At 39.7% G+C, this 504533-nt stretch overlaps 9 protein-coding genes, 2 non-coding genes and 1 pseudogene across 27 annotated transcripts; 7 read left to right on the plus strand and 5 right to left on the minus strand.

The window, feature by feature from the left end:
* The first annotated feature begins 19466 nt into the window (after positions 1 to 19466).
* Positions 19467 to 33666, plus strand: ACAT2 (acetyl-CoA acetyltransferase 2). Its single transcript, XM_044002719.1, has 9 exons — positions 19467 to 19879; positions 21014 to 21148; positions 22778 to 22959; positions 26834 to 26951; positions 28051 to 28194; positions 31084 to 31206; positions 32784 to 32938; positions 33094 to 33204; positions 33493 to 33666. Exons 1-9 carry the CDS (start codon positions 19825 to 19827, stop codon positions 33661 to 33663), a joined length of 1194 nt encoding a protein of 397 aa, XP_043858654.1. The 5' UTR covers positions 19467 to 19824; the 3' UTR covers positions 33664 to 33666.
* A 131-nt stretch (positions 33667 to 33797) lies between these two features.
* Positions 33798 to 47052, minus strand: TCP1 (t-complex 1). Its single transcript, XM_044002718.1, has 12 exons — positions 46818 to 47052; positions 44536 to 44621; positions 44184 to 44312; positions 42330 to 42427; positions 41651 to 41761; positions 39221 to 39402; positions 38289 to 38415; positions 37076 to 37251; positions 35851 to 35974; positions 34858 to 35050; positions 34617 to 34780; positions 33798 to 34176 (listed from the first exon to the last, which is right to left on the minus strand). Exons 1-12 carry the CDS (start codon positions 46879 to 46881, stop codon positions 33954 to 33956), a joined length of 1677 nt encoding a protein of 558 aa, XP_043858653.1. The 5' UTR covers positions 46882 to 47052; the 3' UTR covers positions 33798 to 33953.
* On the minus strand, positions 41876 to 42013 carry LOC122727128. Its single transcript, XR_006353080.1, has one exon. It is a non-coding gene; the product is annotated as a small nucleolar RNA SNORA29 (small nucleolar RNA).
* Positions 43302 to 43442, minus strand: LOC122727129. Its single transcript, XR_006353081.1, has one exon. It is a non-coding gene; the product is annotated as a small nucleolar RNA SNORA29 (small nucleolar RNA).
* Positions 47053 to 58424: 11372 nt separating the features above from the next.
* On the plus strand, positions 58425 to 61409 carry MRPL18 (mitochondrial ribosomal protein L18). 3 transcript variants are annotated; one of them, XM_044004276.1, is made up of 4 exons: positions 58444 to 58635; positions 58922 to 59102; positions 60239 to 60321; positions 60885 to 61409. In XM_044004276.1, the coding sequence occupies exons 1-4, from the start codon at positions 58584 to 58586 to the stop codon at positions 60950 to 60952; spliced, it is 384 nt and encodes a 127-aa protein (XP_043860211.1). In that variant the 5' UTR covers positions 58444 to 58583; the 3' UTR covers positions 60953 to 61409. The 3 variants fall into 3 exon arrangements, with proteins under 3 accessions (XP_043860210.1, XP_043860211.1, XP_043860209.1); XM_044004274.1 differs by having other exon boundaries at positions 58461 to 58635; positions 60239 to 60470; positions 60885 to 61390; XM_044004275.1 differs by lacking the exon at positions 58922 to 59102 and having other exon boundaries at positions 58425 to 58635; positions 60239 to 60470; positions 60885 to 61402.
* Positions 61410 to 65723: 4314 nt separating this feature from the next.
* Positions 65724 to 86181, plus strand: PNLDC1 (PARN like ribonuclease domain containing exonuclease 1). The gene is made up of 19 exons (XM_044004797.1): positions 65724 to 65799; positions 66921 to 66978; positions 67816 to 67889; positions 69578 to 69617; positions 70528 to 70651; positions 71540 to 71628; positions 72989 to 73089; positions 73683 to 73759; positions 74110 to 74253; positions 75750 to 75819; positions 76872 to 76957; positions 77815 to 77870; positions 78639 to 78703; positions 79202 to 79255; positions 81102 to 81144; positions 83242 to 83338; positions 84425 to 84600; positions 84760 to 84858; positions 85541 to 86181. The coding sequence occupies exons 1-19, from the start codon at positions 65724 to 65726 to the stop codon at positions 85611 to 85613; spliced, it is 1602 nt and encodes a 533-aa protein (XP_043860732.1). The 3' UTR covers positions 85614 to 86181.
* On the plus strand, positions 82015 to 82911 carry LOC122755874 (annotated as a pseudogene).
* A 3158-nt stretch (positions 86182 to 89339) lies between the features above and the next one.
* Positions 89340 to 119721, minus strand: LOC122755168 (mas-related G-protein coupled receptor member H-like). Its single transcript, XM_044003510.1, has 3 exons — positions 118766 to 119721; positions 117186 to 117259; positions 89340 to 89527 (listed from the first exon to the last, which is right to left on the minus strand). The coding sequence occupies exons 1-3, from the start codon at positions 119719 to 119721 to the stop codon at positions 89340 to 89342; spliced, it is 1218 nt and encodes a 405-aa protein (XP_043859445.1).
* An 8814-nt stretch (positions 119722 to 128535) lies between these two features.
* Positions 128536 to 129511, minus strand: LOC122755169 (mas-related G-protein coupled receptor member H-like). Its single transcript, XM_044003511.1, is given in 2 exon segments — positions 128536 to 129136; positions 129138 to 129511. Coding segments are annotated over 2 exon segments (975 nt in total).
* Positions 129512 to 168273: 38762 nt separating this feature from the next.
* On the plus strand, positions 168274 to 184951 carry LOC122754172 (proto-oncogene Mas). 14 transcript variants are annotated; one of them, XM_044002321.1, is made up of 4 exons: positions 168297 to 168402; positions 173823 to 174327; positions 176203 to 176452; positions 181716 to 184951. In XM_044002321.1, the coding sequence occupies exon 4, from the start codon at positions 181784 to 181786 to the stop codon at positions 182756 to 182758; it is 975 nt and encodes a 324-aa protein (XP_043858256.1). In that variant the 5' UTR covers positions 168297 to 168402; positions 173823 to 174327; positions 176203 to 176452; positions 181716 to 181783; the 3' UTR covers positions 182759 to 184951. The 14 variants fall into 14 exon arrangements, with proteins under 14 accessions (XP_043858262.1, XP_043858256.1, XP_043858260.1 ...); XM_044002322.1 differs by lacking the exon at positions 168297 to 168402 and adding an exon at positions 168767 to 168896; XM_044002314.1 differs by lacking the exon at positions 168297 to 168402 and adding an exon at positions 170042 to 170173.
* On the plus strand, positions 170057 to 423721 carry IGF2R (insulin like growth factor 2 receptor). Of its 2 annotated transcripts, none has more exons than XM_044002313.1 (48): positions 170057 to 170173; positions 307959 to 308095; positions 317141 to 317265; positions 319506 to 319604; positions 325211 to 325343; positions 327293 to 327413; positions 329475 to 329580; positions 332812 to 332974; positions 333205 to 333382; positions 336448 to 336551; positions 341686 to 341850; positions 344439 to 344579; positions 353036 to 353179; positions 353812 to 353949; positions 355043 to 355190; positions 355703 to 355880; positions 356521 to 356636; positions 357664 to 357832; positions 367026 to 367205; positions 370680 to 370778; positions 372703 to 372804; positions 377889 to 378084; positions 380781 to 380951; positions 382078 to 382221; positions 382344 to 382519; positions 383044 to 383131; positions 383540 to 383755; positions 385526 to 385656; positions 386014 to 386111; positions 386995 to 387131; positions 387574 to 387767; positions 389702 to 389828; positions 390527 to 390646; positions 392143 to 392399; positions 392715 to 392927; positions 394193 to 394342; positions 397385 to 397546; positions 399240 to 399447; positions 399831 to 399977; positions 400564 to 400798; positions 401575 to 401711; positions 403772 to 403886; positions 406305 to 406451; positions 407343 to 407530; positions 408810 to 408996; positions 413427 to 413576; positions 416546 to 416615; positions 417287 to 423721. In XM_044002313.1, the coding sequence occupies exons 2-48, from the start codon at positions 308023 to 308025 to the stop codon at positions 417701 to 417703; spliced, it is 7263 nt and encodes a 2420-aa protein (XP_043858248.1). In that variant the 5' UTR covers positions 170057 to 170173; positions 307959 to 308022; the 3' UTR covers positions 417704 to 423721. The 2 variants fall into 2 exon arrangements, with proteins under 2 accessions (XP_043858248.1, XP_043858247.1); XM_044002312.1 differs by lacking the exon at positions 170057 to 170173 and adding an exon at positions 273690 to 274061.
* Positions 423722 to 436941: 13220 nt separating this feature from the next.
* On the plus strand, positions 436942 to 492566 carry LOC122725573 (solute carrier family 22 member 1-like). The gene is made up of 11 exons (XM_043962760.1): positions 436942 to 437524; positions 451814 to 451917; positions 454443 to 454597; positions 456405 to 456573; positions 460659 to 460773; positions 461360 to 461469; positions 469639 to 469853; positions 473583 to 473691; positions 477142 to 477254; positions 487121 to 487217; positions 491657 to 492566. The coding sequence occupies exons 1-11, from the start codon at positions 437114 to 437116 to the stop codon at positions 491721 to 491723; spliced, it is 1665 nt and encodes a 554-aa protein (XP_043818695.1). The 5' UTR covers positions 436942 to 437113; the 3' UTR covers positions 491724 to 492566.
* The last annotated feature ends 11967 nt before the right edge of the window (positions 492567 to 504533 follow it).

Below are 504533 nucleotides of genomic sequence, written 5' to 3' on the forward strand. Positions count from 1 at the left end.
TTTGTTTTGTTTTCAGGGCAGTGAGGGTTAAGTGACTTGCCCAAGGTCACACAGCTAGTGTCAAGTGTCTGAGTTCGGATTTGAACTCAGGTCCTTCTGAATCCAGGGCCAGTGCTTTATCCACTACGCCACCTAGCTGCCCCTCAAAGTATTGATTATTGATCTTTTTCCTTTCAATTGTATAATTTTAATTTTAGTCACTTTTTTCACATAATGCCTTGTTTCTGTACTCAGGAAGTTAATTTAAAAAAAATTTTTTTTAAACCAAAAACTAAATAATCTTAATCAAGATCCCCTCCTTCAATAACTGTATATTTATTCTGTATATATCTTGGTTTTACTTTTTTTTTTTTCTTTGAACACGTTTTATCACCCAGTAAACTCTAAATTCCTTGAGGGTTGGAACTGTTGCAGTGTGTGTGTGTGTGTGTGTGTGTGTGGTTGCACTTTTGTATTTGTAAACCTCACACCTAGTACATAGTAACCTCATAATAAGAGTTTAATAAATACTTGACCACTCTGAATTTAGTGTATTTACTTTTCTCTCCTTTCACTTTCTATTTTTATTAAAGTAAGTAAAATGTTATACACTACTTTAAAGTAGGTAAAACATTATAAGGGCAGCTAAGTGACACAGTAGATAGAGTGCCAAGCCTACAGTCAGAAAGACTCATCTTCCTGAGTTTAAATCTGGCCTCAAATACTTACTAACTCTGTGACCCTGGGTAAGTCACTTAACCCTGTTTGCCTCAGTTTCCTTACCTGTCAAATGGACTGGAAAAGGAAATGGCTAACCACTCCAGTATCTTTGCTAAGAAACCCCAAATGGGGTTACAAAGAGTCGGACAGGACTGAAAAATTACTGAACAGCAAGAAATATTATAGTTTCCTGACATGGTGCCTTTTTCTAATTAACAACAACAAAAAGATAGTGGTTTCTTCGTTTACCATAATGCTATCTCATAGTTCTTAGTAAAAGTTGATGACTGTAATTTGGCAATGAAAATTCTTTGGCCCCAGAGTACTCTGGACTATCAGGAAGTATGGCATAAACTATTCTCCTATGCAATCTTTTGTTTTTAAATCATACTGTTTGTCACTGCAGAAGCTACAGAAATAACCGAGTGTTTTATAAACAACAGAAATATCCCTTCTCTGCCTCTACTGTCTCTTCCTCCATTGAGAAAGAAAAATCAAAACCTCTATTATAAACATCCATAATCAAGCAAAACAAATTTCCACAATGGTGGGATTAAAAATTTGAAAGACATAGTTTCAGGGTAGCTAGGTGGCCCAGTGGATAAAGCAGCAGCCCTGGATTCAGGAGGACCTGAGTTCAAATGTGCCTCAGATACTTGACAATAGCTGTGTGATCCTGGGCAAGTCACTTAACCCTCATTGTCCTGCAAAAAAAAAATCTGAAAAGACATAGTTTCTGGGTAATTTAATAATTTTATTAATAAGGCCAACAAGTTATTAAAAAAGAGATGGTCATTTAGCTGTTTCTCTTAGACCAAAGACAGTCATGGAGGTGGATTCACAGTTCATACACAATAGGTGGTTCTTCAAACAGCAATCCAATCTAGTTGGTTAAGGTAATTAAAAGTAGACTATCTTTTTTCTTTTTTTTTTTGCGGGCAATGGGGGTTAAGTGACTTGCCCAGGGTCACACAGCTAGTAAGTGTCAAGTGTCTGAGTCCAGATTTGAACCCAGGTACTCCTGACTCCAGGGCCGGTGCTCTATCCACTAGGCCACCTAGCCGCCCCTAGAAGCAAACTATCTTAAAATGAAAGGTTGAGTATCAAGAGATTACCCATAGTTTTAGGTTATCAATTCAAAGGATAGATACCCTTTTCAGTGGTGGGGGGAGGTCTAAGTGATACCTGGACAGAGATGATGTCTTCTCAGACTACCCCCAGCCTTCAGCTATCTAGACCAAAGAATCTGTCTCCACCCAAGCTTGAGTAGAACATAATGAACTTCTCCTACCTTAGATTAAATTCCTTGCAAGGTTGGGTGGGGTCTGACCTAGACTGGAGAGTTAATGCAATCTCATTCAGTAATGTCCTCTAGGGAAAAGGGACTTTTTAGCGGGGGCCACTCCCTGTACTGAAATGCTCCACTGAGCATACCCTTGACCAGACCCTGTCCACAACATCTACACACCTTTCTATCTCCTCCTGTTGAACTGAGCTAGGTAAACAACTTACTTTGGTTTGTTGTTGGTTTTTGTTTTGTTTCCCTTGGATTTCTCAATCAGGATTTGGTTTGGTACGTTTTCTAGATTTGTTTGGAGGAGTTTTGGGGGGTCAGGATGGAAGGAGCTTGCTATACTTCTTCCTATTACTCCAACATCTCGGCTTTCCTTTCGATATCTTCTAAGCCTCTGCGACCTGCCTCTGACCTCATCATTTCACTGAAACTGCCTTCTCTTAAATTGGCAGAGTAGCCAAATCTAAGATCCTTCTTGACCTAACTTGCATCATTTCACATTGCTGATCTCCCTCTCCTCCCAGATTTTCTCCTTTCTAGATTTTCATGATAACTCCTTTCTCTTGGCTCTCTTCCTCCCTAATGTAACTGCTCCTTAGTCTCCTTTGCTGGTTCATTATCCAGTTCATAACCCTTAACTTGTGGATGGGTTTGTCCTTCTGCCTGTTATTTGTCTTTATGATATTGTTATCATTGTATATATTATTTGGGATTCATATCCTAGTTATTCCTCTGAACACTTCAGATTAGACTAGAAGCTGAATTAAGAGATAATTAAATGAGACAATATCTATAAAGTGCTTAGCATAGTGCCTGGCACATAGTAGACATGTAACAAATTCTTATTTCCTTCTTTTCTCCTATCTCTATCTTGAAAACCTCATTAGCACCACTGCTAGGTTTATGTCCCAAAGACATTCAAAAAAGAAAAAAGGACCTATTTGTACAAAAATATTTATAGTAACTCTTTTTGTGGTGACTAAGAATTGGACATCAAAGGAATGCCCATCAATTGAGGAATGGCTAAACAAGCTGTGGTATATGATGGTGAAGGAATATGACAAGCAGGATGATTTCAGAAAGGCCTGGAAAGACTTGTATGAACTGATATATAGTGATGTGAGCAGAACCAGAAGAACATTGTGTAGAGAGAGACAGCAATATTGTTTGATGAAGAATTGTGAATGACTTCGCTATTCTCAGCAATACAATGATCCAAGACAATCCCAAAGGACTAATGATGAAGCATACTATCCACCTCCAAAGAAAGAACTGATATTGATTGAATACAGACTGAAGCATGCTATTTTTCACTTTCTTTCATTTTTTTCTTTTATCCAAGTGTTCTTGTACAAAATGACTAACATGGTAATGTTTTACATAATTGTACATGTATAACCCATATGTGATTGCTTATTGCCTCAAAGAGAGGGGAGGGAAGGAGGGATAAATTTTGGAACTCAGAACTATAAATAAAAATGTTTCTTGTTATTTTTTTTTTGGTGAGGCAATTGGGGTTAAGTGACTTGCCCAGGGTCACACAGCTAGTAAGTGTTAAGTGTCTGAGGCCAGATTTGAACTCCTATCCACTGAGCCACCTAGCTGCCCCTCTTGTTATTTTTTAAACCCTCATTATTAGCTCCATGGGTTCAATCATCATCTCTGTGGATGATTTCCATGTTTATATATCCAGCCCTAGTCCACTCTCTCCTGAATTCCAATCCCACAACACCAGCTGCCTCTTGCATCTCAAGCTGAATGTCCTGTAGTCATCTCAAACTCAACATATTGAAAACTGAAATGATCATCTTTTACCCGAAAACCCACCTTTATTCTGAACTTACCTATTACTGTTGAAGAACTCATCATCCCCCCAGTTACTCAGGCTCACAACTTTGGTGTCATGTTCCACTTTTCCCTTTCATTCACCTTCCATATCCAATCTGTTGCCAAATCTTGCTATTTCTACCTCGACAGCATCTCTCATATACATTCCTTCTCTCCACTAAGTCATACCCTTACCCATGTGCACTTTGTTCAAAACGTATTATTGTATTTTGTATGTTTATATCTTCTTTTTTTTTAGTGAGGCAATTGGGGTTAAGTGACTTGCCCAGGGTCACACAGCTAGTAAGTGTTAAGTGTCTGAGGCCAGATTTGAACTCAGGTACTCCTGACTCCAGGGCCAGTGCTTTATCCACTGCGCCACCTAGCTGCCCCCCCCTTATGTATCTTCTTAACCCTTCCCCTTCCTACTTTTCCATCTTTACTCCTCTCACAAATTCTAAGATTGAATCAATAACTTATGTGCCAAGCACTATTCTAACAACTGAGAATACAAAAAAAGGCAAAAGATAGTCCTTGCCTTTAAAGAGATTATAATCTAAGGGGGGGGGCGGGGCTGGAGACCACATGCAAACAAATATATACTAAGCAAGCTATATACAGGATAAATAGAGAGGGAAGACACTGGAATAAAGAGGGATTGGGAAAGACATCCTTCTTGTAGAAGGTGTGATTTTAGTTGGACCTTAAAGGAAGCTAGGGAGGTCAGTAATTGGAGCAGAGGAGGCAGAACATTCCAGACATGGGGAACAGCCAGATAAAATGGGTGGGTCAGAGAGATGGAGTGTCCTGTTCAAGGAACAGCCTGGAGGCTGGTGTCATTAAATGGAAGGGTATGTGTTGTAGGATAAGGTGTAAGGTGACTACAAAGGTGGGAAAGGGCTTGGTTATGATGGGCTCCGAATGCCAGAGCATTTTGTATTTGCTCCTGAAGGCAATAGAGAGGTGTTGATGATTGATCGATGATGATTGGTGATGATAGGAAGTTGTTGGGGGCTGGGAGGTTGACATGATTGAACCTACATTCAAATCCAGTTGGTGGCTGAATGAAGAATGGATTGGAGTGGAGAGAGACTTGAGGCAGGCAGACCCACCAGCAGGATATTGCAATAATGTAGGCATAAGGTGATGAGAGCCTACATTGGAGAGGCAGGGTCAGAGGAGGGGCTATATATGAAATGCTGCAAAGGTGAAATCAACAAGCCTTGGCAATAGCTTGAATATGGGGGAGAGAGTGACAAATCCAAGATGACTTCTTTCTTTTTTTTGCCGGGCAATGTGGGTTAAGTGACTTGCCCAGGGTCACACAGCTAGTAAGTGTCGAGTGTCTGAGGCCGGATTTGAATACAGGACCAGTGCTTTATCCACTGGGCCACCTAGCTGCCCCCAGGATGACTTCTAATTGAAGCCCCTCAAATAAAATGATTTCCTACTTCTTTCCCTCATGCCCATCATGCCTGGGATTCTCTGCCCCCTCCCCCTCCCCTTCCCCTCCTGGCTTCCTTTAAGGCTCAGATCAAATCCAACCTTCTTTAGGAGGCCCTTCCTGGTCCTTTCTGTTCCTACTGCTAGTTAATCCCATAATAAAACCAAATTATACAATGATCCAAGACAATCTCAAAGGACTAATGATGAAGCATACTTTCTACCTCCAAAGAACTGGTATTGATTGAACATAGACTAAAGGCTGCTATTTTTCACTCTCATTTTTTTTCTTTTATTTGTTTTCTTATATGGTAATGTTTTACATAACTGCACATGTATAACCTATATCTGATTGCTTAGAGATGGGGGATGGGAGGGAGGGGGAAAACAGAATTTGAAACTCAAAACTTTAAATAAAAATGTTTATTTAAAAAATAGTTTAACAATACAATATTTTGAAAGTGATTTAAATTCCTCACAACAAATTACAAAAGTGTTAGGGGCCTGGGTACCTCATTTGAATGGGCCAGGGTACCTCAGAGGTTTTCTGGGGTAAATCAAAGAACCTCCTTGAGAAACTAAACCAAAGGACAGACACACCTAAAGAGATGTGGCACTGGATTAGGAATGAGCTAGGGCCAGGACCACCACCCTTCATTCCAGTCTCCCCCACCCCCTCAGGGAGATAAGATTAGGTGTGGCTACTGTCTTTGTGTTGTGAGGGGGAGAGAGATGGCTTGAGAGATCCAGAGTCCTTCCTCAACCAACTTCCCCCAGCTACCACCAGTGGGGGATGGTCCTCCCCCAATAAGGGAACTTTCTACAGTCAAATGATCACCCCATCAGACCACCATCGGTCCTCTATAAAAGTATCTGCCTGTCTCCTGCTCAGGGAGATAAGTATCTCAGAGAGCCATGCCTCTGTGCCATGCCTCCTCCCCATGAGAAGTCCAAGGATTTCTCTCTTGGTTTCCTTTCCCTAGCACCTAAATAAACTATTATTTTACTCTAATTGGATTTGTGTGCAAGAGGGTGTAATTTCTTTAAAGAGGAATTCCTAAGACCTCCCCCCACTCCAAACCCCCACTTATTTCCCCTGTAACAAAAAGTTAAAACAAAAATCTAAAAATCTCAGAAATTTTGACATGAATGTGAGATGTCAATGTTATAAAGTAGATAATAGCGATTTCGAATGAAAATATAACATTCATTCCTACTTCATGCATGGTCATCACAAGTTCAATAACAGACCTGAAATAATTAGTTAAAAAGAGTGATATTGAGAATCATACTTTATATAGGATTTTCACTGCATTCCAAATGCACATGGTTCTCAGAAGCAGATTTGCTGTACGCAAATATGTAACAGCATCTAACACAACCTTCTATCTACTTTGTATTTATCTTATATTTACCTCATTATTTATAGCTTGTTTCCCTCATTAGATTGTAAGCTCCTTGAGGGCAAGGACTTATTTTGCCTTTCTTTATATCCTCTGTGCTTAGCACAACTGGGGTCCATGGTAGGAGGTTTTTTGTTTTGTTTTATTTTGTTTTGTTTTTTAGTGAGGCAATTGGGCTTAAGTAACTTGCCCAGGGTCACACAGCTAGTACTTACTCAGGTCCTCCTGAATCCAGGGCTGGTGCTCTATCCACTGAGCCACCTAGCTGCCCCCCATGGTCGGTGTTTAATAAAATGTTTGTTGACTGTTGACCAACTAACTGTTTACATATTCAAAGTGATTTCAAGAGGGAAGTAATGGTGTAGGAAGCAAAAAAGGATTAATAGAAAAACCTAAGACCCAAGTTCTAATTCAGATATTAGCTCTAAAAGGGAGTTAGACCCCAGTTAATGGATAACTTACAAGTAGGATGCTGGGTTTTCATACCCACATAAATCAGTACCCATAACGGCAACAGAGGGACCTAGGCCGAGGAGACCTGAAGACTATAACAATGATAAAATGACAAGGGTATAGAAATTCTAAAGAAAAATGATTATATTTTGAAACTAGTCATGGGAACCAGAAAGAGACATGCGCAGAAAAGGCCAAATTTGTCCCCCAGATTCACCTCATGCTTCGTAACCCCCAAAATACACCTCTACTGAAAAAGGTACTGACCTCTGGGGTTGGCTTAGGACCCAGGAACTCCAAATTAGGATAAACCCATCCCTATACCTCCCCAAGGTGGAGATTATTATAATGAGACTGATAATATAACTGTCTTTCCTCCTTATTCTGGTTCTCTCCCTGTGGTCACTCACAGTATTGCAATAAAACTTGGGAAACTGAGTCACTTAGTCTTGTAATTATTTTGGGACAATTTGACCCCAAATTTCATCCCACATTGGGAACACTAACAGCTAAGGGAACTCAGGGGAAAAAAACCAGCAGAAGAATCTGGTTCATATTTGTTATGGGCCAGAGTACTTCAAGTTTTCTGGGGTAAATCAACCTTCTCCTTGAGAAACTAAACCAAAGGACAGACACACCTAAAGAGATAAGTGGCACCAGATCAGTCGAGATTGAGCTAGCTCCAGGACCACCACCCTTCATTCCAGTCCAATCTTGGGATGCTGTGTCCTCTGGATGCCATCTATTTCTCATCCTCAGGGTCCTGGGGTTGTGGTCTGCAGCAGCTGTCCCCTGTTTAGGTCTTCAAAATTGCATTGCAGAGTCCCACACTGATAGTGACTATAAGAGAGTTTACTTAAACCTTAAAAAAATACATCCCTTACATCCCTTAACTTCACATTCTCCCTAAAATCACAATCAATAACTTTAATTGTAGGCAAGAAGGGGGTGGGGGGAGATCTAAGACTGAAAAATTACAGCAGTTTCAAAATGTTAGCTATTTGGATATAAGAATAATAAAATTCTGCATTTCTAACTTGAGATTATTGTCATTACCTGGTCCTAATCACATAGCAAACATGACTGGCTCCAAACTCAACTTATGTTGTAAATACAAGGAGCCCAGCTTTCTGGGTGACTGCTTTATTATCTGTCTGACCAACCACTATCTGGTTAGCTAACTATGCTTCTCCAAGGAAAGAGTAATCTCTAACTGACCCCAGCAAGCTGATCAACCATATTTCCTCATGGTCAGAGTGTCCCCCTCAGGGCCAGAGCATCCCTAACTGGACTCAGGCCTATCAGGCTGCTACTACAATATCTACCTTAGATTCCCCCAATTCCCTGAAAATATTCAGGGCACATTGGCATTGAGGACTGAAACTCCCTTTGCCAATGAAGGTCAGCAGCTTTGTAACTTTTAATTTATAGAATTATCTGGTGTACTCAAATGTGGAGACTTGCTCAGTGTTACATAACTGGTGTGTGTAGGGATAGTCTTTGAATTGTAGAAATATTTTTACTGATTGGGCCTAATTTTGGGGGGACTAAAGCTGACTGGGGTGACTAATTCTGGGACTCTTGACTATTTGGCTATCTGACTGCTGTTAACTTAGTATGGGCTGTTTATAAAGTTCCACCACACTGCTCCACTCCCAAATTGATAAGCAAAATATTAAGAAGCCTCTTAACCAAATAATCAAAGCAGAGTTTATTTATGAGATACTATTGAAAATTAAGAATACAGGGAAATAAAATGTACAACCTGACTGCATTGTGGCACTTCTCTTTCCACTGGGGCTCTTTGGAACTTCTTGAATATAATAAGGGCCTTAGCTTGCCTTAGGGCACTCTGTCCTTTATTCTAACTCTGAGCCCCTTTCACTTCGTAAATCCCCTCACTTCTAACTTTCCTCTCCTTACTGCCACTGCTGAACCCCTGTGTTTCTCTCTCACCGACTTTCTGTCTGTCTGCTCCGTCAGTCTGCCCTTCCGCCTCTCTTTTCTCTGCTCCTAGTCCTTCTCGTCTTCTCCTGTGTCCTTGTAGACCCGTCTCTAGTCTCCAATCTTTGCCATCTCCTCAGCTGCCTCTTGACCTCTTCTTGTCTGGCCGAACCTCTTCTCAGCCTCTCTCGTCAGCCCCCCGCCCTGGGGTCTAACTCCCAGGTCTATATATACCTTTTCTTCTCTCTACTCAAATCTCAGGGCTTCCTGCACCCCCACAGACCAAGCTAATCCTCCAGCCAGGGCTGAGGCTGGTGGGGGGGGGGCGGTGCGCTCCAGCCTCACGTGTCTCAGCACAGGCTATCCAAGATCTTTCAGATAGCTCCGCTCAGGTCGGAGGGAGCTGGGGGCTTTTTTTCCCCCAGCTGTCCGACCTGGTGTCTTGTACAGCCCATGGGGCTTTCCAGCTCAGCTGAAGCAGAGGGGGAGGGGCACCAGCACCTCCCACACAGAAGAGACCCTGAGGGCCTAAGGCTTTCTAATCTCAGCCTAAAGGTAGGGTCCCCAAATCAAAATAAATTTCCACAGAGTCAAGAAAGTAAAGTCTTTGGATATAGAGTTTGGGGTATTCCTTCCTGCCAAATGCCAGTTACAAAAAGACCACATGTAATGTATAAGAAATAAGCCCATTTATCCAAGTCAATAGCAAACAAATTAGAAGTTATACAGACAGGGCAGCTAGGTGGTACAGTGGATAAAGCACAGGCCCTGGATTCAGGAGTACCTGAGTTCAAATCCGGCCTCATACACTTGACACTTACTAGCTGTGTGACCCTGGGCAAGTCACTTAACCCCCATTGCCCCGCAAAAAAAAAAAAAAAGAAGTTATACAGATAAGAATGTAGTAGATAAAATAAAGAGGAGTGCAGTACCTGAGAGACAGAGGGACAGAGACAGAGAAACACACACACGCGCGCACACACACAGAGGGAGGGAGAGAGAGACACAGAGAGAGAGAGAGGCAGAAACAGTGAGAGACAGAGAGAGTCTGAGTCAAGAGAGTGAGTGTGAGTTCCAGATCTCAATTTCTTTTTCTTTTTTTTGGCGGGAAAATGAGGGTTAAGTGACTTGCCCGAGGTCACACAGCTAGTAAGTTTCAAGTGTCTGAGGCTGGATTTGAACTCAGGTCCTCCTGAATCCAGGGTCAGTGCTTTATCCACAGCGCCACCTAGCTGCCCCCCCTGGGTTAATTTCATGAAATCCCTAGCATGGCAAACTGGGAACAGGAACAAGATTGAGGTGCTGCTCCTCTGACATATCAGCTTCTTCCCAGTGTTTTTCTCTTCTTTAAGGGACCTCTTCCTGAAGAAAATTTGGGACTTCTAATCTCTCTTGGAGCTGGAAGCCAAAAGACCAGGATTTCTGTTCTTCCAAGTTTTCTTAAACTCCACTCTCATGCAGATGTGGATCATGGAGTAATCACCCTCCACCCATGAGGAGAGTATTAACAACTGAGTTTGAGCCCTTGGTTACTTACATTTGTTGAACTGAATTCTAAATCAATTTATCAACACCTGTGTCTTGCAAATACCATATTTCTTATTATTTGCAATCTTCTTCAAACTATGTTGCTAATCCAGTTGGCTTAGACTTGTCTTTATGCTTTTCCAGTTTGGGTAGAACTGGTGTAAGAACTGTGTACCTATAGGAAGATAGGGAAGTACATATGCAAATAGCCTGAGTGCAAATATAACTGGAACATTGCTGAATCTTACCCTTGATACTTATCTTTTTTTTGGGGGGGGGGCAGGGCAATGAGGGTTAAGTGACTTGCCGGGGTCACACAGCTAGTAAGTGTCAAGTGTCTGAGGTCAAATTTGAACTCAGGTCCTCCTGAATCCAAGGCTGGTGCTTTATCCACTTCGCCACCTAGCTGCCCCCCATACTTATCTTGAAGAAAACAGTGACACAAGTGGTTAAAATCACCACAGATATGATCAACCAGTGTATTTAGCCATCTTTAACTAAGTTGCTCTTTAGTCAATCAGTTGTGCCTGACTCTTGGTGACCCCATTTGGGGTTTTCTTAGCAAAGATGCTGAAGTTGTTTGCCATTTTCTTCTCCTACACGTTTTACAGATGAGAAAACTGAGGAAAACAGCATTAAGGACCTGCCCAGGGGCACACAGCTAGTAAGTGTCTGAGGCCAGATTTGAACTTGGGTCCTCCTGACTCTAGGTCTAGCACTATCCACTTCACCACCTAACTGATATAAATACCCTTAGCTTGTCTCAATACAAAAGGTAAAGAGAATTGGGTCCATAATTTGGATAATCAATCCTGCCTCTTCATTTCCTTAAAAAACGATCCCAAAATAATTTAGACAAGTTTTTTCTGGACTGAATTATCTAGATCATTTTCTTAATCATCCAATCGACTCCATATGTGTAGGATATAATCAAGGGTATGGTGGAACCAGCTTGGACCCACTACCAAAGACTGTTAAATTTTCAGTGGGAACATTTACACATCAGAAATAGGTAAACATGGGGCAGCTAGGTGGCGCAGTGGATGGAGCACCGGTCCTGGAGTCAGGAGTACCTGAGTTCAAATCCAGCCTCAGACACTTGACACTTACTAGCTTAGCTGTGTGACCCTGGGCAAGTCACTTAACCCCAAATGCCTCACTAAAAAAAAAAAAAAAAGAAATATGTAAACACCACAAATCAGGGTTTCATTTGTTTTGTTGTCTAGATTTAACAAAGTGATGGACAAAATGCTAATAAAGAAGATTCAACTCAAAAGTGTGTCCCATGTACATTTTTTTTTTCAGTCAGTTCTTGAATGCTTAGTGGTGCCCCATTGGTTATAATCCCCCCCCCCCCCCCCCCCCCCCCCCCCCCCCCCCCCCCCCGGCAAAGAGGGTTAAGTGATTTGCCTAGGGTCACACAGCTATTAAGTGTCTGAGGTCATATTTGAACTCAGATCCTCCAGAATCCAGGGCCGATTGTTTTATCAACTGCGTCACCTAGCTGCCCCACATTGGTTATAATCTTAACTAGAATAGCATAGAGTAGAAACTCTACTGCATGAAGTTAGAGGTCAGTCCTTACTTTCTCAATGTAGATGAGAAATTTCCTATATAAATGAAACTTCTACAAAAATACCAAAGGAAATCATTCAGTAGTACATGAAATAACTTGAAGAGAGAACAAAAATAAACCACTAAGAATCTTTGAAAAGCAGAGAATTTTAAAGGTAAATTTGATTTTTGTATTTCTCTTTCCTTTTCCTCTTGGTGTTCCCCCTCCTCAATCCCTATGTCTGAACCTCATGACATACCTGCCCCAGGCTTTTAAGGCATCAGACTGTAGTTGGACTCCTGTGTGTGCAATACAGGCTTCCCAGAGGTAGCCTTGCTGTGACCACACAATCTACTTCTAAGTTAATAATGAAGTAAAGGGTTCCCTTGAGTTGACTCTGCATGTTTACCAGTTATCATTGGTAGGGAGCAGGTCTCCTGTCCATAGGAGACACAGAGTGACCCAAGTCATAAGACGGGATTCCAAACTCCTGGCAGTGTCAGTGTCACTATAGTCTAACAACAATGATGGCTAACTTTACTACGCACCAAGAATTGGGCTAAGAGATGTATAACTATTATCTCATTTGATCCACACAACAATCCTGAGAGGTAGGTACTATTATTATCCTCATTTTACAAATCAGAAAACTGGAGCAAATGGAAGTTAAGCAACATGCCCACTGTCACACAGCTAGTGTCTGAGGCTGGATTGGAACTCATATCTTTCTCTCTCTAGGCCAAGCACTCTATCCACTGAGTCACCTAGCTGTCAATTGCTAAAAAGGACCCAGATTCTGGGGTTCTGCCCTTCTCTATCCCCACTGCCTTACCCTTAGTTAAGGACTTGGTCAGCTCCTGCCAGGATTATTTCCCCATGTTACTTTGCTCTACTCACGTTTAGTTCCATTCTACAAACACCTATTAAGTGCCTTCTATGTGCAAAGCATGCTTCTAGGTAGAAGGAACACTAAGTTGAAAAATGATACTCCCCAAGAAGCTTCCAATTTTCTCACTAGTAAAAAGGTAAAATGCAATGAAAGAAAAGGAAGGCGGGCTAGGAAGATTATGGGGAGAGAGAGATCACTTTCAGGGAGGGATGTGCAGACTTGACTCAAGGAGGACTTTATGAATGCAGTGGCCCCTGAGCCGGGGCTTGAAGGAAGAGAAGGATTTTGTCAGGAGAGATGGATTTTCCAGGCATAGAGGACAGTCTGTGAAAATGCAAGGAGACTGGAGGAGACAATGACACTTTTTTTTGGATAATGACATTTTAGACTGCTTGTAGTCCATTTTGTATCCCAAATCTTCCAGGCTTCCATCTTACCTCCCAGTTGTGCCTAGGGGTCAGGGTGAGGGTGAGGAGCCAACAAAGAGCTCTGAGCTTAAACAGATTGGAGGTTCAATCCTGGAGGACCTGACCTCAAATGTTTATCTCTGTCCCCCAACCCTCTGGAGTAACTACAGCATAAGCTAATCTCTAAAACAAAGATTAGTTTTGATTCATGTCTAGGATCTCCCCCCAAATTTTGGTAACAGAGCCCCTTCTAGATCAGGTGCTCAATGTTCAATATGTATGTCACATAGAGGACGGCTGTTCATTTCCTCTAGTGCAGAGTCTTTGTATCCCCAGCCATTAGCCCAGTACCCAGCACATAGTAAGTGCTTAATAAATGCTCATTGACTTGAATAATGCCATTTCTTACTTGTAGGTCAGTAGCAGAAATGTGCAGCGGCCTTCTTTATCAATCTTTGGGTCACTCACACATTTTGACTATTTGTGATGTTTCAAGTTCTACTACCATATCTCATGTCCAGGATAACATTTATATTACAAAGATGGTGGTTTGTAAAAAGCATTGGCTTGTGATGGTTATGAGAAGTGAATATGAGAAAAACTATCACACCATTATTAAAGTGTGTAATACTTCAATAGTATGTAATAGGTATGACTTTATTTATTTATTTATTTATTTTGTGGGGCAGCAGTGAGGGTTAAGTGACTTGCCCAGAGTCACACAAACATATCTAGTCAATCAAAACAAATTTTCACATAGGCCAAGCGTTTTCACATTCTATACTCTGAATCCTTTTTTTTTTTTTGGTGGGGTAATGAGGGTTAAGTGACTTGCCCAGGGTCACACAGCTAGTAAGTGTCAAGTGTCTGAGGCCAGCTTTGAACTCAAGTCCTCCTGAATCTAGCAGTGCTTTATCTGCTGTGCCACCTAGCTGCCCCTAATAAGCCTGACTTTAGATTAAGAAACTACTTAACAGAGATATTGAGGAAAACTGTCAAAAACAGTACCATGGCCAAGTAGAACAAGTTTCCCTGGACTATTAGGGAAGCCTCCAGTTTTCAGATTTTTTTTTTTAATTTACACAAAGAAGTCAAATTATTCTGCCCAGGGTCACATTTTTTTTTTTTAAGTGAGGCAATTGAGGTTAAGTGACTTGCCCAGGGTCACACAGCTAGTAAGTGTTAAGTGTCTGAGGCCGGATTTGAACTCAGGTACTCCTGACTCAAGGGCTGGTGCTCTAACCACTGCACCACCTAGCTGCCCCCAGGGTCACATATTCATTATGCCTAGGAAATATTCCAGAGAGGATACCTGAACCCAAGTGTTCCTGACTTTGAGATCACTTTGTGAATTCACAGTAAAAACATTATAAATATCTAATGCATTTCTGAACAAGCAGTTTGAAGTACTTTACATCATTCGTTTTTTTTTGGTGGGGCCATGAGGGTTAAGTGACTTGCCCAGGGTCACACAGCTAAGTAAGTATCAAGTGTCTGAGGCTGGATTTGAACTCAGGTCCTACTGAATCCAGGGCTGGTGCTTTATCCACTGTGCCACCTAGCTGCCACCTAGCTGCCCCCGGATTTTTTTTTAAGTTAGGCAATAGGGGTTAAGTGACTTGCCCAGGGTCACATAGCTATTAAGTGTTAAGTGTCTGAAGCCGGATTTGAACTCAGGTACTCCTGACTCCAGGGCTGGTGCTCTATCCACTTCGACATCTAGCTGCCCCTTTGACATCATTCTTTTAATAATTGAATCTATATTATGTACCCATTTTGACCTTATTTTAGTATAAGGTGTAAGATGTTGGTCTATGCCTAATTTCTGCGATACTGTCTTCCAGTTTTCCCAGCAGTTTTTGTTAAATACTGAATTCCTATCCCAGAAGCTGGAGTCTTTGGGTTTATCAAACAGTACATTACCAAAGTAATTTACTACTGTGTCTCCTGTGCCTAACCTATTCTATTAATCCTACACTCTATTTCTTAGCCAGTGCCAAATATTTTGATGGCTGCCACTTTATAGTAAAGCTTCAGATTTGGTACAGCTAGTCCACCTTTCTGTGCATTTTTTTTTCATTATTTCCCTTGATATTCTTGACCTTTTGTTTTTCCAGATGAATTTTGTTATTATTTTTTCTAGCTCTATAAAATAATTTTTAGGCAGTCTGATTGGTATGGCACTGAAAAAATAAATTAATTTAGGTAGAATTGTTATTTTTATTATATTAGCTTGGCCTATCCATGAGCAATTGATATTTTTCCAATTATTTTGATCTGATTTCATTTGTGCGATTTAGACATGAGGTGATACCATAGGTAAATTAGGAGAGGAAGGAATAGTTTACCTTTCAGATCTTTGGAAAGGAGAACAGTTTATGACCAAACAAGAGATAGAGAATATTATGAAATGCAAAATGGATGATTATGATTACATTAAATTAAAAAGGTTTTGTACAAACAGAAGCAATGCATCCAAAATTAGAAGGGAGCCAGAAAACTGGGAAACAATTTTTATAGCCAGTATTTCTGATAAAGGCCTCATTTCTAAAATATATAGGGAGCTAAATCAAATTTATAAGAATCCATGTCATTCCCCAATTGAGAAATAGTCAAAGGATAGGAATAGGCAGTTTTCTAATGAAGAAATCAAAGCTAAGGGCAGCTAGGTGGCGCAGTGGATAAAGCACCAGCCCTGGATTCAGGAGGACCTGAGTTCAAATCCAGCCTCTGACACTTGACAATTACTAGCTGTGTGACCCTGGGCAAGTCACTTAACCCCCACTGCCCGCCAAAAATTAAAATTAAAAAAGAAATCAAAGCTATCTATTGCCATATGAAAAAATGCTCTAAATCATTATTGATTAGAGAAATGCAAATTAAAACAACTGAGGTACCACTTGACACCTATCAGATTGGCTAATATGACAAAAAAAGGGAAAATAATAAATGTTGGAGAAACTGTGGAGAAATTGGAACACTAATGCATTGTTGGTGGAGCTGGGAACAGATCCAACCATTCTGGAGAGCAATTGGGAATTATGCCCAAAGGGCTATAAAACTGTGCATACCCTTTGACCCAGCAATACCACTATTGGGTCTTTTTCCCAAAGAGATAATAAAAAAGGGAAAAGGACCCATATGTACAAACATATTCATAGCTGCTCTTTTTGTGGTGGCAAGGAATTGGAAATTAAGGGGCTGCCCATCAATTGGGGAATGGCTGAACAAGTTGTGGTATATGAATGTAATGGAATTCTACTGTGCTGTAAGAAACGATGAGCAGGAGGAGTTCAGAGAAACCTGGAAGGACTTACATGAACTGATGATGAGTGAGATGAGCAGAACCATGAGAACATTGTACACAGTATCATCAACATTATGTGTTGATCAACTGTGATAGACTTGATTCTTCTCAGTAATACAAAGGTACAAGATAGTTCCAAAGAACTCATGATGGAAAAGCCTCTTCAAATCCAGAAAAAAAGAACTGTGGAATATAGATGCAGATCAAACCATGGTATTTCTTTTGGTTTTGGTGCTGTTTTTCTTCTTTGAGGTTCTTTCTTTTTGCTCTGATTCTTCTCTTATAACAGACTAATGCAGAAATATGTTTAATGTTATTGTACATATATAACCTATATCAGATTACTTGCTGTCTTGGGGGGGAGGGGAAAAATGTGAAACTAGTAATCTTATAAAAACAAATGTTGAAAACTATCTCTACATGTAACTGGAAAATAGTAAAATACTTTCATAATTTAAAAAATTGAATCTATAACGATTTGTAACCCCAAAGAATACTGGTGTATAATTATCAAATATCCACATTACAGATTGGTAAAGTGAAGTAACTTGTTTTAAAATCATGTAATTATCTGGGGCAGCTAGGTGGCGAAGTGGATAGAGCACCAGCCCTGGACTCAGGAGTACCTGAGTTCAAATCCGGCCTCAGACACTTAACACTTACTAGCTGTGTGACCCTGGGCAAGTCACTTAACCCCAATTGCCTCACTAAAAAAAAAAAAAAAATCATGTAATTATCAAATTTCCAAATCCATGAGAGTTCCCCAGATTTAAACTGAACCTGGTCTATTAACCTTAATTTTGTACTTCATAGAAAAAACACTGGATTTAAAATTTCTAATTTTGGAGATCAACACCCAATTAAAGTTTTCACATATTTCAAAAATGCAGGTAAAAAAATCAAGCTGTAGTCATCCTTTAACTATGTCTCCATGTAAATTACCTTTCTGACAGCTCTGCTTTGAGAGGCAGAGAGAATTGCATAACAGTACAAGATAAGGGACTTAGCTTGGACAGCAAGAGGGAAGAAGAAAAAAAAACACAGCTTGCTTTTTTGCTCAGGGACATACACACAGAGAACATTTTAACACAAATAGCACTCCACAAGAACAGACCCAAAAACAGTAAACAGTAGTGGTAAAGATTCTTAAAATAATTTAGCATGCACAAATTAAATCCTCCACTATATTCCCAAAGCTCCATTAATCTGAACCAGACTAATCGGTCTTTTTAAAGGGGGAGCTTCTTGTCATTGGAGGAGGAAGCCATTGGGAAATTGCATCCTACTCAGGACCCTTAATCTTTGGGCCAGCAGAATCAAGAGAAAACTCAAAAAAGCGACCCCACTGTGGCCATCAGTCTTGTGGGTCAGATTTAATTAAATTCTAATTTTCCAAGTACTTGCAATCATGTAGTCCATGATTTGAAAACAGAGCCTAGCAACCATCCTTTTGGGACCCAGCAGAGTGGTCACATATGGTTCATAAAAACAAACTTCAGCCACCCCCTTTTTTTCTTTTCTTTTTTTTTTTGGCGAGGCAACAGGGGTTAAGTGACTTGCCCAAGGTCACACAGCTAGTAAGTGTCAAGTGTCTAAGGTGGGATTTGAACTCAGGTACTCCTGAATCCAGGATCGGCGCTTTATCCACTGCGCCACCTAGCTGCCCCCCACCCCCTTTTTTTTAGGGGGGCCTGTCAGAACGGACCCAATTTACCAAGTCATCCACGGACATAGCCGACCAAAGACATGGGACAGACTCCCGATCAAAGAGCTCTAGGAAGTCAAGTGAAAAGAGACATGAGTTCTGGATTTGAGAGACCCATTCGAGTTTGAGTTCAGATTGAAACACAAGGGATTCCTGTTGGTGGCTGGCCAGGAAAGGAGTAATCAAATCTTGGTAGGACCTCCAAATATGTTAACCTCAAAATTAATAAAACAATCATTTTAACAAAATTCAGGTCTTTAATCAGGGCACAGGACTTGCAACTCGTGATACTGCAAATGCTAGGGGTACCCAAAAAGTGGGGCCAGGAACAGAGTTTATATAGGGTAGAAAGGAAAGAGTCAGACTTCCCTCGGGAAGGTTAATTACCTCGTAGGTTTCACTAATTAACAAATAGAGTGACCAGATTATATTTTGGGGAGGGGAGATGGGGTGAAGCATAGCGTAGTTTCATAAAGTTAACTTGTTTCACATAACAAGCAAACATACACAAAGAAAAATAGGGACTCTCTAGAGGGGAGAGTTTGGGAGATCTACAAAATAATCAAGGGCTTGAATTGACAAAGTCTGGTCTGCTCCAGGCAAGTCATTGGCCTGGGAACAGAAGTCAGTCAGTTTTAGTTAACCTTGTTTGTCAGCGAACACTTGGCCGTGGTACAAATCTGGCCATCTAGGAAAGACTAGAAATCTTCATGCCCTCTTTCAAAACTCATTCTCCTATGTTTTGCGGGACTTCACACGTATAATTGATATCATGTTGCTTGCCTTCTCAGTGGGTGGGGGAAAAGCGGGAGGAAGAGAATTTGGAACTCAAAAAAAAAAAGTCAAACTCATTTTCCTCGGTGTCCCGTTCTCCTATTGCTGTTTCAGTGCAGATGGCGTTTTCTACTTAAAGAATAAAGAAGGGATCGTAGGGTCTGGAGGTCCAAGGCAGCGCGGCAGCACCGGGTGACAGGGGAGGGGGAGGACGGATACACGTAGCCCGGGCTCGCCCGAGTTGGTTCGGGAAAGGATCTGGGTTCGCACACTGAGTGCGTTCGCAGAGCGGGGTAGCCCTGGAAGGGCCGCCCCATCCTCTGTCTCCCCCCAAGGTCCGGTTGGCCACCACCTAGCAGGAAGTGCGCACTGGCCCTGGAGGCGGGCCAAAGAGGAAGGGGCGGGGAAGGCGGGAGGAGGAGGAGGAGGAGGGGTCTCTCGGACCCCTCCTCCCAAGGTGCGGTGCCAGCGCCCCACTCTGCACGGAGAGACGAGACCAGAGCACACTCCAGGGAAGCCCTGCAGCGGCAGCAGCTCCAGCTCCCGCCACCGCCGCTGCCTCCATCCCCGCCGCCGCACTCCGAGACCAGCTGAAAGATGAGCGCAGGCTCGGACCCCGTGGTCATCGTCTCCGCAGCCAGAACTGCGATAGGTGAGCGGCTGCCCCAACGCGGGGCGGGCCCCGGCATCCCGAGGCTTGGGCAGCGGCCGGCAGTGGACCTTGAAGCCTAGATGGGGGAGGGGGGTCGTGGAGCAGGTGATTCTTTCGAGACTCCCTGCTCTGCGTGACTGGGGCCACGCGTGGTCCGGGACCAGGAAGCGAGAAGGAAGGAGACCCCCGGGAGGGGCCGGAGCCGGTGAGAGCCGGCGCGTGGAGACTCCGGTGCCTTCTCCCGGAGAAAGGGTGGCTCCCGCCCCCAGCCTACTCCGGCTCCTCTGGCAGTGATTGGCTGGCCGAGGTAGGACCACCTCGCACGCTGAACCCACCATTGGCTGATGAAGAGATACACCCTCGGGGCCGGCCTCTGATTGGCCAGCTCCCGGTAGAGCCATCGGCTTGTCACATGTTTTCAGAGGGGTGAGGTGCTCCTGCTTTTTGGCTTGGGAAGGGATTGTCCAAATCTTAGTGGAGATCGTTAATTGAGAAATGAATGGAGGGTTCCTTGGTTCATCGTTGTGTAGTGGGAAGCAAAGTTGTGCTGGTCAATGTTTATTAACCGGGTTTTCTGATTGGGGAAAAGTGTATTAACAATCAGCAAAACCATCACCCAAGCCCTGATTTGTAGCAGGTGCTGTTTCTGAGTGTAAATGCTTAAAATGAAAATGTCAGGTCCTCCAGTTAGGATTGGCTCCAGCAAACTCTAATTAGCAGGGACCCTAAAGGCCATCTTATGGATGAGGAAACGAGCACAGATTAAGCAACTTGCTCAGGGTCACACATTTATTAAGGATCCGAGACAGGATTTGAACTTGGGTCCCCCAGGCTCCCAATTCCAGTATTTTGTTCTTAATTTTAGAGTCTCGAGAGTTAAGGACTATAATGTACCCGTTCATTAGCATAATTTCTGATAAGTTTTTGAATCACGAATCAGTAGACCAAAAGACCTGAATCACAAATACCAGGCTGCTTTATTAGTCATAATTTAATACCTAACACTTAATAATTAGATATTTGGATAACAGTAGGCTGAAGTCGGAGGAGATGGGAAAAACCAAAACCCGCTGTTTCCTTTGTGAGGAGCTCAAAGAGGTTTCAGAATTAATGTTTTACTTTTTTTTTCCCCAGGGTCTTTTAATGGTGCTTTATCTATTGTCCCTGTCCATGAGCTGGGCTCCACTGTCATTAAAGAAGTCCTAAAAAGGGCGAGTGTTACTCCAGAAGATGTGTCCGAGGTCATTTTTGGGCACGTTTTGTCAGCAGGTAAGCTTAACGACGAATTTCAGAAGTTTAGATTTGTTAGAGATTTTGGCCTTTCGGGACCTACCTGCTCATGTTCATTCTACTACAATGACTGAATGTTGCAGGTTCCATTTCAAGACTTTCAGGAAGCTTTCTTTGAATTATAGCAGATTCACTAATTATGCCTTTCCCATTAATGTTTAGAACCTCCCCCATAAACTTCTTTACAGATGCATGAGTTTTTACCATGGATTCATTCTTTTGAGTTAAAAACAGGTTTTTTCTAGGATCCTCTTTAAAGTAGAGCTACCCTTTGAGAGGCTCACACATTTGTCCCTAACATTTTACTGTGAATAAAATTAGCAAATTGCTTTTCTCTAATGTTAGCAGGGAATATGAGGTAGATAAGAGTCTCCTCTTACCTTGGGGTCTGCCTCTTATGTACCAGGTGATGTGCTAAGTGTTTTAAAAACATCTCCCTTGATCTTCACAACTTTGGAAGGCATATGCTATTATTATCCCATTTTACAGTTGAAGAAACTGAAACAGGCATGGGTTAATTGACTTTCCCAGGATCACACAGCTAGTAAGTATCTGAGCCTAGATTTCAACTTGGGTCTTCTTGATTCCAGGCTTGTCGCTCTGTTATTTGTCACGGAGGTGCCCAATTATTGTTGTTTGTTCTTCGTGGAACTATGACATTTGGGAGGTGATGTCATGACATGCAATGAATTGGATTTAAGTGAGGGAAGGCTATGCAAAATCACCGACCTCACCCTCTCCTCCAGAGCTATCTGGGTCCAGTGGACTGGATATACATCAGGACTACTGGAAATGGCCCTGGATGTTTGAGGCAGTCATGGTTGTGACTTGCCCAGGGTGACACAGCTAATAAGTGTCAGGTGTCTGAGGCTGGATTTGAACTCAGGTCCTCCTCACTCCAGGGCTAGTGCTCTATCCACTTCACCACCTAGCTGCCCTTAGATAAGCATAAAGAAAAAGGAAGTAGAGCCCTACGTTTGATCATAGTTAACCCTACCATCTTATTTTCTCACATTTCTCTTTGTTCTTTAGTTCCATAATTGACTGAATCAAACAGGCATAAGGATAGAGACTAGACCTGTGATTTCATTTATTAAAAAGAGAATACCGGGGTGGCTAGGTGGTGCAGTGGATAGAGCACCAGCCCTGGAGTCAGGAGTACCTGAGTTCAAATCAGACCTCAGACACTTAACACTTACTAGCTGTGTGACCCTGGGCAAGTCACTTAACCCCAATTGCCTCACTAAAAAAAAAAAAAAAGAATACCCAGGTGAGAATGGTAGGTGCCTTCTCTGCAACTTAGAAACTTTTAGGGGCTGCCTAGAGCACTGACTTGCTCAGTCTCACAGCCAGTGTATGTCTCAGACAGGACTTGAACCCAGGTCTTCTGGTCCTTCATCAGTCATGCTTCTCAGGAGAACTAATCAACCAACATTAGAGAGCCTCCCACCCCTTCCTGCTTCTGCTCACGTTGCATCTTATGCTGTAATGCCCTTGATCTCTCCTCTGATAACTTTGGGCTGAGACTGACTTTCTTCAGTAATCCCTGTGAGTGTTTGCCATGATATCTAGTTCTAACTCTTAGCTCTGGCAATCCCTTTCTTTTAGGGTGTGGTCAGAATCCTGTTCGACAGGCCAGCGTGGGGGCCGGAATCCCTTATGCCATTCCAGCTTGGAGCTGTCAGATGATTTGTGGATCGGGCCTCAAAGCCGTGTGCCTCGGGGCCCAGTCTGTAGGGAGCGGAGAGTCAAGCATTGTGGTAGCTGGGGGCATGGAGAGCATGAGCAAGGTATGGTACTGCTGCTAGAGAAATGGAATCTCACTGACCCTTCTCCAAACAAGGAAAAATACTACTTAATCAGCAGCAAGATAAGCTGTCCGAATTCAGGGGGGAAACCGAACTGCCCTAATTTGTTGACCCTTGAACACAACCCATTTGTTTAATTAGTTTTTGAGTAACAAACTTGAACTGAAGATCAAGAAGATATATACACATTTGTATCTTCCTTTCTTTTTGGAAAGAAGACTGACTCACTTGAATACTGCAGGGAGAAAAGCTGTAATAGTGTTTCCTTTATCTTAGGACTCAATGCTCTCAAATGGTGTGAAATGTATTGGTGTATCCCAGCTCTGCCATTTTGCCACTTGTTGGCCTCAGTTTCCTCATCTGTAAAGTGAGGGCATTGGACTAGCTCTGGGTTTAAATCTGTGGTCATTATTATTATTTTTTTGTTGGTGGTGATTTTTTTGTGAGGCAATTGGGGTTAAGTGACTTGCCTAGGGTCACACAGCTAGTAAGTGTCAAGTGTCTGAGGCTGGATTTGAACTCAGGGACTCCTGAATCCAGGGCCAATGCTTTATCCACTGCGCCACCTAGCTGCCCCTGTGGTCATTATTGCTTTTGTGTGCATGACAAAACCAACTCCACAATTTCTTGAAACATGTCTATTTTGACCTGGTCAAACAAGTTATTGATAATGAAAAATGGGTTATGGTTAGAAGAAAGCACAGGGACCCTTAATTTTAGAAGTGTGATTGAAGTAAATAAATTGCTATAACCTGGAGACCAGAGGGACAGGAGGAGCCTGAGGGAGCAAACATATGATTCAGTTGCCAAGCAGATTGAAATGGTACCCAAAGGCAAAGCTAGTTTAAAATATAAACTTGTTTGTAAAATTTTACAGGAAGGATGGGGTGATAAAGATTATGAGCAAGTACCAAGTACAACAGAAGGAAGCAATGAACTGTAAAACTAGTTTATCCTTTTTTTATTTTTATTTTTTTTTTTTAGTGAGGCACTTGGGGTTAAGTGACTTGCCCAAGGTCACACAGCTAGTAAGTGTCAAGTGTCTGAGGCCGGATTTGAACTCAGGAACTCCTGAATTCAGGGCCTGTGCTTTATCCACTGCGCCACCTAGCCGCCCCTTATCCTTTTTTTAAATTACTTTTTTTTATTTATTATTTTTTGTAACACTAGTTTAAAGAAATCATGGAAAGAAACCTCACTAAAAGTCATCTAGAGGGCATTTAACACATTTAAGGTTAAATGTCTATTTGGAGTTGAAAATGGAAAGGAGAAACAAAAGAGAATTAGAAGATAGTTGCACATAATCTTATCACAACTTTCATTCACCATCCAGGATAATAAATAGAGTCTTAATATTACAGTCTCAAATGTGCTCTTTTTGGTTTTTGTGGGGGTTTTTTTTGTTGTTGGTTTTTTTTTAGTGAGGCAATTGGGGTTAAGTGACTTGCCCAGGGTCACACTGCCAGTAAGTGTTAAGTGTCTGAAGCTGGATTTGAACTCAGGTACTCCTGACTCCAGGGCCAGTGTTCTATCCACTGCGCCACATAGCTATCCCTCCAAATGTGCTTTTTAGATGAGATAGAAATGGGACAAAGGGCAAAGAGAGGGCCAGGCATGGTGGCCCATGACAGTAATACCTGCCACTGGGGAAGCTGAGGCTGGAGGATATTTTGAGCTCAGGTCTGATCTGAAGTGGGTTTAAGCCAAGTAAATCTTGGAACTAAGTTTGGCATTAAAAGAGTGAACCCCAGGCAGCTAGGTGGCATAGAAGATAAAGCACCGGCCCTGAATTCAGGAGTACCTGAGTTCAAATCTGGCCTCAGACACTTGACACTTAACTAGCTGTGTGACCCTGGGCAAGTCACTTAACCCCTCATTGCCTTGCAAAAAAAACAAAAACAAAAACAAAAAAAGAGTGAACCCCTAGGAATAGGGGTCCATTCATAAGGTATCTGAAAGAAGGAAAAGGCACCAAAGGCATGGCTCCCCCCAAAAAAGTTGACTGAGAAAATAGCAACTTAAGTGCTTTCTTTTCCTTCTGTTCAAAAAATTGATGGGACTTATCAGCATCTATATTAGAGACATTCTTGATGATATTGGTGAATAGGCAGAATTTTGCAAATGGTATTTGATAGTAGACCACATTTTTATTATCATACAATTGATTTATTTAGAATGGATTTTTAACCTGGGGTCCAATTTTTTAAATATATTTTGACATCTGGATTTAAGTACAGTTGGTTTATAATCCTGTGTATTTTATTTTATGCCTTTAAAAACTTTATTCTGAGGAGGAATCCATAGGCTTCTCCAGACATATAAAAGTTTAGGAACTGTTGGTTTAGAAAATACAGGGGCTTATAGTGCTTATTCTTTTTTTAATTATTTTTTACTTACTTCATTAAATATTTCCCAATTACATATAAGCATATTTCTAACAATAATTTTTTTGGGGGGCAGGGGCAGGACAGCGAGGGTTAAGTGACTTGCCCAGGGTCACACAGCCAGTAAAAGTGTCAAGTGTCTGACTTGAACTCAGGTCCTCCTGAATCTAGGGCCCGTGCTGTATCCACTGCGCCACCTAGCTGCCCCTCTAACAATAATTTTTTTTAAATTTTGAGTTCCAAATTCTCTCCCTCTATCTCTCCCTGATCCTTGAGAAAGTAAGCAATCTGATAATAATTATACATGTGAAGTCATGCTGCAAAAGAAAACACAAATTGCTTATTGTTTGCTGATTATAGAATAGTATTTGATTCGGTAGATTAAAATGCCACTTCAGGAGTTTTCCCAATAAGGTGTTTCTCACACATATATCAAAATAATTTGGGGTGGGGGGAGCAGGTAGGTGGCGCAGTGGATAAAGCACTGGCCCTACATTCAGAAGCACCTGAGTTCAAATCCAGCCTCAGACACTTGATACTTACTAGCGGTGTGACCCTGGGCAAGTCACTTAACCCTCATTGTCCCACCAAAACAAAACAGAAATAATAATAATAATAATTTTAAGAATCCTTAAAATAGATAAAAATAATCTGGTTCAGTGACCCTCCCATCCTAAGAACCAGGTGAAACATAAAACAGGGTGATGAACGTTTAGTCTTTCCTGCCGTGAGTGCCAAATTAAAGGAATATTATTTTCCACGGTTTGCATAATCTTCAAAAAAAGCCTTTTTGCAGATGTCTCTATGCTGGTAGCGTCAAGCCCTGAAGCTTTGGCAGAGTCTCCTAGGAGAAGTCTGTGACCATGCAAAAGAGTCTGGCCTAAGCACACATACAGCAATTAGATTATGATGTCTAATTTTTATTTACTTCAGTAAATATTTAATGAAGGAGTCTGTGGCTAGATTTCAGGGGGTCCTTAAAGTTGGATGGAGGGGAAAAACAAATAAACCGACACATCTTTGTTTTCACTAACTTGAACTGAATTTTAAGCATTTCCTTCAATTATGGATGTAGGCCAAAACCACAGTAGCATTAGCAATACCTATGACTTGGTCATCAATAGAAATCCCAGATATTTTAGTGTCTCATTACAGTTGTAGATGTCTCAAAATCTCATTTATGCTCATCACTACTTTGAAATTACTGTAGTTATTAGATTCATTGCTGAAACCATCACATTATGCTCTCTCTGCACTTCTCCCAAACTGGGCTAGCTGTAGAATGACACTTATCTTTTTACTAAGATCAGCTCATCCTCACAAGTTCTTTCTTGTACTGCCTCTTCTGCTTGTTTTCACCTCGCAGATTCCAAAAGGCAAACCTGTCCAGCATTTGTTTGTCTAGCACTCTGAGGAAGGGACTCAGTTGGACTTGCCCACCTCTAAATCTATGGTATGTTTCTCGTTCCCAGGCTCCTCATTTTGTTCACTTGAGAACAGGACTGAAAATGGGAGAGACCCCTTTGAAGGATAGTGTGATCTGTGACGGTCTTACAGATGCATTCCACAACTATCACATGGGTATTACAGGTAAGGTAGTAAAAACAATTTTGGTTAAAAAAAAATTAGAGAAGTCTATGTTTGTTGTGAATTGAGTATAAATATGCCCCTATCATTATAGGGTATTGGAAATGGGAGCAACTTTAAAGATGATGTCCAGCCCCCTCATTTTACAAGTGAAGAAACTGAGGCCTAGGGAGGTTACAGGGTTTACTGTAGGTCAGTCAGCTAATATCTCTATAGGAAAATCCATAGCCTGTCTTTTTCTTTCTGTTTATTACCCAGATGAAGTTAAGTAAACCTTTGGGGGCATCCCTTCCAACCTCCCAAAGTTATATCAGGCTGGTACAGGGTACTTTCAAGTCCCTGAATATCTAACCCCTTTTTTATAGGAGAAGTTGTGGGTTATAGCAAGTTGTGTCTGCTCAGTGTCACTGACACTTTTGTTCAAGGCTGGAGATGACGTTAATTCACCCTGAATTAAGCAAGTCAAGTTAGTGATGGTCACAGAGGCAGGGCAGGGGAACAGGTGGAGAATGACAGGATTTCACAGAGAGGGGACACCTCCTTTCTTGATGAGCTGGAGTTATAACTTGGCCTTTGCTGGTACGCACAGAACTCAGTAGGTTAAATAAATGATGCTACTTGGCTTTATCACACACCATCTGGGCCCCAATCCAAGTGGACTGTCCAACCACATTATATGTGTGCCTCCAACATGTTCCAGAGATTACTTTTTTCATTTTTGTAGGAGATGATATAAATTGTATAGGAAGAAAATAGTTTCTTAAAGATCATATCACAACTTCCAGCTACAATATCCACTTAAGAACAAATCTAGGGCAGGGATTAAGACAAATGGTTTGGGGGCAGCTAGGTGGTGCAGTGGATAGAGCACTGGCCCTGGAGTCAGGAAGACCTGAGTTCAAATCTGGCCTCAGACACTGAACACTTACTAGCTGTGTGACCCTGGGCAAGTCACTTAACCCCGATTGCCTCACTAAAAAAAAAAAGACATGGTTTGGATCAGCCTGTATAAATGCTGATGTTTGAATGCTTGTTTTTAGCGGAAGACATTTCTGGTTTTTATGTATATACCAATATATGTTGTTGCCTTGTCCTCCAACAGCTGAAAATGTGGCACAGAAATGGAAAGTGAGTAGAGAAGACCAAGATGGATATGCTCTCTCGTCACAGAACAGGACAGAGAATGCTCAGAAAGCTGGCTATTTTGACAAAGAGATTGTACCTGTTTCTGTGCCTTCTAGAAAAGGTAGGTGAGACTTGTAGTACATAAAACATTTGATGGCGTATTTAAATATGAGGAAAATTGTGTAACAAGGACATAGTGGGATTTCTAAAAATACATTTTTATTAATAGCTTTTTGTTTTTACGTTACCTAAATGTCCCCATGTATCATTCCTCCTCCCCCCCAAGAGAGTTAAGCTATATAATAACAAAAAAAAATTTTAACAAAAATTGGAAGGGGAGGGGGGGAACAAGCATAAAAAATAACATTATCTGAACGCATCTGCAAAGTTCCGCCTTTGTGAACCTCCCACCTCTGCAGAAGAGTGGGAGGAGGTATCTTCCCATATCTCTTCTTTATTTCTTTTAAATCAAGACTTTTTCATTATTTTCCAGTTATATGTAAAAATAGTTTTCAACATTTGTTTTTATAAGATTTTTAGTTCCAAATACCTCCTCCCTCCCTCCCTCCCCAAGACAGAAAGCAGTCTGATATAGGTTATATGTATATACAATCACATTAAACATATTTCTGCATTAGTCATGCTGTGTAAGAAGAATCAACACAAGGGGAAAACCTCAGGGAAAAAAAAAGGTAGAAACAGTATGGTTCAATCTGCATTCAGAATCCACAGTTCTAGGGGGCAGCTAGGTGGCGCAGTGGATAAGCACCAGCCCTGGAGTCAGGAGTACCTGAGTTCAAATCCGGCCTCAGACACTTAACACTTACTAGATGTGTGACCTTGGGCAAGTCACTTAACCCCAATTGCCTCACTAACAAAAAAACAGAACCGACAGTTCTTTTTTCTGGATGTGGATGGAAAACGTTCTCCATCATGAGTTCTTTGGAATTGTCTTGGATCATCGCACTCCAGAGAAGAGCAAAGTCTGTCCCAGTTGATCATCACACAGTGTTGCTGTTACTGTGTACAATGTTCTCCTGGTTCTGCTCACTTCACTCAGCATCAGTCCACTTAAGTCTTTTTAGCTTTTTCTGAAATCTGCCTGTTCATCATTTACTGCACAATAAATAGTATTCCATTACATTAATATACCACAACTCTCATAGCTCTTCTTTAGGGCCATGCTTATATAGGAATGTTTTAGGAGACCCAAGGGGAAGTAAGTGACCTATAGCTGTATCAGGGAACTTTGGGGAGCTGACTTGTAGAGAATCTTAGCCTCTCAGAATTTAAAAGGACCTCAGAAGTGATCAGCTAAATTAAACAAGCATTTGTTAAGCACCTACTATGTGCAAAAGATAGCCCCAGCCCTTTAGATTACCTACCACTGAAAGACTCAGTATGCACAGTATGCTAGTTCAGCCTTTGTTTTACCGATGAGGAAACAGAAGCTTGGAGATTAAATGTCTAATCCCAGAGTTACAGCTCTTAAGTGGAAGACTTGGATCTACAAACTAAGTCTGCCTGTCTGCCTCAGCATCCGGCTTTTTACTGGGCTCAGTAGTTTCATCATCTGAAGCAGCTGCTGTTTTTTCCTGCCATTTTCAGGCAGAAAAACACACCTCTGCATAGTAACCACTGGAACGTAATTTAGTATATTCATCTAAAGCTTACCTCAGTGATTATTGAGCACGTTTAGTTGTGGTGATGGTTTTTGGTGAGAAAAAGGCAAAGGTTTTGTGTAAGAATTTCAGAATGGATTCTACAGAATCATACTCTCTAATCATCTCTCACAAATTCTCTATTTGCCAGTTGAGTCAAAGACTGCAAATCTATTGGGGATCATTTGTTTCTGTCTTTGTCATAGCACCTTAGAGTTGTAAGGGATTTTAAACACCCTGTCTGTTTCCCAGTTTATCAATCCGGTGAGAAAATAGGCCCAGAGAAGTGTGGTCTGCTTCCTGTTACACAGATCTCCTGACCCCAAGAGTGCATTCTAAGGTTTTATTGGTTTATTCAGCTCCTCACTTTCAATAACTTTGCGATCAGTTCATAGGCAGTTTGAAGCCTATACAATAGGAACAGTTTGGCTGGAGTCTTTAACTTGTACCAATGAGAGGCCCTCCATCCTGTTTTGCGTGGGTTGGGGGGGTGGGGGTGGAGGCTGACCATCAGGCTCCATATGAGGGTTGAATTGACCCAGGTTGGGAAAATGGAGCTGCTTCAAGCTTCCATGCTGGTCAGTACTGGGATCTAGCACTTCCAGCTTGGTCATAGGGAGAGCAGTCCCCCTCCTCTCCACTTGGAGTCATGCCACACTGCCCTCTGCCCCACCCCAACCTCCCCAGCAAAAAGAAAGTAGGGGGGAGATGGGGAGCGGAATAAACCTAAATGAGACATTCTTCTAACAGCCTAATGGTCAGCTTTCTAAAAGGGACATCCCTTAAAATAGAATTCACTGGAAGGGTTAAGTGCTCCTTGCCAATACTCTCAATTTATACCAGGTTTTTTTTTTTTTAAGTCTAGTTTAATGGCAGGTAAAACCCAAACTTGTGCTCCTTTAAGTACATGTTGATGTAACTAAAAAGGCTGGGTTCTCCAGTCATTTCAGTCTAAAACGATAAACCTTTTGTTTTCTCCCTTTCTTTGTGAATTAAGTTGGTGTTGGTGCTTCAGGTTTACATAACACCTTCCAGGGGCAGCTAGGTGGCACAGTGGATAGAGCACCAGCCCTGGATTCAGGAGGACCTGAGTTCAAATCTGGCATCAGATACTTGACATTTACTAGCTGTGTGATCTTAGGCAAGTCACTTAACCCCAATTGCCTCACCAAAAAAAAAATTACATAACACCTTCCTTCCACTGAAGCCTGTGTACCAAGTCATGAAGTATACTGTTCCACCCACATGCTCCCTGAAGGTCACTAGCAATGTGATCTGGAGTTTCTGCTAATGCTTAGAGCCATGGTTATAATGCAACAACTCTCAGGGAGTCACTTTGTTCTTTTCAGGGCCTGTAGAAATTAAAACAGATGAGTTTCCTCGCCATGGAAGCACTTTAGAAGCAATGTCCAAACTGAAGCCTTGCTTTCTGACAGATGGATCAGGAACAGTGACTGCCGCTAATGCTTCAGGTGAGTTTGAGAAGGTGGTAAGGAAAGACCCCAAGCTCACTGCTTTTTGTGGCCATAACCTGTCACCTATTCATCTCTTCCCATGCAGTGCTTTGGTTTTGGAGACATGAGGAACTTGGGTTTGTGTCCTGGTGCCAACACCTATTGATTAGGTGACCCTGCACCAGTCACTTTTGAGGCTGTTTAAAAATGGGGGATAATCATTCCTACTTCGTGGTAATGAAGAAAAAAACATTTGGTCAACTACAAAGCTTGTAACTTCATTATCAGTGCCTTTTAAAAATGACAGTCTTTGGGGCAGCTAGGTGGTGCAGTGGATAGACCACTGGCCCTGAATTCAGGAGTACCTGAGTTCAAATCTGGCCTCAGACACTTGACATTTACTAGCTGTGTGACCCTGGGCAAGTCACTTAACCCCAATTGCCTCACCAAAAAAACCCCCAAAAAACAACTTGACAGTCCTTGATGAATATAATCTTCATCCAGTCCTAAAACAGAACGCTTCCTTCTAACAACCATAAGCAAGAAATGTGTGATAGCATAACAGTGTCTAACATCCTTAGACCCTTGCCTTTCTGCCAGTAGAAGGGACTTTATTTAGTGTCCTATTTGTGTTTTTCTCCGTTTCTGCTTGTTTCTTTCCTTAAGTTCTCTGCATTCCTCGTGTTAATGTTTCTTACAGTAGTATATTCCACCACCTTCGTTTGCTCAATTGTTCTCCAGTTGTTACTAGCATGCCATTAATATCTTGTTAGCTTCTTTCAATTTTTATTTCTTTTTTTTGCGGGGCAGTGGGGGTTAAGTGACTTGCCCAGGGTCACACAGCTAGTATCAAGTGTCTGAGGCCAGATTTGAACTCAGGGTACTCCTGAATTCAGGGCCAGTGGTCTATCCACTGCACCACCTAGCTGCCCCCCTTTCAATTTTTAAAAACAAATTTCATTGCTTTAATCTTATCGTTGAAGTACTAACATGTTCAGTTGGGTCTCTGGAGTTTAACCATGAAGTAAGCCATGCACATCTGTGAGAGAAATTTTTCTAGGCAGCCGTAGTTCAGTACATAGAGCACTGGGTTTTAAGTCAGAATGGCCTGACTTCAGATCAGGCCTCAGACACTTACTGGCTATGCCTGTTTCCTCAGCTGTAAAACATAATAGCACCTACTTCACAGGGTTGCTATGAGGATAAAATGAGCTATTTGTAAAAAAGTGTTAAAGTGTCTAGTACATCATAGGTGCTATGTAAATGCTTATTCTGTAACTTTGTTTTCCTCAGTTGGAAATTCCTAGAAAGTTTGGGATTGGTAGTAGTTAAGGGGAAGTCTGTTACCTGGATACTTGAGGGAATAAAATGCTTGTATAAAGTAGTAAGCATCTCTGCTTATCCAACTCATTTCATTCTAGCCTTTTTTTTGGGGGGGGGGGGGGAAGGCAATGAGGATTAAGTGACTTGCCCAGGGTCACACAGCTTAGTGTCAAGTGTTTGAGGCTGGATTTGAACTCTGGTCCTGCATCCAGGGCTTGAGTTGAGAGAAAATACTGTCCTATCTTGAAAACGCCTATCTCATTGTCATGTAGGAATGAATGATGGAGCTGCAGCTGTGGTTCTCATGAAGAAGTCAGAAGCAGAAAGACGAGGTCTTACACCCTTAGCACAAATTGTATCCTGGTCACAAGTTGGCGTAGAACCTTCCATTATGGGAGTAGGACCAATTCCAGCAATAAAGCAGGCTGTAAGTACTGAATTTCAAATAGTAGTTGGGATTTTATAGCTGGAATGGACCTTACAAAACAATTGGGGGGGGGGGCCATGAGTGGAAAAGAAGGCAGGGAGACTTTGTCTTAAGACTGTACTACCTATACTCAGCAAAAAAACCCTTTCACTTAGGTTGCCAAAGCAAACTGGACACTAGAAGATGTTGATGCATTTGAAATCAATGAGGCCTTTGCATGCCTTGCTGTTGCAGTATCAAAAGAACTTGGATTGAATCCAGAAAAAGTGAGTTTATTATCTAATACTTTTACAGGGTCAAATGACAATAGTTGTAAAAGCCCTTAGCATTGTACCTGGCACTTAAGTAGGTTCTATATAAATGCTTATTTCCTTGCCCCCTTTATAGGTGACAAATAGCTGATCCTTCCAATCAGAGGGGAAAAGTCTGTCCCAATGGTGACTGATCCCATTATATTATATAGTAATAAGCTAGATATTAGAATCCTCAAAGGAAAGGTATCTTTTACAGCAAATATGGAGATTTTAAATATATCCTTACTTTTTTTTTTAAAGGTCAATATTCAAGGTGGAGCCATAGCTTTGGGGCATCCCATTGGGGCATCTGGGTGTCGAATTCTTGTTACACTGTTACATACACTGGAGCGGATTGGTAGAACCCGTGGAGTTGCTGCTCTCTGCATTGGAGGAGGGATGGGAATAGCCATGTGTGTTCAAAGAGGATAAAAAGAAATTTTAATAACCCTGGTCTGACCAAGTGGTTGAACAAATTGCAAAATCTTAACCACATTTCAATTTTCCAAGTCTTAAAATGAGCTAATTTAACTACCAGTGAAAACATGTTTCAGGGACCAAAAACAGCAGAGGAAAGATGTTTTATTTTCTCTTTCATCTCCCTTATGAAAACTCCATGACAGGTTGTTGTTTGTATTTTTTACGTCTATACACTAAGTGCAAGACAAAATGGTACAGGATGAAACTAATGATTAACACTGTTATAAATAAAGGAAATCAGATCAGTCTTCAATAGCTCCGGAGTGAACTGCATCTTCATAACTTGCACCTCCTCTTTTATCATCTTTACTTTCTGGATGTAACTTAATGAGGTCATCAATTCGAAGAATGGTAATTGCAGCTTCTGTGGCAAATTTCAAACTCTTAACTTTAACCATGGTAGGTTCAAACACACCACTCTGCCTGTTGTCTCGAGGTTTGCCATTGACTAGGTCAAGACCAATCCTGCATTTAGAAAAAAAATTATTTAAAAAAGTTTTTTTAATTTAGTGAGGCAATGGGATTAAGTGACTTGCCCAGGGTCACACAGCTAGTAAATGTAAAAAAGTGTCAGAGGCCGGATTTGAACTCAGGTACTCCTGACTCCAGGGCCAGTACTCTATCCACTGTGCCACCTAGCTGCCCCCCCCCAAATTATTTAAACAAAGGCTTTTTCATCTCTATCAAAACCACCTTCCTCCTCCTCCTACTTCCTCCAAATCACAAACTGAAATGTTGTTTTAAACATACTGTTTGCATATAAACATACTTCTGGGAAGCTATTCAACCTCTCTATTCCTCCATCAATAATGAAAACTCCATTCTCCTAAAAATGTTAACTCTAGCCTTTTCCTTTGTATATGCATGCAAGAGGATACTAAAAACTTTTTCTAAGTTATACTTGCCATTTTAGGTTCTTGCGTTCTGGGTTAACCTGAGCCTCGTTGTGAAAAGCTCTTAGCTTAGCAACCAGATCTGTAGAATCTTGGGCAGCATTCACTGCCAATGTGTTGGGAATAATGAGTAGAGATCTGGCAAATTCTGCAATAGCAAGTTGTTCCCGTGATCCCTGAAGGCAGAAAAAAAAAGTAAATTTTCCTGCATAATGGAAGGAGGTACCCCACCCCCACTCTCCTTTTCTCTTACCATGCTAGTGGCATAGTTCTCCAGATAAATGGAAAGGGCTGCTTCTACAGCACCACCACCTGGCACTACAGACTTTGACTCCAGGACTCTCTTAACCACACAAAGAGCATCATGTAAAGAGCGCTCCATCTCATCACACATGAAGTCATTTGCTCCACGTAAGATAATGGAAGCAGATGTTCGAGCTCTAGTGCTGTAACAAACAGGCTTGGTTAATCAATTCTTTATAGCAAACTATTATAGAATGTCCAAGTCTCAAATATTAATACTTGGCAGGGCAGCTGTTAAGTTTGATACTTTCTTCAAACTTACCAAGATAAAGTCTTTATATATATACATACATTATATATGTATGTATACACACACACACCCACCATTTTGTCTCAATATTAAATCATTAGTCATCCAGACGGTAAAAAAACCCCACATAACCACCAGTCTAACCCATACCAGAACACTAATCCTATCTACAACATGTCTCTTAAAAAGGGACCAGCCTCTTTCACTATGGGGCAGTACAAAGAGATCATGCAGATACAGGCCTTCTTCTGTCTCCCACCCACTGCTGCTCTGGTGCCCAGCAGAACAAATCTAAACCCTCGTGGACAAGACAACCCTTGAAGTACCAACCCCCACCCCCACCCCACCCCCATCTGGTAACTCATGCCCTAAACTGGTCCTCATATGGTACAAACAATTTTAGAGGTCCTCTCTATTTGATCCTGGTTACCCTCTTTTGGATGCTCTCCAACTTATTGATGTCTTTCCTAAAATGTATATGCATATTAACAGAAACAATGTGATAAACCCTCTAGGAGATGAAATGATGGTTTCATCTGAATTTACAGGACTAATCTTAGTGTCTTCCATGCATATAACTGCTCATTCTACTGAAAAAATGGCAGCAAATAAATGGGAAATTATGTGACTCCAACTTAATGAGTATAAAAAGAAAAATTTATATAAACCTTGATATTCTAAAGTATGGCTTACTTTTTGATTAGAATTAGCTCATCATCACAAATCCTCTCTTGTACTACCTCTTCTGCTTGTCCCAACATTGAAGCTTCAAAACTTTCTTCACCTTCCAGATTAGCCAAGGTTGATAAAATGGTTGCTTTTAAGTGAAAAAAAAAATTAGAAAATTTTACATGCATTTTCCTCTTGTACAAAAATAAGAGGGTTTAAAGATGAACAATTTTGTTACCACAGGAACTGCTTACTTTCCTACACAATAACAAAAATAAAGATGTTGCCTTGCCAGGACCTAAAGGAATAAGATCCCCCAGAAATACCCTGACATATTAAGAAAAAAGACCCAAGGGGGCAGCTAGGTGGTGCAGTGGTTAAAGCACCGGCCCTGGATTCAGAAGGACCTGAATTCAAAGCCAGCCTCAGACACTTGACACTTACTAGCTGTGTGATCCTGGGCAAGTCACTTAATCCCCATTGCCCCGCCAAAACATATCAAACAAGAAAAAAGACCCAACCACACATCACAATGATCAAGATGCTGTTATGTGAGGGGCGGCTAGGTGGCGCAAGGGGGTAGCTAGGTGGCACAGTGGATAAAGCACCGGCCCTGGATTCAGGAGGACCTGAGTTCAAATCCGGCCTCAGACACTTAACACTTACTAGCTGTGTGACCCTGGGCAAGTCACTTAACCCCAAATGCCTCACTAAAAAAAAAAAAAAGATGCTGTTATGTGCAGCCCTCTAAAGGGATTTTTTTTTTGGCTTGGGGCAATGAGGGTTGAGTGACTTGCCCAGGATCACACTGCTAGTAAGTGTCAAATGTCTGAGGCCAAATTTGAACTCAGGTCCTGTGCTTTATCCACTGAGCCACCTAGCTGCCCCACTAAAGTGATTTCTTAAGAAATTAAGAGTTTTTTGCCTAGGGTCACACAGCTAATAAGTGTTAAGTGCCTGAGGCCAGATTTGAACTCTGGCCCTCCTGACTCCAGGGCTGGTGCTCTATCCACTGTGGCACCTAGCTGCCCCTTATACTTTCTAAAGTGAATCAAAAGGAATACTTAGCTAAACTGAAAAACTGTTTCCTAAGGCCAGTATTACATTTTTATTTGCCAAACTTACATACCTAATGTTAAAGCTCCTCATTAAAGGTCTTAGAAAGAAAGTCATACCTATGGGAAAAAAGCTTATCAACTTTAATGTAATTCCTACAGAAAAGAACTAGCTCCTAAACATCCAGACTTACCTCCAGATGCTTTAGCAATTCGTTTAAGGTCCCTTTTTAAAACTCTTCGGACTGCTATAGTTGACGACTCAACGAAATACTTTAGACACATATCATCAATTCCACCAGTAGTTAGAATAACATTGGCACCGGTGGCCAGTATTTTTTGAATTCTCTCCTTTGTAATATCTGATTCTCTAAAGAGACATAATGACCACATTAACCAAATTACTTTTATAAACTTAAGATTAGTTATCAACTGCCTTTTCAAAAAGTTTAAAAAAAGTCCTTTTCATGCTTCAAAAATTTTACCAAGGTATTGTGCTCAAAATTGCCAACATCACTGATATTTCTAATACATTAATTTGTGCAAGTTTATGGATTAAATTGTGAAACTTTATACTCTTAAAATGTCAGTATTTTCCACATTTTAATCTAAGTCAAAATGTCATTGACTTATGATTTTGTACTAACAATTATGAAATATTCTGTATATGTACTTAAGATACTTGACACAAAGTAGGCATATATAAAAGTATGTATATACGCATATTCATGTACACTGTAAAAATATAGCTCAAGAATAGGCAATGCCATTCTTTTCTTTCTTTTTTTTTTAGTGAGGCAATTGGGGTTAAGTGACTTGCCCAGGGTCACACAGCTAGTAAGTGTTAAGTGTCTGAGGCTGGATTTGAACTCAGGTACTCCTGACTCCAGGGCCGGTAGTCTATCCACTGTGCTACCTAGCTGCCCCAAGAAATAGCAATGCCATTCTAACAAACTTGATATTAATTCAAGTGCTTCATTAATTATAATACAATTCTCCACAATAGCTTTAATAATCATGTTAGCAAAGTCAAGTGTGAAGAAACAGAAAAACACACTTAAGGCAATCATTTTATGCTTTATAAGCACTTGTAGTAGCAGGAAATAAGTAAGCAGGGCATCAATGCCTTTAGGACTAATCTTGAGCAAGTCTGGCAGTTAAGATTATCCCAGTCTCACTTGCTATACATTCCTTCTTGGTTTTGTGTAGCTTCCACAGATAGAACTGGATGTTTCCTATCTGTGATTGTCATCTGCCACCAATATACTTGTAGCACAACAAAATACAATGCAAAGTTACATAATAAATATTGTAGTAACAATCTATACAAACTGTAAAACCATTTTAACCTGAAATAATCAAAGTCTGGTATCTAGTGTATTGGGGAAAAAACATAAAATAACCTACCTCTTTCTAATTTGATCCAGTTTTTCTGGGTCTGTAATGACCACTTGAACACCAAGCTTCATTTTTGTTTTCTGTAGGCTAAAGTCCAGGCAAGCAATTTTTGCATTAACTATTCTTTTGGGCATGCCTATAAACAAAATGAAAAGCAAGAATTTTTTTTTCAAATAAGACTTATATTTACTCTAAACTACCATTATTACCCTTCAACTCTAATTTTAAAAGTACAGATTTCCTAAAAAAGAGAAAGAGAATTCTTAATTGTGGGAAAGTATAAAAGGAATAAATTAGGCTTCTACCCCAAATCCAGAGTTTCTCTAAGAGACTGTATTAAAGCTCTTTATCATTAAATAAAGAAGTCACTTTCTGAATTGAATTCTCCCAACCACCAGTTCTGAAAAGTCAATGCAGCAATCATGACAGACATATTAGCTAAAATTATAACATAAAAGAGAAAACAGCTGATATGAGGTGACCAGGCACTGGAATATACACAAAGTGTCCATCATGTTTCTATTTGTCCTACATTTTAAAAACACGTTTTACTTATCTAGACAGTGATCTGCAAATAACACAGGGATGAATTAAATACATGCTATGATTTGATTACTACTCAAGGCTTTAAATGACAGCTTTCCTTTCTTATCTTGTGGGCAAGAGGACTTTCTTGAGCAAGGTAGTGACATGGTCAGTCTCAGGCTTTCAGATTATCACTATGGCAGCAGTATGGAAGAAAAGCAGAGCGAATGCCAAAAATTAAAGGTGATAACAGCCTGAACCTGGGTGATAGCCATGGGAATGGACAGGGATGGATAACTGACAGTTAAGAAGCAGAAACCACTCAAATGACAAATGTGGGTGGCTGGTGGTACCCAAAAAGGAGAAATAGAAAAGAGTAAGGAGTTAAGAGATCAAACTCCTTGAAGTTTACTTACCCTGGGATGCCACCACACAATTCAGTGCATAACCATTTACAAGCATACTCTCCTTCTGACTTCGACCATGTGCCTTCAAAACATTAATAGAATTTACTGGAAACCGAGCCTGGCCTTTCACATCTGTATATTTAACTGCAAGTACTGCATCTACCACCATATTGGCAAAGAAGTCACCATCACTAAGCCAACAGTGTCAAGGATAAAAAGAATTGCAACAGAGCAACTATATATTTTTAAATTACGGTTACTTTAATATAGAATATAATGTAAAAGTAAAAATGTTACACAAAATCACATATAATTTAGTTATAATCTTTTAAAAAGGTCTTTGCTGTTCAGCCTTCCAACAATTTCAAACAAGCACTATAAACCAATTAAGTGTTTTCCAATGATAGAGTTTTGTAATTCACAAATCACTGACAACCTTAAAGTAGGTAAACCACCACTCCTATTCTACAGATTAGACTCAAAATTAAATGAATTGCCCAGTTACATGACCAGTAACCAGAAGAATGAAAATGGAACCCCTACTTTCTGGTTCTAAGTTCAGTGCTCCTACCATCACATTGTACTTGTCTTACTTAAGAAATGGCTTCTTGCACATTGCATATAATAAACAGCAATATTGTATGATCAACTGAATGACTTGACTATTCTCAGCAATATGATGATCCAAGACAATTCCAAAGGACTATTGATGAAAAATGCTATCCACTTCCAGAGATGAGAATTGATGGAGTCTAACTGCAGATCAAACTACATATATTTTTTTTTAAACTTCCTTAATCCTCCCACTTTCCCTTTTCTGACCTGTTTTCTTCCACATGACTAATATGGAAATACATTTTGCATGACTATACATGTATATCAAATTGCCTGCCTTTTCAATGAAGGGGAGGGAGAAAATTTGGAGCCCAAAATTTTAAGAAATGAGTATGAAAAATTGTTTTTACATGTAACTGGGGGAAAATTAAATAATTAGAAAGACAAAAAAAGGGGAAATGAGGGAGCAGCTAGGTGGCACAGTGGATAAAGCACTGGCCCTGGATTCAGGCTTACCTGAGTTCAAATCCAGCCTCAGACACTTGACACTTACTAGCTGTGTGACCCTGGGCAAGTCACCTAACACCCATTGTCCCAAATTAAAAAAAAAAAAGGGGGGGGGAGAAATGGCTTATCACCTATAATTTGCTACTGTTATAAAAAATTAGAAAAAGAATCAAAGTTTTTGCTTTCCCAATTTTAAAAGATATTTCAAAGAAATGCTTACATCACTACAGAGCTCCATAGTTATAGACTGTGCTTCTTGTCTTCACCACACCTACATTCTTTTTCTGAACCCCTTTGGGATAACTTTTCCACATCATGAGACAAGCCCTATTGATACTTTACTTGATATCTTCCATTTGTGGCAACCTTATGACTGACGATCTAACTGTGGCAAAAAAAAAATGCTTACAATAAATCTTTAAAGCACTGCTGTACTCATTTCAAAGGTAATTATAAGCATTTCTAGTTCCCCCTTAGATGCATCCTTTAAGCAAATGAACCCCTTTTCGGTGCCTTTAGTCTGACAAGCATTCTTCATCGTTACAACTGTTAACTCCCACAAATTTAGTGGTAGGCAAAATCCTATTTGGCTACTAATGAGATTTCTCCTTTTAGACAACATATTAATTTTTTTTTTAGTGAGGCAATTGGGGTTAAATGACTTGTCCAGGGTCACACAGCCAGCAAGTGTCAAGTGTCTGAGGCCAGCTCTGAACTCAGGTACCCCTGACTCCAGGGCCGGTGCTCCATCCACTGCGCCACCCAGCTGCCCCTAGACAACATATTAATTAAAAAAACAAAAAACAAACCCTGCACATTGAAGAACAGGCTCTTTAGTCTTAAAAAATTGTGTTTCATATGTACACCCAGACCTGTTGGGAGTCTTTACTGTGTATAATTAGGTTCATGTCATTATAATTCCTGTAACTAATCTCTATGCCTCTAAAATACCTTATATTTCTCTGCCGGACCTTTTTAAGTACCTCAACAAGAAGAAATGCCTACATTTCTTAATCTAAGAAAACTATCGACAAATTTAACTTTCCTTCAAATATCCACGTCCAAAAATGCGTATCACTATTCAAGGAACACTTGCCACAAGAATTCCTTTCATCTCATATGACAAATACCACACGGACAGGAGAAATATTCAATCACCCTCAACCAGCTTGAGAAACCTCAGGTGTTAGGAAAGCTTCTCATTTTCAAGACAGATTTTTTTTCTCTTAGAAATTACCTGCTGAACTTAAGATATTTCCAAATATAACTTTTTTATGCTAGGACCATATAATTGAAGCATTAAAACTAACATACTACAAGGGCTCAATTAATTTAAATAAATAGCTCTAAGTTGCAATCAACACTACAAAAGGATACATTCCAATGATCTTTGAAGACATGGATGTTTTCGCAGCATTGATGAGACAATCTTTTCCAAGTTCATCTGTGTTAATGATGAGGTTTTCATTGATATAGCGCACTGCTTCCCTATTTAAAACATTTTAAAAATATAGAAATTGGTAACTTATTAAGTCTGACAAGGATATTATAGTAGTTGTGGTTAGCTAAATCACTTTTATATCAAATGCAACATGCAATAGAGCTTTATTGTTCTGCCATTTCATATAGGAAAAAAAGACATGGCCACTCTTTCTCCATCAGACCATGGCAGCTGTATTTTATCCCATAAGCATAACCACTGAAATCTATGAAGTGAAAAAGTGGTAGTCAAATGGGAAGATATTGATCTGGTCTCCTGAATTGCTCAACTGTGACAACTGCCAACACAACTTTTTCATCTTATCCAAAGTAAAGTAAAGCAGACAAACAAATAATTCAAAGTTTTCAATGAAAACGTTAGGATTTCTTCCCCTTCCCCTCATCTGCATAGCACTTTCCTCATAGCTTTTTGGAATAGTTGAAGATACTAGAAAGTATAAGGTGGTATTAAGTATTATCCTATCTATTTTATAGACTAGGAAACAGACTCAGAGAGATTAAGTGACTTAAGAGGAGACATTTCAATTAACACGAATTTTCTTATGAATAATCATACTTGCAAGCAAGTCGATAGCCACCAATAATTGATGTGGGGTGAATTTTCTGCTTGACTAATTCATCTGCATTTTTCAGAAGTTCTGCCGCAATAATAACCTGTTGAAAGAAGAAATGTTCATAGCTAGTGCACCTTTTAACACCAACATTCATTATATATACAAGGCAGAATAGATGATCGCTAAGGTCCCTAAGAAGAAAGAGCATAGTGTTCCACAAATGTGGGAAGCCTTTGTTCTACGATATTTATCTCTCTTACATCTTTGATTCAAGTGCCAGTTATAGGAAGGTGTGGTAAAATATGAAAGTTTTTAACAGTCGGTTAGGATAAGTGAAAGACGCCAGTTTTTCAAGGACCACCCTTTTGGGGAGGAGATGAACAGTCTGCCTGCTGCGCATGTCAGACTGCCTGCCGGGTACAGTCTGCCTGCTGCGCATGTCAGACTGCCTGCCAGGTACAGTGCGCCTGCTGCGCATGTCAGACTGCCTGCCGGGTTTTTTTGACTTCCGGGGTGGAGAGAACGGGAGTAGCCTTTTTTTGCCGGCTTGGCGGGACTCCGGGCGGCGCGGCACAGACGGTCTGACTCACTCCAAAGGTGGCCTAAATCGGTTTGGTGAGTTTTTATAAGGAATATAGACAGCCTAGATTTAAGACGATTTGTACTGTATTTCTGTTTTCCTATCCTTCTAATCAACAACACCTTATATACAATAAAGGCTCTATCTAGAAAACCAGAAGCTTCTTCCATTTACTAGTCTGGGAGATGAATTAAGGGAAGGGTTAAGTAGGGGAGATTTATGATCTAATATCCAATTTTAAATCTCACAAAGGAAAACAATTATCGGGCTTTTCTTCATTTTATGTTTTCAGATTTCTCAGTCAAGAGGTTGCCTGCTGCTATCAAGCTTGACAAAGATATTGCAGTAGTTGTGGTTAACAACCATTTTTACAGTAAACATAACATACAATAGAGCTAGATTGTTCTGCCATTTCATATAGGAAAAAAAAGACATGGCCACTCTTTCTCCATCAGACCATGGCAGTTACTGTATTTTATCCCATAAGCATAACCACTGAATCTATGAAGTGAAAAAGTGGTAGTCAAATGGGAAGATATTGATCTGGTCTCCTGAGTTGCTCAAATGTGACAACTGCCAACATAACATAGCTGTCGCCTTCAGCTCAGACTCTGATTTCTTTTCATACTTTAGGAAAGACCAATTTTGTGAAAGAATGCTCATCAGGGCTTTCACTCATATGGTACCTGCCCAGTAAGTACCTCAGGAAGCACCATGGCTCCAGGAAGAATCTAGATGACCCTCACTTTAGGTTGGCCTGAGACTGAAAACTAATGCCAAACCAACATCCCCCTTTTCCCTTGAATGATCAGAAACTCAGGTGGTCCCTTAAATTGGGACCAAGTCCTATTTGATAAGCTCCAAACTATCCTAACAAAAATGGTAAAAACAAAAGGACTAAGGTAAGTAGGTAAATTACAATCTCTTATATAAAGGTGTTTTGTCCAAAGTATCATGAAGTCTTAAGACTCCACAAAGGAAAAAAAGAAAGCAAAGCTTTGAATACTGGAATTTGAAAATTATAAATCAGAATCCAAAACAGCCTTCCTGTGTGCTAATCCAACAAACACATCAGATACCAATACTTCCTGACCAGCAATCCAGTAACCAAACCACACTGGTTTTTCTATTTCATTAATGTACTATGTAATTAATACTTCTCTTTCCTCCCAGCTTTTATTTCAGACTTAACACATCAAGATGATATATTTATTTAAATGTGTATGCATTATAATTTCCTGATCAAGTCCAACATATTTTTAGTGTATCTACCTACCACAGATGTGGTCCCATCTCCAACTTCTTTGTCTTGCAAATCAGCCAATTCACAGAGCACTTTAGCTGCAGGATGTTCTACCTCTAGCAATTTCAGAATGGTTGCCCCATCATTAGTAATAGTCACATCCTGTATTGGAAATAGAGCAATAAACATTTTAAAATAGCATTTTATATTCCCACGAGAGAACATTTAAAAATTTTTTTAGGGATTTCTTATATACACATCATGTAGTTCCACAGTACTAACAAAAGCAAAGTATTTACATGACAAACTCTTAAACAAAACCCCACAAAATACCTTATGCATCATACCCTTAGGTTGTTTTTTAAAAAGCCACATGAATACTTACACCAATATCATCCACCAACATCTTATCCAAGCCAACTGGGCCAAGAGAACTTTTTACAATATTGGCAATAGAAGCTGCAGCCATAACTGTAAAAACATAAAAAACAAGATAATTAAATGAAGTACTTTTATTATTTCAAATGCTATTCATTGACAGTATAATACTAGCTTCTCACAAGGAATAGAATGCCTATGAAAAAGAAAAAATTTCAATAATCTCAGATATAAGCTCCAATGTATAGCAGGAATTAGAATAGTTTTTCCCCCCAGTGGAACAATGGGGGTTAAGTGACTTGCCCAGGGTCACATAGCTAGTGGACAAATTTGAACTCAGGTCCTCCTGAATCCAGGGCCAGTGCTTTATCCACTGTGCCACGTAGCTGCCCCCCACCCCCAGTTATTTTCTCCTAAAATTAATAGGATGCTGAACCTGGGGTCAAGAAAACCAGAGTTCAAATTCAGCCTCAGACACTTCGTATCTGTAACCCTGGGCAAATCAGCCTCAGTTTCCTCAACTGTAAAATGGGGGTAAATAGTACCTACCTCCTAGAATTGCTGTGAGATATTTGTAAAGCACTCAGCTTACAGCCTGTAGAGTATCAGGAGGGCAGTTACTGTTGCACTAATTATAATTTTATCTTACATATGTATTGTACTTTTAAACATGCCAATCTGTATAAACCACACTGCCTAATAATACAAACATTTCAAGCATTTCTAAAAAGTAGACCCATAAAGCTTACCAAGCAGACCTTAAATCTATTCTCTGAAGAAAAAAAGTGAAAATCTTCAGTTAATCAAAATATTCTTACTATTTGAAGCTTTGATTAATACTGCCTGACCACTTATATTCTACATTACATATAGGAAAAAAAGGTCACAATTAGCTTTCAACTCCAGACTTTGGCAATTCCTTCCTCTGTACCAGTCGGATCCCCAATTTTGAAAAAGCTTTTTAAAACGTTTCACTGATGTCTTTTCGTTTTATACTGGTCACTTCTGTAAATACATTTCTTTCAGCATTCCATATTGAACTCTAGCTAGTAACAACAAAAGCAAAAAATATAGTATCAGTGTCTGACAACTACCCTGGTAGTCTTACTTCTTCTAAGAGGTGGGAGGTATTTTTTAATCACTTGTTCTCTGACACCATTTATAACCAATCAAAATTTATCTTAAGCCCTAATCCAACATCCTCAGAATACTTCATCAAGCGACTCTGGCTAAAATAAAGTCTGTGGTAAAGAACTTTAAAAAGTCCAAAGTGCAAGAGAAATACGTTAATACTTTATCCACACTAAAAGTCATCCAATTAACTAAAACCAAGTGCTTTCCCCATAACTCTTGACGATCGTAAAAGCTGTCACCCAGTCTAATTTTGGCCATACCGTTTTAAATAAAAGCCTACAAAGTTAAGGGGGGGGGGGCAGACTGAGGAAACAAAGCAGCTGGGTCCACAATCAATGTCACATACTCTACTGGCTATATGAATCCCCTCTTTTATTCTATAGTTTCCTCAAATGTAACGAGGGCTTTGAATAATGGGAGTTTCTAAGACTTTAAAGCCACGCTTTAACCCCGGGGTCCCCTCTTCTGGGGAGTAGGATATAAGAAGCTGGAAATGGGGAAAAGGATAAGGGTTAGGGTCTCCCAGGTGATATCACTTTCTCCATTCCTCTTGGAAATCAGAAAAGCTGCAATCCCATTTTAACTCTGGCCGTGTGGGTCAGCAATGGACTGGGGATAAAGGAGACCCAGGTCCGTAGTCCTAGAACTAACTGCCTGTTTGATCTTGGTCTGGTCCCTCAAAGTTAAAGTCACGCTTTAACCCCAACATCGGAGAGTAAGACACAAAAAAGGGGCAAGCTGGGGTGGAGGGGATGGCGTCGGACACGTGCCACCGCCCACTCCCCCCAAGAATAGTTAGAGGTTCGCTTTGCAGCTCAAGTACTGCCCTACCAAAAGAGGCCCGGCCTAACTCGGTAAAAACGTGCGCGCTCCCCAGGCCCAAAGGCCCCGCCAAGAAAACGTGGCCGCCGGCGACTGCCGGACCACCCGCCCTGCCAGGCCCAGCCCGGCCCTGGAAGATTTCCCCTGAAAATGGAACTCGCCCCACCCTTCCCCCGACCCCATGCCGACAGACCGCGTCCCGGCCGACGGGGATGGGTAATGGGGGGGTGGGGCCCCTCCGGCGCAGCAACCTAGGCCTCAGGCGGCGCCGGCGTCGGGGAGCACGGCCCCTCAGAGCAGGCCTCCCGCGCCGCCCGCCCAGCTCGCCCTCACCGTTTTGGGAGCGGATAGACTCCCCGGTGGTCCGTTCCCCGAACACGGACAAGGGCCCCTCCATCTTCCCTGCCAGCCACACACGCCCGCGAAGAGCAGAAGCTACAGCAGCGTGGAGACAGGGAGCGGGGAACGAATGGGGAACGGCGCCGCGGGAGCTGCTGGGTAACCCTTTTTCCCCCGCCCCCTCCTTTCTCCGGCCGCGGGAGAGGGGAGGGGGAGAAAAGGAAGTGTGCGAAATAACCCAGCCCAGAGAAATTGACTCCGGGAGGGGGGAAGGGGCGGGGGGGGGAAAACCAGAGAATGACGCAATGAGGTTTTGGTCCAATCAGAGAAAGGATAGAAGGCAAAGTGCTAGGGGCTGGGAGGAGTTGGTTTTTGGTGCTAGCGGAAGAAGGAAGAACAGTTGGATTGGAGTCGCGGCGCGCATGCGGGCTGGGAAATTCTAGTGGTTTCTAGAAAGCGGTTGCTGGGTGGGGCAGGGAAGCTTAAGGTCGCAATTACAATTGACCCAAGTTGGGTTTGGTATTTCATTTTCTACATTTTCAATTTAGGCTTACAGGAGCACATTCCTGTACTATGTAAAAACTTCTCGTAGGCAAGAGGTGTGACCACCTTTGTATGTGCCCTGGATGCCCAGCAAGCGCTTGGCCCTTTGTTAGAGTTTAGGAGTCTCAGGGCCCTGGAGAGCTTTGCCTTCGGTTCCTAAATCAGTAATATTCCGGTGCGTAATGCAGGGGAAAGACCATTGGATTTGGAGGAGTTGAGTTCAAATCCTGACAGGATCCAAGCCCTGGGGGAGTTATGCAGAAGGTGGTACTGAGTGGACCCCTTCCTGTCCCTCCAGCTTGGCGATGCTTTACTTCCCTTCCTCCACGATGCACCACAAGACCTGCTGCAGAGACAGGCTTTCTTGCTGTTCCTCCACATCATCGACCCATTTCCCTGACTCATCTTTAGCTCCTGGCTTCCATTAAGACTCAGATCCTGCTAAGGAAGACTTTACAAATCCTCCCCTTTCTTCCTCACAGCTGCTAGTGCTCTCCCTATGAGGGGGGTTGAGATAAATCTTACTATATATCTTTTTGTTTTTTTGGTGAGGCAATTGGGGTTAAGTGACTTGCCCAGGGTCACACAGCTAGTTAGTGTTAACTGAGGTTAAATTTGAACTCGGGTCCTCCTGACTCCAGGGCCGGTGTTCTTTCTATCCACTGGCCACTTAGCTGCCCCTTGTAATATATATCTTGCACTATACAACAGTTGGCTGAGTTATATCTTGTAACTGTACAACAGTTACTTGTGTGTAATGTACCCTGATATAATGTAAGCTCCTTGAAGGACTATTTTTTTCTTTATTTCCTCTGCCCTTGGGGCAATGTTTGGTACAAAGTAAGCACTCAAAGGCTTACTGGTTGCAGGGGGGAGGAGGTTTCCTTATATTTTCCAGCAGACCAAGAGCTTTGAGTCTTCCATTTATTTCTTCTACTTGAATTAAAGGAGGTCATTTTTTTTTTTTTGGTGAGGCAATTGGGGTTAAGTGACTTGCCCAGGGTCACACAGCTAGTAATTGTTAAGTGTCTGAGGTCAGATTTGAACTCAGGTCCTCCTGAATCCAGGGTCAGTGGGTCATATTACTTTAAAACTTGCTGTGTATGAAGGGTTAGAGGGATGGGGCCAGGGATAGTTCTAAAGTTTACCAAGGTATCCTTGTTCTAAAAGAACTAGTGTCGAATGCCACCTTTTCCAGAAAGCCTTTCCTAATTACACCCTGAATGATCACTCTCATTCGCCTTTCAGATAATTTTAGGATTATAACGTAGTTCTCTAGCTAGAAGGGACCCCAGAAGTCACCTCATCCTCTGGAATCATGCTAAAAAGTGACTAAATTGGCCACGGCCCTTGATCCGGAATCCTACTGCTAGCCATATGTCAAACGAAGGAAACAAACATTTATTAAATGCCTAAATGTGTTGTAGGCACTGTGCTAAGAATTGACGATACAAAGAAAGTCAAAAAACAGTATCTTCCCTCAAGGAGCTCACAATCCCATGGGAGAGACAACATGCAAACAACTATGTACAACAAGCTATATACAGGATAAATTAGAGATAATCAACAGAGAAGGCACTAGAATTAAGGGGGAGCAGTCAAGGCCCCCTGCTAAAGATGGGATTTTAGTAGAGACTTCAAGGAAGCTAGGGAAATCAGGAGGCAGAAATGATGAGGGAAGAGAATTTCAGGCATGGAAGAGGCCAAATGCCCAGAGTTAGGAGATGCAATTTCTTGTTTAGGAAACATTTAGGAAGCCAATGTCAGAAATCAAAGGGTAAGGCATATGGTGTGGTAAATGATGTAAGAAGACTGAAAAGGTAGAAGGAGCCTTGAATGCCAAGCAGAGGGTTTTATATTTGATCCTGAAGGTGATTGGAAGCCACTGGACTTTTATTGAGTAGGGAAGTGACACGGTCAGACCAGTACATTAGGAATCACACTGGCAGCTGAGGGGAGGACAGACTGAAGTAGAGATACTTGTGACAAGCCAACCAACTAGCCGACTATTGTAGTCCTTCAGGTGTGGAGAGATAAAGACCTGGACTAGGGTGGCAGCAATATCGAAGGAGAGCAGGGGTTGTATATATGATAAATGTTGTGAAGGTAAAATGGATAGGCCTTGGAAACATTGTAAATGGAGGGTAAGTAAGAGTAAGGAGCCTTGAGAATTTGAGATGAGGAGTCATTAAGAATGACACCTAGGGGGCAGCTAGGTGGCACAGTGGATAAAGCACCGGCCCTGGAGTCAGGAAGAGCTGAGTTCAAATTCGGCCTCAGACACTTAACACTTACTAGCTGTGTGACCCTGGGCAAGTCACTTAACCCCAATTGCCTCACTAAAAAAAAAAAGAAAAGAAAAAAAGAAAGACATCTAGGTTGTGAGCCTGGGTCACTGGGATAATGGCAGTGCCCTCAACACTGTTTGAGAAATTAGGAAAAGGGGAGGAAGACAGAGAAGAAAATTATAAATTCAGTTCTGTACATGCTGTGTTTAAGATGTCTATTCGACATCCAGTTAGAGACATCCTCTAAGCAATTGGTTAGGAGAGATGCTATGGTGGTATTGCTAGATCTGAAAATCATCAAAACAGAGACAATAATTGAATCCATAGGATCTGATAAGTGAAATAGTATAGAAAAGGAGAAGTCCTAGGGCAGAGCCTTGGGGAACACCTATAGTTAGTGGGTTAGGCTTAAATAAGTATTCAGCAAAGGTGACTTAGAAAGAACAGTCAAGTCAGTTAAGAGGAGAAACAAAGAGGTCAGTGATTTTTTTTTTAAAGGCCCCAAAATGTTTCTATCAGTGCTTTTAGTAACAGCAAAGAACCCGAATAAAGTAAATGCTCATTGACTGGAAAAAGCTAAACAAATTACAATACATTAATATATTGGATATTACTATGTTGAAAGAAAATAGGAATATGATAACTAAACATAGAAACGTATATGAATTAATGAAAAGTGAAGTGAGCTGAACCAAGAAAAGAATATACACTATGACAACATTGTAAATAGAAAGAACAGGGGCAGCTAGGGGATAGAACACTGACCTTGAGTTCAAATCTGGCCTCAGACACTTGATAGCTGTGTAACCCTGGGCAAGTCACTTAACCCCAGTTGCCTTCAATATCTAGGGCCATCTTTAGGCATGGTGATTTATGTCTTGCCACTGGACCCAGATGGCTCAGGAGGAGAGGGTGAGGTTGGTGACCTTGCACAGACCTCCCTCACTTAAATCCAATTCAGTGCAAGTCACGATATCACCCTGATGTCATGGTCCTCTTAAAAAACGAAGGACAAACAACAACAAATACAACAACAAAAAAAATGAAACCAAATATTGTGCTATTTAATGACCAAACTTGACCCCAAAGAAAAGATATGAGAAAATACCTCCCCACTGTCTTTACAGAGTTAGGGGTCTATAGGTATAAAACATTACTTACATGTTAGATTTTTTCATTATGTTGGTTAATTTTGCTGAATTTTTTTCTCTTTTTCTTTGTTATAAAGGATGGTACTCTGGAAGGGAGGAAGGAAGAATATAATGAGAAATGTAGGTTATACAAAACCAAAAGATATCTAAAGTTGAATTTTAAAACTCATAGCTAGGTGGCAGCTAGGTGGCACAGTGGATAAAGCACTGGCCCTGGATTCAGGAGGACCTGAGTTCAAATATGGCCACAGACACTTGACACTTACTAGCTGTGTGACCTGGGTAAGTCACTTAACCCTCATTGCCCTGCTTCCCCCACCAAAAAAAAAAAAAGAAAACTCATATATAGTCCAGCACTGCTTAGTGGACATTTTGAATTGGCTGTTCTTGTCATCTTCTCAAAACTCAACATGTTTAAAACAGAAATCATCGTTTTTTCCCCCACACCCACTCTTCTTCTAAATTTCTCTATTTCTGTGGAAGGCTTCACCATCCTCCCAGTCACCTTTTTTCACAACTTTCCCTCATCTTGAAGTCCAGTGCCAAATCTTATTGATTCTATTTCCAGCATCTGTCCTCTTCTTTTTACTCAAATGGCTACCATTCTAGATAAGGCCCTTATCACCTTGCTCTCTCTCTCTCTTTTTTTTTTTTTTTGAAGAACCCTTGTATTTTTAAAATGTGTGTGTGTGCACATGCATGTGTGATGTAGGTGAGTGCAACCATAAAATACATACTTCCGTATCAGTTCTTTCTCTGGAGGTGGATAGCATCTTCCTTTGTAGATCCTTTGTAGCTGATTTGAAAGATCTTATTACTTAGAATAGCTTAGTCATTCACAGTTACTGTTCAAACAATATTGTTGTTACAAAGTTCTGTTGGTTGATTCTGCTCATTATGAATTCTTTCTTTCTTTCTTTCTTTTTTTTTCAGGGCAATGGGGGTTAAGTGACTTGCCCAAGGTCACCCAGCTAGTAAGTGTCAAGTGTCTGAAGCCGGATTTGAACTCAGGTCCTCCTGAATACAGGGTCTGTGCTCTATACACTGCACCCCCTAGCTGCCCCTTAACTCCTTAAAGGGGGCACTGCTTCCAGAACACACTGTCCTAAGCTTCAGGGGGTTCAAGGTGGTATGATTTAAGGAGGGACAGGTTCTTCACTTGACAGGCCTGTGCTCTGTTCTGTAAATAACCCCAAGCATACTTGCTATTCAACCAGGCAACAAAATTTTGTTTGCTCTGGTTGATAGCTCCAGTGAGCCTGCACCTCTCCCCCACCTGGGTCTCCTCGACTAAGATTGCTTCCTGGTTCTCAGCTGGAGTAGAATACCCAAATTCCACCTCAGCTCCAGGAGAGACCCCTATAATCTCCCCCCTGCCAACCTGCTCGACCCTTTCACCAGACTGTGAGCTTAGTTCCAGAAGATGCTGGTGTTGCAGCCAATTCAGAGGCTCCGGGGTAACTTTTCTGGGGCAGCCTGCCTAGGGCTGCGTCTGTGTTGGCTCGACTGCAGGGTTGGGCTCCATTCCTACCCTGGCACAGCAGAAATCTTTGGCTGGAAAATTATCTCAGCACATCCTTTTGTGGGTTCTGCCACTCTAGGGATTGTCTTATGGCATTATTTGGAGTTTTTTGGATTGATTGTGTCAGGAGCTCCAAGAGGTTACTGCCTTTCCTCCGCCATCTTGGCTCCGCTCTATAGTCATCATTTTATAAGGCATAGCAGTATTCCATTGCATGGGGCAGTGGGAAATGCACTATATTTGGAGTTAGAGGAGCCATGTTCAGATTCTGTCTCTTCCACTTAATACTTTGTGTGACCTTGGGCGAGTCATTTAACTTCTGCTTCCTTATTTGTTTAATAAAAAGTTTAGACTAGATGACCTTAAAGCCCCTTCCAGATCAAAATCTGAGTCTATGGTGCTATGATATGCTGTAATTTCTTCAATGCCCATTTTGTTTCCAGGTTTTTGTTTTGTTTTGCTTCCACAGAGGTTCTGCTATGAATATTTTGTTATATATAGGATTTTTGTTTCTATCATTGACTTCCTTATAATATATGCCCAATAGTGGTATCTCTAGGTTAAAGGATTTGAATAATTGATGCCATTTTCTGTTGTAGTTCCAAAGTATTTTCCAGAAAGTTTGAACTAATTTACAGCTCCAACTATAGTGTAAGTATAGGGGCCAGCTAGGTGGCGAAGTGGATAGAGTACCGGCCCTGGATTCAGGAGGACCTGAGTTCAAATCTGTCCTCAGACACTTCACACTTACTAGCTGTGTGACCTTGGGCAAGTCACTTAACCCTCATTGCCCCGAAAAAAAACCCCACAACACAAACAAATGGTGTGAGTATACCAGTCTTTCCACAGCCCAGCATTATTTCCATTTTTAGCATTGACAATTTGATGACTGTATATCTTTTTTTGTTTTGTTTTGTTTGTTTTTTAGTGAGGCAATTGGGGTTAAGTGACTTGCTCAGGGTCACACAGCTAGTAAGTGTTAAGTGTCTGAGGCCGGATCCGAACTCAGGTACTCCTGACTCCAGGGCCAGTGCTCTATCCACTGCACCACCTAGCTGCCCCCAACTGTATATCTTTTAAAAATCTAGTTGGTTGATGAGTTCAATTCTATTAAAAATAGTGATTACACTCTGCTTATAATACTGTGACTTGTAAAATTTTTGGCAGACAATTTCTGGGTAATTAAACATTTTATTAATTATTTCTACTGGATAATAAAAAGGGTCAGTAGCATCTTCCAGTGGTAAAGAACAATATGGTAACTTCTAGATACTTATGCTCTTGGAAGAATGAGCATTCCCAACAAGTAGGAATCAACTTTAATTAGTTAAGTAATTACCCCCCCCCCAACAATCAGGGTTAAATGACTTGCCCAGGGTCACACAACTAATAAATGTCAAGTGTCTGAGACTGGATTCGAACTCAGGTCCTCCTAATTCTAGGGCCATTACTGTATCCACTGGGCCCCCTAGCTGCCCCTTGGTTAACAATTGATGACAGAATGAATTTTATAATGAGAGGTGGGCCTATTCTAATGAGAGGCTGGGAGATGCGACTGATCCCTCTTTCTTCTAGACCACCTCCAACCTCTGGCCATCTAGACAAAGGAACTACCCCAACCCAAGCTTGAATAGAACAGGATGGGCTTCTTCACTTAGGTGGAATCTGAATAAAATTGAGGAGAAAGTTAATCCAATCTCTTTATGCAATGTCCTTCAGATGCTGGCTTGACCTGGTAGAGAATGAAGAGATAGGAAGGAAAAAAAACCCCCAGATCTCCCCAATAATTGATTATTATAACTTCTCTCAATACTGTTTATTTGTACCTTTGTTGTTCTTCAGCCATGTATTCTCCATCATGCTTCCCTGCTCTCACTCCTGGATTTCTTCACATGAATAATTCTATTTAATATATAATGTGAATCCACTAGCCCGCCCTTCTTTACCTAAACTGTTCTGCCATATTTCCACATTGGGGTTTCATCCCAAGCCTCTGCTACCTATAAGATCAAATCTGTCTACTTGTGTTAAGGTTTGTACTTCACTTTGCTTGGAAGGGACCTCAGAAGACTTGGAATCTAGTTGTTGAACTAGAATCCCCTCTACAACATGCTAGATAAGGGATATATTGCTTGAAGACTTCTAGTGAGTGAGAACCCATGAACACCCAAGTCAGCCCATTCTACTTTTGTACAGCTTTTCTTTTTTTTCTTTTCTTTTCTTTTTTTTTTTTGTAGGGCAATTGGGGTTAAGTGACATGCCCAGGGTCACACTAGCTAGTAAGTGTCAAGTGTCTGAGGTCTGATTTGAACTCAGGTCCTCCTGAATCCAGGGCCGGTGCTCTATCCACTGCACCACCTAGCTGCCCCTGTACAGCTCTAATTGTTAGGTAGTTTATTCCTAATGTCAAGCCTAAATCTGCCCCTCTACAGCTTCTACTCATTACTTCTACTTCTGCCTTCTGTGTTATTATGGAACAAATGAACAGATCCAATTTGGTCTCAGTGGAGGCACCCCAGGATTCTGAAACCAACACCTCCAAGAATGTGTCCCACACTTCTTTCCCCTCACCCCCTCACCTACTTGCGTCTGGCTAGGAAAGCTGTCATCCAGGCATCTAACCCATGTGAAGATGAGACCCGGCTACAGGCTCTTTGGAGGTACTGTCATGGGGTGCAGAGCACCCCAGAAATTCTCTGGGGCACATCAAGGAACCTTCTCCTTGAGAAACTAAACCAGAGGACAGATAACACCTAGAAGAGATAAACTGAACCAAATCGGACTGAGCTAGCTTGGGATTCCTACCCTTCATTCTGGTCTCCCTTACCCTGGGGAAGATAAATTTGGGTGTGGCCGGGCCCTCCCTTCCACTCCTCTGCAGCTATAGATACCGAGGACCCAGTAAAAAAGTGCTTAGCAATGTTAAAGGTTCAACAGCACAAATGGATTTGGTTTTATTGACCTCTTGCCAAAGCGATCTTTCTAAAGTACAGATCTGACTATGTCATCTCCCTACTCAGTAAAGTTCAGTGGCTCCCTATCACCTCCAGCATAGAATATAAAACTCTCTGCTTTGCATTCAAGGCCCTTTAACCCTTCTGCTTTTCCATTATAACCCCACTCTATCCTTTTCACTTATTTTGACAAAATATTAGGAGAGGCCCTGTTTTCAAGAGTAAGGCCCAGCAATCGAGTGTGCCCTGAGCCTAGCAGGACAGCAATCCTTTGCAATCACCTTCTAGCAAAATCACATCATTCACCAGGTGTTCTCTGAGCTGGACAAGCACAGGACAAACTCAGAAAGTCCTGCAATGAATCAAACTTGTCACATGCTTGCTGTTACCCCTCATTGTCAGGCCTACAGCTCACTTGGCAGCCACTAGTGTAAGTATTGAGATCTCCCCACATTGCTTTGGGTCCACCCACTAGGGGTCGGATCCTGGCACATTTGTCTATAGCTCATCCTTGCTTGCAAACCTGGATACTGTTATACATGAATCGGGCTTTTAAAGGGATGTGTTAAAAATAGATATTTGAAAACTGTTAAATAATGTTTACTATAATAGTGAATTTTCCTTTGAAAATTTTGGCTATTCTGAAAATGTATATGGTGGTTTAAAGATATAGCTTCAATATATTAATTATAAGTCAACTATCAGGTATTTATTGTATATCTGAAGCCCCAGAATTTGGATAGTTTTAGTAAATGAAATGTTGATTGTTAGGGAACCATCAGGAAAGATTCAAGCACTAAGTTGTGGTTAGTGAAGTTTTGCTATTTAAGGTAAAAATTCCTGGGAATGAAATTTTCTATTATTTTGAGCTTTGATTATAGGGATAGTTCTCTGTCTTGTCATGGAGCCAATGGTAGAATATGGTTTGTGCTGCCGTCTGGGAACTGCTTTTAAAGGTATATATCTGGGGGCGGCTAGGTGGCGCAGTGGATAAAGCACCGGCCCTGGATTCAGGAGTACCTGAGTTCAAATCCGGCCTCAGACATTTGACACTTACCAGCTGTGTGACCCTGGGCAAGTCACTTAACCCCCATTGCCCCGCAAAAAAAAAAAAAAAAAAAAAGGTATATATCTGTGCCTGGGATAAGTTTTGGGGATGACTTTGGCCTGGTCCAAAGTAGGATCCTCAAGACTCTGTTTCCCCATTGTGCTATTTCCTTTCTGAAAAGGAAAATTCCTACCTGGTTAATCCTGAGCCTTGCTTTTAACACCCTGTGAATACATGATTGGCTGTCAGATATGACTCATGCCTGGAATCAAACATAGCTAAAGGAGTTTTTTCCCCCATAGGCATTTGTGACATTTTTATAACTATGTCCCTCTTTTTCCTTTTATACAAATTTCTCTAATCAAGAAGTTTTGTAAATACAGCATCAAATCTATTAAACAATAGCTTGATCCTGGAACATCTCTGAGTTAAAATTATAGGATGCAAGTATATCACAGGCTAGAGACAGGTGAGTAAGGAATTAAAGAGAAGTTTCATTTTCAAAGTGAGGAAAATGACCTGTAAGCAAGGACAAATGTGCTGGCCCCCATCTCTAGTGGGGAGGCCCAAGGCAGTGTGGGGAGATCTCAATACTTATGCTGGCCCAGTGAGCCATAGTCCAGATAATGAGGGGTTAACAGCAAGCATGTGACGAGTTTGATTCATTGCAAGACTTTCTGAGTTTATCCTATGCTTGTCCAGCTCAAAGAACACTGGTTGAATGATGTGATTTTGCCAGAGGGTGAGATCATCCAGAAACTGATTGCAAAGGATTGTTGTCTTGCAGAGCTCAGGGCACAGCTCGATTGCTGGGTCTTAGCGCTGGAAAACAGGGGATCTCCTAATATTTTGTCATTTCACCCTTTTGGCCAAAGGGAGGGGGTCTGAAAGAGCCTCTACCCTTCTGGCCAATAACCACAAGAGGCCAGTTGGGCCAGGATTAGATGTTGCCCAAGGGGACAGTTACTAGAGGAGACCAATTGGGGAAGTGTGTCCCAGGTATCATTGTTTGCTTGCAGGCAGAAAAAGTGTGGGTGGAAGAATGGTGATTGGGCAAATAACAACAGGGAAGAGGAAAAAAATAGTATAGTATATTCAGCACTCCTGGGGAATCTTGGTTCAGCTGTCCTACCTGGGTGTCAATTTCTCCTGTATGTAGCTGGTTTGTACATAGTTGTTTCCTGCATTAGACTGTGACCTCTTTGAGAGGAGACGTTGTTTTTTGACTTTCTTTGTATCCCCAGCTCTTAGCACACAGCAGCACATTTATTATTATTATTATTATTAATTTTTTTTGGTGAGGCAATTGGGGTCAAGTGACTTGCCCAGGGTCATCCAGCTAGTAATTGTCATGTATCTGTGGTTGGACTTGAACTCTGGTCCTCCTGAATCCAGGGTGGGTGCTTTATCCACTTCGACACCTAGCTGCCCCGATGATTATTATTATTATTATTATTATTATTAGCCAGCGCTTATTCAGTGTTTATTGACTCTTGACTGATTGACCAATGTAATCGAAATCGTTTCATCTTTTGTAATTGCCTCTATCTCGTTTAGTTAAGAACACATTTCCTATCTATAGCAGTGAGACATATATGATGTTTTCCTAAATTTTTATGGTCTAATTTTTAATATTCTCATGTATCCATTTTGAATTTATAATGGCATCAGAAGCAGATGTAAGCCTAAATTCTGCCAGTTTTCTCAGCAGTTTTTGTCAGATATAGGTCTTTTTTTTTTTAGTATATGTGCTCCCGAAGCGAGCACTCTTCTCTATCTTTTAACCAGTATCAGACAATTTGGATGGCTGCTGCTTTGTAACATAGTTGGAAGTCTGAAAATGCTGTTCCCCTTTCATTCCTTGGTTTTTTTTTCATTATTTCCCTCGATAGTCTTGATTTTTGTTTCTGCTTTTATTATTTTATTTCTTTCTGTAAAATATCTCTTTCATAGTTTGGTGTAGCACTGACCATTCGCCCACGCTGCCTGGGACACAGAGGCGGGGCCCACTTACTCAGGGTCACAGATGCCTAAGAGTCAAGGAGAAACAGACAGTGCCTTTTGATTGGCTCGGGGCAAGGCGCCATCTTTGTTCTGGTCGGTGTTTTGCGTTCATTTGGAGTAACGAGCATGCGCCCTACTCTCAAGGCGCTTTGCCCTGAACCAACATGGCTGCGCCCAGGCAGTCCCTGCCGCTCCCTTGAGTTATACGAAGCAGCTCGCCCAGACGGCTTTCCCGGAGGTCACCGGCGCGATGGCGCTGCGGGCGCGGGGCCGGGACCTCTTGGCTCTATGCAGGAAGCCCGGTAAGAACCGGGGCCCCGGCCCTCAGGATAACCCCGAGGTAACTCTGGGGAACGGTCAGCGTGGCTCACGCAGCGCCGGGAAATCTGAGGTCCCCGGCGGGGCTGGAGGCTTGAGCTCCTGCTTTTGCAGCTCCTGGTCCGGCTCGAAGGCTGGGAGAGGGAGGAGGAGGCAGGGTTGCGTCCATTTCTGTTCTTGGCCCGCGCTGCCGGCCCGGGTTCTGCGGGTGTGTGTGGGTCTTTTAACTCTCCCTGCTTCCTTCCCTGCATTTGGTGCCGGCTCCTGCAGGGTTTCGGTGGGTGCCCCTCACCACCAGCCCTAACCTGGCCCCCGAGGGGGACACGAAGGAAAATGAGGCGATCGCGCCAGAATTCACCAATCGGAACCCCCGCAATCTGGAGCGCCTGGCCCTGGCCAGGAAGGAGCGGGGCTGGGCCACCGTGTGGCCCTCCCGGGCCTACTGGCACAGGTGAGGCGGGGGGTCCTTGGTCATGACCTGCAGTAATTGGAGTTAAATGAGGGAGGGTTGTGCAAGGGCACCAACCCCACCCCCTCCTCCAGAGCCATCTGGGTCCAGTGGCAAAATATAGATCAGGATGACTGGAGATGCCCCCGGATGTTTTTAAGGCAATTGGGGTTAAGTGACTTGCCTAAACTCACAGCTAGTAAGTGTCTGAGGGGAGGTTTGAACCTGGGTCCTCCTTACTCCACTGCCAGTGCTGTCCACTGCGCCACCTAGCGGCCACCGCTTGGCGTGGGGGAACCGGAGTGAAGCCTGAACCAAGGTAGCAGTGGGTGGAACTTAGAGCCGACTTGAAAGGAGCAGGAAGGACAGAGAGAGGGATTCTGGATTGAAATCTCAACCTCATTCTTCTGCCGTTTCTTTAAGCATATGTCCTATTCAGAACTTGAGGTCCTGGGATAATATGTAAATACACTAATCCTGAAGTAGGATTTCTTCTCACAACATTTTAAATATATTTTAATATATTTATAAATATAACCTTGACTTGCTTAAGAGCTTATTTCTGGTTCAAAGCTTCTTAAACTGAATGTGGGGGTCCCAAAAATTTGGTAACAGTAAAAGGTCACTTATATCTACCTATAAATGCGGGGTCTCCTAAGAATTTCTCTCCAGACAAGGGGTCATGAGTGGGAAACGGTTAACCTCTGTTTTAGTGAACCCCAAATGACAAGTCAGTCTCTCTGAGCATCTTTTTTCTTTTTCTTTCTTTCTTTTTTTTCTTTTTGGCGGGCAATGAGGGTTAAGTGACCTGCCCAGGGTCACAAAGCTAGTAAGTCTCAAGTGTCTGTGGCAGGATTTGAACTCAGGTACTCCTGACTCCCAGGGCCGGTGCTCTATCTACTGCGTCACCTAGCTGCCCAGAGGATGTTCTTTTTAAAAAAAATTCTTCCAGCTCTAAATTGAACCTGTGATTCCCTTAGTGGAAATCTAAGTCAAACATATTGCAATAAATGACAATACAAACAACAGTCCTTTAAGTCAAATATTCTAAGGAATCTGAAATGAAATTATAGTTGATGTAATGTTTTGGTAAACAGTCTATTTTATTACCTCATCTTTCCTTACCCTCCTTCCTCTAGGTTGAGAGTTCAGCGGACCCAGCACCACATAGAAGCATTTGTTGAGCATCATAATGGCAATGTTGTGGTTTCTGCATCCACCCGTGAATGGGCTATTAAGAAGCACCTCTACAGAACAAGAAGTGTCAATGCCTGTGAGAATATTGGAAGGGTTCTGGCCCAGCGGTGCCTGGAGGCAGGAATCAACTTCATGGTCTTTCACCCCACGCCTTGGGAATCATCTTCAGAATCGGCACGTTCAGTTTTGATGTTATTTAGATGGAAGTGAATTGCTTTTGGATAAGGTTGAGGAGCTGTATATTGAATTCTTTTCCCTGCAACAGTCTTAGTATTGGGGACTTTTTTTTGATAAGTACTTTGTCTTTTACATATCAAGGTACTAGAGGTCTTTTGGCACACTAGTGTTTGTTTGACTTATTATCAAGACCAATTTATACAAAGTAGGTGCTAATTAAATATTCCTTGAAAAATAATACTTTCTCCTTTGTAGTGGAAAAAATTACCCCAAATGCTTGTATTATTTTAACTACTTTCTCTTTTGGGACAATAATAGGTAGATATATTTTCTTTATGTAACCATTTTCTTTTTGAACCTCAATGTAGTGCTAACTTAATCTGTTTTTCTCTTTCCCTGTCTGAAAACCAGATACAGCAACTACAGAATGCTATGAAAGAAGGTGGGGTGGTGCTACAGGAACCTCGAAGAATCTATGAATAAAAGAGAAATTTAATTTCTTTTGGACTTTTAATTTAAAAAGTCAGCTGATACCCTTTTATCAAGAGATGGATAATCATCTTGGTATTTTACAGCATAATAAATGTGAAACTTTTGTAATGGCTTTTTCTTTTGTGACTATTTCATTTGAATTAAATCCAGCTCCCCTCTGAATCTAATTTTAGTTGTCTTTTGTTTTGTTTTGTTTTTAGTGAGGCAGTTGGGGTTAAGTGACTTGCCCAGGGTCACACAGCTAGTAAGTGTCAAGTGTCTTGAGGCCGGATTTGAACTCAGGTACTCCTGACTCCAGGGCCGGTGCTCTATCCACTGGGACGCCTAGCTGCCCATTTTAGTTATTTTTTAGACACATTCTTTTTTAAGCATGGGATATGTCTGATTTTAAATTGTGAGTTAAATGCTGTAATTCAGAGATTTAAAAATATTAGAAGATTGTTAAATGTTTTAAAGATGTTTTTGTCAACAGTTCCTTTATCTTTAATATGGGAATAATACCCTGTCAGAATAAAAAATATTTTATCAAAAAAACCAAAAGCAAAAAACAAAAATTTTTTTATCAAATGTGAATTTATGTGAAAGCATTTTCTAGTTTTCACAGTGGTATATACTAATGTTAAGTATTGTGCACCTAATTTACTAAATTCTGGGGTTGATACTAAGACACTGATAGGTATGGTATTTTAAGTGTATGGGTGAGATGAGACAAAGAAATGAAAAATATTTAGGAACATAGACAAAGAAAATAAGTACAAACAGTATGGACAGGAGTGTTGAGGGAATCCTGTGTTCAAAGGATTGAATACAATGGTCAGGTAGACAATTAGGGAAGAGATCTCAATTGAAAGAGGGTAGGGATATGATCAGAGAAGAGGCATTTTCTGAAGGAGGAAGGACACACAGGAAGGTGAGGACATCTACTGGGTCACAAAGTAAGTTTGCCTAGCTGGCAAATCTAAAGTGGATTTGATATGATATGAGAGTTGATTAGATCCAAAAATGTGGGAGAAAATAGTTGAAGGCCTTGTACCTTAGAATCATTACCACAAAAAAAAAAAAAAAGAATCATTACCACACTGGGTTTTCTTCATTTCGATATATTAGGGACTATAACTAAGTAGTCTCCTTGCCTCATTCCTTCCCTAAAGTGGAAAAGAAAGAATAAAACAGAAAGGAGACAAGCATTAAATGCTTACCATGTACCAGGCATCATGCTAAAGTGCTCTACAAATAGCAGATCCTCTCCACAACCCTGAGAGGGAGGTGCTATTATTACCCCCATTTTACAGTTGAGGAAACAGGTAGACAAGTTGTCTATCTTTTTTTTTTTTTTGGTTTGGTTTTGTTTTTGTGGGACAATGGGGGTTAAGTGACCTGCCCAGGGTCACTTAGCTAGTAAGTGTCAAGTGTCTGAGGTCAGATTTGAACTCAGGTCCTCCTGAATCCAGGGCCAGTGCTTTATCCACTATGCCACCCAGCTGTCCCAACAGGTTGTCTTGATTGGGGTCACAAAGGTAGTGTCAGGTCAAATTCAAACTTCAGTCCAGGCCTACAGCTCAATTTCCTGGAACACTTGGCTCCCTATGCTGCAAAGTGAGGATTCATTAATGTCTTATTGCTACGTTCTTTGGAGAATAAAAAAAAGCTCACATTTATATAGACCTTTAAGATTCAAAGAGTACTTATATATGCATTATACATTTTAGATATGCATTTTTTTTTTGGTGAGGCAATTGGGGTTAAGTGACTTGCCTAGGGTCACACAGCTAGTAGGTGTTAAGTGTCTGAGGCCAGATTTGAAATCAGGTCCTCCTGATTCCAGGGCTGGTGCTCTATCCACTGCACCACCTAGCTGCCCCTAGATATGCATTTATATTTTCCTACCTAGATACATTTGATACATAAGCTCCCTGTTACTGGCTGGTTTCATGTTAACTGATAGTTAAGCCCAGGGGGAGTGGTCTTATTTTCCAAGTAGATTCTAGTCAGTCACTTAACAAGCATTTATTTATTAGGCACCTCCTATGTGCTGGACACTGTGCTAAGCACCGGGGTATACAAAAAACCAAAAACCAAGCCCTCACAGTCTAAAGGGGAAGGCACCGTGCAAACAATGATGTACAAAAAAGATGGACTTACTGAGGATGGATGATCATCTCAGAGGGAAGGCACCATCATTAAGGGAATTAGGAAAAGCTTCCAGTAGAAGGCAAGATCTTAGCAGAGACTTGGGGGAGGTCAGGAGACATGAGGAAGTTAGGCATTCCCTGGTTGGGGACAGTGAAAAGGACAGGAACTGGGAGACAGAGAGTCTTGTCATAGCAACGGCCAAGAGGCCAAAGCCACTGAATTGTAGTACATGAAGAATAGGCAAATGTGAAAGTATGGGAAGGTAGAAAGGTAATGAAAGGCTTTAAAAACCTAACATCCTAATGGATTTTTTTTTTCCTTTTCAGAGGCTAGAAGGATTTAGAGCTGAAAGAGACCTTAGAGACCACTGAATCCAGACACTTATTTTACAGAACAGTTAAGTGAGGCACAGAGAGGTTTAATGCCTTGTCCAGGATCACAGAGCTAGTAAGGTCAGAAGTACTTGACTTGTTTTGTTTTGTTTTGTTTTGTTTTACATATAAGGTATTTTCTTTTTTCCGTTACATGTAAAGATAGTTCTCAACTTTTGTTTATATGAGCTTTACAATTTCAGATTTTTCTCCCTCCCTCCCCAGTACTTGACTTCTAAGAGCCTCGTGTTCTATGCACTATACCAGGCTGCCTCTTCTCTTGTCTAAGACTCTCATTTTATAGAAGAGGAAACAGGCCTAAAGAGGTTATGTACCTGACAGGGTTGCCACAAAGATAAGTAGAAAACCCAGCTTTAACCCCAGGTCTTGACTTGTCCAATATCCAGGGCTACTCTGTAATTATTTCTGGGGCTTCGTTAGAATGGCATTGAGGGGGGTGGCTAGGTGACACAGTGGATAAAGCCCTGGCCTTGGATTCAGGAGTACCTGAGTTCAAATGCAGCCTCAGACACTTGACACTTACAGCTATGTGACCCTGGGCAAGTCACTTAACCCCCATTGCCCTTCAAAAAATAAAAAAGAAGAAAAAAGAAAAAAATGGCATCAGCTAGGTGGCTCAGTGGATAAAGCACCCGCCCTGGATTCAGGAGGACCCGAGTTCAAATTCAGAAGCAGACACTTGACACTTACTAGCTGTGTGACCTTGGGCAAGTCACTTAACCCTCATTGTCCTGCAAAAAATAAAAGTAAATTTTTAAAAAATGGCACTGAGGCATATACTAGGAATCTTGATTTGATAGGTAGGATGCAATTAGGAACCACTGTAACTTGGCAAGGGCAGCAAAGGGATGTGTGCAAAATGAGGCATTAAAGCTTCTAAAGCTGCTGTGCTGGGATAGATTTAATGGGAAGCAGGGCCATAGTTTACTGTTAAAGAAAGTTCATGGACAAGCCTCAAACACCATGAGAGCTAGAAGCTCTCATTAAAGTACCGGCCCTGGATTAGGGTTACAAAGAGTAGGTAGGTGGAAGGACACACTGGAGACAACCAGATTTACTTGGTGACTCCCAATTTTTCAGCAGGCTGGGGATGGGAAAAAATTGCTGTAATGTTGAAGCTGGTGGAGAATTCAAAGGGGATGGTGGTTTACAACAGGGCTGCTTCAACTTTTTCCACTCCCAATCCCTTTTCACCCAAGAAATTTTTACACAACCCCAGGCATACGGTATATAAAATAGGTATACATAACCTTTTACTGCTGTCAAATTTTTCTCGATCCCATATGGGGTGGACACTCACAGTTTAAGAAGTTAGGGTTTACAGAACCGGACATCCGAATTGACCCTCTGTCCTTTCAGACCTGCATGGGACTGAAGATCACACCAAAGGACACCCAAAGACAAATCCTCTTCCTCCTCCTTCCTCTCCTTTGTATGTCCTCCCCTCTCCTCCCCCTCCCCTTCCTGATCCTCTCCTTTCCCCCTCCTGCACTCTTTTCCTCTTCCCTCTTTCCCTCCTCTTCCCATTCTCCCTCTTCCATCTTTCTGTCCTCCTCCTTGCCCCCTCCCTTCCTGTTGCCTCTCCCTCCTCCCCTGTCCTGCTCTTTCCTTTTCCTCTTCTCCTCCTTCTCGCTCCTGCCCTCTCTCCATTTCCCCCTTATCCCCCCTCACTCCTCTTGCTTCTTCCCCTCCCCACTCTTGCCCTCCTTCAAACTCTTCCTCCCACTCCTCCATCTCCCTCCTACTTCTTTCCCCTTCCCCCTCCCTGCCCCCATCTCCCTCCTGTTGCTTCCTTCCCCTCCCCCTTCTCTCCCTCAATCTTCCCCTTCTCCCCCCCTCCCCCGTGTCCCTCCTCTTCTTTCCCCTTCCCCCTCTTGCCCTCCCTTAATTTACCCTTCCCCTCCTCCATCTGCCTCCTCTTGCTTCATCCCCTCTTCTCTCCTTCAATCTCCCCCTCATGTCCCCTCCCCCTCCTCCATCTGCCTCCTCTTACTTCTTTCCCCTCCGCCCTCGTGCCCTCCTCTCAATCTCTCCCTTATCCCCCCCCCCCATTTCCCTCCTCTCGCTTCCTCCCCACCCCTTCCATCACCCCACGTGCCCCTCGTGCAGCCGCGCGGGAAGTGGACCCTGACGTGCGTGACGGGGGCGCTTCCCCTTTAAGAGGCCGAGGGTCTGCAGGCTCGCCCCGCAGGAAGTGGCCCCGCGGCGGGCCTCATAGCGCACGTGCTCGGCCATGGAGGTGGGCGCCGACGGCTTCGAGCAGAAGCTGCCCATGCTGGAGGAGCTCATCTTGGGCTCCGACTTTCTGGGTAAAGGAGCCCCCCCGCGCGGGCTCCGTCCGCGCGCCCCCCAGTGCGGCGGCTCCTTCGCGGCCCAGACGGCGATGTCCGAGGGGGGACAAGGACGGGCGCCCGGGGCGCGTCGAGGTGGGCCCGCCCCGGCTGGCTCCCGCTGCCCGTCCCCCAACGCCGAGCCGGAGGGGCGGCAGAGCCGGCTTGGACTTGGGGCTCGGCCTTCCTCCGGGGCCCTGCTCCGTAACTCGGGCGCGGCGCGGTGGGGGGCGCCCATAGTGCCGGAGCAAGCACCTGCCCGTCTGCTCCGTCCAATCTCCCCCTTTACTGGCGAGGAAACGGAGGGGCCCGCGCGGGGAAGCGATCGGTCCAGGATCGCGCCCTAGCGAGGGGCGGGCGGGCTCAGAACCCCCTTCTGCCCCGTGGTCTTTCCCCCAGACTTCGTGCCTTCCCTGGGCGTAAGTAAGGCCGGCTCTGCGTGAGTCCTGAGCCTCAGGAAGAGGAGAGTGGAGGCGTTAGGTCCCTATAGCTGCTCTAGTCTCTGGCCATTTCCTAGTCTTCTGTTTGTCCTTTGCTGGCTTTTTGGGGACCTAAGCCCTGAAGATCCAGAAGGCAGCCTGGCATGCTCTGCTGCTGCTGCATGCCCACGGGCCCCTTGGCCCTGTTTGCCCCAGAGCTGTATCCGGGTGGACAGGCTTCCTAGGCTGCCCCTTCAGTTGTGTCAGAATCTGGGCGAGAGACTTCACTCCCTGTGGCAAATCTATGGAAGGATTCAGACAAGAGTTAGAGGGCATAAGCTGGCTTTGTAGAGAAAACCTACAAATTTGTGAAATCACAGATCTGTTTGTGTATGTTTTCTTGAACCAGGACAATTTGCGAAATATATTGTGTATTGTTCTGCATTAGTCTTTTAAAAAAACTAATTTCATTTTTATTTTTAATTCCAAATTCTCTCCTTCCCTCCACCGTCCATTGCAAAGGCAAGAGAAACAATATCCATTATACAAATTGAAGCCATTGTTTTGCATTAGTTTTACTGCATTCTGCATACTGAGTGCTCATTAAATACTGACTGGTGAATAATGTGATCCTGATGTTCACAAATGGATTTCCTTTCCTTTTATGAATTTCACCTGTAGGTTTGGACATAGAATTTACAGGCTTGAGGTCTATATTTCCAAGAGGCCAGCAAACAAGGTAAACATCTACTATCAGTGTATAGGATTCTGGTGGGACTTACTTGAGTCATATAGGGTGTCTCAATAGATAGAACTCTGGGCCTGTAGTCAAGAAGACCTCAGTTCAAATTTGGTTTCAGACCCTTAACTCTGTGACCCTGGGCAAGTTATTTAACTTTTGTTTTCCTCAGTTTCCTTAACTGTAAAATAGCAGTATTAATAGTATCTACCTCAAAGGGTTGTTGTGAGGATCAAATGAAATAAATTTGTAAAGTGTTTAGCAGTGCCTGGCCCATAATAGGTCCTACATAAATGTTTATCTTCTTTTTCTTGGAGAAGAGACTTAAAAGTTGAATCCGTATTTGAAGAGAATTTCTTTCTATGAAGATTAGTACTAATAAAAATAACTCACATGTAGTGCTTTAAGGTTTAGAAGGTTTTCTTGAAGTAAGAATCCTAAGGTTTTCTTGTAAAGTTCCTAAGGTTTTCTTTATAGTCATAGGAGGTATATAGTGAAAATAATTTTACATAAAAAAATCACTGTCATGGATCTAATGAATATTGGAGCCACACTCAATCTTTGGTCTTCTGACTCTTAAGTACTGTGCTCTTTCTACTATCTGATCTCTCTCTTAATAATGAAAATGCAGGCATCTTGTTTGGAGACATTTTGTCTGTTCTCTCTTCTTTCTTTTTTTTTCCCCCAGGGCAGTGGGGGTTAAGTGACTTGCCCAGCGTCACTCAGCTAGTGTCAAGTGTCTGAAGCCAGATTTGAACTCAGGTCCTCCTGAATCCAGGGCCGGTGCTTTATGCAGTGCACCACTTAGCTGCTCCCTTGTCTGTTCTCTCTTAACAGTCTCTTTGACTCACCAGCAGAGTGGTATCTAAAGACCAAGCGGAGCATTCAGCAGTTTACAGTGTGTCAGATTGGTGAGTTCATTGGTGGCATCCTTAGCATCTCTTTAAATTACTTGTTGTTCCAAGTTACTGGTTTGTGGGAGGTAGTGAGGTTTAGTGGAGAAAGTACTAGGTTTGAAACCTTGTTTTGTGACTTAATTCCTGTGTCACCCTGAGCAAATTACTTCATCTGTAAGATGGGCTGGTCCAGTTTTAAATCTATGATCCTGTTATCTTTAGGTGCACTTGGGGGTGTTGGCAAGTTGCTTTATCCTATAGGTTTGTTATTTGCTTGAACTGGTTGTGGATTTTTGTGCCATGTTATTCACAGTTCTCTAGGTTAGGTCTTCCCTCCCAGAACTGTCATTTCTTGGTTATTTATGTATTTAGAGTTTTGAGTTCCAAATTCTATCCCTCTCTCATTCCTTCCCTCTCTACCTTCCCCCCTCCCCAAGGTTGCAAGCAATCAGTATAGGTTATACATGTTCATGTGCAATTATGTGAGTCATTTATTAAGAACAATCTTTATGTAGGTAGATGCATTAATTTCACTTTGATGACATAAACTTGTTTAAAAGAGGACCTATTGACCGCCAGGTTGTTTATTGCTTTGGGATTAATCGTTTCAGCTTGCTTGCCATCCTTTGATAAATCTGGAAGAGTATTCAAAATGATGTTTAGTTCAGATTAATTTTGAAGGAGATAAAGGATTCCCACATTTTCAGATTTTCAGATTGGGATCACCAAGCTAAAGTTCAATAATGTACATGTGTATCATACTTTCTTTCCTGTGATTTGGACATATTTTTCTTTTAGACTTACTTAAGTCAACAAGCATTTATTAAATGCCTGCTTTGTGCCGGGCACTCTGCCAAATTCTGGGAATACAAAGAAAGGCCAAAAATAGTTGCTGTTTTCAAGGAGTTTGCAATCTAGTAGGGCAAATACAACAAGCAAACAGTTTCATAACATACAAAGTATATATTAGCTAGATGGGTGGTAATCTTAGAGAGAAAGTACCCTCTCTAAGGGGGAATTAGACCCTTGGTGAGATTTTAGCTGAGACTTTAGGGAAGCCAGTAGTAGGATGAAGAGGGAGAGAATTCCAGGCAACAAAGACAGCCAGTGAACACGTGCATTGGGAACATGAAGTGTCTTCATGTCTAGCAAGAGGCAAAATTTTCTGTGTAGACTTCTGTGCAATTGAGCTCTTCTATTGACCCAGTCTTAATTTTTATTTGTTTTTTTTCTTCTTGTTAAGTTTATTTTTTAAAATTAGACGTTCAACCTGAATAGAAGTGTGAATGAAGTCTAGCAATATGGAACAGCATCTTCTTGGTCAGACAATCAGGATATGTTCTGTCCTAAAACTAATTGTTGGTCTGCCTGCTTCTTTTCTTTTCTTTTTTGTTCCCAAACATTCCCATAGAGATATTCAAGTCTGACCTATTCCTGATTCTTTTTGTATCTTGTGTTCATTTATCTGTGAAGCTGTTGTCTTGATTATGCGTTTTTCTGCCTGACTTATTTTTGTCTTCAGGGACTTAACTAATAAGCCTTTACTTTAGGAACCGAATATTTTCTTTTCTAGGAAGTGTTGCTAACACAGAGTGTTATAAAAAATGTGACTTAATTTTTTTGTTTGAGGGGATGAGAATGGAAATACAGTTTATTATAACCCCAGCCTTCCCCCCACCCCCAACCCTCTGTCATTCTTTTAGGATTGTCAATGTTTTCAAGTGTGGGAAGAAAGTCAAACAAGTAAGTAAAGGACTTTTTTTCAATAAAATTCAACAAATACGTATGGATAAGGTATACTTTATGTCCAGCAGCTATAGAATATGACCTGTTCTTTCAGATGTGATTGGTATTTTGTTTTGTTTTGATGAACTAAACTATTCTGTTATTTAAAAAGAGGGCTCTGGGGGCAGCTAGGTGGCACAGTGGATAAAGCACCAGCCCTGGATTCAGGAGGACCTGAGTTCAAATCCTACCTCAGACACTTGACGCTATCTGTGTGACCCTGGGCAAGTCACTTAAGCCTCATTGCCCTGCAGGGGAAAAAAAAAGGGGGCTCTTTTTCCAAGATAGTACTAGGAAATGTCAGCAATGTTTAAAAACAAAAAAGCAAAGCAAATAAAGTAGGAAGAGGCAGTATGATAGAGTGCATTGAGAGTTGGCTGCAGAGTCAGGAATACTGGGTTTCCAGCCCCACCTCTGACAAATATTGGTTTTGTGACCCTAGTCAATTTCATTTAAGTGACAATTTCACTTAACCTCTCAAAGTCTCTGGAGACCCTGGTAAGTTGCAGAAGAGGTGCAAGAGCTGCATTGGTTGAGAGGGTTTCCTCACTGAGAGCTCCATGTCCCAATGAAATGACAGGTGGGATCACCTAAAAAATTAAGAAGAAAAAAAAAGGGAAAAAATAATTTAAATTAAAAAGAAAAAAGAACTATCACTAAAACATAACCACTCCTTCCTCTCCTGAATCTTTAAGTTTCTACCTTTATGTATGTGGCATTCTGCTGGACCACTGACCCCCCAATCTCTTTATTTTATTTTGGGTAGGAGTCATATTTTAGTGCAGGACGCTGAAAGATACTGCAGTCTACAAGTGTCCAGTATTTAAAACATTTTTTCCTTGTTTTTCTTTACGTTCTTTTAAAATAGGTATATAGCCCATTCATATAACTTCTTTCTCTTCCCTACCACACTTGGGATTATGGATTCAGAGTTCTCCTTCCAGGCCTCTAGTATTCTATTTTTGAATCAGTACGGTTTCGATTATAATAAGGTATGTTGGTTGGTTTTTTTTTTTTTCCTTTTGCTTAACTTTGGCTAGTGCAGAAGTTGGGGAGAGTAAAGTTTCAAAAGGAAGCGCCTTATTTATAAGGAAGGTTACAGGACTAAGGCCTTTCCCTGTCTCTTATTCAAAGCCATCAGACCAAAGTCTTTTAGTTTTGTGGCTACAGTTTTTGTTGTTTGTTTATTTTTTCCGTTACATGTAAAGATAGTTCTCAGTTTTTGTTTATACAAGCTTTCCAATTTCAGGTTTTTCTCCCTCCCTCCCCTTCCTCCCCCCTCCCCTAGACAGCAGGTAATCTGATATAGGTTATATATATATACACATAATAACATTAATCCTATTTCTGCATTAGTCATGTTATAAGAGAAAAATCAGAGCAATGATGAAAAACCTCAAAATAGAAAAAACAACAGCACCAAAAACAAAAGAAATAGTATGGTTCATTCAGCATCTACTCCACAGTTCTTCTTCTTCTTTTTTTCCTGGATTTGGAGATCCTCTTCTATCATGAGTTCCCTGGAACTCTTCTGTACCATTGCATTGGTGAGAAGAATATAGTCCATCACAGTAGATCAACTCTCAATGTTGATGATACTGTGTACAATGTTCTTCTGTTTCTGCTCTTCTCACTCATCATCAGCCCACGCAAGACCCTCCAGGTTTCTCTGAACTCCTCCTGCTCATCATTTCTTACAGCACAATAGTATTCCATTGTATTCATATACCACAACTTGTCCAGCCATTCCCCAATTGATGGGCATCCCCTCAACTTCCAATTCCTTGCCACCACATAAAGAGCAACTATAAATATTTTTGTACATGTGGGTCCCTTTCCCCCTTGTTGTTTGTTTATTTGTTTTTTTCTATTTTCTTTAGTTCCTCAAAAATGGGATCCCATATATGAATGAAGATCAGGAGAAGAAAATTAAGCAAGACCTTTTAACAGGGAATTGGAAAGTTCGTAGGTAAAGTCTTTTCTCAGTTTATATAGCATTCTCTAAAAGTGTGTATGAGCTAAGTTTTTGTAGTTGGGTATTTGGTACTAATGTGCCACAGGGATGTATTCACTAGCATTTGTGAAAGCAGTATGTGCTACATAAATTAGCTATTTGTGAAAGTAGTTAATGTGTGATACCAGTCTCACAAAATCCGAAAATCAGAAGGAAGCTTGAAATCCATTCACAATGTCTTCAGGAGTGTTAAAGTTTTCCCCAAAATTCTATTTGTTTTTTTTTTTTAAAAGCATTCCTTCTTAGGGAAAAATGCCTGAAATGTCAAATTTTCCCTCTTTTTTTTTTTTAAATCACAAGCAGTTGGTTGCCCTTATTTCCCAAATAGCAGTTCCACTTTTAATGCAAGTGAAGAAATAAATAAAAAGATATATAATCACTTTGTGTGCAAAAAGCACTTGGGTTACATGTAGAAAAGCAAGATAGTCTCTGCTCTCAAGTTAGTATTCTAATAGTGGGAGACCACATATAGGAGGGTTCAACTGCAGAGTAGATAGAAAGGTCCTGTGTTCCATAGGGTATAGTGGCAAAACAGATGGTGTAATCCATCTTTTTTAGTGTCGTTTCCATTGGTAATATTATATTTCTATCTGATGTTGATCCATTTGACAATACTGAGGACTTTGGTGTCAAGAACTTTCTTTTCTGGGTTTTCAGTTGCTGTAATTGTGGAGGAGGCAGGGTTTGTAGCATCTACAGAGACAGGTTTCAAAGGATTATTCTTCCAGATATTGGCTGCAAGCCTGAGTTGGAAGCAAGGCTGGTGCTTGATGGGGTGAGGGTATAGAATGTTGGTATTCCTAAGGCCTTTGAGCACTGGGTCCTAGGCTCTCCTTAGTGGGGTTGGAGGGGAGCTAGGGATGTTTTTGACATAGATGAGCCTGTATTTATCAGAGTCTCTGTTGTTTGATATTTTTTTCCCAATCATATAGTTCTTGTCCTTTGGATGTGGTACTAATAAGATGTTAGTATCAAATAGTAATGAATAAAGCCCATTTTTTTTCTAATGTCCTTGTGAGGCAGGAGGGAATCAGGAATCTTATACTTTTTTTTAAAGAATCTTATACTTTTTAAAAGGAGAAATGTGGATCTTTTTAAAAAAAATTATTATTATTACTTCTATAGCAAGAGTGGTACTCTCTTTTTGGTGGCCCATTTTCTCCATTAAATCATAATTCTAGAACCTGAGACACAGGAAACAGTCACTTACTTTTGGAATCATCTCATTTTATTTGGTTGTCTGGTTTAGTTGGAATTGTCTTATTGTATTTGGTTTTATTCTCATCTCTTTTTTTCCTTGGCATTTCATTTGCAGTACATTGGACAAAGACCAAATGAAGGTGGTGATTGACGAGGTAACTAGGTGGTTGGAGATGGCACAGGAAGGAGATTGGATGACTCTTCCTGATATAACTGGTAGGCAAGAGAACTCCTTTTTGTAGATTGGAGAATATGGAAGGGATATTTGGTGAGGTCCATGACACCCACCCACAAAGCTACTAGCCAGAATTTTAAAAGGCATTTTTCTTTTTACTCAAGATCCTACCTGTTGGTGAGGGCTGGGTCTTAGAAGGCCTTCTCTTTGGGCACCTTAGGTTCATGCTGTATATCAGTGTGACCTCTGTCTTGAGAACAGGATTCGTTCTGGATTGGGCATTTATAAATGCATAGGCATTCAGGGACCTCTTCCTAAGGGTCATCTTAAATACTTTTCATATTGACCTGTTCTGTTTTTCCTTCTGCATTTCTTCTTTGCCTAAAACCTCTCTCATGTAATGTGAACAGAAGATGATGCTGGCTCTGGGTTGTATTGAACATATGTCTTTGATCGTAACATGTCATGTGGGTGTATGGAGATCGTTTTTCATTTCATTTGCTCCTACTGTGGTCTGAATATCTTGAGGTTGTAGATTTAGGAGGGAGAGTGGGATGTTTTCTTCAAATCTGATTATGTGACCTGTGCAGTTCAGACCTTGTTTTCCTTCTTGCTTCCCCTTCTTTTGCCTCAGGGTTCCAGGCTTTTGAGGTACAGTTGGTACTGAGGCAGGCTCTCCCCACAGTTTGGACTCTGATGAAAGACAAAGGGGTGAGTTAGGAATTCTGTGCTTTTAGATTAGAGGATGTTTTTTGCCTTGCTTAAGAGGAGCCTGTGGTAGCCTCTTACTTTATCAGTCTTTGTTACCCAGCCAAACCTAGTTTGACTTCCTCGTCTGTGAAAGGCCCCTCTCCGTGGGCCAGATGCCCGGATTCTTCATTGGACGTCTGGAAAAAAAGATTGTTTTGGGGAGGCTGGATGAGCCACCAGATTATTACAGCCGGCCCTGGAGATTTCTTCACTTCCCCTTCCCTCAGTTCCTTCTTCCTTCAGCTGGAGAGTTCCTTTCTCTTGTCCCAAGTCTAAGACCAGGGTAACTTGTCCTTGTTCTCTCCTGGCAGGTGCTAGTAAAGAAAGTGAGCAGGCAATACCGATGGTGTCTAGAGAACTCCTCTCGTGACCACGATGATTGTAGGAGGGAGAAGATTCTCCTCTCTGCCCGGGGTTTCACTGTCTTTTTCCAGATGCTGGTAAAAGCCAAGAAGGTAGAGACACCCACGTTCCTATTGCTTACTTTTTGATGGTGTTTAGGTTTATGGCCACATCCAGTGAGTGATGCCTCTGGCCAGGAGAGCTAGTTCCCTATTCCTATCGTTACTTTACTTCTGGTGGCTGGGGCGGGGAGGGAGTGCAGAGGTGAACAGAGTGGACTTAGGAAGACCCAAGTTTGAATCCTCCTGGGCAAGTCACTGAAGCAGCACTCTCAGGCTCAGTTTCCTCATCTACAAAGTGGTGATAGTAATGGCCCCTCCCTCCCTCACAGGGTGGTTGTGAGGATTGAGTGAAATTATATCACAAAACACTTTACAAACCTTAAAAACACTGTGTACACATCAGCCATTATTATCACCATTATCATTATCATTGACCATTGGCTTCATCACTGTGAGGCCTCCACTCGATGATGCAGGTTCCAGTCCTCCCATGCCTTGGTAACCAGGCTTCATGAGTTGCTGTGGTTAAAAAAAAAAAAAAAATCATTTCCTTGTGGCCACTTTCTCGGTGATAAGGTTGTCTCTTGGCTAAGCTAGGCTGATCCTTTGTGCTGACCTGTTGTCTCTTTCTGGGCTTCTGTTCATTATTTCTTTTACCAGTGTGATTATGGATGACCTTAGAAAAGGGCTTAGCCCTTAAGGGAAGCACTACAGGGTTGCCTTGTTCCTTGAGTTACAAAGTTCTGTGCCTGTTTTCCAACAGAGTGCTGGTATGCTGAGTTTTAAGTTGAATAGTGTTTAATAGTAGAGGATACATCTCCCCTCCATCTGGTGATCAAATTGATGGTTAAGAAATACCTGAAGCTTACCTTCCCTTGGGGTCTTTGTCCTCCTTTCTTTCCTTCTTCCCTATTTTATTTATTTATTTATTTATATTTTTTTTTGCAGGGCAATGAGGGTTAAGTGATTTGCCCAGGGTCACACAGCTAATATCAAGTGTTTGAAGCTGGATTTGAACTTAGGTCCTCCTGAATCCAGGGTCATTGCTTTATCTACTGTGCCATCTAGCTGTTCCCTCTTTCCTTCAATTAAAAAAAATTAATTTCCCTTTGGGGACATGCCCTATTTACTTTTTTTTTTTTAAAAATTTTTTTTTTTGCAGGCAATGGGGGTTAAGTGACTTGCCCAGGGTCACACAGCTAGTAAGTGTCAAGTGTCTGAGGCTGGGTTTGAACTCAGGAACTCCTGAATTCAGGGCCAGTGCTTTATCCACTGCACCACCTAGCTGCCCCCCTATTTACTTTTCATCTTTGATTTCCTGGGAACTTACATAAAAGGTGCTAAATAAACGCTTGTTGAGATCACCTGATCCTCCCTGGTATTTGGACTGTGAAGGGCCTCTTAAAAGGAAGAGAGAGAATAATGTGCGAGGAGCATTGAAGAGGTTGCCCACAGCTACAGATAGACTGATTTCTTTGTCAGAAGATGCTGCTGTCGTGTGGCAACTGATTCTTTTCTTTTGTGCCTCTTGGCCCTATCCTTTTTAGCCTTTGGTGGGACATAACATGATGATGGATCTTCTGCACCTTCATGAAAAGTTCTACAGACCTCTCCCAGGTAGGGAAGAATTCCTCCTTGCCCCTTTTCCATCCCAGCAAAACCTGACCTGGGGCTTTGGAGAAGGGAGTCTTTAGGGGATTATAGGGACTAGAGGTGAGGGGGGATATACCCCCTTGCCTGGCTACTTGCTCTCCCCCCACCAGACAAGGGCTGTTTATTATAATTCATCTTCTGTTATCTTCTTGGAACAGAAGATGCCCACAATTCTGCCTTTTATCTCCACCATTAGCAAGGTGGCTTTAGCTCTTTAGTAAATTTCTTTTGGGAAGAAGCCCAAGCACCTCACTCGGCACAGCATTTCAGCCAAACTCATTGTATGTCATTTTCGGTTTCAAGCTTAGCTGATGCTTTTTTTCCTCGTGGGGCAATGAGGGTTAAGTGACTTGCCCAGGGTCACACAGCCAGTAAGTGTCAAGTGTCTGAGGCTGGATTTGAACTCAGGTCCTCCTGAATCCAGGGCCTGTGCTTTATCCACTTGTAGCACCTAGCTGCCCCCCTCCCATGCAGTTCTTAAACTCAGCCCTTTCACCCCTCTCTTGTCTTTTTGAGCTGAGACTCTGCATTCTTTCTTCAGTTGACACCATCTTAGTTTATGATTGGTGATCAAAGGCTCATCATCAGTCTAAAATCAAATAAATTTCATTTGTTTTATAATCAGAAAATGGGTCAGATGTCCATATCTTCTTCAGTATATACTGCAGTTGTTCCATTTCAAAATGATCCATTGTTTGTCTGAGTTCCCAATCAGAGTAACTATTTCCCTTAGAACTTGGAGCAAAGCAGGCTGCTTTGCTTCATATGAAAGGGTAGAACCAAGAGGGGAGATGCTACGTTAACTCATATGTAGAGGGTCTCCAGAGTCTTAATATAGTTTTAAGCTTTAATAGCTTTGGAGATACCCTATTTGTATATGTCGTCTCCCCTGGCTAACCTGTATTTTTTGAGGGCAGAGATTTCACTCTTTTCTTATATTCCTAGACCCCAGACAGTCCCTGGCACACACTAAAATACATACTTAATAAATGATAATTGATTGAGTCTCTCCTCAGAATCCTATGAGCAGTTTAAGCTGAACATCCATGGCTTATTTCCTGTCCTCATAGATACCAAGAATGTGACAAAAGAGATTTGGAAGGTAAATGAACAAACTGCATTTTGGAAAGATTCAGAATGCTTTGTGTCAGTGTATCTTTTTCTTCTTCTGCCTTCAGTTTCATAATAAAGTTTAGAGTTCAGGCTTTTACTACCTGTCATTATTTTGCCCTGTGCAAGGTTATGAATGGTGATAGAATTGATTTTTGTCATTCATGGAAACTTCTGTGCTTTTCCCCTAGGGATTTGTGAATGGTCTGTTTTGTTTATTGAGATCATTGGAGCGGGGACTTTGTCTAGTCTTTATTAGTGTTCCATATATTAGTGGAACTCAAGAACTGTCTGCACAACCCTAAAGGGAAATGCATTTCAGGGTGGGTATTGGAGTTGAATCACATTTAGAAAAAGTAATTTAGAACTTAGAAACCTCATCCATCATGCTGGAATTAGAAAATGAAGAAGGGCCCAAACAAAATTTACATGATTTGGGGAATGCCAAAAATAGCAAAGTGTAATTGCTGGGTCCTGAAGCAGGCCACAGTTGTTTGGGGTGAGTGAACAATCCATGCTGCCCTAGGAGGCAGCGTGACTCTATTTTAGTGAGTAGGGTGCTGTACCTAGAGTCAGGAAGACCTGTGTTCAAATCCCCCCTTAGGTACTTAGTAGTTGTGTAGCAACCATTCAGAGCCTCAGGTTCCTCATCCTTAAAATAGAAATGTTTGTCTGCTCTGGATGGGAGGAACAGAGATGCTTATGTTGTTGGATAGCATTGGAGGGGATAAAAGGGCTATTATATGAGCCCTTTGGGGTTTATTTAAGGTGAAAAGTTTGTAAAATCCTAGCCAACCTCTTCTCTCATGCCCCAATTTTCTCTCTCTCTCTTTTTTCTCTCCTCCACAGGAACTAAGTTTCCCGAGAGCTTCAAATCTTTTAGAGGTTTATGAAGTCCTCAACAGGCAAGCAAGAAGTCTTTGATGCTGCTCCTTGAGGGCAGGAGCTGTGGCATCTCAGGCCCAGCTCTGTGGTGATGGGAGGGGTCTGTGAGCAGTAGGGTTTTTATTTTCATTTTTGACCTTTAGGCTAGTTTATGATTTGAATAATATGGTCCATAATACAGAGAAGGGGAAGATATCCTGTAAATGTGCTTTTGTGGAGATCTAGCTTTTTTTAGGAGGAGGAGTTGCCTTATCTTTGCACAAAGCTTTGAGTTGGTATGGGTTTTGCAGACTGACATAAAAGCCTTCCCTTCAAAGAAGGGAGGCATCCACTGTATTCACTTCCCTGCTGGGAAGCTCAGCAAATTGGGGGCTGGAGAATGGGAGAGGCATGACAGCTGCAGCTGCTTTTAGAGACTTAACAGGTAAAGCTTCTTGATGTGCTTTTGATGTCTCTCTCAACTAACTGGGGATTAATGATCTAGATATCCTTCATACTTCTGTTCATGGCCAGGGGCAGAAGGTGGGGGATGCATTATCAGGGTTCAGGGACAATAGGACAATTCTGCAGCTCCCTCAGCAGTCATTGCCACTGGTCATTGCCAGTGTGCCATGTAATTTGTTCCATCCCTTTGTTCCAAAGGTCTTTAAGAGTCACAGTATTTTGGACTCAGATTCTCTTAATTTAGTCAAAGGGAAAAGACGATATGTGAGTGCATGCCTAGTTGTGAAAGAGTTAACATTTACAGGTAAGGATAAAACCCTGACCTTTGACTCTTTCTGTGATAGTGACCTGAATCCTACCAAGAATTCTTGTCCAGTGATCATCCATGCAAGCGAGTGTACCAAATATGGTACGTTCCAATTAAAGTAAGCTGCTTCCAGGCCTGCTGATTGGGGACCTACATTTCCCTGGAATGTACCTTATCCCAAACAAGTGTTGGGTGGGTGGGTGCATTCTCATTCAGTATTTCTCACCTGAGTTGTCTTAGATTTAGTTTAATTCAAGAAGCAGTTATGAAGCATCTACAGTGTTCTAGGGATTAGGAAAATTGTAATCGAGTTGTCTTCTATCAGTTAGTTATTTAGCCTGCTGGGAAGCTCTTTCCTCTGCCATTCTCTTTCCCCTATATTTACTTTTTCTTCCCTTGGCACAATTAGGAGAAAAGGTGAAGCAGTAGATGCGATTTTAGGGAAGGGCAGGTATGAGCTAGGTATTTGTAGTCCTGAGTGCCAAAGGAGATAGAAAGTGGGCTGGTTTGGGATCAGGAATAGCTAGTTCCTGGTCCGAGTTTTGTTTCTAATCATGGCTCAATTCTTTGTTTTCTTATCTTGGGGGGGAAATATTTCAGTTGAGACCAAATACCCTCATGAAGCAGCTTATGACGCCTTCCTTTGTGGATCAGGTAAAAAAAAGGAACTTTAAAAAAAATTATATTCAGATAATTATAAGATACCTACTGTATGCATGGTACTTGTTAGGGAGCTTAAGGTAAAAGAAGACACAGGGGCAGCTACGTGGTGCAGTGGATAGAGTACCGGCCCTGGATTCAGGAGGACCTGAATTCAAATCTGACCCCAGCCACTTAACACTTACAAGCTGTGTGACCCTGGGCAAGTCACTTAACTCCAGTTGCCTCACCCCCCCCCAAAAAAAAAGAAGACAGCCCCTCCCCTCAATGCACTTATTTTGTGTACCTGTGTCTGTGTGTGTGTGTGTGAGCGAGAGATGTACAAGTAATATAATACTCATGATAGTTGATAAGTGCGTAGGACAGAACCAAAGAGAATGTTGGAGAGACTCTAGAAGGGAGAGATCACTTAAAGCTGGATAGATTTAGGGAAGGACTGAGCACTTGAACTAGACCCTGAAGGAAAGGAAGGTTTTCTACTGTTGGCAGCATGGGGAATAGTCTCTTTTAGACACGGGGGCTTGGCAGAATATAGAGTGTGTGAAGAAGAGTAAGTCTGGAAAGCTGGTTTGGAGCCAGATTATGAAGGCCTTGAATCCCAGTGAGACATTTATACTGGGTAAGCTAAGGGAAGGTTTAGAACAAGTAAGTGACATGTTTAGATGTAGTATCAGGACATTATTCTGGTGGGAGGAGTGGGGTAAAGGATGAGAGGAAGGAAAGAGACTGAAGGCAGGAGGCCAGTGAAGAGTCTGGTAAAATAGTCCAAGGAAGGCTGGAGGTGGTGGTGTAGCCTTGTCATCCCTGCTACTAGAGGAGGCTGAGGTTGGTAGATTGCTTAAGTTTTGTGAATTCTGAGCTGCAATAAGGCTAAATCCTGGGCAAGATAGGGAGATAGCCTCGGAGAAAAAAAAAAGCAAAACAACTGTCTAGAGCTGAAACCACAGGAGCCCTGATGAGGATAGAAATAGAGGGATAGAAAAGAGTGAATAAAAACAAGATATATTGTGGAATTAGAAAAGACCTGACAGTTGATTGGGGAAGGGAGTTGAGGATAGATAGAAGTCAACAAGAATTTGAGAGGTTTTGAACTTGAATAATTGAGAGGATGGTGGTAACATGAGGAAAAAAATTTATACTTAACACTTATGGGACTTTCCACCTTTCAGAGTATTAAGGAACATAATGTGATAGCACTCTGAAATCGATGAAGGATAAAAAGGAAACTTGGAGTCAGTTAATCAATAAACATTTATTAGATGCCTGCTCTGTGAGAAGCACTGTGCTAGATATTGGGATTATGAAGTCCAAAGGGAAATGATCTCTGCCCTCATGATATTTGAATCTTCTGTTGGTGGAGAAAATGTATAAATACATTTTACGTAAAACAAATACAAGGCGATTTGGTGAGGGAGGGAATAGGTCTGGGGAGGGAGGATCAGGACAAGCTTCATGTAGAAAGTTGTGCTTGTGCTGAGATTCTAAGAAGGGAGTATCTTGCAGGCATGGGGCACGGCCAGTTACAAAGGCATGGAGCTGGGACATGATTGTCCTGCATGAAGAATTGCAAGGAGGCCAGTTTGGCTGGGACTTGGAGCTTGGGGAAGGGAGTGATGTGTAAAGAGGCTGGGGAGTGGGTTGGGTCCAGAGTGTGAAAGAGAGGAGTTTGTGTTTGTTCTGGAGGCTAGAGGGAGCCACTGGAGTTTACTGGGTAGGGGAGTGACATCATTAGACCTGCATTTCAGGAAAACCACTTTGGCAGTTGGGTAGAGGATGGATTAGAGAGAGAAGAAACTTGAGCTGGGGAGTCACTTACATTTCAAATTTTCTATCCTTCCAGTTCTCTTGAAGGTGGCACACCTACTATTGTATAGATCAACTGGGTGAGTATTTCTTTCCATCTTGTACTTTTAATAGTTGATAGACAAACACTTTCTGAACATTTACTATGTACCCAGCATGGTCTTGGCTGTGGGGGAATAATGAGGAAGAGTCATCACAAGTGTGAGAAACCCCTGTCTTTTCAGGTTCTGACTAATGTCTTTCTTTTCCTCAGGGGACCTCTTTGTTTGGACAAAACCTCAGAGCTTCCCTCCTTTCTTCACAATATCACCATCAAGGATATCTTTCCCTTTCTTCTTTCTTCCTGCTTACAGACTCTTCTGCTGGCTCTGACTTGCTCAGTCCAATTCAGTCCAATGCAGACAGTGGGTGGGAAGAATAGTGTTTCTGGAGCCCCCATCTCGGCTCCTAATCTGCCCCAACTCCTATTTTTATTCTTGATTCCAAAGTTGTAACTCCACGCTCCTCTCATCTTGCCCTTATCTTCCCTGCTGCCCTTCTGAACCTCAGTGACCCTTGTCCTAAGAGGCCAGGTCCCAGGCCAAGAGAGCTGTTGTTGGTAGTATGGAGGAATCCCTGTTTCAGGATTTCAGGGTACACATCCTGAATATATTTTCCTACGGAATTGACAAAACCTGTTTTGTTGCTCTGGGTACGTCTTCTACTAAGACAAATCCTTCTTTCAGTCAGTGAGCTGTTGTGGCCAAGGTATTTATCACCTCAGGTAAACCTGGTGATGAGACACTCAGAACTTAGCTCAGCTGGTACTCAGGCAATAGATTGGGCCTGTACTTGGTAGGTCACTGGAGCTAGAATAACCTCAAGGAACCCATGGTCACCCCCATGCTGCAGTGAAACCTCAAAGGGGGGGTGATAATGAAAAATTTTTTATTTGATAAAATATAGCCCGTGATAAATGATACTAAAAACTTAGATATATTTAGCACTTTATAACTGGGAAGTGCTTATTAAGATGTGCAGGCGGTCTCCTCCTATGTGCTTTGTGGCACTGAAGAACCAAAGAGCAGCCCAGCCCCACGTGAAGCCAACTCGGGAAGCCCCCTGGTACCGCCGCCGCAGCAGCCGCCATCATGGTGAATGTGCCCAAGACCTGGCGCACCTACTGCAAGAAGTGTGGCAAGCACCAGCCGCACAAGGCGACACAGTACAAGAAGGGCAAGGACTCTCTGTATGCGCAGGGCAAGCAGCACTACGACTGCAAGCAGAGCGGCTACAGCGGCCAGACCAAGCCCATCTTCCGCAAGAAGGCCAAGACCATGAAGAATATCGTGCTGAGGCTCTAGTGCGTGGAGCCCAATGGCAGGTCCAAGGGGATGCTGGCCATCAAGCTCTGCAAGCACTTCGAGCTGGGAGGAGACAAGAAGAGGAAGGGGCAGGTGATCCAGTTCTGAGCTGCCTCTGGCGCGCACCCTGGCTCCCGGGAGAGAAGCGATTAAAATATTGAAGCTCCAGCAAAAAAAAAAAAAAAAAAAGATGTGCAAGCACTGTGCAGATTGTTGGGGCTACAAAGAAAAAGCAAAAATCATCCCTGCCCTCAAGGAGTAGCTTGCAACATTGTCAATGAAATAAATACTGCAAGATCCCTGCAGAAGAGGAGGAAGGTTGCTACAGAGGGGAAGGAATTTCCTGCTGGTAGGACCAGGAAAGGCCTCAGGTAGAAGGTGGCATTTGTGCTATCTTGAAGGAAGTGCGTGATTTTTAAAGTTTTTTCATCTCTCCATAACCCTGGGAAATAAACTGCATGAATAATAGTAGTGGCCTTATTTTATAGAAGAGAAAAAAAAGAAGCTGAGCAAGGTTAGATGTGAGGCAAAAGTTCCTAGAAATGGCTAGATCAGCCTTCTTTCCAAGGACCCTGCCTGTCCCCACATAGGTGACAGTATGTTGGAATGAAGGGTCCTGGGGCCTGGATTTAAATCCTGACTTAACTACTTACTATTTATGTGACTTGAGACAATTAGTCTCTCTGGGCCTCTGCAAAATGGGGAGATCTCTAAATGAGTGCCCAGCTCTTACATCTTTGACTGTATATTCTAATATTTATCAGATGCAGAAAATACTGTGATTAAATATGTGTATTTGAACTGATGGGGGTCTTCCTTTCTTTCACCTGACAGTGGCATAAGGCTGGAGCCCACATTCCCTCAATATCTTGATGTGCTGGCTCCCTATGTGAACCAGGTGAACCTTATCCGAGCATGTATCTCTAAAATTGTGAGTAGTTGTGTGTCTAACCCTTTACTTGGGGGGCCCCAAGTGGGAAGTCAGTTGGTGGTGCTTGGGGCTGGAGAAGGGGTGGGAGGCCGGGCATAGGGATCCCAGCAGCTTCTTCCTGTCTTTAGCATAAGGGTAGTCCTGCATGTAGGCCACTGCATGTTCATTCTGTGTAAGCTAGGTGGGATGGATGTTACCTCAGGGCCAGAGAGCAGGAATAGCCCTTTGGTAAGTTACTTGTGCAGACACCCTTAAATCCTTAGTTTCCATCTTGATTGCCCTAAACCTTTTTTTTTTTTTTTTTTAGTGAGGCAATTGGGGTTAAGTGACTTGCCCAGGGTCACACAGCTAGTAAGTGTTGTGTCTGAGGCCAGATTTGAACTCAGGTCCTCCTGACTCCAGGGCTGGTGCTCTATCCACTGCACCACCTAGCTGCCCCTTGCCCTAAACCTTTGAGTTCTAAGCATCTTGTGTTTACTGTATATGTATTTTATATTTACGTACTATCTTTGCATGTTTCCCCCTAGTAGATTGTAAGCTTCTTGAGGGCAGTGACTGTCTAGATTTTTAGGCACTTAATGAATGCTTGTCAGTTTCATCAAACTGCCTCTCCATACCTACTGAGGGTAGGTAGAAAGGAGAGTGACAGCTTGTGTTGTAGCCTGAGAAATCAGTAAAAACTGAGCATACATATTTGTTGCCAGGCCTAGTCTTTTTAATGTTTTCTCAAGGTCATATGATATGCCAGGATTTTTTTTTAAGGCCCAATCCATCCTGGCCCTACCATTTTCTAGCTGAGTGACCCTGGGCAAGTCACTTAACTTGTCTTGCCCCGAGTTTCCTCATTTGTAACATGAAGTAGTTGAATCAGATGACCTCGGTGTTTCTTTTCAGCTCCAAGTCTGTGATCCTGTGACCTTTTTGTTGTGAGACCTGAGAACTGGTGGTCTAAGGATCTCAGAAATAAAAATTAGTGACTAAATGTAGTTTAGTCTCTGGGTTTCTAGAGATAATAGCAGTATCAGATTTGAAATTGAAAGCATTTATTTCTGTGGATAGTCCGTATATGTTTTCCATGTTTTCCAGAATTTCTCTGGCCCAGATTCCCCCAGCAGCCGGCCACCTACTCTTATCCTCAAAGTCAAGAGGTGGCCTGGAGTAGACGAAGAACAGATCTATTATGAATTCAAGGACCTCTGTAAATTCGATGTCCGGCGATTCACCCGGAACCAATTTCTGCTTATGACCAACAAGTTCAAGGAGTAGGTGGCTCATGGGTTCACTTCCCCCTTTCTCAAAATAGCATCTTTTACCTGCTTCACCTGCTTCTTGCCTAATGGGTACAGTATTATCTCCTTACTTTCGTAGTGCATTGCCAATCACTAAATAACTGAGAAAATGCCTTTTTCCCTCCACCCAAGTGTCAGGATTGTGTTGCAAGAATACAGGTATCACCCTGACCTGCAAGTGACCTTGTACCGATACTGGAGGCATTCACCAAATATCAACTGCATACTACAGTAAGTGGCCAGGATCATAAAGTATCATTTTGGTGGCATTTTCCACTTGCAGATGGAAAGTGTCAGTTTGTTGAATCATGGCACATTCACTAGTAGATTTATAATGCTACAGAACAGCTAATTAAATGTTTTTTAGCTACATAAATGCTAAATGAGGATTGTGTCATCTGAACAGAACTTTTATATTGTATGTTCCTATAAAAATTGTCCCTTTGGAAGTCAAAGAAACCAACTTTTTTGGGGGGGGCAGGGCAATGGGGGTTAAGTGACTTGCCCAGGGTCACACACCTAGTAAGTGTCAAGTGTCTGAGGCCAGATTTGAACTCAGGTACTCCTGAATCCAGGGCTGGTGCTTTATCTACTGTGCCACCTAGCCGCTCCCCCCCAACTTTTAATTTCTATGAGTCTCTATATAAATTTACTGGGAAAATTAATTTCTAGATTACAAGGACATCATCTTAGGCTATGTACATATGGGTTTAGTGTGGTAGCACTGGACCTTCATTGGTTAAGAATTCCCTACAAGGTGAACAAGACTAAGGAAGTGATGAGAAAAATACTCACCCTGTGTTATCATTCTGATGAGTTGCTTTTTTGGAAAACCAACAAACTCGTGGGTAGACCAAAAAACCAAGTGGTCCTTGGTTTGATGGCTATTTATAGTCCTTTGTTTTTCTTGCAGAATCTGTGGCGTTGTTACTACTTGGGCCTTTCTGGCTTTTATTCTTGGAAGATCTCCATCGAACATACATTGAAGTTTCCAGGAACTGTTGCCCCATCTCAACTTTGTCCTTGGAACGCCGTCCTGCGTGATTTGGCTCTTAAGAATATTTTGAGATGGGCTCCTGAAATCTTAATGGGTTTCCTGTCCTACCCCAAATCTCTTGAGCATGTACCCTTCCAGAGGGCTGGTGCCATGAAATTGTGGATTCAGTAGCATTGGCTCATGGGAGAAAATGTCTTGTGCTATTGGGACAAAAGCTTAAATCATTTTGATGACTGCATTTGTCAGTGAATTCATTAATCAGATTCCAGGGTGGCTGGTAAAAATATCTTGTGAGAGGAGATACATGTTGCATAGATAAAAGGCTATGCTAACTTTTTTTTTTTAATACTTTTCAACATCATGAGATGAGTAAATGACTGATAGGTTTAGGGTAATTTTGGTTCTGTTTAAGAATACCTTTAAGTAGATTTAATAAAGAAAAAGTTTAATTGGGAAGGAGAACTTGTCAATGTTCTTTTTGGGAGGGAAAAGTAACTTTAGTCCAGACTTTGCCTTGGAGTGTGGCCTGAATGCTTTTTGATCAGTGTTTGTAATTGTAAAACATACTATTTTTGACTTTGAATAAAATATCCAGAAGGCATGATCTGTACCACTGGTATCTTATATCTCAAAGACTAAGGTACAGTCAAAGGAATGTATTTAGGCTTCCTCTGAGTTAGTTAATCCATACTTAGCTTCAGAAAAATCTTCTTTATAAGATTCTCATGTTAGATGGGCTATTTACCTCTTTTTCTTTATATGCTGATGTTATTTCTCCCACCCTTGGGAAAAATAGAAGAAATAGTTCAAGTTATTGCCCAGAATTGCCAGGACAAAAGAAAGATCAAGCTTGAAGGGTGATGGGAAAGGTCTTGCAACTCTAGATGGGACCTTCGTGTCCCATTTAACTTCAGCAGCCAGGATTTATAGCCATTAGTGACTGGGAGACTTGAAATAGTTGACTTTTCAGCAGTTGGCCTAAGCACAAATCAAAGTGAGGATCCCCCTTACTACCCTCTTTCCTGCCCCCCCCTTTTCATCTAATTCCATTTCAATAAACTATAAAGTTTTCTTTTTGGCCCATATATTTGGTGTGTGATCTGATTTTTTTTTTTAAGTGAGGCAATTGGGGTTGAGTGACTTGCCCAGGGTCACACAGCTAGTAAGTGTTAAGTGTCTGAGGCCGGATTTGAACTCAGGTACTCCTGACTCCAGGGCCGGTGCTCTGTCCACTGCATCACCTAGCTGCCCCTATTTTTTACATTTTTTAAAAAATAAAAGTATTATTTTCCAGTTACATGTAGAGAGTTTAACATTTGTTTATATAAGATTTCCAATTTCAAATTTTTCTCCCTCCCTCCCCTCCCCTATCCAGCAGGTAATCTGATAGAGGTTTTATATATATATAATAACATTAAACATATTTCTGCATTAGTCATGTTATAAGAGAAGAATCAGAGCAAAAAGGAAAAACCTCAAAAAAGAAAAACAACAGTACCAAAAACAAAAGAAATAGTATGGTCCAATCAGCATCCATATTCCACAGTTCCTTTTTTTCCCCCTGGATTTGGAGAGCCTTTTCCATCATGAGTCCCTTGGAACTCTCTTGTACCATTGCATTGGTAAGAATCTAGTCTATCACAGTTGGTGATCTGATTTTTTAAAAAAATACGTTCCTGGGGCAGCTAGATGGCACAGTGGATAGAGCACCCGCCCTGGAGTCAGGAGTACCTGAGTTCAAATCTGACCTCAGACACTTGACACTTACTAGCTGTGTGACCCTGGGCAAGTCACTTAACCCCAATTACTTCACTAAAAAAAACCCAAAAACGTTCCTCTTTTCAAAAACCTGAAGTAGGAAGATTGTCTCTTAACAAATATATTAGGGATTGACTGACAATTCACTTTGCAAAATGCATTTACTCCAGGATCCCTTTAATTGAGAACTCTTGTGATACATTTAAGTACTAGTTTAAAGAGAGGGAAAGAAGTAGGCGAGAAAGCACAGGATGACAGTGTCAAGAATCACCATGGTTACCACATCTCTGAAATGGGGTAGACTCTCACCATACAATGGGTTTGGTTTGTAGAAACTGAATTTTCACTTCACTTGTTAGTAAGAAACCCCTCCAGTGAGTTCAGTCTTTGGTGAAGGAAGAGGGATAGGTCAGAAGAAGGGGAGTAGTTGACAATAGCATTCAGATGTGTTTGATCAAAGGAAACCATAGAATTTTCATTGTTCGTGCTGTTCTCTAGTTCCCTTAACTTAAGTGAAAAAAAAAATTGGAATGTCAGAATACCCTGATAGGTGCTCTTGTTCAACACATTTCGGGAATGTGCTCAAGTCCCATCTTTTAAAAGAAAGAAGCCTTTCCTATCAAAGAGCCATTACACTTGTCTACCCATATAAAAAATTGCACACGAAGTAAAATTGACTTTTGAACACTGGGGACTTGGAAACTACAACTAGCTAACTAGCAGGCCTGTTTTTGTACAGCAAAGAAATGATTGTTGCAGTTTTTAATATAGTAGAACTTTATTATAAAAAAATCATTCTCAGCTTAAAGGGGTAGTACAAAATCAGGCTGTGGACTGTGGGTCATATTTTCCTGACCTTTTGTCTAGATGGTGAGCAAAAATCCCTGTGGTTCTTTGTAAGCTCCTTGAAGGCAGGGGCTGTCTTTTGCCTCGTTTTGTGTCCCCAGCTCTTATCACCAGTGCCTGGCACACAGTAGGCACTTAATAAATGTTGATTGATTATTGATTATATAAATGTATATAGTAAATGGCAGGGAATCAATAAATACTCCTTAAATGGGTGAGTGCCATGTTTCCTTTTATATCTGTCCCTACCTGTATGTTTTCTAGCAAGGTCATCTTTTCATGATATAGTAGAAAGAGCTATAGATTTGGAATCAGAGTTCAAATCCCATCTTGGTTATTTATTACCTGTATAGTCATACAGGGCAAGCCACTAAATCATCTCTCTGGGTCTTAGTGTTTTCATATCAAACCAAAGTGGAGGAGGTTGGACTAAATGACTTCAGATGTACCAGTTCCAGATCTACAATTTTATGATCTTTTATTGTACTTTTTGGCTGATTTGATTTTGTGTTAGAGAATCTCAGTGGGTCTTTTAGGGAGTTAAAATGGTGCAAAATAAACAAGACAGTAATCCTTGGTTCATACCACATGCCAACAGCTTTTTTTTTTTTTTTTTTAAACCAACAGCTTTTGAAGACCTGCTATTCTCTTGGAGTTTTTCTTCCTAGATTCTTCTCATCTCTGTCCCTTAACCATCATCTGGTAGACTATAAGGATGGAGGGGCCGGGACTGGGGCACTTAAAATGTTTGTAATTTTAGCTGAATTTCTCACATCTTTTACTTCTTTTTTTTCACTGCTAAAAGTACACATCTGAAGGAGCAGCTAGATGGCACAGTGGTTAAAGCACTGGCCCTGGATTCAGGAGTATCTGAGTTCAAATCCGGCCTCAGACATTTGACACTTAATAGCTGTGTGACCCTGGGCAAGTCACTTAACCCCCATTGCCTGCAAAAACCCAAACAAACAAAAAAACCCAAAAGTACACATCTGGGGGAGGGGGGTTAATTCCTAAATGGACAAAGTTACATGAATTATTCACTTTTCTCTCTTTAAAATCTTGACCCTATATATAAAACAGTTCCATTTGAGCTGTACTTTGCCCCTTTTATCTAACTGTCACCCTCTTCCAACCCCAAAGCTGGATTATTCCAACTATCATCCTGTCTGCCTTTACTCCCATGCTGCTGGATGGTACTGGAGGAGGTCACTCTTGCACTGACTGGTTCCATTATATCTCCAGTGGGGGTGTCTCCACCTGTGGGTGATGGCAAGATCAGGGATATGACCAGCACTGTAGCTGACATCAAATGGAGGAATAGGTCATGGAAACTGAGTAGACTGAGGAACTGGGGTTTGAGGGTGTATCGATATATATGTTGAAATCCTCTAGTGTGAGGGCAGGAGATGGAAAAGAAAGAAAGACTGAGCCAGGCACTAAACTCCTTGAGGAAGGAAGGATAATGTCGTGGGGGTAGGTAGGTAACAACTACCAGAATTTTAACGGATGACAAATTTGGATTGAATGAACCTTAAAGAAGAAGTTATATACCCTACTTCAGGGATGGGGTAGAGGAGGGAAGGAAGGAGGGATAAAATTTGGAACTCAAAACAATAAATAAAAATGTTTATTATTTTTTTAAAACGAGAAAGAGCATTTTAGAAAATGTCTTTGGAGTTTTTAATAGAAAAAATGATGAATAAAAGTGGCATAGATTACATCTTAAAATAACTACTATGCTTTTCCTCCTTATCCATCAATTGTTCTTTTTATATTTTTGGAGTTCAGTTTATTTTAAATTTGTATTTATTTTCTCTTTCACCTCTCTCTGTTGAAAAAAGAAAAGCAAAATCCTTATAACAAATGTGCATAGTTAATCAAACACATTTCCACATTGACCATGTCTAAAAATATGTCTCAGGGGCAGCTAGGTGGCGCAGTGGATAGAGCATCAGTACTGGATTCAGGAGGACCTGAGTTCAAATCTGACCTCAAACACTCAAACACTAGCTGTGTGACCCTGGGCAAGTCACTTAACCCTCATTGCTCTGCCCCCCCCCCCAAATGTCTCATTCTGCATCTTAAGTCTGGCACCTCTCTGTCAGGAGACAGGTAACACGCTTCATCATTGGTCCCCCTTATTATATTTGGTCATTACACTAATTAGAGTTCTAAAGTCTTTCAAAGCTTGTCTTTATAGTGTTGTTATAGTATACATTGTTCTGCTGGTTCTGCTCACTTCACTCTGCATCAGTTTATATAAGTCTTCCCAGGTTTCTCTGAAACTGCCCCTTTTGTTATTTCATAGGAAATAATAGTATTTCCTTATATTTGTTCAGTCAGTCTCCAATAGATGGGTACCTCTTGAGTTTCCAGTTCTTTGATGACACAAAGAGCTGCAATATTTTTGTGCAATTGGGTCCTTTTCCTCTTTCTTTTATCTTTTTGTTTGGGGTCAGTCCTTTTCATAAAGATATAATTTATAATTCATGCAATTTACCTTCTCTAGAGAAAACTTAATTTTGCATGCAAATTTCACAACACACCAATAATAAGAAAAAAGCACCTTTTTGCATTTTGTACAGCAGACATTTTTGGTGACTCTTTATTATTATTATTATTATTATTATTATTTTGGTGCGTCTTTTTAACTAGCAAAAGGAGAAGCTGCCCTTTTTTTTTTTTTTTTTTGCAGGGCAATGAGGGTTAAGGGACTTGCCCAGTCTCACACAGCTAGTAGCTAGTAAATGTCAAGTGTCTGAGGCCGGATTTGAACTCAGGTCCTCCTGAATCCTTGGCTGGTGCTTTATCCATTGTACCACCTGGCTGCCTCCCAAGCTGCCCTTTCTAACCTTAAGAATCCATATCATGGAAATAAAGCTACCAATTTTCCATTCCACTTTCTTTTCACTGTGATATCTTTTTGTATAATGGAAAATCACAATGGGAAACATTTTATTTCTGTTCTGGGTTTTGGATAGATTATTAGCTACTGGAGGGCAAGGCCTATCTTTTACTATTCTTTGTATCCCCAGTGCTTAGCACAAGATGCTTAATAAATGTTAATGACCAATTGACTGAACAGATAGACCTACTTATCATGCCGAATTCATTTAGTTGAATTTAATGACTCAGTTTCCTCTATATTCTTTTGGGGAAACTGTACTCTCATAGATTATAGCATTGGGGAACATATCCTAAAATATTGTTGTGTGGTCACATCCCACTCTTTGTGATCCTGTTTCGGGTTTTCTTGGCAAAGATACTGGAGTGGTTCGCCTTTTCCGTCTCCAGCTCATTTTAGAGATGAGAAAATTGAATCAAACAGATTAAGTAGCATGCCCGGGGTCACACAACTAGTAACTGAGACTGGATTTGAACTCAAGAAGATCAGTCTTCCTGACTCCAGGCAGAGCACTCTGTCCATTGAGCCATCTAGCTGCCCCATATCCCAAAATATCCCGGGCTTAGTCCTCGAAGCTTGTAAATGATACTGGGGGAATGACCCTTTTTTACTTGTTTCCTTATTTTCTTTCCCTTTCTGCCCACCCACTTTTGACTTAATTTTATTTGTATTTCCTAAAAAAAGGGTTCGTTGGTTTTTTTTAAAATTTATTTTTGTCTTTTGCTTTCTTTTTACCGGTAACTAGGAGAAAGAAGGATGAGGACCAGTGAGATCAAGTCTGAAGTCTGCAGAGTACATGTAGGAACATGTTAGCACTTGTCTAAACATGTAAATAAGAAGCCATAGAGAATAAGAGTTATGAAGTGCTATTATTGGTAATAAAGAATAAGAGTTATACTTGTGACTCATGTGATACTTTTTGCATACTATTTGTCTCTGCAAAGATTTATATATCTAAGGTTACACTCAGGTTGCCATGTAAAAGATATAATTAAAGAGAGGTGAAACAGAGTGCTGGGCTTGAAGTCAGGAAGACTCATTTTCCTGAGTTCAAACCTGGCCTCGGACCTTTACTAGCTGTGTGACCCTGGAGAAGTCACTTAACCTTGTTTGCCTCAGTTTCCTCATCTGTAAAATGAGCTGGAGGAGTTAATGGCACACCATGTCAGTATCTTTGACAAGAAAACCCCAAAATTGGGTCATGAAGAATTGGACACCACTAAAATGACTGAACAACAATAACAACAACATGACCCCAAAATGAAGTTGTTTGGTTATGACATGTCAAAAATATTTATTAAATGCTTACCACAGTGCCTGGCACATAGTCTGTTCTAACTGTGGAAGACAATATATAAAATTGTATTGAAAAGGGGGTGTGTAGCCTGGAGAGGAAAGAAGACAGCCTGGCATGCTCTGCTGCTGCTGCATGCCCACGGGCCCCCTGGCCCTGTTTGCCCTAGAGCTGTATCTGGGTGGACAGGCTTCCTAGGCTGCCCCTTCAGTTGTGTCAGAATCTGGGCGAGAGACTTCACTCCCTGTGGCAAATCTATGGAAGGTGTCAACTGTACCAAACTGGCCTCTAACTGGTGGATGGCTGGAGCCAGACAGTGGGCTTGAGACAGGAGAGTCAGGAATAAAACAGAAGTTTAATTTCAAAGTGAGGGAAATGGCTTTTAAGCAAGGAGGTCAGTCAGACACAGGTGCTGGGGCCTTACCTATAGTGGGGGGCACCTGCTTTAGTGTGGCCAAACCTTGGTTTATGTACTTGTGGTTAGACAGAGTTAATGTATTGTAGCAACAATAGCTACAGTTGTTTAGTGACAAAGTCTGTCATGGCAGGGCTTCATGTCTGGGCCTGTTGGTGCTTGCCCAAGTTCAGGGACCATCAGTTCTGTGATTTAGTCGCAGCAGTGTTCATTCAGAGGGTGAGTGCAAAGGATTGTTGTTATGCCAAGGTCAGGGCACAGTTTGCTTGCTGGGCCTTAGCTCTGGAAAACAGGTTTCTTTACAAAGGATGTAGACAAGATTTAGAGGGGATGGGCAGACTTTGTTAGAGGAAAGATACAAATTGATGAGATCACAGATTCATTTTCTAATGTTCCCTTGAACCAGGACAATTTGGGAAATATGTTGTATATTGTTTATCATTAATCTTTTTTTCCCAATTAAATGTGAAGATAGGTTTTTTTTGTGGGGCAGTGGGGGTTAAGTGATTTGCCCAGGGTCACACAGCTAGTAAGTGTCAAGTGTCTGAGGCCAGATTTGATCTCTGGTACTCCTGAATCCAGAGCCGGTGCTTTATCCACCACTACACCTAGCTGCCCCATCATTAATCTTTTTTTTTTCCAGGGCAATGAGGGTTAAGTGACTTGCCCAGGGTCACACAGCTAGTAAGTGTCAAGTGTCTGAGGCTGGATTTGAACTCAGGTCCTCCTGAATCCAAGGCCAGTGCTCCATCCACTGCGCCACCTAGCTGCCCCCATCATTAATCTTTTTAAAAAATAATTTTATTTTTATTTTTTGTTCCAAATTCTCTTCCACCCTCCATTATAAAGGCAAGAAATACAATACCTATTATACATATGAAGCCATTTGTTTTGCGTTAGTCTTACAGCATCTTGCATGCTAAGTGCTCATTAAATAGTGACTGGTGAGTAAGGTGATCCTGATGTTCATAAATGGATTTCTTTTCCTTTTATGAATTTCACCTGTAAGTCTGGACATAGAATTTACTGGTTTGAGATTCCTCTTTCCAAGAGGCCATCAGACGAGGTAAAGTGGGGAAAACCTCTACTGTCAGTTCATAGAATTCTGGTGGGACTTACTTGAGTAATGACTTGCACAGGGTCAAACAGCTAGTAAGTGTTAAGTGTCTGAAGTCGGATTTGAACTCAGGTCCTCCTGAATCCAGGGCTGGTGCTCTATCTGCTATGCCGCCTAGCTGCCCCACTTGAGTCATTTTTGCCTCAGACAAACTAAGACCTGGGAAAGACCTTAGCTAAAAAAGGTTGTCTCCCATTGCATCCTGGGCCATAACCAGTCATCCTGACCCACTGACCCATGTCTTGCCACTGGACTCTGTTGATTCTAGAGGAGAGAGTAAAGCTGATGACTTTGCACAACTTCACCTCACTTAAATCCAATTCATTAGCAAGTCAAGACATCACCCTCCTGATGTCATTGGAACTCTTTGACAGCAAAGGGTAAACAACAACTACAGATGAGGAGTATGATACTCAGAAAGGTTATGACTTTGCCAAGGTCACACAGGTAGTTAATGGGAGAGACGTTAACTTAAAACTGTAGTCTACTAACTTCCATACTAATAATTACTGGCCTGTATCCATCTGTTGGTCCATCTGCCCATCCTCTGAGACCTGGCCCTGGCCCTGGAAATGAGCAGCAGCCTAGCATAGTGAATAGAGATTGAGGACCCAGATTCGAGTCCTCCCTCTGACACATACTGTCCCTAGGTAAATCAGGCAATTCTCTGAGATTAAAAGTTGTGGAGAAGATACTGATTTGCATTTGTGTGTGGGCAACTTAAATTCAGTGTGCCATGAATACTAAACTACAAGCAAAAAAAAAAAAAGTTTGAGAATCACTGAGGTAAGCCAGTCTAGGTGGGAGCATCCGTCATCAATTGCATTAGTCTGTATCCACCTTGCTTTACACTGTTCTAGTTATACTTTGGTCGTCTTTCAGTGTGGAGGGCAAGCTCCAAGGGCCTTAGTTTATTCAGGAAAACCACAGTTAACTGTTTTTCTGCTCCCAATTTAGTCCTCACCACTCTTCAGCTAGAGAAACCCTCTTCTCCCCTCAAATAGGCATTTGCAAACTCTTTCAATTCATAATCATCCTTAAAAGGTGTTTAGAAAGTGTTAACTTATTATGACTAGCAATTATCTTTAAACCCGAGAACTTCAAAGCTCATCAAAGCAGTTATCTCAGGGATTCTCTCATCCAGATTAAGTTCTCTCTTTAAACCAGGCCTACTGGCTCATCCCGGCTACCAAAAGCAACTGAAAAACTGCCTCTGCTTCTCCTTCTCAAACTAGAGATGGCAGTAGAGAGCAATCGGCTTCTCTCAGAAGCTTTACCTCTCTCCAACGGTAGATGGCACTGAAGGGCAACAGATGTCAGGAAGCTCGGCCAATTAAGTGGAATCTCTTCCCCACCAACCAGAAATCACTTAGCTGAAGCCTATCTGCTGACAGATTCATAACTGCCACAGCTCTGACAGCTGGGGTTTAGCCCCCCTGCTGTGCATCTTCACGGATTCCTATTTCAGCATCCTATGTGAATTTCTGCTTTCTTTAATAGCTTAAAGGATAGGGTCCTGCCTTTCAAGGAGAGGAGTTAACCCAGGTTTCCCTTATCAAATCAATAATCCTTTAAAAATCTTACACCAGCATCCAACTGTTTATGTGATTTCTCATTATTAGCTTTACCCTCTTTAGTCATAAAACATCCAAATGAGGTGAGGGACCATAATGCTCTGAAAGGGCTAAAGCCTTTATTCACTCATTCTTCAGTGTCTTTGAAACCATTTCTTTACACTCCCCTTTCTCCAGTTTTTAATAAATATAAGCTCTTTGTTTCTTTAAAACATCAAACTTTTCCCATGCAAGAAAATAATTCTACATCATTCACATTTGAAAATTTTTATATTACCCCAGTTTATTTTCTCTCTCAAACTGTTCAGCTCCCACCTGAAAGATATGTTTCTTTCATGTGCAAGTGCTGTATTAGCTTTTATTAAAAAAAAATAATTTTCCTGATCTTTTTAGTAATAAAAATGTTCATTCCTGACAGTGGCAATAGCTTTTACCTTTCTTGTTAGTTGATATACATCTTTTCCTTTACTCGAAAATGCTTATTCTACCCTTTTCATCACTAAACTGCTTTATATGAAAAGGGTCTTATAGGAACAGCATACCTTACAACTTCCCACCAGTGAACATTTTCACTCCTTTGCAAATTAAAATTCAAAAATGGGGAGGGGAGTGTGTACCATCAGCTAAAAAAAAAGTCAAATAGTTTACATAAAATTTTACATTATATTGGCGTTATTCTTTCTCATTCCAGGCAATCAAACATATATGGGCAAAAAATAATCTTGAGAGAGAATGTATGTGTGTGTATGCACACATACAATTATATGAATAGAGACAACTAAATGTATAAATGACAAGATTATGTATATACACATCAGCAATAACACACATATATTAACATTTTCAACTAATAAAATATCTGTATCAACAAGTAGAATAAAATAAAGCTTCAAATGGCAATTGTATACAAACATATCCCATATGATGATATGGTGTTGAGCTAAATGTAAACCCCTACAGATTTATCTAGTGCATCATATGTAAATATAACAACTGGCTTATTGTTTCTTAGACTCGACCTTATTTTCAAAATTCTTAGCTGGTTTTATGAACTTTTTTTTTTTTGGATGAGTGGGGGGGGGGGGGGACGACACAGGCTCCTTCTACCTGGCATCCTTTCCCTTTTCTGAAATCTTCTGTAATCTTCCTTGTCCTGTGCAGCCTCACTAAATGGCATCTCTCTACTTTATAGAACATAAGCTCTTTGAGGGCAAAGATTTTGGCCCTTACCCCCACCACATCCCGAATTCTAATTTTAGCTGCATTGGTTTTGCTTGTGCACAAATTTATTTGATATAATCAAAATTGTTCATTTTACCTGTTGTGAGCCTATCTCTTGTTTGGCCTTGAACTCTTCCTCTATCCATAGATCTTTCTTGCTTGCAATTTTTTCCTTGCCCTTCTAATTTGCTTATATCACCCTTTATGGATAAATCGTGTATGAATTTGGAGCTTGTCTTGGTATATGGTTCCAGATGTTGTTCTGTACCTGGTTTCTGCCAGACTGCTGTCCAGTTTTCCTGGCAGTTTTTGTCAAATACTGAGTTCTTGACCCAATAGCTGGGATTTGGAGTTTTATCAAACACTGGACTATTCTGCTCATTTGTTTTTTGTAAATTGGGTACTTAATCTGTTTTACTCAGTCTGTCTATTTCTGACCCCAGCACTAAAATGTTTTGAGGATTTCTGCTTCTTAGTATAGTTTGAGATCTGGTACTCCTGGGCTTCCTTCCTTCCCACTTTTTTCTACTAATTCCATTGATATTCTTGACCTTTTGTTTCTCTAGAATAGTCAAAACTATGGAGGTCAGGAGAGAGGTTAGAGACGGATTAAACAAATCTGAGAATGAACTGCATGGAGAGGATAATTAAATCCCTGGGAGCTTCTGAAATCACCAAGTGAAATAGAATTGAAGGAAGAGAGAAGAAGGCCTAGGTCATAGCTCTGAGGAACTCCCAAGGTTAATGGGCACAGCCTGGATGAGACACTGTAAATTTTGTAGCCCTGTAGAGGGCTCCTCAGTGCCAGCCTGTGAAAGCTACACGCAGGCTTAAAGCATGATTTGAGTTACTCTGTAGTCAGAGCCACCCACACTTTTTGTGGCCCCTATCCCATGCTCCTGTACCAAACAAAACACCTAGAAACTCAAAGCAAAGACATTTAATTGAATATTATGGTAATGAGAAAAAACCCATCAACCTCCCCCCTACCCTATATGTACAGGGGCGCACTCTCCCACAGATTCTCTCGTTACCAATGAGAAAGGACACTCTGCTATTTCTTGGGTTGTCTCCTATCTGGAGCACTTCTCAGCCTCTGAAGTTGCTACTTGCTGCTTCCATAAAGAGCTGCCGACATCATCTGCTGTTTTGCCAATGTCATCTAGACTTTCCTCTTCTCGGTTGCCTTCTTTTGGGTCTTTGCTGAACTACATTTCTTGGTTCTCCACTGTACAATTGCTGTTGTCATTTGGTTCTCCATTGAGTGGTAGCTAATATGCATTCTCTTTCTCATAGGGTGTGAGGACAAGTCTTTGGCAGGAAAGTCCATAGCAGCATAGGACTTTGGCAATTTTTTTGCAAGTCAAACTCTCATATGTAGCCCCCCTCCCCCAATAATGAGAGTCCTTCAGGATAAATCTTTCAGATTTCTTTGATGCTTCTTGGGGGTGTGTGTGGGGCAATGGGGGTTAAGTGACTTGCCCAGGGTCACACGGCTAGTAAGTGTCAAGTGTCTGAGGCAGGATTTGAGCTCAGGGCCTCCTGAGTCCAGGGCCAGTGCTTTATCCACTGCGCCACCTAGCTGCTCCCCCTTTGCTTCTTTTTAAGAGGCAATTTCCCCACTCTAGTCTGACTTTTGTGTTAAGGTGAGTAAATTTCTTTCAGTTTTTATCATGGTCCTTGTAACTAGCCATGGGTCTAGGCATATTACCCTGGACTTTCACTTAGTAAGAGTAGAGGTGGGGCAGTCGGATAGAGCATCAGCCCTGGAGTCAGGAGTACCTGAGTTCAAATCTGGCCTCAGCCACTTAACACTAGCTGTGTGACCCTGGGCAAGTCACTTAACCCCAATTGCCTCACTAAAAAAAAAAAAAAAGAGTAGAGGTAACAGGATGGAGTTGCAGGATTGTCCTCCTCTCTTTACACTTAGGTAAGATTCTAGGGGCAGCTAGGTGGCGCAGTGGATAGAGCACCAGCCCTGGAGTCAGGAGTACCTGAGTTCAAATCTGGCCTCAGACACTTAACACTTACTAGCTGTGTGACCCTGGGCAAGTCACTTAACCCTAATTGCCTCACTTAAAAAAAAAGATTCTAGAGTTGAAATGAACAATGGTTATGTCGTCTAAACCCTCTGTTTTACAGATGAGGAAATGGAGGCTCTGACAGTCGAAGTCACTTACTTGCCCAGATGTCACACTGGTAATTAAGTGGCAGAACTGAGATTCAAGCATGTCTCCTGAATGCAAAACCAGTGCTTTCCCCACTATTCCACATTGCCTGCTTCTTTGCCTGTCTTTGCAAGACAGTCCCAAAGGACTAATGATGAAGCATATTGTCCACCTCCAAAGAAAGAACTGGTATTGATTGAACACAAACTAAAGCATGCTATTTTCACTTTCTTTCATTTCTTTCTTCTATTCAAGTTTGTTATACAAAATGATTAATAAGTTAATATTTTACATAATTATACGTGTATACCCTATATCTGCTCACCACCTCAGAGAAGGGGCAGGGGGAGGGAGGGAAGGAGGGATAGAATTTGGAACTCAAAACTATAAACAAAAATGTTTATTATTTTTTAAAAATAAAAGGGATCTGTGCTAATGGTAACAAAAATCTGTCAGTATTCCACAACTATGGTAGGACTATGGTTTTCCTTACTCTAAGAGAGTAACTGCCATGGAAACAGCCTGTACACTTATACATCTGGGCAGAATGGAACTTAGTAAGGAACATGATGGTGCCTTCCATCTTAAAGATTTTATTGAGATTCAGCTCAAATTCCACTTTCTTAAGACTTTTTCCAGTCCTCCTGGCTGTTAATGCCTCCCCTTCTGAGATTACTTTTTATCTACTCTATTTTCTTTGCACCTAATTATTTAAGTGTCTCTCCCATTAGAATGTGAGCTTTCTGAGGGCAGGGACTGTTTTTTTTAACCTCTTTCTGTCTCTCTCTCTCTCTCTCTCTCTCTCTCTCTCTCTCTCTCTCTCTCTCCTTCCTTCCCTCCCTCCTTCCTTCCTTCCTGGCAGTGAGGGTTAAGTGACTTGCCCAGGGTCACACAGCTAGTAAGTGTCAAGGGTCTGAGGCTGGATTTTAACTCAGGTCCTCCTGAATCCAGGGCAGGTGCTTTATCTACTTCATCACCTAGCCCCCCCTTGTTTTTTACCTTTTTAACCCAAGCACTTAACATAGTTCTTGGCACAAAGTACATGCTGATTAAATGTTTAATAAACTGTGCTCACTGGGCTTAGCTCCCTGCTGGGTGTGGTATCTCTACTGGGAGAGTTTTCTACTAGTTTTAGCCTAGTCTCATGGTGCCTGCAGGGCACATATTCTCAGCTGGGAGTTGCTCCACTGGTCTTATGGTAACTGCAGGCATGGTGGTGGTTGTTCCCTGTCATTAGCATTTTAGGCTCCCCTCTTCAGGGTTACCAGCTGGTCAACTATAATCTGCTAGGGTATAGTGGTTGGAAGCTCTTTCTTAGAAGAACAGGTCGACAGAGCTTTTAATCATTGCCACCACACTCAACGACCACAAGTTTGACCGAGTGCTCCCGGGTTAAAATGAAGATTTTTCTATCCAGGGGTCTGTTGGTAAATATTTAACAACTAGGGGGCAGCTAGGTGGCGCAGTGGATAAAGCACCAGCCCTGGATTCAGGAGTACCTGAGTTCAAATCTGGCCACAGACACTTGACACTTACCAGCTGTGTGACCCTGGGCAAGTCACTTAGCCCCCATTGCCCCACAAAACAAAAAACAAACAAAAAAAAAATATTTAACAACTATCTTGTCTCTTTCTCCCCCAAAGTATACATGATATACTTTTAAGATGAATCTTCATTATCTACATTTTCTCTATCTCTTAAGTCCAAACCCTGATTTGTAGCATTTGCTGATTTCCCAGGTGTAAATGTTCACACTGAAAATCCAGATATTGTCCATAGGATTTGAACTGGTGCCAGCACTCCCCTTTTTCTATCCCTACCATAGGGCATTAAAGCCCCGTGTTACAGGATAGTTGTCTAAATTAGTTAGCTATTCTCCACATAGTTAGGCTATTACTTTAACATGGTAAAATTTTTAAGAAAAGGTTCCAAACAAGCCCATACTTTCATCTTTGGTACTTAGATTACCAGAGATGAATGTTATCGAGGCATTGACAAGAATATAACCAAGATATTTGTCTAGGAAGCTTTATCTTGACCAGTAAACAAGCTCTCAGTCTCCCTAAATGTAAAAATGATGGGGTTGGAGTAGGTGATTTCTAAGATTCTTCCATGAGGCTTATGTAGGTGGAAGGAAAACTTTTTTTCCTTAATAGTATTTTATTTTCTCCATTTAAAGATATGGAAAGATAGTTTTCAACATTCATTTTGGTAAGATTTTGAGTTTCAGATTTTTCTCCCTCCTTTCCCTCTCCCCTTCCCAAAACAGCAAGCCATCTGATATAGGTTATAGATGTACAATCATGTTAAACATATTTCCACATTTCGTGATGTTGTGAAAGAAGAATCAGAACAAAAGGAAAAACCACAAGAAAGAAAAAAAAACCAATAAAAAGTTAAAATAGTATATTTTGATCTGTATGCAGATTCCATAGTTCTTTCTCTGGACGTGGGCAGCGTTTTCCACCATGAGTCTTTTGGATTGGTCTCGGATCATTGTATTGCTGAGAGGAACTAAGTTTATCAGGGTTGATCATCACATGATGTTGCTGTTACTGTGTGCAATGTCCTCCTGGTTCTCCTTTTACTCGGCATCAGTTCATGTTGTCTTTCCAGGGAAAACTATTATTTCTTCAAAAAGAATAAAATGCCACCTAAAGTGCCACATGATGCCACTTGTAATCAGGGGTGTACTAGAGCCAGCTCTGATCATTTATACTGTGGAAATCAGCCAATGCTACAAATCAGGGTTTGGTCTGTTGTTTTGTTGATTGTATAGACTTAAGAAAGTCTTAGAGAAAAGATTTAAAATGCAGATTAAATTTAAAGTGTGTTAAACAAACTCCCCACTCCCCACCCCAGAGCATTGGGTGTTAAATATTTACCCACACACCCCACCTATAATCCACTATCTCCATAATCCACTATCTCTGGAGGTCAATTTCACAATCTGTCTAGAGGTAATCTCGTTTAGATCATTGTCTATCCTCCTGCTGTGAAAGGATTAGGATAAAGATCCAACTAAGAGAAGGAAAAAGGTTTTGGTTATTTCATTCAGTGGAGGCACTTCATTCTGACTTTACCTTTGACCAGTAGGAAAAAAGAATCCTTAAAAGCAGGAGTTCTTAACTTTGTGTGTGTATTATGGACCCTTTGGCAGTCTGGCGAAGCATAGGATTATGTTATATTGAAAAACAATAATCAAAATATAACACAGACAAAAAAGTTACAAACTCCAGGTTAAGAATTCTTGCTTAAATTTGGAATTATGCCCAAAGGGCTATAAAGCTGTACATACCCTTTGACCCAGCAATACCACTATTAGGTCTTTTTCCCAAAGAGATCATAAAAAAGGGAAAAGGACCCACATGTACAAAAATATTTATAGCTGCTCTTTTTGTGGTGGCAAGGAATTGGAAATTGAGGGGTTGCCCATCAGTTGGGGAAAGGCTAAACAAGTTGTGGTATATGAATGTAATGGAATACTATTGTGCTGTAAGAAACAATGTGCAGGTGGATTTCAGAGAAACCTGGAAGGACTTACATGAACTGATACTGAGTGAGATGAACAGAACCAGGAGAACATTGTACACAGTATCAGCAACATTATGTGTTGATCAACTGTAATAGACTTGATTCTACTCAGCAATGCAATAGTCCAAGATAGTTCCAAAGGCCTCATGATGGAAAATGCTCTCCGAAATCCAGAAAAAAAAAGAACTGTGGCATCTAGATGCAGATTGAACAAAACCAAGCATATGGTGTTACCTATGGTGACAAGGAAGCTGAAGACACAAACACAGAAGAAGATAATGACTTGAAAATATCCATAAGCAAAGCCTCCAAGAAAAATACAGATTAGAAACAAACCCAACAAGAATTCTTTTTTTTTTTTTTGGCAAGTCAATGGGAATTAAGTGACTTGCCCAGGGTCACACATCTAGTACATGTCAAGTGTTTCAGGTCAGATTTGAACTCAGGTCCCCCTGAATCCAGGGCTGGTGCTTTATCCACTGTGCCACCTAGCTGCCCCTCTTTGCAATGTATCTTTCAAGGACTTCCGGGTTCTCTTTCCCCTGATCTAACCAACTACCAAGTAGACAAATGAATTAATGTTACTATTGATGCAGGATAATAAATTCAAATATGAATATAACATCAATAAAAATGAATTGTTTTCATCTGGGAAATTATACAGCATCAACAAGACTCTCAAAGGTATGGCAAAAAAAAAAAAAAAAGGAAAAGAATGACCGTGCTTAGGATGACGATGTAAAGCTTGGCTGGTTGGTGGTGCTTCAGGTTACAGAAGACCTTGATGAAGAGGGTTTGATATGACCATGAGGGGAAGAAGAGAATTCCACTGCTGACTGTCCCCAGCAGGGAGATGAAAAGAGAAGCACAGAAGCTAGAAGTGGTCAAGGCGAGATTTGGATTCAGGGTTTCCCAGCCCTCTCTCTGCTCTGGTCTGCTCCCTCTCACATAGGATTTCTAACATTTCTTCCAGTTCTAAATGGTATGTCTATGATTCAATAAACATCATCTTATATAGTATCTGCCATTTCTGGCAACAAGTGTGAAGAAAAACTTGACAATTTTTCAGTAACGGAGCCGTCCCCAAGTGCCCTGACTACTCTGGAGCCCACGGCTGGCACTAGGAGCCGGGTGAATGAGTCTTTTTTTCTTTTTTTAATTAATAAAGTATTTTATTTTTTTCCCGTTACATGTAAAGATAGTTCTCAACTTTTGTTTATACAAGCTTTCCAATTTCAGATTTTTCTCCCTCCCTCCCTTCCCTCCCCCTTCCCCTAGACAGCAGGTAATCTGATATAGGTTATATGAGTCTTTTTAGAATCCACAATCATCAGAAGATATCTTAGACTGTGCTTCTTTTTTCATCTCCCTGCTGGGGACAGTCAGCAGTGGAATTCTCTTCTTCCCCTACAAGAAAAATCCTTCATTGTCTATATTCTACAGCTTTCAGACGCTGACTTGACCATCCTTGTTTGTTTGTCCACCTTTATTATAAGAGACAGTTTACTTTCATTCTGATGTGGATTTATTTAGATCAGAGCTGTCTCTGCTTATCTTCTTCGTACTGATTCTGTTTGGCTACAATACTGGCTTCTACCTCCTGACAGCCATCAGTGTGGAGAGGTGTCTTTCAGTCCTTGACCCCATTTGGTACAAATGCCAATGCCCAAAGCACCAATCTGCTGTGGTTTGCACCTTGCTGTGGGCACTCTCCATTTTTGTGTCCTGGTTAGAAGGCTTTTTCTGTTTTCAGGGTACATACCCCAGATTCCCCATTAGACCATGTGCTGTCGTGAAAATATTTTTACTTATCTTGAACTTCGTGTTTGCCCCTCTTATGTTCTGGGGTGTGTACCCTGAAAACAGAAAAAGCCTTCTAACCAGGCCACAAAAATGGAGAGGACTGGGAAACCCTGAATCCAAATCTTGCCTTGACCACTTCTAGCTATTTGATCTTGCAGAAATCACTCTTTCAGCTTCAATTTGTCTTTTGTAAAATGGGGATAATGGTACTTGTAGCATATTCTTCCATAGTAGTTGTGAGGAACAAATGGGATAATGTCTACAGGGTGTCCCCAAAGTGGCCATTAAAGCTTAAAACTGGGGGCAGCTAGGTGGCGCAGTGGATAAAGCACTGGCCTTGGATTCAGGAGAACCTGGGTTCAAATCCAGTCTCAGACACTTGACACTTACTAGCTGTGTGACCCTGGGCAAGTCACTTAACCCTCATTGCCCTGCAAAAACAAAACCAAACAAAAAACATAAAAGAAAGCTTAAAACTGCACAAAGACTTTTGGGACATTCTGTCGTTTGAAACCCATAAAACTCTATGTGTAATTGCTATTATTACTTGGTCTAACCCCTCCACCGTGTTATAGATGAAGAAACCCAGGCCCAGAGAGGCTAAGTGATTTGCCTGTATCATTTTGGACAGTTTTTTCTCTAAGCTAGAAATGCTTGAATTCAGAATAACATTCAATTAATTAAAAAATGTTTCTGGAAAACTTATCCTAAAATACAGGATACAGCATTGATTTTTTTTTCTGAGAGAGTTAAGTGGAAACAACATTGGCTCTGGAATCAGAAGATTTGGGCTCAAATATTACCTCGGAAACTAATTACTTATTGTGACCTTGGGCAAATAAATCACTTGGGTTTTCTGAGCCTCAGTTTCCTTATTTGTAAAATGGTGGGGGAGATGACCTCTGAGGTATTTAATAGCTCTAAATCTGTGATCCTATCGTCCTAAAAGGAAATTGGACTAGGAGTCAGGGGACTCCCGAATCAGTCATCATGCAACTTGAGAAAGTCACTTCTCTGGTCTTCAATTTCCTTAGTGACAAAATGAGATATTTAAACTAAAGGCTCTGTCAGTTTTCTTCCAACTGGGACATTTTGTGATTATGTGCAACAAATGCCAAGTTCTGTAGTTTCCATGTGACAAAAAATGTTCTCCAATATCTACTGCAGACCTATGGGAACGGCAGGCCCCTCAAGAACCCTGGGATACTTGGGGGCGTTCCATGGTGGGACATTCAGACCCCAGCTGTGTGTGTGCCTCTTTCCAGGAATTGTCTTTTTTACATGTCCAGCTATGATTTCTGGGGTTGCACTAGTCCAAAATATCTGTATATAGACCTGGGGAAAAGTGACCTTTAGTTCAGGCATGTGGAAATCTTTATTCCAGAATGGAAACTTGAAGCAGGGGAAGGAGGAATTGTCAATTTGGAGCTAATCTCACCCTTGGCAGGCAAAAGTTGTTTTTGGCACTGTCCCGTCATTGTCTTTCTCCTTCCTGGTTTTTTCCTCCCCAAGGAAGTCAGGTGGTCCAGTAAATAGAGCATTAGACTAGTAGTAAGGAAGATCCAAGTTCAAATTCTGCTTCATATACTCACCTTTTCTCAAGCTCAGTTTCCTCATCTGTAAAATAGGGTAATAATAACACCTACTTATTTTACAGGGTTGTTGTGAGGCCCTTAAAGCAGTCCACAGATGCTAGGATGGGACCAGTCACTGTCTCTCTCTAAATCCCTCCCTTTTCAAGTTTTCTCCTGTGACTCAGCAGATGAGTTCTTGTTAGAAGAAAGCCCTGGATGTGGTCAGCCACGCAACAGTGTCCTTTACTGTTTCTCCGAAGGGCATTTTAAAAAACACAGAGCACACGCATCATCTTTGATTCAGCGGTCTCTCCTTCAGGCCCTCATTCCCTTTCTCCTGGTCTATTCACATAGCCTACTAAACCACCTCCTGGCTTACCAGTGTCTCCTCTCTAACCCTCCTTCATACAGTTACCACAGTAACATTGAATTATAAAATAAGGCAGATCAGGAAGGTCATCAGAGATCCTCTGGTCAAACATCTGATTTTACAGATGAGGAAAACAGGCTTAAGGGGATGTGATATGGCCAAGGTCCAGTATGTAGTTACTTTTACAGCCAGGTTGGAATCCAGGTTGTTTGACTCCAAGTCTAGTCCTTTTTAAAATTATACTATGCTGCTGCTTTCGTGGCCCCACCACTGCTCAAAATTTTTCTGTGGCTCCCTATTGCTTATACGACAAAGTATTAACTCTACTTATGCTGGTACTTAAGGACTCTCACAGTCTGGCTCCAAACTACTTTACCTTTCTTGAATTACTGTCTTTCCCACATTGTGTTCCAGAGAAACTAAGACTACTTGATGCTCTGTCTTCTCTTAAACTTTGCTAGTCCCAGCACTGATGTAGGCTATTCCCCCATGATTGGATCATATTCTTTCTGCATCTTTGTCTTTTGAAAACCTTCTCTGCCCCTAAGGCCCAGGTCAGGGGCAACTGCATTTTCAGTGAATCTTCCTTGATACCGCCACCCAAAAGTGACTTCTCTTTCCTAAAGCTGGTGTTGTTGTTTTTTTTTGGGGGGGTGGGGTAGCACTTTGTGCTTTTCTCTTTGTGTGTTTCCCTTATTAGATTGTGAATTCCTTGATGTTTTTTTTTGTTGTTGTTCAGTCATTTCAGTCATGCCCCACCCTTTGTGACCCCAATTTGGGGTTTTCTTGGCAAAGATACTGGAGTGGTTTTGCCATTTCTTTCTCCAGATCATTTCACAGATGAGGAAATTGAGGCAAACAGGGTTGAGTGACTTATTCAGCGTTACACAGCTAGTAAGTGTCTGAGACAGATTCGAACTCAGGTCTTCCTGCCTCCAAGACTGGCACTCTGTTCACTGCATCACTTAGCTGCCCATCTTTGAGGGTAGAGATTGATTCTTAATTTTTTGTGTCTGGCATTGGTAAGAGGGCTTTGGCAAGATACTAGAAATAAAGTTCATTCACTTCTCTATTTTGACAGTCATCCAGCACATGGGTCAGTGTATCCGCATACCTGCTTATGTAGTCTAACTCAGCTACTATGATTAAACACAACAGCAGGGGGCAGCTAGGTGGCGCAGTGGATAGAGCACCGGCCCTGGATTCAGGAGGATCTGAGTTTAAATTTGGCCTCAGACACTTAATACTTACTAGCTGTGTGACCCTGGGCAAGTCACTCAACCCTCATTTCCCTGTAAAAACAAAACAAAACAGCAGCCAAAGAAACATTTCCCTCTTTTCATCTCTGCTCTTTTTTTTTTTTTTTGCTGGGCAATGGGGGTTAAGTGACTTGCCCAGGGTCACACAGCTAGTAAGTCAAGTGTCTGAGGTCGGATTTGAACTCAGGTACTCCTGAATCCAAGGCCGGGTGCTTTATCCACTGCGCCACCTAGCCGCCCCGTTCTCTACTCTTTCTTAAGGAACAGCACCCATCTCCAAAGGGTCTTTCTAGCCACGTACCCCTCCTCAACTTCTCACCTTGCTTTTGTGTCTGGGAATGGAATCTGCCACACTAGAGGCAAGGGTGGTGTTGAGAGGGAAAAAGATGGGATAGAGGAAGTGGAAGTGGCATAGATAAGCTTTTAAAGAAGCTGGGTGATTAAAAAGGAATTAGAAGGGGGCAGCTAGGTGGCGCAGTGGATAAAACACTCACCCTGGATTCAGGAAGACCTGAGTTCAAATTCAGCCTCAGACACTTGACACTTACTAACTGTGTGACCCTGGGCAAGTCACTTAACCCCGTTGCTCCCCCACCCCCCAAAAAAAGGAATTAGAGGGGAGCTGGTTGGTTACTGTAATATGCCATTCCTCAATCTTTTTGATTATGTGATTATTAGAGCTTTTGGGGACCCCAACAGGAGAAATTGTAGAAAGAAAACCCTAAAATTTGGGTGGCAGAAGTGTGTCCAGTACTCTTCTCCCCACCTCTATCTCTTTGCTCCTTACTCCCAGCAACCTCCCAACTCCATACCCACCATCTACCCAACCTGCTTCTCTTTTCAGAGAATTCACTTCAGTTCCTAAACCTGGGATTTTCTTGGAAACCCCATCCCTGATTCTCAAGTCCCCTTCATTTCCTTCCTATTTTGAAGCCCCTACTCCATATAGGGAGTAGGACTAAGTGACTCCATTTCCATACTCAAACCAAGTGGAGAATGAATATCAAATTCTGTTCTTGGGCAGGGGACCACGGAAAAGAGATGTATTCCTAGCATCCAAAGTTGTCATTCTGAATGCATTTGTACAGGGGATTATGGTTGTAAATGGTGTTAATTTCCATGCACAACTATTTTATGGATTAAATAGGCTTCTGTAGGTTGGCCTGGGAAACTAGCTAGTTCTTGTAACATTTTTCCTATGGGACAATGTTGTTTGAGTTCCAAACAACTTACTTCACTGGATCATAGCATGCTAGAGCTGGAAAGTATCCCAGAGGCCATCTAGTTCAATGTCCTCACTTGACAGATGAGTGAACTTAGGCCCAGAGAATGTAAACAATTTGCCCCAAGTCACACAAGGAGTGATTAGCAGAGACCAGATTCATGCTCAGGTCCCCTGATACCTAATCCAGTGTTCTTTTTACTGTAACACATGGCCTCTCTACCAAAGAGCTTTTGGAAAACAGTGGTGTTCTTAAGTTTGACCATGACTTGCAATACCCATGTAATGGGGGTCTGGCACATGCTGGTATGCCATGTTGAGAGGTGAGAATCATGGCGACATGTAAGGGAGGTGCCTTTGAGAGATGGTGGAGCATGTGTAGACATTCTGTAACACATTCCAATGGGCAAACCCTGAATTGGAGAGGCAGCCCTTTAATTGGCAACAGAGGCATTAAGGAGGCCTGACAGCTGAAGTTATTTCTTCTTTTGCCTCAGTCACTCTTGGGATATCTTAGTGACTGACAGTGCAGTGAAGGGAAAGGGCCTTCTTCCCTTTAGGGACATGTGAGCCTTGGTTCCTGGCCTTTTCCTTTGTTGTTTTCTGTTCTAGTTGAAGACAGTGATGTCTCTCTTAAATAAACACTAGAATGATAGATAATGGTCAGTGATTGCTACAAGGGCACCTAATTGGAACTTGAAAGAGTGAAATGGCAAATTAGATATTTGAAAAAAACAACTGATTTCTAAGAAAAAGAGGTCTTTGACAGAGAGAGAACCTTATAAAACATTAAAAAAGAAAAAACAAAATCCTTGCAACAAATTCAAAGTCAAGCAAAATACATTCCCTCATTGGCTGTGTCCAGAGAACATATCTCATTTTGCTTCCTGAGGCTATCACATCTCTGACAGGAGGCAAATAACATAGTTCATCATTAGTCTTCTGGAATCATGGATAGTCATTATATTGATTGGAGATCTAATGGCTTTAAAAGTTGTTTATTTATACAATGTTGTTATTATGTAACTTATTTTTCTGGTTCTGCTCACTTTACTCTGCTTTAATTCATACACATCTTTCCATGTCTCTCTGAAATCACCTTTTCCCTCAACACAACCCATTGCATTCATATACTACAATTTGTTGAGTCATTCCCAAATGGATGGACATCCCCTTAGTGTCCAGTTTTTGCCACCAAAAAAAATGCTGTTATAAATATTTCTGTGCATGTATGTGTATTCACATACACAAATATATACACATATACATGCATGAATGCATACATATACAATGCATACATATACACACATAATCTTTTCTTTTTTTCTTTGATCTCTTTAGAGTATAGGTCTATTAGGGGTATAGCTGGGTCAAAGGGTTTGCATTATTTAGTAACTTTTTTTTGGTATCATTCCAAATTGCTTTATGGAATGATACCAACATTATATGCCTGTTGAATGAGGTGCTTTCCATAAACACCAGAGGTTTACCACTAAGAAGTTCAATGTGCTTGTTTTCTCATACTCCCTCCTCTATTGGGGAATGACTCTTGGTCTTATGTGTTTGTATTAATTCTCTCTTTTCTTGTGTGTAAGAAATTTATTAGAGTTTTTTTGTGCAAAGTTGTGTTTTTCCCCCTTCTAATGAAGTTTCCCTTCTTATCCTAGGCATTGATTTTGCTTAGATAAAATATTTTCATATCACATAATTGAAATTATCTGTTTTCTCTTATGTAATCTTCTCTAGAAATTTACCTCTATACCACCTTATATCTATCATATCGGCTGCTTATGACAGAAAAGAAAAATGATAAATGTTGGGGGGGGTATGGAAAAATAAGGATACTAATGTGCTTTTGGTGGAGTTGTAAACTGATTCAACCATTTTGGAGAGTAATTTGGAATTATGCCCAAAGGTTTATAAAACTGTGCCATGCCCTTTGACTTAGCAATTCCACTGGTAGATCTGTACCCCAAAGAGATCAAAGGAAAAGGACCTATACATACAAAAACATTTGTAGCAGCTCTCTTTGTGGTGGCAAAGAATTGGAAATTGAGGGGATACCCATCAATTGGGGAATGTCAGAACAAGTTGTGGTATATAGTTGTAATGAAATATTCTTGTGCTATAAGAAATGATAAGCAGACTGATGTCAGAAAAACCTGGAAAGACTTACATGAACTGAGGCAATGTGAAATGAGCAGAACCAGGAGAACATTGTATACAGTAACAGCAATACTGTAAAATGATCAACTGTGATAGACTTGGCTATTTTCAGCAATATAATGATCCAAGACTATTCCAAAGGATTCATAATGAAAAATACAATCTGGATAGTACTCTAGACCAGGGCTTCTTAAACTTTTTCCACTCATGATCCCTTTTCACCTCAGAAATTTTTATGGGTATTTAGATATATACAATAGGTATATATAATGTTTTGCTATTGCCAAATATTTTGTGACCCCCCACATTTGCTTACATGATCCCATATGGATTAGTGACCCACAGTTTAAGAAGCTGAGCTCTAGAATAAGAATTAATAGTGTGAGAAACAGGTGGTGATGTTTAAAATCTAATGTGGGTTCTAATCTGCCTCCCCCCTAGTTTTGGGGGGGAAACTGGCTAAGATTTACTGATAAATTCAGCAAGAGTTTAGGCTTTTTAAGGATTTATTAAAGAGTAAAGACAACGCATGGGATCCCGTAATGCCAGAAAAGTCTATCTACTTTCTATCTACTTTCCTCTTTCTGCCTTTTCTCTGTCTCTCATCAAGCTGAAGGCCTGAACAAAAAGAGGGACCCTCCTTTTCTCTATCTGCCACCAAGCACTGGTTCCTGAACGAAAAGAGGGAGATCAGCAAGCCAGCCCCAGCTTCCTACTTCTTGTCTCCCTCCCCAAAAGGGGAGGACCTTCAAGCTGATTGGTTGAGAGTGGTCTCCTGTTAATGGAGTAGTCCACAGCCTCTGAGAACAACACCCCACTTCAGGGCCAGCCAGGTGTGGTCTCAATTTAGTCATTCTTAAGTAGGTTCTCTTTCAGTTTCTCAGTCTCACCCAATTCAGTCAATTCCAAATCAAACTTCAGGTGGGAGCCCTGGGTGTCTGCCAAATCCCATTATTTTAGCACAAGGTGCAGACTACCTTCTCAAAATAAGTTTTTTCAGAGGAAGCTTTGGTATGATAAAAGCTTTTTATTACATTCTCATGAGATTGGGGCACCCACAGCAAAGCCAATTAGTGAGATCCAAATGCTGAAAGCAAGCACACCCTGTATTTATCCTGAGCCCGACTCAGTAAGTCCCTCCCCTGAGCCACTATATGTTGCTAGGCTCAGGTTCATAATCTTCTTGGAAGAGTTCTAGCTAAATCCTCCTTGATATGTTACCCCTCCCATACACATACACCTTCATGCAACTCATGATTGAAAATAGGGTGCAGATTTTAGAGAGAGGAGGAGAAGTTAATATTCATGGGTCTATTAAGCAAGTGCAGTAGTGACTAGGGTTGAACTTTTACCTACTTTTACTATAGCACTGGCGAGAGCTCAAACTGGTTCCTATATCTAGCCCTGAAGAACTTAACTTTTCTCTTTCTTGAGTTGATACAATTCACTAGATAATATTGCCTTGTTGTTACTTTCTCTTGAGAAGATTCCACTTTTGTATCAAATGATCACTGTTTTCCACAAAACTGTTTCCCACAAATAGCATCTGAATACAATTTGGGTTTGGGGTTTGTTTTCTTTTGCAACATGGCTAATATGAAAATGCCATGCATGACTGCACACATATAACCTATATTGTATTTCTTGCCTCCTCAAGGAGGGGTTGATGAGGTAGAGAGGGAGAGAAGTTTGAACTCAATTTTTAAATTTCTTTTTTTTCTTTCTTTCTTTTTTTTTTTTTTTAGTGAGGCAATTGGGGTTAAGTGACTTGCCCAGGGTCACACAGCTAGTAAGTGTTAAGTGTCTGAGGCCGGATTTAAACTCAGGTACTCCTGACTCCAGGGCCGGTGCTCTATCCACTGTGCCACCTAGCTGCCCCTGAACTCAATTAAAAAAAAAATGAATGTTAAAAACTTTGGTTTACATGTAATAGAGAAAAAAATAATGATTAAATGTAAAAAAAGAAGAAATTTTCCTCTTTCCAGAGCTGTGAAAAATGCTTCTATCTCTTTTCCTCCATTAAAAAAACGATATGGGGGCAGCTAGGTGGCACAGTGGATCAAGCACCGGCCCTGGATTCAGGAGTACCTGAGTTCAAATCCGGCCTCAGACACTTGACACTTACTAGTGTGATCCTGGGCAAGTCACTTAACCCCCATTGCCCTGCAAAAAAAAAAAAAGATATGACCTTTTATGTTTAAATCATCTATATGGAACTTGTAGTAAGTGCTATAAGATGTTGCCTTAAACCAATTTTTGACAAACTGCTTTTTGGTTTTCCAAGGGAGGGAAGGAAAGGGAATAAACAATTATACAGCACTTATTACATACCAGGTATTATGCTAAGTGCTTTGCAAATATTATTTCATTTGATCCTCATAACAGTCCTGTGAGGTAGCTTCTGTTCATTTCACTTTACCTCAATTCATGTAATCCTTTCTAGGTTTTTCTGAGATAAGCCTGCTTATCATTTCCTATAGCACAAGAGTATTTCATTACAATTGTGAAGTTTAAAATCTAAATTGAGGTTGCCTTAAATTAGAAGTTTTAGCACCAGTCCTTGGGCATTAAAAATTTATTAAAGCATACAGATATTCACAAGGAGTTCAGAAAGTTAAGAAAAAGCCTATCTAGCCTAGAGTTCCAGCCTGGTTGGGTTCTTCCTCAAGTCCTCCTCCACGAGCCTGCTTTAATCAGGAACTCCCTAGCAAGATGATTGTAGAAGCTTTTTATAGGTCTGGAACAGAGGCAGGCCTTACACACTGCTTCAAGCTGATTGGTTGGCATCATCCAAATATATTGGTTTTGAAGGTGTTCTCAAGGTGTGATTACAATCCAGTTAACTTGAAGTTGGCTAATCAGCAGTTAATCACTCTCACTTGATTCAATAAGTCTAGATTAATCTCCAGGTGGGTCTTTGAGTATCTGCTAAATCTCATTATTTCATCACACAATCATATACCACAGCTTGTTCTGCCATTCCTCATTTTACAGATCAGGAAACTGAGGCAAACAGAAGTTAAATGACTTGCCTTGGGTCACACAGCTAGAAAGTATCTGAAGTTGGATTTAAACTCAGGACTTCCCAACTCCAGGCCTACTGCTCTATCCACTATATGTAGTCTTTTCTCAGTTTATTAATTTTTCTTGGCTTGATTGAACACAAGGCTATTGAGATCAGTTTGAGAAGGTAAAATATTGGACATTTAAGTAATGGTTTAGATCTTTGACAAAATGGATTGTTTGCCAGCAAAATGAGAAAAAAAATTTAGATAGCTTAGGCATGAAATTCTTTTGTTGATATTATGAGGTAAACAAAGATATTTTGGTCTCTTGTTTTGCAAAGAGATTCTTTCAGTGTGTTATGATATTCTTTTTGCAGTTTAGTAACACCACACTTTTCAGAGTTGGATGAAAAAACTTGAAGAGCTGAGTGACTAGGTTGAACCATGATGCTTCATTAATTTTTCCCTGTATTGGAAGGTTCTGAGACCTTTTCCCTATTTTCCTGTAGTTATATTTTCTAAGAAATGTCAGTGTTCACTATGCTTAGTGGAAGAAAAACACTTTACTCTGGATTTCAGGTAAATTAATCAGATACATTTATTAATTTTTACAAGTAAATGTAGGGATAAAGATTACAGGAAATAATTTTTTTCCTACTAATGATAGACCTCTGTGACTTGAGAAGTTTCCAATTCACGTTTTAAAATAATATTGAAACAAAAGATGAAGAAATTTTATAGTTGGCATATAATTGGGAAAAAACAAAGGTCTAGGGAAAAAAGAAATTTTGTAGTTGGGAAAGAACAAAAGTACATACACACTTTTCACAGGCTGATTGTGGACACAAATTTTGTGGGAGGTTCTAACTGCTCAAAGAATTAATGTTGTTATTCAGTCATTTTCTTGGAAGATACCGAAGTAGTTTGCCATTTCCTCCTCCAGCTCATTTGACAGATGAGGAAATGGAGGGAAAAAGGGTTAAGTGACTTGCCTAGGGTCACACAGCTACTAAGTGTCTGAGGACAGATTTGAATTCAGGTCTTCCCGACTTCAGGCCTGACACTCTCCACTGTGCTACTTAGCTGCCTTCAGAGGATTAAGGATACTCCCAAATCTTAACCTCCTCAGTGATTCTCATGGAGACCAAGGCTACCCTAACCATGCCAATCTTTAGTTTTAATAGGGTTGTTGGCCTTCCACTCCTCTTAGGTTAGGATGAAAACCTTGAGCTTATTTTTACTTCATCTGGCCCACTAAAAATATTTTAAAAAGAATGTTTTGGAAACCTTTGCAGCACAGTACAACCAATTCAGTAATTTACTTTCATAAGACATTTATCAAAAGTCTCTACCCTTGCCAGCCGCCATGGTGTATATCTATATCTATATCTATATATATGGGATTAAAAGACAAAACTGAAGCAATGCCTATCCTCAAAGAGCTTACATTCTACAGGAGGAAAACATCATGAACACTGATGATGAAATATATGCAGTAAAATAATGGAATTTGGCAGACCCCTAGGGGTCTCAATTGACTTATTAATGTTTGAATTGGGTGTGAATGAGGAACTACTAAGTACCCATTTGAAGGTGATTAGATTTTAGCCACACATGGTCTGCCCTGTTAGCCACCTAGTTTAAATTTAGGCAACCCTGAGGAGAGTGTGCTCTCAGAGGCTATGGACTGCAACATCAACAGGAGACCGCTCTCAGCCAATCAACTTGAAGGACCTCCCATTTCTGGGAGGAGGACAGGAAGTAGGAAGCTGAGGCTGGCGGAAGGGACCTTTCTCTTTTGGTTTGAGACATCAGCTTGGTGGCAGAACTTCACGTGGGCCGCTAGGAAAGCTAGGATTTTCCATGCTATAAGGAATCTGTTCTCAATCTTTCTCTCTCTTTGCTGTCTTATAATATATCTTTTAACAAACCCTTAAAAGCCTAAACTCTTGCTGAATTTATCAGTGATTTTAGCCAGTTTCCCCTCAAAACTGGGGGGACAGATTAGAACCCAAATTTAGATTTTAAACAACATATATACAATATATACAAAGTCACTTCAAAGTCATTTTTATGGACAGAATGAACATATTAACAACTAAGGTTGGTTGGTTGTTGTCCTTTGTTCTTGAAGAGGACCAAAATGACATCACTATGTTAGAGTCAAATCACAGTGTGTCCAACTGTGGCTGATCAGACCAATATGAGTTTAGAAAGCTCTACCACAGGTTAGGCACAAATAATCCGTGTGAACATTTGGGTTGGATTCTTTAAATTTGCACATCTCGCATTTCCTTTGAGCTACTTCAATTCTTTGCTCATAGAGCACAGCACCCTCTCTGATGAGGGCATACCATGCTGGGCGGTCCTGTGCCAGTGTCTTCATGTCATGAAATCAATTAAAAATCCTTTTTTAATTGTGGGGCAATGAGGGTTAAGTGACTTGCTCAGGGTCACACAGGTAGTAAGTGTCAAGTGTCTGAGGCCGAATTTGAACTCAGGTTCTCCTGACTCCAGGGCTGGTGCTTTATCCACTGTGCCACCTAGCTGTCCCTTCAATTACAAATTATTAAGAGAGACCTTGAGAGTAGCCTTGTTTCAATTTTTTCTGACCACCACATGAGTGCTTGCCTTGTGTGAGTTCTCCATAAAATAGTCATTTAGGCAAGTGTACATTTGGCATTCCAATAATGTGGCCAACCCATTGGAATTGTCTTCTCTGCAATAGAGTTTGAATGCTTAGCTGGAGAGAAGACCTCAGTGTCTGGTATCTTATACTGCCAGGTGATCTTCAGAATCTTTCTAATATAATTCAAATGGAAGTTATTCAGTTCCTGGCATGACGCTGGCATACTGTTTGGGTTTCACAGGCATACAACAATGAGGTCAGCACAAAGGCTCTGTAGATATTCAGTTTGGTAATCAGTCTAATACCTCTTCTCTCCCACACTTTCCTTTGGAGCCTTCCACATGCTGAGCTAGTTCTGACAATGTGTGCATCAACCTCATTATTAATGTCTACATCCCTGGAAAGTGTACTGCCAAGGTAAGTGAATTTATCTACAGTATTCAAAACTTCTCCACTTGCTGTAACTGATGGTTCTATGTATGAATGGTGTGGTGCTGCCGGATGGAGCACATTTGTTTTCTTGATATTAACTGTTATGCCAAAATTATCACAAGCAGCAGAGAATCCATCCATACTTTGTTGCATCTTAGCTTCAGAAGCTACATTGAGTGCACAATCATCTGCAAACAAAAAATCATGCATAAGCACTCCCTCCACTTTAGTTTTGCCTTGTAGCCTTTTCAAGTTGAAGAATTTACTACCATCAGTGTGGTATTTGGCTTTGATGCCATGTTCATCCTCATCGAAGGCATTTGACAACATGACTGAAGACATCCTGTTAAAAAGCATGGGAGCAAGCACACAGCCTTGTTTCACTCCATTGATGACTGGGAAAGTGTGAGAACATTATCCATAATCCAGAACCTGGGCAAGCATGCTGTTATGAAATTGATGTACAATACTGATGAACTTCTCTGGGCAACCAAATTTTGACATAATTTTCCATAAGCCCTCACAACTGACAGTATCAAAGATATATGAATGTTATGTACACACCTCTCTGTTCTGCTCCTGGCATTTCTCCTGGAGTTGTTGGAACACCAAACAGCATATCAACTGTTCCTCAATCTTTTCTGAAGCCACACTGGCTCTCAGGTGAAGGATCAGCCTATTAAGGAGGACTCTGGCAAGAATCTTGCCAGCAATGATTAAGAGAGAGACCTCCCTGTGACTGTCACAGGACAGTCTATTTCCTTTACCTTTAAAGAGATGGATGATGGAGGCATCCTTGAACTCCTGGGATATAATATCCTCTTGCCACATAAGCCAAAAGATTTCAGTCAGCTTTTACGTGAGCAATTTACCCCCAACCTTGTAAATCTCAGCTGGAATAGAATCAGCACCAGGTGCTTGCGATAGGAGAGGAGCCTAATGGCATTCAAAATCTCTTCTTCAGATGGAAATTTGTCTAGAGAGGGGTTGACTTCAACCTGAGGTAAATGGTCATTGGCTTAAGCATTGATTGATGATGGTCTGTTGAGAACACTGTGGAAGTGTTCAGCCCATTTCTCCAGGATCACATCCTTGTCACTAATCACTGTGACTCGTCAGCACCAAGTAGTTGAGGTGCATATGTTTTTGGCCCATAAATAGCCTTGTGGGCATCATAAATGCACTTTGGATTGTTACTATCAGCATAAAGCTGCATTTCATCTGCCTTCTTCCTGAGCCAAGAGTCCTGCATCTCTCTAAGCTTCACTTCGCACGTACTTTTCTTTTGATGGAGTTAGATGCTGTGTTCTCAGACAGATGAAGACACAGCCTCAGAACAGGTTTCATGTAAAAGGCAGCAATGAAGCCAGGCTTTGTACGGAGCTTGGGACTCCAAGAGGGGATGGGGGGTTGGAAGAGCATTCCAGCTTTTCCATGGGGACAGCCTATGCAGAGGCATGAAGGTAGGAGATGGGATGCTTTATATAGGGAAGAGCAAATAGACTCAAGTGCCTGGAAAACAGAGGGCTATGAAGGAGGGGCAGATCTTTTGAAAATAACTAAAACTATTTCCTAGTATCTAGTATGGAGAATAGGATTAGAAGGAAGTGTTAGGGACCATAGTAACAGTAAAGACAGCTTCATCATTGTATGCTTACAACACCTCCCCTAGAAAATGCAAAGGAAATTTTAAAGGTTGTCTATTCACTAGACAACTATTGCTATTCAAATAGCAATCTTTTCTTACTCTGGCTGAGAATATACTTTCTAGGTAATATTAGTTTAATATGGAATAGGATTTGTTCCCTGTGAGGAGCACTGAATTTGGAGTGCATCTATATGATCTTACATTCTCACTCTTGGTTGTGGCTTATCCTCAAAGACCTTTTGCAATGTGTCTTTTAGAGACTTCCTAGTCCTCTGTCCCCTGAGCCGACCAACCACCAAGTAGACAATTGGGTTGACAGTACTATTGATAAAGGATAATAAACTCAAATATGGATATAACAATGCCAGAGACTCATAATTTTCATTTTCAAAGTTATATATCATTACAAAAACTCTTGAAGGCATAGCAAAGACAAGGAACAGAATGACCGTGGTTATGATGATGATGTAAAGCTTGGCTGGTCGGCGGTGCTTCAGGTTACAGAAGACCTTGATGAAGAGGGTGAAGTTTGATATGACCATGAGAGGTGCAAACACAAGGAAGTTCAAGACGAGCAAAAATATTTCCACAACCATGCATGGTCTAAAAGGGAATCTGGGCTCTGCTGCCCAAATACACACAAAACATTCTAACCCACTCACCAAAACAGAGAGTACCCACAACAAGGTACAGACAATTGCAGATTGATGCTTCAGGCGTTGGCATTTGTACCAAATGGGGTAAAGGACTGAAAGACACCTCTCTACACTGATGGCTGTCAGGAGGTAGAAGCCAGTGTTGTAGCCAAACAGGATTAATACATAAAAAATGGTCAGAAATAACCGCAGTCCAAATGGTTGAATATTAAAGTTGTAGCAAATTAGTGTTCCTATATTGACAGTAGATGTACAAAGAAGGAAAGTCAAGTCAGCAATTGAGAGGTTTAGGATATAAACAGTGAAAGGGTTCTTCTTGAAGTGGAAGAGAAGAAACCAGATGACAAGTCCATTGCCAGCTGTTCCCAACAAGGTGATGAGCAGAGAAAGGTAAGTTGAGATAATTCTAGCTGATGGTGAATTTGAAAAAGAATCATTCATATGGCTCAGGGCATCCGTTGTGGACTGCATAAAAGGCTTGCTGGTTGAGGACATCACCATTATCTAGAAATCATCAATCTTCCTCATTACACCTGTCAGCAGAGATAGAAAATAATGTATATATAGAAGGTATTTAATGCTATTTAATTATTAAATCATCTTAATTGGATTTAGTGCTAGAAGGGACCTTAAAGATCAACCTGTCAAACATTAGTCATTTTAAAGTGCCTACTATTGGGGCAGCTAGGTGGCACGGTGGATAGAGCACCAGGCCTGGAGTCAGGAGGATCTGAGTTCAAATCCGGCCTCAGACACTTGACACTTACTAGCTGTGTGACCCTGGGCAAGTCACTTAACCCCAATTGCCTCACAAAAAACCAAAAACAAACAAACAAACAACAAAAAAGTGCCTACTATATGCCAGACCTCAGCTAGGAACTTCATCATTTATGAGAGAGTGTTGTATAGTGGATGGGGTTAGTTGTAGATGTAGGGCTTTTTGAAAATAAGTAAAACCATTTCCCAGCATCTGTTACAGAGGACAGGATTAGAAGATGGTTAGTGGAATGGACTAGGAGTAGTAAGGACAGCCCCATCAGGACATATGTTTATAATACTTTTTTGTAAGCCTGTCTTTTCCCTAAGAGGTCTAAAGGAAATTTAAAATTGTCTGCATAGATGGGCAGCAATCTTTTCTTTCCCTGGCTGAGAATCTATTTTCTAGGTTGCTTGTGTTTAATACAGAACACAATTTACCTGTTTGTTTATGAGTACCCCTGAGGAGGGTACTCATTTTGGGGTGCCCAGGTTTTTCTCTCCCATGTGGACATGGGTTTTCCTAAAAGGCCTTTTGTAATGTGTCTTTCAAGGACTTCTTGGCTCTCTTCTCTTTGAACCAACCAACCACCAAATAGACAATCAGATTAATGGTACTATTAATACAAGGTAATAAATAATATTGATAAAAACTCATAGTTTTCATTCTGGAAGTCAAATAACAGTAAAATTCTCAAAGCCTTGACATAAATAAGAACAGGTATGTAGACTACATCTCCCTAAGAGATTGTAAGTTCTTTGAGGGCAGGGTCTTTGCCTAATTTTGTCCTTACTTTTTTCTTAGAGTATTTTAAGAAACTTGCATTTAATTTAAAAAGTTAATTTATATTTTCATTCTACAGTAGAGAAGAGAGATACTAGACAGAAGCTTAGGCTGGTAGAGATGGAAAGGCAAGGAAATTGAATGATACCTGGAATTTTTTAGAAAAAAAGATGGCCATGTTAGAGAAGTGAAGGAAGTGAGAAAGGAAGAGGGTGAGGAGAGAAGGTAAACAGAGGATTGAGGAGGGGAAGCTGCAGTAAGCACCCCCAGCTATGATACATATTCCCTTTTACCTTCCTGTTTATTCCTGACTCTTCCAGCATCTTTATGTCTACCCCTAATTGCAGTCCTCAACTCCATCTCTCACATATCCCGGACTTCTTAAAATCAACCCTCAGGTCTCCTTGGAGGCTTCATCTCTGCCTTTTTCAACCTTTTCCATTTTCCCTCCTGCCATATCACCTGAACTGGACAATAGGTTTGGAGATGAGTGAGGCAAAAGGATGGGCAATAGATAAAATGATTCTTCTGCTGGGATAGCAAAGAGGTGATGGGGGGAAGAGGAAGATATGTTCCTGGGATCCAAAGCTGGAGTCCTGAATTCATTGTTCTGTTGGAACCTTGTTGTTAGATCTCAGGTTCAAATATTTTATGTATTAAACAGGCCTCTGTGAGCTGGCCTGGGAAACTAATGACTATGTATATTATTTTTCTTTTGGGACAATGCTTATCTAGTTTCACACAACTATCATCATAGGATCAGAGTGTTAGAGACCTCAGAGGTCATCCAGTTCAACCCCTTCATTTAACAAATGAAGAAACAGAGGCCTGGAGAAATTATTATTATAGTATGAACAGAAAAGGCAATTGGTCGATTAATTTGGAACACTTACTCAAACTAAGTTGTAAAAGAATGGTGCAGCTAAGTGGCACAGTGGATAAAGCACCGGCCCTGGATTCAGGAGTGCCTGAGTTCAAATCTGGCCTCAGATAGTTAACACTTACTAGCTGTGTGACCCTGGGCAAGTCACTTAACCCCAATTGCCTCATTAAAAAAAAAAAGAAAAAAAAAGAATGGTTTCTGCCTTTCAGTAAGACCTTTAGTAAAGGAAAATATACTTCTACTAGCATATATCAATTTCACAAGTCTTATTTTATACCATGTGGAATTGAGCAGTTTCTACTTTATGAAGTCTCCTTTTGCTCAGTATATGCATTACATCAATTTCATTTGGGGCAAGACATGAGAAGCTTTCTTTAAAAAAATTTGTTTCCCACAAAGACTTCCTGTTTTTAAACTATCCAAGCTGAGCTCTTTGGGCAAGTTACTTTGTCTCCATCTCAATTTGTTAGGGAATTAAATTAAATGTTATGCAAGTGCTTTTTGATCCAAATTCCTGTGATCCTATTAAGTATTTTCAAGTGATAATATCTAAATGAAAGGCATAGGAAGGAGGGATAGAATTTGGAACTTAAAAGAATGTTAAAAATTCTTTTTATGTATAATTGGGGAAAAATAATAAAATGACCAATGTGGAAAAGTTTTACATGATTGCACATGTATTACCTATATCAGAATGCTTACTGTCTCAAAGAGGGGTGAGGGAGGGATAGAATTTGGAACTCAAAACTTAAAAATAAACAGTGAATGAGAAAGGCATAAAGATCTCTTTTTAAAGGGGGGGGAGCTTTGACAAATGGAAGTGAACACAGAAGCATATTAATGATTCTTCATTATTTTTTTTCCTATGGATCCTATCAAGACCTATCTATAGTTTTAAAGACTATTAGTTAACTCAGTAGGAAATCTAATTAAAATACATTTTTCTTGTGATTATATACATTTTCACATTACATTCATCATGTTTATATTTGTCATATTTACTTGAGATACAACCCCCCCCAAATGGATATTTTTTTAAATGAAAAGGCTTTATGACAAATAAAATATTCTCAAGAAGATTGCTCATGACATGCCTCAAATGAGAGACTGAGAGAGTATGTTGAGTGAGAGGAGATTCAACAGAGCAACAACAGAGACTTCAAAGCATCTTAGGAAGCTGAAAAATAAGAAGTGAAATGAATATATCACTGTCAATTACCTGCAGCTCCAACCATGGAGTCCCAAAGGATCTGGGACAACTTTGACTTGGGGCAAGTCCATTTGCCTCCCTGCGTCTCCATTTCCAAATTTGTAAAATTAGGGGGTTGAAGTAAACAATATCTAAGATCCCTTCCATGTCCACTTTCCATGATTTCGTAAATATTGTCAGATAATATCTTAGGGTAAGGCATATAGAAGAATTTGAAAGAAAATTGACAATAGAAGAGAATATAAAAGCACAATTAATTGCAAAAACTAGTGCCTTGAAGGAAGAAAAGGATTTCATAGTCAGATAAGTAGTACAAAAGCACAGAGAACTCTTAATTGTTGTTTTTTTAATCTTTTCCCTTCTGAGTACCTCAATATACCTTCATCTATAGCTATGACCACCCAGTGTCAATGGTCAATCAGTCAACAAATATTCATTAAGTACTTATGATATGCTAAGCATTGTTAATCTATGGGGATGTAATAGTAGTGCATGTTCTTCATCCCTTACAAGTTTTGCGGTTGGAATCTACATGTTGATATTTATCTGCTGTGATTTACTTGTAATACAAATCCTAAATGGATATTTTTTAAATACTAAGGTTTTATGGGAAATATTATTTCCTTGAGAATTGTGAACTGTCTTTTGTCTTTCTTTGTATCCTCAGAATTTAGCACAGTGTCTGGCTAAATAATAGGCATGTAATAAATGCTTATTGACTGACTGAGAAGGTTGCTTATGTACATCAGTGTAAATGGACGGATAGCGTGTGCTCCATAAGAGGAGCCTACTAGGGCGGCACTATCAGGCAGTGAGGAATAAGAAATTAAATTAATACGCTGGCCCATCAAGGACCTATGAAATCATAAGTGGAACCTTAAAGCAGACCCTAATCCTTTTCTAACTTAGTAGTGAAGCTTTAGAGAGTTGACTAAGTCTCAGAGCCTTGGAAGAAATGAAATTATAGGTGGGAAAAGGGAGATAATTGACACAATACCAACATCCTAGGAAGAGGAAGCCCAAGGTGCCAATGGCTGCATCACTGACAGGAAACTAAAGCGGCTCCTTTATGGTAAGAGTAAGGTTAGAGTATTGTTCCCATGGGAGAGAAATGATAGCCTTAGTGTGAGAACCAAGAGAGCAGGCTCTTGTCCTAACTCTGTCTCTCCTTGACATTGGTTGCTTCAAACACTTCTCACATATATGCCTTCCCCCCTGCCCCCTTTCCCTTAGCCTTGGTTCACTCCTCTGAGTAAATTTAGAGGGAGATCTCAGGTCCTGTTTTACTCTGAAATAGGGATGAATTGAAGGTAAACTTACAGTCAAGAATCCTGTTCAGTCTTGAATTATGCTCCAACCACTTGCTTTTCTCTCTGCAGACAGCTTCTGGGGGTTTGTGGGGTAAGGAATGCCAGCATAACCGAATAATTGCCAATTTAGACAGGTGGTTTTTACTCAGAGCTGGACAAAGTGCTCATTCACGATTCAGACGGTATCACCCAAAAGTGCACCTGATGCAGCTAAAAGAATCTTTTTGTTCTATGTGGAAGCAAGAACTTAAAATGGAATGATTTAAGGAAAGGTTTTGGAAGCTGTTCTGGACTAATATCAGATCTGGCAACAGTCCTGCTGTCTGTGTCCAGTGAGATTTGAAATCTCTTTTGTAGATGAAATTCTAGTGGTCTGTGTTTCTCTTGACATCAGAGGGCCTTGGATTGGACACAGCTGCCCATGGGGTAGAAACTGGCATCCTTTTGCTTCCCCCTTCCTCCCCAACAGTCCCCCACCCCTTACCCCATGGGGCACATCAACTGCTTTGAAAAAAAAGTCAGTACAAATAGGCAGGACATGGAATGAGTGCCTGGAAAAATTATTCCGAAATACTAAATCTAAGTGAAATAAAAAAACAGTTCTTTAGCAGGATAACCTAAGACATTTATGGTGGGTTATTACCCTTCATTCTTGAAGAGGACCAAAATGAAAACAGAAGGATGTTTGTAGATAGATAGAGCAGCTAGGTGGTACAGTGGATACACCACCTGGCCTGGAGTCAGGAAGGCCTGAGTTCAAATACATCCTCAGACACTTACTGGCTGTGTGACCTGGAGCAAGTCACTTAACCCTGTTTGCTTCAGTTTCCTCATCCGTAGAATGAACTAGAGAAGGAAATGGCAAACTACTTCAGTGTCTTTGCCAAGAAAACCTGAAATGGGGTCATGAAGAGTTGGATACGACTGAACAGCCACAACAAAAAATTGAGAAATAGATTGATAGACAATTTAATTTTAATTTACTATATGCCAGATAACTGCTAAGTGCTGGGAATACAGATACAGACACGTAATAACGGAGGAAGACAGCACAGAAAGGAGAGCTGGATATAGGAGGTTTGTGGTGCAGAGATGTCCAGGAAGTAACTTGGCAGTCTGATTCTGGGCAATAAAAAGCAAAAGCTTCAGTCCTCAAACTAGTGCTTGTAACATTTTATGTCTCTGAACACTGTTTCTTCACACTTAGGTTTTATAATATTTTGTGCTTCTTTTTGCAATGCAACTAATTTCTCTCAGTTCTTTTTCCATTTTTTCTTCTACCTCTCTTATTTGGTTTTTAAAAGCCTTTTTAAGTTCTTCAAAGAAGGGTTTTTGGTCTTTAGACAAGATCATCTCCTCACTTGAGTCTTCACTTGTAGGCGTTCTGATAAACTCATCTGAGTTTGAGTTTTGGTCTTTCCTTTCACCATAGAAGTCGTCAGTGGTAAGGGTCTTTTTTTTTTGTTTCTTGCTCATGTTGTAGGCTATTTTTAAACTTATAAAGTTGAAGTCTGCTCCTGGGGCACAGGGTTCACTGTTGCAAGCTTCTTACTGCTCTCAGCTGCCCCACTCTCAGCTGTGTCCAGTTGCAGCAGTGTCGAGCTGCCCACTGAGCCGACCTACACTGAGATGGGCAGCCTAGTGAGCTGAGCTTTGCTGAGCTGAGCTACCAGTTGAGATGAGTAGTGCTGAGCCACCCTCCCCTTTCCCCCAGGTGAGACAGACCTTTCCTGAAGTCTTCTAAATTGTCTCAAGTATCAGGATTGTATTTCTCTTTTTGTAGGTTCTGTAGTTCCAGAATCTGTTTAGAGGCTTGATTTAATGTTGTTTTTGAGGGAAATATGGGAAAGCTCAGGCAACTTCCTAGCTTCTCTCCACCATCTTTGTTTTATAATATTTTAATAAGTTCTTTTTCTGTCTCCTTTGGACATCAAACTCCATGTGAAAGAAGCATCACCTTACATTCTTTACAAAGTGATTTAATCCTTTTTATTTATGCAGAAGTTCATTATCTGCTCTTTTTTGATGTATGTGTACCAGTATATAGACACACATGTATGCATACATGTCTGTGCATACATGCATGTGGATATACATGTGCATACACATATATGTGTGTGTGATAAATATAGAACATTTAGAACAATTGTTGGCCCCAGAGGGCTGGGACACTATTCTCTTTCTGCTATAAGGCAGTCCTCTCACTTGGACCCAGGTATGTAATCCAGACTAGGTTCACTTCTAGGGCAGCCTGACCACCAAGAAGAGAGATCAGACTCCTTTTCTAATGACCTTCAACTTTTTAAAAAACATTTTTAAAATTCTGAACTTAAGCACGAAAGAAAAAGAACATATACATATGTACAGCAGAACAGAAAAAGAGGTTCCTTTACAAACTGTTTCTCTTTCACTCTGCCTGCTTAAAAAACAAGTATATGATAAATTCTGTGTTGATTTCAAAACTGTCCTGCTTGTCTGTGTTTCCTTCTGAATTTGCTTCTGTACTCTTCTGTGCATTAAAAAAATGTTATAAGGGCTTTCTTTCTTTTGGCCTCACTTTGCCATTTTCTCCTCTCTCTTATATGACACCCTTCCCCAAGTTACCAAGAAAAAGAAAAGAAACAAATGAAAAACCTTTGTGACAAATGTACATAGTCAAGCAAAACAAATTGATATAGTGTCCATGTCTAAACACATTTGTCTTTGTACTTTTGTGTCCACTAGCCCTCTTTTAGGAGGTGGGTAATGTGCTTCATCATAGGTCTTCTGTGTCAGTCCTTTGATCAGAGTTCTTAAGTCTTTCAAAGTTGTTTTTCTTTCCAATGTTGTCCTTTCATAATTTGTTCTTAGTTCTGCTCACTCCATTATGCATAGTAGTAGTAGCAGCAGCTAGTATTTATACTGTGCTTTTAAGTTTGTAAAGCACTTTACAAACATGATCTTATTTTATTCTCCCAACATTTATTAAGTGCCTACTATATGCCACACCTAGAAAAGGAAATGGCAAATCACTCCAGCATCTTTGCCAGGAAAACCCCAAATGGGCTCACAAAGAGTCAGATGTGACTGAAACAAATGAACAACAATAAATGTGCTAGGTATTGTGGAAACAGATACAGTGAGTGAAACGATCCCGACTTTCAAAGAGCTTACATTCTTACGGAGAAGACAACCATGACCTGTGTCAAGTGTTTTCAGAATAGAGAATCAGCACAGTGTGGTGGATAGCAGTGACACCAAAAAATATGTGCGTTCAAGCCCAGCCTCTGTTACATCTTGGCTCTGGGACTAGAACAAGTCACTTTACCTCTTAAGGCTCGGGTAGCTTTCTAAGATTCCAAACTTCAGAAAAATGCCAACTTGCATTGGTAGAGGGAATTTTTAAACTAAGAATTCCTCACACCAAAGACATCACAGGGGCAGTAACTTTCCCTTTCTCCTATACAGGAAAGACACAGAGAATAGACACACAAATTCAAAGTAGTTAAATGCAAGGTATAGTGGGAGGGAGGACACTAGCAGTTGTGGGGTAGGGAGAAAATGGTGATGGTTCTGGGGTTTAAAGGAAGAGGGGGATTCCATGAGGTGAAAAGGAAGACATTTCATAAATGGGGGCTGACTGATGTAAAGTCATAGAGATGTATGGTAAAGGGTTGTGTGTGAGGAACAAAGTAAAGGCAGGTTTAGCTGGATCACAGAACATAGGAAGAAATGCTGTTATGCAGTTGTGCCTGACTCTTAGTGACCCCATTTGAGGTTCTCTTGGCAAAGATACTAGAGTGGTTTTGCCATTTTCTTCTCCTGCTCATTTTACAGTTAAGGAACTGAGGCAAACAGGTTAAGTGATTTGCCTGGGCCCACACTGCTACTAAGTGTCTTAGGCCAGATTTGGAACTCAGGTTTTCCTGACTCCAGCTCTAGCAGTCCATCCATTGAGCCACATGCAGGAAGAGGGTAATGCATAATAAGTTAGGAAAGATAAATTGGAGACAGGTTGTTAAGAGTTTTAAAAATTGGGGCAGCTAGGTGGCACAGTGGATAAAGCACTGGCCCTGGATTCAGGAGTACCTGAGTTCAAATCCTGCCTCAGACACTTGACACTTACTAGCTGTGTGACCCTGGGCAAGTCACTTAACCCTCATTGCCCCACTAAAAAAAAGAGTTTTAAAAACTAAACAGTGGAGTTTGTATTTTTATGATCCTAGAGGTAATAGAACTATCAGAATTTAATAAGTAGGGGAGTGATGTGATCATCTCTGTGCCTAAGGAAAATCACCTTTGTGAGTATTTTGTACAAAACACCATGAGTTAGGTAGGCACTAATCTATTTTATACTTGCTAATAATCTATTTTTAGAACATGACTTGCTTCTTTAACAGTGCTCCCATTGGATGGCACTGAAATTAGAGTGCCTTCTTTTCTCTCTCTCATGGGAGCATGCCCTATCCTCAAAGACCCTTTGCAATGTGACTTTCAGGGTCTTTTTGGATCTTTGTCCCCTCAACTGACCAACCACCAAATAGACAATTGGGTTGATGGTACTATTAATACAAGATAATAAATTCAAATATATAAATGATATAGATAGAAATTCATAGTTTTCAGCCTGGAAGTCAAATAACATCAGCAAGATTCTCAAAGGCATAGCAAAGAGGAGGAACAGAATGACCGTGGTTATGATGATGATGTAAAGCTTGGCTGGTCGGTGGTGCTTCGGGTTACAGAAGACCTTGATGAAGAGGGTCAGGCTCGAGAAGACCATGAGAGGGGCAAACACAAAGAAGTTCAAGATAAGTAAAAATACTTTCACAACAGCACATGGTCTAATGGGGAATCTGGGTTGTGTACCCTGAAAACAGAAAAAGCCTTCTAACCAGGTCACAAAAATGGAGAGTGCCCACAGCAAGGTGCAAACCACAGCAGATTGGTGCTTTGGGCGTTGGCATTTGTACCAAATGGGGTAAAGGACTGATGGCTGTCAGGAGGTAGAAGCCAGTGTTGTAGCCAAACAGAATCAGCACGCAGAAGATGAAGTCAAATAACTGTAGTCTGGTTGAATCATTCTTGGAATAAACCATGTGAATTATAGTATTGGTAGAAGTACAAAGTAAGAAAGTTAAGTCAGCCATTGAGAGGTGGAGGATGTAGACTATAAAAGAGTTCTTCTTGAAGTGGAAAATGAGGTACCAGATGACAAGTCCATTGCCAGTTGTTCCCAGTATGGAGATAAGCAGAGAAACGTAGGTTGGGACATCTGTTGATGGTGATTTCAAGAAGGACTCATTCATGTGGATCTGGGCATCTGATGTGAGCTCTGGAGAACTCACAGTAATTGGATGCTGTGCCATTATCTAGAAATCGATTCTTTTCCTTAAACCTATCAGCAGAGATGGAAAATAGTATATATAGATACTTTCAATTTTGGAAAAAAAAAGATTCATAGGATTTAGAGGTGTAAGGAACCTTAGAGATTATTTATAAAAGATGCAGTGTAGTGATTTATGTTAGAACTCCAGAAAGACCTGGGTTCAAATTATTTTTTTAAGTATTTTTTCCAGTTACATGGAAAGACAATTTTAACATTCGTTAAAAATTTCTTTGAGTTCCAAATTTTCTACCTCTTTCTTTTCCCTCCCTCTCCTCAAAACAGTAAGCAACTTGATATGTTATATATGTGCAATCATGTAGAACATTTCCATATTAGTCATGCTGTGAAAAAATAAACAGACCAAAAGAAAAAAACATGAAAAAAATAAAGCAAAAATAGTATGCTTTGATCTGCATTCAGATTCCATCAGCTCTTTCTCTGGATGTGGAGAACATTTTCCATTCTGAGTCCTGTGGAATCGTCTTGGATCATCACATTGCTGAGAAAAGCTAAGTCTTTCACAGTTGGTCATTACACAACATTGCTATTACTGTGTATAATGTTCTTCTGAGTTTGCTCACTTCACTTAGCATCAGTCCATATAAGTTTCTCCAGGTTTTTCTGAAACTGAATTCAAATCCTACCTTTCTGCTTTCTGTTGTATGACCCTGAACAAGTCGTTAACCTGTTAGCCTCACTTTTCTCATCTGTAAAATGGAACAATAATAAGGGTAATATATATGTAGTGCTATCACATTGGACATATTCTCTCTTTTTTCCTCAGGCCTAGAGAAGTTAACTTACTTTTCTCAAGATACATGATTGTCAGCTATTGATAGAACTGGGTCTAAGCCTAAACCTTTGTGAACTAAGGTCAGGTTTCTTTCTACTACAGCACATGTCACTTGATCTTGGTCTGTTTCAGCAAGGTGGTTGTACTCCAGTAGCAAGCCACTCTCCTGTCACCACTTCTTTGTATCCCTAACACCACTAGGATTTCTCTCCTCTTTGTAAAAGAGAGGCTTGCCTTAGAAAATTGAGCAGAAGAGCCTTCTCAACACCACGTCCTTAATATCCAACCAATAGCTTCTTTCCCATTTCAGAGTATATTGTCACTGGATACAGAATCCTGGTGATCTTTTCTCTTTAGAAAAACTTGTTCTCCTTCCTAATTTTAATTCTGTGACACCATATCTAGCTGTAATGACATACATCATTGTGATATGACAGTAAAGTCCCATCGAGTTATGATGGCATGCATTACCGTTACTAAAGCTTCTTTGAAGGGAGCTAGACTAGGAGAGAAACTTGTCCTGGAGCTGGGTTACTGTTATTTACCTTTCTGGGTTTATTTCTTTAGCAAGAAAATGAGGGGGTTAGACTAGAGGGCCCCTCAGTTCCCCTTCAATGCTGACATCCCATGATTGTACTGCTCAAAGTTGGGCACTTTTCACATGACAAAAAAATCTTTTTTTAAAATTTTATTGCAGGGCAATGAGGGTTAAGTGATTTGCTTGGGGTCACACAGTTAGTAACTGTCACGTGTCTGAGGTCAAATTTGAAGTCAGGTCCTCCTGAATCCAGGGCTGGTGCTTGATCCCCTGTGCCACCTAGCTGCCCCCCAAAAACCTTTTTTTTTTCTTTTTTCCCCAACATCGAGTGCAGTCTTAGGAGGAAGGCAGAGCCTGAGGATCCTGGGACGCCTGGGAGCATTCCCTCACTTGCACATGGACACTTAGACTTCAACTAGACATGCCTTTCTCCAGTAACTTCCATTTTTCTGTGCCAATAACTATTTCTGTGTCTCTCTTAGGACAAAATTCTTGTATGTAGCTCTAGGGAAAGGGGGCTTTAGGTCAGGCTTGTGGAAAGCTTTATTCCAAAGTAGAAGCTTGAAGTGGGGGAGGAGAGGAAAAGGAAGGAGTTAGAAAAAAAATAGGATTTCCTAGGCTGGTGTTTTTAGGATGTCCTTCCTACGTGGGACACTCCTATATGTGAGGAGATAAGTTGAGAGGATTTGTGACCATTACAAAAAACAGTGAAGTTTGGGACTAACCTAGAGCGGTCCTTTGGGGGTTGGCGTACATTTCCTCTTCTTCCTTCCTTGGCTTTTCTCAGATCTGTCAGTGCTTCTCCCTTCATCTTCTTCCTCCCTCCAGGTACCTATCCCTTTCCTGATTCTCAGCAGCTGGAGTCAGAGGGAAAGGCCTGATACAGCAAATCATCTGAAAGTATGATTGGTACGACTCCAGGGGTATTTTTGTTTTAAAAAGGGGCAAACTCTCTTTGAGTTCTCCCTCATTCTTCCTCATCCTCCATTCATCCAATCAGTTGCCAAAGCCTGTTGATTCTCTCACAACTGTTCTTTTACTTCCACCTACCTTCCAAGTTCAGGCCATCATCACCTTTTTCCTGTCCTGTTAGAATAACTCTATTATTGGTCTCTTTAAGCTCTCCTTCTCACAGTTGTTATTTTCTTCTTCTTAATATGCTTCCATAGTATATAGGATTTAGAGCTGACAGAGACCTCAGAGATCATCTGTCCAATGCCTTATTTCACCAGTGAGGAGCTGAGTGAGTTGCTTAGCCACATATAGTAACTGGGAGAATCAGGATTCAAACATAGGTTTTCTGATTCTAAATCCAGTGTATTTCCTACTGATTACTGCTCAAAAACTGTTAGTGGCTCCCTTTTGTTTATAGGATTATTTACTGATTAGTAGATTAGGAGGTATCTTGGTAGTGCAGTGGATAGAGACCTGAGTCTTGGAGTCAGGGACCTCGGACACTTACTAGCTGTGTGACCTTGGATAAGTCATTTAACTCTCTGCCTCCATTTCCTCAACTGCAAAATGGGGATAATAGTAGCACCTACCTCACAGGGTTGTTTTTAGGACCAGATGAAGTAATATTTGTAAAAAGCACTTAGCACAGGGCCTGGCACATAGTAGGAGCTACACAAATGCTTTTCCCTACTGAATTGCTAAATTACAGATTATAGAATTGGAAGAGCCCTCATGTGGCCCTCTAGTCCAAACCACACATTAAACTAGGAATCCCCATTATGTCATACCTAACAAATGGTTGAACACTGCTAAGGAGGGGGAACTCACCACCTCTTGAGACTGTCTGTTCCACTTTTGGACAGCTCTCCTTGTTGAGTTGGGTATTTTCTGTAATTCATGAGTAATTTCTACTCATTTTTCTTGTTTGTATTATCCGGGGCCAAACAGAATAATCCCAATCTCCCTTCATCTGACAACCCTTCAGATACTTGAGAAGAATTATCATGTTCCTCTGAGGTTTTTCCTTCTTAAGAGAAACAGACTCCCTTTCTTCACCTGATCCTTATATGACATGGACTCAATGTCTTTCATTGTTCTGTCACATGCTCCAGCTTATCTATGACCTTTTGAAACTGTGTAAGGCAGGGGTAGCAATTGTGATGTCAGATAAAGCAAAAGCAAAAAAGAGATGCAATTAAAAGAGATAATCAGGGAAACATGCTAAAAAGCATTGTAGACAACGAAATATTAAAAAAATTTGTGGCAAGTTTCTCTAATAAAGATCTTATTTTCCAAAAGCAGTTCCCTATAAGGGAACTGAGCCATATTTATACAAATAAGAGCCATTACCCAATTGATAAATGGTTAAAGTATATGAACAGGGGCGGCTAGATAGCACAGTGGATAAAGCACCGGCCCTGGATTCAGGAGTACCTGAGTTCAAATCTGGCCTTGGACACTTGACACTTACTAGCTGTGTGACTCTGGGCAAGTCACTTAACCCCCCATTGCCCTGCAAAAAAAAAAAATTATGAACAGGCAGTTTTCAGAAGAAAAAATCAAAGCTATTGACAGTCATGTGAAAAAATGCTTTAAATCACTATTGATTAAAGAAATGGAAATTGAAACAACTCTGAGGTACCACCTCACACCTATAAGAAATGAAAAATACTGGGGCAAAGGAAAAATTGGTACACTAAAGAACTCTTGGTAGAATTGTGAGCTGGTCCAATCATTCTGGAAAACAATTCAGAATTATGCCCAAAGGGTTATAAAACTGTGCATACCTTTTACCCAGAAATACCAGTACTAGGTTTATATCCCAAAGAGATCAAAGAAAAAGGAAAAGGACTTATATATTAAAAAATGTTTATAGCAGCCCTTTTTGTGGTGACAAAGAATTGGGAATCAAAGGGATGCTCATCAATTGGGGAATGGCTGAACAAATTGTAACATATAATTGTGATGGAGTACTCTTATGATATAAGAAATGATAAAGGGTGTAGTTTTAGAAAATTATGGCAAGACATTTGAACTGATACAAAGTGAAGTGAAATGAACTAGATCATATGCACAGTAGCAGCTGTGTTGTAATGGTGATCAGCTGTGAAAAACCTGGCTACTCTGATAAATAAAATGATCTAAGAAAATTCCAAAGGTTATGAAAAAATGCTCCAGAGAGAGAACTGATCAACTACGAGTACAAATTGAAGTATAATTTTATCACTTTTGTTTTTTTTAAAGATATGACTAATTTAACATCAACTGGACCGAACCAGCCTCTAACCTGTGGATGGCCAGAACCAAGGCAGGCTAGAGACAGGAGAGTCAGGAATCAAACCAAAGTTTCTTTTTTTTTTTTAAATTTTTATTTTAGTGAGGCAATTGGGGTTAAGTGACTTGCCCAGGGTCACACAGCTAGTAAGTGTTAAGTGTCTGAGGCCGGATTTGAACTCAGGTACTCCTGATTCCAGGGCCGGTGCTCTATCCACTGCGCCACCTAGCTGCCCCCAAAGTTTAATTTCAAAGTGAGGGAAATGGTTTGCTAGCAAGGAGGCAAATTAGACACATGTGCTGGGGCCCCAACCCTACCAGGAGGGCCTGAGGCAGTGTGGGAAGATCTCAAAACTTATACCAATGGCTACGTAGTGAGGGGTAGCCCTGATAATGAGGGGCAACAGCAACAATGAGACAAATTTCATTCATAGCAGGGCTTCATGACTGGAACATTAGTCCAAGCTTATCTGGTGCTTGTCCAAGCTCAGAGAACACCTGGTGCTGGTCAAAGAAATACTATAATTATGTGATTTTGCCAGAGGGTGAGATCATCCAGAAGATGAGCACAAAGGTTTGTTGTTATGCCAAGCTCAGGACATAGCTTGCTTGTTGAGCTTTAGCTCTGGAAAATAGGTTGTCTCCTAATATCTTCACAATAGAAATAAATTTTGCATGATTTCATTGATATCCTATTGCTTGCCTTCTCAGTGAAGGAGGAAGGGAGGGAATTTGGGATTCAAAATGTAAAAAAATGAGGATGTTAAAATAAACAAACAATAAATTTATAAAACTGTGGCCAACACTACTGGAAACAAAACTTAGTACAGATGGGGTCTGAGCAAGGCTCCTTACTTAGGTTCACCCTATATACCATCTGGCTCCAGATGACTTTATCTTAGGGCAATTCTTTGGCGAAACTATGTTCTAGAAAAACTGGATTACTCACTATTTTGGGTTTTCTCCTATGCTTTCTCCCCTCTAAACAATGATGTAGGCTGTTTCCTATGCCTGAGTCAAAGTCCTGTTACACCTTTGGCTGTTAAAATCCTTCTCGGGGGCAGCTAGGTGGTACAGTGGATAAAGCACTGGCCCTGGATTCAGGAGGACCTGAGTTTAAATCTGGCCTCAGACACTAGACACATGTGTGACCCTGGGCAAGTCACTTAACCCTCATTGCCCTGCAAAAAAAAAAAAATCCTTCTCAGCTTTCAGAACCTAGCTTGGATGCTACCGCTTCCCTGAAGTCTTCTCTGATACTCCCCAGTAAAAAATGATTTCTTCCTCTCTGATTTTTTTTTTAAAATACTAGTTTGGCATCCCCAAATAGACTGTACTTTCCTTTAGGGCAGAGACTGTCATTTTACATCTTTTAATTTCTAATCACATTTTGTGGTGGCTAAGAATTGGAAATCAAAGGAATGCTCATCAATTGGGTAATGGCTAAACAAGCTGTGGTATAGGATGGTGTATATGATGGTGATGGAATATTATTGTGCTGTAAGAAATTATTTCAGAAAAACCTGGACTTACATGAACTGATGCATAGTGAAATGAACAGAACCCAGAGAATGTGATACACAATAATACAATATTGTTTGAAGAACTGTGAATGATTTAGTTGTTCTCAACAATACAGTGATCCAAGACAATCCCAAAAGGCTAATGATGAAAACATACTGCCTCCAGAGAAAACTGATATTGATTGAACACAGACTGAAGCATACTGTTTTTCACTTTTCTTTCATTTTTTCTTTTACTAGAGTCTTCTTATACAAAATGACAAATATGGAACTGTTTTACATAATTGTACATGCATAACTTATATCTGATTGTTTATCAACAGAGGGAGGGTAAGGTAGGGAAGCAAAAAGGTTGGATAGAATTTGAAACTCAAAATTTTAAATAAAAATATTAATTAAAAAAACTATAATTTCTAGTCACTAGACAGTTTGGTAGGAGGGCTTAAGTATACAAGCAGAAACTCAGTTTGCTTTCTGTCTTTCCCAGCTTGGAACATTATCTAATAATTGGGTCTTTCACTCAAACATAGCATATCTGTAATAATGATAATAACTCATATTTATAGAGCACCATACAATTTGCACATATTATCTCATTTGATCCTCACAAATTGCCTGACATAGGGTGCTAATGTGATTCCAATTTACAAATGAGAAACTAAGGATCAGAGTAATTTTGTCTTGCTCAACAACCACATACCTAGTAAACATTTAAAGCAATATTTGAACCTGGCTTTCCTGAATCCAAGAGTAGCTTCCTATTCACTTTGCTACAATGACTCTGTCTCCATATCTGAAAAGTGGGAATAATAATATTCTCATGTACTTCAGAGTTGTGTTACTTAAATGAAATGATGTATGGAATATTACATAAATGATGGTATCATTTTCAGAGTAGGCAATCAGTTGATGTGGAATGCTTGTCAAAACAATTTTTAAAAATATTTATTTATTTTAAACATTAAAAAGATATTTTTAGTTCCCAATGCTTTTCCTCACATTGAGAAGGCAAGTAATAAAATATTCATTGTACATGTAAAATCATGTAAAATAATTCTGTATTAGCCATCAAAACCACTTTTTTTTTTAGTGAGGCAGTTGGGGTTAAGTGACTTGCCCAGGGTCACACAGTTAATAAGTGTTAAGTGTCTGAGGCTGGATTTGAACTCAGGTACTCCTGACTCCAGGGCCGATGCTCTATCCACTGAGCCATCTAGCTGCCCCCAAAAGCCACTATTATTAAGGAATAGTTAATGCCTTTATTCAAGACCATTAGTAAATGAAAATATATACATATATATGTATACATGTACATTTGAACTGTATATGACACCAGGAAACCCAACATATACTGAGCTCTGTTATTATAAAACTTTAGGAAAATCATTTCTCAGTTTTTAAGTGTGTAAAATGTTAGGAGTTTGGAGTAGACCATCTTCAAGACTTCTTCCTGCTCCAATTCCCATGATCCTTATAAATATTTTAAGGTCATAATTCCTCAGGGCAAGGCAGAAAAAGGATTTGGAAAATAAAACACTTTGATGGTAGAGGTAAACAAAGCACTGTCAATGGATTTTTAATCATTCTTTTATGCTATAGACCTTTTAGACCTTCCATCAGTAGCTATAAATACCCATTGTCATTGGTTAGTCAATCAGTTCATTTAGTACATACTATGTGCCAAGCACTGTCAATCCAACAAGAATTTAATAGTAACAGATTTTTTTTTATGATTTAAAAAACATTGATATTAGAATCAATGCATTGATATTTACCCATTAGTTCCTTGAGATACAACCTCTCCCCTCCCCCAAAGTACAATTCTAAAATACTAAGTCTTCACGGAAAATAACATTTTCTCCAGAAGGTTGCTCATATCCCCCAAAATAAACAGACCTATAGTGTGAGCTGAGTAAGAGAAGTATGCAAAAAACCAAAAGTCTTGATAGAAAACTGAAAGATGAGAAATTAAATTAATACACAAACATATCAAGTACTGACAGTTTCGTTGATGAAACTCCAAAGCAGATCCCAATTCTTTTATCTAGACTGCTAAATTAACCTTAGAGTTATCTGAGTCTGAGAGTTGAAAAACTGAAATTACAAGAGAAAAAAGGGAAACACTGGATACTGTGAGAATGCTTTCTAAGTACAAACAAGCCCAAGACTGTATGGCAGTTTTACTGAACCCAGCACACAAGAGTCTAAGGTGAACACTGAGGATAGGACCGGCACCCCCAAAAAGGAGGAGTAAGAGGCCTACTCTGGGAGCCAAGTGACCCAGGCTCTCTTCTCACTTCTGCTCTGGACTCTGAATTGACTGTATTTGGTCAAATCACTCACTTCTCTGAACCACTTTCCTCTTTTGTAAACTGAGGGCTTGACCTCTGATTCCCAATGGCTCTGAAATTGTGATGGATAGAGCATGAACTTACCATAAAGAGCCCCGGTGAAGCTTCCGTGGTCCCAGGACCATCAGCCAGACGAGTCACCTTTTTCACTCCATAGACAACGTCTTGGGAAGGCAGCCAATGGGACTTTGCAATGACCATTTCAGGAGGTTGGTTTGGAGTCTAAGTCTGAACAATGTGATCATCTCTTGCTGATAAATGGAGACCACCACTGATCCACCAGCTCCCCCAGATTGCACCTGATGGAATTAGAGAGGAAAGCAAGAGGTTGAACTGGAGGGATCAAGGAGGGTCCTTGAAGACTTTCAGGGTTAATATCAGTCTGACAACATTCTGTTCTCAGAAGCTTATCTTAGCCTGCATCTGTGCCCAGTGAGATTTGAAATCTCTTTTGCAGATGAAATTTTAGCAGTCTGCACCGTTGTGGACATTACAGGGCCTTGGCTTGAACATAGAACAGCTCAAGGGATGGAAGCCAGTTCTTTATCAGTAGAGCCCAAGAGAACAAGCATTTATCAAGTGCCTACTAGTCTAAGGGATCATAGATGGAAGAGAACTTAGAGATCATAGAGTCCAACTACTTAATTTTTCAGATTAAGAGCTTGAAATTCAGAGAGGTTGGGGCCTTCCCCCTAGTTACACAGTTGGTTAGTGGCAGAACTAGTAATCTTTTTATTTTTTATTTTTAGGCAGTTGGGGTTGTGACTGAGGCCAGATTTGAATTCAGATCCTTCTGACCCCAAGGCTGGTACTCTATCTACTGCATCACTTTAGCTGTCCCTGAGAGACAGTAATTTTAAACCCTCCTGATGCCTATAATAATTATTATTCACATTTATATAGTATTTCAAAGCTGGCAAAGTAGAGTTACTGCATGTTTTATCCCTATTTGACAGATGAAGAAACTGAGGTTCAAAAAAGTTAAGTGACTTGGACAAGGTCACAGAGATAGTAAGGGTCAGGTGGGTAGGTGGTGCTGGGCTTGAACTCTGGAAGACCTAAGTTCAAATCCAACTTAGATGGGGCAGCTAGGTGGCACAGTGGTTAGAGCACCGGCCTTGGAGTCAGGAGGAGACCCGAGTTCAGATCTGGTCTCAGACACTTGACACTAGCTGTGTGACCCTGGGCAAGTTGCTTGACCTCAATTGCCTCACCAAAAAAAAAAAAAAAATCCAACTTAGACACCAGCTGTATGATCTTGGGCAAGTTAAATCTCTATTTGTCTTAGTTTTCTTGGCTGTAAAATGGAGATAATTTTAGCATCTACCTCCCTGATTTGTGAGAATCAGACCAGATGATATTTGTAAAGTGCTCCACACAATACCTGGCACCTATTAGACACTATAAAAATGCTAGTGGTAAAGACGATGGTGGTGATGATCGTGGTGGTGGATTTGAACCTAGGTTTTCCCAACTCCAAGTCCAATGAATGAACTTTCCATTCCAGAAATTTTAACTTCCATAACTTACCTCAGTCTGTCTTTACAGCGGGGCTGCTATGGGCAGTTCAAGTATGGTGTGGGACTTTTTCTCCTTTCCTGTTTCTGGCCCTGTTTCATGATAAAAAAACTTATCTTGTGACCCAGACCCAGGTTTATCTGATCCAGTGCCATGTTTTGTTATGTGTTTGAAAGCTAAAAAGAGGTCGGCAACCTGAGGAGCTATTTACTAGCTATGTGACCTTGGCCAAGACACTTAATCTCTTGGTCTTTTTTCTTTTTTGTAGAATTTGGGGTTTGAATTCAAAGGTTCCATGGAATATATGTAGTTATGTGCACATTTAATAATCTATTATTATATTATTGTTGTTGTATTGTTGTTCAGTAATTCAGTCATGTTCAGTTCTTCATGACCCCATGGACCATAGCTTGCCCAACTCCCCTATCCTCCACTATGTCTCAAAGTCTGTCCAAGATCATGTTTGTTGCTTCCTTGACATTATCTGTCTATCTGTCTGTCTGTCTGTCTATCTATCTATCTATCTATCTATCTATCTATCTATCGTCTATCTATCTATCTATCATCTATCTATCTATCTATCTGTCTGTCTATCTATCTATCTATCTATCTGTCTGTCTGTCTATCTATCTATCTATCTATCTATCTGTCTGTCTGTCTGTCTGTCTATCTATCTATCTATCTATCGTCTATCTATCTATCTATCTATCGTCTATCTATCTATCTATCTATCTATCTATCTATCTATCTATCTATCTATCTATCATCTATCTATCTATCTATCTATCTATCTATCTATCTATCTATCTATCTATCTATCTATCTATCTATCGTCTATCTATCTATCTAATCTTCTGCTGTCCCCTTCTCCTTTTGTCTTCAATCTTTCCCAACATCAGGGTCTTTCCCAATGAGTCCTATCATCTCATAATGTGGCCAGTATATTTAAGCCTCAATTTCAGAATTTGTCCTTCCAAAGAATAGTTTGAATTAATTTCTTTAAGTATTGACTAATTTGATCTCCTTGCTGTCTGAGGGACTGTCAAAATTCTTTTCCATCATCAAAATTTGAAAGCATCAATTCTGCAGTGTTCAGTTTTCCTTATAGTCCAACTCTCATAGCCATACATTGCTACTGGAAAAACTGTGGCTTTGATTATGTGGACCTTTGTTGGCAAGGTGATGTCTCTGTCTTTTAGTATGCTGTTGAGATTCCCCATAGCTTTCCTTTCAAGGAGCAAGTATCTTCTATTTTTGTAGTTGCAGTTGCCATCTCCAGTGATCCCGGGCTCCTTTGAGCCCCAAAATAGAAAATCTGACATACTTCCATTTCTTCTCCCTCTATTTGTCAGTAAGTGATGGGACTGGTTTTCAAGATCTTAGTCTTTTTGATGTTGTTTCAAGTCAGCTTTTACACTCTCCTCTTTCACTTTCATCAAGAGGCTTCTTAATTCTCCACTTTCTGCCATCAGAGTAATATTGTGTGCATATCTGAGATGGTTAATATTTCTCCCGGCAAACTTAATTCTGGGTTTTGCTTCATTTAACCTGGCATTTTACATGTTGTACTCTGAATATAAGTTAAATAAATATGGTTACAATATGCAGACTTATACTCCTTTTCCATCTTAAATCAATCAGTGGTTCCATATTTATTTCTAACTGTTGCTTCTTGTACAGGTTCCTCAGGAGACAAGTAAGATGATCAAGTATTCCTATATTTTTGAGGATTTGCCCCATTTTATTGTGATGCACAGTCAAAGGCTTTAGTGTAGTTAATGAAGCCAAAATAGATGTTTTTCTCAAATTCCTTTGCTTCCTCCATAATCCAGCCAATGTTGGCAATTTGGCCTCTAGTTTCTTTGGAAACCCACCTGTTCTGATAATTCTTGGTTCAAGTATTGCTGAAGCTTAGCTTGCAGAATCTCAAGCATAACCTTGCTCTCATGTGAAATGAGTGCAAGTATTTGATAATTTGAACATTTTTTGGAACTGTCCCTTTTTTTCTGGGCAATGGGGGTTAAATGACTTGCCCAGGGTCACACAACTAGTAAATGTCAAGTGTCTGAGGCAAGATTTGAACTCAGGTCCTCCTGAATCCAGGACCATTGCTTTATCCACTGAGCCACCTAGCTGCCCCGGAACTGCCCTTCTTTACAATTAGGATGTAAACTGGTCTTTTCCAATTCAGTAACCACTGTTGTGTTTTCTAAATTTTCTGGCATATTTTCTGGCATATGTAGTACTTTAACAGTGTCATCTTTTAGGATTTTAAATATCTCAGTTAGAATTCTGTCACCTCTACTAGCCTTATAATTTATTAGCAATTCTTCTTAAGGCCCACTTAACTTCATTCTCTAGGAAGAATGGCTCTAGGTCAGCAACCACACCATCTTGGTTTTGGGTAATGTTAAGATCTTTCTTGAATAGTTCTTCTGTATATTCTTGTCACCTCTTCTAATTTTCTTTTACTTCTGTTAAGTCCCTACCATTTTTGTCTTTTATCATGCCCATTTTTTCATGAAATGTTCCCTTAATAGCTCTAATTTTCTTGAAGAGATTGCTTATCTTTCCCATTCTATTGTTTTCTTCTATTTCTTTGAATTGCTCATTTAAGAAAACCTTATCTCTCTTTGCTATTCTCTGGAATTTTGAATTCATTTGGGTACATCTTTCCCTTTCTCCTTTGCCTTTTGCTCAGCTACTTGTAAAGCCTCATCAGACAGTCATTTTGCTCTTCTTTTTCTTTGGAATGTTTTTTATTGCTGCCTTCTGTATAAACCTTTGTCCATCATTCTTCAGGCACTCCATCTACCAGATCTAATCCCTTAAATCTATTCATGACTCCACTTCATATTCATGAGGGATGTTATTTATACCTATACAGTTTGATAGTTTTCCTACTTTCTTCAGTTTAAGTTTGAATTTTGCAATAAGAAACTCATGATCAGAGTCAGCTCTGGATCTTGTTTTAACTGATGAGCTTCTCCACCTTTGCTAGAAAAGTATATAATCAGTCTGATTTCAATATTGATCATCCGATGATGCCCATCAATAACCCTTTTGGGTTGTTGAAAACAAGTGTTTGCTATGACCAATGAGTTATCTTGACAAAATTCTATTAGTCTCTATGCTACTTCATTTTATACTCTAAGGGCAATCTTGTCTGTCATTCCAATTATCTTTTGCTTTTCTACTTTAACATTCCAATCTCCTATGATAGATGACATCTTTTTTTTTTTTTTTGGTGTTATTTCTAGATGTTGTAGGTCTTCTTAGAATTGAGTAACTTTGACATCTTTGGTATTGACATTTGGAACATAGACCTGTATTATTGTGATGTTAATCAGTTTGCCTTGGATTTTGAACAGATATCATTCTGTCATTTTTGAGATTACACTCCAGTACTGTGTTTCTCACTTTTTTATTGACTATGAGGCCTACTTCACTATTTCTTTTCCTCCTCCTCCTCCTTCCTTCTTCCTCCCTCCTTCTTCCTCCAATTGGGGTTGTGACTTTCCCAGGGTCACCTAAGGGATTCTTGTCCACTGTAGTATATTCACACATTCTCATCCATTTAAGTTCACTGACACTCAAGATGTCAATGTTTGAACTTTCCATCTCCTGTTTGACCACATCCAGCTTGCCTTGGTTCATAGATTCAAGGTTCCTATGCATTGGACTTTCCTTTCATGACCAGATAAATCTACAACTAAGCTTCCTTTCAGCTTTGGCCCAGTTGCTTTATTCTTTTTTAAAAAAATAAATCAAATTGTCACAATTTTTATTGATGTAATCTGAGCCTTTAAATGGCAAAGGTAAGACTAATTAATGCCTGAATCTTTAGGCTTCTAGCAAAAGAGCCTTACACAGTACTAAGGTGGAGTTAGGTTACTAAGGCCATCTTCCTTTTTGTAGGTTGAATCTCCTCCTCAGGTGGATGTTGAGCTTGTGATTGGGTCTACTGTGACACTCTCCCCTCAGTCCTGATGTGTGAGATCAGGTTGTGAGAACCCTCCAGTTGTGAGCAAGCACTTAGACAATGAATACTGTAGCAAGGAGTGTGTAGTGAAGCACTGCAGGTGAGTTTAATACCTATTTGGGCCCTTTTCACTTCTTAGGGAAGTTGCTTTATTCTTTCTGGATATATATAAAACTCCAGAAAGAATAAAGGAGACTAATCAGGGAAATGTCTGTTTGCCATATGTAGTAAAATAATGGAATTTGGCAGATGCCTAGGGGTCCCACCTGAATGACCTAGTACTGTTTGGGAAACTGGCTAGGGATGATTGGATATGGGCCACACCTGGCCTGTTCTGAGTGATGTATGCTGCTGATGTCAGGAGGGGAACCACTCTCTGACCCAGCTTGAAGGACCTCCCTTTTTGGGGATGGAGAGTAAAAGTAGAAAAAGGAATGCTCGCTGAGGGGAGCTTGTCTTTCCTGTGGGTGAGCTTCTGGGGAATGGACTAGAAAGGGGATTTCCTGTTGGCTTTCTCCTGTGGGCCTTGCCGGCTTTCCTGTGGGCTTTTCCTGTCAGTGCTGGCTGCACAGCTGTTTCCTATTGAAACTACAGACCCCAGGTGGTGAGTTAATAAAACGAGTCTGGCTGTTTGAATTAGCTGAGCTGGAAGCAAGTTTGGGGATTGTATAGGTCTTTTCTAGAGTTAGGGAGCTTATCCATTTTTCTTTTTCTCTATTCCCTTGTCCTTGACTTTATTAATTTCACCTTTGCTGTGTATTTTATTCCCATTAATAAAACCTGATTTGTTTGTGGAAAAGAGGCTGTCAATCTCCTTTCTTATTGACCTGGGAGAAATAACTAAAAAAGACAGTTTGGAAGGGAGGAAACTTTGGACCTGGAGGTCCCTCATTATTTTCTGAACCCCAATGTTTTGGTGAGCCACCCAATTAACTCTCTCCATATTAAATTTAGCCCCTATACATAGGAAAGGTCCAGTGGAGAACAGATCCTCCATGTATACGTGCATACACACACACACACACACATATGTTTGGGGATGGCATTGTGCTGACTGCATCTAGCCCTAGAACATTGCAGAGCCTACTATATCACACATGAGCACACATACATGCACACATATAGCATTCTTCTCTGTGTGAGCAAAGAAAGAAATGGTCTAGGACCCAAGTGAGAATAATTATCTTTATGAAGTTTTTTTAAGGCAGGTGAAGGTGGTACAAGGAGGGTGGATATCAAAAATCTGTTATGCCCAGAAATGGTGAACATCTCTAGTGTGCCAGCAGTGAATAGGGCCAACTCCAGCCTGTCCAAAGTATTGGCAGTCAGTGGGAGCTCAAAACCTTCCGTGCTGTCCTATTTGAAGCACAAATAGGAACATGGCAGTAGGGTGCTATGTTTTGTTTTTGTATGTTGTATGTATTCACATGTTTCTGTCTAGATGTGTCTTGAAGGAGGCATTGGTAGCTGTATCTTTAGTCTCCTCCATCCAACCTTCTTCAAGGGAGATTGATTCTTGCCAGAGGGGAAACAAGAAATTGGTGGCAGGAGCTGGATACTCTGTTCCCTTCAGAGAAAGGGTCCTAGGCTGGGACTCTTACATGTACCTTCTTCCCTAAAATTTATTAGTCTAGGTGAGATAATTTTTAGGTTCACACTACGCTCCTGCTCATTATCCTTTATTTTTTTTGTCACTTCACTTCTTTATTTTTTTTAAAGTAATAAACATTTTTATTTATAGTTTTGGTTCCAAATTTTATCCCACCTTCCCTCCCTCCCCTCCCTGAGGCAGTAAGCAATCAGATATAGGTTATACATGTATGATTATGCCAAACATTATCACATTAGTAATTTTGTATAAGAAAACTTGAATAAAAGAAAAAATGAAAGAAAGTAAAAATAGTATGCTTCAGTCTGTGTTGAATTAATATCAGCTCTTTCTTTGGAGGTGGATAGTATGTTTCATCAATAGCCCTTTGGGATTGTCTTGGGTCATTGTATTGTTGAGAATAGTTGTCATTCATAGTTCTTCATCAAACAATATTGCTGTCTCTGTGCACAATGTTCTCTTGGTTCTGTTCTCTTTACTGTACATCAGTTCATACAAGTCTTTGCAGGCCTTTCTGAAATCATCCTGCTTGTCATTTCTTAGAGCACAATAATATACCATCATCATCATATACCACAGCTTGTTTAGTCATTTCCCAATAGATGGGCATTCCTTTGCTTTCCAGTTCTTAGCCACCACAAAAAGAGCTGCTATGAATATTTTTGTACAAATAGATCTTTTTCTCTTTTGGGGGGTGTCTATAGCCCTTTGGGCATAACTCCAAATTGTTCTCCAGAATGGTTGGATCTTTTCACAACTCCACTAACAGTGCTCACTATCCTTTAACAAGGAGGAGTGACTCTCTCTCTCTCTCTCTCTCTCTCTCTCTCTCTCTCTCTATATATATATATATATGTGTGTGTGTGTGTGTTTACACACACACAATCATGACTTGACTCCTTTCCCACCAAATGCCAGTTCCACAATCAACATACTTGGCAAATAGCAGATGAATAAATCCAGGCTGATAGCAAAGAGAAATCAGAAAAGCTATAAAGATAAGACCATGTCAGGCAACACGCAGAATGAATGAGTTCTGCCACTGGGAGCAATCTATCTCAGAAAGAGATGGGGAGACAAGCAGAGGGAGAGACATGGAGACATTCAGAGACAAAGACACACAGAGACAGAGGGAGAGAGACACACATGAAGACACACAGAGGGAGACACCCAGAGACATACACATAGAAACAGAGATACATACAGAGATAGAGCCACACACAGAGACAGAGACATAGAGAAGACACCTACAGAGATAGAGAGTGACAGAGACATACATATAAAGACAGAGAGAGATGGAGACATAGACTGAGACATAGAGGTAATCTACCCTACCCAGGCTGCCTGCCAGATGTAGTTGGTGTCTATGTTTTTGTTACATTGACTGTAACTTTTTAAATTCCCATGCTAGCTTGATTATTATTATTATTATTAATTTTTTGCAGGGCAATGAGGGTTAAGTGACTTGCCCAAGGTCACACAGCTAGTGTCAAGTGTCTGAGGCCGAATTTGAACTCAGGACCTCCTGAATCCAGGGCTAGTGCTTTATCCACTGAGGCACCTAGCTGCCCCCTACCCTGATTTTTTTTTTTTAGTGAGGCAATTGGGGTTAAGTGACTTGCCCAGGGTCACACAGCTAGTAAGTGTTAAGTGTCTGAGGCCGGATTTGAACTCAAGTACTCCTGATTCCAGGGCCAGTGCTCTATCCACTGCGCCACCTAGCTGCCCCTCCCTTGATTATTTTTTAATAAAAATTTGAAAGCCAGCAATCCTGGCAAATGACTGCAGTGGACAACTTCTTCTGCTCATAAGAGGAAAGAGATGCTTTTATTCACCTTGACAAGATCTAAAAAAAGATAGTTGAGGTATTGTTCCTTTTCCTAACTGAATGTGGACACTATTTCTTATTGGTGTGGTGGGGAAGCTGGTCCCTGTGTCCCCAAGGAGAAAAAGGGCATATAAATTTAAAAATCATCCTGTCCGCCAGTAAAAGCAATAATAAAGGCCATATGTTATGGATTTTCATTATTATATCCAGGACCATTCTTATGACCCATGAACCCCACTCCAAGTGGGAGATCTTAATGACATATTCATGTGTTCTAATTCTACATTACATATGTAGAGCAGCTGCCTTCCCTTTACATGTGACCCACAGATATAGGAAATCATAATGCAAGGTGAAAATTGGGACCCATTTTAGTATTCAAAGTTCTGTGGCTTTTATTTCTCCCCCATTTTAGCCTGAAGCATTAGAACAGTAGATGCTGAGGGTATACTTGGTGTGGCTTTGATATTTCTGAGACCTACCCACTAGCACTGGAGCTGCAAGCTGCTGAATCACTGAAGCTGCTGTTAGCTATGTCTGGTGTTAGAGGACTTCCAGCACCATCACCTGGCCCCATCAGATCTCTCTAGGAAAGTTACATGCATTATTATTCCCAAGACACATTAATTACTAATTCACATGAACAGCCATCTAACGTGTGGACATTTTATAGGCGAATCCATTTATACTTGGACCCATATTCTAACATTATCTATCTGTCTGCCTATCATCCATCTATCCATCCATCCATCCATCCATCCATCCATCTATCATATATGTAGGAGTGTATATCTATGCAGCTAGGCGACACAGTGGATAGAGTGCTAGGACTGAAGTCAAGAAGACTTGAGTTCAAATCCAGCCTCAGACACTTCCTAGCTGTATGACCCTGGGCAAGTCACTTAACTCTTTTTACCTTAGTTTTCTCATCTGTAAAATGAGCTAGAGAAGGAAAGTGCAGACTACTCCTGTATCTCTGCCAAGAAAACTTCCCCCAAAAAGGGGTCACAAAGAGTTAGACACAAATTCATTGAAACGAATAAACAATAACATGTGTGAATATGTGTTTATGTAAATGTACACATGTATGTGTGTATGTACACACACATATATTTACATATACACACAACTGCTTTGCAAACCCTAAATTTGCTATACCGATAGGCTATTCTCCCTTATTCCAAATCCCTTCTTTTACATGAGGATGCTGAGACCCAAGGATGTCAAGCGACTTACCTGAGGTCACACAAGTGACAGAGTTAGATCTTACTCATATACCTTTATGACATTAAGGCTAGATGTCTCTTTACTACATCATGACACATCAACTGATTTTTTTTGTGTGTGTGTGAGGCAATCGGGGTTTAGTGACTTGACCAGGGTCACACAGCTAGTAAGTGTTAAGTGTCTGAGGCTAGATTTGAACTCAGGTACTCCTGACTCCAGGGCTGGTGCTTTATCCACTGTGCCACCTAGCTGCCCTGTCAACTGATTTTAAAAGACAGTTTCTATAAAATAGCCACGGGCAGAAAAACATGTAAGACCCCTAATTGTTATTTCTCTCTCCCCTTCCACCTCTACAAATAAGTTATTTCTAGGATTCCTTTCCTTTCTCTAAAAAGGAGATGTACTTCAGTGAGAATTGTATATTGAGGAGAAAAGCCTTCTTAACAATTGGTTCACTCCAGGCCTTAATTCCTAGCCAGTCCTATTATCACTATTTCAGAGTATACCATCTTTTTTTTTTTGGTGAGGCAGTTGGGGTTAAGTGACTTGCCCACGGTCACACAGCTACTAAGTGTTAAGTGTCTGAGGCCGGATTTGAACTCAGGTACTCCTGACTCCAGGGCCGGTGCTCTATCCACTGCACCACCTAGCTGCCCCCCCTTTTTTTTTTCAGAGTATACCATCTTTACCTTCAAAATTGGCCTGTGTTTCTTTCCTCCTAGAGTTATTTCCTTGTCCAGTGAAAATTCTCCCTCTGCCCCTAACTGTATGACAGACATGATTTGTCAGCAAAAGTGTCTTTGAACTTGTCCATCAGACAAAAAAGGCAGGTTGGTAAGAGCACCGGTTTGGGAGTTTGGGGACCCCTCGATGATCCACTACAAAATGGAGGGCTTGAACAGATGCCCTTTTTGGTCTTCTCCAACTCTGACATTCCATGACTATATTTGGCAGTTTTCATGTAACAAAAAGTGTTCTCCAGCATCTAACATAGGATAGGAGAAAGGCAGGGCCCTCACCACCCTGGGACATGGCCCTCTTTGGAGATGAGAACTCAGTCCTCAGCTAGGCAGCCCTTCTATTTTTATGTGCTCAGTCACTTTTTCTGAAGTCCCATCGGTATAAAATTCCTGTATGTAGCCCTGGGGAAAACTGAACATTAGGTCATACATGTGGAAAACTTTATTTCAAAATGGAAACTTGCTGAGGGAGGCAGGGAAGAGGAAGGATTTAGATAAAAATAGCATCTCCTAGACCATTTTCAAGACTTCCCTGCTACATGGGACACTCCCACCAAAGGACCTGAGAGGAGAAGGCTTCAGAGGATTGTTTCAAAGTAAGATGGAGATTTGGGTTTCTCCTGCAGACTGAGCCTCAGCAGAACAGTGAACAGGCAAAGTTTGTCTTTGGGAACCACCTCTTATTTATTGCCTTTTTCTTTTTGAGCTTTTCCTATGCTCACAGGCCACTGGATTGCTTTCGAAGTAGGTACTATTATTAATCCCAATTTACAAGTGAGAAAACTGCAGATCAGAATGGTTAAGTGACTTGCTAAGGGACAAACAACTAGTAAATATCTGAAGCCAAATTTAAACCCAACCAAGTCTTGGTTCCAGTACTCTCTGGGTGTGCTGGTAATTAAAAAAACAAAAACAACAACAAAAAAAACTGTCCTGGGCAGGGAGAGGGAAATGTATGCAAGACAGATTTTAAAGTTTAAATTTAAATAAGCATTTTCTCTTTCACTGTCTCAGGTCTAGACAACCACAACAATAAATCAAGCCCCGATTCAGAGTGTTTACCTATTTCCCAGCCATAAGTGCTCACACTGAAAATTTAACAATCAGCTTGCATCAGTACCATTGGTTCTAGCATACCCCTGACATATTACACTATGCTTTTATGATTCTTAGTTAATGTCATCTTTAAAACAGGGGTGGTAATACCTTCAGCTACCTCATAAGGTTGTTGGTCCAACGAGATACCTTATAGATTATTGCATAAAAGAAAGTTATTATATGAAGAGTAGACTATTAGTCAATTGATCCAGAACACCTCTAAAGACTAATGTTAATTCTTTGATGTAAGGGATGACTCTTTGATAAGGGGAATAAAGGATAAAGGGAAAAACTGAGGCAGTGTGGAAAAAGAAATAAGGAAAAAGTTATTTTAAAGGTTGTTTTAATGTTGTTAAGGAGGGGCTTCTGCCTTCATTTAAGATCTTTAGCAAATGAACAAATGTTAGAAACAATCGAGAGTTTCATCAAAGAAAATGACAATGACACAACATGTCCTTATTTGAGGGGTACAGGAAAAGTTGTTCTGAGGGGGAAATTTATATCTATAAACACTTTGATAACAAAGAGAAAAAACACATCAGTGAATTGGACATGCAACCTAAGATAGTTACAAAACCAAAAATTTGATTTAGTACTTACTATGTTCCAGGCATGTACTAAGTGATCAAAGAAAGTTCCCTGCTCTCAGAGAGCTCACATTCTAATAGATGAGACAACATGCAAACAACCATGCACATACGTGATTGTTGTTGTTGTTTGTCCTTCATTCTCAAAGAGACATTGGGGTGATGTCATGACTTGCAGTGAATTGAATTGAAATGAGCCAGAGCTGTGCAACTTCACTCTCTCCTCCAGAGCCATCTGAGTCCAGTGGCAAGATATACATCAGGACAGCTAGAGATGGCCCCGGATGTTTTAAGGCAATTGTGGTTAAGTGACTTGCCCAGGGTCACACAGATATCAAATGTCTGAAGTCAGATTTGAACTCAGGTCCTCCCAACTTCAGGACCAGTGCTCTATCCCCTGTGCCACCTTGTTGCCCCACACACATGATATATACAGTGTAAAAGCATGGTAATCTCAAAGGGAAGGCACCAGAGCAAAACCTTATAAAAGGTAAGATTTGAGATGAATCTTGAAGGAAATCAGGGAAGCCAGCAGGTGGAAGTGGAGAGGGGGAGTGTCCTCATTGAGAAAAATGGTGAATATCCTGGGAGTCAGTAGATAATAACTAGTGGAATCTTGACTGATAAATTTGGTTGGAATGAGTCTCAAAGAAGGAGAAGTTAATGAGATGTAGTAGAGGGAAAGTCTGGAAGTGATAATGAAGACCCACAGCAAATCAGAGGTTTACAAAGGAATGTGCAATCAATACTGGAAAAGGTGGCCAGGGTGCCATGTCATCAGGAAGGAGCTAGGTCTCAATGAGAGCCAGAAGATGCAAGAAGTGGGAAAGGAAAATGTTTCAGATGAAAATGTTAACTATGCAGCAGGTATTCCAGAGAGTACAGAGAGGAGTGGGTAGGTATGAAGTGAGCCCTTTGGGTGGTATGGTTGGGAGGATGGGAATAAGGGAGTAGGCAGTGGGGGACAGGACACAGGGTTTGTCTTATAGCATCTAGGACTTAGGAACCACTAGATTGGGGAGAGTATTGTCAGGTAAGAATCTTCTTCTTCTTCTTCTTCTTTTTTAAGTGAGGCAATTGGGGTTAAGTGACTTGCCCAGGGTCACACAGCTAGTAAGTGTCAAGTGTCTGAGGCCGGATTTGAACTCAGGTCCTCCTGACTCCAGGGCCAGTGCTTTATCCACTGCGCCACCTAACTACCCCAGGTAAGAATCTTCTGATCCTTGAGGATGAGTTCAGATTGATTATCAGTGGTTAGAGAAAAGGTCAGTGAGAGAGGAAAGTGATTTAGATTGCTCAAGGCCCTCCTCCAGCTTTGTGGCAGGTGGTGGCATAGTGTCCTTTGAGGGTAGCTTTGAAATGTTGAATTGTGTGTGTGTAAATCTATATGTATTATGCTATATAGATAGTTATGTACATATATCTATCTATATAGCAAGCTATATGTAATAAAAATAGTGGTTTCACAAATAGCCCTTACTTTCTGTTCTCCTTTGCATAATACATATAGATTCAGGCCTTTCTTTCTTTCTTTCTTTCTTTTTTTTTTTAAGTGAGGCAATGGGGGTTAAGTGACTTGCCCAGGGTCACACAGCTAGTAAGTGTTAAGTGTCTGGATTCAGGCCTTTCTTAAGTAGGATTGGCCATAATTTTGTTCCTAATCTTGTTGGCTACAATAATAGCTAAAAAATAGCAAGAGCAGAGGAAGAAGAGAAGTTAGGAGTTGTGGATAACTCCCTGCCCAGCCATTTGTCAATCTGGTAACAGTGGAGAGGACTGATAGGATCAATATCTACTGTGTCCCTCCCACCCCCACCTCAGATTAGACCAGTTATTTCTCTAACTGGCAAGGAAGCTGGTACCATAATGTAATTGGGTGGGACAGGGAAGGAAGGGGTTTCAGGCTCAAGAAACATTGTTGGTCATGCAGCTTCCTGGTGACATCAGGTCTTGTTTTTATGCTTTGCTGTTGGAGTTGGGGCCCTTCAGACTTGGTGGTTGTCCTAAGGTCCCCCAAAGTACTCACTGGTCAGATGTATTTCACTATAGAAGGGAGAAGTGTCTAGCCAAGCTGAGTGTTCCTTCATTTTTGTCATTTCTGTGTAAAGACTAAGTCAACCTTCTATTGTTGATCGATGAATGTCTCATTACATTCTGATAATGAGCTAAACTACCAAGGAACCAGCCTGAGTCATGCCCTGACATCACTAACATCAAGAATTCTGTTGTTTTTCTGGAGCATGTGTGTATTTAAGACATAAGAAAGAACCTCTCAAGACTTATTGAAATGGATGACAATTACCCACTTCTAAAGATTCACATAAACACAAATGACACTTCTAGAAGGAACCTAAAATATTACAAATAATTATGAAATCTTGGGTAAGAAACTCGAAGATTATAAGGGCATAATTTTCATTTCCCTATTTTTTGCTCACTGAAAATATGGTATGTAGAAGAGAACTTTTAATTTGGGAAATAAACAGCTAACCAACAAGGTAGAGTCTGCAAAAGGGATTTAGATTTTTGAAACAGTTTTCAGTTTAAGGTTGATGGGTTCCTGGCCATAGATGGAGTACACCCAAAATAAGTTGGCAAAAATAATTGCCAGGTGTCATGCAAATCTAATCAAAAGCGCTTTAAACTAAAAAGGAATAAGAGGTAAGAAGCATGATGGAAAATATTTGACTAAAGGTTGAACAAGTTAGAAATAGAAGTGATTTTTTCATTTGAGTATACTACTAACCATTTAGACAAAAAATAGTTGAGGAGTTTGGGAAACAGGTCACAAATCTGTCTCAAGAGACATGACATAATAGTGATGAGTTCAGTTGTCCAGATATGTTCTAAATCTCTCTCTATGCCAAAAATAGAGCAGCCAATAATTTCTTAACTTGACTTATTGATAATTTCATCCTCCAAAAAAATGGAGAAATCAAAAAGAGGAAATTGTATTCTGGAGATGATTGCAACTAACAGGGAAGAACTGGTTGCTGGGGTAGAAATGATGGAAACTTTGAAGGGGAAGTGACCATTCAAGTCCTAGAGTTTATGAAATATGAGCATCATCTGGCATGTTCCCTAGACTTTAGGAAAGCAGAATTCAAAGGGTTCAGAGAAAAGATAGATAGACTTCCATGGTATATAGTATATACAGAGTAAAATGTTTCAGGGGAAGTCAGCCTGAGAGGGATGGGAGATTCTGAAGAATAAAATTCTAAAGACACAATTCCTTTTTTTTAGGTTATATATATGCAATCATGTTAAGCATATTTTCACATTAGTCATGTTGTGAAAGAAGAAACAGAACAAAAGGCAAAAAACCCAAAGTGAAAATAGTATGCTTTGGTCTACATTCAGACTCCATCAGTTCTTTCTCTGGATGTGGGTAGAATTTCCCATCATGAGTTTTTTGAAATTGTCTTGGATCATTGTATTGCTGAGAAGAGCTAATCACCACACAATGTTGCTGTTACTGTGTACAATGTTGTCCTGGTTCTGCTCACTTCACTCAGCATGTAAGTCTTTCCAGGTTTTTCTGAAATCCACCTGCTCATCATTTCTATAAGAAATTCATTGCACATTCATTGCCTTTATACACTACATCTTGTTCAGCTATTCCCCAAATGATGGGCATTCCCTCAATTTCCAATTCTTTGCCATCACAAAAAGAGCTTCCATAAATATTTTTGTACATGTAGGTCCTTTTCCCTTTTTTATTATCTCGTTGGGATATACAGACCTAGTAGTGGTATGACTGGGTCAAAGGGTATGCACAATTTTATAGCCCTTTAGGCATATTGCCATAAAGATACAATTCTATTGAGGAATAAAAATCATACTTGTCTAGAGACTGATACGGATGTATAATAATTGACCAATCAACCCTTTTCTCTTTTTTTGGTGGAGCAGTGAGGATTAAAGTGACTTGCCCAGGGTCACACAGCTAATAAGTGTCAAGTGTCTGAGGCAGAATTTGAACTCAGGTACTCCTGACTCCAGGGCCGGTGCTTTATCCACTATGCCACCTAGTTGTCCCCCCAACTTATATTTTTAAAATAAATGTAGGGGCAGCTAGGTGGTGCAGTGGATAGAGCACCGGCCCTGGAGTCAGGAGTACCTGAGTTCAAATCCGGCCTCAGACACTTAACACTTACTAGCTGTGTGACCCTGGGCAAGTCACTTAACCCCAATTGCCTATCTAAAAAATAAAATAAAATAAATGTAGAAAAGAACAGAAGAAAGGATAGGCAACAGACGATGAATATTAAAGAGTAGCACAGTCTTGTAAAAATGGTGTCAGGAATGCTAAAGTTTACAATTAGCTGAGGCTGATGAGAGAAGCTAAGAGCCACAAAAAGGGTTCATGTTTAAACCATATTGAGAGAAAAAAGAAGGGATTGGACCATTGCTTGGGATGATTGAGATTATGAAAACTGACAACAGTGGAAACAGAGCTACTCAATTGTTATTTTATTTCTGTTTTTTTCCTCTCATGAAGGAGAATAACCAGAAATAACAATAAAATGACTAAAAGTGAGTTGATAGGGGGCAGCTAGGTGGCTCAGTGGATAAAGCACCGGCCCTGGATTCAGAAGTACCTGAGTTCAAATCCAGCCTCAGACACTTGACACTTACTAGCTGTGTGACCCTGGGCAAGTCACTTAACCCCCATTGCCCCGCAAAAAAAGTGAGTTGATACCCAAGATAAATAAGAACCTTGATGAATTCAAGTCCCTGGGTTAAATGAACTATGTCTTTTCATTGTGAAAGATCTGACAAATATTATTTCTGAGCTCACCAGTGATATTTGAAATATGGTAACAATGGGAGAAGGTAAAATATTGTTCTAATTTTAAATAACAGAAGAAAACCAGTCTTCAAACTATAGACTAATGAGCTCAACTTCCATTTCTGATCATTCAACAGAGATAGCTAGAGAATATCTTTAACAGGAAAAGTGATTACAAAGAACCAGCTGCAGACATGATAATGTTTTTTGGTTTTTGGGTTGTTTTTTGCGAGGCAATGAGGGTTAAGTGACTTGCCCAGGGTCACGCAGCTAGTTAAGTGTCAGGTGTCTGAGGCTGGATTTGAACTCAGGTCCTCCTGAATCTAGGGCCAGTGCTTTATCCACTGTGCCACCTAGCTGCCCCCCCATGATAATGTTTTAATGAATTCAACCTAAAATTATAAGGCAAAATAGCACTGAGATGCAAAACTTATGCCACAGTAAAGCGAATTTGACAGCTAATATTATTTGAATCACAAAATGTCAAGCTGCTTTATACATGTCCTGTTCTATCAAAGGTTAAAATAAGAAGTGGGATCGCCATTCCCACACAAATTTGGAGTAAATGTATTTTCCAAACTCAAACTACAGTTCCTGAAGCTTTTTTCAGACCTTGATGCAAATGCTAAAGGAATTGTCATATTTTAAAATCTATTTAACTGTGCAATTGAGAAGCCTCCACCTAACTTCAGTTGTAAGTGATTAATTTGTAATGTAATGACATGCCAAATGGGCAGCTAGTTGGTACAGTGGATAGAGTGCTGGGCCTGGAGTCACAAAGTCTCCTCTTCCTGAGTTCAAACTTGGCTTCATACACTTACAAACAACTGTGTGACCTTAGTCAAGTCACTTAACTCTCTTTGCCTCAGTTCCTCATCTGTAAAATGAGCTGGAGAAGGAAATGGCAAACCTCTCCAGTGTCTTTGTCAAGAAAACCCCTAAGGTAGGTCATGAAGAGTTGAACATGACAGACATGACTCAACAATGACATGCATGCCAAAAGGCAAATGTCAAGATAAGAATCCAATAGAATTCTCTAAATGCCTTCCAAGCAATGAATATACTCAACTAAACTGATATGATCATGAACTGATATCCATATTTGGCAATACTCATTTGTGTGAAAAGACATTTTCAAAGATGAAAGATGTAAAATCTTATTACAGAGCAGCATAAACAGATGAACATTTGCAATCAGTTTTAATGATAGGGAACACTTGGAACATAATTAAACAAAATGTTATCCACAAAAAATTCTATTCTTCTCATTAGTAGACCTGAGTTACCAAAAAAGTTGTAATCAATTATTAATTATTATTATATTTTGAATTTCATCAACAAAAGATTTGTGAAAATTTGTCTTCTCTCTTGTTATATAGGAAGCTACATAATATCTTTGATTTTGTCTCTTGCTTCGTAGAGTCTAAAATATTTGTTATCTGGCCCTTTACATAAAAAATTTGTCAACCCTTGGACTTAGAACATTGGGCCAAGTCTAATAAGATGAAATCCAATATGAATAAAAGTCTTGCACTTAAGTACAAAAAAATAACTTCACAAATACAAGATGGGGGAGACATGGATAAAAAGTGGTTGTTCTGAAAAGGTACTTGGAGTCAGTAGGCTCCAAGCTTAACATGAGTTTGAAGTATGATGTTTTAACCAAAAAAAGCAAATGAAATCTTGGACTACATTAAAAGGGGCATAATCTTCAGATCTAAACAAGTGAGAATCCCTCTGTACCTCATCTTAAGCACTGTATTCAGTTATGATAGCACAGTGGATAGAATGGTGGACCTGGAATCATGAAGATTTGAGTTCAAATCCAGCCTCAGAGGCTTCACTGTAACCCTAGGCAAATCATTTAACCTCTCTACCTTAGTTTTCTCACTTGTAAAATAGGGATGATGATAGTACCTACCTATCAGGGTTGTTGTGAGCATAAAATGAAATGGTGTTCGTAAAACACTTTGCAACACTTAAAACACTAAAGAAATGTCCAGAGTAAAGCAACCAGGGATGGTGATGGGCCGTGGACCCATGTAATATGAGATCTGGTTGAAGGAATTGCTTCTCTCCCAGAGAAGGGAAAACTGGTGGGGTGGGGGAAACACAAGAGCTGCTTCTGGAAGGCTAGCAGGGTAAGGGGCTGGGGGAGGGGGGGGACAAGACTTGTTTTGTCCCAACAGGCAGAACCAGAAACAGTGCCTGGAAACAGCAAAAAAGGGTACATTTAGGTTTGATGTCAGGAAAATAACTACAATGAGAGCAGTCCAGAAGGGGAATGGCTCTCCTGGAGAGGTGGTGCATTCTCCCTCCTTGGATGTCTTCAAGCAGAGGCTGGATGACCACTTGTCCAGGGCGTTCTGGTGGGCATGCTTTTCATGTATAGGTCAGACTAGATGATTTCTGGGTTCTTTTCCTATTTCTCAAATTCTGGGATTCTATGAAAAGCTTATGCAACTGAGAAGGGCTCTTAAAGTCTTTAAGGCTGATATCAATTTGTCAACATTCTATTCTCAAGAGCTTATTTTTAGCCAGGTCTGCGTCAAGTGAGGTTTGAAACCTCTTTTAGAGCTGAAATGTTCGTGGCCTGCAATGTTCTGTTCATCCAGACAGCTGCTGGAGCTCTCTCTCTCTTTTTTCTCTGCCAAAAGAAGAGCAGCTAATAATTTCTTGATTTGCTTTAATGATAATTTCCTCTGCTAATGGGTGGAGAAGCCAAGAAGGGGAAGTTCTATTCTGGATCTGATTCTCACCAGCAGGAAGTAACTGGTTGCCAGAGTAGAAGTGATGGGAACCTTATGGGGAAATGACCACTCAGTCTTAAAATTTTTTAAAAATATTTTATTTCTTTTAGTCGGCAGAAATCTGCCTTCTCACTCTCCCCACCCCTTTAATCCACTCCAACTGAGAACAAAAAAGAGACAAAACCTATCACAAACACATATAGTCAATCAAAACAAATTTTCACATAGGCCAAGCATTTTCACATTCTGCACTCTGAATCCTTTTTTTTTTTTTTTTTTGTGGGGCAGTGAGGGTTAAGTGACTTGCCTAGGGTCACACAGCTAGCTTCTGTTAAGTATCTGAGGTCATATTTGAACTCAGGTCCTCCTGAATCCAGGGCTGGTGCTTTATCCACTATGCCACCTAGCTGCCCTCTGAGTCCTTTTCTAATAGGAGGTGGGGGACCATGTTTCATTATTAATCTTCTGGAATCTTACTTGGTCATTACTCTGAGAAGCATTCCTAATTCTTTTACAATTTATTTATCTTTTTCATTCTATTTATCATTATATGAATTGTTCTCCTAGTTCTGATGTTCACTGTACTATTTATCAGTTTATACAGTTCTTCCTAGGTCTTTATGAAACCATCCCCTTCATTATTTCTTACAGCACAACAGCAGTCCATCGTATTTATATAACATAACTTGTCCATCCATTCCCCAGTTTATGGGTACCCCTCAGATTCCCATTGATTTGCCAACTTAAAAAGAACTATAAATAGTTTTGTAAGTGCTTAGAGTTTGCTTTTCTTAGGACTAATTTTTTTCTTAATCTACCTTCCTTCTAATTCCTTCTCCCTCTTTCTCTCTTTTCCCTCCTACTTCCCCATTGAATGAATATTTTTCTGTATTCAAGTGTGTGTGTGTGTGTATTTGTATTCTTCCTTATTTTGGCCAGTTCAAATGACACTGAGGTACAAGTGTCAGTTGTTTCCCCCAACTCGTTTTCTTTGTCTACTGGTATACTCTGGTTATGTGATATAATTTTCCCTAATCTTCCATTCCCTCCCTACCCCTCTACTACATATTCCTCTTCTATTCTTTCTCTATTATTTTAAGATCATTGAAACATAACAGAACTACTCTTAGGCCTCATCTATTTAAACTCCCCTATGACCCATGACAAGATTCAAAGGGGAGGCAGCTACATGGTTCAGCAGATACAGCACTAGGCCTAGAGTCAGGAAGACCTGAATTCAAAATCTGGCCTCAGACACTTACTAGCTGTATGACCCTGGACAAGTCACTTACCCATGCTTGCCTCAGTTTCCTCATCTGTAAAATGAGCTGGAGAAGAAAATGGCAAATCATTCCAGTATCTTTGCCAGGAAAACCCCAAATGAGGTCACAAAGAGTCAGACACAAGTGAAATGACTGAAAACAACAGGATTTGGAGAGCACACATGTATCATCTCTCCATATTTGAATGTAAGCAGTTTATACTTGTCCTTTATCATAGTTCATTCATGTTTCTCTTTTTATGTTATCTTCACTCCCTTGTTTGAACTTCAAAGTTTCTATGCAGCTCTAATTTCAAGAATGCTCAGACATCTTTTATTTCATTAACTCTCCATTCTTTCCTCTTCAGTATTATGCTCAGTTTTCTGGGTAAATTATTCCTGACTATAAGCCAAATATCCTTTGCCTTCTGGAATATTGTATTCCAAGTTTTCCACTCCTTTTTACTGGTGACTACAAAATCATGTATGATCCTGACTGTGGCTCCTTGGTATTTGAAGTATTTCTTTCTGACTCCTAGCAGTACTTTTTCGTTGACCTGGAGATTCTGGACGTTGACTATGATGTTCCTGGGAGTTTTCATTTTGGAGTTTCTTTTAGGAGGTGACTGGTACATGTTTTCTATTTCCATATCACCCTCTGCTTTTAAGAGATCTGGGCAGTTTTCTTTTAAGACTTCTTGAAATAGGATGTTTAGACTTTTTTTTTTCTTTTTTTTGGTCATGACATTCAGATATTCCAGTGATTCTTAAATTTTTTTTTCTCTTCAATCTGTTTTGCAGGTCAGATTTTTTTTGCTATGTGTTAAATTACCCCTTTTATTTTTTTCAACCTTTTGATTTTGTTTTAATATTTTTTATTGCTTTGTGGAATCATTGGCTTCCATTTGATCCATTCTAATTTTCAGGGAGTTAATTGCTTGGGTATGGTTTTTTTACCTCTTGGGCCAAACTCCTAATTCACTTTCTAATTTTTTCTTCCGTAGCTCTCGTTTCTTTTAAAATTTTTTCCTCAAGACCTCTTATTTTATTACAAAAAGACTTTTAAACTCTTAAAAAAAAACCAACCTCTTGCTAGGAATTCTGATTCATTTCTTGCCCAAGTTGTGTTTTTCTCTGAGGATTTCCTTATTGGTGTTTTTTCTTTTTTTTTCTTTTTAACATCATTCTGGCTTTTTTGTTTTTTTTTTTTTAGTTCATTTCTTGAGCTTCCCTGCTGCGAAAATAGCTCTTTATGGTGTGGTTCTTTTTTGTTTGTTTGTAATCTTCCAGATTACTTCCTGACTTTGTACTTAATTATAGGACTTGGCTTTGCCCCCACTTCTGGAAGGAAAATCTGGGCTGGTCTTGCTGCTTTCTTGGGGGCATTGAGTATGTGTTATTGCAGGATCTCAAGGACAGGCTAAGGACTTACAAGCTCTCAATGCTCTGAGAGTGGTCTGATCCAGGGAAAAGTATGATTGCTGCTCCCATGCTTTCAGCTCTGCAAGCCAGATAGTGGCAACAGAACTTCCAGTTTGTACCTCTCCCTGTCACAGTAAGCCAGCATGAGTCTGGTTGAGCCCCCGTGCCCCTCTTAGCTTGGTGCATAGCTCCTCTGTGTGTCCTGGAATGTTCCATGTGCATTGTACTCCTGACCCTGTCCCCAGTGTCTGAAGACCTCTCTGTTTCTCTATGTCAAACCAGGCTGGACAAATGACTCATTATGTCATTTTCTGGTTTTCCCCATTAATGTTCAGTTTGTTGAATTTCTTACATCTATTTGGAGGAGTTTTATGGAGTGGGGCTTGGCTGTTCTGCTTTCTACCACTCCACCATCTTGGCTCTGTCTCTTCCCTCTCCCTAAGCACTATGTCTTAAATTTTGTGATTTAGAAAAAGAGGAAAACTGGGAATAGTCCCTAGATTTTGAAAGAGCATATTTCAGAGGTTCAAAGAAAGGACTAGAAGAATCCCATAGACCAAGATTCTACATGTGAAATTAGTCCAGGAAAGATGAGAAAAATACAAGAATGAAAATACAAGGACACAAAGGGAAATACTATGAGGAAAAAAAGAAAATATTTGTCTCTAAAGATTGATATGGATTTACAGAGAAATTACCAATCTGCTTAGATTTTTTTTTTGTAGGGTACTTGGGGTTAAGTGACTTGCCCAGGGTCACACAGCTAGTAAGTGTCAAGTGTCTGAGGCTGGATTTGAACTCAGGTCCTCCTGAATCCAGGGCTGGTGCTTTATCTACTGTGTCACCTAGCTGCCCCCAATCTGCTTAGATTTTTGAAAAAAGATATGTAGAGAATATGGAAGCAAGGGCAGATAGCAGACAATGACTTTAAGAACATTTAACTCAGAATAAACTGAGGCTGGTGAGGAAAACTAAGTACAATAAAAAGGATTTGTTTGTTTTTGGCTACTTTGTCACTGCTATTTGGGGTGGATGGGATAGTGATAACTAAAAACAGAGAGGAGGCAATTATGCTTAATTCTTCTGTTTTCTTTGGATTGTAAAAGATAGGGAAAAAATGGTGAGTAGGGATTGGTACTCCAAATAAGTAAATTGCCCTTCAAGTCATTTGGCTTAGATGTACTAGGTCCTCAGGCACTAAAAAATAATTGGTGGGTGTTGCCATTGAGCTATGTGTCACTTATTTATGAGAGCTCATGGCCAGTGGGAGAGGTGCTGCAAGATGGGAGGTCAGATGTTCCTGTTTTCCCCTGCCCATCAGCTCATCAGTGTTTATTTTATGGTGTGTATGAAGCATAATAGAATATACAGAAAAACATTGTCCCTTCCCTTAAAGAGGTGATATTCTACCATGAAAAACACACCTCTTTTTATTTGTGGGATTTGGAGTTTGGTTTTCTACCAGAGGGCTGAGGGAAGATTTGCATTGTGAGCTTTGGGAATAAACTTAGCTATCCCCTACCCACACCCCTGACTCAGCTGGTGAGAGACTATGGTTAGGGGGAGAATTTAAGGCAGACAATATCAGACCTTTCAGGATAGGGTTTAAAGTGAGATAAGAAACGATCTCTCTATATTATCGGGCAGCTAGGTGGTATAGTAGTTGGAGTGCCAGGCCTGTAGTCAGGAAGACTCATCTGGCAAATATACTTACTAGCTAGGTGACCCTGGGCAAGTCACTTAGCCCTGTTTGCCTCAGTTTCTTTATCTTAAAAATGAGCTGGAGAAGGAAATGGCAAGCTACTTCAGTATCTTTGCCAAGACAACCCCAAATGGGGTCATGAAGAGTCAGACCCGGCTGAATAACACCATCTTTCTAAGTTAAGAAATGATTTCCTATAGGAAATAGGATGAGAGGCAAATTTGTGAGATGCAAGAAAAGTAAGCAGGGAATCTCAGATACTAAATGAAGCCAGAAACATAATGTGATCTTTTCTTAGACAACACTCCTGCTCTCTTCCTACTCCTCTCCCCACTCGAACACACACACACACACACACACACACACACACACACGAATGATTAGTGACAAGGTATAGGAAAAATGGCTAAAAAGTAAACCTGGCGAATTGGAATATGAGATTAAAGTCAAAAGTAGACTATAAGAATAGCAACAAATTGTTTTTAAAAAACCAAAAGGGATTTTATAAGCACAACAATGAATTATCCACTGTCACCAGGGGCTATCACAGATTGTAGCTTTCACAAAATAGAAAATACCATACCAAAAAATTGAGATGGAACATTTGACTTTATTCAGACCACCCACAACCTTTTGTCTTCAAAGAGAAACTGAAAATCAGGGGTAGCAAAGAGGGGAACAATGTTTGAAACAATACAGAACTTTTGACAAGAATTTTGTTTGTGATTTTGTTGTTGGTGGTGGTGTTTTAAAGCCATTAGCTAGCAAGAGGAAGGCAAATCTTTAAAATTAATTTCAGCATTTTTTTGGACAAATTCACATTTTCCTTTAGAGAACTTTAAAGATTGACTCATGTAAAAAAGGTACAGAGAAAGTAAATGAAAAGTCCATTCATAAAATTTTTGTTTCATTTACATCAACTTAATACACGCATTCTTCCCCCCCCCCCAGCAATGGGGGTTAAGTGACTTGCCCAAGGTCACACAGCCAGTAAGTATCAAGTGTCTTTGGCCGGATTTGAACTCAGGCACTCCTGAATCCAGGGCCAGTGCTTTATCCACTGTGCCACCTAGCTGCCCCTAATACATGCATTATTTGTTTTTAATTAATAAAGTATTTTTTTCATGTTACATGTAAAGATAGTTCTCAACTTTTGTTTATACAAGCTTTCCAATTTCAGATTTTTCTCCCTCCCTCCCCTCCCTCCCCACTCCCCTAGACAGCAGGTAATCTGATATAGGTTATATATATTACACATAATAACATTAAACATATTTCTGCATTAGTCATGTTATAAGAGAAAAATCAGAGCAATGACGAAAAACTTCAAAATAGAAAATTCTTTTTTTTTTTTTCCCCTGGATTTGGAGATCCTCTTCTATCATGAGTTCCCTGGAACTCTTCTGTACCATTGCATTGGTGAGAAGAATGTAGTCCATCACAGTAGATCAACACTCAATGTTGATGATACTGTGTACAATGTTCTTCTAGTTCTGCTCATCTCACTCATCATCAGCCCACGCAAGACCCTCCAGGTTTCTCTGAACTCCTCCTGCTCATAGTTTCTTACAGCACAATAGTAATACATGCATGCTTAACAATTAAGAGTGGGTTGTTCATGAGAATTTTATAAGATATTAAACAAATATAACCATCATTTTGAATTATTTCTTCACTAATTATTTTTATAGTAGATATATATTAAGCAAGATTTTTTAAAATCACAAAAACAAAAAATCCTAAAAAAATTTAAAACCTGGAGTCTTTGTTTTATTGCTATACTTGATATGTAGTGACTTTATAAATGTTGAGCAATTCTTTTTTTTTTTTTGGTGAGGCAATTGGGGTTAAGTGACTTGCCCAGGGTCACACAGCTAGTAAGTGTTAAGTGTCTGAGGCCGGATTTGAACTCAGGTCCTCCTGAATCCAGGGCCAGTGCTCTATCCACTGCACCACCTAGCTTCCCCTTAGAGCAATTCAGTTTTACTGTATCTTTACTTGTACATTTGTTCTTAGGTTGCCCAAGTCACTTAAATATAAATAAAATGAATGGAGGAAAATTAATGAAAGTGAGTAATGGGTATTTACAAACAACAGGTTAGGCACTTCTCCAAAGTAAACTGACTGGATCAAAACTTTGTCTTAAGAAGCACTTTTGTAATTGTAATCATAAAAGTGTACAGGTTGAAATTGTATATTTTGCAGATTCACATAGTGTGACATATAATAGCTAGAGGACACCTGTTTCTTCTACCCCTATGAGTGTTCTAACCCTGAAGTATCCATGATAACAACACCTGTGGCTGGTACCAATGATCTCTTCCCCCTGTTCTCCCACCCCCTCCCCCAACCCCTCACATGACAGGCATTCAATAGATAGGCAACTTTCTTTGTCTAGACATGACCTTGTGAAATCATGATGTACCTAAAGTACATTTGAAATGTATATAAGAACTCCACTTCTATTGGCTGCTTCAGATTTCCCAAATATTCACTGACTCTATTCCCCTAATATCAAATGTAAAAACCACATGATTTTTCATATATAGAAATAGAAACATATATATGTGTGTATATGTATATGAATATATATATATATACACATAACATTTAGAAATATAGAAATCCAAATAGGAATAACATAAACTTGTCCTAAATCATAAACAAAAAATTATCTGGGGAATAGCAAGGGTGGCAAATGGGTAGCTGTGTAAATTCTAAAATAAGGCCAACAAAACTTGGAAGGCTGGTTAATTTTGCCTTCCTCTATTTCAGGAATATATTTCATATATAGAAATCCAAACAGAAGTAACATAAACCTGTCCTAAATCGTAAACAAAAATGATTTGGGGGACAACAAGGGTGGCACATGGGTAGCTGTGTAAATTCTAGAATAAGGCCAACAAAACTTGGAAGGCTGGTTAATTCCCCCTTCTTCTATTTCAGGAATATATGTTTCTAAATATTTCATATGTAGAAATATAGAAGTCCAAATAGAAGTAATATAAACCTGTTCTAAATCATAAACAAAAATGATTTGGGGGACAACAAGGATGGCAAATGGGTAGCTGTGAAAAATCTAGAATAAGGCCAACAAAATTTGGAAGGCTGGTTAAATTGTCCCCTCCTTCCTCTGTTTCATTTCCATCTTCCTTGGATGTTTGATGTCTACCGTGTCAAGTAGTTCCTCAGGAATTGCATTAGGGTGCTGTCTGTGTAGGATTCTTCCTTCACTTAATGTATCAAGTCCAGAAATGGCTTTGTCAAGGGAACAAGCTTTATGTGGAGAGTTCAAGATCTTAGAAGAGAATAGAAGGCCAGACTCAGTCTTGTAATATGCAATGGTTGTTGCTGTGCAATGATAGGATGCAGTGCAGTTGCTGATTTACAATAGACTTATGAGTAATCTAGTACTAATGTCAGCTGTCAACCGGATCAGAACCCATCTCTAACCTACATATGGTCAGAGCCGCACAGAATAGGCCAGAGAAAGATGTCAGGAATTAGAGAAAAAGTTTATTTTCTAGGTGAAGAAAAAGACTTGCAAGCAAGGAAGAGCTATAGACACATGTGCTGGGGTCCCACCCCTAGTGGGGGTACCTGAGACACTGTGGGGGAGATCTCAGTACTTGTACTAGTGGCTGCCCAGTGAGCTGTAGCCCTGATAATGAGGGAGCAGCAAGCATGTGACAAGTTTGATTCATTGCAGGACTTCCCTACGTTGTCCAGTGTTTGTCTTTGATTAGAGAACACCTGGTGAATTGTGTGACTGGCCCAGAGGGTGAGATCATCCAGAGTGTGATCGCAAAGGATTGTTGTCCTGCCAAGTTCAGGGCTCAGCTTGCTTGCTGGGCCTTAGCTCTGGAAAACAGGGGGCCAGTTTTGAAAATAATATGTGTTGTTTATTATATGCTTTTTTTTTTTGGTGCAGGGCAATGAGGGTTAAGTGACCTGCCCAGGGTCACACAGCTAGTAAGTGTCAAGGGTCTGAGGTCAGATTTGAAGTCACATCCTCCTGAATCCAGGGCTAGTGCTTTATCCACTGCGACACCTAGCTGCTCCTGTTGATGATATACTTTAAAAAAAAACAACTAACAAAAGCAAGCAACATCAAATGGAGATTCATGGTTTCATAAAAATTCCTCTTTTTGTATTCTAGTGTGTATGTGGAAATGTTCCTTTTATGTGTAAATTCAAAATAAAAAATAATTTAAAAATTTCAAATTAGAGGCATGAGAGCGTAGATGAGGAGCACTGCATATAACATAAGATTTTAAAAACATGTTAGTTTTCTCAATTTTTTCAATTTTTATTCTTTATGAGAAAGTTAAGATAAAAAGAAAACATCAATAAAATTTCATTTAAAAATAAAGATTAGTGAGAAAGATACTTAATTGTATCTAGGTATATCAAAAATCTATCTAAATGCTTTCCCAGCTTTTTCTCCATTTAATTGTATTTATATAATTATTGAGGTTAAAATCTAGCTGTTGTGCAATATCAAAATTGCCATGAAGCCTGAGGAGGCTATCCAAATACTCTTTAGCAAGTTCTTAACTTGTTAAATTTAAAGCCTAGTTAGAGCCCCAGGTCAAATGGCCTTCCTGCTCCCCACTTGTGAATGGCCTTGCCAATGATATCCCATAAGAATACTTCCATAATCCTCTTTATTTTAGGCAGTGCTCGGCATATTTGCTTTTTCTTTTGCTAGGCAACATTGGAAAGATCAACATTATCTGTAAATGTATAGTACATGTGTGTATATGTGTGTGTTTTTGTGTGTGTGTGTGAGAGAGAGATGCAGACAGAGAGAGAGAGAGAGAGAGAGAGAGAGAGAGAGAGAGAGAGAACATCTATCCTGTCCCATATCTAAATAGATAATAACTATCTAGGAAATTTTCAGAGCAAATGGAACAAATGGGAACATGGGCAAGAGAGACAAAACAGGCCCTCAATTGAGCAGTATAAAGCAGGTCCTAGCCCTACATTTGATAAATTCTTATTCCTCAGTTTTAGCTTAATTGCTACATGAGAGTCAGTAGGGATAATGAGTTGGTCTTGGAAGCAAAAGACTTGGATTCAAGTCTCTCCACTGCCATATACTGGCTATAAAACTTTGGGTAAGTTAATCAACATATCAGTGCTGCCAGGCAATTTTCTAAGACTCTAAATTGCCAAGAAGTTGCCAGTCTCCACTGGCATACGAAACACTTCAATGGGAGCTTTGTATACCAATAAAATCATGGATGTAGTCCATTCTTGCTAAATAGGTGCCAATCTCTGTTATTTATACCTTCTAAAAGACTTCAAAGTTTGGGAGCACCTGCTAAATTCATTTTCCTGAGTCAAAGCCCCAATGGCCTCATCCTAGTTGCAGTTTTGGTCCCATCACACTGGAAAGTGGGGGAAACACAGATTGCTCTTTTTTACAAACTCTCTTTGGCTCTCTTGGCCTTTCTCTTTGCTCTCCCATTCCCACCACTTGTTTCCACCTCTCACTGAGAAAGATGATTACTCACAAAGACAATTCAAGCACAGAAATAGCCAACCTATTTGTAGCTTAAATGCTGGCAGTTTTATTTTTACAGTCTTGCTGTATTTTCCCTAAGTATAAATCATTATCTACCACAAATGAAACTCAAGTCCCATCTGTAACAGTTCCTGCCTAACTAGTGGTGCCAATTAGTCACAAAAACAATTGTCACCTTCTACTACCCACTCAAGAAGGGAGAAAAAAAGATTCTTTTCACCCAGAGTTTCCATTGCTCACTATTGGTCACTCTCTCCTCTTAACCAGGTTGCTACTCCAGCTTTCAGCTGGTCCTTTACTCTTTCACCCTCTGGCTAGGATCGTATTAACCAATCTCTGCTGCCAGTATGGACAGATTCTTCTGTTCTCTTAAGAGTTGGTAGAGCAAACTGGTAAGTCGCTCAGTTCTGTTGACTTAAATAATGATGTCATAGGTTCTCTTCCACTTGTAAGCTCTGCCTAGGGTTTCACAGCCCCAAGAGAAACAGAATGAATCTTTTATAAAATCTGGATGGTCCCTCATTCCCTGAAAAAAAAAATGCAAACTAAGAAAGCAGGGAAGTTCCTTCTGTCTATCTCATTACCCTTCTCTTTGTTCTTCACTGCCTTCAGTGTTTCTTCTCATTTATAACTGCCCCCCATCTCATCCCCAATTTGCCTATTATTTTTATCTTATCTTCATTGTCCTGTGTGTGTGTGTGTGTGTGTGTGTGTGTGTATGTGCGAGCGTGATATGTGTCTGTCTCATCCCTATCTGCATTCTGGATTCTCCCCTTTTGCCTTGTAGCTTGCCTTGTTATCTATGTTCAGTTTCCAGTCTTTCTCTGAGAAATTCCAAATGCTCCAGTGGACAGGACTCTCACTTACCTGGAGGAATAAGAATCAGGTAATGGAAGTGTGTTCCATGGGTCTGTGGGACTGACTTATCTAATTACAACTCTGTTACATAGGCATATTAGGAGCCATTTGGAGTTCCCCAATTTGGGATTGGGGTTGAGGGATTTTAGGGGCTGACTTTCCTTTTTTAATTTCCTTCTTTCTATAGAAAGAGCAGAAGAGCAGGTCCATGACAACTTTGATTTCCATTCTTTTGTGTGTATTTGGCCTTGATTATTATAGAAAACAAACTGAAGAAATGTGATTTCATAGCTGTTTGTTTACCACGGAATGTGGAGTTCTCTTCTGTCCTTTTTTATATCTGATACATTCGCTAGATCATGTGTTATTTCTTATGCTGTTGACTTTTGTCCACAGGCATTAGACTGCTTTAAAGATATAATCAGAAAAAGGAAAAGCCTACTATGACCTTTTTCCCCCCATTTATTATGGTTCTGGCCCTTCTTATAATTTGCTCAGTGACAAAAGTTCTCTGATATTCTGTCCATCACCCTCGGGGGATTTGGGTTGGGTCTAATCGCCATTAATTATATTGGCAAAGGGAAGGTAATGGGAAAGAGAGAAAAACTTACATGTAAGTTTTTCTGAAGAGATCTGAGTTCTGACTTTAGAGTTTGCTCGCAGGAAGAAGTTGGAGAATCAGGTAGATAGGAGAATGCTCAGAGCACCTGGAGAGAGCCTTCACTGTTTTCTCCAACCTCCTGGCTAACTCAGTAGTTTTTCTTGTATTTCTCCAATGGGGCACTTTGGTCTTATAGACTGAATTGTGCAAATGGTAGCCAGAAAAGGGAGAGAAAGCTATTTTTCTCCTGTCAGATTTTGCCCTTCCTGTTAAGATGATTTTAGGTCATTCTTCTCTTTGTCCTTCATACCATATGTGACTGATCCCCAGCTGGCCCTCACTGGGGTTCGAAGCAGGTCCATTTTCATATGTCACTCTTTCCTTCATGCCTACTGCAGTTCAGTGTGAAGATTTTCCCTCAGATGTGTCACTGAATGATGCCATTGGAAGCATAGCTTCTGTTGATAAGTGTGGGACCATCTGCTTGGCACATCACAAATATTTTCAGTCGTGGGAGAGCAGCCCTTTATTTCAGTAGAGAAAGGAGGCTCCAGCCACATTTCAAGGAGAGCCTGAGGTTGGAGATCCTCTGATTGAAGAGTGGGGGAGGAGGGGAAATCTGTACCCTCTGGATGGATGCCCCAGAATGCTGAAAAGGATCCTTCCCATGGGCATCCCTGGACCCTCCCATGAGGATAATATTAGTAAGTCTCTACTCCTATTTTAATTATTCAGGGTTTTTTTTCAAGCAGAGAAAGAAGAAAATATTACTCAGAGAACTGCTTCTGTCCTGGTCACTGTCTGTCATGTATTAGGTGTCTACTTGTTGGGTGTGTTGTCAATAAGCTCTCTCAGTTCTATGCTGTTATTTCAGAGTGCTTTGTCCTTCAGTGTTAGTTGTTTTCAGTCAGATGTTTTACATCTTCCCCAACCTTCCTTGAAAATTGCTGTTAGGCAACTTCTCCTTGACTCAGGTCAAGAGGTAAAGGTCTTAAGATCAAATCTTGGTTGGTGGAGTCTCAAGTTGTAAAAGTGGCTTTCTAAATAATTCCCTTCTGACCAGATGTTTGGACTGATAACAGGGTTGGGAGTTGGGAGAAGACTGTTGCTCCCTTTGCCTCCCCATCCCCCAGTGATATTACTAGGAAAATTTTTGACACGTTGACTTGAACAAAAATGCAGCAGCACATGTCAGGGAGATGGAAGAGTGCTGAGTTTGGACCGGATGGGTTTATGCACCTACGTGACCTTGGGCAACTTATTTTACCTTTAAAATGAGAGGATCAAACTAAATGGCCTCTGAGGTTTCTTCCAGCTCTTAATCCATGAGCCTATAACTGCTAGGCTCCCTTCCAGCCCTAAATGGATGATCAAAGAGAAGCAGAATTTATTTGGCTTCTCCCTTTCCTCTTGGATACAAGGCATCAGCACTAGCTTTGTGGTTTACAAAATCAGAAGAGCAATTTATTGGTGGCAAAGTTTCTGATGAAAGAAATTGCTCTCTAAGTATTAATCTTGAATGTGGACATCTTGGTGATACTGACTAGGCAAGGTATCTGGTGCTGATTTAAGTCATTGAATGTATATAGCATTGGAGTTATGAATAATTTGTATAGCAAGAAGGCTATAATGTGTCATTACAAATTTCATCTTCCAGTGACCTTTTGGGGGAAAGTGTTCTGCCTTCTCCATGTATGACAGGGGTTTGTATGTGTTGGGGGGCAGTCAGTGAAGAGAAGTAGGGTTAGTATATTATTTAATGTAAGTAAAACGTTCCTATCCTACCTAATCACATCATTTATGGAAATCCCATTTCTTGGTATCATTGAAGAAACATTGAGCTGAAAGTTAGAAGAACAGAATTTAATCATAGCTTTGTCACTTGCTCTGACTTTGATTATCTGAGACTCTATTTCCTCATCTAGAAAATGAATGGGTTGGGCTGGATGATCTTGTCTTTGATAATTAATAAGTGATAAACCCAACAGAGAGATTTGTCCTTTTGTGCTAGAAGATGTTAGCATTATAGGGTTAGCTCTAAGAACAGGATATAGGTTTCTGGACTGCCCCCTTGAACTCTGTTTTCATTGGTTTGTTGGAAAAGGATTCTGAGGCAGGGTGGGAATTTGAGGGGTCAATAACATGGTAGTATTGGAGGGGAGTTGTTAGCCTCTTCAGTATCCAGAAAAAACAAACAAACTGTAGAGACACTTTCACTTAAATTATTTTCACTAGTCTCCTGGCTTTCCCCTAATAGTTTCTCTTGACTGAAAAGTAAATATAGCCTACAGATCTACCCGGGCACAACCTGATCAAACTTCAGTGTTTAAATATTCATATATTCATGCCTAACTTTCCTGCATATTAAATAATTTTCATAGCCTGGCTATATCTATCTATTTACCTACCTACCTATCTATCTATCTAATATATACATATACATATACATACACATACACACATATGTGTATATATATATGTATAAATGGCTCATATATTGCTTAAGTGTTCTATAGTCTTTCTTCTTTAAAAGAATGCTGTTTTATTATTTTTATGACATTTTGTTGATTTTTAATAGCATAATCATTTCCTGATTCAGCTCCCCATTAAACTCTCCCTTGCAATAAAATGTTATTCCAGAGGCAGCTAGGTGGTGCAGTGGATAGAGCACCGCCCTGGAGTCAGGAATACCTGAGTTCAAATCCAGCCTCAGACACTTAACACTTACTAGCTGTGTGACCCTGGGCAAGTCACTTAACCCCAATTGCCTCACTAAAAAAAAAAAATGTTATTCCAAACCACCTGAAAAATACGATGATGTCTAACAGTTCATGCAGCATTCTGTTCCACCTCTCTCCCCAGACAAGAGAAGTGTGTTTCATCAGAATTGGACACTGCAATTAACCTGTGTTCTGCTGCCTTTTTGTGTTGTTTATATTTATATTATTGTAATCATTGTGCATATGATACTGATGACTCTGCTTACTTCTGTTCTGTATCAGTTCAAACAAGTCCTTCTATGTTTCTCTGCATTCCTCAGATTCATTTGTTTCTTAGAAAACAATACTATTACATTACAATCCTATATCTCAGTTTGGTTAGCTATTCCCTTATCATGGAATGCCTTTGTATTTTCTTAAAACTACCCTGAGAAATATGTCTTAAGTACTGTCTCCATGTTATTAGGGATGAAATGGGAAGGAAAGCCTAAGTTACTCAAATGAGGACATGTACTCCCTAGCCTGGGTAGAATTAGACCCTAAGTAGAATCAGACTTAATGCACAAAAAAACAATTGACTGTATATTATTTGAGGACCAAAAAGGTTCCCCTAGTCTAAAATCATCCCTTCCACCCAGGTGCCACATTGCTTCGAATTCCACCATTAGTATGAATAGTTTTTGTGTTAAGAAGTCCCCCCTCTTAAAAGCTTGGTGGTCTTGGTTCAAAATGCAGATATCCGAGGAGGAGCTCTTGGAGTTACTAACACCTTAGTGTGAATGAATTTATCCTCCTTGTTCAGAGGCACCAATGACTGCATGAAAGAGGGAGGGGAGTTGGCAGGAAGGAGCTAAGAAAGTTTTAGCATATCAATCGCCTGCTCTCCCCCCCAGCTCTCCACACTTCTAAGAGATTGTTTAAGCTCAGACTTGTTGGGAGGAGAAATGAAATGAGAGCCATTCTTGTTTTCTTGGGGCAGATGCTCCCTTTGAGTGTACTTGCCTAAAAGGATTGTTCTTGGTAAGCTGGCAAAGATACTGGGGTGGTTTGCCCTTTCCTTCTCCAGATCATTTTACAGATGAGGAAACTGAGGGAAATAGGCTTAAGTAACTAAGTGTCTGAGGCCAAATTTTAATTTAGGAAGATGTGTCTTCCTGACTCCAGGCCTAGCACTCTATCCACTGTACCATCTAGCTGCCCTGCAATGACTTATCCTGTGTACCAAATTCTTTTTTGGTCCGTATCACTTTTTCTGTACCTTGATTGGGAGCTTTTTGTAGCTGAGTTATACTGTTTCAGGCAGAAAAATGTATACTCCAGTTCCCTACATCTCTGCCAATCTCAAATACTTCAATCACAACCTAAATTCCCTAACCTCTTTAAATTAGATTTTCCATTCACCTCCAGTTCCTATAGAATGGGAATGGAATTTATAGTATACTTATTCAAACAAAATTCTACAGCAACAAAAACTGGAGTGCTTGTAAGAAAGGAGGGTTGTTATCGTGGGATTTAATCTGTAGTCTAGTCATTGGCCAAATCCCTGATTCACACATTAGAGAATTATTTTAATTAATAATTGTTCCTAAATTTATGCAAGTAGATTTTGTTTTTGTTTTTGTTTTTTTCATAGGTTCCTCCAGGGGCATTTTGATTGGGCCTACTGTCTGAATGTGGTTGACTGGTTCTTGAAGCAGACAGCATTGCCAAGGTTCATCATCAAATCACTCCTACTGAGTTATAATCTGATGTTTTTACAACAGGCAGTTCATCCTTTTAGTTTCCTGTCCCCTTTTCCAGTAGTGTCACTGGCCAGCGAAGCTGTCAATGCTGTCATGCTATGATGCTAGCCTGGGGTGGCCTTAATTAGTTCTTGTCCAAAGCTTGATGCACCGAGCTGTACTTATTAAGGCATGATGTAAATTGACAAAGAAGTCAGACACTGACTGGAGACTCAGGAATACTGAAGGATGCTTCATTTGTTCCTTGCTTTATCCCGATTCTTCTTCCTTTCCTTGATTTGGTTCAAGAAAGTTTGGAAAGAAGGATGAGGATGAGAATGAGGATGTAGCCTCTCCAGAAATGCTGTTAGCATCATGGGATATTAACCATTTCTTCAGTTCAGATCTGAGGCAATGGTATGTTGATAAATTTTTAACAATCCTCTCTCTGGGGGGAATATTCATATAAGATACACTTTTAAATTTAATGTGAATCAATAATATTTTCCGCATCACTTTATTAAATCTAGGCAATTAAAAACCCATTAAATCAAACCCTGATTTGTAGTGTTTGCCTATTTCTGAGATGTAAATGCTCACATTGAAAACTTAACAATCAGCTCTCACCTCTTCAAGCCAGATTAAGCACATCCCCAGTGGGGAAAGACAACACAAGAATTATCTGGGGGGCATTGCATCTGGAACCCGGGAGATTATAATCAGGTTGTGATCTGCTGTGATCATATCACATTGTCAGTACAGTGTTGGGTTTGAGGAAGGTCAGTGGGAAACTTGAAGGGTGTCTAGAGGAGTACAGCCAGAGTTTTTTAAAAGTCCTCAAACTCAAGCCAACAGAGTGTCGGTTGGAAAAAGGGTATGTTTATCCTTGAAGGTAAAAGACTTGATTATAGGGTGGAGGAGGGCATGGTGGGATAGCCTCTCATTTGAAGGGAAGAAGAATTAGATTTGTGCTATCTGGCCCCCGGGGAAAAGATCTAGAAGGAATGGGTAGATGTTATAGAGAGAGTACAGCCCAATATGAGTATTGTCTTACAAGAGAATGGGTGATCTTATTATTAATTACTTGGAGCTTGGTCAGACAGAAGATGCCAAAGCACTACATCTTGGGCCATTGACAGTCATTTTTACTTTTGTCCTGCCACTGGACTTTGACTCTGGAAGAGAGAATGAAGCTAATGATTTTGTGCGACTTTACTAAGTCATGTACAAGTCAAGACATCACTCCATGATTCCACTGGTCCTGTTTGAAAATGAAGGATGGAGGCAGCTAGGTGGCACAGTGGATAGAGCACTGGTCCTGGATTCAGGAGGACCTGAGTTCAAATCCAGCCTCAGACACAACACTTACTAGCTGTGTGACCCTGGGCAAGTCACTTAACTCTCATTGATTGCCCTGCCAAAAAAGAAAATGAAGGATACAACAATAGCATAGGCTCATTGTTAGAGATGAATGGACTGTGTGCAGGGTATTTAATTCAATTTGTACCTGAACAAGGGTTCACTCTACCACAAACCTTCTGAATGACCGTCAGCCTTTGCTCAAAGACCTTCCAGTAAAGAGGAAACCTTTTTTTTTTTTTTTAGCCAGGCAGGCCATTCTACTCTTGGAAAGCTTTAATTTTAGAAAGTTTTCCCTTACATTAAGCCTCTGTGTAAGCTTCCTCACTCTTGCTCCTAGTTCCACCTTCCAGGGACAAACAGAACAAATCTAATACCTCTTTTACATGCTAGCCCTCCAAATATATAAAAACATTGCATCACTTCTCAGTAACTCATTAGTTGTACAAGTGACTGGGCAGTTAAGTGGTACAGTGGGTAGAGTGTTGAATCTGAAGTCAAAAAGGCCTGAATCCAGCTCTTTTCTCAGACTCTTGATCTGTGAGCCTGGGCTTAACCTAGCTCATCCTCAGTTTTCTCATCTGTAAAATGGGGATAATTATAGCACCCACCTTCAAGGGTTGTAGTGAGGCTCAAATAAGATAACATGTGAAGTTCTTTGCAAATGTTAAAGTGATGATACACATACATAGACACCTGTATATATGATAGCTATAATAACAACAATGATTATTGATACCGTGTGATTTATGTAAGTCATGGCCTCCCTTGGTTTCCATTTCCATTTCTATAAAATGTAGCAATTAGACTAGATGACCTCTGATTTTCCTTTCAGCTCTAAATCTATAGTCTTTCAACTGAGATTCATATGGCATGATCTTGAAGCTCTTTCCTGTCCTGTCCTATATGGTTTTTTGGTGTCTTTCCTAAAAGACAGTGCCCAGAAGTGAAAACAGCGCTCTGGATGTGGTCTGACCAGGAGAAGAAGACAATGGAAGCAACCCCTCCCTCGTTCTGGACCTTTTGCCTCTTCGGGAGCAGCTTGAGATTGCATTAGCTCTTTTGGCTAACCCACGCCATTGTTGATGTATGTTGAGTTTATGCTCCCTAAACTCCTCCCCTGCCCATCCACAGCCATTTTTTTTCCCTGAGGAATTCTGTCTCACCATGCCTCCCCTATCTTGTAAGTGTGACATTGAGGTTTTTTTCTTTTTCTTTTTCCCCCTTTAGCCCATGGGATTCTGTAGGGATACCGTAGAGGATTCAGGGTACTTCAGGCAGAGTTTAGACTTTAGAGATCCTTTTTGGCTCTCAGACTGATTCTGTGACTTCCAGCTTGGGCCCAAATAATCTGCCAATGAGGGTAATGCCTTCCAATACCCAGAGTACCTTTGGCCTAGCTAGTAATAGAAAGTAGGTTACTTAAGAGGAAATCGGGAGTCCTGCTATCTCAGATTATATGAGTTAAAGGCTGGGGGCCAGCTAGGTGCTACAGTGGATAAAGCACTGGATTCAGGAAGACCTGAATTCAAATCCGGGCTCAGACACTTGACACTTAACTAGCTGTGTGACCTTGGGTAAGTCACTTAATCCCAATTGCCTCACCAAAAAAAAAAAAAAAAAAGAATGAGTTAAAGGCTGGAGTTTATTCGACTGTGGAATTGGGAAAGAAAAGTTAATGTGCTTAACTATGAGGTGAGATAGGTTGAGGCAAGGAAAGCAGAATGAGGAGAAAGGCTTGGTGTATTGGGATATACTGTTTTTTTAAGACTAGGTCTTGCTATTTCACTAGACCCTGAATTTCAGCTGCCACTCATATCCTGATTCCCACCCACCCCACATTATTTCCTGGAGGCTCACCACAGAGGACTTAATGTGGACACTCCATCACTCAGTCTCAGCCTCTCCTAGTAACACCTGAGAGCTCTGTCTGTGACCTACCCGGTGACCCTGTGTTAGAAAACTTCTCTTTTCAATTTTGCGAAGTAACTTCCTTAGGTCCCACCACAGAAGTTTGGGATAGTACTGAAAGTCAATAACATTTGCCTCTCTAGTAGGTAATTTATCTTTCCTTCACTTGCCCACCCCAACCTTAAAAGAAAACTCTCTAAAGAATCTCACATCAGCCACATATCTTTGTGTAGATTTAAGTACATAGGTTCCCTGTCCTAGAATGTATTTGCATTTCAAGTATTATCTCCAACTGTAAAAATAAAAACGTTCTCTTTTTCTCCCTATTAAAGCAGTTTCAGACATCAGAACAGATGAGAGAGATATGGGGGGGGGTTACTAGAAAAATCTTCCTTTGGTCCCTGAAATTAGCACAGTCTACCTTACCTATCCTTGGCCAGGCTCCATATTTGGGTGTTTAGGCCTGTGTGTAGGTGCTATATAAATTTGAGGGCCTGAAAATTCTGGAACTCAGAGGCTAAAAGAGTTTCTGAAATCAGTCTTAGACGCTTGACACTTACTAGCTGTGTGACCCTGGGCAAGTCACTTAACCCCTTTGCCCCTCCCCCCCAAAATGTTAATTATTGCATACTTTTTTTGGGGGGTGTGTGAGGTAATTGAGGTTAAGTGACTTGCCCAGGGTCACACAGCTAGTTACTGTTAAGTGTCTGAGGCTGGATTTGAACTCAGGTCCTCCTGACTTCAGGGCCAGTGCGCCACCTAGCTGCCACTATTGCATACATTTAAAGACCTTAAAAACAAAAACAAAACAAAATTGTGTTTGGATACACAAAATATTTAAAGAACTTATACTTAGGGTTTATATGAAAAAAATTAAAGATAAAGGATTTACAGAAATAGTATTTATCATTAAATGTTATACAATATTAACTAAATACAAGTTTCTTACTGAATAGTAAGGATAATCCAATAGTGCGGCATTGGGGATAGAGTGCTAGATTTGGAGTCAGTGATATATAGCTAGGTTTGAATATTGCCAGTAATACCAGCTGAGTTTGTTGTTGTTGTTCAGTTGTTTCAGTCCTGTCCAACTCTTCAAGACTCCATTTGGGGTTTTCTTGGCAAAGATACTGGAGAGGTTTGCCATTGCCTTCTCCAGCTCATTTTACAGAGGAGGAAGCTAAGGCAAAAGGGGTTAAGTGACTTGTCCAGGATCATACAGCTAATAAGTATCTGAGGCTGGATTTGAACTCAGGTCTTCCTGACTCTAGGCCTGGAGTCACTGTACCACCTAGCTGACTTGCCATGTGTTAATCACATTTCTCTAAATCTTAATTTTCTTACCTGTAAAATAAGAATAACATAGTAGTATGTATTTAGTATCTATTTATCATATATATTGTTCCTCTTCTAGAATGAAGGACAAACAACAACAACAATCATATATAGAATTATTATAATAGTTTGAAAGGTTATGGAACTCAAATAATATATGTAAAGAGGCAAACTAAAGCATTATCAAAATGTCAGTTATGGTTATAATAAGGATTATACTAACAACATTATGTTAAAAGAGGAAGAAGTAATTGCTTTAAGAAATTGGGCCTTAGGGGCAGCTAGGTGGCACAGTGGATAGAGCACTGGCCCTGGAGTCAGGAGGACCTGAGTTCAAATCCCACCTCAGACACAATGCTTACTAGCTGTGTTACTCTGGGCAAGTCACTTAACCCCAATTGCCTCACCAAAAAAAAAAGAAAAAGAAAAGAAAAGAAATTAGGCCTTAAGCATAGTTCAAGAGCTAATTTTATGAACAAAGGGGTCACACCTTTCCTAGTACTACCAGAGTAATAGTTTGTAAAAAATAGTTATTAAATATGATAAAATGTATGTGACGACTAATTAAATGCTAGACCATCTGGTCTATCATAAAGATAAAACAAAATACACAAGAAATGAATTACTTTGAGAATTGTGCCATGAGCTTGATCTGACTTTTTTTTTTTTTTTTTTTTTTTTTAGTGAGGCAATTGGGGTTAAGCGACTTGCCCAGGGCCACACAGCTGGTAAGTGTTAAGTGTCTGAGGTCGGATTTGAACTCAGGTACTCCTGACTCCAGGGCCGGTGCTTTATCCACTGCACCACCTAGCCGCCCCCTTGATCTGACAATTTTAAAGGGGTCTCGGTTTCCCTTGCCACCTCTAAAATTCAGAGCATCAGTACTCTAAGTTGTGCCATCTGCAGTTGTGCTTCTACCAGATTAACACTCAATCATACCATGTATCAAGAGAACTCAATGATTTCAATATTTTTTCTAACATGGGGTTGGAAACATTTTTCAATCCCATTCATATCCCTGGCCATTGCTCTGTGCCTCTTGAGAACATCCTAAAAATCTCAGTGAAACTTAAAGATGTATGGAATTGGGACAACATGCTTTTCATAATTGCCACAATGCTCCTGGTCTCTTTATCAATCAGCCTGGGACAAGAGAAGAGGAGTTAGGCAGAGCCTGCAGAGCTGGCAATCTCTGCGCTAGATCATAGAACCACGGATCTAGAGCCTAGAGAAAAGAACCTCTGAGACCACATAGCTCAACCCCTCCATTTTATAGACAAGGAAGTATTGCAACTATTGTGTCAGAGACAAATCTGAACTCAGACCCTCTGACTCCAGAGTTAATTCCGTTGTTTTATATTCCTGTCTTTATTATGTACTTCCTGTCAGCCACATAATCACTAATATCCATAGGTTTATATATTAAAACTACTGGTTCAACACAGTCTTACAGATAACCATTTCCTAAGATAAAGTACTGGTCATGACTCTCAAATGGCTGTGTTGCCAACCTTATACTACAGCATCACTTCCAAGCTAATTCTTTGTTAAATTTCTATCAGCAGTGTTTTTGTTTTGTTTTCTTGGATGTTTTCATCTATATGTCATGTATTTCTGAAAATATATTCTGCTTATACTTACCATATGTTGCCTAGGGAGTGGGTTTGAGTACAATAACCAGCTTGACTAGGTGCTTAAATTCATAAGGGATATTTCGGATCTTGTAAATTAAATGCTTTTAGCTGATTTTCTTTTCTGTATTTTTTTCTTGTAGCTTGATTCTCTTTAGTATGCTTACTTCCTTAAGTATTAATAAAATACCTTACATTTGGAAAAGAAAAACTATTTTACTGTGTACTCCCTCTAAATTGAGTATTACTTTTGGCTTATGTCAACTGAGTTCATCTCAGTTATAAAGGCAGGAGAAATGAGATATAGGAAGGTGAACCGACTTTTTTTTTTTAAATGTTGTATTAATATTTTTTTGTCTTTATATCAACTTCATTTCCAAATAGATCCCCTCTTCCATTATCCACAGCACCATCTCCTCTAACAAAGACTAAAAAGAGAAAAAATAATTGAAACATTTTCTGCAAAACTAACCTGCCTATCAATTGAGTCTAAGAATATATGTAATGTTTCACAGCCATAGTTCCCCTGCTCCATCCCTTCTCCAGTGAAGAGATGGAGGTGCATTTTCTTATCATTTCCTCCAGTCCAAGTTTTGCTATTATACCTAGCATTTAGCTCCTTCCTTCTTTCCTTTTTTCCTTCTTTCCTTCCTTCCTTTCTTCCTCCTTCCCTCCCTACCTCTCTCCCTTCCTTCCTTCTTTCTTTCTTTTCTTTTTCTTTCTTTCCATTTATATTGTTGTAGTCATTGCACACATTCTTTTGCTACTTCTATATAAATTCATATGAATCTTTCTGTGCTTTGTAGTCAGAAATTTTTTTCAAGCTTAACAGGAAGTTTTAACTAGGAACTGAAAATTTTCAACCTGGTGCGCTTTTTTTTTTTTTTTTTTTGAGCCTGGAACTCCCAGGCTGGAAGGACACTAGCCACTTATCCCCCTGCTGAGTAATATGGGTACTCAGGCCAATTTTGTTTCTGTCCTGGACTTCTTTGCCCTTTCTTAGGCAGCTTGGTTCTCCCCCACCCCCACCCCATCCCCCAAGAACTTGCCGTATTGTTGCCACACAGTGTGGACACCTGATCATTCTAGCCTATTGCAGATTGGAATTCCCAAGCTCAAGTGATCTACCAGTCTCAGCCTCCGCAGTAGCAGGGATTATAGGCGTGGGCCACCATGCTGGAAAGCCTGGTGCTTTAATTATGTCCCTTCTATCTCTGATTCATGTATATTTATATAGAATTAGAGAGATGATGGGGATCATGAAAGGTCACCAAATCAGCCTTCCCTATCACTGCCATTCTCAGAAAGAAATTGTATTGCCGGGGCAGCTAGGTGGCGCAGTGGATAGAGCACCGGCCCTGGAGTCAGGAGGACCTGAGTTCAAAGCCAGCCTCAGACACTTAACACTTATAGCTGTGTGACCTTGGGCAAGTCACTTAACCCCAATTGCCTCAGCAAAAAACAAACAAAACAAAAAAAAAAGAAAGAAATTGTATTGCCTCTCCTTAAAAAGGTTTATAGTATAGATGCTATGTAACTATTCATCTTGAATTTCTCTTTCCTGCTCAGACTCACTGATTGCATGGCATATTTTTGGACCTGTTCACAGAAAAGAAGCCCTGCTCTAAGACCTCTTCATGGATGAAGCAAACCTCACATCACTTGTCCCTGAAATACCAGGGAATGCTTCCAACAGGAACACTTCCACGGGAGATGTGGATCGGAAAATCCCAATTGTACACTGGGTCATTATGAGCATCTCCCCACTGGGCTTTGTTGAGAATGGAATTCTCCTGTGGTTTCTCTGTTTTCGGATGAGGAGAAACCCTTTCACAGTCTATATCACCCACCTGTCCATTGCTGACATCTCTCTGCTCTTTTGTATCTTTATTTTGTCAGTTGACTATGCTCTAGATTATGAGCTCTCTTCTGGGTATTATTACACCACTGTCACATTATCGGTGACCTTTCTGTTTGGCTACAACACTGGCCTCTACCTCCTGACAGCCATTAGTGTAGAGCGTTGTCTCTCAGTCCTGTACCCCATCTGGTACCGATGTCACCGCCCTAAACATCAGTCTGCTTGTGTCTGTGGCCTGCTCTGGGCTCTTTCGTGCTTGGTGACCACCATGGAGCACGTCATGTGCATAGACATTGGAAGAAAGGGACACTCCCAGAGTGACTGCAGGGCAGTGATTATTTTCATCTCTATCCTGAGCTTCCTTGTGTTCACGCCTCTCATGGTGGTATCTAGCGTGATCCTGGTGGTGAAGATACGAAGGAATAGCTGGACTTCTCATTCATCCAAGCTCTACCTTGTCATCATGGTCACCATCATTGTATTCCTCATTTTTGCCATGCCCATGAGACTTCTTTACCTGTTGTATTATGAATACTGGCCGACATTTGGGAACATGCACCACATTTCCCTTCTCTTTTCTACCATCAACAGCAGTGCAAACCCTTTCATTTACTTCTTTGTGGGCAGCAGTAAGAAGAAACCATTCAAGGAATCTTTAAAGGTAGTCCTGAACAGGGCTTTCAAAGATGAGATGCAACTCAGACGCCAGGAAGACAACCCCAACGCTGTCGCTGTTGAGACTGTGGTCTGAAGCTCAGGGATTTCATGGGCATTTATGCTGTTCGAAACTACTGACGGGGAGTCCGACATTTCCTAGACAATCCCTGGAATGTACTTTTAGCCCATTCTAAGTATGGTATAGCAGGCATGCTTACCATACACAGGTATATGCCTGGATTGTACCCTTGACACATGGCTTCTGGAACTGCCTACACCTATGTCATGCCTCTACTAACTTTGTACCCATCACAACACCTTTTTCTCTTCCCTCTAAGGTTTTGTGACAACATTACCCCAAGGAACTATGAAAAAGACTTTCAGGTGAAAGATTTACAAATATTTCCAGAAAAATAACACAAGATTTGTTGGAACTTGGATTCTTTTAAAATAGTTTCATCATGTACAGATTCTTTATTGTTTTAAAGGTTTTATCTAAAATACATTTTTTTCCTCATAGCACTTAAATGCAATGGAGAAAAATATCTCTATTGAAATCATGTGCAGCTTCTGCAGCCTTGAACTGGTAACTCCTAATATGTTAGGCAATAATCTTAGGGCAGCATGATGTAATAGATTAATGGATGGCCTTCAGGTTGAGAAAGCCTGGGTTTAAGTCCTATCCCTGATATATTCTAGTTGTATGAACATGGACAAATCAACTTAACCTCTCAGTGTCCCAGGCAATCGTCTAAGACTATAAGTTACAAATGAGTTGTTGATCTGTGCCGATGGAAGGACTTTCCACACTGGGAGTTTTCCACAATGATAAGATTGGGGGGATATTTGGGGTGTGTACCCCCCAAATTACTTTAGGAGGAGGAAGAAGACAGAATCTTACGGCTTTCTTTGGAAGAAATCTTGATGTAAAGAATTGTCTATATTTTTGAGTCCTTTGTATTGTATATAAACACTGATGAGCAGAACTGGATCCATCCATCTGTGGTGGTGAATCAACTTCTGGTGTCTTGCCCCTGTGAAATGGCTTTTTATTTGTTGAAATAGACTTTTCTCTCAAAGCCAGTTTCCCTTGAGCTCTACCTCTCCATTTAGGACATTTCCTTGCTGTCTCTTCTGGAAGAAGTCATGTGGTAGGGGAGGGTACATGCAAAAGTCATGGGAAAATGATGTTGGTTGGTCAGAAAATAGGATACTTTTCTCAAGATGAGTCTCTGCACAACTTCTCCAGCATTGTTGCCCACTCCCCACTCTTCTGCACCATTCATCTGCAAGGATATAGGACCACTTCAGGACTGTCTGCACTATCTTGAACTGCACGTCCTTGTTATTAGTTGTAATGTGTGAAATGTGCTAATTTTGAGACTCCATACTATGTTAACTTGCCTTCTGTCCCCTTTCCAAGAGCCTCCAAGAGATAGAGGATGTGAAGTGGCTCTTTGGTAGAGTAAAATATCTAAATTCCCAAATGAGACCTTTTAATATTTATTTTAATTGCATGTGCCTAAAAGAATTGGAGAAGCAATGATTAAGGGGCCTTTTATTATGGTCTATCTTCTCCAAGAAAACATCCCTTTCATTTCTCCAAGAAAACAAGGTTGGTTCTTTCCAGCAGGGCAGCCTCACTGGGGTAAGCCAGAATCTCTCCTGCAGTGCCTAGCCTCATCCCAACTGCCAACAAAGTTCAGATCCAAGGCTCTTAACAGTGAGTGACAACATCTGATTCACAGAAAAGGCAGCTTGATTCCTAGAGCCCAGATGGGGCGTGCGGTGGTGACATTTAGAATGGACTTGTTTTTGAGGGAAAACATGGCATCTTCACAGAAAAAGTGCAGAATAAATAATGGAGAACTGGGGAACTGTTTTCTCACTCCCACCAAATCATAGAAGACAGCATTAGCTTCAAAGCAGAATGGTTCAAAGCTATCTTTTCTAAAAGGGGTTTTGGGGCTTCTTGAAATATTTTTAACCAAGGGAAATTTGGAAATGTTAGGCCTACACTTAATTCTGTTCTTCAAATAAGGCAAAGTTGAATGTAATTGTGAACAGAAATATCTTTATAACTATTTTGACAGTACTGCTATAAAGAACTGGAATCCAAATTTCAGAATAATCCTTCAGTATTGAGAAATCAATTTATTTTCCTTCTTTCTCATATCTCCTTTTATCCCATCCTAGAGTGTGCTGGTAAATACTTTAGCTATAGCACAGGGTGTGTGTGTGTGATATGTACACAGGACACTCGTTTCAGTTTAATATGTTTTATTAAGATTTTCTCCATTACTTTCTTTTCTTTTCTTTCTTTCCTTCTTTCTTTCTTTCTTTCTTTCTTTCTTTCTTTCTTTCTTTCTTTCTTTCTTTCTTTCTTTCTTTCTTTCTTTCTTTCTTTCTTTCTTTCTTTCTTTCTTTCTTCCTTCCTTCCTTCCTTTCTTTCTTTTTTTTGGTGAGGCAATTGGGGTTAAGTGACAGGGTCACACAGCTAGTAAGTGTAATAAGAGGTCTCTCTCTCTCTCTTTTTTTTTTTTTGGTGGGGCATTGAGGGCAAAGTGACTTGACCAGGGTCATACAGCTAGTAAGTGTCAAATGTCTGAGGCCAGATTTGAATTCAGGTCCTCCTGAATACAGGGCCCATGCTTTATCCACTGCGCTACCTAGCTGCTCCCCATTACTTTCTTAAGTCTAGAAAAATCAACAAAATAATAAATTAAGCCCTGATTTATTTCTTGATTTCTGGGGTATAAATACACTGAAAATTTAACCATAAGTTCTCAAGCCTTTCCAGCTGTCTCCAACATATCCCAACTCCCATCCCACTTCACCCACTGCCTTCCAAGTTAAAAAAAAAAAGTGAAATGCAAGCTGAAAACGACAATAGGTAATATGCCAGGAAACTAAGACAAAGTAGGTGAAGAACCAGTAAGGAATTATAACAAAAGTTCCCAGGTGGAAGAAGGCCTACTATGTCTGCAATCATTAGGGTACACAGACTGAAGTCATTGTCAGCACTTGTCTCCCTTGCTAGAAGGTGAGCTCTTTGTGAGTAGGGGATGTTGTTTTCTTTGTATATCTATCCCAAGCACCTAGCCCAGTACCTGGCCCAGAACTGGTATTTAATAAATGCTTGTTGAGTGGTTGACGGTTTTTGCAAAGTTATGGTTCTTTCTGAAATTTGCTGAGGCCTGGGGTGGACCCTAGAATTTGGAGAGGGTCTTCTCTCAAGAAAGGAAGGTAGCTCCAAGGTCGTGTAAAGTGTGTCATGGTGAAAATAGGCGATGTCTGAGGTATTTGGAAGAGGGAAAGAACACTTCTAGCTAAAGCCACTCAGGGTAGTTCACTGGAAGAAGTGCTATTGGAGCAAAGGTTTGAAGGATAAAATTTTCCTTCAATGGGTAGAGATGGAAGCAAGGGTATTCCGAGCACAGAAAATGGCACGATCAGACACACAAAGATGAATGAAGGCTCAAGGCCTATTTGGGGAACTGCACGTGGCTCAATTAGTCAGGAGCATGGGGAGGGAGTATGGGTGAGTCATGGGAGGTAATGTTGGAGAAATGCATTGGGATCAGGTTAAGGAGGAACTTGGCTGTCAGCATTTGGATTTGATTCTGTAGGCAATGGGGAGTCATTGAAGGTTTTTGAGCAGGAAGATACCGTGATCAGAGTAGTATTTAAAACAGAATAATCTGGTGGTAACATGCAGGGTAGGTTGAAGAGGGGGGTGGCTGGAAGCAAATATTCCACCCACTCACACTCTGATATCCTGGCTCTGGGTCCATTTATGTTCTTATCTTGGGTGTTCTCTGTTCCTAGAAGAAGCTACTGGAGTTCAGAATGTTTCCTCCCCTTCCCTTCCCCCTTCCCTCCCCTCTCCCTTTACCTTTTCCTTCCCTGTTCCCTCCCCTCCCTTTGCTTCCCTTTCCTTCTCACCCCATCCTTTCCCCAGAGCTTACCAGATGTCTATGCTTAAATATCATGACAATACCTCAGTCTCAACATCTATAAAATCGAACTCATTTTCCTCCCTAATTTTCCTCTCCCCCTATTTTCTCTATTTCTGTTAATGGAGCAAGGAATCCTGGACTCCTAACCTCGAATTCATTTTTGGTTCTTTTATTTTCCTTACGCTATACATTCAGTTAGTTGCGAGTCCTATCATTTCTACCTCAAGTAGAAGTCCTCCCCCCACTCCCACTACCACTATAACCCTCCTAGTCCAGGCCCTTCTCTTCTCTCACTGCTAAAATTCTAATAGGCTCCCAAGTAGTTTTCCCTCCACAAGTCATCATTCTGCTGTCTGAGTCATCTTGCTAGTACACCACCATGATCATGTCATTCCACAACCTCAGAGGCTCCAGAAAGACAAGGTTCTCCACCCTATCCATCCTGCCTTCCTTGTGTATTCCACCCAAACTGAACTACTCTTTCTACCCTCCACTGTCATTCTTCCTTCTGTCTCTGTGCTTGGAATGACCACAGGTTTCTGTCTCAGAGCAGTACTGTTGAAGTCCCTCTCTTCCTTCCAAGCCCAAATGACATACCGTGTCCTCCATTAAGTCTTGCTTGACTCCTCACCCAACTTGAGTGAGTGTGATCCCTCTTTTCTACAAACCCTCACTACAACCATCAGATTCAAGCCTTTATCACCTCTTGCTTGGACTAGGATAATAAATAACCTTTTGGGGGCAGCTAGGTGGCACAGTGGATAAAGCACTGACCCTGGATTCAGGAGGAACTGAGTTTAAATCTGGCCTCAGATACTTGACACTTACTAGCTGTGTGACCCTGGGCAAGTCACTTAAACCTCATTGCCCCGCCCCCCCAAATATCTATCTATCTATCTAGATAGATAGATAGACAGATATATATATATATATATATATAAACCTTCTTCCTAATCTCTCTACCTCTAATTGTTGCCATTTCCAATCTATCCTTCATATCATATCCAAAGTAATCTTCTGAATTCAAAGGTCTGGCTATGTCATTCAGCACTTGAAAAGCTTCAGTGGCTTGCTATCTGTTTAATAAAGCATTAATTTAGCCTGGCATTCAAGGCCCTCCATAATCCTGGCTCCCCACTCACCTCTACAACCTATTTTCATAATACCCCTAGCCTCTTTGTACATTCTGTGTCCTGAACTCAACTACTTGCATGCTTTTCCTATGCATGGAATGAAATCTTGACCTGCTTCCATCTCTGCCCTTTGAAGTCTTTATTCCCCCTTTATGGTGACAACTAACATACCTTGAATGATGCTAGATAGTGTGAGATTGGGAGGAGGGAAATGAGACAGATATCAGAGAGTAAATTTGACAGTACATAGAAGGGAAACGGGAGCCTGGGGTGCTGATGGGGTGGCCTCTGAAGTTTCATAAAGAACATGAACTGACACAATAATCTGGTCACTTTCACAGGGCCATGCCTAGTAAATTAAGGGGAAGAAACTATATAATATCTCTTAGCTTTAGTAATGTTGTAGTTTTTATCTCCATTCATTCATTCAACTATCTATCTATCTATCTATCTATCTATCTATCTATCTATCTATCTATCTATCTATCATCTATCTATGTTTTGGGGAGGCAAACAGGTTAAGTGACTTGTCCAGGGTCACACAGCTATTAAGTATATGAGGTCAAATTTGAACTCAGATTCTCTGACTCCAGGACCGATGCTCTATCCATGGTAATGGAACCTAACTGCCCATCTACAGTATAGTTTTTAAAAGAGAATCAGGTGGGGCAGCTAGGTGGCACAGTGGATAAAGCATCAGCCCTGGATTCAGGAGGACCTGAGTTCAAATCCGGCCTCAGACACTTGACACTTGCTACCTGTGTGACCCTGGGCAAGTCACTTGACCCCAGTTGCCTTACAAAAAAAAAAAAAAAAGAGAGAGAGAATCAGGTACTAGAAGCACAAACTGGAATGAAGGTTTCTTCAGACCCATTGTCTCCAGACCTAAACCCTCTAAGTTAAGGGAGAGAGATCAAGACTGGAAAGCGTTTAGAAGAGTATCATAAAGACAAGTAAAAATTAGTGATTTTTAAAAAGGAAAAACCATTTACTCAGACTGGAATGACTTAACATAGAAAAAGGAAGAGTTAATAAGATGTTTCAGGCATTCTAGGGGACTGCTGGGCTGAAAAATGTTTTACAATAAGATCTGGGCTGGGGGCAGGTAAGGGGAGAGGCATTGAAGGACACACTTTTTAAAAAGTTTCATCTGAGTCATAAACATTTTCTCCACTTTTTTTTTCTTTTTGGTGGGCAGGGCAATGAGGGTTAAGTGACTTGCCCAGGGTCACACAGCTAGTAAGTGTCAAGTGTCTGAGGTCAGATTTGAACTCAGGTCCTCCTGAATCCAGGGCCAGTGCTTTATCCACTGTGCCACCTAGCTGCCCCCTCCACCACTTTCTTAAGTCTAAACAATCAACAAAACAATAAATCAAGCCCAATTTGTAGTTTGCTGATTTCTGAGGTGTAAATGCTCACACTCAAAATTTATTGATCCAGTTGTACATCCTGTACAGGCACTAGGGATCTTGGAGATGGAGTGAGTAGCTCACAACAGGATAAAGAATTGCTGAAAGGGGGCAGCTAGGTGGCACAGTGGATAAAGCACCAGACATGGATTCAAGAGGACCTGAGTTCAAATTCCACTTCAGACACTTGGCACTTACTAGCTGTGTGACCCTGGGCAAGTCACTTAACCCTCAATGCCCTGCAACCCCCCCCAAAACAACAACAACAAAGAATTGCTGAAAGGAAGGATGAGAAAGTGTGCTAGAAGCATACTTTATAAATTCTACAAGTCCTCCTTCCCCTTCCCTTCTCCAGGCTCAACCTGTGAAGTATTACTCTTCAGAAGGCAGTGACCCACTCTTCTACATTTCCACTGAGAACCTCCTGAGAAGAGATAATGAATGTGCTCGTGTCATCACATGAGTGATTTCAGTTAGATATAAAAGAGATCGTCATGCTAATAACCACCCTTAAAAATCGGCTTAGATGATTAGAATTGTCTTTCCTGAGCTCTTACAAACCAGATGGTTCTTTTCTGTCTGATCTACTTTGGATTCTTTCCCCTTAATATCCTAAAATTTCAGAAATATAAGGTACTTTAAAGAGCATCTAGTCTACCTCCCACCACTATCATTTTATAGGAGAGAAAACCAAGACTCAGAGCAGGGAAGTGACTTTATAACAATATCCTAGGATTTCATCATAGATGTGGCACTAAAGTGATTGCAGGAACTGATGATAATAGAGTATAAACTCCTTGCGGTCAAGGACTGCTTCATTTTTGTCTGTATCCTCAGAGTCTAACACAATGTCTGGCACATAGTAGACACCAAAATTCTTGTTGATTAATTGGTTGATAACAATGCAAATAGAAATAACCAGTTTCATGACCAAAAAAAGGATTAAAATGAAACCAATGTCCTTGAGATTGCAAGCTCTTTCTCATGGTGAACTCACTGAAAGCAGAGCCAGAATCTTTCTCTCATTATGTAAATCTTTTCAGTGCCCTAGTGTGCTGAATTAAGAAATGCTTAAAGATGAAATGCTAATGGGTGTGAGAAAAATTTATTTTTAAAGGTCTCCTTCAAAACTGATAATTTAAACATTGCTAGTGATATGTTCAGGATTGTAAAATTTCCTATAATATCTGTATTGACAATTTCACTTTCTTGTTTTATATGATCTTTTCTTTTCTTTTTTAGTGAGGCAGTTGGGGTTAAGTGACTTGCCCAGGGTCACACAACTAGTAAGTGTTAAGTGTCTGAGGTGGGATTTGAACTCAGGTACTCCTGAATCCAGGGCCGGTGCTCTATCCACTGCGCCACCTAGCTGCCCCTGATGTTTTCTTTTCTAATTGTTTCCAAATACATTTTAGGAATTTGAGTAGAAGTAAATTTAAAGAAACATGGATGTACAATAAGTTTTATGCTATAGTCATAAGATACTGGAGCTAGAAGGGACCTTAGAGGTGATCTAGTCTAAACCCCGCATTTTATGGGTGAAGTTGAATCTCACAGAAGCTAATAATGGCTGTCCTCCAAAGCTCTATCTTTGACCTTTTTCTCTTCTTGTCCTGTTCTGTTTAGATTGGTAATCTCATTAGCTGCCATGGATTTAATTATCATCTTTTTTCCCTCTCACTATTAGCAAGAGTTTAATTAGTTGAAGTTCTTTTTCAAATTTTTGTTGGTTTTAAAAACCATTTTTCATTGAGCAACTCTTGTAGGTTACAAAAAAAAAGAAAGAGATGAATTTACAGAGTAATTCTATATATAGTATAACCTATAATTGTATAAACTTTCCAAAGAATACCATTAATTAGAAGGAGAAAAATACATGTAATAAATGACCAATTCAACATCTTCTTGCTATAAAAACTAGGCAGTTTATTTCTATCTCTGCTTTTTCCTTCCTTCCTTCCTTCCTTCCTTCCTTCCTTCCTTCCTTCCTTCCTTCCTTCCTTCCTTCCTGCCTTCCTGCCTTCCTGCCTTCCTGCCTTCCTGCCTTCCTGCCTTCCTGCCTTCCTGCCTTCCTGCCTTCCTGCCTTCCTGCCTTCCTGCCTGCCTGCCTGCCTGCCTGCCTGCCTGCCTGCCTGCCTGCCTGCCTGCCTGCCTGCCTGCCTGCCTGCCTGCCTGCCTGCCTGCCTGCCTGCCTGCCTGCCTGCCTTCCTGCCTTCCTGCCTGCCTTCCTGCCTTCCTGCCTGCCTTCCTTTCTGCTTTCTTTCCTTCCTTCCTTCCTTCCTTCCTTCCTTCCTTCCTTCCTTCCTTCCTTCCTTCCTTCCTTCCTTCCTTCCTTCCTTCCTTCCTTCCTTCCTTCCTTCCTTCCTTCCTTCCTTCCTTCCTTCCTTCCTTCCTTCCTTCTTTCCTTCCTTCCTTCCTTCCTTCCTTCCTTCCTTCCTTCCTTCCTTCCTTCCTTCCTTCCTTCCTTCCTTCCTTCCTTCCTTCCTTCCTTCCTTCCTTCCTTCCTTCCTTCCTTCCTTCCTTCCTTCTTTCCTACTTCCTCCTTTAATTATCGTCTTTATGCAAATAATCCTCAGGTCTATTTATCCCGTCCTAACCTCAATCTTACCCTCCAGTTTCACATCTCCAACTGCCTATTGGGCAAACAAAATATTCTTGTGTGAGGGAAAGTGAAGAGTTGTGGATACCTCCATGGTTGCAAACCTGGGTGGGGTGATGCCATTGAATGAAATAGGGAAGTCTAGAAGGGGTATAAGAAAGATGAATTTTGCAAAACAAAACAAACAAAACAAAACAAAAGAAAGATGAATTTCATTTTATACATGATGAGTTTGAGATGCTGATGGGAAATTCAGGTATTCAACAGACAGTTGATGTTATGGGTTTTGAGCTCTAGAGAGAGAGAAGGGCTAGCTCTATATTAATCTGAGAGTCATCTGCATAGAAATGCAAGTTGACTTCATGGTAGCTGATGAGGTCACCCAGCAAGAGAATCTAGAGTGAGAAAAGAAGAATGCCCACGATAGGACTTTGGGGTATACACAAATATAAGGGGATAGGGTACAGATGAGATTCCCACAGCATTATGAGGACTATGAAAATGTTATTGGATTTAGCAATAAGGAGATCATTGGAGAACTTGGAGAAAACAGTTTGAGTTGAGTAATGCGTAGGGAAACCAGCTTGCAATACATTGAGAAGTCAGTGGGAGGTGAGAAAGAGACTGAGAAGTTAGTGGGAGATAAGAGTATAAACAGCTTTTTTCTAGGAGTTTGGCTGTGGAATGGAGGATATTGTTACTCGTCCTTTGTTTTCAAAAAGGATCAGTGACATCATGGGTGATGTCTTGACTTATACGTGAATTAGATTTGTACAAAGTTGTCAGCCTCACTCTCTTCTCCAAAGTCATCAAAGTCCCTGGTCAGACAAAAAGTCATGATGACTGGTGATGGGGACTGGGATGCAGTGGATGACTTTGGTATATTTGATGTCTGACCAAACTCTAAGCATTCCATACATAGCACTTGCTTCAGCCGCCTTCACGACCACTGGAACAAATTGTTCTCATCAACCCATTTTGCCGGGGGAAATCTTCACATGCTTGGGATAGACATCTCCTAACTCACTGACAGATTTATGGTCTGTTAGTTCTCAACCTGGTTTAGTCTACCTGCTTAGATGGATTTACCAGAGTATGACTTCTGCGCATGCTAAAGCTTCTTGGAGCCACAGTGAGAGCTGGGTTGCAGGTGGACCCTAAAGGTGACTGAACAGTCCTGGAAAGGGTTCAGCAAGCCCTTACACCAGAAGTGCTAGTGCTCTCTGAATACCCCATAGACCCCAGGGCTGTTCTCTGGGCACCCAACCTGCTAATGCACAGGTAAGTTGGGAGGATAAGTCCAGAATCTCACTGCAGAGATAATGTATGTAAAGTGCTTTTCAAACTGTAATAAATTATATAAATGTGATCTGTTATTACTAAATTGTAATGACGTCTATACTGTCAAAACCACCAAAGTTCATGTTGTGGTAACAAAAATTGATCTAATCTAAAAATAACTCATTTAGTGCCTTTAGAACTTTATCCAAAACCTTAAATGGCAAAAAGAACAATATACTGCCCAGAGACAGGTTAGAGGAGAATCAAGAATATGGATAATCAATCAATCAGCCAACATTTATTAAGCACTAGGTTATGTATGTTGCAGGCATAAGATTAAGTGCTGGGGCAGCTAGGTGGCGCAGTGGATAGAGCACTGGCCCTGGAGTCAGGAGTACCTGAGTTCAAATCCGGCCTCAAACACTTAACACTAGCTGTGTGACCCTGGGCAAGTCACTTAACTCCAATTGCCTCACTAAAAAAACAAAAACAAACAAACAAAAAAGATTAAGTGCTGGCTATACAGTGAAATAAGTGAAACAGTTTTTCTCCTAAAGAAGCTAATGAGGGGCAGCTAGGTGGCACAGTGGTTAAAGCACTGGCTCTGGATTCAGGAGTACCTGAGTTCAGATCCGATCTCGGACACTTGACACTTGCTAGCTGTGTGACCCTGGGCAAGTCACTTAACCCCCATTGCCCCGCAAAAAAAAAAAAAAAAAGAAGCTAATGTCCTCATGGGGGAAATAATAAGTACATATATATATATATATACACATATATATATGTATATATATACACACATATATACACATATATATGTATATACATACATACATATATATATATATAGGCAGAATATATACAAAATGATTACCATGGAGTTTGGGAGGGAGAAAAGGCACTATGAATGAGCCAGAGTGTGTTGTGTTTTATTTCATTTAGTTTAATAAAAGAAAGGAAAGTTAATGATCATTCTATGAGAATTAAACCTGCAGCTCTTGCATAGGATACACTGAATCCAAGCAGGAGGGCATAATGGAGGTCATTCAGATGTTGGCCAGATAGTTTTACAGAAGAGGAACCCAAGACTCATAGAGGAGATAACTTGTCTATGATCACGAAGGGACTGGGTGTTCTTTGTTATCATCTATCTCTACATCGTATCATCCAAAGCTGAGATTCCTTGGGTGACAGGCCAAAGTAAGCAGGAAGAAAGGGCTACACATCCGTAAGTCCTCTGGCTACTTTCCCATTTTCTTGGGTGATAAATAAGTCCAGAGGAAATGGTGTGTATCAGAGTTTTCCTGGTACTGTATTCAGGGTGTCAACAAGACATGAAGATCTATAGAAGACAACAAACTGAGGGGATGGCAGGGTCATGAAAAGATTTTTTAAGGTTTGGGGCCCTTGGTCATACCAGTTACTTCTCTTTCTTCTACGTGGCCTGTCACTTTATTGCCAGTGGAAGTTAAATTGGCCAGACAAAAGAATAACAATAATAATGATAGCTAACATTCTTCTAATGCTTACTATGTGCCAGGCACTGTGCTAAGCACTTTACAATTATTATCTCATTTGATCCTCACAATAACCCTGGGAGGTTGATGCTAAATCACATTAGTTGTTATTAGCACCTCATTCCCTTCTGGGTGATTGCAAATTGGTCATTGAAGCATATATTAAACATATCCCTAGTTTGGTATTGGGTAGAAATCTGGAATTAGGAAGAATCAGAACTTTCCAGACTAATATTTTCCCCCCAATATTTTGCCTGGACATTTCATTTGCCTTGTTTTTAAAAATCCTCAGGGGGGAAAAAAGGGCAGCTATGTGGCTCAGTGGATAGAGCACTGGCCCCGGAGTCAGGAGTACCTGAATTCAAATCCAGCCTCAGACACTTAACACTTACTAGCTGTGTGACCCTGGGCAAGTCACTTAACCCCAATTGCCTCACTAAAAAAAATCCTCAGGGATTCTTATTTTCCATGATTTCTTAAAAACAAATAGCTTGGGGGTAGCTAGGTGGCACAGAGGATGAAGCACTGGCCCTGGAGTCCTCAGGAGTACCTGAGTTCAAATCCAGCCTCAGACACTTGACACTTACTAGCTGTGTGACCCTGGGCAAGTCACTTAACCCCCATTGCCCTGCAAAGAAAAAAAAAAAGAAAAAGAAAAACAAATAGCTTATTGATCTAAGCTACCCATCCATTCTTTTTTCTTTTTTAGTGAGGCATTTGGGGTTCCGTGACTTGCCCAGGGTCACACAGCTAGTAAGTGTTAAGTGTCTGAGGCTGGATTTGAACTCAGGTACTCCTGATTCCAGGGCCAGTGCTCTATCCACTGTGCCACCTAGCTGCCCCTACCCATCAATTCTTTAAGCACCTTAGGGTATACATCATCATGTTCTGCTGATTTCAATACCTAGATTTCTTTCCCAATTAAGGTTTAGATTTCTAGCTTCCTATTACAATTGTAACTGCTGACATTGGATATTTTCTGTAAAGATAAGAAGCGTGGTGTTCTTAAAAAACTTTTGCTTTTTCAAAAAAGAAAAAGAAAGGAAAAAGAAGAAAATTAGGGAGGGATCAGTTGAAGGGGCAAGCTCTCATGGATATGAACACAAGGATTCACCTTGGCAAAGAAAAAGTCCATGCATGTCCTCATCTGAGACTGGAGCTAGGGAAGAGAGAATTGGGGATGGTGTTGAGGGAATTTGAGATGTAGAGTTGGGGAGTAGAGGAAGTTTGTGACAGATGGCCTCATTTTTTTTAGTAAAGTGTTAGGCAATTTCCTTTCCTGAGAGAGAGAGAGGCGGGGGGCAGGGGTGCTGTAGGTGGTTTGAGGAGAGAGAAGGTTTGTAACAGATGAAAGTATAAGAATCATCAATTTTCAGTTTCATCTTGTTAGATGCAGTTCTCCATTCTAGTATGTCAAATCTCTATCATCCAGAATTAACAGTCATTTTCACCTTTGTCAGTACCCATGCTTGTATATTTCCACTCTGAGAATATTAATGCTGTAATAGACAAAGAATCACACAGAGACAGAGACAAAGACAGATACAGAAACAGAGAGACAGAGACATATATATGTATATATACATATATGTATATGAAGGGAGTCTACATCTTGATAATTAGTAATAGTAAAATTTGTTGATTTAAGTACCCAACTATTGCCCACAACAAAGTGTGGGGGGCAGGGGGGGGCCCCCCGGGAACCTGCCTCTCCATACTGCCCTATAGATCATTGCACATACCTGTCATAGGTCTTCTATGCAGGCAGCACAGGGCCATGCCACTGACGGTAGTGACCAGTTGAAGACTGACCCATCATCACTCCAAGAAGGGATCTGGAATACCTGATACTTCCCTCTTAAACATACCTTCCTCTGATGAGATCACTGTAGGAAAGGGTAGTAAAGGGGTGTGGATGGGCTCAGCCTTAGGACAATGTCCTTCTGGCCACCATGCACCTCTGACTAGGAGCCTGGAGCACACAATAGAACTCAGGACCAGGACTGCCACTTCAGCACTAACTGAAATGAATTGTGGCATTGATGATTTCCACTTGATACTATATTGTTGTTTTCAGTCACTTCCCAGTCATATCTGACTCTTCTTGACCCATTTGGGGTTTTCTTGACAAAGATACTAGAATAGTTTTGCTGTTTCCTTTTCCAGCTCATTTTACAGATGAGGAAACTGAGTCAATCAGGGCTCAGGAACTTGCCCTAAGAGTACTATGATACCATATACCCTTCAAGAAACATCTCTAGCATTGTAAGTCTTTTATATACTTCAGTTCCATCACCTTTGTAATTTGAACCTGAACACTGATGGTAAGGCTAATACTTTATTATTCCTTTATTTTAAGGTCCCCAGGAGTCTAAACTCTTTTCTAAATGTCCATCTCCTTTGAAAAACTTGTTTTTAAATTTTTGATAGCTTCTGTTTTTGTATCACTTTTCTCCCAATTTTTTGTCACCTTTTATATTACTGGTTTCCTGATATATCTCACCCTCACCCTACACCTCCTACCAGAGACATTCCTTACAATAAAGAATAAAAAATAAAGAGAACAAAACCCCCCACAGTTCAGGGAAAGTATCTAATGAATCAACTGAGACTGACATAGTCTGTTCTCTTTGCAAAGAAAAGAGAAAGCTATATCCTCATATCTCTTTTCTAGGGGCATAATCTGTGTTCTTGTAATTCCATAGCATTCAGTTTCAATTTTGTTGTGGTTCTCAGGTGGCTTTGATCAAATGAGATAAGGTCTGTAAAAGCATCTTATAAACTTTAATGTACTATATGAATGGTAGCTATTAGTAGTAGTAGTAGTAGTAATTAGATTGTTATAGTCATTGTATGTACTGTTTTCTTGCCTCTTCTTTTCCTTAGTTCATGTCTTCCCATGCTCCTCTGTATTTTTCATATTCATAATTTCTTACAGATCAATAATATCCCATTATATTAATGTACAATAATTTATTAAACCACTCCCCAAACAATGAACATCTTATAAATACCATATTCCTGGCCAGATATTCACTTTCCAATCTTTTTTCAAAACCAGCTTTTGATGAAAACCCTCATGCTCCCAAGGTCTTAATTTTTTGTACCAGACTTCATAATTTTTAGTCGTGCTTTCTAGGTTCCTTCCATCAGTATCATTTGCATCTGCATGAATCACCAGAAGTGGGTAGTAGTAATCAGGCTTGACGAGTCTTGTAAGGTTCTCTGCCATATTCTGGATACATGCCCTGGGAAGATAGAAGACTGGCTTTTCCATTGTTATCAAGTCAGCAATCTGTGTGCCAACAACATAGATAAGCAGTCTCTGTATATACCACTGACAGGCATAAGACCTAGGCAAGCAGGAAGGAAAAAAGGGAAGGAAGAGAGGAGGAAGGAAAAACAGTTGGGAAAATAAAAAAGAGGATGGAGGAAAGAAAGAGGGAGTAAGAGGGGTAAAGAGAAAAGTGGGTGTGGTATTCAACAGATGCCACAACTATCATTCCCTAGTCACCAGTTTAAGTTGCCTGCCCTAGTCCACTGATGACTGGGAAAAATAACTCTTTGATTTTGTATCTGGATCACAGACTACTCTCTGACCAGTCACTAAAGTGATTTTACTAAAGTACTATTTTACTTTACTATCATTTCAACCCCCTACTCAATAAATTCCAGTAGCTCCCTGTCATCTCCAGGATCAGATAAAAAAATCTTTTGGTGTTCAGTGCTCTTCAAAATCCAGCTCCCTCGCACCTTTCTAAGTCTTCTTACACATTGTACTCTCTGTCTTGTAGGCTTCGGTCCCGTGACACTGGCCTCCTGGCTATTCCACAAGCAAGATATCACATCTTTGGGCCCCTAGCATTCTCTCTGACTGTCTCCCATGCTCAGAATGCTCTCTCTCCTCATTTCTTCCCCATTAGATTGTGAGCTCCTTGAGGGCAGGGACTATATTTTGCCTCTTTTTGTGTCCCCAGAATTTAGCACAATGCCTGGCACATAACATAGTAGGTGCTCAGTAAAAGTTTATTGATTGATAGATTGTGATAGCCCCTCCCCCACCTTGCATTATTGCTCTGATCAATACTCATACTAAATTGGATCCTTATACGAGTGGTGTAGTGGAAACAGAAGCTGAGTTTGGATCTTGGTACCCCTGTTTATAATCTGTGTGACCTTGGAAAGGCCATATAGCTTTTTTAGGCCTCACTTCCTCATCTATAAAATGAGAGGGTTGCACCAGTGCACCAGATGTGTTAGTCTTAGGCTTCTTTAAGAAAGACATACTTTGTCCTGGTCAGACCAAACATTTGGAGTGATAGAGTAATTAGTTTTAGTCACCATATTTGGAAGTGACTAGAAGGAAGTACCTCAGTAGCTCAGTGCTGGGTGTGTAGTCTGGAAGAATCATCTTTCCAAATTCAAATCTAGTCTCAGATACTTGTTAGCTCTTTGACCCTGGGCAAGTCACTTTACCCTGTTTGCCTCAGTTTCCTCATCTGTAAAATAAGCTGGAGAAGGAAATGGCCAACTCTAGTATCTTTGCCAAGAAAACTCCAAAATGGGGTGATGAAGAGTCAGACATGACTGAAATGACCAAACAACAAATCTATCCTCAAGTAAGTGAATATCAGGTTTAAGTTTCTTTTCAACAGTTGTTTTATCTGAAGGATGCCTGGTCCATTGAAAAGAACACTGAGCTTAAGTCATAGGATGTGAGTTTGAATTCTAGACTCTTCTGGGTGACCTTGGGGAAATCACAACCTAGCTGGGCCTCAGTTTCATCTGTCAAATGAGGGGGTTGTTTTCAAAGGTCTCTTTTAGTTCTAACTCTATGATCTTATGCACTTATAAAAATAGCAGGGTGGTGTTTGTTGAAGGAGCTTGCATCATTTGGTCTGAGTCACCCTTACTAGGCAAGTCAGTTGGAAATCACTTAAGCTTTTGCTCACACTCGTGCTCTCTCTCTCTCTCTCTCTCTCTCTCTCTCTCTCTCTCTCTCTCTCTCTCTCTTTTCAGGGCAATGAGGGTTAAGTGACTTGCCCAGAGTTACACAGCTAGTGTCAATTGTCTGAGGTCAGATTTGAACTCAGGTCCTCCTGAATCCAGGGCCAGTGCTTTATCCACTGTACCACCTAGCTGTCCTAAAATGAGGTATCTTTTTTTTTTTTTTTGTGGGGCAATGAGGATTAAGTGACTTGCCCAGGTTCACACAGCTAGTAAGAATCACTAAGGTCTCTAAGGTCTCTTCTACCAACTGCCTTTCATATCCCCTGGAATTCTGGACCTTCTATCATCCTGGCTGTCATAGCTTAAAAGTAAATCCAAGCTTATATAATGTAACATAATATTTATAAAATACTGTTTATATAATCTATAATATATTTTATAATGTACCATAATATTTATATTATATATATGCATATATATATAATACTGTTTATATAACTTGGCTTCAATCCAGTCTTGGTACTTTTTGTATGCTGCTGTGTTTGGGAGGGAGCTGTGACTCCTGATTGGCAGAGATATTATTGGAGCTGAGCTCAACACTACATACCTGCATAAGAGATTTATTGAGTGGGTTCCAGAGACGTTCTTGGGAAATGGGGAAAGAAAAGGAGCAGATACTTAAGAGAAACTGGCTCCTAACAATGAACTTGCTTACCAGCTTGCCTACCCTGAGATTAGAATGGATCTACTTGGGTAAGATTGGCTCACTCCTAGCTGAAGAACTTACTCTTGTATATTTTCTGCTCTATTCTAATCTGTACAACTCCAACTTCTATATGTTGTTTTGCTTGGATAAATAGGTTTACTCTCTATTTGTGATGGTCTTTTGTATAACCAAAGTTCAATGGGAAAGAATTAAGCTGGAGAGAATAAGATAAGAACAACTTTCTCTCTTAAGAGCAAGTACAAAAGTGACTTTCCTTCAAAACTCAGATTCAGGGGACAGCTAGGTGGCGCAGTGGATAAAGCATTGGCCCTGGACTCAGGAGGACCTGAGTTCAAATCCAGCCTCAGACACTTGACACTTACTAACTGTGTGACCCTGGGCAAGTCACTTAACCCTCATTACCTTGCCCCACCCCCCAAAAAAAACCCCAAACCCAACAACAACAAATTAAAAAAAAATCATCCGTGCAAAACTCAGATTCATATGCCTAGACTGGAGATATTTGATAGGGGTGCTGATACTCCTTCCCCCCGTATCCTGGCCACATAGCCATTGTCCTTGGCTTTCCCAGACATCGTATCATATCATATCTCTCCCCACCACCAAGCTTGGATTTAGACTTAGATCACCCATGTGGACATACTTATCCTGTTATATTTATTAATAATTATATTAAATAAGAAAAAATCTAGACCTCATTGTTTCAATGGCCCCCCCAAAATCAAACAGGTCATATGATGAGATTAACCTGTTTTCAAAATAGAATAAAAGATTCTGATGGGAACATTAAATTTAGTAAAGATATGTGACCAATGTAGCCATACCCCTAAGTTTCTTGGTTCCTCCTAGGAGTGCTCTCTGAATTCTTATTTTGCTACAAGTGGGGATTTCTGAATGACACCTAGGTTATTGTATGCTTCCCGCCTCTTTATTCATTGGTCACTGTCTTTACTAAATTTCTCACATAACATCAACAAGTCATATAAGTCTGTAAAACCAAATGTCAGATGCCACTGTGTTCTCTGCCTCTACATCCTGCTGACCCTACCTGCTGAGAGGCATCTGTCTGATCTTTCACTCAATCTTGTTCTAACACGGCCATGACAGGAAACCACCACCATTCCTGTTTTGCTTCTGTGCTCTCCTGGTGAGAATATAAGAATAATTTGTGGTGGGCAAGTTGAACTTTTATTTGAAATCTGAAAATAACATAAATTACATCAGGCAAATCATGAGCTTGGTTAGAAGGGATTATAAAGGTCATCTAGTCAGTCTCCTTTCTAATATACTAATGTTTGTCATTTATACATAGTGTTTTAACGTTTGCAGAGTGTTTTACATACTTTAGCTCTTTCTTTTGAAAACATTGACTTTTTCAAATTTGGAATTTAAACACCCAAAAGGGCATTTTCCATATGAATAGAAGAATAAAAAAGGATTATGTTTGAGATCGTGAATCTCAATTCCATACTGCTTACTTTCTCTAAAAAAAGTATATAATAAATTCCACGATACTTTCAAAACTGTTCACCTTGTCTGTGCTTCCTTATGAACTTACTTCTCTTCTTCTCTGTGAATTTTTCAAGATATTTAAATGCTCCTCCTTTTCTTCCCCCAATTAGAAACTAAAAAAAGAAGAAAAAACCAAAACCTTGTACTATACATTATCACATTTTGTCCTTACAACAATCCTATGTGGTAGGCACTATGGGGGCGCTTACTCTCTCTCTGTCTCTGTCTCTCTGTCTCTCTCTTTTAATAAAGAAAGATACTGAGACTCAGAGTTACATAGTCAAATAGGTAATAAGGATTAGAGAAAGGGTTAAAATCTTCCTCCTCAGAGTGTTCCCTTGGCTATTGCTCCTTGCACTATCTGCCATCCATCTTGCCTTTTCTATGAGTAGAAACAATGTTGGATTTATCATCAGTAAACCTGGATTTGATTCTTGGCTCTGTTATTTACAAATGACCTTGGGCAAGTCACTTCATTTCTTTGTGCCCCCTTTTCCTTACCTCCAAAACGAGGGACTTAGACTAAATATTTCTGAGGTCCCTTCTAATTATGAATTTATGATTCTACATACAGGCTCATATGTTGGAGAATGCACTACTTCTCACAGAAACCCACCCTGTCAGGAAGACCTGAGGTCAAATCTTGCGTCAGACACTAGCTATGTGATGCTGAACAAGTCACTCAACCTTTCAGTCAATGCCTCAGTTTTCTCATTTGTAAAATGAGGAGATTGGACACTATGGCCTTTACACCTTCTCTCTCCTTGTAGGGTATCACAGTTGCTAACTCTGGAGCTTTGTCTCACCGATTCCATTCCTCATCACTCTCTTTAGTCTCAGGGCATACATGGTTGATCCAGGAGACAGCTGTTGCTCGTTTTCAGAAGGAACCATGGAGTCACAAACTCCAAGTCCATATGTGGTTGACCACAAATTCCTCTCCCCACTCCTTTGACAGCCAAAAGAGATGCCTTCTACTCAAGGCCAATTCTGTAGTCCAAGGACAAAGAGACCCAACTTACCTTGTTACATAAAGAGGAGGATGGACCATTCAATCGTCAGGGTACCTTAAATCCTCTTAGAAAAGTTTGTCCAGCTCCTAAAGTAAGAGAGGTTGCACAGCTAGAGCTAACTTGTTATAATCTCTGTTATGTCTAACTACTGAGGAGTATATTAATTCCCTCCAGGTTCTTTCTAAAGCACTGTTTGGAATATTCAAATAGCTAACATTTCTATGTTGTTGTAGTTCAGTTGTTTCAGTTATTCCAACCTTCATGACCCCCATTTGGGGTTTTCTTGGCAAAGATACTGAAGTAGTTTGCCATTTCCTTCTCCAGCTCATTTGACAGATGAGGAGACTGAAACAAACAAGGGTAAGTGACTTGCCCAGGGTCACACAGCTAGTAAGTGTCTGAGTGGATAGAACTCAGATCTTTCTGACTCCAGGCCCAGTGCTCTATCCACTGTGCCACACAGCTGCCTCCCAAGGTTTCCTGTAGACAGTGCCAAATGAACTGAGATTTAAAGGAATCAAAGAAGGAGGAGTACATGCTAAGTACGGGGGAAAACTTATTCAAAGATGGTGATAATGCTGTGTTATATAGAACACTCAATGTCACACTAACAGACATCATTTAATATTGTGAAGTTGCATTGTCTACTAGTTCAGATGAATACAACCCTTGGTTAAAATAGCCTAGTGTAAATATTAATTCATTTGATTTTATTTAGACTGTTTCAATAGACCCTATTTGAAATGTTGTCCCAAGACTCTATTTGTTGTTGTCATCACTGTCTTTGTGATCATTAAAAACCAGAAACAAAACCACAAATGTTTTCATCTTATATTTAATCATTTTATGCTGATCTCTAAGAATTATGCTTCTTCTGAATCTAAATTAAGATCATCATTCAGATACTTTGATTCAAGTACCCACACAGTATGTCTGGAAGATGGCATACTGAATTTGGGGAACAGCTATTTGGTTGGACCGTTACAGGGTATGAGAGGTAATAATTCAAAAACAATGCAAAACACCAGAAAGGCCTGACCCAACCATTAACTCATTTGGGTGACGAGTTGACAAATCAAAACCTTCCTGGGCTTCATTTTTCCTCTTCTGTAAAATGAGCAGGTTGGGTTAAACAAGCAGGTTCTCCAAACTCCCTTCCAGTACCAAATCTTATATGAAAATGTCCACGGATACTTAGCATGATGTTAGCACTCCCAAATCTCCCCTCCCAATTCTGCAGTCCAAGGCTAAGGACACCTTACTTACTTGGTTCCCTAGATTAAAGAAGAAGATGGGCTTATTCAGTGATCCCAGGGAATCTTTAGTCCTCTTAGAAAATTCTATCCTGCTTTGAAAGGAAGAAAGGTTGCATAGCTATAGCTGAACCTGGTTTAGTCTTTGCTAGGTCTACCTTCTAATCCAGGTAGGTTCTCGAACTTTTTGGTCTCAGGAATCCTTTATACTCTTACAAATTATAGAAAACTCTATGGGGCAGCTAGGTGGTGCAGTGGATAGAGCACCGGCCCTGGAGTCAGGAGTACCTGAGTTCAAATCCGGCCTCAGACACTTAATACTTACTAGTTGTGTGACCCTGGGCAAGTCACTTAACCCCAATTGCCTCACTAAAAAACAAACAAACAAAAAAAACCCCCACAACTCTATGGAGCTTTTGTTTTGGGAAGTTTTATCTAGCAATACTTACCATATCAGAAATGAAAATGTCTTAATGTTATTATGAAAATAGTTTTGAATTCAAAAAGGTCTCAGGGACTCCCAGGTATTCCCAGACCCAATTTGAAACCTGCTGTATTCAATCTTTTACTCTGTGAAACTAGAAAATAATTGGGGGCCAACACCTTCCCTACAATGAGTATAATAAATATACTACCTCTCCACATTTTCCCAACTGCCTAGACCTTAGGTCCTAGTTTTTCAACTTGTAATTATTATTAATTTGTTTACCTCTTCTACATTCGACCTAAAATAGGGAGACAGGGCTCCACGGAGGACCGGATCAGTGCTTTGGATAACAAAGGTTCTTGTAGGTCATGGTACATGAGAAGCAGCAAAACCTTCACCCTGTAATAGGTAAAGTGCACAAATTTCAAAATGCAAATGGAGCTGTGTTCTCAATGATGTAGGTGTTCCCTCGGGTTATACAGAACACAACTCAGCCATGGCTGTCTATCTGTTCAACTCTTGCCTGAGTCTTTCGGTAAGTCCACTTAGAAGATCCTCCAGACACATTGGAGGCCTTCCTTATTTTCTCCTGATGTAGCCATGCCTTCCTCTGTCTTATATTAGTGAGGTTCATATTTTTTTAATTAAAGTACAAGACTATACATTTGTCCCTTTTGAATGTCACCTTATTAGATGCCAAGATCCTTTGGAATCTCAGTCTGTCATCCACTGTGTAATCCCTCCCTCCCAGCTCTGTGACATCTTCAAATTTGATAAGAATCCCATCTATAGTTTTGTTCAAGTCGATAGTCATTGATAAAGCACCTACTATGTGTTAGGCACTGTGCTAAGCGGGATACAAACAAAGGCAAAAAGAACCCCATCTCTATTCTCAAGGAACTCTTAGTCTAATGGGAGAGACCATATGAAAATAACTGCATAAACTGCATAAAGTGATAGGGAGCCACTAGAGTCTGTAGATTTGATAACTGAGTGGAAGATGAAGTGGAGTGGGGCAAGACCAACCATAACTCTATTGCAATAGTCTAAGTTTGAGGTGATGCCCCAAGCTGGTGGTAGTATCAGAGGAGAGGAGAGGAGAGAAGAGAAGAGGATATATATTGACAAAAAAGTTAATGGTAATCCAAATCCCATTTTCAGATGCCACCTTCTTAGCCAGCTGTTTATTTCCTAATTTTTTTTTTTGGTGAGGCAATTGGGGTTAAGTGACTTGCCCAGGGTCACACAGCTGGTAAGTGTCAAGGGTCTGAGGTCAGATTTGAACTCAGGTCCTCCTGAATCCAGGGCCGGTGCTCTATCCACTGCACCACCTAGCTGCCCCCCCCCCGAAATTATTTTTTAAATTTGTGTAACCCTGGGCAAGTCACTTAACCTCTGTTGACCTCAGTTTTCTCATCTGTAAAATGGGGATAATAATAGCACCTGCCTTGCAGTGTTGTGAGGGTCAAATGAGATAGTATTTTTAAAGTGCTTAGTATAATACCTGGCACATAGTAGGTGCTATAAATGCTTGTTCTTTTTCATTTCCTTCCTTCACCTGCTAGCCTTTGTGGCTCTACTTTATCATTCTTAGGAAAATAAGTAGATTCTTCCTCCTAAGAGCATCCAATTTTTTCCTCTTCAGGAAGAGCTTTAAATCTCTTTTCAAGCTCTAATAGGTCCCATTTTCCTTTTCTGTCTCTACTGTTACCCTTTTTTAATTCTTTCTCATTGTGAAAAGAGCCAGGACTCTCATCATCCCTCTTATAACCCTTCCCTCTAACAATGAAGCCTTGCTCCTGTGTCCATTAGGAACCCTCCATCCTCCCTGACAACCTAGAGTGTGAAGAACCATTCTTGTATTCCCCTTTCCTTCTCAAGGAGGATGATCAGTCTCCATTTGCAACACAGTTTCACTCAATGGCAGATACACAAACATGACACACTCATTGCAAATCATTGCACAAGTTCCTCTTTTATCCATAATGGTTGAAATTTTCAGCTTTGTTCAAGCTACTTGTAGGCATTTAAACTGCAGCCATAAGTAACTGGTTAAAATTTATTACAATTAATTATTCATTTTAAAAAGTTGAAACTTTTTACAACCTATTTGCCCTTCCACCAATCCACTCTTTTTGTTTGTTTGTTTTTTGTTCTTTTAGTGAGGCAATTGGGGTTAAGTGACTTGCCCAGGGTCACACAGCTAGTAAGTGTTAAGTGTCTGAGGCCAGATTTGAGCTCAGGTACTCTTGACTCCAGGGCTGGTGCTCTATCCATTGCAGCACCTAGCTGCCCCCCACCAATCTACTCTTAACAATTTGCTTAGCCTTCTAATTAACCTGTATTCCCTTGCCAGCTATCTTCACCTTCTGCTTCTTGATTCTACCTCTTAAGGTAGTACCCAATGAAGTAGAGATATAAAAGAGTATGAAGATTGTGAAGAAACCATTAAATTTGGAAATTATTAAATTGTTAGTAGCTTTGTAGAATACAGTTTCAATAGAGTAATGAGGTCAGGAGCCAGAATGAGAAAGGGAAATGGAGGCTTAGAGTATAGAGAGCTTTTTCAAGGAGTTGGGCTGAGAGAGGAAAGATAAAGGATAATAGCCAGGAAGAATAGCTTGTTACCAATTTTTTAAAAAGGAAAACTTATTTAAAAGTAGATCCCCCAAATGACTAATCAGTCAGTTTTCCTTTTTTTAAATGTTTTCATCTTTGCCAGTCTATGTTTGTGAGGTAGAACTTTAGAATTGTTTTAATTTTTATTTTTCTAATTATTAGTGATTTGGAGGATTTTTGCATATGTTTGTTGATAACTTGTATTTCTTCCTTTCAAGGCTGCTTCGTTTCCTTTGATCATTTACCTATTGGAGAATGACTCCTGTTCTTATAAATCTGAACATTCAACCAGTCAACCTTGCTTGTTTGTTTAAAAAACACCACCACCTACTATGTACAAGGCACTGAGAATACAGAGTAAAAAAATTAAACAGTCCCTGCCCTTAAGGAGTTTACATTTCAAGGGGGAAGGGGGAAACAACACATCTCTTTATAAAATAAATATAAAGCCAATGCAGGAGGGAGGAACTTTGGGCACTGATCAGAAAAGCTGAACCCTGAAAAAAATCACTGGGAAGATGATAAGACTTTCCCTGGAACTTAATAGCTTTCTAAGTGCTTCACAGTGAAGGTTTTAGTGATTAAGGAAATTAATTCTCACTGTTCTGGCTAATGAGATTGTTCTCCTGTCTCCCTCCTCCAACCCACCTGCTATGATTTGGTATGTTGTGGTTAAACTTTACTAAAGAAATGGAACAGAGCCTGTTCCAATGTTCTCATTTCAGTTTTTAACGAAGATTCAACTTTTAGCTTCCCAGCTGCCTGTAGGATGCAGGAAACAGGAGAAAGGAGAGGTAGGAACAATGTAGTTGTTCTGTTACTTTCAGGAAGTCTTAGGTTACAATCTTTCTTTGAGCACAAATTGATAAGGGGGAAATAAAGTATCTTGATTAAAGTTAATGACATAAGTATTCCAGTCCAGAACTTGGTGGATACAGAGTTAAGGCATATGGGGTTGGAAACATTAAGGACAATTTAGAAGCATCATGAGACAAAAAGGAAAACAATTTGCAAATGCTAAAAAAAATTAGCCTAAAGGACAGGACAGCCTGTTAAATCGATGAATTGACGAGAGTGAGTTTGCTTGGAAAGTATAGAATAAAAGGTTAGGCAAAGGAATTGTATGATAATATTTAATAGATGCTTATAGTAAAGTATACATTGGATAGAACATGCAAAAAGCACAGTCCCTTTCCAGAAAGGGCTTATGTACTTAAATATAAATGAAATTTCTATAGTCACCAGAGTGATAGAACACATGTGACGATAGCATACTTCCCCTATTGGCTATAGACATTTCCCTAGTCATAGCTAAGGTGCAAGCTCTGTTACTCTCAGAGACCAGTTCCTGCCCATGCAAGGAATGAAATAAGGAACCTGTGTTCCAGACTGCATTTGGCTTAGTGTCAAGATAATTCCTTCTGTTGATATTGCTGCTGCTATTTAGGGTCTTTGCCAGGGTACTAAATCTTTGCTGCCATTTCTTTGCCTAGGTCACTGATCTCTGCTGCCCAGACCAACTACCCATCCCTTGACCTATGCCAAACTCTGGACTTTGGGTCCAATGGTATTTATTCCCTAACCCTCAGCTAGCTTTAGCTCTAGCCCTGACTATTGCTGGCTTTCCTGGTTCTTCCATAATGATCCATGTCTTGCCACTCCCCGTGCCTTGATATGAACCTAGAATTGACTTACAGAAAGGTGGAGAGGAGAGAGAGACACCAGAAAACCCAGAGAGACAGGCAGAGGGAGGTAAAGACAAAGACAATGGCAGAGAGACAGAGAGAATAGGACAGAAATTCTCCTGGTTTTCAAAAGGGGAATAAAAATAGAGTTTGTCAACTACAGATTAGTGAATTTGACCTAGATATTTGAAAAATTTTAGAACATAGTTCAAAAGCATGATCAGTGAATATCTGAAAAAGGAAGGTGGTGTCACAGCATGACTCCACATAGAACAAGTAATGACAGACTAACCTTATCTTTAACAAGGTTATTAGGGGGCAGCTAGGTGGCACAGTGGATAAAGCACCGGCCCTGGATTCAGGAGTATTTGAGTTCAAATCCGGCCTCAGACACTTGACACTTACTAGCTGTGTGGCCCTGGGCAAGTCACTTAACCCCCATTGCCCTGCAAAAACAAAAAAACAAAAAACCAAAACAAAACAAAACAAAAACAAGGTTATTAATCTGATATATTAGGTGAATGTTGTAGATATGCTTGATGTAGATTTTAGCAAAACATTTGACAAAGTTTTCCATTATGTTCTTGTGGACAAAATCAAGAGATAGGGCCTAGAAAATAGTACAATTAGGAAGGCTTAGTAACTGGGTGAATTAACTACCATCTATTCTGCATATATCTTGTATATACCTAAGTATTAACATGATATCTCCCCATTATACTGTGAGCTCCCTGAGGACAATAACCATGTTTTTGCCCTTTTCTGCATCATTAGCACTTAGCACCGTGCCTGACAATTGTTTCTGTCATGTCTGACTCTTTGTAACCCCATTTGGGGTTTCCTTTGCAAAGATACTAGAGTGGTTTGCCATTTCCTTTTCTAGCTCATTTTATAGATGAAGAAACTGAGGCAAACAGGGTTAAGTGACTTGCCCAGGATAATTCTTCCTGTCTCCAGGCCCCTCATTCTATCCACTGTGCCACCTAGTCACCCTTCTGATGCATGTAATTAGTCAGTGCTTATTGACTGATTAGCTGGATTCAAGGGCAGTTAGGTAGCACAGCGGATAGAATTCCTGGCCTGGAGTCAAGAAGATTTATGTTCCTGAAATCAAATCCTGCCCCAGAAACTAGCTGGACAAGTTACTTAACTTTTTTTGCCTCATTTTCCTCCTCTGTAAAATGAGCTGGAGGGGCAGCTAGGTGGTGCGGTGGATAGAGCAATGGCCCTGGAATCAGGAGTACTTGAGGTGGAATCCAGCCTCAGACACTTAACACTTACTAGCTGTATGACCCTGGGCAAGTCACTTAACCCCAATTGCCTCACTAAAAAAAAAGTTAAAAAAAATGAGCTGGAGAAAGAAATGACAAACCACTCCAATAGCTTTGCCAATAAAATCCCAAATGGGGTCACAAAGAGTTGGACATGACTGACAAAAAATGAGCTACATTAAAAAACTAGTAACTAATGGTTGACCATCAGCTTGGAAGGAGTCTTAGGAAGGAGTATCCTAGGAATCTATACTTGTGCTTCCTAGTTTTATCAATGACTTGGATAAAGGCATAGCTGGCATGTTAGTCAAATATGCAGATGACACAAAGCTGAAATTTCAATGATAGGCAAGATTCAAAAAGCCATTGATGGGCCAGAAGGTTAGATTGAATCAAACAACTTTAATAATCATCAATTCATAGTTACCTCTTGGGTTCACCAAATCAACTCTATCCACAAAAGAAGGCCATGGCAAAGCAGCTGGCCCTTTGGAGTGAAAAAACAAGATAATAGGAATTTTACTGGACTTCAAATTTGCTCAATATGAATCAATGGTGTGAAATTATAGCCAAAAATAGTTAATGTGATCCTGGGCTAAAATGTAAAAGACACAATATCCAGGACTGCCATGGCTTGAATGCTATATGGTCAGGTAAGGGCACATTTTAGAAAGAGTATTGATAAGCTGGAGAGCCTACAGAAAAGGTTGAACAGGTGGGTGAAGAGCCATGAGATCATTCCTGTTGAGGACCAATTAAAGGACTGCAGGATGGTTAACATGGAGAAGAGAAGACTTAATGGCAATCTGATGCTGCCTATGAGTATTTGAAGAGTTGCCAAATGAAAGCAGGATTTGTCTTGTTCTGCTTGGACCCAGGGGCTGAAGCAGAAGCAGAAGCAGAGAAGACATCATAAAGAGGCAGTTTGGGGCTTGATATTATAAGGGGCTAAAATTCTAGCTAGTCTGTCTAAAATATCTAATGAGTAGTCACCAATTAATTATAAATTTTAGCAAGAGTTTAGACTTTTAAGCATTTATTAAGGAGAATAAGAATTTGATGAAGAAAAAGAGAAAGGCCTAGAGTCATCTATCTATTAAAGGGAGAGCACATTTCTAGCTCCCTTTTCTCCACCTGAGTCCTGAGGAAAGAGAGCGAGAGCACCAGCCTTGCCCCCTCTTCCTCCCACCAGCAAACGTCACTTCCTAATGCCAAAGAGCCAGATGTCTTGCCCTCAGATGCCGTCTCCTCATGGCGGAACTTTGCTACAGTAAGTCTCCAGCAGGTGGCGTCATTCCAGTCATTACAATATAAATATAACAGTGATTTCGCTGAGCCACCCCTGCTCCTGAAGGCCAAGCGTGTTACATTTTATGCTTCCCCTTGGGTTCTCTAGTACCCCGGATGAGGAGGAGGAGAGGGTGACCATTTAAACCTGTGAGTTGTAGATTAGGGCTATGATATTTTGGGTATTTTTAGTTTCAGATTTCTTTCAGAAGGTAACTGGTGAATTTTTTTCTACTTTTAATTTGCCTTCTGATTCTAATAGGTCTGGGCAGTTTTTATGAGCTCTTGAATATGGCATCTGGATACTTTTTTGGTCATGATTTTCAGGTCATTTGATGACCATTCCTTCTCTCTCTCTTTTGCCCATAGGTGACCCTCAGGGCTCTGTCCTGGGCCCTCTTCTCTTTTTCCCCTATACTATTTCACTTGGTGATCTCATCAATATCTATGGATTTAAGTACCATTTCTATGCTGACAATTCTTAAATCTACCTTTCCTGCCCCAATCTCTGTTGGCCTGGAATCAGGAAGACCTGAGTTCAAATCTAACCTCAAACCTTAACTTGCTATGTAACGATAGGTGAGTTACTTAACCCTGTTTACCTCTGTTTCCTCATCTGTAAAATGAGCTGGAGAAGGCAATGGCAAACCACTCCAGGATCTTTGCCAAGAAAACTCCAAATGGAGTCATGAAAAATCAGACATAACTAAAACAACTGAGCAACTTTGCCTCACTTAAATACAATTTGAGTGTTGACTGAGTTTTGGTAGTTATAGAGTCTAGGGCTCACTCATGACTACAGAGGTTGCACAAACCACTCTTGCATAGCAAAGAGAATAAGAGTAACAATGGCTAGCATTTATATAGCACCTACTATATGTCAAACACTGTGCTAAGCACTTTACAAATATTGTTTCATTTGATCCTCATTGGAGCTCTGGGAGGTAAATGCTATTATTTCCCCTCATTTCACAGTTAAGGAAACAGCAGGTATTAAATTACTTTTCCAGGGTCGTACCACTAGTAAGTGTCTGAGGCTAGATTTGAACTTGGGTCTTCCTGACTCCAGGCTCAGAGCTCTATTCATTGTGCCACCTAGATGCTAGACTTGGAGACAGGAAGATTTGGGTTTGAATGTCACCTTAAAATATTTAGTAGCTGTGTGACCCTGGACAAGTCACTGAAGCTCCTAGAACCTCAGTTTCCTCATCTGTAAAACGGAGTGAGCAATAATAGCACCTACCTCACAAGATCCTTGAGAGGATGAAATGAGATAATGTATGGACAGCATTTTGTGAACCTGCAAATCCTATATAAATGTCAACTGTTATTATTGTCATCATCATCGTTGTCCTCATCATTATCACCATCCTGCCTCTCTAACCCCCAAACCCATTTACAGTTTGCATCAGGAAATGCTGCTGCTTTTTCAGGCAGTGGTAGACAAACAACAGAGTAATGTCAGTCAAGAGAAAATGAAAGGAAATTGGAAAAAATAATAAAATCTTTCAAATGAAGGGAAAGGAACAGGATACTGGAAAATATGAAAAAGTTGAAGGTGTTTATAAACATATCTGATGAAATAAAAAACCATGACACCTCTTAGAAAGAGAACGTGTTTAACATACAAAGCTGAAAACTCATATAAGAGTTATAAGATAATTCACTTGGGGAGCACAGTGGATGGAGCACAGACACTGAAGTTAGGAGGATTGAAGTTCAAATTCAGCTTTAGACACTTATTAGCTGTGTGACCCTGGACAAGTCACTTACCACCCCCCCCCAATAATAATTCACCTGAAGCAAAGATTATGTCTGCTCTATGCCAAAGCAAACAATAAAGAAAATGTTTATCATTGTATTCATATTTAAATACTTTGAGAATTTAATGGCTATGTCATCTGCCATAGGGGTACCTTGCAACTTCTCCAGGCCTTCTTACCATGTCCACCTTACACATTTTTATAGGAGATCCACTCAATGTGCTCAGAGTTCTCCTCTAGATGTCTTAATATCATGTGGACACGAGTGGAACATATCAGTTATCCTTGGATCAAATAAGATAGTAGTGGTAAAGTACTTAGCACTGTGCCTGGCCCATGGTAAACACTATATAACTGTTAGCCATTTGTTATTATTATTATATTTGTTCGAGCCCTTACTTTTCCTATGTGACCCACCACACTCCTTTGTTGGTCCTTTGTATCTCTGAAGAGCTCCCTTATCACCCAAACTACAAGAAGTGGCTGGATTTTCCACTTTTCTTTCAGTTGGTTGTTTTGGTGAGACAGGCTAAAACTCCAGAAATGCCAGTAGGTATGTTTAGAGAGTATCATTGCCATGCAGGGACACTGAATGTGACAAAGTATGGTATGATTGCTGAGGTTAAAAATAAGTCTTCATGCCTACCTTTAAGAATTTACTAAGCATGTGCTTTGAGCATGGAGGGGGAGGGGGAGGAGGACAGAGGCATGTAATAAAAGAAGTCTAGCACAGGATTTGCTAGCCTGCAGGAAATAATAATTCAGTTGTGAAGAAGGACAATGCAGGGCAGTATATAATTAAGCACCAGAGTAAGTGATCTACAAAACAACTGTTATATATGGCTAATGTAGAAATATACTTCACATGACTTCATGTGTATAATGGGGATCGTGTTTCCTGTCTTCTCAATGGGTGGGGGAGAGACTGGAGGGAGGGAAAGAATTTGGAACTAAAAAGGAAGCAGAACAAAAAAAACAAAATGACTATTATACAGGAGACCTCAGAGACTTGGGTGTAGCAGTAAAAATGTAAAGTGCCTCCTCCAGGTTTAAGTATTTGAGGCTTATTGAAGCTCCAAGGTAATTTGTATGGCCTTGAGACATGCAAACAGGAAAGAGTACTGGATTTGGACTCGGGAAAAATTGGGTTCAAATCCTCCCTCTGTCACATACTACCTGTGTGATCATGGATGGGCAAGTTCTTTCACCTCTGTGGAATTTAATTCCCTTATCTGTAAAATGAGGGAGTGGACTAGTTCATTTTTAAGGTCTTTTTTGTCTCCAAATCTAAGATCCTATGGTGTGTTTATTTATTTATTTATCTATCTATGAATTAATTAGTTAATTAATTAATTAATTGTGGGGCAATTAGGGTTAAGTGACTTGCCCAAGGTCACACAGCTAGTGTCAAGTGTCTGAGACTGGATTTGAACTGAGGTCTTCCTGAATCCAGGGCTGGTGCTTTACCCACTGTGCCACCTAGCTGCCACTCTATGGTGTATTTATACACTCACACACACATAAAATTTCCCCCAAAATACATTAAAAATAAAATTTTTAACATTTAGGTTGTTTTTTTAAGTTTTGAGTTCCAAATTCTATCCCTCCTTCCCTTTCCCCCTCTCTGAGACAGTAAGCAATCAGATATAGGTTATACATGTGCAGTCATGTAAAGCATTTCCATATTAGTAATTTGGTACAAGAAGACCCTATGATGCATTTGAGAAGAAAACAACCCCTGCTCAATAATTTTCTGGAACTTGGCAGCTATTGTCAAAGGCTCATTTATTTTCATTCTCTCGAGAATGGGCACTGAGATCAGTGTGCAGCAGGCAGATGCAGAGGATGAGGGCTGGAAGGCCCCATTTTAATCTCTACTCTCTAATGTGAAATTGACCCTCCCCTTGTTCATCATTGGCTGATTACTTAAGGCTTACAATTTAGGCAGAAAAGCTAGCTAACCAGAATGAAGTATTCTTAACCCTAAATTTCCATTATTATTCTTTGAGTTCTCAGCTAATGGGGAAGTGATACAGGGACATTCCTTCAATCTTCCCTTATTTGGACACAGCCCAGAAGAGGACCTCATTGAGACCAGCTCAGGGCTACTTGAACCATGTGATCTGTCTGCCTGAGGGAAGGGAGTGGGGCTGAGACCTGAGTCCTCAAACAGGTTCCGAGGAGTGTAACTTGAGTAGTCTTGATGTGGTGGATCCTACGAGACCATTACTCCTTTCCTCACATATTTATTAGAGGTAAATAGACTCAGATCACTGATTAGCAATACATTTTAAGCAGCCAAGCATTTTATTTTTGGTACTCTATAGTCTGATATTAATTCCAGCCAAGAGAAAACTCCAAATGCTCAGTCTCTCAAAGAATAGAAGCAATTCTCCGCCCCAGATTAGTATGGACTTCAGATAACTTTATTAAGACTTTGATTATTTCCCCCCATCAAAATCTCAGAGTTGGAAGTGGCTACAGAGGCTATCTGGTCTAACCAGAACCCAAAAAAGGAATCTACAACATACCAGACAAGTGCTCATCCAATCTCTTTGAAGACCATACCTAAGAGGGATCTCACTACCTAAGATCTCCATTAGCCTTGGAGCAACTTCAGAGAAGGGACTGTTTTTTGCCTTTCTTTGTATTTCCAACACCTAGCACAGTGTTTTATATATATATTAGGTGCTTAATAAATGCTAAATTAACTGATTAACCTTGATGCCCCAGAGGCAACTAGGTGGTAGAATGGTTAGAGCACTGACCTAGAGTTCAACTTTGATGATGATGGTGATGGTGGTGCTGCTGGTGCTGCTGGTGATGATGATGTGAGCCCTTGCTTTTCCTATGTGACCAACCCAACCACCATTGTCCTTTGTATCTCTGAAGAGGTTCTTTGTCACCCAAACCACAAGAGGTGGCTTGATCTCCCACTTTTTCATTAGTTGTTTTGGTGAGACAGGCTAAAACTCCAGAAATGTCAGTGGGAATATTCAGGGTGTATCTATGCCACATGGGGACACTGAATATGACAAAGTATAATGTGACTACTGAGGCTAAAAATAAGTATTCATTCCAGGTTCAAATCATATCTCAGACATTTATTTTCAATATTTGGAATTTTATTTTTCCAAATTACATGAAAAATACAAATTTTGACATCAAATTTTTAAAAACTTTGTGTTCCAAATTCTCTTCCTCCCTCCTTCCCCCTTTTCCCTGCCAAGAACTCAAGCAATTCATTATAAGCTATACATGAGCAGTCATGCAAAACATTTCCACATCAGACATATACTAACAGTGTGACCCTGGGCAAGTCACTTAATATCCATCTCAGTTTCCTCATCTATAAAATGGGGATGATAATAGCACCTACCTCTTGGGGTTGTTTTGAGGACAAAATGAGTTAATATTTGTAAAATGCTAACTTCTTTGTCAGTTCCCATTCTACCTTTGGAAAACTTGAATTATCAGGAAGTCTTTCTTTATAGTAAACCTAAAGTCATGTCTACATCCTCCAGGTCCTGCCCCCAGGCCAAAACAGTATTCTGAATCCCTTTGTCATATGAAAACACTTCAAATAATTGAAGTCAGCAATTTAGTCTTAGGGTCCTGACACTAAAAGCTTTCCCACTTTATTGGCTCTCAGGGAAAGATGGATTTTGATAAAGCAATTAAAGTGTACTTCAGCCTTTTCTTAAAAAGCCCATAAATAGCATTATATAGGTTCAACCTATCATCTTTTATACGTAAGGAACATTAACTTTTTTCCATAATTTCTTTTTGTGAGGCAAAGAGAATTTCTAAATATATCTATTAGCTACAAAATAAACAAGAGGAGTAAAGGATCAGAGATCATTCTCTCCCCTGTTTGATAACATGATTCAAAGAATTAAGATATTTCTAAAAATGATACAGCTTTGCCCTCTTCTAATCTAATTTATGTTGTGCTTTGGCAACAAATAACAGTTATATAAGAGTACCACTCTATTTCTACTACATAAGAGGTGGAAAAATATAACCCAGTATTTAAATTTAGAAATATGGAGCACTTTGTTAGGATGAAATTTTTTTCTCCTTCCTGATAAAATTTTAATGACTTTGTAAAACGTACAGTCCATGTGTGCTGCCAGTATCTATAAAGAAGCTCCCCTCTAACATACTGGGTGGTCCTCCTGTGAGGGACTGATTGTAGATGTAGATAAAAATCACAATGGTTGGGTAGGTTTGGCTGGATGGGTTGTGGTCTTTGTCACTGGAAGGAATAGCTATATTATTGAGATCATAGATCCTGTGGCAAATCAGGAAATTGGAATGTTACTTGTTATAAAGGAAAAATAGGCAACATAATACAGTACCTTCAGTGTCATGTTTATTTAATAATAATAGCTAAAATTTACATGGTGTGGGGGCAGCTAGGTGGCGCAGTGAATAAAGCACCAGCCCTGGATTCAGAAGTACCTGAGTTCAAATCTGGCCTCAGATACTTGACACTTACGAGCTGTGTGACCCTGGGCAAGTCACTTAACCCCCATTGCCCTGCAAAAAACTCCAAAAAAAAAATTTACATGGTGCCTATTATGAGCCAGGTACTACTATGCTAAGTCCTTTGCAATTGTTATCTCATTTGGTCCTCACAACAACCTTGGGAGATAGGTGCGATCATTATTCCCCATTTTATAGATGAGGAAACTGGGGCAAACAAAGGTTAAGTAATTTACCCACAGCCACACAGTGAGTGTCTGAGGCTAGATTTGAGTTTAGGCTTTCCTCACTTTAGGCCCACATTCTATCCACTGTGTTATACCCAAGTTTTGGCTGAAAGGAGATAAAGAGAACCCCCTATATATGGAGTGTTAAAAATCATAATTTAATAGGTAGGACATGATTTTCTGCTTTATCTACTTGGACAAACCAAGGACAGGATCTTGGATGATGGATCCTGGGAAATTCCCTACCCTGCCATGTTCCAAGTCCCATTTTAAACTGGGTCAGAGAAACATAGACTATAAAGACAAGCTTTCCACCCACCCTAACACATAATGTAATGTCTCTGGGCTTTTTATAGGGCTGGGGATGAGATCTGTTAGAATGAGGGACAGGATTGATCAGGGTCAACAGGTCAACTGCTCAGTCTAGAGCAGAAATTCTAGACCACTTTTGTGTCATGGACCCCTTTGGCCTCTGTAGACTCCTCAGTATAATATTTGCTGCCTCTATTCATAATTGAAGGAAATACTAAATTTTACTTCTAAGTTAGTAAAAAATATAATGTATTTTCCTATCCAAGTTCATAGACCCCATTGAAATCTTTCTTTTTCTTTTTTTTTTCCCCGCTTTGGTGAGGCAATTGGGGTTAAGTGACTTGCTCAGGGTCACACAGCTAGTAAGTGTTAAGTGTCTGAGGCCGGATTTGAACTCGGGTACTCCTAACTCCAGGGCCGGTGCTTTATCCACTGCACCACCTAGCTGCCCTTGACCCCATTGAAATCTAGGGATTCACACACCTTAGTATGGGAATTCTTGCTCTAGAATTTGGAGTGGGTTAGTAAGGAACTAAGGACATGTAAACAACAATGAGATGGGTAGGCCAAACTAATATAATAAAAATGATAATTCCTCTTAAATTTACTTATTCAGTGCCATACCAAACTACCAAAATAATTTTATAGAGATAGAAAAAATAATAACAAAATTCATCTGGAAGAACAAAAAAGTCAAGAATATCAAGGAAATCAATCATGGAAGGTGGCCTAGCAGTACCAGGTCTCAAACTATATTACAAAGTAGTCATCATCAAAATGATCTGGTATTGGCTAAGAAATTGAGTGATAGATCAATGGAATAGATTAGGTAAATAATACACAGTAGTAAATGACCATAGTAATTTAGTGTTTGGTAAATACAAAGATCCAAGCTTTTATGGGAAGAACTCACTATTTGACAAAAATTACTGGGAAAACTGGAAAGCACTTCAGCAGAAACTAGGTATAAATAATTATCTCACATAATACATCAAGATAAGGTCAAAATGGGCACAAGATTCATGCATAAAGAGTGATATAAGCAAATTAGGGAGCATGGAATGTCTTACCTGTCAGATCTTTGAAGATGGGAAGAATTTATGACAAAATGAAATAGAGGGGCAGCTAGGTGGCACAGTGGATAGAGCACCGACCCTGGAGTCAGGAGTACCTGAGTTCAAATCCGGCCTCAGACACCTAACACTTACTAGCTGTGTGACCCTGGGCAAGACACTTAACCCCAATTGCCTCTAAAAAAAATGAAATAGAGATCATTATGGGAAGTAAAATGGGTAATATTTATTACATTAATTGAAAAAGGGTTTACACAAACAAAACCAATGCAGTCAAGATTTGGAGACAATTTTTACAGCAAGTTGCTCTGACACAGGCCTCATTTCTCAAATATATAGAGGACTGAGTCAAATTTATAAGACATAGGACATGACTTCAAGGACATGAATAGTTTTCAGAAGAAGAAATCAAAGCTATCTATAGTCATGATAAAATGTGTTAAATCACTACGTATCGAATGCAAATTAAAACTCTGAGGTACCACCTCATACCTATCAGATTGACTATTTGTCATATTCTGTCATATTTTGACAGAAAAGGAAAATGACAAATATTGGAAGGGGATGTGGAAAAATAGGGACACTAACACTGTTGGTGAAGTTGTGAACTGATCCAACCATTTTGGAGAGCAATTTGAAACTATGCCCAAAAGGCTATAAAACTGTGCATACCCTTTGACTCAACAATGTTACTACTAGGTCTATATCCCAAAGAGATTTTTTTAAAAAGGGGAAAGGCCCTATATGTACAAAAATCTTTTCATGATAGCAAAGAGTTGGAAATTGAGGGGATTCCCATTAACTGGAAAATGGCTGAACAAATTGGGGTATATGATTATGGTGGAATACTATTGTGCTATAAGAAATGATGAGCAAGATGGCTTCAGAAAAACCTGGAAAGATTTATATTAACTGATAGAAAATGAAGTAAGCAGAACCAGGAGAACATTGGACACAGAAATATTGTATGATAATTAACTCTGAATGACTTAGCTATTCTCAGCAATACAATGATCCAAGACAGTTTTGAAGGGCTTATGATGAAAAATGTTATCCAGATAATAGAGAAAGAACTGATGGAGTCTGAATGCAGGTCAAAGCATACTTTTGTTTATTTATTTTTTTGGCGGGGCAATGAGGGTTAAGTGACTTGCCCAGGGTCACACAGCTAGCAAGTGTCAAGTGTCTGAGGCCGGATTTGAATTTAGGTCCTCCTGAATCCAGGACCGGTGCTTTATCCACTATACTACCTAGCTGCCCCTTCAAAGCATACTTTAAAAAAAAAACAACTTCTTTTATTCTTCTTTTTTTTGTCTTTTCTTCTGAAATATGGCTAATATGGAAATATGTTTTGTATGACTGCATATGTATAATCAAATTGCTTACATTCTCAAGGAGGGGGAGGGAAGGAGAGAATTTGGAACTCAACATTTTAAAAATGAATGTTAAAAATTGCTTTTATATATAATTAGAAAAAAATAAAATAAAAAATTACTTTGAATAAAAGAAAAAAAAGAACAACAATGAAGAGCAGGAAGGGCAAGGAATAGGAGACTCTAGTTTATGAATTCAAGGAATGTCCTCACCTGAAACCCCTTAATTTGGCGGAACTTGCTATTAAAGGAAGGTTTTGATCCCTTCCTCTGCCTCCTACCCCATCTTTTGCTTTTGATTTAAAATAGGGACTATTATGGAAAATTATATCTATTTTAGCCTGAGAAAAGTTTTCTTAGGGGCTTGGGAGAATCAGGACTACATTACATTCGTGTAGATTGACTGATATTGCTGTTTCCAAGTACCAGATGGTAACTCCTTAACCACTGAACTAGCATTTGTTCATATGCTGAAATAAAGGAGAATATTTCATTTGAGAAGGGTTTAGAGAGAAGTTTAAATAATGACAATATATGTACATAACATTTTTGGAAGGACATTGACAAACTAGAGCATTACTAGGAGGAAGGTCACTAGGATGGTGAGAAAATTCAAAACCACACTCATGAATATTGGGTGAAAGAATGGGAGAAGTTTGGTTCTGGGGAAGAGAAAACTTAGTTGAGACAACAGCTATCTACAAATGCTTAAAGTTCTACCATAAGGAAATAGGATTAGACTTGGTCTTTTGGGCCTTAGAAGGCATAACTAAAACCAACTGGCAGAATTTAGAGATGTGATTTTGGCTCAATATAAGGAGGAATCTCTTAAATAATAGATTGTCCAACAATGGACTTCTTAGGTAGTGAATTCCCTGCCACTATAAGTATTCAAGTGTAGGCCACATGGCAAGTTGTCAGGAGTGATGTAGAGGGATTCACAATAGGGATTGGACTAGGTAACATCTAAATTATCTCCCAAAGCTAAGATTCTGTGGTTTCTTTTAATATCTCTTCTAAAATGGACTGTTTGACTCTCTTCTGCACCCTACTCTTTCCAATCCTATCCTGTGTTGTTCAGTCATTTTTCCATTGTGACTTCTTTTGGGGTTTTCTTGGTGAAGATACAGGAGTGATTTGCTGTTTCCTTCTCCAGCTCATTTTATAGAAGAGGAACTGACCTGCCTAGGGTCACAGAGCTAGTAAGTGTCTGAGGCTAGATTTGAGCATTCCATCCACTGTTCCACCTAGCTAGCCTCTATCCATCCTATCGTTCTAACCCTGTAATTTAAATGCCTTGAGTGGCTTCAGCTTTGTCTCAGATCTTGCTTTTTCTAATCACGGCTCTAGACAAGCTATTATCGAGAACTTTATGTCAGCTATTTGCTGTCTCAGCAGTATCAGTCTTGTTATTAGTATTGTTCTGGTCACTGTCTCCACAAATCAGCTCTTACTGTGTCCTCAATTTCTCCCATGACTAAATTTCTCCTTTGGACTGAGTAACTGCTTTCCCAGTTCTGTTCCCTTCAGCTTCCTCATAGTTGAATTGCCTTACCAACCCTTGATGACTGGGCTCTTGGCTAGTATTTTGACTACCCTAGTCTCCACCATAGCTTGCTTCCCTGAACCTGAATCCCAGTTTCCTTATCTTAATGAACCCAGTGGCCACTGTTGGCATTCTGTGCTGCTCCCCTTCCACTGGCTTAGAACTTTGCTAGTTGTCTTCCCCATCCTAGATGCTGTGAATTTAGGAAGTGAGTGGCTAGAGCACTGGCTTGGAATTAGTTAAACTTTTATCTTTGACACTTATTAACTGTGCAACCTTAGGCAAATCATCTCACTCTGCTTCCCTCAGTTTCCTCTATTGTAAAGTGGGGACAATAACCCACCTCCCAGGGTTATTGTGAAGATCTAATGACATTGTGTCTGTAAAGCACTTAGATTTCATAGTGACATTGGTTAAGAACTTTAGTCCAAGTACCTTATTTAATAGATAGGAAAACTAATGCCCAGAGAGACTGATTAAGTGACTAACCAAGGTCACACAGGTAGAAAGTAGTAGAACCAGGATTTAAATCTAGGTCATATGATCCTAAATCCAGTGCTTTTTCACCTGTTGCATGCTGGCATCAACCCTTAAGTCTCCAACCCACACAGCAGGTTTGCCTGGACTCCCAGTCACAGCATTCCCCAGTATAGACTCTTTTGTCTTAGTTTGAGCTCTGGCTTTTGGCAATTGTCTTTGAAGAAACATTTATTAAAGAATCTTTCTAGGTTATTTCTAGTGTTATGATATAGTGTTACTTTCCTTCAGATAGCTGATAAATTTAGGTAGAAATAGGGTAGCTTATTTGATATAGGCACGACAGTAGGATGTTGCTTATTTCTCTGCTCACTCCAATTTCCTGCCTATGTTCCAAAGGGTGGTGGGAGGAGGGGGGAAGGGGGGAATGCAGTGTAATGTAATGAATAGAGAGATGGGCTTGGAGCCAAATCTATCTAGGTCCGGGTCTAGTATCTAACATTGTGTAACCCTGGACAAGTCACTTAACTCTTCAATGCTCCAGGTAATTCTTTAAGACTGAGTTGCAGAGAAACTTAGGTTTTTTGTTTGTTTTTTGGTGAGGCAATTGGGGTTAAGTGACTTGCCCAGGGTCACACAGCTAGTAAGTGTCAAGTGTCTGAGGCTAGATTTGAACTCAGGTCCTCCTGAATCCAGGGCTAGTGCTCTATCCACTGTGCCACCTAGCTGCCCCAAGTTGCAGAAAAAGTGATGACCTGCATGGGCTAAAGGGAGTTTCCTCATTTGGCAATTTCCTGTCTCAGTGAAATCACAGGTCTTTTCCAAAGAAAGTAGCCTAACTGAGTCCTGCTTTGAGAAAGAACAATGGATTATCTCTGTTGCCCATAACTACTGCTCTGAATCGAGTTGGTTGTTTTTGTTTTGGGGAGTTATTTTGGTAGCACACATAGGTTCACTCTCCTAACCCACACTCAGACTAGCACCCCACAGTTTCCTTGAGAATGTAGGAAGTAATGTTAAAGGCAGGGGTGGGGGGTGGGGGTGTTATCTTTTCTAGAATTGTTGACCACTGTCTTGTGTATTCTTCCTGATATCACCACTAGTTTTTATCTTCCTAGTATCATCTAATTGGTGATCACTGTTCCAATATCAACCAATCATCTCTTCAATATCATTGATAACCAATTAACATCAATTAATTTTTACAAAGGTTTATTTAGGGAGAAGATGTAGCAAGAACAAGTACAAAAGCCTCCCAAAACCAAAAACACTTATGTGCTCTCCTCCAAAGATCGATGACTACCACGATGACTGAAATTTCCCCCACCAGCTTCACTTCAGGATTTAGCACACCAGATGGATGAGTCATTCCCAAGCTTGTAGTTCAGGGTGTGTCATCTGCCAAGTCAATCCGTTGTTAGTCTAGGTCAGACAGATTCACTTGCTGCAACTATAGACGATTCTACTAGGGACTCTTTTGCTGCTATTCTTACCTCTGGTTAATCTTTTTTTTTTTTTGGTTAATCTTTTAACCTTTTGAAGTTCACAAGGTCATACCTGAACAGTTTTTTTTTGTTTTGTTTTGTTTTGTCTTTGTCTCTGTTGCTCATTGACCTAAGGTCAAGAAAGAATACACACAGGAGAGACAGAAGAAACAGAGGCACTTTGCCCCCATAACCATATGGCGGCCTGAGTCGGGAGAGGAGACAGATGGTGATTGTGCTACCTCTTTCTCTACTCGGAAGCTTGTAGAAATTCTTGCCTTGTGTGTCCCCAGGGAAGAATTAGAGCTTTTCTTATTTTGTGTCTCTTGTATGCAAGCTTTGTTCCAGTTCAGTAGCTAATTAAAGGAATCTCAACACTAAATAGAAAGCCAACAGGAAACAGTCCAAACACCTGCATGTGGTCTTTTTTTTTTTTAATTAGGGATAGGACCCCTCTTTCACAGATTTCCAAAAGCAAGCTCACCTAGCTTCCTTCCACATGGGTTGTTCTACCAGGTAGAACATATTAAGTATGCTCAAAAGACAGGGCTCTCATTGAACAGTCCTCCCCTACTCCCCATTACATTTTTTTTTTTTTAGTGAGGCAATTGGGGTTAAGTGACTTGCCCAGGGTCACACAGCTAGTAAGTGTCAAGTGTCTGAGGCCGGATTTGAACTCAGGTACTCCTGAATCCAGGGCCGCTGCTTTAACCACTGCGCCATCTAGCTGCCCCTCCCCATTACATTTTTAAAAAATACTGACCTATGATTACATTAGGGCATCTAGGTGGCACAGAAGATGGAGTGCCAGGCCTGGAGTCAGGAAGACTCCTCTCCCAGAGTTCAAATCTGGCCTCAGATGCTTAGAAGCTGTGTGATCCTGGGCAAGTCACTAAACCCTCTTTGCCTCAGTTTCCTCATCTGTAAAATGAGCTGGAGAAGAAAATGGCAAACCACTCCAGTATCTTTGCCAAGAAAACCCCAAATGGGGTCATGAAGAGTTGGACACGTTTGAAATGACTGAATAATGATTACATTGGTATACACACACACACACACACACACACACACACACACACACACACATATATATATATAGGTATGAGGTAGAATTTGAGCCTGGGTGACTGGAAGGATGGTGTTGCCATTCAAAGTAACAGGGAAGTTTGGAAGGGTGGAGGATTTAGGAGGAAAGATAATGGGCTAAGTTTTAGGCGTGTTGAGTTTAAGATTTTTGTTGGACACTCAGTTTGATGTGTTTAATAGGCAGAGATATGAGTCTGGAGTTTGGTCAGCAGAGAGGTTAGAACGGGATAAATAGGTCTGAGAATCATCAGCATAGAGAATATAATTAAATCCATGGGAGCTGATGAAATCACCAAGTGAAACTGTTGTTTGCCCCTTTTTTAGTAGAAGACTGATGATGTCATGAGGTGATGTCTTGACTGGCAAGTAAATTGGACTTAAGTGAGGCAGAGTTGTACAAAGTCATCAACCTCACTCTCTCTTCCAGAGTCACTGAAGTCCAGTGGCAAGACAAAAGGCAAGATGTCGACAGTCTGGGATGCCGGGGATGACTTTGGTGTCTTCAGGGGCTGTGCCACAGTCCCTGCTTTAGCCTCCTTCATGGCTATTGGTCCTCTTTAAGGAATGATGATTGGAAACATAGTAATCCATAGTGGATGGTCAGGAAAACCCAGGCTGAAGTCCTACCAACACTGGCCGAATCAAGTGACTGTGAGCAGGTCACTTAACCTCCAAGTGCCCCAAAGCAACTCTGAGACAAAAAGTCACAAAGCAGGTCTGGAGCAGACTCAATAAACATTTTACAGTGCCTGGCACTATGTTGTGCTAGGGATACTAAGAAGGCATAAGGCAATTAATTCCTGGCCTTAAGGAGCTCACAATATAATGGGGGAAAGGGCAGCTAGGTGGCGCAGTGGATAGAGCACTGGCCCTGGATTCAGGAGGACCTGAGTTCAAATCCAATCTCAGACACTTAACACTTACTAGCTGTGTGACCCTGGGCAAGTCACTTAACCCCAATTGCCTCGCAAAAAAAAATGGGTACAATATAATGGGGGAGACAACACATAAAAAGAAGCTGAGAAACTGAGGTGGGGGTTACATGTTCTGGAGGCAGGGGAGGTTACCTATACTGTGGGGTGAAACATGATGAATTCATGCAGCTGGGGTAGGAAATGATCTGAGGAGTGTGAGTTTATGAGTTGATTTCTTCTTGCAGAAGAATGAGTTTCTGGAGATGATAAAGTCCAGAAAGGCAGCTGGATAGGACATGATGAGAGAATTCATTGATTACCTTCCTTAAATGGTGAAGGGCAGGGAGGAGTTCCCAGATGTCCACTTACCAACCCCTCCAACCAGAGGGAGGGAGGGACCCAAGGGGGAGGGGTTGTTGAGGAGGTGTGAGTTTCTAAGTTGATTAATCTTATAGAATGATGAGTTTCTGAAGATGAAGCCTAGGAAAGTAGCTGGGTGAGAGAATGACAAGGAGAATTCCCTGAAATGAGGCCATTCTCTGAGATTAAAAGTCACCAAAAAAAAAAAAGATTAAAAGTCACAAAGTAAGGGGCAGTTAGGTGGTGCAGAGGATAAAGCACTGGCCCAAGGAAAAAAAAAATTATTGGATAACCTGAAAGCCATGAGAGAGAGAGAGAGAGAGACAGAGACAGAGAGAGAAAGAATAGTTGCTGTCTGTGAGGTGGCTAAAATTCTAGCTATACTGACTAAAAATCTAATGAGTGGTCACCAATGAATTAGAAGCTTTAGCAAGAGTTTAGACTTTTAAGCATTTATTAAAGAGCATAAGAATTTGATGAGGAGAGAGAAAGAGGCCAAGGTTCTTACATCTATCTAAAGGAGCCAGCATTTCTGCCACATGGCTTGCCCTCAGACGCCTTCTCCTCAGGTCAGAGCTTTCCTACAGTAACTCTCCAGCAGGGGGCGTCAATCCAATTTTCACAAGAGAGCCCGAAAAGTCACAAAGTAGGTGGTGACTTGCACTGGTTGAGGGAATTTCACAGAAAGGAGTTCCCTATTTTAAGAAAATTACAAGTCCAGTCTAAAAAAAATTTGCTACTGCTATTTCTCAGATACTATTGGGTAACCTCAAACAAATAAAAACCCCTTTCTATTTGCAAAGCTGGACAATGGGGGGGGGGGGAGGGAGAGGAATGAATTTATTCCTTGCTATTCAAATTTGAATTCAGGGCCAGGAGAGGTTACCATGGACTTAAAAGACCTTCTGAGAAAACCAAGGAAGAAGAACTACCACCAAAAACAATTGTCCTGTTCCTAGCAATAAAGCGTAAGTGTGACTGGGAGAAAAGGCAGCCTGGATCTAGCAGACTGCCTACCACTTGGCCTAGCTCCACAGATCCTGATTTCACAGATGCCAGCTATGTTGGAGGAAAAGTACAGTTCTTCCAACTCTGCCTCCTCCACCCTAATCCTACTAGAACATTAAAAAAAAATCTATGCCATAGTTAATTTGGTTTAGAGTGGGATAATTTTACAGGGACTTTGCCTCTCCCCTCAAAGGTCACCAGCACATTTAATCAATTTGGAGGATCTATCACAGTGGGAGAACTAGGGCCATAGAACTCAAACTGGAAAGCGCCTTAACAATCCTCTAGTTCAAACCTCTCGTTTCCAGATGAGAGCTGAGACCCAGAGAGTCTAAGTGATTGTCTGAGGACCACAGACTTGGTGTATAGCCTAACTGGGGCTTGAGCCCATTTCTTCTGTCTTCATATGTGGTGCTCTATCCACTGCAGAAGGCTGACCCATTGGATCCTGGATCATCAACCCCTCCAAATAAGGGGGTCCTTCAGAGCTTCCCCTTCAGTGACCAGGGACAAAGTGAGACTCTCTCCTGTCCACACAACCACATATTCACAAATAACAAAAAACCATTGTTAGCACAAGAAAAATCATGAACAGTATCTACACAGGCTATCTTTTGTCATCTCTTTATGTTGTTTTCTTCTGGTTCCTCAAAAGACTTCTCTGCCAGTCTGCCTTATTCCCGATAGCTAGGGGGCGCAGTGGATAAAGCACTGGCCCTGGAGTCAGGAGAGTCTGAGTTCAAATCTCAACTCAGACACTGTGACCCTGGGCAAGTCACTTACCCACTTTTGCCTTAAACATCTGGGGCTGTCTCCAGTCGTCCTGTTGTGTATCTTGCCACTGGACCCAGATGGCTCTGGAGGAGAGAGTGAGTTTGGTGACTCTGCACAGCCCTCCCTCACTTAAATCAAGTTCAGTACAAGTCATGACATCATCCCAATGTCTTGGTCCTCTGGGAATGAAAGACAAACAATAATAATGACAATAACAATAATTCCCAATATCTACTAATCTAAACTTGATATCTTTCTCAGCATCTAAATCAAAGTTCTGCATGCTGAAGGAGTTTATAGGAATGAAAGGCTTCTTTGTCTACCATGGAGTTTTGACTATTCCAAAGGATACATTAGTGCTAAATGAGTCTATGTGTCCACATATGTTGTCTAAATACATGGATGTGACTTACAGGTAGCATGAATAGATATGCTCCTCCACCCCTTGTGGAAAGGAGGCTAGCAAGGACTGTATCTCTCCCACTAGTAAGTACACTAGCTGGTGCAGAGGCAGAGAAAGTAGGCCCCAGAAAAATAGCTAAGGCTGGGTACTATTTCCTCCCTTAGCCTCTGGGAGTAGTATTGAACTCCCCTCAAATATTGGTAGTCGAGGGGTTGATAGATTCCTTCTCACCAAACAGTGGTTACACAAAAGATCATCACACATAGTGAATGTCAAACAAGCACATTTATTCCAAAGAAAGTGAGAAATAGAAATCAGAGACTAGAATATTCCAAGAAATATTTTTCAAGGAGAGTGTTGTTAGGATTTTGGAAATTGAGGAATGTTACAAGTCAGGGGTTTGTTTACTGTTTGTTTGTTGATTGCTAGAAGTGTTGATAATGATGCAGATTAAATTGACAAGTGTATTGAGTATACTTACTGCCTCCCCCTTCCAAGAACTGGTTGTTAAATATTTACCAGCCCATCTCTGGTGGGGGTGGGGTAGACTTTACTTTGAGATTGATCTTCCTTTGGATTAGACCAATTGTATATAACAAGAGTCAGAAAGTATGCCCAGCTGGGGTAGCTAGGTGGCACAGTGGATAAGGCACCAGACCTGGATTCAGAAGGACCTGAGTTCAAATCCGACCTTAGACACTTGACACTTACTAGCTGTGTGACCCTGGGCAAGTCACTTAACCCTCATTGTCCTGCAAAAAACTATATATTTATATACGCCCAGGGCTTCAGCCACTGGGGCTCCTGAGGTGACATAAGCGGCATGTTTCTTGAAACAAGCATCTCCTATCCTTCTGTCCACATTTTCCAAAGTGACCTTCTCCCATGCTGCCTGTGATCCCTCCCAGGAAGGAGCACTACTGAGCACAGCTCTTCTGAGTCAGCTTCCTCCCAGTGCCAGTAGTTCCTCCACTAAGGGCACATTTACCATCATGTCCCCAAACCTCTCTATCCCTTTCCCCTCTGTTCTCAGCAATTTTACCCTCCTCACCCTGCTTCCCTCGAGTGCTGTACTTTTCCTTTGTCTCTTTGAAGGCCCGAGTGCCAGCGTGCGCGCGCGCGCGCACACACACACACACACACACAGAACCAGATAACTAAAGTACTGCTGAATTAGCTTCATGTCTGTGCCTGTCTCCTAAAAACGAAACACAGTATTTTTCATTAATGGAAGAATTGAACACCATGCTAAAGATCACACCTCAAATACCATTATCTCAATCGTTAAGTATTTATTAAGCACCTAGCATTTGCAGGCCCCATGTTTTAGCTTGGGTTCTAAAGACAGATATTATTCCTGCCCTTGGGTTGCTTTCATTCTAGCAGGAGAGGCAACATGTTCGTATATAAATATACATGTGGGTGTCATTGTGGAGGTACAGTTGGTCACCCTCTGCTCCTTACCCGTTTTAGCCTCCAAGAGATTTTTTTTTTTTTGGTGAGGCAATTGGGGTTAAGTGACTTGCTCAGGGTCACATAGCTAGTAAGTGTCAAATGTCTGAGGTCGCATTTGAACTCAGGTCCTCCTGACTCCAGGGCCAGTGCTCTATCCACTGCACCACCTAGCTGTGCCCCCTCCAAGAGATTTGATCAGCTACAAGGGCTACAACAATTAGCCTGTGGGGTTTTTTAGCCTAGGGGCACTATAAAGGCCCCTTGGGTCCCAGGGATCCTTTCCTCTACAGCTTCATGGAGTTTGCATTGGCCAAAAAGTTGGTTGTAAAAACCACAATAGCTCAGATTACAAAGTTAGCAAAGTTTCTAACGTCCAGGCAGAAGTTTAGCTTTCTGCCATAATTTAAATGTATATTTATCTCTGTCTACTACCAGACAGGAATTAAGAGGTTGGGGAAAGAGTAGACTTTTTCTTGGAATATCCCTCCCTCCTTGAAGTTGTGCATACAACTGGTAGCTTCAGCCTGAGTCTTCTGCTCCAAGATACCTGTGAGATGGGGCCAATGGCTCTTTTGATTTTCTCCTTTGGTCATTTGCCCCTAAGTCACTGATTCTTTCTGGCTAAGGTCATTAAGTCCTGGCAGTAGGCCTAGGGAAGCTGACCATCTTTGTAGCTGCTGCTGCTGCTTAGCTCTTGAGCACCTGACTCCTTTCCTTCAGTCTGTCTGCAGGCCAAATAAGATAATACTCATGAAACACAGTAAAGTTCCTTGCACATAGTAGTAGACTTAATACATGATTATTCTTTTCTGTCACATGGGAAATTGGTTGTGGTGGGGGTCCTTAGGTATTCCTCTTTAAAGAATTATACCCTCTCGAACACAAATCCAATTAGAATAAAATAATTTTTTATTTAGGCACCAGAGAAAGGAACCAACAGTGATAGACTCTTGAGGGGAGAAAATGGTTTAGAGACATGATTCTTTGAAACGCATTTCTCCTTGAACAGAAGAAAAGCAAAAGATTTTATAGACCATAGATATGGACCTGACAATGGAAAGTTCCCTTTGAGGGTGGGGGGAAAGCTTAAGTGAGGTGGTGGTCCTGGCTTCTGGAGTTATCTCTGTCCCCTGACTCTGATCAGGCAGCAGCCTTGCCTAATGAGCTTATCTCCCTTACTTGTTAGGACAGTTACCCATAACCCATGTCCTTTAGTTTAGCTGGCCAGTAATAGTCCTAAATTCCTTGATATGTCCCAACCCCATAACATCTTCCCTCTGTATGTGTGCCTTTAAGAATCCCAGGGTGTGACTCAATTCTGCCTTTGAGTTCAAAAATCTCATAGATCCCAAATTTTTCTAAAGGCTAAGACGGGAGTGTTTGATCTTTTTTTTTTTTTTTTTGTGAGGTAATTGGGGTTAAGTGACTTGCCCAGGGTCACACAGCTAGTAAGTGTTAAGTGTCTGAGGCCGGATTTGAACTCAGGTACTCCTGACTCCAGGGCCAGTGCTCTATCCACTGCGCCACCTAGCTGCCCCAGTGTTTGATCTTTTGAACTACATACCCAGTATGCCCATCAGTCCTCAAATTCCTAAAACATATGCATAATGATTACAGTGTAACTGGAGTGGGGTGGGAGGTAAGAAAGATACAAACAGCAGGAAGATCACCTTCCTGTAGAAGGTGATACTTGAGTTATCTGAAAGAAAACCAAGGTTTCCAATGGGTGGAGCTGAGGACCACTTGTGGGGATGCCCTGGATGGGTAGATGAGAGCTAGTCTTGTGTGTCCTCCAAACTTTCATTGGATTTCTCCCCATTGCTCTTTCTTCTCCAGCAGACCGATACTACACCCCTTAAAGTTAGATCAGTCTTGAGATATACTTTATTCTATCAGAAAGGCCATTTTTGATGTGTAGTGCCAATCGAGTGGCACTCCCTGATTTGGCTGGAGTTTGCACTGCAGCCATAAATGAAGAAAATAATAACACAAAGAAAGGAACATTACAAGCACCACTACCCACCCACCGGCTACCAGTTCCCACTGGGGTACCCAGTATGAAGGAGGCACTCGTCAAACATTTGTTGGTTTGCTGATTGGATTTTTAAAATCCCATTCAACAGGTAAGAAAGCCAAAAGGGGGAGAGAGAGAAATGAAAAACAATTCTTTTTTCTTTCTTATTAATGGGTTCACACATGTTATTGTGATGTTCTTGACCGTGGGAGTAATTTAAAGGATTAAGTATGTAAAAACCAGTTGGAAGTTTTTGAAAAGGGCAGCCAAATGGGAGTTTCTTTCCTAGTGCCAAGCTGGGCACTGTTGATTATTTCTCCTTTTTTGTTTTATATGTGCAAATCCTCATTCATAATTGCTCTGGGTAATTTTTTTAATACTTTAAAAATATATTCAGGTAGGTCTGAGCATAAAAATGAAATTCCCAAGGAACACAAGGCGATATTACTATAGAAGAAAGGATTCTGCACTGGTATTCTAGTTTCTCTTGACCTTTGACAAAACAAAACATTTAAAATTTTCTGGCCCTCAGTTTCCTCATCTTTAAAATAAGAGGGTTGGGGGACAGCTAGGTGGCACAATGGATAAAGCACTGGCCCTGGATTCAGGAGGACCTGAGTTCAAATTTGGCCTCAGACACTTGACACTTACTAGCTGTGCGACCCTGGGCAAGTCACTCAACCCTCATCGCCCCACTAAAAAAATAAATAAATAAGAAGGTTGGACAATATGATTTCTAATCTTTCTTCTAAAGCTAACCTATGATTTATATTATTTGTGTGTACAGGGCAACAGTTATATCATTGGCCTGTGAAAGATCCTAAACTTTTTATTTATTTATTTTAAAAAATGGTTTTGGTTTTTTTTGGGGTGAGGCAACTGGGGTTAAGTGACTTGCCCAGGGTCACACAGCTAGTAAGTGTCAAGTGTCTGAGGGTGGATTTGAATTCAGGTCCTCCTGAATCCAGGGCCGGTGCTCTATCCACTGTGCCACCTAGCTGCTCCAGGGCCCTAAACTTTTACTGAGGTCATCTTTTTGTTTTTGTTCTTTCTAGTAACTAAAACCCACTCATTGCCCTGCAAAATAAAAAAATAAAAATTTAGGGGGCAGCTAGGTGGTATAGTGGATAAAGTACCGGCCCTGGATTCAGGAGGACCTGAGTTCAAATCTAGCCTCAGACACTTGATACTTACTAGCTGTATGACCTTGAGCAAGTCACTTAAACCCAGTTGCCTCACAAAAAAAAGGGGGGGCAGCTAGGTGGCACAGTGGATAGAGCACCAGCCCTGGATTCAGGAGGACCTGAGTTCAAATTTGGCCTCAGACACTTAACAATTACTAGCTGTGTGACCCTGGGCAAGTCACTTAACCCCAATTCCCTCACCAAGGACCATCATTCCCAAAAAATAATCCCCTTTTACTCTCAGGAATGACAAACATCCAAGTTTTTCCCCAAAAGGAACTTTTCATTTTCAGGTGGTCACCCCATCTACTCTCCATAAAAGCTTTTGCCATTCTTCTGTTCTGGGAGGAAAATGTTTCTAAGCCATCTCCTCTCTGGGGTGGTCTTTGACTTACTCCTTGGTCACTTTCTCTAAACCAAATAAAAGACTATTTTAATTCCAGTTGGATCGTGTGTGAGAGTGTAATTCTTTATAGCAGGATACCTAAGGATCCCCACCGTATCCCCATTACAGTACTCCTTTACTCCTATGAGTGACTCTTTGTGTGTGAGGATAGTGACTGTTTGATCTTTAAAAAAAAGAGAGTTTCAAAAGAATAGAAGCACTCTGGCCCAGAGATATGTTTTGAGCATGTGGGGGGTCCAGAGTAGTCTCTGTATACAGGCTCAGCTGCTGAAGAGCTTTTCTCCTGGGGAAGGTGATGATGCTATCTGTCAGATAGTTGAAAAATATTTATTAAGCACTTACTTATGCCAGCCTCTGAGGTAAGTGCTAGAAATACAAAGAACTGCCCCCCCAAAGAAAAACCCAACCCCCAAACCAAAACTATTCCTTGTGATGATTTCAAAAAAACCTGCAAAGACTTACATGAATTGATGCAAAGTGATGTGAGCAGAACCAAGAGAACATTGTACACAGTAACAGCAGTACTATATGATGAACAACTGTGAATGACTTAGCTCTTCTCTGAAATACAATGATCCAAGTCAATTCCACAGGACTCATGATGAAAAATACTATCCACCTCTAGAGAAAGAACTAATGGTTTCTGAATACAGACCAAAGTCTGTCTGTCTGTCTGTCTGTCTCTTCTCTTTCTTTTTCCTTCCTTCCTACTTTTCTTCCTTCCTTTTTTCCTTCACTCCTTTCTTCCTTGCCCCTTTCCTTTCTGTTTCTTTTCCTTCCTTTCTTTTTTGTTTGAGTTTTCTTTCACAAAATGATTAAGATGGAAATATGTTTACATGATTGCCATGTATAACCTATATCAGATTGCTTGCTGGCTTCAGGAGGAAGGAGGAAAGAGAGGGAGGGAGAAAAATTTGGAATTCAAAATCTTACAAAAATGAATGTTGGAAACTATCTTTACATGTAATTGGAAAAAATAAAATAAAATACTATTAAAATTGTTTTTACATGTAATTGGGAGAAAATAAGTTTTAAAAAAAACAGTCCCTTTGTCAAGGAAATCAATCTAATGAGGAATGTCTATGCTGCAGAATATTAGAACTGTAGAAATCAGTAAAGAAGTGAACTTGTTTCACTAGAGTTCAGCGATTGGTGGCAATTGATAATTGCCTCTAGGGAAAGAGCAACCTGGCACAAAGGAGCCTTAGAGAGGTAAATTCTTGCCTTCCCCTTGCTAGAGGGGGGCTGGAACCTTACATAGGGCAGTACTATAAATTACAGAGACTATGCAGCTCTAAGGAAATGGTGGTCAAATAACAAAGGGACTTGACTCTCTCTGGGCTCAGAAAGATGATTCCTTTTTGTAAAACTTTCGTTTTGAGCTTCATAAGTAGGAGTGCTTTTTTAAGAGAGCTGGTGGCTTTCCTTGGAGGAATTCCAGACAAGAGTGCTAGATTTATAGTGAGGAAAAATTGAGTTCAAATATTGCCTCCAACACTACCTATGTGACTCTGTGCAAGTCACTTCACCTCTTTAGACCTCATTTTCCTCATCTGTAAAATGGACTTGTTCAGTCATGTCTGACTCCTTAAGACCCCTGTTTGGGGTTTTCTTGGCATAGGTACTGGAGTGGTTTGCCATTTCCTTCTCCAGCTCTTTTTTTTTTTTTGGTGGGGCAATGGGGGTTAAGTGACTTACCCAGGGTCACACAGCTAGTAAGTGTCAAGTGTCTGAGGCTGGATTTGAACTTGGGTACTCCTAAATCCAAGGCCAGTACTTTATCCACTGCACCACCTAGCTGCCCCCAGCTCATTTTTACAGAAGAGGAAACTGAGGCAAATAGGATTAACTTGCCCAGGGTCACACAGGTATTAAATGTCAGGGACCAGATTTGAACTCAGGAAGGTGAGTTTTTGTGGCTCCAGGCCTAACATTCTATCCACTGTGCCACTCAACTGCCCCAAAATGAACTAGATGGTTTCTAAAGTTCCTTCTATTTTGTCTGTTTGTTTGTTTTGTTTTTGCAAGACAATGGGGGTTAAGTGACTTGCCCAGGGTCACACAGCTAGTAAGTGTCAAGTGTCTGAGGCTGGATTTGAACTCAGGTCCTCCTGAATGCAAGGTGAGTGCTCTATCCATTGCGCCACCTAGCTGCCCATTCCTTCTAGTCTTAAGTCTATAATCATATGGTCCTATCATTCCCATGTTCCACCTAAGGGGAGGGCAATGAATCAAGAAGTGAGAGCTTCTCAGTATGTATCAGGGCCCTTTTCTGTCCTGAGGGTGCCTTGGATAGCAGGGTTATATGGTAAATCTCACTCAATAGCACCCAATCCTGTTCTGTTTGCATAGCCCCAGAATTGGCTGGCCACTGTAGCTGGTTGTTATTGCATTTGTTACAGTGGAAAGAGTGCTGGATTTAAAACCACACTTAGTACTTGTATGACCTTGGGCAAGTCATTTAACTTCTCTGAACTTCAGTTTCCTCATTTATAAATGGGGGAGGGGGGATTAGATGACCTCAAATAAACTTTACTGCTCTTTTACTTTAGTTCTATGCTTCTCTTTAGTACCTGTGTTCTGGGTTGGCTTTCCTCCATTATAGAGCTGGTTCCTCCTAGTCAGAGTGAACCAGTTCATTGGAGTTCCATTGTTCATGGAGACTCTATTTTTCTCCTTCTCCCTTTGAACCAGGTGAATGAATTTTAACAGAGTCCTTGTTCCCAAGAAGACTTGATCACTCAATTGATCAACTTTTCAAATGTGGCTGGAAGTTGAGAGAAGGCAGTGCTCAGGAGTCCCTCATCTTTCATTTGGAAAATGTTTTCCATCTTCCTCAACCACTGATTATCTAACTCTTCTTTGAGGGCTTCCTCGATATTTTTATTTTTCTCATGGGTGATTAAATCAGGAAAGATGACAAGAACAAGGTTGAAAGGGCGTGAAGAACAGATGGATGGGTGTCTCGGCTGAGAAGAGGCGGGGTGGGGGAAACACCAAAACAAACCTACTTTTGTTTCATGGATGAGTCTGAAGGCTATTTTTCAGCTTGTAAAAAGAATTGTTTCTTTACTAAATTTAAAAAACAACAACCATCAAACATAGTCTAAGTCTGAATAACTGAGATGTTCAAAGCTCAAAGGCATTTTTTAGTTGGGAAGGAAATAGACAAATACAAATGGCAGCCCTTTAAAACAGGAAGGCCACACCCTTCCCCTCCCAATTTTAGTCTCTTTTGCATTATCATTTCTGTTGATATTTCTCAAGTGCCTATTGTAAGCTTGCTGAAATAAAAATCTTATCCATATCATGGTCCTTGGTTTGTACAGGAGATAAAGCATATTATCTCCCCCTTCCTATAGGCACCTCCCCACCCACCCGCCACACCATTTTTTAGAATATAACCAATTCTTAATTCCATTACTAAGGAGAGATAGAGAAATTCTATCCATACGCTGTCAGTACAAAATCCCACTTTAGTCTTAACATTCAATCACTACTTCACCACACATTTAACCATTCATTCATTTAATTATTCAACAAATATTTAAGGGGTTTCTATTTAGGGAGAGGCAGCCTAGTATCACACCTCGGACATAGACTGGCTGGGTGGCCAGAGCTTTCTCCCTGTGAGCTGATTATGCCAGTGACCTCATAGGTCTAGTCCGATAACATTACTTAATCGGTTTTGGAAGCAATGTGGGGTAGTAGAAAGAGAACTAGACGTGGGACAGGAGGCTTAGGTTTGAGTCCTGGTTTCAACACTTACTAGCTGTGAGAGCTTGGGTAAGTCCCTTTCCCTTTTTGAACTTCAGTTTCCTCAACTAAAAATTATTATGCAAAGAATCCAGCAAAGAACAGCATAAGGTCTGCCCTTATGGAGACTAATAAAGGAGTTAATAGTACAAAAATCTCTTTAATCTAAGGTATAACATGACAGAAAAATTGTTTACATAACGACAGAAAATAGTTAACACCAAAATAATGTTACTTGCCATTCCCATAAATGATCCCTATAATGTCAGAATTTCAGTGATGTCCTTACATTCTTGCCCTTAAGATAATTATTCTTAATTAGGTTGAGCTGAACCATCCTGAGTGCCCCCCCCTTCCCCTGCCCCAGGGATTTTACCTTATAAAGGAACCTAGCTTGAGCTGGATCTCAGCTCCTAATGTCCTTGTCCTGTTATGGGGAGTTGGATCCTGAAGGGTAAATTAACCAAAACAAGTGGGTATTCTTGCCCAGGTTGCCAAGGGCGACAGAGATCTCATGACCAGACCTTGCTATCTAATGTGATTCCCCCCCCCCCCCAATTCTAAAAGTATAAGAACCTTTTCCGGTGATTCTGCTGATGGGACAGCCCCCAGGGTAGCACTTTGCTATCCTGTTATCTCAGTTAAAGATGTTTTATTCCTCCGCTTAAGGCAGATTTGTTTTAGGACTTGATAAATGCTATCAGGTTTGCAGCAAGTGACTAAATGAACTGGTTGGCAACACCTATTGATGCCTTAAAGAAGTCCTCTCTCTAAGTAGCTTGAGTGCTTGGATCACTTCTTGAATTAAAGCATTCCAGGTATAGGGGGTGACTGTGATTTGGCCATTGCAATTTTCAGCTCTTGGTATGCAATCCATGCTTACTCCGAAGGCTAGGAATCTTTTTTGCTATAACAGATAGGAAGTTCTTTTAGGGCATTTAGGCCTGGCTATCCTAAAGCCTTTGGGAACAAAGCAGAAAGAAATAGACCTTGTTTTCACTTCAAAATAGAAAGGGAGAATCAAGCTTAATATCTCAAAAACAGAATAAGTCAGAAGATGCGAACAAAACTCTCTTTGAACTTCACTAAGAAGAGGTTGTGAAAAACTAACAGACATTATTTTTTGCATGGAAAAGGCAGGTAATAATATAGATAGCATTTATATAGTGCTTTAAGATTTGCAAAGCACAACACTTTACATATGTTAATTTGTTTGATTCTTACAACAATCCTGTGAGATGGGTGCTACTAGTATCACCATATTATAGATGAGGAAACTGAGACACAGAAAAGTTAAATGACTTGCCCAGGGACACACAACTAATGTCTTGGCCAGGTTTAAGGTTCCTGTCTTCCTCACACTAGGACCTACCTAGGCTTTGGATTGTACCACCTAGCTGCCTCTATGATGTCAGAATGAGTTGAGTAGGAGGATCTAGATACAGCAGGTCTAGGTAGTATGATCAAGAATCTGAGATAAAGAAGGGAGGAGCAAAGAAATAGCTATGTGACATCATAAAAAAATTATAGGAGAATGAGAGGAGACAGCTTGTACAAGTGTGGCTAGTGGGAGAATTCTTTTTTTTTTTTTTTGCAGGGCAATGAGGGTTAAGTGACTTGCCCAGGGTCACACAGCTAGTAAGTGTCAAGTGTCTGAGACTGGATTTGAACTCAAGTATTCCTGAATCCAAGGCCAGTGCTTTATCCACTGTGCCTCCCTAGTGGGAGAATTCTTAACCCGAGAAAGAGATAATCATAGACGATAAGATAGATGATTTTAATTATATAAAATTTAAAAGTGTTGACATAAACAAGATCGATTCAGGTAGAATAGGAAGAGAAGCTGTTGATGGGGAGGGGCAGGGTGGGGATCTTTGTAACACACCTGATAGGAATAAAATATCCAAGATATATAGGAAAGAAATAAAAATAGAGAAGTGGTCAACTATACACATATACGTCTGTATGTATGTGGCAATTTTAAAAAAGAGATTCAAACCACCAATTGAATGTAAATTAAAAGATCTGAAATTTTGCCTCATATTTATCAGATTGGTAAAGGTGATAAAAGGTGAAAATGGTAAATGTTGGAGGGGTTGTATGGAAAAGCAGTCACACGAATTTGCTATTGTCTAACCATTCTGAAATTATGTGAGAAAAGTTACTAAACTACATAACCTTTTACCTAGTACTAGTGCTGCTAGGCACATACTCTAAGGGATATAGAATATAAAATATTGTGTGGATATAAACATATAATAAAAATATAGAATATGATGTAAAAAAGTAGAGGGGAAGGTAATAGTTGTTCAAAAATATTTATAGCTGTGATTTTTGAGATAGCAAAAGACTGGAAGCATTATGGGCACCCATTAGTTGGGGAATGGCTGAACAAATTATGGTATATAAATGTAAGGACTTTTATTGCATCAAAAGAAACAAATATGAAAAATTCAAAGAAACATGGGAAGACTTGTCTGAACTGATGTAGACTGAAGTAAGCAGAATTAGGAAAACAATTTACATGGCAAAGGCACGAATGGAAAGAAAAATGACAATAAAAGTCTTGAGAGCTCTGAGTTGAGTAGGAGGATCTAGATAGAGCAGGTCTAGGTAGTATCATCAAGAATCTCACATTCAACTATTGTGCTGTAAGAAATGATGAGCAGGAGGAGTTCAGAGAAACCTGGAGGGTCTTACGTGAGCTGATGATGAGTGAGATGAGCAGAACCAGAAGAACATTGTACACAGTATCATCAACATTGAGTGTTGACCTACTGTGATGGACTATATTCTTCTCACCAATGCAATGGTACAGAAGAGTTCCAGGGAACTCATGATAGAAGAGGATCTCCAAATCCAAGAAAAAAAAGAAAGAACTGTGGAGTATAGATGCTGATTGAACCATATTATTTCTTTTGTTTTGGGTGCTGTTTTTTTTTCTCTATTTTGAGGTTTTGCATCACTGCTCTGATTCTCTTGTAACACGATTAATGCAGAAATAGGATTAATGTTATTATGTGTATATATGTGTGTGTATATATATATATATATGTATATGTATAGAGATATATAGATATAACCTATATCAGATTACCTGCTGTCTAGGGGAGGGGGGAGGGAGGGGAGGGAGGGAGAAAAATCTGAAATTGTAAAGCACGTGTAGACAAAGGTTGAGAACTATCTTTGCATGTAACGGAAAAAATAAAAAACCTCATACATTAAAAAAAAAAAAAAGAATCTCACATTCAGTGACTTCAAGGATTGATTGTGAAACATGCCTTCCTCCTCTCAGACTACAGTTGCAGATTGAGAGATACATTGTCAAATGTGGCCAATGCATTGTTTTGCTTAATTGTATTTCCTTGTTACAAGCTAGGGTTTTATTTGGGAAGGGAGAGAAGTTGAAGCAACATTTTTTTTAAAAAAGCATTAATAAGGGAGCAGCTAGGTGGCGCAGTGGATAAAGCACTGGCCCTGGATTCAGGAGTACCTGAGTTCAAATCCGACCTCAGACCCTGGGCAAGTCACTTAACCCCAATTGCCCTGCAAAAAAAAAAAAGAAAAAAAGAAACGATGAGCAGGAGGAGTTCAGAGAAACCTGGAAGGACTTGCATGAACTGATGATAAATGAGATGAGCAGAACCAGAAGAACATTGTACACAGTATCATCAACATTATGTGTTGATCAACTGTGATAGACTAGATTCTGCTCACCAGTCCAATGGTACAAGAAAGTTCCAAAGGACTCATGATGGAAAAGGCTCTCCAAATCCAGAAAAAAAAAAAAAAGGAACTGTGGAATATGGATGCTGACTGAACCATACTATTTCTTTTGTTTTTGGGGCTGTTGGTTTTCTGTTTTCAGGTTTTTCCTTTTTGCTCTGATTCTTCTCTTATAACATGACTAATGCAGAAATATGTTTAATGTTATTATGTATATATAACCTATATCAGATTACTTGCTGTCTAGTGGAGGGGGGAGGGAGGGGAGGGAGGGAGAAAAATTTGAAATTTGAAATCTTATATAAATAAATGTTGAAAACTATTTCTACATGTAACTGGAAAATAATCAAATACTTTTATTTTTAAAAAAAAGAGAGAGAGAAACAAGGTAAACTCATCATGATAACATCACAACAAATTGTTACCCAGCCTTAGGTTTCTCATTTTGCAAAATGAAGGAACTGGACTAGATCATTAACTCTTACCCTGGAGTCCAAGGAACCCCAAGGGGTCTGTGGATAGATTGGGTTGGGGCTTTAGTCTGTGAACCTGCATGGGAAAAAATTACATCTTTATTTTCACTAACCTCTAAGTGAAATTCCTTCAATTATGAAATTTTATAATAATTATTCTGAGAATGGGTCCATAGGTTTCACCAGACACCCAAAGGAGGCTGTGACATAAAAAAGGGTTAACATTAGAGCAAATTATATCAAATGTCCTTTCCAGCTCTAAGATTCAATTATCCAGAAGGAACAGATGAAGGACTAAGTGACAAGAGTCACTGAAATGAGATACTCTGGCATCAACAAACGTGTAGTGGAGGGAGCCAAAAGAAGAAAATCTTGAGGGACATTGAATGAGAAATGAGAAACATTGAAAGAAACACACAAGAGGTCTGTTGAACATATTTCGAATCTTTTTTTTTTCATGCTGTGTAGATTTGATCAGGTTCATGCTTCATTGAAATAAAGTCACCTTCCTAAATCTACAGCTGTAGTAATCACTTGAGCTCCTCTTCCCTGGGTGTCCAACAGAGGCAGAATGAACACTTTTCTGGGTAGTGGGAGATTTAAAGAGGCTAGATAACAATTGAGAAATTTTCCATTTCTTGGATTCGATCATCAGTCTATGTTTCCATGATGACAGGGAACTCCTCGTTTGGGGGCTGGTTACCGAGAAGTCAAGAAACCACATTTGTTACAGCATGACTCCACTCGGTGGAACAGAGGAGGAAAATGAGTGACTTTTGGCAGGATTTCCAAGCAGATGCACATTTGCTACTTGAAGCAGAACAACCGCAAGTAAGGTAGAAAGAAGGAACACTTTAAGAGGCACACAGCTTTAAATGATGTGGTAGAACTGTGGTATTCTCAGAAACCACAGGTGGCAGATAGACCAGAGAGGCAACCAGCCATCAGAGCTAGGCTGCCCTTTCTAAGAAAGGGCAGCAGATTCTGAGAAACAAAGAAGCTGATTTGCCCAGAACCACTGCCACCCAAAGCAGAGGCTGGCTTCCAGGAGGTTACCATCCATTACCACGTATTAGGATAAGCAGTCTCGGCCAGCAGCATCACTTTCAAAAACAAATAGCTAAGAGGTGGGAGGGAGATTGTTGGGGATTTTATGGAGGACACATATGTTTCCTGTAGGAGTTAGACTAGAAGAGGAAAGGCAATATAGTGCACAGGGGCAAGAACACTGGATTTGGAATCAGAGAAACGTGGGTTCAAATTACCAATCACAGGGGCAGCTAGGTGGCTCAGTGGATAAAGCACTGGCCCAGGATTCAGGAGGACCTGAGTTCAGATCCTACCTCAGACACATGACAGTTACTAGCTGTGTGACTCTGGGCAAGTCGCTTAACCCTCATTGGCCCACCAAAGAAAAACAAACAAAAAACCCCAAATAAAACAAACAAACAAATCAGATTATCAATCACGATCTGTGTGACTTTTGGCAAGTTACTTAACCACCCTGGTTCTCAGTTTCCTCAATTGTAAAATAAAGGAGTTAAGACCAGATGAGCTCTCTGCTCTCCTTAAAAACTATGATTTCCTAGGTCCTTTCCAACTTTAAGCTCCTATGATTCTCTGATTCTAATGACCTGAGATGCAGGGGGTTAGGGGAGAAGCCCTTAGGTTTAAGATCAGTAGGTGGACTTGAGGGAAAAGGGAACAGCAGGTTAAGGATTAAAGGTGAAAAGTAGAAAGCAGCATTTATAACTAACAAAATGAGGTGATTGGGTTAGATCTGTAGTTCTTTTTGTTTTAGAGCTGTAGTTGTTTTTTGGGTTAAGTGACTTGCCCAGGGTCACACAGCTAGTAAGTGTTAAGTGTCTGAGGCCAGATTTGAACTCAGGTACTCCTGACTCCAGGGCCGGTGTTCTATCCACTGTGCCACCTAGCTGCCCCTAGAGCTGTAGTTCTTAACATGGAGTCTGAGAACTTCTTTAAAAAAAATTGATGATACTATTTCAGGAAAATAGATTTCCTTTGTAATCCTATTTATTTTATATTATGCATATGAAAAATTGATTCTGTAAAAGGGTCCCAAGACTTCACCAGTTTGTTGAAGGGGTTCATGACACAAAAAATAGATTAATTTTTAAATTTTATTTTATTTTTTGGCAGGGCAATGAGGGTTATGTGATTTGCCCAGGGTCACACAGCTAGTGTCAAGTGTCTGAGGCTGGATTTGAACTCATGTCCTCCTGAATCCAGCGTGGGTGCTTTATCCACTGTGCCACCTAATGCCCCACAAAAATAGATTAAGAACCAGTTATACCTAAGGATTTTGCCACCTAAGATACTTCAGCTTGGGGTGTGGTTTTCCTATAGAGATAGAGACCCCAGGGTACTGATTCTCCTTAGCTGAGACCCCAGGACACAATAAGGCTGCTTCTGGGGAGATCAGTATGCTCAAGGGAGTCAGAAGAGAGTGGGGTTGGCACAGAGGAGCTCAGTCAGCTAGGATGTAACTCCATCCAATAGCTTTCTATTTAACTGATTTTTCTTGTTAACTAGGTGTTATGTTAAATGGTTCCTATGTTACCAAGAGTTCAAGTGCTGTCAGATCTCTAAATTTCAACACCCTGAAATAAAGTCAAGTTGCCCTGCCCTAGCTATGCCTTCGACAATATTTTCTGTATTTGAAATTCTATAATTACCTATTAAAGTCGTATAATAAAATTACAAATCACAAGTAAAATCTAAAATTATACAATATTGGAACTGGAAAGGACTTTAGAGTTTATCTATTCTAAACACCTCTTGTTTTACAGAAGGAGGAAAGAATGCAGAAAAGAAGAAGTCAGAAAAAGGGAAGCTAGTGGTTAAGTAGAGGTAGAGGAAGATCATATCTGTTGCTGTTAATCTCTAAAGAAGACCACTAGTGAGATAGGTAAATAGGCAAGACCCTAGAAGACAGCTCTTGGCTGGGGCTGGGTAGGGTGGGGCATGGCAAGGAACCAAGGAGGAAGGAAAATCTTTTATCATTCTGTGGTTGGGTCCTGTGGTATTTGAACTTGAAATCAGATGACCGAGGTCACAGTCCCAGCTCTACTACTCATAACCATGTGACTTTGAGACATCACTTAACCTGCATTGTGTCAGCATTCTGAAATCTTTTTCATTTGTTTAGATTTTTCTCTCATTAACTAGAAACTTTCTGCAGGCTTCTTTGTATAGGTCTCTTTCTTCACCTCATGCTTACTCTATAGTATAGGCCAGGTGCAAAATTCATGCTTATTACCTGACTAATTCCTGTTGTTCTATGGCAAAGTAATTAGTGCATAGCAAAGAGGAAAGTATGAATTGGAAAGGAGAAGGTAGCAGAGACAGCCTAGATATGACACAAAGGTTATACTGGAGGGATATTATTGGTCTCCTATACTATTGGGGATGGGGTGGGTGGGGAGGTGAGTATGGATAGTTTAAGGATATTTATTAAGTAGTAACATTGGAGATTTTTTAAAAAATGTGTTGTACAGTGTTATAATCCTGCCACCTTGTGGTTTATGAAAAAATTTTTTAATGTTCTTGCCCATTGTATATGTACTTGGATTAATAATTCACTTGGAGTTGGAGGACCTTAGCACAGTGCCTGGTAACACAGGACTCACTTGATTGCTCATTGATTTAACTTGATTTGATATGACCTGTGTTCAAATTCCCAGCTCTAACACTTACCAGTTGTGTGTCTACAGGTAACTAACTCACTTGTCCTCTCTTGAGTCTCCTTTCCTCATCTGTAAAATGAGGATTTAGACTATTTGCCTTAGAGGATTCTTGTGAGAAAAGTACTTTGTAAATCTTAAAACTCCATGTAAATCTTTTATTAATGCTATTATTGAAGACTAGGAGTACCCCACATTTTCCTAATGAAGAGCTACTTTTGACTGACATTGTAGTCTTATGATTTAGCAAGAGAGGTCCTATTTACAATGACTAATGTAATAGCAACTTAGCATTAAAGAGATCTGTCAGCCTATGAAAGTTTGGCATGCACTTGGTGAGATTCAGTCTCTCAAGACATCCAGGAGTTGGGGACAGTGAAAGAGGAATAGAATAAAGAAAAAGAAAGATGAGGAAATTTAAATTGGAGTGGGGAGATGAGGAGTGAAATAAAGATCGGAATTCATTCTAGAATGAAATTTAATTAATCTGTTCCCTCTTGGAAGTATAGTACATACCTATTCTGGGTAAATGATAGAATTTCTTGGAATCAAATAATCCGCCTCATTTCTACTTACAAGCATTTAAATTATTTTTATCTGTTATTGTTCAAGCCTAGAATTGGGATGAAGCCCTTTCTGTGGGACTAGCTATGAGACTAAGGACAAATCTCTTAATCTCTGTTTTCTCACCTATTAAATTGGAATAAGGTTTGCTTTTTGTTTTGTTTTGTTTTTGACAGAGTCTCCCTATCTTGCTCATATTGGAAGAGCATTGGCTACTTATAGGCCCACCCAATCTCACTACTCATGGGCTTTGGGAATTTTGACCTCTTCTGTTTCTGACCTGGACCAAGTTGCCTATGCAGTCTGGTGGCCCATCGTTCCCAGGATCTTACCGTATTGGTGCTATATTTAGTGAGGACACCTGATTGGCTTAGCTCCTTGTTTGTCCTTTGTTTTGAAGAGAACCAGTGATATCAGGGGGTGATGTCTTGATTCATGGGTGAATTGGATTTAAGTGAGGCAGAGTTGCACCAAGTTGGCAGCCTCACTCTATGTTCCAGTCATTGAAGTACAGTACAAAAGTCATGATGACTGGTGATCGCCTGGGATATAGTGGATGGTCTTGTCTTCAATGCCTGATTCAGGCCCCTTCATGCATATTGGAACAAATTGTTCTCCTCTGCCCATTCTGCTTTTTAAAAGGAATTTATTTTTATTCAAGTAGTCTTCATATTCTTTTTTTTTTTGTGGGGCAATGGGGGCTAAGTGACTTGCCCAGGGTCACACAGCTAGTAAGTGTTAAGTGTCTGAGGCTGGATTTGAACTCAGGTACTCCTGAATCCAGGGCCAGCGCTTTAACCACTGAGCCATCTAGCTGCCCCCTTAGTCTTCATATTCTTAAGGAAGACATCTCCCTAACTCAGTTACCTGTAAGTTACCCTCAGCTTGGTTTAGCCCATCTGCTGAGGTGGTTTTACCAGGGTGTGACTGATGTTCATGCTACAGCTTCTTGGAGCCACGGGGGAATATTGGGTAGCAGGTGGACACCAAAGGTGGATGAGGAACCCTGAAAAGGGCTTGGCAAGCCCTCACACCAAAGGTGCTAGACCTCTCTGAGTACCTCATACACATAGCTACCTGTAGTTCAGAATTCCTGAGCTCAAGGGATCCACCAGCTTTGGCCATCCTACTATGAGGAATTCCAGGTGTTTGCTGCTGCACCTAGTCTCACACAGTTATTATGAGAATCAAATAAGATGATAGGCTTGGCAAACCTTTAAGTACAATATTAATGTCAGAGATTATCACTGTTGTTATTGTTAGTATGTGCACGTCTTACCAGAATTCAAAACTTGATCTGCTCTCCTAGAGCATACTAGAGGCCCGTCCTATTCATCACCCAGTAAGTAGGCTAAATTAGCTTCCCTTCCCAACTCACAAATAAAAAGAATTAGGAAATGAGAACAGTTGGGATAAGATTTTTGAATGAGAAATGATTGAAAATGCTTTTTGACAAAAATGAACTTACATAACAAAGGTCCCTGAATGGATGAAAGGGACTGATTAATTGGAAAACGGATCACAGAAGAGTACTGATGAGAAAAGGAATCAAAGGTTGAATAGTAAAATGAGTAAGGGAGAAGAAATGTGGGAGGAGATAGACAGGATGGTGGCAATAGGACTGAACCCCTGCATAGTTACAACTGCAGCTATTAGACATATTTGGAGTATACCAAAAGATCTGCTAGCCAAGAATGACTTTCTCTAGGCTACCCAAAGTGCCTGGACATCCCATTTTCTATTGTAATACCTGAAAGAATCTCACATTGGCTGAGACGAGTCCAGACAGGGTTATTTAATTAATCACCTAGAGGCCTGATTTCTGTGGTCAACAAGCAAAAGGCAATGGAGAGAAAGCTAGAGTTGAGAGCAAGGTAGACTACCTTGGCTGCTGCCTTCTTTTTCTCTCTGCATAAGCATAAATATTATTCAAGGAGACCCTGTTTCATAAAGGGTCTGGAGATTTGCTTATTTATTCAGTAAGAAAAGGCAAAATCCTTGTTAAATTTTTTTGCTTGGGGGGCCCATAGTGAAAAAGATTATAGGTCATTAGGTTGATTATTCCCTTTTTCTGGGTTAGGATAGCAATTATAATACAACACAACACAACACAACACAATACAATACAATACAATACAATACAATACAATACAATACAATACAATACAATACAATACAATACAATATAATATAATATAGTAATGTAATGTAAGGCAGGGCAGGGCAATGCAACATAATATAATATTCTTTCTTATAGACACTGGCTTCCACCCAAACCTGTGGCATTTTGTGTTGTTATGAATGAAGAGGGAGACATGACTCCTGATTCGTGGAGACAATGCTGATTATAACACTATATTACTTCCATGAGGCAGGTGCTGAGCTGGTTCAAAAATGTTCTTTGGCGGCAATTCTTAGAAGAAAAACTGGGACAGAGGCTACTCCAGGGAGGAGAGAAGGACTTTGGAATGTCAGATATGTATGAGAGAAGGACCCTATCATATCTCTGGGCTTGCTTGAAATTTTAGAGACTGCTAGAATGTTTCTTCTTTGGGTGAGGTTATTCCTTTCCCTTTTACTTAAGCCTAGTTCTCATTTCTTTCTTCCTGAAGAGCTTGTTCATTCTTGGGTATTGTTTGGTATGTAGTGTAGTCTGTGTAGCATCTCCAATTTCTGTTTACTTTTTGCTTGGGTAAATGTGTTTACTCACTATTTACTCTTTGTGATGGTCTTTTGTGTAACCGGCATTTGGTGGGAAGGAGCTAGGCCAGTGAGTGTAAACTAAGGGTTCCTTATGGTATTATTAATAATTATTATTCATGTTGATTAATTGTATAATTAGATCTATTATCCTATAATTATATACTTAAATTATGTTATTCATATTTATATTTTCTATATTATGTTTTATTAGTTACACATAATAGTTGAAATAATAATATTGTCAATAACAAGTTATGTTATATTAATGACAAATTTTATCCCTTGAGCAATAGTGCCTTTTTTGTCCTAAACTAGACAGATATGTGGGATGTGTCAGATAGTCTAGCTGATACCACTCTTGAAAACTAGAGAAAAGAGTGCTTAGTCTCTAGGGACATCTGGGAGCTCATCTGCTCTTGCCCAGCTATTGTGCTGGTGGTGCAGACACTGCCCTTGGCTAACCTCCCAAAGAGGTGACCAGGTCTCAGATCATATCTATTCAAATCACCCTCAAGACATATCTATACATTTAGACACATTATTTACTTAATAATCTTGAGAGAGGAAGGAATGTGACTTAGTGATTACTAGGGCAGTTAGGTGATACTGTCCAGAGGATAATGTGCTGAGCCAGGAGTCAGGAAAACTCATCTTCTTGAGTTCAAATCTGGCTTCAGACACATAATAGCTGTGTGACCCTGGGCAGGTCACTTAACCCTGTTTGCCTCAGTTTCCTCATCTGTAAAATGATCTGGAGAAGGAAATGGCAAACCACTCCAGTATCCTCCCTAAGAAATTCTAAATAGTGTTACAAAGAATTGGATGCAACTGGAAATGACTGAGCAAAAAATGGAATATAGTAGAATTAACTAAAACCCTCCAGCAATTGGGAAAATTCCTGATTGGCTAAAAATGAGCTTATATTATAAAACAAATAATCTCAATCCAATGTATCCATGTGAGTGAAACTCAAAGTAGTGAATAATGTTTTGAAATGAAGGTTGCCATTTTGATTTTGAAACCCTAAGGCAGTTAGCTATTGTGGCAAGTGAGGGTCTGTGGAGAATCATAGACCAAGTGATGTCAATTGAAATTTAGCTAAAGAATAGATGAACTGCCAAGTTTGGGTGCCATTCTATGTTAGAAATGGGCTCAAATATGCAACAGGGGGAATCTCATTACCTAGAGATCAGTGATATTTATATTTAGAGATCAGGAGTTTAGCTAAGTGGGTTTAGAATTAGCTAAGTGGCATAGTGGATAGAGCCAGACTTGTAGTCAGGAAGACCTGAGTTCAAAACCTACCTTAGATACTTACTAGCGTGTATGACCCTGGGCAAGTTACTTAACCTCTGTCTCAGTTTCCTTATTTGTAAAAATGAGAATAATAGTAGCACCTACTTTTCACAGTTGTTACATAGATCACGTGCTGTAATATTTGTAAAATGTTTTCAAGTGCTATATAAATGCTAGCTATTATTATTATTATTATTATTATTATTAAATCATAGAATATCAGGGTTAGAAGTGACCTCAGAGGCTCTTGAGTTCAATTTATATTTGACTAACCCAATAATACATCCTTAATAAGTGTTATCAGCATCAAGGTGAAGACCTTTCTTAAAATGTGGTACCCAGAACTGGGCACAATACTCTTGATATGATCTGACCAGAGAGTACAGCAAGATTATTACCCCCTTATACTTATAAATTGCATTTCTCTAAATGCAGTCCATTATTACATTAGATCTTCTGGCTTTCTATTACACTGTTGTCTCATATTAAGCTTGCAATCTATTAAATCCCCCCCCCATCCCCAGATATTTTCAGACAAACTGCTGTCTAGCCATATTTCTTCCAAATTGTACTTAAGTTCAATAAATTGACAATTCTGCTTCCTAGAGACACTTTAGGGTATTTCCAACTATTGCATGGGATATTGTGAAATTCTCCAGCTGATATTAATTTCAGTTTAATTAAATAGAATACAGCATTAATGTTTGAGGGTGGGGAGAGAAGAGGAAGGAGTCATGAAAAAACAAGGATAGGGTGTTGTCATTTTCAAAATAATTATAGACTATGTCTCATTGTTCTTTGATTGTTTCATATGTGTTGATCTTGTATTTCCAATTAAATTCTCTGAGGGCAGAGAACATGCCCCATACTTTCTTTATTTCTCCAAAGTGCTTAATACAGGTTTGGAAACTGAGTAGACAATAAATATTTATAGATTGGCCAAATTCCTTTATCTATACCAAGAAAAATCTCATTAAATACTTCCTAGATTGACACCCTTAACTCTGTAATAGATACATCAAAAAAACTATTCCAATAATTCCAATTTAGACCAGTTCTTAAAGTAAAAGAATTCTTCCAAATGCTTATTCTAAATTCCTCATGGTGGAACCCCCCCCCAATAATTCTCTGCAGAAAAACCAATGAATCCAATATTTTGTCCCCCATTTATTTACTCATTCAACATTCATTCTAAATATACATAGAAATGTGCTAGATATTGTTGAACCTAGAATGGTAGATTACTCAGGGATATGACCACACCGAGGCTTTTGGGGGCCTTGTTCTATTGCAGGGTACATGGGACCCTTCTAGATAACCTATTTCTGTTTCCTCCTCACCCTCTTGAGTTACATTTTTTTTTTTTAGTGAGGCAATTGGGGTCAAGTGACTTGCCTAAGGTCACACAGCTAGTAAGTGTTAAGTGTCTGAGGCTGGATTTGAACTCAGGTACTCCTGACTCCAGGGCCGGTGCTCTATCCACTGCGCCACCTAGCTGCCCCTTGAGTTACATTTTTAGATGTCACATAACTCTTTCGGTGGTTGCATAACTATAAAATTTCTGCATATTTTATGCTATCTATATGCTTTTGCCAAATTAACAAATTAACCCCAAATCAGGAAATGTTACACTACGCTATTAGAGTGGAAGGGATCGGGAAAAATCACCAATGGATTCAGAATTCCAATTTTTAAAGGTTTATTAATTAAGCAAGACTCTATTAATTAAGAAGTTTAATCACTCCTAACACATGCATACACAGACACATATACAGTCATGTATACAGTGTGTAATGGTGGAAAGAGTACTGGACTTGGATTTGAGTCCTGGTTTAGCTACTTACTTTCTATGTGATATTGGCAAGTCTTCTTCTCTGGACTCAAGTTTTGTCAACTGGAGAATGAAGGGTATTGGACTAGAAAATCTCTTAAATCCCTCCTAGGTGTTAGTCTAAAATATATGAACACACATGTAATACTACTTATGTGGGATCATAGGATCACAGATCTAAAGCCAGAGGCCATCTAATCCAACCCGTTCATTTTGGTTCATGGTCTCATTGGCTTGGATGCTCCATCCACTAGAACAGATAGATAGCCCATTCATATCTTTTCTTCTCATGTGATTCTTGTTTTTTCTCAAATTCTCCTTAATAGATCTACTAAATATTCTGGAACCTTTCTCTGGTTCTTTCATCTTTTACGAAGGTGATTCCCACATCAGAATGTAATGTCAGGATCTTTCATCTCCCAAACTATCACCAACTCTGCCCCTCATGCAGGAAGGAAGTATCCAGTCTCCACCAGTGAGGTGAATCTTAAGAAAATAGACTTAAATCCAGGGTTACATACATATATCCAGCCCTAGTCTCTCTCCTGGTCATGCATCTCCAATTATCACTTGATTATATCAAACTGGATATCTTAAACTCAATATGTATAAAACTAAACCCATCATCTTTTCCCCCAAACCACTCCACTTCCAAAACTTTTCTATTGTTATCCCAGAGTATTTTTCCTAGTTACCCATGCCTGCAATTTTGACATTTTCATCTTCAATTCTTCATTCTTACTCACTCCAGATATCCAATCCATTGTGAAGTCTTCTTGTTTCTATCTTCACAGCGTCTCTCATATACTTCCACTTCTCTTCAATCACATATCTGTTATCCCTAACTCTTGCTGCATGGTCAGATCGCCTCCTCTTCTGGTTATACATGGTTTTTATGAGGTCTGTTGTAATATTTCTTCTGTATAAGTCATCTTGGGTAATGTATTTTAGCCTGCTTATACCCACCTTATGTCTTTTTTTTTTTTTTGGCATGGGGCAATGAGGGTTAAGTGACTTGCTCAGGGTCACACAGCTAGTAAATGTCAAGTGTCTAAGGCTGGATTTGAACTCAGATCCTCCTGAAACCAGGGCTGGTGCTTTATCCACTATACCACCACCATATGTCTCTTAACACCATCATTGCCATTTTAATCATCGGCAATTATACTTTTTTTTTTTTAGTGAGGCAATTGGGGTTAAGTGACTTGCCCAGGGTCACACAGCTAGTAAGTGTTAAGTGTCTGAGGCTGGATTTGAACTCAGGTACTCCTGACTCCAGGGCCGGTGCTCTATCCACTGCGCCACCTAGCTGCCCCTATACTTTTTCTGAGATGATGGTATCCCATGATTTGTTGCCATGTGACATCTCCAGAATATTATAGGTGTTAAAAAATAAGCTCTAGCAGACCCACGCAACCTAGGATCATTGAAATCATTAGAAAATCTCCCCAAAGCAATCCAGCCTAATCTCTTCCTTTTGTATAATTCTGGGCCATCTGATTGTTCTGTCTATGGTATATATACTGATACAATAATCCAATGGTCAGGCAGTACAGCTGTATATCATAATCTGGGCAATAACGCATGTTCTTTAGCCATTTTAATTTTTCTATGTGGATGGTTAAGCTAATCTCTTTTGAGTGATTATATAGTTTATTAAGAAGACCCTCTGTGTGACCCTGGGCAAGTTACTTAACCCTCATTGCCCCACCAAAAAAAAAAAAAAGAAGAAGAAGACCCTGCAGTGTTCTAGGACATAATGCAGTCAGTACAATATACTTCTGCAATAGGACTAGTGTTCCCCATTTCCCCCACTGTAGAGATTGTCATTGTTTAGTCATTTCAGTTGTGTCTGACTCTTTGTGACTCCATTTGGGTTTTTCTTGGCAAAGATACTGGAGTGGTTTGTCATTTCCTTCTCCAGCTCATTTTACAGACAAGGAACTAAGGCAAACAGGGTTAAGTGATGTGCCCAGGGCCTGAGGCCAGATTTGAACTCAGGAAGATGAATTTCCCTGACTATGGGCCTGACATGCTATCCGCTGTGCCACCTTTAGTTTTCCCTACAAGACAAGAAAGCTGTCCCTGGTTCCCTGGTTCTTGATTAGCCTCTACCTTTCTTTCTTTTTTTTTTTTTGTGGGTCAATGAAGGTTAAGTGACCAGCTCAGGGTCACACAGCTAGTAAGTGTCAAGTGTCTGAGGCTGAATTTGAACTCAGGTCCTTCTGAATCCAACTACCCAGCTGTCCCACCCCTACCTTCCTTGACTTCCTTGATGCAACTTCCAGTTCACCTAATAACATAAAAGATAACACCAAAATTGAATCAAGGCACCTCTAACTTGCTAGGTGTCTGAAGACCATATGACACGTTCTACTCTGCCTGCTGAGCAAATGCATTTCCATATGAAGATAAGCCTGACCAGGTCCCAAGAACATAAGTGCCACTATATCCTTGTTGTATATCCTTGCTGTGTTGGGGGAAAATCAACTTCCTTTTGTTAACTACCCAGATTTATGAGTGCCTTGTTTTGTCCTAAAGTTGAACCTGAAGTGAAAGGGTGTTGACGTTCAGCCTACCTCCAACTCCTTCATAAATAGGAAAATCTGTAGAGTCAGTATTTCAAAACTGTCTACAGTTGATACCTCCATTTCCTCTCTTTACACTCTCTTCTGAACCCTCTGAAATCAGACTTATGAGCTCATTATTCAATTGTCATTGCCCTCTATAAAGTTGCCAGAAATCTCTTAATTACGAAATCTAATGGCCTTTTTCCAATCTTAATCATTTTTTACTTCTCTGCAACATTTGACACAGTTGATCAGCCTCTCCTTCTGGATCATATCCCCTCTCTAGGTTTTAATGAAATTAATCTCTCCTGGTTCTCAACCTATCCCTCTAATCATTTCTTCCCAGTCTCCTTTGCTGCTTCTCCATTCATGTCATGGCCACTAATGGTGGATGCCTCCTAAAGCTCTGTCCTGGGCCTCTTTCTCTCTTCACTTTATACCAGTGGTTTTTAATTTCTTTGTGTGGCATGGACACCTATGGACCCATTCTCAGAATTTTTTTTTTTGCAACAGAATTTTTAAACAATTAAAGGAGTGCTAAATTTCAGTTAGAAGCTTACAAAAAGAAAGATGTAATTCCCCGCCCCCCCCCCCAATTAACTTCACAGATTCCTTGAGGGGGTCAGGTCAATGAACTTTAAGGAAAGAAACCCTGCTCTATACTATCTCACTTTGATCATACAATGCTGAGTTGAAGTGAAATTAAAATAATTAACAGTCCTGCAAACTGCTCTATGTTCTAATGAGCTTTAAACATTAGCCTCAAGAAGACTGTAACAATGGTTATAAATTAAGTTACTGAATCCTGCTAATTCTGGTTCAATTTAGACATGTGAGGTTTTTTTCTGTTAGCTTCTCTTTTGAGTGTGAGAATAAATTACCTGTTCCACATCTGATTTATATTATTCCTTTGTACTCTGCCATTTTGGGGAAATCCTTGACCTGTGAACCATAACTGAAGCTATAAATGAAAACCATGCCTGGGGTCACCAAAGTGGGGGTTTCTTAATAAGCCACAGAGTGTTAGGAAAGGGAGCTTTATTCCTTTAAGTGGAGGTATGTTTTCTCAGACTGACCTTGTCCAAACCACATGCCTGAGTGTAGAACAGAGAAAGGCTTAGTTCTCTAGCTGTCGTGGTCCCTACAGCGTTTCCTCAGTGCTGCACCATGGGGGTTCATCTGGGGTATATCTGGATCCCCTAGACCTTTGCAGGTATCCACTAGAGAGGTTTTCCATTTAGGATTCTTGATTTTGGATACTCTAGTTTTTCAAGGATTCACTGGAGAAAAATGACAATTTTTTTTTCTTTTTTAAAAAAACAACAACACATAATTGTCCTTCTGAGGCAGCCGAGTGGCACAAGGGAAAGGTGCCAGGCCTGAATTCAAGAAGACTCATCTTCCTGAGTTCAAATCCAGCCTCAGATACTTGGTAGCTATGTAACCCTGGGCAAGTCACTTAACCCTATTTGCCTCAGTTTTCTCATCTGTAAAATGAGCTGGAGAAGGAAATGGTAAACCTCTCCAATATCTTTGCCAAGAAAACTCCAAATGAAGTCACAAAGAGTCTGACTCAATTGAAAAGACTGAACAACAACAAAAATTGTCTTCCAATGTGTTTCCTTTTTTAAGACAGAGAAGTTTCTTTGAGACAACTTTTCTTTATTTGAATGTTTATATATTGATGTCTACTGTATTACTATATCCATTAGTAATATGGAAGCTAACATGAGCCGTCTGAATTGCATGCCTGGAATACTGGTATCTAATAATTTACTCAAAGAATGTTCTGGGGGCTCATTAATATTATTTTTGTGCAGAACTAGACTTTACCTTATTTGTGATATGAGTTCAGATTGTTTTACTGATATCTTTATGAACATCAGATTTATAGGATAAAGTTTGCCTGCTGGCTGAGAAACCCTAAGTAATCAACCTCAACTGCTTAATCCCTTTTGGGGAGTCCTATATCTCTTTGGGCCCTTTCTGAGTTTGTTTTCTTTTCGAGTTTACTGCTTGTCCTAATGATGCATGTTAGGAACTCCATTTGAATTGGTCTCAGCATTGGCAGGAATGCCCTAGGGATATTTCAGATGCCCTATGGTGCAGGGACCCAGAGGAAATAATTGTCTGTATCTCCACTGGGATTGTCTTATGTTTTGAGGGATCCCTGGAGACATTTTGGTGTGCCCTGTGTGAGACACCAGAAGATGTTTTGTCTGGCTCTCTAGTTAGATTCTTCCCCCTTCCCCCATATGCTAAAGAGAATTACTGAAGAATGTTCATGCATCAAAATTGGGTTTCTCACCTAAGAGTGAAGCATATTGTTCTCTAATCCCCATGGGAGGGCCCCATGCATTCTCAGCACTCTATCGGGTCCTGGCTTTCCCCCTGAGTAGGGAAGCTCAATTTTCATTTCCTTTTTCTTTTTTTTTTTTTCATTGTCTTTGGGTTAGGAAAGGCTTTTGTGAGCCCCAAGAGAGGCAGATGACATCTGTTTGTTAAGTTGTAACACCATGTGTTTGGGAATATGGAAGAATGTAAATTTCTAATTATTTGTGAACACTTCCACATGGACTTTTCTGAAACTCTTTAGTACAAAGCTCTGGGGGAAGATACTCAAACAGACAATTCTTGAGCCTCCTTGAGTCAACTGAAATCTATCCAGAACTTGGAACTGTGGGCTTTGTCCAAAGTACTCCAGGTGATATATTTGGAATACCAAATATTTATCTGGGGAGAAGGCATAAGAAATGGAGTTTCCCTCCACACTTTAGCTGAATAGTCACAGAAGACCTAGAAAGTAATTAAAAAGTATGAAGAAAGTGTTAAAGATATTTCCCACAACCCCACAACAATGCAGGAAACAATTCCTTCTTTAAGTTTGAGAGGATTATTAAGGGCTTGATCATTGGATAAAGGTGACTGACAACACAAAGAAAACCTCTTCTGATTGGCCAAGAGAATCAGTCATACCTAGTTTAGGTACAGATAGACAGATATAGTAAGATGGATAATTAAATAGGCAATATAATTATCCATCCATCCATCCATCCATCTATATATCTATCTAAACCAAAGCAAGCCATTCATCTGTAGAGGAGTACCTACCCCTCAGTAATGAGTCATCCATGGAGCTAGACCCAAAGATCAACTGGAACCAGTAAAGGCATCTCTGAACAAGATTTATATATGGGGAAATGGCCCTCCTTCCACTCACAAAAAGAATAACTTACATTCATATAGTGACATATACTCATTCACTTATTCATCCATTTTTATACATAGTTATTTACCTTTTGACCATAAACTCATATAGGCTGGAGGCAAACACTGGTTACAGCATGAGGAAGCAGAGGAACTGCAGAGGTAAAGCAGCTTTAGTTACATTCCTGGTGAAATCCTCCAAGAACTCCATTTTCCGGGATTGTTTTATATAAAAATTTCCTCTAAGTTTTGCTTAAGACTCTGTCATGCTAACATTTTTTCCCCAGTGGGATTCTGCTAAGTCTGGGGCAATCAGCCCCCTCTATTTGAAGAGTTTTTGTCTCTTCCTTTGTTGTTATGTGCTTTTCCTTATTATCTATAATGTTTATTTCAAGCCTTTATCTGAGAAACTTGGTAACATTGTTTTTCAAAGATAACTTTCCCATAAACTAACGTGAACAAAATCATTGTACAGTTTCCACAGTACTCTAACTTCATTAGTGGTAAATCATACTCTAATTTGCCCATGTGATTACTTGCTAGTTTCATTAATATTTTCAATTTTATGATAGCTATAACAATTCATTGTTGATTCAGTGGAACAGTAATAATTTCATTTTACTGTTATAATTAATTCATTACTTATTAATCCATGGTCAGCCACTTTCTATACCTATTTAAATATCTCAGGATCATATTTCCTCTATTAGTGGTACTGTAGCGATCGATACCTGAAGAGATACCTGCCATTGTCCCAGTTGACATCATTTTACAATATCATTCTTACCAAAGTATTGTGGTATAAAACTCCTATGATATTTTGCAGCTAATCATCCATTTATAACATTATTCTACCCACTAAGGTATTTTAAAAGAACTAATTGCCATCAAATGGGAATGGGCTTATATATTCCAGAATGATATTTAACTAAGATGTCCCTTTTTTTCTGTCTTACTTGTACAATCCCCGTCTTGCATCTGTAAAGTTCATTTTCCCTCCCTAAGTGAATTACTTTTACTTCAGTGTATGCTGTTTCTCATCTTTTCAGGGTCATTTTGAATTCTATTCCAATTCCCTAACATGTTGGTTTTCTCTTTCAGCTTTTGATTAATGTCATTAATTAGTTGAAAAAAAAATGTTAAATGTATTTTGTAAATGTAGTGTCCCCTTTGGGATATTGTCCTAACTGGCACTTGCAGGTTGGGTCCTCTGGAGGCTATGGTCCATCCTCCTAAAACTATAGCCCATGAGCACCCATGGATGGTTTTTTCTTCAATAGTCAGCCAGTTGACATAATTAGCTCAAAGCAAAGGCATTTACTAAAATGGCACAGCATGAACAGTAACAACAGTAACAAAGCATTGCCCCATAAACCTGAGAGGACTCTGCCATAAATACTCACAGCAGCAGTGGGAAGAGTGGGCACAGATTTAGAGTACACTGGTGAGAGAGGAGCACATTTAGCCCAAAGGAATCTGATGCCTCCAATGCTGCTGGGCCCTTGTCTTCTCTTCTCTTCTCCCTCTAGGTGCAGTGATGTTCAGCTTTGGTCCCTGGGCCTGCTCCTTTGTGCAGCTCAATTCCTGAGTGCTAGGCTAACTCTTGACTCATAGAGCTCCTCTGTACTGACTCTGCACCTGGATTGTGGGAGCCTATTCTTGGCTAGTTTTCTCAAAGCAAGATACCATTGATTGAGGTGGGGGGAAGGCCATGGGGAATTTCATCTTTAGTGGTTCCCTCATTTTTTCCATTGTCTGGGCCCACTCTTCAGAACTGTGTCCTCCATTTTAATGGGTCCTGGGGCGTGACAGATCCTTCCACCAGCCAGTGGCTAGCAGTCCTAGAATTTTTTCAAGAAGTTGATTAAAGATTAACACACTTCCTAAAGTAGTAACATAGTATAAAAACTTCTTTACATTTCCTTTCAAACCTTAACACCACATTGATTCTGTCACTGTCCTCTTACAAGCTGTCATTTCATCAAGTAGAATGGGGAAAACTCAACACCTCTCTGCCCCTCCTAAACACAATCTAGGTGAATTTCAGTCTTTGGCTGAAGAATCAATGAAATCTCTAGGACAGACTCAGAATTATTTTCTCTTGGGATGTAACTAATTTTTAAAAACCTAACCCAGGGGGCAACTAGGTGGCACAGTGGATAGAGCACCAGCCCTGGATTCAGGAGGACCTAAGTTCAAATCTGGCCTCAGACACTTAACACTTACTAGCTGTGTGACCCTGGGCAAGTCACTTAACTCCAATTGCCTCACCAAAAAAAACCCCAAAACTCCAAAACAACACAACACCTAACCCAGAACTTTTGATATTTCTGGTGGTTTTGCCTTTAGCAATAACCTATGCCCATTTCTGTATTGAGAAAATCATGGGATGGCCTACTTCCCTCATTTGTAAGTGCAAAGAGGATCTCTTTGATGATTGCTAGAATCTAAATAGGATACACCACTGGTGCCTATGAATTTGCTCCTAAATTTCCTGGCTTTTCCCTTGCACACTTGTCCATGAAGCATGGGAGTCCACATGTTCTGCATTGAGTCAGCAGACAATTATGATCAAACTCCACCCAGTCTTTTCTAACATCTATAACCACAATTGCTGGAGAAAACCCTTGGGAAAGAGGAAGTCACTGTAACTGCTACCCCATAATTATATCATAAATATTTCACAAGAGAAGCAAAGCACAACTTCATCTATGGCAAAGAGAGTGAGTACCCAGATAAGGAAAACAATTAAAATAGCTGGTTTTCAGTGGTTTTGCTGCGAAATGGAAGCTTGTGATTGTGAAAACTTTGTGAGCATCAAGCTCTTAGTTGGGCATATGCAGCTAAACAGGCTGGCCCAGGAACTGGATTCAGAAGACCCTCATTTGATTCTTGGTTTGACTGAGTGTGACCTTAGGAACAGCACTACCACCCTGGAACTCAGTTTCTTCATTGCTAAAAGGAGGGGGTTGAACTAAATGATTCATAAGTTCTTTTCCAGATGTAAATCCCATGACCCTACGAAGGGGCATAGTTGATAATAACAGCTCACATTTATATAGCATTTGAAGGCTTATGAAATGCTTTTCTTATAAGTCCCATGAGATTAGCAGACCACTGTCATACAAAGGCACCGTGCTGCCTGATTCTTTGTGCAAGACAAATTGAAAACCACATGCTGCTCCTACTGTGTGGGTTTTTTCCTGATCTCTTTCCATGCCAACCTCCTCTTGGCATTGGTCCTGTTTCTTTCAAACACGGTTCATGACTTTATGCCCAGCTCTCTGGATTGGCCCCTTTTGTGAACTCCTGATTTTGACCTTAACCTGGTTTTCTGTTTACTCACTGGGATCCTGGCTTGGACAATGCTCTTTCTCTAACCAGGTATGTCTCTTACTCTAAGCTAATTAAGAAATGCTACTAACCTCTAGTTTGTAGGCATTTATTATCTTAGTTTCCCCTGCAGAGGCAGCAAGGCAAAGACTCAATATATTTATTAAGATGCTTAAAGGAGAGGCTGAACTTTCAGGAACTGTTGGGGACAGATGTTGTAACTGTTCGTAGAAGAAATTAAATTTTAAAAAGGAAGGTAACAGGCTTAATTTATACCACTGTAGGCAACACATCTGAATCACACATTTTAATGTCAGAGCACATTCTTACCCTTTCCTTCATTACACACAATAGCTAAGAAAATAAAAATGTTAAAGGAAGGAGAAGTATTGATGCGAAGGAATGTGAAATACTGGTTCCTTTCATTTGTAAGTATTTCCTAGCTCCTTGCTAGAATGATCCTGGTAAAAGATTCTTGTACCCAAGAAGTAAAGTGAATGTGTCTAGAATCATACAATGTTCAGATATTACAAAGTCATAGGATGATAGATTTAGAACTGGATGGAACCTTAGAGGTCATCCAGTCCAACCTCTTCTTTTTAGAGATGGGGAAATGGAGGCAAAGAGAAATGAATTGATTTGTCCAAGGGCACTTGAATTCCAAATAAGGTTCTCTTACTCCAAATCCATTTTTTACTATGCCATCTGCTCAGAGATTCTCTAACTTTTCCATCAGCCCCTCATTCTTGGGAAAACCTTATCATCTTTCAAGATCCAGTTAGCCTTGGTACTCATTTGTTGTTCAGTCATTTTCAGTCATGTCTGACTCTTCATGATCTCATTTGGGGTTTTCTTTTCTTTCTTTCTTTTTAAAAATATTTTTCTTTTTTATTTCTTTCCTTTTTTTATTTTTTATAGGGCAATGAGGGTTAAGTGACTTGCCCAGGGTCACACAGCTAGTAAATGCCAAGTATCTGAGCCTGGATTTGAACTCAGGTCCTCCTGAATGCAGGGCCAGTGCTTTATCCACTGCACCGTCTAGCTGCTCATTTGGGGTTTTCTTAGCAGAGATACTAGAGTCATTTGCCATTTCTTTCTCCAGTTCATTTTACAGATAAGGAAACTGAGGCCAATAGGGTTAAGTGAGTTGTCCAGGGTTATACAGCTACTAAGTGTCTGAGGCTAAATTTGAACTCAGGAAGAGGAGTCTTCCTGAGTATATCCATTGTGTCACCTAGCTGGTACTCATATCATAGCTCATCATTACTTTCTGTCCCTGTAATTGAAGGGCCATGAACTCCAAAATCTCCATTTAAGGAGGAGACAGAACAGAAATCTCTTCATTGTCCAGCTGGCTGTACTACTTTGGGACTTCTCTGACTTCTCCATCATGGCTCTCCTGGGATGCTTTCCCCCTTTCCTTCCTTTTCAGCTTCCTTTTGTGTACTGTCTTCCTTCTTTAGATTGTAAGCTCCTTGAGGACAGGGACTATCTTCCTGTTTTCATATTTTACCCCTAGAGTATAATGCCTGGCACATTGTAGGTGCTTAATAAATGTTTATTGACTATTGACTATTGACAATTGACCTTCCCAAGGTCCACAAATTGTGGATACTGGACTAGAAAATAGGTCTTTAGACAATTTTTATTCAAGTCAGTGTCCTTTTTTGGTAACGTTGAACTACCTCACATTAGTTTACAATCTCCAATAAGACTAAGGGGATTTGACTGGCAGTTTTTCCATAATATGGAAGATGTCACCTGCCTTGGGGTTGAGAGACTTGAAGGGAAAGATTGACCTTTCCGCCCAAGCAGGAAAAGAGGACTAGAAATCTGAGATGAAACTAAGCAGGTGCTGAGGGTTAAGGTAGGAGAGATGACTGAAAATCTAGCCTGATTCTATCCTATTATATAGTGAGAGCAGAAGCAAGAGCAATGAAAAGATGCTCAGCTCTGGGGTGGTGAGAACCTTTCCATTGGGTGGGACTATTCTGGGTGGCCTTTCTTCTTCCTAGCAATGTCATTATCCAGGTGTGCTAGCTGGTCTTACCCGATTCTGTTGCTTTCAACATAGAACTTACTTGCCATAAAACACTGTTGGATTGCAGACACATTAACCTCATGTGTCCATTTTATTTAAAGCTCATAAACAGGGAAAAGAAAAGGGAGAAAAAAAAGGTTTTGTCAGTGGTAGCTGATCCTGGGGCTTGGATCTAGTAGGACAAGAGTGATACAGGACCACAAGAGGTTGGCATATGAATTTGGGATTCATGTACTCCTAGAAATAAATGAGCTGACAAGAGTGGCAGGCTGTGAGAGAGCAATTAGAGGAGAAAATTCTCCCCTCTCCCCAGCACATTGGCACTTAGCCTGCCTTTGCTTGATAGTGCCACCTGCTGCCTATAGAAAATAAAGTGGTCCACCTTTTAAAAGAGCCAAAAACATATACTAAGGGATCAAGTTATTCAGTGCTTTCAACAAGGTAGTTGTAAAATTGAGGGTAATACATAATGTAGGAACTGGGCACTCTCTTGTCATATGTGGCAGCTTCAGATCAGCCACCCCAAATTCAAAGTATACTCATTGGTCTGAATCTACTTAAAACTCATGAACTATTCATGAACTCCCATTGTATATTTACTACTTTTTTTTTCTGGTTAACCAGAAGACACATCAAGTCCATAGAAAAGACATTTAATGAAGTAGCATAACAATAAAAGTAACTCTTAAGAGGCAAAGTGGAACGTAAATATCATAGATGTAGGGCACACATGTGGGGAACAGATGAGGCCAGGACAATTGGGAAGAGGCAATAACTTATTCCTCCCAGGCTGTAGGGCCATCCCTGCTATCTGGTCAGGTCATTGTCCTGGGTCTGTTTCCCACAAGGTGTGGCATTACTGCCAAAGTACCCCTGACATTCAGAAAATAATTCAACTGGTTTCTCAAGTTTGGGTGTTCTTCCCACTCCCACAGTTTTCTACAGGGAAAGTGCTTCTCATTAACCAGCTGGAATGCTCCAAGACTTTCTAGTGGACACTGGAGGCAGAAGACACAATCCTTCAGCTCAATTACAGATATGCCTTAGGCATCATCTTGATTCCTTCAGTTGTTAATACTCTTCCCTGCCCTCCCCAAATGAATATTTTGTAAACATTTCAAATTTACATTTTAACTCAATGTTATTTTTCCCTAGTCGAAGTAAGCTCTTTAAGGGCAGGGCTGGCTTTGCTTTTGTTGGTATATACATCCCCAGAATCTAGGATAGTGCCTGACAGGTACATAATAAATGCTTCTTAAAATGCACTGAATTGAATTTAATCTACCTAAACCCATTAATGATTCATCATAAATCCATAAGAATCTAGTGTCACCTTTTGGGTCATCTTCCCATGGGCCACCCTGCCTTCTCTTATGCCCTGGTCTTGTGTGTACTTCTGCAACTTGACTGCCACAGAAATAAAATACATAAGATAGGAGACTGCTTTTGAGTTCACCACCCTGAAGGAGCATGACATCTCATTAGCACCCACACCAACAATAAAAACCTAGGGTACCTTCAGACTTCTTGTAAGTTGAATCAATACCAGTTCTAGGGCAGCTAGATGGCACAGTGGTTAAAGCACTAGCCCTGGATTCAGGAGTACCTGAGTTCAAATCCAGCCTCAGACACTTGACACTTACTAGCTGTGTGACCCTGGGCAAGTCACTTAACCCCCATTGCTCCGCCAAAACAAACAAACAAAAAAGACTTACTATAATACCAGTTCTATGTGAACTTCAAGCTGGAATACCTCTCACATACAAAAGGAAGTCAGCTTCTTATGAACGTCTGTATTTGTGTTCATATCCATACATTCCTCTGATGGTGCTAAATGGATAGCCACCATTGTCTATGTAAGGGTTTATGTAAAACCCTACATATTGCCAGTGAGTACTTTCGGAAGCCATAAATGCAACATGATGACTGCTTGTACTTCCGTTCTTACAAGGTATGTTGCCTGGGCCAAGAACCCTGTGAATAAGCTGGCAGGCTTGTTGCTACCTCTAAATGACTCATTTCCCTCTACCCTGGGATCTGAACTATGCCAAAGACCTGCCCTCTTCCACGAGGCATGACGCACACACCTAATATTGTTGGTTTTAGTACATAATAATATACAACTTTCTATTTACATTTTTTCAGGTGTTAGGGACAGAAATGATGGACATTTATGGAAAACCCTCTTTCTCCTGAAAATCCTCATCCCACAATTGCATCCTTAACCCACTCAACTATTTCCCATTATGTAGAATCTCATGACACCCACAATGACTATTAGAATATTGTTTCCACATCATTTTGACAGGTTAATAATCACTACTACTTCTCCCACACACTGGTTTTTCTTTGGTGTGGGTTGGAGGAACTCAAACTAAGATACATAATAAAGACAATTTTGTTTTTGTAATTGGAGAAAGAAATAAGATGTTAAGTATCCCAGTGGGATATAGGTATGGAACATATAGTGTGACAGTATTTGCCCCCCAGTGACTGGGCGGTGGGGATTGAAGAGAGACCTCCGATGCTAGTTTTCTTAGACCAATGAGGTATCTTAGAGTGTTCAGAGAGGACTAGCACCTCTGGTGTGAGGGTTTGCTGAGCCCTTGTCAGGGCTGCTCATTCACCTTTGGTGTCCACCTTCACCCAACTCTCACCTGTGCCTATAAGAAGCTGTAGCATTCACTGCAGCCACACCCCAGTAAACCTGTCTCAGCAGATGGATTAAACCAGTCTGAGGGTAACTGACAGGCCTCAAACCCATCCTTGAGTTAGGGGGGTGTCTACCCTAAGCATATGAAGACTTCCCTGGCAGAATGGGCAGATGAGAACAATTTGTTCCAATGGTCATGAAGGAGGCTGAAGAAGGCACTGGTGGAGCATGCAGAACTTGGGCAGACATAAAAGATACCAAGGGCATCTGCTGCACCTTGGATCATCTTGACTTCTGTCTTGGCACTGGACTTTGATAACTCTGGAAGAGAGAGTGAGGCTGATGACTTTGTGCAACTCTGCCTCACTTCAATTTAATTCACTAGCCAGTCAAGATTTCTGATGACCAACAACAACAGTCCTCCTGGGCTCCTGTATCAAGGAGTTGAAGATTCAGTAAGGATCCTCGTGGTGCCCAGAATAAGACTGAGAATGAGATCTAACTCATGAGAACTTTCTCATTATTAGGGCAGAAGACTGAGAGCGAGAGAGCAAGAGAGCGAGAGCAAGAGAGCGAGAGTGAACCTCCAAAGTGGGTCCAATAACAAACAGATGGTAAATTTACCGAAAATTGGATTTGGGGTCAGAGGATCTGGTTCAAATCCTGGCAATGATGTTTACCACCTCTATGATCTTGAGAATGTCATGATCTCAGTTTCCTCATTTATAAAATTTTAAGGGTCAAATACATGATCAACTTAAAATCTTTGCATTTCATAGAGCTCCATGAATTTTAAGAGCTTAATAATGGTGTTGATGACAGACAATCTTAATTCCTATTCTCAAGCTACAGAGTGCCATTGGGCTTTCCAAGCATGTCAGGTCAAAAAAGGAAAAACTCTACAGTTGGGGGTGGGTGGAGGGCTGGATGCTTCTAAAGCTTCTTTATATTTCCCAACCATTCCCTACTTCAGGCCTCCATTTTCTTACCTGCTAAGTGGGCCTATATTTTCTCAAATTTATTTTATAAGGAGAGGCTTGGTAGAAATGAATGAAAAAGCACTAAGTGCTTATCATATGCCAGGTACTGTACTAAATGGTGAGAATAATAATACAAAAACAACAACAACAATAACAGCAACAAACAAAACAAAACAAAGACAGTCTCTGCTCTCAAGGAGCTTTTATTCTAATAGGAGAGGCCAATATATATGGGGGAATGGAAAAGGAGAGGTGTGTTGGACTGGGAAATTACAGGATTGGTGAATTAAACTGTAGGGAAACTGATGAACATGTTTTCTCCAGGAATGGTAATGTTAATTTGATTTCTGTTCCCTGAGCTAGGGGTGGAAAGGAGTCAAGGAGGTATATACAAGAAGAATATTCGACATGAAGATGGTTGGGGAATAGCTGGCAGAAGCTGTGGGTCTGGGTGAAGCTGATTATGGAGAATTCTCATCAATTAAGAAAAAGTAGTGCCATAGGTCAGGAGCTGGTCCAGTCTTGTTGGAGGCTATAAGACATGGATTGTATGAAGATTGCTAGAGAGCATCAATCAGCGAATGTAGTTGATTAGGATTGGTGTAGTTGTGGAGTATGCTTATCAGGATAGAAACCTCTTGGGAATTCTCCCTCTGCTTCGGGGGTGCTTTCCTCTCCAACTGGGAGGTCACATTTGGTTTCAAAACTGGAAGCCGTAAGGAGAGAAGATTCTGAAAATACTCTATCATAACAACCCTATGTGTACTTCTGAGCAAAGTCCAGAGGGTGGTCTACTCCTCTTAGGTGAATTCTACAGGTGTGTCTTTGATTGCCATTAATATTTCTCAAATGGAGCTAATCTTTAAAATTATTTTCTCCATATTTTATTTTTGAAAATACTTTGTTGGCATTTACAAAAATCATCTTCTTTTTCAAATATATCTCACCTTCCCAGAGAGCCATCCCTTATAACAAAGAATACTAAAGAGAAGGAAAAAGGAGTTCAGCAAAACTCATAACAAGTCTTCATTATTTTCAAAGTGTATTACAAATAATAGAATCCCACCTCTATATCATGAGGGTCAGGAGAGCCAACTTGTTTATTTCAGCAGAGATTAAGCATAAGTGTGGATTATCTCTTGATTTTTGTTCTCATTGGCAGGCTCTTCTTTTGATTACTTCAAAGGCATGAGCAGAGGAAGTGGAAATCTATGAGGTATTTATTATTTGAAGGCTCCTGCTGCAAAACCACATCTGCCTGCAAATAAACGGAATCACAAAATCATCAGAGCCCAGAATTTCAGAGTTGGAAGGGACCTCAGTGGCTGTGTAATCCACTTCACACCAGGAAAGGAATATTTTCTATAACTCACCTGACAAGCGGCCAGCCTCTCTCTGCTCAAAGACCTCTAACAAAGGGCAACTCACCACATCTAGAGGCGGCCCGTTCATTTTTGGACATCTCTAATTGTTAGGGAGTTTTTCCTAACATCAACCCAAAACTTGCCTCTTTGTAGTTTTCACCCATTGCTGCTCTGGGACCAAGCAAAACAATCTGAACGTTTTTTCTTTTTTGGTGGGGCAATGAGGGTTAAGTGACTTGCTCAGGGTCATGCAGCCAGTAAGTGTCAAGTGTCTAAGGCTGGATTCGAACTCAGGTCCTCCTGAATCCAGGGCTGGTGCTTTATCCACTGTGCCACCTAGCTGCCCCTGAACATTTCTTTTACATGATAGCTCATCAAATACTTGAAGACCACTATATGTCTCCCCCAGGACTTCTTTTCCATAAACTAAACTTTTCCAGTTCTTTTAATTTATCTTCATATGACAAACTCAAGGCCTCTCACCTATCCTTGTTGCCCCTCCTCTGGATGCTCTCAAGCTGTCCTCATTAAGCACAGTGCCCAGAATTATACTATTCTAGATATGGTTTGACCAAAGCAAGGTCCTAAGAGACTATCACTTCCTTATTCCTGGAAGCTTTGCCTCTCTTAATGCATACCAAGATTTCATTAGCATTAGCTTTTTTGGCTGCCTCATCACACTGCTGACTCATGTTGAGTTTGTAGTCCTCCAAATCTTTTTCAAACAAAGAGCTGCCTAGCAATTCTTTTCTGTGCTCCTCAACCTTGGGGGATCCAATCATGGGGCTATTGGGAATGTCCGCAATTGTCAACTAACATACTCTATCCATCTGGAATTGCTAGGCAAGGAATCTAACATGTGATTCAAGAAGTTGTATAAAAGCCACTCATTTCAATGAAGGTGAGCTGAGGTTGGGTACTAGGGGTTTTTCCATACTCTTTCCCACCCAGGCCACAACCTTCTCCCTTCTTCAGCAGCAACTTCCCCAATAGTTGTTTTACTGTTTCCCTAGGTCTCTGGCTTGATAGGCCACTGTGTCCTGACTTTTGAGATATCTTCTCAAGGTCTCCTCTCGACTGTGTTTGTCTTACAAAATTAATTTTGGGGCACTTTTCAGGATTCCTCTTGGGATCTTTTGTGGTGATTGCCTGGGGCACCAAAAACTGCTAAACACTCCCTCATAGGACAGTGTTTTTCACTTACTACTAGGGAGAATTGCTTGTAGTAGCTTCTCAGGGTGCTATATTTTGGCAAGCTATCATTCCAAATTTGAACTGCACCAACTCACTCAGCTGGACTTGTGCAAAACAAGGATGTCTCCGTCCTTGAGCTATGAGCTCATTAACTCTACCAGATAGCATGAGCTTTCTGAATCTTTCAAACCTCTATAAATTCCCTTATGCTTCTAGGGGCCTATATAGGGGTAAGGCTATAAAGAAGGTGTTTAGGAATTCTGTTAAATAACCCTAAACAACTCTACAGTCACACATGGGCCACTGCAAAACATTGACCAAACTAATTTCTTCAATGAGCCTAAGCAATTATAAGGTATTCTCCACTGGATGAAGGCAACTGACATGACATAGGGACTGTTTACCAATTGGCTGGCTGAAGGATTGGCTCTACCTTTTATGGTTTTTAAAAACCAAGAGTCAGGTCCAAAGAGTTTTCCCTTCATCTTTTCCCTTGTGTCTCTTGGAAAATTTAGCAACCTGGGGGGTGGGGCAGGGAAAAGGAAAGGGAATTTCCCTTTTCCTTCTCCCATTACATTGTCAATTCAATCTTACAGTAAAAACACATGGCTGCAGGAGACATGCTTACACAAAGCTTGAGAAGAGAGTTCAAGGACATTGCTTCCTGAACTAGTTTTCCACAAAGAGAAGGAAGGATTCTGAATTCTTTGGACAGAGGCAAAAAGGGGAGATTTTCAGGGAAGTGCCAGATCTGAGAATTGCCTCATGGGTAACTCCAAGTTCAAGAGTTCTTTAACCAGAGTTCTGAGTTCTTAACATTTTTGGTTTTTTTATCAGTCAGGTAAAGCCCATGGATCTGTTATCAGAGTAATGTTTTTAAATACATAAAATAAAATATATAGGTTTACAAAGGAAACCAATTATCTAACAATGATAATAATAGCTAGCATTTATATATATCTTCTAACATGTGCCAACCACTGGGCTAAGTGTTTTACAAAAATTATCTCAAATTTAATTGGATCCTCATAACAACTCTGGGGCTATTATTATCTCCATTTAACAGTTGAAGAAACTGAAGCAAACATAGCTACTAAAGTGTCTGAGGCCACATTTGAACCTGGGTCTTCTTGATTCCAGGCCAAATGTTCTATCTATTGTATTGAAGTAATCAAAATATTTTTTTTTTTGGTGAGGCAATTGGGGTTAAGTGACTTGCCCACAAAATATTTTTAAAAAACAAGTTCCCAGGGGGCGGCTAGGTGGTGCAGTGGATAAAGCACTGGCCCTGGATTCAGGAGTACCTGAGTTCAAATCTGGCCTCAGACACTTGACACTTACTAGCTGTGTGACCATGGGCAAGTCACTTAACCCCCATTGCCCTAAAAAAAAAAAATCCAAGTTCCCAGATCCTAAGTTAAGAACCCCTGTTCTAGGGAGAAAATTCTTAATGTGTCCTGCTCCTTGAAGAAGGGAGAAGACAGTTGATAATGATTCCTTTGCAACGTCTTACTTGAAACAGAAAACTGCAAAGGATTTCAGCTAAGCCAAAAGCTTGATGTGGTTATGACCACAGCCAAGAAATGAAGCAACATCCATAGGACTGGCATATAGCAGGATCTAGCAGTGACTAGTAGAATAGCACCCAATGGAAACTGTGAGATCAAGGTCGCCCAGAAAAGTATAAAGACATTTGTTGTCCTTCAGCCCTGCAGTGTCGGAGGTGTGAATTGGCCCTCCTAGAATATACCTTGAAATATATACCTTAGTCTCATGTGTTCCCTGTATGTGTACCTCTCTACTTGTCACCTCTTATGAGTAACAACTTTTTTTATTGATGCTAAATGTATTTATTTGAGAGTGAGCCCCAGGTTTATGGGGACATGTTTTTACTGATACTTTTTATAATATGCTATTTTCATAAATACCTTTGCTTTGAACTCATTGTTCCCTCTGGCTAACTAGTGGAAAAGTAGAACCATCAGTGCAACTTGTGAGCAATAGTTCCAATAGTTTGACTCCACAGAATACCTTGAAATTTCAGTAGTTTGTTGTTCAGGTTACTCAATCTGAGAGTATGAGTAGGGGAATAACCCAGAGAGGTGACTACAAGGATATCGGTATAATAATTCATAAGTCACATGGCTCACTGCCCTTACCTATTGAATCTAAATATCTCTTTCCTACTCAGCATAGACCCTGTGGTAGGGGAAATATCTGCTTGTACTTTAGGTTAATTTTTCCTTAAGTGGCATTGAAAATATCTTCAAGACTTAATTGGCTCATGGGACTATGGCTTGGGCCATTGACATAGTTTCCTGGTTGCTTAAGTACAAAAACCAGCCTACAAGTTACTCTGAGAGAGCATTCTAGCATAGCCAACATGGAAACAGGGAAGCTGTGTTCAACTGAATCAATACTATATCCTTGCTGAGTATCTTTTCCATGCCACAGGCTAAATAAAGGTCCTTGTTGTTAGCTTCTCAATGATCTACAAGTGTCTCCTCTCATCCCACTTCTGAAGCTGAAGCACCGCATTGCCCTTGAGTCAGATTCAGACAACTTGCTTTCCTTCCCTCACCCCCAAACATCTTAACTGAACTTTAGATTAAGTAGTATTTAATAGAATTGAAAGCCCATGGGCCTCTCATTTGCTTGGTAATTCCAAGAACTGGCTCCCAGGAATATTTCCTGATTCAGGTTTCTCATAAGGTCAAATGCCTGAGCCTTCTCTGCGTGTCTGCTGCTGCCTCCTCCCGCCCCACCCCAGTTAGGGAGAGAAAAATGCCTGAAGCACTGAGAGCCGCAAGGACATGAATCTGCTCTTTTGAATAGTTCTACCAAGCAATAAAACATGATCCAACAGGTGCCCTTTGCCACATCCCTAAACCTTTTCTAATTCACACTTCCATTTTCCTTTGATACCTATATATCAAATATGTAGAAACGGGCCATGCCCCACTCCTTGCCTCACTGCAAAGTGGGAGGCAGAAGCAACAATTGTTGCTCCTTTTCTGCTTTTCTTTAATTCTTAGTATCTCTCCCATCTTCTAAGATCTTTCCAAGTTCACAGACAATGGTTCAGCAATAACATTTGCCAATTCTCTCTGTATCAAGGGTGCAGTTTTATTTGGATCAGGTGACAAACTCATCAAGGGTGTCTAAGTGCTCTCATACTTCCTCCTTACTTATCTTGGTTATTTTAATTCTTTCTGGTCCAAAGATTATTCTGCTTGGCACAGAAACGAAAACAAAATAACAGTGGAGCAGCTCTGCCTTTTCTCTTTCACGTTATTGCTGTCCTAACCCAATGCTCTATCCCTTCTTTGTTCCTCCTTTCCCCCCCAATATGGCTTCAAGTAGTAGAAGCTCATTAAATTCAATTGCCTGTTGAACACAATATTCCAGGATGTCGTTTGAACAGGGCAGACCACCGTCACCTGTCTTGTTCTGGACACTCTGTTTCTGTCATTGACGCCTAAGTTCACATCAATATATTTGGCTAACATGCCATCCTGTTGACTCATAGAGTGGGCAGTCCAGTAAAATCCCCGGATCTTTTTCACATGAAACAACAACAACAAAACAAAACACAACAACAAAACCAAACCAAACTCCAGGCTGTCTTCCCTATGTTTGATTTATGAGGCTGTTTTTTGTTGTTGTTTTTTACTCAGCTGTACGGTTTCAGATTTATTTTTGTTACACTGCGTCTTTTAAAGGTTTGTAAACTCATCTTTAAAACTGGAACCTATCACTCGGTAGATAGGGAGAGGCCCGGAGAGATTAAGGGACTTGCGCAGGGTCCACGGGGATAGTAACTATCTCGCTCAGTATCAGGCAGGTAACACATCACGTGTGTGCACAGATTATCTCTCGGATCCCTAATTCTGTTATCCCTTTGTTATTCGAGATAGGCTCTCATCATCAGTTGGATGACCGCAGCAGGGCGCTTTGGAGAAGCTCCCATTTCTAGGGCGTCTGTCCATAACTCCACGCAGCCTGCAGTGGCTACAGGTGGATGGGATGCAGTCAGTCGACGGGCATTGTAGAGCTCGCGGCGTGGCGGGCATCAGGGACAAGGAAATCACGGCAGGGAGCGTTTGTGGGGCGCTCTCTCATCAGAGCCTCACTACAGCCCCGGGAGGTAGGGGCTAGAAAGGCCGGCCCTCAACCCAAACTTCACGGGGGCGGAAGGTAACAAAGGCAGGGCTCGTTTTTACTTATGAGCCCATCCATCCGACGTCCGTGAGGCATCCTGGGAAGCCCGCGGTCCAGGGGTTATTACTCCCCAGGAGCGCGGCGGACACGCCGTTCCGCTCTCCATTCGTGGAGGGATCCGGGAGGCCACGACGTGGACGTGCGTGGTGACCAGGTGCCCTAGTCCCGCGCTTCCCCGCCTCGGACAGGCCACCTGGGCCGCCCCCGCCGCGCGGGACCTCTCCCCTTCTCCCGAACGATCTGCCCCCACGTGACCAGGGAGGCCCTGCACGAAAGAGGGGAGCGCGAGGATCACCTGAACAAGGCGGTCATGTGAGGCTGGTGGGAAGGAGGGAGGGGGGACAGGGGAGGGGGGAGGAGGCGAAGGGGAGGGGGCGGTGCCCGGGCGGCTGCGGGTCATGTGACGCACAGTTACTGGGTCTCCGCCGCAGCCGCTGGAGCCGCGCTCTCCTCCTCCTCCTCTTTTTCCTCCTTCCCACCCTTTCCGGCCCTGGTGGCGCGAGCATGACCCGGGAGCAGCCCGGAGCCGCTGCGCGCCGCTAGCCCCTCGCCCGCGCGTCCAGTCCCCTGTCCGGCAGGAGTCCATAGCACGATGGGTGGCGCCGCCGCCGCCAGCACCACCGTCGCCGCCGCCGCCGCCGCCCCGGCGCCCAGCGCCCACCTGCGGCCCTGGACTCGGCGTCCGCCTCGGCCGCTGCCGCCGCCGCCGCCGCTGTTGCTACTGCTGCTGCTCTTCGTCTCAGCCCGCGGGATCTCCAAGGCCCAGAGCTTCGAGTTTCCGGAGCTATGCAGGTAGGGAGGTGCGGGGGGTGGGGGTGGGGGCCTGCTTCTCGGGCGGTGGCGTCTCTCCTAGCCCTCCTCCTCCTCCTCTTCCTCCCCCCACCTTTCCGCCCGCCCCCGCCCTGGCTCCCCCGGGGTGGTGGGGGCGCGGGTTAGTGGGCCCCCTCCCCCCCCCCCCACCCCCGCCGGCCCTGCCCGGCCTCACTCTTTTTTACCCCTTTCACTTGTAGCCTTTAGGGAGGGGGCTGGGGGGGGGGGACCCTGCGGGTATTTTTCACCTGGCCTTGAGGGGAGACGGAGTGCTGGAACTCGCCGCCCCGGGGCCCTGACCACTTGTGGCTGTCATTAAGTGTGGGGCCGCTTTGTGTGCAGGCGCGGGGGCACTTTCGCCCGGCTGCCGCGGCCCATCTGGATGACAGGCGGCTGCTGTGCAGTTCCTGCTCTGCATCACTGTGCATCTGGGAAAGTTGTTTCTTTGTGTGTGCGTGTGTGTGTGGGAGGGATGGGAAGAAGGAAGGGGGGAGGCGAGGAGAAGGGAGTGTGTGCGTATGTATGTGCGTGTGTCTGTGTAAGGAGAAGGGAGGTAGGAACTTATTTTCGAGGTTCATAAATAAAAGGCTCTCAGTGAGTCTCCTAAAGCCGACCAAGTTCCCCCACCACAAATTCGTAATAGCTGCTTTTTGTTTCACTTGCTCATTGCACCATGGATTTTTTTTTTCTTCTCATGTAACTGGTGGGTTTCCTGATCTAGGTGTGAAATGGGTGAGGGAAGGCAGGAAGGGAGGAATTAATCTCTCTGAACTCTGCCTTTCAGAAATTGCCCTCCACCTAACTGGTAGCTAATTTTTTGTATTTTGGTCCATAAGTCGCTTGCATAGATGAGTATTATTCCAGGTAGGGGATATTTGCCCCAGGATCCACAAACGTATTATTGCTGCATCTGTTGTATTATGTTAAATGACTTGTATATTGGTAGAATCTTCTTTTAGGGTGGACTTTTAAATCATATTTCCCCTTTGGGGCTATGTAAAATAAACAGTGAAACCCATAGATATTTTTAACCTCATTTATTAAAACGAAGTAGTTTGAAGAGTTCTGAACCCACAAATGAGACTGGGAATACCTAAGATCCATTTTATTTGTTCCCTAAACGCTTATTGAGCACCTTTTGTGTGCATCTAGGTACACTTATTTGATTGTTACTTGAAGAAGAGATGGAAGGCTGGCTATAAATATAAAGACCATGCTAGGAACTGAGCAGAATACAAAGATGTATAAGACTCAGTCTTTGCAATCTAGTAGAACTTTTACTCTCAACTTACGTTAGATGTTACTCATTTTCATATATTAGTAATCAAGCTTTATTAGCTGGCTCCAACCTACCTTTTCTATCCTTTCTCCCCCCAGTATTACCCATTACACACTGTGTTCCAGCCAAATTGTACCACAACTCATTTCCAGATATTGTTCTGCTTTCTCTTACCGCAGTGCCTTTTTTTGGACCATCTCTCTTGCCTGGAATGGCTTCCTTCATTTCATTCAGTTGATATCATCTTTTCTTTCCTTCTGGGACCTTAAAGCTTTTCAGCTGAAATCCTCATCTAGAAATGGTTCCACCCTCCAATCTTCATAGACATTCTGTACTGAATCATTTGTGTTTCCAACCCTGAACATAGTAGGAATTTTATGAATGCTTGTTAGAGCTTGGGTTGTATACTTTTCTGTGTTGCTATCTCCTTCCTCCCTAGAGGATTATAAACTGCTTGCCTGTAAAGACTATGCTACAGTCTCCTGGGACCCCAGGCAAAATTGTGCCTTTTCTAGGCACAGTTGAAATGCCACCTCTTACAGAAGGTCTTTCCTTATTACTCCAGTTGTTAGTCCCTACCCCATGTTTTTATTTTGTATATAAGTTTGCTCGTCTATAAAATGTGGGGGATGATAAAAGCATCTACCTTTCAGAATTGTTGTGAGGATCATATTGAGATATTTATAAGTGCCTGGCACCTATTAAATGCTTCATAAATGTTAGCTATATTTTTATTATTGATCTGGTATATACTTATTTGTGACTATGTATTCCTCATGTAGAATGTAAGTTCCTTGAGGGAAGGGTCTCTGTCTCTCTGTGTCTCTTTTTGGTTTGGATAATGGACTCAACTTTCTTAAGGGGCAGCTATCGTGTAGTGGATAGGGAACTGACCGAGAAGAATGGGGTTCAGGTCTGTCCTGTCTTGGACACACAGTGGCTATGTGATCCCTGGGCAAGTAATTTAATTTATCAGTGTTCTAGTCAACTTTCTAATATTAAAAATTTCAGAGAAGTTGCTGACCAGCAATCCCTATTCCTATCCTTTATCAGAGTGCCTTGCTCATAGTAAATGCTTAAAAAAATTTTGGTGGTTGAATTTTTTGCTGAGCACCCATAACTTTAGTACTTCAGTCCCACTTTTTATAAGAAACCTTTCCTGATCCCTTTTAACTCGGTTGATTTCTGATTTATCTTGTTTGAACATGGTCAGTTATATATTTCCCCCATTACACTGTGAGCTCCTTGAGAAAGGGACTGTTTTTTGTTTTTTGTATCCCTAGCACTTGGTGAGGTGCTTAGCACATAGTAGGAGCTTAAGATGTTTTCGTTCAAGATGTTTTTGTTCATCCACTGATTTCTGTTTTTGAAAGAGTAGCAAAAATGTTGTGAAGTTAATTTCTATCAGGGACCACCGTTTTATTGCGCTTATATTGGCATATAGAGGAGTAGCTTGTTGCTGGCCCTAAAGTGCATCATGTACTGTAGTGTAATTACAGAAGATATCCCTGAGATACTAAACAGGCTGACATTTGAAGCAAGATCATGGTTTCATTAGGATCATATTGGTAAGAACCTTAGGCTTAGAAAAAAATGTTGCCCAGCTTTGTTATCAGCTGGGGAACCTTGGGCAATTACTTCACCTCTCTGGGCCTTTTCTCTTTAGTCCAATGAGAGGGTCAGGCTCAGTGATCTCTGAAGTCCCTTCCCCTGTAAAGAAACCAACCCCCACAAAAGTACTTGACTTGTTCACTCAGATGAACGTTCAAAGTTTGAATTTGAGAATATGCTAATGAATTTGAATCCTCAGGCTTCATTATACCCATTGTCTTGTAAATTTATAGGTGGATTTTAAGGGTAAAGCAGTGTAACATTTGTCTCTGGTGAATAAAACACTTGGTTTTACATTGTGATAGTCACATGAATGTATTAGCTCATACTCTGCGAGTGTTGCTGTTAAGTAGGAAGTAATTTTTTTTTATCTTTAAAGATTTCTGGTTACAATCACACTTGTGCATAAATTACAGATCAAACTGTCTTGTAGATAATTTTATTAAAGTGTTCACATAATGAAAGTTTAAAAATATTAAGGCAAAATTGGGTAAGATCGGCTATTGTACCTTAGCGTATATTAGAGGGAGAGGTGTTTGTGCTTTTCTGCAAGTCCACCTAAGGTGAAAAGGAAAACAGCAATCTTCCTAGCTTTCTGACATTTTCCCACCCCTCAGCTGTAAAGAGTTGAATACATATTTAGTCAACATTATTTGTTATAGCTCCTAGGGTTATGGGAACATAACTCTGAAAGACAAGGGTTATCCATTTTATGAAAAAGGCAATTTTCAAAACAGAATTGTAATTAAGGATTAACTTGCTTTGGTGGTGACTGGTTGGCACTGACTTCCTATATTTTCTTCACCTGTTAAATGAGGGAGTAAACTAAGATGATGCTTCAGGTTTGTCCTCACTCTAAATTGATGTCTTCTCTATAATTACTATAGTGATTGTCTCTCTTTTCCCTTAACTTTGGATACATTTTTTCCCCTCCAAAATTAATTTTATTATTTTTCAGTTAACAAGCATTTATTTTCTCTTCTTCCCCTCTATTGAACACTAAAAAAGAAGAAAATTAAACCTTTATAAAAAATATGCATAGTCAAAGCAAATTCTGACATTAGCCATGTCCAAAAGTATGTCTTATTCTGAGTCTTTCACCTCCCAGACAAGTGATGGGGAACATAGTTCATCTTCTGTCCTCTGGAAATGAGGGTTGTCATTGTATGGATCAGAGTGTTGAAGTTTGTCAAAGTTGCTTTAAAATGTTGTCTGAATTCATAGAACATTTTGTCTGACTCCCTGTCCCCCTCCTCCAGTACTCAAATATTTCATACCTGTATAATATTTTGATTCTGTTAAGAAATGTTTGACCTTCAGGTTGTAGAACAACTAAGAATTTTTAAACTGCAGTATATTTTTGAAGAATGTGATCAGATCAGTTTTGTCTTTTTTTTAATCCAGGTGGCAATGCCGAATGTTTACTGTACTGCTAAAGCAGGATGTGGTAAGATAACTATTTGGTATGGTGGCACAGCGTTTATATAGTTGACATTAAAATATTTATACCTGCACTGGCCTTCACCTCCCCCCTTCCCCCCAATTAGCTACTGACTATGGGCGGGAAGGTATCTTAAACTCTGCAAATGCTAGAATTGTTTCTTCAACTTGTCATTTATAATCTGTTCCCAGTTTATTAATAGATTCTAAAAGCCAGGTAATTTGCTTGGCACTTAGTATATATGGTCTCTCAGAGTTACACTTAATCATTAGTTTCCCATGCTAGCCTAACAGTCCTCCTCCATTGCCTTACTGAGGTACAGTAAAGTTAGGTTGCTAGCTTTGTAACTTGGAGCTTGTAAAGGGTAGAGCTGGCATTAGACCTGGCAGTTCATTTCCAGGTTATTAATCTTTCTCCTGTAGCACACTGCAATCAGAGAAGATGGGACTTGAATGAGATATTGAAGGATGGATAATACTATATTTTCTGAGATTAGAAATTTTTTTTTCAGTCACTAAAAGGCAGGGAACCAGAGTGCAGGTGTGCTGGGTCTGAAGATCCACAGCCAGCTGTGTGTGGGCTCAGAGGACACTGCTGGTGTGGGAGGGGAGAGGATAGCCAGAGTTTATAGTATTTCAGTACTGGATGTTGCTTCCTAAAGGGTCCCTTTAGGTTGACCTGCTGAATTCTTACTCACCAAAGGTTAGGAATCCGTGGCCTGGTTAGGCAGGTCTTTATCCCCTCTCCAGGGGAAACGGGTCAGACATGTCCTGTATGGCTCCAGGAACTATACAGCCAAGTCTCTCCCTTCCCCTAATTTTTATTTGTTTTTTTTTTGGGGGGGGGGTTGGGGCAGGCAATGGGGGTTAAGTGACTTGCCCAGGGTCACACAGCTAGTAAGTCTCAAGTGTCTGAGGCCGGATTTGAACTCAGGTACTCCTGAATCCAGGCCCGGTGCTTTAACCACTGACTGCACCATCTAGCTGCCCCCTCCCCTAATTTTTAGTCATTATATTGTTATACAATACTGTGTGCCTTCCATGTAAAGGAAATGCCTAGACCTTGGGAGAAGAGGAAATACCCTAGTAATACTGGGCAGGAGAGGAGAAGAGGGAAGAGTTAGAACTTCTCAGCCCCCCAGCATGCCCTTTGGTTAAGAGAACATATAATACATGAGTGCCCAGAGAAGTGGAGCTTTAGGTTTGTGGAGCTGGCCGGTGCTTATTTATGTCTCTTGTCATCCCACAAAGACATTCTGCTCCACAAGGTTGGCCCTTGTTCTTTCCAAGTTCCTCGAGTTTTTGGTTTTAAACTTTTCTTTTTCCAAGTCTTTAAGACAGACCTATGTCTTCTTACAGTTTAGTAGCACCTATGTAATCCTTTAGGGGTGACTTCTCCACACTTGGCTAATCCCCCTGTATCTGGCTAGCCCCACCTTCTTTATGCTCTCTTCCCATTTATTCACCACCTAAACTCATCATGTAACTGAGCTTTGCTAATAGAACTATACTTTCCTGTTTCTGTGGAGGAAAACAGGTCTTGTCTACAGCTGGGAACTGGGTAAATCTTCAGCATTTAGTACAGTGCCTAGCACATAGTAGGTGCTTAATACTGACTGACATTTCCTCACTCTTGAACTGTAGGAGCAGATTCCTTCAGTAGTGAGAGATTGCTTCCTTCCCTCCATATAGTAGTAGAGAGGTGAACCCCCTAGAGGAGGTGAGACTTCAGTAGCGGCTCCCTGAGGGGCTCTGGCTGGGGAGGAGGAGGTGTTGGAATGTGGGCCGGGAATTCTACGGCATTGGTAAGGGAAGATGTGTGAGAGTTTCTTGGTGTCTGGAAGTGACGGTAGTTGGAGGAGGGATGAGAGGAATTTTTGTTTCTCATGATGGGAGGCTGGGGACAGAAGCTCTCAGCAAAGCCAGCTTGGGTGAGGGTTAGGGAAACTATCCCTGGTTGCAGTGCTGGTGGGAAGGAAGGAAGATGCTACTGAAGAGGCATTTGCACAACCATGTCCCTGGCCAGTTTATCAATAACAGATGTTGGTGAATGATTGAATTTCAGAGTTGGAAGGGGCCTCTTAGGTTACTTCCATAATGTAGTTGACAAGTGTCCAACCTTTGGTTGAAGACTGTCAATGAGGGGGTGCCTGCTAAGGCCCTTTGGAAGTATCCCATTACATTTGTGGATAATTCTAATTGCTTAGAAATTTTTTTCTGACATGAAACATAAATTTGCCTTTTTGAAACTTCACACATTGTTTTTGGCTCTGCCCTTTGGGACAAAGTAGAACAAGTCTCATTCTCCCAAATGACAGCCCTTCAGATGCTTGAAGATAGCTATTATATTCTTTCCTGAGCTGTCTCTTCTCCAGGCTTAACATCCTCACTTTTGGGGACTGATTTTCATGTTACATGGACTTGACTCTTTTTGGGGATGGTGGGAGCGCATTATGAGTAATGGGAAATCAAAACAAAGGTTTCCCAGAGTGTGCCCGACTCTGTATGGTATTATCATTTTGAATGCGTTTAATCTTTTAAAAGTAAATAAAGTAAACATTCCGCAGTTCTTATTGCTAACTATTGTGCCCTTGAAGAGAATGATAATGACTAAGCAACATGTATCTTTAATGCCTGCTATGTGATCAGCATGATGCTAAACACTTGCTTTGTGAATGTGGTGGTGGGGGAGTAGTAGAAGGGTTAGAGATTAAAAAAGGAAAAGTATAATGTCTCTAATTGTCAGGAGCACTTTGTAGTCAGGAAGACAAGCTTAACAATTAGGACAATCCAAACTAGTAAGTAATTGAATACCACACAGTTTAATAGGTGGTCAGAGAGGGAGGAGAATTCAGTGTGGGCTGAATAGAGCCATGAAATGCTAGAGTTAGAATGTACCTTTAGAAACTGCTAGCCCCAGAGGGTGACTCCACAGGGCTCACTGACTATCTGGTTAATGATAGGGTTGGGATTTGAAGGAGGGTCTCCTCATTTTCATTGCAAGGTGGGGAGAGCATTTGGAGCAAAGGCTCACTCAGTTTATAAGCATTTCTTTAGCAGCTACTATATGCCAGATACTGTGCTTAGGTCCTGGGGATACAAATGAAAAATGAAAGTCTCTGCCCTCAAGGAGGTTCTGTGGAGGAGACAATATGCACATATAGATCAATAGCTGGTAATGTTTAGCTGGGGAGGGCAGGACTAGAGCCGAGCTTGGGAAGAAACTAGGATACGGGTGTGAGGAAGGAGGAGCACACTCTGGGGTGGGGGGTGGGGGAGGGCATGGGACTGGACGGATGACACACAGCCAGTACAGAAAGCCTGAAGAGAATGGAGTAGGGGTGGGGAGCAGGCTAGCTTGGCTCGGGGAGGAGATTTTTGATGGGCAGCAGTCAAGAAAAAGAGGGAAGGGACAGGCAAGGAAATTAGGTGAACCACTTTACAAACATTCTCTCTTTTTTTCCAAACGTTATCTCATTTTCTTGACTGCTGCCCATCAAAAATGGATGTGGTTGGATGTGGTTTTGTAGATTCAATTAATTGCCAGTTAAACAAGCATTTATTAAGTGCCTACTTTGGGGATACAAAGACAAAAAATGAAAAAAAAATCCTCTCAAGAAACTTTCCTCCTTGGACAAGGAGGAGTATAACAGATAAGTGGACTTAAGATATTTTGAGGAGGGAGGGATCACCTTAACCTAAGGTGATCAGGAAAGCCATCGGCAGAGGCATCTGAGCTGAATTTGGAAAGATTAGGATTTTTAAATGAGGAAGGAGTGCACTTCAGGTACAGGCACAGAAGAGAGTTAGTTTGGGAAAGAGCAAATAGGTCAACTTATCTGTAATGTAGATTTGTAAAGGGGAATAACATGCAATAAGCCTGGAAAAGCTGTTCTGAGATTGTCAAGGGTGGTGAGGGATGGGTTGGATAAGGAGATACAGGAAGCAAGGAGACTAGTAGTCAGTCCAGTTAGTCAGCCAACAAGTATTTATTAAATGCTTACCGTATGTCAGGCGTTGTGCTAAATGCCAGGGACACAAAGAATGACAAATGAATTGTCTCAGCACCCAAGGAGCTTCCAGTCTAATGGGGAGAAAACATGAAAACAACTATGCACATACAAGAGATATACAAAGTAGATGGAAGAGGAGCTCAGAGGGAGGCCATTTAGAGGAAGATTAACCAAGAAAGACTTTCTGCAGAAAGTTGGATTTAAGCCAAGTCTTGAAGAAGCCAGGAGGCCTGCAAAGATGAAGAGGGAAGAACACTGCAGACATGGAGACAGCCATTGAAAGGCACTGTAAAAGTGCTGGTTTTGCATGGTAGAGCGTGTGTAGGATGAGTATGTGTAAGAAGACTGAACAAGCAGGCTAGTGCAGTAGTCCTGTAAGAGGTGATGAAGACGTGAACTAGGTGGTCATGAGAGTAGAGAGCATGGCATGGAAGTGGAAGATGTGGTGGGGGTAGAATGAACAAGATTTGACAGCTGATTAGCTGCAGAGGTGAGGGAGAGTGGAAAAGATTTCCTGTAGAAGGTGGAATTTGAGCTGAGTTTTGAAGGAAACCAAGTAAGGTAGGGGGTGTAGGGAAAGCATTTCAGGTATTGGAGCTAGCCATTGTGAAGGCATAGAATCAGTAGATGGAGTGTAGTGTGTGAAGAACAGCAAGTAATCCAGTGTAGCTGAGTTGTAGTATGTGGGGAGGGCAGTACAGAGTATGAGAAGGGTGGGAATGTAGGAAGGGGCCAGGTTGTAAAGGGTTTCAGATGACAAGTAAGGTTTTATGTTTGATGCTAGAGGTAACTGGGAGCCAGTTTGAATAGAGGAGGAGGTCACATGGTAAGACCTGTGCTTTCTAAAAATTGTTAGTATTTAAGAGAGAAGGAGAATGTGTAGGTTTGCAGGTTTACAGCTAGGAAGAACTTTGGAGGTTGTCCAAACCAACCCTTCATTTAATGGATGAGAAAATTGAGGCCCAGGGAGGGGGTAGACCAAGGTCACAGGTAGTAAAGTAGTGGGATTTGAACCCATGCCCTCTGACTTCAGATATGATTTTCCCCCCTCCAATTTCACACTATGTCAAAAGCTGAATAGAGATCAGGGAAAATGAAGATCAAGAGGCTATTGGATTTACTCATTTTTTTTGCGGGGCAATGGGGGTTAAGTGACTTGCCCAGGGTCATACAGCTAGTAAGTGTCAAGTGTCTGAAGTTGGATTTGAACTCAGGTCCTCCTGAATCCAGGGCCGGTGCTTTATCCACTGCACCACCTAGCTGTCCCCTATCAACCAGATTTACTCATTTTTTTAAAACAAGTTTTTACTGGTGATTAAAAAAATGTTATTTCCAAATTTCCCAAGCTCACCCTCAAAATCATCTGACAGCTGACAAAGTAACCTCATCTAATGTGTGTAATGTTCCCCTTCTCCACTGCTAGTTAAGAACGTGCTTTAATCTAGAATCAGTATTGGTTCTTAGAGTTACTCAGCTTCTTTTTAGTTTTCCCCATTTACATTATTGATGACTTTGTTTATGTCCTATTAGTTCTGATTTCTTCAGTCTTTCCTAGTTTATACAAGTCTTCTCATATGTCTCCAAATTCTTCATATTCATACCTGCAGTCCACTTCCGGGGCAGAGCCAAGACTGCAGAAGAGAGGCAGTGAGCTCTCAAACTCATGAAATGATCTCTCCAAAAAACATCCAAATAATGCCATAGGACAATTCCTGGAGCAGCATATTCATACCTGCATAGTAATTTGCCCTTACAGTCATATATCATAGTTTTATCATTCCTGAATCTGTCAACCCCCCACTTTGATTAAAGTTCTTTGATACTGCAAAAAGTATTGCTGAGTATTTTGGTATATATGGGGGCTTTCTGCCTTTGACTTTTTGGGGGTACAAAAGACCATTGGTTTTAGCAATTAAAAGATCCTTTGGTAACTCTGGACACAGCTGTTTCAGTTTAGTCCATTGTTGGGGTTAGAAGTCACAGTGGAGGGAGCTAAGTGTGTGATGTGTGAGGAAAAAGAGGAGTTTGGCAGTGAATGAGGAGAGGTTTCAGAAGAAGAGCTTGTTGGGGTGGCCGAACTTAGTACTGACCCTGTTTGTAGGGATTGTGCTAACAGATAAAGAGAAATTGAAGATGAGCGAGTTGAGGTGATCAAGGGAGCTCGAATGACCCCCGAGGAGATGAGAGGGGGAGTGATCAGCTATCTAAGTAGAGGGTTGACCTTTATAAAGAAAAGGGCCATCTCTGTTAGACTAGTTCAGAGGATGAATGGGATGGACTTTTTGAAGCATGTAATAGAGCTCACGGTGGATTGCTGGTCCCATTTTTTTTCCAGTAAAGTAGTAGGCAAAATCCTTTGCTGTTAGGGAAGAGGGGCAACGGGAAAGTTTGGAACAGCTTCTGGCAAAGAGTCAAACAAGAATAAATTATTGCTGTGAATTAAAGAGGGCCCAGTTGAAATTAGCTTAAACTTGTATGGCCCCAATTGGCATTTGACTTCTTCCATTGTTTTTGGGGGAGGGTCAAAGAAAGGATATGAGGTCGAAGTAATACAGGTGTTGTTTGCCATGACATAAGCCACGGTAGTAGGGTAAGGGGATGAGGGATTCAAGGATTGAAGATTTTGTAATTTAATTAATTTATTAAGACTGAAGGAGCCTGACGCTAGAGCAGGAGCCATGGCAACCACTAGGGGGAAGGGGGAGGGTGGAGTCTCTAAAGGTAGTAATAAGGACAAAGAATACTTGGGAACTATTTTAGGTTCTTGAGTTGGGGAAGTAATATGTTTAAAACTCTTAGCTAATTCTTTCAGATATGGGATGATTCTGGAATGGAAGAAGAGAAAGGGTACAGAGGGAAATTTAGGCAACATAAAAACAAAAGATAAAAATTGAAATAAAATAAAAACTATTTTCATTCTGTACCTTCTGAATATAAAGCTCTTTTGATGAAAGTAAGAATGACCACTTAAATGTTCCTGCTCATTTTTGTGAGATCCCTTTGGAGTTGCCAAGGAAATAGTTATAGTCAAAAAAAGGCTAAAGCAATCAGAAAGCTTTATTTGGGCAATTCTCAAAATACCTCTTTGGTTTCAGGTTTTGTTGTAGGGTCATTTTTAATAAACCTACTAACTCATTTATAAATTTACGTAGTCATTTTTGCCAGGGCAAGCAGTTGAAACAATGAGAATTGTCAGGTTATTGTGAAGGACATAATTTCACACAGACATTAATATTTTCAGAGTTGCCAAACAACTGCTTTTTTCATTCTTTGAAAAAAGCAAGGTTTGGAAAAAACCCTTGATTTAAAAACAAAACAAAACTTTATTGTTACTAAAATGGTCAGATGTCCAGTTCTCCAAAATGTGTAATTATCGGAGAACACATTTTACTTTTTAATCAACTTGATTTTAACATTTTAGTTTGCCCATATATAATTGTTTTCTTTTTGGACAAATGGGGATTTGTCTGGTTTATCTTGAAGTGCATGGCATCCCATCTTTATCTACTACATCAAGTCCAAACTGCTCTGTCTGATTTTCAAGGCCATATATTATAATCTGGCCCCACTTTACCAGTCCCAAAGTTATTTCCCCGCTACCACCCTCACCTTCCAGTATACTTTGTTTTAGGCCAACCTCTTTGTTGTTTCACATTATATCAATGCACTCGTTTATATATTGTATTCCAAATCTAAAATGCCTTTCCTCTACTCCTCTACATATCTACCCATCCTTTTAAGGTTCTTTGACTTCTAGTAATACAGCCTGTTAGCATTTAATTATACTTGTATGAACTCTTTAATTGCTGTCAGTTAAGAGGTGGTGCAATTTGATGGAAGGATCCCTGGATTTTGGAAGTTGGAGATTCCTTGCTCAACTGTTAACTTTTGTGACCTCAGGCAAGTCATTTCCTCCTCTGGGGGACTAAGATAACTCATTTGTAAAATCCAAGGTCCAACTGGCCTTGGAGTCCGGAGTACCTGAGTTCAAATCCAGCCTCAGACACTTAACACTTACTAGCTGTGTGACCCTGGGCAAGTCACTTAACCCCAATTGCCTCACTTAAAAAAAAAATCCAAGGTCATTTCCATTTCATGATGCTGCCTATGATCTTATCTCCCCTACTAGACTGTAAGCTTCTTGCAACCTCTGAAGAGTGTTGAGTGCCAAAGTACCTCCACAGTGAGCTAGGTGAGTAAAGCACCTGGGCCTGGAATTCAAATTTGGTCTCAGGTGCTTACTAGCTCTGATTCTGGGCAAATCACTTAACCTCTGTCTGCCTCAGTTTCCTCAACTATAAAATGGGGATAATCATGAACTTCTCAGGGTTTAAGGATTAGATGAGATGATATTTATAAAGCATTTAGCATAGTGCTTGACTTACTAAACACTTCTCCCCCCCCCTCCCTCCCCCCTCCCCCAAACACTTGTTTGATCAGTGAGTCAAAAAATATTTATTAAGCTCAAACTATATGCCAAGAAGCTAGATGGTGCAGTGGATAAAGTGCTCAGTGTGGAGTTGGGAATATCTGAGTTAAAATCCTGCCTCAGACACTTATTAACTGTGTGACCCTGGGCAAGTCATTTAACCCTATTGGCTTCAGTTCTTCATCTGTAAAATGGGGACACACTGGAGAAAGAAATGGCAAATCTCTCCAGTAACTTTGCCAAGAAAACCCCTGGACAAGAGTTGGACATGACTAACTGAACAACAGCAACAACAACAATAATAACAATGTGCTAGGTGCTGTTTTAAATGATGGGAATACAAATATAGGCAAAAAGAAATAGTTTCTGCCTCGAAGAGTTTTCATTTGAATGGGGAAGATAACACATAAAAGGAAACTGTAAGTGTGTGGGGGGGATGATGAAGAAGTCCATAGGTGCTAACTGGTGGGAGATGAAAGGATGGCTGGCCTACCTAAGCTCTAAGCATCTTCCTTAAGTGGATTAAATGGGTTTGGGTTGAACTCTCCAGTCAAAGGGAGAGGCCTGGGTTAGAGGGTATCTTTGAGGTGTGAATTTCTAGACTGAAGTGATCTTCCTGGATGAAGAAATTTTTTGGGTACGGTGGAGAATTGATTAATAATCTGAAACCTGATTAATCTGAAACCTGATTAATTCAGGTGGGCTTTGGAGAAGGATGTTTTTTGATTTATACAAATTATATTCTGTGATGCTGAGTAAATTTAAATACCATTAAGGGGCCTTTTTATCATCCTGGTGCTAGGTTTCATTGTGCATATAAGTGTTCCTGTATTGTAACCAAGGTATTGCCTCAGCATCTCTCTTCACCGGCTGCCATCTGGTTTCTTACACTTATGTAATAGACTCTTTGGAATTCAGAAAGGGCTTGTCTCCCTCAGGTCATTCTCTTGACTGGCTGTGCACCAAGCATTTCATTTAGGTACATGGTGAATTGGAGAATTTTTTCTCATTCTTTTAAAACACATAAAGAATATGACAGAAAATTATTTCCTGCAGTGTTCACTAATGGAAAGCAATGATCAGATGCTTGGTTTGGAAAATCCTCCTAATCTCTAGAATTTAGCTGCTGGAGAAAAGATAATTCTGATGAGTTTATAAAACATGAGAATATCTAATTACATATTACTCTGGAATTATGTCTCCAGTGCTGCATTTGAGTGAATGTGTGATTGTTAATATATGAGGTTCCTCAGCTTTTCCTCTGGTATTTTACTAAGTGTTTATTTTAGAATTTAAAAGTGTTTATGCTGTCCCAGTATAGGTGTCTTAAGTTGTGTCCATTTTGGATGAGTTCTTGGGGTTTAGACTGACCTTGAGCTTAATTTTAGAGTGTGGAATAATTGAGCAGAATCCTAAGGATGTAACAGTTTATCAAGGACATTATATATTTGACATAAGGGCAGGAAATGAGGTAGAATTAAAAATTTTTAGTTATGGGGATGGGGTAGTAATTGAGAAGAGGCCTCATGGAGTCTGTCTACTATAGGAGGTGAGGAGTCCTGCTTTGGAAATTTGCTGACTGTTTTACTCTGAGCTAGTTGCTTTACCTCTCTGTCTCAGTTTTTTTTCATTTGCAAAACAGGAATAATTACCTAACCCAGCATCAGTGAAGAAATCACTTTGAAATCTTTAAAGAACTATATAAATATGAGCCATTATTTTCATTGTTATTCTCATTCCACCTTTATTAACAACTAGCTGTATAACATTGGGCAAATTATTTAACCTTTCTGTTCCTTCGTTTTCTCATTTGATAATTTCTGAGATACTTTTAAATTTTGAAATTCTTTGTTATATTTTTGACTGTTGACTAGGGCACTCTATACTTTCCATTAAGGACCTCTCTGGTCTGCCTGGAAAGGCTGGGGAGAAGAATTAACTGCCTTGTAAGCACTGAAAAACCATAGGAAAATGGAGGAAGTAAGTAGTAGGAAAAGATCTGCCTCAGCTTCCCATGTTAAATAACCCTACGGGACTAGATGCCATCTTTTCCAGATCTTGATGTGGATAGGACAGTTCAGAAGTTGATTGTATTGATCCAAGACAGTTTAGTTGAAGTAATCTTTAGGGTTTGGAAGGGAGGGCAGGATGTGAAATGACTCCCTTAAATTGTTTTTGGGAAAGTACTAGAAGAAAATCTTGCTATGTTTTGAGGATGAGAGACTAATGCAGCTGGGAGTTGAGGTTGGTATAGCTGTCTTCTCATAATTTCTGGACCATTTGCAGAGGAACAATGAATGCATGCATGTTGAATTTGAGCCACATGTTGTACGTGAGCCATAGCCTTTAATGTATATATGTTTCTGTAGAGAAGGCTAAAATTGGTAATCATGGGTCCTTTTGTTCCATTCTTATATCCTCTATTAATGAATTCCAAGAACAGCTGATCAACAATTCCCAGCAAATTATTCCCTAGTCAGACCCTTTTCCCCTTTATTCCCTTCCCTAACATTGGGAGGTGAAGAACTACTTGTTTATTTGTATTTCTTCTTTTTTTTTTTTTTTTTTTTTTTTTTGCAGGGCAATGGGGGTTAAGTGACTTGCTCAGGGTCACACAGTAAGTGTCAAGTGTCTGAGGCTGGATTTGAACTCGGGTCCTCCTGAATCCAGGGCCGGTGCTCTATCCACTGCGCCACCTAGCCGCCCCTGTATTTATTCTTTATGTGCTTTTAAATATACATGTTTTTCCCCTTCATAATAGAATGTAATCTCTTCGGTAGTAAGGATAAAAGAAAAAACACTTTATCCCTAGTACCTAACATAGTGCTTGGCACATGGTGCTTAACAAATGCCTATTAATGATGAGTACAGAGAACCATGGAAAGGCTTACATGAACTATTACAAAGTGAAGTAAAAGCCAAGGAGACAGACTTCACAATGACTACATGAGACTAAATGGAAAGAGCAGCCACCAGATCTACCAAAGACAGCTGCTGAAAAACTATCAAGAACAAGGTTGGCCCCAAAGAAGAGTTTCAAAAAAACCACCTCTTTGCAGATACTGGGGATCAATGGATGAGACACATTGAAGATCATTTTAGATTCTTTGGATGCATGGAGTGGATTGTGGTTTTTTCCTTTGAAAAAAATAGTTATAAGAGATAGCTCACTGTGAGGAGGGAAGAATGCTAGGTGGTACAAAAACAAGATATCAACACAGACCTTTGGAAAAAAATGTGTATGTGAATATGTGTGTGTATGTATGTATATATATAATTAAACTTAGCAGGTTCAGAACCAAAGTCATTACCTCCTTTCCCTAACCACCTCTGCCCCCATCCAAACTTTACTATGTCTGTTGAAGGCATCACCATCCTTTCAGTCTCCCAGGTTTGTAACTACAGTTTTGTTTTCAGTCTCTCATTTTCCTTTAGTAAACATTTACAGGTAATTGCAAAATCTTGCTGTTATTACCTCTACAACATCTTTTACATCTTTTCCTCTTTTCTACCATAGTTAAGATGTTCATCATTTCTTGCCTGGACTCCTTTGGTGAGATTCCTAATTCTCTCTGCCATTTTTTTTCAGCATTTAAAATTTTTTGGGGGGTCCAAATCTCTCCCTTTCTCCAGTCCCTTTTCCACCCATTGAAAAGGCAAGAAATGACATCCATTGATACATATGAAGTCATGCAGAACATTTCCATATTAGCCAGATCGCCAAAAAAAGAAAAAGAAGGTGAAAAAAATATACTTCAATGGAGGTGAATAGCATTTTTCATTATGAATCCTTTGAAATTATCTTGTATCATTGTGTTGGTCAGAGTAGCTAAGTCTTTCATTGTTGATCATTGTTATAATATTATTTAATATGTACAATGTTCTACAGATTCTGCTCACTTCACTTTGCATCAGTTTGTATGAGTCTTTCCAGCTTTTTCTGCAACCATCCTTCTCATAACACAAAGGTATTGCATCACAGTCATACTACAACTTGTTTAGCTATTCTCCAGTTGATAGACATTCTCTCAATTTCCAATTCTTGGCCACCATAAAAAGAGCTGCTATAAATATTGTGTGTATAGGTCCTTTTCCTTTTTTCTTCAGTAAGCATTTATTGTTTATTATCAAATATTGGAAACAGTGGAGGGATACAAAGAAGTATAAGATATAATCCCTTTCCTTAAGAAACTTACAGTTTAGTCGGTGGGACATTACATATATTCCTGCTATGATTTCTTGAACATAACAGATATCATAAAAGTTTGTTGAATCATAAAAATATAATGAACAATATAAAGCAAAGTAAAAACAAAGTGGCAAAACCAGTAAGTGCTGGTGAATTTTAATTCAAGGCTGATAGGGCTCCAATTCAAATCCTAGGGGAAATGGATTTCTTGTACATAGAAAAAAAATCTGTAGCATTTAAAGAAGTTGATTTTATGTTATCAGATTGATCATCATGTGTCAGAATATAAAAAGGATTTAGTTGGGTGAGGATCTTAGTAGATCTGTGTAATGAATTCTATTTCAAATTTCAAATTGGTTTTTGAGAATCCCTACAGCTGAGCTTGTTCTAAAAAGAATACCTAGAACAGGCTTAAAGATTTGTGAGAAACACCTCCCCCCTCACTTTTTTTTAAATTTTCAGCCAAGTCTCCCTTTGGTATCTAAATTACAAAGGTCCCCTTTGGTTGCACTGTTATTGGTTTCCCCTTCTCTCAAACCAAGTCTTCATTAACACGTCTAAATTTCCTTCATAAAAATTTAGGAAGTGTAAGAGGAAGTATGTAACTTCTGTCCTTTTTAAAATGTGCAAATTTATTTCAAATGAATAGGGTAGAAGTGGACCCTAAACTGGGATAAATTATTCAGAATTAACTTGGATTTTGAAAAGAGTGATTTTGGAAAAGTGGTCTTTATTTTAGCTTCAGTTTTAATTTTGTGAGGGTTTTTTTTTTCTTTCCCATTAGAACTTAAATATTTTCTTTAAAAAAAAGTGAGGGGGGAGGCGTTTCTCACAAATCTATTCTGGCTAAAGTTAGTCATCTTGCTTAGTTTTTCCACCTGTCCTTTAAATATTTCACTCACCACAAGACAGATGCAGAATTTAAGCCTGTTCTTGGTATTCTTTTTAGAACAAGCTCAGCTGTGGTAAGGCTGGTCTATTAGGGTGTTATATGACAGCTTCTGATCTTTCTATTATGCATTTAATAATAGCAATAATAATACTAGCTGGCATTTATATAGCACATTAAGGTTTGTAAAGCATTTTATATATGATCATTACAGCAACCCTGTGAAGGATGTGCTGCTATCACCCCCATTTTATAGAAGAAGAAATTGAGGCTTGTGCAGTCACACAGCTAATGTTTGAGGCAAATTTTGAACTTCAGTCTTTCAGGCTCCCAAGTCTAGTGTGTCTTGTCCACTGTGCCACTTGGTTGCCACCAAGTCACTTAAATAAATTTTAGGGTTGAATTATAGATTCAGAATTAGAAGTGTCTTTAAATTACCAAGTCTTATATCTTCATTTTGCAGATAAATATACCGAGGCCCAGAAGGATAAAGTAACTGGTCACAAAAGTAGTATGTGTGGGGGGGCAGCTAGGTGGTGTAATGTATAAAGCACTGGCCCTGGATTCAGAAGGACCTGAGTTCAAATTTGGCCTCAGACACTTGCTAGCTTTGTGACCCTGGGCAAGTCACTTAACCCTTTGGGGGGGTGGGGAGGAGAAGCAGTATATGGCAGAATGGGATATGGACTTGGATCTTTTTTTTTTTTTTAGTGAGGCAATTGGGGTTAAGTGACTTGCTCAGGGTCACACAGCTAGTATGTGTTAAGTGTCTGAGGCCGGATTTGAACCCAGGTACTCCTGACTCCAGGGCCAGTGCTCTATCCACTGCTCCACCTAGCTGCCCTTGGACTTGGATCTTCTAACTCCAAAACCTGTGCGCTTTGCTGCCTTCTTAGAAGAGATCTATTAGCCATCCAGTACCTTCTTTTCTTTTCTTTTCCTTTTTCTTTTTCTTTTTCTTTTCCTTTTCCTTTTCTTTTTCTTTTTCTTTTCCTTTTCCTTTTCCTTTTCCTTTTCCTTTTCTTTCTTTTTTTGTTTTAAGTGAGGCAATTGGGGTTAAGTGACTTGCCCAGGGTCACACAGCTAGTAAGTGTTAAGTGTCTGAGGCCAGATTTGAACTCAGGTACTCCTGACTCCAGGGCCGGTGCTTTATCCACTGCGCCACCTAGCTGCCCCCAGTACCTGTTTTTCTATTAAGGTTTATTTTAAGTTAGTATTTGTCTGGCTAAAGACTTCTTAGGTGGGTATGTGTAAGTGCGTCTATATGTTTTAAATCAGTCATCAAATGAAACTGTGCGATTTATTTACCATCAGAGCATGTTCTGTTGTATTTTCCAGTGGTTAGCCATCCATGTTGTGTTGTCTGATCCCCTTTGTGCAAAACCTGCTTGCCTGGAGCAGAGTTTTTCTTTTGTATGAAGCTAATTGGCCTTTATGGAGATAGAGCACCTGACCTGGGCCTCATTAACATCACTTTGACAGAGCCAGCTGGTCCAGAGAGATAACCAAACCTGGTATTAGACATGAAACACAAAAAAGCCAATAGGAAGGCTGTGTCACAGAAAAGGCCCTCATCTTTCTCTTATATGATTTGTTGTCAGTTGGTCACTATTTTCTTTTGCCTCAGTGCTTTTATTGGCACCCTGGGGTAGCTTTGACCACTGGATCAAATTAGTTTTTTGTATGTTCATTTCTTATGTTGTTGGAACCTTTCTACCTACTTAAAGGAAAAACTGGAGTCATTTAGATGACTAAAGTGAAGAAAGACAATCAGGACCCCTATATTACTATGATATAACAGCTAGCATTTTTATAGCATTTCAAGGGTTACAGAATACTTTATATTTTTTAACTTAAGATTTTCACAATAATCCTGTGAGGTAAGTACTAGTATTATGTCTCCATTTTACCAAACTTTTTCATGGTCACACAGCTACTAAATGTCAAGGCAGGATTTGAGGTCAGGTTTTCCCTACTCCAAGTTCAGTGCTCTACCCACTGTGCTAACCGGCTAGAACACTAGTCCCGTATTTCTGTGTGCAAATTGGACAGTTTTACCTGGATGCGGTTGTACCCTTAGGCACACTGAACTCATCTTTTCAAACCTTTTCCCCTTCCTTGGCTTTCTTTCTGCTTGTCCAGCTGAAAACCTGAGGATTATATTCGACTCTTCCTTTTCCCTCACTTTCCATATCCAGTCAGTTGCCAAAGTCTTTTGGTCATTCTGTCATTCTCTTTTCCATTTCCATTGAAAGCAACTTAGTTCAGCCCTTTAACTCCTCTTACCTAGATGTTGATATATCCTCCATGCTTATTATCTTCTTGCCTTAGTTGAATTCTCTTTCCAGTTTATCTTTCACCCAACACTGGAGTAAGTTTTGCAATGTAACACTATGATCACTTTACTCTTCTTTCTAAAAACTTTCTGAGGGTGGCGCAGTGGATAGAGCACCGGCCCTGGATTCAGGAGGACCTGAGTTCAAATCAGGCCTCAGACACTTAACAATTACTAGCTGTGTGACCCTGGGCAAGTCACTTAACTCCAATTGCCTCACCAAAAAACAAAAACTCTCTGAGTTTGCCTACTATATATGAATGCACTGACTTTCTAAATCCAGCCAAAATTGGGTTCTTCATTTTCCTGTTCTCATCCTTTCCTATTGTCTTTGAACCTTTTTTTTACGTTGTCTCTTTTCTGCTTCTAATACCTGAAAGAGACGTTTTCTATTCTTACCTCCTCCCCATTCCTACTTTTTGAAGGTATTTTCCTCCCTTGACATCAACCCAGATGCCAGACTTCTCCATGAAGTCTTTCCTGATTTCACTCTACTTGAAATTAATTTCTCTCTTTACAGATTTATTGTAAAATTTTACCTAGCTCTCTCCCTTATTTGTCATATCCTCCTTTATTTTATAGTTATTTGTGTCTTTATTCTCCATTAGATTTTCTTTTCTTTTTTTTGGTGAGGCAATTGGGGTTAAGTGACTTTCGCAGGGTCACACAGCTAGTAAGTGTCAAGTGTCTGAGGCCAGATTTGAACTCAGGTACTCCTGACTCCAGGGCCGGTGCTCTATCTACTGCCGCCACCTAGCTGCCCCTCCATTAGATTTTAAACTCCTTGATACTGTGATTTATGTCGTATTTGCCTTTGTGTCCCAATTGCCAAACAAAACCCCCTGCCCAAAGAAGTTGCTTAATAAATGTTTTGAAATGATGAAAAACTCATTTCATGATTACCTTTGGAAATATAGTACCATTAAAAATTATATAACAAACTGTATTTTTGGTCAACATTTAAAAACAAGAAAAATATTTTTACCTATTTTCTTTGTTCTTGTACTATCTTTGAGGGTATGTTCTGATTTAGGATTTCAGATTCTGGTTTACAGCTTATAACACTTAGGTGTAGATCCTGATTCCTGACACTGCATAAAACTATCCATGGAAATTGAAGATTAATGCCTTATATTTCCTTTCCTTTCTCTCTAGGTCATATATCTCTATACTCAGCTTTGTGGGTTTGTTAAAATAGGAAGTGAATTATTTCCTGTATGAGTGTTAGCTGCTGTGTTGCTTTGTTTTCCTAACCCCCAGATCAGGGTAGAAATCCATCATTCCCAATAAGGTGGGTTTTTTTCCTCGATTCCCTGGATGTTTGCTTCTCTCTTGGCATTTTGCTGACAACATTGGATATATTATGAATGAGATACGCTGCTATAAATGTCCATTCCTGTTCTCTTCCCCATTTCCCTTCTTTCCCTGGATTTGGAAGATTTGTTCTCTTGCTCCCGCCCCTTCTCTCTTTCCCTCCCTTTATCCCCCTAGACTTGTTACCTGGAAGCCTAACTTTTGAGACTGGCAGCACTAAGCAAATGGATTTGATGAGTAAGTTATTTCACTAGGCTGTTTAACGAGGAGAGTCAAAACCTTAGGGGATATTCAAGTGGAAAAATTTTTTAAAAGTCTAAACATTTCGGTTTGTTAATAAATAAGATGACAAAAGGTGATGTAGGCACATGGTTTATGTGGAGAGTCTTCAATTATGTGAATTGGGTTATTAATAGACATCCTGGATTGTATGTTGTTTTCTCACATACTCTGTTCATACTTTGACATTCTGTATCCACTCATTTTTGTTTCCCTTTATCTTGTCTCATTTTTCTTGCCCTGCATATTGTTGGAGTAAGAGAACACAATTTGGGAGGCATGATATGATACATTTGGGTCTTTTTCAGAGATCTTTGGGTAAACCCAAATTTATCAGAGTTTTTAGCACTATGAGCAGTGATGTCCAGACTGTTGCCAAGTCGTGTTGATTCTACCTTTTCCATGTCTAGTAATATGTATGCTTTTCTTTCCTTTGACATGGCCACTACTCTTCAGGCTATCATTACCTCATGCCTGAACAGTCTCAGTGGCCTGTTGCTCTAAGTCTCTCCCTGTTTCATTCCGTCTTCCATTCAGCTTTCAAAATAATCTTCGTGAAGTGTGGATCTGACCATGTCACCACCCCCCATTCAATAAATTTCAGTGGCTCCCTATCACCTCCAGGATCTTATATAAAATCTTGTGTTGAGTATTCAGTAACTTTTGTAAAGTGCCTGGCACAAAGTAGGCATTTATTAAATACTTATTCCACTTCCCTTGAATGAGTCTGCTTATAGAACCAGCTGTTTTTATATTAAATGTGGCATCCAAGTTGCTGCAGTATTGGGAAAACAGCAACTTCTTCCTTCTTCTGAGTTAGTTGACAGTGTAGGACTTGTGGATTTCCATTTGCTTGGTAATCTGCCAACATTTTCAGGATGTTATGAAATTTAAACTAAATAAAATTAAAATGAAACCCTTGTACTCTGCATGCAGATGTTGATCGGTGGTCACACCTACTGGCAATTTCAGCGGGAATACGGAAGTTGGAATTGGAGGGGGAAAAGTGTTACTTTTTAACTTCAGAGCTAGCAAGATACAGGGAAAACTTGTTGGCTTATGTTGCATGCGACTTGATGCCTAGGATAACTTTGATAATACAAGACAAACTTTTGGATATTAGCGAGGCTTTTAATTATATGCAGCTTTTTTCTTTCTTTTTGCACTTTTGCTATCTGTACTTGGTGTATTAGTCAAAAGAAAAGCTCTAGAGTTAGTGAAGACAGTTGTAACTTGGCCCATTAACTTGGACTTGTCATTTGGGAGCTAACTACTTATCTTTCTGCAAAGTGTGAATTTGAGATGACTAAAGTAAATATAGATGTGTTCTCTCTTGGGCTCAGAGCCTAAATTTGGATGCAAATAATGGTGAGAATGCAGTCAATGAGAGGAAGTGGGTGAACTGATACTTATTTTAGTGAGGGCAGTTATGGGTTAGTAACAAAGGTCTCTCCTAAGAGGTTTGGCTATTTGAGTTGTAAGGAGGAGAAAGCAGAACTGCCTCAGGAGCCAAGTAGGACAATCTGATGTCAGGGTAAGGAAGAACTTAAGCAAAAAATAGCATGTGATCTCTTGGTCAATATGATCTGATGTAAGGTTACCCTTTAAAAAAATCCACACCTCTTCTCTGAGATGCCATCACAGAGGCTTAGCCACTTTGAACCAAGCCAGTTGTGACAATTAAAATAGGAGAGACATGGTATTTGGGTAATTTAATCATTTCATTAATAAGGCTGGTGGTTATTAATAAAATGAGGTCTATGGCCATCTCTCTCAGACAATAGACCACTAATGGTGGTGGGGTCTCAGTTTATATACCCTTTTAACTGAAGGAGGTCCTTCCCATAGCAATCAAATCCAGTTTGGTTAACAATCAAATCTAATTGGTTGACATGATTGGAAGTTGGTTAGATTAAAATGAAACCCAACGATGACATCAGAGAAAGAAATGCAAGATCCCCCACTCAAGCTGGAAAAGGATCAATCTCCACCCAAAATTCCTTTGTGAGCTTGAGTCTGATTTGACCTAGATGAATCTTACTTTCTGGGAGAGTTTAGACCTTGAGTGGGGGAGGGAGTAAGGACTAAGAAAGAAGGGAAGAACTCTGGGTCCCCTAAGATTATTAACAATTATTTCTCACATAATGCTATTGACAATTTATGATGAACTCAGACTTTAAAAGGAGGAGATTATGCACCATGATAAAGAACTGTGAAGGATTGGCCTAATGTTTGCACTTTATAGGAATTTAGTTGTAGTGACCATTTGCTACAGACTATTAACAGGGCAGAAAATCTTTCGGCTGTATAGAAAGTTATCCTGGTATAGTGGAAAGAGTGCTGGATTCATTCAGAGGGCCTGGGTTTAAATGATCTTTGACCATTTATTTTTTTTATTTTTATTTTTATTTTTTTGGTGAGGCAATTGGGGTTAAGTGACTTGCCCAGGGGCACACAGCTAGTAAGTGTTAAGTGTCTGAAGCCGGATTTGAACTCAGGTCCTCCTGAATCCAGGGCCTGTGCTCTATCCACTGCGCCACCTAGCTGCCCCTCTTGACCATTTATTAAATGCCTACCATATGCTAGGACCTGGGCTCTATGATTCTAGCTCCAAGACTGATTTTACGACATTTTTTTTTCTTTTAATGACATCTCACCTCATTTGAATTGCCATTTGGAATCCGTCCAACTCTTTGAAATAGTCAGGTGTTGGAAGGCAATGCTTTGTCATCCCAAGTGACCCAGCCTTTTCTTTTCCAATTCGTTGTTAACATTTATTGAAAACTACTGTGTTCTGGGTGCCATGGGAGAAAAAAGAAATGACATAGCCCCACCTTCAAGGTATATACAGTCTTGCGTATATACGTGAGGAAGATAATTATGAGTACATGAGATAAAATGTCTAGCGAGAGGTATTTAGAAAAGGGAGAATTCAAGTGACCTGGAGGGGTTTATATGGCCTATTATTGTGGCCTATTTGGAAGTTTTTGGCTTGTGTTTTTGTGTGCTTAACTGTGTTCAGTACACCTAATAGTGATGCTAGGCAGCAGAAAATTTTGCTTACCTTTGTGAATTCCAAATCCAGGCTCATCTGCCAGCTCCTTGATTAGGTTGTTTTGTGCTCAGGTGAGCAGTTCTCAGCAGGATTGAAGTACTACTTCTGGGTAGATTAAGGAAAAATTTCACAATCCTAGGTCACTGGATAGGGGTTGGGGGAGGGGTGGGAGATTTTAAAATGACAAGCTGCTTACTGTGGCCTAGCAATGTTTCCTGTGTGAATGGGTATACATCTGGGAAATTGCTGCTCTATTTTTCCCCTCTAATTAAGGAAAAAAAAAAATTTTTTTTTAAATGAATGGTTTAGAGGCTAAATAGCAGGCTTTTTATTTAGTAAAATTAAAAACTTTAACTTAATAAACATTAACAAACAAAATAGATTGTTAATAGCATCAGGGTTTTGCTTCTTGCTGTTTTTTTTTTTTTTTTTTTTTTGGTGAGGCAATTGGGGTTAAGTGACTTGCCTAGGGTCACACAGCTAGTAAGTGTTAATTGTCTCAGGTCGGATTTGCACCCAGGTCCTCCTGACTCCAGGGCTGGTGCTCTATCCACTGCGCCACCTAGCTGCCTCTCTTGATGTGTTTTTAGTTTCTCATATCATGTTTCAGTTTATATGTTGGTCAGATTTTTTTCCTGTCTTGCATAGCTCATGTTGTGACTCAGATAACTTATGCTTAAGTCCAGAATTTAGCTTTTGTTGTTGTTATTCTTCCCATCTCCGCAGCTTGACACCATTGGCTGATAAGCAGCTGGATTGTATTTGAGCAAAGATTTGCACATGGCAAAGGGGTATAGTAGGATTTAGAACTGGAAGTCTCAGCAGCTTCCCTCCTCCCATTTTACTGATGGAAGAGATTGAGGCTCGAGAGGTGAAGTGAGTTGTTGAAATTATTTGTCTTTTAATGAACTAACAATGTTAGGAACAGTAAAAATAAAGGTAAGAAATGATCTAATGAAGAAAGGGAAGTGGGAGAACAACTGAAGTAGCCGTTTCCCAAAGGCATATCCATTCAACCAGGAAACACTGGTAGGTTGCAGTAAGCAGCCTGTCACTTGGAAAACTTCCCTTTAAATTCCCCAACTTTTCCTCAAATTAACGCTGACCCATTAAGTGACTTAACCAGGGTTGTCCAGCTAGTGTCTGAGGCAAAATTTAAACTCAGGATAATTTATTTAATTATTGCATTCTTGTTTTTGCTAAGTAAAAGAAGATTTGAGGTGTCCCTGAGTTTGCAATTTGAACCAAGAGGCCACTGGAAACTAACTGAGTCTCATTGTCTTATTGCTTCTCAACCCTGGTATCAATTGAATCCTAATTCCCTGTCTTTTCCTCTGATACTGTCCCCTATTCTGAGACATTAGCATATATGCCTACATTTTAGTCCACATTCATCTGCACTTGTCCGTGTGCTTCTTTGAATAGGCTTCAGTGTCCTCAGCCATAAAGTGTAAATGGCATAGTAGATAGAGTTCTGGACATGGAATCAGGAAGGCCCAATTCAAATTCTATCTCATACCAGCTTTGTGACCTTGGGTAAATCACTTAACCTGTCAGCCTTAGTTTCCTAATCTGTAAAAATCTGTATTTTAACTATCTCAGAGTTGTGAGGACCAAAAAGGATAACGTGCAAAGCATTTTGCTAACCTTAAAAAAACATATTTCCCCCCAATTACATGTAAAGACAATTTTTAACATTTCATTTAAAAAAATTTGGCGTTCTAAATTATCTCTCTTCCCCTTCCATCCCCCTCCCTGAGATGCTAAGCATTTTGATATAGGTTATGTATGTGCAATCATGCAAAAAATATTACCATATTATTGATGTTGTGAAAGAAGATACAGATCCAAAAGGAAAAAAAGACATGAAAAAAGAAAGTGAAAAGTTGTAGGCATGTATCTGCAGTGAGAATCCATCGGTTCTTTCTCTGGAGGTAGATAACATTTTTCATCATGAATCTTTTGAATTGTCTTGGATCATTGTATAAAACAGCTAAGTTATTCATAGTTGATCATCATACAATATTGTGGTTACTGTGTAGTGTTGTCCTGGTTTTGCTCATTTTACTTTGCATCAGCTAATATTAGTCTGTAAACAGTAGCAATGAGCTTCTATTTTAACAGTTTAAATATAGTGTAGCACTTTTGATGTCCCAGAGATCTTTAAAATGGAATTCTGCCTAGTGTGTCGAAAAGGTTGCCTTTTCCCTTGTTCTATTGTCATGTATTTAAAAATACATATATATAAATACACAATTGAAAAGAAAAGTGGATGGTGCCATGTTGTGGCATTTGTGGATTGATCAAAGACAACTGAGGCTATGTATAGCACAGCAAGATTGTAAGTTGGCAAAAAGAGGGAGTATACATGCATAATTGAAAATATATCCATATTTTCTTCCTCTGGTATCATCTACTTTCTTAAAAATTTTTTTTGTTCTGAACTTAAATGCCAAAAAAAATGTCCATATCTATAGCACAACATAAAAAGGATTGTATATGAAACTCTGAATTTCATATTGCTTGCTTTTTAAAAAATATGTATTAAATTCCATTGGGCAGCTAGATGACCCTGGGTTCACATTTGACCTCAGACACTTACTAGCTGTGTGACCCTGGGCAAGTCACTTAACTCCAACTGACTTAAACATCAGGGGTCATCTCCAGTTGTCCTGTTATATATATCTTGCCACTGGACTCAGATGGTTCTGGAGGAGAAACTGAGGTTGGTGACTTTACACAGTCTTTCTTCACTTAAATGCAATTCACTGCAAGACATGACATCACTTTGATAGTTTTCTTCAAGAACAAAGAATAACAATAAATTCCACCCATTAATTTCTCTTATTTGGTCTTAATATTATTTTATTTTATTTTAAAATTCCAATTGGTTTTAATGTCTTTCAATTGTCTATTATTGAATGTAACTTTTATTGCATTATGATCTGAAAAGGTTGTGGTTGCTATTTCTGCTTTTCTGCATCTAGTTGTAAGGTTTTTATGTACTAAGACATGGTCAGTTTTTGTGTAGGTCCCATGTAATGCTGAGAAGGTATATTCCTTTCTATTCCCATTCAATTTTCGCCAGAGATCTATAATATCTAACTTTTCAAGAATTTTATTCATTTCCTTAACTTGTTTAATTTTTGGTTAGATTTATCCAGTTCTGAGAGAGGAACGTTAAGGTCCTCCACAAGTATAATTTTTAAAAAATCTATTTCCTTCTGTAACTCATTCAACTACTATCTACTATGCCATTTACACTTTATGGATGAGGACACTGAAGCCTATACTATTTGGTGTATTTCTGTTAAGTATTGATATGGCTTCATTGTTTGTGGAACTGTTCAGCAAAATATAGTTTCCTTCTTTATCTCTTTTAACTAGATCTATTTTTGCTTTTGCTTTGTCTGAAATCATGATTGCTACACCTGCTTTCTTTGCTTCAGCTGAAGCATAATAGATTCTGTTACAGCCCCTTACGTGTACCCTGTGTATATCTCTGCTTCAAATGTGTTTCTTGTAATCAATATATTGTAGGATTTTTTGTTTTTAATCCATTCTGCTATCTTCCATTTAATGGGTGAGTTCATCCCATTCACATTTATAGTTATGATTACTGTTTATTTCCCTTCATGCTATTTTTCACCTGTTTATTTTCCCCACTCTCTTACCCTGACCATTTTTTTTTTACTTTTGATCACCACCTTCCCCAATATCTACTCTCGCATCAGTCCCCTCCTCCCCTGTTCTATTTCCAACTGAGTGTTATTTCTTCTTTGAGCAACCCCTTGCCTCCCTTCCTCTCCATTATAATAGTTCTTTCATGGCTCTTTTATTTTTTTGGGACAATTTACTCCATTCAGTTTCCTCCCTTCTTTCATGCAGTTTCTTACCCCATTATTTTATTTTTTGGGGTGTTGCTCCATCAATGTCAATTTATAACCACACCCACTGTCTACATATACTAATTCTAATTCTTTTTTTTTTTTTTGGTGAGGCAATTGGGGTTAGGTGACTTGCCCAGGGTCACACAGCTAGTAAGTGTCAAGGGTCTGAGGCCAGATTTGAACTCATGTCCTCCTGAATCCAGGGCCTGCTGCCCCTAATTATTCTTATAATAAAGTTGACTTACAAATATTATCGTCTCATCAATGTCACCTTATAGCCAACCACATCCTCTGTACAAATACTCCTGATTGCTCTTATAATAAAGTTGCTAAGACTTACACATATTATCTTCTCATATAGAAATGATTTTGTTTTATTTTTTTCAATCACACATTACTTGCAAACAGTTTTGCTTATTGGTGCTTCCTTCTGTTCTCTTTTGTCCATTTAAAAATAAGTTTTATTCTCTCTTTTTTGAGGGGCAGTGAGGGTTAAGTGACTTGCCCAGGGTCACACGTCTAGTGTCAAGTGTCTGAGGCTGGATTTGGATTCGGTTCTTCCTGAATGCAGGGCTGGTGCTTTATCCACTGTGCCACCTAGCTGCCCCATTCTCTCTTTTTGATATCACTATTGCTACCTGTCTCCCCAGTTACTTCCCAATACCCATTAAAAGCCCCTCATGTACTTTAAATTGTGTAAAACAATTTAGTGATTCCACCTCTAAAATTTCATTGTTGGGTAGGAAATAGATTTTTTTTTTCTTAGTCTGTAAGAGAATGAATGTAAGCTTTGATGCTGCTCTTAACAACTCAGCCTTAATTTTCACAGTGCACACAACCTTTTGTATATTAGTTCCCGTGCTTGGGGAGGGGTTACTGAATCTCAGGTTTGTAACACTTGGTTAAGCTCAAAGCTACTTGGGTGAATGTTTTGTTACTATGTCTAGAGTGTATATTTCTTCCTTAAAACTTTGCTTATAATGTATTTTTCTGTTAGGCACCTAAGTCTTCTTGGCCCCTGGAGGAAGGCTTGGAGTCCTGCCTAGCTTCACTATTAGAATTTAAGCTCACTGCCAAATTTGTGGGTGCAGACCAGGGAAGTAGGCTTCTAGCTGGTGAGGGGGCTGTTGCCTAGTAGCATTTCACTAAGCTTGATGCTGAATGAAAGGTGGGATGGCATGGGAAGTCTTCTATTTTTAGGCTTTAAGTAAAAGAAAAGAATGGTATGGGGGTAGTGGATAGTGACTCAGTATCTGAGTCAGGATGCCTAGTTCAAATATAGTGCCATGCCAGACACCAGGTGTGACCCTGGGCAATTAAGTCACTTAATCTCTCAATGCCCCAGGCAACTCTATAAGATGCTTCAGTTCTTCTTTGGTAGTTGGGAGTTGCCTAGGCTGATGAGATCACAGGTCCTGATAAAAAGTACTATTAGATGACCGAGTTTTACTGTACTTGGGTGTCTGGAAGAGGAAGATCATAAATTACAGGACTTGAAGAAATCTCTCAAGTTGTCATTCAGTAAACATTTATTACGTGCCAAGCTGGGGGCTACAAAGAAAAAGTCAATTTCTGCCCTCAAAGAGCTCTGGATCTAATGGGGGAGACAACATGCAAATAACTACAAACACAGCTATATATAGGATAAATTGGAATAGGTATTGCACTCCGCCTTTATTCATCTCCTCCTGCCTTTGGGTAGGGTTGCCTTACTTTTTTCTTTCATTGAACTTGACACTGTATCTTCTCTTTGCCATCTTGGTAGAATAGAATCTTTTTTTTTTTCCTGAAGATGCTTTTAAGTTGTTCAGGACGATGAAGCACATTTTACAAAGAAGTGATGCAATGCAAGTCAGCACTGAAGAAAAGTGAAGATGATTATCTAGATGATGCTGGTAAAATTGTTAGGATCAAGGAATTTAGAAGTGGGAGGGACTTCTCACAATACAACTCAGATTGTGACTTGCCCAGGGTCATACAGATCATACTTACAAGCTGTCTCAAATGTAATGGGTCCCTTGGGGAGTTGGTAGCTCACCTCTCAAATAAAGGCTAATTGACCACTTGCCAGGGATGCTGCTGCAGAGAGGATTCTGGTGTAGGAAATGGGTCTGAAATTCTGTAATCTGGATTCAGAAGACTTGGTTCTGAGTCCTAGATCTGATATTTATGATCTGCCTTTGGTTACTTCCCTTCATGCGTTCTGTGATTCAGTCAAGTCAATCTAGCCTTGAAAGATTCAAAATTGGCTAATTTTATACTGTTTCCTACTAATTAAATATCCTTTGAAACCAATATGTTGGCAAGAATTATTCTTTCATTGAGCAAATAAAAATACTTTCAATTGCTGAGGTGAGAAGTAGTTAAGGCTATGTGAATGGAGAAGAGGAGATGGGATTTGAAATAGGAAAAAGAGTATGAGTTTGAGATGCTATGGTACACAGTTTGAGATGTCCCATAGTTAATTGGAGATGTGTCAGGAGGTTAGGGCTGGAGAAGTAGAACTGAGAATCATCAGCATAGAGCTGATAACTGGATTCATGGGAATTTATGAGAGATCAATCAGGAAATAATAATAATATAGAGGAGTAGAGGGGGCCAAGGGGGGTCACCCAAATGTGTGATGGCAGGTGTAACAAAAGAGACTGAGGAGTGCAGTTTGACAAAGAGGAGAACCTAGAGGGAGCTGTGTCATGAAAACCTAGAGAGGAGTATCCAGGAAGAGAGGGTGGTTCATGGTATAAAATATTGAAGACGGATCAAGAATAAGGAGGAAGATGGAGAAAAAGGCCAGTAGATTTGGTAATTAAGATATAATTGGTATCTTCGGAGACAGCAGTTTCAGTTGAGTGATGAGTTTGGAAGCCACATTGGGCTTGTTTTTTTAATCTGTTACTTTTGTAGTCAAACTACATTTTTAAGTTCTTAAAATTTTTTTTTGGGGGGGGTATCTTTTGTTTTGTAGATCACTGGCATTTCTCTCAGTCTCCCTTCTCCCTCTTCCTGAAAGCCATATAACAAATTTTTTTTAAAGAAAAGAAAGTAGTGGATCAGTGGGTAAAGCACTGGCCCTGGATTCAGGAAGACCTGAGTTCAAATCTGGCCTCAGACACTTGATACTTATTAGCTGTGTGACCCTGGGCAAGTCACTTAACCCTAATTGCCCCCCCCCAAGAAAAAGTAAACAAAACCCCCCTGAAAATACACACACACACACACACACACACACACACACACACACACACACACGCCCTCGCATGCGCTGAATCAGACCTATGAACTTTGCACTTCTGCAGAGGAATATGGCAGGAGTGCCTTTACCTTCACTTTTAACTCTAAAAAGTAGATTTTCTCTAACTTATTTCCCTTGAACATTGTGCTTTCCCCATTTTTCCTGCTTTTGCCATTCTCTTTCAGTATTCCTTTCCTCTGGTAAGTTCACAGATGCCTACTTTGACTGGACTGCTTGGTCCAAGGCATGTTTTTCAGCCTTTTGTCAGCATTGTTCAAATGAATATGTTATATCAGCAAGCATTAAGTACCTGCCAGTGCTAGACACCAGCACTGGAGATACAAAGAAAGGCAGCACCACAGCCCCTGCTCTCAAATTGCTCACCGTCTGATGGGGGAGACAACATTCAGACTTGAGCTATGTACTGAGAAGCTATACGCAGGGTCAATAGGAGGCAATCAGCAGATAGGAGGCACTATCGTTGTGGGGAAGAAGAAAGGCCTTAGGGAGAAGGTAGGATTTTAGTTGAGACTTTAAGGAAGCCAGGAGGTAGAGATGAGGAGGAAGGAGCATTCCAGTCACAGAGGACGGCTGGGGAAAACACAGTTGGAAGATGTTCTATCTTATTTGAGGAACAATGAGGAAGTCACTGTAGTTGGATTGCAGAGTATGTAGAGAGTAAAGTGTGAGGAGACTAGGGAAGTGGGAATTGGGTAGGTTATGAAGGGCTTTAAAAGACAAACAAGATTTTATATTTGATCCTGAAGGTAATAGAGGGGATCACTGGAAGTTTTTTTGCATAGGAGGAATACTTGTCCTATTTGTGCTTTATGATCATTTTGGTAGCTCAGTGGAGGATGGATTGAATCGAGAGGCAGGTAGACCAAATAGAAGGCTCTTGTAATGGATAAAGAATGAAGTAATGAGGGCCTGAACCAAGGTGGTGGCAGTGTTGGGATGTAATTGCTTAATACTTTGTGAAGGGAAGCAAAGATTTAGATTGTAGTGTTATAGAGTAGTAATAAAAACAGATGGGTACCATAACTTAAACCAGACATGTAATTTATCATGTCTGTATCTTTTGTCAGTCTTGTGGCATCTCTTGTACTTTTGTCTAAACTCACATTTAAAATATTACTCTTTATTGTTATTTAGCATTTCAACATAAGATCATTACCGTTATTTACCCCAATTTTAAGGCATCATTATTTTATTATTTAACTGTTCTTTGTTTTCCTACTTAGATGATATTTTCTTTGTACTTAGACTTTGTACTTATACTATTTGATTCTCCCCCTTCTCCCCCCAGCATCTATTACTGGGCCCTATACGCAGTAGATACCCAATGAGACCCAATTTGATGTTTAGTAAAAACACTGAACCAAGAGTCAGGAAAACTAGATTCCTGGTTTTGCCCTTAACCTTTCTTTGTGACTTGGGGAAAATCATTTAACCTCTATGGGTCTCACTTTCTGAAATGCAAAATGAAGGGAGTTTGGTCTAGATTTCCTTGAATATTCCTTCCAGATCTATTAATTTTTGATTCTAGGATAGCTGTATATTTGATCCTAGAAATGAAAATAATGAGATGAGCTAGAAATGTATAGAATATGACTTTGGAGAGCTATCATAGTAGTTACTTTTAATATAGACTGTACTTTTCTCTTAAATATAGCTGGTATAAAATTTGAATGTAGTTTATATTTGGTAGAAATTTCCCATGTATATGTGCTATTATCCTCCTAAAATTTATAATTTTAGGGGGTGTGGTCTTCAGTTGGTGTATACTTGCAGTTAGAACAGTGTGGTAACTTTGGAAGAATTAAATGCGTTTATCAATTATAGTGCCTTTGTTAAACAGAATTGACTTAGAAAATTGTCTCACTTTTATTAGAATGTAATGATTATTTTCTCTTCTTCCTAGTTATACATGGGAAGCTGTTGATGTTGAAAGACGTATACTTTATAAAATAAACCTCTGTGGAAATATGACTATTCCCAAATGTGAGTCTAGTGCCATCTGTGCATATGATTTGAAGAATTTATCTTATCATTCAGTAGGTAAGTAAATCTATTTTTTGGAGGGTTTTTCAAAAAATGCTTGGTGCTAAGTTTTAACCTTTTAAAAACAGGTTCTAAAGTCTCTTCATTATAAACATTTGCAGTGGTTGTATTCTAAATGTAAAGTTGCTTATTCTCTTATTGACTTCTGTATTTTGTAGCTATTTAAAAATTGAGGTTTTTAGGATTTTTTGTTTGTCACATCTGTCATTGGGTTAGAAAAGCTGAGATGGTCCTCTTAAAAAGTCTATAACTTTGTAAAATTTTTGAACATTTCACTAATATTCTTTAAGATTACATATAGGCACCCACTAGCTACACACTAGGATGCCTCCTTCTCATGAGAAGAAAATAAAGCCTTTGTCACCTCAAAAAAAAAAAATTACATATAGATGGGGCAGCTAGGTGGCGCAGTGGATAGAGCACCGGCCCTGGATTCAGGAGGACCTGAGTTCAAATCCGGCCTCAGACATTTGACACTTATTAGCTGTGTGACCCTGGGCAAGTCACTTAACCCCAATTGCCTCACCAAAAAAAAAAAGGCAAAGAAAAGTTACATATAGAATACTTTATCACACCTGCATTTTTAAAATTAAATTTTATTTTATTTTCTTGAAGATTTACCTTTTCTCCCTTCCTTCCTTCTTTACTCCCTCCCTCAACAGGAAGCAAAACCCTTACTTACAAACTTGGATAGTCAGGTGAAACCAATTGTCGCCTTGGCCATGTTTAAAAAAAAAATTCTTGAGTGTGTCACCTGATTTAAGCAGTTGGCTGCCACGTTTCATCATGAGTCCTCTGTAATTATGATTGGTTATTTTGTTAAAGTTCCTAAATCTTTCAAAGTTGTTTGTCTTTACAATATTGTTATTATGTAAATTATTCTTATGGTTCTCTTCACTTCACTTTGAATTGTGTCTTCCCAGGTCTCTCAAATCATCCCCTTCATAATTTTTTATAGCACAAAGTATTCACTACATTCATATATACTGTAACTTGTTCAGTCATTCTGCAATTGATGGGCACTTCCTTGGTTTCCAATTCTTTGCCACTACAAAAACAGTTGTGTTTTACACATGCACACATGCACACATGCACACACGCACAGGTGGGTCCTTTTCCTTTCTTTTATCTCTTTGGGAGTATTGACCTAATGGTATTTCTGGGTCAAAGGACATGCACAATTTAATAGTTTTTTGGGCATACTGGACCAGTTCTACCAACTGTGCTTTAATATACATTTTCCCCCATTGTTCTTCTATTATATGTCATTTTTCTTTTTTGTTGCCATTCTAATAGGTGTGAGGTAGAACATCATCATTATTAAAATTTGAATTTCTCTAACAATCTCATTAAATTTAGCCCACCATCCTTGCTTCTTACTGTCTTCCATCTCATCTTTCTTAGACACCCTCAAAAAAAAGCCATCTATATTCATTGCCTCTACTTGCTTTTCTTTTTCTCCTTTCTTAACCTAGCAATTCAGCATTCAACATTTTGCTCAACTGAAACTTCTCTCTGCAAAGTTGCCAAGGATCTATTTTTTAAAATACAGTTTTCTTGCTGTTTTTTAAATCACCTACATTTCAAACCATCTCTTATTCTGTTGCAAAGAATCATTCTTTATAAGTAGTAAAAAGAAGAATGGAAAAAGTCTCCCCGAATTGACATATTAAAAAAAATGGCTGACACTTAATTTTGCAGTTGTTTTGATTTTGTTTTTCATTTTTCCATTTAAAATGTTATAGGTTTTGAATATTTTGTTCTCCTGGTTATAGTTATTTTACCTTTTATGAATTCATATAAACCAATGATCTTTTAAAAAAAGTTGTTATTGATACCTTTTAAAAAATATCACCAGAGGGGCAGTTAGGTGGCGCAGTAGATAGAGCACTGGCCCTGGATCCAGGAGGACCTGAGTTCAAATCCAGCCTCAGACATTTGACACTTATTGGCTGTGTGACCCTGGGCAAGTCACTTAACGCCAATTGCCTCCCCCCCCAAATCGCCAGAATTTACCCCCAAAACTCTACTCCTTTTCTACCATCTGTTTTTTTGTTTGTTTTGGGGGCAGAGAAATGAGGCTTAAGCGACTTGCCCAAGGTCACTTAGCTAGTAAGTATCAAGTGTCTGGGGCTGGATTTGAACTCGGGTCCTACTGAATCCAAGGCTGGTGCTTTATCCTCTGCACCTCCTAGCTGTCCCCTCTACTCCTTTTCTTCCTTACCCTTAAGTTATAAGGTTGCTCCCCCCTCCCACTTCCTCATCAGTTCTTGCAAATCTTCCTAGGATTTTCTGAAATTCATTTAGTAGGACCTCTTCTTTTCCTGTCTTTTCAAACAGTTTATATAATATTAGAATGATTTTTTTCTCAGAATGTTTGCTATAATTTGCTTGTGAATCCATCTGGTTCCAGGGTTTTTTCCTTTTGAATGTTTACTTATAATTTATTCAACTTCTTTCCCTTTTTTTTTTTTTGAGTTATTTAAATTTTCTACTTTGTGTTTTGTTAATTTGAGTATTTTGTTTTTCTAAGTATTCATCCTCTTCATTTAAGTAGTTGGTTTTATTGGCATAATTTCCTTTATATGTTGTGATTCTCCTTTTCATTTTTGATCTTGATAGTTTGCCTTTTCTCTTTTAAAAAATGAAATTAGCTAATGGTTTATCTACTCATTGTTTTAAAAATAAACTCAGCTACTGGTTTTAGTTCACTGGTTGTTTTGCTTTTTTTCTTGTTAATCCATCTCTCTCCCCCTTTTTAAAAAAAATTCCTTTTTTTAGTGCTTAATTGGGTTTTAAAAATGTGCTGGGTTGGGGGGCGACTAGGTGGCGCAGTGGATAAAGCACCGGCCCTGCATTCAGGAGTACCTGAGTTCAAATCCGGCCTCAGACACTTACTAGCTGTGTGACCCTCAGCAAGTCACTTAACCCCCATTGCCCCGCAAAAAAAAAAAAGTGCTGGTTTTCTAGTTGTTGCTTTTAAGTTGGAAGTTCAGTTCATTGATTTCTTCTTTTATTTGATGAAAGCGATAAGTTTTCTGGTAAGGACTGGTTAGGCTATATCCTCCAAATTTTGATGTGTTGTTACATTATTTTCATTATGTTTAATGAAATTATCTGTTCCTATGATTTATTTTCTTTGACCTATTAATTCTTTTATATTATGTTATTTAGTCTTTAGTTGATTTTTACAAATCATTTCTTTAATGGGCCCTTATTAAATATAATTTTTATTGCTTTATAGTCAGTAAAAGATGTATTTAATACTTCTCCTTTTCTGTATTTGTTGACGAGATTCTTTTTTGGGGGGGGGCGGGCAATGGGGGTTAAGTGATTTGCCCAGGGTCACACAGCTAGTAAGTGTCAAGTGGATTTGAACTCAGGTCCTCCTGAATCTAGGGCCGGTGCTTTATCCACTGCGCCACCTAGCTGCCCCTCCCCCCCTTGATGAAATTTTAATGCTCTTAAATATAGTTAGTTTTTGTAAAAGTGTCATGCAGAACTGAGAATATGCATATTTCTTTCTATTTTCATTTAGTGATCACCAGAGAGTTCTTGTTTCCATAATTACTGGCTTATTTTTTTGTTGTTAGATTTGTCTAGTTCCAAAAGATGATATTTCAAGGTCACCTACTATTACAGCTTTGTTTTATTTCTCTCTGTAACTTAAAAAGTTTAGTTTTTCTTTTAGGTATTTACATGCTGTGCAATTTGGTGTACATGTATTGCTTCATTGTCTTCTATATCTTTCAGCAAAATGTAGTTTCCTTTTACTCTTGTTTTGTTGGACGATTACTACCTCTTTTTTATTTCATCTGAAGCATAGTGATTTTTTGTTCCTGCTTATTGTAATTCTATGTGAATCTGCATATTTCAGATATTTCTTGTAAATAACCTATTGTTGGATTCTGCTTTATAATTCATTCTGATATCCTATGTTTTGTGGGTGAATTTGTCTCATGTTCAGAGTTATGATTTGCCCCTATCCTATCCTATTTTATTTTTTTCCTTTCTGTCCTGCCTCCACTTAATGAAGAAGAGTGTGGCAAGCAAATACTGTGCTCAACACCTGTACTCTAGGTGTGATGCCAACTCTTCTTCCCTTGCTACTCTTTTCTTTCCACTGCCCAAGGACTGTTTGTATCCCGAGTGTTTAGCACAGTTCTTGTCACATTGCTTAGCACAGTGCTTAATAAGTGCTCCTTAATTGCTCCATGGAAGTGTAGACCACATATATAGCATAAATGCAAGATAGGTTTAGTGGGAGCCACTGGGAGTTGGGGGAAGATCAGAAAAACCTTCATGTAGATGATGCTTGAGCTGAATCTTGAAGGAAGTTAAGTGGAGGCAAAAAGAGAGTATGTATTCCCTGCATGGAAACAGCCATTGCACACAGAGATGGGAAGTATGGAATGTTAAGTGTAAGTAACAGCAAGAAATCTCATTTGTTTGCAAGGTAGTTTACACATAGGAGAGAAATGTATAGTGAGACTATTTTCACTTGCACTATATTCAATTTTGTTTGATTATTTTTCTATTTGCATTGTTGCTGTGTGTATTTTTTATCGTGCTTCTTTTTCACTTCTCTTTGTGTCAGTTCATACAAGTTTTTCTGTGCTTTTCTGAATTCTGCATGTACCACAAATGAGAGGCATTCTGGCATAGGGGATAGAGAAATGTCCAAGTCAGTCTTCTTGGGTCCAGTTCCTTTCCCTGATACAGAGTAATAATGTTGTGTTAGTTTCTTAATCTCACAGTGCCACCAGGAATTTCTAAGAATGTTAGTTGCAGAGTAGGTGAGCCTACCCAGCATTGATGTTTCCCGAAACAATAGGTCTTGTCTGAAAGCCAAATTCGTTACATATTGGCAACCTGCTGTTTGCCCTCCAGTTCTTTGCTATCACAAAAGGTGATAACAATAAAAAAAATATGTATCTCACCTTTCTTTCTGTCTTAACTGCCAGCTTTTCTAGTGTGTTTAAAGTAAGATTTGAGTTATAAAAAGTAGATTTTAAAATTTGTCTCTCAGAAATATATAAAGTTCTTTGCTCTTTGCATAAAACAGGGAATTCCAAATAATGTTCTCCTGAGTGAAGTAGTTATTGAATCTGTCATAGTGAACCACTTCTGTAGAGAGAACTTCCTCAGTTGCTGAGAAGGTGTAGGCGAAAATTAAATTCTCAGGTACTTTTCAGAAGAACATGTAGGGGAGGATTAGGAGAGTAAAAATGATCTGTCATCCAGTCTGGGTAAAAGCAGATATACAATACTCTTGGACTTTCCACTTTTCTATACCACCCAAGTATTCATTTTTATTCAGCTGATGGTGCTGAGCTGATTTCAGAAATATATGCATGTGGGAGGATGTGCAGATCTTGGAAAGACTGGATCTTCCATATTATTGCCTATGACTCAAGAATTTGCTAGGAAGGAAATGTGTTGGTTTTCTTAAGAGACTGTATTTCTTGGTTGTCTTTGGGGTTAGATGTCTGGTTTTAGATCTCCAGCTGTGGTTTCTAGCTTTAGAAACAGGGCTTTATTTAGTGTGAGTCTGTGATCCAAGGATTAGTAATGTGAACCTGTAGCTTCTAAATTGCCTGAAAATGGTGACATATATCACCTCTAAAATCCCTTTAGCTCTAATTCCTACAGTCCTTATTTTATGCTATAGCGGTTAGCTACAAATGTCTATTAAGTGTTTGCTAACTTTCATTGTAGATGAGGCTCCCATTACCTTGCTTGGAATAGTGCAACAGCCTCCTAACTCATGTTCTTTATTCTCTCTAGTCCATCCTATATATTGCTGTCTGCCAAGACTAATTTTCTATTTTTGTTGTATCATTCTTCTCAAGAACCTTTATCTCCCCATTTTCTTCTGTTTTGGGGAGAGTCAGTTTGTATTTTAATTGATATAGGGAACACCCAATGAGGAAACTTCTACTGCAGGATGTTGACTAGGTCCAATGGAACAGAACATATTTCTCTAGAAATAAGCTGAGGAAAGAAATAGGCAAATAGAAAATAACCATTCATCAAATATTATATAACGCAAAGAAAGATGATGAGAGCTGTACCTTGTACAGGAGGCCTTTGTTTCTTATCTCTTTCAGATTTAGCAGATAGAGGTTTGAAATAGTTTATCAATGCTGATACTACTAGAATATGGAACACTTGGTCATTTACTTTTATGACTATAATACCATGTATCTATTTTTATTCTTTATATACTTATATATGTACATGTTGGATTTCCTGATTATTTCATTTTTTCCCCTTGTATCCTTAGAACCTAGTGTATAATTATAGTACATAGTTAGCAAACACATAGTTGGTTGATTTATCATAATACCTCACATCATGGATCTATTCCTGTCAATGAAGCAGAGCAATAAAAAGAAAAAAAAAAGAAAAGTAGAACAAGACTTTCATAAAGCACACTGGAAGGGGCTAGCTGAGGGTTGAATGATGGTGGAATGAATCTGGAGAGGATTATTACTTAGCTGCATAGAGATGAAAGCATTGCAAATACAGAGTAGGGAGGGGTTTATGCCTAAGGCACTGCTTGTTATTTCACACATCCTAATGAATGCCTTTGTCAATACTATACTTTCATTCCAAAAATGCTAACTTTGCACAAAATCTTTCTTTGAAATTATCTTTAGAACTTTGTGTTCTTTTGAATATTGTCTGGGGAAGGCAGAGTCAAGATGGTGGAGGAAGAGGAAATAGTACAACCTCCTCACTGCTCCACAATGATCTAGAAAATGCATCATATCAGATTCTATCTGGGAAAGCAAAGAAAAAGTCACAGTCATTTTTCCTGCCCAGGGCAGCTAAGGGAGAAAGATGGCGAAGTCTATGGACTCTGGACTCAGGATCTGGTCAGAAGCATGCATTCCATTACCGAGGGATTGATAGAAAGCTGAGAGCCACCACAGCAGGAAGTGCCATGTTAGAAAGAGATTGGAGACCCCTGAACTAGGAGAATACATTTCATCTGTCAGCTCTGTCACCCATTTCCCTAATTTGGGTTTTATATATATATATAGGATATAAATTATACATATGTATAATTAAAGGTGTTGTCTAGAGGCTAAGTAACTAACTAGACTGTGGTCATGCTGGGAGGGTCTGAACCTTGGATCTTCTTGATTTCAGGTTGCTTCTCCTGAATTATATTAGTATGAACAAAAAAGTCTACTGGATGCTATGAAAAAAGAAAAGCAAAAGCTTAATGAATATTAAAGCAATTTAATTTTTTTTTTTGGATACCATAGGCTTTTGCTTTTTGCTTTTTAGTGCCTTTATTTGTTTATCCCCAGAGAAGATCAAAGAAAATTTGTTCCTAAAGCACTTAATGAGGCTTCCTTACCTTATTTTTAACTGGGGTGCGTGGTAGCATAAGTTGGATCCTGAGATGATGCTGAGAGTGGGCTATTCCTATGGATAGGTGAAATCCAATGGATCCCTATAATTCAGTTACTACTGACTGATACTTTATTGAGCACCTAATGTGGTTTTTATTGCCCCTATAACACTTCACTTATCTTTTTAAAAAAATAATAAGCATTTTTATTTAAAGTTTTGCGTTCCAAATTCTATCCCTCCTTCCCTCCCTCCTCCCCGCCTTCCCTCCTCCCTGAGGCAGCAAGCAATCAGATTTAGGCTATACATGTGCAATTATGTAGAACATTTCCACATTAGTTATTATGTATAAGAAAACTTGGATAAAAGAAAAAAAATAAAAGAAAGTGAAAAACGGCATGCTTCAGTCTGTTCCATCAATATTAGTTCTTTCTTTGGAGGGAGATAGTATGCTTCATCATTATATTTCTGAGAATAGTTATTCACAGTTCTTCATCAAACACTCTTGCTGTCATTGTGCACAATGTTCTTCTGGTTCTGCTCACTTTACATCAGTTCATACAAGTCTTTCCAGGCCTTTCTGAAATCATCCTGCTTGTTGTTTCTTATAGCACAATAATATTCCATCACCATCATATACCACAGCTTATTTAGCCATTCCTCAATTGACAGGTATTCTCTTGATTTCCAATTCATGGCCACTACAAAAAGAGCTGCTAGAAATATTTTTGTACAAATCGGTCTTTTTCTCTTTTTGGGGGGATGTCTGGGATATAAACCTAGCAGTGGTATTGCTAGATCAAAGGGTATGCACAGTTCTGTAGCCCTGTGGGCACCAACAGTGGATTAGCGTCCTAGTTTTCCCATATCCCCTCCAATATACAATATTTTCCTTTTTATATTTGCCACTCTGATAGGTGAACACTGCACTTTCCTTAAGTAACTTTATCTTATTAAGAGAAATAAGACTTGGCAGTATTTTAACTGCTTAAAGAGTTTGATTTTAGCAGCATACCTTTTTCAGCAGTTTAACTCATAATCCCTTTGGTTTGGTAGACAGCCTACAAGAGTGTTATATTCATAAAATTCATCACTTGGAGGACTACCATGATGATAGACTCTTTTTTTTTTTTTTTTAAGTGAGGCAATTGGGGTTAAGTGACTTGCCCAGGGTCACACAGCTAGTAAGTGTTAAGTGTCTGAGGCCGGATTTGAACTCGGGTACTCCTGACTCCAGGGCCGGTTCTCTATCCACTGCGCCACCTAGCTGCCCCGATGATAGACTCTTTGAATTTTGGTTCTCAGGCAGCAAACATAGAATTCATGGTCAACCAGAGCTTGTGTTTTGTTTGGCATACCCTTTAAGAAATCCCAAGAGGATTCAGCTTGGTAAAGACACATGTAAAAACATTTAATAAAAGGCACAGAATGCAAGTGCTTTGAGGAGGTATGACGATCAGTAAGTAGACTATAATAGTAACATTTTAACATTTAAGCCAGGTACTCCAAGAATTAATTTTAGATGACATGTAGAATGCTTTCTTGCATAATTTGATTGTATGTCTCTAAGCGGCTAAATATTCTGTTGAAAAACCTACAACCTTTTTCGTATTCCCCTGGAATTCGCTTTGATATGTATCTGTTTTATAATTGTCTTTTTCTTTTCTCCCTTCATAGGAGACTTATCTTTGAAAAATGGAACCAAATCCTTGATGGAATTCAGCACAGGGGATCAGTGTTTGCAGCAAGACAGGAGGACAACAGTACATAGTAGTATTGCCTTCTTATGTGGGAAAACACTGGTTAGTCAACATGGATTCATTCTTCATGTTGTGTGTGATCTGGTGAAAAGTACCTTGTTAGTTGTGTATTCTGGTCATAGTAAAAAAAAAACCAAAAACACCCAAACTAAAAACCAAGCATACAAACCCTAAACAACCTCAAGCCTATATTTATCATGTTTTCAGTGAGACTTGAAAAATATGTTCTATAGAGAGTGACAGTTTAGAACAGGTAAGTTAGTTACAGGGCAATTTTTGTATTCTTTTTTTTTTTTGGCAGTGCAGTGAGGGTTAAGTGACTTGTCCGGGGTCACACAGTTAGTGTAAGGGGCCTAAAATTCTAGCTATGATGTCTAAAATCTAATGAATGGTCAACTTAAATTAGAAGCTTTAGCAAGAATTTAGACTTTTAAGTATTTATTAAAGTGCATCAGAAGTTGGTGAGGAGAGAGAGAAACAGAGGTAAAAGGCAAACTTCCTCTATCTATCTAATAGACCCCAGCATCCAACCCGCCAAGCTGAGGTCAGGAACCCAAAAGACCCCTCCTCAGGGGCTTCTCCTAGAATCCCCTTTGTGAAATCGGAAACAGGGCTGTCCACACACACAGTTCCAAGCTAATTGGTGGGTAGCTCTGATTGACAGGTCCCACGGGTGGTTCTATAGATGTAACTTCTGGATGCCAAGTAATGTCTGAACCCTAAAGTCACATGGTTTCCAAGTCACATGCTTTCTCCTCATGGCAGAGCTTCCCTTCAATATATATCCCAGCAAGGGATGTCATTCCAATTCTCACACTAGTAAGTGTCAAGCGTCTGAGGTCAGATTTGAACTCAGGTCTTCCTGAATCCAGGGCTGGTGCTTTATCCACTGCTCCACCTAGCTGTCCCCTGATTTTTGTATTCTTAACTGATTCCTGTGTGTGTGGGGGTGTTTGTATGTCTTTTATAGTTCACCCATTTTGTTAAACCTGAGAAATAGCAAGAGAAGCTATTTAGAGAAACATCACCTACTAGTAAGGGGTAAAGCTGATAACCCTTGAGAAAACTACTAAATGCTAAAGTGGATTTGAATGTGTACAGCAATGAAATTAAAAAACAAAAGAAAAGAAAACAACATACAATAATTTGATTAGTCAGTTGCTATCACTGGTAATTAATGTGAGGATCCTTTTAGGAAACAGCTTTTAGCATTTGGGGGCAACCAATTTAAATCTTTCCAAAGCAGAGCAGGTAGCTCAGTGTTCAGAAATACAGGGTGAGTGATACTTTTATGCCTCAAACACTAGTTGAAAACTCTTTATGGAGTACTGATGCCATAATTTTTCAGCTGAGGAAGTTTGAAAATAGAACTCTTGGTATTAATTTTTTTATCAGTCTGGATTACTCAGTTGACTTCAAATTGTTTGCAATGCTACGAAACAAGGAGTGCATGCTTCAAAATGAAAAGCAGCCAGCATTTAAATTTTAGCTAATTACCCTCATTTCATTAATTCCATCTTCAGTGCACAAGAAGCTAAAAGTCAATAAATAGGAGGTACATCTGATCTCATATCTCCTTCCTCTGAGACACCTTACTAGGCCGTTTGGAGTTGACCATCGTGAGACCTGTTACCTTCTAACACATCAAAAGATCACTTACATTCACATTTATTCTGAAATTGAATATTAACATAAGTAATTCTTTAGGGAAGGAACCTAAATTTGAATTGAACTCAAAGGGATGATATTTTGGAAAGATTAGAGTCTTCTAACTTGGCTTACATGTTTTGGCATATACCTTAGTTTTGACATAAATGACATTTTATTAAGAGGAAAAATCTGGAATTTGAGAATAGAAAAGACTGATGGTTTAATTATCACATAGTTGTTTCATATTAACAATGATAACAATGGTACTGTTGAGAAATCCACATTCCCTGAAGGTCATGTCTTAAGGTGACTTAAAACAATGACAGTAACCCTTTGATACGGGAATGGGCATGTTCATTTGCTTAACTGAAACCTTTTAAGTCATCTTTATTTTATTTTACTTCATTTATTTATTTATTTTTGTGGGGGCAGTGAGGGTCAAGTGACTTTCCCAGGGTCACACAGCTATAGTAAGTTTCAAGTGTCTGAAGCTGGTTTTGAAATCAGGTCCACCTCAATCCAGGGCTAGTGCTTCATCTGCATCCTGATTTTATTTTAAAGAAATTTGAAAAAATCTTAATCTCTAAAGACATTCTATAATTGTTTTAATTTTCATAATTTTCTTAAAATAGGGAACGCCTGAGTTTGTAACCTCAACAGAATGTGTGCATTACTTTGAATGGAGGACCACGGTGGCCTGCAAGAAAGAAACATTTAAAGCTAACAAAGAGGTAACAAATGAATTTTTGTGTGTTTACTAGATAAACTGTGGGTTATTAAAGGGTTGAAATACTGATTTTGAGAGACAAAGAACATTTTAATAATCAAACCCCAGCTTAGATGTCTGTTTAAAATTGTTTGGGGCAGTATTTAAGTTTAGAATAAGAGATCCTAAAATTAAGGGCTTAGATTAGAAATTTTGAACCTATTGACATATATGAAGCAGACCATAACTCTTCCTGAGTATCATTTAATAAATTAACATCTCAAGTTCTGTTGGCTAAATGTTGCCCTAGTTATGATTAAATTATTTATTTTAAACAAGCTAGCCAACAGGATAAAGGTCCTGCATTATTACATAATATGTCTATGCATTGAACTTGCCTTCTCTTTGTATTTCTCATCATGGTTGCCTTCTCTACATGTCTTTACCGTTTCATTTTTTTTAAGCACAACAGCTATTTCTTATTGAACTGTGCATAATAGCCCTAATATTCTCATCTGTTGCTTCCAAATTCTTCACTAGGTCACTGGATATATTGGCTCCTCTTCTATTTCTTACCTGTCTCCCATTTTATCTTTCAGGCAAACTCACTTGAATCCCCTATGCCCTATCATCCTGCTCATATATTTCTAGAGAGTATATGCATTTTTTGCTAGTGCCCTGTTGTCTTGCTGTCCTTTTTATCATCTACTAGCCTCTGAAATCTACTTTTTCTGAAAACAAAAGAGAAATGATGACTGTTGTCTGGGAACCTTAGTTCATATTCTGTTTTTGACACTAACTGTGTTACTTTGGGCTAGTGACTTCACTTGCTTCAGTTTCCTTCAAATAGATTAGTGGATAGAAAGTGGACCTTGGAAGACCTAGCTTTAAGCTAGGAAACACACCCTCAACAGATCACTGACACTTTCAGTGACCCACACAACTGTCTAAGACTAAAAATTATAGATTTTCCTCATGAGGGATCTACCTATGTAGTTCCATAAAGGACCTCCCCCCCCCCCCCAAGGCTGTAGTAAGACATGTACTTTGTATACCTTAAAGGACTAGAAAAATGTGAGGGTTTTTTTGGGGGGGGTGGGGTGGGGCAGTGAGGGTTATGTGACTTGTCCAGGGTCACACAGCTAGTATGTGTCAAGTATTTGGAGCTATATTTGAACTTAGGTCCTCCTGAACCCAGGGCCGGTGCTTTATCCACTGTGCCACCTAGCTGACCATAGCTATTATTAATCCCTTATTTCTGATTCCTTTGATTCTGCTTTGTTTTTTTACTTCTACACAAAATACATTTATCCTTTTTTTTTAAGAGACAATGTTCATTTCTTTGTTTTTGTTTTGATGCCATAGGTTGTAATGAAAACTATAGATAATGTCAAGTATTTTAATGCTACATATTTCAGACTTGTAAAGCAGTAAAAGAGGGGAAAGAAGACATGACGATACAATAGAGAGGCAGAGAAAAGAGATAAATAGCTTCCTTCTGGAATGGAGTAGAGAAATTCAGCCAAAGAGAAAAAATAATTAGTGGTTGGGAATGACAAAACCAGTGGATTTTTGGGCAGACAATATTCTGAGGTAGAATCAATGTTTGCTTGGAGTTTCCCTACTTTATCTGAGGGGAATACACAAATGATAATTTCCTCCCCCCTTCCCTCCCCGAAGCCTGTATCACAGCCATCTTTACTACTTACAGTTTTTAAACTTAAAATAGGAAATGAATGCTTGAGTAAAGAATCTTAGAGCTGGATGGGTCCTTAGTCATCTAATCAATACCCTTGATTGATAAAAGAAAAACCTGGCGTTCCAGAGAGTTCATGTCTGGTTTAAGAGATTACTCAGATTGAGGAAGATCTAGCACTACAAGCTAGGTCTCTAGGCTCCCAGTCTAGTCTTCTTTTCACTATACTTGGAGCTCAAGTATTCTCTTAAAAAGGGAATAAATTTTCTTTTAAAGCCACTAATTGAGGCACTCTTTAAGTTTACGAATGAAGTCTTTGTGTCCTTTAGCAAGCTAATCACATGGTCTTTAGTTTCCTTTTTTGGACTTCTGACCTTTTTCGGCCCCACAGCCCTCCTTTTTGGTTTTGTTTTTCCATTTTATCTGAATAGCCACTACTGGTTTTTATTACCTAAGTATCCCCCTTATCTTGCCTTTCTTTTTGACTATTGTAGGGCCTCCTTCTTCTAAGGGGAAAAAGTCTTTTTCAAAGATAAGTAAACATTAATTTTATTTTCTTTCCCTATTTGTCTAGATCAGGGCTTCTTAAACTTTTTCTGCTTGTGACCCCTTTCCACCCCAGAAATTTTTGTGTGACTCCAGGTATATAGGCATATAAAATAGGCGTATATAATATTTTACTGTTGCCAAATTTTTTGCAACCCCCACATTCTGTTGCACAACTCGATATAAGGTCTCTACCCACAGTTTAAGAAGCTAGGGTCTAGATGATGTCCTTTTCGTTTTTATTTCCCCAAGATATATATCTCAATTTCTTTTTAGTAAGAATAGCTTCACCATAGTTTAAATCCTCTAAGTAGCCTTAAGAGTTTCCTTTTTTTAAAAAAGGAATATTAGTTTTTAAATTGACTTTAAAATATTAATCTGTTTTTAGTTACTACACTAATACCATCTGAGTCACTCTTGCCAGGTACAGGAAGAAATGAAAATGTAATTGCTGATCTATTGTCAGTGAGCCTTAAAAGATCTTGTAGAAAAGAAGAAAGTACGTAGAAGAGGAGGTATAAGAGAAGGGCAAAAGCCTGATGAAGGGAAGGGAAAAGGGAAAAAGGGGGTCCTGAACATTTTAACCAAGTGAGTTTTAAGTCACTTCCTGGTAAAGTTGATAAGAAATTTTTGTGAACTTTTGGAAAAGGAAGGTCACGCAGAGCCATCATGGCTTCATCAAGAACAGGTCATGCCAGACTGACCCCTCTTCCCTTCCATCCCCCTTTTTTGACAGGAATATTTGATCAAAGTAATGCCATAGATGCTATAGATATGATTTATCTGGATTTAGCAAAACATTTAGCTGAGTCTTATGATGTCATTGTGGTCAAGGTGGGGAGATGTGTGCCAAGTAATAATATGGTTAGGCATATGGAAACTGGTTGAATGACTTTAAAGAGGTGTCTTTAATGATGTGATGTCAGTTCAGAGTAGATCTCTAATGGAGAGTTCCATTGATCAGTCCATGGCCCTATGTTGTTGAATTTTTTATGAATGATTTCTTTGAGGTATAGATGGCATATGTCACAGAGCTGGAAAGGCTAGCTAACACAGTAGATAATAAATTCAGGATCCAAAAATATTTAAGCAGCCTAGAATGGTGAGCCAGATTTAACATGGACATTTCATGGGTATAAATATAAGATAGACACTGGGATTAAAAAAAAATCAAATGCACAAATATAGGATGGGAAAGGCGTGGTGGGAGAACAGATTTGTCTGAAAAAATTCTAGGGGTTTTGGTAGACTACAAGCTGAATCAGTCAAATAAGGAGATAAGCAAAAGAGAAAAAAAAAAGATCATATATACGCCAGAATGTTTCTAGCAGTATTTCTTGTAGTATCAAAAACTTTGAAATAAAGTTAGGTACCCACTGACTTGGAAATGGCTACATTGGGGTAACATACCATAACATGTTCATTTATTCCCCAGTTGATCCATATATACTTCCTTTCCAATTTTTTTCTTCCTTAGAAAGGGTTTCAATATTTCAGTATACATGAAGCTTTTCTGTCTTAGACTTCTTTGGGATATATGTTCTATAGCAGGGCTTCTTTTTTACATGTGGTGTTTGGTTCTATATGTGGCTATAATTCTCAAGCATTAATGTGTCCAAGCTCCATTAGTGGATCTCTTATACACACACTCACACTCACAAACATATACACACATACACACGCAGTTGGTTCCTTAGTTGGCAAAGTAAAAGGCAAATTTGTGAGGTTTTTGCTTTAATGATGTGGTTCAAATGATTGCACACATCTGACCTCATGAGAAGTACAGTACTATGAAATTGTGTGACTGTATCTATGGCAAATCTAAATGAAATTTTTGAAAAAACGAGAAGAAAAGAAATTTCCTACAAGTCTAAGTTATGAAACTCAAGTATAAGTTTAAATAGTACTTGGATTTTAAAAATAGACCTACCTATGAACATAACTTTGGTTGAAAGGACAGAAAAAATGATTTTTAAAAAAAGGTGGTAATGGGAGATTGGCAGCCAGGTGGCACAGTGAATAGAGTGCCAGGCCTGGAGTCAGGGAGACCCATATTCTTGTTCAAATCTGGCCTGCGACCTTTAATAGCTGTGTGACTCTGGGCAAGTCACTTAACCCAGTTTACCTCAGTTGCCTTATCTGTAAAATGAGCTAGAAAAGGAAATGGCAAATTACTCCAGTATCTTTGCCAAGAAAACTCTAAATAGGGTCACAAAGAGTTGAATGTAACTGAAAATGACTGAATAACAACAATGGAAGATTAGACATTATGAACACAGTGAGTTGAAAGTGATTAGGATTATATACCAGCAGTTTTACTTTTACTGTCTTTAGAATTTGCATGACATGGCAGAGAATATGAATCTAATATTTATTCCTTGGAAGGGTAGGATTAAAAGGATGCTAATGCATTTCAAAAATACAGTGTCTACAAATGAAAACTTGGCATTTCGTTTCAAACCACGGTGTAATTATGGATAGATGATGGTATCTAGGTGACCCTGAGACTTTAGAAATACACAAAAACCTTCTCTAGATTTTGGAAACTTGCATTGTTTAATGAGTTTAATGACATTTTTATCAAAGTTCATCTGCTGGGAGACTCGTGAGTGGGGTTGTAAAGTTATTCCTAAGAAAAGAGAAATTAATATGGATGAGAAAAACCTATTTTCATGTCTTCAGAGTCTGGGGAAAAGCTTCTAAATATCATGGCCAAGTAGAAAGCATACAAAAACAGCTAGTTATTCACCAATTTCAAGTAAGACTTAGGTGGAAAATGTTACCCCACCCTTTGTTCTTTCTCTGTATAAGGTTAACAGAAGTGATCTTTTATATACTATGTAATATGGCATTATAGGGCCAAGCAATTTGGCACAGGGTGAAAGGGCTGGCCTTCGAGTCAGGAGTGTGTTGGTTCAGTGCCTGCCTCTGTGGGACCCTGAGCGAGCTCCTTCCCTTTTCAGTGCCCCATGGCAACTCTTTTAAGATGGTGAGATGCTATGCACGTGCTAATCTGTATTGGAAGAGGGAGTTTACTCATCCTGAATTTCCTATACCAGTGAAATGAACATACAGACACACATGCGTGCGCACCCCCCCCCCTTCTTAACAAAATTATCCCCCCTGTATTATCAGTGACCGAAAGTTCAAATGGAGTTGGTATGTACTTTTTTCTTAGACCGTTTCATTTAATTTCAGATTTGCTTGAATTCATGTACATAGTTATTATAATTACAATGTAAAGTAATATTTATGTTGATAATTGATGGGGAATCAAAGTAACCTGGATGCTGTGATATGTCAAATTCTTAATGCCAGTTTCAGAAGTGAAATATACTTGGTGCATACATGACATATGCTTATTTGCTGACCTTTTTTCTTTTTTTTAGGTGCCATGCTATGTGTTTGATCATGAGTTAAGAAAGCATGATTTGAACCCATTGATCAATACTTCTGGTAGCTACTTGGTGGATGACTCTGATCGTGATACTTCCTTGTTCATCAACATTTGTAGAGACATAGGTCTGAATCTACGTTTGTGTGTGGGGAAATCATTTTGTTGGGGATTTTCTCAAGACTCGGGTCTTGAGTTTCTGAAGCTGTTTTCTCTGCTCTGGTTTGAAATTGACTTTTATAATTAAATCCTGGCAAAACACTCTAGCATTTATCTCCTGAAAATAGGTATTTTACTCTTTCTCCATACACATAATCTAGTGATTTTCTGCCTTTTATTTCAGGCAGTACATATTCTTGATCAAATTGATCAAGCTGAAGTCTTTGTGCTTTGTTAACTTTGTGTCCAACAGTACTCCCAAGGGTAGATCTTAAATGCAAGACTAGCATTGAACCATGTTGTTGGATATTGAGCAAGAGGGAAGGGGGAATATAGAATGGAGACATAGCCCTGTTTTCTGGTAACCCCTTGAATCACTGATCCAAAGAAGGATCAAATTAGAGCTCCTAGATGTGCCCTAAGTGGGAGAAGATATGAGTAGGCATAGTCGTGCCTCCCTTGTGTTTTAGGGGAAAACCCTGGAAGAGTTTTCCATCTGCTGACCCCTGTCATGCTTCATTTTCTAGTTGCTGTGTGTGTTCTGAGACATTGTAGGAACCCTGGGATTTTTGCCAAATAATAGTTGTGAAAAGTCTTGGGCCAATTCAGTAGCTCTTAGAACAATAAAGACATAAGTTCCTAATATAGTCTTGTACGTGGTTCTATTATTATTATTTTTAAATTTAATTTTTAAAATTATTATTATTATTATTATTATTTGGTGAGGCAATTGGGGTTAAGCGACTTGCCCAGGGTCACATGGCCAATAAGTGTCAAGTGTCTGAGGCTGGATTTTAACTCAGGTCCTCCTGAATCCAGGGCTGGTGCTCTATCCACCATGCCACCTAGCTGCCCCTCTATTTTAATTCTTAAAGATGAGTGTTATGCTCTTCCACCAAGGGCAACATGGTCAGTCATTCAGGCCAAGGCTTTCTGTGGCACAGGTAGTAAGGAGAACAGTGCAAACTTCTTTCTATACCAAATAAGTCTTCAATCAGAGATGTTAGGACGGTTATATTCTGCTGGTGATCTAGTAAAAGGACCCTCTGTTGAGCTAACTGAATCCTTTTGTGTTGCGTTCTTTATTAAATTATAAACTGCAAAACAATTTTTAAAGAAAAATTGATACTTCTACCTGTAATTTTTTCATTTTTATACTTGGTATTTCAGGTTTTGGACCTAGGACCTAGAAAGAACTTTTGAAAATTAGTGTACTAATTTATTTAAACCAATCCCCCATAATTTTCCTTTTTTGGTATCAATTTATGTCAAGAGATTTAAAAAAAAATTTTGTTCCTGATGGCATCCTGTTCAACTTCATCCCTTTGGAGAAAAACAATTGTTCATAGATTGGGGATTTTTCTCAAGTGCATTGGAAGCTAAAAGTTGTTCATAATCAGCCAGTATCTTGTAAGCTATTGTGGGTAGAGTTCCTGTAGTCAGGAGGGTCTGGCTCAAAATCTGCCTCTTGACACTTATCATGGGAAAGCCAGCTAAACTCTCTAATGTTTAAGACTGTAAATCAGAGATGTTAAACACATAGCTGCAGCCACAGGTCACGTTGGGGACAGCAACACTCTGAGAGATGGAGAGTGTGGCTCTGATCATACTAAAATCTAATTGGGAAATATGGCTCTGTTTCTATTTGAATTTGACGTCCCTGCTGTAAATTATAACTGAATTATAGTCTCTCAGGGGAGAGAATTCTCACACCAAAGTCTCAGGTCCTTGATTTCTTGAAATGGGCAGAGTCGTTTACCTAAAGCTGAGTTATAGGAACAACAGGAAATTGGATGTAACAATTACAGTATGCATGAAAAAACTCCTTGATTCCCAAACTTGACTTTGTTCAGTGACCTGCTAGTTCTGTAATATAATCTGTCACTATTGATTTTTATTTTTTTTTCTTTTAAACTAGGTGGCTCAAGTCAAGACACACACTTTTGTCCCCCTGGTAGTGCGGCATGTCTGGTGAAGGGGAATCAAGGTTACGATGTTGGAAGGCCAAAAGAAGGACTAAAATTAGTGGGCAAAGACAGGTCAGTCTGCTACGACAGCAGTCTTCCCCATTGTTATTACCTGAGGAAGATCTAGGTTAATAATGCTGTCTCCATTTGAGAATGAAAATTATTGACATCGTGTTCATCTGGTGCTTAGGTCTCAGCTCCTAGAACAACTGCTATTGCGTTTAGGCTCTTCAGTGGCTGCTCTGGTGGTATTCATCTCCTGAGCTTCCTGTTGGGTTGTTTTCCCTCATTGCTGCCTGCTGCAGGAGTGATAATTTGTTGAGGTCTTAGACATTCGTGGAAGTGCTAGAGTTGTGTGGGGTTTTTGAAGCTGGGCCTTGAGTAAGTGCATGCCCCCCTCTAGGGAGAGGGCTTTTAAAAAAAGCAAACTACCAAAAAGTCATCTCCTTTTTTCCTCATTGCTTTCCTTTACTCTGTAGGAGGGAAGCACTTTTTTTTTCATAATTCAAAGCTAAGTAAGTTTAGTTTTTTGGCTCCTGCTTTCTTGTTTGTTGAATTTGTATCTCACCACCACCAATCATTTATTAAGCTCTTACTTTGTGCCAGAAACTGGGATACAGATGTTTTTAAAGAATGAAACAATATTTGCTCTCAGCAGAGGTTGGCCTGTGTTCTGTCTGGGGAAACAGTGGGTACTCACAGAAGCACGTGCAGAATAAGTATAAAAACTAAACATACAAACAAACACAAGGAAGTTGAACAGGGAGGGGCGGGGGAGAGTGCTAGCAGTCTGGGAGACTCAGTAAAAGCTTCATGTAGAAGGCAGTGTTTGAAGGGAAGGAGGGATTCTTTGAAGTGGAGGTAAGGAAAGAGTGTATTTCAGAAATGTGAGACAACCAGCACAAACACTTGGAGTAGACGATGGACTGTTATATGAGAGAAACAGAGACTGGATTGCCTAGGGCAGGAGGGACATTGATGTACAATGAGTCTAGAAATAGAAAGATAGGAGGGGCTCTAGATAGAAACTAAACAGAGGAGTTCCTATTTTATCTCAGTCAAGAGAGGAATCATTAGAGTTAATTGAGAATTAGTGTCAAAGAAGGAAAATGTTTGTAGTATTTATACTGTACTGCTTATACTGTACCTTACGAGAATGGGGTGGTGGTGTGTGAATTCTGCTGGTGATCTGATTTTTTGAAAATCTCTGAAATTCAACCCAAGTCTATGGATTGACTTTCCAGTGTATTACAAGTAGTGGACTTTCTGGAATTGGTGGTATATCAGGTATATGTTTAAAAAACAATTAAAACAGATTTGTTATTTGCTGCCATCTGTTTCTCAGATTGTTACTGAAAGGATTTCTAGAGTATTGAATAACAAAAGTTGAGGTGGAAACACAAGCTTGGGAACACATTACAAAACCGTAGGTTTCTGCCTTTTCAGATTATAAACTGTATTCAAAATCTTAAGTAGGAGGGTTCCTCGGAATATTTTCCATATTTCAAGACATTTAACTTGGATTTTTAAAATAAATCTGACCATTTAATGACTTTGTGAAATCATGTAGGGTCTTTCCCTGAATAATCCCATTGGAAAACCTAGAGCTTCTAAACCAATGATGATGAATCCAATGGTGCTGCCTTTTAGTTTTTTTTTTTAGAAAAAAAAAGAAGCAGGCAGCTTACTTTGGTCTTGTAGCCATTTTCTATTGACTTTGAAGGGGAAGTGGCAGTACAAATTACTGGCTCAAAAATGGGTTTATCTTGTTTAGATTTTTTGCTTGATTATGGGATGGGGTAGTATGCACTATAAAGGTTGAAAGTCATATAGCTGTTTCTTTTATTCTTAAGATTTCTATTATCTATGCCAGGAGGGTTACTTTTTATTTTTTAAAGAGATAATTAAATGCTCTACCCACACAGTACTTATTCAAAAGTTTCCACTGGGTTTTATTTTTTGGAAATAAAGAAAATAAATTATTTTTTTAATGTAAGTTGATCATAATTTTTTTCAATAAACTCTAACAAGGGTAAATGTGAATAAATGTTCTAGACTCTAGAGGTAAGCAGTGCTTTTTAAAATATAAATTTGACTTTTAATCTAATATCTTCTGTTTATTTTGTGTCTTAGGCTTGTCCTTAGTTATGTGAAAGAAGGTGAAGATCAGCCCACTTTCTGTAATGGTCATATTCCAGCAGTGACTATTACATTTATTTGTCCATCGGAGAGAAGAGAAGTAAGTTGTTCTGTTAAATGGCTTCTTTAATGTTCTTTAGGGGAAAGCTAGGTGGCACAGTGGATAAAGCCCTGGCCTGGATTCAGGAGGACATGAGTTCAAAATCTGGCCTCAGACACTTGACACTTACTAGCTATGTGACCCTGGGCAAGTCACTTAACTGTTATTGCCCTCCCCCCAACCCCCCAAAAGTTCTTTAGAACAGCTGCTAAATTATAATGCAGCTTAGATAGCTGGGGGGTGACTAGGTTTCTATATTATTGTACCTAAAGGGAAGAGCAGTAAAAGATTAAATTTCTACATAAGTAAGTAGGTAAAATGAGAACTGTAGTGTTAAGTTTAAACAGCAAGCCATTGCAAAGGTGCAAGCAGCTTATTGGCTGGTTTTTATTTTTATTAACTTGAGAGAGGGAATTTTAGTATGAATTGGGAAATCTTATTTGCTAGGTGCTGACTTGTACTGAATCTAATAAGGTCTTCAGCAAGGTACTGTTTATATAAGATAACAAGAATACAGTTTAATAAAGGTTGGTTTGCTGTTCACACACCCAGATTTATATATCACTTATTTTTGCCTTTTATGAAAAGTCTGAATACATTCCTTATCATTAAATGCAGCCCGCATTCTAAATACTTCATTATATCCTTATTTTCATTTTGTAGGTACAGACATAATACTGGGCTGTAAGCCCTAATCAAGTGACCTTGATTGATTGGGGGGAGGGAGTAATTTGTTTCTTTTTTAAAAGCTAAATTATAATACGGTATGAGCTGCAGCATTGGCTTGTTGTTTTGGGGAAATAGCCCATATGTAAGTTGGGAAGGGGTTCCCCTTCAAAAGATTAGCCATCAGTTGTGTTCTTGTTGGTAGTTTGTTTTTGTTCTTGTTTTTGTTACCATAAGAGCCCATCAAGGCAAATGAATAAGGTATAGAAGATTTGTCTGAGTACTCACATCCATGAAATTAACAATCTTTACAATATTAAAATACTTCCATGGCATTGTCTTTGTAAGTAACAGTAAAGTCTTCTGTGTTTAGCAAGAAGCAGTTGGTTTTTATGCTAATTCAATTTAGCAAACATTTACTATGCATCTTACATATGCAGCCTGAGTATATAATAAAGAGTGAGTAGAGGAGGCCTCACCATTTATTGGCTAGATATTTAACATATACATGTATGAATTTTATATTGGCTTCCATTGGCAATTACAGATACTAAATGTATAAAAAAGGTGTAACAAAAACAGGCATTTAAGTTGAAATCAATAAAGATGGTATTTTACATGTCTATAACATTTTCCAATTGTTAACTCATCTTCAAAATTAGTGCATATTGACTTTAATTTAGTAATGCTTGTATTGTCCTTGTTCTCTTGATCTCCTTACCATATATGCTAAGAATTTTCGTGGTTATTGTTGACTTTGACCACATAGTTCTAGTTGGTGTATTTATTGTTATTTTGATTGAACTTTCATTTGCTAGACATCTCTTCATGTAAATCTCCATATTTCTTTGAATTCTTAATATTCATTGTTACTTCTGGTGAAATAATATATTATTATAGGTATATGCTATTATTTATTCAGCCATTACTTGACACCTAGTTTATTTCCAATTTTTAAATATTATTTATTTATTTTTTAAATTAAAAAAAAAAGTTTTTTTTTAGTGAGGCAGTTGGGGTTAAGTGACTTGCCCAGAGTCACACAGCTAGTAAGTGTTAAGTGTCTGAGGCCAGATTTGAACTCAGGTACTCCTGACTCCAGGGCCGGTGCTCTATCCACTGCGCCATCTAGCTGCCTCAATTTTTTAATATTATTTTAAAAAAGAGTAACTAGGAATATTTTCATTCCAGGAAGAATTTTATTTTAAACCTCGAGTAACCTTTGGATATAATCCAACTAGTGGGATTTCTTGTGTTAAAAGTGTATACACATTTTTTAACTTTTATATTTCCATATTACTTTCCATTGTGCTTGGACTAGTTCACAACTCTTCCTGCAGTATATTTCCATGTCTGTTGTTTCAGTTTTGAATTTTGTCATTTCATTATCTTTGCCAATTTTGTGGGGTTCAGGTAGAATCTCAGGGTTATTTAATTTTAATTTCTTTTATTAGCATTCTTGAACTTTGTAGTCTGATTATTGATACTTTATAGCATCTCTTGAGACAACAGCCCATTCCATATTATTGAAGAGGTTTAATTTTAGGCTTATGATGGTTGATTCATGTTGAATATTTATATTTAGTCTAGTTCAGTGGTACTTTTAGGTGCTTTTGATACATGTTATGAAAGTTAATAGTAATTTTAAGGACTTATTTAGGTTTTGAGGTGACTAACCTTATTTGAATATTTCTTGGGGTATGTTTCCTCTGAAAGCCCACATAGGAAGTGTATAATGGGAACAAGAAACTAAGGCCTTTTGTTTTTAGAGTTACTTAAGTACCTCCTTTTTAATCTTCAGATTTGGGGTAGTGGATTTGTAGATTTAAAGAGCTAGAAGATCCCTTTGAGATAATGTAGCTCCTTCATTTTACAGATGAGAGAGTTGAGGCTCAGAGAGGATAGGTGATGTCTGGGGCAAGGGACACAGCTAATTTCTTAGGGCAAATGACTGCAGCTTTCTGGGCTTTATAGAGGTGAGGCGTCTTGCGAGTCTCTTGAGCGCAGCCTTAGCCAGTTTCAGTTAGCTTTAATTATTAATATCATTTTGGTCAGCAAAAATGCTTCCTCCACATTTCCTAGTATTTGTTCAAATGTGTTTCTATTTTTCTGTGATTATTGAATTTTCTAATACTAGCTAATGTTCTGAGGGCCATTCATATGTGCACATTTATATGTGACCCATGTCTGGTTTAAATTCTTATCTCCCCAAATGAGTATCAGAAGTAATCCACTTTAAATTTTTAGTAGGTCATCTCTAATGCAAAGCTTGTTTATGTAGTACAAGGTACTTTCTCATAATTTGCTCATTTCCTGGAAAGTTGTATAGAAATTGAATTGTTACTGAGTCAACATTTTAAATGCAGTTGGGGAGATGAGTATTTGGGTAGTCCTCCTGTAAAGTGAGCTATCTATCTTCAAATTAATCTTGTATGTTTGGCCTTTTGTCTGTTGAGCTCTCTGAGAACCAAGCAGATCTCCCATTTTGGCCTCTGGTGTGCTCATCAAACATGGATGGAGTTTTGTGCTTTGAAATAACTGTTCTTTTCTATTTGGTTTTACTAGGGCACAGTTCCTAAACTTACTGCCAAATCCAATTGCCGATATGAAATTGAATGGGTCACAGAGTATGCTTGCCACAGAGATTATTTAGAAAGTAAGAACTGTATTTTGAATAATGAGCAACATGATATCTCCATTGACCTTAACCCTCTCTCCCAGAAAAAAGGTATGTGTATCATGCTCTCTCCCTTACGCTCTCTTCTTGTTTATTAATAAGAAAAATTTCCTGGAAAGTTGTATAATCATCAGGCATATCATCTCAAGCTTAGTTTGGGACTAAAATGAGAAATTTTGAATGAAATGAAGTAAGGAGAAAAACGTTTCTTTCTGATCCTTAGTGATGTAAGAGAACTCTTATTTGGAACTAAATGTGTTTTGTTTTGGTTTCATTTTTAGCTTATGAATCACCATACTATGCTACAGATGGAAAAGAATATTTTTATTATATGAACGTATGTAGAGGGACTGAAGCCCAGGTTTGCAAAAGTAAGAGAGGAGCTGCTGTTTGCCAGGTGAAGAAGGAGGATCCAGGACAAGTCAAAGTAGCAGGAAAATACCAGAACCAGACCCTCCGGTATGTTACCATGGCTTCTGTGCAATGCTGAATCTTCTTATTTGCTTTAAAAAAAAAAAATCTAAGAACCTTATTCTTTCTCCCGGTCTCCCTCCTCCCCAAGCCTATAAAGTAGACAGAAAAGTGACCTTAAGCCTGCTTTCTTGCTACAACTTGGTTTGTGGTTTTTCTAGGACCATCTTGATATCAAATCACCCAGACAATTAAATCCTCTTCAGTTGGGATTCTATCTTTGTAGTATGGTTGAGTGATTATGTGCTAAAATTGTAAATGTCATTTCTATAGAAGTCACACAAATATTAATTACATTATTATGTAGCTTATATTACATTAGTAATATAATATATCAGTACATTCAAATCTGTGGGTTTTTTGTGAGCTGTCTTGGATTTTTTGTGACAGCTTTAATGTCTGATGACACTGAATTACAAGATGTGAAGAAAGCTTGCAAATAAATACAGGGAAAGTATAACTTCTCAAAGGTAGCTTCAGTGCAGCTTTTCACATTTAAACGAGTCCTTTTTTACTTTAAAAAATATTGTGGACCTGTGTGATTATGTGAGAATAAGTTCCAACTTTTACCACTCTAGCTAATTTTCCAACATTAATTTGACCATGTAACACTTTTAGGTTTGAAATATATTTATAGAGTTCATAAGTGCTGGTCTAGTGACCTAGCATATTTGGGAGCGTCAAATGTCATTATTAAAGCATATTAGGGAAACATGGGAACAAAATAAAGGAAATTAAGCCAGTTTTCATAATTGCCACATGCAGTTTCCATGCATCAGTTGTCACAACCCTGAGCTGCCATGACTTAGGGAAGTGTAGCCCTAGTGACTCATTTCAGATTTTAGGAAAGCAAAGACTTTAATGCTGCTCATGCTTGGCCATACTGAGACTGAATCAGTTCTCATGTGTATAGTATGGAAGCAACCTGCTTGTCTGTGAGATCCTCCCCTTCCCTGGGCAGTGAGGGTTAGGTGACTTGCCCAAGGTCACACAGCTAGTAAGTGTCAAGTGTCTTGAGATGGGATTTGAACTCAGCTCCTCCTGAATCCAGGGCTGGTGCTTTATCACTGCGCCACCTAGCTGCCTTCAGATTCTTTTCTTAAATTTGACCACACATTCTTTGACTTATGCCAAGACCTTTGTCTTGTCTGAAGTCATTATCACAGTTTCTTGTATTGGCCCTTTGGCAGGGTGCTAGGAGGTGTTCACCTCTATGCCTCACTCTGAGCAACTTGTGTTCTATAATGAAAGGAAGAAATGAAAAGCCATTCTCTTTGTTTATTCTCTTACCCTCCAACCTTATTTATACTCTACTGCTGGAGAAGTCTTGAGTCTTCCTTTCTGATCTATTGGAAGACAAGACAGGTCAGCAAGCACTTACTGAATACAAGGCACTGTGCCAAGCACTGGGCATTCCAAGAAAGGCAAAGATCTCAACAGGTTAGAGAATAATGATCTGGATCAATTCAGGTGAAGTTTAACAGGGATAAACTTAAAGTCTTATAAGTAAGTTTTTAAAAAAAGTCATTGTTACAAGTATGTCAGGAGAGACACGATTGGGTACTACTTCCTCAGAAAAAGGTCTGGGTGTTTTACCGGACTGCATGCTCAGTGTGAGTCATCACTTTGCTGTGGGGCCAACAAAACCAATACAATATTAAAAGAAAAGCATATTGTCCAGGATTAGGAAAGCATTGTAGTTTGTCTTCAGGAGACTGTGTTTGATGGATAGTCTCAGTTCTAGGCAACACATTTTAAAGGAAGGATGTTGATAAGCTGGAGGGTGTCCTGAGGAAGACAGCCAACCTGGTGAAGTCCTTGATTATGAGATATAAAGATTAGTTGGAGGAACAAGCTGTGTTTAACTGGAGGAGAGAAAACTCATTGTGAGGGAGAGGGAATGGGAACAATATAATAGCTATCTTTCAATGTTTCTAAGGCTGTTAAGTAAAGGAAATATTATTAGGTTAGTTCTCTTGGCAGTAGAGGGAAGAACTAAAAGTTTGGGTGGAAGTTTCAAGGAGGCAAATTTAGACTTGATGTAGGAGAAAAATTTCTCTCTTTTTAAATCATAAAAGTATTTTATTTTCTAGTTACAGATCATTTTCAACACTTGTTTTTATAAGATTTATAGTTCCAAGTTTTTCTCCCTCCTTCCCCTTCCCCTCCCCAAAGACAGAAAGCAATTCGATATAGGTTATATATGTACAATGACATTAAACACATTTCTGCATAAGTCATGTTGTGAAAGGGCAAAACCTCAAAAAAGAAAAAGAAAAAAAAAATCCCAGTATAGTTCAATCTGCATCCAGATTCCAGAGTTCTTTTTTCTGGATGTGGAGACCATTTTCCATCATGAGTCCTTTGGAATTATTTATCATTGTATTACTGAGAAGAGTTAAGTCTATCACAGTTGATCATCACAGTGTTGTTGATACTGTATACGGTGTAAGAGAAACATTTCTTAATATGTATAGTTCTCAAAATGGAATGGCTTATCTCAGGAGGTAGTTGACTGCTTGTTACTTAAAGGCCTTCAAACAAGGGTTGAATGACTACTTTTAGGGTATATTATGGACTAGATCTTTGATTATTGATTTTACTAGATAACTTGTGAGTTCTCACCAATTTTGAGAGTCTGTGATTCCTTTCTTTTCTTGTCCCCTAGAAACAATCACTGGCACCACAATCTTTTCTACAATACTAGAGTTTCATAGGACGTTGCTTTGGAAACTTCTGTTGTTGACTCTATTTTCACATCTGTTATGTTTTCATCTTAGGCATTTTCTCACATACTAAACCCAGAAGTTTTATTTAAAAATGTTCTAGCTCTTGAGGCAAAATATCTTTGATTTATTTTTGTTTGTTTTCTATCTAATTCTTAACCCAGGCTAAAATAATTGAAAAGACTTGATTTACTTAATACCCATTTCCTTTGAAAAATTTCAGTCACTCAATAGCTTGCTGTCTTACTGGAAGACTGAGAAGTTCTTTGTGTGTCAAAAATCAGTGGGGGTAGGATTGTCAAATGTATTTATGTTACTGAACTCTAGATACTCTGATGGAGACCTTACCTTAATCTATCCTGGTGGAGATGCATGTGGATCAGGCTTTCAGCGAATGACAGTCATCAACTTTGAATGCAACAAAACAGCAGGTAAGATTATATTCATAAATATTTATATTTATTATATGTTTAATATGTTGTTTATATATTGTATTTACTATATTAGTGTATTTACTATATTAATGCAATATATTAAATCTATTTAATAGACTTCCTGAATTTAAATTTATGATCTTGTGTTAAAAGGAAAGAGCTTAATGGAATGGTAACCTTTCTTTGGGAACGAGGCAGTCCCTTTTCACTATGGCAAGATAACCTTCCACTACCTAGGGGTAGGAGTGTTTCTCTAGGCATTCTTCTGTGGCCCTGAACTTCCATGGCTGCTGTGCCAGCAGCTTATTAGAAATTGTTGTTTCACTTTCATTTTGTTCTGCATTCGTGTGATAGATAGGAAAGTGAATCCTACTGTCTTTACCTTGAAATCCTCATCATCATTCAAAGCTCATTTCAAATACTTCTTCTACTAAGCCTGTCCTGGTGTTAATGAGGTGATAGTGATTTTTTTCACTTCATCAGAACTCAGCTCTTATCTATATAGTTTTTTTCTCCCCTTCATTTAATAGTTAGCATAGTGCCTGTAAGGGGCTAAAATTCTAGTCACTTCCTGACATCAAAGAAAAGCCACATGTCTTGCCTTCAGGCGTCTTCTCCTCATGGCGGAGCTTTCCTGCAGTAAGTCTCCAGCAGGTGGCATCATTCCAATCATTACATGCCTTTTACATGGAAGACATTTAACACTGACACTTAATGTTGAATAAGTAAATGTTTTATTCCATTATATGATTTTTCAAAAATTAAAAATTACCTTTATAGGTTAATTCAAGCACTTAGGTCATACAACGGTTTGAATATTGGACTTGGAGTCAGGAAAATGTGATACTTATTAGCTATGGCACCCTGGATTAGGCAGATCTCTTTTTACCTTGGTTTCCTCATCTGTAAAATGTGATGATAATAAGCACCTTCCTCCCAAGGTGGCCGTGAAGACAAATGAGATATTTGTAAAGCATTTGCAAAGCATCATATGCGCAGTATGAATTTCTGTAGTCATTGGCATGATCATCATCCTCCCAAATGTAGAAATAAATGTATAAACACTCCATGCATAGAAAGTAACTTGAAGGAAACTTGAATGTCAAAGGACTCTAGGAAGATATTAGATGGCCAAATATTTTTTCTGAACTTACTCTAACGTGTATGTCATCAGAGTATATAATGCACACCTTATTTATGCAGTTTTCCCCTCTGGGCAAAATGTTTCCTTCAAGATCTAAGAAGCTAATTACATCATTGAGGAATAGTATATAACAAAAACCAGGCTCATTGGTCTATGTGTCTTAAGTGATCTAATAGGATTTTAAATTTAATAATGAGACATTTGTTTAATGTTTTTTCCATAGGCTTTTTAGCTCAACTACTATCTGGGTTTTTAACAAAACAATACATCTATTTATGGTAATTTTAATAATCTTGCTCTAGCATTTGAAGGTTTTCAAAGTGCTTTCTTCACAACTATCCTGTGAGGTTGGTGGTGTGAGGATTATTATACCCATTTTTTAGAGCTGAGGAAACCAAAGCTCAGAAAAGTCACTTGTCTCTTGTTGGATGTCTGTACTAAGTATCTGCAGCAGTATTTGGACCCCAGACAGTACTCTGAGGTCCAGCATTCTTTCCTCTGTGGCACATTGCCTTATGTGCCTTGTATGTTATGTCCACAGGAAATGAGCCTCTTGGTAAATTGACATTTCTAGGGCAGCTGGGTGGCGCAGTGGATAAAGCACCAGCCCTGGATTCAGGAAGACCTGAGTTCAAGTCTGGCCTCAGACACTTGACACTTACCAACTGTGTGACCCTCATTGCCCTGCCTCCCCAAAATGGACATTTCTGCATTGTCTTATTAGAGGAGGTACAGCGCAAGTTCAGGCCGAGCCTTTGTTGATTTTCATGCAGCTCCTCTTGTGCCTCCTATAATTAGGGAAGGCTTTTTGAAATTGGATGGGATGTGGCATTTTAAAAAGCCACAAATATCCTTTCTGTAATACAGCAGCTTACCTTTCCTATGGAGTTCATGTATGACATTTCCTGTAGAAATCTGTTCTGTGTTTAGATTTCAAGTAAAGAATAAGATATTTTGCATATCAGTCTTGAGGTAAGAGGCCTGTGTGAGTAACATGGCTGAGGAAGTGAGACCTATATTTCTGGCCATATGCAGTTAAGAAGAATTTGTTGTCTAGTGAGGTCAGGCTTAAATTTACAGTAAAGCTCTTGATGAAAGTATCCTTGGCTGAGAGGTCTAATTTAATGTTACTTTTTTCAGTCAGTACCACCACTACCATGTACTACCATGTAATTATCTGTAGGCTTTTATAGTTTACATGAACCCATTGTCAAGTGTAATACAACAAAAAATAAATGCCTATAATGTTAAATATAAATGTATAAATATTAATTGGCTATAATTAGCTAAGCTCTGTGTTTCCTAAGTAATGTATCTCTTTTTAGGATGTCCAATCTCTTGTTATATTTGCTATCTTTTCCATGTGATACTCTTTTTACCTCCTTTACACCTTTTCATACTATATATCTACTTACCTGTCTGGTCTGTTCTTTATACTGTTTTACAACAATATCCCCCTCTTTCTTTCATGTCTTTAAAGGGTTGCCTTTGGGAACCCACATATGACCAGTATTTAAATGCTTCATACTTTACTGTTTGTTTTTATTGCTAAAATACCCTTTTCCCTCCCTTTGTTTGAGATCTTTCCCCTAATTTCAATGTAAACTTCCTAGGCCAGAGTTATCTTTCTTTTTCTGTGCTGCCTTCCAAAACCCTCACTACCTTCCCAACCTTAAAGGGAGTAATTATGGGAGATGACTTGAGGAAAGAGTGAAGGACGTGAAAAATAAACATAGAGGAAGTCGAATATGGTTCACTTAAGGGGAAAAGGAAAAATCTTACATGATTTATTTATTAGAATTCATATAGCAGAGGGCAGCTAGGTGGCGCAGTGGATAAAGCACCGGCCCTGGATTCAGGAGGACCTGAGTTCAAATCCGGCCTCAGACACGACACTTACTAGCTGTGTGACCCTGGTCAAGTCACTTAACCCTCATTGCCTCCCTTCTCCCCCCAAAACAAAACAAAACAAAACAAAACAAAAAACACCAAAAAACCAAACGAATTCATAGCAAGAGTAAATCACACCAGAGAAAAATAACAAATTATCATAAGTTAATATGAAATTAGTTGAAAGTATCTTGGTAGAGAAGAAATTAGTTTAGAAACAAAATAAAAATAGCAAGAAATAAATCCTATCTATGGAGAAGTATCAACAGTAGGGTCCCTTAGTGATCAGTACTCAAGTTCTCATTTAACATTTTTGTAAATCATTTGAAAGAGAATCTTATGTGGTAAAAAATGTTAATTTGGCAATGACACTAAGCTTTTCCAAATTAGTAAAATGCCAGTCCAGTGTTTGCAAATTTGAGGAAGATTTCACAAGGCCTTCTATGTTAATAAAGATGTATCAGATAAACATTATAGGCAAAGATAATATTTATAGAGAAAAAAAGTGTGTATGTATACATTCATTCATTCATTGTTATATTTGAGTTCCAAGCTGTTTCCCTCCCAACCCCGACTAGTGAATGCTCCTCCCCCTCTGTCTCTCACACACTGTCACTTTCTTACTCTCTCACTCACACCCCTAGGTAATACATAGTTGCATATATTAGTTCTTTCTCCAGAGGTAGATAGCATCTTCATGGGTTCTTTTTGGTTTATTTAATATTCATATATTTCAGAATAGCTTAGTCACACTTACTCTTTGAATAATTTTGCTGTTACTGTATATAATGTTCTCTTGGTTCTGCTCATTTCAACTCTTCATGATTTCATGCAAGTCTTTCCGTGTTTTCCTAAAATTAACCTGCTAATCATTTCTTTATTTCTTTTTTCTTTTTTTTGTGGGGCGATGAGAGTTAAGTGACTTGCCCAGGGTCACATAGCTAGTAAGTGTCAAGTGTTTGAGGCCAGATTTTGAACTCATGTCCTCCTGAATCCAGGGCCAGTGCTTTATCTACTGCACCACCTAGCTGTCCCCCTGCTTATCATTTCTTATGGCTCAGTAGTATTCCATCACAAACATATACCACAACTTAGTCAGCTGTTCCCCAATTGATGGGCCAATCTCTCATTTTCTAGTTCCTTGCCACCACAAAGAGAGCTGCTGTAAGGAGGGGTGTGTGTGTGTGTGTGTGTGTGTGTGTGTGTGTGCGCGCGCGCGCGCACGTGCGCGCGCGCATGCATGCACATGACAGACATGTATCTATTTTCCTTTTCCCCTGCTTACCTTGGGAAATAGATGTAATAGTGGTATTGCTGGGTCAGAAAAAAATACTTTAGACTAACTTAAGGACGCTAAGCTCCAAATTTCCCATTAATCTTTCAAAAAGGTAAGTAGGAGTGTGTTTTGAGAAGACATTGGCACAATACCCAAGTTGCCAACAAAATACCTTGCATCATTAGAAGAGAGATTAGATGAAAGTGTTATGAGGCAAAACTGTATTCACACTTAGAATATTATGTATTATTCTAGTTTTTGAGGAAATAAATGAAGCTATAAATCTGGATAAGAGAAACTGAAATAATGAAGGAGGTTGAAGGAATATTTAAGATAAACCTCTTTACAAAAGAGCCCATATAATGGAAGTCTTTAAAGTCATTAATGTTGTGGGTAGGGTAGCTTTGAAGGGTGTATGTGAGACTTTCAGGAAACACTCTGCACTGGGCAATGAGGGAATTTGGGGAGTGTGTATGACGAAAGTCTACCATCAGCAATGCTAGTGTTGGCTGTGGGATTGGCTTGTGTGATGTCTGCATGTTACCTTTAGTCTTTTAGGTTTCTTCACTGATATTTCCTAAAACATGTAACTTGTGGATTTCTATATGTGTGTTATATGCATATTTCTATTCCATTTATCACTTGGTAGAAATATAACCTAGATATGTATTTGTGACTGGACAGGAAATACCTTAATGCTTCCATTCATTATTTGAGATGCTAAGATTTTGACCATAATAACCACTGTGTGTATTTTGCACATGTTTTGTACACATTTGTACATACATGTAAACATGTGTTGTACATGTTTCCTTCCACAGTTAATGATGGAAAAGGAACTCCTGTATTTACGGGTGAGGTTGACTGCACCTACTTTTTCACATGGGGTACAAAATATGCCTGTGTCAAAGAGAAAGAAGACCTTCTTTGTAGAGTCACCGATGGGAACAAGCGATATGATTTGTCCTCCTTGGTTCGTCACTCAGGTATAGTTTTTGTGGGCATTTGTAAACCCCCCCACCCCCCCAATTCTTTCAGGTGGGTGGATGGAGATATTTGACTATTACTTCTCTTCCCAGAATTGCCTGATAATTGAATTTTAGGGATGGAAAGGGACCTTACAGATGAGAAAATCCAGGTTCCACACTTCGTAGGGAGGAAGTACATCCAGAGAGGCTAAGTCACCTGCCCAAGGTCACTTAGTCCTTTGGTTAATTGAGAAGAAATAGAGGTTTAAATCACTTTCCCATAGCTTCTTGTCTAATGATCTTAGCTTTGTATAGATCTTGTCACTACTCAGATTTTCACCCATATTTCATTTTTACTATTAATTTTATCTTCACAAAACTGTAAAATAGAGTAAATATTATTGCAATTTAAAAAATGAATAAACAGAACCAAAGTGAGGCCCCATAGCTAATCACAAGCTTTAGACCAGATTCCTAGAGGGTTTTTTTTTTTAGGAAGTTTGGATTTTTGAAAAGGAAATGTTGCTTTTTGAAATGAAACCTTGTTTCTTATTCATGTACATGTACATATATAGCCATATGTGTTGTGTGATATCTGCATATATGTATTTGTATGTACACATGAAAGCAGTATACAAATCAGGAATCTTCTGCGTGCATGCTTATAATCCTATACTTCCACTGAGGTATGCTGTATTGTCACATGAGATTCCTCTAATACAACTTACTTTCAAACGTATGTAGTAAAGTGTTTAAACTTACTGTACTTTTGTTGCCTTGAAGTGCCTCCCTTCTTGTGAACGTTTCTTTTGTTATTTAACTTGTCCAGAAACCTTCTGGCCACATGTCTATTGTGTGTACTACTGATAGTTGTGGCTATTTCTATATGTGATTGTCAGATCACTGTGGAAATGATAGACCTTTTCCTACTACCATTTAATTAGATAGATGAGCTTTGGCAGTAGTTCATTTAAACTGTGACTCTTAGTATCCTTATCTGTAAAATGGGGATAATTGACCTCACAAAGTTGTGAAAAAAGCACTTTCTAAACCTTGAAAGTTCTGAATAAAATGGGCACCATTTTTGTTTCTGTCACATTTGGATTTGTGGCCAAAAAAGATTGGCTTCTTGCAAAATTATTGTAGTCTTTCATTCTGTCTTGGAGATTTGTTTTGTATCTATCTATCTATCTATCTATCTATCTATCTATCTATCTATCTATCTATCTATCTATCTATCTATCTATCTATCTATCTCTGCCTATCTGTATCTATCTATTTATTTTTGCGGGGCAATGAGGGTTAGGTGACTTGCCCAGGGTCACACAGCTAGTGTCAAGTGTCTTAGGCTGGATTTAACTTGGGTCCTCCTGAATCCAAGGCCAGTACTTTATCCACTGCACCACCTAGCTGCCCCCTCGGAGGTTTTGTTTTGATGAAGGGCATACTCTTTGCCACTCATTTATTGTTGACATCCAAAATCTTACAGTTTTTTATGGGCAGATGTTATTTTAAAATTTCCCTTTTTATTATAAACTTAATAATTTCCCAGCATGAGTGTTTCAGTACACAAAGGGGGCAACAAGGATTGTAGATGAAACCATGAACCCCCTGTTACATTGCTTTTTAAAAAATAGTGTTTGCTAGTTTTAGCACAGTAGTAACAGATTGCTGTTTGTGCCTCTTTCTGAACTTCTTTGAATCTTCTGTGTCTTTTTAAAATGTTTAGTGATTTTTAAACAAAATCCTAAAGCTCTCTTACTACCTTCTCACTCTTGCCCCTTTGCCCTATTTACACACACCAGATAGCCTTCTCTAGTAGCAGCTAGTTGTGCAATGCACTAGCCATGTCTGAAAATAGACTACTTTTTACACCCCAAACCAGTAAGTAACCTTTCTACCGAGGAATGAGTCCATGTTTCTTTCCCCTCAACTATATTGTAAGCCCCTTGAGGGTAGGACTGTGTCTCCTACTTTTTTTTTTTTATCCAGAGAAACTTCTTGGCACTTAATACCTTTCTTGGTGATGTAAAAGGCTGAAAACTGCTTCTGAAAAGTCAGGTCTAAAACTTGATGTCATATTGATGTATCCTTTTTTTTAGACATGTTCAAAAGGCTGAATTGTTTATTTCCATGTAGCATCTTCCTTGGCTTTTCAGTTTCTTACATAGTAGATAATTTATTATGGGACTCTGAAGAACTATGTTGGATTCCCCCGTCCCCTTTTTAAAAAGTCTATTCCAGTGACATGATGTATTTCAATTACATTATAAGAGAATCTGAGGGGCGGCTAGGTGGCGCAGTGGATAAAGCACCGGCCCTGGATTCAGGAGTACCTGAGTTCAAATTCGGCCTCAGACACTTGACACTTACTAGCTCTGTGACCCTGGGCAAGTCACTTAACCCCCACTGCCCCACAAAAACAAACAAACAAAACAAAACAAAACAAAAAATAACAGAATCTGAAAATCTCATCTGTTTTTCATTTGGATTAAGTTTCTAGCATGGGTTACTGAAATTTAACTCTAATTTTTTTAGATTGTCAATGGTGGTGGTGACTTAGTAAGACTATTATTTTTGGCTGAAAGTAAATTTTTCTGTTTTAGAATTGGAGAAAAATTGGGAAGCTGTGGACAGCAGCCACATAGAATTAGGAAAAAAGCACATCTTCATCAATATCTGTCACAAAGTACTTCAGGAAGGGAAGGCTAAAGGCTGTCCAGAAGATGCAGCTATATGTTCTGTTGGTGAGTATGGCATCCAGAGAAAACACTGTGGTAGTTTTCTTCTAGGGCTTATGAAACTTTATCACTTTGAGTGGGTGTGGTTTTTTCAAAGACATAAATATTTTATTCATAAGCTATATGGTTGTGATGTTCCATGAACTTTGAGTTTCAGCTTCTGAGACTGAGAATGCAGTTGAAGGTCAGAAATAAAGACTGGGTATAGATAGAAGTGTCGGGCAAGGCTATTAACATAAAGAACCACAAAGAAAACACTCTGTCCCTGAGCACTCTTGTGTAATGTGATCTTAAGACAGCATTGTTGACAATTCTATAAATTAACTCACTCACTCAGTTGTAGTTTTAAAAAATGCCAAGTATAAGACCATTTATCCAGATGACCACATAACCTGGATCTGTCTGGGAAAGGCCGTGTCAAATCGTGTGTTTCATTGTCCCCCAAAACCAGGCAGTGACCTACAAGTTCCAGTGTTTGAGCAATTAGTAACAATTGAATCCAGACTGAATTTTTATTACAGTATTCCTAAAACCCAAAGACGTAAGAGACTTTCTCTTTTAAAATAATAGACTGAGAAAGCTCTGCAGCTCCTCAGAGAGATCTGGCCAAATTGTCTGGTATTTTGTATGTTTATAGCCATATACAGATATAGGATGAATGTTTGTGGTGTTCTTGGCAAAGTGGTGGGAACAACTAGCTATTTCCCCCCGTATAAAACCTCTGACCATCATGTATTAATATATAAAAGCTTCGGCAAGTCACTTAACCCCAACTGCCTCACCAAAAAATATCTGTGTGTGTGTGTGTGTGTGTGTGTGTGTGTGTGCGCGCGCGCGCACGTTCGAATGCATGTATTCATATATATATATATATATATTATATATATATATATATATATTTTTATATATATATAAAAGCCTCACTTATTATGGCTGCAACACAAAATAGAGTGACTGCAATGAGGGGCAACCTTGTAGTAGAGAAGACCTAAGAAAGTCTTGCCTCTCACACATTTGCCTCCATTTAAGCATTTCCAAGTGTTTTCTGTGTGTCAGCACAGTAATAGGTAATGGGATACCAAGCCAAAAGAAACAACTTCTGCCCTAGAAGAGCTTACCTTCTACACATGTTGTCAGTATGACTCTGACGAACAAGTCCCTTAACCTGCCCAGGTACTCTCAAGACTGAATTACTCATCTACATTGATGCACTGGTAGAGGGTATGTACAATATTCTAGATAAAGCAGAATTGCTGATTGGTTCTTGAATGTCAAACGTTTGTGTCAGTGGCGGTAGTTTCCACACTGAGTTACAGGTATAGACTACAGAAAAAGGTAGTTTTGAGTATTGCTCATGGAAGGAAACCTGACATCATTTCATGGTCAATGAAATGTCATGGTCTTCATCAATAATATTGTAGATTTCCTTTCAAAGATGATTTTTAAGCTGAGTATAGTGGTACATGCCTCTAATCCTGACACGAGGAGCTTGGTAGTGCTGTGGAGTTCTGAGCTAAAGTTAATTAGTTGTCTGCATTCAGCCCAGCACCAATATGGGAGGGTGGGGGGCAACCACTAGGCTGCTTAAGGAGGAGGTAAGAAATGGATGAGATAAAAGCTTCCATGCTGGTCAGCATTAGGATCAGGCTTATGAGTGGCCACTGTACTTCGATCCTGGGCAAGATTGGGAGACACAGTCTTCGCCACAAAAAGATGGTTCTTTGAAAATGAGACTTGTCAGTGATGGAATGGTGTTTGCATATTGCACTAGGAAGAGAAAATTAGTTTCATATCTTTAGATTATATAGCTCTACGATAATATATACATTTTTTGGACCCAAACTCTGATCAACAATAGCAAAAAATAAAGCAGTTATGGACAAATTTTTATTAAGTAGGACTTCATAATGGTGCCCTATCTAATCCTAAAGAGTGAAGAGTTTTTTCATTTTAATAAAACTTTAAAAAAAAAGAATTACTGGAGTGAATGCCAAAGTTCTTGAACTGTTATATCTTTCCAGGTGAGACAAGTGAATATTGATTGTTCTTTGTTTAGTGCTGTAGCATTTTTATTAATAAGATTGTTGGTGTGTTAATTGTATTGTTGATATGTCAGCTGAGAATACTAATCCAGTTTCAAAGAACCTTCTGGAAAATGTTGGCTAAGTGAAAGAGAATTTTAGCACGAATTGCTCATGTGGTACATGTTTGTGACACCTTCATTTATGTAGATCAGTGGTGTCAAACTCAAATAGAAGTGGGGGTCCTAAACTGTACATAAGGATCCCTGAAAGTTGCATATTGACTTAGAAAACCACATATTGACATTATGTATGTTCTATTGTATTTTTATTTTGTTAAATATTTCCTAATTACATCTTAATCTAATTTGGGCTGCATTTTGGAGTGTTGCAGGCCACAGGTGTGTCTTCATACCTCTGATGTAGATGATGTATGTACTTCCAAATAATGTGGAAACAGTTATAAAAGTCATTCTCTCCCCCCTCCGCCCCCCGCCAAGATTTTTACATTGTAAAGGGGATACAGCCATGATTTTTTTTATCAATGTACAGAATAGATATTTTATTCCACGTGAGTAAACTATATTACAGAAATGATGCCTGTTTTTCAAATAATCAGTTTCTTTTAAACATTTTATTGCTCCCTTATTTTTACATTTTTGTTTCTGTGTGTGTCTCTTTAACCTGCAAACAATCCGTCTTAGTACAGAGTTTAAACAAAAATGAATTGAAGACCGTTCAACTGGTCAAAGCTCAGCAGATTATCAGCTGATTTTGATGGGATTTTCATTGTCATTAATTGTCATTAACTTTTTATTGGTGGCTTTTGTTTTCATCTATGTTTCCTAAAATATTCCTAACACTCCCCCCTCCCCAACCCCAGCCCCACTTTTCTCCTTACTGAGAATCATCCATGGTTATACAACAAAAAAGAAAAAAAGGGGAAACTGTTCAGTAATATCAATCGGCATGTCTGACTGCAGCATCATATACCATGTTCCACTACCATAGTCCCACCATGTCTAAAAAAGGAGGGGGGGAGGTACCTTCTTGTATGTCTTTGGAGCCAGGAGTGTTCTTCATCATTCCATAGTTTGATTTCCTTATTCTTTGCACTTAAGTTACTGCAGTCATTGTGTGTTTCATCGTGTTTCTGCTTACTTCACTTTATATTAGTTTATGTGCTTTTGTTGATTTTTATGGCATTATATTAATATTGTGTTTAGCTGTTCTCCACTGAATGGAAATATACAAAGTGTGCCAAAAGTCTTAGCACAGTTTTAAGCTTTTAACAGCTCAGTTTTAACTTCTTTGATACAAGTGCTTCACCTACATTAAGCTTTTTTTTTTTTTTTCTGGTGAAAATACCCCTGATAGTATGAAATTTTGGGATCCTTCCTCAGAATTTTACTTTTGGTTCTTCAACAATGTTGTCATCAATATTATATTTTTAAAACAGAGGACCAGTCCTGTATTGTCACCAAGAGCTGCATATGAATCTGTCTTTATATTTGAATTTTAAAAAAAGTTAGACCTTTTGTTTCTCAGAGAATTGTGGAAGAACAGTTTGTGGAGGGGATTGGAGAGGGACCCTGGAAGAGAGAGTTAGCAGTAGTAATGCCAAAAGAAAAGGGGTAAGTAAAACATTTTAAAAAACGAACAGAAAAGAAGCTCTGAAGGAGATGGTCAAGACGGCTTTGAAATGAATAAGAGTTACATATTTTTAAAAAGCAAGTTGTAAACATTTAGGGAATCATGATTTCATTTATATAAAATACTTCTTTTTGTTCTTTGCATATGGAAATGTTTGTATTGAATTTTGAATAAAAATAAAAATTACTTTAAAAATATTTCTGCGTTTCTTTTTGACTTGTAAGCAGTCCCTGAATTCTAATCTGAGTATATGAGTCTGATTCTTCCACTTGACAGCCTTTCAAGATATTTGAAGACAGTTGTCATGTTTGCTCCTAAGCCTTCTCTTCTCCTTGGTTTATAAATATCCTACCCTCATGTGACAGGGTTTGCAGTCAACTCACTATCCAGGTCACCCTCCTCTGAATATTCATTCTACTTTGTCATTGTCCTTTCTGAAATGTGGCACTAACCTAGGGCAGGGTACAGCAAGGATCTCCTTGTTGTGGACACTGCCTACATTCCTTTGCCTTTTGGGACTAGGTTATGTTAATCTAGTCTGACCTTCCAGTTTATTCAGACTTAATTAAAATAAAAATTTTTTTTTCTACATTATATTGTCATACTTCCCCTATTTTATAGTTTGATAGTTGATTTTTTTTTAATCCAAGTGGGGAACAGTGAAATAGGTAGTGTCCCATACCTACAGCCCCCCCCCCCCCGCCCCAAATTATAGAAGTCTTAGAAGACTAATATATAGAAGAATATATAGAAGACTAATCTTAACTTCTAGGCCATTTAATAGGGATTAGTATAAAGGCCCCTCTAGGATCCAGAATGTGGGAGAGGTCTTGATGGTTTCTGCCTTAGTCATTATAGATCTAGAGTTTTGTCCACTTCTGGGTGCTATGTGTTTGTTTTTTTGTGGGGAGAGAGATTCAGAAGCAAGGAGAAACATTTTCCATTATTGGTGGAATATAGTAATTTGCTTTAAAAATATCCTGCCTCTGTAAAGTTCTTCTTTAAGGTGAGCTTCACTAGTATTAGCCAGTAGTAATCTACCAGTCCCATCTCTACTTCTTTTTACTTTTTAACTTGTAAAAGTAATCTACTAATGTCTCCACTTCATCACTTCCTCTCGCATGTTTTGGAATGTGATTTCTGCTCCTACCATTCTGAGGCACCCTAGAAGGTTACCAGTGGTTGCCTTATCCTTTTCCTCTCCTCTTTGTAAGGGCCTCTTAAAAATTTTGACATGGCCTATAATTCCTTTTTTTTGGTGAGGCAATTGGGGTTAAGTGACTTGCCCAGGGTCACACAGCTAGTAAGTGTTAAGTGTCTGAGGCCAGATTTGAACAAAGGTACTCCTGAATCCAGGACTGGTGCTCTATCCACTACGACACCTAGCTGCCCCAATTCCGTCTTCATACAGTCTTTTTACTTGATTGTAGGGCTCTGCTGTTTCTCCTGACAGCTTCCCTTTCCTAGTTCATTTTTCCCTCTGACTTTTCGAAGATGGTATTCCTTGGTGGCAATCTCAGTCACTCTGATGAGTTCAACTTTATTTTATTTTTTGCAATTGATTGCAAAAATCTAGTCCCTCACTTCCAAGTTGCTGACCACTGTCTCCAAACTAATATTAATAACACATTTAAATGAGAGAAACTGCTTGGATAGTGAACAGATAATCCATCTTGGTGCCAGGAATATTTGTACTGAAGTTTTGCCCTTGTACTGTGTACTTGCTTTGTGACACTGGACAAGTCATTTAATCTTAGTGCCCTAAGCAACATTCAAAAATTTTAAGTTGCAGAGAAGTTGTTTCTTCATTAATAGAATCCACTATTATCAGGTACAGTGCAGATTCCTATCACATAAAAATGTGATACCTAATCAGTCTGCCTTCCACACCAGCATTTTCCTCTGATAACTCAAAGTCAACTTGGCCAAAACGTTTCTTATAAAAATCAAAGGTGGAACATGTGGGTTTGGATCCTGTCCCTTGACATCACTTGGATGACTCTCAGCAAGTCAATTTCAGCCACGTTATGGAAAGTGATTTCAGCAGCTCCCTGGCTTTACCCTTACAAGCAAGGGTCTGGGCTGAAATTCTAGCCCACGCTAGAAGTAGCTGGCTGGGCTAATATTTGAATCCATGTTCGTTTAATAAAAAGATGTAGTGCAATCAATGCCTTTTGAATGGGCTGCGTCTCTACTGCTACATGTATATGGGATGGAGGGATGAGAAGAAAAAATATTTTATATAGTTGTAAGATTTGGAAAGATAGATATGTACAAATCTATAGTAGTAAGAGCTCCTTCGAAAGAATTCTTTCCAGATCATCTTACCGTAGATATTTAGATATATCTACTGTCTTTTCATCTCACCCCTCTACCACGCTGAGGCGAATGAGGAGCCTAACACCCCCAGGCTACACGAGGCCAAAAAGACCCCCCCCCCCCCCACAAAAAAAGGAGTATTTCTTAGAACTTTATATCCTCCAGTTCAGGGATTATTAAATTTTCTATTCGCGACCCCTTTTTGCCTGAGAAATTTTTAGGCAACCTTGGGTATATAGGCATATAAAATTGGTATACATAACCTATTACTGTTGCCAAATATTCTGCAACCCCCACATTCAGTTACACAACCCTAAATTGGGTGGCGACCCACAGTTTAAGAAACTAGGCTCTAATTAAATAGTCGTGAAGAAAGGGACAGATAAGAAAAACAAGTACAGCGCAGTGTCCTTCCGGCATGCTTAAAAGCACCGTTTTTTGGTCACGTCCTTGGCCACAGCGCCTCCTTATGGCCGAAGTCGCCCTTCTTGCAGGGCCTTTGCCAAGATTTTGAATTAGCCCCGCCCCTTGGAATTTCGGAGAGCTGTGGCTCTGGCCTATTACATGGTGATGTTGAGTTCCGTCAGAAAGTCGTCGCATGCGGATATGATGGCAGATCACGTGGTATCCCACGGTATATGCCGCCGCCGCGGTCCAGTGGTTCGCTCACCAGCCGCCTACGGGATACAGATGCTGGTGCGGATCCTCATGAACCCTCAGAACAAACCCCAAGCTAAGCGCAACCCTAGACAAAAGTTCGTCTGACGCCCGCCGCCCGCCGCCCGTTTCTTTGTCGTGTTCCGACCTTGCTGCGACCACGCTGTCATCGGCGTGGCTCAGCGTTTTGGCGGCGCCTTTTGATGACATCAGCGGACTACGGGATATTACGCCTCTGATGCACGCTTTAGACAGAAATTGTGATTAAAGGCTCATCATGAAAGCCCTGCCATTTTGGAATAACTGTGACCTTTCTGAAGGTCCGTCTCATTAAATCTCAAAAAATATGTGACATGGAGTGTATGTGTGCTACATTTATAGGGACGCACACGCGCACACATATACATGCGTACTCACGCGCACACAGACGTGCGCAAGCGCACACAGACGCATACACACACACACATATATATGCACACGCACACACATACATACATGCATGCACAAAGCCGCTGGGAGGTGCTCTTCCACCGAGCTTGAAGGAAGCCCGCTGTAAACTAATGCAACACGGTGACTGCTCCGCCAACTATCTTGCTTTCTTCCAAGACACACGCATCCTTCTTAAGGAGGACTCCTGGCGTATATGCAGAGCTTTAAGACTATGAATTGAACGAAACGAAAAGAAAAACAACCATGCCGCATCGCGTGGGCATCTGGCCTATTCATATATTCCTAGATTAAGATTTAAAAGGGACCTTGGAGACCGGCTGGTGTAGACCCCCCCCCCCCCTTCATTTTACAGATGAAATTGCCTTTTCTAGATTGAGGCTTGGAAGCGATCTTAGAGACCGGCTGATGTAGACGACCCTCTCATTTTACAAGTGTTCCCCCCCTTTTTTTTTTTTTTTTTTTTTGCGGGACAATGGGGTTAAGTGACTTGCCCAGGGTCACACAGCTAGTAAGTGTCAAGTGTCTGAGGCCGGATTTGAACTCAGGTACTCCTGAATCCAGGGCCGGTGCTTTATCCACTGTGCCACCTAGCTGCTCCTGTTCCCCTCCTTTTACAGATGAAGATGCGGTTCACTGATTTAGAGTTGTGAAGCACACGACCACCCTCATTTTGAAGATGAAGATAATGAGGCACAGAAAAGTTGCCTAATTTGGCCAAGATCTGATATGTAGACACAGGCATGATTTTCATTCTGGTCTCCCCACTCCAAAGCCACTGTCCTATTGTCTATTTCTATTGTATTCTAGCTTCTCTGCCTCACTTTGAAAGAACTAGGACTCACTTAGACACTAATAAAAGCAAGCACACACCCAGCGTTTGGAAGGCCTTGGGTCTTGATTCTTGATGTTTGTACTGCTACATATGATGGCAAAGGAGCTACAATATTAACTAGTATTTATAAACCGCTTTTAGGTTTATAAAGGACTTAAATCAATATTGTCTCTTGTGATTCTTGCTACATGTGCTTCTGGGAGATGAGTGCTATTATTTGCCTCCTTTCACAGATGAGCAAACGGAGGCAGACAAAAGTATTGTTTCTTGCCCAGCCATGCAGTTAGATGTTTCTGAGGTGAGATTTGAACTCAGGTCTCCTGGAGTCTAGGTCTATCATTCTATTCAGAGTACCACCTAACTGCAAAAAAGAGTTGCTTTACTGGTAAGGTAGGCTTTGAATGATGAGGGAATACCACTAGTACAGTCTACTTCCATTCATTAGAATATTTGATTGATTAAATTAAATTTTTTATTTTATTTTCATTGAAGATATACGTGACCATGTCTTCTTCCCTCTCTCTGCCCAGGTGATCAAGGTTTTAAAAATCTGGGCAAGTTTGTGTCTTCTCCAATAAAGAATAAGGACAATATTCAGCTTTCTTATTCTGAAGGTGATAACTGTGGCAAAAACAAGAAAATCACAACTATCATAACACTTATATGCAAGCCAGGTAAAAACAATGTTTTAATTAGTTCTCTTGGCTTTTGTAGAACTTGCATTTTTCCTGCATTTATTTTTTTCTGTTAGCTATTCATTGTGTAGAGGTCTGACCCTGTTGCTTCAGTGGCTTAGCTCAGGGACTGCATCCTTCATGAGGCCTTTCTTGATTTCCAAATTCTCTACCCTGACCTTGTAGTTATTTTGTGTATATTCAACTTCCTTCTATGTATCAAGGCCTCTGTCTTTAGAATGTTAAGTACTTAACTTATCTAGCATCTCGCATACCAGTTGGTGTCTAATGGGCACATGATACTTGATTGTTGAGATTTGGGAGTAAAGGTCCATAGCTAGGCATTTAAGATTTTAAAATTTCTGGTTAGATTCTGCATGTTTTCTCTTTTAATCACTGTCTGGATAGTTATTCCCTTTTGATGTATCTTAAGGCAATGAATTGTTTATCATTTGAAGTGGAGAGCTTCTATAATTTTCCAGATAATTAATAAACTAGAAATAATATGAATTGATCAGTATGAGAGCAAAACTCTTTTTTGATCATTACCCTAATTTGGAGGTGATAGGCCATTCTGGTGAATAAAGGAAGGTTTTTGACAACAGAGATTCAGTCTTGTTCCTTGTTGGTAGGTGATCTCGAAAGTGCTCCAGTTTTGAGAAACTCAGGGGATAATGGCTGTTTGTATGAATTTGAGTGGCATACAGCTGCTGCCTGTGTTTTGTCTAAGACTGAAGGAGATAATTGCAGAGTTACTGATTCACAAGCAGGTATGTAAACAGAATCTACAGTATTATGAATACTGTTTTGTAATTATGGTAATGTAAGATCCAGATAACTTTTACCTGCTCACTTAACTTTATGTAGTGATTCTTTATGGTTTTCCCCCTGTTTGATCCATATGAGTACATTTTATTTTTATTTTTTTGTTTTTGTTTGTTTTTTTGCTGGGCAATGAGGGTTAAGTGACTTGCCCAGGGTCACACAACTAGTAAGTGTCAAGTGTCTGAGGCTGGATTTGACCTCAGGTCCTCCTGAATCCAAGGCCAGTGCTTTACCCACTATGCCACCTAGCTGCCCCATGAGTACATTTTAGCTGGAATTACATTTAGAACCCTAAAACATGATATGTAGATTTTTGGAAATCTGTTGAAATGTGGTTTCTTGCTCTTTGTGATGTTGGAAATAAGGGCTTATCTTTAAAATACAGAGGGTATAACTTCTCATCTTAAGTAGTACCCAAATGGGACCCAATTTCTTCCTACCCTGGAAACCCCACCTCCCCCATCCCCATCTTTCTGGCAATGCTCCCTTTTGCCATTCCTTTTTGGCCTGATACTTCATACCCAGTTCTGCCTGAGAAAATCACCTCTCCCCTCTGAACAGTAAGTAGGTCCACTCTGCCTGCCAACTGTGGTGGTCTGCTCTGGTGGGTCAGACATCCTCCTACATCCAAACGACTCCTACACATTTTCCATCTGCCTTTCCCAGTTAGAATGTGTGCCCCTTGAAAGCAGTGACTATCTTTTTCTGTTTGTATCTCAAGCACTTAGCAAGCATCGTTCTTGCCAAATAGTAAGCACTTAATAAATTGTTTTCATTTACCTGCCTACTGTGTATAAAATGCTGAATCAAATAAAGGCAATTGAATAATCTTTGTGATGATTTCACATCAGGGTTAACTGGAAAACTTAACCCATTAAACACATAATTTTGTAATTTTGATGGCTACTTTGCTCTAAACTTTGCCCAAAGGATTAGTTCTTTGGACAAAGGTGGTAGTTGAGCATAAAAATGGAACCACTGTAAGGAATGTCTATCTTAATTATTACATGTGTCCTGACTATTTTTATTTAAACCTAGGATTTTCTTTTGATTTGTCACCTTTGACTAAGAAAAATGGGGACTATTCTGTTGGAACAGGCAAATATAACTTCTATATAAATGTTTGTGGTGCTGTCTCTCAAGATATTTGTCTGCCAAACTCGGGAGCATGCCAGGTGGAAAAAAGGCAAGTAGCTTCTGTTTTGTTCAGTGTGCTTATGAGTAATTGATGCTTCTTGAGGGTTTTATTTTTTTTAAATATGTTTTAGGTATCAGTTATAGTCTCCTGGTAAGAACTGAAGCCTACCCTATGTTTAAAACCTTATTTTGGTTATACTAAGAAAATCTGATAACTTAATTTTTTAGTATTACAAATAAAACTCCATGAAGAGATGTGTGGTTCAGATATTGGTCTTGGAGTAAAGACCTGAAAGTGTTACTTTGTAGGGTTGCCATAAGGAAAAAACTTAGAAAATTGATAATAATTATAAGTTGTTGGTTGTCATCATCATTGTGATTAATGAAATTCTACTTTAGACACCTCAACAGCTCAGGATAGGTAGCTAATGCGCACTTAATACGTATTTCCTTACTCTTGGGTAGAATCTTTTCACCTAGTATCTTGGACAATTATTGTTTCTTTTGCAAAAATATTATTGCTTTTAATTTCTCTGAGAGGGTTTTGTGCTTTTCTTTTAGTCAAAGGAAAGCTTGGAATCTGGGAATAAATAGTTCTGCCCTTTCCTATTATGATGGGATGATTCAGTTGAGTTACAAAGGTGGTACACCATACAATGATGAAAAACACACACCGCGAGCTACCCTTATCACTTTCCTTTGTGATAGAGATGCTGGAATAGGTGTCCCAGAGTACCAGGTAAGAAGTACATCTTATACATGAAAAGTAAAATAAAGCTAAAAGAGGGGGAAAGGCTAAGGACTATGTTTAATGAAATTACTATAACATTTCTTAATTACAAGTGAAATGTCATGAATAGTAGGGAAAGTATGAACCACAAAGTTCTTTACACATAACCTGTGATGCTAACTGCTGTATATTTTTTCCCTAAACTTATCCAGGAAGCTGTCATCATGTTTTTCTTAGAAGGAGAGCTATTAGTCTGGTTTCCTGGCCAAATTCTTGTCTGCTATGAATCTGAATTGCTTCTTTTAGTTTTGCCAGAGTACACTGGCGCTATTCATTTTCTCAATCGTTTGGTGTCATGAATGCCTTCACTTAAGCTCCAGATGGTGTATTAGTACAGTGTACACAGTATGGAATGCTACAGAATTTCATAGCATAAAACATAAGACTCTTCTGTTCTCATGTCTCTTTAGCAATGATAATATGAAGAAAATCCTGAAATCCCTGCTTAATTTGTGATAATTTAAGAATAAAATTGGTTTTGCTTTTTTTTTATAAATTAATAGGAAGCTTGATCATGTTCCTTTTTGATATGCCTCACTCTGAAAGACTTTTGTGTCTTCCATTTGCTATCCCCATTATACTTTCTTAGGAAGAAGATAATTCCACCTATAATTTTAGGTGGTATACTAGTTATGCATGTCCAGAGGAACCATTGGAATGTATGGTGACAGATCCCAGTACCCTGGAGCAGTATGATTTATCCAGGTAGGGTAGTCCATGGCTTTCCATTGCTCACGAGAATGGGTAAAGGTGACTATGTGTGGTTTTTTATAAATTGTTAATGAATATACACTCGAATTGATGTTCAAAAGTAGTTTATTTTGCATGTATGCGAACAAAATGGGATTTGGATGAAAAGATCAAGAGTTTAGCGCTAGAAAGGACTTTGATACCATAGAGTGCAACCCCCCTCATTTTTAAAGTTTAGGAAACTGAGGCAAAGTAAAGCTGAAAATGACTTTCCCAGAATAATCTAGCTAATGTCTGATGTGAAATGTGAACCCAGACCTTCCTGACTCCAAGTCCAGGTCTCTATTTTCTTACTATATTATAGGTAGATATAGTATATGGTAGGAGAGGTATTATATTAATGGCCACTGTGTGTCCCAATGAAGATTCAGTGTTAGAAGCTATCTCTATACAAAGTTATTTTCTTCCTTCAAGGAACAACTTGGGTACATTGCTTCCCTTCGAAACCTTGCTTCTTCCCCCTCAGTTAAATGTGATCTCTCTCCCTCAACGTTTTTTCTTAGTATTTTGCCTAGACCGCTCATTTGCTATCAACACATTCTCTCTTGCATCCTAGTAAGTAACTTGTCTTTTTTCTCTTCACCTTTCTGCTATTGGATTGTGACCTTCAGAACAGGGTTTATAGAAGATATATTTTTAAATCTTCCACTCATTGTGTTTAGGAGGCACGTACTTAATAAATTGTTGATTTTTATCGAATTGGCTTCATAGGATGGACATACTTGATGATTTTGGGTGTGTTTTTCAGGTCAGTTGGTTTTCAGAGATTCATTATGTCCTAATGAGACTTTTTAATAAAAATAGTTATTTTTAGTGATAGGGATCAGTAATTAATATAGTAGCATATAATTTAAGCAAATTTTATTAACTTGGAATGAGAGAGGGCTTTTTTTGAAATTGGGTATATGTTTTCCTGCTTATTTAAAATACTTAGAAGATGTTATATATGATGTTTAAAGGCATGCTTATTTTGAAATTTTAGCTTAGCAAAGTCTGAAGATAGTAGTGGCAGAAACTGGTATGCAATGGACAACTTTGGAGAACATAGCACATGGAAGAAATACTATATAAATATTTGTCGACCTTTGAACCCAATTCCAGGCTGTGATCGAAATGCTTCAGCTTGTCAGATGAAATATGAAAAGGATCAAGTAAGTCTGGTCTTTTACTGGCTTTTTTTTTTTCCTCTCTCTGTGGATATGGGCCAGTATAGCTTATTCCATTAAGCTCAACATCATTATAAATATGAATACAATAGTATCATCACAAGAGTGTGGTCATACGTATGGACTTTGAATCAGATCAGCTTGTGGCTGATGAGATTTTATTTACATCATTATTCAGATTTAAAATGTTAAAAAATTAAATTAAAAATCATATTGCAATTGGCTTTTTATTTGGAAAGAATGGAGATTCTTAGTGACTCTAATTCTAATTCAAGGACTTTTGAGTGATTCAGCATTATTTTCTGGAATACATGAAAAGTTATTTCAGCATCACTACCAAAGAAGTCTTACTTCTGGATTAATGAACAAATCTGAAATTTAGATAATTGCTTTTAAGGAAGCTAATTAGTATCTTAGTATTAAATGAATTCAGTTACTGGAAAAACTTCTGTATATTTTTCCATGGTTGTTTGACTATGCTAATTCTTACATGAAAGATACATTTGTGCTCCTGTAAAAACATACATTTGTGCCTTGTAAAGTTTTTTATAGGTCCTTCGTGATTTACTTTTCTTGGCTTTCTTTATGTGGTAGCTTGAAGGTTGTTTAAAGAAGGAGGTATGTTCAGCAGGGTGGTGGAGTGAAAGGCTGATTCTAAGCCTGGCTCCTGTCACCACTTCAAAGGAAGAAAGGTACAAAAGAAAGTGATGAAAATGGCAAGAGGAAGAAGGGAGACACTTTTACATAATATAAATCCTCCTGAAAACCAAAACAAAACAAGGCATCTGATCAATGCACCACCCCGCTGGCTATTTGTGCTGCTCTACTAGGACTTGGAACTCTGTGTGGTTATGGCAGTATTTCTCCTTTCTTGTTGGAATTTCCCCTGTCCCCTTACCATCCCTACGCATTAATAAAGGGAGAGCATTGAACTTGTTCAGCACTGGTGTCCTGGGTGGGAGAACTGTGAGTAGGTTCAGCAGTATAGAGCATTTAGAGTCACATAGTACCAAAGAGAAGGGGCTTCTGAGAATGCCAAGGAAAAGGTGGGGTCTAAGTTCATTTGCCTTGGGGGAGGGTCTCCCTTCTAGAGTAATCCAGCTGATCCTTTCCCCTTTGCCAGTGGGCCCTTCCCACCTTTAATAAGAGGAGATCATTGGAAACAACAAGACATCACAGTAGAGCAGATAGAATAAAGCAGTTGGCAGTGGTTAAGTAAGGCCCCAACAGTCTGTGGCCACATCCAAGCCTACCTTGAATAGAACATCAAGAACTCTAAACAAGAAGGCTGTGAGGAAAGTTGGGAATATGCCTTGATTAGATAAACCAGTAATAAGACTGATAGGGAATGAAAAATGAAGAGTCCAGAGAAGAGCACAAATAATGAATAAATACAACAGAATGAGAAATACTGGATAAAAGGGAAATGGGTTAATAATTTCTGCAGGTTCTTTTTATCTCTCTTCTCCCCCTACCATCATGATAATGGAGCTGCAACCAGAAATTCTAGAATGTTTTAGAAGATAAATAAAAGAATTTGAAGTATTAAACGAAGAAAATAAGGATGGAAATTGGGGTAGAAATCAGAGCACACAAGAAATAAAAAGAACAAATGAAAATTGTCAACTTAGACCTTAAGGCAGAAAATCTCTTCAAAACAGAGGCTCTGAAAAGGGACATGATAGATTTTGAATTCAGAAATATAATAGAGTAGAAGAAAATTTGATAGAACAGGATCAAAGGATAATATTGGAGGAACACATGTATTCTACATTAGAGCGATTAACCTCAAAGAAAGAAACCACAGATATCTAAGGTTCATTGGTCCGGAAAAACATAATAACATACCCCTCTCCCCCCAAAACCCCGACATAACCCAAAAATCTGATTACCACTGATGAAACAGTAGAAGTAAGTTTAGCAAGGAAGAATTTAAGTCTTTTCTTCAGAGGAAACTCAGACGTTACATGTAACCTTGAAATATTTTAAATCAGTGACCTAGGGGCTAGCCTCAGTTATTGTTAAAAGACAACTGACATCAAATTGTTTGGGACCCAAAAATAACATTTAGGGTCAAAAGGATCCTGGGTCAAAATATCCAAAGGGGTTAAAAGAGGAGATGGGGAATAAGAATTGAACAAAAATTTCTTCAAAGTCCATAGTTTCTACATAAATGAGTAATTAATCAGTATTGGTGGTGGTTGAGAAATACAGAATAAAGTTGCTTTGGTGGGGAGAGGGTAATGAGAACAAGAGGGAGTTGGAGTTGTAATGCCAGCTGGCATGGGTGTAAGAAAGTAACAGTCTAGTTTTCTCTCATCCTGTTAAGATTTGAGGAAGTGGAAAGAGAATTGGAAGAGAAAGACAGGGATAGGAGTCATGTGCTTCTTGGGAAAGGGAAAGGGCAGAAACAATCTGGGGACATTGGGGTCTGTATCCTTGGAATTGGAGGAGATGTGGCACAATGGAGACTTGAAATATGTCCCATTTAGAAGAAATAGACATTTTAGGAAGGTTTTATTTCCTGATGAAGGGTTGTGTTTCTTGGGATCCAACTTTGGGATGGAAGTATTGGGGCAGGGTTGGCTGGGCTCTCTGGAGCTTCTGGCACAGAGGGTGGGTAAAAAGGGGCACATATGTTGAGAGGATATACTGGCCTTGTTATAGGTAGGTGGTGGCTGGAAGGGAATGGAGTATGATGGGGCCCCTTTATATAGGCTACACAAAGGAATTTCCAACATACCACACTACTCCATTAAAAATTTTATATTCCTGGGAGTGAAGTTCCTTGTAAAATCTTTTTTAAAATTGGGAAAAAATATAGGAGAGGCCTGAGTACATCTGTAATTATTTGCTTGTTCGTTCTCTCTCTCTCTCTCTCTCTCTGTATATTATACATAAGTTGGATAAAGAAGGCTTTTGTTTTCCAAATGTATAAATAACCTTGTATAAATAACATACAGTAAAGAAGAAATATTTAACCAGCCCCTAAATAAGAGGTCAGATTCCATAGTAACTGGGGAAGGTAAAGAAATATGGAAGGAGATGAATTAAATGAATACTTTTGAAAGGGATGCTACAAATGAATACCATCCAAATTAAGAGATCGGATGAGGGTGAACCAGGTTGTATTCTGAACAGCACTTCTATATGGGCTGGGAAGACTAAAAATAAAAAGGAAACAAAATAGACTCAGGGAACTTGGGGTAAGACAATGAAGAACGGGAGCAGAAAGGGTTGGAAATGGGGAAGAGATTCTGTAGGAGATTGCCATCATGATAAAAGGGGTGGCTTCAAAGAAACCAGGGAAGATTCGTTTGTACTGAAGCAGTGTGAAATGAGCAGAAGCAGAACATTTATACAATCATAACTTTGTAGAGACAACTTTGAGAGGCTTTAGAACTAGGACAAATACCATGATCAATTAGGATTTCAAAGGAGAAATCCTGAAGCCAGTTAACCACCTCTTCACACGGCTAATGTGGAAATTTGTTTTGCTTTACTATGTATATTATTTATTATAAGAGGTCTCTACCTCCACTGCAGTTGAAAATATGGAAAAGACATAATAAATACTTCTTTTTTTTTTTTGGCAGAGCAATGAGGGTTAAGTGACTTGTCCAATGTCACACAGCTAGTAAGTGTCAAGTGTCTCAGGCTGGATTTGAACTCAGGTCCTCCTGAATACAGGGCTGGTGCTTTATCCACTGCACCACCTAGCTGCCCCATAAATACTTCTTAATTGAAAAAAATTATTTTAAAATTGTATAAGGGGCAAAAGTTAGCTGAATTTGGATTAAAAGCAATGACCAGTGTTGCTTCTAGAGTATAGGTGTCAAATTCAGTGTCCCACAGCACTCCCAAATGTGACCCAACCTGGATTAAAATACAGTTGGAGGGGCAGCTAGGTGGTGCAGTGGATAGAGCACCGGCCCTGGAGTCAGAAGTACCCGAGTTCAAATCTGGCCTCAGACTCTTAACACTTACTAGCTGTGTCACCCTGGGCAAGTCACTTAACCCCAATTGCCTCACTAAATATATATATGTGTGTGTGTGTGTGTGTGTGTGTACATATATATGTACATATATATATATAATATGTAATTGGAAAATATTTAACAAAATACATAAATACAACAGAACATTAATGATAATGATACCTCTTTAAATTGATATATGTCCCACAGGAATCCTTATGTGTGGTTTAGTGGTCCATCTTTCTATCTGAGTTTGATAACACTGTTCTAGAGGATAGATGATGAATTATGTTTATTAGTAGAGAGGTGGGAGGAACCATAGTTGTTTAATTTCGCATATATGTCAGAACTAGGCCTTGTAGTTAGTTTTAATTCATTCTTTTTCTTAATTAAGGGAATGGTTGAATGGTGGGGAGAGAATGAATGTAAAGGGGATTGGGACATAATTGGTGTAAAAAAAGCATTTGTGAAACTTTAAAGAAACAAATTACTATGAGCAATATATGTTGCAAGAACTAATTTCTGACTTTATCAAAAAGAGGAAAAAGAAAGATGATTGTAAAAGAATTTAATTTAGTCAGAAAGATTTAAAAACTACAAGATAAATGTTAATAAATAATTTTAAATGTGAATGAATAGACTAACAAAACAAATTCCAACTATTTACTTCACACAAGAAATGGTTTCTAAAAGATAAAGACATGGAATAAACATGTTCTTTAAGGAATTCCCCAAAAAGCAGAAGTTGCAACCTGACTTCAGATAAAATGAGTAAAATGACAGAAGCTACATTATACTCAAAGGTACCCTAAAAGTGAATGACTTCCATTTATAAAAATGTGTGCAGAGCATCAATCCAATAACTACTGAAAATCTTAATGATCATTTTTCAGTGTGGGATGTATCTAACATCAAGACAAACATGGGAACATAGAGATGCAAAAATTATGCCTCCTCTCCCTCCAAAAAAAGTAAAAGACTCATGGTGACTTTTGAATGAAAGTATTAAATATGCCTATTTAAAATCTCATGCTTTACCTTTATCACAATTGAACATCTGCTAGGACATAAAAGGATTCACAAATTACTCATTCATAGTCTTATGAAATCAATACCCAAATTAGGAAGGAGAAAAAGAATCAGAGACCATTTTCTCTAATGAATGCTTTTTCTTTTTCTTTTTCTTTTTGAACTAGTGAATGTTAAGACAAAATTTTAAAAATAAAATATAAGCAAAGAGACCACAGCAATATAAGTGATAACTATTCACTATGAAAAAGTTGTTTGTGTTTTCATTTTAAATGTGTTTCTTGTGTGTAGCAAATTGTTGTGTTTTGTTTTCTTATACATTCTTCCATTCTATTTTGGTTCATTAATGAGCCTAGTCTGTTTACATGTAGAGTGATGTATTCGTGTTATATTCTATTTAATTCTTTTATACTATTTTCTCTTTCTTTTAAAAAATCTTTACTTAATCTCCAGTTTGTTTCACTTATGATAAGCCTAATCACTTCCAGCAGATTCTCTTTTCCTTCTATTTAGTTATATGCTGATCTCAAGTTCTCTAAGTTTAATTTTTTAAACTCCTTTCATTTCTCAGTTGATAAATAGAATCACCCCTTGCTTCTTACCCCCTTGCTTATAATCCATTTTGTGGTTTGAAGGGCATTAATTTCTAGTGCCCCCTTTAAAAGAATATTAACATAACTCAGTCACTTCCTATTCCTTTACATTTCTTGAATCTAAGTTCTAATTCATAGACTTTGTATGTACATACATACTGCTTTGGTTTCCTTTTTATAACTCATATAAAGTAGGGTTTCAGAAGAATTAAAACTTCATTGCCGCAGCAGCTAGGTGGCTCAGTGGATAAAGCACTGGCCCTGGATTCAGAAGGACCTGAGTTCAAATCCGACCTCAGACACTTGACACTTACTAGCTGTGTGACTTTGAGCAAGTCGCTTAACCCTCATTGCCCTGCAAAAAAACAAACAAACAAACAAAAACAACCGGGGGGGGGGGAATCCCACCAAACTTCATTGCTTTCTCTAATCTTCTTACTTGTTAGTAAGATTATAGATGTTTCCTATAGTCCCTTTCCCAACTTTTTTTTTTTTTAAAGAATCCTCTAAAGAGTCTCATTCTCAGGAATATTCAGAGGGACATGGTAGTATATGGTGGGTGCACTCTGTATCCCACAGCATCAGAATCAGCCTTTCTCTTAGCTTTTTCCATTACTATCTGACTCTCCTTCCTCTGGACCTATATCCATCTGGGATCCCCCAAAATCTCTGACTGGGAGGTAGTCTGGAGGTAGTCAACACCTGTTTGAAGAAGTTCTGAAATACCCATTCTTAAATATCCTTGCATTCTCAAAGTCCAAAAAAAGGTGGAAATTAAAAAACCCCGCATTCTTGTTTAGCCCTAGCAACATCATAGCACCGATTTCATTTTTTTCTTATTTACTCTTTAGCTTTTTTTCATTTGATGAATTAACATATCCAATGCCCTGCTCACTTAAGCTTTTTTTTTTTGAAGGAATACCTTAATTCCTTTCTTTTGTTGAAAGTACATATTTTTTAAATTGGTAATTAAGTTTAGCTTTATAGGATGTTATTTTCGGGGGTGCAAATTGATTTCCATTGCTTTTGGACTGTTATTCCAATTTTTCCCTTGATTATGAGGAGTCCTAAGCAATTTTTTTTTTTTTTGGTGAGGCAATTGGGGTTAAATGACTTGCCCAGGGTCACACAGCTAGTAAAAGTTAAGTGTCTGAGGCCAGATTTGAACTCAGTTCCTCCTGACTCTAGGGCCAGGGCTTTATCCACTGCACCACCTAGCTGCCCCGTCCTAAGCAATTTCAATTAATTTTTCTTTGTCAGTGAAGGACTTGCTCTTCATTGCTTATAATATTTGTTGTTTCACTTGGTGTGCTAAACTTGGGATTTCTTTCAGTTGGTGTTTTTTTATTTTTTGTGTTATTTTGTCTTTTTATAAAATAAATATTATTGATGTCTTAAAAAATCACCATAGTCTCCTCAAGTATCTCTCCCCTTTCTTTTCCCAGGGAACCATTTCATATAACAAGTATTTTTAAGACAGAAAAAAAGAAGAAGAAATAGAGGGAAAAAAATCAGTATAACTGACTAATATATTGAAAAAAATCTGAAAATATATGTAATGTACAACACTTGTGAACCTTCCACCTCCTCAAAGGGGTAGGGTGGGAGTGTCTTCTTATAGCTTTTCTTTCAACTCATGCTTGTTTATAATTTTGTAAATTGACTTTGGATTTTTTTGCATGGTTCTTTCTGTTTACTTTGTTGTAGTAATTATGAAAATTGTTTTTTAGGCTCTGCTTGATTTCCTCTGCATCAGTTCAAGTAGATCTTTCCATGCTTTTCTGTATTCATCACATTAGTAATTTCTTAAAGGAGAGTAATATTATGTACCAACATTTGTTCAGCCATTTCCCACTCAATGAGCACCCACTTTGTTTTCAATTCTTTCCTATCACGAAAAATACTGCTATAACTATTGTGGTATATTTGGGAACTTTCTTCTTATCAGTGACTTCCATGGGAATATAAGCCTAGTCATGGCCTATGGACATTTTAATAATTTTATTTGCATAATTCCATATTGCTTTCTTAAATGGTCGTACCATGTCAGAGCCCCACCAATGATGTACTAGTATGTTCGTCATCACCCTTACAATATTGACTATTCTCTTCTTTTGTTATCTTTGTTAATTGTCTTTTTCCAATAATTGTGGGAAATGTGTGTGTGTGTGTGTGTGTGTGTGTGTTTCTGGAAGGTCTGTAATCTTCCTGAAAGTATTGCTGTATCTTCAACCTCAGTTTCCTTGTTTTATAGAACTCCCAGGTGTTTTTCCAGCGTTGCCATTTGAGTCTTTTCCATTAGTTTTTCTCCTGTGTATGTATTTTTCTGTTGCAGGTAGACAGTTCTTTCAGCCAATCTACTGTTTTGGAGAATTTATCATTTGTTCCATATTCTCTTAAAGCCTCTTAATTTCCAACCCCATTTCTTTTTTTTAATTCTTTTTTTGTTGTTGTTGTCCTGTACCATTCTAGGCATTCTTGGAGTTATTCCATTATTGTTTCTGGGGGCCTGAGAGAATCAGTTGTAACAGTTTTCCTTTCCTTTGGGCTTTTTAAAGCTTGTTTTGCTCACTTTATGGTGTTTATTGAATTCGGTTCCTTTTACAGTTGCTCATTTTAAAAAATTTGTCTCTTTTCCCTGCTATGATGTCTTTCTTCTGATTGTCCTTCTCACTGTATGCTCCTTCCTTTCTGTACTACATACCATTAGTACAGTCCTAGCACATTTGGGTTTCTCTTCTGTCATAGTGAACTGTTAACTTTCTTGTGAAGACTTGGCGTTTGGGACCTCTTTCCTTTAAGAGGTAAAGGTTCTGGGGCAGCTAGGTGGCGAAGTGGATAAAGCACCGGCCCTGGATTCGGGAGTACCTGAGTTCAAATCCGGCCTCAGACACTTGACACTTACTAGCTGTGTGACCCTGGGCAAGTCACTTAACCCCCATTGCCTGGCAAAAAAAAAAAAAAAAAAAGAGGTAAAGGTTCTGAGTTACTAATTAGGATCTCGAGATGATTTGTAGCTGGGTTTACATACTCTACCTTTCCTTGACTTCTTATTGTCATAGGCTATTTCTCTTTGGTACTATATTAGATGTATAACATTTAATAACACTATAGTAGCATAACATCCGTAACAGTATAACAAGCCTAGAACTCCTAGGCCTGCCCTTAGTTACCTAATTTTTTTTTCTTTCTCCAGGTACTTTCAGATTCATAGGTTTCACATTCCTAAATGGTGAAGTTGGCAACAACCTAGTTGGAGTAATTGCATTGCCTTAGACACATGAACCTTGGGAATGTGCTAGATATAATGAATAAAGAACAACCTAATTATAGGGACTAAAAGCCCCCCCACCCTTTCCTTGTATTACTTTTAATATGTTATTGGTTTTCTCATTTTGTATATGGGGATGGGGTCAGCTGTGATTAGAACCAACTTCTCATTCTCCCATCTTGTGGAAAACTTCAGAGTAATTTGAAAAAGAGATTACCATGTAATATTACTGATGAGCTAGGTTTGGTGTTTTCTTTTTGTGAAAAAAAAAAAAAAAAACTTAACAAAGCCTTTTGTTTTGTTCCTAGGATTCGTTTTCTGAAACAGTGGCAATTAGCAATTTAGGTGTTGCAAAAACAGGTCCTATAATTGATGGCAATGGCAGCCTCATTTTAGAGTATGTGAATGGCTCTTCATGTATTAATAGTGAAGGAAAGACCACTACTTATTCCACAAGAATCCATCTTATCTGTTCTAGAGGAAGTCTGGTAAGATGTAATGAATTGTTAATGTTTTTTTTTTTAATTTGTAATTGAAAAAGCAAGACTAGAATATCACGTGATCACTCAAATGCTATTTTGGTTACCTACTACAATCCTATCATTTTACAAATAAGGAAACTGGGGCCCTGAGAGTTGAATTTTCTTTCCCAAGGTTACAGAGTTATTAATTTCATTGGGTGACTGGTAAGTAGAGAAATTAGGGTAATTCTCTTTTAAAATGTCTAAAAGCTATCTATGTATTAAGTATTTACTGTGTGCTAGGCCATGAGGATACAGAGACAAAAATAAAATTACTTCTGCCCTCAGAGCCTATTTTGGGGGGGGGGGTAGATGGCATGTACATAGATATTATACTGAATAAAGACAAAGCATTTTTTGTGGGGAGGGCACTAGCTGCTGGGGGAGGGGGTTAGGAAAGGTTTGATGTGGAAGATTACCCTGGAGCAGAATTTTGGGGGAAATAAGGGTTTATAAGAGATGAAAGTAAGACAATAGTGTATTCTAAGCTTCCTGGACATTCAGAGCAATGGTGTGAAGGTGGGAAATGGAATGTAATTTGTAAGGTACAGTAGATAGGTCACTTTGGCACGAACATAGGTTAGATTGTCCAGTCTGAAATGTATTATAGACAGCTCGAGCACAGGAAAGACTGGAGCTTGATTTATACACACACACACACACACACACACACACACACACACACACACACACACACATGTCTGTACATATATGTGTGTGTGTGTATATATATATGTGTGTGTATGTATGTATATATATATATATAATCAAAGCATATGTACATATGCACACATATCTGAGAATCTTTGGTATAGAGATGACAGTTGAATTGTTGGGAAGTTGATGTGGTAGGTCACCAAGTGAGAGAATACATAGAAGTAAATCATAAGTCTTTGGAAGAAACAACCAGCAGGTATGGTTTGATAAGGATGTTGAACCAGCAAAGGTAAGATAAGGAGCAAACAGATTGGAGAATAAAATATCAAGAAAACAGAGAAGAGAATATCTAGGAAGATAACTGTATCAGATACTGGGATAAGGTTTCAAATTGCAAAAGATTGGATAATGATAGGAGTTGAAGTAGAGACAGTGGGTTTAGATAGCCTTTTCTGAATGTAGGGGGGGTGAGATATAGGTGTGTAGCTTGAAGGGATTGTAGTCTCTTGAGAGTATTTAAGGATGAGAAAGATTTGGGTGTTTTTGTAGGCATCTTGGAAGGAACCCATCTAGATAGGAGAAGATTGAAGATCAGGGGAAAAAATATGGTGTGATCATGGGGGCAGTCTGATGACTAGGGTGTGAACAAGGACAAATGCAGATGGGTTGACCTTTGGGAGAAAAAAGGTCACCTTTTCATAGACTGGAATAAAAGAAAGAGAATGAGGAATGCTGATCATGGAGAGGGAGGTTGAAATATAGAAAAGATGAGAAGAGAGAACTTGGTGGATAATGTGAGCTTAGCTAAGAGGAAAAACTGACTCAAAAGGCCTAGATTTCAAAATTATTTCTTTTTTTTCCTTTTTTTTTTTTAGTGAGGCAATTGGGGTTAAGTGATTTGCCCAGGGTGACACAGCTAGTAAGTGTTAAGTGTCTGAGGCCAGATTTGAACTCAGGTCCTCCTGACTCCAGGGCCGGTGCTCTATCCACTGTGCCACCTAGCTGCCCCTCAAAATTATTTCTATAAGAGCATCATTGATTTTATAATGTTCTAGAGAAGCTTCAAGTGTGTGCCTCATGTGTGGCATATTTATATGGGACTCTCAATAACAGTTCTCATGCAACTGTAAAGATTCATCAAATTTTAAATAAAAAAATCAGAATCTTCATTGTTGCTGCTTTGTGTACTGATCCCTAAAGCTTAGTTTCAGATGTGTAAAGATATAGAATGTCAGAGCTAGCAAGGATCTTACAACTCTTTTAGTCTAACCCTTTCGTTTTCATAGTCTTGGTGATTTTTCTGAGAGTCCACAATCTCTTTAAGCAAATCAGCTATAGACTTTAATTTCTCCATCTATAAAATGATAGAAACTATAAAACCCAAGGAATCTAGTACAGTTGTCTGACATGTTTTCCCCTATCCTTGCAAACCCTTTCATGCGCAAGGATAAAGTATTTTGATTCATGACTAGTCCAGAAATCATTTCCATTAATTAAGCTTTTAGATAAATTAAAAATCAGGGATGTTTGATGAATCAGCAATTTTTATTTTCACAAAGAAATAAGAAAAAAATATTTGACTTTGTGTCAAAAGTTATTTCAAAATAAAAATGCAGTTGTGCTTTACCAGTATAATTAACAGTAAGTTATACTAAAATGCTCACTGGCCTTGGTATAGGAAAATCAAGAGTATATTTTTGGTTTTTTTGGCCAAGTAGCCTTTTCCTGGGTTTTATTTCCTCGATGCTCAATTGTGTATATTACAGACGAAAAAGGTAAAACCCCATTCACTAGATTGGCTTGTGGCTGTGCTTTCTGTTATAGGTACAGCATGAAAGAACTACAATAACAAGGCTTTTTTTTTTTTTGCCCTGACTGTGATGTGTGTCTCCCATTTGTTTTCTAGTGTGTTGTGATCCCATAGGAATGTTATATAACTACTTGCCCTACTCTTTCTGGACGCTTCCTCTACTGTTAACCCTTTCATCTGTAGTGCCAAACAGAAGTGACAGTATTTAATTGTGGAAATAGCACTTGATTCAGCGTCAGAATATCTTGGTTTCAATCTGTTGAACAACAAGCCCTGTTGCTTGCTGTGTGGGCAAATCTCTTGACTTCCATTTGTGTTAGTTTCCTGAACTGTAGAAAGATAAGGTTGGACTACTACCTAAGGTCTTAATTTCCCTTTCACTTCTAAATCTTGTATTTATTTTCTATTAATTTGGGTATGTACATGTCTTTTCCCCTCATAGAATATAAGGTCCTTGAGAGTGCAGAAAGTAAATCTAAGAATCTGTCATCTAACTTAGTTTTCCCTCATTTCTTTGAGGGAATGGCTTTTACATGAAAGCTTAATTCTGGGAAATCATTTTGGAATTCTTCAAAGCTGTTCTTTTTAAAGTTTCATATAATATCTTACATTTCAGTTTGATTCAGCAAGCATTTATCACATACTGACTATGTACAAGGGTCTGCTACATGCAGTGGAGACAAAGACAAAACCATCAACAGTTCCTTCCATCTAAGCAGTTGAATTCTATGTTGACATAGCACCTTGTAATTTTAAAGTATCTATTTCATTTGAGTCTTACATTGATCATGTGGGGAAGGGTGGGGACGACATTTTCCCATCTTTGTAGATGGGAAAAGTAAAAGCAGGTAAGGAAAGGGACTTTTCCAATGCCATCTAGTTCATAGTCAAAGGGGTTGAGACTAATGCTGTTCAGTGTCCCTTCTGTCACACTGTGATCTTTGTTTTCTACTCTCTTGGATTTGATTTCTCAGAACACCCACCCAGTGTTTTCTATTATTCGAGAATGCACTGCCACTTTCCTGTGGAATACTGAAGCTGCCTGTCCAATCAAAACAACTGATGAAAATCAGGTGAGTGTTTTCTCTATCTTAAATCAGAGAACATGGAAAGAAAAGAAATAGTTGAAACATTTATGATAAAGCTAGTTTAAAAAAAACAAGGGAAGTTGTTTTTAATTCTCTCTAAAGCAATATCTTATAGATATTGTTAAAAGGTTTGTAAAATCAGTAACATAAATTATTATAGGCAACCATGCCCCCAAGAGTGGATTAGTAGGTGATAATAAGAATTCTCATTGAGAGTTGAGTGAAAGGAATCAGTAAGATGTAAGATAAACTCAGGGTTTTAAGCCTTTTTTTTGTTCTTTCAGCTCAATGCCTGTGTCTTTTAACATATATGTTGAGACAGAACTAGAGATGAAAAAAGATGGAAAATCATTTTGGAAGCACATGGAAAAGGGGCAGGAAAACTTGTGACTGGAAAGTTCAATTTAATTTATAAGGAAGTAGAAAGCCTGCAGAAAGCAGTCTTAAGACTTTTATCTTCTCTTGGAGAAGTTAATAAATTAATTTCTTTTAAAAATTCACCCTGAATTTTAATTTAGTATTAATAGACTATCCATGTGTCCTCAGAATTCTTTTTTGTAAAATTGTTCTATAGAAGTAGCCCAACACTTAAAAGAGGTGTGTTTTACCACAAAACTATGGTTTGAAAATCTGTAATTATATATTTGGCATAAAAGTGGGACAGAAAACTGCTGTCTTGAGTTTAGGAAAACCATGCTTGCCATTCAGATTTCCTACCCAGCACTGAATGGCAATGTATCAAAATTACAGGAGGTATTCTTGGACCCAGAACCTTAAGTACTGAAAACATCAAATTTAATTAATAATGGAAACCAGTTTTGTGATGACATTTTTAAAAGTGCTATGTCTGCTCTTTTTCTTGTTCTTTTGTGACCTGATCTCCAGATTATCTCTGTTGCACTAAAATTGGAATCCCGTCATAGCCATCCCATATTTAACTTTGTACGATATGCCACAGTGTCTAAACTCTTGAAGTATCAGTGTTGCTATGAGAATACGGTATGCTGTGGTCTGCCTTTGTCTATCACAGCCATTGGAAATTGTTTGCTTTTAGTTAGACAAGGAAATGGGTAAAACTCTTTGAGTGGAATCTGAAATGACAGTCCTAGAGCTGTTCATATTTTTTCTACCTTGCCTACTTCTCTACAGCTTATAAATAGAGCTCAGCCTCAATCCAGCACCTCATTGCTCACATCTCAGAGGTTTATTTTCCAGGAGCTTGGCTGTGTGTCAAGTGAACTGGAAGCTAGAAAGGGAAAATCTGAATCCTTTGTTGGCTAGTCATGATGGAGGGTAATTTACATGCCTCCTGCTCTGTTACTGATTTCTGACAGGGCCTGCACATGGGGAGGAAAGGAGAGCAAGCAATGAGGCTGGAGACCAAGAGGCTAAAGGGCATAGTCAGCTTCATCTTTTGGAATGTAATATTTTGTGTGTAAAGGAAAGATAGTTCAAATTACAGAAGGGTTGAGGAAGGGATGTTAAACATGAGATTTATTGTTAAAGAACCATCTTTTCTTCCTTGGTAATAAATTCCATGTATTTTTTCTGTAGGCATTTGGTAATAAACTGTTAGGTCATATAAATATGCTGACCACGGGGGTCATCTATGTATCTTCTGATATGTTACTGAAAGGGATCAATAAGACTATTCCTTGGGTGTCATTGAAAAGTCAGGAGGTTTATTCCATGCTGCACTTAAAACTACACAGGCAAATGTATTTTGTACTCTATTGTAATTTTGAAGTTAACTTCCTTCCTGCCAACTATTGACTCACTTCACTACTGATTGTGAGGAAACAAACAACTTTATAAGATGTTGGTGAGTAATTCTTTAGAAGGGCCTTTGTACTTTGTTTTATTGGGATTTTTGTATGCATGTGTTTATCTTTTACTTTTCTTTTTTTAGGCCTGCTCTATAAGGGATCCAAACAGTGGATTTGTGTTTAATTTTGACCCACTAGCTAAACCAAATGGATATGTAGTCTCTGGTGTTGGAAAGACTTTTATGGTAAGAGTTATGCCAAAATGTCATTACATTATGAATGATTGAATTATTTAAAAATGATTATGTATAGTATTTATGTAATACTTTATGTTTGCAAAGCACTTTACAAATATTATCTCATTTGATGGCTCACAACAACCCTGAGAGGTATTATGGCCATTTTATGATGAGAAAACTGAGACAACTAGTGGTTAAGTGGCTTGCTTAGGTCACATAGATAGTAAATTTCCGAGCCCAGATTTGAACTTAGGTCTCTTACTTCTCTTCCTCCTCTCTCTCTTTAATATTTTTATTTAGTTCATTAAATATTTCCTAATTACATGTAAATATAACATTCATTTAAAAAAATTGTGAGTTTCAAATTCTCTCCATCCTTCTGCTGCCCCTCTACCACTCCTTGAGAAGGCAAACAATTTGATATTCATTATACATGTATGGTCATGCAAAGCATAATTCCATATTAGACATGTTGCTAAAGAAAACACAGAAAACCAAGAAAAATAAAGTGAAAAGTGTGTACTTCAATCTATATTCAGAGTTTATTATCAGTTCTTTCTCTGGAAGTAGATAGCATTTTTCATTATGCATCCTTTGGAACTGTCTTAGATCATTGTCTTGATCAGGGTAGTTCCATCTTTCCCTCTTGATCACCCTTACAATATTGTTGTTACTGTGTATAATCTTCTCCAGGTTCTACTTTGTATGAGTTCATTTAAGTCTTCCCAATTTTTCCAAAAGCATCCTGCTCATCATTTCTTTTACCACAATCATATTCCATCACCATCATATATCACAGCTTGTTCAATCATTCCCCAGTTGATGAGTATCCCTTCAAAATCCAATTTTTTGCCACCACCAAAAGAGCTGCTTTAAATGTTTTTGTATAAATATATCATTTTTCCCATTATTTAATCTCTTTGGAATGTAGACCTAGTAGTGGTATTGCTAGTCAAAGGGTATGCATGGTTTTTTGTTTTTTTTTTAGTGAGGCAATTGGGGTTAAGTGACTTGCCCAGGGTCACACAGCTAGTAAGTGTTAAGTGGCTGAGGCCGGATTTGAACTCAGGTACTCCTGACTCCAGGGCCGGTGCTTTATCCACTGCGCCATCTAGCTGCCCCGTATGCATGGTTTTCTAACCCTTTGGGTGTGAACTCTGGTCTTCTTGACTTTGGATCCAGTGCTCTATATATTTGTCACAAAGCTCCCTATAAGTAGCTGCTATTACAGTCTCTTCAACACAGGTAAACTTTGCCTATTAGAATGATGACTTTTTATCTGTAGGCAGAAAGTAGAATCTAGAGAGGAAAAAATATATAATTGGCATTTTGGCTATGTTTTTATTAGGAAAGTACTATTCTTCTTTGGAAAGAGCCATTTTGGTTGAGCTATTGAATCCCTTGAGTTCAGGAATTCTGAGCCTCAGTAGACTAAACCATTCCAGTATTCTCTGTGAATGGGGGGCAGCCCTGCTGCCTAAGGAGGGTCAAGCCAGCCTGGGTCACAATGGAAGATATAAAACCTGCTGTGCTAATCAGTAGTAGGAGTGGGCCTATCAGTAGCCATTTCAGAGTCTGGGCAAGATAGGAAGAACCAGTCTTGCATTTTATATCTTTCATTTGTAAAGTTTATCTTTCTTTTAGCACATTCCTCTATGATCCAGTGTTCTGTTACTGAGAAACTGTAGAGTCCAAGGGAAACAGTGGTTATGTTACTCAATTAAGGAGAAAAAGGAAACACCCTCGTTGATGATGTGCCACAGAATCTCTTGACTATACTTCCCAAATGTATGCGCATGATGTTATAACTGGAGAAAAGGATCATGGTTTATTTATATTTCCATTGGAATCTGGCATTTAATTAAAAGGGGAAAAAGAACCACCCACATTGGGATTTCTTTGAGCTCTACATTTGTAATACTACTAGCAAAACCAGATGTCCAGAAGAGAGAAGATTCTGTTTGAAAAGAAGTGAAATTTTCTTTGATAAAATGGTTTCATAAAAACCTAAAGCAAAATAAAAATGCCAGTGCTCTATCAAGTGAGAAAGGAGAAGAGCTTATCATGAACTCTTGAAATAGCGACAGCCCAATGGGTGGTCCTTTTGAGACTTCCAGTTAAAGCTGTACCTGCCACCTTCCCCCCAGTAGGGAATGTAGGTGTCACCGTGGAAGACTTTTCAAGGCGTTAGGGCTGTGTATAGGGCAGTTTAATCAATGGAGAAATTCTGAGATGCAAGGACACTGCTTATATACCTTGGTTGCCAAAATATAGAGGAGGAGATAGATACTAATGCAGATTAACATGCTAGGGAGCAACCAGGAAGAGCCAAAACAGAGAAAGAAAATTATAGACCAATTTCCCTAATGAATATTGATGCAAAAATCTTAAATAAAATATTAGCAAGAATATTACAGCAATTCATCACCAGGATAATACACTATAACCAGGTGGGATTTATATCAGGAATGCAGGGCTGGTTCAACATTAGGAAAACTATCAACATCAATAACAAAACTAACCAAAATCATATGATTATCTCAATAGATGCAGAAAAAGCTTTTGACAAAATACAGCACTCTTTCCTAATAAAAATACTAGAGAGCATAGGAATAGGTGGAGCTTTCCTTAAAATAATAAGCAGTGTCTACCTAAAACCATCAGCAAACATTATATGTAATGGGGATAAGTTAGAGGCATTCCCAATAAAACTATGTGAGTAGAAAGAGGAGGATCTGGGAAAGGATTGGACTGTTATTTGGGATAAATGTGTCAGTGATAACTGACAAGAAAAGCAAAGCAAAGCTGTTAAATTCTTTTTAAAAAAAACATGCTAGAGAGTACATCCTGGATTAAAGCAGAGGAAAGACTGCCTTTTGGACAAATGGAGGTTTTTCGAATGTAATAAACTTACCTTTGACTTCTTGGACTAGTTCTTAACCTTTTTTGTGTCATGGACCTCTTGGGCAGTCAGGCAAGGCCAACTTACGTAGTAGACCCCATCTCAGAATAACATTTTAAAAATGCATAAAATAGGGGGCAGCTAGATGGTGCAGTGGATAAAGCACTGGCCCTGGATTCAGGAGTTCCTGAGTTCAAATCCAGCCTCAGACACTTGACAATAGCTTTGTGACCTTGGGCAAGTCACTTAACCCTCATTGTCCCACCAAAAAAAAAATGCATAAAATAATACATAGAATTACAAAGGAAACTGATTATACTGAAGTAGTTATCAGAATATTTTAAAAACTTTACAGACCCCCCCACACCCCCAAATCTATCCATGACCCTAGGTTAAGAACTTCTGTTTTAGACCAATGTTCCTGAAGGCTGGTATTTGTTAAGGAAAGAACTTTAATAAATTTGGGTTTTCCCCTTTATTTTGGTTGAACTAAGTTATATTTATTTTTTGAAATAAAGTGTCTCATTTGTTTTTACATCCCCTCAATTTCCCCATGTATATCTCTTCTCTTTCATTCTTCTAAGGGGGTCGTCTCCTATGACAAGTAATAATTTTTAAAGGAAAAAAAAGAAACAGTAAGAAGAGGAAAAAAATCAGCAAAACTGATCAATATAGTGAAAAAAATCTGAAATTATATGTGATGTTTGACACCTATGAATCCCTTCTACTGCAAAGGTGTGAGGGCAGGTGTCTTTTCATATCAAAATTTTAAATCACCATTGAATAGGGAGGCACAAGGAACTTTGAAAGGGTGGTGGGGGAATGTTGTTAAAGAAAGAGGTTACAGGAGCAGGGAATTCATCTATTGTGTGAAATCTAGAGCTGAAGTGAGCTTCCAGTGTGAAGAGGTTTCTGGGGCATGTTAGAGAAAATCCAGGGGAGTCAGGAATGTAGCTAGAGGATTGAAGACTTAGCTGATATGGGCCTCCTCCTTGAAATGGTGGTTTTGGGAGGAACCAGCCAATCAAAGGGCAACCAGCCACAGGGGCTGAGGATACTTCCAATGTATGAAATCAGGGATGGAGTGAACTTCCAGGGTGAAGAGGTTCCTAGGACATTGTAGAGTTAGGAATAAAGCCAGATATATTTGCTCTTGTTATGGAAGATCCTTAAGGTGCTCCTATTTGTAGATCACAATGCACTCATATGGAAGTCTGAGACTTAAAAAATTACTTCTTTCTGTATCTCTTTCTCTCTGGTGTGCAAGTTTTTAGTGAAATTATTGTCAAACACTGGGGAAATGATTGATTTATATATTTTCATGCTTAAGATCACATCCATTATAAAGGGGTGGTAGTCTATTCAGTGCATGCATTTCTGTAAATTCAGCCAACAGTTAAGGTAGCTAGTGGGATCAACTCATGCAAATGGATCTGTTATTTCATTGATTTGGTTCCAGTGATACAAATCACAATCTATCTATGCTTTACCAAATTCTTGTCTATGTTATTGTGTAAGTTCACCAAAGGGAGGGCAACCCAATGAGCTAAAAACCTACTACTTTAATTGATTTTTTTTTTTTTTTGGTGAGGCAATTGGGGTTAAGTGACTTGCCCAGGGTCACACAGCTAGTAAGTGTTAAGTGTCTGAGGCTGGATTTGAACTCAGGTACTCCTGACTCCAGGGCCAGTGCTCTATCCACTGTGCCACCTAGCTGCCCCTTAATTGATTTTGATATGAATAAACCAGAGAAGTGCTCTGGCTGTGTACTTATTAACTCTCATTCTTGTTATGTGACTGTTCCCCCGCCCCCCTCCCTTTTTTTGCAGCATTTTCCCCTGAAGACTAACTTCTCTAGTTTTTATTTAAATTCTTCATTCTTCTATTGCTTTCTTCTCATACCCTATACTGCTTCATTCTCCTCTGCGTGATACTCTCAGTTCTTCAGTAATAACTACTTGTGCTCTGTCTTAACCACACAACCATACAACTCATGAAACAGTGGGATCAAAAGCAGTTTAAAAATCTCTAAATTATCAGTACTAAAAAGTACAGAATCATTCAACTGTTTTTTTTTAAGCTCAGAGGGCTTTCTTTCTGTGAGTTAAATTGAGAGTAATGCAGCAGTAAATAGCGTGATGTAGGTGATGTCTGTTGCTGTTTTTATAAAATGCATCCCTCTTTCCAGTTTAATATCTGTGGAACACTGCCTGCCTGTGGGACTATTGAAGGGAAGGATGCTGCTGGATGTGAAGGAGAGATCAAATCAGAAGACCTAAATGATCTGAAACCAGAAAGGCGAGTTGGAGCTAAGAAAAGCCTTCACTTAACCACAGAGGGTTTTATAACACTTATCTACAGAGGAGCCCTTTCACCATCTACAGGTAAGCTTAAAAGCAATCATTGACATAAGAAATGAACAGTTATCATGTGAGCCTTATTTACTCTTTGGGAAAACCCTGTTTATGTATATCTTGTAGGCCTGCCCCTCCCTCCCCCCCCCTCTCTCTTTCTCTCTCTCTCTCTCTCTCTCTCTCTTTTTAGTATTGTTGAAAGAAAATGTACCTCTGTTCTTTGCTCTTTTGGGGGGGGGGGCAATGAGGGATCTCTGTTCTCTGGTAAAAATTATGATATATATTTTTAAAAGCCATTGATTGTGTTTTATTAAATCTAAAGACTTTTTTTTTTTGGCTTTCCAATCCCTCATCCCTCACTTAATCTTCTCACTGTTGGCTTGTGGTCTTTTTCTCATTTCCAAGGCCTATAGTTTTTGTTTTGTTTTGTTCTTAGGTGTTATAAGGGATCACACCAAGGATATTGATAAAGATTATTTAACCTGAAAGGGTTAATAACAATATAGTTCTGTCTCTTGCTGAACTAAAAGAAAATAATTGTCTTAACATGTTCCTGCCCAAATAGACAATATACTCTGCCTTTCTAGCTCAAAACCTATAATAGCTCATGTTTTCTTACTTTTTTCTTGTTCTTGTTGGGGGTACAACGTAGCAGCTCTTTTAGGGGATAATGTTATGTTACTTCCTCTTTAGAAACGTAATATTATGATGAAAGTTAGGCAGACAATGCACTTGCAGTTATTGCAGTGAATATTTGGATTCCAGGAGGCACCTTTATCAGGGCTGTGTTCTTGATGTCATTTTGAGAACATTGTTTAAAAATATTCCATTTAGGGGGCAGCTAGGTGGTGCAGTGGATAAAGCACCGGCCCTGGATTCAGGAGGACCTGAGTTCAAGTCTAGCCTCAGACACTTGACACTTACTAGCTGTGTGACCCTGGGCAAGTCATTTAACCCTCATTGCCCTGCTTTTAAAAAAAATTAAAAAAACCAAAACTATTCCCTTTATCTAAGGGTTGGTGACATTGGAAATCAATATATTTTTTTTTGTTTGCTTGTTTTTTTTTTAAGTGGACCTGTGATTTCATTGGTATAGAGACTGTCTGGTGAAGAACTCATTTTTACCAAGACAGGCCGGCCCCTGTTCTCAGTGTCACCCAGCTTGGCTAGACCAGAGGCAGGGCCTGATCTCAGATCTTCCCGAGTCTGAGGCCAGATCTTTATTTGTTACAGCACACAGCTTCTTTTAATAGCACTAAGCATTGCCTCAGTGTGCTTAAGCAACGCAGAGCTTTAATTACTGTGAAATGGAGCTTCACAAGTTTGTCAAGTAGCCAAAATTTTTGTCAAAAGTACTAATATTTCTCTGCAGTCATTTCTAACTCTTTCTGGGCTGAGTCTGCATCTACAAGCCCTTCTGTTAGAATCTGTTCTCTTGTGAGAACTGAATTCTCTTATATCCTTCACTTGTTACTTACTCAAAATCTGGTTTGAAGAAATGAGGATGATTAAGCTTTTGGCCACCCTAGCTTTCTCAAACACTTGGTTCTAGTATGAGCTTTTGGTCTGACTGAAAGTTATTTCACTATGCCTTTTTATATTTTCTCTGATCCTCTATTTCAGGGCATTTTTTCATATATGATTAGTAGAGTCCATGTGTATATTCTGAACCCTTGTTCTTCCATGCCTATCAAAACTTAAATCCCTTTTTCTTTGTGACAATTTGGAATTATCAGCAAATGGTTCTTTAAAGGCTACTGATGCTCATGGAATGACTTGTATCCCATGAGCCTACCCTCTTGTCCCCCAAGAAACAAACAACAACAAAACAAAGCTTAAATTATTTTTTTTGTTAATTGTTTTAGTTATCTATTTCAAATTCTTGTAAGACTTTCTTGAGCATCTGTTACAAGATAGACTGATTCATTCAATCATTTGATCTCAATTGCATTCCTATAGTTATTATAACTTCCTACCACATCTCCTTTGCTTTTCTCACAAGGTCATTTAATATGTTCAGCACTTCTCCCCTAGAAGTTAGATTGTTTTTCCACTCTTTCATTTTTATATGGATACAGTTCATTGTAATGGATAGAGGACTGACCAGACTTAGAGTTAGAGAGACTCAAGTTCCAATTCTCACTAGACATTTACTAGCTCTGTGACCCTGGCCTAGTCACTTAAATTCACTCTGCCTTAGTTTCTCTATTTGTAAACCAGGATGATAGCTCCACCTATCTCACAGGTCTGTTGTGAACATCAAATGAGATAATACATGGAAATAACTTTGTAGACCAAAGTGTTCTATAAAAGTTAGTCATTTATAACTATTATGTGTGAAGTTTAAATCAGAAAACTTTGAAATATTCTGTTAGAAATTTTTTGTTTTCTAACAATGAAGAATTCTACACATTGATACTGTCTGGAAGATGTCTGAATGACACTTAAATTTTATTTAAAGGAGCCAGATATATTAAAGGGAGAAATTGAAAGAAGTAGGGGTAATTTTTTTAGCTTGAAACCAGTCATAATATGGTACATTTTTATATAAATTATCAAAATCATATCCCCCTGAAGCATGATTGATGACCTGAGATAACCTGTAAGATTAGTTTCATCTTTCAGCATCAGTGTTCTAAAGAGGTGTTATTGTTTTTACTAGCATGTGTTTGAATACCCTACTGCTTCTGTTTTTCAAAAATTTGGCCTTTTTTTTTTCTCTACAGGGGCTTCAGATGCTTTCATCATACGTTTTATCTGCAATGATGATATCTACCGAGGAAAACCCAAATTCATACGTCAAGACATTAATTCTGAACTAGGGATCTATGATACTTTCTTTGAGCTTGAAACAGCTTTAGCCTGTGTACCTTCTCCAGTAGATTGCCAAGTTACTGGTAAGTTTTTGAGGTCAAGGAAATAGTGTGTGTGTGTGTGTGTGTGTGTGTGTGTGTGTGTGTGTGTGTTTCATTTTGAAGGAAGGCAGGCACAGCATGTTATCCCACTATTATGTTAGTAGTTTTCACTAAAGTTTTGCTATGTATGAAGATAAAGGAATTACCTGCTTGTATCTTGTAAGGTTGAGTATACCTAATTTATTTAGTGGCATGAAAAAGAATTTTCAGCTTGATTGGAAAACAGAATATCAGGGAAGAATGTAGGAAGTTTCATGGGCAGTAGTATTTAGAATCACCGTGTTTAAATTGTTTTAAATTAATTTTTATTTGATATATTTATATAGTTCCATCTAAATTAGTCTTTTTATATAGAAGGGATCATTTTAGTGGGAAAGAAAATCATCACCATCAATAAAAGCTTGTATGAAAGATACTGGGTTCCATAAATCTGGAATACAAAAAGAACAAGACATGGTCCTGACTTACTAGACTGGTTGGAAAGAAAGTATATAGACATAAAATGATAAAAACACTGATAAAAAGGTCTTGTACATAATGAGTAATATTGACATTGTATGCACAGAGGCATACATCAGGCAGCATCAGAATCTTTTTAAGGCTTTGTGACTTTTGCCATAATGTATGTGTTTATGGCCCCGAGAAGTCAGTTTACCCATCCAACCACTTTTCATTTCAGAAATATGCAGTAAAAGCATTTAAGATGCCAGGGGGACCGGCTCTGTATCCTTCTTAATGTGTTACATGTGACCACATTGCATGGTCTGTGTAAATGCTATATGTACACTGGCGCACTAAAAGCAAAGGATGATTGTCCGTCTCTCCAGCATCTGTTGCTTCCTGCCTATGTAACCTTCAGCAAGACACTTGGGCTCTCTGAGTCTCAGTTTCCTAGTCTGCAAAGTGAGAGGATAGGTTGGGGATGGCCTTAAGGTCCCTTCTAGCTCTAAATCTATGATCCTTTTCCGAAATAGCTTTTTGTGAGTTTGCTTTAATTCTGAAAACCGAAGGTAAATGAAAATCATAACTGTAAGAGAATGGTCTTTAATCTGTTAAGGCAGTGTATTCTGAAAAAAGAAAGTACGGTGTATTTCAAATGTCTTTTCAGACCTTGCTGGCAACGAATATGATCTAAGTGGCCTGAGCAGAACGAGAGAACCTTGGATTGCACTTGATACTTCAACAGAAGGAAAAAAAAGAACTTTTTACTTAAATGTTTGCAATCCTCTACCTCATATTCCTGGATGTTATGGTGAATTCCCTTTTATCTTTTTGTTTTGGTCTTCTTAAATACTTGGATAAAGTGATTTTAAAAACATTTAACTTAGGATTTTAAAAACACTACTGAAATGCTAGTCTTTCTTATTTCTCCAGGCAGCGCATTGGGATCTTGTGTAAAATCTGGTGACACAGGCACAAACCTAGGTGTTGTACAGATCAGTCCTCAAACTGCCGCTAATGGATCTCTGAGTATTGTTTATGTGAATGGTGACAAATGTGAAAATCAACGTTTCTCCACACGTATCATCTTTGAATGTGATCAGGCACCTGTAAGTTTCTGGATAAACACTTTGCCTTATTCTTTTTTTTGGGCAAGGCAATGAGGGCCAAGCGACTTGCCCAAGGTCACACAGACAGTAATTGTCAAGTGTCTGAGGCCAGACCTGAACTCAGGCACCTCTGAATCCAGGGCTGGCACCCCATCCATTGAGCCACCCAGCTGCCCCCGACTTTGCCTTATTCTTAATTACATTTCTGTACATTTATTTTCATCTTTCTGCATTTTTTTACAACCTTTTTGGGAACTCACTGGATAGACCCTGACATAGAAGATGTCTTTTTTTCAAGGATTTAAGGCTACAGATGAGGAAAATAATGCCTTTGAGTCTCCCAAGAAAGGTCAAACACTAACTCCTAGGTATTGAAGAACAGCCATGCGTTTGTGCCCAAGCTAATCTTATAGCAGTTAAATCTTATGTATTTTGATTTAGGTTACTTGTTTATGGTTGACTGCCTTTGATAAATATGAAAAGAAAAATTTGCACCCAAATGACCTGTCTGCTTGTGTTTTTAGGGATCTCCAGTGTTTCAGCATAAGGAAGGTTGTGAATATGTATTTGTTTGGAGAACCATAGAAGCTTGTCCTATTCGGAAAGCAGAAGGTGAGATCACCTTTTATACCCCGAAAGTTTTCTTTTCCATTGATCTCAAACTTCCTATTAATCATTACAAACATATTGTGATACATTTCAATGTCCCCATGTTAATTCTTTGCTTCTCAGTTTTTAAATGTGAAGAACATTTGAGACAGAACTTTTAAGCACTCTTAAAGAAAATTTAATTCATTGTAGAGCCAAAACTTTTTTTCTAAAATTGATTTTTACATTTTTATAGAGATAAAATAACATGAAATGCCTTTTACAAAGCTCTGCATGCTCTTTTTATTCAGTTTTTGAATCATAAGGAAGACATTGTGTGTGTGTGTGTGTGTGTGTGTGTGTGTGTGTGTTAAATATTTTTCTCTTTGCTCTGTCACTTAAAATTTTTTTTCCCCACATATCACCTCAAAGGAGACAACTGTGAGGTGAAAGATCCAAGGCACGGCCATATTTATAACCTGAGGCCCCTGGCTGTAAATGACACAAAAGTGACTGCTGGTGAATACAACTATTACTTCCGGGTCTGTGGGAGTCTGTCCTCCAACATGTGCAAGCATTTGGACAGCTCTAAAAAAGTATCATCATGTCAGGAAAAGAAGGGGCTTTCGCCTTTCCAGAAAATTGCAGGTAGTGTGCACTTGATTCTTCTCAGGATAAAGTTAAATAGGGAACCTAAGGCATGATGCTAAGTTCCATCTTTGAGTTGGATAAACTGCCTCTTCTTTTCTTTCATGGGTTCCATTTGACTTTTTCATCCAGAAAGTCATTGAGAAATGTTAGGTTCGTTTTACTTTATGTTTTCTTTACTATTTTATTGGTGGCTTTGAGGATTGTGGTGTATTTGTGTACACAACAGTTTTGTTTCTCAATATCCAAATGTATTGTGTAACAGAGAAACAAGTCTGCAGACCCGATGCAGCATTCTGATTTCATAAACCTCCACTTCTCCATCAAGGAAGTGTAGTGCCTCACTTTGGCCACTTGAGCTCTTTGTGTCTGCCTTTTAAATTATGGCTTCATTTAAATTATTTTGGGCATTGTGGATATTGTCTTACTTTCATTTCACATAAATCTTTCTGTGTTTCTCTGACATCCTAGCTTATTTATTATGAGGGGAGGGGAAGAGAATAAGCATTTATATAGCACCCACTATATGCCAGATACTCTGTTAAGTGCTTTTACAAATATTATCTCATTTGATCTTCTTTTTTTTGGGGGGGGGGTTGAGGCAATTGGGGTTAGTGACTTGCCCAGGGTCACACAGCTAGGAAGTGTTAAGTGTCTGAGGCTGGATTTGAACTCAGGTCCTCCTGACTCCAGGGTTGGTGCTCTATCCACTGCACCACCTAGCCGCCCCTCATTTGATCTTATAGTGATTTTATTTTCATTCATTGTTAGCAATGAAAGATAATGACTTTTCTTCCAACTAGTTAGGTGGTTCAGCACATGACAAACTAGGGAAGCGATTGCCTGTAGCAATACTAGAGTTGAATCATAGAATGACTTAGAAATGTTTATTTTATGCTGTGGCATTTAATACCTGTACTGTGTCGGTAGATTGCTTGTCGATGGTGAGCTTGATAACTAGTTTAAACAAAGTAGGAGAGGTATTCAGTTAAAGAACCGAGAGCTGGAGAGCCACTGTTTTTGTGGTCAGCCTTCAAAGCTGTCAAGTGAAGAGCATTCACTTCATTTGTTTTGTTTGGACACTATAACCATGGGGCACTGAGATGACCAAGAGGTTTTCAAGGTGGTCATTTGTATATATATATTTTTTTAAATTCGGAGGGGAGGGCAGGGAAATGAAGGTTAAGTGACTTGTTCAAGGTCATACAGCTAGTAAGTGTCAGGTGTCTAAGGCCGGATTTGAACTCAGGTCCTCCTGAATCCAGGGCTGGTGCTTTATCCACTGCACCACCTAGCTGCCCTCGTGGTCATTTATATTTAAGAACAGCAGCGTGGCATAATGAAGACCACTGTTTTTGGATTCAGGAAGATCTCTATTCAAATCTTTTTTTTTGACACTTACTACCCATGTGATCATGTCGAAAGCTGAGGCTTGAATACATGAAAAGTACATTATAAACCTTCAAACACTATATGAAAGTAATCTGCAATGATTATTATTACTTTAAAAAAGGTTGGTTTAGAGGGGCAGCTAGGTGGCGCAGTGGATAAAGCACTGGCCTTGGATTCAGGAGGACCTGAGTTCAAATCCAGCCTCAGACACTTGACACTGGCTGTGTGACCCTGGGCAAGTCACTTAACCCTCATTGCCCCACAAAACAAAAAAACAAAAACAAAAACAAAAAAGGCTGGTTTAGTGCAATTATAGGTTAGATAATGTTTCTAATGTGTTTTACTTTTCTCTGTTCTTCTGATTCCCCCTTAAAATAGGGTTACTTACCCAGAAGCTGACTTATGAAAATGGATTAATAAAGATTAATTACACTGGTGGGGATACATGTCATAAAATATATCAAAGATCTACAACCATATTTTTTTACTGTGATCGCGTCACCCAGAAGGTGAGAGCATATTTGATATAGTGAAAGAGCCCCAGGATACCGTCCAGGGAGTACATGCAATTATAGAGGAGTGAGAGAAAACACTCCTATAAAAGTAATTTTTCATTGAGTCTTCTGTCATTTCCTGGTTCCTGATGTATCATTATTTCCTTATTTCTCTCTAATTTGAATTATTGAATAATTATTAAATTATTACTTAGAAATGTTTTAACTAAAGCAAAGCATATCAGAATTCAATGCACACTGTTTAGATTTTCAAAGAACATAATCTCATCTTTAAAGTCCAGATTTTAAAATGACTGTATTTGGTTTTACATCCTCATAGTGACACACTTATTTATTTTTAATCTTCTTTAGCCAGTGTTCTTGAAGGAAACATTAGATTGTTCTTACTTGTTTGAGTGGCGAACCCAATATGCTTGTCCACCTTTTGAGTCCATTGAATGTTCATTCAGGTAAGTTAGCTTTCACTTTTATCCTTATGGACCAATAGATAAAATCATACTTAAATTTATTCTTATCCCAGAGTTAATTTGTAATGTTCATACATTTTTAGAGGATCATAGCCCCTAATGTGGACAGTAGCCATCAGAGAATAAATGTTAAGGCTGAGAACCATTGTCAGGAATGGTATAATCAATTCAGTAGATTCTTCTCACCATTGGTATATGTTGAGGTAGCTTATAGACACATAGTATGTATATGTCAACATACATTTTGTTGAATAACCTTGAGAAGCAGTGGGGGAGGCTAGGTGACACAGTGGATAAAGCACTGGCTCTGGATTCAGGAGGACCTGAGTTCAAATCTGGCCTCAGACACTTGACACTTACTAGCTGTGTGACCCTGGGCAAGTCACTTAACCCTCATTGCCCCAAGCCCCGTCTCCCCCCCCCCTCCGCCCCCAAAAAGAAAAAAAGAAAGAGAAGCAGTGATGTGTTGGGTATATTTTTCTAGTCAGGAATTGAAATGATCATGTCTCTCCCCTCCTTATCCCCCATCATTTTTTAACACTTTTTTTAAAGTGAGACAACGGGGGTTAAGTGACTTGCCCAGCGTCGCACAGTTAGTAAATGTCAAGTGTCTGAGGCCAGATTTGAACTCAGGTCCTTCTGAATCCAGGGCTGGTGCTCTATCCACTGCGCCACCTAGCTGCCCCATTTTGAACACTTTTAATCACGAGATTTCCAGACATCCACACTATATTGCTGCTGGTATTGATTGAAGCACAGATGAGTAGGATGTTTATGGTGTTAAGGTGAAATGCTAATGTTTGATTTAGCATATGGTGGATATATGACTGAATTGTGGCTGAACCGAACTTCTGCTCTCATTTAGAGATCATGAAGGAAACTCCTTTGATCTTTCATCCCTATCACGATACAATGACAACTGGGAAGCCATTACAAGAACTGGTGCTACAGAGCGTTATTTTATCAACGTCTGCAAGTCTCTGGCCCCACAGCCTGGCATTGGTGAGGGAAGGGTTATTGATTTGGTCATGAGTTGTCAAGAAATGATAGCCTTCTTTTTATCACTATATTAGCTTCGACATCATCGAAACTTATAAAACTGAGGAACCTGTTTCTTGAAGTGATTGGCAGCTTTGGGCATTTAATAGAAGAAAGAGAAAACAAGTATTGTTTAGAAACACAGTTCTTTATAGTGGCCTTTAATGTGTTGTCACTGCTAGATAAAACTAAGGCTCAAACATAATTTATATTGAAGGTTAGATGCTTATAAACTGCTTTATAGATATGAATGAGTGAGGGTTAGGTTTTAGTAGCAGCGGCCTAGTTTTGTGTCCTTGTCCTTGACAGGGTCTCTGGACAGCTTTCTGCCTTATTGGACATCTCAGTGAGTGTTGTACAATGTAGAAGGAAAAGAGAAAAGGCCATTCTCTGATTTGTGTTGCAGGATCGTGCCCTCCTGATGCAGCTGTCTGCTTGGTGGAAAACTCTAAATACACCACCCTGGGCAGGGTGAGTGATGGTCCAAAGTGGAGCAGTGAAGGCACTTCCATTCTGAAGTATCTCAACGGAGACCTGTGTCCAGACAAGATCCGTAGAAAGATGACAACAATCTTTTTGACATGCAGTGTCAGTCATGTAGTAAGTGCCAGGACTATGTTAACTGCCCCCCCCATGTCGTCTTCTTGTAGATGGGAATCTCTAAGCTGGAGCAATCCAGTAGGCCTTTCTTGGTGGGCTAGAGCACTGACAAAGGGCTTTATATAGCACTGTTCAGAATGCACATGGTTTTTGATTCACATGGGGAAGTAGGTGCCATTATCTCCATAGGGTAAGTGAATAAGTAACACAGCTTGTAAGTATTTTGAAGCAGGATCTGAACTCAGCACACCATCCACTATGCTGGCTAGCTACCTCACATAGCTTACCATACAACCAAGATGACAGAAGATGTATAGTGTTGTAATCAGTGACTAAGAGTTCTTCTCTGGATCTGGAAATATCTACTCTGGATGTTTTAAATTATTTGATCATGTTTGTGTTTAACTCTCATCTTTAATATGTTGCATTGAATCCACGTATGGTGATTCTCTGTTATTTTCTTCATCCATCTCCATAGTTGCCTTTTGTAACTAATTGGTATATGGAAACTGATTAGTTTTTTAATAAATTGATTTTTTTTTTAGTACCTTACAGGTTGTGGGAACAGTTCTGCCTGTAGGTTTAAATAAGCATTGTTCTAGCTGCCTGTGTTCAGGCCAGGTTGAACTAGCCTCTTGCAAAGAGCCTATGGCAACCACTTTTTATTCTTGAGAAGGAATAGTCCTGATGTCCTAGAAGATTGAGATAGGAGGTGGCCCTTAATCATGACATCTGTCTGCTCTACTCAGAAATTAGATCTCCTTATGTAGAAGGGAGTAAGTAGCATAGGCACCAGCCCTAGAAGCCTCCAAGTCTTTTGTTGATTTCTGTGTTCTGGGTCCAAGGATGGAGTCATAAATGTCAACTCTGAAGGTTAGGAAAGAGGGAGGGGGAGAGGCAGAGGTACACTTTTGGGAGATGGTGTGGAGTAGTAGCTCATGAGAAATAGGGAAAGAATGTATAGGATGAGTCGGAATTTGACCTCTCAGAATGAGCGTACTGCAGAAGAGAACCTTTCATGGTTCTGTGGTGATCTCAGTATGCTTTCAAAAGAATAAGACACTATACAAATGTCAATAAGAAGATGATTTGGGAGTCAGGAAGACCTGAGTTGTAACCCCACCTCAAGACCCTTAGCTTTGCAATCTTGGGCAGGTCACATGACCTCTCTCAAGCTCAGTTTTCTGTAAAACAGGAATAATAGCAGTGTCCTCTTCACTGGGTTGGAAGTGGAAAATGAGATGCTTATATGCTGCCTTTGTAATCTTAGCTGTCATCATCATGGTTAGTAGTAGTAGTAGTAATAGCGTAGAGACTTTTTTTTTGTTTCTTTGGGTTTTTTGTTTTGGTTTTTGTTGGGTTTTTTTGACCTACCAGATCCAAGGAGACAATGCCTTGTTGTTGGGGTTTTTTTTGTTTGTTTTTTGCAGGGCAATGAGGGTTAAGTGACTTGCCCAAGGTCACACAGCTAGTAAGTGTTAAGTATCTGAGGTTGGATTTGAACTCAGGTCCTCCTGACTTCAGGGCTGGTGCTCTATCCACTGCGCCCCCTAGCTGCCCCGACACAATGCCTTGTGATTATTACTTGACCTCCTGCAACATCCTTAGGCACCACAGAATATGCTACATAAGGGAGGCAGTTAAGTAAATACTTGTTACTTGATTGATAACCCTGTTTGGAAGCTGCCACTCAGAAAGCTGTGTTGTGTGGCTCGGTTTTCTAAACTTGCCTAGCTTCTTTCATAAAGGTGGCTCATCCCTAGTGTCTGATACTTGACCTCTGCTCAGTTTTAGGAGCAAACTCTTTCCCCACTCAGAAATCATGGTACAACACTACCCCTTCTCCCAAAGAGGCGTTGAGAAAGCCATTTGATACAAGCTGGTATTGTTGCAACTCCCCATAATGCTGGGCTCTTTCTGTGCTTTGCCTGTAGGATTCTAAGCCCATGTTCATAAGTGCAGTAGAAGACTGTGAGTATACTTTCTCATGGCAGACTTCGGCGGCATGTCCTTTAAAGAGCAATACACAGGAGAACTGTCAAGTCACCAATCCTGCTACAGGTAAATTCTCGGAGGGATTCCGTGAGATACACTTAAGAAGTAGAGGAAAAGAGGGCTTGAATAAAAAAGGGGGGCTGTGTTTTTGTGTGTAAATCTTTTCCTGAGAATGGACCATAGCGACTATTAGACTTAGAAGAAGCAGCAGACATAGTAGTAAGTGTCTGTGCTGTAATGACACAGGGCCTATTTTTTCAGGTTCTGGGCTCAGCTCTTTCCTCTCCCTGTTGCTGTATTGGGAGGGCTGCCTCACTAAGCTCATCTGAATGTGGGACACAGGCTTCTCCAGTATGGACCGAAGGAAAGGTCCTCACGTCTGGAAACTTAGAGGCTAGAGTTGGAAGAGCCCACCAAGAAAGTAGGGCTTTGGGGTTATGTGTCTGGGAGGAAATGACATAGCTCTACATTGTGCTTATTGTGCAGCAACAGGAGGAAGATATGCTCAGCCACTTGCCTCCAGGGAAATATCAAGGCCTTCAGTTAGAAATTCAGGGTTTAAGTGGTACAACCCAGGATATCTCTGTTGTCAGCTAGCTTTTCAGTCACATTTTTTATGCCATTTCAGTAGAAGAGTGTTGATAGATTAAGTTTAGCACTGATGGCAACAGAATGTAATGGTGCTCATGCCCTGGACATAGTGTGATTTCCAATCCTTCAAAATGCCCGTTATTTAAAAGACTAAAGTTTCCCTTTTCTTACAGGCCATCTATTTGATCTGAACTCTTTAAAGAATGATTCTGGCTACTCAGTTCCTTATAGTGAAAAGGGATTAATTTATATAGGCATTTGTGGAGGAACTAAAAACTGCCCTTCTGGAGTTGGTAAGTGTCAAAATAGGTTTCCTTCTTAAAGCTCCAATGTCTTAAGGTAGCAGCATCTTCCTGTGCTGGAGTACTGTGAGGAAAATAGGAAAGTGAAATATATTTTCATCCTGCTATTTTGCCAGTTTTGGTGAAAATTAAATTCTGAACTAAACATCTTAGTGTGTAAGCCCTGGTGTAAAGAAAAGAGCAAGGTGTCAAGAGACTTAATCACTCAGTGTCCCAGGCAACTTTTTTGTTTTATCTGTGTATTTTTAAAATGTTTTTTGTATCTCAGTTATGTACAATACAGATTGGCACCTGCCTGCAATTTAGTGTTAGATTGTCTAGAGACACTGAGAAGTCAAGTGAATTTGATAAGAATTTCTAAATAAATAAAGTCAAACTATATTTTTAATATGCAGTGACATACACTTGCCTAAGTTACTTTTCATAGTAATGAAGGATACCCAGTTTAGAGTGAAGATGGAAGAGGAATTCTCTGTAGCAGATATTTTTTTTTTTTGGGCAGGGCAATTGGGGTTAAGTGACTTGTCCAGGGTCACACAGCCAGTAAATGTTAAGTGTCTGAGGCCGGATTTGAACTCAGGTCCTCCTGAATCCAGGGCTGGTGCTCTATCCACTGTGCCATCTAGCTGCCCCCTGTGGATTACCTTTTACTGATACAATTCAACTCCAGAGCATTGCAGAGCTTCCTAAATAATACCCTTAGTCACTCAAATGGGTTTGACCTAACTATCCACATGGAGAAATCAGAGTCAGATGGATCATCAATACATATCTATTTAATGGTCATTGCAAGATAGGTAGGCACAGGATGAAAAAAAAGGATAGAATGAATTACCTTTGGGAAATTATGCAGGCTTCTCCCTAAAATGAAGACCCATCTTTTAGAAGACATAAGTATTTTTCTTCTGATGCTGTTTGAGAGTCATGGAATAAGAGTTGATCAAAAATTGAAACCCAAAACACTATGAATTGGTGGTGGTTGCATAAAGAAGGCCATGACACATCACCAATGAAGAACTGCACAGAGAAGAGGCATAAGAGATGTATAACAGTAACAGGGGATCAACTAGTCAAGCAGTGAGAGTGAGACATAATCATTGGGCAGTTGATATGCTCCTTTGATATCTATGACATCTTAGAACATCTAGAGGAAGTTCCTCAATATGTTTCTCAGGTTTCCTGTGGAGAATGTAAGAGATGACATAAAAGTAAGGTAAGAGTCATACAAAATGAGAATATATGGATAAATTACAATTGGTACCATTGAAAGGAGTGTCATAATCAATCAGTGATATTACAGGTCCATTGATAGAAGTATATCACTTTAGAAGCTGCCCAATAATTGATTGATACAGTCTTAAATGTACAGTGTTATAGTAAGCGATTTAAAAATAAGTAGGAGATTTAAATATTAAGGAATTTAAAGAATTATCTGATGAAAATTAGGTACCTTACATCATTATTGTTTCTCTTTTCATTTGTTTCAGGTGTTTGTTTTGGATTGACCAAAATTAATGCTGGAAGTTGGAACAAAAGGCTTATGTATGTAGATCAAGTCTTACAGCTGGTTTATGACGATGGAGCCCCTTGCCCTTCCAAGAATGCCCTGAAGTATAAGAGTGTAATTAGCTTTGTGTGCACATACAATTCTGGGGCAACCAATAAGCCTGTGTTTGTTTCCTTGGATAAACAGACATGTACCATTTACTTTTCCTGGCACACCCCACTGGCTTGTGAGAAAGAGGTGAGTCCATTGAAATATGTGTCAGCTCTGAAAGAGATTTTGCTTTGACTCTTGGTATATCTCTTTTGGATTTTAGTGTCTTGTCTTTCATATTACAATTGTATCACTGATATTCGAGGTTTATCTGAATCTGCTCAGGTTGTGCTAGCCATATAATGCAGTTGATGGAAGATTAGAATAGATATGATGAAACTTTTTTAAAAAATTAGCTCAGTAGCTCTGCTTATGTTGTAGTTTTCAAATCCTCTGACATAAATGCAGCTTTATGTCTTTGGGTATGCTGATATATGACATGACCCAAATTTCCTGCCACAGGAGCAGTGTTCAGTGAAAAATGGAAGCTCTGTTATTGACCTCAGCCCTTTGATCCATCGAACTGGTGGCTATGAAGCTTATAATGAAAATGATCTATCTGATACAAAGCCAGATTTCTATATTAACATCTGTCAGGCTCTCAATCCCATTTATGGAGTTTCTTGTCCAGCTGGATCAGCAGTATGTAAGATTCCTGTTGATGGCTCTCCTATAGTAAGTATCACATATACAAGTTTGAAAAATAATTTTGGTAATAGCCTTTTTGCACACTTTTTCCTTTGCAACTAAAAGTTCTTCAAGAAAAAGAAATCTGGAAATAAAACTGGTGTTATGCATACTATGTCTTTTGATATTGAGAGAAGGCTAAGGAGCCACATACTATTTATATGTGTGTGTGTATGTATATTTGTATGTGTGTGTGCATATGTGTGTATCTCACTTGTCATTATTCCTGAGTACATATTTCTGTATCAGAGTCATAGGGGCTGGAAAGTATATTTGCTGAGCTTATCTCTTTAGTGTGAAGTACAAGATTTGTGCAATTCAAAAAAATTTGGGAAATGTAAGTGTCTTTATTAGTTAAAAACTCTTATTATGATCTTTTAATAAATCATATAGAAAATCAATATTTTATATTGATTTTTAATATTGAAAATATTTTTTAGTAATCATATTCACTTATTTCAGGTTGTGATTTCTGGGGAAAAGTCTCAAAAACATTTTACTTCTATATGTTTGCATTCATGCATTTGAGAGACAAAATGACATTGTAAAAGATGGATTCGTTTGTGAACTGAATCGTATACTCCACATGTCCAAAACGGAACTTTTTTATCTTCTCCTCCAAATTTGTACCTCTTAACTACCTTTTTACTGTGGAAGGCACCACCATCCTCCCAATCACCTTAGCTTATAACCTAGGTGTCATTTCTGTTACTTCCACAGCATCTCTCACATACTTCCCTTTCTTTCCTCTGACACTGCCACCCTGGTGCAGGCTCTCATCTCCTCGCATATGGACTATTTTCCAATAGCTTGCTGCTTTGGGGGCTCCCTGCCTCAAGTCTCTCCCCATTCTAGTCTATCCTCCAGTCAGTTATCAAAATGGTCTTAAACACAGGTCTCAGTCTGACCCTGCCTTCCTATTGTGCTTGCATACACACAAGCCCCTTCGTAACCTGACCTTTTCCTGGAGGGCCAGATGATAGGAGCTACGAGCTCAGTGGAGGTAATATTTAACAGCTTGGAGTCTTTGAGAATGAGATATAAATGGAAATGGTGAACAGTTGTGACAAAACATTTTATGATCATCATTGACAACTTCATATTCTGGTAGCATCCTAGAACCTCTTTGTGGCAAACATTTTGGTCTTCATTGCATGTATACTTTTTTGCTATTTTATTTTATTTTAATATGTCATCAGCTATCTCTTGAAAAATTGTTTTCCTGAGCCAACTGTTTTTCTTTTATCTCTTAGGATGTTGGCCGTGTCACTGGACCTCCACAAATTAATCATGCTACTAATGAAATTTATATGACTTTTGATAGTTCTACTCCATGTCCTTCAGATAGAAATGCTAACTATTCCTCAATTATTTTATTTCATTGTAAGAGGGGAATAAGTATGGTAAGCAACTTCTTTTCATGGCCTAAACATTAATATTTCATTTTTTGGTATGGCAAATGTAGGGTATGATGTATATTTACAGTATGAGGATAATGTTCTTCTCTTTATTTGAACAAAGAACCCAATACAACTAGTGTGCTTTGGATAAGTCTAGTTCCAGTCATTGGGGTGGGAGTCTGTAGACCTGATAACAATGCTACCAGTCAGCTCTGCAGCCACTGGGAGCACAGTGCAATGAGTACTGGAGCTGGACTCAAAGAACCTGGGGTCATATTACAATTGTGAGTAATCTAGAGCACAGTCTCTGGGCCTCAGTTTCTTTATCTGTAAAATGAAGGTGTTGGATAAGAAGACCTCTAAGTTCTCTGCCAGCTCCAAATCTGATTCTAGGATGACATTGGTAAGTCATTTAATCTCTTCTCTTTGTAAAATGAGGGAATTGATCTAGCTGATCTCGAATATCTCTTCCAATTCCCAAAATTCATGATTCTAACTCAAGGATGGAAGGAATAATTAGTAAGCCAACAATGAAGGCTAATCATAGGAATACAAAAATCACTCTACATGCTGGAAACTTTATTCATAATTTTCATATTACTACAAAGTAGTAGCAGTATATCTTAGAACTCTGGGCCTTGTGTATAAAACCAAGGGGTTTAATTTCAGCCTAATATAAGGAAATGGGCAGCTAGGTAGTTCAGTGGATGGAGCACTGGGCTTGGAATCAGGAAAGGTCATCTTCATTAGTTCAAGTCCAGTCTCAGACACTTGCTAGCTGTGTGACCCTGGGCAAGTCCCTTCACTCTGTTTGCCTCAGTTACTCATCTGTAAAATGAACTGAAGGAAATGGCAAACCACTCTAGGATCTTTGCCAAGAAAACCCCAAATGGGGCCACGGGGAGTCAGACACAACTAAATAGCAACATAAGGAAATAATTTAAAACAAAACAATTATAGCACTGCAGAATTTTAGTTTCCTGTCACTATGGAAACTGTAGTGCTACTTTTCAAGGATGTTCTTGGAATTCATATTCTGGGTAGGGATTAAATTAGATTACCATTAACATCCCTTCCAACTCCAGTTCTATGATTCTTATGCCCTTAAAGAGCCAATAACTTAGTAGCACTATCTGGTCAGTGGTCAGACTTGAGCAAGCTTAGCCATTTGCAATAATAATGAGAAAACATTTATAAAAACTTTAAGATTTATAAAATGCATTCCTCACAACAACCATGGGAAGTAGGTTCTATTTGTCCTATTTTGCACATGAGGAAACTGAGGCTTAGGTTAATTGACTTGTCCACAAGGAATAAATTTATGAAACAAATCCCCAGGTCCAGAAGTAAGCAAAATAGACCGTTCTGAATGGCAGAATTTGTGGTCAAAGCTCATGTACTTTACTCTCAGGGGAGGGCCTCAAGCCTCCTTTACAGCTATTAAAACAAGCTTTGTTATTTACCAGGAATCCAGAGTGTATTCAGGTAGGGTGGTGGTAAGGATGAGGAGGTTAGCAAGACTTCTAGACAGAGGTATGGTAATAATGAAAAAAGAGACACCCCCACCCCCACCCCTTCAATCATACTTTTTAAAAAATTGAAAAACAGAATAGTTTAGGGACCATTTAGGGCAGGAACAGGTAGCCTCACATAGCTCCTGAGGTTCTCTGTATATTACAACTTCATTCAAGAATTATTTATAATGATGAGTAATTAAGAAAAGGTTCAATCATGTTTAACATATTCTAAGAAGATGAACCATACAGAATGATGTTATAGAGAGATTTCTATCAAATAGTAAGAATTTTTCAAATGGTATTTGAAGAGAGAAATCTGGAAAGTTCCTTTCACAGTGCTAGATAAAAGAGGCATTATGCTTCATTGAGGGTTACACATAGGAAAAGAGTATACTCCTCACCACGGCTAAGTCTTGGAGTAGCTACATGTTGGCAACAAGTCAGTGTTTGCTTGCCTTTAGAAATCTGAAGATCGAATATTCCAGGTTTGTGTGGCTCGTTTGAAGTATTTTTCCCCTTGTGGTTTCTTTCCTTCCCGAATGGTATGTACCATGTAGGAGCAATTGAATATAGACCATGTGGAAAAGAAATCTTTAGCATCAGACAAATAGAATATTTGGCCTAATGAGCATATTTTACCCTTTTCTCCTGTTTTAATTGGCTTTGGAGTCTAGAAATAATGAATGCATGTATTTTGGCAGAGGATGTAACTTCAGTTGTAAACAGAAGTAAGCCGTTTCTATCCCTTGCAGTGACAACCTCTAACGGCATTTCAGTGCCTTTTTCTTTTACCCTTCAAAGACTACTTAAAATCTTAATTTCTTGATACAGACTTGTAGAGTGTCTGGGGCAGTGTGATGTAATGGAAAGGCCATTGCTCTCTAAGGATTTGGAGGAGTTGGCTTGGAGCACTGCCGGCCACTTGATAGCTGAGTGATATTGAATAAGGAATTCAATGCCATTTTTTTTTCCTTCTGCAAGGTGATGGTTTGCCTGCTTCATAGAACTGTTTTGAGAATCCAGTGAGATGTTTGTGAAAATGCTTTCTATCCATAATGCACTGAATAAATATACAGTGGCATTTAAAAATATATTTTTAGAAATTATGCCCTGGAGTTATGTAGGTAATCCCAGGTAACCAATGAATTGTTCCTAAGGGGCCTGTATGGAACTCCTTGCAATTGTCATGGCTGATTTTCTGGACTTTAGAGAAGGCATATTCCATGTTACTTGCAGCCATGGAATATTTCTTGTATCTGGCTCTTCAGAGTCTTTGTCCCCAGTGGCATCTTGCTATAGTTGATATGCCAGACAGGTACTATTGATACCCAGAAGCACAGGTGTGTAATACCTTCTGTTAGTTAATGTACCATACTTCTACCTTTTAACCCTGTGGCTTATCTCAGGATATGGTTAGGGTCTCTTGATAAATCAGGTTATGCATTTTGTGGCATCTAAAATGTATTTTAAAAGAATTATAACATTTTCTATGAAGTTAAAATTTTCTTTCTTTTTTTTTTTTAAATAGGGATCACCAAAGATGATAAAAAGCAGTGGTTGTGATAATGTGTTTGAATGGGAAACTCCAATTGTGTGTCCAGATGATGTAAAAACTATTGGCTGTTCAGTGACAGATGAGCAGCTGTACTACAGCTTTAACTTGTCCAGTCTTTCTAAAAGACCAGTTAAGGTAATTAATATCACTTAATCTTTGGTATTGTCAAGTTTATACATACATACATGTATATGTATGTGCATTATGAACTCAAATATTTTTGAAAGAGCTATAATTCTACTGTAAAATTCTTTATTAAGTAGCTTCTGTACCATGATGTATTTAGTATATATATATATTTTTTTTTTGGGGGGGGCAATGGGGGTTAAGTGACTTGCCTAGGGTCACAAAGCTAGTAAGTGTCAAGTGTCTGAGGCCAGATTTGAACTCAGGTACTCCTGAATCCAGGGCCAGTGCTTCATCTACTGCGCCACCTAGCCACCCCCTAGTATTTTTTTTTTTTTAACAAATTAGTCACTATAGGAAGCAAAACTTCTTTATTCTTTTGCTCTAGAACTGGAATAATTTTCACCATTAGGTGAGTCTCTGTGTTTGTGAGGGTGGAGGCTAATCTTCATGTAGGGTTTGTGGGAACCAAGCTACCACAAAGGTGTCAGGGTTTTGATGAAAAGGCCTGTTTCCTGCCCTTTCTAAATATAATGAATGACTCATGGTAGGTACCCATTTGATGTGGAATTAGGTATATCTTTTTACATGTTTTCATTTGAATATACTGCCTTTCTCAAAAAATTATCAGAGGGGCAGCTAGGTGGCACAGTGGATAGAACACTGGCCCTGGAGTCAGGAGGACCTGAGTTCAAATCTGGCCTCAGACACTTGGCACTTACTAGCTGTGTGACCCTTGGCAAGTCACTTAACACCAATTCCCCCTCCCCCAATAAATAAACAAACAAACAAACAAGCAAACAAACAAATAAACAAATTACCGGCCTGCTCTTTTGAAATACGTGTGTGTTTATATGCAAATTAATGCCACTCTTTGTTATAAATTTTTATTTGTTCATTAGATACTACTGTACCTATTTAATATCACATGTAGAGTGTCTGATGTTAACCAGCAGTTTAATACGTTAAATTTCTTTGACTCTCTATCTGTGCCTGGAAAAATGAGGTACTGCGAGAGCCCTGCTATGGTTTGCCAGTGCCATTGATGTTTAAGTTGCAGCAATATCTTCCAAGTGATGTGTCTGTCCACTGGAAGGCTTGAGTATTGTGATCATGTCCATTGACTTACAGTTTGCAAAGTTATACCTGTAGGATCAACTTTTGGAGCAGATGTCTAAGTTTACGTGACCTTCCACCCCTATTGCTAAGAAACCTCAATTAGGTACACCAGGACTTAGAAGATGGAACAATCTTAGCCAGTGTGTGAAATCTCAGGGCAAAAGAGACAATAAAAGTAGCAGATTTAAGGCCTTGGTAGTGGATAGCTAGACCTGTCTCTGTTGCAGGATTTATGAAGCCGAGGTGATGGATTGGAAACAGAGCAGAGGAAAAGAGGAGAAATCTGAGTGATAAAAGTGGAGGCAGAGATCCTAAATAAATAGAGATTCTTCGCAGACTCTCCCGGGGTGGGGACAATGATTAATTTGACTAAGGACTTTGAATAGCAATGCAGGAAGGAACAAAGGTTCACACTTTTCTTTTTTTTTTTGGTCAGCAAAACTGACAGAGGTGAGAGGTATACATATGCTAAGACAGTTCAAAATATGTGACCTTATTTAAAGAATGCTTATTCAATAGTCAAGTACAAATAACTGATGATTTACATTCATAGTAATCCATGAAGAATTATTTGTCCATCTAGGTAACTTATGGACCCCATACTTACAATGTGGGTGTGTGTGCTGCAGCAAATAGTGATCCTCAAGGGAGCTGTAAAGATGGAGGAGTGTGCTTGCTCTCAGGTAGTAAGGCCTCTTCCTTTGGACGGCTAGCATCGATGAGTTTGGATTATAGACATCAAGATGAAACTGTCATTTTAAAATATCTAAATGGTGATCAGTGTCCTCCAGGTGAGTCATTATAATGGGGATATATTATAAGTTAAATATGAATTTTTGGAATTATTAGGAAAACTGGGAGCTTAAAACACCAGACACTGAAAGCTGCCAAACCCATTGAAACCTTTGCCTTGAAACTGGAAGATAAAACATAACTTCTTGGAATAGTCATAATAAATATAGACATTTAAAAATCACTTCAATAGAACTCTATCCAGAAGAATGTTTTACATTTAATGACCACAACTTGTTATTATTGTCCAAGTCAGTGATTTATATAGAGGGTGGTTACGTTATTAATTCCTGCCTTATAATCTAATCCATGCCTTACCTTTTGCCATGGGTAATGTACTACTTGTATGATAATTAATTACATATATGGTACTTATTTTCAGAAACTGAACAAGGTGATCCTTGCGTCTTTCCTTTCACATATAATGGAAAGAGCTATGATGAGTGTATTAGAGAAGATAAACAAAAACCCTGGTGTGCTACAACAGAAAACTATGCCAGAGATCAGAAATGGGGATACTGCAGATATTGTAAGTAGAAATGTTGGCTGGGACCATGAAAGAACACTGGTAATCTTCAGACATACATATATACAAAATGAAATTTTGTCTTAATTCAAGTTGTTACAGTTGGAGGCTATTTGCACTTGTGAATAAGAATTTCTGAAATGAAGTCTCTCTATATACTTTTTATGATTTAATATTTCATTTCCCCCCATTATATGCACACACCATTTTTAACATTTGTTTTAAAATTTTTGAGTTCCAAATTCTTTTCCTCCTTCTTGTTCTTTTCCCCATTGCCACTGGGAAGGCAAATAATTTGATATACGTCATAAATCTATATATGCTTTTGCAAAAAAGTATCTTCTTAATGTCATTAGAGCTACTAAGAAAAACTAAATAATAAAGTTAAATTTATAATACAAGACCACACGATGAGAAGTAGGGAGACTGTATGTATTTCCATGCCAGATTAATAACATAGACTTTCGTGGCTTCGGAATGCAAAGAAGAGTAAGAGAAATTCCTAATTTTGTTGTGAATTTTATTTTATTTTTTTTTTAATCAGGAAAGCCCAAAATGTAATCTATTTTATGATCATTATTCTCCACAGCAAATAGCTATAGATCATCTACTATTATATTCAGCTGTGATGAAAATATTGATATCGGGTCACCAAAAGTCTTCACTGAGACCCGTGGATGTGAGGTGACTTTTGAATGGAAAACAAAAGTTGTCTGTCCCCCAAAGAAGATGGATTGTAAATTCATTCAGAAACACAAAACCTATGATCTGCGGCTGCTCTCTTCTCTTACTGGGTCCTGGTTGTTTGTCCATGATGGTACCTCGTGAGTAGAAGTTTCTCTTTAAGATCTTCTAGATAGTAATAGTGGGAGAGTATTGGGTGGACTTTAAAACTTCCTGATCTCAAGTTCATTAACTGGTAATAGAGATTCAGTTTGTTTTTATTTTAAACTGTAATTCTAGTCTTTAGCTATAGGTAACTTCAGATATAGCAAATATTTATAAATCACCTGATGTGTGCAAAGCACTGTGCTGTTTGCTGGTGGATACAGTGCTTCAGTTATAGTTTCTGTTCATCATATTGTTGGAAATAAATGCTCCTTAAGTTAACAGGGGAGCTGTTCTAGTAGGCAGAATATGAGCCATTTCCCTCAAGTAAAAGTCAGCAATTCTGAATCATATGGAGAGCATTTTGCAGGTTTACTGAAGGTATTTTAACTTTTACTGTCTACTAGGGTGCCAGGTTGTCTTTGAGATAGTGTGTGTGTGTGTGTGTGTGTGTGTGTGTGTGTGTGTGTGTGTATCAGATGTATGATATCCTAATATTAATCTGCTTCCCAAACTGAATAATTCCTATTTCATGTGAGAAAGCAAATTTATTAAGTTCTTTTTTTCTTTTAAAAACATTTGAATCCTAATTAATTTTACTGAATACTTTCCATTTATAATGAATTTATAATATAATTTATAAGAATTAATGATCTTTATGAGTTTTCATTTTCCCCCAAATTAAAAAGAGGAGCATTTTGTACATTTCTCAGTGCTTTAGAACAATCATATATTGTATTTCCCGCAATGTTCTTCTTCTTTTGATTTCCAGATACTATATTAACTTGTGTCAGAGCATATATAAAGGACCCTCTGGCTGCCCTGAAAGAGCTAGCATTTGCAAAAAGAGTATAACTGGTACTGTCCAGGTTTTGGGACTTGTTCATACACAGAAGCTAGATGTGACAGGTAATCCTATTGTATTCCTATAGTGATTGATTAAGATTCTAGTCATCGGTCTTAGTAAAAGGAGATGACTCATTCTCTGAGTCTGTGACAGTTTCTTAGGTCTATAAAGCATTTGGCCAACTGTTTCCAAAAGCCGTGCACTTATGCTCACACTTTGACTGAATCCTCCCCTAGCACATCGAATGAGTCACTATGGGCTTCTAGCCCATTTGGGGTCCTAATCCCTTCTGGACTCATGTTCTAAGCTTAGTAGACTCAAGTATCTTGGAATCTGACTTTAGTCCAGAGGCAGTGGGAGGCAGAATTGTCCCATAAATGACACATGTGATTTACTGCTCATCTCAAGTCCATATTGGTTCCACTTGCTTAAATGGATATTTGCATGGATGAGATATAAAAGTCCTAGAACTCTTTTGCAAACACACATTTGTTTAAGCAGTTTACAAAATTGCCTAGAAAGCTGATAAACATTTAAAGATGTGTTTTTGTATTGTCTTGGTTTTTTAGCTTGATTACTTCAAACATTCTATGGTTTTTATCTGTATAAAAACTTCTTCCACCAATGTAGATCATATTCTTTCTTCTACCTCTCTGCATTTGAGTTGCTGTGACCAAAAAAAAAAAGGTAATCACTTCTTGAGCAGCACTCTCTCCAGTGATGAGCCTCTTCAAACTTAGCTAAGGTGGGGGCAGCTAGGTGGTGTAGTGGATAAAGCAACAGCCCTGGATTCAGAAGGACCTGAGTTTAAATCCAGCCTCAGACACTTGACACTTACTAGCTGTGTGACCCTGGGCAAGTCACTTAACCCTCATTGCCCCACAAAAAACAACCCTCCCCCCCACTAAAACCCAAACTTAGTTAAGGTGATCCTCAGATGACCACCCTTTGGTGGACCTGCACTTGATCCTTTTTAACTGTATAGGCCCTGCCAGAATTTGCATTTCACTGGCATAGTCAGTCATCAGAAGAGGGTTTAACTTGCATCTACCTAAAAATAATTTCCTTTTTAACTCGACAAGGCTTCTCACCCTGGGGTGCCTGAACTTGATTTTTAAATAGTTTGATAGCTGCATTTCAATGGGATTGGTTTCCTTGGTAATTTTATATACTTTGTATACTTAAAAACATTCTGAGAAGGGGTCCATAGGTTTCACCACACTGATAAATGTGTCCACGGCACTAAAAGGGTTAAGAACCCCTGTATTTGTATTGAGGTTGGATGATTGTAATGAGAGAAGCTGACTTTAGTGTAAACAAATTTAAAGAGGGAAGAACAGATACCACCATAAGTGAGGCTCACATGTTTTATTTACTGGGGTAGAGATATAATGCAGATTAAATGTTTTATGTAAATCTGAAAAAAATGACTCATTAATTTGTCAGGACTGGGGTAGCTAGGTGGCACAGTGGATAAAGCACTGGCCTTGGATTTGGGAGGACCTGAGTTCAAATCTGGACTTAGACACTTGACACTTACTAGCTATGTGACCCTGGGCAAGTCACTCAACCCCAATTGCCTCACCAAAAAAAAAAAAGTCAGGACCACTAAACCTTGATCTTTTCCAAAGAGGTATCAAATAATCATAGCCAAAACAGAATCTTATAAATTTTTTTTAATAAAGAAATGCAAAGACTTTAGGTTTTTAACATATTGTATATAAAGAAGATTTGAACTCAATTTAGATCATTGACATGAACATTTTCTCTATATAAATGAATGAGTCAAGGCCTGCATCTTAAAAATGGCTTAGTTTCTAATGAAATAAATAAATGAGCATAGTCATTGCCATGCAAAAAAAGAAATAAAAATAGCTTAGTTTCCCAAGACTCTTAAAAATGAACAATAAATTTTTGCATATTTAGTAAATATTTTAGTATGGTATAGTGATGTGAGAGTTATTAATATGTTAACTGAGACTTTTTAAACTTTAAAATATTAGGGCAGTGGTTATGAAAAATAGCAGAATTTTGTTTTGAACATTAATATTGTGCATATTTCACCAAAGTCCTTTTTCTTCAGTATACTAGAACTATTGTTTAAATTATTTATGCATTGCAGGTGACAACATCCTTGTAACTTATTCAAATGGTTATGAGTGTAGTCGAAATAAGACTGCAACCACAGTTATAGAGCTGAAATGTGCAAAGACGGTTGGCAAGCCTATGCTTAAAAGGTAGGGATTGCTTTGATTTGAATTGTTTATCAGAATAGGATTATGGAAATTGTATACTGACAAAAAATTTTTTTGTGGTTCTGAACCCAAGCAGCTGCCTTGGGTCCAAAACATAATCAATAAATCTTATAATTGTATTTTAGAAAAATATTTTGTACTTTGTAAAATTTATCTAGTTCCTATTCAGACATATTAACACCCCCACCTCCATCCCCCTAAGCTTTATGTGTGAAGGCAAATATTGCTTAAATAACTTTTGTGAGAAATAAAGTTTCAAACCCTGTATTTAATTAGGCAATATGCACAAAAGCTGTGTGTAGGAAAGCACCTCAGGTTCAAATTCTACCTCTGATATTAAGTGCTTAGCACAGAGCCAGTGGCACATAGTAGGTGCTTAATAAATGCTCGTTGACTTGATCTGACCTTTGTGACTTTGGACAAGTCACTTAACTTCCTTGAGCCTCAGTTTTTTCTTCTGCAAAGTAGGTAACATGGCCTCTGAGGTGCCTCATAGCCTTATATCAGTGATACTGTGTTGAAGTGTTAGTGGGTCATGAGGCAGAGCTCTTTTAGGTACTCAAAGCTGTGATTCTCTAAGCTTTCTGATCTATAAAATGAGACAGTTGAGTTGAATTAGAAATAAATTGCCTTCTGACTGGTCCGCTATGATCCTATGAGTTTTATGTAGACAATGCATAGGACTATCTACCCAGCTCTGGTCTTTCTCCTGAGCTCCAGCCCTGTAACACCAGCTGCCTATTGGACATTTCCTGCTGGATTATTGACATCTCATAATCAACATACCCAAGGCAGAACTCATCTTTCCCCCAAACCTACCCCAACCCTTTTCCTAATATCCTAATTTTTTTCAAGGGCACCGTTATCCGGTCACCCAGGTTCACAATTTTATAGACCTTTCCGACTCCTACTTTTCTCTCCTCCCCTATATATAATCAGTTGCTTTTTGGATTAAATAAAACAAATAAGCATGTATTAAGTGCCTAGGGATATAAAGACCAAAAATCAAACAAAATGTTCCCTATCTTCAATAAGGTTACATTCTATCGGGGGAACAAACATACATACATAAGTATGAACAAAATATATATAAAATGAATACAGGGTAATTTTTTTTTATGAGAAAGACACTAATAGCTAGGGCTTGGCAGGGGGTGGAGTGTTTGTGGGGAGGAAGAATTACAAAAAGTCTCAAGGAGGAGGTGGTGCACTCTGTTTGCTTGTAGGATTAAATACAAATTCCTTTGTTTGCCAATTAAAGCCTTTTGTGGCCTGTCTCCTCTACCTTTCCAGGCTTATTAGGCATCACTCTACTTATTTTGGGGGTCAGCCAAATTGGCTTGCTTGCTTGTTTTTGTAAACTATATTTCATCTCCTGTCTCAGTCCCTTTACAAAGACTGTCCCCTATGCCTGGAATACATTCCTTGTTCATCCCTGCCTTTTGGAATCACTAACATCTTTTAAAACTTATCTCAAGTGCCACTTCTTACATGAAGGAGTCTTTCTTGATTCCTTTTAGCTAAGATTGCCTCTCTCCCCATCCCCTAAAATCACCATGTATTTACTTTGAATAAGTCTTGTGTAGTCTTCATTATGCATAGGTACAGACTGTGCTGCCATAAAGTATAATTTCCTTGAGGCTCTGGACTCTAGGATTTTTGTCTTTGTCTTTACAGTGCATGGTACAAAGTAAGTATTTAAATGCTTTTTGAATGATTGATTTAGCATGTATGAATTATGTCAGGAGCAAGTTGGCCAGCAGAGGGAGCATGTTAGCTAATGTTTATATATCTTTGCTTCCAAGAAGCTGGAAAAAGCAAAGTCAAATAACTTAAGCTTGCCATGCCTTGAATTTCTGTGGGTTTGGAAAAGGGAAAATTCAGAAACTAGCAAAGGATTAAACAAATTCAAAGGATTCAGATTTCTGAAAAGTTTGCAAAAACCAAAACCAAGAATTCTAAAATCAAATAGGCTCTGTCTTTTAAATTTTGTACTGTTTTTAAAAAACATTAAAAATGTATTATTATAGTTTTCAAATATGTTTACATGCTTTATAATAATGCCAACATACTGGGTGGTCCCCTTCATTAAATGCCTCTTACTTATCCAGCAGGGATATTGTGCCACTAAGAGGTTATACCAAGCTATCATTAGCTTGACTTCATTTTCATGTCAAAGTGATACATTGGCATAGGAAACTTCAGGGATTATTTGGGAGTATTAGTAATGAAGGGATATGATGATGAAAGATGATCCTGAGATGAACACGGAGAACTTAGTATGTTTTTGAAAATAAATGAGTTTGATTTAGGCATCCAATAAACTGTATTTTAAAAGTCACCAATCCCCAAGGCTGAAGTGATCATTAGAGTTCATAATATAGTCATTCTTCTCTATAGGTTTGATATAGAGAGGTGTACATATTATATTATGTGGGAAACTCGAGCAGCCTGTGCAGTGAAGCCACAGGAGGTGGAGATGGTGAACGGGACCATCATCAATCCTGTCAATGACAAGCGTCTCAGCCTAGGAGAGATTTATTTTAAGTAAGTAAAATATTTTTCTTTTGAGCACCAAAATGTGTTTAAAATTAAACCACTAATTCACTATCATGGAGCAAAGCAAGATAAATTTAGGGTTATGTTTTAGTTACTGTAGCTAGGGGTAGTTATATTTTTCCTTATTATGGGAGAAAGCATTACTGAACTATTAAGTTTAACACCAAAGATGGTGAATTCTTCAGTGTGAAAATTTTTTCCCTTCCTTCCCTCTGTCTTTTTTTTTTTAAATAAATTTGTATTGATATCTTTTGTTTTTATATTACCTAAATTCCCCCCACCCTGTCCTTTCCTCTCTCCCCAGAGAGCCATCCTATGTAACAAAAATATTTCCCTAAATATTAGTAGGATTGTGGAACAGAAGATTTTTAAAATAACCTGTCACATAGTCTATTGGGATTTCTGTAGCCTGTTTTGGTCTGAGATATTAGTCTTCTGGAGGTGATTAACAATGGTCAAGTCACCGGCCAGGGTAAGGGAAGGTGGAGTATAAACACTTGCTGGGTATATTTAAGGCTCTAAAAATGGCCATGTCGTGACAGTGCTAGCACATTATAAGGAACCTCATACCTTTAGAGAAGAGTTGACCTCTTCCAAGTGTAGAAAAGGCAAAGTGAAGTGTATGTCTCTGGAACTTCTACTCTGAACTTTCATTAGGAAGAAGAGAGGGATCCTTGAAGCTGGTCACAAAAGTGCAAACTACCAAGTTTGGACAAAGTTATAAGACGCCATACCCTGAAAGGATTCTTGGTCATGTGCTGACCCATTCACAACTGTTGTATGCTTCATAACAAGACCAGAAGCAACAACTGTGTTGTGGTTGGTGTGGCTTTTCAGGGACGAGAGCGGCAATAATGCTATGTTTTGTTTTCGTTTCAGGTCATTCAGTGCCTCTGGGGATATGAGACCTAATGGGGATGCTTATATGTATGAAATCCAGCTTTCTTCTATCACAAATTCAGCAAATCCGTTGTGTTATGGAGCTAGTATATGTCAGGTTAAAACAAACGATCAACACTTCGGTAGGCAAGTTGGATCTTTGGATAAAACTAGATATTATATTCAAGGTAATTAGTTTGAATTATCTTAATCTTAGTATCTTCTTCCCAAAATGGGTTTAAAGTCTTAAGTGGATTCCTTTCACTCTTTTTGTTTGTTTTGTTTTTTTAGTGAGGCAATTGGGGTTAAGTGACTTGCCCAGGGTCACACAGCTAGTAAGTGTTAAGTGTCTGAGGCCGGATTTGAACTCAGGTACTCCTGACTCCTGGGCTGGTGCTCTATCCACTGGATTCCTTTTACTCTTAATTTCTGATTAAACTTGTGGATTAGAATGATAGTACTTAATAAAAGATTTGTTATTGACACAAATGTAATATGTTCAGAAGATTTGTTTATCAGCAAATTAGCCAGTGCTGTAGCCAACCTAAAGTGTATTTTATGTTTAGGCTTATACATTTCCCCAAAGGAGAAGGGATGAAAAAAATGTACTTTTGTCAGGTTATTTATTGAAGCAGACATTATGATGTTTTGGCACTGATCTATCACAGATAAGCAGTGCCAAGCTGGATGGTCTGGCATATGTACATTTTTTGGAGTAATGTTGGTGCTATAGCTCCGATGACTTTAATGGTGCATTCACAGGTACCAGTGCGTATTTGAACATATTGCCTAGTACAATTGAACAGAGTAGGAGTCCTACCTAGTGGAAAGGAAGGTTTTTACTAAAATCTTTTAGGTAAAATCCTTACTAAAATCTTAGAGTGGTATTCAATCTTAGAGACTGATTTCAGCCCTCTCATTTAATGAAATTGCAACTCAAGAGAAGCTAAGGGATTTGCCCAAGATTGCCTAAGGCTAGAACTGGAACCGGGTCTTGATTCCTGTTCTAGTGGGCTTTCCCTATCCCATACTGCCTTTTAATTTATTAAACATTGTCTAAGGCATTACATTAGGTTCTGGGGAGCAAAGATGAAAATGACACAGCCCCTGCCCTGAGAGAGCTAACACGCTACTGAGCTCTAGATGATGGATTCAAAGCCTTGTTTTTCATCTGTTGTTCCTCATTTACTGATGACATCTTGCAACAAGCCGGAGCAGAATATAATTTTAAAGGGTTTTAATCATAGCTGTGAAAGACCAGTGGAGCTGGAAAATGTAAAATGATGTCATCAGTTTTATACCCAGACTATAGATACGTTTCAAATGACTAAGGAAATAACTTTTTTTTTTTTACAAATTTTATTTCTTTTTTTAATTTTGAATTTATACCAAATAAAGTGAGCACAATGAAATTATTTTTTTACATTTTTATGGTATTTCAAATGATGTGTCCCTTTCTTTTGGTAGATGATGATCTGGATGTCGTGTTTTCCTCTTCCTCAAAGTGTGGGAAAGATAACACGAAATATGTCTCTTCTACCATCTTTTTCCATTGCGATCCCTCGGCGAAGGAGGGTATCCCCGAATTCAGTCATGAAACAGCAGACTGTCAATACCTCTTTTCATGGTATACCTCTGCTGTGTGCCCTCTGGGGTAAGTAATTTTTTTTTTCTTTGTCCCCCCTGTAAGTCTTAGATGGTCCCTTTCCAGTTTTGTCAATGTTGAAACAAAAGTTAGTAAATAATCGAGCACCTACTATATGCAAGGCCTGTTGCTGAGGACTGTTGGGGGATACAAAGGAGAATGGAAACTAGATCTTTGTCCTAATAGCTACTGTGGGACCTTGAAAGACCAATAGGAAACTGTCCTCCTGACTGATCCCTGCTATTCAGTGTTAAACAAACATGTGGGATAGGGATACTTTATTTTTATTGATCCAGTTTACCCATCCATATCCATTTTTGCTCTACAGTAAAAATACTGATCAAGGTATGTGTGTGTGTATGTATGTAGGGGAGGGTGAGTATAATGCAGATCCCTTTTATACTCCCCCAGACCCAAGATTGACAAAACATTTCATATTTGTGATTGGATATGAACGTGTTTCTGATTGTTCCTGCTCTATGGTTACATATCTCATCCAAGCCTCCCTTGTCCCAAAGCTGTCAACTTTATTGCCTGGTGCAGATTTTAGCCTTACTATATCCAAGTCTTGTTATACTAAAACTTATCAGAGGCTACTCTTGTCAATTCCTTCCAAGAACTACATATATTATACCATATCATATGATAAATACCATAAATAAAAATACAAACCCAAAATTTTAAAGTGCATTAAGAATTCAGAGGAAGAAGAGATTACTTTTGAGAACCCGGGAAAATCAGGGATGGCTTAAGGGAGGAAGTAGTATTTATTTTGAGCCTTAAAAGATGGAGTAGAACTGAGAAGAGATTATTTTGGGCAGAAAGAACAGTGTGCACAGAGCTACTGAAACGGGAAAGGAAGAGGTATGTTCAGTAAATATCTAGTAGTCAAGTTTAAGTCTGTGTGTTATGTCTGTGTGTGCGTGTAAATAAAGTTATGGTGAGATCTTTGAATGCCAGTTTAAGGACTTAAGACATGATTTGGGCAGTTGAAATTGTTAGTTTTTGAGCAAGGGAATGGCATGATGAAGTTTGGATGGGGTTCTTTAGGAAAGTTAATATTTCAGTCACTGTAGGATGAAAGGTAACAAGAAGAAACTTGAGGGAGTTAGGCTGTCAAAATGATAGGCACTGAAAATTTGGACCAGGATAGTGGCAGTGGGACAGAAAGGAAGGGAAGGAAAAGGAAAAGAGGATTAAATGTGAAGTCTTTGCGAAGGGAAAAGCCGCAGGATTTTAGTGGTTAACTCCTCTCCTTCACCATCCATATCAAAAGATGATCTCAAATTTTTTGTTTTTTTTTTTTTACCTTGGGTGACTAGGAGAACAATGGTACTTCTAGAAATCTAGGAGAAGGCATTGGACTTCAGTGTGATTCCTCCCTTAAAAGATGCAGATTGCCCCCCTCCTATGCATGAGTGCAGCAGTTTTCAAAGTGTGGTCCAAGGACTCCGGGGAGTCCCTGCGATGCCTTTGGGAGATCCCTAAGGTCAAAACTATTTTCATAATACTGAGGTGTTTTTTGTCTATTTAGCTGCTTCTCCTTTTTCCAACCACATATTTGCATGAAACAGGGTTTTATTCATATACTTCAACCAAAACAATATATTGCAAAAGATCAAATGTAGAAGCAAATATGAGAATCCAGTTGTCTTCTTTTAAACCATACATTAAAGGGATTTACAAAAATATGTAAAACAGTGTCACTCTCTGTACTAAAATTTTGTTTTAAAAAATGTAGTTATTTTTCATAAAAACACTATTTACATTAACATCTAATGTAAATAGCAATAGATATAACCTACACAAATAAAAGCTCTTTAGGGTCCTCAGTAATTTTTAAGAGAGTAAGGGGCGGGGGGGGGGGCAGCTAGGATTCAGCACCAGCCCTGGATTCAGGAGTACCTGAGTTCAAATCTGGCCTCAGACACTTGACTAGCTGTGTGACCCTGGGCAAGTCACTTAACCCCCATAGCCCCACCAAAAAAAAAAAAAGAGAGAGTAAGGGGCCCCAAGACTAAAAAATTTGAAAACTGTTGTTATTGCTGCTGCTTATGTTCTTGGTGTTTGAGTCTGGGTTTCCCTATCCTGCCTAGGCTGGAAGTGCAGCAGCTACTCATGGGCTCAATTGATCAGCTGATTTGCTCCTCCTAGACAGCCTGATCTGTCCTGTCTCCCCCTTCCCCAACTCCTGTGTTCCCAGGGGCTTACCAATGCTGAACTTAGTGCAGATACCTGGTTAGTTTAGCCCCACTGAACCTCGAAACTCCTGAACTCAAAAGATCCACCAGCCTCTGCCTGCCCAGCAGCAGAGTCTATAGGCATGTGTCATCATGTCCAGCCATAGATATCTTTGTGAGATGCTCTGACCAAAACCTTCCTCCAGTTGTCAATCTGGTATTGAGTTGCTCTGAATTAAACTAGGCTGGTCCTCAGACAACAGTCATACAACTTGTTTCTAGGCAAACCTGTTGAAGCTTTTCCATCTTGTTAGATCTCCTGGTGGTGTTGATGTAGCCTTCAGAAGAGTGGTTTGTACATGCCATGATGAAGCCTTAGGGTAGGACTTCAGTGGACTGCCTGCTTGATTTGGGGGGGGAATCATGAAAGAATTGCCCAACATGCTTTAAACTCCGTGCAGTTAGGGATAGGATTTAGAGAAGGAAGGTGACTTAGAAATCGTCTTGCCCAATACAGATGTTTTATACATGCAGGCAAGGTGCAGAAAGACCAAGTGATTTTATTTGGGAAGCAGAACAGAATTTGAGTCCAGGTCTTCTGACTAAATCCAGTGATCTTTTTATAATACCATATTTCTTGTAGAAAATAGAGTTTTAAATGAGTAGTAACTGGATACCTGCTTTCTTCCAAGACTCCTTTCCTAATCACCTCTAAACAGTATTTCCAAATGCTCTGCTTTTAAAACAGAATTGTGTAAAATGCTCCCCCTGTTGTAGACTGTGCTCTCTTGAGGTTTAGGACCCCTTTCAGCATTCCTGATGCTGGCAGCGTTAACTGCTTAGGAGGCAAGAAATACCTTAATACTTAGCATTTTCTTTTGCTGAAGCTTTCTTTAAGGGAAAGTACGGGGAGAGTACGTTTCAGCCCACAGATAGATGTGGGTTGCAGATTTTTAGATGGTCACTGTGTGGTCCTTGATGATAAAATGATTGATGTACCTCAGCCAAATAAGACTGCCTTTGGGGACAGGGCCATGTTCAGGAAAACTAGTTAGACATATATACATTATATTTACAAATAAGGCACAAACCTAGATAAGTCTGATGCAAGGTATAAAAGAGCAAAGGACCTGTAGAAGCAAATTTGAGGAGGAAAAGAGAATGCTTTCATCTTGGAGGAGGAACATGCTACCTAAACTCTGCCTTGAAGACAAAAAGATTTCAGCCAGGGGAGGTGTGGAGGGGAGTTCATTCTAAGCATGGGTGAAAGCCTGTGCACATACACAGAGGCAGAAGACATGTTAAGAGTGGGGACCAATTTGTTAGAATATGTGAGATGGATGCACCTGATTCAAACCAGTTCGCTCTTAGTTGAGGTTCAACTTTCACACAAAACGAAATAGTCATAATTGATTCAGTGGTTAACAAAAGGAGATTTACTTAGCTACAACCTAGAAAGATTGTTCAACCAGGATACTGAAGGATTACCTTGGGTAGACACAATCCCCCTTGCCTCCATATGGAAATGGATCTGGTCAGCAGGGAAAGGTGTAGTGACTGATGTGGTCTTAAGGGCTCTGACTCCCTGTGCTCCTTTTGATGCCCTTCAGTGACCAAAAACCCCATATCAATATGGTCAGATTCTACAAGGAAGTGGCTTCAAGAGAGATGCCTTAGCCCTCTGGGTATAGGTCCCTGGCTGGCTTTACATTGCCTCTTGGAAAAACTAGCCTCACCCATAGTAGATAATGGTCCTTTCAAAATGTGAAAAGGGCTATTGTGAGAAGAGAGAAAAGAAAGGCGTGGGGAACCCTAAATGACAAAATAAGGAATTCATTTTTTTTTTTTAAGTGAGGCAGTTGGGGTTAAGTGACTTGCCCAGGGTCACACAGCTAGTAAGTGTTAAGTGTCTGAGGCTGGATTTGAACTCAGGTACTCCTGACTCCAGGGCCGGTGCTCTATCCACTGCGCCACCTAGCTGCCCCCTTTTTTTTGTTCTTTTTGTTCTTTTTGTTCTTTTTTTTGTTCTTTTTTATTTTTTTAAGGAATTCATTTTTTATCCTACAGGCAAGGGGGAGTCATTGAAGGTTTTTGAGTAGGGAAGTAACATGGTCAGGCTTATGCTATCACTTGGATACAAAAATTTCCCCATGTATTCAAAATGAAGCTGTTAGGTGGAAATCCTTAGGATAGATTTTTTAAAAGCAAAAAAAAATTTTTAATTGAAGTCATGTCACATTTTCTCTTACTTTCTTCTAGGATGGAAATTATTAATGATAGAGATGAAAATGCACCAAATCACAAGGGTCTCTCTGGAAGAAGCCAGGCTGTTGGGGCAATTCTCAGCTTGCTTCTGGTGGTCCTTACTGCTTGTCTCTTGATTATGTTACTCTATAAAAAAGAAAGAAGGTAAGGAGAAAGGAATTGGGGAGAAGGAATAATGTATGATTTGGTTACAAGGGTTTAAGGTGAGAGCAGGGGACAGATAAAATTCCTGGTAACATTCACTTAGGAATTACGGTAGTAGCATGAGAGCTTTAAAGCTTCTCTGAGTTGTTAAGTGTAAAAAGTCCTTAAAACTTAAAAAATTGGTTTCTGTGATGAAGGTGTGCTGATATCAACTCAGCGAAGCCAGAAGTGGTTGATATGAAGAAGTTTAGAAGTTGAACACTTGAGTCTAATTCACATCCCATTGTAGCTCTTGGTGTCTTGCATGTCGGAAGTGATATGTTTATGAAACTGATCGTTCTGATCCATTTTCAGCTCTTTTGGTTGTCTCTTCCTCGTGTTCAAGACTTAAAAGAAACTAATCACCATCTTTTTCTTTCTAAACAAATGTCTTTCTGTTCAGATGTTTGTGTGAGGTCTAGAAAAAAGGGAAAACAAGATCTAGGAAATATTGCCTTTGCTCTTTTCCCCAAGTGCGATCTTTTAATGCCTTTGTCTTGTTAGTAGTTCAGATGTGAAAGTTATAAGTGAAAAAAAAATGTTTTCTGCCCATTGCTTCATCCTTAGAAATATATCAAGCTCCTCAGCCACCTATCATTTTAAACTACTTATGAGCAACAGAATGGTACTGGTCAGCCTCAGTACTAAGACCTGGGTTCAAGTTCTGCCTCTGACACATTGACTATGTGACCTTGAGCAGGTCGAGTAACCTGTCCCGGTGTTCTAGGCCACTTTCTTAAAAATATTTGTCATGAATTAGTAAAGGGAATTTTTCCATAAGGAATACCTTTTACTAATGAAATTATGGGTCTAGTGCCTGTCTTTATCAAAGGTTTGTTTGGATTTCATGGACTTCAGGTAACCTTGTGTATGTCACAATGTCAATATCTACTATGTAGAGTACCAGAGTATCCTCTTTAAACATGCACTTTTGGTATGGAAGGACCTATGCATGTTATGTGATGATTCCATATGAATCATTCAGATGATATGTTGTCTACATTGAATAGGAAGGAGACAAAGATGTTAGTTATGACTTCTTCAATTACATCTTTGGTCTTAGGGTTCTAGTTTCTGAGCTACAAGGGACCTTAGAATTCATTTAGTCCTATCCCTCTCATTTTGTAGGAAAGGAAACGGGTCCAGAGAGAGGTGAAATAATCTGTCCAAAGTCCTACGGAGTTAAATTTTTCTTTTTCCATTCTTTTGAATTTGTTCTAGTATCTCTTGCAGTAAGTCAATGATTTTCTAGAGTTCTCATTTCATTTAGATTATCATTTTAAAAGTTTTGCTTCATTTCTATCAGGAATTCTGGTAGACCTTGAAGCCAAGCTGTGTTTTTGTTTGATGCTTTATTTATAGACATTGTGGAGTTTATTTTTTTTCCTGGGTTTTGGACTTGGACATGCCTAGATCCACAATATTTCTTTATCATCATGCCTTCTGTTTACTTTATTTTTTCAACTTTCCTGCATTGGGTCTAGGCTTTATATACCTCTGGAGGGCAAGGTGAAGGGAAAGGAACAAACATGTATTAAGTGCCTCCTATGTACCAGGCCCTATTCTGAGCACTTTAGAAATATTATCCTGTGATGTAGGTGCTATTCTTATCCCCATTTTACAGATGAGGAAACTGAGACAACCAGAGGTTAACTGATTTGCCTAACGTCACACAGCCAAGAAGTATTTGAGGCTGGATTCAAAGTCGGGTCTTCCTGAGCCCAGGCCCAATACTCAATCCACTGGGCCATTTAGTTGCCTTATGGGACCTTGTCTGGGATCCCGCTACTTCTTCCTCTAGCTCCTGAGAACAATCTTCTTCTAGGACTCAGGGCTAGCTCAGGCTAGTGAATCACAAACTTTCAGAGCATTAGGACACAGATCATTGCTTTCCCAGACTTAGCTTTGTATTCTTTGGACCCAGGACCAGCTCCAGGCATCCCTATCTTCTGTGTATTGTGGTCCCAGGCCAGACCCCTCTCCTAGAGCGTGCAAGCCACTGGCTGTCCTTTAGTATGGACACGGACTGAAATGCACTGGTGGTGCTTTTCACCTTGCATTTCTTGATCATTGTTTAGTCTGTTCTTTTTTTTTTTTTTTTCATCCATGCTAGAATTGTAAAAGAGCTGGACTATTCCTAGTCCATTGTCTTCCTCAGAAATGACATAGAGACAGCTACGGATAAAACAGTGGAAAGAAATTGCTAACCCCTCCCCTTCTAACAAAGGGAAATATTTTTCAGACATGCTAATATAGTATTTGTTTTGCTGGACTATGCAAAATGTATGGAGGGCTTTGTTTTTCTTTTCGGTTTGCTCAAGGGTGGTAGGGAGTAGTGAGAAGGACAAATTAATAAGGGTAGGAGGTCGAAATAGGATTTACAGCTTATATTTTTTTTAATGCTGCTTTTGACAGGGAAATATAGAAGAGTAGGTATTAATCAGATAGCTGATGTTACAGATAGAGTGCTTGACTAGGAGGGAGTCAGGAAGACTTAAGTTTGAATTCTGCCTCAGACTCTAACTCTGAGACTGTCATCTGTCAAATGGGAAATAAAAATAACATTTACCTCCTAGGGTTGTTGTGAGGATCAAATGAAATAACATCTGCAAAGCTCTTTGCAAACTTTCAAGCATTCTATAAAAGCTATTTTAAAAACAATAGAAATACCTAGCAACATAGCCCTAAGACTCAAAGAAATTATATTTGAAGATAATATAGGTATAGAATTCTAGTAAATACATCTGATAATAACGTTGCTGTCCTATATCCATTTTTAATCCTTTGAATGGTTAAAGATAGGAGCAGAACCCTAGGTCTCCTGGATACTTTTCCTGAGTCATTCTACCACACTATTGTGCTGTTTCTTTTATGAATAAAGAGAAATAATTAATTTATTCTCACTATCACAAATATGTATTTTTCCATAGGGAAACCGTCATGCATAGAATAAGCAACTGCTGTAAGAGAAGTTCCAACGTGTCTTACAAATATACTAAGGTAATTTCCTAGACTGCCATGTATAGAACTTTAGATTCTCAGATTTGGATACTTAGAGAAATTCTTCTTTCTATAGTTGATTCATACTTTATTCTGCTCTCTTTCTCGCTCAATGCTTTTTTTGCTTAAAAAAAAAAAGTAAAAATGCTTTAAGATGGGTTACTGGTATATAGATCAGAACATGCATATTTTTACATCAGAGATTCAAGGAAGCCATCCGGGTGCAGACAAGTTGTGAAAGGTGCTTTTCTCCTTTTCTTTCCCAAGTGATGCAGAAGGCTTTTAAAATTTGTGACATGCCACCTTCTTGCTCTTCTAGTTCTGGGTCTGTCTTGTTTAGACATTGCTGTGAAGCTTTAGGTGAAAGTGCCACATCTCTGACTTGTGTTGGTCACACTGGCCTGCCTTAACCCAGTCTTCAGTAGAAAGGGGCCAAGTCTTGCCAACAGCTGCCTTGTCCTCCCAGTTAGTAGTGACCAGAATTGGAAGAATAACATAGCTGGCACTGTGGGGAATTGACCTAAAGGAAGTGAATCTGACACTGAGAACACTTCACCTAATGAGGTTTCAGGTGAGGGGCGGTGAGGGGAAGGAGGTTTAGATGGAGGAATGTTAGAATTGTAAACAGGGTTTACGTCATATGTTCTTGCTATGCTGCTGTTTTTTGACAGGTAAACACAGAAGAAGAGGCAGATGAAAATGAAACAGAGTGGCTTATGGAAGAGATTCAGCTGTCAGCTTCAAGACCTGGGAAGGAAGGGCAAGAAAATGGCCACATTACCACCAAGTCTGTGAAATCAGATGCCCTAACTTCCCTGCATGCAGATGACCAGGACAGTGAAGATGAGGTTCTGACCATTCCTGATGTGAAAATCCACCTGGCCAGAGGCACGCGGCCAGGAGGACCAGACAAGGTGAGAAATCTACAAAGGAAGACATTCAAGCATGGCAATGATGACACAGTTGGTTTGCTTAAAGGAGAGAAGGAAAGAAAAGGAAAACCTCAGTCAGGACAGCAGAAAGCAATGGATTCTGCATACCCCATGTCATTTCATGATGACAGCGATGAAGATCTGCTCCATGTCTAAAACTCCCTCTCGTGCCTACAAGAGAAAATTTATTAGTGGGACAGCAAAGCATCTCCAACCAAATATGAAGACTTCAACTTGATGCTTCTATTATTTTTGCCTTTAACAAGAACTCATTCAAAAGGGAAGAAGTTTTTGTGCTGGTGACGGGGAGAAGGGGAATGATGGCTCAGCTTATTCATGTTTGTTTACAGGTGATGGAAAAGTCATTGCCTAAGTTAGCCAGCTCACATCGGTACTCTGACTCCAGGGTTCTGTTCATGTCTGCATTTATAAGCATAGCCATTAGAAGCTTATTAGCTATTATTTAGTACAAATATACTCCCAGAAGGCAGGGTTTGATTTAAATGAAGGGGAAAAAAAGCCCTGACACTTTAGACCATTTAAGATACTTGATTATTAGCATTTTAATTCTCTCTCCACCCCCTATTTATTGACTGACTACTCAGGTTTGCTAAAATAACAGTAACAGTTTCTTCCTGCCGGCAGGGGGTATTCTATTGATTCACCCATTGTAGGAGAAAGAAAAGGTGTTAATCCATATGCTGGGATGGTCTGAGGTAAAATTTTTGGACCTGGTGTATCATTTATCCTTTATGTTGAAGTTTTTCATTTCTGGACTTCGGATTTTTTTTTTTTAAGAAACAAAATGCTCTTTAGTTTCTTGGGTGCTTCAAAAGGTTCACATTTTGTATATGGCTTTAGCCAAAAACAGCTGCTGCTCTTTGCATGTTATTCTTGGTCCTGGTCATATGAAGCAAATCTATCAGTATTTTGCTAGACTTCTGGTGAACCCAAACAACTGACCCAAAGATTGATTTCCAATGGAGTTGAGACTTGGTGCCATACCACAGAAAATAACCAGGTTTCTCAGGATTGTGGGTATAGGTCATCTCAGTATCATCTTCACTGTCTGTCTAATTCTATATTTTTAAAGAAAAAAAAAAGAACTTTGTAAACCATTGGACCTACAGAAGCCTTAATTTGCACAATGTGTATCTTTATGGAACTAATTGCATGAAAAATGTTTGGCCAAAATCTTATCAGTAGTATCATACTTCAATTCATCCTCTATTTGGAGGTCATAATTATTACTTATAGTGTTGCCTCTATAGAATGGAAATAATGGCATTCTTCCTCTAGCTCTTAACTCCTTTCTGGAAGTGTTCATTGAATTATCTTCAGGGGGATTAACCTGATGTTGTAGAATTGTATATAGATATGTGGTATTCAAATTCTTAAAAACAAATAGAAAAAGCCAAGTCCCCTGGTTTGTACCTGCTTTGGCTGGCTTACTTGGTTTCAACATGAGTGTATTTTTAAAGGTTGATTTCTCTCCCCATTTTCCAATAAAATTAACTGTAATATAAAGTATTCTGCAATTTCAATAAAAGATAAATTATTAATTTGGTACTCCAGTTTATTCCCCTCAGTGGAGAGAGAACTCCTAAAACTGTTTTCTTAACAGGAAAATGGTTTTAAGATTGTGTTTTAAATGTAAAGTGTTGGTTCCAACTCATTAGTCTTGTTTTTCTTGAAGCTATTTTTTCTGGAGAAGGGTACCAAATCCTAACAAACCTGGTCTGTTCTGTTCCATTCTTTCATTTCGATCTGATTTTTCTCATAGTTCCAAGATAACAGATCTCTAGTATGTGTTTCTAATTTCCCTGGAGTCCTAGAGAAATAATAGTACAATGGAACTATATGGAATTTAATAGAAGCAATCATTAAAAATTAGTAACAGTGATTTGAAGGAAAAGTTTCAAATGTAGGATTTGGGTTTTGTTTTTTCTTTTTGTCTAAGGAGGAGAGTGGTTTTAGATCAAGAGTGAGTATATTAACATTAATACAAAATGAATACATAGTCTGTACTTTAAAGTCGACTCCCCTAAGTAAAGTTTATTTTGAGAATATGCTATTTTTGATTTTATAAATCCTTAAAGGGTCTGTCATTTTAACAAGTAACTTTGATTATTACTAAGATTAGCTTGGAATAGTGTTACATATTCAAGATATATGAAGAACTAGCAACTGGAAAATGATAGAGAAAGTTGGGCAAAAATGTTATATTTTTCTCTTTTTCTCTATAGCCAACATTGAGGTAAATGCTTGAATTATATTTATGTTTGCAGAATTACTTGAATTTTTTCCCCCTTTATGTTTCAGGTTGAGGGAAGAATCTATATTTTATAATAAATATTAGATGTTTTTAATTTTATTTTTTATAGATGCCTTCTGTTTTTATATCACATTTATTTCTAAATATGTCCCTGCCCCTTCCTGCTCCCACTCATTAAGCCATCTTTTTCAAAAGGTTAAAAAAGAAGGAAAGACAAGTTTAGCCAAACAAATGAATACCAGGCCAGATCTTTTCAAATATTGACTTCTCTAAGCTCATCTACTCTCTTTCCTGGGTTCCTATGATGGATTGTGAATCAGAGATCATTTACCCTTTGGCAAAAAGATTGGAATGCATTTTCTGCACATTTCCACTCTGCTGATTGACATGGTTTCAGATTTACCCAGTGGACTTCTTTACTTTGCTTAGATCAAAGAAATCGACACTACTAGGATGTAGTTTCTGGGTTGACTTTTCAGTATTTTGTTCAAGGACTTAATGGAATAATTTTGCTTTATTAAGAAATTTTCTTTAAAAAATTTTTCCCCTTTGTGATTTGTAAGAGGTCTGTTGTATCCTTAATTACAATTTTTACTGTCTTATCATGGGCTCCCCTTCCCCTGAAAAGAAAGTATAGTGAAAATTATGGTTCACCAAAATTCAGCTTTTGAGATAGTTTTCTGTGTTGTAAAATTAGGCTATTCCTATAGATTCATTTGTTATTCCAATAGGACTTGCTGCTGCAGAGGATACCTTGGGATATTAAAGCAACAGCCTTGATTATGTGAGTCACCCGGAGAACTGGTATTCTCTATCTCATAGACAGACGTCTTATAAGTATTTTAAAGCGACTGAAGTTTCAGTTGAATTTTCAGATGCTTAGAGAAATAAAAGTTTGGCCCCTTTCCAGAAACAAACTGGTTTAAGCAGGTTAGGGAATTATTGAGTTTGATTTGTAAAGATTTTAAGGAAAAGCTGGCTTGAAACTTCCCCGGGGACAAGATACATAGCTCTTTCTGGAGCTGTACTAGAGAAAGTTAAGCCTTGGAGAGCTTTTAATGTCTAGTAGACAAATGGCTTTCTGGGAAGGTAGGAAAGGCCAAGGGTCCCAGGCCTTTTCAGTATCTGTGAGCCTCTCACAGGTCAGAGGAAAGGGTACTTAGAAAAGCCAAAGTTAGCCATAGGGGAGAGGCTGTTTATATCACTTCAAATTTTGTTCTATGTTCTTTCAGTATAACTTTGTAAAGCATAGTAATTAGAAATGAATTATACAGCTATTTTAGTTTATTTCTTTAGAAAAAGCAATTAACTACGTTTTTAAGCAAACACTCTGATCCGTAAAGAAGCATTCATGAAGCACTTATCATTTGCCAGGTACTGTGTTAGGTCCAGAGAATATAAACACAACAATGGCAGCCCCTGCTCTCAAAGACTTGACATTTTATCAGGAGAGGTATCATTAATATGTAAGTACAGACTAGATATGTATGAAATAAATGCAAAAGAGTTTGGAGGAAAAGGCTGAGGGTTCAGGAAAGACCTCATGAAAAAGGAGTTGAGCCTTGAAGGAAGTGAGGGATTTTTAAGAGACAGAGGTGAGGAGGGAGTACACTCAGGGTATGCATGCAAAGGCATGGAGTCGGAAGATGGAGCGTTGTATGTGAGGTCAACAAAGAAGTCCAGTTTGGTTGGACCAAAGAGTACACAATAGGGATTATAATGTGTGATAAGGCTGAAGAGGTAGGTTTAAAAAAAAAGAATATTTAGGGCAGCTAGGTAGAGCAATGGATAAAGCACCGACCCTGGATTCAAGAGGACCTGAGTTCAAAGTCGACCTCAGACACTTGACACTTATTAGCTGTGTGACCCTGGGCAAATCACTTAACCATCATTGCCCACCCCCCCCAAAAAAAGAGAGAATATTTATTAAGAGGAGCGCAGCATATAATATAGGGCAGAGAGTATTACACTGGGAGTCCTGGTCTCAGTTCTGTCATTAACCTGATGGATGACGTTGTTGGATAAGGCAAACTTCATAAGCCTAAATTTTCCTTAATGATAGAATTAAGTACACAATCTGTAACATATCTTCCACCTCTAAATGTTTTTTTATTGTATAACTGACACTTGTCCTAATTCAATGTCTTAGAAAAAAACCAAACACCAACAAACCAACTATTTTACCATTTGACTGTGATCTTGGACAAGGTACTTTTGACCTTCTTAAATCTGAATAATTCTTGTACCCCCTACTACCTGGGGCTAGGTGGCACAATGGATTGCGTATTGGGCCTAGAGTTAGAAAGACCTTAGTTCAGATTCAGCTTCAGCAATTTGCTGCATGTGGAGGAAATAAAAAGTAAAAAGACTGGAAAGATAGAGCCCAGTTTGTGAAGGATTTGTGAGAGCGTGAAAGCCTTTTGTTCTTGATCTTGGTGGTAACAGGGATTCATCGGCGTTTATTTGGTAGGGGGCTAACATCTACACTATAGGAAAGATCCCTTTGATAGCTGAGTGGAGAGTGGATGAGAGTGGGGAGACCCACCAGAAGGCTGTCATAGTAAAGCTATGAGCTGATAAGGACTTAGACCAGGATGATGGTCGTGTGAATGGAGAGAAGGAAATGTACTCGGGAGATGCGAAGGCAGAAAAAACCAGACTTGGCCACAGATTTGTGAGTCTAAGAGAAGAGTCGAGAATGACACCAGGGTTGTGATTGTGGATGACCAGAAGGGTAGTGGTGCCCTTCGTAGTACTAGCAAAGTTGAGGAGAGGGCCTTGGCAAGGAAAGCTAGTGTTCTGAACATGTTGAGTTTGAAATGCATATGAGACATCCGGGCTGAGGCGTCCAAAAAAAGAGAAAAGATAGGACTAGATGTATAGATCTAAGGACCATTTGCATAAATATGATCATTGAACTCATGGCAAGAGAAGAGAGCCAAGGACAGGGCCTCTGGAGACATCTATGGTTAGTGGGTGTAACCTGAATGAAGATCCAGTGAAGGAGATTGAGGAGTCATCAAACAGGTAGAAGCACTTGGGGAATAGATTGAATGCCTTCTCTATTTTCAGCACTGTTTTAGTCAACATAAGCAGATACAAAAGGAAAAAGACTTGATCTTTGTTTTGTATAAGCCTAAACAAAATGGTTTTTCCCCTTCCTGGACCACCGAGGGTCATAGTTACACCAAATTCATCCCACAAACATTGTGAGTGCCTGTTGAATACAGAGCACCGTATAAGATAATATTAGTAACTAATAGGAAATAGTTTTTTTCTTTGAAGCATAATTCATATTTCTATAACACTGTAAAGTTTACAAAGAGCAGCTCCTACAGGAGAGGATCCCTGTTCCAAACTGTCCTACGATTGGCTGACAAGGTCTTTGTCCCAAAGTGTCTGTCATTTCCTTGCTCAGTAATCCAGAGGCTGTCTATTATCTCCACAATCAAATATCAAATGCTCTTTGGCATTTATAGCCCTTCAGTCTGCAATCTATCTACCGCTCCTGTCGTCTTAAGCTTCCCTCCATAGACTTCGATTCAGCTGTGCCGCCCTACTTGCGATTCTTCTTAGGAGGTATTCCATCTCTCATCTCCACGCCTCTGTACTGAATGTTCTATGCCTGGAATGTGCTTCATCTCTACCTTTTCGAATCCCAAACTTCCTTAAAGACACCTCAGCCTGCCACCTAATGCAGGAGGCCTTTGCCTTCTTAGGCTACCTTGTAAAGACTTTGTATATGTATGTTGTATGCAGCTATTTATCCCCATGTTGTATCGCCAATCAGAATGTAAGCTCCTGCTTGAATGGTACTATTTTTGACTTTCTTTGTATCTCTAGCACTTAGAAGAGTACCTGGCACATAATGAGCCCTTAATAAATGCTTGTTACATGTTGTTGTCGTTTTTATTTTTTTGTTTTTCAGTAATAGCTCACGCTTCGTCACTGTTTGGGGTGGGGGTGGCGTTCTTGGCAGAGATACTGGAGTCGTTTGCCATTTCCTTCTCCAGTTCATTTGATGGATGACAAAACTGAGTCAAACAGGGTTGAGTGACTTGCCCAAGGGTCACACAGCTAGTAAGTGTCTGAAGTTGGATTTGAACTGGGGTCCTTCTGATCCCAGGGCCGGCTCCCTATCTACTGCACCCCCTAGCTCTCCTGCTAGGGACATAATACACTCATAATAAATGCTTGTTGATTGATTAGAAGAGAAAGCTTAGCCAAGTTGAGAGCATTCCGGGAGTGGGAAAGAGCATAATGACAGGTGCAAAATAGGAATTGGACTGGCTAGAGAGGGTTTGCATTTAGTAGTAGAGTCATAACAGAGACTTTGAGAAGAGAATGACATTTTAGAAATGCTCATAACACTGGCTGAAAAATTGGCCTGCTTTCCTGCTTTCCAGTTATTCTGCTTGTCCCAGAATGTGCTTATCTACCTTTCCATTAGCTCCATAAGACTAAGAAATTAAAACAAAAGAAAAACAGAAGCAAAGGAAAATGGCTTCACTCTTGCAATTTGCTGATCTCTAATCAATAATTTGTCCAGGCAAATCTACATGTAAGTAAGTGTCTGCAAGTCGCTAGGTCTGCAGAGGTATGGTTGGGAAGTACAACTCTTGAAATATTACAGCAATCATTTCAGCTTTTATTTTGTGTTTCCTGTGTATCAAAACAAATACAATAAATGAAAAAATCTCAATAAAATTACATTCTAATGTAGGAGGCAAGTACTATATAGCATATGCCAAGTAAATATAGAAAGAATATACTCAAATACAAAATAGTATTTTGTCATGTGCAAAGAAGAGAACAAAGGCCAGTTTGTTTGCATGACAGTACAAAAGAGAATGCTTTTATATTACGTATTTATACCCAAAGTCAGTAGGGAGCTATTGAAGTTTAATAGGGAAATGACAGATTTGTGCTTAAAGAAAATTACTTTAGCAGTAGCACTTAGGTTAGACTGGAGTGGTGAGAGTCTTAAGGTAGGGAGACCAATTTGGAGGTTGTTGCCATAATAAATGCAAGAGGTGATAAAAGATGGAACTACAGTGATGACTATATGAGTAGAGAGAAGGGGTCAGAGGTGTAGGAATAGCAAGATTTTGCAACAGATGAATATCTGGAGAGAGGAGTTGATGATAATGCTGAGGTTACAAACGAGAGATTAAAGAATTATGGTTCCTTCAGCAGAAAGAGGGAAGTTGGGGAAGGTGGCAAGGTGAGGAATGTTTTATTTTGGAAATTTTGCATTTGAGATGTCTCTGAGACAGTGGCAAGTGCACTATAGATAACTGGTGATGTGGAACTAAAGCCTAGGAGAAAGACTGGGGTGGAGTATATAGATCTGTGAATCATCTGCAAAGAGTTGTTAACTTGTGGGAGCTGATGAGGTCACAGAGAAAGTTTAGAGAGAGAATGGGGGCCCAGGATCATAGTTAAGGAGTGTGGATATATAGGGGATGAACTGGGAAAGGAAACTGAGAAGCAGCATAGGAGAACCAGGAGAAAGTATAGTTTATTAAAACCCATAGAGGAAAGTATTTAGGAAGAGAGTGGTCAATAGTGCCAAAAGCAGCAGTTGGATTAAGAAGAATGAGGACTGAGAAAGACCTACAGAAAGGGTTGAGGAATGAATGGGAAGAGATGAAGTAGAGACTACAAATTTATACACACACACACACACACACACACACACACACATATGGTAAAAGTTTGAGAATAGGAAGAGAGATAAGATGAAACCCTGTTGGGATAGGGTGATGGGGTCTGATGAATGGTTTTTCGTTTTTTAGGATAGGAAAAACTTAAGTGTTTGAATGCAGTAGGGAAGAAACCAGTAGCTCTGGAGAAGTTGAAGAATGGATTAAAGGGTAAAATGGAGGTTGTGATCTGCTGGAGAAGAAGGGAGATGGGATCAAAGGCATACATAGAGGAGTTGGTCTTGGTAAGGAAAATGGGCCATTTCATTGTCAGAAACTGGAATAAGGGAGGAAATACTGGGGACATGATGCCAAGGGGTTTTGAAAAGGAGCGGGGAAGAAAAGTGAGTTCATGTCAACTTGTCTCAATTTTCTAAGCAAAGTAAGAGGCATGGCTCCCAGTGTTGGGGAATATTAGCAGAGTGGGGAAGTTGGGAAAGTTTCAGAGAGAAGAGAAGACTTGAAATAGATTCCATGGGCAGTGAGATAGAGAATCAATTGGGAAAGGATTAAAGGATTGCCTTGCTTTAGGGAAGGGCCAGTTGAAGTTGAGTAATATGGAAATGGAAAACCACTCCAGTTTCTTTGCCAAGAAAACCCCAAATGGGGTTATGAAGAGTCAGATAAGACCGAAACAACTGAACAACAACAATAATATTGTAAGTTGTAATTGTGAATTGAAAACTAGTTGCTAAGACTTTGCTCTTTTTCTCCAGAAATGTATGGGTTGGAGTAGAAGAGAAGGGAACTGCAGATTGGGTTATTACTTGTTATATATAAAAGCAGGACACTTTCAAACCTCAGTCGCTTTCCAAGCAAGCAATATCCAAGGGCATATTCCACACATGTAAGCACCTTTGATACCTTGTTAAAAATGACAAACATTTAGTATTCCCAGTATTTATTTGTTTGGTTTAAAGTGCTTTCAAAGGCATAGAATCATAGAGCTAGAAGGGAAGGCTAGTCCAGAGGTCTAGCTAGAGGTCCTCTAGACAAATCCTTCATTTTATAGGAGAGGAAACCAAGGCTTATAGAAGGTGACTTTCTCTATGGTCACACTGGTAATATGGAGTCAGAACGTAGTTAAAAAGCCTGGTTCAACACCGACTCTAGGACTCTCCACTATGTCACGTCGTATCTTTAGATTTGCTACGTGTTATAGAACAGTGTTGACTAAGGTTGAAATCTTTCAAGAACTATGGCTTTTATAGACTTCTAGAGTCTTAGAATATAGAATCTTAAATTTTGGGGCATTTAAAAAATCTTTCTTTAAGCATCATAAGGCAGATCTCAAAGATTAGAATAATAATTCTCAGGGTTGTGTCTTTTTCCTTTTTTATTGGAAAAGAAATGTTATTTCAATCTTAATAAATGCAAATGTGGAGTTGAAACACCAGGCCTACAGCAGCAGCAGGATAAGGGACTTACATAATGCTCACTGGACAGTTTTGACCCACCATTCATTGGCTCCCACTTGCGTATGCTCATGTGATAGACCAGCCTGTGTCCTTCCTGCTCAGGAGAAAAAAAAGCAGTTTTCTAGGTCGAATAATCCTTCTAATAAACAGATTTCAAAAGCTTCTGCACTGATTGACAGTGACAGATACAGATCTGTGGCTCAACACTTTCTTAGTATCGTGAATTTAAAATGTGTTTTAGTTTAAAATGTGTTTCACAGATTCAAATTCACAGACTAGCCTTTCCTTTCTTAAACAAAGGAGATGGAGTAACTAATTCCCCTACTCAGAAGCCTTCAGTGGGTCACCATTGACTATCATTTAAAGAAGTACAATAGACCAACCTTCCCCAACCTGCTCCCAGCCTCCCTCACTATTATTTGACATAATTCCTCTTTCCATACTTAATGCTTCACCAATCTAGGCTACTCTCCTCTTGGTCTTGCTCTCTCCTGCTCTGCATTTTCCTACATCATTCCCTTCTCCCCTGGAACAGCAGCCCCACCCCAATCTCTGAAAATTGAAGTGAAATTCTCTTCCTTCCCTACTAGCCCAGGCACTACCTCCTTCATGAGGGGTTTCCTGACCCACCTCCCTCTTCGAATCTCCCTCAGCATTCTGACCCTTCCTCTGCATTTAATCATATTCTGACTTGTTTTTTCTGGTTGTGCACATCTATGACATCTATTTATGGCTATTTTGAATGCCCTCCCTTTCCCCAACCCTAACCCTAATTTCTTACACATGCCCCCTAATAAGTTCCAATAGTCCTGGTGCTCAGAACCATACTAAGAACATCACAGGTGCTTAAACAACGTGAGTGTTTGCAAAACTGAATTGATCAGACAGCTGAGATGCAAGATGGCTGGCTACACCTAAAAAAACATCTAGCAGGGGGGCAGCTAGGTGGCACAGTGGATAAAGCTCCAGCCCTGGATTTAGGAGGACCTGAGTTCAAATCCGGCCTCAGACACTTGACACTTACTAGCTGTGTGACCCTGGGCAAGTCACTTAACCCATATTGCCCTGCAAAAACCAAACAACAAAAAAACAACAACACACACACACACACACACACACACACACAAAACCATGCCTAGCAGCTTGTTTGCTTGGTTTGATGTGGGATAGCCTAGAACTGCAATCGAAGAACAAAAGATTGTGAAAAATCTCATTCTCCCCAACCTGGCCAAGGTTGTATGCATCTGTTAAGAACCGTCTCTGGCAGAAGATGGTGGTTCTGCTACCTGTGATTCTTCCAACTCTTCCTTTGATGAAGTAGCTCAACTAACCTATTTGCCAACCTCTCCTCTGCTGGCAGATTCCACCATCCCCATTACTGATACCAGGGCTTTCACATCAACTCTTAACCTTCTCCCCTACCATAAAATAGTCAAATAAACTGCAGTCTCTTTGGCCTGAAAAAAAACAAAACAAAAACCGTCTCTGGAAGGGCCTGCCTGCTTCTGAGCCTCCTCCTTGCACATCTTCTGGTATCCCCTAGCAGATAACAGGAAAAGAGGATTGGTATAGCCAGAGAGAGCTGAAGCACTAATGCCTAAATCTTCTTGTGCTCATCTTCTCTGCTGCCAACTTAATTAAGGACGGTGATCTGCATCAAGAAGGCCACTGCAGCACAGCTAGTCAGGTGAACTGGCTTTTAGTCCTGGCTCTGCCAAGAACTGTGAGACCTCGAGCCCATTTCTGACCTTTCTGAGCCCCATTTTCTAAATCTGAAAAGTGAGGGGATTGAAGAACCTGGCTTCCGATGGGGTCTCTGCTACCTGTGTGACTTTTGGCCTTAGTTTCCTGATGAGGGGGTTGGAGTAGATGACTCTAAAGCCCAGGTGTGCTTGTAAAAGATTAACAACTGATTGTCCTAGGGGGGAAAAAAGTGTGCATGATCCACTTTTAAGTTCAGACTGCGCAATTAACATTTTTTCCATTGACAAATCAATAAAACAATAAATCAAGCCCCAATTTGCAGCGCTTGCAGATAGCTGGCTCTGGTGCACCTCTGCCCAAGGTCCTTTGAGTTCTGAGACTGATTCCCTAAAATTCCTTCCGGATCAGAGATTCATGTGATTCTGAGGTTGAGTGATAAACGTGTCAAAAGTGGATTGTGGGGAGCTAAGAATGGTCTGTAGAGAGCTAATAGAACTCCATTTTGTTCTGTGTTCAGCATTTAACTACGTATTGCCTTAGAATACACTGCAGACTGATGTAGGGGATAGAGTGCTGGGCCTGGAGTCAGTAAGATCCAAATTCAAATCCAGCCTCAGACACAGTATGACCCTGGGCAACTCACTTAATCTCTGCCTCAGAGTCCTCAACGAAGAAATGGGGATAGTGACAGCACCTACCTTACAGAGTTGTTGTGAGGTTATTGTGATCAAATAAGTTATTTGTAAAGTGCTTAGCACGGGGTCTGGTACAGAGGTGCTTTAAAAATGCTCGTTTTCTTTGACTTGAGTATTTCCTTTCCCTTCTGATTGCTATAGGGCAGCTAGGTGGCACAGTGGATACAATGTAGGGTCTGGCATTAGGAAGATTTATTTTCTTGAATTCATATCTGGCCTCAGACACTTACTAGCTGTGTGACCTTGGGCAAGTCACTTCACCCTGTTTGCCTCAGTTTCCTCCTTTGTAAAACGATCTGGAGCAGAAAATGACAAATCATTGTAGTATCTCTGCTAAAAAAACTCCAAATGGGGCCATGAAGAGTTAAACATGGCTGGAAAAACAAGAAGATTATGATGGGCTTTGCCAAATAAAGGATTTTGTATTTAGGACTGGGGAGTAGAGGGAGGCACTGGGAGAGAATTCATGCACGCACACAATATGTACCTATTAAAACTGAAGTTTGTAAATCAGTGATATATAAATCTGTTAAGAGAGGAAAATGTGTCTTGGAGGCATAAAGGACCATGGTCTAATCTGGCCTCTGATATATACTGACCTTGTGGTTCAGTTCAAGACACTTAACCTCTTTAGTGCCCCAGGTAATTCCCTAACACTACAGAATAATTGCCAGTCTACACTAGTGGTGGGGTTGGTGGAGATCCTCCCACCTCCACCCAAAACCCCAGGGAGAGATGGTTCCTTAACTTGATATTCCCCACACCAAGAATACTCAGATCTAGATGCACTGGGAAAAACTGGATGCTATGCTCAATTGTTTCTAAGACACTCAAGCAACAGCAATTGCTTTCAATATCTCAATTCTGACCTTTGGGGAGAAAGTTCTGGTCATTCTGCCCTAGTAATGGCTCTGGATATGTGGCCTTGTTTATTATTTTTTTAAGATATCTTTTGTTTTTATATCATTTAAAAATATAACCTTTCCTGCCACTCATCCCCAGCAACTCATCCTTTATACCAAAGAATTTTTTAAAAGGGAGGAAAAGATCAGTTCAGTAAAACTAATGAACACATCTGATTGTGACAACATATACAATGTTTCCCTGCCTTAGCTGTGGGGCCTTGTTCTTAATGGAGCTATTTACAAAGCTAACACATAGATCACATGAATTCTTAAAAATCTTAAATCATTATATTACCACAAAGTAATCTAATCTAATAGTATCTGTAGGTAGGCCAGGCACTGTTTTAAGAGGTGGAGATATGAATACGAGTGATATGGGTCTGGGATAACTCTCCTTGAGGAGCAAAACTAAAGGACAGACACACCTAAAATGTAAGGGAAGTAAGCCCATTAGGCCTGGATCAGCCCAGGGGACAGAGATAACTCTAGAAGTCAGGACTACCACCCCTCACTCAAGCCTTTCCCATCCCACCCCTTATTCAAGCTTTCCCCACCCCCAAAGGGAACTTTCCATAGATAGGTGGAAGGCTCATGATAGATAGGAGGGAGGCTCATGGTCTCCCAATCCATTCTCTATAAAAGCTTTGGCCTCTCTTCCAGTGGAGGAGAAAGATGTCTCTAAGCCATCTCCTCCCCTTGAGGCAAAGGCTTTTGGTCTCTTTCTCTAAGCACCCAAGAAAACACCATTTTTCTCTAACTGGATTGTGTGCAAGAGTTGTAATTCTTTAAAGAGGAATACCTAAAGACCCCTACCACCTACTTTCCCCAGTACACAAACAAAAAGAAAGATGGTCCCTACCCTCAAGAGACTGATATTCTAACAGAGGAAGACAACACCCAAAGGCTTATTTTTATTTTATTTTATTTTTTTTTAGTGAGGCAATTGGGGTTAAGTGACTTGCCCAGGGTCACACAGCTAGTAAGTGTTAAGTGTCTGAGATCGGATTTGAACTCAGGTACTCCTGACTCCAGGGCCGGTGCTCTATCCACTGTGCCATCTAGCTGCCCCGGCTTATTTTTATTTTAGTTGATGATGTTGGTTTAGCTGATGTCTAAGAAAATACCACTAATGAATGCAAAGTTTATTCCCCTTAAGTCTGGTGGCAGTGTTTGCTGTCAATCTGAAAAATAATGAAAACAATCAATATAATAAAATCAATGTCTTTCATTAGGTCAGTTGCAACTCATGATACTGCCACAGCAAGTTCTAGGAGTACCCCCAAAATGGGGTTGGGAACAGGGTTTATATGGGGTGTGCCTAAACAGAGTGGGAGCTCGCCTTTGGGAGGTAAGTTGTTTTATATAACAATCAAAAGTACATAAAGAAAACTTGGGAATCTCAAGAGAAGAGTTTGGGGCTTTTATAAAATAATTGGAACCTGAAATTATAACGGTGGGTCAGCCCCAGGCAATTCACTGACCTGGGAACAAAACTAGTTCGGTCAGTTCTCAGTCAATAGTGTTTGTCAGTGCCACAGAGGATAGAAGAGCTGTCTCAGATTCAAGATGACTAGGGTTCAGTTCTCACCTTTGACACAGAGGGTCTGTGTGACCTTGGGTAAATCACTTAAGTGTTCTCTGCTTTTCTTGGTATTCCTCACACTTATCACTGTGTTTGGTACATAAAAAGCACTTAATAAATGTCTCTCAACTGAGTAACTTAGGGCTCCAGATAATTCTTTTAAGTTGCAGAACAGTTGCCGATCAGCTATGGGAGAAATTTTCAAGACTTAAACCCCAAGCTTCAGCTGCAGTCTCACCCTGGAAACTCCAGAGGCACCTTGGGCCTCTTTACCTAAGAATATCCATCTGCCTGTTGGGGGGACTTGTGACCCGGATGGGGGTGGCTCACCCCCCAAATTGGAGGCTCATCACAAATCTTGTAAAATAAAAAGATTTATTAGGCGAGAAGAATATATGGCTGGGTGGCAGAATCACTATGGAGACTGTCTCAGTAAGAGGAAGACCTGGCCTTTTTGTACGTTTACAAAACAAAGAAAGGGGAGGGAATTACAAAACAACTGGGAGGGGCCAAACACTTGGGAGGGGATTTTGGAAAAATAGGGCATTAGTAAGAAGTGCAGCACACATCCATGTCTCACAAATCATCTTGCAGGCCTTGGTATTGCTTATCTGCATACCAGGGTCATGCTTGGCCACACCTTATTCTTGAGGTGGGAGGCAAAGTTTAAGGACTGATTCCTTGGAGGTTGGAATCTTTGGTTTCTTGGGGTCCCATTACATGCCCACTTTGGCTTTTTCACAGTGGAACATCCCTCTGCCATGCTGGTCCCCTTTTCTCATTGATGAGTTCCTCTCAGGGGCTTCCACTTTGGAGAAGGGCCCAGGGTAGCCAAATTTCATCCTCCTTCCCTCATCAAGTGCTTCTGACTCTTTGAATTTCACCTCCTCCCTGCTTTTTTGCTCTCCTTTTGTGTTTTGTCTTTGTAACGATTGGAATGACGCCACCTGCTGGAGACTTACTGTAGAAGAGTTTCACCCATGAAGCGAAGGTCTTTGAGGGCAAGACCAGGAGTCTTTTCTTTGGCGTCACTTCCTGACGCGGGCTAGTGGGAGGAGGAAGGAAGAGACTGGCGCTGAGTCTCGCGCTCTTTCCTCTGGACTCTGGTGGAGAGCGGAGCGAGAAATGTGCTCTCCTTTTAATAGATAGGAATCTAGGCCTTTTTCTCTCTCTTTACCAAATTCTTATTCTCCTTAATAAATGCTTAAAAGTCTAACTCTTGCTAAAGCTTATAATTTATTGGCGACCACTCATTAGATATTTTAGACAGTTTAGCTAGAATTTTAACCCTTAACATCTTCCCGCATTAGAATATAAACCCCTTGAGGGCAGGGTCTGTCCTCTTTCTTTCTTTCTTTTTTTTGTGGGACAATGAGGGTTAAGTGACTTGCCCAGGGTAAGTGTAAAGTGTCTGAGATCAGATTTGAACTCAGGACCTCCTGAATCCAGGGTGGGTGCTTTATCCACTTCACCACCTAGCTGCCCCCAGAGTCTTAGACAATTCAGTGCCTGGCACAGCTAGTGATTAATAAATACTTGTTGCCTGCCAGCCGGCCCTATAGGGATGAAGTCACAGGTCTGGACAAAAATGAAGTAGTAGAGGTCAGTGTCCACTCTTCTGTAGGTCCATGAAATCTAAGCCTATCACTCACCAGCAGATACACTTTTGGATGGCTTTCAATAGCACCATCAATGAGCCCCTCAGGGCAGGACAATCACCATTCCCTGTGATGTTGACAGACACTAAAAGTTCCCATGGGACCACTGAAGCAGCTTTTTATTGAGGTGATCAGAAGCAGGGGAGACCAAAGAAAGACCAATAAAGGAGTGTTCTTCAATCAATACAGCCCAGTTATAAATGATCACACAATAATTAGAGTCAACAAACATATCTGGGCTGTGTGATTAGCTGTAGGATGTGGGGGTTGGATCAGATCAGGGATTCTTCATCTTTTCTGTGTCAAGGATTCCTTTGGCAGTCTGAAGAAAGCTGTGGACTCTTCACAAAAATGGTTTCAAATGGATAAAATAAAACATACAGGATTATAAAGAAAACAGATCATATCGAAATCCAGTGATTAAAATATTTTTAAAAACAAGTTCACATACCCCCAAGTTAAGAACCCCTGCTCCAGATCAATCCCTACCAGCTCCCTGTTCCTCATCTTGGGCTCCTCATTATCTCTCATCGAATCTGCTGCTAAGACCAGTCAATTTCACCTTGGCAACATCTCCAAACATACCTCCTCTCCTCGGACACTACCAGCACCCTATTGCAGGCAATAGCTTGACGGTGGGTCTGCCTGCCTCAGGTCTTCCCACTGCAATATGTTTTCCATTCAGCCACCAAAGTGATTTTCCTAAAAGCTTATGACATAGGGGAAATAGGGTAGGGGGTTTGGGATAGGGGTAGGGATTTGGGGTCCTTAGAAATTCCTCTTTAAAGAATTACACCCTCTTGCACACAAAAGCAATTAGAATAAGATAGTAGTTTATTTAGGGGCAGGGGAAGAGAAACCAAGAGAGAAATCCTTGGACTACTTCTCATGGGGAGAAAGGCATGGCACAGAGCATGGCTCTGAGATACCAATCTCTTCGAGCAGGAGACAGGCAGATACTTTTATAGAGGACTGATGGGGGTGATCATCTGACTGTGGAACATTCCCTTAGTGAACGAGGACCCTCCCCCACTGGTGGTGGCTGGGATCTCTCAAGCCATCTTTCTCCTCAGGACACCAAGGCAGCAGCCACATCTAATCTTATTTCCCCAGGGGTGAGGGAGACTAGAATGAAGGGTGGGGGTCCCGGAGCTAGCTCTGCTGCGATCTGGTTCCACTTATCTTTTTAGGTGTGTCTGTCCTTTGGATTAGTTTCTCAAGGAGAAGGTTCTTTGATGTACCCCAGAAAACTTCTGGGGTGGCCTGGGACCATAACACTCAGGTCTTATTGTTATGGGAATTCAGCGGGACCCCAAGAAACTTAAAGATCCCAACCCCCAAGGAATCCTTAAAACTTTCCCAAGGGAAAAGCCCTTCAGGAATAAGGTGGGGCCGAGCATATCCCTGTTATGCTGATAAGAAATATCAAATTATGCAAGATGATATAAAGGATATGGATGGATGCTGTATAACCTACTGATGCCCCATTATTCACGGTTATCTTGCCCTTCCCTGCCCTTTGTTTTGAAAAGATACAAAAGACCAAGTCATCTCTTACTTTAGTGGGACAGTCACCATGGTGATCTGTACCCTGGCCATATATTCCTCTCTCCTAACAAATCTCTCTAATTCTTTGGGTGAACTACCCTCCCCCCCAACCAATCCAGGTCACAAGTCCCCCCCCCCCCCCAACATGATCATGTCACCCTCCTCCCCTCAGAAGGCTATACTGGCTCCCTATCCAAGGGCATTCAAAGCCCTTTATAACCTAGCTCTCCTTCAACATTCCAAATCTTCTTACACCTTGCTTCCTTACCCAAACTCTTCTATCCAATGATATTAGAATCATGGACAAGACACTATCTCTTGGCTCTGGGCATTCTCTCTGTCCCTCGTTCCTGGGATGCTCTTTCTTCTCTGTTCCAGTTATTGACCTCCCTGGATTCCTTCAAGACTCAACTAAAGTTCTGCTTTCTACAGGAGGCCCTCTCCAACCTCTCCTAAATGCAATGCTTTCCGTCCTATTAATTATTTCCTATTAATCCTGTATATAGCTCGCTTTGGACATACTTGTTTGCACATTGGTTCCCCTATTAAATTGTAAGCTCCTTGAGGGCAGGGACTGTATTTTGCCTCTTTTTATAGCCAGTTCTAATGAAATTCCTCTTTTTGAACAAAAGTCTTTGGGACAACTATGAATCTGAAAGGCAGAATAACCTAGCAACAGGCTGCTCAGTCCCTCACTATGTGATCTCAGGCACATCTCTTTTAACTCCCTGGGTCTCAGGGGCCTACTTGTCCATTGGTGGTGGCTGAATCTGATTATCTCTAAAGCTTCTTCAAAGTCTGTTCTGTAAAGACCCACACAAGGGCTTAGAAGAACAGTTGAAACCCACCTATCCACTTCCTGCCTTTCTAGTATTTTTGTTGTTGTTGTTGTTGTTGTTGGTCTATGAACAAGACTTTCCATTCACCAACTCAGTGCCTTTCCACTGATTATTTTGCATGCCTGGAATACTCTCCATCCCTGGACTCCAGGCTCTCCTGGCTTACTTTAAGACTCAGCTCCTGAAACAGTCTTGCCTTCACCCTTTCCCTCCCTCCCTTCCCTCCCCAATGATACATCTGAATTTACCTCCGATTCACTCTGTATATATCTTGGGAGTACAGAGTTGTTTGCAAGTTGCCTTCCTCTCCTGTCTGAGTTCGAGTTCCTTAAATGCCCGGGGCTGTTTCTGCCTTTCTTTGTATTCTCAGAACTTTACACGGTGCTTCACCCATATTAAGTACTTGATGGGACTATGTGGAGGCTCTGGAGGGAGGCAATTTGGAGCTGACTGGCCTGAAAGGAGGAGAGAATTTCTATCTAGGTTGTTTTACTTTCCATACCATTTGGTAGCTTCTCTCCTTACAAATCCCTGAGCAGATAAACATGGGATGGTAGAAATCTTAGATTGAGCTTAGAAGAGTCTTTAGAGACAATCCAGGCAAATCTCCTTATTTTACACATGAGGAAACTCAGGGCCAGAGAGGTTAGCAGGCCCAAGGTCATACAACTAGTATTTTTAAAAAGTCAAGTAAAGTTGGAATCTGAGCCTAGGTTTTCAGACGTCGGTGGTCTTTTCGCTACAGGGAGCTCCAAGGATGAATATGGAACCAATGAAAGGTTTTGGCAGAGAGCCTGTGCCTAGATCAAGGATAGCCTTTGATAGTTAGTGGCCTTTGGTATGTCTGGGTAATAAAAGAGAAATATTCTAATAGATAATCTTTTCGGCACTCTTGAAGTAATTTGAGGATTGATTTTTCCGTTAGTTGTCTGAGTGACATGGAGTTTTTTAAGGTCTCTATCTTATTGACTTTTCCCCCAGTAAAACAAACAATCCAGTCCACTGTCATCCCCCCCTTCCCCCTTCCCCACCCTTGCCCTGAAAGAGTCAAAAGGGGGTGAAAGATTATTTCTGCTTAGTTGTGTTCCATGTTTAGCATGCCTGAACTTGCTTTGAAATGGTGCAATCTGAATTAACTGCAAATAGATTATTTGATGCTGGTAACAGACTCTGCAGCTTGGGGCACATCTAGCAATGACGTTTATTAGTCGTCTGAAAGTTATTGCCCTGTCCAGTTATGCCAACCTTAGACGACATTTTAGAGCACGTTGGGGAATTTGACTTCTTCCAGAAACAATCCTTTTTCTTACTATGCCTGCTGTCGGCTGCTTTTGCCCCCATTTATGTGGGCATTGTCTTCCTGGGTTTCACCCCCGATCACCGCTGCCTGAATCCTGGAGTTTCAGAATTAAGCAAGCGATGTGGCTGGAGTTTGGAAGAGGAGCTGAATTACACAGTGCCAGGCCTGGGAATACCAGGAGATATTTTCACCAGCCAGTGCCGGAGATATGATGTGGACTGGAACCAAACAGGGCTCAGCTGCATGGACCCTTTGGCCAACTTTAAAGGCAACAGGAGTCACATCCCTCTGACCACCTGTCAGGATGGCTGGATGTATGACTCTACAGGCTCTTCCATTGTGACTGAGGTAACAGCAAACCAGGATCCCCATGCCTTCTTTGGTCTGCATATGAGGACCAGTGGGAAGGTTGAGTCTCCTGACAGAGGGAAAAATGAGTTCTACTTGTCTAGTTTTGGTTTTTTTATTTTTATTTTTTTTTGTGAGGCAATTGGGGTTAAGTGACTTGCCGAGGGTCACACAGCTTATAAGTGTTAAGTGTCTGAGGCTGGATTTGAACTCAGGTACTCCTGAATCCAGGGCCGGTGCTCTATCCACTGCGCCACTTATCTGCCCCTCTAAGTTTGGTTTTGAGAGAGACAATATGGTGTAAGAGCAGCTAAGTGGTACACTGGATAGAAGTCAGGAAGACTTACCTTCCTCAGACACTTACTAGCTGTGTGACCCTGGGTAAGTCACTTAACCCTGTTTGCCTCAGTTTCCTCATCTGTCAAATGAGCAGGAGGAGGAGATGGCAAGAAAATCCCCAAATGGGTCATAGAGAGTCAGATACAACTGAAAAGACTGAACAACAATAAAAGTATGGTGTAGTGACTAGAGAGCTGAACTTGGAGCCACTTTCGACATATGCGGACTATGTCATCCCAAATAAGTGACTCAGGAACTCAGCGTACCTATGTAAGGATTACAATTTGCAGAAAAGGTGTTAATCTGCTTTGGTAGAGCAGTTCCCAATCTCGGTGAAATCATAGGTTCAGTTCCTATGCCTTTAGGGTGCTTTCCTTCCAATGAACATGGGTGTTAGCATAAGAATTATCGTGTCTATTTTACAAATGAGGAAAAGGAGACCACTTGCCAACAATTCCCCAGCTAGAGTCAGAGAGAGATTGGAAAACAGGTCTCTCCATTCTTTCTAACATTCTTTCCATTCACGCTGCTTCTCTCCATTAATAAGTGGTAAGAGTAGATTTATTCAGTTTGGTGCAGCACCCTGCTGAGTCCCAGAGGGGCCAAGTCTGTGTATGTCTTTTGGTATCTGTGCATATGTATGTGATTTGACTCTTTGGTAAAGGAGACGACTTGAAAAGGTAAAATGCCTTTTGTAAACTTCGAAATCCCAGACAGCTCAGTCTTAGAGGTGCCTGCTTTCAATATGGTTTCCTGCTTATCTGGAAGCTCACTCTGAGACAGCAGCTTTCTTTCTTTCTCTTTCTCTCTTTCTCTCTTTCTCTCTTTCTTTTTTTCTTTCTTTCTTTCTTTCTTTCTTTCTTTCTTTCTTTCTTTCTTTCTTTCTTTCTTTCTTTCTTTCTTTCTTTCTTTCTTTCTTTCTTTCTTTCTTTCTTTCTTTCTTTCTTTCTTTCTTTCTTTCTTTCTTTCTTTCCTTCTTTCTTTCTTTCTTTCTTTTTTGTGAGGCAATTGGGGTTAAGTGACTTGCCCAGGGTCACACAGCTAGTAAGTGTTAAGTGTCTGAGGCCGGATTTGAACTCAGGTACTCCTGAATCCAGGGCCGATGCTCTATCCACTGTGCCACCTAGCTGCCCCTCCTTTATTTTCAAAGAGGACTAATGACACCACGGGGTGATGCCCTGACTTGTGTTTGAATTGGATTTAAGTGAGACAGAGTTGCACAAAGTTGTTAGCCTCACTTTCTCCTACAGTCATTGAAGTCCAGTGGCAGGATGACTAGTGATGGCCTAGGATGCAGTGGATGACCTTGGGGTCTTTGATGTTTGCCCAAGCTCCAAGCACTCCACAGTGCCTGCTTCAGGAGCCTTCATGGCCGTTGGAACAAATTGTTCTCATCTGCTTAGGGTAGACATCCCCCTAACTCACCAATGGGCTTGAGTCCCATTGTTTACCTACTACCTGGTTTAGCCCATCTGCTGAGATGGTTTTACTGGGGTATAGCTGCTGTTTCTTGGAGCCACATGACACTGCAAACAGCATGCCATAAATCAAAACCAGTTGCTGTTGCTCATAGCCACATCAATTTAATGCATTACTTCACAGCACCAATAAAACATTTTACACAACAAGATCTTGTCAGCAGTGTATTGGTTAGGGGAGAAAGGATCATCTCTATGAGCCTGAGAACATCACTAATAAAAATGGAAAATAAAACTGTAAAAAGGACTGAGTAATCAGCAAGTCTAAAAAGGATTCTATCAAACCCTCCTTCAAAACAGAAATGCATTCAGCACAAACTAGAATAGCCTCTTCAAAGAGAGGAAAGAAAAGTTAAAGTAAAATGATCAGGGGAGGGGAGGGGAATCCCATCCGAGACAAAACAAAGTACGATTTAAAACCAAAATTTAAACAGCACTTAAATTGTCACGTTGGAAAACTATTTGAGTGAATAAGTCCCAATATACTGAAAATTAAACAACTGAGACATAAAAGTCAAAGAAAAGTGAATGAGACGAAATTTCTTCCAGCCAGCATCAACAAAAGCTGGGCTATGAATCAGTTTAAAAATCTAAGCCATTACAGAATCCCAAACATGAGAAAGTATTAAAATAGCCCTAAAAAAAAAATAAAACCATAAATACTTCTAACAGGAAAAGATTAACCTTGCAAAAATTTACTCCCAAGCGCCCCATTTTTTATAGTTTGTGACCCTTAGCATTCTCATGAGTAGGGTTGAGTTCCAGTTTGTAAAAGGTGCCCTGTGCAGTTCCTATAACAGTAACAAATGGGAACAAGGCGGGAGAAGGACAAATGGGGGCTCTTGAAAGGGGTAACACCTTGATTCCTCTGTATCACCCTATGTGAGGCTGGTCAGGGGGATATAGATTTAGAACAGTACCCTTAAGAGCCTGCACTCTCTTTTACCTAAAATTGTATGTCTCTTTGGTTTAAATGATGTAAATTTAAATAAATGTGTCAATTATGGCATCTTCTCATGTGCTCTCCTATTAGTGGGAGATGCATTTGCCTATGGGTATGATTAAAATATATCTTTCTTGCTTATGGGAAATCTAAGCAGGATGAATGTCTGCTCTTCCCACTATACCTCAATCCATCGGAAACATAGATAATATCTCTCCTCTCTTTAAAAGCACCAAACCCTCTTTACAAATCTCCCTGCCAGCACTAACAAACAACAAGGATATCAGTGGCCACCAGCACTTTTGTTTATAATCACCCATAAGAACTTCTACGACAATCTGATGGAAGAATCCAATCGGAGGGTGAACAATGGAAATGAACATCAGCATCTTTTTTTTTTTTTTAATGCCAGGAAAGTCTTATCTTTATGTCTCCTTCTGTTTCAATGTCCCCTAACTAAGGAAGCAGGGGGAGGCTGGCAGAAATCGTCCCCTCAGTTGTGATTACTGACATCCTGCAGCAGAGGTCCGATGGTACTCGGGAGGAAGGGGGCAAAGAGGCAGACATCTGGAAATCGGATGTGCAGCTGGAGCCTTCTCACTGTGTGAGTGAGATGGATCATCTCCTCTTGGAAGATCCCTTTTCCACATGTCTTCCAGCTCAAAAAGTTTTCACAAACCTGTTGAACTCTGAAATAGCCTATTGGAGATTTCCAGAGTCTGATATCTCTATGGAAATGCTCTATGATCAGCAGCCTGGGAACCAAGAGTTACAGGAGAATTGAGATCAACTTGATTTCTTTCCCTCTCTGCAGGGTATAGAGAGCAGAAAATGTTTTAGATTAACGTGCTAGAGGAGATGATAAAAGCAGGGATGTAATGCCTGATAAAACTCACGGGGAAGTAACCAAAAAGGCAAGGAAGGGGGCTGCTAGGTGGTGCAGTGGGTAAAGCACCAGCCCTGCATTCAGGAGGACCTGAGTTCAAATTCGGCCTTAGACACTTGATGCAAGCTGTGTGACCTTGGGCAAGTCACTTAACCCTCATTGCCCTGCCCCCCCCTCCACCCCCCCCCAAAAAAAGGCAAGGAAGAGTGGTTGGCTCTGACTTTTTCTCTGCCTCCAGGTTGGTTGCTGCAGGGACAGAAAGGTGGAAGTGGGCATGTTTTTTGTTCTTTTTAGTTAAAGTAAAAAAGACAATAGTTGAAGGTTAAGCTCTTTGGATAAGCTGATAAATACTGGAATGGATTTGCCAAGGGGAGCTTAGGACTCTTTCCCTGGAGTCCTCTTAACTAAGGGGAAAATAAGCAAGTGTCTATCCCTGGTGAAATTGTGCCTGGTGGCAGGGGAATTGAGCAAATCCAGTTCCTTTCCAACCCCACCATTCTATGGCTTTTTGAAACTCCTGCTAATGAATGACATTTGCTCCTTAGAAACTTGGAAATTATCCTGGGGGGAGGTGTGGGGGGTGGAAGCGTTTGATTTCAGATTTGGAAACGTCACTGCCCTGCTACTTTTTATTGGGTCTAGAAAGAAGAATCTTTGTTTCTCCTTCTGTTCCCTCATCCTCTAACTGAGCAAGAAGCAGGATGGAGCTGGTAGTAAGTGTCCCATCAGTTGTGATTAATGCCATGCTGCAGCAGGGGTCCTTGGGAGTTGCTTGCGAGTTACTGATCTATTGGTTATGGGGGGAGAGAAAGGGAGATTATTGGCAATATAAATTATTATAAAGAGTCGAATTTGTATAGCACTTCATGGGAAAATAAAGGGAAAAAAAGAATAAGCATTTATATAGCATCTAGCAGGTGCCAGGCACCACTGTGCTAATTGCATTTTTCTTTTTTTTTTTTTTAATTTTGTGTGTGAGGCAATTGGGGTTAAGTGACTTGCCCAGGGTCACACAGCTAGTAATTGTTAAGTGTCTGAGGCCAGATTTGAACTCAGGTCCTCCTGAATCCAGGGCTGGTGCTCCATCCACTGTGCCACCTAGCTGCCCCTAATTGCATTTTTTTTTTACAAATATCATCTCATTTGATCCTCACAATTACCTTGAGAGATAGATGTTATTATTATTCCCTTTTATAAGGAAAATGAGACAGAGATTATATGACTTGCCCAAGGTTTTGTTTCTGAGGTTAGTAAATAAATATGTGAGGCCAGATATTAATTTAGGTTTTCCTGGGTTCCTCTTGTGACCTTGTGATCTCAGAGCCCCAAACAGTTTTCAAAAACCTTAACTTGTCAGACAATTAGTAATCTGTGTTGGCAGAGGGTCTTTACTTACTGGGAGATCCTTTTATTAAGCACAAGTTTTATTTCCTCCCCCCTCAAAAAAGGGAGGTTTACAATGCTATATATATACACACACATATACATATACATATACATATATACATACACACACACATATATACACGTACACATATACATATAAACACACATATGTATAAAATATTTTTTTTTTGCTAGTAAATGGCATAAATAGCTAAGTGCCCTTGATCAAGTCACATCACTGATAGGACCAATGATAGACCCTCTGCCTCTACATACCAGCTTTATGGCTTGTAAAATATTCACAATAACCCCATGAGGTAGTTAGTGCAAATATTATTATTTCCATTTTACAGATGCAGAAACTGAGGTCCAGAGAGACGTAGTGTTTCACAGTAGATAGAGAGATGGACTTGGGGTCAGGAAGATATGGGTCTGAATCCCATCTCTGACACTTGCTTGCTATGTAGCTGTGGATGTAATATTATTATTATTTTTTTTTTTAGTGAGGCAATTGGGGTTAAATGACTTGCCCAGGGTCACACAGCTAGTAAGTGTTAAGTGTCTGAGGTCGGATCTGAACTCAGGTGCTTCTGACTCCAGGGCCGGTGCTCTATCCACTGCGCCATCTAGCTGCCCCTGTGGATGAGTCATTTAATAATAGCACCTACATCCAGGGTTGTTGTGAGGACCAAATGAAATAATAACTGTAAAGTGCTTAGCACACTTCCTGACATATAGTGAGTGCCACCCTAAATGTGGTTGTTATTATTATTATTATTAGTCTGAGTAGTAGGAAAATATTCCAGAGGCATTTCCTTACTGGGAGATCTTTCTATTAGTCACAGGTTCCATTATTCCCACTCCCAAAAGGGAGCTTACAATGCACTTAACATACAGCGTTTGTTTTGCTAGTAAATGGCAAGGATAGCCACGTGTCCTGGTCAAGTCATTCTCTTTTCAAGGCTCCCGTTTCTTCATCTGTAACAGGATAAAGAAGTGGAATAAGATAAACTGAAAGAGCCCTTCCAGCTTTAACATTATATATAGCACTTATTTTTAAATTTTTATTATATATATACTATAATAAATATGATATGACACAATAGAATACAACACAATATATGATATGATATAATACAATACAACATATTACATTATATTATGTCATATATAATAGAATGAAAAATAAGTGCTATATATAATGTTAAAGCTGGAAGGGCTCTTTCAGCTTATCTTCTTCCACTTCTTTATCCTGTTACAGATGAAGAAACGGGAGCCTTGAGAAGTGAATGACTTGGCCATGGCACGTGGCTATCCCAGAAAATCCCTTTAGTGAATCCATACAGAACACCGCCTATGGAGTCAGAGGATCGGGGTTCTGATGCTTGCTACTGATGTGACCACGGGCACTTATGAGGACCTCAGTATCCTCATCTGTAGAATGAAGGGGGTTGCCCTAGTGGGCCTCTGAGGCCCTTTCTGATTCGAGCTCTAGGATCCAGCAGATGCCACATGTCACAGATAAGAAATTTGGAAGGAGAAGCAGTATGAGGGATATCATTGCCGGGAAAATGAATGACCGCAGGAAAAAATTTCAACAGGCACTTGTCAAGAACTAGGGAATGACTGATGATCAGCCCATACATTCCACTGGTATCGATCCAGTGTCAAGAGCATAAGAGGAAGGCCCCCAGCAGGTTAGATGACGCCCCCAGTCCCCTGTGGCATATTTGTGGGTGGACATGGACGAAAGTCACTTGGGATGAGAAGACCTGGATGGATTGTGTGGTTGGAGAGAGTGCCCGCATTAGTGTTCTAGAGTGTCAAACCATGTTGAGAAGAGGTAGAAAGGAAAGAGATGTCCCAGTCTCCACCCTCTTCTTATTGTGGAAAGAAAATACCAACAAAAAACAAGGGATCATACTTACAAAGCAACATTGTCCACAATTGTCTGTTGGGTGTCTGGTCTGTGTTATGATTGATTCAAACTCAGGGGAAAGAGGAAAGGAATGTTAGGAGCAGGGTGGGTTGATCAGGATAAGCTTTTCTGAAAGAGGTGGTTTTAAACTTTAAAGAAAAGGAGGGAGACAAATTGTTAGAGAATAAGGGAGAAGGTGAGGGCAATTTTTACTTTAGCCTGTGTTGAAATTTTATGATAAGCTTTAGGGAATGGTTGGTCAATCAAGAAATATTTATTAAACAACTACTATGTGACAGACACTGTGCTAAATTTTAGGGATACAAAAAGAGGCAAAAGGCAGTCCCTGACCTCAAGGAGCTCATGATCCAATGGGGAAGACAGGCAAACAAAAATGTACAAAAAAGCTATATACAAGATGAACAGAAAATAAATAACAGAGGAATAAAGGTACTAGAATTAAGAGGGGTTGAAAAAGGCTTCCTGTACAATATGGGATTTTAGGGGTAGCTAGGTGGTGCAGTGGATAAAGCACTGGCCCTGGATTCAGGAAGAGGGGTTGATCTAGGTTCAGTGATGTCAATCTCAAATAGAAATGGATTTCTGTTGGCAACATACTGACTTAGGAAACAACTAGTCAACAGTATCAATGTTGTATTGTATTTGTATTTGTGTGTGTGTGTTTAAAAAGAAACCCAATTTTATTTTGTTGCTATGGACATGTGTCCAATAAGAAATAAACATTCTTATTTCAAAACCTAAAGGATTTGTATTTTATGGAAGACTTTGGCAGATATGCAAAAGTCCAAATAAATGAAGCTCTAATAGTGATCTATCAGGATTCAATTCTATGATGGCAGTGAGAGAGATGCTTCTGAGCGGGGGGGATTTTTCTGGCACCCTTCAAACCTGTTGTATTATATTTGTATTGCTTTTGTTAAACATTTCCCAATTATATATGTATATATAATTTTATTATTATTATTATTATTATTATTATTATTATTATTATTTGCGGGGCAATGAGGGTTAAGTGACTTGCCCAGGGTCACACAGCTACTAAGTGTCAAGTGTCTGAGGCCGGATTTGAACTCAGCTCCTCCTGAATCCAGGGCTGGTGCTTTATCCACTGTTTCACCTAACTGCCCCCTCCCAATAATATTTTAATCTAGTTCACCACCCCCTTTTGCTTGGGAGTTTTGCTTTGCTCCCATGATGACTTTAACATTTCTGACTAGTTTGTTGTTGTTCAGTCATTTTTCAGTCATGTCCAACTCTACCTCATTTTACAGATGAGGAAACTGAGTCAAACAGGGTTAAGTGACTTGTCCAGTGTCACATAGCTAATAAGTGTCTGGGGCCAGATTTGAATTCAGGAAGATTAGTCTTCATCACTCCAGGCCCGGCACTTTATCTACTCCTCCACCTAGCTGGCCCCTCTAACTAGTAGGACAGATAAATGAATTTTGTTTTGGACATGTTGAATCTTGGATGCTTATGGAATATCCAATTGGAAATGTCTAGGAAGTAGATTACCTATGAGTGTTTTATCAGATTGTAGGTTCTTTGATCTTTGTCCATACTTGCCATTTTCCACAATTTGAATCAGTTTTGTGACAGCTTGAAATATGAATAAATTTTTTATTTCTCAGGGAAAGTACTACAGAGACTACATGTAGCCCCCCTAATTTCTCTGTCTATTGAAAGCACTCCTGCTACTGGACCAGAAGTGAATACAATCCAATCCCATTTCCTCTCTGTCTTTGATATCATTGATTTAGCCAGTCAGATGTTCATCTGGATTATATTTCCAAAGGAATAGAGTTATTGATGTAGTGAGAAATATCCCAGGCATAATAATGGCACATATGACTAATACCACCTAATGTTCTAAACCAATATGGATTAATCTATCATTTTAACAGGCAGCAAGCCTTTGAATAGTAAACAGAATTTATTCCAGTTAGAAGCAAATGGTTTCATGGAAGGACCTCTGAACCAAGGCTTAACTCCTCCTCTTGCCATTGACTATTTAATTGTGTAGGAAAAGAAAGAGAGAAAGTGGGCTTTTTTTATTTTAAGAAACAGTTATTGTGGAAGAGAATAAAAAGCAACAATGCTAGTTTGATCTTAGTCTCAGCGAGAGACTAATAGCATCTGCCATTTGTTTCTTCAATGATGAACAATGTTCCACATGGCCAGAATTTATAAATGGGAAGTTCCTGATTATGCACCAGTTATGACTATGGACTTAAATATTTCTGTTTAGTTCAATTCAATTCATTGTATTCAATTCAATGAATATTAAGTGCTCACTGTAGTAGATGTTAAGACATTATGCTATGGGGGCAGCTAGGTGGCACAGTGGATAGAACACTGGCCCTGGATTCAGGACGACCTGAGTTCAAATCTGGCCTCAGACACTTGACACTTACTAGCTGTGTGACCCTGGATAAGTCACTTAACCCCAATTACCTCACACACACAACGATATTATGCTAGTTTTGTAGAATGGTTCAATTATAAATAAAACACCACCACCTTTGCTCTGCCTATTCTCTCCCTCCTTTCCAATCTCCACTCTCAATAGCTGGATTCAATTCAAATCTCTTGCTTCCTTGTCCTATGGTGGCTCATCCCTCGCTATTAGGTTATTCCCATTATCCGCCTTCTCTGCTTTTTTGCTGCTGAGCAATTGATAGGACTTGTCCTTTAGATACCCCCAAACCCCCTTTAAATATATACTTTCCCCTCTACTCGCATAGCAGCCCCTCTAGCCTGGAATCATATCACCTCTCACCTTGGCTATTGCAAGAGTCTCCTAATTTGTTTCTCTGCCTCCCGTCTCCCCTTTCAATTCATCTTCCAGATAGCTGCCAGACTAATTTTTGTAAATTACCCATTCTGACAAAGTCAATAGAGTGGCAATAAAGTCTAGTGGCTCCTATTGCTTGTATTGATACTTGTAGCAACAAATATAGGGTTTCCCAAAATTTCTAAAGCTTTAACCTGCGCTAGGCATTTTGGGATACTCTCTCTCTCTCTCCTTTTTATTTAATTTTTAAACGTCTTTAAACCTGTTCCTGACCAATCTTTCAAACTTATACATTAGTCTCCCTTCCACACCATATGCAACATATACAAACTTATACAATATTCCACCTCCTGTCTTTGCACAGCTTATCCTCTATGTCTGGAATGCACTACCTCTTCACTTCTACGTGCTTTCCTTTAGGATTCAGTTCATGTCACCTTACCCATGAGGTAAGAACTCAGGAGAGATGAAAACAAACATAGAGATAGGTTTTGGTCCTTTACAGATATCCAGGTAAATATTTGATAGGGAATAATTAGGCTAATTATGGCATCTTTCTTTACTTTTTTAACTGAGCCCACTTCCCAACTCCTATTCCTAAGCACATTTTAATGAGTTTCACGGATTGGTTCATTTCACTTATCTAAAGCTTTGTAGCACTGAGACTACTCTTCCTAAGCATGTAACTATTTTGGTTGGTTTTGAGTAAGTAACAATGTTTTCCTACTTTTGGTAAAGACTGATAAGATGATAAGCTCAACTATGTGTAAACAGATTAATTTTCAAATTTAGATAGTTGAACAAATACATTAAATGCCCAAAGCATACAGAACACTATGCTATGCTGGTGGGGGAGGATGGAGAGTTTAGATAAGATATTGCTACTATCCTGGAGCTTACAGAAGAGATGGAAAGTTGGCTATTATACACAATAATAAATCATAATTAGAGTAGAGAGATGCAAATGAGAGTGCTAAGTGAGATTGGGCCATAACATAATTTTTACACTGTTGGTCTGGCTTTGATAATAGGTCTAAAAAACCATCCAGTGTCCAACTTTGAGCTAAACTATATTCTAACTGCAAAGTGTGCAGGTGATACATGTGGAGCTGATCAGGACACTCTTTTTTTTTTTTCAGGGCAATGGGGGTTAAGTGACTTGCCCAGGGTCACACAGCTAGTAAGTGTCAAGTGTCTGAGGTCAGATTTGAACTCAGGTACTCCTGAATCCAGGGCCGGTGCTTTATCCACTGTGCCACCTAGCTGCCCCTGGACACTCTTGATCAATTGATTTTCTCCCAATACCCCAGCTCATTTGATAAAATTTATTCTTTAACCTTTTAAATTATTTATTTATTTTTGGTGAGGCAATTGGGGTTAAGTGACTTGCCCAGGGTCACACAACTAGTAAGTGACTAGTGTCTGAAGTGGAATTGAACTCAGGTCCTCCTGACTCCAGGGCTGGTGCTCTAACCACAGCACCACCTAGCTGCCCCTAAATTATTTATTTATTTTATTAAAGCCCATTTGATGAAATATTATAATATAGGGGATAGATAACAGAGGAAGCATAAGTTAGTGTAAATGAAACCTAATACTTTGTTACTCTAATGAGGAATGAAGTTCTCTAATAATAAAAATAGAATTAGAGGGCAGCTAACCATTGGCTGGTTAAAGATTGGTCATGCTTCTGTTCATCCTTTACAAAGTGATTTGTGCTTTCTAAATTATCAGTTGAGGTAGGAGACTTCTCTAAGGAGTATAACCTCTGATAGCAGAAAAGAGAGTCACTCAGTTATAGGTTAAGAATCCTGCTTTAGAAAGGGAATCATTCCTCTCCTCTCTGGAGGGAAGGGCTTTCTCTCTCTTTCACTCTTACTCCCTTTAGCTATGACATTTTGCAACAAAGCTACTCACCCAGTGGCAGTCTATGTACTCAGCATGGAAAAGGCCCAGGAATCAAAGAATTAAATAGCTATGAGGAATATGACCATTGTGAGTTGAGAAGAAAGCCAGCCCTGGGAGTTGAGCTTGTAAATGAACAGATTCATAAAGCCTGTCAGAGTGATATGCTCAGCAGAGACACTATATCATGAGGAGTTGAATGAGGATATCATGAAAAGGGAAAGGACGTTGGTTCACGATAGTGCTTTTGAGTTACATTGACAACATGTGATTGCTATGTGTGTTTCTACTACTGTTCACCACATATGTACCCACTCTTTCCACTGATGCTGTGTGTAGTTGTGAAAGAGTGCTAAACCACAATTTTATTGGAGGGTGGGGATGATTTATTGCTATTGTTCTTATAAAGCCACATAGATAAATGTCTCTGCTTTGAGCTAATTCTTGTTGATTATTAAAGGTAAGTACACTGGTTGGGGCTCATGAACTATAGTATTAGGAGTGCAAACTTAACCTTGAACTTTGGCGTAGTCATTCAACACAACCTTCCTCATCCCCTGGGACACAACCTGCAATTATGAGTTGAAAGATAGCTCAAGTAGAACACTACACAAACATATAGACCTATATGAAGCACATTCAAAACAAATACAAGATGAATTAAAGTAGGGGTGAGAAGGTACTAATAGCTAAGAATGATCAAGAAAGGCCTCATGTACTTGAACTGAGTTTGAAGGAAACTAGTGATTATTTTTTTTCTTTTTAAAATTTTATTTTTCTTTTTAATTTTCCCCCAATTATATGTTAAGATAATTTTTTTGAGTTCCAAATTTTTCCTCCCACCCTCGCTTCCCTCCCCACTCCTGAGGCCAGCAAGCAATTTGATATAGGTTATATATTATTAGCATGTTAAACATATTTCCACATTAATCAGAACAAAAGGAAAAAGAGCAAGAAAGAATAAACAAGAACAATAACAAGAAAGCAAGAACAAAAGTGAAAACAGTATGCTTCAATCTGCATTTAGACTCCATAGTTCTTTTTCTGAATGTGGAGAGCATTTTCCAGTATAAGTCTTTTGGTATTGTCTTGGATCTATGTATTGCTGAGAAGAGTTAAGTCTATCACAGTTGATCATCATACAATGATGTTGATACTGTGTATAGTGTTCTCTTGGTTGTGCTCATTTCACTCAGTATCAATTAATGTAAGTCTTTCCAGGTTTTTCTGAAATCCATCTGCTTATTATTTCGTACACAATAGCACAAATTACATCACATTCGTATACCACAACTTGTTTAGCCATTCCCCAAATGATGGACATTCCCTCAATTTCCACTTCTTTGCTATCACAAAAAGAGCAGCTATAAAGATTTTTGTACATGTGGTCCCTTTTTCCTTTTTGATGATCTCTTTGGGATATAGACCTAATAGTGGTGTTGCTGAGTCAAAGGGTATGCACAATTTTATAGCCTTTTGGGCATGGTTCCAAATTGCTTTCCAGAATGGTTGGATCAGTTCATAGCTCCACCAACAGTGCATTAGTATTCCAATTTTCCCACATCTTCTCCAACATTTATCATTTTCCTTTTTTGTTATATTAGCCAATTGGATAGGTGGGAGATGGTACTTTAGAGTCGTTTTTAAAAATTAAAAAAATTAATATTTAGAATTTTATTTTCCCAAATTACATGTAAAGTACAGATTTTGACATTAATTTTTTTTAGAACTTTGTGTTCCAAATTCTCTTCCTACCTCCATTCCCCACCCCCCCAAGAACTCAAGCAATTCAATATAAGCTATACATGAGCAGTCATCCAAAGAAACTAGAGATTATGAAGGTGAGGAGGGAAAACACTGCCAGGCATAGAGGACATATACAATCAGGCAACTTCCAATTTTTTGCCTTTTTTTTTTTTTTAGCAGTTTGCTTGATCTTGCTGTAAAATTATTCCTGCTTTTTCTAATAAAGACAATACATTCTTCCATCTCTGATAACACATTTGGAAAATAAAGTACCTCTTTAATGATAAATGGTATGGCATAGTGGAAAGGGTACTGGGTTTGGAGTCAGGGGATCCTGGGTTTGAATCCTGGCTCAGCACTTACTAGCTATGTCATCCTCAGAAGGTCCCTTTGATTTTTGGGGGCCCAAATTTCTTCATCTGGGGGTGGGGCTAAATGATTGTTACAATTACTTACAATTCAAAATCTTATGGAAAATATCAGGTCTGGCAAACATAAGAAGATGCAGATGCCAGAAGCAGAGAAATTCTTAATTTTTTTGGGGGGGGGCAGGGCAGTGAGGGTTAAGTGACTTGCCCGGGGTCACACAGCTAGTAAGTGTCAAGTGTCTGAGGCTGGATTTGAACTCAGGTCTTCCTGAATCCAGGGCCAGTGCTTTATCCATTGCACCACCTAGCTGCCCCTCAGAGAAATTCTTAAGGAAACATTTTATAATAGCAACAATAAAATTTAGTAATAAAGAGGAAAGAAAGTGAAGATAAGAATGGAACCCACAAAACTCACAAATGATACGTGACAGGTTGGCTCTGGGTTACAAAGTGGCTTTTATTTCTTTGGAATTGTATTTCTTCTAACAGTGGTTTGTCTCCTCAGTTTAACCTGGTGTGTGCAGATTCCTGGAAAGTGGACTTGTTCCAATCCTGTGTAAATATGGGGTTCTTTCTTGGCTCCCTGGGCATTGGCTATGTAGCAGACAGGTATGTAGAGGCTTCAATTTCTAATTCAGTTAAAGAAATATTTGCTTCTTAGAACTACTCCAGATGCTATGAAGAAATGCACAAGAAATTTTGACATAGTCCCTGAATTCAAAAATTTGTGGCTTATATATATATTTTTTTAATTTCTTTTTTTTTTTTTAGTGAGGCAATTGGGGTTAAGTGACTTGCCCAGGGTCACACAGCTAGTAAGTGTTAAGTGTCTGAGGCTGGATTTGAACTCAGGTACTCCTGACTCCAGGGCCGGTGCTCTATCTACTGCGCCACCTAGCTGCCCCACTTCTATATATTTTTAACAATTTAAATAAACATTTTTATTTAAAGTTTTGAGTTCTAAATCCTATCCTTTCCTCCCTCCCTCCTCTTTCCCCTCCCTGAGGCAGTAAGCAATCATTTATATAGGTGCAATTACATAAAACATTACCATATGAGTTATTTTGTATAAGAAGACTCGAATAGAAGAAAAAAAGTGAGTCTGTGTTCAATCAATATCAGTTCTTTCTCTGGAGGTAGATAGTATGCTACATCATTAGTCCTTTGGGATTGTCTTGGATCATTGCATTGCTGAGACTAGCTAAGTCATTCACAATTCTTCATTGTGTCACTGTGCACAGTGTTCTTCTAGTTCTGTTCACTTTACTATCCATCAGTTCATGTAAGTCTTTCCAGATCTTTCTGAAATCATCCTGCTTGTCATTTCTTATAGCACAATAGTATTCCATTACAATCATGTACCACAGCTTGTTTAGCCATTACCCAATTGATGGGCAACCCTTTGATTTCCAATTCTTAGTGTCTAGTATATTTTAAACAGAAATAGTGGAGTCAACTGGAGTAGTATTAGAAAAAATAATGGATTTGAAGTCACAAGACATGGGCTCTGATATCATCATGACTACCCTGATATTCTATAATATAGTTCCTTATAGTTAACAACGACAAACAAAGCTCTGAGTTCAATATGCTCTCCACAGAATCACTTTGGTTTGAATACCTACCCCTTCACTGTTATCAATCACAACCTCATCCCAGGGGATTGTCTTTATCCCTCATAAATCCTCTAAGGTGGGGGGCGGTCCTACTCAATGTGAGGAGATGTTCAGCTGTAACATTTTTGAGGTACTAGTACAAGCTTTGCTTTGTCCTTTTGTTATCCCTCATTCCAGAAAAGTGTAAACTCTTTCAAGGACTGGTTTGGTTTAGTCATCATATCCCAAGATGTCTTGAACATAATAGTTACTTAATAAATTCTTCTTTAAATTGAATGAAATTGGGGCAGCTAGGTGGCGCAGTGGATAGAGCACTGGCCCTGGAGTCAGGAGTACCTGAGTTCAAATCCGGCCTCAGACACTTAACACTTACTAGCTGTGTGACCTTGGGCAAGTCACTTAACCCCAATTGCCTCACTAAAAGAAAAAATAAATAAAAAAAAAAAAATTGAATTAAATTGCCACATAATTAGTGTATCCTTTTTTTCCGATAATATATTTCCTCACTGACATCCCTTAGGAAGAAGCACAATGACTCTGTTGAGGATAGAGAGTTGGCCTTGGTCTCAGAAAGACCCGATTTTGAGCCTGCCTAATAAGAATCCAGTGGCTGTGGTCAAATGGCTTAACCTTTTTGTGTGCCCATCATCTCTCAGAAACTCTGGGGATCCAGACCAGTAGCTGGATTAGCAAAGTACTCTGATGAAACCAATCAATCAACAAGCATTTATTTAGTGCCTACCAGGTCTTGTGCTAAAACCTGGTGATACAAAAGAGGCAAAAGACAGTCCCTGCCCACAAGGAGCTTACAATCTTTAGTCGGACAGACAACATGCAGAAGTGGACAAGAAAACAATCCCTCAGCCCACTCCTTGTGCCCCAATCATTTGGGTTCATTGCAGTCACAAAAAATAGGTATATATGTACACACATGTATATATCACTATATGCACATATATCATATATCAACATATATATCACAATTATATATCTTATAGATCTCATTAATTTTAGTAGTTTCATGGGTCGTAGTGAGTTACAGAACTAGGATTCTAAATGAGATCCTCCATCCCACTCTTCATGGAAACAATAACTTTGATTATGTACCTTTTATTTTTATTTTATTTTTTTTTTGCGGGGCAATGAGCATTAAGTGACTTGCCCAGGGTCACACAGCTAGTAAGTGTCAAGTGTCTGAGGCCGGATTTGAACTCAGGTCCTCCTGACTCCAGGGCTGGTGCTTTATCCACTGTGCTACCTAGCTGCCCCCGATTATGAACCTTTTAAATGCACCAAATACCACCAAGAGACCAGCACCAGTGGAGCAGAGCAAGGATCCTCTTAATATGCCTAATAGATAAAAACACAAAATCCTATTAGAGATGATGAGTCCTCAGCTCTGCTCACATGTTCTGTTGTGGGAATATGGATCTGGTTAGCCATACTGCCCTTGCTTGAATTAAAAAAAAATTCTCTTGTCTCAGTCTTGATCTTATCATGGCTCTCATTTCTCTGCAGGTTTGGTCGCAAAGTGTGTCTCTTAATTACAGTCTTCATCAATTCTCTCTCTGGGGTTCTCATGGCCATCTCTCCCAATTATGCCTCTATGGTCACTTTTCGTTTGCTGCAAGGACTGGTCAGCAAAGGGAGCTGGACTTCTGGATATACCTTGAGTAATTATTCATGATTCCTATAAACTCAGACAAGGACAAGGACAAGGACAGGGGGATATGATAAATTTGGGATCGGGCCAGAGAGGTTATTGCTGTCGATATGGACGAGGGATGTAAAAGGATCTCCTGTTTAACACAGTCTGAGGGGTGGAGGTGGGGGGAAGGTAAATACTGGAAAAGAGCTGGCTCTGAATCCAGCTTCAGACACTATCTGTGTGGCCTTGGATAAGTCACTTAACCTCTGTACATTTTTTTTCCTGGGGCAATGAGGGTTAAATGACTTGCCCAGGGTCACACAGCTAGTAAGACCTCTGTATATTTTTATAGTACCTTTAGATGGAGACAGAAGAGGAGATAAGGGAAAGGAACATTATTAAAGGGAGCAAAACTCCTCATAACTCCCCCTCTCCCCCAACAATTAAAAACTTAGGAATGGATAAAGATCTGAGGAATACAACATAATTATACTTTTCAAGTTTCCATTAAAGATTGAGAGGGGAACCCCCCAATCACAAAACTTTATAGATCATTGATTTAGAGCTGAAAAGGACTTTTATAGGTCATCAAGTCCAGTGCCTTCATTTTACACATGAGGAAACTGAGGCCCAGCAAGGCTGCACAACTTCCCCAAAGACACACAGGTAGTAAGAGATGGGAGATGGATTTGAATTTAGGTCCTCTGACTTAAAATATAGTGCTCTGAGGGCAGCTAGGCGGCACAGTGGATAAAGCACAGGCCCTGGATTCAGGAGGACCTGAGTTTGAATCTGACCTAAGACACTTTACACTTACTAGCTGTGTGACCCTGGGCAAGTCACTTAACCCTCATTGCCCTGCCCCGCCCCCCACCCCCCAAAAATCTACTGCTCCATCCACTGAGCAATTTGTTTTTGCTATTTGGTCATTTTCAGTAATGTCCAACTCCTCATGACCCCATTTGGGGTTTTCTTGGCAAAGATACTGGAGTGGTTTGCCATTTCCTTCTCCACTTCATTTTTACAGATGGGGAAACTGAGGCAAACAGGGTAATATGACTTGTCCAGTGTTACACAGGTAGTAAGTGTCTCGGGTTGGATTTGAACTCAGGTCTTCCTGACTCCAGGTCTAGCACTCTAACCACTGGGCCACCCAACTGCCTTACCACTCTAGCCACTGTACCGTAGTGCCTCTCAAACTCAGTCAGACTCTGGAGAAGAGAAACAACTTAAGTAGATTCACCTTTTCTAGTGTCAATCCAAGGTCTGATGATGCTAGCAGACATGAATCATTTTCTAGGTGGCAAAGGATGGGAGATAACCCACACTAAGTGCACTTCTTGAGAGAAGGATAAAGAGGATACAGGGATCTACCACTGCCTGGCTCGGTTTTAGCATCCCAGTGTTTGGGGAAATGAAATCAGGTCTCCTAGGAAGAGGTTGTCTAACTATGATTCCACGTTGAGGAAATAAAGATAAAGATTCCAGAACTCCAAGGTTTCTGAAAGCAGAGTTTTCCTATTGATTATAACCCGCATTGATCATCATTAGCATTTCTATTTTGTGGGCAGTTAGGTGGCACAGTGGATAGTGTGTTGGGTCTGGAGTCGGGAAGACCTGAGTTCAACTCCAGCCTCAGACACTTGCTAGTTGGGTCCCCCTGGGTAAGTCACTTAACTCTGTCTCAGTTTCCTCATCTGTCAAATGAGCTGGAGAAGGAAATGGCTAACCTCTCCAGTATCTCTGCCAAGAAAATCCCAAATGGGGTCACAAAGAGTCCGACATGGCTGAAATGACTGAACAACAACAACAACACTGTGTCTCTATTTTAGTCACAGAATTTGTTGGTCCAGGATACAGAAGAACAGTGGCTATTCTCTACCAGATGGCTTTTACAGTTGGCCTTGTGATACTCTCAGGAATTGCTTATGCTGTTCCCTACTGGAGATGGCTACAGCTGACTGTTTCTGTACCAACCTTCTTCTTTTTGTTCTATTACTGGTAAGTAACACCTTCTTCCTTTTAATTGTCTTTTTTTTTCTTTCTTTCTTTCTTTTTTTTTTTTTTTGCGGGGAAATGAGGGTTAAGTGACTTGCCCAGGGTCCCACAGCTAGTAAGTGTCAAGTGTCTGAATCCAGATTTGAACTCAGGTCCTCCTGAATCCAGGGCTGGTGCTTTATCCACTGCACCACCTAGCTGCCCCCCTTCCTTTTAATTGTCAATGGGAATGGAGCAATCTACCCAGTATGAGCATGCATAGATGGGTTAGGATCTGTGTCATCCTTTCCCCGAACCTATCCATACATTTACTGAACTTCTCACCTCTTTCAAGGGAATGACTATCCTTCCAAGTCACCTAGGTTCATAGCTTTGGAGCCATATTTAACTCCTCCTTCTCACTCCATGTACCTAATAAGGGGCCAATATAGTACATGGGTCAAATACTCCTAAGAGACCAACATTCAGCCTTATTGTTTCTACCTGCACAATATCTCTTACATTTATCCCCTTCTCTCTACTCATGAAGACAAAGCCCTAATTTAGGCTCCCAGCATCTCTCACCAGGACCAAAATGGTCTAATTCCTTCAGGTCTACCTCCTCTAAGCCATAATCTACATGGCTACCAAAATGATTCTCCTAAAATACAGTTGTGATCATGTTACTTTCTGGCTGAATAAACTCTAAGGACTGTCTGCTAAACATAGGATATGATACAAACTCTTGTTCTTCTTCAGTCATGTCCTACTCTTCTTGACCCCTGTCGCAAAAAAATTTTAAGTCCGACGGAAGAATGAAAATAACAAAGTTTCCAGGCTGAAGCAAATAGGTTTATTGAGAGAGGGCCAGTCCCTCAACGAAACCGGTCATCCAGGCTTTGGGCCTGAAAGACCCAGAAGTACAAACTACATAGGTTTATATACCCTGGGGGACATTTTCTAAAATTAGAACATAGTCTTGAGTAATAACAAGGGATCAGCGCTATGATATCAATAGGGTGGATCATTGGTAGGCCAGTGTAAAGCGGCGTGAACAGTAGGCCTGACCACCTACAGACCCTGTGACATTTCCTAGGGCGGATATCACAAGATCTACTATACTATGTCATAGGAAAATTGAGAAACATGGAAAAAGGACTTGACCTACTAACCTTATGCAATCTATATGAATCACAATTATTTTTTGTTAATATATTGATTATTATTTTAATTAAATCACTTAAAACTATAGTAAATCTCTTATAACTAAGGGACGGGGAAAATCTCACTCACACCCCATTTGGGGTTTTCTTTTTTTTTTTTTGTTCCGGGCAATGAGGGTTAAATGACTTGCCCAAGGTCACACAGCTAGTCTGAGACCGGATTTGAACTCAGGTCCTCCTGAATCCAGGGCCGGTGCTTTATCTACTGCACCACCTAGCTGTCCTCATTTGGGGCAGAGAGAGGTTAAGTGACTTGCCCAGCGTGACATAGCTAGTAGGTGTCGGAGGATGAATTTGAACTCAGGTTTTTCTGATTCCAGGTCCAGTTTTTTATCCACTGAGCCATCTGGCAGATTGTCCCTAAATAAAAAAGTAAAGGAAAGAGGTAAAGAAAAGATCTTTTTTTTTTCCCTCAGCTGGCAAGAAGCCTAGGATTGAGCCAAAGCTGGTAAATGATTATAATAGACTAACATCTGCAGTCTCTTTGAACAATTCAGAGCCTGCAGGGTCAGAAAGAGAGGTTGGGAATGTAGTAACATGATATAACTTTGATATGGGCCTAAATCCATGTGAGTTCTCTCTGTCTCTGTCTCTGTCTCTCTGTCTCTCTGTCTCTCTGCACTCTGTCCCTCTCTGTCTCTCTGTCTCCCTGTATCTGTCTCTTTTTCTGTCTCTCTCTCTGTCTCTTCTCTCTGTCTCTGTCTCTCTCCTTTTCCTGATTGAAGACTAGATGCTTAAAAAAAAGCCTTTTCTTTGACCCATTAATGGGCCCAAGCTCTCTTTCTCATCCCTCCTTCCACTCCACTGCCATGGAGGTCATTGTCTTGCTACACTCTGTCCTGCCTATGGCACACCTGGTTTTGGGCCCCACATTCTAGGAAAGATACTGACAGTCCAGAGTAGGGCAACTGGGAGACTGAAAGGTTCTTCACTTCGTGGTGTGTGAGTATTTGTTGAAGGAAATGGTGGTTTTGCCTTGAAAAGAGAAGCCTTAGGGGAGATGGGATAGAATCATGTATTTTAAGTCCTATCACCTGGATGAGGGATTCCACCTGTTCCTCTTGGCTTTGGAAGCAGAACAAGATACATTGGGCAGAATTTTCAAATAACATTTGGGCTTACTTGCAGCTAAAGAATTCCTAATATCACTTGCAGGTGATGGAGAAAGGATCATGGTTACAGTATGGATTGCACTACATGACCTCTGAATTCTCTTTCCATTCCGAATCTTCATAATTCTTGTGAAACTCCTAGACAGAATAGTCTATGTTCCTCCACTCACTGTCTGCCTCTATATGTTTCCTCTCACTCATTTCTCAAATCTGGTATGTGAGAGCATCCTAGAGAAAGCTATAAGGGACCCCAGAGTTACACTCCACCTTTTACAGATGAGAATGCTAAAGCCCAGAGAGGGGTATAAGTAAGAACACACACTTAGTAAGTGTTTAAAATAAGATCTGAACTCAGATTTTCCTAATTCCACATTCAGAGCTCTATGCATTATATCAAACTGCCTCTTGCCCAGGAGATAATAATAATACCTTGGTCTCCTTTTTATTCTTCTTTTTTTTTTTTGGTGGGGCAATGAGGGTTAAGTGACTTGCCCAGAGTCACACAGCTAGTAAGTGTCAAATGTCCGAGGCTAGATTTGAACTCAGGTCCTGAATCCAGGGCTGGTGCTTTACTCACTATGCCACCTAGCTGCCCCCTCCTCTTTATTATTAATTCAATTTAATTCACCACACATTTTTTAAAGGACTTTCTATGTTTCAGGCATAGAGTTCCAGGCATTGTTCTATGTGTTCCAGGCATTGTTCTAGGGACCTGAAGGCAAAAACAAATGAATCTTTACTCCTTGAGGAGCTAACATTCTAGTGTTTGTCTGATAGGGTTGTGAGGATCAAAGGAAATAATATTTATAAAAAGCACTTAGCATTGTGTCCAGCACATAGTAGGCATTATATAAATATTTATTCCCTTCTTCCCTCCTTTCTATGGGATACATTTAGTGTGAGGGCATCTTCTTTGCCTCCATCCCATGCTAGGTTATATCTTATTTTATTTGTGTTCTAGTCATATTTTCCCATTCCCCCATTAGACTATATGATCATTGAGCGCACAGGGGGTGTGATCTTTCCTCTTTATATTTTCAGCAATCAACAAAGTGCCTTATACAGAGTAAGCCCCTAATAAATGATTGTTCAGTTGACTTCTGTTAGGGTGTCAGGTGTGTTCACTCAATATAATAGCAATATAGGTTATTATGCTGTGTGTCTCTGGTATTCTGGCTGTGTGACCCTAGGCAAGTCAATTAATCTCTCAATGCCTGAGGTAATTCTCTAAGACAGTGGTTCTTAAGCTGGGGGGCAAGGATGCACCATAGATAGATTTCAGGGGGTCAGTCAAGCTGGATGGTTTAAAAATTATATCTTTATTTTCACTAACATCTAACTGAACTGTAGCATTTCCTTCAATTATTCTAAAACCTTATCCTGAGAAGGGGTCCCAAGACTGCCATAGGGGTCAATGACATAAAAGTGTGAAGAACCCTCTGATCTAAGAATTGCAGAACATGTACAGATTTACATTGGTAGAGAGAATTTCTTCAGTGGCAGTTCCCCATAACAATGAAATCACAGGCCTATTTCCCTTCTCCTTTCGAAAAAAAACCCCAAAACTATTATTACTTTTTTTTTTTTTTTTGCGGGACAATGGGGGTTAAGTGACTTGCCCAGGGTCACACAGCTAGTGTCAAGTGTCTGAGGCCGGATTTGAACTCAGGCACTCCTGAATCCAGGGCTGGTGCTTTATTCACTGCACCACCTAGCTGCCCCACTATTATTACTTTTAATGAAAAGAATGCCAAATCATTGATTATAACTACAGGTGTGTGCCCGAATCTCCTCGGTGGCTGTTATCACAGAAGGAAAATGCCAAAGCAATGAAGATAATGGAGCACATTGCCCAAAAGAATGGAAAACTGTTGCCTGCTAATCTCAAGGTAATTGTTGTTCAGTTGTGTTTGACCCTTCGTGACCCCATGGACCATGCTGTCCATGGGGTTTTCTTTGCAAAGATACTGGAGGGGTTTGCAATTTTTTTAATCTAGCATATTAAGGTAAGCAGAGGTCAAGTGACTTGTCCAGGGTCACACAGCTTGTAAGTCTCTGAGGCCAGATTGAAACTCAGGTCTTCCTAGCTCCAGGCCCAGTGTTCACCACTGAGCTGCGTGGCTGCCTCTAATTGCAAGGTAATAGAGCTAGGGAAAGGGGAGGTGGCGGGGCTAGGAGTATAAAGCTGCAATCAGATTTTAACCTCTGTGTGTGTGATGTAGGTTTGCTTCATGTTAGAGTTCTTTCCTTGAAATTCCCAAAGGCAATAACCATATTTCTTATTGAATAGAAGCCATCTGTTGCACTGGCGTCTGAGGGTGAGTAACTTGGAGCATATCCCTTGTGGAATAAAGGTCCTTAGGCCGATCAGAGAAAGGCTGGAAACTTGCCCAACACCTAAGCCATCTGCTGTGTGATCTTGTGATTTTGGGGAGGAGTCTTCTATCTGGAGCTGATGAAATGTCTCTTTCCTAGACTCTCTCTCTTGAAGAAGATGATGATACTGAAAAGCTGAGCCCTTCCTTTGGAGACCTTTTTCGAACCCCCCAAATAAGGAGGCACACTTTAATTCTGATGTACATCTGGTAAGGCAAAGTTCTGAAATACTTCAGCCCAAAAAATAAGTAAGTGTTCATGCTTGGAATGACCCTTTGGGAACCCCATGGGGGAACTAGATGGCTCCAGACTAAAGAAGAGAAAGCGAAGTAGTGATTTGTGTATGAATTATTCTAACAAGGAATACGGTAATGAGTTCCTCTCTATATTCAGTAAGGAGTGAACAAGAGGAAATACACTTGCATTTCAGTGATTGAAATACATAGGAAAGCACTCAGGGTGAACTCAGGGTGATGATCTCCCCATCACTCTCCTTCAAGACCAGCCTTCAGAATTCATAGTACCTGTGTGTGTTTGATATTCCACATTATAACTCTCTTCTCTGCATCTGCTCCTTAGCACCAGATCTGGTTTGATCCAGGAATTCATCTGCTCAGCCCTCTTTCTTTTCTTTCTTTTTTTTTTTTTTAGTGAGGCAATTGGGGTTAAGTGACTTGCCCAGGGTCACACAGCTAGTAAGTGTCAAGTGTCTGAAGCTGGATTTGAACTCAGGTACTCCTGAATTCAGGGCCAGTGCTTTATCCACTGCACCACCTAGCCGCCCCGCCTCAAGTAGTATTTTTAAAGCATCTACTATGTGCAAAGTACTGGGATGCAAAGAAAGGTATCCTCTAATATTCCCCCTACCTCACTCCCCCCCCCCCAAACCAACCCCAAAACAAAAACCCAGCTCCTCCTTTCGAGGAGCCCACAGTCTAATCTGGGAGCAATCTGAAAATAGCTATGTATAAATAATCAATAAGTCAATCAATCAATATGGATTTGTTAAGTGACTACCATGTGTCAGGCATTGTATTAAGCACAGTGAATAAGAAGCAAGGCAAAAGACAGTCCCTGCCCTCAAGGAGCTCCCAGTCTAATGGGGAAGACAGAATGCCAATAACTGTATACAAACAAGATGTATACAGGATAAACTGGAGATAATCCCCAAAGGAAAGCATTACAATTAATGCCTTCTCGAAGAAAAGGGGACTTTAACTGAGACTTGAGGGAAAGAGGGAGAGCATTCTAGGAATGGGTGACAACCAGTGGAGATGTAGTGTCTTGTTAATGGAACAGCCAGGAGGCCAGTGTCACTAGATCTCAGAGTATGTGGAAGGAATAAGATGTAAGAAGATTGGAAGGATAGGGTTGGAAAGGCAGCTAGGTAGTTCAATGGACAGGGCACTAGCCTAGAGTCAGGAGGACCTAGAGTCAGGAGGACCTAGAGTCAGGAGGACCTGCATTCAAATCCAGCTGTGTGATCCACTTAACCCCATTGTCTCCAAAAAAAAAAAAAGGTAGGATTGGGCCAGGTTAACAAGGACTTTAAAAGCCAACTTGTCCAAGGTTCAGGAAGATACAAATGAAAGGCTCTTCCCCCAAGGAACTTGATCTTGTATTTTTCTGTGTTGACCATTGAGAGATTTAAAAAAAATCTACCTTTTAAAATCTGTTGATCCCACTTTGTTTCATGGGTGGAATAGGTGTCACTAATTCGGAGAGGCAAATGGTCAGTGAAAGTAGGTTGCAACATATAACCAATGAAGAACATCAAAGAAGAGCTAAAAAAACACAAAAACAAAATGTTATCAGTGAAGTGGAAAAACAAGGGCTGGTCATATGGTGGGAGGAAAGGATAGTAGGTCAAGAGCCTGAATGTTAGTGGAATTCCCAGGTTGCTGGAAGAATGAATAAATGAGACTTATTAAGTACATAATCATGTGCCAAATACTGTGCTAAAAACCTATGAGACAAAGACAAAGCTAAGACAATCCCTCTCCTCAAGATGCTTATATTCTAAGAGGGGGAAACAGCACATAGAGAAGAGTGGTGTTCAATAAAAAGTATTTTTATTTGGCAAGTCATGGGGATGATGAGTAGAGTCGTGGGGGTTCGGATTTTCAGAAGCAGTGACAAAGTTGATTTGATTATGGTTCCAGAAATGGAAGTCAGGGTGGGGAAAGAAGGTGGCATAGAGTAGCCAGCCAGTGTTCGAAGTGAAGCAGAGAACTAGGCTTACATATGGTGGGTGACTTGGGCAGTCACTAGTCAGGAGAACAAAGCTCTATGGAAGGAGTTCCAAGGACGAAGTCTTCTGGATTTGATTTCTTGTCTAGACAGTTTGGTGGCTGGTGTGAGAAGGTTGGGGAGTAAAGTGATAAAGGGACTCGCAGCAGGTTATATGCACTGCCTGGGTGTAACTTATGGGAGAATATGAATATTTGTGTCACTGAAGGGGAGGAACATCCACTTTGATGAGATCACAAAACCATGTGTATTTGAGATTGCATGAGAGGTGCACGCAGTGCTATGGGAGGCTCAAGGAGCAAAGAGTTGACTTGGGGGGCATCAAATAAGGAATCATAGAGAAGACAGTATTTGAGGTGAGCTTTTAAGGATGGGTAGGATTTCAACAAACAAGGAAGAGAATTAGAAGGGTGTTCCAGGAATAAGGAAAAGATTTAAGTAAAGACAGAAGTGGGAAAGGGTGATGATGTGATAGCATTCATGTAGCACTTTAAGGTTTGCCATGCATTTTCCTAACAACAACCCTAGGAGGGAAGGACCTTTATTATCCCCATTTTACAGATGGAGAAACTGAGGTTGAGAAATGTTAAGCGATTTTATTTTCTCTAATTCTTTCTTTCTTTCTTTCTTTCTTTCTTTCTTTCTTTCTTTCTTTCTTTCTTTCTTTCTTTCTTTCTTTCTTTCTTTCTTTCTTTCTTGTGAAGCAATTGGGGGTAAGTGACTCACCTGGGGTCACACAGCTTGTTAAGTGATTTTTTTTTTTTAGTAAGGCAATTGGGGTTAAGTGACTTGCCCAGGGTCACACAGCTAGTAAGTGTTAAGTGTCTGAGGCCGGATTTGAACTCAGGTACTCCTGAATCCAGGGCCGGTGCTCTATCCACTGAGCCACCTAGCTGCCCCTTGTTAAGTGATTTTTTTAAAAAAAGTTCAAGTTTGGGGCAGCTAGGTAAGCACAGGCCCTGGATTCAGGAGGACCCGAGTTCAAATCTAGCCTCAGACACTTGATACTTACTATCTGTGTGACCCTGGGTAAGTCACTTAATCCTCATTGCCCCACCAAGAGAAATAAAAAAGAAATGTTAAGTGATTCCCACATGATCATCACAGCTAGTTAGTATCTGATGCAGGGATTGAACTCAGGTCTTCCTGACACCAGGCCCAGAGCCCTATCCACTGTGCCATCCAGCTGCCTCAAGTGTAAGAAGTCAGATCCTAGGCGCAGAGCTGACTAGGTGAAATCATCCAGGCAGACCCCCTCATTTTACAGATGAAGAAACTGAAGCAGAAGGATGTTAAGTGATTTGCCTAAGTTCACACAGGTAATCAATGACAGGGGGAGGGAGGTGGTTTGAAACCAGGTCCTCTGACTCCAGGCTCCGGTGCTGAGAGGAAGCGAGTGGTCTAGTCAGTTCTTAGTGTAGAGTTTTTTATCAGGAAAAATAAGAGTTTTATAAATTTTTTTTTAATTTTTTTAAATTTTTATTTATTTTTTGTTGGGGCAATGAGGGTTAAGTGACTTGCCCAGGGTCACACAGCTAGAAAGTGTCAAGGGTCTGAGGCCGGATTTGAACTCAGGTCCTCCTGAATCCAGGGCCGGTGCTTTATCCATTGTGCCATCTAGCTGCCCCTATAAATTTTTATAAAATAAAGGTTCTGGAAAAGAAAGGTTATATTAGATTGAAAAGGGTTACCTACATACTAGTTTGAATTTTATTTAGCAGGCAATTGGTTGGTTTAGAGCCAGAGAGTAACAAGAGCGATCTATGAATAAGTAAAATTATTTTGTCAGTGATATACAGAACAGACTAGAGGGGGGAATACCTTGGCGTGGTAAGTGGGGGGAGGGGGATCTATAATGATGGCCTGTGGGAGGGTGGCAGCCACAAGGAAGGGGGTGGGTTTTACAAAGGTACAATCTGCCTGGTCTTCCACAGCAGGGTAAGGAGAGGGCCTGACAAGCCTTGTGCCTCCGTATGAGTGGTGCATCGGGGAAGGAACTTGTATAAGGCAAATTGTGGTTGTGCCGACCCTTGCCAATCCCCTCATAATATGCCCTCCAATTTGCCAATCCCTTCGTTTTAGACTGCAGCTTTGAACTCTGTTCTTCCCTCCTCAGCTGCCCTTGGATGTTTTTAATGAACTCTGGTTTAATGTGGCACGGCAGGTGGTTGACTTTGTTTTGATTGCGAGGTTTCAGACCTTGACCCTTTATTTCCCTCAGGATCCCTCGGGTCCTAATCATTTCACCGGTAGCCTCTTCCACTCCCCTCTCCCGCTCCCCATCCAGGGGGCACAGATTTGACTCTCCACTTTTTTTCCGTTCCCTTGTGGGGAGCAAGTTTTTTCCCTCCAAGCCCCATAACAGGAGCTTGTGGGGATGACCTTGACCTTGAGTGACATAAATGGAATCCTTTCCTACCCCGGCTAATTATGGGTGCAGATGAGGAGACACATTGTCCAGGAGTTCTCGGGTTCAAAGAGGTGCCTGAACTGTTTCTGGTACCAAGTAGACTGCCGTGGTTATGGGCCCTGGGGGAGGACCTGGGAGCCAATGCGCCATGTGCATGTCCTCACATTAGCAGAGGCCTTCCATCAATACCATTCCACCAAACCAGGGTCTGTGGTTCTGCAGAGTGGTAGTATCTGGATCAATGGCATCATCAGCATGGTGGAGCCGTGGAGGGGTGGGGTGGGGTGGCAATCCACGGCAATGTTCACACAATGGAGTGAGCATCTATTGTGTGCTATGCAAGAGAACTCAAGGCCTCAAGTAACCTCTTTTGGCCTCAGTTTTTTCACCTATAAAATAAGGGGATTAGGCCAAGATCCTTTCTAGCTCCAAGTCTATGAACCTATGATTCATTTAGGCTGGCTTGACCCGAAGGCTGGAGTTCCAAGTGGAGACCTGGTTTAGAAAGGCCAATAATATCAGTGGTGGAGTACAGAATCACTGGAGTGAGAGATCATGGCTGAGTCTGGGGCCAGCTAGATTCAGTGAAATCTCACTATTCAAAATAGCCCCTAGGACAGGAATTCCAAAACTCCACAGGCCAACAGTTGGAAAACAGCTAGGGTAAAAGAGAAGAGTAAGAATAACTCCATGATATCTAGCATGGGTGATTTCATCAATGGTGGTGTCACTTGGCCGAAATAATAAAACCAGAAAGTGGAACAGGCTTTTTTTTTTGTTTTGTTTTGTTTTTTGTGGGGCAATGGGGGTTAAGTGACTTGCCCAGGGTCACACAGCTAGTAAGTGTCAAGTGTCTGAGGTTGGATTTGAACTCAGGTCCTCCTGAATCCAGGGCCAGTGCTTTATCCACTGCACCACCTAGCTGCCCCGCAGGCTTTGTTTTTTGAAGAGGGTGTGGGGGTGAGAGGGAAGGAGAAGAATACGCTTAGTTCTACACATCTCTGGAAGTCTGTAGCCTTGAGAGGCCTTGGGAGAGAATTCAAAGCTATGAACTTTCTCTTAGCAAGCTGAACTTTATTAGTAACGTCGACCTTGTTGTGAGCTCTCACTAAGTTCAGATGAAGGCGAATATTCAGAGGAATATGTTTATGACATTTAAGTAGCTTATGCTCAAGAGGAGACATCCTCCTATCATTTTCTCTAAATAAGTTCTTGGATACCCATTTAAAGAACTAGCAAAAAACAAAAAACAAAACCAAAAAACCAACAAAAAACTCAGGAGCTTCCGTGGGGCAATTTGGGGCATCTTTCTGCTTGTTGTGTCCACCTTTGCTGCCACTGTCTTTCAGTGGATCGCAGCTGACCCTGAAGCCACAGGCTTTTCTTTCCATTCCCTGATCACTACAGATATCCCTTCCACATCGTAGGGGTTAGGGGAGCAACACCCCCAGCTCCTCACTCCATTCATATCAGAGAAGAAATCTGAATTTTTTCTTTTTCTTTTATGGGGTCTTTACAGTACCTTATTGTAAAATCTGGATTAAGTATTTGATCATTGGCTATGTGTAGGTCAATGTTAAGTAAAAATTTTTTTTTCTGTGTTGTCTGCTAGTTTTCACATGTCATTTGCGGCTTCTGCAAAATCCCCCCAAAATTCCCATTTAATTTCTTTTGCTGACCTGCCATGTATCGAAACTGAGATGGGGAAAGTCTCGATGTGGAAGGGGTAACTGTACTTCTTCTTTCTATTGAGTTGCTCTCCTTCAACGGAGTGGTATATTCACCTCTGTCTCAGCTCCTGCTCTAAGACCTGAGCTATATCATGGGGACCACTTTGTTTCCTCCTCATTCCTATGACTTTTTTACAAGAGGTAACAGTTGGTCTAGCCCCTAAAGACTTTGATTTTCTGAGCTTTTCTGGGCATTCTCAGGACCTTACTTTTAGTTATTTAAAAAAAAAACATACCACACCAGGATGGAATAAAATAGGAATCACAATCTCTCTTGGAGCTGATGTGAAATTTGGTTTTCTAGAAAAGACATTTATTTTTCTCTTGATGAAAATCTATCAGGTTTGCCATAACCAACATATGCATGTACATGCATGTATGTAGGTATGTATGCACATATATGTACATAGATGTTTGTATGTATCTAACCACATATTTTAAAAAACATATCTTGTTCTCCCTAAAATAACTGAATTTCCTTAATTTTTTTTAGAGTATCTTAACAATTTCTATAAAAGCCTTTGGGCTCTAGACTAGAACTCTATCTTATTCGCCACAAATATGTACACAAATATATAGGAAACAAGAGAAATTGGCTGTTTTTAAAAAATAATTTTGAGTTGCAAATTCTATCCCTTCTTCCCTCCCTCCCCTCCCTGAGGTGGTAAGCAATCAGAAATAGGCTATACATGTGCAATTATGTAAAACATTAGCATACTAATAATTTTGTATAAGAAAATTTGAATAAAAGAAAAAATGAAAGTGAAAATAGCATGCTTCAATCTGTGTTCAATCAATATCAGTTTTTTTGTTTTTTTAGGGCAATGAGGGTTAAGTGACTTGCCCAGGGTCACACCACTAGTAAGTGTTAAGTGTCTGAGACTGGATTTGAACTCAGATACTCCTGAATCCAGGGCTGATGCTTTATCCACTGCACCACCTAGCTGCCCCATCAGTTCTTTCTTTGGAGGTGGATAGTATGTTTCATCAATAGTCCTTTGAGATTGTCTTGGATCATTGTATTGCTGAGAATAGTTAAGTCTTTCACAGTTCTTCATCAAACAATATTGCTGTCTCTGTGCACAATGTTCTCTTGGTTCTGCTCTCTTCACTATATATCAGTTCACACAAGTCTTTACAGGCCTTTCTGAAATCATCCTGTTTATCATTTCTCATAGCACAATAATATTTAATCACAATCATAAACCACATCTTGTTTAGCTATTCCCCAATTGATGGGCATTCCTTTGATTTCCAATTTTTAGCCACCACAAAAAGAGCTGCTATAAATATTTTTGTACAAATAGACCTTTTTCTCTTTTTTGGGGATGGCTTTGGGATATAAACTTAGCAGTGGCACTGCTGGATCAAAGGACATGCACAGTTTGATAGCCCTTTGGGCAAAGAAATTGGCTGTTTTTACTACACTTGGTCTTAAAGAGAGCCTAGGTGTATCTCATAAAGTCATATTTTGCTATACATCCTGAAAGCAACTTCAGTATTGAGAATCATTTAAACATTTCTGAGTTATTCTTAAGTCTCCTCTCTGATTACTGTTATGTTCTAAATAGGATCTGATACCAATTTCTTTCCAATTGTTCTCATATATCTTGTTTATAAGAGCCTCTTCTTTCTCCTCTATGAGTTAGCAAGGTGGCATTCTAGCAGATCAAGCACTGCCTCTGGAATTGAGATTACTGAGTTAAAATTCTGCTCGTGCTTATTAGCTATGTGATCTTAGGCAAGTCACTTCACTGCTGTCTACCTCAGTTTCTTCAACTGTAAAATGAGCATAATAATAGCATTTACCTTGTAGGGTTGTTGAGAGGATAAAATGAGATAATTTTTGTAAATTGCTTCTCACAGTGCCTGGCGCATAGTAGGTGCTTCATAAATGCGTATTCCCTTTTCCTTCCTTTAAAAAAAGCCACAAATTTCTCCTCTTTCCAGAAGCATATTTTTAACTCTGAGTATCTATTTTTGTTCAGGTTTTCAGGCTCCGTGCTTTATCAGGGCCTCATTATGTACATGGGGTCCACATCTGTTAACCTTTACCTGGATTTCTTCTACTCTGCTCTGGTGGAGTTCCCAGGCTCCCTGATCATCATCTTCACCATTGACCGCATCGGCCGCCGCTATCCTTTGGCTGCCTCGACTTTTACCTCAGGGATAGTTTGCTTTATTATGATATTCATCCCCAGTGGTGAGTTGTCCGTTTTCATCATCTTCCCATTTGCCCACTTTGAGGAATCATGTTATGTCTTTGATAAGCTTTTGGAACTAGAACAGAGACAAAGCGATGTGTAATATCTTCCTGGTTGTAATCCAAGATAAACAGAACCAGGCACATTCTTACCAAATTTAAGTATAGTAAATAAACCTGCTCCCACATGGTTTGCCAATTTGGATACTTTCAAATAAACATTGAGATAAATTTATTATTTTTCTAAGGTTTCATGAACATTTTCCTGGACCTATTAGCACCCTGGGTCATTTGGCATAGTTTCTGTGAACAGTAGCCTAGAAACTGCCCCATAAAATTTGGGTTCTTGAGAATGAGATTATTTTAGTTCTCTTGGACTTGAGAGGTGCTGTGGCATAGAGAGCTGGTCTTAGAGTGAGAAAGACTGGGTCAAATCCTGACTTTAAACATACAATGACTAGGTGATCCTGATGCTATAGACATTTTTCTCCAGTGTCTTTTTTTTTTTTTTTTTTGGTGAGGCAATTGGGGTTAAGTGACTTACCTAGGGTTACACAGCTAGTAAGTGTTAAGTGTCTGAGGTCAGATTTGAACTCAGGTCCTCCTGACTTCAGGGCCGGTGCTCTATCCACTGCGCCACCTAGCTGCCCCTACAGACATCTTTCTAATGTGAAAAAGTTGTAGAGCAGTTGCTGATAGCATGGGTAGGGATTTTTCTGACCAAAGCTCCCTACACTAATGATATAAAAAGCCTAGAAAAATAATGGTAGACTTGGAGTTGGGGGAATTTAGTCCAATTCAATTTTAAGCCTTTCTCTAGCAACAAATTAGTAACAGAGCATTGGGCTTGGAGTAAGAAAGACCTGAGTTCAAATCTAGTCTCAGATTGGCTATGTGACCCTGGGTAAGTCACTTAACCTTGTTTGTTATGATTTCCTCAAATATAAATGGGGAAAATAACATCATCTACCTTACAGGGTTGTTGAAGATCAAATGAGTTAATACTTGTAAAGCATTTAGCACAGTGCCTGACATATAGGAGGCACTCTATCAACGTTTATTCCCCTTTCATTCCCATAAAAAATTCCATAAGTTTCCTTCTCCTTTTTTCCCTTTCAAACAGAAGTTGAAGGAAACAATTCAATTAGCATTTATTCTTTTTTTTTTTTTTTGCAGGGCAATGGGGATTAAGTGACTTGCCCAGGGTCACACAGCTAGTAAGTGTCAAGTGTCTGAGACTGGATTTGAACTCAGGTCCTCCTGAATCCAGTGCCGGTGCTTTATCCAGTGCACCACCTAGCCACCCCCAGCATTTATTAAGTACCTCCTGTGTGCAAGACACCACAAAGAGGAAACAAAGCAGAAAGTGTAATGGAATGGTGATCACTCCAGCAGAAGTAGTGGAATGAGATTAAAGCCCTCTCAAAATGAGCAAATAATTTTCTTTGTGCCATCCTTCTGCAGGCATTGGATTCTCTCTTTGGAAATTATAGTACTTAGTTTCTGTGCAATCAAAAATTTATTCGTTGTTGTTTTGTACTTCATTCTTGAAACTCTGAGGTGATGTCATGACTTACACTGAATTGGATTTAAGTGAGGCAGGGCTGTGCAAAGGTCACCAACCTCACTCTACTCTCTCCTCCAGAGCCATCTGGGTCCAGTGGCAAGATATACCATCATGGGGGTGGCTAGGTGACACAGTGGATAAAGCACCGGCCCTGGGCAAGGCACTTAACCCCCATTGCCCCGCAAAAAAAAAAAAAAAAAAAAAGATATACCATCAGGATGACTTCAGATGGCCCTCAATGTTTGAGGCAATTAGGGTTAAGTGACTTGCCCAGGGTCACAAAGCTATAAAGTGTCAAATGCCTGAGGCCAGATTTGAACTCATTTTCCTGACTCCAGGGCCATTGCTCAATCTACCACACTATCTGACTGCCCAAATATTTATTTAATACTTACTGAAAAGATGAAGATTAGTTAAGATGGTCCTTGCTGGCATGTGGCACTTTCCATCCTGGGTGACGAATTAGTGTATGCTTAGAGTTTAACAGAAATGAGAGAACTCTATAACAGAAAAGGGAAAAGAGTCTTCTTCAAAAGTTGTCTACTGGGGCAGCTAGGTGGTGCGGTGGATAAAGAACCGGCCCTGGATTCAGGAGTACCTGAGTTCAAATCCGGCCTCAGATACTTGACACTTACTAGCTGTGTGACCCTGGGCAAGTCACTTAACCCCCATTGCCCTGCCCCCCCCCCCAAAAAAAAAGTTGTCTACTTAGGAGCAGCTAGATGGTGTAGTGGATAAAGCACCAGCTGTGGATTCAGGAGGACCTGAGTTCAAATCTGGCCTCAGACACTTGACACTTACTAGCTGTGTGACCCTGGGCAAGTCACTTAACCCTCATTGTCCCGCAAAAAAAAAAAAAAAGGTCATCTACTTTCCAGTGTATTGATTGTATTTTTATTAAGGATACTATATTAAGGATAAGGGAATTTTATGTTCTAGGTGATATGGTCTAGAATTTCTAAACAAATATCTCCCTATAGATCTTATATTTTAAACATCTTATTTCTGACATAGGAGAAATAGTGGGCTACTGTTTTGGGTCCTTATCTAGTCTCAATCAGGAGTTCTCAAACCCTTGAGTTGTGCATTAAAATTCTTCTTGAATAGAAAGCAGAGGAAAGAAGGCAGGTGACTTTTGCAGTAAACTCAGCAATGTAAAGAAATTCCTTAGACATCTGTTTCCTCTCTCAAATAAAGCCTTGAGCAAAATGAGTCAAGCTTTATGTCAGCAGTGAGTAGCTGGGTCAAAGGAGAAAAGTGATATAATGTCTGGTACCCTCTCTACATCTTATGAGTTATCTGTTTGGTCATGGACCCAGGACTATTTGGCACTTCAGAAAATTACAACCACCACCATATCAACCATTATTATTATTGTTATTATTCATATACAGTATCACATTTGGTCTTTACAACAAGGTTGGGAGGTGGGTGCTATTATCCCCATTTTAGATGAGAAAAACGAGGCTGGTTTCTCTGTCTAGAACTTCCTTTAGAAACATCAAAATTTGACTTATGTTAAGGACTCTATAAAACTGTAGTTCCTGTATAAGCACTCAGGCTAAAAAAAGTCAGTAAGTAATTGATAATTTATCTGAAATAGGATTTGAACTCAGGTCTTTCATATCCAACATTATCTAATGTACCACCTAGCTGTGTACTAATCAAGGAGGCCATTTTTTAAAGGTGATAGATGCTTAAATTCTCTGAACCAGTTGTGAAGTATTCTTTTTTTTTTTTTAATTTTTTTTTTTTTTGGTGAGGCAATTGGGGTTAAGTGACTTGCCTAGGGTCACACAGCTAGTAAGTGTTAAGTGTCTGAGGCCGGATTTGAACTCAGGTACTCCTGAATCCAAGGCCAGTGCTCTATCCACTGCGCCACCTAGCTGCCCCAAAGGTTTTTTTTTTGTTTGTTTTTTTAGTGAGGCAATTGGGGTTAAGTGACTTGCCCAGGGTCACACAGCTAGTAAGTGTTAAGTGTCTGAGGCCGGATTTGAACTCAGGTACTCCTGACTCCAGGGCTGGTGCTTTATCCACTGTGCCACCTAGCTACCCCTGTGAAGTATTCTTAGTAAACCATGAAGAATATGGTTTCTTGATGTAACCCAAAGGGCACAGTCCCTGCTCAATTTTCGAATAATCTCTTTGTATTTTCTTTCCAGATCTACACTGGTTAAAAGTGACTATGGCATGTATTGGCAGGATGGGAATTACTATTGCAGTTCAGATGATTTGTTTAGTGAATGCTGAACTATACCCTACATTTGTCAGGTGAGTGACTCTCCCTGAACCTGCTCGGGGTGAGGTGTGGCTACTGAAATTGGTGGGTAACTTGTGTGCTGGTCAGGTTTAATGTTTTGTACTTAGATACTTGTGCCTAGAAATAGTTTCCTGAAGCAGGACAGGTGGCTTATGTTGAGCTCTCTGCCCCACTCTCATTCTTCCTCCCCCCCACTCCATAATATATGTATATATGTGTGTATGCTTATGTATGCATACATATGTGCATATGTATTTGTTTTCTGACTCACATATATAGTATTTTAGGATACTAGTATTGTAGGATAGTTCGCCTGTGATTTCAGTGGACAAAATTGAATTCACTTGACAAAATTTGAGGACCTACTGTGTTCCAGGGCACCATGATAAGGTTTTTTTTTTTAAATGAGGCAATTGGTGCTAAGTGACTTGCCCAGGGTCACACAGCTAGTAAGTGTCAAGTGTCTGAGGTTAGATTTGAACTCAGGTCCTCCTGAATCCAGGGCTGGTGCTTTATCCACTGAGACATCTAGCTGCCCCATGATAAGTTTTTTTAGGGCATATAATACTGAAGAAAACATGGTTCCAATTTTTATGGACTTTACAATCAAGTATGGGACATAAAGCATGTGTACAGATAACTGTAATACGTCAATGGATCCATGATTTTAGCTATGCAAGTATTCCTTCCATTAATGCAGAGAGTAACACATCCATACCTTCTCATCCTGTATGACTCTTGTCTATATTTTCTCACAGGGTTTTTTAAAAAATAGAGTTACTGAAGGCTCTTCTCAAGGTTTTTTCTTTTTCTTTTTTTTCTTAAAATTTTTTAGTGAGGTAACTGGGGTCAAGTGACTTGCCCAGGGTCACACAGCTGGTAAGTGTCAAGTGTCTGAGGCCAGATTTGAACTCAGGTACTCCTGACTCCAGGGCTGGTGCTCTATCTACTGCGCCACCTAGCTGCCCCGGTTTTTTCTTTTTAAACATGTTGTGAGTATCAGTGCCACACTTGAGCTGCTCATCTGTTATCTCGTGATCTTAGTCCATGACTGGGCCACTGCCTTTTCTGATCATATGTTTTGTAGTATATCCCTTCTCCCATGTAGGTCATCACCGAAAATATGCTGTAGTTGACTGACACTTGTTATACAAATACCTATACATCACAATAGATGGCATGCATATAGTGTTTTACAAGTTACAAAGTACCCATAATGCATTGCACAATTTATGTCAAAATTCATTAATTCCCAGAGTAGCCCTGTGAGGCAGGTTGTTTAAATATCATACCCCCCCCCTTCTCCCCCTCCCCATTTTACTGAAACCCATATAGGCAAAGTGACTTCTGGAAAGTCACATAGCAAGCAAATTATCAAGCTTAGACTTGGACCCAGCAAAGTACCAAAAAAAAAAAATCCTGTTGTCAGTAAGGATGTCAGTCTAGGAGTCTATTTATACCCATTTAAAAAAAAAATTGTTGACTATGCTCACATCTGCTGTGTTGTTCCACCACTTTGTGAGCTGTCCTGAAAACCAGAACTTGTAATGGGCAACTCTTCAAATGGCTATACCTGTTTTCAATTTTTGTTCCTATTAACCTTTACTCCCTCCCTCATCTAGTGTGGCAATAGTGTATGGTAGGACCTGTCGAGTCCATGTTCCATTGTTGACTAGCCCTTTGACTTTGCACATATATAATGAGATAATATTTATAGGGCTTTGCAAACCTCTAAGCACTATATAAATGTTATCTGTTTTTATTATTATTAAGAATATTATTAGGGGCAGCTAGGTGGTACAGTGGATAGAATACTGGCCCTGGATTCAAGAGGACCTGAGTTCAAATCCAGCCTCAGACATTTGACACTAGCTGTGTGACCCTGGGCAAGTCATTTAACCCCAATTGCCTCACCAAAAAAAGAAAAAAAAAGAATATTGTTATTTCATCTCTTTGAGTTTCTGTTTCTTTGGTTGTCAATTGGGAATAATAACACTTGACTAGCTACCTTGTAGAGTTGTTGGGAGGAAATGATTTTACAAATTATAAAGTATCATATGAATATGAATTATTATTAATATTTTTCTGCCTCCTTCTTATCCCTCTCTCAAATGCTTTGAGTGGGAAGAAAAACTGACTGGAAGCTTACAAAGTCAAAATTAAACCAAAAATACCTCTCTTGAATTCAGTGCCTCTCTCGCAGACCTGAGTCAGAAATCTAAAAGTAGCATAGCAAAACAATTCCATTGTCATAGTCACTGGTCCCCAAGACTTGTTTAAATCTTCAAAATCCAAAGTTCTGTGAGCTTGGTCTTATAAGGAGAAAAATCAGGTAATAAAATCCCCTGACAGATCTTTTAACATTTGTGAAGAAAGTCTTGCTGATGTCTAGGTTTAACAAGGGTTCTTATTAAAAATGTTGGCCAATTGGAAAATAACAATAACAGCTCATATTTGTTCAGCACTTTATGCTTTGGGGAATATGGTACTTCTATTAAGACATTATTCTGAGTAGGGGTCCATAGACTTCAATAGACTTCTTTTTTGTTGTTGTTTTTGTGTTTTGCGGGGCAATGAGGGTTAAGTGACTTGCCCAGGGTCACACAGCTAGTAAGTGTCAAGTGTCTGAGGCCGGATTTGAACTCAGGTACTACTGAATCCAGGGCCTATGCTTTATCCACTGCACCACCTGGATGCCCATATAGTACTTCTATTATCCTGTTTTCTCTTTACTATACCACTGTGAAGATGGATCATAAGATGCAGAGTTAGAAGAGAACTTGAAATTCATCTAGTCCAGTTGCCTGCCTCATTTTAAAAAAATTAACAAGGCAATGCCCACAGAGATTAAGTACATTGCTCAAAGTCACACCAGGTAGTAAATCTGGAAACTGAAAATAGATTCTTTGATTCCAAATCCAGTGCTCTTTCGACTACAATCTATTGCCTCAGTAGCAATGTATTGTTATTATTATTAATTCCCATTTTCCAGATAAGGAAACTGAGACTTACAGAAGTTCATTGTCTTGCCCAAAGCTACATAATGACCGCATAACAGCAGTGCTATGCTCTGCTGTATACTAGGAAGACAGCTGTGTCAGGAAAATCTGAGTTTTGTTCCTATTATTACTATTGCCAAGAGTCACACAGGCAGTAGTAAATGATAAGGTCAAGATCTGAACTCAGATCTTTTTAGGACAAATGCAGAGCATTCTCTACCAACTGACAATCTACATTATCAGGCACTCTAAGTACCTGTCTCAAAAGTAGTTTTTTGGGTAATTTTTTTCTTATCATTAGGTGACTGTTCTTTATCAAGCTTTCAGGTCATTTTAGTGGTAATTTTCTACTAATTTTCACATCTGCTTTTCAGAGGTGTAGACATTTTATTTGCTATCATGTAAGTTTGACATTTGAGCAACCTAACAGTTTAACCTTCTTTGTTCTCTTTATTTTATCAGGAACCTTGGAGTGATGGTCTGTTCTTCCTTGTGTGATGTGGGTGGAATCATAACCCCTTTTATCGTCTTCAGACTGACAGAAATTTGGCATGAGTTGCCCCTTATTTTATTCAGTAAGATTTCATTCAATGCTATGGAAGATGGGATTTCCGTTCTGAATAGTACAATTGACAAGGCATAGGGAAGTTTCAGGTAACCAGGACAGTCATCAGAACAACAACTAAGGTGATGTGACAAGGGCTTTTCCTCAGTGCACTGAAATTTAGAGGGTGCTGATAGCACTTTCAATACTTCAGCAGCAGAGAAAAAACCTGAATTTAACACCTAATTATCAAGAAAAGTTTGTTAATATAGGGAATAACTAGTTGGCATACATTTCTAACTGAATATTCTGAGGATATCTCAATATCTCCAACTCAACAGGTCCAATACAAGATTTATCTTCCCCTCTTTCCTATTTCCATATTTCTGTGAAGTATTCCACTATTCTTTTAGTCCCTCAGATTCACAGCCTTGGATCTAGCCTCAAATATTTACTCTCACTTAATCCCATATCCATTCAGTTTTTGAATCTTGTCAATTCTACCTCCACAAGATTTGTTGTATCCAATCCCTTCTCTTTACTCATACCATAACTACCCTTATTCAGTCCTTCATCATCTCTCATCCTGACTATTGCAAAGGCCTCCTAATTTAGTCTTACTGCATTCAGTCTCTTCTCTCTGAATACCATCCTCCACACAGCTGCCAAATTGATATTCCCTTTTTTCCCAAGTGTCTGAGGCTGGATTTTAACTCAGGTCCTCCTGAATCCAGGGCGGGTGCTTTATCCACTGTGCCACTTAGCTGCCCCTCCCCTCCAAATTGATATTCCTAAAGCACAGGTCTGACCATGTCACTCACTGGCTCAAAAAGCCTCAGCAGCTTCCTATTACTCCAGGATAAAATACAAACTCCTTTGTTTGGCATTTAAAAACAAGTTACTCAATTTATATGTGCCTCAGTTTTCTCATCTGTAAAATGAGAATAATAATTTTGCCAGCCTCACAGCATTGTTGTGAGGATCAAACGAATTAATATATGTGAAATACTTAAAAAAAACTTTAAATATTATATGAATGTTAGCTATAAAATATTACTATTCTATGATCTATTAATTTTTCGGACAGGGTTGGTCAATAGGCAACAGTCCATTTAACCATTCTCATTTATCTTATGTTTCTACATTTTGTCCACAAGCATATTATAAGAGAGTTGATCAAATGTGCTAAAATTAAGATAGCCTACACTATTCCCTGATCTGACATTCCAGTAATCCTATCCAAAAAAAGAGATTAGAAGAGTTTGGCATTATTTATTTAGTGAACCCATTGTGGGTCCTGAGAATCACTGTCTCCTCTCCTAAATGTTTACCTATAAATTTGAATGATCTGCTTTAGACTTTTCCCAGGAATTGAAGATCATCAACATGTAGATTCTGAACTATTGTATACTTATTTTCCATGTTTGAAAATCAGGATATTTGCCCATCTTTAATCTTTTTACACTTTTCTGTATAATTAATTCCTCAAAGTATACAAATAATAGATTCACAGTAACATTGGCTAGTATTTTCAGTCCCCTCTGATGTAATCCATTCACCCTAAGAGATATGAATATATTTAAAGCAGCTAGACCTTCTCTGACCATCTTTTCCATTTATCTTGGGCAGAAAAGGCTTCTTTACCTTATTTGTCCTACTAGAGGAATAGAATGGAAACAATGCTCTAAAAACTCTTTTTGTTGTCCTTAGCATTTTCCATAGCCTTGGTTTATTTTGGAAAGCTCTCCTGGCATGATTTTTATAGGATTATGCCAGTATTCTGTATTTGTCCTTGATTATGTGAATCTCATATGCATATCCTTTCAGAATTGGAGTATATCAGATAGGAACCTCTGTGGCCTCATTAGTTTTTTTAGAATCTACTCACCTACCAACTCACCCACCTACCCACCCACCCATCCATCCATCCATTCATCTGTTTGTCTCTTATCTGTTTGTCTATCTATCTATCTATCCATCTACATATGTATATATGTATCTATCATCTATTTATTCATCCATGTATGTATCTATCTATGCAGTTATCTTTTGTTTTTATCATACTCATTGTCATATAATTGCCAACAAGACAATGAGTTAAACAAAACCTAATACAGCAACCATCTGATAACATGTGTTACTTTCTTAATCCCCCACATCTCTGAAGGAAAAAGGAAAGCTTGCGATTTTCCTTCCCTTTTCTTATTTGTCAAGACATTACGTTTACATAGTATTCAGCATTTCCTCCATTTCCCTTTCATTTACATTGTTGTAATTATTATATAAATAATTTTCCTTATTCTGCTTATTTCCCTCTGTATCGATTTATTCAAGCCTTTCCATATTTCTCTAGATTCCTTATGTTCATCAATTCTTTTTTTTTTTTTTTTTTTGCGGGGCAATGGGGGTTAAGTGACTTGCCCAGGGTCACACAGCTAGTAAGTGTCAAGTGTCTGAGGCCAGATTTGAACTCAGGTACTCCTGAATCCAGGGCTGGTGCTTTATCCACTGCGACACCTAGCTGATCTGTTCATCAATTCTTAATTTAAAATATTTCATTATATTCATATACCACAATTTGTTTATTTTTGCCCAAACACTGGATGTCCACTTTATTTCCAGTTTCTTTCTTTTTTTAAACTCCCACACAAAATGAATATTTCAGTTTATTCTTTCTGTCTTTGGCATCCTGGGGCAAGGAGAGGAAGCAGGGAGAAGGAGGATTATATGTCCAACTGTGGAATCTCTGAATCAAAGCAAAAGTTTAGTGACTTTTCTGACATATTTCTAAATTATTTTCTAGAATGGTTGGACTACTTCACAGTTACTCCAATGGTTTATTTGTGTGTCCAACTTCCAACAGTCTTTCCAACGTTGGTTATTTCTATCTTTTGTCATCTTTGACAATTTGCTGGATGATGGAGACATTAGTTGAAACCTCAGAGTTGTTTTCATCTGAATTTCAATTATATTAGTTATTTGGAGCAACATTTCAATTGGTTATTGATAGTTTTAAGCTTTTCTTTTGAAAACATTTTACATTCTTTTCTTATCTTTTGGAAAAAAGGCTCTTGATCTTATATATTCGTGTCATTTCCTTATGTGACGGAGATATCAGACTTTTATTAGAAATATTTGCTGCAAATATTTTTTTCCCTCAATTGAAAGTTTCCTTTGTCTTAGTTGAATTTGTTGAAGCAAAAATTTAAATTTTATGTAGCCAAAATTTTCTGTTTTCTCTTTTATGATCATTCTTCTCTCTCTTGTTTGATTAAGAATTCTCCACAGTCAGAAGTGTGAAAAGTACCTACTTCCATTCTCCTCTACTTTTTTTTTTTTTGATGATATGACCTTTTATATTTAGATCATGTATTCATTAGGAACTTACTTTGGCATATGGTATAAGATGCTAATTTAAAATAATTTGTAATTTTTTTTTTTTGCCAAATTGCTTTCCAAATTTTCTAGGTGCCCCTCCCCTAGGGATTGATTTTCCTACATTTATTGAGCAATGGGCTTTGATGTTAAATAGTTTCAAATTCTTGATTATCTAATCTGTTCCCTTGATCTGCTTTCCTATTTTTAGTCACTATCAAATAGTTATCATTTTAATTGCTTTATAACAAAGTTTGAAACCTGGAAGTTCTATGTCTCCCTTTTTCCTGCTTTCCCCCCATTATTTCCTTTAAGACTTAAGAGCTTTGATTGCTTCAAATGATTTTTTGGGGGGGGTAGTTTGGTATAACACTAAGTCAGCAAATTAATTGAGTCATTATCCTTTTAAAAAATACCACATTGGTACAGTCTAACCATGTGTAATGAATATCCTTTTAATTATTCTAGAATTCCATTTAGGTTTGGTATTGGTTTAAAAAATACTTATTAAGATCAGGTCACATGTGATACCTTTGGGCTTTACAGGAGTTAGAAATGCAGATAAGAAATGGTTCCATTGCTCAAGAATTCTTATTTTTCCTTCCCCTGGAGGATTTTTAAAATTGTATTACCAAAATCAATACAATTTAGCAACTTGTTAGATATGGGGGTAGGGGGTGGAGGGCATGTGCATGAGAGAAATAGAAGAGTCAAAGATTACAACCAAACTATGAAACTGGGTGACTAAAAAAAGATGGTGTCCTCAACAGAAAGAAGAAAATCTGAGGTAAAGTTCTCTTGGAGTTCCACTTTGAACAATTTAAATTTGATTAGGATTTTTACAGGTAGAGATGTCCATCAGGAAAATGTCAATATGTGATTAGAGTTCAAAAAGTTCATGAGACAGATTAAGGTTGAAGACCATAGATTTTAGAGTTATCTCAATTGAGACTATAACTAAATCATAGGAGTAGATTAGAACATCAATGGAAAGTATATAAAGAGAAAAGAGGTGAGAACAGATCTCATGGGACACGAATATAGCAATGAGGCCTAGCTGAAGTTAAATGACCTACATTTCTAGTGAATCTAATCCCAGTCTCAGATTATATGACTTCCTCCTGAGATGTTCAGCAACATGGGAATAGGAGCAGAGAAAGAAAATCATGAAGGTAAATCAGGGCATGTGACTTTTAGGACAGCTAGGTGGTACAGTGGATAGAATTTTGTGCCTGGAGTCAGGAAGATTCATCTTCCTGAGTTCAAATCTGAACTCAGATACTTTCTAGCTGTCTGATCCTGGATAAATCACTTAACCCTGTGTGGCTCCATTTCCTTATCTGTAAAATGAGCTGGACAAAGAAATGACAAACCACTCCAGTTATCTTTGCCAAGGAAACCCCAAATGGAGTCACAGTCGGACATGACTGAACAATAACAACAGCAAGAAAGAAAAAGGATTGGGAATTTAGCAAGATGTGAATGTGATAGGACAAAGGGAGGCATTCATGGGTAGAAAATAATGCGTGGTTGAGTATAAGGTTAGGGCTATGGAGGAAGGAAATAGTTGTGAGAACAGGGAGGAGTGGAGGGGTGACAAAGATGAAAAAATCAATCAAGAGGAATGGGACAGATGGAGTATGGGAAGTATAGGAGATTATTGCCAGAAAAGGAAATGTCAGAATTAAGGATGATGGAGGTATTAGCATGGTTATCTACTGATTACGGTGCTAACTAAAGTATAACCAACCCTGTTGTTGACTCAGATGAAGTTAGAAGGTCATAGGGTCATAGAAGTTGAGGTCATTGATGAAATGAGAGACTAGGACATTTGAGGTGGCATCAATATGTTTGTTGAAATCTCTAAGTATAAAGGCGGGAGTTGGCATAGAGAAGTAGATTGTGAATCCGATTTTGAACTTGAGAAAGGAGAGTCTACCACCTGGTAGCTGGTAGATTGCAGCAACAAACTGTGATATTCCAAGTTTCCAATCATTTCTTTTTCTAGGTGGTCCATTGGATAGAGTGCTGAATCTGAAGTCAGGAAGACCTGAATTCAAATCCAACCCACATAGATATATTCATTCCTAGCACACAGTGCTGTTCCTTTACCCCTTTTATTGGATATATTTATTCTGAATAATGTATACTCTTTCATTGCCATATTCTATTCAAGTCCTATCTTAGAAAGATTGGTGATACCTATGAGATCAAAGGCATCTTCTTTTACTGAGATGCCAAGTTTAACTTGTAATTCTATCTTGGCTTAGAGACATCAGATGCCATTGGTATTGTTCTGAACCCCCATTCTTGTTATTTCTTCATGAAAATTACTACCTACCATTGTTCTTAAAGATGAGGAAACTGAGGCCCAGAGAAGTTGTGATTTACCCAAAGTAACATAGGTGTAATTAGTAGTGTCAAAACTTGAACCCAGGTCCTCTGACTCCATGATATGATTTGAATATTGCTAGGTAGGCTCCTTTGTCACAAAATATCTTCCCAACTGGTGCCTGAAATACCACCATGAACAATTCTTCCCTTGGTGGTTGTGGCCTCCTTTTAGAAGACTACTGCCTCAAAAATGGGTGATACCTTAGTGAAAGAAAATATGGGGCAATGTATTCAGAGATCGATCTGGCTTCAGAAACATTGGGTTCAAAACCTACATCATCTACTTCCTGGCTGTTAAGACCGTGAGCAAATCTCTTAATTCTCAGAGCCTGAGTTTCTTGAATAAAGGGAAGAATGGTCAAGTGAACATAGTCACTTTTCCACTGGGGGAATTATACTTCAAATGTTATGTGGGGTACTCTGGAGTTCTAGATGAACTCTTAGACCCTTGAGGCCCTGGTTCTCAATAGGTGACTCGGAGAGAGGAGGGACAATGGAGAGAGTACCCTTTGCCCCTACAAACTTTATCATTAGAAATTTACCAGCTCTATTTGGGTAGTTACTGGGCTGTGGCCACTGCCGGCTTAGAGAGTTGTGACCCAGTTGGACTCCACTGCCTTTTGTTAGCTGTGCCCTGGGAGAAAGGGGTGAGAGGTGGGAAGGCCTACTTTAAGCACCTCCTTCACCCTCTCCCTATTTCTTCTGCCTCCCTTCCCTGTAAGACAAAAGGATAAGGGTCTAGAAGTTCACAGTGGATTAGGTCAAAGGCAGAGTTGTCCCTAGGATATTGAGAAGCAAGATTAGAAAGAGGCAACGTGTTACAGTGCAGAGAATAATGAATTGGGAATGAAGAGACCTCGATTCATGAGATCATCACTTTAGAACTAGAGGGAATTTATGGATCATCTACTTTCACTGTCTCCTCATACAGATAAGGAAACTGAGGCTCAAAAAGGTTAAATCACTTATCTTGTCACAGAAGCAGTAACAAGTAAAGCCAGGATTTGAACTCAAGTCCACTAATTCCAAATTCAACACCTTTTTCACTGGGTGACTATTCTCATCTCTGTCACAAATTAACTCTGTAGCTGTAGGCAAATTACTTAACCTCTCTAGTTATAGTTTCTGTATCTTTAAAAAGAAGTTTAGTTCAACCCCCCTTCATTTAAAATGGAGACCTCGAAAGGTTAAGTGAGTTGCCTATGGTCACATGACTGTTGAGGAATTTGAACTCAGGTCCTCTGATTACATGGTATGGTTGTGTTAACATTGTATAATCTTACAATTATCTATAGGCTGAATCTTCCTCACTCCACTCTCTCCTTACCTGGGCAGAGACTCATTGAGGCAGTCAGTGTGGGAGGGATTAAGGAAGCAAGCATTTATTTTGTGCCAAGCACCATGCAAAGCCCTTTACAAATATTATTATCTTATTTGATCTTCACAATAACCCTGGGAAGTCAATACTATCACCTCCTTTTAAAGTTGAAGAAACTGAGGCAGGCAGAGGTTGCATGACATGCCCAAGGTCACCCAGCTGTAAGAGGTTGAGGCTGGATATGAGCTTGGGTCTTCCTGACTCCCAGCCCAGCTGCTCTGCTCCTTGGTGCTAACGAGACCTGAAATTCATGTACTCATAGAATTATCTGGAAGGAAGATAAGTCAGAAATCATAGGAGGATATATATTTGGAGCTGGAAGGGACCTTGAGCCTACCTAGTCTAACTCCAAAGGGAGATGAGTTGCCCAAGGTCCCTCAGGGAGTAACACAGCCAGGTCCATCCTTTGTTAACAAATCTATCCATCTCTTGGCATCATCACTTCTGGGCCTTTTCTGCAGTTCCCGCCATATCACAACCCACAGGAAAATCTTTTGGAGCTGCTTCACCCAAACTTCAGACTTCACATTGCCCTCGTTTGACTTCTTTCTGTCTCCTTCAGACTGCCCTGCTGGCTTTAACCTGATTTCACTGACACACAAACACTGGAGCGAGGCACGGAACAATTCCACAGTAAGCAGGACCTTGCAGAGGGGAACAGCGTTGGGATATTTTCCTTAATTGTGCAATATTCTTGCTGTTTACTTCACTACATTCAAATATTTGGTAACCATAGTAAGTCACATTGCAGTATTTTCTAAGACATCTATAAATTAAAATGCTAAAGCACTAACATCGATCCCACATTTAAAGAATTATTAAGAATATGATACATGGGGGACCGTGCATATATTCCAGTTCTCCCCACCATAATTTGTGGTTATTACCTTTATTATCGTATTATTTTTTCTGTTAGCAGACATTAATTAAGATTGAAGACAATACCAGTCTTATAGTTTTGGACTGTTTCTCCATTCAGTTTTAAGTAGCAATAGAACTTTGCCCACTCACTCACTCATTCATTCATTTTATCTATTTTTATCTATTCTCTCCCTTCCTTCCTTCCTTCCTCTCCCACTCCCTCTCTCTCTCTCCTCTTTCCTTCTTTTCCTTGCTTCTTCTTTTTCTCCCCTCCCCTCCCCTCCCCTCCCCTCCCCTCCTCTCTCAGTCTTATTTGCCTGGGGGAAAAGGTTAACTGAATAGTTATACTGCTTTTAGGCAGGACTCTGAAAGTCAGAAGAGGAAGATTAGGTTGCTGAAGGGTTCAAGATCCTGCCACATGAGACTACATAGAAAGACCTGTCAGTCTCTCACTAAGCACTTATTAAAACACTCGGATTACGACAGGGTCCAGGCCAGCAATCCTCAATTATCTGAAGGGTTCTTTTTTTTTTTTTTTTTGGTGAGGCAATTGGGGTTAAGTGACTTGTCCAGGGTCACACAGCTAGTTAGTGTCAAGTGTCTGAGGCCGGATTTGAACTCAGGTCCTCCTGACTCCAGGGCCAGTGCTCTATCCATTGCGCCACCTAGCTGCCCCTATCTGAAGGATTCTTAAGGTGTAAGAGAGATTAGTTTTGTTCTGCTTGGCCCCAGAGGGAAAATTTAGGAGCAAAAAAGAGAATTTCGCCTGGACTGAAGGAAAAACTCCACTGAGATTGCAATGATTCACACGTGGAACTGGTTGCTTTGGGGCTCTGCTTCTTGGGTTTCTTTTTGCTTAGAGGCCTTTCTGCCAGCAAAGGCTGGCTGGCCGCTTCTCGTGTACGTCATGGAAGTGATGGTTTTTCAGGTATGGGCTGGTTTGGACAGCCTTGGGGATCCCTTCTGTGATCCCTTACAGCCTCCTCCCCAACCCTGATTCTGAAATTTACATTGGGCCAACTGGAAACTAAGACATTCATAAATGCTCTGGAGCCTCGACTTTGTCCCTTTTTATTGCTTGCTGGGGTATCAGGGAAGGCCCCGGGCTGAGAGCGAGGGCCAGCCTTTTTTTTTTAAGCTGTCATAAACCTCCTGGATTTGAGCCTATCTAAATGTTAAGGCCAAGCATGCAAGGAACTTTCATTGGCTCGGACCTGCCAGGCCTTTTATGCTCAGCTGCCCTTGAGCGTGATGAATTACATCTGGTTGAAGACATTGGCTTGTCCGGCTTTGGACTTGTAAGGATGCACACGAGGTATCAGACTCCATGGGTGGATTTCCCAGCATTTAAGTTGCCAGAGGCCTTCTTCCTCATGTGGGAGTGAGAAAATAACATTAAATTGCCTCTTCTAATCCCCAAACTATCTCGGTCATCCCCTTGTGTGTTGTGAAAAAAAGGCCTCCTTTGGGGGAGAAGAAAAAACTGACATTTTCTGATCTGCTACATCCCCTCCTCCCCACACCTTGTTTCATTGACTTTAATTCATTGGTAAGAGGTGAGTTTCAGACCCCCTACCTTAATTAATTTAATACAATCAGTGTAAGGGCCTGATAAATTTTTTTTTTTTTTAGTGAGGCAATGAGGGTTAAGTGACTTGCCCAGGGTTACACAGCTAGTAAGTGTTAAGTATCTGAGGCTGGATTTGAACTCAGGTCCTCCTGACTCCAGGGCCGGTGCTTTATCCACTGTGCCACCTAGCTGCCCCCCTGATAAAATTTTAAATGTCTAAACACAATGGTTCACACAAAGTGATTCCCATTATTATCCTCAAATCTAGTATCTATTGCTCATTTGTTCTCTTACCCCCTTTAATGTGCTTTGTTTGAAGGTGTGACTGGCTTGGTTGCTGGTGGAATGGTATTGCTCCTGCCAGAGACAAAAGGAAAGACCTTACCGGAGACCATTGAAGATGTTGAGAACATGGGGTGAGATGCTGCAGCAGTGGTCCTCAGGGACAAGAAGCTTTTATCAGAAGGGCCATTAGCAAAGGATTAGGCTCTCAATTCTGAATCTTTGCTTCTCTGCTTTCCCATGTGGAGAAGGTAGACAAGAATCTCCATCCAATTCCTCTGGTGATATGGCGTGAGGGGTTGGGGAGGGGAGAGGGTGGATCTGTCTTTGGCCAGGCCAGGAACGTACATTTACAGATGGCCATCATTGTTTGAAATCGAGGGAATGGACAAGTCCTTTGGGAGTTTTTGTTCTCTCCAACTGGGATAGGTTTCCTCCTGATTTATAGGAGGCTATGAATCTGTGGGAAAACAAAACAAAAACTCCTTAGATCTGCTTGGAGAATGACCGCAAATGTTTGTACTTCATATCATTTTCAATAGAAATTTATCTTTCAGGACCCAAAAAAGGGAAGGTAATAGCCCTGGTGGTTTTAGTTGTTTCAAAGGAGAATACATGTGTCAAAGTTGGGAAAGACAGGATCTATAGTGACCATGAGTGTAGAGAAATTATATTAATCAATTAACAAATATTATTATTACCTTTATTATCTTATTATTTTTTTCTGTTAGACATTAAGATGAATGTAATATTATTTATAATATTAGTTATCCATTTATTATTAACTGTGTGCCAGGCACTCAAAGAAAAAGTGAAGCAGCCACCTGCCCTCAGGGATCTTATTTTTTTTTTAAAGGAAGTAAATAAACATCTATTAAATGCCTATTATGTGCCAGACATTTACAAATATCATCTCCTTTGATCCTTATAACAAACCTGGGAGATAGCTTGCTACTATTATCCCCATTTTAAAGTTGAAAAAATGAGGCGGATAGAGATTAAGAGACTTTCTTAGGGTCACACAGCTAGTAAATGTTTGAGATGAGATTTGAATTCAGATCTTCCTGACTCCAGACACAGCCCTTTACCTACTGCACCATGTTTGCCCTTAAAGGGCCTGTATGCTAATAGTGGAATGTGAATTATAAAAGTGTAGAAATATACACATATAATTTTCATAGTGAGAATGTGAATACATGTGACTTCAGGAAATTCACTATTCTCAATAACCAGAACATATGTATGTATGCATGCATGCACATGCACACATGCATATGTGTATATATGTATACATATATCTATATTGTATACACATATGTGCATATACATACATGTAGGTAGGGGTGTATAGATAGATATGGATATATGCACAATTATATATATATATATATATACATGTCTAAACACACTCACATTTACATATACATAACTCCACATGTTTGTTTATACACATGCATAATGTGTATGTTTATTTATTTAAAGCTCAGAAACTGTTTACAAGCAATGACATTATGCTAGTATACTCCAGAAGAACTGACAACATCCATACCAATTCCTAGTTCTCTTTTGAAGTGTTTTTGAAAGAAGAAAGACAGCAAAGCCTCATATATTCCAGTCAATACAGGCAAAGAACATTCTTTTTTTGTGTGTGTGTGTGTGTTTTTTTTTTGGTGAGGCAATTAGGGTTAAGTGACTTGCCCAGGGTCACACAGCTAGTAAGTGTTAAGTGTCTGAGGCTGGATTTGAACTCAGGTACTCCTAAATCCAAGGCCAGTGCTTTATCCACTGCGCCATCTAGCTGCCCCAGCAAAGAACATTCTGAAGTAGAGAGAGAGAAATTTAACTCTGGGATATTTTTTAAAAGAAGCAGTTTGATTGCCTTCAAACATATGGAGACTGGAACCAGATGAGGCTAGAGTTGCCCAGTAGAGTCCCTAGGAAATCTGCTTTTCATAAATAGATAACAATATGTTTTTTCCCATAAAAGTATTTTATTATTTTCCAGTTACATGTAGAGATAGTTTTTATAAGATTTCTAGTTTCAAATTTTCCTCCCTCCCTCCCCTCCCTTGTCCCTCCCCAAGACAGCAAGCAATCTGATATAGGTTATATACGTACAATCACATTAAACATATTTCTGCATTAGTTATGCTGTGAAAGAAGAATCAGAGTAAAAAGGAAAAACCTCAAAAAAGAAAAACAAACAAAAAATAGAAATAATATGGTTCAATCTGCATCTAGATTCCATAGTTCTTTTTTTTTCTGGATTTGGAGAACATTTTCCATCATGAGTCCCCTGGAACTATCTTGGACCATTGTGTTGCTGAGAAGAGTCAAGTCTATCACAGTTGATCAACACACAGTGTTGTTGATACTGTGTACAATGTTCTCCTGGTTCTGAGGGAGCTTATATTCTTCTTTCTTTCTTTCGTTCTTTTTTTTTTTTTTTTTTTGCGAGACAATGAGGGTTAAGTGACTTGCCCAGGGTCACATAGCTAGTAAGTGTCAAGTTTCTGAGGTTGGATTTGAACTCAGGTACTCCTGAATCCAGGGCTGGTGCTTTATCCACTGTGCCACCTAGCTGCCCCCGGGGGCTTATATTCTTAAAAGTTTTATAAAGATCTGAATTGGACATATTATTGAAAATGACCTTCCTGTTTCATTTTAAAAAGTTATTTAGATTCCTTTGTCTATACTGATTGAGTCCTGTTAAAAGCTTTATTGCTATTTTTTTGTTTTTATAGCTATTATCCACAAATGAACACCTCCTTCTAACAAAAACATTTACTAAAAGCCAGGAGATGCAGTGACATTTGATAGCATATATCATATTCCACACCTCAATCCTTTACTTGTCTTTTGAAAAGGAGGTATGTTTCACCATTAGCTCTCTTGAAATGAGGTCATTCATTATAACTGACAGATCGAATTTTATTGAAGAGTACAATAAATTCTCAATCTTTCCATCAGAACAACATGTATCTAACAATCTCATTAGCAGATCATTCAAATTCTATGGTAGCATGTGCTGTGTGATTTAGGGAGAATGAGAATAGAAGAGTGTCTATTTATATGATTAACTCAATTCTTAGCTCCTGCTAATACATTATTTTTTTCAGTTTTAATGTCTTTTTGTTGTATGAACAAAATAACAATTTTTGTTGATAATTGCTAGATATAGCACTATGAGGTTTGTAAAGCACTTTACATATATTATCTCATTTGGTCCTCATAACAGCTTTGGGAAGTAGGTGCTATCATTAGTTCCATATGGTAAGAAAACTGCAGATGAGAGATTAAATGACTAGCCCCAAACTGCCCAGTTAGTGTTAGAGGCAGAATTTGAACACAGGTTAGATCATGGGTCTAGAGCTGAAAGCAACATTAAAGGTTATCCAATCTAGACCCTTTATTTTACAATTATGGAAAATCAGAAGCTAAGAGATAAACTGACTAAAGTGTCCAAAATCTTATAGTAAACATCAGAACCAGGATTCAAAGTCTTATGACTCCTGACTCATCACCCTTTCTATGGTACTACTTTAATGACTCAGTAATTATTTGTTGATGTTTTAGCATTGTCATTTCAGTCATTTGTAGTGCCAAAGGACTGAATGAATGGTTCAGGAATTATAGAATAAAAAATCCATATCAATTCTTCTCAACCCATTGTTAAAGAAATCATTTTTCCAATTTATATCTTCTACTTTCAAGGGAAAATGCCAAGGGAAGGGACATAAATATTTGTCAATTCAATCTGAAAGGGTAGTTAAGTGAGGATATGTTTCCTTTCCCCTCAAATATGAGCACTTTCCATCAGTGTGACAATGTGCTGACATCCCAAGGGTTGAGTTTTCTAAATGTTATCCTGGTTTTCATTAATTAATTAATTAATTAATTGATGTTAATATTTTTACAACCATTTCTTTTCTTCTTCTTCTTGATGTTATGGGAAAACATTATTAGTACTCTGGCATTCCATTCATTTTGGACAGGTTCCAACTGAAAATGCCTCCTTATGCTTATAAATGACAAAGAAATGCCTGGTGTTTAAAGATATTTAATGTTGTTTGTCCTTCATTCTTGAAGAAGACAAATGACATCACAAGAATGATGTCTTGACTTGCACATGAATCAGATTTAAGTGAGGCAGAGCTTTATGATGTCATCAGCCTTTCTCCTCCAGTTATCAAAGTCCAGTGGCAAGACAAAAGTCAAGACAAATAGCCACGTCCTGGTTTGCAGTAGGTGACCTTGGCCTTTCTAAATTAAAATTTTTCCCAGGTCTACCTAATAGGATGAAAAGAGATATACACATGCTCTGCAGATAAATGGTTGAAAAAAAATTGTGATTAGATCAAATGAAAGTGTATATAAAATGCTTTGTGAATCTTAAAGCTCTATATAAATGTTAGCTGCTAATATTGTTATTATTAACAAAGCCATTATAAGAATGTTGCTTTGTTATATTTTAGTTTTCTTTTTTCTCCCTGAATAACTCCTTCTCCCTTTCCCAGTTCCCAAACTGCTCCTTTACCAATTGATTTTGTCTTGTTTTGTGTGGTTGCTACAGGAAGAGAAAGTCCAAAGAAAACAAAATCTTCCTTCAGACAGAAAAATCCAAGGATGTGGACAAATAAAAGATATGTGACCTCAGTGGAATGGTGTGTTGGGTCAAGGAAGATTGACTAACCATCGGAAATGCACAAAGAGAAGGATATATTTCCTCTTAGTCTTGCTCCATTGCTACTACTCTGACACTTGCCCATCGGGTTTTTACTCAGCTTTCCAGAAACAGTGACAGTTTCAAAGAATCATTTCTAGTTTTGTTGGTGCTCTTCCACTAACACACTGAAGTCACCACTGGCTTTTTACTTATCTTTTAAAAAATCAAGATCTTGTGGTTGTGATCATAATTTTATTATCAGTTAATTAATAAACATTTATGTGCCAAGCACTAGCTCTGTGACCCAGACAAGCCATTTAAATCCCACAAAACTTTCTGAGACTTTAAGTCAGCAGAGGAAATGATGATCTGCATTGGTAAGGAGAGTTTTTTTTTTTCTGGAGGTCTCTATACCAAAGATGAAATCACAAATCTAATGCTTTTTCCTTCCTCCGAACCTTTCTAAATAAATGTGGTTAGAGTGTGAAATTTTTTTGATATGAATAACTCATAGTCAGAAGTAATAGAGATCATGATTCATGATATGCTGAGCAATAATATGAATCTCCATTTGAGGATATATAGTGGAATTTTCTCTTTAAAACAATTTTGTTTTTCAGACTCTACATGACCTCTAAAGTTCTCTTCTATTCTAAACATAAAATCTCATGGGGCTACATGAAGGATATCTATGTTGTTAAATTTTGTAAGAACAGGACATGCCTGTTCTGCTGGGTCTTACAGTTATACGTTGCTTCTGGATTTCTCATCTTTAATGATTAAGTCTTTGTTAGGAATAAACATTTGACTCTCAGAACTTTGGAACCTTTTCTCTTTGATTCCTTGGGAAAATATTTCTCTAATCATTTTATAGATTTTTTTTGTTTTTATACTCCTTTCATTTCCAAATATATCCTGTCTTCTTTTAAAAACAAAAAGAAAGAGATAAAAAATAATAGTGAAGCAAAACTGAGATCAGCTGAGTCTGATAGTATACATGATGTTCTACACCCATAATTTCCCTCCTCTGAAAAGGAAGGAAGTGTATTTCCTTCAACTCTTCTTTGGGGCTTAGTTTGGTCATTAAATAATTGCACATTGTTTAGGTTGGTGGTTGTTGTTCTTTCCATTTATATTGTAGCCATATGTTTTTATGGTTCTACTTATTTTATTCTGCATCTGTTGATGTGAGTCTCCCTTTTCTTCACTTTCTCCATTCTTCACTGAATTCTTCACATTCATTATTTTGATAGTGCAATAATATTCCTTTACAATCACATACCACAATTTGTTTAGGTTTTGGCAATATTTCTGAAGCAAACCTAACCCAAGTGACCAGAGGATTCCTGGACAATGTTTTTACATTAGGATTTCTTATGCTTCAGCACAAAACAACAACAACAACAACAAAATACATGGAATTCTTTGTGGTACAAAGAATCTTCAGTACTTGTTAAAGTATTTTCTTCTTTTAAAAAAGATTTTAGGAGGGGGGTGTGTGTGGCTAGGTGGTGCAGTGGATAAAGCACCGACCCTGGATTCAGGAATACCTGAGTTCAAATCTTACCTCAGACACTTGACACTTACTATCTGTGTGACCCTGGGCAAGTCACTTAACCCCCATTGCCCTGCCCAAAAAAAGAAAAAAAAAGATTTTAGGGGCAGCTAGGATTCAGGAAGACCTGTGTTCAAATCCAGCCTCAGATACTTGACACTTACTAGCTGTGTGACCCTGGGCAAGTCACTTAACCCTCATTGCCCCACAAAAACAATAAAAAAGATTTTGATCATGAGTTAATATCTGCTTGTGCAGTCAAGATAGCATCAGACACATTATGCCTCAAGCTCTAAGGACATAGCCTGTGGAAGTGAGGAAACAGCCTTGGATCCTTTCCAAGGTGTTTGGTGATTCACTTACCCTTGAAAAGGCCTTAGTGGCAAATGCAGTCTTAGAGGGACACGGAATGATCCTATCCTTTCACTTCATTGCCTTTATTACTTGTCCCTTAAATCCGGCAGACCTGTCAGAGTCCAAAAGGGACAAACCCTTCCAATAATATTGATGTGAAATCTGGCTCTCTGAAGTTATCTCTGCAGTAATTGGACTTTCTATCAGGGTACCTATGCACTCATGTGGTAAATGCTTTATGACACAGGCATCAGAGGGCATGAAAAACACTAGAGCTTTAGATACAGCCATAACAATGAGCAATTGCCAGGGATTTATATAATAATAACATTAATAACTAATATTTATACAGTCCTTTACAGTTTATACAATACTCTACAAATATTCTCTCATTTGATTTGCACAACAACCCTGTATCAGACAAAGTCACAATGGTCCCATCAGAAGTGGGTAGAGACTGGTCTTAATAAACACACAGAGGCAGCTAGGTGGCGTAGTAGATAGAGCACCGGCCCTGGAGGCAGGAGGACCTGAGTTCAAATTTGACCTCAGACACTTAACACATACTAGCTATGTGACCCTGGGCAAGTCACTTAACCCCAATTGCCTCACCACACACACACACACACACACACACACACACACACACACACACACACACACGCACACGCACACGCGCACACACACACACACACACACACACACACACACACACACACACACACACTAAAGCCACTGGAAAGAAAATCTCTTTTGGTGTTTGACAGGACTATGTTAATTTGAGGTAAAATGTAAAATCACCTTAGCTTTGCAGAGAAGCTGTCTCAATAAAGCTTTAATTTTACTTGGATCCTGCGTTAATCATTCTCTGACTTTTTATTGCTTAGAATTCCCTTTTCTATGTGGGAATAAACTATCTCTTCCATATCTTATTTAAGCTTTAGTAGCTTAAAACTGAACTAAGATTTTTGCGACATCTTGTCCATACTGAATTATTCATTTACTTCTTACTTTGGGGGTAGGGTCTTAGACTTCGGACAAAGGTAGATTTGTTCTTTGGGAATTTGAGGTGTTTGTGGGGTCTGGAGAGGTCAGAATGAAGTACTGGGGAACAAAAATCCCCTTTGAGAAGACAGGAAATGTCAGAGCAAAGAATTTAGGACAAACTGAGGGGGTAGGTCAAAGACAGGGATTGGTGAATTCATCAGCCCTTGCAGCCTCAGCAGTGTGCTTACCTCTAGCCACTGTGATTATATTTATTTATATACACATGCATATGTGCATATACACAATATGCATACATATACATGTATATACATATGATGTAGGCATGTGTGTATGCCTATATGCATATACTTATTAATACATATACACATAAAGCTTTTTATCTATAGCTCTACCTATACATTTATATCCCTTTCACACTATTTATCTATCTATCCATCTATCTATTCATCCATCCATCCATCCATCTTCCATCTATGTATCTATTTATGTTTCTATGTATCTATGTATCTATCTACTCAAACAGGAAATCTTTAGTAGGTTGCTAGAAATCAGGGAAACAGAGATAGGATAAAGATAAACAGTTTCCTCTGAGACTTCTTAGATACCTGTGTTCTTGCTACATTACATGACTGGTTGACTTCCCTTTCCAGAAATCCTTCTCTTTGATGTCTTTTATGCCATTTCAAATAATTGTAATATTCTGTGGCTTATTTACAACCCTCTATGTACTTGGAATAATCTTCAAGTAAACTGATTATGTATATTTGAGAGGCAGAGAGAGAAGTGGAAGAAGAGAAGGGTGGAGAGGGGAGAAGAGCTGGGGAGAGTGAGAGAGAGAGAGAGAGAGAGAGAGAGAGAGAGAGAGAGAGAGAGAGAGAGAGAGAGAGAGAAGCAGATGTAGGGAAGAGAGACCCATCTCTCATTTGCTCTTGTTTCCAGGGCTTCTTTGCTTGTGATCTAAATACATTTTCCTTTCCCCATACTTCTATTTCTTAGTGTTATGTAGAAGAAATTGAGCTAAGGTTTCTCTTCTTCAAGGTCATAGTTTGTGAATTAAAAAAAAACCAACCCAAAACAACCCAAACCCTCAATTCCATTAAGGTTGAAGCAGGGTATTATTCTATAGAAAGTGCTGTTACTCCTCTAATGCCCGTTTTTTAGACCCAATTTAGTGCTGTGGGGAACAAATCATTTTCACTACTTCATTGGTCTATACGCTTTTCTGGTCATATGTACCCTTAGTAATTGGACTAAATCAGGGTTTCTTAACCTGGGGTCCATATATAGATTTTGGGGAGTCTGAGACCTTGGATTTTGGGGAAAAATTTACATCTCTATTTTCATTAACTTCAAAGTGAAATTTGACATTTTCTTCAATGACTTAAAAACATGATTTTGAGATGGTGTCCGTGGGCTTCATGCCAAAGACATCCATGACACCAAAAAATGCTAAGAACTCCTGGATTAGGCGAACTTTAATGCCCCCTCTAGCTCTAAATTCTATCTCTCTTTTTTTTTTTTTTTTTTTTTGCCAGCAAGATATAACATGATGTGAGTGAACTAGAGTCAGGAAGACCTGGGTTTAAGTTTCACCTTTGTCACCTATTAGTCATGTGACCATAGGCAAATCAGTGTCCCAGTCAACTCTCTAAGACTGTAAGTTACTAAACATTTATAGATACAAAGGAAATCTCAAGTCCAATTTAAAAAAAAGATATAAAAGTGAGCATTTATATAGCTCCTTAAGGTTTACAAATTCTTTAAGGAAGGGAGTACAAGCACTTTTTTTTACAGTTGTGGAAACTGAGGGTTGCTGGGGTATTGTGACTTGCCCATGGTCATACAGCTAGGATCAGAACCAGGATTGAACCCAAGTCTCCCATTTCCTTGAGCTTAGTCCATGTATCAGTAAGGTGAGGATATGTTGGGAAGGATGCACAGATGACAGTACACTTGGAAATCGTGGGCCTTAGAAGAACTTTGCTGCAGAAAATCAGCACTCCTCAAAAAGCTGGCCTCTCCTTTTCAGCATTTTGTCTTTTTATTCCCACTACCTATAACATAACATGTTTGTTTGAACTCAGTTCAGTGAATTGTTTTCCAAATGAGGCAACATGAATGCCTGGTGTAGTTTAAACCTGTTTCAGGTCTTGATGATTATTCATTTCTACCTTGCCCAAGGCCATTTCAGTTGATGGAGGGTCAAGGAAGAATCTTCAATTCACTTTGGGCTGTGTTTAGGGATTCTGTGGCAGGAGATCGTTCCAAACATCCTGCCCTCACTTGCTATTTGTTCTCTTCAGGCTTAACAAGTGTTCTTGATTATACTCCAAGTTCTTGTCTGAGTTGTCCATCACTTTTTAAAAAAGGCTTTCTGTGAAAGGAAAGTAGACATTTTACATATATTCAAGTAGAGGTTCATTTATGGGATTGATATTGGTGCAATCTGTTCTCTTGTGCTAAGTTAATTATTTAGAGTGGGGATTCTTAAACCGTTCTGTCATGGCACCTTTGACAGTCTAGGGAAACCTCCCTACTCCTTCTCAGGAGAATGTTTTTAAATACAGAAAATAAAATCCACAGTTTTACAAATTAAGCTAATTATATTGAAGTATAGTCATCAAAATCTATATTTTTTAAGAAGACAAGCCCATAGATCCAGTTTAAGAATGCTTAATTTAATGATTCAGAGAATCTGCTTCCCTGGCAGTGTTGAAAAATGGAGAGTACGTTGCCCATGTCATGGCCTGCACCCAGGGTTTTTATAGGTGCTCATCTTTCGATGCAGAACAAAGGAGACTTATTGGAAGAGGTGTGAGAAGAGCTCTTACCCTGACTTCTTGCCCTAGATGTCCAGGCCTGTGGGTAGAGATAGCAAATGTAGAGCCATATTTGTTAGCCCTGAATCTTTGTGAGAAGGCATAAAGGGGGTCCTTGACTTAGAGTGAGAAGGGACGTGGTAGGACAGTTATTCCAATCCTATCATTTTACAGATGAAGAGAATGAGGTCCAGAGAGAGGTTGAATGACTTACCCAAAGTCACATAAGTAGGAAGTGACAGGAATGTCAGTGTTATTTCTACTGTATTATGCTGGCTCGGATCATTGTTCTCAAATAATGAGCTCCCCATCTATTAGGAAGGGGTTTATCCCATCCAAATGCAAAGGAGGATGTGTGAGTATATACTTTAATACAACTGTCCTGAAAGAATGAAACAATGGGGGGCAGCAGCTAGGTGGCGCAGTGGATAAAGCACCGGCCCTGGATTCAGAAGGACCTGAGTTCAAATGTGACCTCAGACACTTGACACTTACTAGCTGTGTGACCTTGGGCAAGTCACTTAACCTTCATTGCCCTGCAAAAAAAAAAAAAAAGAATGAAACAATGGGAGCAGCTAGGTGGTACAGTAGATAAAGCACTGTCCCTGGAGTCTGGAAGACCTGAGTTCAAATCTGACCTCAGACAACTACCCTGGCCTAGTCACTTAACCCTGATTGCCTTAAAAAAGAGAATGAAAGGATGAAGAAAAGTGGTAGGTGGCAGGAAAGGGAGGGGAACAACTCAGGGTAGATTTAACATAATTCATTATTATTATTATTATTATTATTATTATTATTATTTGGTACAGCTAAGGAGTATGACTCTGGACCATTTTATAAAAAATAATATAACCCTATTTTTTAATTACTCCTGTTTTCTAGTTAAATTTTTTCAATTAACAAAATCTATTTTCTCTTCCTCCCATTTTCCTTATTGGGGGAAAAAAGAAAAACAAAATAATTGGAATAATTATACTTTAATTTCTTTCAATGAACAAAAATCTCCTGTTTTTACCCCACCATATTGGAAGCCTTCTCTTACCAAATTAAAAAGATTGTTTCTTGCCCTGACTCTCAACTTACTCTCACTTACCCATCTTGGTTATGTCTGGTTTTTAGCCTGAAATCACTTTTCCCTGAGATAAACAGCGGGTGCTTGTAAAATCAAGGTCTGCTATTTCTCTCCCAGCTTTCACATCCAAATCCCCACTTAGCTGCTGAAAGTAGGTTTAATGTTTACCTGCTCTGGCTGAACCAGTTCAAGCCATAACAACTTTCATTGACATTGGGCATAATTCCTACATTTTATAAAAAAGGAATCTTAAAATGTTTTAAACTCTCTTACAGAAGATAGTGCTTCTTGAGATGAATTATAGCCTGGTTCCTAATTTCCATTTTCTGTCTGAGTTTGTGGGGCAGAAAAGATTGTTAAAAATCTTTTCCATATTTGGTTTAGTTTGCTCATTGTTGAAAAGAAAGAATGAGCCCAAGTTTTATCTCAGTCATCTGTGGCATCTATTTAAGGGTCAGGGCATTCACCAATTCATTTAGATTATCTTCCAGGCTAAGAGAAATGACATGTGTTTGCTACTGTTGGCCATCAGTTATCTTCTCTTCCTGGGTCCTAGTAGAAACTGTGCATTGTTGTCTTGTCATTAGTCAAACAGTTCTTTTCCTTATGTTCCTGAGCCTCAAAAAGGCAGTAGAATGGGGCAGCTAGGTGGCGCAGTGGATAGAGCACCGGCCCTGGAGTCAGGAGTACCTGAGTTCAAATCCGGCCTCAGACACTTAACACTTACTAGCTGTGGGACCCTGGGCAAGTCACTTAACCCCAATTGCCTCACTAAAATAAAAAAAAAAGGCAGTAGAACCTTTAATCCCCAACATAAGATAATAATGATGATAATGATAATAGTAAGTGCTCTAAGTCCAAACTGTCATCCATGCCACGGGGGTGTGGAGGCAATGGCACTGAAGGAGGATGCCCACCAGATTGTTGTATGGTGCCCTGAGACTGAGTGGTAGTTCTGAAGGCCTGGTGGGAGCCCCAAAAAGTTGGTGAATTTGGCTCTGGTGGAATTACCAATTGTGTTAGCCCTTCGAAGAAGGATGATGCTCCTAAAAGTCTAGGAAATGGATGGGATGGGGTGTAGGGTTGTAGAGTAGCCCTGCTCAAAACTGTCCTATGATGTGCTTGACACAGAGCATGGCAGAGAGAGAGCTGCTCTTTGGTGTTCTAGGACCACAAAAGGCAATATACACTGGAACCAATCAGAAATACTCCCCCTCCCCCCACCTAGTGGAAATGCTTCAATGTAGATGATCATCACCACTAAAGCTGTCAAATCTCAAGTATGCATGACATGGAAAAAAGACGTCAATACTTTAAAAAATAAAATTATTTATTTATTTATTTTTGCAGGGCAATGAGGGTTAAGTGACTTGCCCAGGGTCACACAGCTAGTAAGTATCAAGTGTCTGAGGCTGGATTTGAACTCAGATCCTCCTGACTCCAAGGCCAGTGCTCTATTCACTGTGCCACCTAGCTGACCCAACCACACAATAATATATTACTGGTACAAGGCAATCAAAAAAGAATAACTTCATCTCCCAATTTTTGTTGTTGTTTGGTTGTTTCTGACTCTTTGTGACCCCATTTGGGGTTTTCTTGGCAAAGATACTGGAGTGGTTTGCTGTTTCCTCCTACAGCTTATTTTACAGATGAAGAAATGGAGGCAAACAGGGTTAAGTGACTTAATACCTATTACACGTCTAAGGCTGAATTAGAACTCAGGAAGATGAGTCTTCCTAACTCCAGACCTGGCACTCTATCCAGTGAGCCACCTAGCTGCTAATAGTAGCTAGTAATAGTAATAATACTAACAATATCCAGCATTTATATAGTGCTTTAAGGTTTGCAAAACACTTTATAATTATTATGTAATTTTGTCCTCCTAATAGTCCTGGGAGGTAGTGCTATTATTTCCATTTTATAGATGAGAAAACTGTGGCAGATAGAGATTAAGTGACTTGCCCAGGCTCACATAGTTAGTAAATATGTCTGGGTAGGATTTGAATTCAGGTCTTCCTCATTTGAAGTCTAGCGTAAATAATATTATACTCATTTTACAGATGATCTTGAATTCTACCAGGTGCTGAATACTTTCCCTTATACTACCTCATTTTTTACAACATTTTTTAAAATAAAGGGGGAGTCAACCCCAATTGCCTCACTAAAAAAAAAAAAATAAAATAAAAGGGGAGGAAAAAGGGAGAAAATTCAGAACTGAAAACAAAATAATATAAAAAATGAATTTAAAAAATAAAAACTTTCAGGGGCAGCTAGGTGGCACAGTGGATAAAGCACCAGCCCTGGATTCAGGAGGACCTGAGTTCAAATCTGGCCTCAGACACTTGACACATACTAGCTGTGTGACTCTGGGCAAGTCACTTAACCCTCATTGCCCTGCCAAAAAAACAAAAAAAACAAACAAACAAAATCCCCTTTTTTAAAAAAAAGAGTGTCCAGAAACTAGAATAGTGGGCAGTAGGTTAACCTGTAATTAATTCCTTTTCTTGGATTCTGTTATAAGCAGTCAGGCTAAAAACCTCAGGAATTCTTTGTTCTGATCAGTGTAAATCAATTTATAAGTTACTAATATCCCCAATATAATAGGAATGATAAAGAATGACATAGAACAGGGTTCTGGGGCTTAATAATTGTGTTGCCTTGAGAAAGTCATTAAATTTCTCTGGACCTCAGTTTCTATACAATGAAGGAGGTAGTCCTGATTAATTCTTTTATTTATTTATTTTTTAGTGAGGCAATTGGGGTTAAGTGACTTGCCCAGGGTCACACAGCTAGTAAGTGTTAAGTTTCTGAGGCCGGATTTGAACTCAGGTCCTCCTGAATCCAGGGCTGATGCTTTATCCACTGCACCACCTAGCTGCCCCAGTCCTGATTAATTCTAAAGGTGATACTGAACTTGAAGATGTTTGGCCCAATTCCAGCTCTGCCCCTGATTATTCATGTGATCTTAGCCCTACTGGGCTCTCAGGATCCTCACTGGCAAAGCGAAGGGGTTACACTCAATAGCTTTTTTTGTTTTTGTTGTGCTCTATCTACTGTGCCACCTAGCTGCCCCTCAATAGCTTTTTTAAGGCCATACAGGTCACCTTGTGATGATAGTTTGATGGGGATGATCAAGTCAAATGAAGAATTTGTTTGTGTTATGGGTCCAAACAACTGATGTTACCAAACCCCACCCCTCTCCCCCAATCTGTGGGACCCTGAACAACTTTTGGTGGACTGGATATACTTTGGTTTAGCACTAAAGGTCTTGGACCTTTGGGATGATGCAAGCAAATGCTAGCTAGTCTCCTGATTCCTTCTGAGATGGTGAAGGGGAGGAGAGAATCTGTGTATCAGTTCAAAAGGAGAGAGGGCTTCTGCTCTGTCTCTGTTTCTCTTTTTTCATTGTTTCTATCTTTTTTTTGTCTCTCCATGTCCCTCTTTGTCACTGTCTTTTTTTGTTTCTCTGTCTCTGTCTGTCTTTGTCTTTCTGTGTCTCTGTGTTTCTATCTTTGTCCTGTCTCTCTGTCTCTGTCTCTGTCTCTCTGTGTCTATGTCTGTCTGTCCCCCCCTTTCCTTTTATTCACTGGAACATGTGAAATGGGATGTAACTCTCTTTGGGACTTCCTGTGAGTGGTGACCATTTGTTATCCCATTGTTATCATATACAGGGATTTCTTTGTTCCCTTCTCTATGGTAATGGAAACAACAGGACACAGGTTTAATTTGTTACCTGTTCTCTAGAACTTTCTGGGTTTAACCTAGTTTTTCTTTTCTTCTACCATCTAGTTCAGTACAATTCAATTAAATAAACATTTATTAAACATCACTAGATGCAAGGCCCTGTGCTTCATTCCGGGGATGCATCACTAGACGGGATACAGGCTCTGCAGCCTAAAAATGGGATGAGAGAAGGACAAAAACACAGGGGAGATCGAAATAAGTACAAGGAAGAGGTTCAGGCAAACTGTTTTGTGAGATCCAAGGAGGGAAAATCACTCTGGCTTGCTGGAGGAAGGGATGGTTGACAGACTAGACTGGAAGGGCCTTGTGAAGAAGGTAGAATGTGAGTTGGACCTTGGAAGTGCAAAAATTGCATACATAGAGTTTGTGTGCACATATTGCAGGGTTTGGGGGCAGGAGCGGAGTGAGAAATCTATTCCAGGCATAGATAGGAGACGGAGTAAGGAAAGGTTTGGAGATAGGAGAAAGTAGGACAAAAAGAGAGGATGGAGAATTATTCAGTTTGGCTGGAAGGTATGAGGAGTATGAGGTAAGGCTAGACAGGTAGGTTGGAGCCAGACTGTTGCTTAATGGGGGAGCCCCCAAGGTTTTTGAGTAGAGGAGTGAAATGACTAGAGTGTTCCATGAAGATTACTCTAGGCCAGGGCTTCTTAAACTTTTTCCACTTGTGACCTCTTTTCACTCAAGAAATTTTTACGTAACCCTGGGTACATATGTATATAAAATAGGTAAACGTAACCTTTTTTTTTTTTTTTTTTGGTGAGGCAATTGGGGTTAAGTGACTTGCTCAGGGTCACACAGCTAGTATGTGTTAAGTGTTTGAGGTCAGATTTGAACTCAGGTCCTCCTGAATCTAGGGCCAGTGCTCTATTCACTGTACCACCTAGCTGCCCCCATAACCTTTTATTTTACTCTTGCCAAATTTTTCATAACCCCCACATTCGGTTACTTGACCCCATATGAGGTCGTGATCCACAGTTTAACAAACTTTGCTCTAGAGAATGGGGTGAACTGGATATAGGAAGACCATTTAGAAGACTATTTCAGTTGACTGCAGGGGTTTTTGTGAGGATCATGTGAGATAATGTATATAGGACATTATGCAAGCCTTAAAAATTACATAACAGCTGTTCTTAATTTTGTTGTTGTTCAATTGTTTTAGTCACGTCTGACCCTTAGTGACCCCATTTAGGGTTTTCTTTTCTTTTTTTTTTCCATTGGAGGTTTTCTTGGCAAAGATACCAGAATGATTTGCCATTTCCTTCTCCAGCTCATTTCACAGATGAGGTAACTGAGGCAAACAGGGTTAAATGATTTGCCCAGGTTCACCAAGATAGTAAGGGTCTGAGGCTGGATTTGAACTCAGATCTTCCTGATTCCAGGCCCAGTGCTCTATCCTCTGAGAAACCTAGCTGCCCACTGTAATTAATAATATTTATTATTTAGGCCTCAGAGCCAGAAAGACAATGGCTGACACATAGGAAGGAAGAAAGGAGGGAAGGAAAGAGAGAAGAAAAGGAAGGAGAGAGGGAGGGAAGGAGAGAGAGAAGGAAAGAAGGCAAGAATAAAGGAATGAGGGGCAGCTAGGTGACACAGTGGATAGAGCACCAGCCTTGGATTCAGGAGGACCTGAGTTCAAATCTGACCTCAGACCCTTGACACTTACTAGCTGTGTGACCCTGGGCAAGTCATTTAACCCCCATTGCCCTGCAAAAAAACAAAAAAAAAGAATAAAGGAACAAAGGAAAAGGAAGCACATGCTTATTAAGCACTTCTTATGTGCCTGCCACTGCATTAAGTACTTTACAACTATTATTTCATTTAAGAGAGCATTCCAGGCATGGGGGCCTGAAATGGGACCTGGTGCAGTCGGTGTGAGAAACAGTAAGGAGGCCAGTGATTTGTAAAATGACTTGAAAGATAGGAAGGGGCAGGTTGTGAAGAATTTGAAATGCTAAACAGAGGACTACTTCCTAGAGGTAACAGGGAAGTCACAGGTTTGCTTAGTAGTGGGGTATAATCAGGTCACACCTGTGTTGTAGGATAATTGAGTTGGCAGTTGTGGGGAGAGGCTTCACGTGAGAGGATTAATCAGGAGGCAACTGCAGTGGTCCAGACAAGTCAAGGCGAGGGTCTGAACCAGTGTGCTGGCCGTGTGAGTTGAAAGAAGGTGATTGATGCCAGAAGTGTTCTGGAGAGGGTAAGATTTGACAACTTGTGGATATGTAGAGT

This window comes from Dromiciops gliroides, chromosome 4, assembly GCF_019393635.1.
Source record: "Dromiciops gliroides isolate mDroGli1 chromosome 4, mDroGli1.pri, whole genome shotgun sequence".
In the NCBI taxonomy this organism is placed as follows: Eukaryota; Metazoa; Chordata; class Mammalia; order Microbiotheria; family Microbiotheriidae; genus Dromiciops; species Dromiciops gliroides.

Coding starts and splice junctions, on each gene's coding strand:
- ACAT2 (XM_044002719.1), top strand. CDS start 19,825: ATGAGCGCAGGCTCGGACCCCGTGGTCATCGTCTCCGCAGCCAGAACT. Junction 21,149..22,777: donor TGGGCACGTTTTGTCAGCAG/GTAAGCTTAACG, acceptor CCTTTCTTTTAG/GGTGTGGTCAGAATCCTGTT. Junction 31,207..32,783: donor GACTGCCGCTAATGCTTCAG/GTGAGTTTGAGA, acceptor ATTGTCATGTAG/GAATGAATGATGGAGCTGCA.
- TCP1 (XM_044002718.1), bottom strand. CDS start 46,881: ATGGAGGGGCCCTTGTCCGTGTTCGGGGAACGGACCACCGGGGAGTCT. Junction 42,428..44,183: donor GAGATGGGACCACATCTGTG/GTAGGTAGATAC, acceptor TTCTTTCAACAG/GTTATTATTGCGGCAGAACT. Junction 39,403..41,650: donor TCTTCAAAGATCATTGGAAT/GTATCCTTTTGT, acceptor CTGTTGGCTTAG/TGATGGTGACTTCTTTGCCA.
- MRPL18 (XM_044004274.1), top strand. CDS start 58,584: ATGGCGCTGCGGGCGCGGGGCCGGGACCTCTTGGCTCTATGCAGGAAG. Junction 58,636..58,921: donor GGCTCTATGCAGGAAGCCCG/GTAAGAACCGGG, acceptor CGGCTCCTGCAG/GGTTTCGGTGGGTGCCCCTC. Junction 59,103..60,238: donor TCCCGGGCCTACTGGCACAG/GTGAGGCGGGGG, acceptor TCCTTCCTCTAG/GTTGAGAGTTCAGCGGACCC.
- PNLDC1 (XM_044004797.1), top strand. CDS start 65,724: ATGGAGGTGGGCGCCGACGGCTTCGAGCAGAAGCTGCCCATGCTGGAG. Junction 77,871..78,638: donor GTTTATGAAGTCCTCAACAG/GCAAGCAAGAAG, acceptor TTTCTGTGATAG/TGACCTGAATCCTACCAAGA. Junction 81,145..83,241: donor CTATTGTATAGATCAACTGG/GTGAGTATTTCT, acceptor TTCACCTGACAG/TGGCATAAGGCTGGAGCCCA.
- LOC122755168 (XM_044003510.1), bottom strand. CDS start 119,721: ATGGTGATGTCCTCAACCAGCAAGCCTTTTATGCAGTCCACAACGGAT. Junction 117,260..118,765: donor CCACAACCAAGAGTGAGAAT/GTAAGATCATAT, acceptor GCTTTTTAACAG/GATGTCTTCAGTCATGTTGT. Junction 89,528..117,185: donor AGCCAAATACCACACTGATG/GTAGTAAATTCT, acceptor ATTTGATGTCAG/CTACAGTGCTGGTCATATCC.
- LOC122754172 (XM_044002327.1), top strand. CDS start 181,784: ATGGATGAAGCAAACCTCACATCACTTGTCCCTGAAATACCAGGGAAT.
- IGF2R (XM_044002312.1), top strand. CDS start 273,862: ATGGGTGGCGCCGCCGCCGCCAGCACCACCGTCGCCGCCGCCGCCGCC. Junction 353,950..355,042: donor AGTTACTGATTCACAAGCAG/GTATGTAAACAG, acceptor ATTTAAACCTAG/GATTTTCTTTTGATTTGTCA. Junction 387,768..389,701: donor CATGCAGTGTCAGTCATGTA/GTAAGTGCCAGG, acceptor CTTTGCCTGTAG/GATTCTAAGCCCATGTTCAT.
- LOC122725573 (XM_043962760.1), top strand. CDS start 437,114: ATGCCAACCTTAGACGACATTTTAGAGCACGTTGGGGAATTTGACTTC. Junction 461,470..469,638: donor TTAATTCTGATGTACATCTG/GTAAGGCAAAGT, acceptor ATTTTTGTTCAG/GTTTTCAGGCTCCGTGCTTT. Junction 477,255..487,120: donor GTTGCCCCTTATTTTATTCA/GTAAGATTTCAT, acceptor CTTTGTTTGAAG/GTGTGACTGGCTTGGTTGCT.